Source organism: Thermobia domestica, chromosome 4 (genome assembly GCF_964235325.1).
Source record: "Thermobia domestica chromosome 4, izTheDome1.hap1.1, whole genome shotgun sequence".
NCBI classification, from domain to species: domain Eukaryota; kingdom Metazoa; phylum Arthropoda; class Insecta; order Zygentoma; family Lepismatidae; genus Thermobia; species Thermobia domestica.
In genome coordinates, this window is record NC_137457.1 from 152,314,207 (window position 1) to 152,890,922 (window position 576,716).

Here is a 576,716-nt window from a genome sequence, read left to right on the forward strand (position 1 = left end):
GGATAATCGACATAATTGTCGATACTAAGTGTGACGCAAATCCCAAATGAGTTGACCCGAGTCGAGAAAATAGTCCAGCGAAGGTGATGGTGTGGTATGGCATATGGGGCACCCGCATCATTGGGCCATTTTTCATTTACAACACCTTAATTGCACCACAGTATCTGATGCTCCTGGAGGATCTTCTGTTTCCTGTCACACTGAATGCTGACGGCATTTTCCCAGCTTATTTTCAGCAAAATGAAGCCCGTCCAAACTATGGACTTGGTGTCCGTGAATGGTTGGATGAACAACTGCCAGGGAACTGGATTGGTAACCGTGGTCCTGTGGAGTGGCCGCCCAGATCCCCTGACTTAATGTCCCTTGATTTTTATATATTAGGACATCTTAAGCACAGAGTGTATGCAGGGCAATCCGTGATTTGAGACACCTGGAGGAACGCATCCAACAAGCCTGTGACCAAATTTCAGTGGACATTCTCCTCCGTGTGCAGTCAGAGTTGAGTTGATTTTGAGTTTAACGTCCCGTTTCAGCAGCGAGGCTATATGAGACGTGGACCTACTGATTAACGTGGAATCCGAACCACATGAGCTCCGCCGGGAATCGAACCCGGGTCTCCCGCGCCAAAGGCGCGTACGCTAACCGCTTAGCCACAGAGGAGCTCCGTGTGCAGTCAGAGTGGATGCGGCCACTACTGTTGTGCACTGCACGGGAAGGACAACACGTAGAACATGTGTTGTAGCATTCAGTATCAAGGTAAGTTCCCAGGTTTGAAAATTAATACCTTCTAAACTGTACAAGATGGAAAAAACAAAATACACCACTAAATTTCTGATCTCAAATTAGTGTCATTTGATGTGTCATACACCCCATTCCTATTTAAAAAATTGACTTTAATCCCAAATGGCGGATTTCAAGATAGAGGCCATGAATGACATACACTACAAAAGTCGCAGCCCCTCATGAAACCTCTGTTTCCATCATCACTTTTTACTTTTCCCGTCGATTTTCAAACTTATGCAGGTGTCCAAGGACTCTTGAGTCACCTTGTGTATGCTATATAATTCAACATGTAACTGGAGAGCACAAATGTTTTCGAAGATAAGAGGAAACTTATTTTCCAAACACGGATATACTTGGCTAGTATTATGTTTGACACTTCTATATGTTCGGTCAAATATAAATTGAAATTGCAAGTTCCTCTTATATTCCATAGTAGAACAAATTAGTAAACTGCAAAACACTGTACACACAGGTTGCTATTCGCCAAACACACAAAAGCACTAAACCTGGGAAAGAAGCACAAATCTTTCCAACTAACATATGAGTAGCGATATCAGGCACTCTAATGGGACCAACACTACTAACGATGTGACTCGAGACCACGAGCTCAATTACTCCTACCGTGTCATTTGAACTTTTAACTAACGTATTAGCTAATTAAAATCGTTGCATGTAAGACTATACAAAATACTAATGCTCGTTTAAAAAACGTCCCATATAGGTGTCACAATGACACACTCAACATTTCCTTGTTTAACTCGAAAACAAGTTATATACAAAAGTAGACCATTGTCAATGAGGATAATATTACAAAACGTTCTTCTTGTAGAGGCTACCTCATCGTTTCAGCTCCTCCCGATTTACTTTAATACACTTCTTCTTCATCGTAACTTGTAATTTACAAATATGAAAACCCGGCAGCATTTACGCCGATCTCAAGAGTTTCAGTATTCACGCGCTATATTAGACACCTGTTTGAAGCTGGTCATGTAAAATGTATAGAAAAAAATAGGTAAGAGAACAGAACCTAACCAACCCCTGTTGGGATTCTAACCTGTTCCCACTACTACTAGTAGTAATATTATTATCATTCTTATAATTATTTCTACTACCACCACTACTACTACCACTAATACCACTACCACTTTTACCATGAATCCATATAGTAAAACTGCAAGCTTATATTATGAAACAAAGTGATACGAAAGTTTTAAAAAAATAATCTATAAATAACTTTTTTAGTATTATTTTCAATCCTATTTATCAAAAAAGAGTTGTGATAATTTTAAAAAATAAATGAAAAGAAATCTTGAGTAGGTTTCGAACCCACGCAAAACGATTTTCATTACTAAGATGTTGCGCTAACCCGGTCGGCTAGGAGAGCAGGAATGGAATTATGGAACTCGTATGGCAAAGACAGGGTTATAATCTCGTTTTGACAATCATACTTTTTTAAATCGGAAGGTATTGTTTACTAAACTGATTTTGTAATTCTGATATTCCTTTATTCTTATTATGATTATTAAGTCTTTTTGTTGAGAAATCAACACACTACATTTAAGGGGTTTGGGGGGAATATTATCCTGTTGAATTTTATTTGTTTACTTGCACGATACACAAAGCCTGGATATTGCAATTAACATCTACATATCAACGGAAAGTACACATAAAGGTTTTGATAGCGATAAGGGAGTAAGTGAATAAGTGATGAGATCAATGAAATTTGCGTAATAACAACATTTAAAGTATCAGGTTGTGGGAAAAGTCATGACGTATTTCGGTATAATGTAACAAATGATGATTTGTGGATAAAGTACTTATTCGGATTCATGAAATACTTACGTCATTACTAGCTGAGATGTTGTGCGTTTTGTGTATTAATATTAGTTTGGTTTTACAGATTTGACCAGATTTCGTCGGTCAATGAAACACTTGACACATGAGCTCTGACGCACCACGCACGGTAACCACTCTGACCCATCTCTCACCACAACCCACTCTGGCCCATGACCCGCATTGACCTACGACGCACCGTGACCAACTCTGCCGCACCACCCACCATGACCCACTCCGACCAACACTCACTATGAACACACGATGACTTACCAGAACACATCGTCATCATCTCTGACACATGATCAACGGCCTCTTCTCTACGGACTAAAGAGTTTATACTTGTAATAAGAATAGGTTGTCAGATTTTAACAAATCGAAGTTTGAATTTCTACGGTCAATCGCTCAAGCACCGCTTTGTTACAATAACAATGGATCCGACTTGTACGATATAAAATGGTAAAGTTTTTGTCTTTGGCAAACCAACAATGAATTTCAATTAAATTATAAAGGTCTAATTATTTCCTTATGGAATTATCGATAATTTTCAGTGGAAAAACGGATAAAATTTGAAAGTCCCAAATCAAGGTAACTAGACCAACATACAAAAGCTTACATTACAAATGTTATGTCTATTTTTTCACAAATATATGGGTTGCTGCCTGGTATTCAAGCTCTCAATGTAATAAACAAACTTCAGCAATTATTATAAATCTCGTGGTAAGCATTTATGGATATATGATTCGAAGTACTGTATTTTTTATTGAGTTAGTTGAGTTGATTTTGAGCTTAACGTCCTTTCAGCAGCGAGGCTATATGAAACATGGACCTACGAATTAACGTGAATCCGAACCACATGAGCTCCCTCCGGAAATCAAATCCGGCTGTATTTCTTCTTTCGCAATTTTTTTCTCAAGTAATAACGATCTGTCGATTTACAAACTAATGCACTATCTATTTACCATATGTACAAAGTGCACCCCATTTAACGTGGTTTCCTATCACCACGGCATGGTGTGTCCTCAGGTTGCGAATAGAGGAGAAGGCCTCTAGATATAGAGCTTAGCTGCTAATATACTGAATAAGCAGTCGCGGACAGACGACAACGAGTCTACCCACTTCCCAGCTTGTGTGCTTCGGTACAGCTAACAAACTCATCCTCTAAAAATGCACCTCTTCAGAAACCTTCACTAAAGAATCGGACAAAGACTGATGCCTTGGCACGAGCTCAGCAAAAGAAAATGGACATGAGATTAGAACATGAATATTAGAAGTCTTTATAGGTCAGGCGTTAAAATCCGTAACGAGTGAGTTAGAGAAATACAGGGAGGACATAGTAGGAGTTCACGAAGTTAGGTGGGAAGGAAATGGATCTGTGAATTCCGGAAATTTTACGTTCTTACACGGGGAAGGAAATAAAAATCCTTAGATAGGAACACGGTTTTTGGTTCACAAACGAGTATTAGCAGCAATTAAACGGGTTGAAATTGTTACTGACAGACTTTCTTTTATTACTCTTAAGGGACGGTGATATGATATTATTGTTTTATATGTACATGCCCGAACTGAAAATAAGGATGACGATATAAGTGAAACTTTTTACAAAGAAGTGGAATGGATATTTGACCAACTCCCGCGATACCATAACAAAATTCTATTAGGGGATTGAAAGCGATGGCAGGACGAGAGGGTACCTTCAAACCGATTATAGGGAACGAAAGTCTGCATAAGGAAAGTAATGACAACGGTGTTAGACTCGTGAACTTTGCAACATCCAAAAACCTAATCGTTAAGAGTACAAAATTCCCGCAAAGGCGACGTTCATCACTTGGACATCACAGACGGAAAAACACATAATCAAATTGAATAACATAATTGATTACGTTTTAGTAGATAGAAGAAGGCAATCTAGCATAATTGACGTCCGGTCGTTTATAGGGGCTGATATTGACACTGATCACTAGCAGCAATTGCAGTAATAATATGAGAGATTATCGTTGAATAAATCTAATATTCAATGTTCGAAAACGGACAGATTTAATTATAAAAAATTAGAAGAGATCGAGGTAAGAGAGGAATACCAGATTCAAGTTTCGAATAGATTCACGATTTTAGAAGATTCCGCGTGTACTAGTCTATAGGATACTTGAATTGATATTAGAGATAGCATTAACATTTCAGCAACAAAAAGGGACACGCGGAAATACGTAAGAATAAACCATAGTTTAGACCAGGAATGCATTAAACCAGCAGAGAAGAGAAAGCAGGCAAAATTACGATGGCTACAAAATCTGAACGACATAACTACACAAAATTTCGCAGATATCAAACGGGACACTTCCAACACTTTTAGAACAAAGAAACGCAATTTTTTGAAAGCTATAATTAAGGAACTTGAAGATAATAGTAAAAATAAAAATGTTCTGGATATGTATAAGAGGATCAGCGAATTTAAGAAAGCCTATCAATTTCGTGCTTATTTATGAAAGAAAGCTGAAGGAACACTTCTCACTGATACGGATAGCATTTTTAATAGATGAAAATATTTCTTTGACGATTTGCTGAACAAGCAACCAAAAATTAATGTGCGAAGAGAAAATGAGATATACACCGTGGAACCGTATATTCCAGAACCTAAACGAATAGAAGTAGAAACCGCTATAAAGAAATTAAAGAAACACAAATGTCCAGGTATAGATGACATTCTGGCTGAGTAAATTTTAGCTGGAGCGAAAAATTGTGCAACAAGACACACAAACTCATTGTCCTTATCTGGAGCAAGGAAGAATTGCCACAAGAATGGAAACAGTCAATCATTTTTCCAATTCATAACAAAAACTATAAAACTGACTGTAATAATTATCGAGGTATTTCTCTTCTGTCAACATCCTATAAAATATTTTCAAATATTCTATTAGTAAGATTGTCATAGTACACAGATGAAATTAGTGGAGCCTATCAGTGCAGTTGAAGGTTAAACCGGCCAAATATCGACCAAATCGGCTGAACTATCGATCGAACTATCTGCCAAATATTTACCATTCGCCAAATACTCGAGAAAAGTGGGAATACTATACGTCGGTACATCAACTATTTATTGATTTCACAAAGGCATGCGTCTCTGTTTGAAGATAAATATTATACAACGATCTTACAGAACTTGGAATACCGAGAAAGCTAATTAGATTAACTAAGATATGTTTAAACGAATTCCAAAGTAAAGTCCGGGTAGGAAAACGTTTGTCCTCGACCTTTCAAGTCGAAAATGGCCTTAAAGAATGAGATGCGTTGTCGCCATTATTATTTAAGTTTGTGCTGGATTACGCTTTAAGGAAAATCACAAATAGGAACCATGGCCTAGAGTTGAACTGTATTCACCAGCTTATGGCATATGTTCATGACGTATATTTAATAGTGGATGATAGGAAAACAATACAACGAAATACAGTGATCTTATTACACGCTTGCAGGGACATGAGTTTAGAAGTAAATGCAGAGAAAACTAAATACATGGAAGTACTTAGGGACCGTATCGCAGCAAATTATGGATACGTTAAAATATTAAATAGGATACTTTCAAATATTAAGATTAATATTAACAGATGAAAATCACATTCACGAAGAAATTAAATGTCGGCTAAAATCAGGGAATTCGTATAACTATTCGGTTCAAAATCTCTTGTCGTAGGGAATTCTGTCAAAGAATTTGAAGCTTAAAATATATAAAATGATAAGCGTATCTGTTGTTCTGTATGGTTGCGAAACATGGTCGCTTACTCTGATGAAAGACCGTAGACTGAAAGTATTTGATAACAAGATCCTGGGACGACTATTCGGACCCAAGAGGAACGGGACTGGAGAATGGCGGAAACTTCATAACGAGGAACTACATAATTTATACGGTTTACCCAACATTGCTAGGGTCGTGAAGTCTAGGAGACTTAGGTGGGCAGGTCAAGCAGCTACAATGGAATAAAGTAGAAAGCTTTCGAAGTTTCGAAGGGAAGACCAATCGGAAAACGACCATTAGGAAGAACTACGTGCAGATCGGAGGACAATATTCAGATGTATCTCGCAGAGATAAAAATACAAAGTAGAAACTGAAACCAATTGGCCAACGATAGAAGTCAGTGGAGAGCTATTGTGAACGCGGCATTGAACTTTCGGGCTCCATAGGCCATAGAGTTAGTTACTAACTTAAAAAGTGCACCCCTCCCGATAAAGGAGAACGTTAAAAATGCTAGGTGACGTACTGTTCACTTTCCATAGAGTTAATATAAACTTTCAGCTCTGTAAGTTTAATGGATTTTTAGATACTAAATTTTTTGCAAATATTCGGAATCCAACTGTCTATAGTATATTATTATAATGAACGGAATATGATAACATCCCAGTTTGGAGTAAGGCCTTACTGTATACCAGAAGACATTGTATTTGACTGCAATTTTGCCGTGGTGATTAGGCACATATAGTTGCTTTATTATTTTATATAATAATTTAAATATTACAGTGATTCAAAAATGTATTTTTTACCAGTTGTTAGCTCCTCTAAAACTGACACGCTGTATATCTCGAAAGTCAGATAGTCGTATAGTCCTTTTGCTACTATTACAATTACAAATATCAATATCCCAAAAGCCTCAAGTTCTTTTTCGCTTAGAGATTCTCATTTCAGGCAATTGAACAGAAACAAGTGAAAGAGATTGATTCCATGGGACGTTTTCAACAGCTTGTTACCCGTTACGACCCATCACCCACCGTGACCCATTGCGTCTCACCACTCACTCTAAACCACCGACCCACTCTGCTTACTGCATTGAGACAGAATCTTCAGAAAGACATATTTTTTCACCCTTGACCCTAGCCATAGATACTAGAAACACGTTTCTGATTTTTGCAGCTTGCGATTATCCAAACCTTCTACTATATATATATTGTGTAATAGTAGTATTGGAAGAAAATGGTCACTTCTTGGAATTGAAGAAGAAGACAGGTGAAGAAGCACTTGAGGATAAATTTATATTATGGCAGTGAAGGTGCAATAAAACGGGCCCTGCTGGGCTTCTAACCCGTTACTCCTCCTGCTACCACTACTATTATTTATACTCTGGATTCCTCTAGCAAAACTGCAGACGTAACTCAATCTTTTGGAGTGATATTTTTATCCTATTTTAATGATAATAAGTGTTATGGAAATGTTAAAAATAAAAAAATAAAAATAAAAACATCCACACTAAAAGTAATTATCTTTGCCCTAGTACGCTTGGCTAGGAAAATTGTCAGTAACAAAAACTTGCTATATTAAAACATTTTTGCTATATTCATATTCAGTTGCAGAAAATGTTAACCCGAACTTACTAGAACCTGCGTATTTATCTACTATCAGTAGAATGGAGCCTGATGTAAAAATATGCTTTTGAACACTGGTAAATTTATCTACTTTTTACTTTCATGTCCTCCATTCCCTTTTTTATCTGTGTAATGTACCAATACAGTTAAATGTACCATTACAGTTATCTAAAGCTATAATTGTCTAAAAGTATATTTATATTAATTTTCAAACCTTAACTGATTTATCAAGATTTTACTTTTACACAATCTAGCGACAACGTAATTGTCTGCCCACTCTCTACAGCTTTAAATGGTGACCATGACTGAGGATTGTTACCATTGAAACGGTTGTTTTTCCTGGTGACGAATCTGAAAATATTTGCTAATTATTAAATTTAAAGATCGATCAAGTATTGTTTATCCGGTGGTTTTTGCTTTCTTGTAAGAAGCCAAAACGGAATAAATACTAAATTTTTTAAGTAAAAGCAAATGTTGGGGGCTGGTCAATGATGTATTAAATGAAAGTTCCTTAACTATGAATAATATCTGGACCATAAATTTTGTATTGTTAGCTGAAGAATTTTGCTTGTATGTGTTATGTATTGTGTCGATACCTTTGCAAGCAATAGCCAAAGTAACGTTAAGCACAGCGAACTTGAGGCCGCGTGTACGCAGTGCACATTGAGCGATAAAGAAAAAAGATCCTGCGTTTCACACAGGTTAATAAGATGTAATGGGTGCCAGAAAGAGTGGATACATTTCACGTGCAAAAACTTAGACGACACTTTGGAAAACGAAGAAAAAATAAAAATCTTCAAATAATAAAATACTGTATGACTGTATTGTGAAATCAAACCAGTCTCGCGACCGAATAGATATTTCAGCCGTAAGAGAAACAGAGCACCCCAATTCGGATGATGAACGTGTGTATAGCACACCAAAGAACCGAGGCCATATATATCCTGTGAACATATCTGACATCGAAGATAATGAAAAGAGTGGTAATCACATCGGGGAAAAACCACAAATGCGAATAGTGACCGCATAGTAACAAACCCAAAGTAAGGAGTACCATCTGACGGGTTTGATATGCAGCTTGCAATACAACATATGATACAAAATATGGCCGAGCAAATAAATACTAGTACACCGTATGGTACAACATATGAACGAAATGAAAACCAGAATGGATTGCAACAATGAAAAATGGAACAAAATAATGCAGCCATGAGACGTGATAATAAGGAGATGAAACAGAGTAATACAGAAATGAGGCGCAACGTAAATGAAAACTTCATTAATATAGATCAAAAACTCAGTAACTTGGAGCAATGGCTTGATACCACGAAACGAAAAACAGAAGCTCGATTCGAGGTATTAAACCACAAAATTGACGACATGTGTACTCACTTTGCTTCCTCAATGACCAACTTTGAGAAAGAAAACGTCTACTGAAATCGATCGGGTAAGGTATTAGGCCTAAAATCAGGAGAACAATTAAAGCAAGAAACGGACGCTAAATTTGTTACTGTAGATTCAAAACTGGAAAATGTAGATAACAAATTTCAAAATATAGACCAAAAACTCGAGCAACAGGAGGCCGAGATTGATAAGTTATATTTAACCTTAGCAAATTTATCAGTGGAAGCAAAATTGGAAACAGTAAATTCAAAGATTAGTGAAATTCAGGAGGAAGTAGCTAACCTTCAAAGTCTAGTAGTAAAATCCAGTCGGGATAAGTTAGACATATCCTAGAATTTCCCTGGCGGCAGTTCACCAGAAAAAACACTCGTGGAACAAAAGAAAGCCGGTATTGGGAAAGAGAGTCGAGTGTTGGTTGATGCACGGGATACTAGAATGTATTATCCTCGGCAGCAGTCAGGTTCAAACTGTTTAAATATATTGAAGCAGTCAAGTGTTGTGACGAATGCAGTCACAAGTGTAAATGCCCCTCCGTTATTTTGTTGCATCCAATTACATGGTGTGTTGCCAGGGAAAGGAGAAGGTTTTATTGCCGGACCGTCGGTCGCTGCTGTGGTTAGTCTGAATGTGGATTCTAATGTGGCTGAAATAACTTATAGAGCCATTTCTTGTTATCTGGGGACTTTCAGTACTAGTGCAACGTTGTCCATGTCAAATCCCGTGACGACTCCCACTACTCAAAACAATGCTCTGGTCTCTTTTACCTTCTATCATGTTCCTCTAAGCACGAGATCCAACGTTTCACTACGAGATATCGAAAATTTCCAAACTTTCGATGGGAACATAACAAACGGATTACCCCATGTTTTCTTACGAAGACTAAAACATTACTTAGATATATATCAGTTGCAGATGGTGAACGTCTGCAAATAGTAGGGAAGTGTTTGGTTGCTGCTTCACGCGCGTGGTTTGCATCAGTCAAGAATAAAACTCAAAATTACAGTGATTTTCTGATCCTTTTTAAATAAGAATATTGCAATGAGCACAGTTAATGGCTCCAGAAACGACACGTTCAATCACTGAGGTACGAGCGATCCAAGTATAAGTCACTTTTGGAATAAGCATGGAAGATAATAGAACTTTATTGTCAAATTGACGAAAATCCCTCGCTACCAGAACTTGTGGATATCATTCTAAATGATCTTCGGCACGATGAGTCACGAGCTACAACATCTCATTTATGTCAGAAGGTACGAGAAGTCACGTCGAGACTAGCTGCCTGTATGGGAAGAAAGTTAGTTGTCCTCCAACAAGATATTTCACTCGGCAATTAAAATTTATAAAGTCAGCAAAGAATAAAGTAATAGCAAGTTGCCAAATAGATTTTCTGAGTTATACTCAGGTTTGATCCCGGTATCCTAGTGTGTACATCTCGGAAAACAACAGTAACAATGGTGGTTATTTCAAAATCGACCATGTCCAATAATACCCGTGGTTATTGTCCCAATAATCGCAATAATGGGTAATCGAACACAAATAGAGACGATAAAATCTGGATAGATAGATTGGCATACGGGAGGAGAGAAAACGGTAATGGCGAAGGCGGTAATAGTATAAATGTGGTAAATAGGCTCCAGAATTCAACCTCTTCGCAAACAAAAAATAATGGTCAAAGTAGAGTTATATTAACGGGGAGGTGATGATCGCGAAACGGCTGTGAATTCGACAAATTAATACCGCAGTTACCTGATAAAATGGGGGAGGATATCTGGGGAAAGAAAACCCCATTAATTGTGAGAATCAAAGTTTACACAATTATAGAACCGGCTATTTGACAAAAATTCCTTTTCCCGGTATTCATCTGAATTTATTATTAAATTTGTTGTAGATGGAGAACCATTCTCATTATTTAAAGAACGCTATTTTACGGCATCTCCGAGCCAAAGAGGAGGTATCTGCCGCGCTGAACTTGGCGCTACTATAGATTGAGATTCAGAACTCTGCTTGATGGATCGGGAGGTGTGGAAAATGCTAAAGCAGCGTTTTCCGTCTGCAAAGTTGAGGAAATACACTGGCCTCACACTTAGCCCTATCGCTGCGAAAGAGAGTTTTCAGTTCAAGGGGTTTAAAACTTTAATTTTAATATATAAGATCACATATTCGAAATTGCTATTTTCATGATTAAGTAATTGCGAAAGGACCTAATACTGGGATGCCAGTTTTTGGATAAATTTCACTGTGTGATTGCTCAGGAGAGGAAGGAAATTCGTATGAAAGATAGTTTAGGAAACGCAGTCATTGTTTCAACTGATCAACATAACATAATGATTGTTAAATTACCAGAAGAAGAGATTGCAGTCGATGAATCAGGGTGGCCAGTGGTGGATCGACCAACTCTTGTCCCCATATTAAATTATAAGCTGCCTGTGCAATAGCACCTCTCCATACGAGAGTGGCCAATATGGCTGATCAACTCGATCCCCTCCTGGGCACCGAATGTAATGTCTTCATATAGGAAATAGACGCGTACACAACCACTCGGGATGATTTACCAAAACAGATTAAATCAGGTCTCCGGAAATTATTAGATTACCGATTGCTTTTCTCCGTGTTTGCACGCCGTGTTAACGCATCTAATTATAAAATCCTGTTGAAAGATACTGAATCAGTTGTAGGTCCATGTTACTCTGTAACCCCGGCTAAACCTGAGTTTGAAATCGACCTTAACAAATGGTAAGGTTTGGGAATTGGAATAGGAAAAATCTCCCTATAGGTACCATATTGATGTGATAAGGAAGGTTTCAGGGTTCGTACGTCCGGTTTTGGACCTGAGGGCAACTAATGCCAAAATTATTGCTTTATAGGTGCAGGTAGAGCCCATAGATGATCTACTACACAGTGTTTCACAAGAAATGTGGTTCTCTTTATTTCACGCGTCCAGTGCATGCTATGGGATTAGTCTACATGAAGATTCTTATCAATGTAACAGTTTTGTGTATAAGAGAAGACAATATTGCCTTATTGTTTTGCCACAAGTACTGAAAAGCAGTCCTGCGGTATTCCAGTCAGTGATGACCACATTTTTTAATGATTCCACTCGCTCGTTTCATATATTGTACCTGGATGATCTTTTGGTCAACTCAATGACCCAGGGGAACATTTAATCCATCAGGAAAATAACATTTGAAATTTTTAATCAGGCGAACTTTTCTTTAAATTTCCGAACACGTGAGTTCTTCGCAGGGGAGATCAAATTTTTAGGGCATATAATCAGTGGCAAAACAATAGTGGTCGAGCCTCTATTAAATGACTATTCGTTGCTTCCCTATACAAAAAAAGCTTTGAACAAATTTTTAGGTCCGATAAGGTGGAAAAGAAAGTTTATACTGATTTTTTGTGGACTTACTGTCAAGTTATATCAACTGTTGAAACTGGATCAGAAAATGCACAGGCAAAGATTGTAATCATTCTACAAACTAAGAGATCTTCTTAGTGATCCGCCCACTTTAAGTCAGCAAGATTTCTCTTTGCCGTTTCACATCCATAGTGACGCGTGCATGGAGACTTGAAATCGCTTACTTTCACAATATCATTACGGTAACGAAATTCCAACATCATTAGAAATGCCAGTCGACGAGTGAAACCTTGAGCTGTCTCGTTTGACCTCTCAGGTTTAACGACTGTAAGTTTTGTTCATCTGCGAACATCTTGAACAATATATTACGGACCGTAGTACGTACATCCATACAGATAATTCCACCATCACCGATGCATATATATAGAAAAATCTCGATCCACGAACCACTAGATTTCTGCTTAAACTACAAACAATTGGTTTTCCAACACTGTCCGGTCAAAGACACTTAGTCGATATCCACTTGAGGAATTGCTTGAACCAGAGACACACTATGTTCATTTCCTAACTAAGTCTCAGTATACTGATATTAATTTAGATCAAATCCATGAATATCAAAAGAGTGATGAATTATTTAAAAATCGACTGAAGCAATACGAAAATAACTTGAATTCGGATAGAGCTGCAATGCACCGAGGGCTAATTTATATAAAACCATTACGAGTCCAAAACTGGCTTCTTCTAATACCTCAGAGATGTATATTATGTCATTCATTCTACCAGTCATTTTTTACAAAAATGTTATCAATTTTATCGATCCATATTCTTTGGAAATATCAGAAAACGATTATTAAAAACTTTATCCGAAACTATAAACTACAGAATGTGCTGAGGCAAAGTTCATCAAGCGGACAATAGTAAAACCAGAATGTAACGTACCCCATGACAAACTGGGATGGCCATTATTGGCAAATTGGCACCTAGTCAAGGTTATAACTATATCTAATAATTAATAGACATTTACTCCCATTTCTTCACTTTCCTCCCACCTAGAAAGTCTCAAACCAAAGAAATAATAACAGTGTTAGAGAGAAGATACTTCTACTTATTGCCGTATCTACAGGAATTGACGGCGCTACACAATTCGAATCTAAGCACTGGCAGGAATTTTGTGTTAGACACAAGATTAAACATAAAAGAATATCCAGCTATTACCCAAATGCTAATGGGATAACAGAATGCAGTCACAAGGAACTCAATAGATTGATCAGATTATGGTGTTCTGAGGACCAAACTACATGGTATAAATATCTAGTAGAAATTCAAGACCTACTGAACAATTCGTACTGTTCTGGCATAGGTTGTGCACCAGAAGTACACTTTCAAAGTTATTCGACAACTAAAGGAAAGTGTTACAATGGTCCATTAATTTAAACTCTGTTGAAGACGTAAACTCGCGAAAGTATGCTAAGCAGTCCTCGAATTACACTACGTTACAAGAAAGTCAGCTGGTTATATTAAAAACATATGATCTGTCATCAACTTTAAAACAGGAATGAATAAAGGTCTATGCAGGTCTATTTTTGGTACTGAAAATATTTAAGAATTCTGCTGTTTTAATACATTAAAAGGAGAAAGTATTGGAACCCATAATTACCAAAGTCCTAAACAGTTCGATTGCACTGAGGAAAGGAAAAATGAATTATTAGTATAGTATCCGAAATAAACGCATTAGACTGCCTATATATGAGTGTGTGAGTGTGTGAAAGTGTGAATGAATTAATATCAAGATTGTATTTAGTGATACATTTCATATGCACTTAAAAAATGTTTTACCCTAACAAAATTTTCTAATGACTCCGGGGAAACTGTAATGTACGATTACTGGTAATGAAATTTTTGTATAATGGTTCCAATAATTTTTCAACGCACTGTACTATGTGATTTTCAAAATATAACTACGGTCCATGTAGTCGTCTTGTAACTAATTCATTCGCCGTGTAACTAAACCAAAATTAGTATGGAAACATTGAATAATCTAGTAGAAATTGTATTTTGAGGAATAATATTTTTATTTATATATTATTTCATTATGAATCCCGTATATGAACATTTCAGATTGATAAGTATTGAAATTATCATCTTAGTGCTATACGAAAACATAGGCCTGCAATTTTACAGAAATTCTTGAAATTATCCACCAATCTGATTTTTGGAAGAATAATTTAGACGTCCTTCGTCCCTCTGAGATACCCATATCCTTCCAAGATCCGGTTTTATCCATTTTTTTACAATTTTTCATTCGCTTTATAATTTTCCGCCACCACAACATTTAGTTCTGATTGAACTATTTTCTAACGCTCTAATACCAAGGAGCGAGAATGCTCATTCTAGAGATCCGAGTAATTTTCGGCTCCTCAGGAAAATGCAATATTTTGAGGAAATAGCAAATAAACCAAAACGAATTAGATTTATTTAAGAAATGAACAATTAAGGAAGGCGCAAAGAGCAGTAGATAGTTAATTTCAGCAGTGAGAACAGGAAAAATAATGGGATATAGGATCCGATTCAGATGACGTTATGTTTGCTGATACTAATAGTGATAGACAGGATGTAACATAATGAGAAATTTTCATTTCTTCAGAAAATAGTATGTATATTAGTGCTTTCCCAAAATCTCCCTTGAAACTCCACCTTCTAAAAATTCCGTTTAAGGTTACGTGAGGCCTGTCTAGTTTATATTTGTGTAGGTAGTAAGTGTGATTCCTTTAAAATTATTAGCAACATGTTGGTATACGATTTCGTTGTAGTTAATGTAATTATCACTATTGTAGTGTACACGTAAAAAGCGGGTCTCAGTCATTCCGAAATTGACTAAGCTTCAAACCAAAATGGGTTGAACAAAAATTCCATAAGGGTCCGTTTCCCTTCAGGAAGGCGGCCATTATATTTAACATAGTATTTTGAAGACATGATTTAGTTTTGCGGAAGGGCTACGTGGCTCTGATCATTTCGTTTTAATGTCTTCAGTTCATAGAGTCGATTAATGAAATCCGAAAATCGTATTTGGTTACTATACTGTTTAGTACTGATAATATATTTATTAGCATTCGTAACTATATGTATCAGTATTTATTTCTTGGGTATACGGAATGTGATGTCCATGTGTTTAAATGAGTAGTGTAGATTTTTGGAGTAAAGTGTGAGTGAATGTATGAAATATGTATCGAATTACAGTAAATTGTTGTTTGTTTATTTATCGTTGATCTGCTCTAATAAGTGCTTTATTCCTGCGTGAAGAGATTCATCGCTTACGATTAACAATAAGAGTGCAAAAACGTGATTAGCAGTGCAAAGATTATTTGATTGTGCACAGGCTTTTTTCAGACTACAAGCTGCACCGCGTCCAAAACTAGTATTGTTCAGTGCTAATGTCCTGCTATCTAAATACTTAGTGATCTGGTTTATGCAAAATAACCAATCTTTTATAATAAATTATGAGTAAACATTAGCTTCGGCCCCCATGAATCGGCATTTAGACAAATTAACTTATAATTGGACGTTATTGAAAAGCACGATCGTTTATATAACTTAGTAACCAAAATATCAATAATAATAATCTACTTAATTTGGAATTTTCTACATATGGTATTACTTTTATCTCCAGGCCGCATTTACAAATCCGCTTTATCCCTTCTGTGCTGTGAGCAATTACAAAGTTGACATTTTTCTGATATGTAGTTGTGTGTTATTTAGAACATTGAATTTTCATTATGTACAAACTAATTTTAAAGCCGTGAAATGAATTATACTGTAGCTTGTTAACACAGAAACTCTATATGTGATTCATGTATGATCTCGCGGGTTCATTGAACGATTTTAGTAATTGCTGATTTTATATAGTTAGTAAGACTGCTTTTAACAGTCTTGGGGCTTAGTAATGAAGTATAGGGTTTATAATAATAAATTGATGTAATAAAGAAAAGTGAATGAATATCTAATCAAGTGAGTAATGATAATATTGTCTATAAATGTGTATGTAAATGTGTAAATATGAGTAAATAGCAAGACGCAATGTTTATATGTGCCCAGTGGTAAAGTTCGTTTTGAAGTTTTGATTATATATATATATATATATATATATATATATATATATATATATATATATATATATTCCTTAGTGCTTCAGTTATCACGTGAGGATCTTGGATCAAAGTAGTGTTATGAAAAATAATCCATGGTATTTTTCATTTAGCGCCTCGATTCTTCTATAGTAATATAAATTATAACCATAGCCTGACGACATAAATTATAACCATATGGCAAATGATCCAGTTAATAACATGACAAAATAACTGTTTGCAGAATTGACACAGTGTAGATATATACGTTTGATTTGTATTTATGATATCAGACAATTTTGAAATTTTTCCACGTCACCCGACCAAGCCAAGCTCATTGTTGTTCGTAGAGTTGACGAATTGAATAGGATCAAATAATCCAGTAAATCTATTACAATAAACTCTCGTAATACCGTACCAGACTGTCAAAAATTCCCAATGCCCATGCATTTCCATTTCTTCTATTTAGTATTATGAAATTAGTTGACGCCTCAAGTTGTAACTAGGAGCAACTAGTAAGATTTTACAGACAACTTATTAGTACAACACTTTTTTATTTTTTAATTTGGCAAATCCTCTGTTAGGATTTCTTCTCTTTCATCGACTTTAGTCAAGTTTTCCATACTTTTCTCGAAATTATTCTCTTTTCTCGAGGGGTTGGATATTTTTTTTATTTTTATAAATCCTAAAATAGGAAACCACACTGACTTCCCGGTCGTGTCGGAGTCTTCCAGGTCTCAGGCGGATTTCAACGAGGAGGGGGATTTCCCTAAAACTTTTGTCTTTAAGAAAATCCCTTTGTGTACACGGATTTACTATTGCTTTGGGGATACTTATCTTAGGCTACGCATTTAGTATGCCAACCAATTTTCAACATATGTAAGTATATTAGGCTGTGGATTGTTATATGTTGAAATTCGGCCACTTATATTTGTAGTTTTAGTATCCTAGCTTATTCATTTGGCGCCGCTTTCTTTCCTTCTCTTCTCTATTATCTATTTCTCTATTCTCTTCTTCAAGATCTTTTTTAAAACTTTTAACCATCCCCCGCCCCTAATTTTTAACCTCCAAAATATAGACCAATTAATGTATAGCATTTGAACCTAAATTACTACCTGAGACGTCTCAAGACATGAATCATAGAGGTATTCGTTGGTGTGAAGAATGAAATAAGCGTTTTCCACCATATTGACGGACCACAGTAGCAAGCGATAGACCAATCTACGAGTACATTTTACTTGCGTTTCCTTCTATCGTTATAAGCAAAGAATCTTTCGTCAAGTTATTAACTAATCCCACGTTCGTTTCCACTGGTAACTCTAAACGAAAAGGTTATTGTAGTTGTCTGGGTCCAACAGTTTTATCGATATATTTAGTTACATTTATATCTATATTCTTTGTGTTTACGTGCCAGCATTGTGCATTGAATATCTACTATTTAAACAGGATACCTGAAATTGTGAATTTTAACTTTATGCACGGGGAATTAGGTAATTTGAATATGTACGATATATCGGATTTAAGGTGTAATGTGTTGCAACCGCAAAATTCAATTTGTCAAGGTTAATAATTTGAGAGATTCAATAAATAATGAATATATGTATATGTTGAGATATGAATACGTGTTGAATGTGAATATAATATTGAAGTGTAATGTATAATATTGAAGTTTGTTAATGAATATAAGTGTAAAGGTTCTTGGTACCTTAATCCGAACAGTTCTTGGTTGCCACTGTCGTATATATCAGATAAATAAATGTTTGAAGTGTAAATGTTTGAAAATACCGCCGCGTATTATATATTATTTCAATCTATGTGATATTCTTCAACAACTTATGTAAGAACTAACCTTATTTGTACTAACCGCGTGTAGCATGGGTTTAAGGCAGGTCGGCGTAACCCCAATTAATTACTAAATCTATCCTCAGACCAGTAAACTGAAATCCTAGTATAGAATTACTTTATTTCCATCCCTATTGTACAAATCCTGAAACTTAACCAGTGTTTTCACATCGATAATCTTCCTTTCACCAACGGAGATTTTCTCTTAAGTTGTGTGAATTAAAGATAAATGTCATTAGCTAATGATATATGGCGATAGTGTTTCAAAACTGGTCAGGGGAGTGGTGAATCAATTCAAAATGACCAAAGAAGAAAAATAGTCGCAGCAAGGGTAGAGACGAATCTGTTCTTGTAACCTGAAAGTGGACGAAATATATTAATACATGTATTTACAAACAGGATACATGTCGGTTGCAATTATTAACCGAATTTCATGTATACGTAAGGAAAATACAGTAAATGAAATATGTGGACACCAAGAGAAGATGCTCTAATACTTAGTGTGATACAAATGCTTATTGGTAAATACGAGGTAGGACTCGTAAATTAACTTAAACATCTTCATAAATGAGAAAAGACTCATTTGAATCCCAAAATCCTTGTTTCTTTCTACATCTAGTTATGATTTTGTAAACTACAAGTAACCTGTATTTTTCAACTTATACGATATGTTCCAAGGATTTAAATGGATATATGTACAGATATCCAAATGTAAAATGTTCTGATTTTCTGTTAATATGAATATAAATATATCGTCACAGTGCTATTATTCGATTTTACATGTAGATTGATGCATTCATATATACATATTTTGATTGCGTGTTCATAATAATTTGTGTCTCAGTCGAGAATAGATGTAATACATGTTTACCAAATTGTAGTTATATGGTTTCTTTTACATTATTTTTATCCATGTCGATACGCTTTCCGCTATGTACGTGAGTCCCGTGAATGAATGAAGATTTAGGTTTAAGTGGTAGTATTAATATTTACTTCCAGAGATGATAGTATGTGTAATACAAGTGTCATAATATATTCTGTGTAGTAGGCATGACGGGGGTTATGAAAGATACCTAATTCAAATGTACTCAAAATCGGCTGTATGAGGAAAGCCAAAATAAAAGGATAAGCCAGAATAACGACGGGCTTTTCAGAAATCTCGAAACTTCTTTTTGTGGAAAATATATTCCTTACTTTGAATTTTTTCTCGCCGATTCAAATGTGTGGTTGATCTTCACTATGGGAATTCAGATACTGAGTAAAGGTTATGCAACGTTTGGATATAACAAGCAAACAATTAAATAAAACGTTCTCGTCACCCGGGCTGAGTCGGAGCAACTTCCTCTTGCATGAATCCAAGTCAGGGTTGTATCAGGGAACATGTGTCTCTTCCGGATCACATCAACATTGATCCTCAAGTAATAGCATTTCGTTATGAATTATAACTTAATAGCTTCACTATATTCTCATATTTAGCCAGTAATTCCTTCTCCTCTACTTCCTCTACCTTTGTTCTTTTCCTCCTTCTCTCCTATCTTCTTCTTCCTCATTCTTTCTTTTACTATTTCTAATAAAACTTATGAGAATAGGGAGTTGTCGCTATTGACATGGTCACTAAATTGTTTGATGTTTCTCTTTGGAAGTCCCATGTGATTTAGTCAATCCTAACCGACTATTTCAAAGTGAAATAAGAACTGGAGGTATTTTTGGATACTGGTATTTGTAATTGTAATAATAAAGCAATAGGATGTATGCTGCTGCTTGGCTTTGAACTTGACACACAGCCTGTGAGTTTTAGAGGAGCTAACTACTGGAAAAATATATTTTTGAATCGCTGTAATATTTAAATTATTATATAAAAATTGAATGTAACTATGTGTAACTATGTGTATTATCACAGCCAAATTGCAGTCTACTAAAATGGCTTTTCGTATATAGTTAGGCCTTAATCCAAATTGTGATTTTTCATATTGCGATCATTATAATCATTTCCTAAGAGAGAATGCAATTCTGAATATTTGCGAAAAAATTGAGTATCCCACAAGCCGTTAAACTTACGGAGCTTAAATTCAGTATATTAACTCAGTATGGAAAATGAACAGAACGTCTGATAACACTTTTTAACACTTTCCCTTATAGGGAGACTTGTATTTTCTACATATGGTAAATAGATAGTGAGTTTCTAAAAATAATCGAAACCGATCGATATTATTTGAGTAGCTAACTAACAAAGGAGAAATACAGCCGGTTTCGATTCTAGGAGGGAGTTCATGTTGTTCCGATTCACGTTAATACGTAGGTCCAAGTCTCATATAGCCTCGCTGCTGAAAAGGATGTTAAACTCAAAATCAACTCAACTCAATAAAAAATACAGTGCTTCGCATTATATATCCATATACGCTTACCATGAGCTTTATAATAATTGCTGAACGTTGTTTATATCATGAAGCGCTCAGAGCACAAGTCAAAATACCCATAAAGTTGTCAGAAAAGTGGATATAAAATTTGTAATGTAACCTTCTGTATGTTGGTCTACTTACCTTGATTTGGGAAGTGCAAATTCCATCCCTTTTCCAACCAAAAGTATCGATAATGCAACAAGGAAATTGTTGGATCATTATAATTTAATTCAAATTAGTTGTAATTTTGCCCTTGACAAACATGGTGCTTGAGCGATTGAGTGTTAAAATTCAAACTCCGATTAATTAGAATTTGACAACCTGGTTTTATTACAATTTTATCCTCTTTAGAGATCGTGGATCATGTGTCAGAGTTTATGAATATGCGTTTTAGTGGTACAGTGGTTCATGGTGGGTGTTAGTCGCAGTGAGTAATGGTTCAGAGTGGGTCACAGTGTATGCTGGGTCAATGGGTCAAGTTTACATTGACCCACACCATATCTGGTCAAATCTGCAAACCCCAATCCTAATCAAAATAAATATTAATACACAAAACACTCAACAACTCAACTATCCATGACATAACTATTGCATGATCCAAATAACTCCCGTATATTCACAAATCATTATTCATCATATTTTACCGAAATAAGTTACGACCTTCCCCACAATATGATAGTATAAATGTTGTTAATACGCAAAGTTGATTGATGTCATCACTTATTGTCTTACCCTCTTCTGACCATCAAAACCTTTAGGGCCCTTCCTGTAGAAATAGAAAAGTTAAATGCGGTATCCAGGCTTGCAGTAGAGTGCTTGTGAACAAATAAAAATCAACATAATAAAATATGCAGCAAATTCCCAACATTGAAAATAATAATAATAATAAGAAGAAGAAGAAGAAGAATAGTAGTAGTAGTAACCAAGGAATATCAGAATTATAAAATCAGTTAGGTAAACAATACCTAGCAATAATAGAAAAGTGACTGACAGGATGGGATTCGAAGGCGTGTCTCTGTTATACGAAGGCGTGTCTTCTTAATTTGCCTATCACAAATTCCTCATACAAAGGTGAAAAATTAAACTAGTAGTTACGGAAGATAAAAATATAACTTAATTTTTCTTTATACGTGTTGATGCATTTCAAAGATACGAAAATAATGTTAGCCGGTTTGCATTTTCGCGGTTTCAAAGAATTTTAGATATCCTCTGATCTTACTGGCCGATACTGATAGGACATCAAGGTCATATAGAGGAAAGTAAATTAGCCCTCGTACCCGATCGGCAACATCTTAGTAATGAAAGTCGTTTTTGGTATGAGTTCGAACCCTACACAAGGATTTTTTACCTTATTAAATTTTCATAAAATGATTCTCATTATAATAGGTTTGAAAATAATGCTCAAAAAAGTGATTTACAAATTATATTTTAAATTTTAGTATCACATTGTTTTCAATAGAACAAGCTTGCACTTTTGTTATACGGATCCATAGTAAAAGTAGTAGTAGTAGTAGGTATACTAATAATATTAGTAGTAGTACTATTAGTAATAATAATAGTAAAAGTAGTATCAGTACTATTACTAGCAGTAGTAGGAGTAGGAAAGCATTTGAAGCCCCGCAGGGCTTGGTTAGGTTCTGTTCTCTTGCCCTACTTTGTTAGTCCACTTTAAATGATAAACTTCAAACAGCTGGCTAGGGTAGCGCGCTAAAACTGATACTTTTGGGATTGGGGTAAATGCTTCCGACATTACTTCTTTGGAGATTAAAAGTTACGATGATTAAGAATATCTGTAATGTGAACCGGAAAGAGCCTAAAACGATGAGATAGCTTTATCTTGAAGAACGTTTCGTAATATTTTCTTCATTGACGCAGGTCTGTATAACTTGTTTTGGAGTTGCACAAGGAAATCTCGAATAAGTCACTGTGACACTCATAAGGAACGTCTTTTTATACGAGCATTAGTATTTTGTATGTATGTTACATTAGTACATGGAACGATTTTAACTAGCTAATATTTTAGGTGAAAGGTCAAGTGACGCGGTTGGTAAGTGGTTAGCGTATTGATCTTCTATTCAGCGGACTCGGGTGCGAATCCCGGCTAGGTTGAAACTTTTTCAAATATTTCAATTTCAATATATTCTCAGTGTGAGAAACAAGATGTTGGAATGAGGAGAATTGTAGAAGTTCTCTCAATTGAGGCCATCATTTACAAATTTATATCCAGCAGTTGTTCTAAGTTTGATATTTTCAGCTTATTTTTAGATTTCCTGATATGTGCGTGGTCAATATTTCATTTCCCTAATCGTATAGTATATAAAGAAATAATACATTACATACACAACAATATCGAGTTTAATATATGGTGTTCTGTTGAAAACACAATCCGAACCAAATTCATCTTAGAATGGAGAACTGTTCAGTAGTCATATACTTTACAATTTTACCCGCATAAACACCTGAGTCACTGCCAACAACTACTGTCAGTGTCGGAAAAAGTTAGGGTAAGTTGGGTTGTATCTGACTAGGCGTTCTCACAACTACAAATTACGTGGACTGCAAGTAATTGAATTATATCAATCATTAGTACAGGTACTTATGTTAGTGGCTGTACGTCTCGCGACGTTTACCAAATTTCCGATATGACAATACCTGAAATCGAAAACGCCATTAAAAGTTTCAAATCCCGAACAGCATGTACCTATGATGGTACCCCACCGTACTTGACATTATAAAGCACTAAGTCCATCTTCGCTTAAAGATTTCTGTGAAATACAATGTTTTCCAGATCAGTATTAGGAAAATTTGGTGTCCTACTCCAAAGAGTAGTAACGCAAAAGATACAGAAATGTTCATGAAAATTGCTATTCTCTCTTCGGTTGCATACATTTATCAATATATATATATATATATATATATATATATATATATATATATATAGAGAGAGAGAGAGAGAGAGAGAGAGAGAGAGAGTGAGGGAAAGAGAGTCGTTTACTTAATAACGCTAGTTCTAGTATCTTTATATACCAACAAGGAGTTCTCAAGAATAGACGCACAATAGATAATTTGACGCTTATAATGAACTTCATAACTTCGATACTGGAGAAAGGAAGCAAGTGGATGTAAACAATACAGATTTTCTAAAAGCCTTCGATTTAGTTAACTATACATCTTACTTCAAAAGCTAGTTCTTAAGAAACTCTTTTAGCAAACATGCTTTTTACATACTAATATAATCAAAGACTGTAGCTTACAAAGGTCATATATCCTAAAATTTTAATTCTGCATCGGGAGTTCGTACAGGATAAAGTCTTCAACCTTTGTTATATAACTACGACATACAGAAAATACATTAGGAATATTCATATATTCTACTATTTGGAGATGACTTAAAAAAATATGCTCAAATTAAATAATCAGAAACTGTATAAACGTCCAGGAAGATTTTGAAATTGTGAAAAAGAACTGGTGTCAGTTAAATAAATTTACACTATACCCAACCAAGAGGAAAAGTATGACATTTATTAGAAAAAACAATACATATAAATTATGATTAGTGGAGTAAATCTTTGTAGGGCGGGAACTGTTAAAGAACTTAGTGTCACCTTCGTTCCAAAACTAATTTTCGGAAATCATATTGATACTATTGCACCCGAAATGGAATATTCTTGTGTAATTTGTACTCAAGCGAATTCAAAATAAACCCAAATGATTGAAGGAGTGAAGAGCAAGTTTTTTTTAAACTATTCATGTATAAAAACGTATTCTACCCCGTATACATGTCATAACTTTCACTGCCAAACAATTTCAGTATACTGACATTCGAGCAAACTAAATTTGTTAGTTGTTTACCTTTTCTCTTTAAAATAATAAATCATGAAATCGGTTGCACACCAGTAAGATCTATTATATTTTTGAGTTATCCGACGTCTAGAACAAGTTTGAGCGATGCCAATGTTCTGTACTGTAAGAAAGCACGTACTGATATGCTATATAAATTTACATTATAGAGCTCTTACGGCAATAATATTGAAGATAAGAATGAAGTGATAGATATACGAGTATTCAATATGTATCGGGTGTACAGAAATTATCTTCCGAACGTTAATAGCTTTGAAATGAAAAAGAATTTGACAATCTCTTTTTGAAGTGAATCTGGCAACTTATGAAGTTTTTCAAACTGTTTTATCGTTTTGGTTAGCCAGTTGTAATTGGGCATTGTGCCAGCCTGGAGAAAGCACAGCGTGTGTTAAGGTTTATAGTGACCAAATCGCACAAACAAGTAAAATATAACTTCCGTATACAAATTGACAGTGAGACACTATCCTTACCCACCAACAGCTTCATGACAAGAGGTTCTGCGTTGCATAAGAGGAACAGGACGACACAGCACAAGTGATAAACAAGTTCAACAGGTTCGTACAGCATTCGTGGGCAGTCCTGAAAATAACAATGTATTCGGCAATTATCCAACTGCAAATACACTAGTCCACCATGCACATGTTGCTTCACAAACTGCTGTGCGTATAAGGCGCAGTTGATGCAGGATTTGTTACCAACAGTCAAACCAAAACGGGCTGAGTTTGCAACAGCTTTGTTACAACGTTTCGATGAAGCTGCAGGGTTTTTGAAACGGGTGTGCTTCAGTGATGAGCAACATTTCATATGTCTGTCTACTTAAACCGTCGTAACTTAAGTATCTGAAGTTCTGAAAATCCACACGAACTACGGAAACTTGAGAGAGACAGCCTAATGATTAATGTCTGGTATGGTCTAATGTACAACCGAATCATTGGGTCTTTTATCTTAGCCGACACAACCGTTACTGGTGTCATTTATCTCGTCAAGTTTCCACTTCTCGTCATTCTGCAGTTGGAGGATTTGCAAACCAATATTTTGTTCCAGCGAGAAGGTGCTCTAGCACACTGTTAGGAGCAGTCAGTGATCACCTGGATGATAATTTCCCCAAACGATGGATTGGACAGGGTGGCCCCATCCCATGCCACGAGACCACCAGGCATTACACACCCCAATTTTTTATATACAACTTTTTAAGGATAGTTTTACCTTACACTGGTTACCGACAAAGCTGACTTAAATACCACCATTACAGCCGGTCTTAAACCTGTCACGCAAGAGTTGCTACAGTCTACGTGGCAGGAAATTGGGTACGGATTGGATGTGTTTATAGCCACACGCGGTGTACATATTGGTGTGTATTCAAGAAATTTGTACATAAACTTTGAGAGTTGCACTACTCACTGCAAAGGCAAAATACAAAAGTCATTTCCGTTGAACAGTTACGAACGTTTGAAATTGGAAGGATAATTTCTGGACACACTACACATATATATTCAAGAGTGTGTATAAGATGGAGGAAAAATCGGCAAAAGAGAGAGAGTGAGAGAGAGAGAGAGGGAAAGAGAGTCGTGGAGGGAAAGAGCCGTCCTCCTACACACAAGACTTCCGAAGAAATTAGTGTGGAATATAGCTCAAGATGACAAAGTACGGGGATAGGACGGCTGTCCCCTGAGGTAAAAGCATGCTTATCTAGTAAAGAATCAGGAAGAGGATATTTTAGAAAAGAGAGATAGGGTTTGAAAGGGGACTAGCAAAGTGATGCGAATACCTTCATCACGACGTCTAGGTGTATAGCTGTCACTCCTCGAATATAGTGGGTATGTGTGATGGTACAACATAGTAAGAGGAGTTAGGAAAAGAGTCTCTCACACATTTAATACAAAACCCAAAAACAATTTAAGAAACTGTATCACATTTACAAAGTTGCTGATTCAGCAAAAGACAGAACAGTCGGTTGCTGGTTCTTTAGAGTATTAGTCCACATCTTGTTCGTTTTTTGCGACGAAATATAAACACATAATAATATTGCAAAGGTCTCTGTTCTTTGCCAAAATACACTAAATCTCACAAACCCAAACACCGGACAAGAAAAGGCGCCTCACATCGTTCTTCGATGAATAAATCTGATATGTAAAAAATCAATCAATCAATGATATTTCAATCACTGACAGTCTTTAATGTGGGCGCCAGCACATACACACAAATCTCTTTATACTCCCCCTACGAAACTAATATATATATATATATATATATATATATATATATATATATATATATATATATATATATATACATATATATATATATATATATATAAGAAACAACGTTTATTTTGTACTATGGCCTACCATTAAGTTGAAAAATATCTTTATATCTACGTTTCAGGAATGAAAAGAAAAAACAAGAATAAAAGAAACAAAGAATAATACTGTAAACGTGAATATTGATAGTTTAATGTTGCATTCTTCTCCATATCAAATTGTCTTTTTTAAAGGAAAACAAAAACACTCTATCACACACACACACACACAGATATATACACATACACAGATATATTGAAAATAAATTGGTTACTGTATCGACCAGGTTGCAGGTGACCTTGCTAGTTGAGGTTTCGTGAAGCTTCCACCAGGGCGGCGTTGACATCTGAACAAATGAGAATCGGCTGCACTGAATTTTAAGAGACAAAAATACTGGGACGAAGTAATGATTATACATATCATAGAACGTTGCATGGATGGAGGTCGAAGAAGAAAGCTGCAGGTTTAGGCAGACGTAAAAAAGCAGGTATAAAACAGTTGATTGGAAAGGTATAAAAATCACCTTAAAAAAGTAAAATAAATGTAACTTATAATGGGAGAAGGGAAAGATAGATACTATTGGAGACGTGGGAAGGAACATTTGACTCACGAAATCGGGTAGGAATTAAGGGCTAGTTTCGACATATAAAAAGATAGGATTTAAGTCTGTAGGGGCGAAGGGGAAAAATGAAGTGTTTAATTGCAGCCTATAGATGCAGAACAGCAAGAAACGCAGATCAGTCACCTGCAAAAATCCAAGATTGCGTCACGGTACATCATCCGCATGACGGACAATACCGGGCTCACTCCAACACAAAACCCACTGAATCCTCGAAGGTTAAAGTTGCTGGAAGATGAAATCCTTGCACAGAACACATATATCAGGTCCATGATGTAGGCTTAAGAGGACGAGCCGTCTGAAAATCTGCGCTGAGTGTAAACATCATTTTCCTACATGGACTTCACTTTGGGATTCATTTAAACATATCATAATTAATATAATTCGCTTTCTCGATATAACAACTTTTGTAAGAACGTATAAAATTTCTCTCTTCACCTGGGTATTGTATTCCCACATTTTTCGAGTATTTTGCGAATGGTAAATATTTGGTCTAGTTGATCGATTTCGCCTAAATCCGCACTGATAATCTCCAATAATTTCATCTTCGTATGTCGTCAATCTTGCTAATATAATATTTGAAAGTATTTTATAGGATGTTAACAGAAGAGGAATACCTCGATAATTATTACAGTTAGTTTTGTCGCCTTTCTTGTGAATTGGAAAAACGATTGTTTCTTTCGACTTTTGTGGCAATTTTTCCTTGTTCTAGGTAAGGAGAATGAGTTGCGTATCTTGTTGCACAATTTTTGGCAGTTTTATAGCAGTTTCTACCTGCATTCGGTTGGGTTCTGTAATATACAGTTCTGTATCTTCTTTTTTCCACACACATTAGATACATTATATTAACACTACGTTTACCTGTAGATGAAAAGGGCAAATTCCAATGGTCAACTCAGCAGGAAGTTTTCACAAGCACAAAATAGCATGAGGAAAAAACTATTTAAAAAAAACACGAACTACAGAACTAAATAACTGACAACTTCCGTCTTCGATCCATTCTCTCGTTGCCCATTGAATTGCGGGACGCAATTTTACACTTAAAAATGTCCAAAAAATACGCACCCGGTTTAAAGTCAATCTCACTAGTTTGACGCTTTTTAAATATAGAATTAGTTCGCCGCCCTTCCTGTTCGTACTATATGTTAAACAAAGTTGACGGTGTAGATAATGATAAGGTAGCGTGAGCTGCTATATCCGGATTCGATGATGTTGGTGTAGAAGCGCCACTTCTAAATATACAGTATACAAAATTGATAGATTGTTTTTTGGAATTGAAAAATTAGGAGAAATGTTAGATGACATAGCTGGAAAAAGTGGGTAGAACATCCTCTAGTGATAAAGCACATAGATGATGCTCATCTCAACCAATTTTTGTCGTTTGGAGGATAATACTGCTTTGAGGGTGTTAAATAGATTTGTGGAAAATCTTCCAATTTATGATGGTAATGACCCTAACAGGTTGTTCAATTTGAAATGTAAAATTAACGATTTTCTATGTGGTTATAAATTTCCAATACGTTGTGTGGTATACGCTTTACAAACAAAAACTAGAAATCCATTACTACAGTGTCTTAAGGATAGTGTTGAAACAACAAGGAACTCGAGAGATTTATGTAATGATGTGATGACTGAGTTGCTTTCTGAGTTTTTATACACCAACTTACTACGAGATATTTTTATAAGCATCAGGGCGAAAGTGAAGGGGTCTTGCAATATTCACGTACACTGGATCAAGTATCATACACTTGTGCTCATAAATTAAGGATAATGTGGATACATGGTGAAGCAACGCTCTGGTGGGCGGTTTTCGGTTGGAAATCACCTCGGGGTATAACCATGCGGTGCATTTGACCATTCGGTGCTGTGCACGCGGTGCGGTCGTCGCACAGTGGCGCTGGCAGGAGTTCAAATACGCAGAGGTGTGTTGGTGCATGTCAGAGTACGGTGCAGCGTGTAAGTGTGCAGATGTTGTCAGACGTGCTAATGGTGACTGTGTGTTGAAAATCGCTCAAAGAACATATTGATGATGTTATAAGAGGTAGAATAATAGGGCGACTGGAGGCTGGTCAAACACAGCAGGTCGTACCACGGGCCCTGTGTGTACCACAAAGTGTGATCTCAAGATTATGGCAACGATTCCAGCAGAAAGGAAACGTGTCCAGGCGCTACAGTACGGGACGTCCACAGTATACTGAACCACAAGAAGACCGATATCACACCATCAGTGCCCGCAGACAGCCACGGAGTACAGCAGGTAGCCTTGCTCGCGACTTTGCCACAGCCACTGGAACAGTTGTCTCCCGATACACAGTCTACAGACGACTGAACACACATTGTTTATTCGCCCGGAGACCTGCAAGGTGCATTCCACTGACCCTTGTTCACAGGAGAGCCCGTAAAGCCTGATGTCAAGAACACAGTACATGGTCAATGGAACAGTGGTCCCAAGTTATGTTCACGGACGAGTCCAGGTACAGTCTGAACAGTGATTCTCGCCGAGTTATCAGGAACTAGATACCAACCCCATAATGTCCTTGAAAGGGACCTGTATGGAGGTAGTGGTTTGATGGTGTGGGGTGGGATTATGGTTGGTTCAAGTACACCCCTGCATGTCTTTGACAGAGGAACTGTAACAGATCAGGTGTATCGGGACGACATTTTGCATCAGTATGTTCGCCTTTTCAGGGTGGCAATGGGTCCCACCTTACTCCTGATGGATGATAACGCATGGCCCCACCGAGCTGCCATCGTGGAGGAGTACCGTGAAACATAAGATATCAGGCTAATGGAGTGGCCTGCCTGTTCTCCAGACCTAAATCCCATGGAGCATGTCTGGGATGCTCTCGGTCGACGTATAGCGGCACGTCTTCAAACCCCTAGGACACTTGAGGAACTCCGACAGGCACTGGTGCAAGAATGGGAGGCTATACACCAGCAGCTGCTCGACCACTTGATCCAAAGTATGCCAACCCGTTGTGCGGTCTGGGTACGTGTGCATGGTGATCATATCCCATATTGATGTTGGAGTACATGCGCAGGAAACAGTGGCGTTGTGTAGCACATGTGTTTCTCAACTTATCACCAATACCGTGGATACCGTGGATATCACCAATACCGTGATACCGATATGTTTCGTTTGTTCGTATGTTGTGTTCACTATGTGCCTATGCTATTAGCGAAAGTTTTCTGTAGTGCCACGTTGTATAGTACCACAATCTACAATTATCCTTAATTTTTGAGCACGAGTGTATATATTGAATATTCAAATCTGTGATGAAACGTACATATTAACAGTCGCGAGTGGTTGTAGACCGGATGTGAGGTGTATGTGTGTATTTTATAGTGTGCATCCTCAAACGCGTGATGAACTTATGAATTCATAAAGGCTTACGTAGAGTTACAACTTTTTACGAAGCAGCATCAGTCAACTGTTGGTGGATCATAATTAGATACAAATCGTTAAAACAGTGACTTTCGATCACGTAGTGTAGTTTTGCTGGTTTCATGGTGTCTCTGGTTTCTACTATATCTGCCTAAGGGGAGCATCCAATCTAATAACGTGCGTTTATGTATGTGTTGTACATACTGCTCCTGTGATGCGAGGAAGCATGACTTATTATTAAATTATCTCACTACTGTTACAGTGTCTTCCTTGACTTCCGGTAGGGCGTGTATGATACACTGCAATCTTTCGTACACGGTGTCCTGGGGAATTTATTCCTAGTGGGAGAGAATTGAACGACAGTGGTTTGAATTGCACATTAAAACTATAGGTCCACGTCTCATATAGTCCCGCAGACAAAAGAGGACACTAAACGACAATTAATCCACAGTATTACAAATTTCGGCAGTGTACAAACAACCTTTGTGTTGTATAACAAGTTAAATTTATTTTCTTAAAGCAGCTGTTTTAACAACATTTCAGTATTAACATTATATGTATTTCTATTTAGGGGCAAGAAAAAACACATATTTAACAAATGATACCTATATGCACGTAGATTCTAAAAGCAGAAATAATGAGAACCGATACAATAGTGACTGACATTATTTTAACCAATACTCATTCAGCTAATAGCTGGGGCTGTCACACAAACAGGCAAATTAAAAATTCCAATTAATTGTAACAAGTCTACCAGGAGTGGAAATTGAAGGAGATAATACGCAATTAATCAGTCCATTTCATAGGCTTCGAAACTCACGAAACAAACTCTCGCGAACTCGGCACTCATTCTCAATAATTCAGTGCGAGCCCGATCCCCAATGAACTAATGAAGGTGAGCCCAAATGAGTGACAGCACAAGTAAGGGTAGTAATCCCGAGCGCTAGAGAACGTGTGTCCTTCTGAGGGAATTGTGCCAGAGCGCGAGCCCAACTGAGGGAATTGAGACCGAGCGGGAGTGAACGCCAGTCCAGTTAAAAGAAGTAAGCGTGAGCTCGAGCGGCACCATCTATGAACCAAAATCACTCCAAATATTTTTCTATTAAATCTACTCAGTAGGGTGGGGACACTTGGTGCTGTTTTTTCATACTGTGCATGCGCAAACCTTTGACGGTGATTGGCTGGCGCACTTCACGTGTCCCCTCCCCTTCACGCTGATTCGCTGGCGCCGGACCCGGCCACGCCCCTTGACGCTGATTGGCTGAAGCCGGACCCCACCCCTTCACGCTGATTGGCTGGCCACGCCCACGGTCACGCCCCCGGCCACGCCCACCCTGAACCGTCCAACCACGGTCTTTTACAACCATCATTTTAGGAGTGCCGCGCTGAATGGAAGGCGCCGCTCTCCGCCCACTGGACTCACGTACCGATCACATGCCACGTTGCAGTGGAGACTACGAACACATACCATAGCAGATAATACATAAGATTCGTTCCTTTTTATGAGCACTTTTAACATAGCAGAAATTACACAGACTACGAACACATAGCAGATCGATAACACATTCTCAATCCACCTATTTAACATAGCACATATAACACAAGACTATATAACATAGCAGGGGTGTAATCGTTCTCTTTTTTGAGTAGATTTTAAGGGGTTGGTTCGTTCCCTTCTATGAGCACTTTTAACATAACAGATCGATAACACAGCAGAGCTAATAAAAGAAAATGGCTTATTATCAACTCCTATTTTAATATTGCTGTGAAGACTACGAACACATAGTGGAGCAGAGAATACATTCTCCAACCGCCTATTTAACATTGCAGTGGAGACTACGAACACATAGTAGAGCAGAGAATACATTCTCCAACCGCCTATTTAACATTGCAGTGGAGACTACGAACACATACCATAGCAGATAATACATAAGATTCGTTCCCTTTTATGAGCACTTTTAACATAGCAGAAATTACACAGACTACGAACACATAGCAGATCGATAACACATTCTCAATCCACCTATTTAACATAGCACATATAACACAAGACTATATAACATAGCAGGGGTGTAATCGTTCTCTTTTTTGAGTAGATTTTAAGGGGTTGGTTCGTTCCCTTCTATGAGCACTTTTAACATAACAGATCGATAACACAGCAGAGCTAATAAAAGAAAATGGCTTATTATCAACTCCTATTTTAATATTGCTGTGAAGACTACGAACACATAGTGGAGCAGAGAATACATTCTCCAACCGCCTATTTAACATTGCAGTGGAGACTACGAACACATAGTAGAGCAGAGAATACATTCTCCAACCGCCTATTTAACATTGCAGTGGAGACTACGAACACATACCATAGCAGATAATACATAAGATTCGTTACCTTTTATGGGCACTTTTAACATAGCAGAACGATAACTCATTTTCCATCCACCTATTTAACAAAGCAAAGCTTATAAAAGAGTATGGCTTATTTTTCAAACCCATGTTTGCGCATAGCAAAAATATAAGGCCGTGTACTCGTTCCCTCTTATCAAACCCCTGTGTAACAAAGCATTCGTCAATTACTGCATGTCCCAAAAGTATTGACCATCGTGGTAAACGAAGCCACGTATTGAGGTACTGTTTCCACCCTCGGAGCAGACGACGTGCAACGAGTAGGTTGTAAAAGACCATGACCTATTTTTCATCCCATAAATAAAATAGTATAAACAGTTGTTACCCCCACTTCCGGTTCTGATTAAACACACACACACACACTTGGTTGCGTATGCCAAATCCGATTTAGTAGAAATAACACGCATGCGCGGAAACATTTATATTTCCGATTCGATACGCCCTTTGAACCGATTAGGAATAAACTCGGCATATGGTTGTTTCCGACCATGCTGATTACGAATACCACACCTATATTTACCTGGGTCTTATAGTTTTTGTGGGATACGCAATTTGTAAGACACTTAAAACCCAATCACCCGTAAACGAAGATAAATATAAAGGTGTTTTTTTCCACATTTAGTAATAGTTCATCAACTACTACAAGCTCCAAAAATAATGCCCATCGAGGTCAAAGGTCAAATATTTAAACCCGAATAACTCGGAAGTGGAGCCACATATCGAGATGGTGTTTCCACATTAAGAAATTGGTCATCAATCACTGCAAGATCCAAAAATAATGACCATCCAAGTCAAAGGTCAAAATACTTAAAACCTAACAACTCCAAAACCGCGCCAAATATTGAGGATCTGTTTCCACATTTAGTAATATTTCATCAACTACTACCAGTTCCAAAAATAATGACCATCGAGGTCAAAGATCAAAATACATTAAAAACTTAATAACTCGAAAACGGTGCCAAATATTAAGATGGCGTTTCCTCATTTAGTGATAGACCATCAACTACTGCCAGTTCCAGAAAAATAACCATAGAGGTCAAAGGTCAAAAAGCCTTAAACCTAATAACTCGAAAACGGCGCCAAAAATTGAGATGACGTTTTCTCATTTAGTGACAGTTCATCAACTACTACAAGTTCAAAAATAATGACCATCGAGGTCAAAAGATCAAACTCCTAAACAAAGCCGCCTACGCAGCGAAATCTGGTTTTCTTGAACATATTCAACACAAAGTATATTTCAAATAATAATCAGTCTTGTGTTAGGTTTTGAGGAAGACTTAAAAATCACCCCCTCGAATTTTGACAATCACGCCCTCAGAATTTGTAAAAATCAATATTTCAGTTATTTTTAACCGCAGCGAACCCTGATTCCTGTTTTAGTAACATATCATCAACTACAGGTACGAAAATATTGACTATTGAGGTCAAATAACTCATAACAGAGCAACGGAAAGATTTGTGTAATGTATTTAGTTTTGTACCAAGCAGAAAAAAGTGAAGATGGAATAAATTTGAGTGGCTTATTTAGTTTTGTATTAATGAGAAAGAAATCAAAGAAACCATTTTAAACTAGCTCAGAATTTCTGTACCCTTTTGGGCTATTCAAATAAACGCAAAAATTAATTTGGATGGGGTATTTATTTTTGTACTAACGAGAAAGAAAGGAAAGATATGCCATTTTAACTAGCTCAGAATTTATGTACCTTTATGGTCAAAACTAAAATAGCGAAGAAGGTCCATTTCAACTACCTGAAAATTTATATCTTGTACTATTTAGACAAACGAAGGGCTAAATTTGAGAAAGCGAACATAAACCATTTAACTAACTCAGAAATTTATATCATTTTGTAATACTCAAATTTGGATGGAGTATTTAGCTTTGCACGAACCAGAAAAAAGTGAAGAAGGTCCATTTTAACTAGTTCGATATGTCTGTTCAATTTGTACTAATCAAATAAACGAAAGAATAAATTTTTATAATATATTTTATTTTTATAGCAATCAGAAAAAATCAAAGAAGGGCCATTTTAACTAGATTAGCATTTTATACTTTTTTGTACAGTCCGCAGCAAAAATCCTGCAACATGAGCATGTAAGTATATTTTGAAACTACGAAGTGTTTTGCTCCCACATTGAGAATGCAGTTGAGGACGCCGCGGTTTCTCCTGGCGTGATTCATGCCACTTAGCGTTATGTTGATTCTTTGCGTGTTAGGTGTATTTTCCCAATAAACTCACACGCTCATATTGCAGGTTTCTTGCTGCAAAGTGTATCATTAAAAACTGGGATAACTTGAGTAGTCTTAGTTGTAGTACTCATTCGAAGGAAACCAAAGAACCATTTTAAGTAGCTCAGCTTTTTCATACCTAATGTTGCCATGCCTATAAAGAAAGGAATAAATAAATATGGGTGTCCTATTTCCTTTTGTACCAACGAGAACCATTTACAACATGCTTAGATGTTTATCCTGTTTTGTAATATTTGTACCAAACAGAAAAAAGTTACACAAATAAACAGCGAAACAAATTTATAATAACCACAAAAAGCGAAGATCATCTTCATATACATCATTTGATTGGCCTATTGAATTTTGTACAAACGAGAAATCTCATTTCCAAGCCACGTTTTACTATTTAAACAAACCAAGGGCTAAATTTGTGACAGCGAACATGAACTCAGAATTTTATATCATTTTGTAATACTCAAATGAACGAAGAAATATATTTGGATGGATTATTTAGTTTGTACCAAGCAGAAACAGGAATAAATGTGTACTGATCAGAAAAGCGAAGAAGGATCAGCATTCTATACTTTTTGTGCCATTTAAAAAATAAATAGATGTATTGGGGGTCCTATTTCCTTTTGTAGCAACGAGACCATTTTTAAATGGCTTAGATTTATATATTTTTTTGTAAAATTTGTAGCAAACCGAAAATAGCAAGGAAATACCATTTAACTAACTAGTAATTTTTGTGCTAACCAAAAAGCGAAAAAAGACCATTTTAACTAGCTCAGCATGCTATAACTTTTTGAGCTACACATTTGAGTGGTCTGCCTAATTTCTTGACCATGTTGTACTACTTAAACAAACAAAGGAATAAATTTTATATGATTTGTAATACTCAAATGGACGAAGGAATAAATTTCTGTGGCCTATTTCATTTTGTAGCAAGCAGACAAAGGAAAGAACTAACAATTTGTACTAATCAAGTAAGCGAAGGAATATATTTGAGAGGCTTAAGCAAAGAAGGTCAATTTATACATTTTTCTGCTATTAACATAAACGAAGGGTTAAATTTGAGCGACTTAATCAATTTTGTACGAAGTAGAAAAAAATGAAGCATGAATAAATTTGGTTTTCGATTAAAAAGCGGAGAAGGTCTATTTTTAAATAGTTCAGTATTTATGTATAATTTGTATTACTCAAATTCTACTTTCTGTACCAACCTGAGAAAAACAAAGAAAGACTATGTTCTGCTACTCTAACAAACGAAGGAATAAGCTCAGAATTTCTATACCTTCTTGTGCTATTCAAATAAACGAAGGAACAAAGAAGGGTAATTTTATATCCTTTCGCATTAGTCAAATTTGTCTGGCCTATTCTCTTTTATAGCAAGCAGGAAAAGCCCGAAAAAGGGAAGAAGGGGCATTATAACAAGCTCGTTATTTTTATACCATTTTGTATTACTCTAATAAATTTGGGTGGTCTATTTCATTTTTGTAACAATCAAAAGAAAAGTAAATATGATACATTTTAACTAACTCAGTTAGCTTTAAAACTCTGTAACTCGTAACTTTCAACACTATCCATTTATTATAAAGAAAATCTTGAAATATCGTTGATAAAAACTGTTTGAGGATGAACGTTCTGTAAGGAGCTGGTGGTTAAAACTCCCCCTTGGCGCTTTGATGGGATATACCCATAAAAGACTCATTGGCCCTTCACATGTGAAGGGCATATTAACAATCAAAAACTTATAATCCCCATCCCAACTTAACCTTAGAATTCATAGCAGTAACAACCCCAAAAGCAGCTAATCGTTCACCAATTGGCGCATCACTACTAAATTCTCTTTTCCATGCTTTAGTTTCCAGTTCCTTATCTGCAATATGTCTTGACTCTGTATCTTTATTGTCTCTGTAGTATATATCGTGTTCTTTACAAGCCTCTTCTAATGGGTTAATACCTTCATCACCTCTCTCTAACCTTTCTTGAAGCTTCGTAAAAGGTCCGCAAAATCTGAAGCCTGGTATATGTAACTCTGGTATCCCCTTCATGTTTAAAATCTTATTCATTAGTCCCTTCCCAAGCTTCTCATCATTTAAGAATCGTGGTGGTAATGTATTTAAGATCTTAATCAAATAACCTATACCTTTTGGATCATTAGGAATAAACTGTGAAAGCTTATTATTAATCATACTCACTATACCTAATTTCTCATTGTAAAAGTTATGATTACCAGCCTTTTCTTCTCCATCTATAACAATTAGCCTATCTATAAGCTTTCTCACGTCATCCATTCATACATATTCTTTAGGTATCTCGGTATATTGTTTAATTCCTTCACCAGTCCTTTTAGGTGTCGTGTTCTTTTTAGGAGTTGGGGGTAAAGTTGGTTAAATATAATTATCCCAAATAGGCTTGATAATATTAATGTACTTTGAACCTCTACTAGATGCTACCTTTTTATCTCGATTATATTTTTGAAAGGCAGCATCTGAGTCTATTATTATTTCCTTGTACTGTTCAAAATCATCATCATCATAATCTTCAATGGTTTTACTAGTATTCGTAGTTAACAATTCCCATAGACCTTCTGTTCCTTTATAAGTTTTACCATTAATTATCAAATCATCGCCATTCACTTTAACTTCCAAATTTCCTATCTTGTTTATTAGTTTTCCATCTTCTTCTACAGTTCTTATTCCAAACACAGTATCATTTCTTTTACTATAATATTTCGTTGCAATCTTACCAAATGACTGTGCTGTTGTTAAAGGTTCTACTCCTTCCACTTTGTCTTTAATTTGTTTTCTCATTTGTTTTATTTCTCCCGTTATAGGCCTATCACTACTACTTGGAGAACTATCATAAGTTATTTTTTAGGTGTTTCTAGTAGACTGGGGTCTATTGAAGCCGTCTTATGTGCAACTGGAACAAGTTCAGTTATTAGATTTTTATTTTGTTCTGCTACTTCTTTGATCTCACTTCCCAAGTTTTGAATAGCATCAATTACAGGCTGTTCTTGTGTCTTAAATTTATCGTATATACCTGCTCTTTCTTTCTTCCAAGATTTGAAGCCCTTTATCAAGAACTCCTTCAACTTAATATTCTTATCAATTTCTTTCTCATCCATTTATTGTATAGCAAACGAACAAACGTCCATGAACGTCAATGAATGTCAATAAACGTCAAAGAACGTCAAACGTTAAAACGTAAAACGTCAAACGTTAAAACGTAAAACGTCAATAAACATCAAACGTTCAAGAAGTGTTTTATCTTGTTCCTATACTTACCATTGTTTACCTTCCTTGTCATATCAATTACTATGAAACCATAATCTTCTTGCCAACATTTTGAACATATCTCTTTAAACTTATCATAAGACATATCATCCCCAACAAACTCATTATACACATGTTTGAGATTAGTATCATCTTGTCTGAATATGCATAGGAAGTTGACGTTATCTCTTATAAGCTGTTTAGGTACTTTTGAATATGTTTGTGCAAGATAGAAACAGTCTAAATGTCTATGCCTACCTCTTGTAAAGTAATTTCTAACAGTATCTTGATTCTCTAAAATGTAATCATCAAACACAACGACAGAGTATTTTTCACATTCATCAATAGGTACAATAGAATCATTACCGCTTAAGAACGTTGCTATTTGCTTCTTAAACTTTAGTTCTGCCTTTTCAAATCGATCTTTTAACTGCTCATACTTTGGCTGATTCATGCTTTTAGAATATATGTAGAAGTAATTATTGTTTAACCAACCTGGCTGTAATAAGAAGTTAAAAAACAAAAACGTCTTACCAGACCCAGACGAACCTACGATAAGACAACGAATATCATCAGGTATAAGTTTTCCATTTCTTTTCATAGCGGTTGTTTCTTTTATCATCTCTTTCACATCCCAATTAATACTTTTCTTACTCATTTATTATAGAGAAAATCAGGGGGTGAGCGTTTTGCTCACACTTTCAGGCCCTTCACATGTGAAGGGGCAAGGATTAGAGTTCTTTATACAAACACGAAACATTTTGGACCTCCGAATACAGCGGGGCAAATTTTATGATCTTATATCTTTAAGTTGTTCTCTGATCTTAAGCAACGTATCCTTTATATATTCGCTATCCATTTCGCCATTCAATGTTATTATCATCTCTAACTGTTCTTTAAATGAGTTAATACACGTGACAATGGTTTTATATTCGTCTTTTCTTTTGCTTATGTTTAACTTCGAAGACAAACCTGTTATTATAGCACTTTCAGTTGCAAGAGACGTTGTTAATATCGAGTAAATTGTTACAGGTATAAAAATATTAATAAACCCAGTTGTTGCAGAAAGTATAACCGACAACGCGATCAAAGTGTAGTATGCGTATCTAACATTTCGTAGTTTTCTCTTTTTCTTCTTTAAACTGTATTCTAACTTCTGAATGACATCTTCTATTAACTTGATTACTTTCTCTCTCGGAATATCTCTAGGTAAATCAAACTCATTCATTTATTATATAATAAATGGCTAAGTATTTAAGCTAACGAGTGATACTTCTGTTTTAAAGAAGAAGCTCCATTACGAATTAGACAACAAGAGCCGCTATTTAAGTATAGGACTAGTTGGGTTTTACAGTACATATCTGACACCAAACATAACAACACAAAAAAACAGTTTCTCATATGGTAATAGACAAGTTTTTATACCAGAAGGACAATACAGCTTAAACAGTCTTAATGAATATTTAAAATCTCAATCCATCAACATAACATTATCAGAAGATCATTTATGAAATAGAGTTAAAATTGAAACTGATAGTAATGATGTTACAATTGGGAGTATAGGCACTGTCCTCGGGTTTAATGTTTTTGAAGTTTTAGGAAAGAACAGAACACATATTGGAAGTAAGTTGCCAAAGTTTCATCCGTTTGATACTATAAATGTTCACTGTAATATTGCAGATGGCATGTTTCTTAAAGATACAGAATACACACATAGAGAAACAGGAATTATATCATCATTCAAAACAGATGCCGAGTTCAAACATAGTATTATTTACGAGCCTACTTATCCATTATTTTTCCCTATATCCAAAGACAAGGTTGACAACTTTGAGATAAGGATAACAGATGAGAATGATTCCTTAATTGATTTTGGTGGAGCAACAACAACTGTACTTTTACAAACCAAGATTTTCTCTTAGGTAAATAGGAAGATGTGTTCTATTAAAGGTTGTATGTTTAGTGTTCCTTATAACGAACTAAAGGATTTAAATATTGACCATGTATTAACAAAGAAACAACTTAGCGATAAAGCCAAGAAAGTTAAAGAAGGTAAAGGAATGGATTTAACTTTAACTACTGCACAAATGAAAAAGATTAAGAAAGAGCATATTGGCGGTTTTATCTTTACAATTCCAGCGATTCTAGCAGCTTTAGGAGCAGTTGGCTCATTAGCAGGTGGTGCAGCAGCGATTACTAAAACTGTACTGGATGCTAAGAAGGACAAACAAGAACTTGAAGAACAAAAAAGACACAATATGGCTATGGAAGAAAAGCAGGGAGCAGGTAAACCAAAGAAGTCAAAAAACTAAAACCATTGACCAACTTCGATATAGAGAGGTTGGCTAAAGAACTAAAGATAAAACGATTTAGAGGTGTATTTATGAGTGATGAACTTCCACAAAAAACCTATGTACATGAGTGTGGCGTAGTTAACCTTGATAAATCAGAAAACATTGGTACTCATTGGATATGCTATTGGAAAGATAACAACATAAAGTACGTGTTCGATTCTTATGGTGGTGTTCCTCCTAAACAACTGGTACATTATCTTGGTACCGAAAACTTACTTTACAATGACGAACGAATACAAGACTTAAACTCAGTTATATGTGGTCATCTTTGTGTTAAGGTCTTAAATCTTCTAAATCAAGGACATTCTTTTAGTGACGTTATGTATATGATTAAAAATGATTAAGTGCTTTTATGGTTTGTATCCATAAAAGTTTTGTCGCTATCATGATTAAGAGCGACGACTACCGCAGCGGGTTCATGAACGCAACTAAACTTTGTAAAGATGGCGGAAAGGAACTAAAACATTGGCAAGAAATTAAACGAAGTAAGAGAATGATTAAGATGTTTGGTAAATATTTCCTCGGTCGGCTTTACGACAATGCAATATTTATACAGCTATACAAACACAAACAAACTCCCGAACGGAAGATTTTCCGATTGCAAAATACACCATCATGACACAAAACAAAACATCAGAAGAAGATAAGAAAAACATTTCAGAAGTTAAGGGCGGCAATTCACCGCCCTTACCAAAAACACATCCATATACAATCTTCATCAATGAGTCTGGGCTTTAGCGTAGCCCCCGGTAGGTTTAAGTGCTTTTATGGTTTACATCCATAAAAGTTTCTCTTTAAGATAAATATGGAAGCTATACACAATAGATTTTTAGATTATTTTGAGAAGCATGAGGATGAACTAGGTGCACTAGATAGATATAATTTTTATCAGTATTTTCGGGATGTTAGCGAGATATACTTAAAAGATAAAAACAACGTATATAATGTTATTGATCTATGGAAAAGGTTAATACCAAAATTTTTGTACACGGAAGAAGAGTTGGAAAAGTTACGCCCAATAATTACCTTAAAGGACTTGTTGTCGAATTATAGCTCTAGACCATTACAATGCAGTTATTGTGGTAGTAAGTCATTAACAAAAGGTATGAGTAGTTACATTTGCGATGTTTGTTCTGTAGAGAGTGGTTGGGTTTACAGTACTTGTGAAGAAACGAAAGCTGCTTGCGTAAGAAAACCATGGTACGATACTACAAAAAGATTTAAGTTACAGCTATCTCGTTTGCAAGCTTTACAGGATAGAATTATTCCCGAAGAGGTGCTCAAGGTGTTAAATGATGAACTTAGAGATATACCAAGAGATTTAATATCAACAAAAGATGTTCTAGAAGTACTAAAGAAAAACAAATACACAAAATATTATGATGATGTCTATTTAATACACTATCACCTTACCGATCAAAAACCATTAAAATTACAACATATGGAGGAGACACTTATAAACGACTTCGAAAACTTACATGAGGTCTTTAGGGAGCTGTATCCGAAAAGAGTATTGTTTATTAACTTGAAATGTGTATTGTACCATCTATTGAAAAAGCACGATGTTCATGTTGATATTGATTTTAAACACTCACCTAGACAAATAGAGATGTTAAAGAAATGTTTTGAAAAATTAGGATGGGCATTTTCTGTATAATAAATGAGTATGGATATATTTGCTAATGTTAAAGATAGAAAAGGTGATGTTGATATTAGTGAAGAAAAATTAAAATTGTTGGAGAATTTAAATGATGTTGTTAGCGTAAGTCAACTTAGATCAATAGAAGCCCAATTAGAGAACGATAGAAAACGATTTGAAGATGCATTAGAAACGTTACAAGACACATACATAAAGAAAGAAGATTTTCAAAACATTAGGATGGATACTACTAAATTGGTTATGCAGAAAGAAACCATGCCTCTACTATATCGATTAAAAGTTAAATACGTTAAGGAGCCAATCTTTAGAATATTTAATCCCTCTAACGGTTACAAATTTCTCTATAATGGGAAAATAATGCACATAGACTTAAGTTTGGATAAATACTTTCTAGATATATATTTGGGTGATACTTTGATTAAAGAGATACCTTTTGACTTTAAGAAGAATGATATAATTACGATTAAACCAAATAAAAATTCTGCTATGGAAGAAGGACAATTATTGTTTGTTGTAATGTACATAGAAAGAGAGTTTTCTTAAAGACGTTTGCTATATAATAAATATGGATATCTTTGGTAATGTTAAAATGACATCAGAGTTAGATAATACAGCTGTGAGAAAAGATATTGCTATGTTGAAAGAAGAGCTTAACTGCATCAAACGGAGTTATGTTATAGAGCTTCATAGTCGATTGATATTAGAAAATGTTGAAACTCCGTTCTTTTTAATACATAATCTATCTATCACATACAAATTTCTTTATAAAGGTAGGTTAATGCATATAGAGTCATCTTACAATACGTATTATATAGATCTATATTTAAATGATTCTCTAGTTGAAACTTTTCCATTGCACTTTAATACAAATGATAATTTGACAATTAGACCATCTAAAGATTCTGATCTGAAACATGGTAAATTACTATTGCTTCTTATGCATGTAGAAAGAGAAGACGAAGATAGTGATGATGATGGTGAGAATGTTGATAGCATAATATTAAACAGCGATAGTTATTGATTTTCCTTATAATAAACAGGATGTATTGTGTTAAGTGTAAGAAATCGACAGATACGAAGAAAGATAACATTAGAATTGAACAAACAAAGAATGGAAGATATCTAAAGAAAGGTATTTGTGCTGTATGTGCTGTTACTAAAACTCAATTCGTTAAAAAGCGCGATTGACTAGAAGAAGGTAAAGGTGTTAGAGAAGACATTATAGAAGAAATTCACAAACCATCTAGAAAAAAATTTGACAGATTAAGTGTAGTTATAAAAGGTATCGATGATCTTTGGCAAACTGATCTTGTAGAAATGGATAGTGGAGTATTAAAAGGCGTTTCCAAAATCAATAAAAGTTATAAATATTTGCTAACGATTATAGATGTGTTCTCGAAATATGCGTTTGCTGTTCCTGTTAAAGATAAGAGTGGGAAGAATGTTACAGAAGCATTCGAATCCATATTAAGAACGAGAAAACTTAGTAACTTACAAACTGATCAAGGTAAAGAGTTTTGCAATCAAGAGTTTAAGAAGTTGATGGAGGAAAATCAGATTAATCATTACTCAACCTATAATGGTAAGAAGGCTTCTGTTGTTGAGAGATTTAATCGAACGCTTAAGCAGAACATGTGGAAAAGGTTCACAACACAAGGGAACTACAAATGGATAGAGATATTACCAACACTAGTTAAAGAGTATAATCATCAAATTCATAGAACAATTGGTTTAAAACCTATAGAAGTTAATAAGAAGAATGAGCGAACAATATTGGAGAAAGTGTATCAAAAAGAATATAAGCGTGTTAAGCCCAAATACAAGTTAGGTGATCATGTTCGTATAAGTAAGTCGAAAGGGTTATTTGAGAAAGGATATAGACCTAATTGGTCAACAGAAGTGTTTGTTATTAGTGAAGTTATTCCATCCAATCCGCCTACCTATAGAATTAAAGATTTAGAAGAAGAGGATGTGCAAGGTAGATTTTACGAACCAGATCTATTAAAGACGAAACATAAAGATGAATACTTGGTGGAGAAAGTGTTGAGAAAGAAAGGTGACAAAGTATACGTTAAATGGCTAGGGTTTGATGATTCGCATAATAGCTGGATAGATAAGAGTAATGTTGTAGTGTAAATATAAATGTTTGTCTTTTATGGTTATTATGCCATAAAAGGTTGGTTTAAATGAGATAGGGATTAACGAAACGATACCCCCATAACATATATTTCCAGCGCTTGTATTCAAGCTGTGGAAATTATCAAAAAATAAGCGACTCCTCATATACGAGGGGTCGCTCCAAGACAAAGTTACATACAAACAAATACGGGTCCCGATAACGATTTCGAAAATGATTAAATAAACATTTTATATAATAAATATAAGTACTATGGATAATTCTCCTAGTTAAACGATATTTGTTACGAGCAGATCAAGGATCAGTATTGGTATGGAATTTTTGGCGACTTTAAACTGATTATAGATAAGAACACTGGATACTTCAATGCTACTAAACTGTGTCAGGTCAATGGTAGAAGGTTCGATCACTGGTTAGAAAATAAAGGATCAAAAGAACTAATGAAAAAATAGAAGAAAAGTATCAGTCTAAAAATATATATTACATGATTTTAGGAGGAAGACAAAGGATAATCAGGGGTACATATGTTCATCCAGACTTGTTCCAAGAAATAAAAAGATGGTCTCAATTGAAAAAAGATAATGATAAGTCAGGTTTTGTTTATATAGCAACTACCAAACAGCATCAAGAGAAGAGTATATATCAAGGGCTCGGGGCAACAAGTGGACAAGCTACACTTTTGTGAAAATCCTTTTATTAGTTTAAATGATGTGTTGTAAGTATATTTACATTTTTTAAAATATATTTCGTCAGATTCCGACACGATGGCAGCACTATCGTGTCGGAATCTGACGAAATATATTTTTTAAAAATGTAGATATACTTACAACACATCATTTAAACTAATAAAAGGATTTTCACAAAAGTGTGGCTTGTCCACTTGTTGCCCCAAGCCCTTGATATAAAGTGGGTTATACAAAAAACCTTGAACAACGCCTAGGTCAGTTTAATTATTTTAGACTTCACTTCGAGCTATTTTATTATGAAGAAACGTATAAGGCAAATGGTGCCAAAAAGTTAGAGTCACTTGTGCATAAACAATTAGATGAATTTAAATATATAGGTGAATTTTTCAAGTATGAACTCAACACGATCAAAGAAATTATAGAAGAAATTCAAGATGATGAAGTAATCGAAAAATTAAAAGGATTGGAGTTAAAAGATGAATAGGTGTAAAAAAGGTAAAAGATAATGAGTTTCGAACGTTTTTATAAGAAGAAGATTTGGTTACAACTGGGGTCCACCAGCACTGGACCCCTTTCAAACATACAACTTTTATGGTATAATAACCATAAAAGATAATGAGTTTTTTTTGGTAGCACCGATCGGAGCTCCCTATCTGTTAAGTATTTTTCTCACATCTAAAGGTACAAACCCCCGAACGGAAGATTTTCCGATTGCAAAATATACCATCATGACACAAAACAAAACATCAGAAGACAAGCTCATTTCAGAAAAGATAAGCGGTCTAGATATGTAAAGAATTATTGGAATACTACAATGAAAAATTAGCTTCTTTTAATTGTAGGAAGCTGCAAAACCCATTTTAATATGTAGAACCATGTGGAAGATCGGATATGATAAAAAAATTAGCTGGAGCAGATGTGCTCCGGCAAAAATCGTCATATTACATAGTAAAACTAGCTGGTAACGAAAATGAAGTTAAAAATAAAGATTTTCTATATAATAAATATGGGTACTATGGATAGTTCTCTTAGTTTAAATGATATTTGTTACGAGCAGATCAAGGATCAGTATTGGTATGGAATTTTTGGTGACTTTAAACTGATTATAGATAAGAGCACTGGATATTTCAACGCTACTAAGTTGTGTAAGACTGGAGGTAAAAAACTCGAACATTGGCTTGAAAATATACGTTCCAAAAGACGAATGAGGTACTATGAGCAGAAAATTAATCATCGGAATTCCGAGGGTTTCAAACAAGCATCATATGAAGTCAAATTAGCAGGTAACAAGATCAATAACACCATATCAGGCACATATGTTTACAAGAAGATAATACTAGACATCGCCAATTGGTTATCAGATGATTTTTACGACAAGTGCTATGACATTATCGAAAGTTACTTCCTTCATGACTTTCAACAATATCGTGACAACAACGAATTACTCCAAATACAAATGCAAAAATACAACAACAAATGGATGAATTACGTTTGGACAATCAAGAACTAGAAAATGAGGTTGAGTATTTTAAAACAATTGCAGCACCGTATACAGAAGATCCAGGAAAGATACATAGGCTATTCATTATCAAGAAAAACCTTAGTAAAGAACAACTTGAGAATATACTCTTTTACTATGACGAAGAATAACGAGATCAAAAAGAAAGAATAGAACGATATAAGTATTGGGTTGGAAGAGTACAAACATGCAATTACGAAAGTAGGATTAAACAACTCAAACTTAAGTATCCAAGTATGAGTATTCTGCTTAACGTCGACGATCCAAACTCTATCAACTTATACAACAGAGCTAAAGAAAGATATGATAGAATAACTTGGCACGGTTTACATATGAACACAGATTTAAGCGATATAGATCTTGTTAACAGGTTTATTCAGTTAAGAGACATTTAAGTATGAGAAACTAAATATACCATTGCTTTTATGGTTTAAACCATTAAAAGTACAATTTAAGTGTTATACATTACCCTCTGCTGCAACAGCGAATGCTACATTCAACATATCACCTAAATTGGGATTGTTATGATATTTTCTTATTATAGCTCTCCAATCTACGTAATGTCTAAACGAATATATAAAGTCTATAGATAGGTCTTGATAAGTTGAAATGTTACGCCAATGAATTCTACCTTCGAACTCTGCAATAAATTCTTCTGTTAAATTTTGAGACATTGAAATCATTTCCCAATCTACTTTGTCAGCGTAATCTCTTATAAAGTTTTCTGATAATTGACGAGTTCCAGATATGTACCACCAATTAACTCTATCTGCATGTTCTCGTATAAAAGCCTCACAGAGTTCGTTTTTGTAAGATATAGCATCAAAATCAACTTTATCTCTAAACTCATTAATAAATTCTTCAGATAGCTTTTGGTGATACGATACTTCTTTCCAATCAACTCTATCTGCAAATTCTCTTATAAAGTGTTCTGATAAGTCTTGGCTTCCTGAAATAATCTCCCAATCAACTTTATCAGCTAATTCTCTTATAAACTCTTCCGATAAATTTTTCGGGTCTAGGTCAAAACCTCCACAGCCAAAACCCCCACACTCAAGAAATGTCAAAACACCCACACAAACGGTCATAACCCCCACACAAATGGACAAATCTCCCAAACGCACGAACGGTCAAAACCCCCACAGGCAAAACCCCCACACTCAAGAAATGTCAAAACACCCACACAAACGGTCATAACCCCCACACAAATGGACAAATCTCCCAAACGCACGAACGGTCAAAACCCCCACAGCCAAAACCCCCACACTCAAGAAATGTCAAAACGCCCACACAATCGGTCATAGCCCCCACACAAATGGACAAAACAGCCACACATAGCAACGGTCATAATCCCCACATAAATGGACAAAACTCCCACAAAATCGGACAAATCCCCCACACTTCACGTCTTTGTTGCGGCTCTTTATGACGCCCAAGAAGAATAGTTGCAACATCAGTTTAAGTGGAATAAAAAATGTTATTAAAAAGTACAAGGGCAAAACATGAGTATGCGGCTTTTGTCAAATTGTGTGGCAGTTGTGACTATTTCTGCATGTGGGAGTTTTGTCCATTTGTGTGGGGGTTTTGTCCATTTATGTGGGGATTGTGACCGTTGCTATGTGTGGCTGTTTTGTCCATTTGTGTGGGAATTATGACCGTTGGAGGTTATGACCGTCTACCAGTGTGGGGGTTTTGGCTGTGGGGGTTATGACCGTTCGTGTATTTGGGAGATTTGTCCATTTGTGTGGGGGTTCTGACCGATCGTGTGGGCGTTTTGACATTTCTTGAGTGTGGGGGTTTTGGCTGTGGGGGTTTTGACCGTTCGTGCGTTTGGGAGATTTGTCCATTTGTGTGGGGGTTATGACCGTTTGTGTGGGCGTTTTGACATTTCTTGAGTGTGGGGGTTTTGGCTGTGGGGGTTTTGACCGGTTCCCAATTTTTCCATAAACATATTTCAATCAAATTAACTTTCTCCTGATATTTGCGTATGGTCTTCTGTAATGTGATCATAGTTATATTCCTCCTCATAATCATCATAACCTATAGATAACCATTGCTCATTAGTTAGTGAATCTAATATCTCATCGGATAAGTCCATAACGTTTGCATAGAGAATGTTTTGTATGAGAAATGAGTTCTTTTCTTTAGTGGCTTTCTTGAACATATGATCTAACATACCTATGGACACGCTAAAATTTATTTTGTCTTTATCATTATAACTACCAATATCTAAATATTTACATACACAATCAAATATAGGTTTGTAAGATAATATTTCCTTAGCAGTAGTCATGTTTGTTTTTATTCTTAGATTTTTAAATTTATTTCATTTTTTTGTTGGTTTCCTATATAACAAATATGGAAGCACATTTTGATTTATTACATGATAGACTTGAACTAATTCATCATGATCTTAAACTCTTAGCAACACTACTAGAGAAGCAAATACTGTTAAAGGAAAAAGAGTTATTAGTAATGCAACAAAAAACATCTGATTTGAGTAGTGATGATGAATATAAATATGGTAGTGATGATTATGATGATGATGATGATGATGATGAGTAAGCTTACAAAAATGATTCAGTTTTAAATGTGTATATGTGACTTTGATGGGTTAATCCCATAAAAGCCGTGTTCTAATACAACGCGTGATATGTAGACAATGGCAGGAGTGTACAATGTTAAGCGTTGTACTAGGACAAATAAAAATGAACTGAAATAACCTGGTGAAGAGTACTAACGAAGATTTTCTATATAATAAATGAGTAATTATAATAAGTTTACTGTAATAGAGTTAAGACGACAATGTAAAGAGAAGGGAATCAGAAGATATTCCCGATTAAGAAAAGCAGAACTGATAGACCTTCTTAAACAACATGACGATGAACAAAGCAGGAGGCAGATTAGAGATATATTCCCCTTTAAACAAGAAGTAATTGAAGAACCAAGAATCAAAGTTGAATCACAACCAATCGATGTAAAACGGCAGAACATTGCATTAAAATCAAGATTAGAAACATGGAGATTTACAACAGATTACAAACCACAAGATCCACTTGAACAATATATTACTGCAACATCTAAAGCTATATCAAACAGATTACAAATTAGCTTAAGTAAACATAGTTCATTGAAAGCTAATCTTTATATAAGTTGTACATATAAAAAAGGTGAAGAAATTCAAAACTTCTATTTTAACACTGAAAACCAAGAAATATATCGATCAAGTAATCTAAAGGAAGAAATAACTAAGATGAAACAAAGATTAAGAACAAGAATGGATGAGTTCCAAGCTAGAGGTTCTGGTTGGGCTCTTATAAACATTAACTTTTTACAACTAGCAATCGCCAAATATACACCATATAGAGGATCAACATATATAGAATTACCTAAACAAATTCAAAACAAGAAGGCAGTAATTAATGTAAAGAATGAAGATGAGAAATGTTTCTTATATTCATTATACAGAGCCCTATATCCTGCAAATTCACATCCTGAGCGAGTACCAAAAAATAATGAGCTTTTGTTAAACTTAGAATCTAAATTAAAAAATATTCATTTTCCTGTAAAACTAAACGATATTCCAAAAGCTGAAATATTACTTGATATTTCTATAAATGTTTATGCATATGATAAAGACTATTCAATCTATATACTACATCACACACAAAACAAGCAAGAAAATCATGTCAATTTATTATATGTAAAAGAACAAAATGAAGACCAAGTTAAAACACACTATTGTTGGATTAAGGATTTAAGCAGACTAGTATGTACACAGTTAACTAAAAAGAGAGCTCGAAAATATTTATGTGATAGATGTTTGTTATACTTTTACTCTCAAAACGCTTTAAATAAACATGAGCAAGATTGTTCGTTAAATGAGCCAGTAAAAATAATGTGGTAAATGTGTTGAATTTAAAAACTACCAATACATAATGAAAATGCCATTTGTGATTTATGTCGATTTTGAATGTTTGTTACATAAAGTTATGGGTCGTAAGAATGTTATCCGGATGACGAGCCATATACAAAAAAATATCAACAACATAAGCCATCTGGATTTTGTTATTATGTAGTAAAGAGCGATGGAAGTAAATTTAATCCTGTTTTGTATAGAGGTAAGAACGCTGCTAAGAAATTTATAAGACTGTTAACAAACGAAGCTAAACACATATCGAACATATACAAACAAAATAACGAATTACCATTAACAAAAAGTCAGAGAAAAGAGTTCAATGAATCTAAATGTTGTTATTACTGTAAGCAGGAGTGTACTAAAGAAAATCATAAAGTTAAGCACCACGATCATATAACAGGAAAATTTGTAGCACCTCTATGTAATAACTGCAATTTAAAAGTCAAAGTACCAAAGTTTGTACCAGTGATCATATATAACTTGTCAGGATATGACTCACACTTGTTTATAAAAGAGCTGGGATGTAATAAAGAAGAAATAGATCTAATACCCAATAACGAGGAAAGATACATATCATTCAGTAAAAAGGTTGGAACTATTAAATTGAAATTTGTAGATTCATTTAGATTTATGGCTTATAGTTTAGACAAATTGTCATCGAACTTGAAACGCGAACAAATGATACATACCCAACACTTTTATCCTAATCAAGAACAGTTTCAACTTGTAATAAGAAAAGGTGTTTACCCATATGATTATGTTAACAATTGGGATAAGTTTAGAGAAAGAAAATTACCACTAAAAGAAGCATTCTTTAACAAGCTTATGAACACACATATAAGCGATGAGGATTATAAGCATGCAAAGAAAGTATGGGAAACATTTGGCATTAAGAATCTCGGACAATACCATGATTTATATTTGAAAACAGATGTATTATTGTTAGCAGATGTGTTTGAGAACTTTAGAGAAACATGTCTTAAAGCTTATGATCTTGATCCAGCTTGGTATATGACAGCACCAGGTTTAGCTTGGGAGGCAATGTTAAAGATGACAAATATAAAATTAGAATTGTTGTGGGATTATGATATGGTATTAATGGTAGAGAAAGGTATAAGAGGTGGGATTAGTCAATGCTCAAAAAGATATGTGAAAGCAAACAATAAGTATATGGAAGATTACAATAAGAATAAAGAAGATTCTTACTTAATGTATCTAGATGCCAATAACTTGTATGGGTGGGCAATGAGTCAATATATGCCGTATAAGGGATTCAGATGGTTAAGTGAAGATGAGATTGAAAAAATAGATTTCGCAAATATACCTGATGATTCTGATACTGGTTACATATTAGAAGTTGATCTTGAATATCCTAAAGAATTACATGACTATCACAAAGACTATCCATTAGCTTCTCAAAATATATGTCCGCCTGGTTCAAAACAATCAAAACTCTTAACAACCCTATATGACAAAGAAAAATAAGTAATTCACTATCGAAATCTAAAACAATGTCTTTCACTTGGATTAAAACTTAACAAGATACACCGAGTTATAGAGTTCGAACAATCAGATTGGTTAAAGAAATATATTGATTTAAACACGCAGATGAGAACTAGAGCAACAAATGACTTTGAAAAAGACTTCTACAAGCTCATGAACAATTCAGTTTTTGGAAAGACTATGGAGAATATTAGAAAGAGAGTTAATATCAAACTTTTAAGTGATAAGGAAAAATACGAGAAACTTGTAGCAAAACCGAATTATAAGAGTACTACAGTTTTTACGGAAAATTTAGTAGCAGTTCATATGAACAAGGTCAAAGTGCAATTTAACAATCCGATTTATGTTGGTATGGCAATTCTAGATTTGTCAAAATATTTAATGTACGATTTCCATTATAATGTGATGAAACCAAAATATCAAGACAAAATAGAAGTATGTTTTACAGATACCGATAGTTATATATACCATATTCAAACAGAAGATGTGTACAAAGACATGAAAAACTATATTGATTACTTCGATACGAGTGATTACCCTAAAGATAACAAATATAAAATGCAACAAATCAATAAGAAAATACTTGGTAAGATGAAGGATGAGATAAAAGGTACAATCATAGAAGAGTTTGTAGGTTTAAGAAGTAAGATGTACAGTATAAAAGCACCTCAAATAGATTTAACAGATAAAGACTTTAAAGGTAAGTTCGATAAAGAAAAGTGTTGTAAGAAAGCTAAAGGTGTTAAGAAGAGTGTCGTGTATAAAGAACTTACATTTAACGAATATAAAGACTGTTTAATTAGCCAAAGAGAATATTATAAGAAGATGAATTTGATTAGAAGTTATAAGCACGATTTGTACAGTATAGAAGTAAATAAGTTAGCTTTAAGTTGTGTGGATGATAAGAGATGTGTTTTAAAGGATGGGGTCAATACCCTACCATGGGGCCATTATAAGTTAGAAGAAAAATGAAATATATATATACAATTCATTTATATAATAAATGCCTAAACAAAACATAATAAAATTAGACTATTTTCGATATTATTGCACAACATGTAAATCAATTGCAACGTAAACTAAAAAAGAATGTACAAGTGACTTCTGTAGCTTTGGAAGATGTAGTAGATGTGAAAATTATGGATATGATTATATTTGTAAATGCGTAGAATAATGTAGTTGTAGATTTAGATGTAAATTTTTAGATGTAAGTTTTTATGATTTTAAATGTCATAAAAGCATATTCAATCTCACTTTGGGTTATCCCTCTGTGTTAAAGTGCACAGTGGCGGTTTCTTGGGTCATTCTGTGTTGACTAAAAATATATACGAAATGTGTTAGCTTGGAGTTTTGGCCCAGAAGTAACCACCCCTAACTACTGGTCTGAGTTTTCTCTTCATTAACGGTAAGCTTATATTTCGTACACAACACAAGGAACTTATTAACTGTGAGTTGTAAGGTTCTATTAATTTGTTGTATAGTTGTTCCGAGAGTTAAGAAAGCCGTGTCATCGGCATATTGGAATAAATAAGTAGAAGGAGCAGGTACTGGTACGCCTGATTCATATAATATGTAGAGAAGAGGTGACAGGCTGGACCCTTCAGGTACCCCGGTATATGCAAGTATAGGATGGGAGATGGAAACGTTGATACAGACATATGCGATTCGATTGAGTATGAATGAGAAAATTACTCTAACGTAAGTAAGAAGAAGTCCAAATTTTAGCAATTTATAAAATAAACCATTGTGCCAAATTCGATCAAATGTTTTCTCCAAATCCATTAACATTACACAAGATGGTAGTGATCTGTTATACTGGTTTACAAGTATGGTCGTTAAACGAAGCAACTGATCATTAATACTATATGATCGTTGAAATTCGGTTTGGAAAGTGGGGAGAAGTTGACGGTCATGCAAATATGGATGTAAACGTTTCACTAGAATCTTTTCCAATACATTCCACAATGTGGCAGTTAGTTATATCGGCCTATACGAACTTACAGAATTCGGAGGCTTGTTCGGTTTTAGGCATACTTTATACTTTATATACTTTAGACACTTTCCATTCAACTGGATAATATCCTGTACGAAGAATAAAATTATAGATAACTGCAAGAAGGAGAAAAAAATGCACTTAGCATTCCTTGATAAGTCGGTCAAAACCACTCGCTGTACTACGCTTTCTTTTGATACTAGTCTGAATTTCGTCAGAAGCTATAGATACTGCTAACGATTGAGTTTCATCTAAGGTATGTGCAAGTGACGGTTGTAATAGATAGGTGATTTTTTAGAAAATCTAGAACTATCTTGATGTCGTTCTACAGGCGGAGTGAACACAGCTTGTAAATGAGAGGGAAAAGCGTTGGCTTTATCGCGATATGAATGTAAAGGATCGTTATTTTGAAATAGTGGATATCTTGTTGTTTTTTGCTCTCCTGTCAACTGATATAACTTTTTCCAATTGCGTGTGGGATAAGTTTCATCGTTCAGTTGATTGCATGTGTTGTGCCACGTCAACCATTCATGGGCAGCAATATAGTTGTGCACAGTACGTTGCCATCTACGTGCCGGTGTTAGATATTCAGGATTACGAGTACGCTCATATTGTCTATAATACTGACGAGATTTTCTGACTAAATGCAAATATTGCGGAGGCAAGATTGACTGATAAGTTTTACCGTGATAAGTAGGAAGGTTGTTACGTGCGCTTTTGGTGATGGCCGTGGTGAGTGTAGTAATGGCTGCTTTAAGAGTTTCCTCGGTATCAGGTGGTCGTACATTTTCTAAAGCAGTGTCAATATCTGAGTGATATTTCTGCCAATTTGCTTTGTCGTCTAAGTATATAGTGCGTTCTGCTGTATGAGAAATATTTTTCGTACATCATTGACTGTTATTTTCACCGGTAAATGAACTCTACCTATGCAATCCAAGACTTCGATATGACACCTGTCTATGAGTGAAGTGGTACAAAGAACAACATCCAGTGTCGTTTGGCTACTTGGTCCGGTGTGTTTCGGAGGGCGATATGTGTGACAATGTAAGTGAAGTGCTATATGGTCAGCAAACTGTCTCTTTTCCCTCTACGAGCGACTATGGATATTGATGTATGCCAGTAGATGCCTGTATGATTGAAACAAACGTGAAATAGTCGAATGGTATCCCCTGTCTGAGACGTACATAGATTGTTGCTATCGTAAGTGCTATGTTAGGTAGATAGATAGTGGCTATAAAATGACCAGGAAGTCCGTAAGGAAGCTGTACCTGATGCTGTCGGTAAGATAATTTGTTATTGATGCCAATTGCAACTCCACCTTCCGCTCGAGCATTATCTGCTGGGGAAATCATAGCGCAGGAGTTGATACCGTGGGAATGTCGATAGCATTGATGGTTTTAAATCCGTTTCATTCAAAGTGAAAATAGCAACACTTCTATTAGCAAGTGTTCGAAAAGAACTTTATGTTGTGGCAATGATCGAATGTTCATAAATAATAAAGCCAAACCCATGATGATGACGCAAGCTATTTGCTTAGACAGCAGTTTCTTTCGGAGATATGTGAAAGTGCACATAGTTCTCGGAATATGTGGCATACAGATTGGTACTGAAAATGTTCCTGGCGGCAGCGATAACATGTTCGAGGATGAACTGTTGTTGAAAAAAATATTCTGGAAAACAAGCGTGATATGTCGGAGGAAGTTTTCAACTGTAAGACCTGCTGTGATTTATTGATTGGTATGAACTGGTGGATCAGTTGTACGCAGTGGAACTGTGAGCTCATGATGATCTGAGGGTGGAGCTGGCTTAGCTTTACATCTGCAGCTGTATGTAGGATGTGACCCGGGACATGCAGAGCAGTGAGCAGGCTTTTGATGATTCGGACAGTCTTAGTCTCGTGCTGTTCGGCACAGTATCCACATTAGGAATGTTTGGACATTTTGACTTTACATGCGAGTTATAAATCTGGCATCGTTCGCATCGAATAGGTAGGGTCGAATTTGTACGTGAGGGTTCGACTCTGCGCCTATGGTTAAAGATGTACGTTCCCTCCTGAGGAAGAGTATCAATAGATGATTTATTGGAGCTTAGCACACGAACCATGTAAGTAGGTACCATTTGATTTCTGATGCGAATACATTTATCGACAGGGGTGCCTTCAGCTCTAATCTCTTCGAGCACTTCTGCATCAGTGATCTCAGGTAGGACATCACGGATGACAACAGATATCATGGGATTCTTGCACGTCGGAGGTGTTTGCTTGACTTGACTAGTAAGCTGCTTCATTTTCGAATTTTTCCAAAGATTTCCTAGCTAGCTTTGTTGCGTAGTGTGGTTCCAAAGTTTTGATCCTCTGAACGTATAATGACACCATTCTTGGTGAAGACTATCTGTTGGATGCTAGCCCGGGGTAGGTACTTAACAACTTGGTTGAAAATGAGCAGTGAATTATTGTACTTCGTATCGAAATCTGTTAACAGAAATGAATAAACAGGTGCACGTTGTGCAAATTGATAATTAGGGGTTTGGTTGTTATCGGAAGTTGCATTAGATGAACATTGCATAGGTTCCTCAATTCTGGTAGACGGAGCAACACAGTTTGGTGATCTGCAGCGAGAGCGCTTTTCAATGGATCCGATGCTGCTCTCCGAAAGTTGCCTACTTCGACGCTGTTGACGGGGATCCCTTCCCTTATCGCTCGGAGGTGGCGGGTCTGGGCCCTTAACTACAGGAGGAAAGAGATGCATGGCCCCTCGAACAGTTAATGCACTAGTGTAATGCAATAATATGTAATGTATTTTAGGTAAAAAGCACCCCGTTTGGAAAGGCACTCAGGTGGATTCAGTCCCGATTACAAATCCAGACTATGATTGCGTTGCCCTTGGACAGAGGTCCACAAACGCACGTGATAACAGGTTTCACCCTTCAGTACTGAGAAATATCATGTCACAGTGAGAACATATGGTACTCAATGTCACCGGAGGCATATAGACACTTCCCAGCTAGAATAGGCACAAAAGACAGCTTATCACGTATAGCACGTCAAGCTGGTAAGTATGAAGAACGTTTTTTTAACAAGAGTTTCATTCCCATCCAATGAATGGGTGGGCCGTAGAAGGCAACACCTTCTCTGTGGACAGAGCTATTTTCAACTGTTTTGATTTATAAGACATGGAGAATGATTTGAGGCTATATAATAATGTGGATGGAAGTAAGGAACTAATAGAAAAATCGAGTTGACGAGGATGTGTCAGAATTGGCTATTGTGTTAAAATGTTTCTTGAATACATGTACGGAGGTTATGGGCAATATATATGTGGATTTTGGTTGTAGATACGGCGGTCAGGATTATACTGATCTATGACTTCGGTGCATTCGTATATTGCTAAGAGATGATCCAGTCGTGGGTAGGCATAGCGTGGTACAGCAGGAACTTGGTCTAACAGCGCATGGACAAAGGGATGTGCCAATTGGATTCGTGTTGCCATGTAGCGTTGGCGTAGATGGTAGAGGTGTGGCAAAATGGTTGGAAAATGCGCACGACGATATATTTCAGCAGTGGGAATATCGAAAGCGAGAGAGTAGGCCAGACGTAAGGCATGACTTTCGAGAACTCTCAGACGCTCATAGTAAGTTGGTGCTGGTGATAACCAGGAAAGATGCCCATACGTGAGTGCTGAGCGTACAAAGACTTTATAGGTTAGCAGTAGAAGTTTTGTATTAAGACCCCACGTGGTGCCTTTAAGGTTTCGTAAAAGGTTGAAACGGCGCCGGATATTAGCTTCCAATTGTTTCAGATGTGGCTTCCAAGTAAGATGTTTGTCGAATATTATTCCTAGATATTTGAGACTGTTTTGCATTGAGATTGGAGAGTCAAAAAGAGTTAAATGTAGACGTTCCGGATTGCGACTGTTACAGTATTTATTGCGTTTGAGAAAGAAGAAAGTTTTTTTTAGGGAGACAGGATTGATTGAAATCTTTATTGTCGCATAATGTTTGGAAATATGAAAAACTGCCACTAGAGGGTTTCGCCCTCTCTCTTGGCCTGGGATGTGGAAGCATCAATTAACTTTTATTACATTTGTTGCTGGGCAGTGTGCTTTTAAACATAATTTTGGTAACTAACAATTACACAAATACAAGATGTTGCAAACACATATATGCATATCAATATATATAAAAAACTTGTAACAAAAACAAAATATAAACATTAACAATAATTAACACATAATAGGATAATAGAATAATAAGTGCATTTAGATAAATAATAGTAAAGAGGTGCAGTGAAAACATCAAATAAATGAATATTCAAAATATTCAAAATATGAAAAACGTGCTAGCGAAATATAGGCATATTGTAATGGACGGCATTCATGCTCATGATAATGAATGCAGTGCACATCACATCACATCACAACACAATGAAATAAGTTAGTGAGACGAATGCTGGTTAGTCGTCTGTCTTGGGGCGGCTCAAGACTGATGAAAAACGGTGGGAAGCCCTTATTAGTGTTGTGGGAGACAGTGCTATGATGGTAAAAGATGAGGAATATCATGATGAATGAGCTGTCGTCGGAAAAGTCTTGCATGATGATGATCGTCTGGATGTGATCGAGCATAAACGGAAATGAGAATGCTGAGTGGTATATAGCAGTATCGGAACTGTTAGTCTTGTTCCAAGTCCATATGGTCTTGAGAAATATATCTTTATATGAATGGAGACAATTAGCTATATATTTTTCCCGTAAGAGAGCAATATGTTGGACAAGCGGTGGAAAATCGATCTTATTATAAAGATCATCATTGGGGTATGGTAGTCTTATGTGAAATGCGAGTCTGATAGCATGACGTTCGAGAATTTCTAATATATTGTAAAACTTCTGCGGAGCAGAGCAACAGGCTATATGACCGAAAGTGAGGACACTACGAATAAAGGCTTTATAAGTATTCAGTAATAACTTAGAGTTTAACCCCTAGCTTTGACCCACGAGTCGGCGTAAAAGCTGTAATCGATTTTTTGCTTTCCCAACAAGTTTCTGGAGTTCGGCTAAAAACGGATGATTTTTTTTGTTCGTCGTCCCGTTTAAAGGGTTGTGCCCTTTCTTCGGGTAAGTGCTGTAATGTAGATCAATTGTCTCTATGAAAATGTAGGTGGTCTAAGGGTTGTCAGGTTTATTATTTCTTTATTCATCATATTTATATTAAACATTCATGGATGGAAATGATTCCAGTAGAAAATATATATATATATATATATATATATATATATATATATATATATATATATATATATATATATATATACGACACAAGCAATAATAGGTTAATGGCTAGAAGTAAATATGGGCAGTTATTACATAAACACAAATTATGAGAGGAAACGAAAGTTGAGGGCTGCAGTAAGAAAATGAACAAATGTAATGAATGGATGAAATGCAGTGCTTTGGACGTCACATCACAAGGTTATGTTAGTTTAGACAAATGAAGTTATCTTCTGTTCCTGGGGCGATTCAGGAACTGATGAAGACGGAGGAGGCCCTTCTTAATAGGTATTACTGTGCATATGATGGATAGATATGAAATGAAAGTTCATGCGGTCGGTATATTGTATAGATTTCGGGGTCCAATATGTCATCATCTAACTGCAAATGATATCATGTCATGAAGTGTTGGAGAGGGGTGTCAATTAAAGTTGTTGGTGCATCGTTGTCACGGTCGTAGCGGAGTATATCAAGTATCATAGGATGGGGCCGTGCCATACGTTTGCTGATGTAACGTATACGAAGTTGTTCGAGGTGCGTTGATAATAGCGGAAAATCGATCAGCTCATAAAGTAAACGTGTTGGTTGCGGTAGGCTTATGCGGCATGCTAGACGTATAGCATGGCGTTGTAGTATAGCAAGTTGTTGATAGAATTTTAGGGGCGCAGATGCCCAGGCTGTATGTCCATAGGTTAACGCACTCCGCATGAAGGTTTTATATGTATTGAGAACGGTATGTGCCTTTAATCCCCAGGTTGTGCCCACTAATTGTTTGAGAAGATTAAGCCGATTTTGCGCTTAACCTATGAGTTTGGTAAGTTGTGGAGTCCAGGTAAGATGAGTGTCAAAAATGACACCGAGATACGTAATAGTACTTGAAACTGGAATAGACGAAAGATCAACCTGAAGGCGAAGTAAATTCGGGTTGCGATGCACTCGTGAACGGCGTCGACGTGGTAAGAAAACTATGGTTTGTGTTTTGGACGAGTTAATATTTAACCTCCAAACATGACACCATCGGACAAATGCATCAATGGCTACTTGCATGGTTTTATTAAGTGATTGTACGTTGCGGCCAGATGTGAAAAAAGCAGTGTCGTCAGCAAACTGAAATATTGTGGTATTAGCAATAACAAGATCAGCGACGTACAGTAAGTATAATAAAGGAGACAATGATGAGCCTTGTGGTACACCAGATTGCAGCAAGATAGGATGAGATAGTGTTCCATTGATTGAGATGTAAGATAGTCGTCCTATTAAGAAGGAGTGTATGAAGCGGATGTACGAAGTTCGCAGAATATAGTTACGAAGTTTATATAGTAAGCCAGGGTGACAAATTTTGTCAAAAGCCTTTTCCAAATCAAATGTTACAAGGCAAGAAGGAAAACCTGTATTATATTGATTGTAAGTAGCTATGGTGAGACGGAATAGTTGATCTTGAGTACTAAAATTTGGTCGAAATCCAGCTTGGTGTATTGGAAGAAGATTATGTGAGTGAAGTTGGTCGTGCATGCGACGGACAAGGATTCTTTCCAAGATTTTGCAGAGACAACTAGTGAGGTGAATAGGACGATAGGATGTGACTTCTGATGAAGGTTTCTTTGGTTTAGGAAAGAGAAGCACCTTTGAGTATTTCCAGTCGAGTGGAATATATCCAGTTCGCAAAATAAAGGTATAAATGGTGCTAACAAAGAGTAGAAAAGAGTGAGGCGCTTGTCTGATGAGTACATAGGTAACAGAGTCAAATCCTGGTGCAGTAATCTGTTTGCCTTTAAGTGTATTACTAATGGTTTCGGGTTGAATCGGCATGGTTAGAAGATTATTTGCTTCTAATTCATGTTCAGCAGACGGACGAAAGAAAGGAGAAGTTGCATCGGTATGTCGGTTTATAGTTGATTGCAAGCGATCTAGTGTATGCCAACCGGGTAGTGGTGTAAATATATCTTGAAAATAGGAAGGAAAAATATTATCCTCTTCTGCATCCGTAAGGACTGCTTGATGATTATGAACAATGGAGTAACGCGTACGAGAAACTCTACCTGTTAATTGATGGAAATTGCGCCACTATTTTGCAGGATGGGTTTCATTAGCTAGCGTGTTGCAAGTTTGAATCCAGTGGCGTCTCTTGAACGCATCGATATAATTATGAGTGATCCTTAGGTACTGCCAATGAAGCCGAAGCGCTTCAAGGTTGCCCGTAGCGAGATATTCACGGAAAGCTCTCCGGGATGATGAAATAAATGGTAAATATTGCGGAGGTAACTTAGGTTTGTGTAGTTGAACTTCGATTGTTGGAATGGATCGTTGTGCTGCGTCTTGAAGGGCTGTAGTAAGTCCAGTGATTGTTCGATCGAGTTCGTATTGCGTACTAGGCATTTTGAGCGTAGTTACGGCAGTGTCTAAATCGGTGCGATATTGTTCCCAATTTGCCCTTTGGTAGCAGTAGACCTTCTGAGGAGGAGGCTTCGGCTGAGTGTTGAAAGAACAATGAAGTTCGACTTTGATGGGGACATGGTCGCTACCTATGGATTCAAGTACAGATATGTGAATAGACTGAGATAGTGAAGATCAAGTTATGACTACGTCAGGAGTAGTGCGACTGATAGGACGTGTAGGTTTCGGTAAAGTATGAAATTCAGCTTGTGTTTCATTCCGAACAAAATCGAGAAAGTTGTCTTTGTCACGTTGGGAACGGCTATGAAAATTGAGGTCGGCCATGATAATGTAATGCCGGAAGTTGGTATCAATATAGCGGAAGAAATCATAGCTCAAAACTGTGCCTGGACGATAGTAAATAGTAACAAAGGTAACAGTTTTGCTTCTAAAATAAATTATCATGATGTTATGTTCAGGAATGTGAAGAGCAGGTGGAACAGTAACTGCCGGATAAGGAAGACTTTGCCGAATAAAAATAGCTGTGCCTCCGTAGAGACGTGGTCCAGTTATAGGGTCGTGTCGAAGTAAATTATACTTCGGTACATAGCATGTTAAATATGGTGCAAGGTAAGTTTCATTAAGAGCGAATGCGGCAATTTGTTCCTCCTTGAGGAGCTGTGTAAAGAGCAGTTGGTGCGTCAACAGTGATCGTATGTTAAGGAAAAGTAAATTGTAACTCATAATGAAAGTGAATATAAGTCCGAAGGTAGAGTTTGTCCATATCAAACATAAACTTCAAGTGGTTGCATTTGAAAATGCACTGTTGGTCCGGAATACGTTGTATGTAGTTGTAGATTAACTAACAGTTTGGCTGCGTGCATGATTTGAGTTACAATATGGTTGCGAAGAAATGGGTGGATGTTTTGTAGTAAAATAGTGAGAAAACGGAGTAGATCTTCGACGGTAACTGGATGGCGCAATGAATTTGCTGGTGGAGTTGGTGCATCGACCGAACGTATTGGAACAACTAGTTCAGGTTTTGCTGGATCAGGCTGAGGCTTCGCTTTACATTTATAGCTGTACGTTGGGTGACGTTCAGAACAGCGATCACAACGTGGTGGTTCTTGAAGGTTTGGACAGCAAAAAGATTCGCCTTGTCGATGTTAGTATTAGGAGCTTGATTGTTGTGAATAAGAGGATAGGGCGTGCGAGACGTTTTGCCAGTGAGTTGATGGAATTTACGCCAATATTTGCTGGGATGAGTTTCCTTGCTAAGGGTGTTACACGTGTGAATCCACTGTCTTTTCTTGTAGGCTATAATATAGTTGTGTGTTATTCGGAGATATTGACGGTGTAAACGAAGTGCCTCCAATTTGCCGCTTGTTCGATATTCTCGATAAGTTCGACGTGAAGCAGTAATTAATGTAAGATACCTTGGCGGCAAGGTAGGTTTATTCGGATGGACATGAGTAGATGGAATGGAATGATCTGCTGCACCTTTAACTGCGTCAGTAAGTTCCGTGATGACGTGATCAAGACTATGTTGCGAGGTAGGTACAGAGAGTGCGGTAATGGCATCATCGATGGTAGATCGATATTGATCCCAATTAGCCTTATGATAGAGATAAATCTTCCTAGCTGGTAAGGGATTTGTTGGCTTTGCTGTACATTGTAGTTCCAGCTTAATAGGAACATGATCACTACCGATTGAGTCCAGTACAGTAATGTTGATAAGAGGAGATAAAGAAGACGAAGTTATTACTACGTCAGGAGTCGTGTTACTAGCTGGTCTCGTAGGCTGTGGCAAATTGTGAAATTCCCCAGTAGTGGATGTATGTATAAAATCAAGGAAGAGCTGCTTGTCGCGTTGTGTTCGACTATGGAAATTTAAGTCAGCCATGATAATATAATGCCTAGATTGTGTATCAATGAAACGAAAGAAATCGTAATTGATCATCTTTCCGGGGCGAACATAGATTGTAGCAAATGTGATTGTGCGACCGCGAAAGTAGATAGTTGCTATATTGTATTCAGGCAGATTGAAATCCTGGGGTATTGTAACAGTGCGGTATGGTATATGACTACTAATGCCGAGAGCTGTACCCCCATATAGTCGTGGTCCGGACGGAGCATCATGGCGTAGTATATTGAATTTTGGTATGTAACACCGTAGGTAAGGAGCCAGGTAAGTTTCATTGAGCGCAAAAACTGATATATGTTCTTCCTGTAATAACTGCGTAAACAGCACTTGATGTGTCAACAGAGAACGAATGTTCATAAATATTAAGTTGTAAGTCATCACGAAAATACAAAAATAGTAGCAAATAGGAGCTGCCATATTACACGTAGACTTCAAGAGGTTGAATTTGAAAATGGACTGTCGGTCCAGAATAGGTGGCATGTAGCTGGAGATTAAACAAGATTTTAGATGCGTGAATGATTTGGTTTAGAATGTGGGTGCGAAGAAACGGATGGATATTCTGTAAACTAATTGTGAGAAAGCGGAGCAGATCTTCGACAGTAACCGGATGAAAGTAGTATCATTGATACCAGTTCTGACGCACTTTCCCCATCCAACCCCAAACCCACCACTGTCCATAGTACTTAAACAAAGTTACAGAGCGCAAAGTAGATTGAGTATTGTACCTTGTGCACTGGCTTTTATCACATTTCAAATGATAAAAACTTACATCTAAAACTACTTACATCTAAAACTTACATCTAAAATTACTTACATCTAATTTAACTCTTCTATTCGTTGTATTTCTCTTTCTTGTCTACTCTTAGCATATTGATCATATAACTCTTTTAACTTGGGAATCAAATCTTCTTTCCTTAATTCTATATTATAATGACCCCAAGCTAGACTATGTATACCATCATTCAATATATATCTCTTATCATCATAAGCACTTAAAGCTAACTTGTTTTCTTCTACCGAGTATACATTATGCTTTTTACTACGAATATGATTTTGTATTCTATATAACTATTTCTTTTCTAAAACACAGTTCTCATAATCCTCAAATGATATATCTTTTATAACTACACTTTTCTTTATGCCCATTGCTTTTCTAATCGGTTCATCCTGATCTCCTTTCTTTTTAATAGCATACATTTTTTATTTCAGACCGACAAACTTTTCTATTACAACACCTTTCAATTCATCTTTAAATTTTCCTAATACCTTTTTATTAACTAATTTCAATCCATATTCATTGTTTTCTTTATAATCAGAAGTATCTAAATATTCATACATATCTTTCATATCTTCGTAAAGGTCTTCTGTTTCTATATGCGCTATAACAGAATCAGTATCAGTCATTAACAATTGTACATTGTCTTCATATGTCTTTTTCAAAACATTGTAGTAAAAATCATACAAACATATTTTAGAGATATCTAGTACTGCCATTCCTACATAGATAGGTTTGTTAAATACAATCTTAGTTTTATACATATGAATAGCAGCTAAATTTTCAGAGAATATCGTTCTATCTTTAAAGTTAGGTTTAGCTACTAAATCCTCTAACAAATTTTCTTTATGTACTAATCTTACATTTATTCGTTTTCTTATATTTTCCATAGTTTTACCAAAGACAGCTTTATTAGCCAACTTATAAAAATCCTTCACAAATTCATTCTTTGCTTGTGACCGTATATTAGTATTTAGATCTATATATTTCTTTAACCAGGCTGATTGTTTAAAAGTTATTACCTTATGTATTTTCTTAAGCTTCATTCCTTGTGACAAGTAGAATTTAAGGTTTCGATAGTGTAGTATATAATGCTCTTTATCATATAGAGTTGTCAATAGCTTTGGAAGTTTTTTGTTGTTAATATAGTTTTCTGGAGCTAAGGGAAAATCTGAATGTTTATTATGGAGTTCCTTTGGATATTCTAAGTCAACTTCTAAAATATAACCATCTTAAGAATCATCTTTTGTTTCTAGTATTGTTTTTGCTAAATGTTTCTCATTATACTTATTAACATATATCCATTGAAAACCACCATACGGCATGTGATGATTCATCGCCCAGCCATACTCGTTACTTGCATCCATGTAAGTTATATAAAAACTCTTTTTCTTCTTATCAAAGTTATCTAAGTATTTATTATTAGCAACTGCATATCTATTTGAACATTGAGAGATTCCACCTCTTATACCCTTCTCTATAAATATTAATTTGTCATATTCAGTTAATAATTCTAATTTTTGTTTTGTCATCCTTAACATTGCATCCCAGAAAAACCCAGGACCGGTAAGATACCACGCTGGATCCAATTTATATGTTTTAAGAGCTGTATCTCTGAAATTTTCAATAATATCTGTTAGTTGAAGAACATCTGTTTTATTGTAATGAACAGTAAAGTCATCTATTAACTTCAGATCGAATTCTTTACAAACTTGTACATGAAGTTTATGACGCTCAGGACTCATTTTCTCTCCTGTTAATCTGTTTGTAAATTTTTCTGGAGATAATGGAACAGGCTCCTTTAACTTTTCCTTAGAATCAACATAATCATATGGATAATCACCTTTTGTAGTAACTACATCAAGCTTATGAATTGGAAAAAACTTTAATGTTTCTCGAAATTGTTCTGGCTTTAAATTCTTTGCTAACTCTGCTAAGCTTTTTAGTAAAAATCTGAATGAATCAATGAATCTTAACTTGATAGATTTATCCTTTCCTTTTGCATCCTTATATCGAATGGTTTTTGAAAATGTAATGTAGTTTTCTTCAGTGTTAGCTATTACATCTATTTTTTCTTTCTCATCTCCACCTCCTAAGCTTTTTATAAATAAATGTGCATCATACCTAGAGAGATTGTGGAAATATATTGGAATAAATCTTGGATTTGTATATTTTAGATTGCAATAAGAGTGAGCAGCACCTCTAAATTTACCTGTTAAATGACCATGATCATGCACTTTTGTTCTACACGACTCTCTACTATTTTTAAGCTTTTTATATTCATTCTCACAATCTACTTGGACTTCTTTTATCTCTTTTCTCTGCCCTTTTATCTCTGTTATGCCGTCATCCTCCTCATCTTCTATTTTAAGATGATGTTCTTCTTCGAAGTGTTTAGCTCCTTCTTTTATTTTCTTCTTTAAATACTCAATTTTAATCTTTAAACCTTCTATTTTCTTTACTAATAAACGTGGTAGATCTTCAAGACTTTCTTCACAAATATGACACATTGTGGCTGATTCATATATTTCTTCTTCCTCTTTAGATAATGGAATCATAGGTGTATAAGTATCATATATTTTTGCTATTTTGATTGCTTCTTCTGTTAACCTTTTTATAAATTCTTCTGCTACATTATCCCCTATGTATTCTACTGGCTCACTTTTATAGGATTCCAAAGTGCTTTTTACATAGTAAATAAAACTATTAGGTTCATGTAGTTGATAAGCATTTGAGTAGGATCTTTCAGGATCAGGCTGACATGTACATATTAATCTTAGTAATGATTCTAAGTCTGCTATTATTGTGAATGGTATTCTTAAAGAACGCCTATCATTTACAAATTCTAATATCTTATTCCACTCTCTAGGCAAAATGATTTTAGCAGCAGAATGTAAACCACAGTATTCTTCATGTTGTTTTAATAATTCTTCTGATTCAAAATGTTTAGCTAGACATCCCTCACATAAAAATCTCTTATGTCCATCTTTTGTTATTTGACTTCCAACAAGCTTCCATAAATCTTTAATCAAGCAGTAATGTGTTTTATCTTTTTTCTTTAGATATAAAAGACGAAAATGATTTTGTTTTCTTTCTTTAGGTATTTTAAGTGGGTATATCTTTTCATTATCATCTAAGGCAAAGACACTGATAGATATATTAGCTCTATTTTCAAATTTTGGTATATCTGTAATTTGCACATAAAAGGGGATATCTATAAAATATTTATCTAATTCATGCTCATATTGTCTAGGAACTCTTTGTGGATCTTTAGTAACAGGATGTAATGCTCTTAGAACAGACCATAAGAAACATTTTTGATCTTTGTTTTTAATATCAATGCTTGCTTCTCTTCTTTTAATTGTTTCTGGAAGTTCTATATATGATGATCCATTCATTGCTACGTATTTATTAATTCTTAACTCAAGATAATTAACAGAATGCAAAGTCCAACCTGAACCCTTTCCTTGAAACTCTTCCATCTCTATTCTAAGTTTTCCAGTTGCATTTTCATAATACTCATTTAGATCGGTGAATTGAAATATAATTTCATTTGATGTTTTAAAATTATGTTCTCGAATCTGCTTATCTTTTATGAAGTTACATGTGAATGACATATTTACCTTAAGTGCATTAAAATATTTAAATCCATTTTTAATCATACTTTTAACTGGTTTGCTAATTGAACGTAGGAATTTAGAAGGATCTTTATATTCACCTGTGTTTTTTTTTTATTTTGAAAGTGTGTAATCTATGTTTAAATGCTGTCTCTTCTAATTCTACTTTGATGGGTATACGTGCTGGTTTCGATTCTTCAAATACTTCTTCTTTAAATGGGAATATATTTATAATCTGTTCATCATCATATTGTTTAAGAAGGTTTATTAGTTCTGCTTTTCTTAATCCGGAATATCTTTTGATTCCCTTTTCTTTACATAAGTTTTTTAATTCAACAACACTATGTTTAATTAAACTCATAATTACTCTATCGTTTTATATAGAAAATCTTACTATTACTCAATTTTTATCTTCGTCGGATTATTTCCAGTCATTTTTGTACTATTTTTACTTCCATATATCCTAATACAACGCTTAACATTGTACACTCCTGCCATTGTCTACATATTACGCGTTGTATTAGAACACGACTTTTATGGGAATAACCCATCAAAGTTACATATACACATATTAAAAGTACATCATTTTTGTAAATTTATTCATCATCGTCATAATCATCACTACCATATTTATATTCATCATCACTATCCAAATCAGATGTTTTTTGTTGTATTATTAATAATTCTTTTTCCTTTAACAGTATTTGCTTCTCTAGTAGTGCTGTTATGAGTTTAAGATCAGGATGAATTAATTTAAGTCTATCATGTAATAAATCAAAATGTGTCCTCATATTTATTATATAGAAAATTAGCAAAAATGATCATTATTTTTTAAAATTTATATATATACGATAGAGTAATTATGAGTTTAATTAAATATACTGCTGCTGAATTGAAAAACTTATGTAAAGAAAAGGGTATACGAGGTTATTAAAAGCTTACAAAAGCAGAACTAATAACCTTAATCAACAAACACAGAAAAACTACCACAAGTTCACAACAACTAACTGAACTTATAAAAGACATGGTTCAAAAATTAAATCCTGAACATATCGTAAACTACTTTGAAAATCCACTTTGTAAAAATATAGTTATAGATGTGCTTAATAATCGAAATGTCGAAGAATGGAGACAAATTTCAGAAATAAAGGATTTATCCGATAACTTTCTACATACTTTCAGAAACAAGATAAATTGGTATTCAGTTACATTTAAACATAATCTATCACTTTCTTTTATTGAAAATCACAAAGAACACATTGATTGGGTTAGATTATCAAGAAGAAAAGATCTGACTAAACACGAATGCATTATTAGTAAGTATGGCGATATGATTTTCTGGGATGAATTGTGTGAGCCAAAGTTTGATTCAAGGTATGGGCGATATTCTCATCTAAAACCAGAATTCGTATTAAAACATAAAGAACATGTAAGACAACATATAAGATGGTATTACTATACTGATGAATATGCTCGACAAATGACGGAAAATTTTCTTAATGAGTTTAAAGAAGAGATTGATTGGCCTGCACTCACTGAAAAAAATAACTGGAGAAAGTACACAGAGAAAGAAGCTATTAATTTTTGTACACAATTCAGAGAATACTTACAATGGGATATAATCTCTTATTATTCAAATTTGCTCACACTTGCATTCCTAAGAACCTTTAAAGATAAACGCTGTTGGGATGCAGTTTTTAAAAAGTGTCATATTGAAAGAAAAGAACAAACAGCCTTCTTGAGCGAATTTAATTCTCTTATCAATTTTTCGAACTATTACACCACAACTAGATGAAACACATGTAAGAAAATACCAAAATAAAGTTTATTGGCCATATGTTAGTTTAGATGATAAAAGCGAAAACTTCATTCTCGAGTTTGAAAGCAAAGGTTTAAATTTAAATGAGATAGCATATAATTGTTGGAATATGAGTTTTTCTGAAAGCTTTATAATGAGAATCAAAGACAAGATCAATATAGTTGAATTCTTAAGATTAAATAGACATGTTAGCGATAGCCTTAGAAACAAACTAATGTTACTTTCATCAGGTTTACGCTTAATAGAAAACTCAGAAGAATGTCAAATATGCAAAGAAACAAAAACTCAATTTTGTAAAACAGCATGCGAACATGGGTTCTGTGTTGAGTGTGTGGTTACCTGGTTAGGAAATAATAACACTTGTCCTTTGTGTAGAACGGTTATATATAATAATAACAATTGATAACCCGGTTTATTCTAGATATTGATAGCACGTTTTTATGCAGAATTAGGTTAGTGTAGATTAATGTTAAACTTTTATGATCAATAATCATAAAAGTTATATTTACATAACCGTTACCTTTATAAATATCTCCATCCACATGACAATCATACTTTTTCTTTTACTTTATTTAGAAGGTTGATTGAGTCTCCCTTACAATTAAAACAATCATCATTCATCTTAGCTTAAACACAAGTGGAATGATTCACTATTCATACTAACCTTTTATGTAATAATAACCATAAAAGACATTATATATTTACACTACAACATTACTTTTATCTATCCAACTATTATATGAATCATCAAAGCCTAACCATTTAACGTATACTTTATCACCTTTCTTTCTCAACACTTTCTCCACCAAGTATTCATCCTTATGTTTCGTCTTTAATAGTTCTGTTTCGTAAAATCTACCTTGTACATCGTCTTCTTCTAAATCTTTAATTCTATATGTAGGTGGATTAGATGGAATAAGTTCACTAATAACAAATACTTCTGTTGACCAATTAGGTGTATATCCTTTCTCAAATAACCCTTTCGACTTACTTATACGAACATGATCACCTAATTTGTATTTGGGCTTAAAACGCTTATATTCTTTTTATACACTTTCTTTAATATTGTTCGCTCATTTTTCTTGTTAACTTCTATAGGTTTTAGACCAATTGTTCTATGAATTTGATGATTATACTCTTTACCTAGTGTTGGTAATGTATCTATCCACTTATAATTTCCTTGTGTTGTGAACTTCTTCCACATGTTCTGTTTAAGTGCTTTGTTAAATCTTTCAACAACAGAAGCTTTTTTACCACTATATGTTGAGTAATGATTGATATTGTTTTTCCCATCAAATCTTCAAATTCTTTATTATAAAACTCTTTAACTTGATCAGTTTGTAAGTTATTAGGTTTTCTTGCTTTTAACACTGATTCAAATGCTTCTGTAACATTCTTACCACTCTTATCTTTAACAGGAACAGCAAATGCATATTTTGAAAACACATCTATAATCGTTAGCAAGTACTTATAGCCTTTATTTAATTTTGAAACACCTTTTAACACACAACTATCCATTTCTACAAGATCAACTTGCCATAAATCATCTATACCTTTAACAATAACACTTAACCTAGGATAATTCTTTCTAGATGGTTTATGGATTTCTTCTATAATATCTTCTCTAATACCTTCACCTTCATATAGTCAATCGCGCTTTTTAATGAATTGGGATTTATTAGTACCACATACAACACATATACCTTTCTTAACATATCTTCCATTCTTTGTTTGTTCTATTCTAATGTTATCTATTTTTGTATCTGTTGATTTCTTACACTTAACACAATACATCATACTATTTATTATATGGAAAATTATTAACCTCAATCTATAATTCAAACACTATATCAACTAACAACATAATTCTAAAGATCGGCCAAATTCAAACTATAATTCAACTAACATCATTCTATAGATCGGCCTAATTCAAACTATAATTTAAGCATATGTTTGTTTGATGCTGTTGTCGATATTTGATGATTGATACTATAATTAACGGGTGTCGATATTTGATGATTAAAACTATAATTAACGGGTATCGGTATTTGATGATTAATACTATAATTAATGCTGTTGTTGGTATTTGTTGATTAATACTATAATTGATCATGAACTACAATCTATAATTCAATCTATAATCAATCTATATAATAACTTCTACAATTCAAACACTGTTCATCTATATAATTTAATCAATATAACATTCTATAACTTAGTCTATAATTCAAACAATAATTCAATCTATATAACAATTCATAATTCATCGGTATAATTCAATCTAGAATGTTGTTATATAGATTGAATTAAAATGTTGTTATATATATCGATTGAATTAGAATGTTGTTATATAGATTGAATACAGCAAATGGTTTTATGAAAGTTCTCTTTCTATATACATAATAACTTGCAATGGTTGCCCTTCTTCCATAGCTGAATTCTTATTTGTTTGAAACGTAATTATATCACCCTTTTTAATGTTTATAGGTAAATTTTCAATCAAATTATCAAATAAATATATCTCTAGAAGGGATTTATCCAAACTTAATTCCATGTGCATTATTTTCCCATTATCGAGAAATTTGTAACCATTAGAGAGATTAAATATTCTAAAGATTGGTTCCTTAACATTTTTAACTCTCAATCGACATATTAGGGGTATAGTTTCTTTCTGCATAATCAATTTAGTAGTATCCATCCTAATCTTTTGAAAATCATCTTTCTTTATATATGTGTCTTGTAATGTTTTTAATACATCTTCAAATTTGTTTCTATCACCTTCCAATTGACTATTAACATTACTATTTATTAAATCTAGCTGTTGTAAAGTTACTACATCTTGTTGGTCAATTGCATCACTTACATTAACAAGTCTTTTGTTTTTGAAATCAACCCATGTTATATTTGATGTAAAAACTTCACTTACATGATTGAGGTTTGTAGTCCTCCTTTTAGTATTACCATAGATGTCAATATTTATTATATAACAATTCAAATTATTTAACAGCAAGTAAAACAGTTATACGAGCTCCACCAAAATCAATCAAATCACCATTCTCACCTTTAATTGAAATTTTCAAATTATTAAATTTATTGTGATGTATTGGGAAAAATATCTTTTCATTAGGTTCATATATAATTTGTTCTCTAAACTCTGCATTTGTTCTAAATGTTGCAATTAAGTCTGTTCGTTGTGTGTTGTATCATTGTGTTTAAAATCATACCTTCTGCTAAATCACAGTGAATATTTATAGTATCAAACGGATGAAACCTTGGCACCTTATCTCCAACATGTTCTGTCTTTCTAACCAAGTTTTTATCACTAAAACCTAATACAGTGTTAATGGTGTCTAAGGTTATATTACACGGTTCGCTAAATATTTTAACTCTATTTTTCTCTCTGTCCTCAGTAAATTTAATATTTTTAAAAGTATCACCAATGTATGGAAGATTTGATTTAATATATTCTTCTAACTATTTTAAATTATATTGACCAGGTTGAACTATAAGTTGTTTTGCAATATTAGAATAGCCAGGAAAGTTACAAATCGTTAATTTGTTGTTCTTTTCTGTAATGTTTGGAGTTAAGTATGTTGTGTAAAATCCTGCAACAGCTACTTCTAAATCGTTTTCAAATGGGAAATGCAATGACATGTTTAATACAGATGAATAACCATTTAAATTAAATACCTTCATTTATTATATAATAAATAACTAATATGGATAATTGGGAATTAATGTAAGGTTAACAGAAAAAACAGCGAAGAGAAAGAGGAGTGGTGAGTTGTTACCTGATGATATAAGATGTTTAATAGTTGGGCCTAGTGGATGTGGTGAAACAACGTTAATGATTGATAATTTTTTGTTAGCACCTAAATGGTTAAAATATGCAAATGTTTATATATATTCTAAAAGTTTAAATCAACCTAAATACCAACATTTAATACAACTTTTTCGAGATATAGAACGTAATATTAAAGATACAGTAGCAATAATAAAAGGAAACAATGAAGAGATTATTCCATTAGATGAATGTGAGGACTATTCTGTGGTAGTATTTGATGATTTCATATTAGAAGAACAAAACCACGTTAGAGGATATTTTACTCGAGGTCGTCATAAGGGTTTGAACTGTTTCTATCTTGGACGAACATATTCTAAAGTACCAAAACAATTAATTAGGGACAACTTAAACTTTCTTTGTATATTTAGACAGGACAATGTAAATTTAAAACATATATATGATGAATTTGTTGCATCTGATATGTCGTTTGAAAAATTACAATTATTATGTAGCAAGTGTTGGAGTGAAGAATATGGTTTCTTAACAATAGATATGACTAGGAAGGTGAATAATGGTAAATATAGAAATAAAATTAACGAATTTCTAAAAGTGCAAACTAAACGTATATGAATGTAGGTGAACGTATATGTTATGTTATGTTATGTTATGTTATGTAATGTTATGTTATGTTATGTTTTTATTTTCTCTTTATATAATAAATGGATGTTAATAAAGCTAAGAAGTATATTAAGTTAAAAGAAGAACCTATTGAAAGATTTAAGGAAATTAAACAAAGTAATCGAAGTAAGTATGAAAAATTTAAAGAACAAGATCAGCCTGTTATTGATGCAATTAAAGATTTAGGGCAAGATATATCAAAAGTAGCAGAAGAAAATAAAAATCTAATTCAAGAGTTAGTTCCAGTTGTACATAAAAGTGCGAGAGTGGATTCAAGCTTATTAGAAACACCACCTATGTATGATAGTCCTATAAATGAAAGTGATACGCCTATAACAGAAGAAATAAAACACATGAAAAAACAAATTAAATATAAAGTAGAAGGAATAGAATCTTTAGCAACAACTCATTTTGGTAAGATTGCCTCAAGATATTATGCAACTAGAGATAATAAAAGTTTTGGAATACAACCATATGATGAAGATGGGAAAATTATACATATGATAGGAAATGCAGAAGTTAAAATTCATGGTGATGATTTAGTTATTAATAATCGACATTATACAGGAACAGAAGGTTTATGGGAATTATTGACAAAACATAATCCAATAAATTATAATGATGATGATCTAGAAAAATATAAACAAATAGTAATTGATTCTAGTGTTGCATTTCATGATAATGATCCAAGTACAAGAAAACAAAAATCTAGTAAAAGTAAAAAATATAAAGAGATTATCAAACCTATTTGGGATGAATATATAAAACCAACAACACCTTCAAAAAAGACACCAAAATCTGGAGAAGGAATAAAGGTATATAAAGAATTATCAAAAGAATACGTATGGATGATGATGTGAGAAAACTGACTGATCGCTTGATTGTTATTGATGGGGAAGAAAAATCTGGAAATGATAACTTTTATAATGAGAAAGTAGGTATTATGGATATGATTAATTCTAAACTCATACAATTTATACCTAATGTTCCAAAAGGTATAGGTTATTTGATAAAGACATTGAATACGCTGCCACCAAAATTTTGGAATAGTGAAAAGTATGTAAAAGGGTTAGTAAGTGATTTGATTAATAAACTTCCATCTGAGTTGAATATTCCAGGATTTCAATATTTTGGTCCGGGTACAAAACTTCAAGAAAAGTTAGAAAGAGGTGATAAAGGTATTAATTCATTAGATGAGGCTTGTAAAGAACATGATATATACTATAGGGATAATAAAGATACAGAATCAAGACATAATGCAGATAAGGAATTAGAAAATAAAGCTTGGGAAAGAGTTTTTGATAAAGATGCTAATTTAATAACTGAAAAACTACCTGTTCTTAGAACTGCTTTAGTGATGAATACAAAAGTAAGATTTGGTTTAGGTTTATAATTAATGAAAGTAAGATTAGGTTTATATGCACTTTTTAGATTTAGGTTTATATGTACTTTTTATGGAAATTTTTCATAAAAATCTTTTAATTATATAATAAATATGCAGTTAAAAGGATTTACATTTACGATTCCTAATCAGGAACTTAAACAATTAAATATAGATCCTATTTTAACTAACAAACAACTCAAACAAAAGGAAGCAAAACTAAGTAAAGGACAATGTATGTCTCTATCTCTTTCTATATCACAACTTAAGAAAATAAACAAAGAAATGAAGGCAAATGATAATAAAGTTCATTATGGTGGTTTTATATTTACTATTCCAACGATTTTAGCTTTAATGGGTGCTCTAGGTTCTGTTGCTGGAGGTGCGGCTGCTATTGCTAAGACTGTAGATGATGCAAAAAAGAATAAAATGGAATTAGAGGAACAAAAGCGACATAACTTAGCAATGGAAGAATAACAAGGTGGTAAGATTTCAAAAAAGGTAAACTCCAAAACAGTAAAGAAAAAGAAGAAATTAAACCTTTAAGTAATTTAGACCTAATACAACTTGTTAAAAAACTTAAGATAATAAATTTAGAGGTGTATTTATGAGTGATGAATTGCCTAAACAACCAAGGAAGAATGAGTGTGGTATTGTTAATTTTGATATGTCTAAAAATATAGGAACGCATTGAATTTGTTATTGGAAAAAAGGAAATAGAAAGTATGTGTTTGATTCATTTGGAGGTAATCCGCCAAAAACACTCGTAAAATATCTTGGTCGTAATATAGAGTACAATAGCAGCCGTATACAAAAATTTAACGAGGTAATTTGTGGACATTTATGCATTACATTGTTAAAAATATTTACGGATGGGTATAGTTTTTCAGAAATTATTAGTCAGGTAAGTAGGAATAAGGATATTTGGAGAAGTTATATTTAAGTTTTTATGGGCTTAATTCATAAAGAGATTACAAATATTTTTATAATAAATATGGATAAGATAGAATCATATGAATTACAATCCTTTAAACCTAATCAAAAAACAATCGAAAATTTAAATAAGCCAAACAGGTCTATTGAATTTGATATTGACGTGGGTGATGGCTTTATACATCCTTATTATGCTGATATTTATGTAACTTTTGAAATTAGAGGTAGAGACGCTGGTGGAGAATATACTACTGGTCAAAATATTAGACTTATTAATAATTTCTTCCCACATTTGTTTTCTCAAATTCAAGTTAGTAAGCATGGACAGATATTAGAGATTATAGATTATCCTGGTTTAACTTCAACAGCTGTAAACACATTTACGATTTCAAAACCAGAGGCAAATCACTATGATGAATGTGGATGGGAAGGAATTACGTGGGCAAGAACAGATGAAGAAATAGTGTTTTTGCTCAGACTTTTGCTAGGATTTTGTTCAGATTTTAAAGATATTATGTGGAAAGGAGGTTTGAAATATACATTTAAATGAAGTGGTTCTGATGATAACGCATTTGATATTTGGAAAACAAAAAAGCAGGATGGAACATATGAAGACAATCAACCGCATCCAGGTAAAATTAAGATTACAAATATAGAGTTAAGAATGCCTATTGTTAATTATGAACCTAACTATGCCACCTTGTTAAGATCTAATATGTTAAAAGAAGGTAAGATTCCTTTGTCATTCAAAACATATCAATGTTTACAGAAATCAGTTAGTGGCAAATATTTAGAATTTGATTTAACCACACAATTTAACTCAAGTGAATTTGATATGCCTAATTTCGTGATTGCCTTTTCCAAACTGATAAAAATGATAATCAAGAAAAAGATTCAAGCTATTTTGATCATTGTAAAGTTCAGAATATCCATTTTCGTAATTCTAGAAGTGAATCTTTCCCATTAGAATCTTTAAACTTAGATTTGGCAAAACATAAGTATTTGAAATTTATGAAATGTATACGGTATATAAGCGAGCTACAATTGGAAATACTGAGATGTTTTATTATCCTAAAGAATTTTTAGAAAATAGGCCGATGTTCGTAATTAACACAAGCAAGCATAAATCAGTAACTGTAAGTGATAGAACTAATTTCAAACTGACTGTTAATTTTGAAAGCGATGTACCAGATAAAACAATTTGCTATGCTGTTATGATTGGTAAGAAAAATTTAGAGTATGATGTTGAGAAAGAAAAAATAATTGAGAAGATATAAATCAATTAAATGTTTATGAGATTTGTTTAGTTTGTAAGTGTTTTTTATGACAATATCATAAAAAACTTATTTAGTAAAATGACTATTCCAGATAACATTCCATGTGAGAATTTAATTGTGTTAATTGAACATACTATATTAAATCTTGAGAAGTTATTAATGAAAAACAAAAGGAAGTTTAAGAGAATAAAATGTGTTTATACTACTCTTATTACGTTATCAATTCTACTATCAGCTTCTACAGGGTTCATCAATGTATTTATTCCTGTTACAGTGTATTCAATTATTACAACTGCATTTGCTTCGGCTTCTGCTGTTATCACTGGTCTATCAACACGGTTTAATATAGCTTCAAAGAAAGAATATTATAAAAATATGGTGAATCGAATTGGGTTGTTTAAAGATGAGCTTAATGTAATTAAGCTCATGAATGGTGAATTAACAGATGAAAATGTAAGAGATATTGTTAACAGAATCAATGACATACTTAACGAAATTCGAGACTATGAGAAAAAATTCTATATAATAAATACGATGGCGAGTCATATTGAACTTTTAAATAAACTTGGAAGTCTTGAACAAAAACCGGTTATTGGATTAAGAGAATAAGAATTAAATACAGAATATAAGATTGTGAAAATGGAAAAGATTAAAACTAAGTTTGGAAAGAGTATTTTAGTTGAGTGTGAAGAGTTTAAGGTATTTCTTCCACCTAGATTTACAAAACACTTAACAGATAAAATGATTGATGAGATCGATAAAAAAGATGGAATAAAAATCAAATACACTGGTTTAAAATATAATTATCCAACTGTTGAGTTCTGTATGTAAATCCAAAGAATAATAAAAATGAACAAAAATATGTCGTCAGAAGTAAAAAAAATGGAGTGAATAGAATGGATCCTCAAAAGAAATTTATACTTACTAATAATTTCAATGTAATTTTAAAAAATGTGCAAACCGAAGTTCAAGTTGTTTTTGATATTAATGGCTGTCTATTCAGTTTGAATTATGATCAGTGGACAGAGTTTAAGAAATCATTGTTTCCTATAGAGAACGAGGTTAGCAGAAGATTCCATTATCAATATCCGAACTTGTAACTATCAATATACTAGTTTGTAACTATTATGTAATAATGTAGAATTTAGTTAACTTTTATGGTAAAATCATAAAAGTGTTTTTGTAATTTTATTTTTACTAAATTTAGTGATTTTTGTAACTAGATTTAGTGATTTTTTGAAGTCAAAACCGGTTATAACCAGATTTTTGTAACTAGATTTAGTGATTTTTTGAAGTCAAAACAGGTTATAACCAGATTTTTGTAACTAGATTTAGTGGTTTTTTGTTTTTGTAACTTGGTTTAGTGATTTTTTGTAACCAGATTTAGTGATTTTTTGTAACTAAATTTAGTGATAGACTGCATTAGAAGTTATTATGAGTAAGATAGAAGTTATTTGAGATGTGATAGAAGTTATTTGGGATAGGGAGTGCGCTAAAAATTATTAGGGGGTAGATTAGAAGTTATTAGAGATGATAGGGTGACATGTAGCTAAAATGGGCTAATAATAAATTTGTCTGCAGAATCCCCATTCCCTCTCTACTACTGATATTTTAATATTTCCCTTTACTTTTTATTAATGTTGTATATCTGGTTAAATGTGCGAGAACAAATTCTGCTTTGTGCTGCACAAATACAAGCATCGAGAGGCAATTACATCGCAAGTATTAATATTCTCTTTCAAGTTTAGAAAGGGTGGGCGCTGAAATTTTAATATTTCCCTCTACTTTTTATTAATGCCGCATATCTTATTAACTGTGCGGGCACAAATTATGTTTTGTGCTACACAAATACAAGCATCGGGAGATAATTCCACGGCAAGCATTAATTTCTTCTTTCAAGTGTAGAACTAGTTGTCACTGAAATTCAGGATTTCCCTTCCTATATGGACGGCATCTTGGTGGCAGCCTGATTTTTCTTCATTCTGTAATTATTGCTGCAAATTTCTAATAACTGCATCATAAATCTGCACAAATTGAGCAGAAATTAATTTTTTAACGTCTCTATGGTAGGAGTTGTTTTTGACAATATGGTCGCTAACTTGACATCAAATTGGCGACCAACTTTCTTTTTCACTTAGTTCCGTAACTATTGTAGCACAAATTCTGATAACTGCAGCATAAATTAGCACAAATTGAGCACAAAAAATGTGATTATATTAGGGTGGTGGCTACAAGTGTGGTCTCCAACTTGACGTAAGTGCAGAAAGGTTGCTTAGCAAGTTCAAGCCGAACCTGTTGTTCCATGAACTGTAAAACAATGGAATGAATAGTAATAAAAATTTATATAATAATAAACGAGGCGCGGGAAATAGCGATCACCTGAGGGAAACTGGTTGTCTCTCAGCAATTGAACTAAGAACGTCGACATAGTCACCAATCTTTTTGTTTTAAGTGCAGCAAACGCAGAAAGGATAGAGTACTGTTTACAGTCTTTTAGATATATGAAAACAAAACATTCTACTTTGATCGGTATTCAGAATATCTTCTGGTAATGAACATCACAATAAATATTCTTCTTACGGTCACGCAGTGAAACTTTTAATATTGTATTTGTAGTACGTACGTACGTTTCTCCGCACTATAACTCTTCAACGATCGCGAATTTTTCAATTATTTTCTCGCAATAGATACATCGAACAAATATCTCGGACAAGTTCGAATATGGAAGTATTTATACCGGAAGATTTAGAAATGAACTATTTCTGGTTCTAACGATCACTTCAGAGGAGAAACGGTGACAGATTAAGAGAATAGATAAACTGTCACAAGAAAACTTTCAGCTCCATCTTCAACACTCTACTAGAATCGGAAGTGGTAGGAATTAGCTACAACTTCCGGATTCAATGTTGATCTAAATAAAGCATGAAAAATAAGAAATAGTGAGTAGCGGTTGTCTTGCAATCGGTTTAGCGTTCTAAGAATAGTTTCCATGTTCTCTCTTAACCCTTTTAAATTATAGCTTTTTTGAGGTATTATGTAAACTTTCACTCAATCATCTATTGCGTCAGGACTATTTAATGTAGGATCATGGTTCATAACCCGTTTTGTTTCTAGTAAAGCAATGTTTCCAACTGCGTCCGTAAAATTTCCCTAAAGTGTACCAAATGCGGGAAATTACCGCTCAAAGTAGGAAAAAGGGGTTTTTCTTTTTAATAAATCCCTTTTTAACGCTAATATCTCCCCTTTGGTATAGGATACGGTCATGCAAATTCTTCTAAAAATTCTTTACTTCATGGTGAAGAGAATGAAATACAAAGAGTTGCCCTGGGATGAGCAGTTTTGATACTACAGCCGATTTACATATTTTCCCTTGATAATACATTTTAGTGAATTTCTATACTATCATCATCATCATCATCAAGACTGTTCATTGGGGGAACACGAGTTGTACCTCGTTTTTTTTTCCATGAAGCAGCTTTTCAAACAGTACCATTGGCATGTCTCTAACACGTACCGTAGTGTAGAACATTCGCAAAATAGGGAACAATTTGACGAAAAATCCCATTTTCCCCGATTTTGAGTCCCTCTAGTCGGCCCCTGTGCCACCCCACAGAGCTCAAAAAATCTCAAACGTACTCAATACTATGTGTAATAACTGTATGAAGTTTCAATGTTATATCTTGAAAAATAAGAGAGGAAAAAATATTGCCCCATGTGCAAACAGTATCAGCTTTCCCCTATGTGAGCAATGGATAACCCATTTCTATATAAAAATTTCCTGACTCTTCCCCAGAAACGTGATTGATACACCGTTTTGTTTGGACAAAATCAGCCTTTCAAACGGCACCACTTTGAAGAGAAAAATGGGGAAAAGGGAATTTTTCTTTAAAAGATCCTTTTTTTCATTCTGGACGAGATTTTTCCGCTTCTGGTACACGATAGGGAAATTTGAGGGGTACATTTCGAAACCCTGGGTCATAACGAAACCAACGAGGTACAATCCGTGATTCTAGGGTAAATAGTGATGTGTCAGGGAGTTTTTGGAAAAAACTCCTCAAATATACCCTTTTCTTAAAATCCATCGTCCATGTTTGTGATGTCACAGCCCCCAGAAACAGCACGCGAAGCTGCAAAATGCGCATAAAATATATTATATGATGCTTCCATATTTCAATGAATGCAAAACATCCGGTCTAAATAGCTTTACTAGAGACTTATAAAGCAAATTCCGAAGGTCGACGCCATGACATAAGTGTTGTGCCATCATAATTTAAGAGAGTAAACCCTCTAATAAAAAAATAAGTGGCAGAAATCAACAACTTCCGGCTACTCGCTATTGATTAAAAACGGTAATAGATAGAGAAAAGCGGGTTTTATATTCAAGTATGTGTCTCAAGAAAATATTCCATCTCGACTGTAATTTCTCGAGTAAAACCAGAATGGCGGAAATCTACCACTTCCAGTTTTAATGTTGATCGCTATAGAGTTAAAACGGTAACAAATAGCGAGAAGCTGTTCTCTGTAACTAATTAATTTCTCTGAAGAAAATACTCTTTCTCGACTCCAACCCCCCTACTAAAACGGAAAGTGGAGACATCTATCACTTCCGGTTTTTACGTTGATCGTAATAGAATAAAAATAGTAATAGATAGCGAGGAATGGTTTTCTGTAATCAATTAAGTGCCCCAAGAATACATTCCATCTCGACTCAAGTCTATGTACTAAAACCAGAAGTGCAAGAAATATGACATTATTTCCGGTTTCCACATTAATTGAGAAAATATTGCATCATCACTTTACTGTCTTTCAGACTTCATTAACACATAACTTTTTGATATTCTCACTTCCAAAGCAGTTTTCTTTAGTTTGAATGGGGCCTTTTATGATTTCGAAAACAAAAGTCACATATGTACTCACTTGCAGGATAACAACTTTACAAGCACCGTTAACCACACAGCACATGTGGTACAACAGCACAATAAATCATTATCTCGTCTACGAACATTAGAGAAAATATTTTGGGGATACTACTGTTTCGGTGTAAGGCGTTTCGTTGTACGGCTGTTTCGGTGTAAGGACATTTAGCTGTGAGGGTGGTTCGGAGTAAAAATCTATTTTTTTACACCGAAATATCCAGTTTTCCGAAACATCCAGACCCACATAGAAACCGCGCCCCCCTAAACTTGACCAAAAAAAAGTAACAAACTTTTCAATTTAAGAACACCTAATAAGAGTTTGGCATGGAGTTTGAACTGCTGTACCTTACCGTGTATCAGATAGAGAGGGGAGTAGGTAATCGACTAAAATGGTGATTGTTGTTCCTGTTACTCTGTGCATGTATTCGGTACCATAGCAAAAAGAAAAAAAAAATGAGTTTATTTTCATTTCTTTTTTATTTTCATTCTCTTTTTAAGTTCAAACCGTACTCCTTTCTGGACACAAATTGCATTAATTCTTGGATTAAAGCTGCTCTGTTGATTACTTTATATTATAGGGATATTCATCAGTATTTTTTTTATCGTCATGACTATTTTGATTTCTTAATTCAGGGTATTGTTCGAAGTGGGGATATAGGCATAAGCGAAACTAGAATATTCTAGTAGGAGGGGAACATGGACCCTTGAGGATTGGAAGAATTTTTCAATGACCACACGGTAATCCAACGATATTCTAGAGGGGGTAGCAGCGTTCTGGGGAGAGCCTGGCCGTCCAGGTCCCCTCTAGTTACGCATATGCTATACGGGGATATGGCACACCCCCACCTCAAAGAAATTACGATCTGCGTACTCCTACTTTTCATTATTTTAATGTTATCCGAAATATAAAGGGATTATGTTTACTCTGGATTGAACTGTTAACATACTTTCTCAGATTTTCCGCTTCTAACACGATTTCAGACGAGTTAGTAACTAATGCTAGGATACTTTCATGTTACAGTGAATCCTCTCCTTGTAGGCCACAATAATTTCCATTCAAAAATGCCGAACTTAGACAGGTGGCTAACTTACAGAGTAACAAGTAATGTTATGTAAAATGCTGGTTCCTTAAAGACAATGCCAAGTTATAGAGATGGCTAACTTAAAGAGGTGGCCAAGTTAACATGCTTTACTTTATTTAGAACCGCGTAATAGGGATGGATTTATATCTACACCAACATTTTTACTGCTTTTACGCTGTTGTGTCTTCAGAGTCAATTACGGGATTGAATTCTTGAATTTGAAAAATGAAACTTATCTTCATAATAATATAAATTATAGTATGTGAAGCTTAATATTCTAGCTAAGTGCTATATTGTTAATATGTGCTTACCCACCACATTCTTGATGTGAGCTATATTGTTAATATGTGCTTACACACCAAAACTTAACCTCATTCTTGATGTGAGCTCATATGGATCGGCTCTTACGTTAAACTATGATTCTCGTCTCATATAGTCTTGGTGTTGCAGGAGACCCTGAAGTGAAGTCAACTCAACTTATTTGGGAGCTTTTGCTAATTAATTAAAAAAAGACTGTCTGACAATTTTCGTTTCGAAGAAAAAAAAGTGCCACGTTATACCACGTGAAGGAGTTTGATTTCTGTGGTGCGATATTTTCACAATTAATATTGAAACCGGCAAGGGTAGAAATTTCTACTACTTCCTATTTTAGTGGGGAGATTAGACGAGAGAAGAAATAGGCTTTATTTTTATGACGCGTAATTGATTGCTGAAAATCGCTTCTTGTTATAATACAATTTTTGCTCTGTAGCCATCAATGTTAAAAATGGAAGTGGTTGGTTTCTACCAATTCCGGTTTGACTAAAGGCTTAAGGAAGAAGGTGATAGGTATTTTATGAACTCTAAAATGAATGTAAAAACTGCTTCTCGCTAACTGTTATCATTCCTCTGCTCTATGAAGATCACTATTCAAACCGGAAGAGGTTAATTTTCGTGACTTCTGGTTTCAATTGAAGATTAACGGAGGAAATGAAAGCTATTTTTGAGATGCTTAATCGATTGAAGAAAAACAATTTCATCTATTTTTAACAGTTTTTGTTCTATAGGCCTATAGATGAAAATTTATTGAAGCCAGAAGTTATAATTAATTTGAACCACTTACTATTTCAGTAGAGAGTTAAAGATGAAGACAAAATATGTTGTTAGGACCTTAATCGATTGCAGACAACCGCATTTCGTTATATATTACTGTTGTTTATCTATGGTGATCAATGATCAAACCGGAAATGGATTATTTAAACCACTTCCGGTTTGACTAGATGGTTATAATAACAAACCAAACTCCTAACTTTTGACCGTTTATATTTTGACCAAACTTGGTGATGATCCATCAAATAGTTCTTGAGAATTTTGTTTTCCTTACACACAAACACACAAACAGACACACACACTGATATGGTAAATATATAAAGGAGTTTTGGTAAACCAAACTCCTTAAAGTAAATACAGAAAACTTAATACTAAATATTTATTAAGATCAAGTATGTCTTTCCATTCTGAATACAGTAAGACTGTGCTACTTAGGTCAAGTCGCTAGCGCTTATGTTTCTACATCGTTCCAAGTTCGATTTTCGTGAGAGTAATTGACTTAGATAGAATCTCGAGTAATGATTCGAATCCCTTTTAGGTAGATCTTATCTGATGTAATCTCAGTATTGAAAAGGACCACGTTAAACTCTAATCAAACCTAATAACAGTAATATGATATTTTACGGCAAGCTCAAATAAAGCACCCGTGAAGCATATATTAATGCAAGAAAAGGAAAATATGTTGACATTTCCAGTTTTCGCCGAAGTTTTAGTACACGTCTTTTTGATTTATATATTAAGTATTCAGTATGTGGAGGAAAGTCGCTCCTTCTGATGGCTATGTATTTAAGATCCCAAAATAGCCCTTGTGGAACCGCTTAAAACTACAAAACAGTACTCGAGATGAATTACCGCAGAATTCAAACCAGAAACATCTTTATTGCAAATCTTTAAAACCTATAGTGCATCTAAGTTAGTTTGTTGTTTGTATTTAATATTTAAATACATTTGTATTTATATTGTATTTAATATTTTAATATATAATAGCTCGATCTCACACTAACTTATCACTAGTCATAAATGAGTTTTGTGTGTAGACACATGCAGTAAAAATATGAGTTATTGGAGCTAAACATTAGCACGATACACTGCTGGTAAATGGACGTTGACGTTGAAGTTTCTGAGTTGTGGAATACGGATGTACTGGTGCGCAAAATCAATTGAAGTGCTTTGTTTTGTATGTACTGAAACTTCTAATAGATTACATTATTACATAGGAATAGCTGGAACATTTTATTTTGGTGTGTGCAGAGTTAATTAAAGCAGAATTTTTATACGGGTCTACCAAAAGTAATTAAACCAAGAACTTTCATATGGGTATATCAAAGACAAAACATAACTTTTCATATTGGTGTGCGCGTAAGAAATTAAAATAACTTTTTCAATGGATTTGTCCAAAGGTAATTAAACTCGACCCTATCATACTATAATATTTCCACGTGCAAATTTTATTGAATTCTAAATATATTAGAAATAAAAAGAATAAAAAAAATAATGAATTGATGAATTACAAAAATGTGTTTTAGTTTGCATAACCTTTGAAAAGAATAGGTTCAAGCAATTTTATTTGTGTGTGTGTGTAAAGCCACACTCAGCACACCCCATAGCTATGCCTATGACTATTAGTTACACATATTATCATACTATCATATTTTCCTACATTCCAACTGTTTTTAAAATAATAAGACTAGCGAGTAGGCGAAAGTAAATAGCCAGGGATGAAATCAAAACAAGACAAGCCAAAACAACAGCAGTTTCACTCTCGAGTCGAAAAGTGTCTCGTTCAGAATTTTATTCTTGATCTTCTTTCGGTAGTCTTGAAACAAATTCTGAGGGGAAAAAGCGTGGGTATAGTTGCACGCTGTCGTTTCGGCTTTCTATTTTACACTTATTATTGTAGACTCTATTGTAGAAAATTAAATTCCTAGTTTTGTGAACCACGATTACTGTATGCCCTATCTTGAAATGAGAATATGAAAGGAAATGGGAAAAAACAGAAAAATACACAAACGTAATGTTGATCATCACAAATTCCCATGGCGTGGAATCGAACCAGGGGCACTTACCCTTCCTGCGTACGCGCCTGCCTCACATGAATTCTGTTGAAGAAAAATTTAAACAATTTCAGTTTCCACAGAATCAACAAATGTAGAATTTAGCATTGAATTCAGGTTTCTTTAACAAAAAAGTTTCACAATGAAGTTTGTATTTCAGAAAATGTTGCTCAGCTTCTTTCTAACGCAGATGTATGTTTTTTTGCTCTGATTTCATGTTCACCATTGATTGATTTCATTCGAATAGCACGAAGAGATCTCCCTCTTAGGACAGCATTTAGGAACTTTCATTGTGAGAGATGCGGGGCTTCTACATTCGAATCGAATCCCCGATGCGCTTTCCTTGGGTTTCGTCGCCCTTCTCAAGATTTAAACTCTTTCTTCTCATTTAACACTTCCACTAATACATGTTATACATACAGGTACATTTGCATTGAGTTTCTAGAACAATTTCCATCTTCTATTGGTATAATCACAAATAAATCATTAACCATGAACTTCTACCTTATATTCGTAAAATGAGCAAAAAGATCATTCTTTCACGCAGATTAGTGACATTTCATGGCAACATTTAATTTTTATTTTCGATCTGTTGTTTTGTCATGAATTTATTTCTTTCTAATAAATAACTTGTTGATCACGAGATGAGACGAGACGAGACTGAATATTCGTGTCGATATAGGAAGCAAGACAGAGTTCTTCTAGTAGAAACATATATACTTTTTGAGACGAGAATGCACGTTCTGGACATCTTTTCGAGACGAGAAAACCCCAAATCTTGTCTCGTGAGTAACACTATTTGCGTTAGGTTTATATCTTTCTATTGAGGAACTTTCACTGGGAAGAGTAGACGTTTCGAAGTAAAGATTGAAATTTTTACACCACAACACTCTCACACCTAAATACTTACACCGAAACGTCATTCCTCGAACTTCCTACACCAAAAGAGCTGTATCCCATCCAGGCCCGTGCTGGCCCACCGGGACGCCGGGACGTGTCCCGGTGCGCCCTCCGAAATATCATAGTATAAATAAAGGTACAAGTTTTTAGTAATAAATTCTTTCAGTTTTATTGGTAAAGAACCCGCGAAAGGTGCAGTGCGCCCTTTACATTAGGCGCCCTTCCGAGACCACAACAAAGATGAACGATTTTATTTACCTTTCTGGTACAGCACAGTTCTGTACAATAAATACACACAGTTACTGTTGGCGAAGAACCCGTGAACGGCACAGTGCGCCCTTTACATAAGGCGCCCTACGAAACATCACATTATAGATAAGTGGTTTTAGTTATCCTGTATACTAGCTTCGTTTAATAAATTCAAACACTGACTGGTAGTACAGAACCTGTGAAGAATACAAGGCCCCCTTTAAATAAGATGCCCTACGAAATATCACTTTTTTTATTTCATTCTTCTGTATTTCAGTTTTGTATTATAAATTCATACAGTTGCTATTGGCAGAGAACAGGTAAACAGTATAATAACTTTCAAAAATATTATAAAGTTATATAGCTATAAAACGAAACAATGTGATATATCAAGAATAGTTCGGATAGTCAAACGTACGATGCATTTATGTAATACTACACTGACACTAGTATTTACGATTTTTACGGCATCGAAGCTTTCACAGTCTTAATATGCATCCATAAATCCGAGCATATTCATTGTTCCTGGGTGTTTTAAAGCAGTGTTCGGATAATCAGTACCTGTTGTATTTATGAAATATAGCTGTATTAATATCCGTAAACTGTGGTCTTCCTGTCACCACAGCACGGCGCGTCCTTAGATTGTGGATCGAGGAGAAGGCTTCTGGGATATAGAGGTTAGCTGCGAATATACTGAGTAAGCAGTCGCGGACAAACAAGAAGTCTCTATAGGGTAGGCGCGTTACAATTTGTAAAAAATGAGTTTAGAAATAGAGGTTGGACCTATTGGGATATCAGGAAGTTAGATGAGAAGGAAATGGAGGAGTCAAGTCGAGAAATTTTACGTTCTTTTACGGGGAACAAATTAAAAATTACCAACTAGAAACATGGCTTTCCGTTCACAAACCAATACGTAATATCAGCAATTACATAGGTTGAATTTGTAAATGATAGATTTTCATTTACTTCTCTTAAGGGTCGGTTGTGTAATATTATTGTTTTAAATGCACATGCCTCAACAGAAAATAAGGATGGCAATTAAAAAAATGCAGTTTTTATGAAAGAATAGAACGGGTATTTTATCATCTTCTGCAATACCATATGAAAATTCTGTTAGGCGGTTTCAATGCGAAGGTAGGAGCAGAGAGTATTTTCAAACCAATTATAGGGAATAAATCTTTGCATAAGGAAAGTTGTGACAACGGCGTTAGACTCGTGAACTGTGCAATATCCAGAAACCTTATCGTGAAGATTACAAAATTCCAACATCGCGACATTCATAAATATACTTGGACTTCATCAGATGGAAAAACACATGTTCAAACTGATCATGTTTTAGTAGACAGAAAAGAACAGTCTAGCATAACTGATGTTCGGTCGTTCAGAGGAGTTGATTGTGATAGGAAGAGAGAGACTATCGTTGAATAAAGGAAATGTTCAATATCTGAAAACGGAGCGTTTTAAAATAGAGGAGAGTCAGGTAAGAGGGGAGCCAGATTGAAGCGTCGAATTGATTCTCGGTTTTAGAAGGTTTGGAGTGCACTAGTGTTCAAGATACTTGGTTGAAATTAGAGATAACATTAAAATTTCAGCAGAAGAAATATTGGAGCACTCAGAAATACATAGGAACAAACCATGGTTCAACCAAGAATGTACTAAAGTAGTAGAGAAGAGAAAACAGAAGAAACTGCGTTGGCTACAAAATTCGAACGAAATAACTACATAAAACTTCATTGTCAACTGGCAGAAAACTTCTAAAACTTTTAGAACAAAGAAACGCGACTTTTGAAAGTTAAAATTAATTAACTTGAAGATAATAGTGAAAACAAAAACATTCGGGACATGTATAAATGCATCAACGAACTTAAGAAAGGCTATCAACTTCGTGCTTATATATTAAAGAAACCTAGAGGAACAGTTCTCACTGATACAGATAGTATCTTAACTAGATGGAAAGATTTCTTTGGCGATTTGCTTAACACATAACCAAAAACTAATGCGCGTGGAGAAAGTGAAATGCATGCAGGATAACCGTATATTCCAGAACCTAACCAGACAGAAATAGAAATCGCTATTTAAAAAAGTTAAACACACATCTCCGGATGTAGATGAAATTCTGGTTGACTTAATTTTAGCTGGAGGGGGAAAATTGTAGAGCAAGATACACAAACTCATTTTCATTATCTGGAACAAGGAGGAATTACCACAAGAGTGAAGAGAATCAATCATTGTTCCAGTTCAGAAGATAAGCAACAAAACAGATTTAATAATTATCGAGGCAATTCTCTTCTGTCAACATCCAATAAATCCTCTTAAACATTGTATTAGCAAGATTGACTCCATACGCAGATGAAATTATTAGAGATTATCAGAACGGATTTAGGTAAAATCGATCAACTATCGACCAGATATTTACCATTCGACTAATACTTGAAAAGAAATGAGAGAATACGACATCCTGGCATATCAATTATTGACTTTAGACTCTGGCAGGAGGAAAACATTGTACAATATGCTTACAGAATTTGCAACACCGAAAAAGGTAGATTAATTAAGATGTGTTTAAATGAATCCCAAAGTAAGGTTCGAGTAGAGAAATTCTTGTTCACGAGCTTTCACGTTGAGAATGACCTGTAACCTGTAATGAGATGCGTTGTCGTCATTATTATTTACTTTGTTCTGGAGAACACGATAAGGAAAATCAAAGACAGCAATCAGGTCCTAGAGCAGAATTGTATTTGCCAGTTTATGGCGTATGCTGGTGTAAATTTAATAGGGGATGATAGAATAATAGAAAGGAATGCAGAAATCTTAATTAACGCTTGCAGGGATATAGGCTTAAAAGTAAATGCAGAGAAAACTATATAAATGGAAGTTTGTCGGAATCGTAATACTGCATTTTATGGATGCGTTAAAATTCCAAATAATATTTTCTTTCGACAAAGTGGATACTTTCAAATATCTAGGATCATTAATAACAGACCAAAACCATAATCACTAAAAAAATTGATGTCAACTGAAAGCAGGGATTTCTTGCTTATTCAGTTAAAAATCTTTTGTAGTCACTAATCCTGTTGAGGACTTTGTAGCTCAAAATATAAAAAGATAATCATGCCTGTTGAGCTATATGGTTGCGAAACATGGTCACTGACTCTGAGGGAAAATCGCAGACAGAAAGTATTTGAAAACAAGATTCTTAAACCAATATTCGAACTCCAAAAGGAACGGGATTGGGGAAAGGCGGAAACTTCATAAGGAGGAACTGCATAATTTTATACCGTTTACCAAACATTGTTACGGTCATCAAGTCTAGGAGGCTCAAATGATCAGTTTAAAATATAAAGTAGAAACTGGGTTCAGTTTTCTAAGGACAAAAATCAAAGGACAGCTTTTGTAAGCGCGGCAATAAGCCTCCTGCGTTCATAGGAATGCTATATTAAGTTGTTGACACATTTAGCTTCTTTTTATTTGACAGAAATGTTATTACAGGAACTAAAAAGTTTTTTCTGTAGTAAAGAGAATTTCGATTCGAGGTTAAAATGGCACCCATACTTTCTTTCAAAGTCTCTCTCTCTCTCTCTCTCTCTCTCTCTCTATATATATATATATATATATATATATATATATATATATATATATATATATATATATATATATATATATTCCCGTTTGTATGGGCGCCCTTTTCGTAGACTTGTCCACCGTCCTCATTACTATCCCAGCACGGCCCTGATCCCATCCCACTAATACCATGAGGAACACACCTTTTGTACCAAAATCTGCTCTTATTCATATTTTATGACTTCTTAGTACAGACCAGTTGATTTAAATGTGTGTTATGTATTGTACTGCAAGATTTAAAAATTGATTACAGACAAGTGCATCTCGTTTCTCAGTTTTCCATCCATTCAAATTTAATACTAAAACCGGAAATAGTAGATATAAAACGTTCGGTTACAATATAGTGATAAGATCAGAGAAAACTTATTCTTGAGACTATAAATGCAGAAATGCATTTCTCGGTATTCTTAACCGTTTTTCCATTGTGGAAGTCAATACTGAAACCGGAAGTAGTAACAAACTGTTGCCACTTTCAGTTTTAGAGGAGAAATAGAGTGAAATTGTAAAATTGCTTAAAAACCCTCAATCGATTCCCGAAAACACTTGTCGCTAGCTACTACGGTGTTTGATTTATGGCCATTAACGTTGAAACCGGAAATTGTTGATTTCTACCGCTTCCGTTACAAATAGAAGGTTATATGAGAAAATGGAACATATTCTTTGAAAGCTGAATTGATTCTTGAAAACTGCTTCTCGATATCTTTCACCATTTTTACTGTGTGGAAAGCAATACTATAACTACAAGGAGTAATACATATCTACCACTTCCGATTTTAGTAAAGAGATAAGGTTGAAAACAGTGTGTTTATTTGTGGCCCTCAATCGATTTCCGAAAACCATTTGTTGCTAACTATTACCATTTTCGGTTTATGGAGATTAGGCATATTGTTGAAACTGGAAGTGGCTGGTTTCTATCACTTTCGGTTTAAATAGAACTTTGTGGGAGGAGATGGGACCTACTCTTGAGCACTGAATGGATTTCCGAAAACCGCTACTCGATATCTGACCATTTGAGCTCTATAGAAATCAATCTGGAAATCAAAAGTAGTAATTCTACCATTTTCGGTTTTAGTAAAGATATAGAGTGAAGATGGTATATTAATTTGTTGGTCTCAATCAATTTCTGAAAACTGTCGTCCACTACTTTCATTTTTAAGTTATTTCCATTATTGTTGAAACCGGAAGTGACCGATATTTATTACTTCCACTTTAAATATTAGGTTGTCGAAGGAACCTACTAGACAAAGGGCCGAGGGAGTGATAACTCCCCCCCCTAGGGAACTTTTGCCTCTATATTAGAAATGTTCCTTAGGGTTCCTAGAATCAAAAAATAGTTGTTGGTCAACATATAAGTGCAACACCTGGGTCCTGGGGGCCCTTAACCCTTTAGCACCCGTGTATGTTTACAGATATCGATGGAATGTCTTAAATAACTGTAGATCTGACCGTTAATGCAACACTGCAACGAGTTGTACCTCGATCGATTTGTAAGACTGTAGGCTTTCAGTTTGCGTAATGAAAGAGACATTTCTGTGTACAAAGGTAAACTAATGCAGTGATATTTAACAAAATTTCCACTAAAAACGTCCCTTCTCGCCATTCTTTTAGTTATTACGTAGCAGCGCTGCAAACTACGTAAATAACAAAATGTATTTTTGGGTTCTATTTCATGTTCAACTTACCTGAAAATTTGATCTTGATCCATCAAATAGCAGCAGAGAAATTTTTATATAGTTTTCACAGAGTTCATAATAATAGATTTTCATGGAAGTACGAGTATGACTTTGTGTCAATGTTCCGACCGTCAGTGCAACACTGGAACAAGTTATACCTCGATCGATTAGGAAGAGTTTAGACTTTTATTGTACGTAACGAACGAGATATTTCCGCGTACAAAGGAAAAATAATGGAGGGATATTTAAGAAAATTTCCCTTAAAAATCCCGTCTCGCGATTCTTTGTTATTACGTGACAACACAGCAAACTAGGTGAATAATAAAATGTATTTAGGTGTTCTGTTTCATGTTCAATTTAAACTTACAATTTCGTCTTGATTCATCAAACAGCAGCAGATGAAATATGTATTTTATAGTCTTCACAGTTTTCATAATAATTGATTTTCATGGAAGTATGAGCGTGACTTTGTGTCAATATTCCGTTTTATTTTTCTATAGAAAACAAGCGATACAAATTATTCTAGTTGATTTTCTCATTAGTTATATTACGACAGATCTCTGTACCAAGAAATCCCCCAGGAACGTTTTATGGTTTGTTGGTCCATGGTATAATAGAAAAATATTCAAAGCAATAATTTTACTGTTGTTCAATTACATTATGTTCCTTTGAAAATACTTGTTGTTCTGCTTTCTACAATGTATACACTTCCAAACATGTCTGCTGATATGTGAAGCTATCAAACAACTCTCGAAGTTATTGCGTAGGGCATGTATGCTTGTTACATGTGCACACAGATAATCGCACTTAATATAGTATGGAATATGTAGTTTTTAAATTGCCATAATATTAAATAATTTGTTATATTCGTTGTGTTCTTGTCTGTCTTTACGTTAATAATAGTAGCACATTCACGCTGAAATCACGTATTTTCAGTTATTCTGGGAAAGAATGACAAATAAAAAGAAGCCAGTCAGACAGACGACAATTGCAACAAGAAAAATGATTACTGTAATGAAAAATTGAAAATTCTGTGTAATACTCTACCAATAAAACGAAACTGACACGAGGACAACAAATTTCATTAAAAAAACTCCCATAAGAACTTTCAGGTCAAAGTATTGTGGCAAGAGACTGACACTGCAAAACTGCATCGCTCAACATCAAATTGCATCCAAATTCCTACAGAATACGACACAAAAAAACACGGTCTATCCCTGGGACTACCAGTTTCACAAAATGATCACGATTGCTAAGTCAGTTTGCTGAATCATGTGTGGCGGAAAATTGTACACTCTTAGTGGATAATTCACCATATTTGGAGCGTACTCCTATACGGCAATATGTAGCAGACATCCTGTATAATGAGGAGCATTGTATATTTGGCCAGAATTAGAGCTATAATGGGGACCACGAAAAAAGGGAAAGGGTGTTTCATGGGAAATTCTAGTGACATGTGTCACTAGAATAGCTGAACGTGTCATTAAAGAACACCTATTCGATAGGAAGACGAATCACTGCTGTTGCAGATTCAAAAGTGGATTTCATAGTAAACAAAATGAGGTATCGTCATCCGCAAAGAAAACTTCGCATATACTGTAACTTCCACATTTTCATTAATAACTCAGTTTTCTTAATATATTATCGCTTCTTTGTGCTATCCTTAACAAAGCAGTGTAGTAATGAATAATTATTTATGATTTTTGTGAAAAAATACAGCAAAATAAGAAAATTATAACCAAAAAACTGTGATTGTTATGAAACTTTAGTCTGTCAGATAATTACGCGAAGAATATCCCGAGGGAAATTCACTCCATACAGTGCACAGGTATTAGGAGCACTCACAAATACGTAAAATTGAAGGAACAGAAAATAATGTATTTTTGAGATGAACATACAATTCACACTTCACGTGAATTTCCAGTATGGGAAATCAATCAATATCTTCAGTTAAAATCACTGAAAAAAACACAAAATGGCTATTTAAAACTCCAAGTCTAAACCTGCGCTTGGAGCGATTCTATTTCTAATATCAGAACGCGTTATTTCGTAACATGCCTGCGTGGCCAAGCGGGTTTAGCAATGCTGTTGAAATTCTAGAACCGAAGGGTGGCAGTTTGAGCCTGAGTGCGGAACGCTTTTTTTCAATATTGTGAAATATTTTTTAAAATATAAATGTCTAGTTTGAAGTGCTTAAAAACACAAGACCAGATGAACAATCGTTTTTCAAAGCTCAGTCACATTTATTCACTATGTTCATCTTTTAGGCTATATACGAAGACACTAAAATGTGGCACGTTAACGATCCTTATTAACGTTAATACCACATCCGTTATAATGAGAACAGATTTGTGATCTGAATACCAACCTTAAACCATACGTCCAAAATGAAAATTATTCATGTTCTTGATACCTATTGCAACACTCAGTTCTAATATAGAGAGTGAGAGTGCGTAAGAGAGAGATAAAATACTGTATACAGGTTGCGGAAAAATTCCCGGAACGGTCCAATATCTCGCGAAGTATAAATATCACCAAAACAAAAATAACACATGTTAAATAGTTTTAAAGAAGCTATCCAATGATAGAAAACACAATCAAATATCCCTACCTCCTTGGGGACTACGGGGGATAACATTAAAATTTTAAATGGGAACCCCTATTTCTTATTTCATATGTGGATTCTCCAGAAAAGGTGATAGTGATTTGATCAAAAATTGAAAACGGTGTGTGGGAAGATGGAGTTACATGGAATACAATATCGATAATTTTTTTGCAAAGTAGCTTTATGAAGTAGTTCTTAGTAGTAGGGTTATTTACAACAAAAAGAAGCCATTTTTGTCACCATTTGTATTTTCTTGCAAATTAATAAATATGGACAAATGCATTATTTTATGGAAGTTAAAATGTATGAATTCGTTATGTGGGTAAAAAAATCACATGAAAATTTTACTCTACGTGGAAATCGAACTCATGACCTTTCATGCCGCAGTCCCGTACGCTAACCGCATGGCCCAGAGCTCGACACTGTGAGGCCACATTTTCATAAAGATTTACCACCTCCATTTTTTATGTGTCGATTCAAGTGCTATCCGTGAAGGCACTGTTTTCAATTTTGGGTCAAATCACTGTTACTTATTCTGAAGAATCCAAATGTGCAACAAAATATGGGAATTTCCATTTAAAATTTTAAAGTTACCCCGAGTGTGGGAATGGAGGGTTGCGTTTGGTATCATTGGATAGATTTTTCAAAACTGTTTAACACGTGTTATTTTTGTTTTGCTGATCTGTATATTTCGCGAGATATTGGACCGTTCCGGGACTTTCCCCGCACCCTGTATAAGCTTGTATTTTTAATTAAAACAGTTAGTGTAAATCCTAATCTGAATTTTTATAAAGTAAATGAAACAATCATATAGAAAATGTATACAGTTTAAAATTGAATTAAATTGCAATTCCAGAATCTGTAACATTATACATTTCTTATTTATTTACATCGAATGTTAACTTATTGTATAGTTTATAGCATGAGTATCAGCTGATATGTAGCACAAAATTATCTATAAATTGAATTTAAATGGAAATGATATAGTTGCTATAAGAACAAGTTTGTGAAAATGAACTGTATAATAATGGTTGTATTTGAAACAGAGTTTGCGTAATGGAGTAAATATTTACACCGCCAGCTTTGCAATACTGTGCGGTTTAAATTGTCAATCTCATCAATTTTACCTATTTCGCTTGAATGTTTATGGAATTTAGTATAGCATTATGAAACATTCAACAACTGATCTAGTAGTTAAACATATTTAATAAGATTACCGCACATTACGCTAGATTCCGAGATCGCTCCCAGCTTTGCGAGCACTTGATAATATCTTATTATTATTTCAGATAAAATACTATGTGGAAGAGCTAAATTAAATTAGAAAATGAAATGAAATATTTAACATCCCACTATTACGCCCTTTAGGCGGGAAGGTTCTAGATTGCTGGTCCTCACATAGAGGAGAATTTGGATTAGTAACCAGTTTGGTTCTTTTCTTTATCAAATCTCAATACACAATTCATATAGTAATGTCGGGCAAGCGATAGCGAGTGAAGGCAGGTTAACCAGGTTGATTGCTTTCTTCATCACCACTCAATTGGTATACGGACCAGTGTTCTAGAATCCTGCTATTTTAGGCTAAGGGAGAAGATAATTAAAGTAAGAAAATGATATAATAATTGGTGGAATGAGAAAGTGGAAGGAAAAGGAAATGCTTTGAGAAAAGTCACGGACAAATTGTTGTCCATCACAAGCTTACTTGAACGGAATAAAACCAGAGACCGCATGCACCAAAGGTAAGCGCTCTACCAGTGAACCATCGCGCCCCATAAATTAAATAAGAAAGATAAATAGTAGGCATTTTATAATTGAATATTGTATATAAGAAACTTACTTTCCATAAAGATTCTTTCTCTTCAAGCTTTTGTAATTGATGTATCAAATTGTCCGATGCTTTGCAATGCGAGTCAAAGGAATAAATGCATTTTTTCGGGGTAGTATCGTCTGCCCCTTGCTGCTATTGGTGGTATAAAAGTAGTGTTGAGTTGATTTTTACTTTCTTGTTCCTTTTTTTATGTGAATATAGACTAGACCAAAATTTGTTACTGGTGTTCATTTCGGGATCACTCGGTAGCATGTTTTTAGTGGAGGAATGTTACGTGGATATAGATTACACCAAGTCACAAATATTTTGACAAAGATATACATTTTTATTACACAAATAGTTTCTGCTTTTCCTTTTACTGCAAATGTTTGTTTCTAATAGTGATTTTTATTCTTATTGTATCCGTGAATACACATTCAAGACCTTTTTAAAAATAAGTTGTTTAATAAGGCACTGAAAAGTGTTGGATTTTGTAACACTCTAACATTTAAAAACATAATACTGAGTGATCCTGAAATGGACACCAATAATTAATTTTGGTCTAGGCTATATTCACGTAACACTTTCAACAGTGAGGCTATATGAAACGTGGGCTTACTAATTAACGTGGAATAAAAATAAAAAAGTCTAGTGGCTAGCGCGAGTGTTTTTGGTTCTTGTAGTCTCGGGTTCGATTCCCGGTAAGGGTCGATTCAGGTTAAATTTTGATTGGAGTTTATGGGGAAAACGTTAAAAAATATAATTGCAAAAGTCTGATGCCAGTGTTTTGTAAGCTATTGACAAAATAATAGAAAGACAGGAAAGAAATTCTCTTGAGAACTGAAAGTGAACAATGTTTTCGCATTTATGCTTAATTTGCTACTAGCGTGACACACTAAATTGAATATAATATAAATATTAGACACAAGATTCGCTACTTCACGGTTGATAACATGGTAAATGCTAGGTATTGTTAAACATTAAACGTAACACCTCAATTTTATATCAATAAATATCTTAAATAAATAAATAACAAGACAGAACAATACTATTAACCTATATTTTCATAGTATGTAAATTAAAACACGTTGTATATCATAACGAAAAATGGCTGAACCGTTTGAAATGAATTTTATTAACATAGTTAACACCTACCTCGGACTGGGTTGTTGTCATGCCATTTTTATTGAAATGAGTATCCAAACAGGTTAAAATGTATGCCAAAAATAGAATCTCTCACGTTTGTGAGATGAAATATGATAATCCTTATTTAAAACGAGTGTGCACGTGTCCGAACGTGTTTAGAAATTTCGGTACTAAATGGAGAAGAGGGGCAATTTGTATCGTTTTTGCTCAATATTTAAGAATGATGACATCGAGATAGTGTCTTGTCTTCACAGCAAAACGGATGAAGCACTTGAAATTATCTTTTAAATATACGGTATTTAGCATTTGGTCCAGTCGGATTCATTAACACATATGTCGTAAGAGGAACAGATGGATATAAACATCTTATTTTAAAATATGTGAGCCCAACTTCAGTTGTCCTTAAAAATCCACTTTTGAGGGGGAAATGGGGCAAGTTCCAAATAAGGCGGTCAATATGTAAAAGTGACGTCGTGTTTGTCTGTCCGATCATCACGGGAAATCAAATCAGCCGTTTGAAATAAATATTTGAATACATTTAGTACTTGGAAGAAAATTGTTAGCTGACGTTCACTAGAAATTTGACAAAACTTCGATACAAATTAGAGGATAGTCAGATATGCCTAAATCTAATATTGTAGGTGGAAGTGAAAACGGCGAACGAAGTAACAGCGGATTAAAATTTAGCATTAGAAGTCATTGAAAAACAGAATGTGATGCGCGAAAACGAGAAAAAAAAAGAAAAGGAAAAACGTAACGTTGCCTACGACAACACACTGGATGGTGCTTATTGAAAGACCCATAAACGCTATTCATTAGCTCATTCTTCACGGTTTGGATTGCAAGAAATGAAACTATTTCTTCGTGCTAACACGCCTCTCAAAACGAAATGTTATATTTCTGCAAAATTTGTTTTTCTCACATGACTGGATATTTTTTTAAAAAATTCTATTGTGCTGAAGAAAACAAAACCATATGACAAGCTGTATTTGATCTGAAGACCCCATGATCTTTATTACATGTTGTTATTGATTACATCATCGAGACGTTGTTTGCAGTGACACTGATACATTGAGTGGTTTGTTCGAGAAAGTTGCTTGTCTCGATTTTGTTTACTCTTTAGTTTTTCGTAGAATACATGAAAAAGAAATACATTTTTCGCTTAGATATCCAGGAATCCTGTTTTAACTGATTAGAAAACAGCAATCTACTGGTGAAATGATATGGGGTAATGTGCAGCATTTTGTTTTCACGCCATCGATAGCAGCAAGGGGCACATGAATTACATAAAAAGGGAGTGTGTTGTTATGAACTACTAATATCTTTTTCAAAATATCTACGTGTTACTTCGTAGCTCAGGGGATAAGTGAGAGATTACAATACACAAGTTCGCACGATCGAGTCTTGTCCACTGCTATTATTTTTTTTTTCATTTTCATTCTTTAACGGTTAAAGTGACGTAGATACATTTTCATTGGCATTCAAAAAAAAGAATGGAAGGGAATACGTAGCCCTGAAAAGGGCTGTTTATATATAAGTGTCTAATAGGAGGTCCAATGACCTTCTACATCGATGACTGCCTGGAGCCTTCTGGGCATGCTTTCGGTAAGTCTGCGGAGAAAGCGTTCACTACGGGAGACTTCCTCCCAGCTGTTTTCAACGATTTCCCATAGTTGATTTTTTGTGGATGGAGGCGGGTTAGGCCAGTTCTCCTTCATCACCCTTTTGACTTCTGCCCATACTGTCTCAATTATATTCATATCGGCTCCACGCGGTGGCCAATCTAGGACCTCTAAATCAGCCTGCTGCGAGAGCCAATTCTGAACTAATTGACACATATGAACCGGAGAAATGTCGTGCTGAAACTGGATTACTCCATCGGGGTAGATAAAACGTACAGATGGCAACATAACATCCCGAAGGATATGTAAATATTGCTCACCTGTAAGACCCCCCTCTACCCTATGGAGTACTCCAAGACACTGTGATGTCATGAAACCCCAAGCAGATACAGATACGCGTCCACAGTGACGTTTGTGGAAAACGTATCTGGGATCATGCCTGGAGCCTCTCGGACGATACACGACTACTGGGCCATTATTTGAGGAAGAAAATGTGCATTCGTCAGTGAAGACAACACGTCTCCAATCACGGTTCACATTTTCTTCCGCAAACTGAAGCCGTCGTCTTATATGCTCTTCCGAGAGGAATTCTTTCACCGCAGCACGACGGGCGTGAAGATTAGCTTCCCTAAGACGCCGTACAGCAGTATCTCGAGAGCCTGGAAAAGCTGATGCGTGCCGAAGTTGTCTGGCGGTCATGTTGGGATTAAGTCGCGCAGCAGCAACAAGCTGGGCATCCTGCTTAGGTGTTGTCACACGACGCCTACCACTACCACGGCGCCGCATAGTTTCCCCAGTCTCCAGAAAACGCATTATCCACTTCTGTGCTGTTCTTGGTAAAACTCCACACCTTTCAGCGGCTTGTGCAGCACAATAGCCTTCTTGCACTACAGCAAGAACACGCTCTTTTCTATTCTCAGCCATTTCTGACTTCTACTCTTTTCACGAGTTGCACGTTGAACGAGCACCCCTTTTAGTTGAAGCTATTAAACGACATGCGCAGTTGGTTACTCCAAGAACTAGTAAGATCGTAGTTTTTATTTGCTAAGAGGCAGAAAACACGTTATTTCGATATATGTTGTTTGACTACAAGGGAGCACTTCACAACTGATTACTGAGTGATAAGATCTGTGGTATTCTGTTCAACTTTCTTTAGGCAATTTTAAACGTAATATACAATATTTGTCTGACCTTGTCAGTGCCTGAGGCAGAAGACAAAATCAATGAAAATGTTTTCAACATAACATTTACGATTTATGTTTATCTCCTATCCGTTTTTGTTACGATTGCCTCCTTTAGAAATATCAGCTCTCTTTTTTTGGCGCCTATAAGGAAATGCTATTGCGGTTTTCCAACGTTCAATGTTTTTGGCAAAATTAACACTTTCAAATAAAGCTAAACAAGCATATGTTTCACAGACAAAACAATATGTAAAGTTCTACTTTCCAGTTAGGCAACATTCCTTCAAAAAATTGCAACTATAGTTTGCATCTCAAGTAATAGGGTAAATGTGCCAGTAGTCGACCATTTAAGGAGATTTTCAACTTTGTTAAAGTATAAAAAAATCATTTTTTACTAGTAACTTTTACTGCATATGTCATTAGAAAGAACAGTGTTTAAATTTTACGATTGTTTAGCTCGCATAGGAAATCTTTTATACATAATTACACAGGAAAAAGAAAATACCAGAAACCCTGAAAAAAAAGCAGTAGTCGGCCTATGAAAACCAAAGGTCAGCCATTACTTTAACCAGTATTCAGCCACACTATAGAATTGACTTTTTTAATGGAATTTTAGAGATCAATTTCTCAGTAGCAAATTAAGGGACAAATATATTGCACTCAGAGTTCCTACAAAGAAAAACTACGTGGAAAACAGGCCCGCAACTAGAGAGAGCTAGGGGGCCTGGCCCCCCTAACATATCTATGCCCCCCCCACACCTCTCTGGCTAGAAGCAGGCCTGGTGGAAAATATATTGCGATACAGGAAAAAAGACTTCTTGTATGATATTTACCATAAACTAAGAAAAATATGCCTCGGGCTAGACTAGCCTATTTAAAACTAATATATAGGCCTATTTATATTTACATTTATATTTACATTGATATTTATATTTAGCTATGACATTAAACCTTTAATATGAAGTTCATTAAGCACATTCAGGACACATAAGCACTTGTTTAGCAGGTTCCTCGTACGATAATACACTGAGGCACGTGCATTTTAAGTAGTACCAGTGATCACAAAAGTGACACCCAATATATTTAAGTGTATCGTTCTCAATATCACTTATGAATTCTTCTTCAGGCCTTAGACGGCATTTCAACAACTTCTTGCGTCTCGTCTTTTTAACTACTAGTGCTATTTGGCTTGACAGTCCTTTTCTTTTTGTTTGACTTAAAATTTTTCCTTTCTTTTGTATTTTCTCCCTTTTTCATTTTAGACATTCCTCTTCTAGTTTTCTTTTCTTTTCATTCTTTACCATCTGATAATTTCTCCATGCTTGGGAGGATACTGCACTTTGAACTTTTTCTCTGGGCACATGTTTGGTAGTTTTGTTTTTGATTGGAGCTAGCCAGAAAAGATGCTAATCAAAGCCAAATGATATGGAAGTATTTTACGAAGGTTTTCTTTGAATTTCTTCTGAGATCATATGGAGTTATTTCTGGCTCTACTGACTGTAGAAACAGAAGCAGACCTTTCACCTTGCGTCGCTTCAGTACAAGATGCCATAACTGATATGTTGTTTTCCTGGTTTGAGTCAGACGTAACGTCTATTTCTGATATCGAAGATATATTTGTAGGCTCTAGACGGCCAATTGCTAAAATTTTTTATGTTCCAGGACTAAGATATCGAGCATTTCACTAGCAAGTATCTACTGATAGCAGATCGATCCTCTTCGGACAGAACAATAGCCTTATATGTGTTCATTAGTGTACAATAAGAAGACTCTTTGGATAGAGTATCCTCAACGCACCTGATTGCAAAAACATCTGACACTGAGTCTATTCCAGTAGATGTCTTTGGACTGGTTGAAAGAAACGCTAAATCACGCGTTCTTAAACTGTTAGACATATTTTCCTCACGCTCATAGTGAGTTAGAATGTAAATATTTATGATTATTCTGTATTGTTTCGGCAATCAGGCAACTCTAGGAACAGAGCAGATAAGAACAGATAATAATAATAATAATAATAATAATAATAATAATAATAATAATAATAATAATAATAATAATAATAATAATAGTTGAAGAGCAATTGCAGACTTGGAATTAAAAACGTGCAGAAACGCGACATTGTGCGGAGTAATTTAAAAAAATAAATCAATTAGATATGGATAACCCTTACTTCCTCATAGCTACCTTAGATTAAAAGACTAAGCTATGATCAGGGTCAAGGACGTCGATCCTGCTAGGGCTGGGGGCCCCTACCCCAAAGCTTATGTAGGGCGTATGCTTAGGGTAAAATAAATACTCATTACCTGTCCTTTTTAAATTTGAGAGAAATAATTCAGACCAGCCATAAATCCTTAATCTTTTTTCCCTCAGTTCTAGAAAAATACAAGAATTGAAATGGTTACAATACCAGACTAACATTAAAGTAGGGGACAAAAATAAACGACCAACATCGTCATAAGTTTTAATGGCATTTTCGAATGTTTAATTTTGTCCCGTACTTTATAACTGTATTATACTTGTATGATGCAATTAGTGACATCATAACTGTTACTTTTTCATTAAATCGTTAGAAAAGTCTTCTACGTATTAGTTAAGTGTCTTAGTTGTATGTCATGTGTCATTTAAATTGAATGAATTATAAGTGGATGACTACTGGAGTATATGTATCCAGTAGTCGTCCGTTGAAAGTAATGGGGGCTGACCATTGGAAATTGAAGTGAAGAGTCATTTCCAGTAGTCAGCCAATAATGGCTGACTACCGAAAAACGTTATCAAAAATGCAACTTGTAGTCAGCCCCCCTTATTTCTACGCAATATCTTGTTTTGTATCATAAACCACAAATTTTTGATAAACTACGATACATTCATGCATAGAAGAAAGCAATAACTCGTACTATTTTACAATAATATAATTTTAACTTAACTTTGAAGTAAAGCTTCTTCCTTATTTTTTTATTAACAAAATGCGCACTTTGCTCACTTGCATCAGCAGACCTCAAATGATACTTTTCCTTTTCTGCCACGAGGAGTCACACCAGGCCAAAACAAATGAGGTTGAATACTGGAGCTCTGATTTAAGTTGTAGTTGATTATTTGTTTGATAACAAGCTACTGTATGTTTATTTAATATGCTTTTTACTGAAAAATGGCTGACTACTGGAGACGGCTGACTTTAGGCACACTTACCCTCCTAACTAACTAACTAATTCTATGGCCTATGGAACCCGGAGGTTCAATGCCGCTTTCACAAAAGCTCTCCACTGACTTCTATCCTTAGCTAACTGGATCCAGTTTCTACTTTGTATTCCTATTTCTGCGAGATCCATTTTAATATTGTCCCCCCATCTGCGCCTAGGTCTTCCTAATTATAAGCTCAAGTAATATGTAACATAATAATAATAATAATAATAATAATAATAATAATAATAATAATAATAATAATAATAATAATAATAATAATATTAATAATAATAATAATAATAATATCTTAGTATCAAACTTTAAGCGATTTTTATATGATGCATATATTCATGAAAATAGTCACTACTTGTTATGTACTCATTTGGTGTTCCCCTAGGGTTACTAGGAATTGAAATCAGGATCTCTGACTGTGCAGTCCAGTATGCTAACTGTATGACCACAGAGCACGGATCTGACAAAAAACATTTTCATAACGTTTTTCTACCCCTCCTTTTCCCGTATCGATTAAAGTGCCATCCGTGAAGGAATTGTTTTCAATTCTGGGTGAAATCAGTCACTTTTTTCTGGAGAATCGAAATGTCCAATAAGAAATGGGGGTCCCACTTTAAAATTTTAAAGTTACCCCTACCGCCAAAGGGAATGGGGATAGCAGGTTTTGTTTGGTATAATTGAACTATACATATACAGCAGAAGCATATATTCTCATTTTGAGCGTGTGTTTACAATTTAATATTAACTTAGAAATCTATTTGAACTCTGGTGGTGCTAGCATTTCCATAGCGTCATATTCGTATACAAACAGATGATGAATAAAAGTGACAGAGGTTTGAAAGCTGACAGTTTATCTGATTTTGATTTTATAACCAATTCAAATGTTAAAAATGTAACGTTGTATTTAGAAAAATAAAATATCCTTATATTGAATGAAAACCGGACTGGGAACCGAACCGTCAATCATTACTGTAATTTCAAGCGCCTCGCTAAACCCACTTATTTTCTTCTTAATTTACGTCGCGAAAGGCGGCCCCGAAGTTCACTTACCAAAGTCTACTTTCCCCTTATCAGTACTTTCTGTATATTTCCTACTCGGTTATACACGTTTTACAGTAACCTTGAATGATAGGGACACAAACACAGACACGTCGAGAACATTTAAAATTCCAAAAGTTCTCCCACCGGGAATGAAACCCAGTACCCTGTACACCACAGACACATACTAGCCACTAGACCACATAGCCAAGTTATAAAGCCAGTGCGTTTTAATAATTCTAGTGGAAATGCACGACATATGCACTTGTAATACATTTAGTGATTTATTCGAGAGAGGCAAAGCACTTTACTTTGAATTCATTTCTTGGTTTCGTTTCTACTGTGTTTATTCTTTGTATTTCTCGTACAGTACTTCAAAAAGCAAATACATTTTTCGCTACCGTGTCCAGAAATACTATTTTAACTGATCATAAAACAGAAATCTTTCGGTGAAATAATATGGGGTAATGTGTGCTATTCTAGTTTCATACCGAGTTCCTTCGTAGCTAAGCGGTTAGCATACGCACCTTTGACGTAAGAGACCCGTTTCGATTCCCGGTGTGGGCTCATGTGGTTCGGATTTCACGCTAATCAGTAGGTAAACGTCTCATATAGCCTCGATGCTGAAAGGGATGTTAAAATCAACTCAACATTATTTTATACCATCAATTGAAGCAAAAGGTAGACGATACTATCCTGTTAAAAACATGCATTTATTTCTTTGGCACATATTACAAAGCATCGGACTATTTGCGACACTTCAAGAAAAAGATGCTTTATGAATATCAAGTCGCTTCAAGCGTTCAAATCGCTTTGTAAAAATCCAGATTATGAATTGCAATAACTTTTTACGTTGTAATTAAAATTACAGCATATATTGTTTTCTATCTCTCTCACATTCTCTCTCTCTCTCTTTCTTCCTCTATATATACACACCTGTATATTACAATAGGTATCAGAACATGAATAATTTTCATTTTGGACGTGTGATTTAAGGTTGGTATTCAAATCAGAAAGTTGTTCCCATCATAACAATGTTAACGTTCCTCATTTTAGCGTCTTCGTATATAAATGATGACAGGGTGAACAAATGTAACAGGCTTTGAAACGTGATAGTTCATCTGATTTTTTTTCAAGCACTTCAAAGCAGAACTTTATATTTAAAGAAATGTTTCCATATGTTGAAAAAAATCAAAACTGCCTAGAGGCAGATTCGAACTGCCGCCCTCCGATGCTAGACTTTCAAAAACACTACTAAACACGCTTGACCACCGAGACAATTCACGAATGAATATGCTGTAATAATGCTCATATATCGCTCCAAGCGCACGTTCACACCTGAAGTTTTAAATAGTCATTTTCTCCCTATATCAGTAATTTCGACTGAAGATATTGACTGATTTTGCATATTGGAACTGTGCATGAAGTGTGAATTGCATATTAAACGCAGAAATACGTAGTTGACTCTTCAGTTCATGTTTCTGTTCAATAGCTTCACATGCTAGTGAGTGTTTCCTAATACCTGTGTCATTTTCCCTCTTTTTTCCCACGGGATATTCTTCGTGTAATTATTTGACACACTAAGGTTTCAAAATATTAAAGGTTTTTTGTTTATAATTTTCTTATTTTGCTTTATTTTTTCTCTAAAATAATAAATAATTATGCATTATTACATTGCTTTGTTAAGGAAAGCAGAATGAAGCGATAATATAGTCACAAAAGCGAGTTATTAATGAAAATGTGGAAGTTACAGTATATGCAAACTTTTTTTTTTTTTTTTTTTTGCGGATGAGGATACCACAACTTGTACCACATTGTCGAGCTGATTTTTTTTTTTCATGGAAGAAATACCTAATGATAAATTCACGATAATAAATTATAATAATGTGAGAATGACCTATGTGCAACTTTAAACAAATAGAACAAATAGGTCATTGAATGCGATACATGGCGCAGAATGACCGTATTGAAATACATACACACACACACACACACACACACACATGGACTTTTGGAAACATGGATTTTTTGTGGTAGTTACTAAGTGAAGGCTTGACCTGACTATATTAGGTCTCATAGTTTAGGAGCTATGTACCAGTAAAATATGTTTTTTCTTCATATTCTCGGCAGCTTGCAACTTTGAAAGAAGCATTGGTGCACCCTGGTTGGTATCCATTACTTTCTTATTTTAGTGTCAGGAATCGCCTCTTAAATGTTGTCGATGTTCTTTCGAAACACCATGTATATATATATATATATATATATATATATATATATATGTTTATATATATAGGGTGTCTCGAAACTTAATTGACATAATACAACTCCGTTATTATTGGAGTTGCAACTAAATGTAAGATGAGTAACCGTCTCCAAATATAATACTTGGAATCTAAAGCGAAGAATTTTTTTTTTTAAATTGGACGAGCCGTTTAGACTGTATACTTTTTATGTGTATAATGTTTATAAATTTCCAACATTTAATTTACCTGGACCAAGACTTAAGTCTATGATGTTATTGTGCTTTATGTTAACGTGTTGATGGTCAGTGCCCATTTCGAATAATAATTTCATTCGTTTATATTGTGGGTCCAGGTAAATGGGAACGCTGCACTTTCATTTAACATTGGGCGCATAAAGAGTGTACAGTCCGAAACAGTTCGCCCAATTTCACTTTAAGTTGAAAACTTCCTATTTCGAGATGTTCTTTTCCTCTTACATTTTGTTCTAACTCTTATATAACATAATAACTCTTATAATATATATACACACACACACACACACACACACACATATATATATATATATATATATATATATATATATATATATATATATATATAGAGAGAGAGAGAGAGAGAGAGAGAGAACGAGAGAGACAGAGGGAGGACCAAAAGTAGGTATCCAGACTTGCATTGACGAAGTATGTCATTTATTTTATTAAATAATGAATTTATTTGGTTCGATTGTTTCCGAGCTTAAGGTATAAGTAAAAAACAAATTAAGAGGAAGTAATGAGGAGCCTAATTAGCCTGTATGGATAAAAGTAACTAAATGATAAAAAAAAGCCATGATTCGATAAATACGGGACAGTATACCTAACCCCGTATTGGTAGATGGACAGATGTTGGGCCACCCTGTACATCTCTCCATGTATATATATCTATCTATATCTATATATGTATATCTATATCTATCTATCTATCTATCTATCTATCTATATATATATATATATATATATATATATATATATATATATATATATATGAATTATAACATTTGTAGCACTAAATGCATTCTTACTGTATTATAATTGTTTATCAAGACAGGAGTTCTGAGAGCAGATTGAGTTTATAAACTGCCGAAATATAATTACAGCGGTTCCGTATTGTATAAAAAACTTGCAGAGTACGGAACACGATTAAAACTTAAAACAAACGACTCTCTGCTAGGTGTCCACTTAAATCACAAATACTATCTAACGTGTTACGACAGCAGCATAGCTGGAGCATAGCAGGGAAATTTCCTATGTGCGTCTCGGCGTTGATTATAAGCATAAAAAAACAATGGAAACATTCACTTTATGGCATAAAACTTACGTCTTGCATATTCAACAGCTTTGCGGCACTGTTATTGTCACTTTCTAAAGTGACTCCACATAGCATTTTACATCGTCAGTCTTTGTTATTTAGTACTACGTGATAAAGATCACAGTTTCCTTTTCCTAATTCTACTGTACACGTAACAAGTAATATCCTGATATATTTCGTTTGCTAAGCCAATCCTACTGTGAAATTATTCTGTGTATTTTTTCTGTTAATTATATATATATATATATATATATATATATATATATATATATATATATATATATATATATATATATATATATATATATATACATAGATAGATAGATAGATAGATAGATAGATATAGGCCTTAAAAGAAAACTCTTTGCGTCGAAGTGGGGCGCATTGTAGAGCCCTATCAGAAGACCTGGGTATTAACGGAAGAAGCTGTTGATTTGGGACAGAAGAGTTCCAGACAGCATTGTTTAGGGATGTGTATTTTTTGAGTGGCGAAAATAGCAAATGTAAATTTTCATTCTTGCGAAATAATCTTTTTCTAACTATGTGAGAATTATATTTGGTTTCCAATGCTAGTATTTGTTGCTACGTCACACAACACATGTTCTGCTGGCGCTTGGTGTTCGTGTTTTAAATCCATTAAAGGCATATTTCAATTAGCAGGCAACATCTTGGCTTCACTAAAATACTGGAAAGAAAATATCAAAGTTAAGTTTTCGCTGCATCTTGAAGCAGACGGAATTTGGCAGCTACTGTTGGAAATGATGTAAAACGATTTGAGGTTACTGATGTATATGCATTCAATCCATCAGCTATACCACAACAAACTTGTGAATGAAATTACGAGTTCACCGTTGTTATCAATAGAGTCTCACGCCTCCGAACCCAATTGAGCAATCCTTTCTAGGAGCAAAATAGATTCAATTAGAACCTTCTCCGCTTAAGAACACACCAAGATGCAAAAACGAAGATACCCTACACCTTCTCTGTATCTGACATCAGATCCAAATACTCATGCTCTTAAAGACAAAATGAAAGCAAAGAGACAGTACCGAAGAGGAAAACATCTAATCGTCAAATTCAACAGCAGTCAATAAAATATGGAATTGTAGAATTGGCCGTATGTCCTGCTTTCGCGAAAAAAGTCACAAGGTGGGAGACTGGATATAGTGTCTGTTTTGTTTACACAACCTTTTGTTACAAACCTGGTTTACACAACGTTTTGTTAATGCTATTGGTAAGAAGTTTATTTGAGGTATTTGAATATCACAATCATTGTGATCCGATTTTCCCCAACACTGACCCGATTTTCCCAAAACTGATCCGATTTATCCCACAAGGTTAGTGTAAATGTGTTCAATCTATCATCTGTTACAAAGTAAACTTTTTGAGGTAAGAACTATAAAATTTTAAAAATTTCCATTAAAGTTTATTAGATGAAGATTCACTTATTATTATACATGTATTTTTCGTTTAGATGGAACCATATACAATTTGACGTTTTCTGCAAAGGTGATCCAATTACCTCCTACTTACCCTATATATAAATGCCTCAATAAAATGGTAAAATATCTACAATGTTGCACATTTCACCACTTACTGAAATTATAGCTCACCATATGACCTATTCTATATAAGTACTATGATTCCATGTTTTTGTACCAAAATCAAAATAATTTTGCTGCCGTTTAAGACATATCCCGATCCTAGATTTCTCCTAGTCAGTTATAAATACGTTTCTTTCCCTTCATTCAACTGTCTTCTATGTATGCCATATATGAATATGTATTATATGAGTAATATAGTGTTCATACCTAAGAGAAAATGAAAAAGGGAAGATAAAAAAATACCAAGTGGAATGTTTATTACAGATGCATAGTCATGAGTTGCGTATTCAACGAGCTGATCTGTATTCAACAATATGGAGTGTTTGTTTCAATTAGTAGTTAGTTTCAGACTCAGTTTATTTGTCATTCATACTTTATAAAAACAAAAAAAATGCATTTTATCCACCCTTTGTATACATGACTCCAAAAGTGTATTACAACCTGCAGTTCTGCTTTTCGTGCAATAGCAGGCAACCCAGAAAGCTCGGCGGTTGGGTTTGGTGAGAATTCGAAAGGCACTCGACAAAACCTCAATTTTTTACAAATATATCATTTGGCAATCTGCAAATAAGAGAATAAAACGAATGGGAATTGTTAAGAATGACAATTTTATTATCGTGTCGGAATTGGATGACATCAAAAGTTACAAAATTTTCTTACTTAAGCGGTTCGAACAAGATGAATGGCAAGAAACAGATATCACAGGAAAGTGTTTCTCTTCTTCTACCCCCAATAAAAAAGAAATCAGGTAAAAAGAAAAAGGTACGTTACGTAAATTTTTAATATAAAAGCATAGCACCAAAAAAAAAAACACCATTTATATGAAACGAAAAACAGACAAACAATGAATACGGGAAACCAGTGGCGTAGCAGACTTGCTGCCCACCCATGCAAGATTAAGAGATTATTTTAAACCCCATTTTTATAATAATAATTATTATTACTATTATTATTAAAGGTAGTTTTATTTTCAAAATCTCTGACACTGCCTAAGTACATGTCTACATATTGCTTTCATGTGTGCGCGTTTTGTCAATAAGCAGTCCCAGAGGCCAAAAGGGATTTAAATCTCCAAGAGACGGAATAAATAATGTTTTTTTATGATAAATTCTAGTTCAAAGTTCGAAGCAGTTGCTTTGGCACATGCTTTATTGTTTATTTTTCCGGGAATAGAAAAGTTCTGGTGCCTAAGAAATTACATCATATTATATTGCAAAATTTGCAATGGATATATTTACATTGCAATTTGTAGTAATAAAGAAGTTACGATTAGAAGACATGAATGTAAAAAGTATGTTTTATTTCTTAATGTATCGCAAGTCTTAGGGGCCCCTATACCGTGTCCGTCCTCAAATATCGATATCAAAAATTTAGAATAATACACAGACAGCATGTTTGCTTGCCGCAAGCTTGCCTGTTGCTTTTATTTGAGTTTCTTTCGCTTTGGCTTATACACTAAAGCTTATTTTTGCTTAGCGCAAGCTGCAGTGCTGGCAACCCAAGCTTCACTTGGGAGACTCTTTTCTTTAAGCTGAATTGTAAAGCCAGCGCGCGTTCGATTGTCACCCAAGTAGCACAGTTACATCATAAACACGTGTTTTTTGGGGGGTTCGAATTCAAAATGACGTCTTTTGAAAATTTGGAATGTCTTCATTACGCACCAAAATGGTAACACAAATGACGTGTAAAATGTGTTTCGTTATTCAAGAACAAACAGAAGTACAATTGCCTGAAGGGAATCCAATTATAATACCCTACCACATCTGTGTCACCTCACGGACATGTGTCCACAATCGTTTCGAAAGGGCACTTATAACGGGAGAGCAACAAAAACATACGTGCGTTTTTGTGAATATTAAAAAAAGGTAAGCTTTAAGACAAGTAAGTATAATTCCTATCTTATTCCTATTTAGGTGTATTCTGTGTAAACTTGATATTGATATTTTGTATTGCCACTATTTACACTGACAATATAAATATGGAAATAGAAGTAGAAATAATACTATTGCATATAGTATAGAATTACGTATATAAGACAAATCAGCTGGTAAAGTAATGCCGAAAAAGAAGATGTGGTACAGAATATTAACATTCTTTCTTAATAGTCGCCGTCTGCAGCGGTAAGTTGTGAGAGGTAGGGGAGCTTCCTATCAGGTTTCCTGGAACAGACTTGGAATCAAGTCATTTCACAACAAAATTTTATTAAGTTTTATAGTAGATCATCACCAACATGCTAAGGCTCGCAGTCAGGGGCGGGCTTAGAATTTTAATTTTGGGTAGGTCCGCTCCCTCGCGTATGGATACATATGCACATTTGATTGATTAATGTCAATAGCAAATTACTTTTACAGTAGTAGTTGATGCTGTTTATTAAATAATTACTTACCATTAATAAAAAAGTGGAAAATATAATTACTCTTTCTTGAATCTTTTGGTGTTTATATATATGTTTTCAAAATTTTTGTTTAGGCCCGTGCCTACCCGGCCTACCCGCATAAACCGCCACTGCTCATAGTGCGTAAATGGTGCCACAGTTCACATCTTCAAAACAAGTTTGGCCACATATTAAGCAAGCAATGCAAAAAGTTACGTATACGGCCCTTATGCCCCATTATCTTACCTTTTGATTTGATTGAAACTACAAAAATCATGCAAATATTTCAGTATTGATATTCATATTCTGTATTGCTGCTATTTACACTGACAATATAAATATGAAATTGAATACATATGATACTGTTGCATATAGTATAGAATTACGTATATGAGACGAATCAGCTGATAAGGTAATGCTGAAAAAGAAGTTGTGATGTAGAACTTAACATTCTTTCTTAATAGTCGCCTTGGGCATCCTCTTGCATTTCTTCCTTAATAGTACCCTTTATGCACCCTTTTGCATTGTTTACTTAATGCAAGTTCAAATATGCCTTGAGGATGTGAATATGGCATGTGTTACGTACTGTGACTCTTAGCATGTTAGAATTGAATTATTGAAAAACTGAATAAAATCTTGATGTGAAATAATTTGATATTATACCGAATTAAGTTTATTTTATGTTCGTTTCAGTTACAATGTCAGAGGGCTTTCTTGCAACTGAGTCAATCATAAATTTTGGTTAGGTAGAGCAGTCTGCTCGAGTGAACCTTTTTGAGAAATGACCTTCGGCTGTGGTTGCAATGCCAAACGTATTGTTTAGGAGTTCAAAGTTAGAAACAAGGAGCCCTATGGAAGTTCTAACCCCTTCGCTCACTCATTTATGTTTTGTTTAGCTTTTGTAACACTAATGCCTTAAATCAAGTTAAAAAATCCACAAAATCGATGTATATTTGATGGACTCGTTTGCTAAAGTAGTGCCCCTATTTTATATGTGCATAATCGGTGGGAGGATATTACTCCAGTTGAGAGCGCTCTCAAACTGCGACCACTGTCCTGTCACACCTACGCACCCTCACAAGACACTTAGCTACCGTAGCTGTGCTACAGAATTGAGTGTGGGAATCATAATAATGTAACGGGTTTTTGACAGTGTTCGAATATTTTTTCATTAATTGAATAGAGAGCTCGCTCGCATTCTACATTACAGTACTTACTCCAGTGCCAGCATGTGATGATGGATACTGATCAATGTTGCCACTGAATTTCTACTCAATATTCCAACTCAATTAAGTATCTTCTAACATTACATGACTACATTATTATGAGAGGGCGCGGTTGCTCCGTGGTAGAGCCTTCACCTTAGTGCTTGGGGTCCCTGGTTCGATCCAAGGTCGCGCCGTTTGGATTTTGTGGTGGACCTACACCGTGCTCGTGGGTTTTCTTGAGGCTCTTCCGTTTCCTCCCACTCTTCATTCCACCATTTCATTCACCTCTCATCATCACCGTATCCTTTAGCCTCACCAGCATAACCATGGGACGTAAAACTCAAAAAATCCATTTTTTACATCATTATGAGTTCCACTGCTAATCGTGAAACGATTCAAAGGAAACTAAATGACTTATTAAGGGACTGTGGTTGTGGGCTTTTTTAAAAAATACAAAAGATAGTAAAAAGCTCATTTTACTGTTAACATGTACTTAAACTGCTACATTTCATGTTAAATGTATTTCGTCATTGTAATAGGTCTAGCTGTAAATGCATGTTATTTCCAAAGATAAGACTTGCATGTACTCTCACTTTCCAGAGTGTGTGGCCAATGCTCCTGCAAATGGTGAATTGATCAGCAGACCACCTAGCACCGAATCTTTCTTAACTGAATTTGAAGCCGTGACTTTCACCCCATTCTGCTCGTCGAGCTGCTCTATAAATAATATCACTGTGGAGGATGACATACACACCGAAGGTGTGAGAGGTCAGTTTTTGACATATTATTTTATAATACCCACGCAAGAAAATGCCGAGCAAGAACAAAAGAAAGAAAATAGTAATATTTTATTAGTACTTAACTAAAATAAAATAATTGCTGACAAGAAGAATTCAATTTAACGTTCCACGATCAGGCACTGAGGCTAAGGGAGACGGTGATGATGAGAAATGAATTAAATGGTGGAATGAAGAATGTGGAAAAAAATTGGACAACTTCCAGAAAACCCACGCACACGGTGTTTGACCAACACAGAGCCGCTTGGCGTGAGCTGGGATCGAACCAGGGGACCAAGGCACCAAATGTGAACGCTCTATCACCGAGCCACTGCTGTCTCGCTTTTATTAAAATGTAACTGTTTCAGCAACTACCCTTGTCTTCTTCAAACATTCTATTTATTTATTTATTTTATTTATTATTTTAGATTTTTAAAGATTCCCTTGTTTATTAATTTTTATTACTTCAGCAATTATTTTATTTGACTTAAGTATCTATATATAAGGAAAGCTTTAATATGGAATGTATTACATGTTATTGTGTTCGTGGTCTTTTTTTTTTTTTTTTTGGAAATAGTAAAAGTACTCTTCCCGAAAACACTTTTCTCAACAGAGGGGTGAAATATTATTTTCACCAAAGAGAAATATATTTTATTTTTATTTTTATTATTAATACTATTACTACTACTACTACTACTACTACTACTACTAATAATAATAATAATAATAATAATAATAATAATAATAATAATAATTACCACAACTTCTTACACTGCTCGAAACAAATAATGTGACGATTTTCACCCTACTGATTGTGGCAGAATTCTGGTAATAGAAGTCTTCCTTTTTAAGATACTCCAGTAACAAGCGGGGGAGCCAGCGTTATGCTCTCAGCTTGGGATCTTTCGGAATACAAAAGTTATACACCATTTTGTTTGTAATTCTCGCTTTATTTTTTGCCATATTTTGAAATGCTAATACATGTTTCGTCTTGCATCATAAATTTAACTTGCTAAATCGTATCCAATCAGGATGAAACTTCTTAAGACAGTAGAAGGATACTTCTACTGCTTAGTTCTACCTGTGTAGCTTGTCAGATTGCTGCATACGATAGCGAAGTTCTGGATATGTAAATGCGGAATTTTTACTTCTTCTTGTGGGTTACATAGCAGTAAAGAAAGATAATAATACCTATCGTTGTCTAGTTGTGTTTGATAAATGAGTAGCTATATTATTTTATTATTAGAAAGTTCTTTCTTTCATATCATGCTGGTCTGCATCAGTTACTATCCCAGCCCCCACCAAGTGAACTTTGTGGTGGACAAACACCGTGTGCGTGTGTTTCTTCCGAGTTCTCCTGTTTCCTCCCACTTTCTTCATTCCACCATTTCATTCATTCTTCATCATCACCGTCTCATTTAGCCTAACCGGCATAACCGTAGGACGTAAAACTCAAAGAATTCTTTTTTTTTGCACCAGTTATGATATCGTATCAATATACTTGATCGTCACTTTATCTCACATCCTAAAGTTGGTCTTGGAGTGGCATTGTATACTGTGAGCACATACGTAATCTAGCCTTCTATGAGCGTTTCAAAATTCCTTCTTATGTACGTGTGTATATATAAAGTCATATCCTCCATCTTGTTTGATCCTCACAATCAGAGTTAACAGCTGCAATAAAATCAAATGTTAAGGTATTACAGAATAACTAAAATTAATGGTAGCTTAATTTCGCTGTATGGAAGGCCCTTAAAAGTGGATTATTGAGAATAAGTGACTTCATGAAACCGAGTGCAGTAACCAATCGTTTTATTGCGTATTGATTGTAGTAACATATGGCGTACTGTAATTATTTTTTCCTTTTTCTCCCCACTTGAAAAATTGCACTGATTGTTGATGTTTTTTTTTTCTGTCTTTAGTGTTCCTACCTGTCATCATTGGGAGAAAAAGTGACCTTTCTCCGATGCTTAGTTTTCACAGAGCTTGCGATGAAATTTAACTACCGCGGAGAAAGAGCGAAATTCCTGTTGTGCAAACTAGCCTTAAAGACCTCATCTTTCGTAAATACAAATAAAGCATCAATTAAGATCTTTAAATGAACAATTGCTACAAATCTTCAAAACGTTATTAGAAAGATAGTCATTTCCATCTGCCTTATTGTTTGAGGATGAAAAGGATTAGGTATGCGTGAAACATATTGACCTGTTCCTCGTCGCTTTGTTTGAAGTCAATGTAAAGACATCTCTTTCGAAAACTAAAAAAATGAAAAAAAATTGCTACTGAAATAATAGACGAAGAAGTGGGATATTTATCGCAGTCCCCCTTTTCAACCTACTTAAGCATGTGAGGTTTTTTCCATATGATACTGCATTTCTGTACTTTCAACAACTAATAAAGGCGTTTTCAGACATACGAAATCAATAGCAAAATATAATTCTTTTCACTTTATATTAATAAAGGATCTCTGTAAATTTTAGATTATAACCAACAGATATACATTGTCTATATATTTCTTGTTTGTATTAGAAATAATATTGTCACTCAGGGTGTCTTATTGCATTACAAATAGTATGAATAATAGGGGAAATTATACAGTCGTGGGCACTCTGATAGTGATGTTCTCCTATGCCAATTATTTTAAAATAATAAGAGTCTGAGCGCCTGTAGCGAGCTATTGACGATTTTCAAATGTTGGTACGCCTTTCTTCTTTACGCTCACAGTTTTTTAATTGTCTACCTTCTTTCGTGTATGTGGCGGGGTGTAGAAAGGTTGTGATGGCTGTTGTTCAGTTTTAAAGAATTCTTTTAATCAGGTAGGTGTACTGATTAAGGTTTTGTTTGATTAGAAATCAATTGGAAATTATAATTTTGTGTTTTGAGTGATAATAATGAAACGATAAGTTTTAATAATTAAAGTTTTAATAATTATTAAACGATAAGAACACTTTATGCTAATGAGATGTAATTCTAAATGAGTTTTGCCCTCAAATCATGAGGTGCTCACCACTGTATTTTAATTTAGTGGAACATGACAGTGATGGGCACCTAGTGCCCACAACTATATTTTACTATATGAATTTTTTGTCTTTATTTTAAGCCTAAAGTGCATTTCAGGCTGTTGTGTTTCTTGCTCGAAAATTTTATGAAATTTAAAGGTTATTTAACAGTGATGGGCCCAGTGCCCATTACTGTAAACTCACTATGCCCATCACTGTATGTTTATATTGGATTGATCCACGGCCTCCTTTGTTATACAAGCCAGGACCTTAAATGTGGCAACTGCGCAAATCCACCTGCCACAGACTACCCACCTTCAACAGTTGGCAGTCCACAGACTATTTCTCTACCATTTTAGCGAGGATCCTCCCTTTCTCTAGACATTAATACAGAGAATTTGGGCAACCGGCTGTGCTGGGTGGATAGTCTGTGGAAGGCAAAAAAGTGTAGTTGCCATTTCAAGACTGGGTTGTATAACAATAAAGGCGGCAGTGATTAAGCATAACAATAGAACCAGGCTTATTTTATAGAGACCCCTTTCTGGAAAAAATGTACAAGGGAGTGTATAACAACGATCTCGGTATAGGGCCCATTATAATCAGGTTACTTAAGTAGGTTTAAGTTTCTCATGTATCTGATTACATTTAATTTTAGGGAAAAGGAGGAAATCTGCACTCTTACCAATATAAAAGGAAGGTTTCGACGCCTCGACTCAGCTAGACCTAGATCATGATCATGGAGTAAGCGCTGCTGTTTCTTTCCTGTAGCACTACGTATGTAATTATTCCTTGACAGCTATTTTATATTCGCTTCTTAATGTGTAGGTAAATATACCACACATTAAGAGGCCAATATATACTCTTGAATAGGCTACTATCCAAGTACTAAAAAAAATAGAAGTAGAAATCAACAAGACTGGAGGTGTGAATTGGATATTCAACTCTCTAATCCAGAGATAATACGAACCTTCGGAGAAATATCCAAAATCTTGGTCAGACCAATCAAATAAACCAGAATACTTTGACGTTCCCAAATGTGTGCTTTCGAGAGAGGGTGGTGATGCATTTCGCTGTGCCAAAATCTTAGTGTCTATCTTGATCAATTATTTATTACAATAACTCACTGGTCTTACTTATCTGGTATAGGAGCTTGTAATTTATTATGTACATTACAACACAATTGTATGTATAGTGATGGTGAAAAATCAAGCAGCAGCCACAAGGATAAATTTATTTTCATTATTGTTTTTACTGATAATAGCCGTTGTCCAGTTGTTATGCGTCGACTTGTTTTTGACCGAATAAAAGTGCTGCGGCCAGAGATCAGTTCAGAACTATCAAAATAAAACAAAAGTTAAGAAGAAAGAAAAAGTATGATTTTTTTCTTTTTATCATGCTTTGTTAGAAATCTGTTGTAAGTTGTGTGTGTTTTAGAGTAGATATTATTATTATTATTATTATTATTATTATTATTATTATTATTATTATTATTATTATTATTATTATTATTATTATTATCATTCTTATTATTATTCAGTTCTATATATCCAAATCATCATAAATTGATGTGTATCCAGTGTTGACCTTAGGAATCTCAATCCATGTATAGTAGGATCTCGATTATCCGACACAGTTTCTGGGTTATTTGTTTCAACCGATCTATTTCAAATTTAAGGGAGCAAAACTAGGTAGCTGTAGTAGTCTAACTCCTAACTTTGGTGCAAATCGGTTGAATAGGGGATACCCTGAAAAGTGTAGCGAATAATCTAGGTAGTACGTGGATTGAGTTTCCTAATGTCAAAACTGCGGATGCTCATCAATTTCTAATGGTTTTGACATTTGGAACTGAACAGTTTTGTCAGACGTCCATGATATTTGAGGCAGCGAGAAGCAAAGGAGTGTCAGTGACATTTTCATTAGAGTATGTATGTCTCTAAAATGGATTCTGCACAGCAAAATATATAAACTGCATAATGAAGTTCGGCGTAGAGCGTTCATTGGTAGACATTCTATTGGACTGCGACGAGCTTCACCATCCAGTTTGTATATTTAGTTGTGCAGAATCCATTTTTGAGACATCCATACTTTATTGCAAATCTCACTTACACCCCTTTGCTTCTCGCTGCCTCATTTCGAGAAGGCCCCCTCACCCTAACTCACATGAAGGGCATGAAGGACGTGAAAAAGAATTGACGTGTAAAAGGCGTCATATAAATCACGTCATTTTGTATGACGTGTAAAAGACACAAAAATCACGTCATGTGCCCGGACATTTCCACGTGGGAAAAGACGTGTAAATCACGTCATGTTCGGTGTATTTTACGGTGTTTTACACCTAAAATAACACGCCTTTTCTACGTCGGTGTGCTGCTTGGGCAGTTGTGCTTAAAAACCACGTGACGCTGACCTCTTATCTTTCGGCGACAAGGTAGTGTTCCCGTTGTTAGCGTCGTTTTAGCATTGATCTTGAATAAAGGACAAAACTTTATTTTTTTAAAAATTGTGCCGTCTAGTACTCTAGTCCCACGTACCTATAATGTGGCTTTTTATTTCCTCATATTTCGGTAACTATGAGGCATAATGAATTGTGGTACTTATGCATAAAGCATAAATGTGAACATAGATGGCAGCAGATTTGAGCCTAGTTATTTCGCAAAATAATACAGAAGTGTTACAGATATTTTAATATGAACTTGAGGGTTAAATTACAGTTTAAACTTTATTTTAATGCTATGTTTAAAGTAGAAACATTTTTCTGCGCTTTTATATAAAAAGGTAGAAATTTCAATTGCTCGCGGCTAATAGAACAAGATTTTGAATATTGGTAAGAAGCAACGTCACCCGTTCTCATACTTAACCAAGAAGCCTAGCCTCTCTTATGTTTCTTTCTGTGTCAGCGAGGACCAAGTATTGCAGCACGTACTTGCGAGCATAACACAATTAGGACACTTAGGGGATTGATTAAAGTTTTCACTTTAGGAGGGCAAGCCTGCTTTTTGAATATCATTTAATCATCTTCCTTTTCGCTTCCATCTTTATTTGGGCTTCGGCCCTAGGCTCGTTAATCATCATGACTGACCTTGGCAACGCTTCCGGACCACTTCCTGTTAATATCGGACCAAATGGACGCCAGAAAACTCAACCCCGGATTGTTACCGGCACTTCACGATCAGGACTCAACATCTCTGGTTCGCTTAGTTACGCTGATTGCATTAGTAAAGGCCATCGCATTCGATCTCGGTCTCGGATGGAGAACAATCTCTGGATCCCAAGAAACAACGCATTAATCCTATAATCGATCAGGGTAGTAGCAGCTCCAACATGGATTGGGCATCAACTTCAGTCGATACTTCTAACACACGCAACCAACCAGAACCCGTATACAATTTTCTGTTAACAGATTATGGCCAGAAGTATGATACAGTTCGCGCAGTTTTTCTGCAGCTTGTTAATTATGTACCTCGTCCCGAGATACGTGAAATAGTCAAAACTCGCAGAGACATAATCATAAAGTCTAGCAATTCAAACTTTGTATCGCATGTGCGTAACAAGGCCACTTTTGAAATATTTGGGCCAAAGGCTAAACTAACAGCACTAACTCCTACCACACGCAAAACTCCTCCTCCTCCTAGACGATCGCCAATGCTCTCAGTAGTTATACGCGGAGTAGAACCGGACCTCACCGATGAGGAAATTTGTGAGGAATTACATCAGGAAGGATTCCCTGTAAAACGATGTATCAGGATAAGGAACAACAATGGTGCAACTTATCTTGAGAGGGTACTCACAGATCAGCCACAATTAATAGACCATTTGCTATCCACGGAAGCTTACATTTATCGACGACGTTATAAGGTCAAACCCTCTCGCACACCTCCTCCTCTCCCGTTACGATGCGAGAGATGCCAACTCTATAATGCGCATCCCACATCCGAATGTACAAATGATATTAAATGTGGATATTGTTCATTACAACATTCTACCAAGGATTGTCCCAGTCAAAAGGCACCGCCTCAATGCAGTACATGTCCTGAGAAGCATCCAACTTATAGCTGCAGATGTAAGGCTAAGCCACAACCTGAGCCATCCAAACCAGAACTTGTAGCACCCATAAGATCTGCTGACCGTCCAACTCCACCTGCTAATTTTTACTTCATCAGTAGTATCATTGATACCAGTTCTGACGCACTTTCCCCATCCAACCCCAAACCCGCCATTGACCATAGTACTTAAACAAAGTTACAGAGCGCAAAGTAGATTGAGTATTGTACCTTGTGCACTTGCTTTTATCACATTTAAAATCAAATTGCGGAAATCAATGTAATTATAACAAAACAACGAATTAATTATTTTGGATATTTTATATTTAATAAATCATGAAAAAGTGTGTAATTTGTGGAGAATTAAAACAATATCAAGAATTTGCTCGAAATGGAAATACAAGACGAGATGAGTGTAAAGCATGCCGGAATAAAATGAGCAAACAAAATGATGAAACAGAAAAAAATAGGTGCGTTTGCTTATCATGTTGTAAATCCTGAACAACTATCTGAAAAAGAATTTATAGACTTACAAAACGAGCTGAATTATATCAAACTAATGTTTTTAGAATTTTACATCGACTATAAGAATGGAAAAGTTCAACTTGATGAAAGAGCAAAATATCATCTTAATAAAATACACGAGCTGTGGAATAATGCATTACCCTATAAGAATTTATACTACTATTTCAGTTTTAAGAACCATCATATCTTTATCAATCATATTAATAATAACAAGTGGAGTGATTATATAAGTGCATTTTTGAAATGAAGGGTAAGAATGATGCCTTATTCAAATTGGAAGTAAAGATAAATAAACTACTGTTTTATGAAATTACTCATGAAACGCTTACATCTAAAACTTATAACTTATAGTGCTGTCTTTGATTGAAAAAATAGTTTTTGTTTGATCGAAATCGGCCTACTAATAGCTGAGTAATACGAACTTAAAGTTAAGTATGTTGATTCGCTGTTACGTATATATACACTTTCACCACACGCATATACATATATTCAGTTGAGAGAAGGAATAGCATATATGTACATGAGATTTACGATCATTCTCCTTCTTTCTTTTTTGAAGCGTGACTTCCATATGAACATAATTGTAGTAACAATGTAAAGGAGAACTAGTTTCTTTTTAAGTCACAAGTTGCATTCCCTCAGGCATACATGTTTTTCTTTTCTTTCTTTTTAGTAATCAAGCAGGATATGGAAGTGTAGTAATAACAATACTAATCCTGTCACGTTATAACTGAACTAAGAACTTTAAAACTTTTTCGATTGTGAAGAGAGACAAAATTGTAGCTAGATAACGTGACAATGTAACGTGATGATTTTTACCTTCACGTGACAAACAGGGTTGGAAACTAATTCCTTTTAACATGTTTTTCAGAATTGTTAAAATTATGAATTAAGCTCTGAAACTATTACAAATGAACTAGTACTAAATAAGGTAAATATGATAATTTTTTGAAGCGATAATCAACCCTAACATCAATGGCGGCTCATGAGGGAAAATATCTTCAAATCGTTATACCTTCGTTGTTTATTAACCAATTTTCAAAATTCAAACGACAATCGATAAAGAAAGAAAATGACTATTTTTTGATTGTATTGCGGGTTACATAACTCTAAGGATACTATTTTGAACTTGCTGTAACTTCGTCAAACATTAACCGATTTTCAAAATTCAAACGACATTCAATACAGAAATAAATTTACTATCTACTGAACGTCTTATAAATTGCATAACTCTAAGGATATAATTACAAAAAAACTCAAATAAATCCTTATTTATACATGTATCTTTGAAATTCAAATGGCATTGTGTTCTGTATATTCAAAGGCCTTAGTTTTTATAATGTTGATACTATAAAAACACTTATACACTTAAAACATACTTAAAACATACTTAAAATTACAAGTTCGGATAATCATAATGGAATCTTCTGCTAACCTCGTTCTCTATAGGAAAGAATGACTTCTTAAACTCTGTCCACTGATCATAATTCAAGCTGAATAGACAGCCGTTAATATCAAAAACAACTTGAACTTCGGTTTGCACATTTTTTATAATTACATTAAAGTTATTAGTAAGTATAAATTTCTTTTGAGGATCCATTTCTAACCACTCCATTTTTTACTTCTGAGAACATATTTTTGTTCATTTTTTGGATTTACAAAACCGATCCTCATTTGAAATTTACATACAAAACTCAACAGTTGGATAATTATCTTTTAAACCAGTGTATTTGATTTTTATTCCATCTTTAACGATCTCGTCAATCATTTTATCTGTTAAGTGTTTTGTAAATCTAGGTGGAAGAAATACCTTAAACTCCTCAAAATCAATTAATATGCTCTTTCCAAACTTAGTTTTAATCTTTTCCATTTTCACAATCTTATATTCTGTATTTAATTCTAATTCTCTTAATCCAATAACCTGTTTTTGTTCAAGACTTCCAAGTTTATTTAAAAGATCAACGTGTTTTGCCATATTTATTATATAGATTTTTTTCTAATAGTCTCGAATTTCGTTAAGTATATCATTGATTCTGTTAACAATATCTCTTACATTTTCATCTGTTAATTCACCATTCATGAACTTAATTACATTAAGCTCATCTTTAAACAGCCCAATTCGATTCACCATATTTTTATAATATTCTTTCTTTGAAGGTATATTAAACCGTGTTGATAGACCAGTGATAACAGCAGAAGCCGAAGCAAATGCAGTTGTAATAATTGAATACACTGTAACAGGAATAAATACATTGATGAACCCTGTAGAAGCTGATAATAGAATTGATAACGTAATAAGAGTAATATAAACACATTTTATTTTCTTAAATTTCCTTTTGTTTTTCATTCATAACTTCTCAAGATTTAATATAGTATCTTCAATTAACACAATTAAATTCTCACGTGGAATGTTATCTGGAATAGTCATTTTATTAAATAAGTTTTTATGATATTATCATAAAAACACTTACAAACTAAACAAATCTAATAAACATATAATTGATTTATATCTTCTCAATTATTTTTTCTTTCTCAACATCATACTCTAAATTTTTCTTACCAATCATAACAACATAGCAAATTGTTTTATCTGGTACATCGCTTTCAAAATTAACAGTCAGTTTGAAATTAGTTCTATCACTTACAGTTACTGATTTATGCTTGCTTGTGTTAATTACGAACATCGGCCTATTTTCTAAAAACTCTTTAGGATAATAAAACATCTCAGTATTTCCAATTGTAGCTCGCTTATATACCGTATACATTTCATAAACTTTCAAATACTTATGTTTTGCAAAATCTAAGTTTAAAGATTCTAATGGGAAAGATTCACTTCTAGAATTACGAAAATGGATATTCTGAGCTTTACAATGATCAAAATAGCTTGAATCTCTTTCTTGATTATCATTTCTATCAGTTTGGAAAAAGGCAATCACAAAATTAGGCATATCAAATTCACTTGAGTTAAATTGTGTGGTTAAATCGAATTCTAAATATTTCCCACTAACAATCTTCTGCAAACATTGGTACGTGTTGAATGAAATAGGAATCTTACCTTCTTTTAACATATTAGATCTTAACAAGGTGGCATAGTTAGGTTCATAATTAACAATAGGCATTCTTAACTCCATATTTGTAATCTTAAGTTTACCTGGATGTGGTTGATCATTCTCAAATGTTCCATCCTGCTTTTTTGTTTTCCAAATAGCACATGCATTATCATCAGAACCACTTCTTTTAAATGTATATTTCAATCCTCCTTTCCACATAATAATCTGAACAAAATTTTGGCAAAAGTCTGAGCAAAAACACTATTTCTTCATCTGTTCTTGCCCACGTAATTCCTTCACATCCACATTCATCATAGTGATTTGCCTCTGGTTTTGAAATCGTACATGTATTTACAGCTGTTGAAGTTAAACCAGGATAATCTATAATATCTAATATCTGTCCATGCTTACTAACTTGAATTTGAGAAAACAAATGTGGAAAGAAATTATTAATAAGTCTAATATTTTGACCAGTAGTATATTCTCCATCAGCATCTCTACCTCTAATTTCAAAAGTTACATAAATATCAGCATAATAAGGATGTATGAAGCCATCACCCACGTCAATATCAAATTCAATAGACCTGTTTGGCTTATTTAAATTTTCGATTGTTTTTTGATTAGGTTTAAAAGATTGTAATATATATGATTCTATCTTATCCATATTTATTATAAAAAATATTTGTAATCGTTTTATGAATTAAGCCCATAAAAACTTAAATATAACTTCTCCAAATATCCTTATTCCTACTTACCTGACTCATAATTTCTGAAAAACTATACCCATCTGTAAACATTTTTAACACTGTAATGCATAAATGTCCACAAATTACCTCGTTAAAATGTTGTATACGGCTGCTATTGTACTCTATATTATGACCAAGATATTTTACGAGTGTTTTTGGCGGATTACCTCCAAATGAATCAAACACATACTTTCTATTTCCTTTTTTCCAATAACAAACCCAATGCGTTCCTATATTTTTAGACATATCAAAATTAACAATACCACACTCATTCTTCCTTGGTTGTTTAGGCAATTCATCACTCATAAATACACCACTAAAGTTTCTTATCTTAAGTTTTTTAACAAGTTGTATTAGGTCTAAATTACTTAAAGGTTTAATTTCTTCTTTTTATTTACTGTTTCGGAGTTTACCTTTTTTGAAAGCCTACCACCTTGTTATTCTTCCATTGCTAAGTTATGTCGCTTTTGTTCTTCTAATTCCATTTTATTCTTTTTTGCATCATCTACAGTTTTAGCAATAACAGCCGCACCTCCAGCAACAGAACCTAGAGCACCTATTAAAGCTAAAATCGTTGGAATAGTAAATATAAAACCACCATAATGAACTTTATTATCATTTGCCTTCATTTCTTTGTTTATTTTCTTAAGTTGTGGTATAGAAAGAGATAGAGACATACATTGTCCTTTACTTAGTTTTGCTTCCTTTTGTTTGAGTTGTTTGTTAGTTAAAATAGGATCTATATTTAATTGTTTAAGTTCCTGATTAGGAATCGTAAATGTAAATCCTTTTAACTGCATATTTATTATATAATTAAAAGCTTTTTATGAAAAATTTCCATAAAAAGTACATATAAACCTAAATCTAAAAAATACTTATAAACCTAAACCAAATCTTACTTTTGTTCCTTATAAACCTAAACCAAATCTTACTTTTGTATTCATCACTAAAGCAGTTTCAAGAGCAGGTAGTTTTTCAGTTATTAAATTAGCATCTTTAGCAAAAACTCTTTCCCAAGCTTTATTTTCTAATTCCTTATCTGCAATATGTCTTGATTCTGTATCTTTATTATCCCTATAGTATATATCATGTTCTTTACAAGCCTCATCTAATTCATTTATACCTTTATCACCTCTTTCTAATCTTTCTTGTAGCTTAGTTCCTGGCAGTTAACCCTCCAAGTTTTCCTGAAGGCTGGACTGTATCTTAATGGATCATAGGAGTTGGTCAGACTCCTCACCACCACACCCGTTCAGTCTCTGAGACGGCTCCATATTAGACTGACCATTATATTTCTATGTTTAATAATTCTTTCCATACAGTTTTAAATAGCTTCTCTTTACTTCTTCGCTCCCTCATACTAAGTTTCACTCTTTCTCTTTGTTTTTCACACCAAATAGGATCTTGTTTATGTCGATGATAATAAGCCCTTCTTACTGCTCTCTTTTTATCCAAATCTCTTGTTTTCTCTCTGTTAAATGAATAAGCTCGAAGAACATTAAGTATGATATTTTTATTAAATTTTTCAAGCTCTTGCTGTTCTCTAATTCTTAAATCTTTTCTTGAAGAAACAGTTACAATCTTAATAGGTTCAATAGAGAATTTATCTATTCCAATAGTTCTCATATGTTCGCTAACACGTTTAGGATTATTATTTCTAGCATCATCTCTATGAGAACCCATTCTTTGGGATATTCTTCTAGTTGTACTTCCAATATAAATTTTATCATCGATGCTATTTACGATTTTATATATAACACCTTTCATATTTATTTTTTCTTAATCAACTTTATTATACTAACTCATTTTTTATTTTGCTAACTAAGGAGCTCGCCTGTGGATTATCCAATCCTAATCGTTATTACCATTGTGTTCGGTCATTACCCGAGTTCCCCCTAAAAGTTTCCAAATAGAGGTGGTAGATTAGGCTCTAAGGACGTTCCCGCAACAAGGTGTGTGTTGCCATGCTCTTTTGAAGCACAACAGCGGCCCAGTTGACCGCAAAATTCGTATCCTGGAATATGCAACTCAAATGGAAGTTTATTAATCAAATCATTTACTAGTCCTTTTCCATACTTTTCACTATTCCAAAATTTTGGTGGCAACGAATTCAATATCTTTATCAAATAACCTATACCTTTTGGATCATTAGGTATAAATTGTATAAGTTTAGAATTAATCATATCCATAATACCTACTTTCTCATTATAAAAGTTATCATTTCCAGATTTTTCTTCCCCATCAATAACAATCAAGCGATCAATCAGTTTTCTCATATCATCCTTCCATACGTATTCTTTTGATAATTCGTTATATACCTTTATTCCTTCTCCAGATTTTGGTGTCTTTTTTGAAGGTGTTGTTGGTTTTATATATTCATCCCAAATAGGTTTGATAATCTCTTTATATTTTTTACTTTTACTAGATTTTTGTTTTCTTGTACTTGGATCATTATTATGAAATGCAACACTAGAATCAATTACTATTTGTTTATATTTTTCTAGATCATCATCATTATAATTTTTTGGATTATGTTTTGTCAATAATTCCCATAAACCTTCTGTTCCTGTATAATGTCGATTATTAATAACAAAATCATCACCATGAATTTTAACTTCTGCATTTCCTATCATATGTATAATTTTCCCATCTTCATCATATGGTTGTATTCCAAGACTTTTATCATCTCTAGTTGCATATTATCTTGAGGCAATCTTACCAAAATGAGTTGTTGCTAAAGATTCTATTCCTTCTACTTTATATTTAATTTGTTTTTTCATGTGTTTTATTTCTTCTGTTATAGGCGTATCACTTTCATTTATAGGACTATCATACATAGGTGGTGTTGCTAATAAGCTTGAATCCACTCTCGCACTTTTATGTACAACTGGAACTAACTCTTGAATTAGATTTTTATTTTCTTCTGCTACTTTTGATATATCTTGCCCTAAATCTTTAATTGCATCAATAACAGGCTGATCTTGTTCTTTAAATTTTTCATACTTACTTCGATTACTTTGTTTAATTTCCTTAAATCTTTTAATAAGTTCTTCTTTTAACTTAATATACTTCTTAGCTTTATTAACATCCATTTATTATATAAAGAGAAAATAAAAACATAACATAACATAACATAACATAACATATACGTTCACCTGCATTCATATACGTTTAGTTTACACTTTTAGAAATTCTTTAATTTTATTTCTATATTTACCATTATTCACCTTCCTAGTCATATCTATTGTTAAGAAACCATATTCTTCACTCCAACACTTGCTACATAATAATTGTAATTTTTCAAACGACATATCAGATGCAACAAATTCATCATATATATGTTTTAAATTTACATTGTCCTGTCTAAATATACAAAGAAAGTTTAAGTTGTCCCTAATTAATTGTTTTGGTACTTTAGAATACGTTTGCCCAAGATAGAAACAGTTCAAACCCTTATGACGACCTCGAGTAGAATATTCTCTAACGTGGTTTTGTTCTTCTAATATGAAATCATCAAATACTACCACAGAATAGTCCTCACATTCATCTAATGGAATAATCTCTTCATTGTTTCCTTTTATTATTGCTACTGTATCTTTAATATTACGTTCTATATCTCGAAAATGTTGTATTAAGTGTTGGTATTTAGGTTGATTTAAACTTGTAGAATAGATATAAACATTTGCATATTTTAACCATTTAGGTGCTAACAAAAAATTATCAACCATTAACGTTGTTTTACCACATCCACTAGGCCCAACTATTAAACATCTTATATCATCAGGTAACAACTCACCACTCCTCTTTCTCTTCGCTGTTTCTTCTGTTAACCTTACATTAATATCCCAATTATCCATATTAGTTATTTATTATATAATAAATGAAGGTATTTAATTTAAATGGTTATTCATCTGTATTAAACATGTCATTGCATTACCCATTTGAAAACGATTTAGAAGTAGCTGTTGCAGGATTTTACACAACATACTTAACTTCAAACATTACAGAAAAGAACAACAAATTAACGATTTGTGACTTTCCTGGCTATTCTAATATTGCAAAACAACTTATAGTTCAACCTGGTCAATATAATTTAAAATAGTTAGAAGAATATATTAAATCAAATCTTCCATACACTGGTGATACTTTTAAAAATATTAAATTTACTGAGGACAGAGAGAAAAATAGAGTCAAAATATTTAGTGAACCGTGTAATATAAAATTAGACACCATTAACACTCTATTAGGTTTTAGTGATAAAAACTTGGTTAGAAACACAGAACATGTTGGAGATAAGGTGCCAAGGTTTCATCCGTTTGATACTATAAATATTCACTGTGATTTAGCAGAAGGAATGATTTTAAAACACAATGATACAACACACAACGAAACAGACTTAATTGCAACATTTAGAACAAATGCAGAGTTTAGAGAACCAATTATATATGAACCTAATGAAAAGATATTTTTCCCAATACATCACAATAAATTTAATAATTTGAAAGTTTCAATTAAAGATGAAAATGGTGATTTGATTGATTTTGGTGGAGCTCGTATAACTGTTTTACTTGCTGTTAAATAATTTGAATTGTTATATAATAAATATGGACATCTTTGGTAATACTAAAAGGAGGACTACAAACCTCAATCATGTAAGTGAAGTTTTTACATCAAATATAACATAGGTTGATTTCAAAAACAAAAGACTTGTTAATGTAAGTGATGCAATTGACCAACAAGATGTGGTAACTTTACCAGATTTAATAAATAGTAATGTAAATAGTCAATTGGAAGGTGATAGAAACAAATTTGAAGATGTATTAAAAACATTACAAGACACATATATAAAGAAAGATGATTTTCAAAAGATTAGGATGGATACTACTAAATTGATTATGCAGAAAGAAACTATACCCCTAATATGTCGATTGAGAGTTAAAAATGTTAAGGAACCAATCCTTAAAATATTTAATCTCTCTAATGGTTACAAATTTCTCTATAATGGGAAAATAATGCACATGGAATTAAGTTTGGATAAATACTTTCTAGAGATATATTTAGGTGATACTTTGATTGAAAATTTACCTGTAAACATTAAAAAGGGTGATATAATTACGTTTCAAGCAAATAAGAATTCAGCTATGGAAGAAGGGCAACCATTGCAAGTTATTATGTATATAGAAAGAGAACTTTCATAATACCATTTGCTATATTCAATCTATATAACAACATTCTAATTCAATCGATATATATAACAACATTTTAATTCAATCTATATAACAACATTCTAGATTGAATTATACCGATGAATTATGAATTGTTATATAGATTGAATTATTGTTTGAATTATAGACTAAGTTATAGGATGTTATATTGATTAAAATATATAGATGAACAGTGTTTGAATTGTAGAAGTTATTATATAGATTGATTATAGATTGAATTATAGATTGAAGTTCATGATCAATTATAGTATTAATCAACAAATACCAACAACAGCATTAATTATAGTATTAATCATCAAATACCGATACCCGTTAATTATAGTATTAATCATCAAATATCGACACCAGTTAATTATAGTATTAATCATCAAATATTGACAACAGCATCAAACAAACATATGCTTGAATTATAGTTTGAATTAGGCCGATCTTTAGAATGATGTTAGTTGAATTATAGTTTGAATTAGGCCGATCTTTAGAATGATGTTGTTAGTTGAATTATAGCTTGAATTAGGCCGATCTTTAGAATGATGTTCGTTGAATTATAGTTTGAATTAGGCCGATCTTTAGAATGATGTTGTCGGTCGAATTATAGTTTGAATTAGGCCGATCTTTAGAATTATGTTGTTAGTTGATATAGTGTTTGAATTATAGATTGAGGTTAATAATTTTCCATATAATAAATAGTATGATGTATTGTGTTAAGTGTAAGAAATCAACAGATACAAAAATAGATAACATTAGAATAGAACAAACAAAGAATGGAAGATATGTTAAGAAAGGGATATCTGTTGTATGTGGTATTAATAAATCCCAATTCATTAAAAAGCGTGATTGACTATATGAAGGTGAAGGTATTAGAGAAGATATTACAGAAGAAATTCATAAACCATCTAGAAAAAATTATCCTAGGTTAAGTGTTATTGTTAAAGGTATTGATCTTTGGCAAGCTGATCTTGTAGAAATGGATAGTGGTGTGTTAAAAGGTATTTCCAAAATCAATAAAGGGTATAAGTATTTGCTAACTGTTATATATGTGTTTTCCAAATATGTATTTGCTGTTCCTATTAAAGATAAGAGTGGGAAGAATGTTACAGAAGCATTTGAATCAGTGTTAAAAGTAAGAAAAAATAATAATTTACAAACAGATCAAGGGAAAGAGTTTTACAATAAAGAATTTGAAGATTTGATGAAAAAAACAATATCAATCATTACTCAACATATAGTGGTAAAAAAGCTTCTGTTGTTGAAATATTTAACAAAACATTTAAACAAAATATGTGGAAGAAATTTACTGTTCAAGGTAATTATAAGTGGTTAAAAATATTGCAAGGTTTGGTTGATGAATATAATAACAAAGTACATAGAACAATTGGTGTGAATCCTGTAGAAGTGAATAAGAAAAATGAGCATGTGATATTGAAAAAAGTGTTTAAGAAAGAATATAAGTCTGTTAAGTTAAAGTATAAGATTGGTGATTATGTTCGTATAATTAAAGGTTTGTTTGAAAAAGGTTATACACCAAATTGGTCAGAAGTGTTTGTTATTAATTAGGTTATACCATCTAATCCACCAACATATAAAATTAAAGATTTAAACAATGAAGAATTTAGAGGAAGATTTTATGAACCAGAATTATTGAAAACTAAATATATGGATGAGTATTTGGTTGAAAAAATATTGAGAAAAAAAGGTAATAAAGTGTTTGTTAAATGGTTAGGGCTTGATAATTCACATAATAGTTGGATAGATAAGAGTAATGTAATATTATAAATGTTATATTTTATGATTATTTCATAAAAGGTATAAATTGTTTATTAAATGGTTATGGTTTAATAATTTGCATAATAGTTAAATAAATAAAAGTAATATAATATTATAAATGTTATCTTTTATGATTATTTCATAAAAGGTATAAATTGTTTATTAAATTTTTAGGGTTTATTAAATGGTTAGGGTTTAATAATTGCATAATAATTAAATAAATAAAAGTAATATAATATTATAAATGCTATTTGATAAAAGGTATAAATTGTTTATTAAATGGTTATGGTTTAATAATTTGCATAATAATTAAATAAATAAAAGTAATATAATATTATAAATGTTATCTTTTATGATTATTTCATAAAAGGTAAATAGGATGAGAAGGTAAATGATAATTATGATGATGAGTAAGTTTATGAAAATGATTCAGTTTTTATCATATTAATAATGACTTTGATGGGGTGATAACATAAAAGCATTATACTAACACAACACTCTAATATATGTAGACAATGGCAGGAGTGTACAAGTATTAACAGTTGTGTTAGGAAAAATAAGTATGCTAATGTTGGTATATATAACATGAGAAAAATATTATGAAAATGAACTAAAAATTTGGTAAATATATAAATAAACGATACAGTATTTTTTCATATAAGATGAGTATAAATAATGTTAATTTTACTGGTGAGGAGATGAGGGAGATGTCGATTAAAAAACTAAAACTAATATGTAAAGTCAAGAAAATCCGTAACTACAGTTCTTTAAATAAGAGTGAATTAATCAAAAAATCGAACAATATCAAAATGAACCAGATGAATTGAAAGTTATATACACAATGAAAGTTGATGAATTAAAAAAACATTGTAAAAGGAAAGGAATAAAAGGTTATTCTAAATTAAGAAAGGCTGAACTTATTGACCTTATTAAAAAATATGAAGATGAACAAAACAGATCACAACTTGGAAACATATTTCCATTTAAACAAGATGTTTTTGAAGAATCGAAACCACAACGAATACCATTTAAAGTAGAAACAAAGGAAACAGCAATACAGAAACGATTACAAACAATCACAATTGAAAAGATAGGAGGATATAAAGATCCGGTAAAGTTTTTAAATATAAGTGGGAAAGTAGTTATTAACAAATTAAAGGAAGAATTAAAGCACCACCCATTAAAAGTCAATCTTGTATTCATTTGTGATTATATTAAAGATAAAGAAGTACAAGAACGCAATTTTAAAACGATGAATGAAAGAATATTACAATCAACTGACTTAGATGAATATATAACCCATGCTAAACAAAAACTAGGTAGAGAGATGGAGGAATTTCAAGGTAGAGGATCAGGATGGACATTACATCAAATTAAACATTTAGAAATCAGACTAAATAAATATGTACCATTACGAGCTTCTTCATATATATATACCTTCCTAAACAAATTAAAGATAAGAAAGCGGTAATCAATATTAAAAATCAAGATAATAAATGTTTCTTATATTCAATTGCAAGTTATTTAAAACCTATTGATAGATGTTCTCAGTATCAACGACCTTCATACTATACAGAAATTGTGAATGAGTTACAAGATAAATATTGTAATGGTATTAAATTTCCTGTACAATTAAAAGATATAGTAAAGTTTGAAAAGGGAAGTAACATATTCATTAACGTGTATACTTATGATGATGAATATAATATATACCCACTTCAAATCACAAAAAAAGCAGGACAAACACGCCAATTTATTATATGTAAAAGATGAAAATAATAGTCATTTTTGTTGGATAAAGGACTTATCGAGATTAATAAGAAGTCAAGTAACAAAACATAAAGAAAAATTGTACTTTTGTGATAGATGTTTGGTAAGACATTTTAGAAATGAGAAGCAATTACAACATGAGCTATATTGTAAGGAGCATGAATCTGTTTGAATAGAACTTCCAAAACCATATGACAACCAAATACAGTTCCAAAATTATAATAGATCATTTAGAGTACCATTTGCGATATATGCCGATTTTGAATATTTGTTATGTAAAATGGAAGTAGACCTTAATTGTTCTAAAACTGTGAAATATCAAAAGTATTTACCAATCAGTTTCTGTTATTGTATCAAATACTCAAATGGTGTGTATAAAAGTCCTGTTAGTTATATTGGTTTAGATGCTGCAAAGGTGTTTGTGAAGAAGTTAAAACAAGAAGCAATAGAAATAAAGAAAATATATAACAAAAAAGTTGAAATGAATAACCTAACTAAAGATTTGAACGAGATATATAATAATTCCAATAGTTGTCATATATGTGAGAGAAACTTGAATGATTTACCACCAGCAATTGAAAAACAAGTAAATATGTTGAATAAGAAAATACAATTCGCTAAAGATAATGATAGCATGATGGAAAAGTTAGAAGAATGGAAACATGAATTTGGAAAATGTTTAAAGGATATAAATAAAAATAAAGCAAAAGTAAGAGATCATGGTCATTTAACTGGAAAGTTTAGAGGTGCAGCTCACAGTTATTGTAACTTAAGCTATCGAAATCCTAATTTTATTCCAGTATTTATTCACAACTTAAGTGGTTATGATACTCACCTGTTTGTTAAAGAACATGGTTATGATAAGAATGAAATAAAACTAATTGCAAATAATGAGGAAAAATATATAACATACTCAAAATATGTGAAGGTTGATAAAAAGAATGGAATTAATTTACTATTTCTAGATTCATTTAGGTTTATGTCAAAGTGTTTAGCAGAACTAGCAAATAACCTTACAAAAGAACAATATAGAGAAACGTCAAAGTATTTCCCTAATGATTTATTAGATTTAGTAATTAAAAAATGTGTGTACCCATATGATTATATTGACTCAATTGAAAAATTAGAAGAAACAAAACTACCTTCAAAAGAAATGTTCTTTAATAAACTTACTAAAACCCACATCAGTGATGACGATTATGAGCATGCGAAAAATGTTTGAAAGTTATTCAATATTAAAAATCTAGGTGAATATACAGAACTTTATAACAAGACAGATGTATTAATATTAGCTGATGTATTTGAAAGTTTTAGAGATGTGTGTTTAAAAGCATATGGTTTAGATCCTGCTTGGTATTTCACTGCTCCTGGTTTATCGTGGGATTCAATGTTAAAGATGACTAAGATCAAACTAGAAATGTTAACTGACTATGACAAAATATTAATGATAGAGAAAGGTATAAGAAGTGGAATTTCACAATGTAGTAAGAGATATGTAAAAGCAAATAATAAGTATATGAAAAGTTATAACAAGACGAACCTTCAAAGTATTTAGCTTATCTAGATGCAAATAATTTATATGGATGGGCTATGAGTCAATACATGCCTTACAAAGACTTTAAATGGGTTCAACCTTACATGAACATAATGAATATTCCAGATGATTCAGAAACTGGCTACATATTGGAAGTTGATTTAGAATATCCAGAATACTTACATGATAAACATACATATCTACCATTAGCTCCAGAAAATATGTGTCCACCAGGATCGAAACATTCAAAATTATTAACAACGCTTTACAATAAAGAAAGATATGTTATTCACTACAGAAACTTAAAATTGTATATGTCACTTGGGATGATATTGAAGAAAATTCATAGAGTATTAGAGTTCAAGCAATCAAACTGGTTAAAGGAATATATTGATCTAAATACAAATATGAGAACAAAAGCTAAGAATGATTTCGAGAAAGATTTTTACAAGTTAATGAACAATAGTGTATTTGGTAAAACAATGGAAAACATTAGAAAGAGGCCATCTATTACCTTAGAATGTGATCCAATGAGGGTGGAAAAGTTAATAGCGAAACCGAACTTTGATTACAGAACAATATTTACTGAAGATTTGTGTGCGATACATATGAAAAAAGAAAAATTGACCTTCAACAAAACTATATATGTTGGTATGAGTGTGCTAGATTTGTCAAAACTATTAATGTATGACTTCCATTACAACATTATGAAACCTAAATATGATATTGATATAGGGTTATGATATATGGATACTGATAGTTTTATATATGAAATTGAGACAGATGACTTCTACAAAGGCTTAAAAGAAATGGTTGACTTATTTGATAAAAGTGAATATGGAAAGGATAATCAATATGGAATACAATTAGTAAACAAAAAAGTATTAGGAAAGATGAAGGATGAAAACAATGGTAAAATAATGACAGAATTTATTGGGTTAAGATCAAAGATGTATGCTTTTAAAGTTGAAAATAAAGAGAAGAAAAAAGCAAAAGGAATAACAAAATGTGTAGTAGCAAAAGAGTTACAATTTGATGATTATAAGCAAACCCTATTCAATGATGTGAAAACATACAAAAATATAAATCTAATTCGAAGTTGTAAGCATGATGTATATACTATAGCTGTAAATAAGTTAGCATTAGATTCGAATGATGACAAAAGATATATACTAGAGGGTGGTATAAGTACATTAGCTTGGGGGCATTATAAGATATAGTTAAAATGTATTTATGTGTAGTTTAGTTTTAGGTCATATTTAATTAACTTTTATGTATAGTTTAGTTTTAGGTAAAATTTAATTAACTTTTATGTGTAGTGTAGTTTAGTTTTAGGTCATATTTAATTAACTTTTATGTATAGTTTAGTTTAGGTAAAATTTGATTAACTTTTATGTGTGGTGTAGTTTATATTCAGGTCATATTTAATTAACTTTTGTGTATAGTTTAGTTTAGGTAAAATTTAATTAACTTTTATGTGTAGTGTAGTTTAGTTTTAGGTCATATTTAATTAACTTTTATGTATAGTTTAGTTTAGGTAAAATTTATATTTTTAAGTTATACAAGTTGTTTTTTTGTATTTTATCCTTAGACATAGGCAACCAGTAATGCTTGAAAATAATTGTTTTGTAGTCTAGTATTTATGTCCTGTTTACATTTCCTTAATACATTCTTACATAGTGAAGATTTTTGATTTTTTATAATTTTATCTTTAGACATAGACAACCAGTAACGCGTTAGAAAAAAAATATAATAAAATAGAAACCATTTACCGTTTGAATTTTGAAAAACGGTTAATTGACGAAATTATAACAAGTTCAAAATTTCGGGATTTTTTATGGGTTTATTTTTGAGTTTTGGGAAAAATGTTATTCTTTAAAAAAGTCTCAAAATGTTATTTGAATTATGGTAGTATTTTCATTTTTTCGATTTGTTGAAACTTTGTAGAGATATTGAAAAAGGGAAACATATCCTATGGGTTATGCATCCATTTATGCATTTTAAAAAATTGGTTATGTTATTAGTATTCATTTACCGTTTGAATTTTTGAAATCGGTTAATTAGGGACCGAGGTATTAAATAATAACTTTTTTGGGGGTAAAACTGTCAGTGTTGCCAACTCATTTTTAACAATTATCATATTTATTAGTAATGGGGTGAATTCATCCCTATATGTTTTAAGGCGATATCTTGAAAAATTAAAATCCTGGAACGTTTCGAAAAAAATATTGAGTTGGAGACACTGATTTTTTTCTTTTTTGAACATTGATGTTTTAACTAAATTTGTCGGTTAGGTGACCATATTCAAGCAGTTACTCACTTACTCAATAGATGATGTTGCATGCGGCATGTTTCAGAATTATAAAAGCTAGAGATTTGCGGACAGATTTTGCATCAAGGATTTTCTTCAAAGTGATGATCTTGAATCGAAAAAAGCGGGACAGACAACAAGCCGTGACAGCTAGGACAGACAGCCAGGACGGACAGTTTTGGTGTTGTTATTACTACATACTCAGAAGAAAGAGAGAAGGAAACGATATATATGCATCTCACGAGTGCTAGCTAAAAAGTTCTGTTGGTGTTAGGAGAAGGAAAAAGAAAGAGACTATAAATCTCATGTACATATATGATCATGCTTCTCTCAAGCCAACTGAATTGTAAATGTGTTTGTGTGTGTGCGCAAACCTTCTGTGTTGGGTTGTATAAATACAGGCGGCAAAATGCTAAATTCGTTATTTTTTATCCGATTTTGATAATTCAAACGGCATTTAAAAGAGTATATATCAGAGTTTAAAATGCAATTGTTCATTCTTGTTAAACGTTGTTAGATTTAGTGATTTTTTGTTTCTATAACTAGATTTAATGATTTTTTTGTAACCAGATTTAGTGATTTTTAAAGTCAAAACCGGTTATTACCAGATTTTGTAACTAGATTTAGTGATTTTTTTGTTTTTGTAACTAGATTTACTGATTTTTAACCAGATTTAGTGATTTTTTGTAACTAAATTTAGTGATAGAATGCATTAGAAGTTATTATGAGTAAGATAGAAGTTATTTGAGATGTGATAGAAGTTATTTGGGATAGGGAGTGCGCTAAAAATTATTAGGGGTTAGATTAGAAGTTATTAGAGATGATACGGTGACATATAGCTAAAATGGGCTAATAATAAATTTGTCTGCAGAATCCCCATTCCCTCTCTACTATCAGTGACCAACCCTTCTACATTTGAAAGAGAAAATTAATGCTTGCGATGTAATTGTCTCTCGATGCTTATATTTGAAAGCAGAATTTGTACTCGCACAGTTATGGAGATATTCGGCATTAATAAAAAGTAAAGGGAAATATAAAAAAATAAGCGACCACCCTTTTTACGCCTGAAAGAGAAAATCAACGCTTTCGATGGAATTGTTTCTTGATTCTTGTATTTGTCCAGCACAAAAGAGAATTTGTGCTCCCACAGTTAACCAGCTCTGCGACATTAATAAAGTGAAGAGGAAAATATTAAAGTTTCAGCGACCACCCTTTCAATATATAAAAGTGAAAATTAATGGTTGCGACGGAATGGTATTTCGTTCCTCCATTTGTGCACCACAAAACAGAATTTGTGCTCCCACAGTTAACCAGATATACGGCATTAATTATAAGTAGCGGGGAATATTAAAATTTCAGCGACCACTCCTTCTACACTTGAGAGAGAAAATGGATGCTTGTGTTGGAATATTTTCTCAATGCTTATATTTGTGCAGCACAGAGCAGATTTTCTGATCGAATAGTTAACCACATAAAAAGCATTAATAAAAAGTAGAGTGAAATACTAAAATTTCAGCGACCACATTTTCTGCACTAGAAAGAGAAAATTAATGCTCTCGATGGAGCGGTGTTTCCAAGCTTGTATTTGTGGAATACAAAGCATAATTTGTGCTCTCACAGTTAACCATATTTACGTTATTAAAAAAAGTAGAGGTAAATATTAAAATTTGAGCGACCGCTCCTTCTACACTTGAATGAGAAAATTAATTGTTGTGGTGAAATTGTCTCTCGAGGCTTGCATTTGTGCAGCGCAAAGCAGAATTTGTGCTCGCATAGTTAACCAGATATACGGCATTAATAAAAAGAAGAGGGAAATATTAAAATTTCAGCGACGATCCCTTATACACTTGAAAGAGAAAATTAGTGCTTGGGATGGAATTGTCTCTCCATGATTGTATTTCTGTAGGAAAAAGCAGAATATTTCTTCGTACACTTAACCAAATAAATGGCATAAATAAAAAGTAATGGGAAATATGAAACTTCAGCGTCCAGCCTTTCAACACTTTAAAGAGAAAATTAATGCTTTCGATGGAACGGTCTTTCGAGGGTTGTATTTTTGTAGCCCAACGAAGAATTTGTGATCGCACAGTTAACCAGATATACGGTATTAATAAAAAGTAGAGTGAAATATTAAAATTTTAGCAAACACCCCTTCTACACTTGGAAGAATAAAATAATGCTTGCAACTCAATTGTCTCTCCATGCTATTATTTGTTTAGCACAAAGCAGAATTTGTGCTCGAACAGTTGACCATATATACGGGATTTATAAAAAGTGGACGGTAATGTTAAAATTTCAGCGAGCACCATTTTTACACTTTAAACACAAACTTAATGCTTGCGAAGAAACGGTTTTTTGATGCGTGTATTTGTGTAGCAAAAAGCAGAATTTGTGCTCGCACAGTTAACCAGATATACGGGATTAATAAGCAGTAGAGGGAAATAATAAAATTTCAGCAACCACCTTTTTTACATTTGAAAGAAGAAATTAATGCTTGTGTCGGAATTGACTCTTGTTGCTTGTATTTATAAACAAACAAGCAGAATTTCTGCTCGAAAAATTAACCAGATATACGGCATTATATAAAGTAGAGGGAAATATTAAAATTTCAGCGATCACCCTTCGCACACTTCAAAGAACTAATTAATGCTTTCGATGGAATTTCCTCTCGATGTTTGTATTTGTGCAGCACAAAACAGAATTTTTGCTTGCACAGTTAACCAGATATACGGCGTTAATAAAAAGTAGAGGAAAAAACAGAAATTTGAGCGATCACCCTTTCTTCACACGACAGAGTATATTAATGCTTGTGATGGAACGGTCTTTCGATGCTTGTATTTGTGCAACAAAAAGCAGAATTTTCACTTCCAAGGGCAGAAGGGGTGGTCGCTGACAATTGAATGTGTCCCTCTACATTTTATTAATGCCGTTAACCAGATTTACGTTATTAAAAAAAGTAAATTGAAATATTAAATTTGAGCGACCGCTCCTTCTACACTTGAATGAGAAAATTAATTGTTGCGGTGAAATTGTCTCTCGAGGCTTGCGTTTGTGCAGCGCAAAGCAGAATTTGTGCTCGCATAGTTAACCAGATATACGGCAACAATAAAAATAAGAGGGAAATATTAAAATTTCAGCGACAATCCTTTCTACACTTGAAAGAGAAAATTAATGCTTGCGATGGAATTGTCTCTCGATGCTCATTTTTATGCAGCAGATAGCAGAATTTCTGCTCGCACAGAAAACCAGATATACCCCATTAATAAAATGCGCATCTGGTCGTTGAAATTTTAATATTTTCCTCTACTATTTATTAATACCGTATATCTGGTTAAATGTGCTAGCACAATTTCTGCTTGGTGCTGCACAAATAGAAACACCGAGAGTCAATTCCATCGCAAACATTAATTTTCTCTTTCAAGAGTGGAAGCTGTGGTCGCTGAAATTTTAACAATTTTCCTCTACATTTTAATGCCGTATAATTCGTTAAATGTGCGAGCACAAATTCTGCTTTGTGCTGCACAAATACAAGCATCGAGAGGCAATTCCATCGCAAAAATTATTTTTTTGTTTCAAGTGTAGAATGGGTGGTCGATGAGATTCTAGTATTTCCCTTTTGCTTTTCATTAAGGCTGTGTATCTGATTAACTGTGCGAACAAAAATTCTGCTTTGTGCTGCACAAATAGAAGCATCGAGAGATAATTACATCCCAAGCATTTATTTTGTCTTTCAAGTGTAGAAGAGGTGGTCGCTGAAATTTTAATATTTCGCTCTTCGTTTTATAAACGCCGTATATCTGGTTAACTGTGCGAGCACTAATTCTGCTTTGTGCTACACGAATACAAGCACCGAGAGAATATCATATCGCAAGCATTAATATCTTCTTTCAAGTGTAGAAAGGGTGATCGCTGAGGTTTTAATATTTCCCTCTACTTTTTATTAGTGCTGTATATCTGGTTAACTGTTTGAGAACAAATTATGCTTTCTGCTGCAAAAATACAAGCATCCAGAGGCCATTTCATCGCAAGCATTCATTTCCTCTTTCAAGTGTAGAAAGGTGGTCGATGAAATATTAAGATTTTCCTCTATTTTTTATTTATGCAGTATATTTGCTTAAGTGAGCTAGCACAAATTCTGCTTTGTGCTGCACAAATAGAAGCACCGAGAGACAATTTAATCACAAGCATGAATTTCTTCTTTCAAGAGTAGAAAGGGTGGTCGCTGAAATTTTAATATTTCCTCTACTTTTTATTAATGCCGTATATCTCATTAACTGTGCGTGCACAAATTCTGGTTTGTGCTGCACAAATGCAATCATCAAAAGCCATTCCGTCGCTTGCATTATTTTTCTCTTTCAAGTGTAGAAAGGGTGGTCGCTGGAAATTTAATATTTCCCTCTACTTTTTGTGAATGACGTATATCTGGCTAACTGTGCGGGAAAAAATTCTGCTTTTTGCTGCATGGTACAAGCATCGACATACGATTCAACCTCAGGCATTAATTTCTTCTTTAGGTGCAGATGAAGTGGTCGCTGAAATTTTAATATTTTCCTCTACTTTTTATTAATGTCATATACCCGGTTAACTGTGAGAGCACAAATTGTGCTTTGTGATGCACAAGTACAAGAATCGAGAAACAATTCCATTCCAAGCTATAATTTATTCTTTCAAGTGTAGAAAGGATAGTCGCTGAGATTTTATTATTTCCCTCTACTCTTTTTAATACCAAAGATCTGGTTTACTATGGGAGCACAACGTCTGCTTTGTGCTGCAGATATACAAGCATTGAGAGATAATTACATCGGAAACATTATTTTACTCCTTCAAGTGTGGAAAAAATGGTTGTTGAAATTTTAATATGTCTCTCTCCTTTTTATTAATGAAGTATATCTAGTTAATTATGCGAGCTCAAATTCTGCCTTGCCCTGCACAAGTACAAGCATCAAGAGGAAATTCCACTCCAAGCATTAGTTTCTTCTTTCAAGTGCAGAAGGGGTGGTTGCTAAAATTTTATTATGTCTTTCTACTTTTTATTGATGCCGTATATCTGGTAAACTGCGAGAGCACAAATATCGCTTTGTGCTTAACAAATAGAAGCATCGAGAGACAATTACATCCCAAGCAATAATTTTCTCTCTCATGTGTAGAACGGGTGGTCGCTGAAATTTTAAAATTTCCCTGTACGTTTTATAAACGACGTATATCTGGTTAACTGTGCGAGCACAAATTCCACTCTGTGCTGCAGAAATACAGGCATCGAGAGGAAATTACATCGCAAGCATTAAATTTCTCTTTCTAGTGTGGAATTGGTGGTTTCTGAAAGTATAATATTTACCTGTACTTTTTATTAATGCCGTATATCTAGTTAAATGTGCGAGAACAAATTCTGCTTCGTACTGCACAAATACTAGCATCGAGAGACAATTTAACCGCAAACATGAATTTCTTCTTCCAAGTGTAGGAAGGTTGGTCGGAGAAATTTTAATTTTTCCCTCCAATTTTAGTTAATGCCATGTATCTGGTTAACTGTGCGAGCACTAATTCTGCATTGTGCTACACAAATACAAGCATCGGGAGGCAATTTTATCTCAAGCATTCATTTTCTCTTTCAAGTGTAGAAGGGGTAATCGCTGAAATTTTAATATTTCACTATACTCGTTATTAATGCCGTAGATCTGGTTAACTGTGCGAGCACAAATTCAGCTTTGGGCTGCACAAATACTAGCATCTAAAGCCAAATTGATCGCAAGCATTAATTTTCTCTTTCAAGTGTAGAAAGGTGGTCCCTGAATTATTAATACTTTTTCTACTTTTATTTATGCAGTATATCTGCTTAAGTGAGCGAGCACAAATTCTGCTTTGCGCTGCACAAATAGAAGCATCGAGAGACATTTTTGTCACAAGCATGAATTTCTTCTTTCAAGTGTAGAAAGGGTGGTCGCTGAAATTTTAATATTTCCCTCCCCTTTTTATTAATGCCGTACATCTGGTTAACTGTGGGAACACAGATTCAGCTATGTGAGAAGAGAGGGGTCACCTGGCGCTGTTTAATATTTCCCTCTACTTTTTTTTATTTCCATATAACTGGTTAAATGTGTGAGCACAAATTCTGCTTTGTGCTGCACAAATGCAAGCATCAAAAGACTAATCCGTTGCAAGCTGTAATTTTCGCCTTCAATTGTAGATTGGGTGGTCGCTGAAATTTTAATATTCCCCTCCTCTTTTTATTAATGCCGTACATCTGGTTAACTGTGGGAACACAGATTCAGCTATGTGAGAAGAGAGGGGTCACCTGGCGCTGTTTTCTTTCTTACTTGGCATGCGCAAACAAGCCACGCTCCCTTCATCCTGATTGGCTAGCACCGGTCACGTGACCCCCCTTGCCACGCCTCCTGGTCGCACCGACTTGGCCATGCCCACGTATGGTAACTCGAACACCTTGAACCGTTTACCCACGGTCTTTTAAGGCCTCGATTTTAGGGATGTACTCGTTCTCTTTTATGAGTACATTTTAATGGGTGAACACTTTCCCTTTTATGATCACTTTTCCACGCCTTATTTTACTATAGCACACAATACCGAACATATAGCAGAGCAGATAAAACGTAACATAGCAGGAATGTATTCGTTTTCAACCCGTATTTGAACATTTTACCATAGCAGAGAATACATGGTGACTACGAACACATAGCAGAGGAGATAATACAGAAGACTACGTATTAGTTTTCAACCCTGAAGCGCCCAACGACCTTAAGTTTAGGGGGTGTACTCGTTTCCTTTTATGCTACGAACACATAGCAGAGCAGGGAATACATAAGACTACTAAACATAGCACGTGTGTATTCATCCCCTTTTATGAGCATTTTTTCAACCCCAATAAACATAGCTGACACTGAATACCTGTGTAACACAGCAAAGAGAGTACATAAGATTACGAACACACAACTGTTTAACATAGCAGGGCTGTATTCCTTCAACTCCCTCTTTTAACATAGCAGAAGTTACATAATCTTATGAACACATTCTCCACCCTAATTTAACATAGCAGAAATGACACAAGCATGTTCCCAAACTACTGACCATCGTGAACAAAGGTCAAACTCGTAAACGAAGCAGCATATTGAGGTGGTGTTTCCACACATCAACTACTACATACTTCAAAAATACTGTCCATCGAGTTCAAACTCAAAAACTCGGAAACGGAGCCACATATAATTGATCATCAACTACTACGAGTTTCAAAAATAATGATTATCGAGGTCAAAGGATTTTCAGTACGAGGCAGGGGATGAAACTATTGAAGATCCACAGGATAGATTTTTATTACAAAACTCTACACATACGGCTAATTGTGTTAGCTTTAAGAGAAAGGTCTCAGCAACTTAAACATCACAGCAAGTATTACGATATAGCTTACGTAATCTTAAAGATATGCTGCCTGGACTTTTCTCTGAACTTGGCCACTTGACTCAAATACTCGTCTTTTTTATGACCTACTGCTCAAAGTAAATCTACATCCTATGTGAAACTCGGGATATGGGGTTTTTCGAACATGCCACACTTATTTTACCTGGGTCTCATATATGGCACTTAAAACCCAATCACTCGTAAATGAAGCAACATATTGAGGTGGTGTTTTCACACAAATACTTAGAACCCAATCACTCGAAAACGGAGCCACATATTGAGGTGGTGTTTCCACCCTTAGTAAAAGGTATGGACTATTTAACGTAGCACAGATTACATAAGAGTCGTTCTCTTAAACATAGCATAGAATACACACACACACATTTTCTTTTACGGTGGTAGCTGTCCCATCACTCTTGAGTTCGGCAATCGCGGAGTTAAATATTAACGTTTAACAGAGTTAAAAAATAAAAACACCATTTAACAAGTCTGGTTTACGGAGAACTTAGTCTCGCGCCAGTGACCATCATCATCATCATACTCTTGTAAATGAATAAAGGATAATATCGTTAGCATCAATAGTGGTGAGTGAGAATTTTTTTTAAGAAATCGCGTACTGAATAACCAGAAAACAATAATGTCCACAAAATTGGGATAAATCACTTTGAGTACGTCTATTATTTCATGTATATTACAGGCAGTTTCGTTTCAAAAACCTCATATGATGTTGTATATGGGGAGGTATACCATAGCTATCGTAATCCTCTCCCACACGCACATTAGATATATAAACAGCAATCCAATGTTCACTAGAATGTGTACTTATAGTGATGGCTGCTGGAAATGTATGAATAACCAGAGGTGACTCATCTGCAGCCTACACACCGATAAAATGATTTTTAGACAGATTTTGTTGTAGTGCCTCATAAAGTTCAATTGTATTTTACATTTTTTAATTAATTAATATATATTTTTCTCTGGAAATCAGTTTCTAATTCTGAGGAGAATTCACCTTAAATAATTACTGTTACAGGAGATGGCAGTGCTTCTTCAAATGAACGTCTAAACGTACACTTCCCTGCCGATTTGGACTACTATGAAAAGCAGCACTAGCACTAGAATCGGGGGTTAAATCAAACACCAGTAAAGTATAACCATTAGGATATTCGGCAAGTGAAATATCATTACCTTGATTAGAATAATAAATACCTGAACCTGAAAATAACGTGGAATATGCCTGTATATATAGCTTATTATCAAAATCAGGTTGTAGTGGTTTGCATGGTACAGGCGTTCCATCAACATACAATGTAACAAATGACATACAAAAATGTTGAAAATTGAACGGATTTGTTTGATAAGTACCTTTGAAAGCAGTATTAGTAAAAAAACCAATAATAATACGTTTAGGCACTATTCCGGAAAGCAGATGATCTGGAAGTTTTATCCATAATTTCTAATACTTTATTTTGTGCTATTTTAAATGCTGGTGATACATCAACCATTTTCACAAGCAATGTTGCATCTGTAATTACAACTTTTCCATCAGCATCTGTGTCACCCATTAGACAAAATGCAGGTTTAGCTCGAATTAGCTTAATACGCAGTTGTACACTATTCAGTAAAAAGTTATCCTGAATAAATATATCAGCATGAATATAACCCAATAATTCAAATGACTGACTTAAAGTAGTGAGAAGAAAACATTGTTTAAATCCTACATTACAATCGGGCACACTGTCCGTATGACCTGCAGTATCTTTAAACCACATTGATGTTTAAGATGCGTTGATTTAGCATTAGCATTAGAAGTTAGTAGTTTTTCAATATACGATCGATACGGATATGTATGTGAAGAGTAGGAAATAAGTTGATTATTCAAATATAATTTCACTTCACTGAACATTGCATTGAGAAAATCATTTACAGGACCGATTTTCTTATCGGCAGAAGTTAAATTAGAACCATCTGATTTAGTAATTTTACCTTTAATATATATAACATTGTGTGCGGTAAGTCCATATAGTCATCTCCATGACTAGGGACAACAAATTCTATTGGTGCATTATCAGATGTTGAAGCCACAGGTTTATATGGAACTATTTTATTACCTATAATAGTAGTTTGAGTGGGTAAACCAGCAAATAAATCTAATTCTGATTTCATACACGTACGCTGCATTTTTACTATTAATATTCACACAAGTTAAAATTTACAAAACCGTATTACGTTGGCGAAAATCTAATTTTACACATACACTGCCATGTTGGAAAGGAACTGGATTATCTGTACTATCCCTTAAATCGACAGTAATTTGATCAAATTGTTTACGTTGCACGGAGACATAATGATGATTGTTAAAAATATGTACATTATTAATACCATAATCTGTAATATTTGTATGTATAATACGTAACAATGGAGCTATAGTATCGCCTACTATTTGTGGTACTGAAATATCACTTTAAATATACATAAGCGTAGGTAGCGCATTTTGAAAATCAGATGGATAACGAGCATGATACACAACTGCAATATCTTCTTGTTGTATATGATCAAAACTTAGTATTCTGGCTAGTTCAGGAGATAGACATACTTCTATAAGCTTCTCCTGATCTTTTCTTACTATACTGACTTCAATTCGTTTTACTGATGCTTTAACTTTTAGTTGTAAATTTAATATATCACTTTTATGAATAATTTGAGATAGAATATCATCAACATTATAATAGTGTCCCGGTAAGATTTTAGTTATGTTAAAGCTAAAGATTTTAGTTATGTATTCATGAGACGGTAATAAATATTATTAGTATTTTTGGAAACATTCTGAAATGAATTTGTATATGTACCTCAACAACTGCTCTCTCCCACTCACCTTTATCTAGCACAGGTGGATGATATAGTTTGGTAGTATAACATGACAAATTATTTTGTGGAGAATACTCCATAGAGTTGTTACTCGGTAATGGAAGATGAGAGCTAGTACTCTGTTCCATATTAATCAAAAATATCACTCTCCCTCTTCCTTCTTTCCTCTTATTATTTTTACCACCAGTCTGTGCAAAATGAAATTTTCTTCTCCTGCCTGATCCTTTCAATACTTGATTTATTTTATTTTTAGCTTCTTACCAACGTGATGTTAAAGCTTCGTCAATATGTGTATTACCACGTAATACTTCTCCAGCTACATTAATTCCTGTACGTAAAAATTCTTTACCAACAGTTTTGGCACCTTGTTTAATTAATGGAAATACACTTCGAAATAAACCGCCTAAAAATCGTCCAATATCATAATCTTCTTGATATGGCGCACCCGTATACACGTTATAACCACCTCCTGCCTGATGCTTATAGTATTTAAAGTATGGATCATTCACTTTTTTCCTATATACACAAATATAACTTTAATTTATAATATTGTATTCTGGCTAAATGTTTTTTAAATGTGACACAGGAATCTATGTATTAAAGAGAGCGGGTATCCCCACGAACGAACAAGTACACGTTTACCTTTAACTTCTAAAATTTCGTCTATTTCGTAAACTTTAGGCAGAGACACTCCTTGTAATTCCTCTTCGTAAAATGTACCATCAATTACTTCACCATTTAAATCCTCCAGCACATAAACCACTTTCATTTCCTTATGTATCACCTGTTTTATTTTAAATATTTCTACAGTACACTTTTCTTTGTACCGTTTCTCAAAATGCCGTTTTGGTTTAGTAATGCGTACAGTATCACCTTTTATATATTTTGCAATGTTAGTATGAGGCATCGGTTTTATTTATTTATTCCAAACTTGTTCAAAAATGTCTTGGTTCACACTGGCGGGTGGTAATTGATGAGCTCTATGGGGTCTAGAATTATATGCCTGAACACGTTTCTATAGCAGATCTATGCATTGGTAAGTCTTCTTTCCTGTAAAATATTTCCACATTCGTTCTTTAAGAGTTCGATTTAAACGTTCCACTACACTTGCCTTAATATCGGAGGTTTGTGTTGTGAAGAATTTAATATTTTGCTTTTTTAAGTGTAACTGTAATTTTTATTAACAAACTCTGTACCTTTATCTCTTTTTTAGACGTAAGGGTCTACGACGGGTAGGTGCAAATATTTGCTTAAATGCTTTTATAATGTTTTCACCAGTTTTTGTACGTACTGGCACAGCCCATGCATAACGACTAAAATAATCAATCACTGTTAAAATATAACTGTAACCATCATTATACTTCTGCAGACTTTGCATTTCGTTTAAATCAGTTTGCTACTGATTGTTAATATTGAACACTAAATAGGGATTACGTGGAAACTTTCTAAGTACTCGCTTATTCAGTGTTTAAGTTGGCTGTTCTTTTACCCATTGTTGCACCTTGTGTAAAGGAATTAATTTTTTCACAGCTCTCCATAATGTCGTAGCAGTTGAAAACGAGGCAGGGTGTGAAGTGTTATAATAAATATTAGCCAGCTTCCTCATATTTTATAATCACACCATCTGTTGACAACTTTACGTTTACGTGGTGGCTCCTCCTCTTCTTCTTCTTCTTCCTGTTTTGGATCATCATCATCAGCAGCAGATGATGTCAGCTTCCGAATATATTCTATACGTTGTAGGTACCTATATACTTTAAAGGTATATTGGATTTTGCTAACAGTACAGCAAAGGGTTCCCAACCTGTATTGGGAATATTTTTCTTGCGACACCTAACAAAATCTGATATTAGATCTACTATATTAGCACCAGGAATTAATTTATTGTAAATATTAACATTACCATTGTCATCCCAATTAATGTTGGATTTTTTTTCAATTTACGTATAAAGGTCTTGCTTTACGCAGACAATTTTCGTAATCAGTAGATAGTATTTCATCGTCCTCCCCCTCGTCCTCCTCCTTAGTACCAACATTAGTTGATGTTTTTACAGTAGGCTTGTGCATATGTAAATATTTTTGTAACACCTCTTTATATCGTATCCATTTTCCTTCAACGCTCATATTTTTATTATTTAAAATATTTTTCATCTCATCATCTAAATTTGATATAATTGATATTGGTGCAATTTTTCCGGCGAAATTAAAACAAGTTTTCGTGCATGCTGCATAATTATTTAATTAAACTAGATAGTATCGTTCCAATAATAGGTGCAAACAACGCAAAAGGAAACCCACCTTTTTGTACAATTATTATCTTTTTCTTTTGTTTTAATGACGGACCTCTTTTCACTAAATAAGTCAATTCCTTTTTTTATCTTTTTAATTTATTTTTCTCTTTTTTATTTAGTGGAACATTTCCTTGTAATACGTTATAGGAACATTCACAAATAGAGCGAATTAATTCGGGATCAGAATTTTGTAAAATAGCTTTGCGTACTTTAGGTTTTGCCTTGCAAAAGTTTTAGTAAATGCGCACCTCTTTGCTAATCATTTCTATTTATTTGTACTAATTATACTAAAATTGAATATTAAAAAATAAAAGTTATTGAAAATATTTTTTTTACTGGTACATAAACATAATTGTAAGAATGTAAGGGGGAAAGTTTTGTTGGAACACGATGTTCGTCGGAAGTGCCCTGCTTTAAATCAAAAACCAAATAACTATGAGGATCTCGAGTTGCGTCCTGATAGGCCCCCTGCACAAATTTTGTGTTACCAGGATATAATTGGCGTGCTAGATAATTAATTTGAGCCTGGTCTCTGGGGTTTTTAAAACATATTATATAATGGCAGTTTAATGATATGTCTTGCATACCTTTAGCTTGGTGAAAAATATTTTTCGTTATAAAAATAACATTTAAATTTCGGTTGTGGTTACCTTTAGTAAAAAGTCAACAATTCGTGTATCACACTCTCGCATTAAATCATCAATAATTACTAGATGTGGGCCAGCTTGTGCTGAAAAATCATATATTTTGGGGATCTCTTCTTTAAATGTACAACCTCAGGATAGAGTTTCATACAGAGGTTGCCACTCACCATAAAACCATATGATATTTTTCCATTTTTCGGCATAATGTTTAAAAAAATCTTTCACAAAATATGATTTACCACACCCAGTGGTACCAGCTTATATACAATTAAATGGGTGCTGAAAGTCCATATTCTAATACACCACAAAATAATTATGAATATAATAACATATTATTATTATTACGATTCAAAAATGTGTATACTTCTAGTGCAATACGTTCAGACGGTAGATTGGTAGTAGTAGTAGTAAATTCTGGAATGGTAGTAGTAGTAGTAGTAGTACTCTCTTTCAGACATATTTGAGCATACTTTGTTACATCTTTACATAATGGAGAAAAAGTAATTATGGCCTGCTGAATGCATGGCAAGTAAAGCCGGAGTTTTTTCCATGTATAAACACAAAAATTTACCTGACCATTACTATCGTCATCTGACGAGAGAATAAAACACTGGCGAATACCTTTAAGAGTATCTGACAACGATATTTCATAATTTTAACTAACGGAAAATTGTGTAGGCAATGAAGAATTTGTAACAGCATTAAAGTAGTTTTCAATATATAAATAAAACGATAGAAAAGTATACCACTCATCAGGTGAAAGACGAATACGATCATAGTAATTATAGTAAAGTGATAATAACATAAAATTCTCTCCCATCATCGTATGCTAGATGAACACATACCTCGATTTCATTAAAATAATAATAATGATTTAAAATTTGATTATCCATTTTTTTACTCACCACTCTCTCTCTGTCTCTACTTAATTAAAAGCTTTCGTTTCTACTAATACTGTATTTACCCTATTCGTTTTCCTTTATACCAGTATGGAAGTGTGTCAAAATGTTCTATTCGTTTCGTTTTACTAGCAGTAACCTGATAGATTTTATGCGCCTCCGGCTTAGTAATCAATTTATAATCTTTAGTACGTACAATTTGTCGACCGAGAATTACGTTAATAGAAGGTGGATTATTTAAAACCATACCTCTCATCTGTTCAAAGTTAACATATTTTAATGTTTTGTTATTCAGTGTGATTCCCTTGATTTTGTATATTGTCTTTGTTTTACCATTAAGAGTGTTAGCAACGGTATAGCCGTAACATTTGGGACCATCAGCATAAAATTCTTCGATATATGCATCCGGGCCGTATTCTGCTAACTCATTCTTCCATTCCCCTAAATATACTCCTATTTTTAACTGTGGCTCACCAGGTGATTGAGTGTAAATAATACTGTCGGTATCATAACACACTCTAGCCAAGTAAATCCAAATAACGAAATAACTCGAGGCGCGCGTGTGTCGTGGTGTATGCGGCGATTATCACGTTAATATTTTAACAGGAGCAATAACGCTCTCATTAACACTCCAGTTGAGCACTCGGATTTTGTCGCCCAATGGAATATATGATTTAACTTCAATGCGCGGATTTGTTAATTTATCGAAATACTCCTCGGGAGTTTCAATGATAGCGAGTTGCTGTATGTTTTCTCTTTGTGCGAACTTACCGCACAGGCTGTTTAACCCTAGCTTTGAAATTCGTTTCTTAGGTTTGTTGAGCATAATCTTTTCTCTTTCTAATTGAATACCCTCTTTCTCATAATACTCGTGTATGAACTGGTCTTTTTTGTTCAGTGACGCATCCTGCAGGCTTACCGTTAAATTCAGTCTTGATCTTCATAAACATGTTAATATAGTCCGTGAAAAGACCGCCCTCTTTCTTTTCAGCGTCATACATTACAATATCATAGCTCCATACCTCATGTTTTTCGAGCACTCTTTAATCTTTCTCAACAGCTACCCGCACTTCGTCTACAACCCATACTCCAGTCAAAGCTCTCTCTTCATCCGAATGCGTGCATTCTTCATCATCAAGAGTGTCCGCGCATGTTCGGCATAAGGTGAATAATAACTTTCCACCACTCTGATAGGGCAGCACAGGGGGTTAGAGATTGTCCGGGGCTAATACCGTGCACTTTATTATTCCCTCAAATTCCGAAATATCAGGGCACTCGTCATCCCCCACATAATTTTTCGGATGACCCACAGAATATTTTTCACCTTACCACAATAAGGATAAAGAGAGATTATATCGGTATACATCATACGTTCTCTGTCTTTCACCTTTTTGTAAAGTTTCATGGCATCGACCCTGCCACCATACAGGGCATCCCGCGGATGAATGGGCATTTCTTAGCCATGCGGTGGTTTTTTATAAATATATTCACTGTCGGGTGTTCTTTCAGAACCTCGCGCCACTGGCATTCCCACATTTCATGCACGTAGGTGTGTGTGTGTGTGTGTATTCTATGCAATGTTAAAGAGAACGACTCTTATATAATCTGTGCTATGTTAAATAGTCCATACTCTTTACTAAATGTGGAAACACCACCTCAATATGTGGCTCCGTTTTGGAGTGAGTGGGTTCTAAGTATTTGTGTGGAAACAGCATCTCAATATGTTGCTTCATTTACGAGTGATTGGGTTTTAAGTGTCTTATATAAGATCCAGGTAAAATAAGTGTGGCATGTTCGAAAACCCCCATATCACATGTACAATGTAGGTTTCTTTGCGCAGTAGGTCATAAAAGAGAACGAGTACGTGAGTCCAGTGGCCAAAATGCTGGCAAGTTCAGACAAAAGTCCAGACAGTAAATCTTTAAAATTACTTAGGCTATATCGTAATACTTGCTGTGATGTTTAAGTTCCTGAAACCTTTCTCTTAAAGCTAACACAATTAGGCCTATGTCTAGAGTTTTGTAATAAAAATCTATCCTGTGGATCTTCAATAGTTTCATCCAGTGCCTCGAACTGAAAATCCTTTGACCTCGATGATCATTATTTTTGAAACTTGTAGTAGTTGATGATCAATTATATGTGGCTCCGTTTCCGAGTTTTTGACCTTTGACTTCGATGGACAGTACTTTGGAGCATGTAGTGGTTGATGTGTGGAAACACCACCTCAATATGCTGCTTCGTTTACGAGTTTGACCTTTGTTCACGATGGTCAGTAGTTTGGGGACATGCTTGTTTCATTTCTGCTATGTTAAATTAGGGTGGAGAATGTGTTCATAAGATTATGTAACTTCTGCTATGTTAAAAAAGGGAGTTGAAGGAATACAGCCCTGCTATGTTAAATAGTTGTGTGTTCGTAATCTTATGTACTCTCTTTGCTATGTTACACAGGTATTCGCTGTCAGCTATGGTCATAGGGGTTAAAAAATGCTCATAAAAGGGAATGAATACACACCTACCATGTTTCGTAGTCTTATGTATTCTCTGCTCTGCTATGTGTTCGTAGCATAAAAGGAAACGAGTACACCCCCTAATCTGGAGGTCGTTGGGCGTTTCAGGGTTGAAAACTAATACGTAGTCTTCTGTATTATCTCCTCTGCTATGTGTTCGTAGTCTCCATGTATTCTCTGTTATGGTACAATCTTCAAATACGGGTTGAAAACGAATACATCCATGCTATGTTACGTATTATCTGCTCTGCTATGATTTCGGCATTCTCAGCTATGGATAATTAAGGCGTGGAAAAAGTGATCATAAAAGGGAACGAGTCCATCGCTTAAAATGTCCTCATAAAAGACAACGAGTACAACCCTTAAATGAAGGGCGTAAAAGACCGTGGGTGAACAGTTCAAGGTTTTCAATTACACACACGTGGGCGTGGCCAAGTTGGCTTGGCCAGGGGGTCACGTGACCGGCGCCAGCGTATCAGGGTGAAGGGGCGTGGCTTTTTTGCGCATACACAGTAGGAAAAAAAGAACGTCAGGTGAGTCCTCTCTACTTTTGTGCTGCACATATACAAACATCGAGAGCCAATTCTATCGCAAGCAGAAATATCTTCTTTCAAGTGTAGAAAGGGTTGTCGTTGAAATTTTGATACGTTCCTCTACTTTCTATTAATGCCGTGTATCCCCTTAACTGTGCGAGCACTAATTCTGCTTTTCGGTGCACAAACACAAGCATCGAGAGCCAATTCCAACGCAAGCATTAATTTTTCTTTCAATTGTAGAAAGGGCTGTCGCTGAAATTGTAATATTTCCCTATACGTTTTGTTAGTGGCGTACATCTGTTTAACTGTTGGAGCACAGATCCTTGTTTCTGCTGCACAAATACAAGCATCGAGAGGCAATTTTATCCCAAGCAGAATTTTTTGATTTCGAGTGTTGAAAGGGTTGTCACTGAAATTTTAGTATTACCCTCTACTTTTTATTAATGTCTTTTCTCCGGTTAACTGTGAGAGGACAAATTGTGCTTTGTGCTGCACAAGTAAAAGCATCTAGAAACAATTCCATCGCAAACTATAATTTCTTATTTCAAGTGTAGAAAGGGTCGTCCTGAAATTTTATTATTTCCCCCTACTCTTTCTTAATGCCGTAGATCTGGTTTACTATGCGAGCACAACTTCTCCTTTGTGCTGCACATATACAAGTATCGAGAGATAATTCCATCGCCAACATTAATTTGTTCTTTCAAGTGTGGAAGAGGTGGTCACTGAAATTTTAATTTCTCTCTTCTTTTTATTATTGCCGTATATCTAGTTAATTATTGAAGCTTAAATTCTGCCTTGCGCTGCACAAATACAAGCATCGATAGGCAATTTCACCGCAAGCATGAATTTCTTCTTTCAAGTGTAGAAAGGATGGTGGTTGAAATTTTAATATTTCCCTCTACTTTTTATTAATGCCGTATATATCGTTAACTGTGAGAGCACAAATGTGCCTTCCGCTGCAAAAATACAAGCATCGGGAGGCAATTCCACCGCAAACATTACTTTCTTCTTTCATGTGTAGAAGGGTTGGTCGCTGAAATTTTAATATTTCCCTCTACTTCTTATCAATGCCGTATATCTCGGTACCTGTGCGAGCACAAATTGTGTTTTTGCTGTAAAGATGCAAGTATCAAATCACCATTCCGTCGCAAGCATTAAGTTTATCTTTCAAGTGTAGAAAGGGTGGTCGCGGAAAGTTCAATATTTTACTCTACTTCTTATTAATCGCGTATATCTGGTTAAATGTACTAGCACAAATTCTTTTTTGTGCTGCACAAATACAAGCTTCGAAAGACAATTCCATCGCAAGCATAAAATTTCTCTTCAAATGTAGAGGGGATGTTTGCTTAAATTTTAATATGTACCCCTACTTTTTAATAAGGCCGTATATCTGGTTAACTATGCGAGCACAATTCTGCTTTGTGCTGTAGAAATACAACTAGGGAGAGATAATTATATCTAAACCATTAATTTTCTCTTTCAAGTGTAGAAGGGTTGGCTCGCTGAAATTTTAATATTTCATTCTATTCTTTATTAATACCGTGTATCTTGTTAACTGTGCGAGCACTAATTCTGCTTTGTGCTACACAAATAGAAGAATCGCGAGGCAATGCCATCGCAAGCATTAATTTTTTCTTTCAAGTGTAGAAGTGTCAGTCGCTGAAATTTTAATATTTAACTGTACTCTTTATTAGTGCCCTATATTTGGTTAGCTGTGCTTCAACTAATTCTGCTTAGTGTTGCACAATACAAGAGCAAGAGACAATTCCACCGCAAGCATTAATTTTTTCTTTCAAGTGTAGAAAGGATGGTCGGTGTAATATTAATATTTCTCTCTACTTTTTATTAATGGCGTATATCTGGTTAAATGTGCAAGCAGAAATTCTGCTTTCTGGTGCATATATACAACCATCGAGAGACAATTTTATTTCAAGCACTGATTTTGTATTTCAACTCCAGAAGGGTCGGTCGCTGAAATTTAAATATCTCCCTCCACTTTTTATTAATAGCGAATATCTGGTTAACTGTGCTAGCACAGATTCTGCTTTGTGCTGCACAAATACAAACATCGATGGACAATTCCAACGCAAGCATTAATTTCTACGTTTAAGGGTGCAAAGGGTAGTCGCTAATATTTTAATATTTCCCTCTAGTTTTTATTAATGCAGTATATGGTTAAGCGTAGGAGCACAAATTCTGCTTTGTGCTACACAAATGCAAGCATCGTGAGACAATTTCCTCGCAAGCATTCATTTCTCCTTCAAGTCTAGAAGGGTTGGTCACTGAAATTTGAATGTGCTCATCTACTTTTTATTAATGCCGTAAATCTGGTTAATTGTGCGATCACAAATTCTGCTTTGTTCTGCACAAATACAATCATCGGGAGGCAATTTCATCGAAAGCATTAATTTTCTCTTTCATGTGTGGAAGTGGTGGTCGCTGAAATTATAATATTTCCTCCTTCTTTTTATTAATGCCTTATATCTGGTTAACTGTGCGATCACAAATTCTGTTTTGTGCTACACAAATACTAGCATCGCGAGACAATTTCATCGCAATCATCAATTCTTTCATTCATGTGTATAATGGGTGGTCGTTGAAATTTTAATATTTCCCGTGCTTTTTCTTAATGCCCTATATCTCGTGAAGTGTGAGAGCACAAATTCTGGTTTGTGCTGCACACATACATGCATCAAATTCTATTCGAACGCAGGCATTAACATTCCCTTTCAAGGGAACAAGGGGTGGTCGCTGAAATTTTAATATGTCCCTTCACTTTTTATTAATGCCTTATATCTGGTTAACTGTGCGAGCACAAATTCTGCTTTGTGCTTCACAAAGACAAACATCGAGAGACAATTCCATTCTTACCATCAATTTTTTCTTTCAAGTGTAGAAGGTGTGGTCGCTGAAATTTTAATATTTCCTCCTTTTTATTAATGCCTTATATCTTGTTAATTGTGCGAGCACAAATTCTGCTTTGTGCTTCACAAAGACAAACATCGAGAGACAATTCCATTCTTACCATCAATTTTTTCTTTCAAGTGTAGAAGGGGTGGTCGCTGAAATTTTAATATTTCCTCCTTTTTTTATTAATGCCTTATATCTGGTTAACTGTGCGAGCACAAATTCTGATTTGTGCTACACAAATACAAGAATCGTGAGACAATTCCATCGCAAACATTGATTTCTCCCCTCAAATGTACAAAGGGTGGTCGCTGAAATTGTAATTTTTCCTATACATTTTATTAATGCCATATATCTGGTTAACTGTAACAGCACAAATTCTGCTTTGTGTTACAGAAATACAAGCATCGAGAGACAATTCCATCGCCAGTATTAATTTCTTCTTTGAAGTGTTGAAAGGGTAGTCGCTGAAATTTTAATATTTCCCTTTATTTTCATTAAGGCCGTATATCTGATTAACTGTGCGAGCACAAATACTGCTTTGTGCTGCAAAAGTAGAAGCATCTAGAAACAATTACATCGCATGCATTAATTTTCGGTTTGAAGTGAAGAAAGTGTGGTCGGGGAAATTTTAATATTTCCCTCTACTTTTCATTAATGCCATATATCTGGTTAACTGTAACAGCACAAATTCTGCTTTGTGCTACACAAATGCAAGCATAGAGACACAATTCCATCGCTAGCGTGAAATTCTTCTTTCAAGTGTAGAAATTGTTTTGGTTGAAATTGTAATATTTCACCATACTTCTTTTAATGCGTATATCTCCTTAAATTTTCGAGCACAGAAGCACGAATACAAGCACGAAAAGACCATTTCGTCACAAGCATTAATTTTCTCTTACAAGTATAAACGGTGGTCGCTGAAATTGAAATATGTCTCTCCGCTTTTTATTAATGCCGTACGTCTTGTTAACTTTGGGAGCACGAATTCTGCTCTGTGCTTCGCAAGTACAATTATCGAGAGTAAATTCAATCGCAAGCAGAAATTTTGTCTTTCAAGTGTAAAAATGGTGGTTGCTGAAATTTTAATACTTCCTTGTACATTTTATTAACACAGTATATCTGGTTAACTGTGCGAGCACAAATTCTACTTTGTGCTGCAGAAGTCCAAGCATCGAGAAACAATTCAATCGCAAACATTAATGTCTTCTTTCAATTGTAGAAAGGGTGGTCGCTGAAATTGTAATATTTCCCTATACTTTTTGTTAATGCCGTAGATCCGGTTAACTGTGCGAGTGCAAATTCCGGTTTGTGCTGCAGGAATACAAGTATCGAGAGACAATTCTATCGCAAGCATTAGTTTCTTCTTTCAAGGGTAGATTAAATTGTCGCGGAAATTTCAATATTTCCCACTTCTTTTTATTACTGCCGTATATTTGGTTAAGTATGCGAGCACAAATTCCGGTATGTGCTGCAGAAATACAAGTATCGAGAAGCAATTCTATCACAAGCATTAATTTTCTCTTTCAAGTGTGTAAATGGTAGTCGGTGAAATTTTAATATGTCCCTCCACTTTTTGTTAATGCCGTATATCTGGTTAACTCGGCTTCCACATATTCTGCTTTGTGCTGCACAAATACAAGAACGAGAGAGAATTCCTACACAAGCATTAATTTTCTCTTTGAAGTGTAGAAATGGTTGTCGGCTAAATTTTAATAGGTCCCTCTACTTCTTTTAATGTCGTGTATCTGGTTAACTGTCCTTCAGCAAATTCTGCTTTGTGCTGTACAAATATAAGAACGAGAGACAATTCCACCGCTAGCATTATTTTTCTCTTTCAAGTGTAGAAACGATGGTCGCTGAAATTTTAATATTTCCCTCTTCTTTTTATTAATACTGTATATCTCGTTAACTATACGAGGACAAATTCCAGTTTGTGCTGCACAAATACAAGAACGAGAGACAATTCCATCGCGCGCATTAATTTCTCTTTCAAGTGTAAAAGAGGCGGTCGCTGAAAGTTTAGAATTTCCCTTCATAGCTGGACGTTATCTTGGTGAACCAACCTGTTTTTTACTTCATTATGTAATTATTGCAAGGAAAGTTGTAATAACTGCATCGTAAATCGGCACAAATTGAGCACAAAATAATTTGTTGATGTCTCTATGGTAGAAGTTGTTTTCGACAACGTGGTCGCTAACTTGACATCAAATTGGCTACAAATTTCGTTTTCACTTAGTTCCGTTACTATTGTAGCAGAAATTCTGATAACAGTAGCATAAATAAGCACGATTCGAGCACGAAAAAATGTGATTATATTACGTTGGTGGCTACAAGTGTGGTCGCGAACTTGACGTAAGTCCTTTCTGCCTGTTGACAAAGAATTATTGTACTAACTCTTGTATCGATTAAAGACTTCCGAAAAATACCATAAAGGATAATATTTACTTTGTACGTCCATTGTTAAGGATGCTATGCGTCACACTAAGTATTTGAGCAATTTACTGTGAATACTAAAACTTCTATTTTCAGCATTTTAAATGTTTAGAACAATGTAATTTATCACCAGTTTCGCATAACCATGAGCGTGATCTTCTTTTACAACTACAAAAGATGTTTTAGAAAAGAATTTTAGTGAACGACCCAAAGCACATGAGCTTGTTAAAGACGCGGTAATAGCAGTAGTACCCCCACCTCTATATTGCGCCGTCAGCAAAAATTTTTGTGTCGTCATAGGTCAAGGTCAATGCCCTTGGCCCGGGGTCAATAACCTAGTGGTATATAGGACCACCACCTCTAAATTTTGGAAGGGGCACCCTGGCCCACCCTCTAAATTTTGGCAGTGATACATAGGACCACCCCTTAAAATTTTAGAAATTGCCATTCTAAAAATTAGGTTGTGGTAGCCTAGGCCCATAGTATGTACCTCTATCAGTATTGGGAGGCTATGTCGTTTCTTTCCATAGGTTACAAAATTACAAAAAAATTAAATTTCGGGACTTTTTGACTTAATTTATCCCCTTCGATGAGGTGTTATTACCTTATATAGTTACATGAGCGTATACAGCGGTCCATTCCCTTTCATAAGACTTATATATATATGTGCACCCCTTTAAAATTTGGGAATGGTACCTAGGCCCACCACCCTAAAATTTGAAAATTGTCCAATTAAACATTTGTTATTATAGTATAGGACCCTAATATAGATCACTATAATTTTGGGTGGTCCTCCTTGTTCGCTTTTAGCGGTACAAAATTACCAAAATATAAACGTAAGCAATACGTTGTACCACGTGTTTGGTTTTAGGCCCAATTTATCCCCTTGGGTGATGTCTTATTACCGTATATGGTTATATGGTCATGTATAGGTGTCCATTCCCTATAATAAGACATAGATAAATGGGTGCACACCTTTAATCTTTGGAAGGGGTACATTGGCCCACACCTTAAATTTTGGAAATTGCCCAATTTAAACATTTGGTATTATAATATAAAAACCTAATATATATTATTATAATTTTGGGTGGTCCATCAATTTCTCTTTTAGAGGTACAAAATATTCAAATTTTAGTACAACCACGTGTTTGGTTTTAGGGCCATGTTATCCCCTTGGATGAAGTTCTATTACCTTATATGGTAATATGGTTATGTATAGGGGTCAATTCCCCATCAAAAGACATGGGTATATTGATAGACCCCTTAAATTTTTGGAAGGGGTACCTTTGCTAACCCCTAAAAACTTTGAAATTTTCCAATTTAACCTTTCGGTATTATAGTACAGGGCTTTAATTTGTATCATGACAAATTTGGATGGTTCACCTCGTTCCCTTTCATGGGTAAAAGATTGTCGAAAATTAGTACGACCACGTGTTTGGTTTCGACATAAGTAATCCCCTTTGATGAGATCCTATTATCTTATATGATTATATAAGGGTAAATTATCTTACATAAGACATAGGTATATTAGTGCAGCCTTTTAAAATTTCGGAGGAGTACATTGACTTACCCCTTAAATTTTGGGAAATTGTTTATATAAGCAATTGGTATTATAGTATAAGGCATCAATATGTATCACTATATATTTGGGTGATACATCACGTTTCCTTTCATGGGTAAAGAACTACCAAAATTAAATTTCGGTGGTTATTGACTAACCCTTTTGATGCGGTCTAATTACCTTATATGAATATGTTGGCATGTATAAGGGTCTATTCTGTTTTTAAGACATAGATACATTGGTGCATTCGTTGAATAATTTTAAGGAGTACATAGGGCACCACCTAAAATTTTGGAAATTGTCCAATTAAAACATTTAATATACTACTATAGGACGCTAATACGTATTAGTATAAATTTGGGTGGTCCATTTTGTTCCCTTTTATGGATAAAAATAGTTAAAAACTTAAAATTTGGATGCTATTGACCCCTCTTTGATGCGTTTTTTTTACCTTATATGAGTATATGAATGTTTTCAGGGCTCTATGTTTTTATCGATGCTTTCATCTTAAAATTTGGCAGAGGTACATTGGTTCATCCTTAAGGTTAGGAAATTGCCTAACTTGGAATAATATAATAGGTTCTTATAAATTTCGTTTCCTTTCATGGGTAAAAATTTGTCAAAAATGGAATGTGTCTTCGATAAGGATGAATGTGTACAGGGGTTTATTACCTTTATATTTTTGTGTTCCCTTTTCAATTTGGGAATTATCAAATAACAACATTCGGTAAACGTTTTCTAGGACCCATTGTAAATGTGGGTGTCCCTCCTATGTCCCACTATTCAAATTTTAAAGGTTATTGACCTATTTTATTTTTTGATACGGCTATGTAATTCAATGAGTACAGGATTTATTATTTTTTCATAAGACACAGGTGTATTTGTGTACCAATCTTAAATTTTGGGAGGGACACATTTCTTATTGTTACATTAATAATTGATAATTGTTCTTAGAATTGGGTGGTATCTCACGTTTTGTGTAAATCATTGTCAAATATGAGTACGGTTACGTGATCTGTTATTGACCTATGATTGTATTAGGAGTCCAGGACATTGGTAAATTGAAACTTTGTGGGATAATTTGAGAATTGTCAAAATGAAATTACGTCATTGGTATTGATCATTACCACCAAATAAACGTAAGGAACACGATGTACCATGTGATTGACCTTGATGAGGTAGTGTACAGGGATTCATTTCCTTTACAAAATTCGTGGAAGTAATCAAATAACACATTTCTACTTAACAGTCTAAGGTAAGCAATTGACGGAATTATTGACCTTATTGAACACATAAAGATATGGCTAATTCTAAGACTTAGGTTTTTCGAGAAGACCATTCTTTAAATTTTGGAAGTGTAATAAACAGAATTTTAGTATAAGCACTGGCAAAGTTATTGTTGATACAATTTGATTGGATGATCACTATCTTACGTGCAATTTGATTGGTTGATCTTGGACCCGTTCAACATTTACACTCACCGATAAATTTGATCAAAACAGTTTGTTAACCGAATAGTTAAAAACCGGATAGTTTCACAGTTAACCGTGAAACCTAAAATTTTTAGTTTAATTTTTTTGAATTTTTTGTTTCAAATTTTATTTTCAAAATTTTTTGTGAAAGTTTTTGGTTTGAATTGTTTTTGCAAAATTTATGTTTGATGTTTTTTAAAAAATTTTTATTTGAATTTTTTTCGTTTCCAATTTTTTTGTTTAAAATTTTTTATTTGACATTTTTTCTTTTCAATTTTTTATTTTTTTTGAAATTTCTTGTTTAAAATTTTTTGTTTCCAAATTTATAGTTTAAATTTTTTGTTTGAAATTTTGTTTTAAAATTATCGTTTAAAATTATTGTTTGAAATATTTTGGTTTGATTTTTTTAGTTTATTCATTGCTAAAAAACTGCTTACAACAAACACATCTGGTAACATTGTTTATCGTGATGCAGTAGTACTCGTTACAACATAATAAGGCAACGTCATGAGTTTTGCATCATATATAAGTATCGTTCGAGTTAAGATTCACGATAACGTCATCATGGCTACTTACGCATGGAAGATATTTACCCATGGAAGCATCAAGACAAGCAGAACTGTTACTTTTGTTAATACTGGATCTGTATCTTTATGTTACAAAGGATTTTTGGGTTGAAGTCATCAATTTGAATTTAGTACACAGCTGGATCAGTGAATTTGGTTTCGTCAGCAATTGTAATGAAACAGCAAGATATTTACCCATGGAAGCATGTAAACAAGAAGAACTATTACGTTTATTAAACGCTGGATCTTTATCTTTATGCTATAAAAGATTCGTTGGACGGAGTCATCAATTTGAATTTAGTGCACAGTCGGATCTGTGAACTTGGTTTCATCGGCAATTGTGATGAAATCATCAATTCAAACGTCACCACGTTCCTTTTCAATGACGTCAGGCGTAGGTGTATGAAATCAGCAAATACCGTGTCAGTCCGTGGAATCATTTGAGCAAGTGCGTTTCAGCAGGAAAGATGTATACTTCTAACGATAAAGAATTCTTCTTCGCAAGCTATTGTCCAATAAATATACTTAAAACAAAACATTTCATGGTTGGTACCTGTGCTATAACTTTTCAAATCGTTATTCGATTGGGCAAAGCAGAACAACTTGGTGTACAACTGGACTTTGGAGAATGCCAGATATTATGTTCACGAATCGACCAAATAAATGATTATTTTCATGATGAGCTAATTGAGACCATAGTCAAATTATTAGACTGAAATTATGAAGTGGTGCTACGTGGAGTCCTCGAAGAGAACATGGTGCTGTTACATAAAAAAGAGTACATTGCTTGTCCCTCACAACATGGTGAATCTAACGCAAACGGAAGGGAACAAACTCACCAATGTATTCAAGTGTGTTAGACATGCAGCGGAAGTGTGCAACAAAACATATATATGCCTGAGAAAGTTCTATTTTAAGAAATGTGTCATGCATATTGTACATGTATCTCGGTGTTGTGGTGGTTGTCAACATTGTTCGTGGGTGCATACCTGTATTGATAAACAGTTTATTTGTGATCAAATGGACATTGAGTTTCCACCTATTGATATTGCAATAGACTTTAAAGACTTCAATTGGAATTAAAAATATACGCTAAAGACAAACTAGTGCAAGAAGTTCAAAATACATGGTATCGACAATATTCAGATAATATATTTGATATGGATGTATGTGCAGTGTAATAAAATGATCCATTTAAATGATTTTTGTTTTTCATTTCAAGTACAACCACATGTTCTGACGTGTACTATAGCATCATGGTAAAAACTGTTGCCAGCTGTCTTTGTTGTAAGAAGTTCTTTACCAATGATTGCACAAAAAAATCAAACCAAAATTTTCCAAACAAAAAATTTTCAAACAGAATTTTTAACGAAAAATTTTAAACAGTTTCAAACAAAAAATTTAAAAAAAATAAAAGGGAAAAAATACAAACAAAAATTTCAAAAAGAATTCAAACAAATTGGAAACGAAAAAATTTCAATCAAAAATTTTAATCAAAAATTTGGAAACGAAAAATTTAAAAATGTTTCAAACAAAAATTCAAACAAAATTTTGAAAAAAAATGAAAACGGAAAAAATTGAAACAAAAAATATCAAAGAAAATATTCAAACTAAAATATCAAAAAAATATTTTCAAACTAAAAATTTTGAAAAAAATAAAAAAAATCAAAGTAAAAATTTTACGTTTCACGGTTAATCGTGAAAGTTTATCCGGCTTTTAAGTATTCGATTAACAAATAAACGGTTTTGATCATATTTATCGGTGAGTAAAGCGTTGAACGAAACCAAGATCAACCAATCAGATTGCACGTAACATTGTGATCATCCAATCAAATTGCATCAACAATAACTTTTGCCAGTGCTTATACTAAAATTCTGTTTATTATACTTCCAAAATTTAAAGAATGGTCTTCTCGAAAAACCTAAATCTTAGAATTAGTCATATCATTATACGTTCAATAAGGTCAATAATTGCTTACCTTAGACTGTTGACTAGTGTTTAGTCCTAACTTGTTTATTTAAATTGTTTAGTTTTGTTTAAAGATGTTTGTTCAATGTAACTTGTTAGCTGTAGAAGAAGAAGAAGAAAGGGTAGTTGCTTGTTGAAACTGTGTATAGCAGCAGTGTGTGAGTGAGCGCGTAGCCTATAGCTGCAACATCGTAGTGTTCAATGTGCATTTTATTTTAACTCGGGAATTGTAAGAAATATTAACAATATTATTAAATCGAACTATTACAGAACGAACCAGCGTTTGTGTGATACAGTCCATCATAAAGATTTGGTCCTCCTGACCAGATGTTAATACGTGTTTATGTGTTTTATGTGACCTACGTGCTAAGACTTGTGTGTTAACAAGAAAGAACAAACTGTGTGGGCTACGATGGAAGCTTACAATTCCCGAAAGCGTGTTCTAAAAGGTAAGGTCACTCGTGCTGAAAACTGCATAAACAATATCACAGAACAGGAAGATATTAGTGTAGTTCAGGTCTACAAAAACAAAGTGAGTGAACTGTTACGTGAAACAAATGAGCTTTTGTTTCTAGCCAGTAACTTGTGTGCCGAAGAAGATATTTATTTGGTGCAAGAAGAAGAGCTTGCTGCTATTGAAGATAGACTTACAAAGCTTAACGTGAAATTAGTGGAAGTGCAGGGTAAAATATCTCACGCTTCTTCTAGTGATGTGAATAATCAAAAAAACACAACAGAAATTCGACTTCCAAAATTGCAATTGCCATGCTTTAGCGGGAACTTAAATGATTGGCTTTCGTTTCGTGATTTGTTTATCGCAGCAGTGCATAATAATGAAAAAATTGACGGGTGCACAAAAACTTCAGTACTTAAAAACTAGTCTGCAAGGTGAAGCAGCAACACTTATTCAATCTATACAAATAACTGACGATAACTATAAAGAAGCTTGGGACCTGTTAAATTTAAGGTATCAAAATAAACGAGAATTAGTCACGTCCATCTTGCTGCGCTTTGTGAGTCAAGGTCAAGTGCAGCAAGAATCAGCTGGCTCGTTACGTCGGTTGTTGGATACAAGTGTTGAGTGTGTGCGATCGTTATCAGTGTTGGACATAAAAATAAACGAATGGGATCCTTTGCTTATATTTCATATAACAGAGAAGCTAGACAGTGAAACAAAAAGACAGTGGGAACTTCCATTGTCAGATAGCGAACTACCAACATTTGACCAATTGGTGAAATTCATAGATCATAGGTGTCGTGCATTAGCAAGTAGCACTTCCAATGCAAAATCAACCCCACCTAGTGAGTCAAACAAGAGTAATAAAAAATCAACAATAGCGGACCATGCTTCAGCTCAATTTTCGTGTTGCCAGTGCAAAAGCAAAAATCATCCTTTGCATAAATGTGATGACTTTCTTTCTCTGACAGTTGACGAACGTCATTCCTTAGTGAAAAACAAAGCATTGTGCTTTAATTGCTTACAATCTAATCATAAACTGTCCAGTTGCAAATCAGCATCGTGTCGTGAGTGTGGCAAACGTCATCATATTTTACTTCATTTTCCAAACAAACAGAACTCAGGTGTTTCAGTGGGGACTCATTTTTCAAGTGAAACTAATGTGCAACATGCAGTGTTATTACAAACTGCTGTAGTGATGGTGAAGGATTCATATGGTAATTTACAATCTGTGAAAGCCTTGTTAGATTCAGCCAGTGAAAAAAGCTTTGTGTCAGAAAACTGCTCACAACGGCTTGGTTTACAAAAACAGCCTGTGTATGTACATGTTTCGGGACTGAGTTCCAGTAATGTTGCTCGGGCAAAAGGTGTTAATATTGTGTTTACATCAAGTTATGATGTTAAATCAGAATTTTCTAGAGAAGCGTTAGTGTTGCCAAAGGTAACAGGTATATTACCAAAACGGTATATTGATAAAAGCAAGCAGTGGTCGCATGTTAACAAGTTAACATTAGCAGATCCGAATTTTAATGTTCCTGACAGAATTGATCTGTTATTGGGTGCAGATATTTACCCTCAATTGCTATTGGCGGGTGTGTGTAGTGGTGTTAATGGTTCTCCCGTAGCAGTGAATACCAAATTAGGATGGGTGTTGTTTGGTTCTATTGGCGACGATGAAGTGCGACGTAAAAAATTCACAGCGTCAACATATCATATCCAGTGCAACAGTGAAAGAATTTTGCAACAGTTTTGGGAATTGGAAGATATTCCTACACAAAAAATAATGTCGTCAGAAGAAAAGCAGTGTGAAATTTATTTCGAGAAGACCCATCAAAGAGATGAGACAGGTAGGTTTCATGTGCAGTTACCGTTTCGTAACAACAGTGTAAGACTTGGTGAGTCACGTGAAGTGGCAATTAAATGCCTTAAGCAAGTAGAAAGTCGTTTGAAGAAGAGGCCTAAAATGCGTCAATTATATGTAGATTTTATGCATGAGTATGAGGTACTTGGGCATATGGAGATTATTCCAGAGTGAAATACTGAAACCAACCAATGAAGTGTGTTATTTACCTCATCACGCAGTGTTGAAAGATTCCAGTTCTACAACAAAACTGAGAGTAGTTTTTGATGGTAGTTGTAAAACTTCATCTAATGTGTCATTGAATGATAAGTTACTTGTCGGACCTAGGTTGCAGTGTGACTTAATTCCATTACTTGTGCGTTTTAGACAACATAATGTGGCATTGACTGCTGATATTGAGAAAATGTATAGACAGGTGAGAATCCAACCCGAACATAGACACTTCCAGCGAATTGTGTGGCGTGAAAAACCTAATCTTCCGATCAAAGATTACAGGCTTGTGACGGTAACTTATGGTACAGCTTCAGCACCATATTTAGCAGTGAAAAGTTTGCAGCAATTAGCGAAATATGAAGAAGAATCATTTCCTATCGCAGCGGCTGTAGTGATGCAAGACTTTTTTGTTGATGACTTGATCAGTGGTGCCAACTCAGTTAGTGAAGCAATTCAGTTACAAGAACAACTCAGTGCATTATTGCAGAAAGGAGGTTTTGAACTGAGAAAATGGGCATCCAACAGTCCCAAAGTTTTGGACTCCGTACCCTCTCATTTGAAACAAGCGACGAGTAGTTTAGACTTTGATAGTAGTAATTCAGTGAAAACGTTAGGAATTCTGTGGTATCCATCAAATGATGTATTTTCGTATAATGCCAATCTTGTGTCAGTTGTCAGTTGTAACTAAGCGTAATATTTTATCAGAAAGTGCAAAAGTGTTCGATCCATTAGGTTTGATTTCTCCAACTACTATTATTGCGAAAATATTATTGCAAGAAATTTGGAAACTAAATTTAGAATGGGACAGTCCAGTTCCTGAATGGATTTTGAGAAAATGGAGGAATTACTACTCAGAGCTTTCTTTATTGAAAAACATCAAAATCAACAGGTGTATCAGTGTCACTCAGGCTACGAGAAGAGAGTTAATAGGATTTTGTGATTCTTCCGAAAAAGCCTATTGTGGAGTGGTGTATATGAGGTCTGTATCTCAAGACGGCCAAGTGAGTGTGAACATTGTTATGGGAAAAACGAAGGTTGCTCCAATCAAACAAGTGTCCTTGCCCCGATTAGAGCTCTGTGGTGCCTTGCTACTAGCTAAAATGATGAATCTCATATTAAATTCATTACGTTTGGAAGTGCATGATGTAATTGCCTATTCTGACTCTACTGTTGTGTTATCGTGGCTGAATTCGGATTCAAGCAGATGGAAAGTATTTGTCGCGAATCGTGTAGCAAAGATTCAAACTCTTTTGCCATCAGTGAAGTGGCTCAAAGTGGATTCAAAGAATAATCCAGCAGACTGTGGTTCTCGAGGTTTATTACCTTCTGCCTTACTTGTACATCACTTATGGTTCTCAGGCCCAGAGTGGCTCAAAAACCCCATTCTCCCAGAGTGCAAAATTATATACAGTGGATTCAAAGTTAGTCAACTAAGAGGAAAGAAAACACATAGTTTGTATTCATGTTTATGTTGATACCTCCATTATTGACAATTGTTCATCGTTGGTGAAACTTGAGCGAACTATTTCATATTGTAAGCGCTTTAGTAATAATTGTCGTGTGTCGCAAGGAAACAAGCACACAGGTCCACTTACAGTAACAGAGCCTTTCCATTTACATATTGTTTCAATTTTTACAGTTCTTTCAAATATTACCAATTCATCTTTGTGTGTATCTTGAACTAGATCGTTCAAGGGTGGGGGCTATGTTTAGTCCTAACTTGTTTATTTAAATTGTTTAGTTTTGTTTAAAGATGTTTGTTCAATGTAACTTGTTAGCTGTAGAAGAAGAAGAAGAAAGGGTAGTTGCTTGTTGAAACTGTGTATAGCAGCAGTGTGTGAGTGAGCGCGTAGAATATAGCTGCAACATCGTAGTGTTCAATGTGCATTTTATTTTAACTCGGGAATTGTAAGAAATATTAACAATATTATTAAATCGAACTATTACAGAACCAAGCAGCGTTTGTGTGATACAGTCCATCAACTAGAAATGTGTTATTTGATTACTTCCACGAATTTTGTAAAGGAAATGAATCCCTGTACACTTACCCATCAAGGTCAATCACATGGTACATCGTGTTGCTTACGTTTATATTTGGTGGTAATAATCAATACCAATGACGTAATTTCATTTTGACAATTCTCAAATTATCCCACAAAGTTTCAATTTACCAATGTCCTGGACTCCTAATCCAATCATAGATCAATAACAGATAACGTAACCGTACTCACATTTGACAAAGATTTACCCAAAACATGAGATACCACCCAATTCTAAGAACAATTACCAATTATTAATGTAACAATAAGAAATGTGCCCCTCCCAAAATTTAAGAGTGGTACACAAATACACCTGTGTCTTATGAAAAAATAATAAATCCTATACTCATTGAATTACATAGCCGTATCAAAAAATAAAATAGGTCAATAACCTTTAAAATTTGAATAGTGGGACATAGGAGGGACACCCATATTTACAACGGGTCCTAGAAAACGTTTACCGAATGTTGTTATTTGATAATTCCCAAATTGAAAAGGGAACACAAAAATATAAAGGTAATAAACCCCTGTATACATTCATCCTTATCGAAGACACATTTCCATTTTTGACAAATTTTTACCCATGAAAGGAAACGAAATTTATAAGAACCTATTATATTATTCCAAGTTAGGCAATTTCCTAACCTTAAGGGTGAACCAATGTACCTCTGCCAAATTTTAAGATAAAAGCATCGATAAAAACATAGAGCCCAGAAACACATTCATATACTCATATAAGGTAATAAAACCGCATCAAAGGGGTGAGTCAATAACCACCGAAATTTGATTTTGGTAGTTCTTTACCCATGAAAGGAAAGGTGATGTATCACCCAAATTTATAGTGATACATATTGATGTCCTACACTATAATACCAAACGCTTATATTAAAAAATTTCCAAAATTTAAGGGGCAAGCCAATGTACTCCTCCGAAATTTTAAAAAGGCTGCACTAATGTACCTATTTCTTATGTAAGATAATTGACTCTTATATAATCATATAAGATAATAGGATCTCATCAAAGGGGATAACTTATGTCAAAACCAAACACGTGGTCGTACTAATTTTCGACAATCTTTTACCCATGAAAGGGAACGAGGTGAACCATCCAATTTGTCATGATACGAATTGAAGTCCTGTACTATTGTGAATGTTTAAATTGGAGAATTTCAAAGTTTTTAGGGGTGAGCAAAGGTACCCCTTCCAAAAATTTAAGGGGTCCATCAATATACCCATGTCTTTTGATAGGGAATGGACATAACTATATTACCATATAAGGTAGTAGAACTTTATCCAAGGGGATAACATGGACCTAAAACCACAGACTTGGTTGAACTAAAATTTGACAATTTTGTACCCCTAAAAGAGAACGAGGTGGACCACCCAAATTTATAATAGTATATGTTAGGGTCTTATACTATAATACCAAATGTTTAAATTGGGTAATTTCCAAAATTTAAGGCGTGGACCAATGGACCGCTCCCAAAACTTAAAGATGTGCACCAATTTATCTATGTCTTATTATAGGGAATGGACACCTATACATGACCATATAAAAATATAAGGTAATAAGACCTCACCCAAGGGGATAAATTGGGCCTAAAGCCAGACACGTGGTACAATGTATTGCTTATGTTTATATATTTTAATTTGTGTACCTCTAAAAGAGAACGAGGCGGACCACCCAAATTTATAGTGATCCATGTTAGGGTCCTATACCAAATGCTTAAATTGGATAATTTCCAAAATTTAGGGGGTGGGCCAAGGTACCCCTCCCAAAATTTTAAAGGGGTTCACCAATATACCCATGAATTATGAAAGGGAATGGACCCCTGTATACGCTCATATAACTATATAAAGTAATAACGTTTCATCAAAGAGGATAAATGTGGTCAAAAACACACGAAATTTGAATATTTGGATATTTTTCACCCATGAAAGTGAACGACATAGATCCGAAGTACTGACAAAGGTACATACTATGGGCCTATGCTACCACACCTAATTTTTAGATTTGCTAATTTCCAAAATTTTAGGGGTGGTCCTATGTATCCCTACCAAATTTTAGGGGACGGGCAAGGTACCCTTGCCAGGATTTAAAGGTGGTGGTCCTATGTACCACTATGTCATCGACCCCGGGCCAAGGGCATTGATCTTTGACTATGACGTCACAATAATTTTTTCTCAGTCGGCGCAATATAGAGGGGGAGTACTATTATAGCAAACATTATGCTTCCGATAAATGCTTTTAACTGGTATTCTACACCGGTTCAGAGGTGCGATGATTATCTACTCAAGTTACATTCAATCTTCACACCCTGACTGATAGAAAACTAGTTGAGTGTCAACGTTAGCATTGGAGAGCGGTCAAAGGCATTCTTTTGCGATTTGCTATGATCTTCAGTGGCTTAAGCAATGTTTGGCGGGGGGAGGGGGTTTCAAGGTCCGAAGTTCATATAATTTCAAGTGTTGGTATTCGCATCTTAATATGATAAATGTTTATCCTTGCATAATGCCTCACTCAAAGCTAGTTTGAAACTCAAGGAAACCCACCCCGAGTACGCCAAAAATTGCCGTATTATTAGGAGCAAGCGAACGGATCAGCATCAATTTCCAGCAACCTTTATTTTCAGGTTTCCTGATGATCTACTTGAAAAAGGTTGGTGAAGCCATAGACACGTTTGAACGAACGTAAATGGAATTACACCCCATTGAACAAAGAAACTGGTTATCCCGTTGCTAAGTAGATGCCTTGCTGATCCCGTGGGGCTATACTTTTCATGTGGGCGTGTACAAAAGTAAATAAAATGATTTCTCATATAAATTTGCGCAAAGGTAATTAAGAGAACTTTTCGTATAGGTAAAGCATTCACACGTGCTTGTTTTATTTTGTTTTACGTGTATTAGAAATAAAAAGGAAATTCTATTTCAGCGAAATGACAAATTACAGAAAACATTTTCGAATCTATGACAGTTGATAAAACTTATTCATACCGTTCAAGGAGGCAATTTAAACGTTTACACCAGATATGCTTGACGGGGCCTCATCTGAAATTGATTATCGCCTGAACTTGGATCTTTTGGTGACTGGTTCACATGCAGGAACATGGCGACATGAAACACTTTATTTATTTTCTTTTTGTTACAGTATGGATTTACGAGGCACTACGCTTTTCAACGGTTTCTGAACTTTTGGGATGAGCTCTGCCTTTATATGTAACAATGATACGTCTACGTTGTTTGATGAAAGTAAAGAACACCTTATTAGACTTGAAACTACGTACTATAAAAAGAAAGAAGAGCAGAAAACAGAGCGTTGCTGAAGTTTGAATTCGTTAGCGTCGAAAAGAAAGAAATGAAAATAAAATGTTCCCTTTTGAAAGTAAACTCAGTTATTTTTTATCTGAATAAATTATTTGAATTACCAAATACACCGCGAATCATTCAACCATAGAAATGCTCAGTCCTGCATAATAACCTCACGAAACCACACTGTTTTAAGAATATTCCGGTGGGCTTGAGTTGTCAAATTATTCAGATGGATTTTAGTTTCGGTCACAGATTTCATGGCTTAGGTGAGCGGAAGAAAAAACACTAATATTTATAAGCGCCGACTTTGGAAGGAGGGGAGTATAATTTTGGACCCGCAATATTTAAAGATGGGGTCCTCGCCCACCCAATATTATCTAGACGAGGAAGAATTATTAAAAATTATCAAGAATTTCTATCGTAAAGCTCGACGTGTCTTTGATTCAATATTGGGAACAGCCTTCATATTCGACAGAAAACGCTATTTTCAAAACTGCGTTTAATAGAGAACTGAAGCTTCAACCAACACTCTGGCAGCACTGATACGACAATAGAAATTCAATGTAGTGCGGAAACTTTCAGTAAAGTTCCAAATTTTGAAGTTGAATTTTTTTTAATGCCTTTAGGCAAATTTGACTTAGGTCGTGAGTTTTACAGCGGAGCGGATGCAGCGGAAAGAGATTACGGAGCGGGAATGAGGCCTTCATCAAGAAATTGGTAGAAGACGGCTGAATATGCTTGTGTGATTGTTATTGATTGTTTCCCCCATATTTTCTTCAAGTTGGCACCTAAGCTAATATTAATGTTGTTTGAGAACATATTTATGCTTTTCATGTGAGTCTATATAATCCATATTACATTAAATTTTCTTATAACAACAAATAATTTCTACACTTATTGGAAAATCACGTACTTTACTCTATAAGTTTAAATCTAATTGAGAGATGTAGGATTCCTATACTTTTGTCAGTGCCCTTTAGTTTTCAGACACGTATATTTCAAGGATTCGATGCAGACTAAGTAACAAAGAAGTAGTATATCAAATACAGAATGCAGAATACAACTTTCCTAATATGGGGGCAGCAGTAGCTCAGAGGTAGAGAGCTCGCCTCTGAGACCCTCCGTTCGATTTCAGCTCCTACTAAGTCAAATTTTTTCGTGGGCAAATACCGTGTGCAAAGGTTTTCTTGGGATTTTCACGTTTTCTCCCACTTCCTTCATTCTATCATTATTATCTATCTCATTATCATAGTCTCCCTGGATCTCGGTATATTAAAAAAATCATCACTAATAACTATAGTATCAAAGGAAAATAATAACCATCCTTTCCACAGATCATCAATTGAGACCGATAATAATTAAGAAAGAAGAATGATCTGAAATTAATTCACTATTCTTAAAATAGAGGTAGTTAAATTATGTACCTAAATTGTAAGTTGGCAGTATTTTTGATTATTCCTATTATTATTATTATTATTATCATTATTATTATTATTATTATTATTATTATTACTGACTATGCTCCCTCTCCGGTCCGGGGGAAGAACTTTTTCATTTCTTGTACTACAGTATTATTTCATGTTTCCTTAGTGACTGAAAAAATTGCCAACACATTTCATACTGTACAGCAAATATTCAAAGTAATGGCTGGATTACAAAGAAGTTGAGAAAGAAAATACAAGCAGGAAAGGAAAGCTTCACTAAAATACCATGACTTTGTCCTTGTTGAAAAACACAGAGCAGAAATTTATAAATATATACATCCAAAACTGGTACTAGTTTCTAGTACTTTCGTTCATAACTGTACTAAGTTGTGTTTCCAGTAGCTATCTCAGTTTCGAAAAAAGCTTCAAAATATTTTAATTATCTGGTATTCATTTCACAGTGAGAAAACAATGGAAACTGAAATTTTAAAGTAATACAACTTAAATCAATACTTGTTTAAAGTTATACAACAATCCACTATAACATCCGATTTAAATTTAATCTAGTGAAACACTTTACTCGTGGCCCCTTCCAGTAGTTTAAGGTTTCAGAAATAGTTGTTGTAAGTTACTGAATACATTTGAGTTATTAGAATCACACAAAAGACAAAAGCGTTTCTGTGCATATAGGATTGTGATGCGCATGAGTCGAGAGAAGTCTAGAATCTCGTATTGTATCGTATCGAATTCCAGACGGATTCGAGCCGAGGCAAACTTTGTAGAATTCGAGACGAGGTAAATAATTATCTACGCTTGAATTTTCGATCCGAGACGAGACTATTGTGATAAAATCTCGTGTCGTCTTGAATGTCTCGAAAAACTATCTATGATTTTTCAAAGTTATTTTGAAAGAGGCATTCACCTAGAAAGACATGTCTAGCTTGAAACCAATATGAGCATTTATTGGGATCACGTAGTGGGACTTTCAAATGTTATTTCGCACTCCGTTATTTCTCACTAAAACTTTTCAACGAATGCGAAAAATGCTAATAGTATTGTGATTTGAAGAAAAAGTACTACAGATTAAAGGAAATTAGATATATATATAACTTGTGCCGTAGTACTATTTACTTTTCAGTATTTATTGGTATTATAGAGTAAAATGAATACAAAAGGGATTTAATTTAAAATTAGAAACAGTGCTGGTTCCTTCTATATATATTATTTTTTGATAACCTGTTCACCTTCCACTACAGTACACTACACCTGTTTTCCTTCCTGTATTCCACTACAGTATATTTTTGGGATATAGAGTTTGGTGTTTTCTTAATTTAAGTGATCTGGTATTATGGTTAGTCTTTTGTCAATATGTCATGTGATTGCTATACTTGAATTTGATTCGTTGTTTATCCTTCCGATGAAGGAGCCTTGAAAAGAAGTGATGTGGCCCGTCACTTGTTCACTTCGCGTGGTATGTGTAATACTATATTTATTATTGTGTGTAGTATATTTTATTTGTGAATTAAAAATCATATTCTGGCTTTCCGTGAGTATATATATATATATATATATATATATATATATATATATATATATATATATATATATATATATATATATATATAACATGTAGATAGAAAATTATTAAATATTCTAATTAAACCATCAGTTCAAATATTGTTATTGAATTACTGTGATATAAATAATTATATGTCAAATATGGTTCGCGATAAATATGACTTGTTGTAAGGCATTAGTCATCTTGGAATTTCACTTCATACAACATGTGCCTGATGAATTTTTCAGGAATTATACATTTCTTATGGTTTTTGCATAAATCGTATTTATTTAAACTTAATAGTAGTTGAAAATATTTTTCAAAATCGGACAAAACTTTTTCGAACTTCACAAATCCGTTGTTCTATTCAACATTACGTATATTTTCTTGTTTTATTAAAAAAAAATAATGTTATTTGAATTCTCTTGTTGTTTATCAAGTAGTGTTATTATGTTCCTGCAACCTTTGAAGACATATTATTATTTGTTGAGCTTTAGCACACAATTATTTTACAGTACCCTACATTTTTACGTGCGCTAAGCAGCGTTGTGAATCACATACCTGGCCGGGAAACTATTCTCGGAGGGGCTACTTGTTTAATAGAGGAAAGGGAACGTCAAACTTTCTTTCCTGATTTTCAAAGATTTAGTTTTTCTGGGAATGGACGGTAATGGTAACATTACCCACCTTGGCTGTTACAAAAGAAGAGAACAAGTCTTATTTTTATGGTACGCTTTAAAAGTTTAAAGTCAGTTACAGTCTTCATTGGTAATATAAAGCAGGCGGATTGAACCTAATTCTTGGCACATGTTAGTCAATATCTTTGCTTACTTGTTTATAGTCATCATGGCTTTTGGTGGTGATAGTTCCTTTTTTATGGATGAGATACCACCTTTTAAGGAAAATGAAAATGTAGATCATGTAGTGCAAAGAAAGTTCGAATCAATACTTTTGAAAGAAATTGCTACAACGAATCTAATTTACCAAAGACAGGTTGTAGAAACGTTATCAGGAGAAGAAGCAAAATCATTGCTCTATATATTCCTTGCACATAAAACAAGTGTCCCACAGTCGTCTGTTGACCTTGATAAGCAGGAGATAGCTAACGTAGTACCTGTGCGTAATACAAACACGGTGCCTGTTGTACCAAGTGTTTATTCACCTTTTGCTAGTTCGCTAGTTGATAAGAATGTGCAAGGTCAGCAATGTAACTTAACCTATTCTTCGAATGCTTGTTTTTCAGAACTAGAACAGAATTCCGCAGCTTTGGTACTTCGATCTTTTTTTGATAATTTACCAAGTTGTGATGGATCTAACCCTATAATATTATATGAATTTGTTAAACAAATAGACGAGATTTATAATATAGATCGTTTTCATTTCCCGGCTTTACTGCATTCCTTAAGAGGAAAAGTATCAGGTCATTTAAAAATCTATTACTCGTATTGCCTAGTCAGCTTCGCACCTGGAAGCTCACGCGAGATTATATTTTTTCATAATTTATTATCGGAATGTGCTATACAATCCATAGTTGTTGAATATATGTATAAACCCCAAGGCCAGGCAGAGAACTTGAAATACTTTGTTAAACGTTTAATCACAGTGGACCGCTTGCTTAAATTAAATTGTGGTGATGACATATTAATAAGTTCCATTACCAGTGACGTTCTGCCTCGAATTAAAGGAAGGTTATTTTATAACCAGAAACCTAAAACTATGAGTGAATTACACTGATTGGTTAACGATTATACCTTTCATGAACTCTATTCTAAACAATTTGATTTTAAGGTGCGCTCTCAAGTAGGGTTGCCACGTGTGAATAAGAACTTTACAAATAAACAAAAAAAACTGTTGCGTGCTTTCTTTGTGATGGTCCGCATTTAAAACGGAACTGTAGTTAAAATAAAAATTGGTCTTCATCCATGTCGTTTTTTGGAAATAATGAAAAGAAAGTGTGCTCTGTAGAAGATAGTGGGGGCGTTGCCTTAGTGAACCTTAAAGTTGGGGAATTTTCAGTCGTCTCTGCTTTAGATTATGGATGCACGACTATTTTAATTAGTTTGGACCTTTTTAATAAAGTCAAGAACTTAGATGGAGTCCGTGTTAATTATAGAGATTGTTTTCGTGGAAAAACTATTAACAGAGAAGTATTAGTGTTAGGTTATTCAGTGTTGCTACCCTTAGTTATAGATGGATATAAGTTTCAGTGCAAGTTTTATGTGATGAAAAATCTTGAATATACAATTCTTTTGGGACTCCAGGATTGTTTTCGTTGAGAGGGATTATGTATTGACTTTGATAAAAACACGTTATATTCTACCAAGTCAAAAATAGAAGTTCCCTTAGTAAAATTTTCTCTCCCCTCCCCTCTTACTTGTGACAAAAAGAAGTCTGTTGCTGATTTCTATTCTTCCAGGGAGGGGAGCGTGAGCGAAGCTGGCGCCAAACTTTTCTTGGGAGATTCTTCGCCTCATTCCTGTAGGCCCTGGACTTGTAAGAGAAATTCTGAAACATCCTAGTAGTAAAGATTTAGATGCGACCCCAGCACCGCAGATAAGGAGCCGTAAGCCTTCTAAGCTGACCAGGAGCGACACAGTGGGATCACATGGTTACAGATACTTTTGCAGCGAAAATTTTTCTTCCAGGACATTTCATTTTCCTTCATCAAATTTAAAAAGAAAAATAAATGTTATTTTGGACACTAATTTTGAGAAAAATAATATTTTAACGTTAGATAATGAGCCCGTGCCTGGGCAGTCTTCGCGACCTGATACTTGTAATGTAGTAAATGTCAATAACTTCTGTGGGAAACGTGTGAATTTTGATGTCAATAATGTCAATTATAATAATGAAACAGGGGGCTATCCATTGTTATGTATGTTACAGTCAGGGATATTACTGTAGAAGGGAGAAAGAAAATTATTGATGGTATAGATAAAAAGGTATTGGAAAAAGATAAGAGTTTAGGAGCTTATGTACATAGGTTATTGACTTGTTGTAAGGCAGCCATCTTGGAATTTCACTTCATACAACATGTGCCCGATGAATTTTTCAGTAATTATACATTTCTTATGGTTTTTGCATAGATCGTATTTATTTAAATCTAATAGTAGTTGAAAATATTTTTCAAAATCGGACAAAACTTTTTCGAACTTCACAAATGCGTTGTTCTATTCAACATTACGTATTTTTTTAGTAAAAATACAATTTTTTAATGTTATCAGAATTCTTTTGTGTTGTTTATCAGGTAGCTAATGTTATTATGTTCCTGCAACCTTTGAAGACATATTATTATTTGTTGAGCTTAAGCATACAATTATTTTTCAGTAGCCTACATTTTTACGTGCGCTAAGCGGCGTTGTGAATCACATACCTGGCCGGGAAACTCTTCTAGGAGGAGCTACTTGTTTGATTAGAAGGAAGGGAAAGTCAAACTTTCTTTCCTGATTTCCAAAGATCTAGTTTTTCTGGGAAGGGACGGTAATGGTAACAGTACCCACCTTGGCTGTTACAAACTATTTCTAGAGATTTTCGGGAATTTGAATTAGTTTACATAAAATACCATGTTCCACAAGTAGCAGGCCCCCGCGTATGGCTTAATGGCTCAAAGGTCAAAGGTCAATGACCTTGGCCCGGGGTCAATGACCTAGGGGTACCTAGGACCACCCCCTCTAAATTTTGGCAGGGGTACCTTGGCCCACCCCCTAAATTTTGGCAGGGGTACATAGGACCACCCCCCTTAAATTTTGGAAATTGCCAAATCTAAAAATTGGGTATGGTAGTCTAGGACCATAGTATGTACCTCTATCAGTATTGGGTGTCTATGTCGTTCCCTTTCATGATTAAAAAATTGCCAAAAATTCAAATTTCGGAGGTTTTTGACCTAATTTATCCCCTTGGATGAGGTGTTATTACCCTATATAGTTATATGGGCGTATACAGGGGTCCATTCCCTTTCATAAGACATGGGTATATTAATGCACCCCTTTAAAAATTTGGGAGGGGTACCTTGGCCCACCCCTTCATTTTTAGAAATTGCCCAATTTAAACATTGGGTATTATAGTACAGGACCCTAATATGGATCACTAAAAATTTGGGTGGTCCACCTCGTTCCCTTTTAGGGGTACAAAATTGCCAAAATATAAACGTAAGCAATACGTTGTACCACGTGTTTGGTTTTCGACCTAATTTATCTCCTTGGATGAGGTCCTATTACCTTATATGATTATATGGTCATGTATAGGGGTCCATTACTTTCATAAGACATAGGTACATTAATGCACCCCTTGAAAATTTTGGCAGGGGTACATAGGACCACCCCCCTTAAATTTTGGAAATTGCCAAATCTAAAAATTTGGTATGGTAGCCTAGGACCTTAGTATGTACCTCTATCAGTATTGGGTGTCTATGTCGTTCCCTTTCATGGGTAAAAAATTGCCAAAAATTCAAATTTCGGGGTTTTTTGACCTAATTTATCCCCTTGGATGAGGTGTTATTACCTTATATAGTTATATGGGCGTATACAGGGGTCCATTACCTTTCATAAGATATGGGTATATTTGTGCACTCCTTTAAAAATTTGGGAGGGGTACCTTGGCCCACCCCTTAAATTTTGGAAATTGACCAATTTAAACATTGGGTATTATAGTACTGGACCCTAACATGTATTATGATAAATTTGGGTGGTCCACCTCGTTCCCTTTTAGGGGTACAAAATTGCCAAAATATAAACGTAAGCAATACGTTATACCACGTGTTTGGTTTTTGGTCGATTTTATACCCTTTGATGATGTGTTATTATCCTATATAGTTATATGGTCATGTATAGGGGTCCATTACCTTTCATAAGATATGGGTATATTCGTGCACTCCTTTAAAAATTTGGGAGGGGTACTTTGGCCCACCCCTTAAATTTTGGAAATTGCCCAATTTAAACATTTGGTATTATAGTACCGGATCCTAACATGTATTATGATAAATTTGGATGGTCCACCTCGTTCCCTTTTAGAGGTACAAAATTGTCAAAATATAAACGTAAGCAATACGTTGTACCACGTGTTTGGTCTTTTGGCCCAATTTATCCTCTTGGATGAGGTTCTATTACCTTATATGGTTATGTATAGGGGTCCATTACCTTTCATATGATATGGGTATATTCGTGCACTCCTTTAAAAATTTGGGAGGGGTACTTTGGCCCACCCCTTAAATTTTGGAAATTGCCCAATTTAAACATTTGGTATTATAGTACCGGATCCTAACATGTATTATGATAAATTTGGATGGTCCACCTCGTTCCCTTTTAGAGGTACAAAATTGTCAAAATATAAACGTAAGCAATACGTTGTACCACGTGTTTGGTCTTTTGGCCCAATTTATCCTCTTGGATGAGGTTCTATTACCTTATATTGTTATGTATAGGGGTCTATTCCCTATCATAAGACATAGGTACATTTGTGCACTCCTTTAAAAATTTGGGAGGGGTACTTTGGCCCACCCCTTAAATTTTAGAAATTGCTCATTTTATATATTTGGTATTATAGTACTGGACCCTAACATGTATTATGATAAATTTGGGTGGTCCACCTCGTTCCCTTTTAGGGGTACAAATTGCCAAAATATAAACGTAAGCAATACGTTGTACCACGTGTTTGGTTTTACCTAAGTTATCCCCTTGGATGAGGTTCTATTACCTTATATGGTTATATGGTTATGTATAGGGGTCTATTCCCTATCATAAGACATAGGTACATTTGTGCACCCGGGAGGGGTACTTTGGCCCACCCCTTTAATTTTGGAAATTGCCCCTTTTTACATGTTTGGTATTATAGTATAGAACCCTAATATATATTACTATAAATTTGGGTGGTTTACCACGTTTCCTTTGATGGGTACGAAATTGCCAAATTTTAGTACAACCACGTGTTTGGTTTTGGCTCAATTTATCCCCTTGGATGAGGTCCTATTACCTTATATGGTTATATGATCATGTATAGGGGTCCATTCCATATCCCCTTAAATTTTGGAAATTTTCCAATTTAAGCATTCGGTATCATAGTACATGACCTCAACATGTATCATGATAAATTTGGGTGGTCCATCTTGTTCCCTTTCATGGGTAAAAATTACTAAAATATAAACATAAGCAATATGTTGTACCATGCGTTTGGTTTTTGGCCCAATTTCTTCCCTTTGATGGGGTTCTATTACCTTATATGGTTATATGGTCATGTATATGGGTTCATTTCCTATCATAAGACATGGGTACATTGACGCACCCCTTGAAAAATTTGGGAGGGGTATCTTGGCTCATCCACTCGGTTTTAGAAATTGTTTTAATATAAGCATTTGGTATCATAGTACAAGACTTCAATATGTACCACTATAAATTTGGATGGTCCACATCGTTCCCTTTCATGGGTAAAGAACTACCAAAAATCGAATTTCGGAGGTTATTGACACCCATTTAGCACGTTATATTTTTTATTACTTTTATATGTTTATGTTCCCTTTTAAATTTGGGAATTATCAAATAACAAAATTCGGTAAACGTTTTCTAGGACCCATTGGTGTTCCTCTTATGGCCAAATATTCAAAATTTAAATGTTATTGACCGGCTTTATTATTGAATAAGTACAGGATTTATTACTTCTTCATAAGACACAGGTGTATTTGTGTACCAATCTTTAATTTTGGGAGGGGTACATTTCTTATTGTCATATCAATAATTGGTAATTGTTCTTTGGGTAAATCATTATGATCACGTGATCAGTTATTGACCTATGATGGGATTAGGAGTCCAGGACATTGGTACATTGAAACTTTGTAGGATAATTTGAGAATGCGTCATTGGTATTGATTATTACAGCCAAATATAAACGTAAGCAATACGATGTACCACGTGATTGACCTTGATGAGGTAGTGTACAGGGATACATAGCTAAACTTATTGAATCTTATGACTCATAGTCATAAGGGAATACATGCTACAACACTGGCAAAGTTATTGTTGATGCAATTTGATTGGTTGATCACTATCTTTCGTGCAATCTGATTGGCTGATCACTATCTTTCGTGCAATCTGATTGGTTGCTGATTTTCAAATCTTTGCTGCATTCAGTTTTAAGTTTTGTTTAACGTTTAAAAATCTTGGTTTCGTTCAACATTTTGCACTCACTGATAAATATGATCAAAACCGTTTATTTGTTAATCGAATAGTTAAAAACCGGATAAAGTTTGACGGTTAACCGTGAAACGTAATTTCTTTTAGTTTGAAATTTTTTGTTTTAATTTTTTGTTTCAGAATTTTGTTTGAAATTTGTTTCAAAATTTTTTGTTTGAAAATTTTTTGTTTGAAATTTTTTGTTGCAAAATTTTGTTTGAAATTTTTTTGTTTAAAATTTTTTGTTCGAAATTTTTGTTTTGAAATTTTTTGTTTCAGAATTTTGTTTGAAAATATTTTTTTGTAAATTTTTTGTTTAAAATTTTTTTGTTTGAAATATTTTTCGTTTGAAAATTTTGTTTGAAATTTTTCGTTTCCAAATTTTGTTTGAAATTTTCTCAAAATTTTGTTTGAAATTTTTTTTGTTTCAAAATTTTGTTTGAATTTCTTTCGTTTGAAATTATTTTCGTTTCAAAATTTTGTTTCAAAGATTTTTGTTTGAAATTTTTTGTTTCAAAGTTTGGTTTGTCATTTTTAAAGTTTGTGCACTCATTAGTAAAGAACCGGAACTGTTTAGAACTAAAACCTCTGGCAACAAATTTCAAACAAAATTCTGAAACAAAAAATTAAAACAAAAAATTTCAAACTAAAAAAAATTTACGTTTCACGGTTAACCGTCAAACTTTATCCGGTTTTTAACTATTCGATTAACAAATAAACGGTTTTGATCATATTTATCAGTGAGTGCAAAATGTTGAACGAAACCAAGATTTTTAAATGTTAAACAAAACTTAAAACTGAATGCAGCAAAGATTTGAAAATCAGCAACCAATCAGATTGCACGAAAGATAGTGATCAGCCAATCAGATTGCACGAAAGATAGTGATCAACCAATCAAATTGCATCAACAATAACTTTGCCAGTGTTGTAGCATGTATTCCCTTAAGACTATGAGTCATAAGATTCAATAAGTTTAGCTATGTATCCCTGTACACTACCTCATCAAGGTCAATCACGTGGTACATCGTATTGCTTACGTTTATATTTGGCTGTAATAATCAATACCAATGACGCATTCTCAAATTATCCTACAAAGTTTCAATGTACCAATGTCCTGGACTCCTAATCCCATCATAGGTCAATAACTGATCACGTGATCATAATGATTTACCCAAAGAACAATTACCAATTATTGATATGACAATAAGAAATGTACCCCTCCCAAAATTAAAGATTGGTACACAAATACACCTGTGTCTTATGAAAAAGTAATAAATCCTGTACTTATTCAATAATAAAGCCGGTCAATAACATTTAAATTTTGAATATTTGGCCATAAGAGGAACACCAATGGGTCCTAGAAAACGTTTACCGAATTTTGTTATTTGATAATTCCCAAATTTAAAAGGGAACATAAACATATAAAGGTAATAAAAAATATAACGTGCTAAATAGGTGTCAATAACCTCCGAAATTCGATTTTTGGTAGTTCTTTACCCATGAAAGGGAACGATGTGGACCATCCAAATTTATAGTGGTACATATTGAAGTCTTGTACTATGATACCAAATGCTTATATTAAAACAATTTCTAAAACCGAGTGGATGAGCCAAGATACCCCTCCCAAATTTTTCAAGGGGTGCGTCAATGTACCCATGTCTTATGATAGGAAATGAACCCATATACATGACCATATAACCATATAAGGTAATAGAACCCCATCAAAGGGAAGAAATTGGGCCAAAAACCAAACGCATGGTACAACATATTGCTTATGTTTATATTTTAGTAATTTTTACCCATGAAAGGGAACAAGATGGACCACCCAAATTTATCATGATACATGTTGAGGTCATGTACTATGATACCGAATGCTTAAATTGGAAAATTTCCAAAATTTAAGGGGATATGGAATGGACCCCTATACATGATCATATAACCATATAAGGTAATAGGACCTCATCCAAGGGGATAAATTGAGCCAAAACCAAACACGTGGTTGTACTAAAATTTGGCAATTTCGTACCCATCAAAGGAAACGTGGTAAACCACCCAAATTTATAGTAATATATATTAGGGTTCTATACTATAATACCAAACATGTAAAAAGGGGCAATTTCCAAAATTAAAGGGGTGGGCCAAAGTACCCCTCCCGGGTGCACAAATGTACCTATGTCTTATGATAGGGAATAGACCCCTATACATAACCATATAACCATATAAGGTAATAGAACCTCATCCAAGGGGATAACTTAGGTAAAACCAAACACGTGGTACAACGTATTGCTTACGTTTATATTTTGGCAATTTGTACCCCTAAAAGGGAACGAGGTGGACCACCCAAATTTATCATAATACATGTTAGGGTCCAGTACTATAATACCAAATATATAAAATGAGCAATTTCTAAAATTTAAGGGGTGGGCCAAAGTACCCCTCCCAAATTTTTAAAGGAGTGCACAAATGTACCTATGTCTTATGATAGGGAATAGACCCCTATACATAACAATATAAGGTAATAGAACCTCATCCAAGAGGATAAATTGGGCCAAAAGACCAAACACGTGGTACAACGTATTGCTTACGTTTATATTTTGACAATTTTGTACCTCTAAAAGGGAACGAGGTGGACCATCCAAATTTATCATAATACATGTTAGGATCCGGTACTATAATACCAAATGTTTAAATTGGGCAATTTCCAAAATTTAAGGGGTGGGCCAAAGTACCCCTCCCAAATTTTTAAAGGAGTGCACGAATATACCCATATCTTATGAAAGGTAATGGACCCCTATACATAACCATATAAGGTAATAGAACCTCATCCAAGAGGATAAATTGGGCCAAAAGACCAAACACGTGGTACAACGTATTGCTTACGTTTATATTTTGACAATTTTGTACCTCTAAAAGGGAACGAGGTGGACCATCCAAATTTATCATAATACATGTTAGGATCCGGTACTATAATACCAAATGTTTAAATTGGGCAATTTCCAAAATTTAAGGGGTGGGCCAAAGTACCCCTCCCAAATTTTTAAAGGAGTGCACGAATATACCCATATCTTATGAAAGGTAATGGACCCCTATACATGACCATATAACTATATAGGATAATAACACATCATCAAAGGGTATAAAATCGACCAAAAACCAAACACGTGGTATAACGTATTGCTTACGTTTATATTTTGGCAATTTTGTACCCCTAAAAGGGAACGAGGTGGACCACCCAAATTTATCATAATACATGTTAGGGTCCAGTACTATAATACCCAATGTTTAAATTGGTCAATTTCCAAAATTTAAGGGGTGGGCCAAGGTACCCCTCCCAAATTTTTAAAGGAGTGCACAAATATACCCATATCTTATGAAAGGTAATGGACCCCTGTATACGCCCATATAACTATATAAGGTAATAACACCTCATCCAAGGGGATAAATTAGGTCAAAAAACCCCGAAATTTGAATTTTTGGCAATTTTTTACCCATGAAAGGGAACGACATAGACACCCAATACTGATAGAGGTACATACTAAGGTCCTAGGCTACCATACCAAATTTTTAGATTTGGCAATTTCCAAAATTTAAGGGGGGTGGTCCTATGTACCCCTGCCAAAATTTTCAAGGGGTGCATTAATGTACCTATGTCTTATGAAAGTAATGGACCCCTATACATGACCATATAATCATATAAGGTAATAGGACCTCATCCAAGGAGATAAATTAGGTCGAAAACCAAACACGTGGTACAACGTATTGCTTACGTTTATATTTTGGCAATTTTGTACCCCTAAAAGGGAACGAGGTGGACCACCCAAATTTTTAGTGATCCATATTAGGGTCCTGTACTATAATACCCAATGTTTAAATTGGGCAATTTCTAAAAATGAAGGGGTGGGCCAAGGTACCCCTCCCAAATTTTTAAAGGGGTGCATTAATATACCCATGTCTTATGAAAGGGAATGGACCCCTGTATACGCCCATATAACTATATAGGGTAATAACACCTCATCCAAGGGGATAAATTAGGTCAAAAACCTCCGAAATTTGAATTTTTGGCAATTTTTTACCCATGAAAGGGAACGACATAGACACCCAATACTGATAGAGGTACATACTATGGTCCTAGGCTACCATACCCAATTTTTAGATTTGGCAATTTCCAAAATTTAAGGGGGGTGGTCCTATGTACCCCTGCCATAATTTAGGGGGTGGGCCAAGGTACCCCTGCCAAAATTTAGAGCGGGTGGTCCTAGGTACCCCTAGGTCATTGACCCCGGGCCAAGGTCATTGACCTTTGACCTTTGAGCCATTAAGCCATACGCGGGGGCCTACTACTCCACACCTGTAAAGAAGAAAAGGCTAAAAGCTTAGCTTGCATTACGATAGATGTTAATTAACATCTATCGTGATGCAAGCTAAGCTTTTAGCCTTTTCTTCTTTACAGGTGTGGAACATGGTATTTTATGGATACTTTTTGAAGAAATAAGCCAGAGAAATGTAGGATTCTTTCAATTTCAGGAAATAAAGGTATAAAAATCATATAATAATCGGAACAAAACATTTTGCGGAAACGGACATAAGAAGATATTGGTTGCATTAGGTTAAATATTGTTGGCAATAATTCTCTATTGTTTAACCCAACAATGCAGCAAGGAGATAAAATAAAGGAAACATACATAGGCTGTATGTTCTTTAACTTGGTATGTCTCTCATAAAACATTAAGTAACAGACAAATTCTGACCAAAGCATATATTAACTAATAAATACTAGCGTTACAGTTAACTTTGCCTTCATCAGACACATCGGGTAATGTGTCAGATGAAGGCAAAGTTAATTTGCGGATCTGTAACGCTAGTATTGTTACAGTTAATATATGCTTTGGCCAGAATTTGTGTTATTTTATACAAGAAGTTCCAAAGCTAGTATGAGTGGTATTCAAAACATTAAGATGACCAGAAATCTCAGGTGCGTGAATTTGGCCCGCCACTTGTCGCCAAAATTCACCAAATTTTGACCAGAGTTGGTGCTACGTTAGTGCTGTTTTCTGCCGTAAAATTTTCGTTAGTGCTGCTAAACTTCACGACTAATTGCAAAACCAAAACGGGTCCGGCCAATTTCACGCACCTTGCCAGTTACTATCAAACTTCACCATATTTCGTCCATCATTAGAGCTACGTTACTGCTGTTTTCTGCCGTAAAAAGTTTCGTTAGCGCTCTTAAAGTTCACGAATTAGTGCAATTTCAAAGTGGGCGCCTCCAACTACACGCAGCCCACCAATAGTTACCAAACTTCACCAAATTTTGACGAGCGTTAGTGCTAGGTTAGTGCTGTTTTCTGCCATAAAAATTTTCGTTAGAGCTGCTAAACTTGAAGAATTGAGCATCTTCAAAATGAATTCAGCGTGAAGTTGGCCCGCCATTTTTCGAAAAAATTCACCAAATTTTGAGTAGCGTTATTGGTACGTTAGTGATGTTTTCTGCCGTAAGATTTTTCGTTAGTGCTGCTAAACTTCACGAATTAGAAAAAAAATCAAAACGGATCCGGCCATCTTCACGCAGCCCGCCACTTCCTACCAAACTTCACCAAATTTCGCCCATCGTTACTGCTACGTTAGTGTTGTTTTCTGTCGTAAAAAGTTTCGTTAGTGCTGTTAAAGTTCATGAATTAGGGCAACTTCAAAATGGACCGGCCAACTTCACGCAGCCCGCCAGTTGTCCTCCAACTTCAGCAAATTTTGACCATCGCTAGTGCTACGTTAGTGCTGTTTTCTGACATAAAAATTTTCCTTAGTGCTGTTAAACTGCAAGAATTAGAACATCTTTAAAATGGCGTGAGCGTGAATTTGGCCCGCCACTTGTCGAAAAAATTCACCAAATTTTGACGAGCGTTAGTGCTACGTTAATGCTGTTTTCTGAATGAACATTTTCGTTAGTGCTGCTAAATTTCTCGAATTAGATCAACTTCAAAATAGGTAAGCCAATTTCACGCAGCCCCTACTTGTTAACAAACTTCATTCAATTTCGTTCATCGTTTCTGATACGTTAGTGCTGTTCTCTGCCGGGAAGAAAAATATTAGTGCTGTTAAATTTCAAGAATTAAAGCATCTTGAAAATGGTGTTAACGTGAAGCTGACCCACCACTTGTCCAAAATATTCACCAAATTTTAACCATCGTTAATGCTACGTTAGTGCTGTTTCCTGCCGTAAAAATTTTCTTTAGTGCTGCTAATCTTCACGAATTAGAACAACTTTAAAATGTATCCGGCCAACTTCACGCAGCCCGCCACTTGTCGCCAAACTTCATCAAATTTTTACCATCATTAGTGCTACGTTAGTGCTGTTTTCTGACAAAAATATTCGTTAGTGCTGTCAAACTTCAAGAATTAGAGGATCATCAAAATGGCTTCAGCGTGAAGTTGGTCCGCCACTTATCGAAGAAAACTCACGAAATTCATGTCCATCGTTAGTGGAACGTTAGTGCTGTATCCTTACATGAAAATGTTCGTTAGTGCTGCTAAACTTCAAGAATGAGAGCATCTTTAAAGTGGCTTCAGCGTGGAATTGCCTCGCCACTTGTGGAAAAAACCTCACCAAATTTTGATGAGCGTTAGTGCTACGTTAGTGCTATTTTCTGCCATAAAGATTTCCGTTAGTGCTGCTAAACTACACGAATTAGAGCAACCAAATGGGTTCGGTGAACTTTACTTAGCCTGCCACTTGTTACTAAACTTCACTAAATTTCGTCCATCGTTAGCGCTACGTTAATGCTGTTTTCTGCCCTAAAATGCCTCGCTAGTGCTATTGAAGTTCAGGAATTAGAGCAACTTCAAAATGGGTCCAGCCAACTCACATAGCGCGACACTTGTCGCCAAACCACCAAATTATGACCATCGTTAGTGCTAAATTAGTGTTGTTTTCTGTCATATAAAGTTTCGTTAATGCTGTTAAATTTCAAGAATGAGAGCATCTTTAAAATGGCTTCAGCGTGAAATTGGCCCGCCAATTGTTGAAAAACTCAGCAAATGTGACGAGCGTTAGTGCTACGTCAGTGTTTTTTTCTGTCGTATAAATTTTCGTCAGTGGTGCTAAACTTCACGATTCAGAGCAACTTCAAGATGCGTCAGGCCAACTTTACGCAGCCCGCCACTTGTCGCCAAACTTAAGCAAGTTTTGATCATCGTTATTGCTACGTTAGAGCTCTTTTTTGTCATAAGAATTTTCGTTAGTGTTGGTAAACTTCAAGAATAGTGCATCTTCAAAACGGCGTCAGCGTGAAGTGTGCTCACCACTTTTCGCCAAACTTAACCAAATTTTGACTACAGTTAGTGCTGGTTTACGCCGGAAAAATTTTCGTTACTGGTGCTAAACTTCACGATTTAGAGCAACTTCAAAACGTGTCTTCCAACTTCACGCTGCCCGCCATTTGTCGCCAAACTTCAGCAAATTTTGACCATCGTTAGTGGTAAGTTAGTGCTGTTTTCTGCCATAAACATTTTCATTAGTGCTGCTAAACTTCAAGAAATAGAGTGTCTTCAAACGGAGTCAATGAGGAGTTTGCCCGCCACTTGTCGGCAAAATTCACTAAATTTTATAATTTATAGTGCTATTTTCTGCCGTAAATCTTTCGTTAGTGCTATTTTGGGCCGTAAAGCTTTCGTTAGTGCTGTTGAACTTCAAGAATTAGAGCAACTTCAAAATATGACCGGCCAACTTAACACAGCACGCCACGTGTCGCCAAACTTCACCAGAATCTGTCCATCGTTAGTACTACGTTAGTGCTGTTTTTAATTTTTAATAATGTTGCTAAGCTGAATGTATTAGAACAACTTCAAAACGGTTCCGCGTAACTTTATGCAAGCTTCTTTTCAAGAAACGTCAGTAGATATGGTCCGCCTTTATTCCTATATTAATGCTGTTTACTGAAAAAAATGTTCATTTGTTCGGCTAAACTTCATAAATTAGAGCAGGTAAAAAATGGCACGAACGTGAAGTTAGCCCGTGAATTGTATGAAAAATTAACCGATATTTCCTTCATCATTAGTTCTATGCTAGTGTTATTTTGTACCCTAAGGGCCTTATGCAGAGTCTTTTTGAAGTATTATTTGCGTCATACTAAAGGCCTGACTACTGCAGGAAACATATGTTAGTGAAACTCTTTAGTATGACACTAAGTACGAATCAGTATGACTCTACATAAGGCCCTAAATCTTTAGTTAGTGCTACTTAATTTTTTAGTTAGAGGAACCTGAAAATAGGTTCGATGAACTTTAAGCATTCCTGCTACATGTTGCCAAACTTCAGCAAATTAGCCCACCGTTAATGATGATTTAAATCTTGAAAGTCAAATGTTTCCTTTATGTTGTAACTCTAGGTGGTGACATTAAGATACTAAAAATAAATATGAATATTTAAACTAACGTTAGATAAGTATAGTAAAATTAAGTAGTGATAAATTACATGATCATATTTCTTAGCAAGTTGAATGACATTTACTCCTTTGTATGAGGCTTTTTAGAGAGTAGAGTTTTTTATTTCAGAATTGAGGAACTGATAAATTCTATCTTTTCAGATTTTGCATTGATGCTGCGTATCTGTGTCCTAATTACATAGATTTGCTGCTTGACTAAGCGGTTCGGCCGAACGTTAAGGCCCCCCTTCCATGAACTTGAATTATGAAGTGAAATCGTTTGGAATTAAACCCTGAACAAAATATAGGTAGTTTTTTCTTGGTAATCTAACTGCATATAACAGGGGAAGCTTGTTTGGTATGTGTCATTGCGTTGTTTTGCATGGGAATGTTGAATCTTATTTTGCAGTGTAGTCGGTTAGACAATGTGACATATCATTACGTTCCCCTTACCAGCAAAATTGTTTAATCAACATAAAAACTACATCACAGATTACTTTAGACATAAGGCACACACTCTAAATGGTGATGTGAACGCATTTTTGACCGTGTGGATGCATTTGTAATGTAATTCCCAAAAATATCTATGTATATTTAAAAAAATATTATTGAAAGTAAAAATAAAATAAAATAAAATAAACAAATACACTCACTTTCTACGTCCATTTTCCTTCAGGGAAGACATTATTGTCAATCCTCGTAGCATACTGAATTCCAATTTATCTTACTTATATATATATATATATATATATATATATATATATATATATATATATATATATATATATATATATATATATATGTGTGTGTGTGTGTGTGTGTGTGTGTGTGTGTGTGCGTGTGCAAAAAGAATGTTTCTCTTAGTAATTAGCAATGTAGTATTGTTTCATTTTCTTTTCTTTTTTATATCCTGTATACCTCTGTTAGTACAGCTGACTAAATGTTGGAAATTTTTAACCAAACCTGATCAAACGAAAATCAAACGATTAAGATCGAAAGATTTCGATTCTGGCTTGATTTTGAGTCGTTAGCCAACTCTACTAAATATAGCTTATATTTGTCTTAGTAAAGCTGATCAAGCGTTAAAAATTGTTGATAGTACCTGATTAAACGATTGACATAATAGAGTCGAATTGGTGGTGTAGTGGGCTAACCCTCCGTTTCAGACCTTTATTGCTCTATTAGTGAAATGTTGGAAATGTAGATGATGTTAGTTAAAAATAAATGAAATGTTGAGCAAACCTGATCAAACGATTATTTCAAAAAGTCAAATCGGCGTGATTGGGGGCTAGCGCGTAGCTAGCCCCCCTAGTAAATATAGCTTACCTCTGAAAAACTGACCAAACATTAAAAAATTACTGGTTACACCTGATCAAACTATGATCAAACGACTGACGTAAGACAAAGTTGAATCAGAGGTGTAGGGGACTGCCTCCCTTTTCTAGCCCTTATATATCTTCGAAACTTGATCAAACGCTTGGCATCGAGAATTTTTGAGTCTGGCGTGAAGGTGGCTAGCGTGTAGTTAACCACCGCTACAAAATGTAGCTTATATTTATGTTAGTAGAGTTGATCAAACGTTAAAAACTGTTAATCATACCTGATCAAACGATTGATGTAAAAACAATTTAAAAATTAAACGTTAGAGGGGCCTATCCGTACGTACCACACATAGCACAACAAGAGATATAACTACCACTCTCCACAGCTGAATGCTGGGCTCCAAACTAATGTCCATGTCGGCTTCACTTCATAATGTTTACTTGCTATCTTTGGTGTCCAATTATTTAGCAACAACTTTAAAAAAAAAAAAATACCACTTCCTTAGAAAACAGAAAGTACGTGTCCATTAAAACCACATTGGTCTTTACCTGTAGTTTTCATAAACAAAGTTTGAACAATATCTTTGATGAAGGTACTTTTTTCCTTCAATGGAAATCATAGCGCTTTATTATAATCTTAAGAATCAATACAAAACAAACATATTGCTATTGAAAAAGTTATATACTTACTTTACAATTTTCAGCACTGTATTGAAGCTAGAGGTCTGCACGGGCTCGGGCCCAGCCCGCGTTCCTAAGCCTGACCTGGTCTGCGGAAAAGATTCGGGCCTATAAAGCATATATCACTTCGGGCCGGGCTCGGACAATAAATTTTTAAATATACAACAATATTTCTCGGGCCTAATTTTCTAAATATCCTGTACAACGATATTTATTGGACCGTTCTTTCTGGAGAACTCTTAAAGCACAACTGCAAAATTAAACTTGTAATTGCTGTAAATAAAAATACAATTTTGCGTTAATGATTACGTTTCTGTAATTTGGGCTCATTTGATTATCACAGGAACTCGGCCCGGGCTCGGGCTTAAATGCTAAAACATCTTTCGGACTCAGGTCACATTATAAATTCACCGGCTGGGCCGGACCCGGGCTAAAAATTCAGGCCTGTGTAGACCTCTAATTCAAGCTGCATCTAATTTAAGCACGCGTGTCTTCCAAGAACTCAATGTAGCCACAATTTGGTTGTAACTTAACTCGTTTATCTCACATGTAATCCAATAATGAAAACGAAAACAAAATAATCTATTCTCCCGCCAGAGCAACATCTGCGACTCCAACAATTAAAATTCTATTCGTATTACTGATAGATAAGCAGTTTGGTTCTATTTCGGTTACTTTCAGTAGATTGAAACAACGATTTTTTCTTCAGATCTAATTCTTTGGTTCCGGTAAGTTATACAATCTCAGGTATATTCGTTTCCAAGTCTGATTTCTCTCAAGAAGGATTCGATTCTTCCTCTGGATGTAATACTTTTGTTCCGATAAATTGAAAAATTCCGAGTTATGGTTCTGCAATATGCCTGTTTTCATTTAAAATCGTCAAATAAATCACTTTTATCAACTGTGACAGAAGGGAAGCCTACAGGGTAGGATTGCCGTTTCAAGGCATGCACAGAAAGTTTTATTTTTTCCATCATTCTAGATCTTGCTACTTATAAATGCAGAATATACATATTCAATTAGTGTTGACAAAAGTACAGACTTGATTGTCTGTTCTTCCCGTATTGTTATACGGCCCTAATCTTTGGCCGCACGACCGTTCTCCCTTAGCCTTGGTGCATAATCGTTGGACGTTAAACCTGATTTTAAGTTGGCCGGACCCAATTTGAAGTTCCTCTAATTCGTGAAGTTTAACAGCACTAACGAAAATGTTTATGCCAAGAAACAGAACTAACGTAGCACTAACGATGGACGAAATTTGGTGAAGATTGGTAAAAGTGGTGGGCTGCGTGAAGTTGGCTGAACCCATTTCGAAGTTGTTCTAATTCCCATTTCGTGAAGTTTAGCAGCACTAACGAAAGTTTTTACCGCAGAAAACACCACTGACGTAGCACTAAAACAATCGACGAAATTTTGTGAAGTTTGGTAACAAGTGATTGACTGTGTGAAGATAGCTGGAGCCATTTTAATTTTGCTCTAATTTCTGAAGTTTAGCAGTATTAACGAAAACTTTACGTCAGAAAAAAACACTAACGTAGCAATAACGCTGGTCAAAATTTGGTGAATTTCTTCGACAAGTGGTGGGCCAACTTCACGCTGACGCCATTTTGAGGATGCTGTTATTCTTGAAGTTTAGCAGCACTAACGCAAGTTTTTGTCAGAAAACGACACTAACGTATCCCCAACCCTGGTATGTATATGGGAAGTTTGGCGACAAGTAGTGGGCTGGGTGAAGCTGGTTGGACCCACTTTAAAGTTGTTCTAATTCGTCACGTTTAACAGCACTAACGAAACTTTTATGCCAGAAAACAGAACTAACGTAGCGCTAACGATGGACGAAATTTGATGAAGTTTGCAAGCAAGTGGCAGACTGCCTGAAGTTGGTCGGGCCCATTTTGATTTTGCTCTAATTCGTGAAGTGTAGTAGCACTGACGAAAGAGCACTAACGTGGCACTAATGCTCGCCAAAATTTGGTGATTTTTTTTAGAAATGGCGGACCAACTTCACGCTGAAGCTATTATGATGATGCTCCAATTCTTGAAGTTTAGCAGCACTAATAACATATTTATGGCAGAAAACAAGACTAACGATTATCAAAATTTCTTGAAGTTTGGCGACAACTGGCGGGCTACGTGAAGTTGTCCGGGCCCATTTTAAAGTTGCTCTAATTCGTGACTTTTAGAAGTATTAACGACAATTTTTAAGGCTGAAAAGAACACCAACGTAGCAATAACGCTGGTCAAAATTTGGTGAATTTCTTTGACAAGCGGCGGGCCAGCTTCACGCTGACGCCATTTTGAGGATGCTGTTATTCTTGAAGTTTAGCAGCACTAACGCAAGTTTTTATGGCAGAACACAGCAATAACGTATCACCAACCCTGGTCTATATATGGGGAAGTTTGGCGACAAGTAGTGGGCTGCATGAAGTTGACTGGACCCCTTTTCAAGTTGTTTTAATTCGTGAAGTTCAACAGAGCTAACGAAATTTTTCTGGCAGAAAACAGTACTACCCTAACACTAACAATGGACGAAACTTGCTGAAGATTGGTAACAAGGGGTTCGCTGCGTGGAATTGGCTGGACTTATTTTGAAATTGTTCTAATTCGTGAAGTTTAGCAGCATTAACGAAACTTTTACGGCAGAGAAAAGCACTAACGTAGCTCTAATGATGGACGAAATTTGGTGAAGTTTGGTATTAAGTGGCAAGCTGCGTGAAGTTGACCAGACCCGTTTTGATTTTGCTCTAATTCGTGAAGTTTAGCAGCACTAGCGAAACGTTTACGGCAGAAAACAGCACTAACGAAGCACTAATGCTGGCCAAAACTTGGTGAATTTTGGCGACAAGTGGCAGGCCAACTTCACGCTGAAGCCATTTTGAAGATGCTCTAATTTTTTAAGTTTAGTAGCACGAACGAAAATTTTTATGGCAGAAAACAGCACTAATGTAGCATTAACGCTCGTCATATTTCGGTGAAGCTGGCGACTAGTGGTGGGCTGCGTGAAGTTGGCCGGGCAGATTTTGAAGTTGCTCTAATACGTGAGGTTTAACAGCACTAACGAAACTTTTTACGGCAGGAAACAGCACTAACGTAGCACTAACGCTTGTCAAAGTTTGGTGATTTTTTTCAGAAATGGTGGCCAACTTCACGCTGAAGCCGTTTTGAAGATGCTCTAATTCCTGAAGTGTAGCAGCACTAACGAAAATTTTTATGGCAGAAAACAGCACTAACCTAGCACTAACGATGGTGAAAATTTAGTGAAGTTTATCGATTATTGGCGGCCTGCGTGAAGTTGTCCGGGCTCATTTTGGACTTGTTCGAATTCGTGAAGTTTAGCAGCACTAACGAAACTTTTTACGGCAGAAAACAGCACTAACGTAGCAATAACGCTTGTCAAAATTTGGTGAAGTTTGGCGACAAGTGGCAGGCCAACTTCACGCTAAAGCCATTTTGAAGATGCTCCCTTTTTTGAAGTTTAGCAGCGTTAACGAAAATTTTTGTAGCAGAAAACAGCACTAACGTAGCACTAACGACGGTGAAAATTTGGTGATTTTGGCGACTAGTGGCGGGCTGTGTGAAATTGGCCGGGCCCATTTTGATTTTGCTCTAATTCGTGAAGTTTAGCAGCACTAACAAAAATATTTACGTCAGAAACAGCACTAACGTAGCACTAAGGCTGGTCAAAATTTGGTTAATTTTGGCGACAAGTGGCGGGCCAACTTCACGCACGTAGTAATCTCACACGTTGAATGGTTAGATGTAGTGTTGTAAATAAAAAAAATATTCGTATTTTTCAGAAATGTACGTTTTTTAGAAAAAAGCATTGCCTCTCGTTTTTTTGTAAATTTCGTTTTTTTCAAATAGTCGTATTTTTTTTGTAATGTTTTGAAATATCTGTTATGTAGATGTAATCACCGTAAAATGCAACATCAATTAAACGCTAGATACTGATACGCTACAAATATTTTACAATTTACATGAATACCATACCTATTAACAATTTGGCTTTCAACAGTTTTCATCAATATCAACTAAGAAATAAAAGTAGAAATGAAATTTAATTTTTTCCGTGAAAACAGGCCTTTAATAAGTATATATATAATGTCACGAACAGTATAAAATTCAAATAACTTGTTTAAAGGTAAAAACTAATACTAATTTGCCTAATAGTATTTTTCTAAATATCATATATAAATAATTTGTCGACTAGGTATATATGATATGCAGAGCCGGCTTTATCATATATGCAACAAGTGCATTTGCATGGAGCGGCAAGTTTGGAGGGTCCGGCAAAATCTGTCATAAGTATATTATTTCAATTAAATATTTATTGTTAGAAACAGACTTCATGATGATGGTAGTTACACTTGACCTATTTGAATACTACCTTCATAAATTATGTTTAGTTGCATTAGTTTAAGGTCTATTGGACAATGCTAAAGCAAATAGTCGAATAAATTCGAGCACAAATTGCTTGATTGTTGTCAAATGCAAGAATTCAATTCTCGAATAGTAGCAAATATATGTTCCCTTTAGTAAGTTATCACAGTTTTCATATGTCTTGATTGTGTCAGAAACAAGTTCCTTATCATTGAAGATAGAAACAAGTGTTTTTTTTTTAAATTAACAGATGTGAAGAGTTAGTTGCACTAGTATTGCAAACTGATACATTGATATTGAAGCTCGATATTGAATTCTATAAAAAGGATTACCGTCTTTCCTCTGCAGGTGTGTTTGCTTTATCTTTTACTGACATAATAGATTAATATTTAAATATAAAAGCAGACACAACGGGATTGCATTTTTAGTAAGTATCTAAGCCTTTCTGAGTGCGACTCCACTTACCCTCCCCTTCGTTGTTCATGCTGGAGTAGCATACTTAAAATCATGACTTTTAAGATTTGTTCTTTCTGGAGAAAAGGGGAGGCGGCAAATTATGCCATTGCACTGGCGACAAATTGCCTAGGGCCGGCCCTGATGATATGTATATACAAGACATGATTATAGGATGACACAATTTTAAGCAATGCAGGCTGTTTAAAAGTAATATTACGGTTTTGAAACTTTGTAGTATCTGTTAAAATTAACTTACAATTATAAATATTATATCAAATGAAAGAGCAACTCAAAAAATTTTGTACTCACACATGTACATGCATTGTTTCTTCTGTCTGCCGTTTGAAAGAGCAAGTAGCAAAGAGATGGAGACTGGGGAGCAGACAGCTTTTTGTGTTTTAATAAAGACTGAATCTGTACAGTGTAACCGTCTGTGTGAGGAATATGAAGGAGACACTTGCAACTATGTCCTTATCGTTTGTAGTTGCTACAGGTCTAAAGCCTACAGACTACGGTTTACGTGCCAATTTCGCAAGTGAAATATTGCTGCATAACTATGAAGATTTCCTGGATCGTGTCGTCTTCAGTGATAAATCGATATTTCACCTAAGAGCTGATGTGAGCACTCATAATGTTTGCATCTGACGGTCTGCAAATCCTCATTAGATGGTACAATTGAAACCGAGACTCCCCTAAATTGAATGTGTTTTATGCCATATGGCGGAAAGTTCTCGCCTATCAACTAGATGTGTGCCGTGTGATGAATGAATCTCACATCGAACACTTGTAGCAAAGACTGTTTGAGGTACTATTTCACTTGATGCATTGCTTATAATTGTACGTAAAATGTAATAAGTACTACGAAGACTTAAAACTCCGATATTCATTTTGAAACTCCCTGCATTTCTCACCAACAGTGTTGGAACTAAGATGTAAAAAGAAGAGAAAATGTTCCTTATAAAGTTATTGTTTACAACAACGAGATTATTATTAGTCGAGACTATAACTACTACAACAGCAGGGGTTATAGTAAAAAAAAAAATAATCAAATGTACACTCGGTGGCCCAGGTGGCCAAACTGGCACACACGGGTGTGTCACTTTTTCATTCCCTAGAATAATCAGGGGAGGTACAGTTGAGGCTTATAATAAACCCTGTTCTGGAAATGGTATATTTCTGAGGTATCATTAGATATATATTTTTTTAATGTCATGCTTACTTTGTTAGATATCAACACCATAGTTGTGGGATATATTTTTAGAGTACTAAGGTTTATTTTCTGATAATTTGTGTCTGTCTGCTGGCAGTTTTTCCAGCCAGAACAATTAATTCATAATTTTAGGTTAAAAATTTGGAAAATTTCCCTTTTCCCCTCTATTATTTCCCTCTTGTTGGCTACATTGAAACAAACTTACCACTAACTGAAAGCTTTCTCTGTAGCCTACAGAATGCACCATAAAGAGTTTCAATAGGATAATTAGAGAAGCTGTAGCAACGGTACATCTGTTGATTTTTGCTTCTGAGGCGTAAAAAGTGTCAAAATTTCTTGTGTATGACGAGAGAAAATTTTTTCTCTCTCTTTGAATGGAAGCCAGCGACTTCAAGATTTCACTGTATCTTGTCAAAACACCAAAGAATTTTTTATATGACTTTAACCCATATAGCAGCATGGTGCTAGATACAAAAAAAAAATGAATTTCTGTTAGGAATCTTTTTGTAAATTTTTACCCCTATATTTCCCTCAATAATTTCCTACCCTTTGGCAACACTGCAATGCAACTTACACCAAAGAGTAGCCCCATCCATTTTCAAAAAAGCAAGGTCTTACACATATCAATCGAATGAATGGTTTTTGAGCAATAAGTCACTAACTGAGAATGTAGGAAAACGCCAAAAACGCCTGGGTCCGGATGCAGTAATCATACAATTTTGCTTGTACAAAGAAACAAACGGTTTGTAAGTTACGAGGGCTTCGACTCACGTTCTGTTGATTATTTCAATAATCTGTAACATAAATCAATAAATAATAGTTGCCAGAAAACAAAAACAGATATTTGAAAAAAACATGAAAAAAACGATGTTTTTTATTGAAAAAAAATTCACAGAAAAAAAACGTTTTTTTTTTACAACACTAGTTAGAGGTAAAAAGTTTCTGCAACACAACACATGCTTGGAGAAACTCTGAGTATTGAAGTATAAGTAGAGGTCCCGGCGTATAGCTGGATTTAACCTTTACTCCTAAGGCCCGGAGTGGGTAATTTCCCTTGGAGAAAAAAGACCTAAACTACTATGCCAGGACGCATTCATACTCTTCGACGGCTGGTCACTGCATGGGAAAATATTGTTGTGAAAATTGACGGGTATGTGGGTGGCTTTATAAGAGTATACTTATTCATACATTTTAATGTATATGTAATCGACGATTCTTTTTTGTTCGTGTTTCCTGTGAATATCGTATTTTGCTAAGCACCTTTTGATTTCGTTTACGTTTTTCTTTGTTTGTGTAATTCACAAAATCATGCTTCGTAATGTCTGTTATTACGACTCCTCTTCCAGGATATATAATATGTTTTGAGAATATGTCCTGTAGAACAGGTAAGCTTGAAACACTTTTCACGCTTGTGAAATTTCGCATTTATTTGCTATGATCCTTGAAAAAGTGAGTCTGTGGTACTGGATATATAATAAATACTAACAGTTTATGAAAACTTTTGCAGTCAGAGAAAAACGAGGAAACAAGTTATGAAGCTTTATATTCCATATTTTAAAATTCTTAAATCTTCGCTATTAATCTTGTTTAATATTTACAGCGAAGGGACGTGAGCGTGAATTCATTTCTCGGAGGCACCCACATTTAAAATGAGGTCAACTTTACAGAAAAATCTTGATGTCGAGGAACGGGGTTTGGACAGTGGACACTCATTTCATTTCAAATGTTGTGATCACCGATACAAGCATATACTGTAGCTCTTTTTCACCAAGACTGGGATCTGCACGTTCAAGTTTTTGAGCCAAAGCAGATGCCTAACCCTAAGCTACCGGCTTAGCTTAACTTTTGAATCAAGCTCAAATACTTGCTCCTGCGAAAATTCAAACCCAGAACCTCTGAGGATCAAATTTAAAATCCAGCTATACGCCAGGACCTCTACTGTATGTGTAACCGTAATTCGTAATGACTGATAATTTGTGGATAAAAGTCATACAAAATTAAAGAGAATATGGGCTTTATGTGTCAATATAAGACAGAAAGAAATCAATATATCTTTTTTTTTAGCAACTTAGGAATAATGTAAAGCACTACGATATAACTTCAATAGGCCCTTTGTAAATTTATTTATGCATTCACTGGATGATAATATAATTTACTTGCAGACATTGACCGAACTTAGCAGTGCGAATTTTAATATAGCAATTTGTAAGGGAATATTTGAAGTACGGATGGATTTTGAAGTACCTCACATTTTTATAAACAAATGCTGAAATGGCCTGTAATGAGACATATGTTTTTAATATTTCCAATTAATAAAGCTCAAAGAGATTTAATATAATACGAAAACTAACTCGCATTAGTAGAAGTCAATAATATAACTCATAAATTATATTTAAACTAGAGTGCAAAAAAGAGTAGAGTGTAAAAATCTATTTCACAAACGCTTGAAAAATATTTGGCAAATGCCTCGTCTTCCATATGGAAGATAATAAGTCCGGCTCTTTAATGTTCAAAATATAGCTCCGCATAAAGAAATGCACTCATTATTATAAATTAATTCCCTTGTATGTAACTGCACATTTGTCGATTGAAGAGCAGCGTTATATATCGCCTAATCTAAAAATTGTCTAACGAGCACAACATTTAAGCGGAAATACAGGGTTAACAAAAGTGAGCCATAACGAAGTAAACCTACATTCTCGCACGGAAAGCACCGAAGAGTTCGTAAACATAAGGGGGATGCTTACTGGAAGTGTTTGTTGACAGTTAAGCCGGTATTTTGTGTGTTGTAATACACCATCCCATCTGCAGTGAAATCCAATTAGTGTCTATTATTCTATTGTGATTCTTTGACACAATGACGTTGGTCAAGAACTGTCACAGTATATTATTTCATACTGGCTGGAATAATGTTTATCTCTTGTTTTTAAAACAGCTAGGTGCTTCCGTAGGATGGGGTGACAATCAGAAGAGTAATTTGTACTGATAGTGTGTTTGAAGAAAGAGAAAGATGTAAAATTAAAAATTTAAGTCAGAGGTCCTGTACTCTATTCCAATTGTCAGAATTAGTTACTTTTTGACATTGAGAAGCATATTAAGTTCAGAACGTTACAATTTTAGAATTGGAAATTTAGTCCAAAGTAATTTATTATACTAATGGTTATATAAAACAAACTACCCTTGAATATATTTCAACACAGAAAATGTTGGGCGAAGATATATAAATTGTTTGTCTAAATCAAGATTATAGGAGCTAAATACAGCATATACGTATCTTATTCATCTCAAAATTAGGTTTAATTTGTAGAAAATTTCTTGATTAGGTGTATTTAAGCCAAATTAATACATTAAAATGTCACTATTCAAAATAGATATGGTTAAGTAATGTATCCCGGTTAGTATGTCCGCATTATCCATTGTTCTGATTTTATACTACTGCGTCAGAGGTAATTTTACAATTTGATTATTATCTTCTTTTTCTGTAGTACAGCAGGGGCACAAAATAACACAAGTGGTTTCCAGGACTGTTAATATTATAACTAGTTTTGTTGAAAAATGTGTGTAGGTATCTGCAGAGGAAGTAGTTAATAAGAATCTAAAATGTACATATTTTATTTTAAATTACTTTCAATAGCATAATTAATATTTATTTAATATTACAACTAGTACATTATTTTCAGTACAAAATATTTTCAATACCGACCTTCACACAGAAGTAAAACTTCCATCGTGCAATTCAGATCCCACAACCTGTTGTTGTTCTCAGTATGGAAATGCTTACAACATTAAAACAAAAATACGATTTTCTATTGTATTCGTCATTATCCCTAGTTCTAAGCATTTGCACAACGCTAGTCATATTAGAATAATTTTGGAAAGCTAGTGACAGTACTAATTATTTCTTCAAATTTGCAGACTGTGCTACAGGGTACAATTTATTCCGTTTGAAAGGACTTGAAATTAAACAACATCGGAATTGTCACCAATGAAATTAGTGATTCAGAGAAAAAACGTTCCTGTGACACTAATGTTTGACGTGCCTTTTTATTTTGTATGGTTCTGACATATAAACACAAATAATGAAAATGGTTCCTAAAACTACATTATGTTTTCTTGACAATAAAACTCATCCATATACCACTTTTGATGTTCGCATAGAAGTTATCACAGTACATGATTAGTGAATTATGGAATTATTTTTACTACTTAGATAAATCGTAGTTAAAAAGTTTTATTATATTCTACTTCGAATAGTCTGTTGTTCTCAACACGCATTGTGGTACTAAAATAGTTTCGAGTAATTTAATTGCGATAAATATAAAGTCTTTAAGCGTATAATAAAAACTGAAGTAAAAGATTAAAAGTGCAGGAATATTCATATTTAAAAATGTGGTATAAAATAGTACGACAATTTCATACTACGATATTATAAATATTATAAAAATGTGCTTGCATGGTGTAGTAATAGCTGCATATAAATAGAGAAGTACAATACATTTGATTTCTTTTGAAAATAAGTTTCTAATATGAGGGAATACTACACTTTCCACAATTAAATTATATAATATGGATTTTAATTGGAACTTAGATTTTATCCGTCTATAAACATGAATATAGAAGTATATATTTACTAGCTAATGTAATATTCTTAGAATGAGTACCGTATTGTGAGAATCGTTAAACAGTTATATTTCAAAAAAGAAATTGGAGGGTATAAAATATAACAATAATACGCTAGAAAAATATTTGCTGATATAATAATATACGAAAAGTTTTTGAAACTAAAAACTGCGTTCTCGTTTAGCAATGAACATTAACAGTAATCTTTTTTCATTACAAAATAAACATTCATCTATTATGAAAACTTTTCAATCATACAATAATGATGTGATTTTTTCTCCATAGCCGCAAGGTACGTGCAATGAGATAAAATATATGTTTATTGTTTCCATTTAACGTATCATATAAACAGTTGTGTGTTTAAGTTCGATATTTGGTATATATTGCCATACAACCTTCGTCATTTGGTTCATATACTTAAGTATCATAGTAAAAACACGCCTTCATGTAGGAGTGTTAAACTTCCGGTACAAGTTCAATTTAGCACAATGCAATTCGTAATGTAAAGTAAGTTGTAATATAATATAAAAATTGCTTAATTGCTATTTTCTTAGTTCTCCATTACGAAATACATACAAATTTAAATCCGTAGCAACTCAACTCACTAAGTATATAATATTTATAAATACTTGTTTATTAAATGCTGCTTCTTTACGGATTACCTGTCAGGTTAAGCAGGTTTTTCTCGTATATTTGTCTTATTATTAATCTGGGATTTTATTTATGAGTAGTTAGTCGTTCATATTACATTTTTCAGTATAATAAAAACAATTAAGCATTGTTACCTTCACAACTTTCAGGTAAGCATTAGCATTAAACAATCAACAAAATATCTAATTTTCTTAGTACAGTAACATATTGATTTCTACCGTCTTTCAAATGATATCTCGAACAAGTTATTATACGCAGAACTATTTTTTGATTGAACTTCCGACTTTTAACAACTACGCAGTATAGAATTATTTAGTTGTTAAAAATTAGTTTAGTTATTAAAGTCAAAATAACAAACTAAACAATAATAAATATGTATTCAAACAATATTTCCTAAAATATATTTTAGTGCAATAACATCACAGACCAATGGTGTATCAGAATAATGGTAGCAATAGTAGCAGTGATGATAAAAGAAATTCACAGTTTGAATGCTAATGAAAAAAGTCAATCATTACGTATTAAATAACTGATTGGATATTCGTTTGGAATTACAAAATATAAATGTAATTTCACATGACTTGCCATAAATTTTAATATCACTGTTATAGTTTAACATATAACCAAGAATTGAATATTATTGTCGTATCTGTAATACCATTAACGATGTGCTTTGCAATTATTATTTAGTGGCAGTACGTTTGCGTAGTTGGGAAAATTTACATAGTTGAACCACATTCACATGTTTGATTAATATAAGTTAAAATTCTATGTTTAAAACAATGCATGTATTTGTATTAATGATCACTTTTATCTTGTTATTCTCTCTTGCACAGTACATTCGATCAAAGTTAGTTGCAATGTAAACTTATAAACTTAGAATAATAGTTCCAATTTATGGATCTCTTGCTCGATTTATCACCAGTCTTTTCTCCACCAGTCAAAATAGTAAATATTGAAAATATAGGCATTTGGATAAATTGAATTTTCTTAATCGTAGTTCATAACGACTTATAATAATTTCAAAAATAATAGTTATAATAAAGTGAATAGTAAACATAATTTGAAAAAAAATAATATATTTGTTGCAGCACATGAAATACGTTAAATTTTCTTCAACTGTACCTTGAAACTGATGTTCTCACTCTACTACTTAATGAAGACGTCGATAAAGTAACTCTTTACCTTAACGTAAACAAAGGAACTTATGCTCTAGTCGTTTTCAAGTTTGGAAATATAATAACGTTAACTCGATACTCGTATTAAAGATTGCAATACCAGCACAAACCCGATAAGAAAAGATTCCTTTATCTGATCACACACACACACACACACACACATATATATATATATATATATATATATATATATAAATGAGTGAGTGTGTGTGTGTGTGTGTGTGTTTGTGTGTGTGTGTGTAAATACTTACCCCATGATATTTTAAGAGGCAAAATCTGCTAAAGATATATTTAACAGACATTATGAAAAACGATATTTGAAATTTATCTTTCAAATTTCTTAATAATTGCTATCAAGACAGATAAATATGCTGTAGTTACGAAGATATTAAAATATCAATAGTAATAGACTCTTTGTTTTTCATTTAATTTTCATATTTTAAAAGATTATCATAATAATTAACGACATAATAATTTTTTATTAATATTATACAGTATATGGGTGCATATTGTCTTTAATGAACTAAATGCAATAGTTTTTGGAAAGTTTATTTTAATGGATTATGAGTCTGTGTACTACCGCATCAACACATAAAATGTGTATAAATATGTGTCTTTATTGATTATAGCAAGAATCAAATAGGCTTCCCGTAGACTAATATGTTTAACAGAAGTACCTTTTGAGTATTCGAAATATTTACAATTGACAAAAGATTTATTGAAACAACGGTATTCATACATACAATTTAATTCAATAGTACCCAAAATTTAATTTTTTGTTTTACGAAACACCAAATTTAAAATTTATAGAAGGTTACTTAAAAAATCGGCATATGTTTGAGTTTAATTCTTCATGAGACAATCAAGACATAGCATCTACATTCAAATGACCCGTATAAATAGTGGTCTGAAAATAAAAACCTTACAATTTCCTTGGTCAGATAATAATATTCATTACAAACATCCTTTCGAAATGTGTGTATTCAGAAAACGCAAGGCATCAGCATAAAATTATTGTTGCAAATTTGAATTACTCTCACGTAAAATATATGTTAATACTCAACACAGAATGGAAAGTAATACTTTTGTTGTTTATAAATGTCGGAACTACAAATTGTCTTTATATGCTTGCAACTAGTTAAAGAATAGCTACAAAGTATCTAAATTTCCTGCCAGGGAAAACACGAGATAAGGGACATTGAGCAGCATACTCAGAACAGAAGCTTAACACTATACCCAAATTAACATAAATCTCTCTCTCTCTCTCTCTCTCGCTTATACGATAGCATCAAAATCGAACGAGAAAATTTCACGCTGGAAACTTCTATACTTCTTCATGCGTTTAATATTCCTTGTAATATACATTAATACGAAGTTGTCTGCACTTCATTCTAATTTTTCACACAAATAGGCTTTATATTGTTCATTGGTTTTAACTGCTCTCATAAGTCAAAGCAGATCTATATGTTTAATAAGGTCATAAGAATAAAATAATCCCACAGATCTAATAATCAGTTTATTATCGTATCCCTGTATAGTGTCGGTTATTTTATAAGGTTAGTTTTTTATCCTATAAGAGTTTACAGAAGTTAGCACCTTGAACTGGTAACTTTAACATAACATGTGTTCTTAAATCATTCTACATTTTAATTTAACGCTGTTTGTTCTTTTAGCCCTCACTAAACTGAACCTTAGGAGACCTCACAAGAGGATATTGTTGAACAAAAATAACAAATTGACCTTCGTTGTGAAGTGAGTCTGGTAATTTTATAATCACATTGGTTAACCTAGAAACATTTAGCATCAATTTCCAATTTTCAAGATTTAAACATAGATCTGGTATCTTGCTTTGGAATAAATAATGATTTATTTAATTACACTCTAATACAATATTTTTGAAGTTTAGGTAATTATTTTTCTTATAACTTCATGCTACTCTATACGTAAGGAGATTACAACAAAATATAGCTATTGAACGATTACAAGCCCTTATAAGATGTCGGTCAAGTCTCTAGACAATATAAAACTTCCAGAACAAACATCAAAGATGTTATTTATTAGAGTGGAAATAATCTTTTAGAATAAACATGTACTAAATTTTAGCCAATATTGAGTATCTATTTACATATTTATTTGATTAGATCATTATGTAGAAAACTCGCTTCTTCGACTTAATACGGCAATATGCACTATGCATGTAGGGAATTAATTTAATTTCTTAATGTCAAAACTTCTTAATTACAGATAAACATCATTTATTATTGTCAATTCCATCACATTAGATATTTTACTTAGGTAACTTTCAAAACTATTTTTGAAGCTTATGCGATTAACTTTGTAAAGAGAAAAAAACAGCGTTTTAAATTGATTGCTATTATTTTCATTCAATTATTTCCTTAAAAGTAGAACTGCTTTGTTTACTATTTATTACATCTCGTCATCTAAAATACCCATGCTGTTATCAGCTACAAATATCCGTCCTGTCACTAGTAGTTCTGAATTGCTTTCTGTTCACAAAGTCGTATGCATTTAACAATCATAATCAAAGCTTGTCTGAGGGTTTGTACCTGATTATGATTTACATGTGACATGTGTTGCAGAAATGAAAAATACCCGAATATAGGCCCCCAGAATTTTACAGTATTATCATTATGAAAACATTCAATGCACAGGGTACCAACCTTTGCATGTGTAAAATTTGTTGCCAAATATTACAGTTGTGTTGCGGAGAACAATAAAAAACATTGACAAATATGTTTGTTCCTTTTTCTTTTCTGGTGTTTCTGTTCGGTATTTATTCTCCCCTATCTCCCACAAGTTTAAATTTATCAGGATAATTCAGTTATAATGAAAATGTCTACTGCATAGTAATATCTCTTGAGATACACATCGTTAATCCGCCCCTTCACCTAAATCCCCGCCCATCACTAAAACAGAAAATAATTTATGTCCAGTATTTTTACTTTAAAATATTCCACCCTCACTTCTGAAACAAAAATAATACATGCTTAAAATAGAGTTTGTCAGGTGGTTATAGTGTGTTTTCGTCTTTTTGTTATTGTCTTGGAAACAAGAGTTTCAAATCCAGTATGAGTTTATCACTATAGTACTTTATGAATCATTCTAAAATTTATAACTTTATACAATAAGATCATACTTACAATGAACACAACCCACGTATTCCAGTCTGATTTTTATTTTCTCGACATAGATACTACAGATAAAACAGAAAAATACGTGCCTTGTTTAACTATTTTTGGCAAAGGGGTGGGATAGGGAAAAAGCGTCAACCAAATTTTGAAAACTGATGTCCGGAAGGCATCTAGATGTTGACCAAAGCAAATGGAATTTTGTATACATACTATAGCCGTATAATCAGGAAATACGAGATGTGTACAGATATTGTGTACAATTATTTTCTTGCAAAAACGGCTGGGAGGTGCACAGACCTCTCCAAATATTCGAACACGAAATATCCAAATTTCTAAAAAAAAAAGTATAATACCAAAAGCACACACCAATTATCTCTCTTTCTTGCTTTCTGTGAGCGATCGGATTGTTGATACTTCAAAATATAACTGCATTTAGATAAGAAGGTAACTATTATTGAATTCTCATTGTATATAAAATCAATATGAAGTCTTAAAGTGAAATATACTGTAATCTGTACTTAAGGATTATAGTATCAGATCATACCAATTCGCACGTATTGAGCTGAGTTGATTTTGAGTTTAACGTCCCGTTCAGCAGCGAGGCTATATGAGACATGGACCTACATATTAACGTGGAATCTGAACCACATGAGCTCCCGCAGGGAATCTTACCCGCGTCTCCCATCTTACCCGTGTCTTACGTACCATCATCTAAATAAAATTTGAGATATTTATTACATCTATCGGAAAATTAAACATAAAATATTATGAACATGCTGACAAGTATACATATAAATGTATTCTTCCACATATAATATTAAATTACAGCAATGTAAGTACATGTATTTGTTAGTAACAGATAGACTAAAGAAAAAAGAATTATTTTAATGTTGATAGAATAAGATGTAAATCTTTGTACATTATTACATAAAAATACTCAAAATAGTGGTTAGAATGAGTATGTATCTCACAAAAAAAAAAGAAGAGAAAAAGTAATCCAACGACTTCTCGCTCGTACTTTCAGTTATATGTAAAGTCGCACGTATTATCAAACGACGTTTGCATGTCCATGCTTTACCTTCATTTTATTTAAATGTACACAAATGAGATCATGTTTATGAATTGTAAACGACACATATTCGGTCTGTAGAAATAGTTATCTATAATTGTTCCCATTTCCGGGATTAAGAGAACAAAGTTTCGTCAGTAAAATTTTAGAGTAAAATCGTGATTGAGAAATGGGAGTCGCTATATTTTGTAATCTTGTAATTATAATAATTTAGTCAATATGAAATACACATTTAAAAAATAACTGAATTTTGGATTTCTTGCTTCATATGTATGTTTTAGGATTAACTAATTCATATAATACAATTAGGATTAACTACACATTTTCCTACAATATCATATTTACATTTCATACGTATTTATATCTCGATATACATATTCTCAATAATCATTTAAACTTTCAAATTAATAACCCCAACAAATTTCATTTTTAGGTCCCAACAGTTCACATAAGAAAATCCGAATAGATCAGAAATTTAACAATCATAATGATAAAATTCATAATGTCAAACATATTATTTAAAATGGTAGAGTATAGGTTGTCTGAAAATAGATCGACTTTATAGAAAAATGAATAAATATATAAATGAGTACATATAGTGTTTCGAAATTAGTTGACGCCTCACGATGTAGCGAATCTTGCCGACTAGGAGCTACTAGAAGGAATTTGACAAATGATCTTCTAGTACAAAATTTATATTATTTAGTATGTTTTTTAATTTGACAAATACCTGTTTGGATTTCTTTAGTTTTGTGGGCTTTTTTCTACTTTTCATAATTTACTCGCATTTCTTCTTCGTTTCTGAGGGGCGCATAATTTTTAATTAGGAATTCTAAATTAAGAGACCACATTGACCTTCCGGTATGGCCGGATTCTCTAATGCCATTTTGACTGAAAACAGTGAGGAGTGGGATTTCAATAAAGTCTTTGTCTTTATGAAAATCCCATTGAGGGCACAAACTTATCACGCACTTCGAGATATTCGTCTTAGGCTACATATTTAGTAGGCACACATCTTTCTGCACATATGAAAGGATATTTGGCTGTGGATTGTTTTACGGCTAAATTGTACTTGTACTTGTCGTTTTAGTGCTAAAGTTTATTCCTTTGACGCTCGTTTTCTTCTTTCTCTTCATTATCTATCCTTTTATTCCTTTCTTCGAGATTTTTTTCAACCTCCCTCTCGGTTTTGAACTTGACAAATAGCATCTATTTAAAATATAACTTTTGAACATCAATTAGCAACTGAGATGTCGCGGTACATGATTTGTGGAGGTATAGCGAACAATAGCGAATGATGGTTCAGTATATGATTAAATTTTGCTTTCGTACCTTTTACCATTATCCGTTTGGAATTCTCTGTTGGGCTATCAGTCATTTCTACTTTCGTTTCCATTGGAAACCATAAATGTGTATGCTGTGGTAGTAGTTTGGGCTCAAAAATACTTTTGATATTTTAGAGTGATATATTTATACATATCCTTTGTTTGCGTGCCTGCCTCATACATTAAATGCCCAATATTTTAAACAGAATGATTGAGAATGTGAATTTTATGATTATGTGTTGTCGATTAGTTAAATTTGTGATATAGTTTGATTTTCTTATGTGAAGTGTTGCAACCTGAAACCTTTATGTGTTGGGGTTAATGATTTGAAAATTAAATGATGATTTAGTATATATATGTTGAGATATAAATGAGAATTCAATATAAACATAATATTAAAGTGAAATGTATATTGTTTATTAGAGTAGCTAAATATGTGTAAATGCTCTCCGTACCTTAGCACGAACGGTTGTTGGTTGCCATAGTTTCAAAATATCCGATGAATGTAAAATGTAAGTTTTAAAATACCGCCGGATTATAGATAATTTCCTTCAAGTATTGTTATACTATCAAGTAGTATATGTAACTATTAACATCTGTCAATTCCCTAACAGTATGTAGCATGGAATTAATGCAGGTCACCATACACAATAGTATTATTAAATGAACTCTGAAGTTCGGAAATCTGAAATCCTTCTGTGAATTTACATTTCAATTCCATCCCTCATATATGAATCCTCAAACCTGAACAGCGTTTCCACCTCATCAATCGTACTCTCGACACGAAAAAACTTTTAAAAAAATGAAATTTTTCATTTCTCTATATATTGTGCGAATAAAACGACAAATGTGTGCACCTTGGATACAAGGTAATAGTGATTGAAAGATAGTCAATGAATGGAACCACAATGGAATAATCAGATAAATGTCGTAGTTACTGAGATATTGTAATCTGCCATTACAATGAAGGGAATGCAATTCTTGTTTGGAGGGACCCAATACTCTCGCGTATTATAAATTTTTAGTACATAATTTTCGGTCCGTTTAGTAAATTCATTTGTTCTTTACTTAAATCAAAATCAATGTGGAAGCTTCGGAATAATTTAGTAGGAATTATATTTAAGGGAATAATATCTTTATTTATACATTATTTTAATTTAAACCCTGTATATGGAAATATCAAATGGATAAGAATTGGAATATACACCTAAATGCAGTACGAAAACATAGTATTAACAATTTCAGAGTCATATATTTGGACATATTGGGTTTATTTGCTTGTTCTGCTAAACAAATGTCTACCATTTTAAACAACATGTTTGAAAATATGAATTTTATCATTATGTGAGGTCAGTTTGTTAACTTTCTGAAATATTCGGATTTTCTTATGTGAACTGTTGGGACCTAAAAATTTAATTTGTCGGGGTTATTAATTTGAAAGTTTAAATGATTATTGAGAATTTGATGATCGAGATATAAATACGTATGAAATGTAAATATGATGTTGTAGGAAAGTGTATAGGTAATCCCAATTGAATTATATGAATTAGTTAATCCTAAAACATACATATGAAGCAAGAAATCCAGAATTCAGTTAGTTTTTTTTTTAATTTTTATTTCATATTGTCTAAATTATAATAATTACTAGATTTCAAAATATAGCGACTCCCATTTCCCAATCACGATTTTACTCTAAAATTTTACTGACGAAACTTTGTTCTCTTAATCCCGGAAATGGGAACAATTATAGATAACTATTTCTACAGACCGAATATGTGTCGTTTACAATTCATAAACATGATCTCATGTGTGTATATTTAAATAAAATGAAGGTAAAGCATGGACATGCAAACGTAGTTTGATAATACGTGTGGCTTCACATTTAAGCTGAAAGTACGACCGAGAAGTCGTTGGATTACTTTTTTCTTCTGCTTTCTTATGAGATACATACTCATTCTAACCACTATTTTGAGTATTTTTATGTAATAATGTACAAAGATTTACATCCTATTCTATCAACATTAAAATAATTCTTTTTTATAGTATATCTGTTACTAACAAATGTATGTACTTACATTCTGTAATTCAATATTATATGTGGAAGAATACATTTATATGTATACTTGTCAGCATGTTCATAACATTTTATTTTTATTTTTTCGATAGATGTAATACATGTCTCAAATTTTAGTTAGATGATGGTTTCTTTAAAACTGATACACCTATAAGAATATATTGTGCTGTATGTATCTACGTGTGTGTGAATGATTGAGAAATTTAGTTTTGAGTGGTGGCACTTAATATTGATTTACTATTATAGTGTTAAAAATAAGTGTGTATTATCATGTTATATGTATTACTGGATAACGGAGATCATGAAAGATATCTAATTCTAAATTAGGCTAAATATGCTCTGGGAGGAAAGCCAAAATAACAGGATGAGCCTGAATAACGTGTTTTTTAAGGAACCGAAAAACTTCTATTTGTGAAAAATATATACATAACTTTGATTATTTCTTTCCCTTGGCTAATTTTAGTGTGTGTTTAATCTCTATCTAGGATATTCAGATACTTTATAAAGGTTTGGAAGTAACAGCCAATCGATTAAAGTAAACCTCGTCTCCTGCGCTAGGTTTGGGCAGGTCCTACTTGTACGGTTGCCTGGAACCAGGTTAGGGTAGTATGAGGGAACATGTGCCTACTCAGGATCTTTCAGAAACGATCTTGAAGTAACAACATTCGAGTATCAATCACTTTATTAAATACTATTCAATTCCCTTTACCATATTTCCTTCATTACACTAGTTAACAAATTTAAACTTTTTGTTTGTTACATGAGAAAGATCACCTGATCTTAAAGGAACTTTTTGCGCTGAATTCGAATATGGACTCAGTTTCTCTCCAGCACGTACAGTTTTCCGGTAACAGAGGGATTTTCGGGAAATTCCCTCAAAAATTTCCCTTTTTCAGATATTTTATTCCTCTAGCTCCTGTCCCCTTACATATAGTAACATAGAAATTATACCTAAGTATACCTTGATTTATATTTAATAAACCCTAAAAGTTTCGTAAAAATCGCTTTGTTCTTTCTAGAGAAATAAATATATTTGTATGTATACTGTGTGCACTGTTTATTGCACCTGATAGTAATGCTTTCAGATCTCCTGAGTTGGGGTAAAAATGATTTGCTTTATGACTACAAACACAGACATAAAAATGAATATTTACAATAGTCAACAACACACTTGTATTGGTCTCTGTAAATTAGAAACGTGTATAAAAATAGAATGTACTTCCAACGTATAGTTTTTTAAACGCACAGTATATGTATATCTTAATACATATATATACAATTCTCCAAGTTTTTTCGTTTTGTTCATGAAATGGTTATCAATATTTGTTATCAAATGTAACAGAATGCAAAAGAAAGAAAGAATGGAATACAGACTCATTCTTGACAACAATGAACTAATGCAGTCTGAATTTTCCACTACGGTATCGTTACCCCCTACCCCCGCGTATTTCTTTCTTTCTTGTGTTCTTGACACCTGGTGAGGGAGTTTTGTACATTTTTATATTGACGTGTGGTTTAACACTACTTCACTTTCAAAGTTGTCTTTGCTGCTAAGAGTGCTTTCATGTTTGATCTTAACGGCATTATACCCAACTAAGACCAGAAGTTTAGTTTGTGATCAGTACAATGGTGTCAAGAGGACGGCGTTCGTGTGTTAACTCACCAAATAGTTTTTGTTATGTGTGTGGCCAGTCTGTAGTTAAAGGACAGTGTAGATCCATTACGCCATCGGTGAAACTAGCATATTATATATATTTCGGATGTCGTGTGGGAGATCAGGACAAAACTTGGGCACCCAACATAATTTGTGCGTCGTGCTACGTCACTTTACTTGCATGGGCCAAAGGGAAACGGAGGTTCATGAAATTTACTGTACCAATGGTGTGGAGAGAACCCACCAACCATCTGGATGATTGTTATTTTTGTCTCACAGTAGTTAAGGGACATTCTAAAAAAAGCAAATACACAATAAGTTATCCCAACGTTAAATCCGCAATTAGACCTATTCCGCACGGGGATGAACTTCCACTTCCCGAGCCCCCTACCAACTGGGAAGTGATATGGCCAAAAGAATCTGATGATGATCATGACCTTGATGAACCATCGACATCGACATCTACATCCAAGGATCCAACGTTCATCCCTGACTGTGTTCGCGAGCCACATTTCATCCGGCAATGTGAACTTAATGACCTAGTCCGTGATTTGCACCTGACAAAACAAGAGGCGGAACTTCTGGGATCAAGGCTCCAGCAGTGGAACTTATTGGATGCAGAAACGAACATATCAGTGTACAGGAAAAGGCATGTTCAATTTTCAAGCTTTTTGTCAATGCAAGATAATGTGTGCGTATGTACGGATATAAATGGGTTGATGGCGGAGCTAGGAATTCCTTACGTTCCAGAAGAATAGAGGTTATTTATCGACGCGTTAAAGGTCAGCCTTAAAGTTGTCCTTTTACATAATGGAAATAAAAAACCTTCTATACCACTCAGTGAAGATTAAAGAATCCTATGACAGCATGTCAACTTTGCTAAATCTTATAAATTACAAGGACCATTGTTGGCAAATATGTTGTGATCTCAAGGTAGTTGGTATTTTATTAGGACTGCAGTGCGGTTACACGAAGTACCAATGTTTTTTTATGTTTATGGGATAGCCGAGCTGATGACAAACATTATGACGTGAAGGAATGGGAACCTAGAGTGAATTACGTACCTGGAGAATGCAACGTCAAATATGCTCCTTTGGTAGATCGTAATAAGATATTACTACCGCCACTTCATATCAAGTTAGGACTTATGAAAAACTTTGTAAAAGCCATGGACACATCTGGTGAAGATTTCAAGTATTTGCGAGATAAGTTCCCTAACCTGAGTGATGCTAAGATTTCAGCGGGAGTGTTTAATGGTCCCCAAATTAGGAAATTAATGCTTGATGATAGCTTTGACAGCAAGTTAAACAGTGCTGAGCTAGCTGCCTGGACAGCATTTAAGTGTGTTGTGCGCAACTTTCTGGGCAATAACAAAGCTGAGAGTTACACATAAATCGTAAAGGACATGATACAGAAATACAAAGAGTTGGGTTGTAGGATGTCTTTAAAAATCCACTTTGTGCACTCCCACCTCAGCTTCTTTCCTGCTAACCTAGGTGCTCTCAGCGACGAACAGGGGGAAAGATTCTACCAAGATACAATGGCAATGGAGAAAATGTACCAGGGGCGATGGGATTCTTCAATGATGGGGGACTATTGTTGGGGTCTTGTTAGAGAATGCAACATTTCTTACAAAAGAAGGAAGTAGTGTACGTTTTTGTAACCCAATGGAAGTTTCATATATTGTGATAGTTTTGATTGTCTTTTCATGACCTTTTGGTACATTTGTATTATTGTTTATTGTAAATTGTCACACTTGTAAATTTTATATATGTATTTGTGGTAATAAAGCAAAACGTTTTACCTCAACTTAAGAGATCTGAAAGCACTACTATAAGGTGCAATAAACGGTACACACAGTATACATACAAACATATTTATTTCTCTAGAAAGAATAAAGCGATTATTATGAAACTTGGAGGGTTTGTTAAATATGAATCAAAGTATACTTAGGTATAATTTCTATGTTAGTATATGCAAGGGTACAAGATCTTGGGGTGTAAAATAAACGAAAAGGGAAATTTTTGAGGGATTTTCCCGAAAATCCCTCTGTTACGGGAAAATTGTGCGTGATGGTGAAAAACCGAGTGCATATTCGAATTCAGCGCAAAATGTTCCTTTAAGAACAGGTATTTCCTTTTATGTAACAAAACCTTTGTTAACTAGTGTTATGAACGAAAAAGTTGGACGAATAAAGTAGGACGAAACTAGAACAGATTAGATCTACCAGATAAAATTGAAACCGTAAGTTATAGTGAATTTCTACTACTTTCTGTTTTATACTGTGTTAATAATGAATATAAAAGTATTTCTTGAAACGCTTAATCAATTGCAGAAGAACCCTTCTCTGTATCAATTGTCGTTTTTGCTTTATACTGATCAACACTAAAAGTGGAAACGGCTCATTTCTAGCGGTGAACGTATCATCTCCATTAACGAACTCGTCAGAGATAATAATACTCTCTATCAATTGCAAGAAAACAAAGTTTTAAAATTCGCATTCGTTGAAAAGTTATAGTGAGAAATAACGGAGATCGAAATAATATTACAAAGTCCCACTACGTGATCCCAATAAATGCTCATACTGGTTTCAAGCTAGACGTAGTCTTTCTAGGTGAATGCCTCTTCAAAATAAGTTTGAAAAATTATAGGTAGTTTTTCGAGACATTCAAGACGACACGAGATTTTATCACAATAGTCTCGTCTCGGATCGAAAATTCGAGCGGATATAGTTATTTGTCTTGTCTCGAATTCAACAAAGCTTGCCTCGTCTCGAATCCGTCTGGAATTCGATACGATACGAGACGAGATTCTAGACTTCTCTCGACTCGTGCGCATCACAATGCTATATCCACTGAAACGCTATTGTCTTTTGTGTGATTCTAATAACTCAAATGTATTCAGTAACTTACAACCACTATTTCTGAAACCTTAAACTACTGGAAGGGGCCACCAGTAAAGGGGTTTCACTAGATTAAATTGAAATCGGATGTTCTAGGGAATTGTTGTATTACTTTAAACAAGTATTGCTTTAAGTTGTATTACTTTAAATTTTCAGTTTCCATTGTTTTCTCACTATGAAATGAATAACGGATAATTAAAATATTTTGAAGCTTTTCTCGAAACTGAGATAGCTACTGGAAACACAACTTAGTACAGTTATGAACGAAAGTACTAGAAACTAGTACCAGTTTTGGATGTATATATTTATAAATTTGTGCTCTGTGTGTTTTTCAACAAGGACAAAGTCATGGTATTTTAGTGAAGCTTTTCTTTCCTGATTGTATTTTCGTTCTCAACTCCTTTGGAATCCAGCGATTACTTTGAATATTTGCTGTGCACTATGAAATGTGTTGGCAATTTTTCCAGTCAGTAAAGAAACATGAAATAATACTGTAGTATAAGAAATGAAAAAGTTCTTCCCCCGGTCCGGAGAGGGAGCATAGTCAGTAATAATAATAATAATAATAATAATAATAATAATAATAATAATAATAATAATAATAATAATAATAATAATAATAATAATAGGAATAATCAAAAATACTGCCAACTTACAATTTAGGTACATAATTTAACTACCTCTATTTTAAGAATAGTGAATTAATTTCAGATCATTCTTCTTTCTTAATTATTATCGGTCTCAATTGATGATCTGTGGAAAGGATGGTTATTATTTTCCTTTGATACTATAGTTATTAGTGATGATTTTTTTAATATACCGAGATCCAGGGAGACTATGATAATGAGATAGATAATAATGGTAGAATGAAGGAAGTGGGAGAAAACGTGAAAATCCCAAGAAAATCTTTGTACAGGGTTTTTGTCCACGAAAAAATTTGACTTAGTGGGAGCTGAAATCGAACGGAGGATCTCAGAGGGAGCTCTCTACCACTGAGCTACTGCTGCCCCCATATTAGGAAAGTTGTATTCTGCATTCTGTATTTGATATACTACTTCTTTGTTACTTAGTCTGCATCGAATCCTTGAAATATACGTGTCTGAAAACTAAAGGGCACTGACAAAAGTATAAGAGTCCACCATCTCTGAATTAGGTTCTAAAATATATAGTAAAGTACGTGATTTTCCAATAAGTGTAGGAATTATTTATTCTTATAAGAAAATTTAATGTATTATAGATTATAGACTCAGATGAAAAGCATAAATATGTTCTCAAACAACATTATATTAGCTTAGGTGCCGACTTGAAGAAAATATCGGGGGGGGGGGTTAACAATCAATAACAATCACACAAGCATATTCAGCTGTCTTCTACCATTTTCTTGATGAAGGTCCCTTTCCCACTGCGTAATCTCTTTCCGCTGCATCCGCTCCGCTGTAAAACTCACGACGTAACTCAAATTTGCCTAAAGGCATTAAAACAAATTCAACTTCAAAATTTGGAACTTTACTGAAAGATTCTGCACTACATTGCACTTCTCCTGTCGTATCAGTGCTGCCAGAGTGTTGGTTGATGCTTCCAACACCTCACTTCCAACTACCAACACTACCAACAGCACCTCACTTCGCGACCACAAGCTCACGACTGGCACACGCGAACGCGGTGAAAGAATTCAAGCAATGCGCATTAAGGTTCCTCCTTCCACCGTGCATGGTGGCGCCGCCTGAGAATCACTACTTTGCGTGGAAAAAATTAAGGTCGGATACATTTTAGACAGGCCTCGTGTAGATAAATTGTTACTTGTAAGGCATTTAGAGTGACAAAAGCGGAAAAAGCCTAGAATCTGGGGACATATTTTGAAGTTTAAAAATGCGAGATTTGTCAGTGGATGTCCCAGCTCAATTTAGATTATTAACCGAAACTAGGCTAAACCTACAAGAAGAATTTACAAACCTCAATAATTGAAAATATGTTAGAAAATAAAATAAAAGGTGAAAGCACTGAACTCTAAAATGGATATCAAATTTTCTCCCATATGAACTCTTTCAACAATGCACAGGGTGTTGGACTAAGAGATATTGTTAACTTACCACATATTTCCAACTCAATGTAGATGTGTTTGAAAGTAGCCTCAATTTATACCAGTTGTAAGAAACTCGCATTTATTTCATTTGTATAGTAACTAAATCAAAACAGCTACCGAAAACAAGATACAGTAACTTTCTTTCTTTCTCTCTCTCTCTCTCTCTCTCTCTCTCTCTCTCTCTCTGTCACTAATGTAAATTTTGAAGAAAAAGTTCTGATAATGTTTTGGACCAAGAAAATTATTATACTGTTACGTCGCCCTGCAATAAGAGATGTTGTTTATCAGACAAATTATGATTGGGATCATCAATCGGCATATCATTGTCTCCAATATCCTCTTTCCTCACAATATCGAACACTCTTACTTCCCTTTTCGGCATTGTTAATGGTAATTCGTCACTATGCAGACTATGCTTTTAGCGAGTGTTATGTCCGAGTAGTCCACAAACCTGCCTTGTTTATTATTACCCAAGCTTTGCTTGAAACCAAGTAGCACACAGTTGAGGCCACACTATGTTGCCAGCGGTGGGCATTTGTTTGTGAGTACCACATATTCATAAACTCCAATTTACGGCACACTGCTTGGAATACAGATTGAACCTCATGATTTCCACTTCTCTTTGATTACTAAATTATAGTAAATAAGCCTTCCGTATCAGGGGTGTAATTGTAGTGCTATTTTGGGTCACAGTGTCTCTACTACACACATAACAAAATCGAGGTTGTTTGCATATTGCTCTTTCACGGCATGTTTTATGTTGAATTTCTTAGCATGGAATATAAGACCACATTGGAATTACAGTATGCATGATGTTTAGGTCTTCCCGCATAAGTAGTAGAAAATGGATTGATCTGGGCCGTACTTGACCAACTCAGGAGCCCCTGGGAAATCGAGCACCTTGAACCTTCCACCCACGGTCTTTTACAACCTCCATTTTAGGGGTGTATTTGTTCCCTTTCATGAGCACTTTTTAGGGGGTGTATTCGTTCTCTTTTATGAGTACATTTTTAGAGGTGGACTCGTTCCCTTTTATGAACACTTTTTCAACCCCTATTTGAACATTGCAGGTAATACATAAGACTACGCAACATAGAAGGGATGTATTCATTCTCTTTTATGAGCACATGTTAGGGGTGTACTCGTCCCTTTTTCTGAGCATATTTTCCAACCCCTATTTTAACATAGCAGAAATTACATAAGACTACGAACACATAGAAGAGCACAGAATACATAAGATTCATTCCCTTTTATGAGCATTTTTAGGGGTGTATTCGTTCTCTTTTATGATCACTTATTCAACCCCTATTTGAACATAGCAGATAATACTTAAGACTACGTAACATAGCAGGGATGTACTCGTTCTCTTTATGAGCATATTTTCCAAACCCTATTTTAACATAGCACAAACTACATAAGACTACGAACACATAGCAGAGCAGATAACACATGATTCATTCCCTTTTATCAACATTTTAGGGGTGTATTCCTTCTCTTTTATGATCACTTTTTAAACCCCAGACAATGAATATTAGAGGATGTACTCTTTCTCTTTTATGAGTACTTTTTAAGGGGTGGACTCGTTCCACTTTATGCTCACTTTTTCAACCCCTTAGCAGAGACTACGAACACATAAGACTACGTAACATAGCAGGGGTGTATTCGTTTCCTTTTATGAGTACATTTTAAGGGGTGGAATTGTTCCCTTTTATGATCACTTTTTCAACCCCTATTTGAACATAGCAGATCATACATAAGACTACGTAACATAGCAGGGATGTACTCGTTCTCTACATGAGCATATTTTCCAACCCCTATTTTAACATAGCAGATAATCTTTTAAGGAGTGGATGTTCCCTTATTCCTCCCTTATTTTAAAATAGTAGGGGTGTACTCATTTTCAACCCCTATTTTAACATAGCAAAAATACATAGCAATTGGCTTATTTTTCCTTTTTCCACCCCTTATTTTAGCATAACATAGCAGGGATGTATTCGTTTCCACCCCTAATTGAACATAGCATAGATTACATACAACTACGAGCAACCCCTATTTAAACATAGAAGAGTATGACTTATTTTCCACCCCTTGGGGGTGTATTCATTCTCCTTGATGACCACTTTTTCCACCTCTAATTGAACATAGCAGAGATTATTTTCTTTACGGGTATAGCAACACCCAAACCTACTCCTTTCTCATCCAGGGCTTGGGACCGGTAATGGCGGAGTTTTAAAAAAATAACAATACCATCATCATACTCTCATAAATAAATAAAGCATAATATCATTAGCATCAATAGTGATAAGTGAGAATTTATTTAAGAAATCGCGCAGTGAATAACCAGATGCACGACATGCTAGATATAGAAAACAGTAGTGTCCACAAAATTGAGATAAATCACCTTAAAGACGTCTATTATTCCATGCATAATACAGACAGTTTCGTTTTAAAAACCTATATGATGTTGTATATAGGGAGGTGTACCATAGCTATCGAAATGCCCTCCCACACACATTTTAGATACATAAACAGCAACCCAATGTTCACCAGACTTATCACTAGAATCAGTGTTTATAACTATGGCGGCTTCAAATGTATGAATAAACAGCGGTAACTCATATGCAGCATACACACAAATAAAATGATCTTTAGGTAAATTTTGTTGTAGTGCCTCATAAAGTTCAATTGTATTTAACATTTTTTAATTAATATATATTTTTCTCTGGAAATCAATTTCCAATTCTGAAGAGAATTCACCATAAATGATTGCTGTTACAGGAGATGGCAGTGCTTCTTTAAAGTGAACCTCTAACGTACACTTCCCTGCAGTTGTGGACTAGTATGAAATGCAGCACTTGCGCAAAAATCGGGAGCTAAATCAAACACCAGTAGAGTATAACCATTAGGATATTCGACAAGTGAAATATCACTACCTTGATTAGAATAATAAATACCTGAACCTGTAAATAACGTAGAATATGCTTGTATTATAGCTTAATATCAAAATCAGGTTGTAACTGTTTGGATGGTAGAGGCGTTCCATCAACATACAGTGTAAAAAACGACATACTAAAATGTTGAAAATTGAACGGATTTGTTTGATAAGTACCATTGAAAGCAGCATTAGTAACAAAACCAATAATAATACGTTTAGGTACAATGCCTGAAAACAGATCTGGAAGTGTACTATTCATAATTCCTTTGTTAAAGTTTATAACCGCCACCAAGTTATAGAAGGATTTTTTGTGGACACTCTGTATATTTCGTAAAGACGGTGATTATTATTTTCGATTTATACTTTATTCTGCAACGCACAAAAGTTCTTTCTTTGGTGGGAATTGCTTCTTTCCCACACAATTGGACAAAGAAGTCTTTCATCATTTTTTCATATATATATTTAAAACATTGCTTTTGCTGAGAACATTTCAGTTAGTGACTAACCATTTCAGTGTTTCTCCCTGACTCATTATATGCACAGTATATATTCTGCAGCTATTTGGAACTGAATTAAGTGCTTTCTTTAATCGCTTATGGAAACATTATAATAGATTAGAGAAATACGGGCTGACCAGATGTTCCAGCAGCCAAAGTGGCACCAGCCTCACAATTTTCGTAGTTCGTTATCAGTACTTTCTCACGCCAGTGTTATCGCCGTGTCTAGTGCATTATAGGCAGTTGACTAAAATTAACATAAATTGTTTTCTATATTCTGTTTGTATGTGCATACAGGTGAGTTAACGGAGTGAGTTTTGAAATGAACTGCCAACACTTTTCCGTTGATCATTGCAACCCGTAGCCTGAGCTTGGATACTCAGGGAGTTTGACTCCAGGTCTGGAAGATGCAACCACGCATCTCGCGTTGAACTTCAAACATAAGTTGTGTTAAGGGGCACAAGCTATTTAGCCGGTGAAGGACGATTTCTTACGGCTAGCCCCAACCAGTGAAATCCCAGGTCCTCAGACCTTGTGCGTTTTAAAAGTTATATACGCGCCCACCAATATCAGTATTCCACTGTGGAGATCTTCTTTTCGTTACTTTACTGAAGATTCACTTTTACGCTGCAGGACTGTTCAGCGTAACAACTGGATTCATCGTGGGACGATCCAGACAACTTTTCCCCAGTGCTATCCCCCCCCAAGTGTGTCGAGGGTGTGAGAGAAGAATTTGTAGTGATATCTCAATCGTAATTATATATATATAGAAAGGGCTATATTTCCCGTAAAGGGCAAAACGTAATTTCAGCGGCAAAATTTATTAGTGTCCAGTGTTGTATTCATTTCTCTTCGTTATTTTTTTTAAATAGTGTTCTAATAAATAAGTATAGTGTCAATTAATCCAGTGTGTTTTCGTTGTTTGTATGAGTGATGTTTGTGTGCTTTATGGTCTGGATGACCGTCTGATCGTCCGTAAGGTTTTCGAGACGAGACACCCGAACCTCTCGGCGCCTAATGCTCATCTCATTATTGAGACCGACGAGCTCTTTGGGAAACAGTTTGTAACCTTTCTTGGAGAGGTCTTCGTCGTCCTGTCCAGGTAAGTTAAAGTATCAGGAGTATACTTATTGGTAATAACACGAGCCGAGGACAGCGAACAGAACTACAGGCGGTTACAAATAAATGGCGCCCGAACAGGGACACGAACTGTTGACGGTTACAAATAAATGGCGCCCGAACAGGGACCACGAACTCCAATTGGTTACAAATAAATGGCCGCCCGAACAGCGACTTGAACTCAGGACCGGTTACAAATAAATGGACGCCCGAACAGCGACTCGAACTTGAGACTGGTTACAAATAAATGTTCGCCCGAACAGTGACCCGACCTACAGTTGGTTACAAATAAATGGCGCCCGAACAGGGACCACGAACTACTGTTGGTTACAAATAAATGGCGCCCGAACAGGGACTCGAACTTGAGACTGGTTACAAATAAATGTTCGCCCGAACAGTGACCCGACCTACAGTTGATTACAAGTTTATGTCTTCTCCTGCACTTTTGTTAGAGGATATTTTGTTCTAAATTTAGGATTTTGTGATACTTTATGTTTTGCTATTTTAACTGCTTGTGATACATCCACCTTTTCCACAAGCAATGTTGCATCTGTAATTACAACTTTTCCATTAGCATCTCCCTCACCCATTAGACAAAATGTAGGTTTAGCTGGAATTAGTTTAATACGCAGTTGTACACCATTCATTAAAAATTTCTCCTGATTAAATATATCAGCATGAACATAACCCAACAATTAAAATGACTGACTTAAAGTAGTGAGAAGAAAACGTTGTTTAAATTCTAAATGAGCATCGGCCACACTGTCCATATGCCCTGCAGTATCTTTAAACCACACTGATGTTTGAGGATCCGTTGTTTTAGCATTAGCATTATAATTTAGTAGTTTTTCAATATATGATCGATATGGATATGTATGTGAAGAGTAGGAAATAAGTTGATTATTCAAATATAATTGCACTTCACTGAACATTGCATTGAGAAAATAATTTACAGGACCAATTTTCTTATCCGCCGAAGATAAATTAGATCCATCTGGTTTAGTAATTTTACCTTTATTATACAACATTGTGTGCAGTAAGTCCATATAGTCATCCCCATGACCGGGGACAACAAATTCTATTGGTGCATTATCAGATATTGGAGCCACAGGCTTATATGTTACTATTTTATTACCTATAATGCTGGTTTGAGTGGGTAAACAGCAAATAAATCTAATTCTGATTTCATACACTCACACTGCATCTTTTCTTACTATTAATATTCACCCATGCTAAAATTTACAATACCGTATCACGTCTACGAAAATGTAATTTTACACATACACTGCCATATTGGAAATGAAGTGGATTATCTGTACTATCTCTTAAATAAATAATAATTTGATCAAATTGTTTACGTTGAACGGGTACATAACGAGGATTGTCAAAAGTTTGTACATTATTAATACTATGCTCTGTAATATTTGTATTTATAATACGTAACAATGGAGCTATGATTAATCGTCACCTACCTTTTTTGTTTCTACAATATTACTGTAAATATACATAAATGTAGGTAACGATTTCTGTAAATCAGGTGTATAAGAGGTATGATGAACAACTGCAATATCTTGCTGTTGTATATGATCAAACCCTAGTACTCTGGCTAGTTCAGGAGATAGGCGTACTTCTATATGCTTCTCTTGATATTTTTTACTATATTAACCATTAATTCGTTTTACAGATGCTTTAACTTTTAATAGTAAGTTTAATATATCACTTGTATGATTAATTTGAGATAGAATATCATCAACATTATAATAGTGTCCTAGTTAGATTTTAGTTAGGTTCCAGCTTTCTGTATTCATGATACGGTAATAAATATTACCGTATTTACTCGCGTAATTTTCACACTCTTTTAGACGAAAAGAGTTGTTTTGAAACAAGGGTGCGTAAATTATGCGGGGAAAAGAAATTAGTCACATCAGTGAACATCATCTAAATTTTTCCCGTCAAAATAACACGAAACTACCGCTACACATTTTCTTTGTAGCAAGAATTGACAACAAACAACTAATTCTAAATTTGTAGAAAAATAACATTAAAAAATTGATTAAGAAGTCGTGTGGTTTCTTACCTTAGAAGTCACTGTCAAATCCTAGCGGGCGTACATTACGTGAGGAAAATAAAATATACAGAAAATGATCTTCAAAATTGGGATGCGAAAATTATGCGAGGGCGAAAATTACGCGCGTATTTACGGTTTTTGTATATTTAGAAACATTCTGAAATGAACTTGTATAATGTCTTTCAAAAACAGCTGTTTCCCACATTAGCTTCTCCAGTACAATAGAATGATATAATTTAGTAGTATAACAAGCAAGAGTATTTTGAGGAAAATATTGCATAGAATTATTGCTAGGAAGTGTGAGATAAAAGCTCACTTTGCTCCATGATCAATCAATCAAAAACATCTTTGGATGTTTTTATCCGCTTCACACCACTAAAATGAGCTTTCTTTCTTTTTGTTCCAGATCCTACCAACACCTGATTTAATTTATTTTGAGCTTTGTTTTGTAAATTTGTTTTAGCTTCTTGCCACCGATCTTGTAAAGGCTCTTCAATAAGTCTATTATTTTCTAGTACATCTCCTGCTACATTAATTCCTGTACGTATCAACTCTTTACCAACAGTTTTTGCACCTTGTTTTAATAAAAGGAATACAGTGCGTAATAAACCTCCTAGAAAGCTACCAATGCCATAACCCTCTTGTTATGCTGTACCTTTATATACATTGTAACCACCTCCTGCTTCATTGTTGTAATAACAATAATACGGCTTATTCATATTTCTTTCTATATACTCAAATATATCAATAGATTACAACAGAATATTAGTATTATTGCTTATAAGTACGCCATTTGTTGATAGCTTTACGTTTACGTAGTGGAGGACCATCCTCTTCGTTCTCATCATCATCATCGTCCTCTTCTCCACCTAATTGTGTGAGTTTTCTAATATATTCTATTCGTTGAAGATTACCGATGTACTCTAAGGTTATATTGGTTTTTGCTAATAATGTCCGGCAACATGAATTATTTTTCTTACCACATCTAACAAAATCGGAAACCAAATCCACTATATTTGCACCTGGAATTAATTCATTCTTAATATTCCCATTCCCATTATCATCACATTGAATATTAAGATTTTGTTTCAATTTACATAAAAAGGTCTTGCTTTACGTTTAAAAATTTCAGGGAGAGTAGATATTATTTCATCCTCCTCCTCCTCCTCTCCTCTTCATCAATAGTGGTAGTAGTTGTTGTTGTAACTGCTGCCGGTTTTTGAATTATATTTAGATATTTTTGTAAGACCTCTCTATATCGTACCCATTTTTCTTCTGCATTTAAACGTTTCTTATTTAAAATTTCTTTCATTTCATCATTAGGATTAGATATCGTTTGATAATGATGTAATTCTTCCGGTGAGATTGGAATAAGCTTTTGTACGTTTCGCATAATTAGTTAATTAAACTTGATAATGTACCTCCTAAAAAGTGCAAGCAATGGAGTAAGAAAACCACATTTTTGTATAATTATTCGTTCTTTCTTTTGTTTAAATGACGGACATTTTTCACCAAATATCTCAGTTCCTTTTTATATCTTTTTAATTTGTTTATTTCTTTTTTATTTAACGGGACATTTCCCTGTAATACGTTATAGGAACATTCGCAAATAGAGCGAATTAAATCAGGATCTTCATTTTGTAAAATTGCCTTACGTGCTTTCCGTTTTGACTTTACTAAAAGATGTAACAAATGTGCATTTTCCTTACTAATCATTTTTTACGACTATTACAGCACACATAGTTGTTAGAATATAAACCATATTGCAATTATTTTTTACAGGCACATAAACATAATTAAAAGAATCTGTTGGAAATATATTTGTTCGAACTTGAATTGTTCGAAGGTGATAAATTAGGAGTATTTTGTTTTAAATCAAAAAATAAATAACCATGTGCAATTCGAGTTTCATCTTGATATGCTTCTTGAATAAATTTTGTATTACCTGTATACAATTGCCGTGCCAGATAATTAATTTGAGCTTGGTCTCCAGGATTTTTAAAACTAACAGTATAATAACAATTTAACGAAATATACTGCATTCCTTTAAGTTGATCAAAAATATTCTGTGTTGTAAATAATACACTTATATTTCTATGATGGCTAACCTTAGTGAGAATATCTACAATCCGATGGTCACACTCACGCTTTGAAGCATCAATAATTACAAGATGTGGACCCTCGTGTGCTTGAAATTCATTATTTTGAAGTAAACTTTCTTTAAACGTGCAGTCTGAAAGAGTATCATACAACGGCTGCCATTCACCATAACACCACACAATATTTTTAAAGAACATACTATAATGGTCAAGAAATGTTTTAACAAAATATGATTTTCCACAGCCTGTAGGACCTGCTACAATACATGTAAAAGGAATTTTCCACTCCATATTTTTTCTCTCTCCCTATTACAGATATATCATATTTATTTTAAATAACGTTTTTAAGAATTTTGCTTTATCTTCTCCTTTACATAAAAACAAACGTTTGTTGAAGAACAAATTTGATTTAATATACCTCGTGATGATGATGATGATAATTTCACTAGGCAAAGAAAACTTACAGTGTTGTTAGAATTTAAAATATAAAATTCAACTTTTGAAATTATAAAATCTACAAGAAATACTCGTGACGTCATGCTTCACCTATAAAGTCTTGACCTTTCTTTTTTTACAATAGAGTATGCTTTAAGTCAATCCAAGAATTTTCACTTGTTAGCAGACCTAACGAGTTCACATAGGCTTTATTATTTTTCTTTCGCAAAACTTTTTTCAATTAAATATGTTTTAGGAAATTTCGTTAATTGTAATTCGTGTCCGTAAAATCTTCCTTCAACAGGTTTATTATTTGACTGTACTAAGTGATATGTTGGATGATTAGTGAAGAAAACTTTAGCAATTCAAAAAATTTTTGTACTCCAATTGCGTGTAAAACCTGTATCAAAACCAGGAAGCTTAAGTTTACTAATTCTTACATATTCACCTATCTTAAAGTTACTTTTTCTTTTTATCACAGAAAACTTTTAGGTGTTGGTCAATAGATGTTTTTCATTTTGTTTTTTAATAGCGTCGATGGGTTTCATTTTAATAGTGGAATGAATACTATTATACTTATTTAGTAATTCCGGCAGAATGCCAATCCATTTATAATTTCCCTGCAGTGTAAATTGTCTCCACAGTAAATTACGTAATAACATTAAACATTATTCCAAGTACAGTGGTGTGAAGGCAAGTATTATTGAAAGATTTAATAGATCTAATAATAGATCTATTAAATCTTTCAATAATACTTGCCTTCAAACCACTGTACTTGGATTAATGTTTAATGTTATTTTGGTTCATCACCTTCTGAAACTCTGAATTATAAAATTCTCGACCCCAGTCAGTTTGTAAAAATTTTGGGCTTTTGTTTGCTTTTCTCAGTACTGTTATAAATCCTTGTGTAATTTATTTTCCAGTTTTATTTTTCACAGGAATAGCCGAAGCATATTTAGAAAATGTGTCTACCACAGATAATAAATATTGGAAATTTCCATTAATGTTTGCTAGACCTTTCAATTTTCCACTATTCATTTCAACTAAACCAGCTTGCCATAGATCACGAATTCATTTCTTTATAACGGGTATTTTGTTTACCAATACTATTACACTAATATATATACAAAACTAAAATATCATATTTACAATATATAAATCCCACATGTTAAATCTTCATTATGATACCTGCAAGAATCAGTGTGTATGATACAATTTAAATTTTTCTTTTATCATCATTCGGATCTAAGGCTAATTTTGTTATCTGATTTGTTGTTAAATTGTGATGTTTACTTTTAAATTCAAATTGAGTTTTATGAATCGTTTCGTTTTGAAATAGCCATGATTTATAATCGTCAAACGTAATTTCTTCTTTAACTACATTTTACTTGATCCCTTTACATTTTTTCAGTTCTTTATTTTCAACAGTTTTTATTGCATAATTTTTTGCTCGTAAACAAATTACTTCACTGACTGTCTTACCTTTCATTTCATCTTTCATTTTACGTAAAACGTGTTTATTTTTTGTGCTATATAAAGCATGATTTTCGGGATAATTAGAAGTATCAAAATACTCATTCATGTCTTATATAGCTTTATAAATATCGTCGGTTTTAATATAGTAAATGAAACGGTCAGTATTCAGGTAAGTAATACAAATCTTTTCTCCATATCGAGATTTCATTACATTATAATGGAATACATACATTGCTAATTTTGATAATTCTAAAACTCTAGCTTCTACATTGATCGGTTTATTTAGAGTTAAACATTTTTTTAGCATATGGAATAATCAAAGATTATCTCCTAATTTTACCCAATTTTGAAACTGATCTTGCGATACTAATTTTTTCACTTTTCCATTATTAATTAATTTTATATCAATGTGTTTTCGTACATTCTCCATTTCTTTCCCTATACAGAATTATTTAATAACTTACAAAAATATTTTTCAAATTCAATTGTAGAATTTGCACGACACTTAATATTTTCTTCTATATAAGATGCAAGCCATTTATATTGACGAAACCATAATATTTTATGTACTTTTACCAATATTAAACCTTGTTTTAGATAAAATTGTAATACTGCAAGATATAATGCAAGATATAATTCGATTTCGATTTAAGTGTTAATAGTAATTTTGAGTATTTACCATTCGGTGGAATTTTGTTCCGTGGGAGCACACGGAAAATCAGAATGGTATTCATGTAAATAATTTGGATACTCTAAGTCCACTTCTAGAAAAAAACATTCACTATCAGTGGACCAATTAATAATTTTATTCTTGTCTTGCCAATCGTCAATTTTGTCTTCCCACCGAAAACCACTATATGGTAAATAATCAATCATTAATAGTCCGTATAGATTGTTCATGTCAATATACAGTAAATTGGATTTTTCATTTTCTGTATCAAAATCATGTACGTAAAGGTTATTAGCTTTGGCATACCTTAATACAGCTTGTGTGATGCCTCCACGAATCGATTTTTCTGCAAACATATACATATTAATATCTGATAAGATTTCAAGTTCAACTTTTGTTTTATATAACGTGGCTTGCCATGGCAAACCAGGAGCAGTAAAACAATTAATTGGATCAATACTAAAAACGTTTAGACATGTCTTTCGAAAATTTTCCAACATCTGCTGTGAGATGTACATCACATTTTAAGTACAGATCATGGTAGTCCCCTCAATTTTGACAATTAAACGTAGGCCAAATCTGTTGTGCATATTGATAGCCGGTCACGGAAATTTTTGTTCCGTTCAATTTGCTATTAAACGCCTCTTTTACAGGTAATTCAATTTCTTTAAATTTATCTAAATTTTTTATGTGTTCATAAGGATAAATCCCCTTACGGAGAATTAAAGGAAACTTATCGTGTGAAAAATTTTGCTTTGTATATACGAATTGCTCAGATTTTAATTTTGACTCCAGATTTTAGAGACTGTTCGGAAGATATTTATATAAGTCCACAAAACGTAACTCAATAGGTCTACCGTTAAAATTAAAATATTTGGAGAATGTGATGTACTTCTCAGTACTTTAAGCAATTACAGATATATTGCCAGGTGTGCAACCTAGTTCTTTCACGAATAAATGTGCATCATATGCAGATAAATTATGAAAGAATACAGGGACAAAATTACTCGGACGCTTAGTTTGCAAATTACAATTATTGCACATTGTGGCAATGTATTTTGCAGTTAAATGATTATGGTGTTTAACTTCTCCATCGTTACTCATATATTTACTATCGCAAACAGAGCATTCAGTGGATAGATTATACTCCTGTAACTAAGAACTATGTAATGATATTATTGTTTTTTGTTGATCTAATATATTTTTTAATTCCTTCTCCATAGCAGACATAAAATTGATCGATACATTTTCACCACGATAAATAACTAGGTCTGATTTTATATATTTGTTACTCCAACACACAATATAACTAAAACTGCATGCTATATGTTCCTGAATTTCTTTGTATTGGATCTAATTTGTTTATTTTCGGTTTTAATAAACTTTCGAAATCTGCAACAATTATGACATCATTTTGTAGTAATAATGTTAGTTTACGAAATTTTAAAACATCTCCTTGTTTCGGCTTGTAAATTTTGGTTGGAGTGTGTTCTTTACATAATTTCTCATGTTCATCTAATTTTGGTTTGTTATAAAAAGATACTAAACATCGTCTAGAAATAAATGCTTGATGATTACCTAATTGATGTGTAACTAAACCATTTAAATTTTTAATTAAACAACAATGAGAGCTAAATACAATAAATCAATATGTTTACTTACAGATGTTTTTTCGCTTATACGTAACGGAAAAATTGTTTCATTATCATAATTAATACCATATATATTGATAGAAATTTGTTCCTTAGTAAATACGGAATTATACATATTTTCAATTTGCTTATATTTGCTACTTCAACGGGGAATTTTATATTCGTTTTTTCATATAACGGTAATTAATTATTAATATATTGTATGTAATTATTTACACGCAGTGGATTATCTTTTATAGGATGCAATGCAGCTAGAATGCAATACATAAAACATCTATTATCGTTATTTTCAATATTTAAAACACATTTCTTTTTAGATAAAATTCATTGAGGCAATTTTGCATGTTTTTTCTTTATGACTTTTCAATAAGGCATTGAGATTTTTTATAAGACAATAAAGACTATTGAAATTTTCTTCACAATATAATAAATCAATATGTTTACCTACAGCTGTGTTTTTGCTTATACGTAACGGAAAAATTGTTCCATTATCATAATCAATGCCATATAGATTAATAGAAATTTGTTCCTTAGTAAATACGGAATTATACATATTTTCAAATTTGCTTATATTTGCTACTTCAACAGGGAATTTTGTTTTCGTTTTTTCAAATAACGGTAAAAAATATTAAGATATTGTATGTAATTATTTACACGCAGTGGGTGATCTTTTGCAGGATGCAGTTCAGCTAGAATATAATACATAAAACATCTATTATCGTTATTTTGAATATTTTAAACACATTTTTTAGATGAAATCCATTGAGGCATTTTATATAAGATGATGCGGTCAATTGACCATATTTACTGATTCTAATTTCTAAGAGATGGTAAGGTTGAGAACATAGAGACCACCCTTATTTCTTAATTGCTCTGTTTTCTTGTTCAACTAAAATTTTATTCAATAGTTTTTCAATTATAGCATTCACATCTGAACTCGGTAAAATTTTCGTTACCACTATTTACAAAGAATCTACATGTTGCTAAATCCACTGGTTTTACAAAAGTAGTAGCCAAAGAAAAATTTACTTTAAAAGATGTATTATCTTGTTCCTGTTTTAATATATCTAAGCAGTCTTTTCTTTTATTATTTAAAAAGCAACCACTATCCTCATTAAAACACTATCACATTTTGAAATGACATTTTTCAAATTAATATTAAATAGAGTATCAGTTGGTAAATTGATAGTATTCGGTTTAACCATTTTCATACCCAATGATGCCATGACTATAATACGTTCAAAAGTGTATTTTCTTAAAATAGCACAGCGTTACTATAATATGTTGAGAAGTGAGTTTTTATAATATGATATTATCGTTATAAGATGTCTTACCTATAGACAACTAAGGAAAGCACACTGATACACAGTTAACGAAATTTAAGAAAAAAATTCAAATTCTAAATCAGAGCTTCACCGATAAGAAGTTTACTCTTTAAACACCAACAAGCAACTGATTAAAAATAACTTCTCGCTCAGTCTTTAATACCTTTGTAATTGCATTGCGCAATATTGCGCAATAGGGATGATATCATCGAGTCACGGTCGGGGTTTCCCCTTTTTTAAATCCTATCGTTCAATGACAAGACAGATCGCGAGCGATCAACACAAACCTTTGTGATTACAATCCGTAATATTATGCAATAGGGATGATGTCACCGATCATGTAAATCCTATAACAACTAGCGGCCTTGCGTCTCCAATTCCTAATTCATACCGCGAGCGATTGTGAAATTATGTCAGCACTTTTTCATCGAAAGAATACACCAGGCTGTACTCACTAGCACAATGTTTTAAATGACGTAATGAGAATTATCCACATATGGCGGAAGTTATTATGTAACTGATAACAAAACACGGAAGTCTGCATTCCTTTGAAATCTTTAAACAGTTGATAAAAAGCTAATGTATATTGTCTCCCCGTAAAAGAAAATAATCTCTGTTATGTTCAAATAGGGGTTAGAACAAGTTCACACCCTAAAAGACCGTGAGTGGACAGTTCAGTAATCTTTGCTATAGGGGTTGGAACGAGTACACACCTGCTATGTTACAGAATCTTATGTAATTTCTGCTATGTTGAAAACGAACTATGTTTGTAGTCTTTGCTATTTCTGTTATGTTAAAATAGAGAACGAATACACCCTCTAAACTGGAGGAACGGTTCAATGTGTTCGAACGAATACATCTCTCCTATGGTAAATGTGTTTATAGTCTCTGCTATAAGGGGTGGAAAAATGGAACAAATACACCTCTAAAATGTTTCGTAGTCTTTGCTATGTTTAAATAGGGGTGTGCTCGTAGTCTCAGTGTAATTTCTGCCATGTTAAAATAAGAGTTGTAGTAAAAGACCGTGGGTGGTTGGTTGTCATCTTTGCTATAGGGGTTGGAACGAGTACACCTCTATAGTCTTTTCTGCTATGTTGGAAACGAGAATACCCCTTACTATGTTATGTTAAAATAGAAAAACGAATACAGCTGCGTATTCGTAGTCTTATGTAATTAAAAATGGGTTGGAAAAACGAATACATATCTGCTCTGCTATGTGTTCGTAATTTCTGCTATGATAAAATAGAGGTTGAAACGAGTACAGCTTTGCTATGTTAAATAGTTGTGTGTTCGTCCTGCTATGTTGAAAAAAATACACCCCTGCTATGTTACGTAGTTTAATTTAATATGTGCTATGTTAAAATAGGGGTTTGGAAAATAAGCCATAATATTTTACTTGTTCTGCTATGTTTAAATAGGGGTGGAATGAATACACCCCTGCTATGTTAAATAGTTGTGTGTTCACACCCCCTTTGCTTGTTACATAGGTATTCATTGTCTGCTATGTTTATGGTTAAAAGTAGGGGTTGAAAAATGCTCATAAAAGGGAATGAATACACCCCTGCTATGTTTCGTAGTCTTATGTATTCTCTGCTCTGCTATGTGTTCGTAGTCTTAGATAGTTTCTGCTATATTAAAATAGGGGTTGGAAAATAAGCCATACTCTTTTACTAGTTCTGCTATATTTAAATGGGGGTGGAAAAAGTGATCATAAAAGGGAACGATTCCACCCCTTAAAATGTACTCATAAAAGATCTGTTCTGCTTTGTGTTCGTGTATTCTCTGCTAAGTTCGAATAAGGGTTGAAAAAGTGATCATAAAAGGGAACGAGTCCACCCCTAAAAAGTTCTCATAAAAGAGAACGAGTATACCCTCTAAAAAGTGCTCATAAAAGGGAACAAATACACTCCTAAAATGGAGATCGTAGAAGACCGTGGGTGGACGGTTCAAGGTGCTCGATTTCCCAGGGGCTCCTGCGTTGTTCAAGTATGGCCCAGATCGATCCATTTTCTACTACTCTCGTACTTTAAACTACTTATGACACACTGATACATACAATACAAGCACACAAACACAAGGTTGTAGAGAATTAGATGTCCGTTTGTTGTGGACTGTGTGGTTTCTTCCATCATAAGTCTGTTGTCATGGTCATCGTATTCCTTGACCTAAAAGGCATAATCATGGAACGTGAATCTAAACCATTTCATTTTATGTCATTTTGTTTCTGTACGAAAATTTTGAATGTACACATTTGTAGGTGATACATTTACACGAGTTGCAGCTCCGATACACAAACAATCGGAACGCTTGTTTGTTTATTGTCTGCAATGCACACATTCTGTTTTGATTCTCTGTGTATTTACTCTTGGAAACTTAAGTTAGTTTACTGCAGAGATCATCTGAGGGGAGCTTCTCAAACTCGACCAGTAATATTTTGATATAATTATAGATGTGACTTTTTCTGCATAAGGATAAAATACTTTTTCTTATGAGCAGCTAACCGGAAAATGTATGAAAAAGGCATACCTGTACTAGTTGAAACGTTTCCATAATTCGCTAGTTTGGTAAGACATATATTATATTTTCTCGTTTATTTTCTGTGTTTGGCAGATTTTCTTATTTACTGTAATTAAGGAACAAACAAAAATCCTTAATTGGCAGAAACATTTTATTAGAGTTTTAGCGAAAACTACGTTGTGGGCTAACCATTGAGATACCAAGGGAGAGTGTAAATATCTGATGGAGGTAGTTTCGTTATGAGCTTTAAGTTTTCACTCCTAGATCCCTATACGTATTTCGTATATTCCAAATACTGCAGAACTTTTGGCAGATAATCTATACATCCTTGACAGTATAATATATATATCAGTTTTGATTACTGGGATTTTGAATATCTGGTACTATTTTCAGGATAGCGGCCGAACATGTGGAGCTCCTTCATATGCTAAATTTCTTGTATTTGTTATCTATTGTATTTCCGATACATTCTAGAAATGAAAATAGCTGAAGATCAGTAATATTTTAATTAACATTTCTGCCACATTGCCTAAAACTTCTCATTGTATTTCTGTGTAGTGAAAATCACTTTACTCTGTCATAATGTTTTTTTCTGTATTGATAATTAACCCTCCCTACATCCTTTTAAAATAGTCATAGCTTTACGTTTTAATTTGAATTTTGATCATTATATGTATATTTATACTAAGTCAATTCACGAATGGTATACGCGTTTGGATTTGAATACAACACTCTAAATTTTTCCACGATGTAAGACGAGGTTGTCCTAATTTATAAACAACAAATCTGTAAAGATTGCTCATTTTATCCACAAAATAGTTCCCTGAAGTTCTGGAGGAAGCTTGAGAAGTAAGTTCTAAATACTGCTAAAATGCTTGAGAAAGGACACACAAAAATGTTAAAGAGTGTTCATCGTGAGTGAGAAACGTAATCGCTGGCTTGTACTAAAATATTGCAATTTAATAATTTAGTGAAATATAAAATAAAAAACAAATGGATTAATGGAATTCTTGCTACTCTTGCTTCATATGTATGTTTTTAAGCTTAGGTACTTCATATCAAACTTCCGAAAAGAAACATCAAAGCAATTCATGACCGTGCCTATAGCGACAACTCCCAGTCACACACCTCTTCAGTTTTATTAGAAAGAGGAAAGAAAGAGTGAGAAAGAAGACGAGAAGGTAGGAGAAAGAAGGAAAAGAGAAAGAGGAAACGGAGAAATGAAGAAGAAGGAACTAGGGATAAAGGATTATTTGATAATGATTGAAATATGGTAAAGGAACTAGAATAGTTAATAAATGTTGATTCATATTCTAAGGTTATACTTGAGGTTCAATTCTGAAGTGATCCAGAAGAGACACATGATCCCTCATACTACCCCGACCTGGATCCAGGCAACTGGAAAAGCGGGAGTTACCCTCACCCAGCACAGGTGAGGAGAAGTTTTAGTTTAATTGTTTGTCCATTGTTTCGAAATGTTAAATAACCTGTATCCAGTATCATAATTCTTACAATGGAGATCGAACACACATTTGAATCAGTCAAGAAAAGAGAAAATATTTTTTTGAAGTAACGTATATATTCTTCACAAATATACATTTTGTGATTTCTGAAAATACTGTCGTTATTCAGGCTCATTCTGTTATTTTGGTTCTAAACGTATGGTTCTAGGAGGTTAACAATAATTTTTGTTCAAAAGCAAATACAACACTTACAATTATGGTTAGCAACGGAAACAAAAGTAGAAAAGACTGAAAATCCCTGGAATTCCGAACGAATAACGAAGAACAAAGTAAATTTTAATCGTGTACGGAACTCACGATCATTATTGCAGTGGTTCGAAATATGTTTCCTGAATATTCCACATCAACGAATACCTCCATGAATCGTGTCTCGCAGCATTTCTGATGGTATATTAAGTTCAAATGATATGTTTTATGGTTGATATTGGATAGGTACAAAGCGGGGGTAAAGGTTAAAAGTAAAAAAATAATAGGAATAGGGGAATAGATACAGAAGACAGAGAGAAAGCAAAATCAGTAGCCAAGGAATAAACTAGGATACTAAAGCTACAAAGATAAGAGGTCGAATTGACACATATAAGAATCCATAGCCAAATATGCTTTCATATGCCGAAAAAGTGGCCTACTAAATGTGTAGTCTAAATAAATATCTCGAAGCCCACAAGCAACTCCAGTCGGTTGACACCTTGGAGTTCCCGGCACTACCGGGAAGTCAGTTTGGTTTCCTGATTTAGAATTTCGAAACAAAAAATATCACACCATTCTGAAACTGAGAAGAGCTGAGAGTAAAGTATTGAAAACTAAAGTAAAGTCGATAAAAAAATAGAGAAAATTCTCACTAGGATTTACCAAAGTTAAAAAAATGATGAAATAAATTTTGTACTGGTAATTCGCTTTCCAAATCTTATTAGTTGCTCCCACATACGCAAGGGAGCTAGCCTTGAGGTGTTATTTAATTTCAATCGCTACCTAGTTTAACACTAAGTAAAATGATAATATTTGGAAGGGGGAGGATCGGCAGGTTGGTACGGAAATAGCGAGGGCCTACAGTAATAAGTTTTCTATATAATTCAAACCTATCCACTTTGTCAACTCTGCGAACAGTAATGAACTTAGCTTAATCAGATGACGTGGAAAAAGATTTCAATATTGCAGAGTACAAGTATGGCAAACATAAACTGAACGCGTATATTTTTAAATTGTTTTATTTCCGATTATTCTGTTCTATGAGTAACTGGAAAATATCCGGAATCGTTAGCTATATGACCTTTATTCGTATTGTCAGTCCGGATGATCAGTTAGTATATATATTTACTCTCACATGTCAAGCCACGAAGTGAAAATACAACCCGTCACTTGTACACAACACACTATCCTGACACAAAATTCTAACGTAATAATAAATGTACTAATTATTTATTGTTACATAAATACAATTTGTATTGTGTAGCAAAATGTACCACTCTGGACACATATGCACGGGTGTCTTATTATTAGGTCATACTCACTATCATATATATATATATATATATATATATATATATATATATATATATATATATATATATATATATATATATACGTTTTCTATTACGTCGATTTATTTCCAGACCCCTTAAACATTATCATTACGAACTAGACTGTTCAAAGCAGTCTTATTATATTTCACTTTACGGCTTCAAATTATTTCGAACACAATGAAAACTCAATATTCTTAACTGCATGCAATTATATGTTAGAAAATGTTAAAAATTCGATCATTCACATAAAGCAACTGAAAGAGACAATTCGTAACTGCCACCTGACAACAAAAATAATGCCATGTAGACGAACGTCAAATTAAAGGAAAAGGCAAAGTTCATTATTAATAATAATTCGATTAATAGACTATACAAATGATTGCTTTTTAGGAATGTCAATTAACAGTGTAAATCATCTAAATTACTAATCCTATGGACCAGAATGAATATTTACTCACCATTTATTTCAAAAGAAGGATCATTTTCTTGTTGATCAGTTCAGTAAGAATCGGAATAACAAAACCTTAGCGGCGAATAGTCCCTAACCAAGCGAGAGATGGCGTTGGTACAATTAACATAACTTCTGCATTACTAATCATGTTTTGCTCTGTCATCTTTGAATATAACTAATCTAATGAGTAATTATTGTACAGTATTACTATGCATTGGAGTTGCGAATTGGTTTATCCGTTTCAACTGACCACAAGAGATGACTAATTAAAAATACAATGTCCATAACGAAATAAACCACGTTTTCACTCACATATCACTACTGTCAAAATAATAAAATTACACACATACGCATGCTACATAACCTGTACAACTAAGAAAATAAATCATATGATTGTATATCACTACCATATGAATCCATAATATTATACAACTTCACTATATGCGCACTGAATAAATCACTGATGTTATTCTAAACCAGCTAAGGAACTAAGAAAGGGGGGACAACGTCAGAGTCAGTTGGGCCTTTTATCAACTATATCAAGGTTTGTCAATTGCAGAATTATACTAATGCCCCGGGAGGGACATATTGAAAGTATTAACAAAAAGGTCCCTTTCCCGAAAGGAAAAGACCCCTGATAAAATAATCGTTCAACACATTCCTCATGGAAACTTTGCTCAATTAAGGAATAGACGAGAGTCCCTGTGTGAGCTTACACTGACATAGTAAGATTCAGCTGAACTACAAAGAAGCCTATAAATAATGCAATGTTAATAAAGAAATCACATATACTACGTATGCAGAACTACAAGTGGAGAGGCCTATCGTAACGTAATATTAAAATTTTGATGATAATTCGCGTTTTCAAGAGGCCAGTTTCCAAACTGGTTTTGAAAAGATGACAAATGGCAATGAATCACGTCCATCACCATCTACATGCAACAACAAAGCATTCCTGACTTACACTTCCTTTTTTACTGTTTTGAGTCTATTTTATGAAATTCTTTAGCTGTTCTTTGAGACTCCTTAAGCTTCCGAGTGTTTATTTTAGTATTTCATTTAGTATTACCTGCTTTGTACTGATTTATCCTGAAAACATTCCAACTTTTTTGAAAGCCTGCTTTACGTGATGTGGTTTTAAACTCGTCCTAGGTGGTGAATGAAAAGAAACGCACCATAATCCTAGAGCATCGAAAATAGTTCCAAACAAAACAAAGAGTTTTGACTGCGGAAAATATAAAGCGAATAGAAAATAGTGAAAACTGGATAAAACCGGATTTTGGGAGGATTAGAGCATCTCAGAGGGACGAAGGGGTATAAATTGTCCTGTCAAATATCAGATTGGGGAATAATTTCAAGAATTTCTATGTAATTGTAGGCCTATATTTTCGTATAGCATAAAAATGTATAATGTATATATTCATCCATTTGAGATGCTCATAGGCAGGGTTTACATATGAATAACGTATAAATAAATATATTATTCCCCAAAATATGATTACTTCTAGATTATTCCGAAGCTTCCACATGTATTTTTATTTAAATAGAGAAGAAATTAATTTACTACATAGACCGAGAAAATATATTGAAACGTCTACGTCTACTATGTATTAATAGATGTAGCCTTAGTATTAACTCATTAAAACTTTTATAAACTAACACACTTATGTAAGGACAGTGTAACGCGTTCATTTTGGATGATGTGCTAATAGTTCGGCTTACTTTTCAGCAGTACAATCAAAGAGGTTAAGGTTCTTTAAGTTGTGCGTTAAAGTACTTTCTCAGAGGTGCAAAATGAATAGAAGATAAATCAACATCATAAACAATCATTAATTTATTAAAATAATTCAGTTTAACCTAGACAAGTTTCAACCAAACAACCTTATCAACCTGCGAAGTTACATAACTTAAAAGGAGAAAATATTCAAGAAATGGGAGAAATTGCGAGAGCACACGATCTTTTTTCTTTTTCCGCTTTCTTTGCTTCCTGTGGAATTCTTGTTGAACCTTCGATAGTATTGTGTAAACATAATGCAATAGATAGCCCAAACATCGCCATATTCGAAAATACCTGTGACGTATCTTCAGACGAACACGAGGTTTACTCTTGAGGATGTTCCCGTCATAGGCTGAGAAACACTTTGAAGTCGTCTTACATGGAAGAAGTTCTGTGTTTGGTCATAGACAGCCCAATCTTTACACAAGAAATCTCCGAATATTCAGAAGGGACTCTGTACGTATTGTCAGCCTTCTTTTGCACTACCGGACCAACCACATTTGCGACTGAGGATTAGGTACCATGGATCCCGTCTTCTACTGATGACGGGGCATTCATACTAACTTGAGAAACTGTACTGTCATGATTTGAAACTGGTGTAGAGGGCTAGCGGTTGCAAGGGATCATGGGGTACCATATTCGTTGCAACAATTAACTTCCGATTTTCTCTTTCTATGCTGACTCTATGTACTTTATCTAATGTTGTTACCAATGTGTTACTGTCTGAAAGAGACAGTCTCACCACTATCATCAGTTACCGTCTAAAAGTTTGTTTCGATCTGCAAACTGCCGACAGTTTCATCGAGGTTTTCTATCTTAACCTTATAATGAACAGTAAATATTTCACTCTTATCAACTTTAAATGCAACCGTTTCAACTCTCCCGGATTACTTTCAACCTTTCCAAACTGGTTACACTGTTCATCATCGAAAATGTAAATTGAACAAAATCAGCTAATTCTTACTGATTTTGTGGTGCTGATTACGAACTTGAAAGTTATTTTCGAATATTAGCTCTACTTTTCGTTTTACAGGCATGTCTAATAAAAACGCTTTAAAAATAAATATATTCGCTTCGTTTGGGGTAAAATGTTACACTGATCTTGGGACACTGGAGAAACTATATGAACGCTTGGTTTCATTGTGTACCTTATCTCAGTAGTGTTCTGCTATTGTTAGAAAGGACTGGTTTAGTGCAGTTATCAGCGTTTTGGATGTAACGCGTTTTGGATGTAACGGATTTAATGCAGGACATAAAAATACTACTAATAGTACGCAAAAATACTGATATTTCGAATATATATTTTTAAATAGTTATCGGAACAATTTCAAGTGACATTTTGAGGATTTCAATAAACAAAAATGCCGTGAAATTTTGTAAACAGTGCGGATAGCTTCTGCTACGTGTGTGGGGAAGTGACATTTTCCTCACAAAAGCAGACTATAACACCATTAATAATAAAAGCCTGTCAATATTACTTTGGTTGTAAAATTGGAGACCAAGATAAATCTTGGGATCGTTTGTAACACTTGTGCCAGCAATGTAAGAAATTGGATTAATGGGAAGTGGCGCTCAATGCCTTTTGCAGTGCCCATGATTTGGAGGGAGCCAAGCGACCACATCAGAGACTGTTATTTTTGTATGGTTCCTTCCGTCAAGAATGGAATTTCCACGAAGATGAAGCGGGCCTTGATCTATCCTAACATTCCTTCTGCAATGCGCCCTGTTCCACATGGAGAAGGACTACCTGTTCCTGACCCAACTAAAGAATACGATCTTTTTTCTCATGATGATCAAGAAGTTGAAGCTCCTGAATCAAGTACTTCGACGAACCCTACGTTTGTTGTAGAAGAACCTCCATGTGAACCACATACACTTACTCAAGAGGAACTAAGTGATCTAATCACAGACTTGGACCTCTCGAAAAGCAAAGCTGAAATTTTAGCGTCACGCTTAAAACAATGGAATTTATTGCAGAAAAAAGTAAATATTTCTGTATATCGGAATAGGGAGATAATGTTCACTTCATTTTTTACTATGGAAGACACACTTGTGGCATGTACAGATGTAAATGGTCTCATGAGGGCACTTAAAATTAATTATGAACCTACGGAGTGGAGGCTCTTTATAGATTCATCCAAGGTGAGTTTAAAGGCAGTGCTTTTACATATTGGAAATGAACTTCCTTCAATTCCTGTAGGTTACGCAGTTCATATTAAGGAATCTCATGAAAACCAGAAACGTTTACTTCAAGCCATTAAATATTACGATTTTCAGTGGTTCATTTGTGACCTTAAAGTAATAGTACTGTTGCTAGGTATGCAGTTAAGGTACAGAAGGTATTGTTGCTTTATATGTGAATGGGACAGTAGAGATAGTGGATCTCATTACCGCGAAAGTGATTGGAGTTCCAGAGAAACTCTTCAGTTGGAAGTGAAAAATGTGCAGCATGAACCACTGGTAGATTTCCGTAACCGAATTTTCCTTCCCCATCTACTTATTAAATTAGGTCTTATGAAAAGTTTTGTTAAGAGCATGAACCAAGAGGATGAAGTCTATAAGTACCTAAGAGGATAATTCCCTCGATTAAATGATGCCAAAGTTAAAGAGGGTGTTTTCATAGGGCCACAGATTAGGCAACTATTCAAAGATCACAAGTTCGACGAAATTCTCCAAGGTGAGGAGAAAGCTGCTTGGGAAAGCTTGAAGAATGTTTCTTCACAGTTCTAGGGAAGACACCGAGCAACAAATTACAAACAACTGGTACCAAAGTTGTTATTGTGCTACGAAAATCTTGGTTGCAATATGTCTGTGAAACTCCACTTTCTTCATTCACATCTAGACTTCTTTCCCGAAGATTGTAGAGCAGTAAGTGACGAACATGGTGAGCGTTTCCATGAAGATATTGCAGCCATGTAGAAGAAATATGAGGGAAAGTGGAGTTCTAACATATTGGCCGACTACTGTTGGACTATTGCAAGGGATGCTCCAGATGTAACCTACAAAAGGCAAGCCAAGCAAAGACGCTCAAAATAAAATAAACATAATCCTGTACAAGGGATCACTTGAAACTTTTGTCTACTTGAAACTTTTGCAGTGTAGTTCTTGCACAAAAAGATATTTGTACATATTTTTCATGTTTTGATGTTAATACTGATTTTTATTACGGAATTGTTAATGTTTAACTTGACCACGGTTACTTTGGTTTCTGTATCGCTGTGAAAATGGTGTTTGCGCAATTTTGAAAAAGGAAGTACAAGGGTATAGTAAGCTATAGGTTAGGGTACTTCTTAACTCCCCAGCTCATCACATCACAGTGAAATAGATGAAAAAAAGTGAAATGTAGGTTTTTACAAGGATTTTGCTTAAATGTTCTATAAATATTAATACATTTGTATATATACAGCTACTGTTGTACAAGGGCGTTTTTTCACAACTTGAGCTAAGAAAATTCTTCTATTATCATTTCCTTTCATGTTATACTTAAATGAATGTAAAAATCGCAATTTCAAAGAATTTACATACTTTCGATCAAAATGTGTTGAACAGTGAATAATTATCAACATTTTTAGTTTTGTTTTTTATGTCTCCCTTTTAGGCATCTTTTCAAGTTATATCAGACCTATCATTGTTAACGGTGGAAAATATCCTCAGTGACAGGATTGTTTTTCACGAGATACCTCTTCGAACATAGAAAGATTATCTTTCTGTGAGGCATCAGACTTTTCGTCTGTATTAGAAGACATTCTATCACACATATTATTCATTCTTTGAAACATTCTATCAAATCTTTCGTTCATCTCTTGCCTCATTTCGATAATACTCTATTTCATACTATTGAATTTCTGCTCCATTTTTACATTCATTTCGTTTAGATTTTGATTATTTATTCTCATATGCTGCCGCATTTCGTTCATTTGTTTTAAAATATTTTTATTCATTCGTTCGATCACCTGTTGTAACGAAAGAGACATATCTGACTAGCCAGATAGCACTCCTTCCTTTCGGTTAACTACTATCTGGTCACAATTCAGATTAGGTGGAGGATCACCGATGTGATCCTCATTTTTGCCATAATCTTCGAGTTCAGATATGTCCACCGGAGATAACTAGCCTCGATTTTACGGCGTACTATACCTGCGTTCACCATGGGAATCAGGATGCTCGCTTTCTTTTGGCGTCGAGACATCCATCAAGTTACAAGACTGGTTCGTCTTCTCGGCACATTCATTGCAATATTTTACAATTTCCCTGTTCCTGATTCTTTCTTCGTTTTCAGCGGTGTAATGTAAGTCAGTACAGGTGGAATGATTTCATTTTAGGTCGCAACCGTTGCACCTTACCAGTCTACGTAAGACGCGAGATCTTTTATATCCGCACAGTGTATTGAGAAATGAAAAATTTCCACGTCCAAAGAGACTTTTCTTTCGTATCGAGAGCACGATTAGTGGGATGGAAACACTGGTCAAATTTGATAATTCGTATACGAGGATTGACATATAGATGTAATTTTAAAGGAGGATTTCAGTTCACTAACTTGAAGGTAGATTTAGTAATACATTATGGTTAGGACGAGCTACCCTAATCCCATGCTACGTAAAATTAGGGTAATACAGATTATGTTAACTGTTACATATGCTACTCAAGAATATTACGAAGATTAAAGAGAATATATATATATATATATATATATATATATATATATATATATATATATATATATATATATATATATATATATCATGCGGCAGTATCTTCAAACATTTACATTTCACTTTTATCGGGTATTTCGGAATTATAGCTACCATGAAGATTTCGTGGTACATACGAAGTCCCTTTACACATATATTTATTTATTCAATTCTCCATTGTATATTTTACCTCAATATCTTATTTATGGTTCACACATATTTATATGTTAATACACTTTATACTTAGTAATCATTTAAATTTTCAAAACATAACCCCGACAAATTAAATTTTAGGTTGCAACACTTGACGTAAGTTAATCCGAAAATTACCTTACTGACCGGAAAATTAACTAAATCACCTCAAAATTACCTAAATGACCTCAAATAATGATATTCTAGTATTCTCAAGCATTTCATGTAAACTGGTAGACATTTAGTTTGCATGGCAGGTACGTAAACACAAAATATGTATAAACATATTGTTCTAAAAGGTTAACACTACTTTTGGGCCCAAAACAACTACTACAATATTTACATTTATGGTTGCTAATGGAAACAAAAGTTGAAATGACTGATAACTCTTGGGAATTCCGAACGAATAATGAAGAAAAAAGAAAAACTTTGATCGTGTACGGAACTCCCGCTCATTATTGCAGTGGGTTGATATATGATGGAAAACGTTTCCTGAATATTCCACATCAACGAATACCTCCACGAATCGTGTCTCACAACATTTTAGATGGTAAATCGAGTTTAAATTACATATGCTTTATCGTTGATATTGGTCACTTACAAAGCGGGAGGGGGCAAGTTAAAAATGAAAAGCTTGAAGAAGAGAATAGAGATTATATATAGAAGACAGAGAAAGCAAAAGCTGCGCCCAAGGAATAAGCTAGAACACTAAAACTACAAAGATAAGTGGTCGTATTTAGACATACAAGAATCCCCAGCGAAATATGCTTTCATATGCTGAAACAGCTCTCCTAATAAATATGTAGCCTAAGATAAAATCTGCAAGCCCACAAGTAATTCCAGTCTGCTGAGACCTTGGAGACTCCTGCACAAGCGGGAACTCAGTTTTGGGTTTCCAGACTTTGAGTTCTTAGGAAAATATCCGATCCCTCAGAAATTGTGAAGTTTTTCGTGTAAAGTATGGAAACCTCGAGTTAACTTTATAAAATACAGAAAACTAAAACTAGGATTTACGAAAATTAACAAATGGAATTAAATAAAATGAATTTTCTACCAGCAACGTATTTGCAATATCTTACTAATAGCTGCCACATAAGCAAGTGCGCCATCCTTGCGTTGTCATTTAATTTTAAACACTTTCTAGTTTCAAACTAAGGAAAATGAAAATTTTTTAATGGAGCAGTATGGACACCTTTGGTACGGAAGTAAATGGGGGCATTTGACACCCGGTAGCTGAAAAATCGCCCGGTACTCGTTCCCTTTAATAAGTACATTTTTCAACCCCTGTGTAACATAGCAAAGATTACATCAGACTATGAACATATAATACAAACCCTATTTAACACAGCAGATTAAGAACCAATAGCACTGATGTACTCGTTCCCTTTTACCAAACCCTATGTAACATAGCAGAAATTACACAAGCATACTACATGTCCCAAAAGTACTGACCATCGAGGTCAAAGGTCAAATATTTAAACACGAAATACTCGTAAACCTAGTAACGTATTTAGGTAGTATTTCCACATTTAGTAATAGGGCATCGAGTGCTAGTGCTGACCATCGAGGTTAAAGGTCAAATATTTAAACCAGAATAACTTTTAAACGGTGAAACTTGTTGACGGCTTGTTTGCACATATAGCAATAGGTCATAAGGTACCACATGTCCCAAATCTAGTGACCACCGTGTTCAAAGCTAAATTATTTAATCCCGAATAACTCGTAATCGGCACCACATATTGAGGTAGTTTCCACATTTAACAATAAGTCATGAAGTGCTACATATCCCAGAAGTACTGACCATGGAAGTCAACAGACAAATCTTTAAACCCTCATAACTTTTAAACGGAGAGACGGATAAATTTGAGTCACCTACTCAATTCTGTACCAAGCAGAAAAAATTGAAGAATGAATAAATTTGTGTGGCTTATTTACTTTTGTATTAAATAGAACAAAGCCAAAACGATATTTTAACTAGTTCAGTGTCTTATACCCTTTTGGGCTATTCAAATAAACGACCAAAATAAATTTAAATGGGGTATTTATTTTTGTACAAACCATGAAAATGCAAAGATGTGCTATTTTACCAAGCTGAGAATTTAACATTACTAGCTGAGAACTACTCAAATAAACGAAGGGTTAAAATTGAGTGACTTGTTCAATTTGGTATCAATTAGAAATGCCATTTTAACAAACTCAGAATTTCATATCATTTTTAGTACTCAAATAAACGAAAGGATAAATTTGAGTTAAGAGTTCAATTTTGCACCAACGAGTAATGCCATTTTATTTAAATCAAAATTTTACATAGTGTTTTACTACTCAAATAAACTTAAGAATAAATTTGAATCGTTTCGTGGCAATCGGTATTTCGTTTTGTACCAAAAAGAAAAAAGCGAAGAAAGACCATTTTAACTAGCTGACTATTTTATACCGTGTTGTAGAACACCTATAAACCAAAGAATAAATTTAGGTGTTCTACTTTTTTCACCAACGAGGTAAAACGGAAGAAGGAATAAAGTTGAATTGAGTATTTGGTTTTTGTACCAACCAGGAAAAAACGAATCGGGATCATTTTAACTAGCTGACTATGTTATATCATTATGTAATATTTAAATAAACAAGGGAGTAATTTTTCAAACCAGAAAAAGCAAACAAAAGACCTTTTTAACTAGCTCATAATTTATGTACATTTTCTACTACTCAAATAAACGAAAGAATAAATTTAGGTGTCCTGCGTTTTATATAAACAAGAAATGCCATCGCAACTAGCTGAGAAATTTGAACACTTTGTGCAATTCAAATAAACGAAGAAATAAATTTGGATGGACTATTTAATTTTGTGCACACCTGTTCACAAAAAGCTGGAAACTTATTCAGAATCTAAGTCGGAAAAAATGAGCCTAGATCCGTCACAATTCCTGCAGATCTATACACAAAGAATTGCATTTTCCCTCCGTTCTTTATGTAGACACTATTTGCAAACCGTACTGTCATCCGAGCGATGTGAAAATGTAAAAACAAAATCAAACTACTTATTTCTGAGATTAATCTTGATTGCAGAACTCATGCACTTTTCCAATATGGAAAAACAATCAATATCTTAAGTAGAAATTACTGAAAAGGACGGAACATGACTATTTAAAACCTCAAGTGTCAACCTGCGCTTTGAGCGATACAATTATCAATATTATGACACATTTCTTTCTAAGTGCTTCCCTAGTCAAGCGAGTTTAGTAATAATGCTGATTAAAATTTCTGAAACAAAGTGCGACGGTTCGAGCCTCCTTGCGGAGAGTTTCTTTTTATTTCTTCCTTTTTTAAATATATGCGAGTATTGTTATAAATATTAATTTCTACTTTGAAGTGCTTGGAAAAACAATCAGACAAACTGTCACTTTTCAAATTTCTGTTATATATATATATATATATATATATATATATATATATATATATATATGTGTGTGTGTGTGTGTGTGTGTTGTTCACACAACTCTGTAACATGTTTTTCTTGAAAAATGCTGAACTACGAAAACATAACGTATGCCTTGTCGAAGCAGACGAGTTTCTCAACTTAAGCCTACGAGTAACGAATTCAACTACAGCCAAACTGCTGCAATTCGTTCATTAGTCATATCTCATCGTGGTCAAAATGTTTGCCAGCAGCTTACTGCTTTTGTTGATTACGGTGATATGAGTATGTGGCAAGCTAGCGAACGTCTTGCTGTTCCCTGTTCTACAGCATATACTTGGTGGAAGAAATACTCAGAAACAATTAACATGTCTAGAAAACCTGACATTTACCTTCAAAGGGTTTTAACCCCACAACAAGAACAGCCCTAATTGATGTAAGCCGTCGCAATCCTTTCATGTCATCCCGGCAGTTATTGATAGCATCTTGTTTTTCTGGCTCCTTCCTCACCGCTCGGCGATGCATTAAAGATTCAGGGCCTCACGCATATCGAGCCGCGTGTAAGGATCAATTAATGGATAGTCATAAAGTTGAACGACTAGCATTTGCTGAGGCAAATATTGGTCGTAATTGGGATCATGTAATCTTCAAAGACGAAAATATATTCTTTTCAGCAAATGATGGTCCTCGACTTGTGTATAGAAAATGTAACGATCCACATTACATGCACAGAACGCATCGAATGGGGCATACTACTATTCACTGCTGGGGATGGCTGTGTGAGGATATAGTAGGTGAATTACACCGTATGGAATGCCAATTGAACAGCTAGAAGTATCTGGATATTGTGCAATATGGCTTGCTTCCCGCTGCGAGAAACTTATTTGAAGACGGCATTGTAGAAGTTCAACAAGATCATAACGCAATTCATGATTCTCATCTAGTTCAAGCCTGGTTTCAAGAGAAACCCAATGTTGAGCTAGTCTACTAGGTTCCAACAGGATCTGAGTTGAACCCAGTGGAATTTCTTTGGGGGAAAGTTACAAGAACTCTATACAAAAATTGACCTGATCCCCCACCAAGGATAGCTGACGTATTTAAGGAGCTAGTTTCTGAAGCGTGGGAAGAAATAGCACTGGGACATCAATATGTCGCCAGCTTCGTTAACTCATTACCAAGAAGATTAAGATGCGTCATCGAAGTTAACGGTGATTATACGAGATATTAATACCTGAATACGGTTTGTCTTCATACCCAGGTGACCTTCGAGCTCTTTGAAGAGCTCACTATTTTTTTTTTATTTTTTCCTTTAATGTGGCTTTCATTGGGAAGTTTGCATTAGTCGGAATGTACTATATACATTTATTTCTGCTCTTTTGTTTATCCTACACAGATAGTCCAGTGGTTAGCACGTTTCCCTTTGGTGTACGGGCTACCGGGTTCTATTCCCGCTGGAAGAGAATTCTATTTTTACCTATCTGTGATAATTCAGTGTTCGTGTCCCTGGTGTTAAAGAGGTAGTGTTAAAACTATAAAACTGAGTAACACAATTACAAATAAAAAATCAGTTACTAAAGAACATTCGGTAAGTAAGTTTTGTTTTAATACCTCATGCCTAGCGCGTTAGTTGTTGTGTCTTAGAGTCGCTGGTTCAATTTCTGTTAAGGTTAAATTAAAATTTTACTTCAACTAGAATTTATTTGCATGAATCACCCGTCTTCTTTAGCCTAAAGCACTTGAACGTTGAGAAATGTATATGGTAAATATGAAATAAATAATAATACAGTAACAATGCTATTAATATGTATCTACCTACATAGGATATAAATTAAAAAGAAGTTTTCTATCAGAACAAAAATGGCTTAACCGTTTGAAATAATTTTTATTATTTAAAACTTTCACCTACCTCTGACTGATGGGCACCCGGCGGGGGCAGGGTGGACCGCCCTCAGACACACGAAATGTATAGAAACAGAAATAACAAACATAATTTATAGCAACCATGAAGATAGCCTCTGCTAGAACATTTTACGGTGCCATGCTCGGGCTGGCTTGTTGTCACGCCATTTTTATTAAGATGCGTATCCTAACAGAGGAGAGGAGTTAAAATTTATAAAAAATATAATTACTCCCATTTGTGAGATGATACTTGACCCCATGCCGTTAACGTCACCAATATCGACTGGCCCACTTGCCGGTAAATGTCGATCGTCAATATAGCGATGCATCGAAAGATTGCTGCTAGTGTGTCCCTGGCAGCAGTGTTCCGTCGAGTCGAAACAGATATCTTGAGTAGGGGTGTTGCAGGAACCACCACGTAGCGGCGATTACTTCTTTTCGGTCCGTTTTTCGATTCGTCGCGGAGAATCCGAGAAGGGACCGAAACGACTTATCGCCAGTCATGTGCATGCTTTATTATTATATATTTCTTTTTCCTGACGAATTTTCATAAAGTAGGCTCCGATGCTAAGAGTAACCCATGCTTCCACATCACAGGCTTGCTGTTTCGCGCCATTCCGGGAGAATTTTATATATATTTTGTAAGTGCTTTCTACACTCATCTCAATGGACATGAATCATACATATAGGCTATTTAACATATTTTGGTGGAGTAAAACTGTAATTCATTGGCATTCCGACGCGTCTCTGCCACCAGTGGCACACTGGTGGTATAATTTTTAAAACGGAAGTGGGCCACCGCGGATCGTTGCAGTGGGGCCATCAATTTTTGGCGAGAGGTCGCTAGTTACCCATCGATGGTCCACCGACGCTTACGGCACAGAGTAACCCTAAATTAAATTTAATTATTAAGTCACTATAGTTGCTATAAGAACTACTTTCTGAACTTGCACTATGTAATATTGGTCTATTGGGGCAAACATTTCCAAAGTTCAAATTCGAGTATCTTCGGGAAACAATAAACCAAAGATGATAGGTTCGAACCCACAATCCAACGTTCAAAAACGAAAACATTCTGTAAATCTGTATTTTCCTCTTTTAAGTTTAATAAGATATGTTGATTTGTTATTAACTGTACTGTAGAAACAATTCGTCATTTTATTACTTAAGGATAAAGTATTTCGAAATTGTGTATACATGGGAGTACATGGTGGTTGCCTCAATCCAGCTATAATCCCTCAATTTCCTTGTTCAAACTGATTTTCCTGCAAGCTTTTACTCAACGACAATAAGTGTAGTTGTCTACGTGCCGAACTGCTGAGCCAAAGGACAAGGGATCGAGTCTCGGAGATGGACGTGTAAATTTTTGTTACTTGCAGAATTATACGTTTCGCCCATAATAAAATGAGCATTAAAACAGTTTGTTTTTCCGTGGAAAAGTAAGAATTTATTTCAAGTTAAACTTGTGAGCAGTGAAGCAAACCTAATTGGCTTCATGCATGTCCGAATACCTGACGATTTGAATAAATCATACGACACGCTTTTAGTATGGAGTTAGAGAGCTTTCTGATGCTTATAAAGAAATCTCACTGCCCAAAATTCATTACAAAATAGGACCTACCAGAAGCTTCAACACCACGTCTGCGTTACTTCGGTGAACGCTGTATCGAAACTTTCTATATAAATTTTACTCACTTGACGTTTAGTCAGTCGATCGCACCTGGTTTGCTAGCTAACTATATTGAAGGGATATAGACGAACAATATGCAGAATCCATTTTTCAATTTTGTCAGGAAACGAAGAAAATGTGACGCCCTTCTGAATTGTTGAACTTTTTTGGGGGGGGGTAGATTTCACCTATCTGCTGTAAGTAGTGACTACTGCTATTAAGCTTTGCTTTCTTTCATTTTTCATTCACACATCCTAATCTCTTTCAACTTCGGTTACACATGCCATTTCATTTAGTTTCATATATGATGTTCGATTAAATACATATTCCTCAATCTTTTATAATATGTCCAAATTAACCAACAGGTTCTCTTGCGTTCATTCTAGTAATGGTGATTTATATTTCAAGAGAGTTAATTTTAAATAAACTTGCAACCATTTTTTTTAATTACTACGAGCATTCAGTTCTTCCTCATTGTGTTTTAATATATATTCTTCAGTGTTTAATAATAAATATTTTTGACACAATTAGATATAATTGCAGTATACGAATGTTAAGTGAGTAATAAAGCAGTTCAAGTCAATATCTTACTTCAATAATACGTATCGTGGATTACAATTATCTTTAAAAGAAATTAAATATTCGCATCCAAAATTGATTTTATCTAGGTAGGATAGGGAAGCGCACGAGACAAGATTTGACTCCGTCTCGTCTCGATAATATGCAGTAAAAGGGATGTCTCCCCTCGACAAATATATATTTTTCTATTGGAAGAGCTGTGTCCGTTTTTTTTTCAGGAAAATTCTGTCTCGACTCGACTCTTTGCATCCCTTACGATGGACAGTTTGAAGAGCCCAGTATTCCAAAGCTGGCTTAGTAACCAATTACACCACTACGCAACATCTGCTTCAGATACAACCATTATTATACACTTCATTTTCCCAAGCTTCTTCTTATAATAACTATATCGATTTCCGGCTTTAATTCAATTATAGATAATTGTTTCTTATGCAGCAGGCTATATTCATGCGATACAGTAAAAAAAAAAAAAAACAAGAACAAATTCAAAGTAAATAAATACAAGTGTAAGATATTACAGATTACTGGCATTGCGATTAAATCCGATTGTAAACAGTACATATTTTCTAAATAGTAGTTCAAATTACTTTATAAGAATCCAGATTATGATTTACCGTAAATTTTTGTAATGTAAAATATACAAGCATGCATATATATATATATATATATATATATATATATATATATATATATATATATATATATATATATATACGAGGGTTGGGGCAAAAGTCATGGCAACTATTTTTTTCTTGCAGATATTTGAGTGGATCACAAACTTCTATATGTCGTGTGGAAGATCTGCAGGCATAGTGTGTATGCAGCACAACAGATGGCTCTGTGATAGCTGGTAGTAGCACAGCAAGGGCTGTGAAATCTGTCAGTTGGTGAGTGTCGTGCGAGATGGAAGTAACCCGTGTTGAGCAGCGTGCTTACATCAAAATAGCCGCTCTCCTGGGGAGAAATGCGAAGGAATGTCACAGTGAATTAGTGGAAGCCCTTGAGAATAATGCCCTACCATACCGTACAGTAGCACGGTGGATAGGAAAGTTTCAGCAAGGACGTGTGTCAACCAGTGATGAGCAACGTTCGGGGCGACCTGTCAGTGTGCGGACCGACGTGGCATGTGCCGTCGTCGAGCAGCTGCTGGATAAAGACAGACGATGGACGCTACTAGAGTTGGCGGAGGCAAGTGGCATCGAGAAACGCACCGTCCACAGGATGTTGCATAATGAGCTGCAACTACTCAAAATCGCATCGCGGTGGGCACCGCATGCACTGAGGGAAGTTCAAAGGTGCATGCGCTATGCAATATGCTCCAACTACCTTGCACGCTGGCAACAGAACGACGATCAATTTTTGTCACGAGTAATCGCCATCGATGAATTTTGGGCCAGGGCACACGAACCAGAATTGAAATGTCAGTCCGCGGAGTGGCGATATGCTGGATCACCAACGAGGCAGAAGTTCCGTCAGAATCCTTCCCCAGTCAAATTGATGGTGATCGTCGCGTATGACGTCTAGGATGTCATTGTTTGACACTTTGTTCCACATGGCAGAACAATGACTGCACAGTACTACAGGGATTTCCTTGTGCGACAGGTACGACGTGGCGTTCGGGAGAAATGTCCAGAACTTGTGGGCAGTGCAATAATCCTGCATGACAATGCAAAACCACATAAAGCAGAGTTTGTAGTGCAGCTACTGCGACGTTGGGGGAGGTAAGAATTGGAGCACTCACCGTACTCCCCTGACATTTCACCCTGTGACTTTGATCTCATTCGAAAGATTAAGGAACCACTTCGTGGTAGGCGGTTTGCAACACGCGAGAACATTGCTAATGCTGTACGCGAACAGGTGACCCGATTCACACATGGTGCGGCAAATACTGAGGTGTATGGTATTCAGCGCCTCCCACATCGTTGCCAGCGTGTGGTGCAAGTAGCAGGGGACTACTTTGAGGGTCTTTAGGCCCAGGTTTGACATGTCAACTGTATGCGTACTGTGTTGTCATTCTTTTGCACCGTGAAGGCCAAATTGCCCAGTATACTTTCATAATAAATTAGTGTGTTACGACATTTCAGTCCTATTCATTGTCCACACATGTAGTTAACAACTTGTCCTTTCGTCTATATATGTCACATTTTCCAACCGGAATGGTATCTTCAAGAAAAAAAAATAGTTGCCATGACTTTTGCCCCAACCCTCGTATATATATATATAGGTTTATTTTACGGGTCTTCCGGGCATGATCCCCCCGAAATTTTATGTTTATCCAAGTAAACTATTGTAACGTGAATGAAATATCTTGTAGAATGTTCACATTTCAAAGAATGAAGTTAGCAAAGCCCTCCGAAATATATATATGAATAATTTTCATGTTGGACGTGTGGTTTTAGTTATTCAACTGTGTTCACATTTATCATTTTAGCGTTTTCGTATATGAATTATGGACATGGCGGGCCAGTAAATGTGAGAGTGATTTGAATAGTAATGGTTTGTCGGATAATATGTTTCCAATCACTTCACAGTAAAAATTTATATTTACAAAAATGTTGTAATATATTTAAAAAGGAACAAAAAATTTTACATTCTTCACGGATACTCGAACTGTCGCCCTTCATTTCTGAAGTGTCAGTAGCAGTACTAAACACGCTTGACCACAGACGCAACTTACAAGAGATTGTCTTATAATATTGGTAATAGAATCGCTCTAAACACAGGTTCCTACTTCGATGTTTAAATATGTATTTTCTGTCGTTTTCAGAAATTTCTACTTAAGATAATGGGTGATTTTCCATATTGGAACTATGCATGTGGTGTCAATCAATATTAATCTCAGAAGTAAGTACTTTGATTTGGTTTTAACATTTTCACATAGCTCGGATAACAATACGTTTTCAGCTAGTGTCTATATAAAGGACGGCGGAAACATGCAATTCCCTGTGTAAAGGTCTGCGGGAACTCTGACGGATCTAGTATCACTCTTTCGGACTTAGTTTCTGAACGAGTTTCCAGGTTTTCGTGAACAGGTGTGTACCAACTGGAAAAGTGAAGAAGAGCCATTTTAACTAGCTCACAATTTTATATCCTCATACATTATTTAAACAACCGAAGGGATAAATTTGATTAATATATTCAAATTTGTAACAAATAGAATTGGCATGTAACTAGCTCAGAATTTCTATACCTTTTTGACCTATTCAAAAACTGAGGAATAAGTTTGTATTAACCAGAAAAGGTAAAAAAGGGCCATTTTAAATTGCTCAAAATTGATGTATCTTTCGTACTACTCGAATAAACGAAAGAAATAATTTGGATGTTTTGTTTTTCCTATCAACCAGAAAAAAAACGAAGAACGACCATTTTAACTAGGTGAGTATTTTATAACATTTTGTACTACTTACAAAACAAAGAAATAAATAAGTACTAACCAGAAAAAGCGAAAAGGCTTATTTTAAATACCACAGAACTTATGTACATTTTCTGCTATTTAAACAAACGAAGGGATAAATTTATGTGGACTATATTGTTGTCAACCAGAAGATATGAACATCCATTTTAACTAACTGAGAATCGTATATCATCTTGTACTATATAAATAACAAAGGAATAAAATTGAGTGAACTATTCAATTTTCTACCAACGAGAAAAGCCATTTTAACTGGCTCAGAATTTTATACCTTTTGTACTATTTATACAAAGGAAGGAATAATTTCGAGTGGTTTATTTAGTTTTGTACAAACGTTAAAATAGGCGAAGAAAGACTATTTTAACTAGCTGAGTATTATATGTCATTTTGTACTACTCTAATAAACGAAATAATTAGTTTGGACGGTGTATTTAGTTTTGTACCACAGATAATTTTGTACCATTTTGTGGTATTCAAACAAACGAAGGGATACATTTGAGTAATCAATTTAGTTTTGTACTAACCTAAAAAGGCGAAGAAGGGCCAATTTGACTAGCTCAGTGTTGTTGTACTATTTCGTACTACTCATATAAATGAAGGAATAAATTTGAGTGGCTTATTATTTGTTCCATCAGAAACAAGGACCCTTATAGCTAACTCAGCATTTTATACCTTTCTGGAGGATTCAAATAAACGAAGGAATAAATATGAGGGGCCTATTTAGTTGTGGTGCTAGATTTTATACTATTTTGTATAGTTTTGTGTCGTTCAGGGAAAGGGCCTATTAAAGTTTTACAGACCAATTTGTGTGCAAGGAGAGCCATATTACTATATTAGTGCACTTTCTTTATACCATTCAAAATAAACGAAGAAGGGCCATTATGTTATGGTACTACATTTTCATATTCGAATCTTTGTACCAATAGAAAAGATATTTCGCTTAAATAAGGACATAATGTTGTGTTGCTTCATGTACATCAACACTCTTGGATCATAGCCAAAAAATGTAAACACGTTAATTGCTAAATAAATTGTAATTTCCTCGCCCGTCGCTATGTAAGTATCATAGTTATATGGTTGATGGTCGTGCGTTTAGCGAATTAATTCTTATGTTTAGTTATAGGTTGATAAAATGCTAACGGGGACGTTGAACTCCAAAGTTTCCTTGCAAATAATTAAATGCTTCAACGTAAGATTTAGCCAACGTGAGCTGCCATTCGATACAGACTAAAATTTTCAAGTAGTAGTGGGTAACTTGATAATTCAATTTTAAGTTAATTCTGTGGAACAAAATAAACATCAATTATAGTTACTAAGGGACGAAGACGTACTAAAGAAAACTAATGAAGAATGGCGAATTATGACGATAATTGCAAAACAAGAAACACCATGCTTTGTCATTTTATTAGAGAAAGAAAAAGAAAAACCAGGATACAATATTTAGATGAAGTTACGAAGAAGAGATCATATCAAAGTATAAAGCAACCCGCCAAGGAAGAGAATAGTTTTAAAATTTCCGTGTTGCCGACCACCTACGGTTGAGATGAACGAGAAGGAGTTTACTATAAAAATTTTGAATTATTAAGTGTAAACAGTTTTATTCAGCTCACAAAACCATTATCATTTTTGTTATTTCGTGTATCTGAAAAATTCAGTTGTTGCAGATATTTAGGCTTCTCAATATTAATACGCTTTAAATAAAATCAAAAAAGATGTTACTAATGCGGTACCTAACAATTGTATTGTTAGTATACGTCTATTAACATATTTTGTTTACTTTTTTACTTTAGTGCAACTCCATTAATCAAAAGCTGTTTGTGTATTAAATATAATTTACAAGGCAGGAGAGGCAATTAAAATTTATTGAGCAAAGTAATATTCTTTAGATTCTGGTCAATGACCCTAAAGTTTTGCCACACACCATGTATCACAACAATTCTATTTAAACGGAATATTTTTTCTGTAAGTAGAGAGATTCGAATTTAAAAATGTAGTACGATAATAATAGTAATAGCTCGTCTTCGTTTATTTTGAATGGTATACAAAAAGTGCACAATCATAGTAATATGGCTCTCCTTTACACAAATTTGTCTACAAAACTTTAAAAGGGCTCTTTCTCTGGATGACACAAAAATATACAAAATAGTATAAAGTCTAGCACCACAAATAAATAGGCCACTCATATTTTCCTTCTTTTATTTAAATCCCTCAAAAAGGTATAAAATGTTGAGATAGTTAGAATGGTCCTTTTTCGGTTGATACAAAAAAGAGACCACTCAAATTTATTCCTTCGTTTATTTGAATACCCCAAAAAGGTACAAAATTCTCTGTGGTACAAAAGTAAATTCACCATCCAAATTTATACTTTCGATTATTTCAGTAGTAAAAAATAACATAAAATTCTCAACTAGTTAAAATAGTACTTTTTTAGGTTAGTATAAAAATAAATATACCACTCAAATTTTCCCTTTGTTTGATGAAATAGTACAAACGGTATAAAATTCTAAGCCAGTTAAAATGACATTTCTTGTTGGTACATAATTAAACAGGTTACTCAAGTTTATTTCTTCGTTTATTTAAATAGCACAAGATGATATAAAATTCTTAGCTTGTTAAATTAGACGTTCATTTTTCTCGTTGGTATAAAAAGTAAATCACACAAATTACTTTTTGTTCATTTCAATAGCACATAAGGTGGAGAAATTTTGAACTAGTTAAAGTGGAACTTCTTCGCTTTTTTCCTGTTGTTACAAAATGAAATAGAACACCCAAGTTTATTTCCTCGTTTGTTGAATAGCACAAACCGTACTCATTTCTCAGTTGCATAAAATGGCATTTTTCGCTTTATTCTCGTTGTTACAAAATTGAATAGGCCACTTAAATTTTTCCTTTGTTTATGTAAATAGTACAAGAAGATATAAAATTCTCAGCTAGTTAAAACGGACCTCCATATCTTCTGGTTGACAACAAAATAGGCCGCTCAAATTTATTCCTTCATTTGTTTAAATAGTACAAATGTACATAAATTCTGAGCTAGTTAAAATAAGCCTTGCTCGCTTTTTCTGGTTAGTACTATTTCATTTTTTTGTTTATTTAAGTAGTACAAAATGTTATAAAACACTCATCTAGTTAAAATAGTCCTTCTACGGTTTTTTCTGGTTGATACGAAAAACAGAACATCGAAATTATATATTTCGTTGATTTGAGTAGTAGAAAAGTTACATCAATTTTGAGCTACTTAAAACGGAATTTTTTCGCCTTTTCTGGTTATCCTTTGTTTCTTGAATAGCAGAAAAAGTATAAAAATTTTGAGCTATTTAAATGACATTTCTATTTGGTACAAAATTGAGTAGATCAATCAAATTTATTCCTTTGTTTGTTTAAATAGTTTAAGAGGATATGCAACTCTGAGCTAGTTAAAATTGCTCTTCATAACTTTTAAAGTTTGTACAAAAGTAAATAGTAAAGCCAAATTTATTTATTAGTTTATTTGAATAGCACAAAGTACAAATTTCTCAGTTATTTAAAATGGCGTTTCTAGTTGATACAAAACTGAATAAGGATCTAAAATGTATCTCTTTGTTTATTTGTGTAGTGTAAAATGATATAATATTCTGAGTTAGTTAAAATGAGGCTATTTCGCTCTTTCTGCCTATTACAAATTTATTCCTTGTTTAGTTGTGTAGTACAATATTCTGAGTTAAAATGGCGTTTCTCGTTGGTACAATACCGAATATGTCACTAAAAGTTATCCCTTCGTTTATTTGAGTAGTTATCTGCTAATAATATAAAATTTTAAAAAAGCTAGTTTAAATAGCATATGTTTGCTTTTTTGGTTAGTACAAAAATAAATATTCCATGCAAATTTACTTTTGTCGTCTATTTGAATCACCCAAAAGGGTATAAAACACTGAACTAGGCTGTCGTTTCTTGTCTTTTTTCTCGTTAGTTATTTGGGGTAAATAATTGACCTTTGACCTCGGTGGTCACTACTTCGGAACATGTAGTACTTGATTCATGTTACTAAATGTAGAAACAGCACCTCAATATGTTGTTACTTTTACAAGTTATTCCGGCTTAAATACCTGACCTTTGACCTCGATGGATATTAATTTTGGGAAATGTAGTAGTTTATGACCTGTTACTAAATGTGGAAAGAGCACCTCAATAAGTCTAACCGTTTAATAGTTATTCGTATTTAAACATTCGACCTTTGACCTCGATGGTCAGTACTTTTGCGACATGTAGTACTTGATGACCTATTGCTAAATGTGGAAACACGCCGTCAGTAAGTTTCACCGTTTAATAGTTATTTGGGTTTAAATTATGACATTTGACCTCGATGGTAAGTACTCTTGCGATGTATAGTACTTGATGACCTATTACTAAATGCGGAAATACACTCTCAATATGTTTCTCCGTTTAAAAATTATTCGGGTTTTAATATTTGACTTGTGACCTCGATGATCATTACTTTTGGAGCATGTAGTAGTTGATATATAATTAAATGTGAATTCACTACCACAATACATTCCTCCGTTAACGAGTTATTCGTGTTTAAATATTTGACCTTTGACTTCGGTGGTCAGTAATTTTGGGACATATTGATTCATACTTAATTTCCGCTATGTTACATATTGGTTGATAAAGGGAACGAGTACACCCCGATTATGTTAGTGTCCTTTGATATGACCAAAACGGTGATTGATATGTGATCGGAGTCTCAAGCAATTTGCAATGTTAAAAAAGGGGTTGGAATAGAGAAATAGTACAGCCCTGCAATTTGTTCTTTCTCTGCTGTGTTAAACAGGGACTGTAATATATGATCATAGTTTTATGTAACCTCTGCTATGTTATACAGGGGTTTGAAAATGTGCTCATTAAAGTGAACGAGTACACCCATGCTGTTTTAAATAGGGGTTTTAAAATTGGTCGTAAAAAAGAACGACTACACTCCTAGGCTGTACTACATAAGTTTTAAAAAGTTTGTCATAGATTTTCTTATTTACGGGTTGCGAAAATAGATCTTCGTACGCTCTGTGTTTATAGTCTTATGTAATTTCTGCTATGTTATATAGGAGTTGAACTAGAGAACGAGTACACCCCTGCTATTGGTTCATTCGCTGTTACGTTAATTAGGGGTTGAAAAAAAACGCCCATAAATAGAACGAGTAGACCCTTAAATTGTTCATAAAAGGGAACGACTACATCCCCATTATTCTCTGTTATGCTAGTAGTCGTTGCTATGTTACATAGGACTGCTGCTAAAATATGCGTTCGTAGTCTCTGTGTTTACAGTCTTATGTAATTTTTATATGTTTTGTAGGCGTTGGAAAAAGTGTTCGTGAAAGAGAACGAGTATACCATTAAAAAGGAGTCATAAAAGAGAACTATTTTCCGGGTGTTCAGCTGGGCGATACGACTGGTGTGATGTACACTGCGACACTTGAAAATTGAGTCCTTCCTCTCAAGATGCCCTAGGAAAACAAGCGTTTTTTCAGCTACCGGGTGCGAAGTACCCCCCATCTACTTTCGGAAATAACGAAAGTCTACTGTAATAAATTGTCTATATTATTCGATGATATCCACTTCGTCAGCTCTACGGACAGCAATAAACTTAACTTAATCAGGTAACATTTAAAATATTTTAAAGTTGCAGAGTAATAGTATCGCAAATATAAACTGAACACGTACAATTTTTAAATTGTTTTATTTCTACAAACGGTTATTTTTCTCTGTGACTAACTGGAAAATATCCGGAATTCTTTGCTATATGACAATTATTCATATCGTCAGGCCGGATGATCGGTTAGTATATATATCACATGTTAAGCCACGAAGTGAAAATACAAGCCTTCACTTGTACACATCACATTATTCTCACACAAAATTCTAACGTAATAATAAATGTACTAATATATTTATCATTATACAAATACAATCAATACCCTGTAGTAAAATTTACCATTCGGTACATATATGCACAGGTGTCCTATTATTTATTTACTCTATATCATATACATATACAGGAAGTTTCAATAAGAACGTAGCAGGCCTTTATCTCAGCTAATAATGCACATAGAGCCATCAAACAAACAATTGAACTATCAAATCGTATTTGCAGAATGCAATAAAAGTAGTAGCGACACAGTGGCGTATCGTGAATATCTGCAACGGGGTCATCTGCAAAATTTGAGATGGATACAGTTGTTGGCCTTGCCTCCATGGAAACAAGCGCACAATGGGAGAAACATCGAGAAGAAACACCTTGGCATATTTCTTATCGTTGGCAGCAACATGGTCGCATTACTAGGTGAAAGTCAGATGATGCGATGGTGTTCCTAGTGACACCAGCTAATTGCCGGGAGAGTACGTGCAAACCCTGCCCTGGCAAACAACAGCCGACGCGTTTGCATATATTAAAATATTATAAAATATAAAAATATTTCCCAAATCCCGGAGCATGTGTTGTGGGCTTGTTAGTTGTTGTTTCGAACAGCACACTCATTTATCGTTCCCAGTGATTGTGTGGTGGTACTCTTGTAAATCCAGTAGCTAACATGGACAAAACCTTGCTCAAGACATTGTCTATGGGGCCTTGAACAGAGGTCGAAAGGAGCTGTGGTGTAGCCAAAACAGCTAACACAAGCGTGTAGAGTCTGAGATTTGATTAACCTCTATAGTGAGTTAAAGTGGCCCGTGTATTTGTTCAAGGTGTCCAGCATTTAGTTCGACTACCCCTGCGCATTATAAGCACCTGTCGGACGATTACGTAACCTCCACAAGTAGTGAAACCTCTTTGATTGTGTTGATGTTTGAGTGATTGTAGTAGGAAGTGTCAGTAGTAAATAACATTCATGCGGTGTACGAATTTGGAGGCATTTAATGATTTTAGGTGAACGTCGATGAAATTATAGGGCTGCAGCTAGATTGTATGCTGAAGGGTATCCACAGCGACAAGCTATTTCCCACAATCTGCTGCGAAGATTTGCAGCACGATTGCGGCGGACAGGCAAAATGCGTGGACACTATGGTGTCCGGAGATGAGTCGTACAAAATGGAGACGTTGCCATTGATGGACGTCCCGTTATTGCAGTAAATCCTCATGTATCTTCGCTGCAGATCGTACGAGAGCGTGGTATCAGTCAATGTGGTGCCTTGCGTATTCTGAGGAAATCACATTTTCACCCGTACCATCTCTCTCTGCATCAAGAACTAAGTGATACCAACTGTAATTTACGGCTTCTCTTCTGCAACTGGGTGGTCAATCGCGTGAAAGAACATCCGAATTTCATTCACTTCATTTTGTGGACTGATGAAGCGACATTCTACAGTAATGGAAAAGTGAGTCTCCAGAATGCACATTACTGGGCAGCGGAAAACCTTCACTGGATGAGAGAAGTCAATCGGCAATACCGATGGCGCATTAATGTGTGGGGTAGCATTGTAGGGACTCAGGTCATTAGGCCATGCTTTTTTGCAGGCCATTTAGTAACTGCAATGTTTTGTGATTTCTTGCGACACCATCTACAGCCGGTACTGGAAAACGTACCGCTCCAAATCTCCAAATAGTGAGACGCTGTCGTTTCAATTAGATGGCTGTCCAGCCCATACTGCTGCCATGTGTAGGGAAGAGCTAAATGTTCTATTTCCGCAACGATGGATTGGAAGAGGTTCCGATTCACAGTTTCCTCCCGATCTTACTTGTATGCACTATTTTTTCTCTGGTCGAAGTAAGGATCTCGTATATGTCAGCCGACCAACTAGAATTCGCAACATGCAAGCCCGCGTTACAGCCGTATTCTGGGCCATCAACGTGGCCCAGTTGTAAGCTACTGCTCACAATTACGTACAACGAATAAATTGATGTATTGTTGTTCGGGGATATCACCTTGAACATTTGTGAAAGCGATGGGGCGTCGACTACACTCCGCAGAAGATAAGCTGATTCTTTAGCTCTTTACTCATCTTTCTCCAATGGATAATTGCAACGCCTCAGCTTTCTGTCCCCATGTTTTGTTCCATGCTTTGCAAACATCACATTCGGATCGTTTTTCGTTGCAACAAATAGTTTCTTCTACAGTTTTGTTATAGCATCGTACATTGTCCCTCATCATAGTTCTCCCCATTCACTGCGCTTCTGACGAAACCATATGAAACCATTCCCTTCAAATATTGCGTATGTTATTGGTTCCCCATATAGAGCTTCATTCATCAGCAGCAAATGTACCTGTGCTTACTGTTACAGTATGTAACATCCTCCCGTCGTAGTCTCTTGCTGCCGCCATTGTTGTTGCCGCTTACTCGGTGTGATTCCGCGTATGTCCAATTGTACTTCCCGTTCGTTTCTGACCAGTATTTACTCTTCCCTTTGGTTCCGTTTGCAGAAACCCTCACATCATCTTACTTTGAATTCGTAATGCGATCGTGTTGCTGTCACAGAGAAAAACATATGCCAACGTGTTTCCCCTAGACGTTTCTCCCATTGTGCACTTGTTTCCGTGGAGTCACAAACAACCCCCGCTTCCATGTTAACAGATGACCCCATTGGAGATAGTCACGTGACGCCACTGGTATCTCTACCATTTTATTGCATTCTACACATGTTTTAAGTGCATTATTAGCTGAAATAAAGGCCTGCTACGGGTAGTCAGACACAAGTCTGCGACAACGCCTGTAGCGGCTAAATGGGAAAAGATATGAAAGGTTTGTTCTCTAAAAGTTGAATGATATTTAATGTCCTTTCGAACGATCCCAACAGTTAAACCAATTTCCATTTTGACTTTTGAAGTTGTCCCCCGTTGGAGGTATTCACAAGAATCCACTGGCCACGCTACTATTTTTATTGCATTCCGAACATACGGCTGGTAAAGCAATATTTTGTTTGAAAGCTGTATGAGCAGTATTAGTTGCGTTATAGGCCTCACCCTCTATTGAATCACCCTCTATATATCATTAATGTTAGCATTACTCACTTATATATGTCTATTTGTATTCTATAATGTCTATTTATTTTCAGACACCCTATACGCCCCAGACTGTTCAAAACAGTCTTATTGTATATTAAAATCAACAAATGTATAGTACATTAACTAATACCCTAGATTTTATATGAACTGATATGTTTTCTTTCACATCAAACTAAAGTATTTCACTTTATGGCTTCGAATTATTTCGTACGCAATGAAAACTCAATATTCTTAACTACATGCAATTATATTTTAGAAAATGTCAACAATGCGATCGTCCAGAAAAAAACAACTGAAAGAGAGAATGCGTAACTGCAGCCTGACAACAAAAATAATGCTATATAGACGAACTTCGAGTTAGAGGAAAAAGCAAAGTTTATTATGATTAATAATTCGATTAATGGACTGTATAGATGACTGCTTTTCAGGAATGTCAATTTACAATGTGAATTATTTAAATACCTATTCATATGGACCAGAACGAATATTTATTCATCATTTATTACGAAAGAAGGGTCATTTTCGTGTTGACCAGTTCACTAAGTATCGATGTAACCAGGGCCGCCCACAGGGGGGATGCGTGGCGCAAGCTGCGCCATTGAGAAAATTTTGAGGGTTTTTACTCTACTTTCGAACTAGTAATTTTACTTTCGGAATAGCATTAAAACACGATTTTGAGAAGCTAATTTTCAAAAATTTTTCGGGGTGAACCCCCGTACCCCCTCCTTCGATACTCGATGAATGAAGGGGGCCGCGGTGGCTCAGTGGTAGAGCGTTTACCTCTGGTGCTTGGGGTTCCGGGTTCGATCCCAGCCCCCGCCAAGTGAACTTTGTGGTGGACAAACACCGTATGCGTGGGTTTTCTCGGGGTTCTCCCGTTTCCTCCTACTTTCTTCATTCCACCATTTCATTCATTACTCATCATCACCGTCTCCTTTAGCCTAACCGGCATAACTGTGGGACGTAAAACTCAAAGATTTCATTTCATTTCATTTTTCGATGAATGAAGTACCGCGCAAGTAGCTGTATGAAAGGAAAAGTTGGTTCGTTTTAAGAGAGAAGGGCCGCCCACAGGAGGGATGAATGGCGCAAGTTGTGCCATCGAGAAAAAAATGGGGGAATAAAAAAATTGGGGGAAGAATTTTACTCTAATCTCGAATAAGTAATTTTCCTGTCGTCAGAATAACGTTGGAAGAGGATGCGATTTTTTTTTAAATCTCGAGAATGAATCCCCCTACCCCCTGCTTAGAAATTCTATGAATAAGGTACCGCGCAAGTTGCTATATGAAGGGATGGGCTGGTCGGTTTATCGCTTTGTGTAGGTAATTTACGCATTTTCTGCTGGGAGCATTTATTTATTTCTTATTTATGCCATGTACGACACTTAATAAGTAATGCCGTTCAATTGCTACATGATGTATAATAAATGAATTAATGGTAATATTTTGTATAGTTTTCTGTTTGTGCGATTACATTTTCCAGGGCCTGCAGTAAACTGAAAACCAGCTCAAAAGTGGCATCACTGTGTACAATAGAGACTTTCCGTGAGAGGCCGCTAAAGTAGTATTCTATATATTCAGCTCCATGTATTGTACAGAGATTCACTGAACGGAAAACTTGTAAATCTTTCAAAGTGCTTACCAAGTATAACCCGCATGCAAGAGTTTATTTGGATAAGCTTAAGAAATCAAAAGAAAGCAAAACAAAACTTGGATCTAATTTCCTTAGTTACAGAAACATATTTGATTTAATAAACATTATGAATGAAATGGTTGTTTCAAAAATCGTGAAGCGTGTTAATGAAACCGACACATACTCCGTAATTCTTGACTCTACATAAGATGTAAGCAAAAAGGAATGTACCACCGTGTTAGTTCGATATGTCGAACACAGAGATGGGCATGGAGAAATGAAAGAAAATGTGAAGCCAGAGGAGCGACTTGTTAAAGTGTTTACCAGTGGAGACACAACGGGCGAACACTTGTCATCTGAGCTGTTTAACACTCTGCGAACAATTAGAATTGATACAAATCGTATGGTTGGTCAGAGTATGGATGGCACAAGAAATATGTCCGGTAAATTTAATGGACTTAAGTCACTTGTACTTAGAGAATGTCCTAAAGCTTACTACATTTGGTGTAGTTCACATAGGTCTGCATTGGTCGCTGAGAAGTATATGGATATTTGTAATCAAGTACGACACATGTTCTCAATTCTACAAGAGCTCTATTTGTTTATGTCTGGCCACAAAAAGCATCACACCTTCATTGAAAAATTGAAAAAAAGTCCATGTAAGACTAGAAGAATGCGACTGAAAAGAATCAACACGACTAGATGGTGGAGCAAAAGTGATGCTCTTAAAACAATCATCAGTTGCTACGATGAACTACTAGAAGCTTTAGAGGACATATCCGAAGACTCAGAAAGAGATTCAGCAAAATGACTTCTAAAATCAATATCCGATTATGATACTGTTGCAACCATACTGATCGTTTCAGAAATTTTTAAAGTTCTGTCGCCAGTGACTTTGCTTACAGTCAAAAAACATTGACTATGGAATTATTTCGACAGTTGTTTCTGAGACTATAGCCAAACTGGAGACAATGAGAAACGACGGAGCTTGGAGCAACATGGCGGATTGCATTAGTCAGTTTAGAGTTCAACACAACCTCCAGCAAACTTCCAATAGAAGAATTCCCAAAAGGAAAAGATTCATGGACGAACTTGCTATTGATGAAACACCTAGTGACCCAATAGCCAAACTGAGAACAGAAATGTACTTTCAACTACTTGACTCTTTGACTCAACAGCTGCAGGATCGTTTTCCTGAAAGCTCTCTGAATATTGTCTCAAAAATGGCATACTTTTCCCATGAAGGGTTACTCAGTGTTGCTGAAAGTATGGATGGTACTCTAAGCCCGGTTCTTGTCAGTGATTTGTGTGAGTATTATGGCATCGAGTGTGAAGAACTTTGTGAAGAAGTTAATGTGTTTAGTAAATTGTACAAAGTAAGCTACCCGAACATTGATTTGGTCGATGTACTTTGCTCGAGTGACGGGAGTAAGATTGAAAATAATGAAGACGACTTCCAAGATTCTTGTGAGGACAAATCTGATGGTGTAAGTAATGACGATAAAATGGCCAAACAAAGATCACTGGATCAGTGGGTGAAGAAAGGATTCATTAGGCCTTACAGGTGTTTGGTAAATATGTCTGGTTTCCATACCTAACAATATTATAGCAGATACTACTGTCATTACCAGCAACGAGCTGCTCAGCAGAGTTGATTATGAGTAAAGTAAATATTGTAAAAAATAGACTAAGAAGCAGCATGGGAGATATATGGCTCTCCGACATGCTTGTCCTTTCTTCGGAAAAAGACATTTTAGAATGCATTAAAAACAGCGATATTATAGACAAATTTGCTTTGTCGAGTGAGCAAAGAAAAAAATATTACTCTATAAAGGACATCAAGGGTAGGTTAATGTCACCACCACTACCAGTAATAATTTAATCCAACAAAATCATTTCTGTAAAAAAAAAAAACAAGTATGAGCGGCCTTAAAAAGAAGTGAAATCACAAAAATGAGCGCCAAGTTCTGGTGAACAACAGTTACTAACACTCACGGAATCACTTTCAAATTTAGATTTGAAACTTGCGTATGTTGTCTGTTGAAAATTATAAAGTAGTTTGACATAATTGTGAGCTAGTGGTAACCATACAGACAACAGCCAAGTTTCAAATCTAAATTTGAAGTGAGCCAGTGAGTGTTTGTAACTGTTGTCAACCAGAACTTGGCGCCTATTTTTGTGATTTCAATTCTTTTTAAGGCCACTTGTACTTGGCTTTTTTACAGGAATGTTTTTGTTGGTTATTACTTATTTTTGAAAGCTAATTTCGAGGATAGCATTTTCTTTTGGTATCCAACTCAATAACTTGTAACTTGCTTCTTACTTTTCATGTACAAGGGAATTATATCAATATTTTGTAAAGAAAAAAATAATAATACTAATTGTAAAAAAAGAATACCAGTGCCATACACAGTGTGTAGAAGTTTTTATACCCTTCAATATCCTTATAGAACATATTTAGTATTGTACACTACCAAGACTACTAATAAAAGTAATGCCATTTTTATAATTACTACTGCCCCTACTACTACTACAAGCATTCTATAATACTACTACAGGATACGCAAAAACAACAACAAAAATAACAATTACTATAACCTGACCAGGATAGCTGTGCGGTTTTGGGAGGATGGCGCTGCTGTTGTGTTTACATCAGTTTCTTGGCAAGCGCGGTGGGACAGGGGAGCGGAGAGTTTCACTTTTCAGTGTATCCAACGTTTTTTTAAAGTTGCAGTTTAGATGTTAAGCATAGTCTAATCTCTTTACGCTTAATAAAAAACGCCGTAACTTATCCATGTATTGTAGTGAACCATTCCTGAAGTAATGCAGATGTATTGTGAATAGTGATATATGAATGGAAATTACCAATTTAAGAACAACATAGCACAGTTGACAATTCAGTGAGCTTCTACCGTGTATTAAGCAGAATGTATAAAAATTGATTACGTTTTATTCGATTTCATTATAAAATAGTAGCAGCCTGTAAAACGCAGGAATGACAATGTCCAGTGGCGTATTTAGGGGGGCTTCCGGGCGTAATCCCCCCCGAAATCTTACTTACTATAGTAAAGTATACGAAATACCTTGCAGAATTTTCACATTTTCAGGCAAAGCCCCCCGAAAGTTAGCAAAGCCCTCCCCGAAATAAAATCGTAAATACGCCACTGACAATGTCAGTGACTAAATTTTAATTTTGGGTTGATAGCTTAGAGTTTTGCGCAATATCTTGTAACTGTAAGTTTAAATGAAGTTAAGGTTAAGGCTCATGATGCTGCTGTTTAAGTATATGTTTATCGATTGACAAATAAATTATTTTTTCGAGTTTTAGCCAGGGAGGAATCTCGAAACGTTTCCTCTCGAGAACTGTGAAAGTCCTTTCCGCTGGTCTATTGGCCAGCGCATGTGCTTTTATTCTATGTGGTTCTGGGTTTGATTCCCATTGAGAGAACAAAATTTAATTTTACAATCTTTTACTTTCATTAATCATTTGTCTCCTCTAGCATAAACAACATAATCATGGGACGTTAAAATAAAGAAATTTCATTTTTTTTGTTCGAGAAATGTGAACCCTTTGGGGGAAAAGGAGGTGAAGAAATTTTTCCTTCATTTTTTAAAGATTTATTGGATTGGATAGCTTGCCTTTAGGGATTGATTTGTACAATTTGGTTCAGTGCACCCTTCTTTTAGGATCATTATAGAAATCCAACCCTTTGGTAGAGTTCGAATAAAAGTATTTATAAAACATCAGCGTATTGGTAGTGTAAGAGTAAGTATCATTGCTTCAGCACACAATAAATTTTATTTATGAGAAAAGAAATTACATCTGGACTAACTCTGAATTTCTCTCAGGTTTTAGCTATCGGGTCACAAAGAATTAAATCTACTAACTGTTTTCACACACAATATAATTTTGAAACTTGGGAGCCTAGTGTTATATTTGTGTCTGTAGTATATAATAATGCTGATACGTTATTCTGTTGAACATCTTAAAGGTATTTGTCGATTGACTTCAGAGGACTGAGTTTAGCCCGTAAACACAAGTTGCCTATAGTTCAAACATATCAGATGTACGGTCTTGTTTAATAAAACCTGCTCCTCCCTGTCCTCTACCTGAAAAGTCCTATATTGTTATTCACATATGAAATTCAAAGGCAAAGTCAATCGTCTTTATTCAGTTGTATTTTTATTTCAAGTGTAAGTATTAAAATGCGCTACGCATGGTTGCAAGAGGTTGGGGGGCTTTTTTTAAAATACTGAACTGACATATCTAACATTGACACTCATCTTCTTTATAAATTGATGTAAGAAACGGCCGATTGATTTCCAGCCAATTACTTCAGTACCGGCATCTTTGAGCAATGAAATAACAATGGAAGACAAACTTCGTTCTTTTCAAACTTGATACTTTGAAAAACTTATGAAAGTGGTTTTGTTATTCAAATACATATTCGCTCTAATCAATTTCAGAAGTAACATTAATCTTAGAATAACGTAATGGCTGTAAGAGTTACCCTGAAAATGTATTTTGTATATTTTCTTTTTTACGTAATTCAGAGATTTTGTCTGAATTTTACTGAAGTTATAAGAAATCTTCAATTATCAGGCACCCCATTTTAATATCTCCCCCCCTCCGCCGTCAATGCAACACTTCTAACCGTCTCCCCAGGGTCCACGATATTTGAAAAAAAAACGATATTTCTGCCACATTTTGAAAACTTTATTTGAAAGTTTTCAAAATGTGGCAGAAATATCTTTTTTTAAAAAATCACTAAACCATGCTAAATAATGACAGAGATTAGACAAAATTATCTTTATGTACCATCTCAATCAGGGGGTGGACCCAGGATCCCTGAGGAGACGGTTAGGAGTGTGGCGGTGAAAGATTATCAGTTCTCTCTCTCACCAAACTTTTGAAGTACATCCGAATATGATGTCAATGCAAAAGAATTTTCTTACTCAAGACCCCGATCGCTCCGCCCCTGACTTGAGCATATGCGTGAAGTGGTTTATTACGAACAAGACAGAAAGAACTGTGATAGATTGGTTACAGAAGTGTGATAGATTGATTACAGAACTGAGATAGATTGATTACAAGTAGTCCGGTTAGAAACACTGCTGCTTGCATTTTAGTTCCAAAACCGGCCGCCCGCACTCGTTCGCTGGTTGTATTATAGTACTATAAAAACTATTGCTACACTGGGCAATTGTTTTTAGAGGACTTGAGTTTTGAGAAGGGAAGAGATTATTAGTTTTGGGGGGAGTGCGCCATCAGCTTTGAGGGGATGGACACCCCTAGATGTAAAAAAAAAACCCTAGCGGCAAATGGTTCTTAACCGAGCGAGAGATGGCGTTGGTACAATTAAAACAACCTTTGATCTTTGATCTTTGTTTTACAATTTCGTCGTTAAATATAAGCAATCTAATGAATAATTACGGCAAACAATTACTGTGAATTGGAGTTTCGAATTGGTTTATTCGTTTCAAAGGACTACAAGAGATGACTAATTAAAAATACAATGTCCATAAAGAAATAAATCACACTTTCGCTCACATATCACTACTGTCAAAATACTAAAATTACACACACATACATGCTACATTCCCCGTATAACTAGGAAAACACATATTAATACATATCACTACCCATGTTATCTATAATATTACACAACTACACTATATGCACACTGAATAAATCACTGATTTCGCCATTCTAAACCAGCTCAGGTCCCTTCCCTGAAGGGAAAAGAACCCCTGACATATAAATCGTTCAACCCATTCCTGTTGGAAGCTTTGGTCAATTTATGAATGAATGGGATTCCCTGTGTGAACTTACACTGACATAATGAGATTCAGCTGAACTACAAAGAAGCCTATAAATAATGCAATGTTAATAAAAACGAGTCACATATACTACGTATGCAGAAGTACAAGTGGACACTCCTATCGTAACCTAACAGAAAAAAAATTGAGGATTAAGGTAGTTTTCAAGAGAAAACACTAATTTTCAAACTGGTTTTGAAAAGATCACAAACGGCAATTAACCCCGTCCAATACCATCTATATGCAACAACAAAGTATTCCTGACTTACACTTCCTTTTTTTACTGTTTTGAGTCTATTTTATGAAATACTTTAGCTGCTCTTTGATACACCTTAAGCTTCCGAGTGTTTATTTAAGTTTTTCATCTAGTATCACCTGCCTTGTACTGATTTATGCTGAAAAAAATCCAAATGTTTTGAAAGCCGGATTTATGTGATGTGGTTTCAAACTCGTCCTAGGTGGAGAATGAGAAGAAACGCACCATAATACTAAAGCATCCAAAATAGTTCCATCCAGAACAAAGAGGTTTGGCTGCGGAAATTATAAAGCAAATATAAAATAGTAAAACTGGATGAAACCGGATTTTGGGAGAATTAGGGCATCTCAGAGGGTCGAAGGAGGTCTAAATTATTCTGCCAAATATCAGATTGGTGAATAATTGTAAGAATTTGTATCTAATTGCGAGCGTATGTTTTCGTATAACATTAAAGTGTATAATGTCAATACTCATCCACTTGAGATGCACATATACAGGGTTTTACTTTAGAATCACGTATAAATAAAGATATTATTCCCCGAAATATAATTCTTACTGGATTATTCCTAAGCTTCCACATTGATTTTCACTTAAACAGAGAACAAATGAATTCACTACAAGGACCGAAAAATATATATTGAAAAATCTGCAGCACGTTCAAAATATATTGGGTCCCTCCAAACAGAAATTACCCCGAATGTAATGGTACATTGCAATGAGCTACTACCAGAGAATATACGTATAATGAATTGTAAGATAAAATGGACGTGCATATATGGTCCGAACAAAGATAAGTGCGGAAATCGGGTTTTATGTACATTAAATATGCGTTAATGTTGGAAACCCAACGTCAGTAGCACGAAATGTATTAACTGGATGGAATGAGTTAAGGTTTAGAAAGAATAAGCTGCAAATAACTTCGAACAAGTTTCACGACTGCATATGACGAAAACTTTGAAAATGTTAAATCTAAATTAATGCTACGTTTGCAGCTAAAAATTTTCAAAAGGGGTTCAGAATGTCCGAATCCCGAAGTTGAGAGGGCAAGGACCGTTGCTTAGAAAATCACCTTACGTTGGATGTGCTTTCATAATCTCTTTTAAATTGCAATAGAAGGACTTGTCGTCTAACTGTAATATAGCAAGCAGATGAAAGCAGTCGCGGTACACTGTATTATTCTACCATGTTATCTCTTGTTTTTAAATTATTGCGGAAGCAATTTGTGAAAGATTTAAAACGCTTATCTTATGCAGCATTTAGCAGCATTATGAAGAAATTTAGATCTGTGTAAAGTGACATTAGAATATCGCCTTCAGAAACTATATTTATGCAGAATTGAACCCACTTACATTTCCACAAACTTATGGTTAACCACAATATTGTATTTCACCAGGGGCGCAATTCAGGTTTTGATTGAGTATCAAGATCATATATACTACTCAGATAAACTAGTGTGTATCTGAACCCACGTGCATAAATGTTCGGTTAGATCGCCAATAAAAAAAACACAAAGTACTACAATGGTTAGATCATTTCTGCCTATAACTTTTATATGTACTCTGTACAGTAGGGTGTATCGAAAAAAACTTTTTTTCGAAATCCGGTTACGGCTAGTGCGGATTTTTGGCCAAATGGCATCAATAAAACGTATAAAAAATCTCAACTCGATCAGACAACTCCTTCTGCTGCCGAGTAGAGCCCAAATTTAGAAAAATCAACAAAAGATTCACTTTTCAACTGATTTTCCAAAAATATTTTTTAAGTATTTCCTATATTTTTCGGTCGTTTAAATTATTGAAATAGCATTGGAAAGGAGAAATAAATACATAAAAAAATTATTACGGTTATTTCTGTACACCACAAGCATAAAAACCTAGTTAATTATTTGTAAAAATGCACTGATTTTCAGGCGTATCGTACAATTAAATTTTAATATAAAATTATTGAAGTCTCTTGAATAACGAAGAAAACACTTTAGTGCTAAATTCTAAGAGCAGTAATAGTATAAATAATTTGCTCCCAATGCCGTATGCATCTGCTTATCACACTAGATCACCTGCCGCCCACCTCTCCCCGAACGCCTCTTCTCTTGTACTTGCCCAGCTGAAAGGATCGGTCTTATCTGTCGCCAGTACTCAACCAGCTGTGTCGAACGTGATTGTCGCTGCTTGAGTTATTTATTAGTGCTGTAGGAAATTTTAACTAAATAATTTGTTTTCGTGTGAAGTGCAGTATGTAGAAGTGAGAACAGTGTTTCAGTTGTGTTAAGTACTTTTTATTAGGAAGAGAGTGACAGATAGCTGACGTTATGGCATCGACAAGTTTGTTACGGTCTGACGTTAGGAATAGCATTATTGGGACACCCAAGGAATTGGGCAGAACACAGCTACCAATCGTTGAAATGTATTGAGACAATACCTACTTGTATGGGAGCGAGAAGAAAAAGTGAGAATTTCGGGATCCCGGAAAGAGCCTTCAACAAAGGATTTATCTTCTATCTTTGCCAGGAATACTGTAGAAAATTGAGATTACGCCTCAATCAGCGGCGAAGCAATTTTCAATGTGAGAAGGATTGTTGCAATGATATTGAAGTACTATAATATTGTCCGTGACTTGCAAAACTCAGTAAAGTCCGGTTTCCAAACTTGTGCGAAACGAATTGCTGATTTTCAACAGTCTGCCAAAAATATTTCGTTTGATATAGCCTTTTGTAAGTGTTCCGATCCTCATGCCTGCAACTGCGAAAAACGAAGAAAAGTGCCAGTGCTAGAGGTGCCTTTTCTTCTAGATCAAAGAACCACAAGATTGAGGCGTAATTTCAATTTTCTACAATCTTCCTGGCGACGATAGAAGATAAATCCTTTGTTGAAGGCTCTTTCCGAAAAGAATTCTCATTTTTTCTTCTCGCTCCCATAGGTATTGTTTCAATACATTTCAACGGTTGGTAGCTGTGTTCTACCCAATTCCTTGGGTGTTTCAATAATGCTATCCCTAACGTCAGACCGTATCAAGCTTGTCGATGCCATAACGTCAGCGTATCTGTCACTCTCTTCCTAATGAAAAGTACTTAACACAATTGAAACACTGTTCTCACTTCTACATACTGCACTTCATACGAAAACAAATTATTTAGTTAAAATTTCCTACAGCACTAATAAATAACTCAAGCAGCGACAATCACATTCGACACAGCTGGTTGAGTACTGGCGACAGATAAGACCGATCCTTTCAGCTGGGCAAGTACAAGAGAAGAGGCGTTCGGGGAGAGGTGGGCGGCAGGTGATCTAGTGTGATAAGCAGATGCATACGGCATTGGGAACAAATTATTTATACTATTACTGCTCTTAGAATTTAGCACTAAAGTGTTTTCTTCGTTATTCAAGAGACTTCAATAATTTTATATTAAAATTTAATTGTACGATACGCCTGAAAATCAGTGCATTTTTGATAAATATTTAACTAGGTTTTTATGCTTGTGGTGTACAGAAATAACCGTAATAATTTTTTTATGTATTTATTTCTCCTTTCCAATGCTATTTCAATAATTTAAACGTCCGAAAAAAATAGGAAATATTTAAAAAAATATTTTTTGGAAAATCAGTTGAAAAGTGAATCTTTTGTTGATTTTTCTAATATTTGGGCTCTACTCGGCAGCAGAAGGAGTTGTCTGATCGAGTTGAGATTTTTTATACGTTTTATTGATGCCATTTGGCCAAAAATCCACACTAGCCGTAACCGGATTTCGAAAAAAAGTTTTTTTCGGTACACCCTACTGTACAGTATGTCAGGATATTAAATGTACACCTGACTTTTTAGTCTCGCATTCCTGCGCTCCATCCATGGAGAGTATGAAAATTAAATCAATCAATTACTGAGAAGCAAGAAGAAAATTCTAATCTGAATAAGACATTGCAGAGGGGCACAAGCTGTGAATACAAATAGTGCATAGTGTAAATAAAGGCGACAGCGAAAGAGAAAGCCAGAAACTACTGCTAAACGGAGAAAAAAGAGTAAAAATTGTCGAAGTGGGAACAGAATTCAAATACAAACAAATATGAAAACAAATAAGCGTTCACGAAGCAACGATCTTTGTGTAGTGGTTAAAGCGCTAGATTACAAATCCAAAGGACGGCAGTTCGAATCTGGTCCTAGTAGTACTTTTCTTATATTTTTAAATAATGCATATAGCACAGAAAAGAGAGCGAATTAAACGTTTAATATGTTAAGTAAAACGAGTTAAAAATTTCGGTGAAATTTATTTGAGAAGGGAAACAATGAAAATGAGTGATAATGAGGAAGCAATTATATTTAATCAATGTTGTATCAGAGGGTGGTGATCGGATAAACTGGAAATTTTACCGAATTTCGCCCATGTGAGTCTCTACGATAGGCAAATTTCTTCAGACATGTGCATATTGCAGAAATCATCATGTCAGAAATGCCGTAAAAGTTCTGTGCACTTTTGCCCTTTAGCCAATCATCACCTCTGAGACGAAGAGAGAGAGAGACAGAAAGAAAGAAAGAAATAGGAAGAGAGAGATGCTCCCGAAACTGAGAGGGTGGTGGTTCCATTCAAATCAACAAGATGGCAAATAGAAGCTTACATAATAATAATGCCGAATACAAACAGAAATAAAACAGCAAAGTAATACTTGTAAACGTTCTTATCTAAGGTTCCAAGATCCGATCAACATATCACTAATATCCCGAATGCCAAAATATTGTCACCTACAGAACTCCTCCTCTCCTCAAATGTGTCCTTTCAAAACAATCAGTTTTTTGGGATGAGGGACCATAGTGAGACTACAATATTAAAATATATAAGTACACTTCTAGCAGATTCGTATTCAGTTATTTTTTTTCCACAACCAGTTTTATTCACATTCAAGACAGCAAAAGCATTATATTTGTTAACGACAAAGCGAAGTTATTGCAACATTCCGTTACACGTGAATGATGCATATTACACTCGTGAGTTTTGCTATGCAGAGGCTAGCCACCGAGCCACGCTGAATAACTCCTGAAGGAAGCAGCGAGGACAGATAGCAATACAGTGAACGGAACAAGCAATGCATTAGAGACATTTCAGAGAAAAAAGAAAAAAATCCCTCTTTCCACACTTAATGCTGTAGTTCCATATACAATCCTATTATACTAAATCCAGAGCCTTCAAACAACTTTGTTCGACGAAGGGAAACGTAGAACACTACGTTTATAGAATACCGTACATAGACAGTTAAGTAGTAATAGATGAACTCAATTAACCCAACATAATATCGATTGTCTAAATATACACTGGTTTCAATTAGACACATAACAAAACAGTCACAACAGAGTTATAACTTATCATAGGTTAATTCCACTTCACAGGTGGTAGAATGAAAACCGTAGACTGACTTTGGAATGAAAAATGTAGAAAATATATTAAAAAAATACAATTATAAACACAAGTAAGTGAATGAAACAATGACGGTCAACCAAAAGAAGATGATCTGAGGTCAGATTTCGAGAAATAATTTGATAATGAGATGAAAACAGAACTTTGCAAAATATATGGTTATGATGCGCTAGACACCACATGGTCGCCGCTTCCGTCTCGTCATGTGTAATGTCTCGTTTTAGAGAGGGGAATAAAAGCCTTTGTCTCGTATAGTGCCGTGGCGGATCCAGCTCGGGGCCGGGGGAATAGTTTGTTATATACTTATTGCCCAACCGCCTCATTAATTTGGGCGATATTTTCAACATTGTAGCAGTTTCTATTACACGGGCATGTGAGAGTTTGAAGAATTGATACACCCTTTTTCCGCGTATTAATGATCTTGTAAATGACACAGAAAAAGTACGATAATGTATGCACCTGCGGACGGATATTGTAAATGTAAAACATAACGGATATTGTAAATGGAAAACAGAACATAGTAAATGTTTTCCGGTTAAAAATACTAATTTTACAACCAGAATACAGAAAGATTTTTCGGAAATAAATATATATACACCTGTGTACGGATATTGTATATAAAAACACATGACATATAATAAATGTTTTCCACCTAAAGAAACGCTAATTGGACAAGCAGAATACAGAAAGACCTGTAGGAAATAAAATATGCAGATCACACACGTAGAACAAGGTAATATACAGTTTGATTCATTTATATGCACTACATGTAACGCGCCAGCTGATGTTGGTCCTTGGAATGAGTGAAATAAAATGCTACACAGCTCAAGAATTATCTAAAGATTATTATCGTTGGAATAGGGGAAAGAACAGCTCCGAAGCTTCTGGAAAGATTCAAGCTTATTAGACGTATAAAAATAAGGATTTATTTGCTTGATTCGTACAGCGTATAAGAGATAAGAAACGCAAGTATACTATTGGAAGATGAAATTTGATACATAGAAGGCAAAGGAAGAAACAAACATTAGTAGGTACTAACTTTGTAGTTTTCTTGTATTATACTTGTTTACTTTTATATGGGAAGGGTCATTGGAAAATGAAATACGTATAAAATATATTATAATTGTTTGGAAAATAATGGAAAAGAAGGGTTTGTTTTAATCAGAAATTGGTTTCGGATTTCCGGCATTGAATACCATTTGACTCGGTGTACTTTTATGGAATTATAACTTGACTAAGATATAGTAAAATGTAATTTGGAGGGTACAGGGAACGAACATTGTCCATTGCACCGGGACTCGAACTAGTTTTCTTGCAGGTGGAAAAACGTACGTCAAACCTTTTGCTTGCAGTGCGGAGTTGTTCCATATATATAGCTATGGATTGTGTAAGATATAACAGGTATATATTAAATATATTGAGCAGAAAGTCAGTAGAATTTCTGAAGGGAATTGAACCAGGGGTTTCTCACGTGAAAGACCGTACGATAAACTTTTTGCTTAGCAGGTGTTGTTACTTATAGATTTGTGTAAGACTGGCATTTATATTGTATATGTTAAGAAGGATGTTATACTGGATAGGGAGCCACAACACTGCCGGGACTCGAATCAAGAGTTTCTGAGAACTGTACGCTAAGCCTTTTTATGGTTGCACTGTAGACATTTACTTACAAATGGTGTATTTTTACTATGTAAGAACAAACTTATATTGGGTAGGTAGTTAGCAGAATCCGTACCGGGAATTGAACCATTTCTCTCTTACATGCAAACCAATATGGTTGAGAACGTTGGTGCTACATTGAATATTATATTTTCTGGTAATTTGAAAGGTCGTAATACGAAGTAAATATTTGTATTTTTTCTAGGTCATGAAGCAAATAGAAACTGTTGTAATTAATAGAAACACTGGAGAATAAAACGTATTGTCGTGAATTGTTTTTTTATTGAAATATAGCGGAAATATTTTAACATAAAGGACTTACAGATTGGTTTTAAAATATGAATTTAATGTAACCGTCGAAATAACAAAATATTGGACAATGTTTGATATGAATATTGAAAACTGAAATATCGATATAAAATTTATTATAAGTTTTATATCCAACGAATATACTGGCTAAGCTAAAGGAGTCTGTTAAATAAGGTACGCATTTATAAATTACTGGAGGAAGAAAGTTGGGAAAAAGAGAACCCCGAGGAAACCCACGCGCAACGTGGTTGTATACCTCAAAGCTTACCTGGCGCAAGCTGGGATTGAATGAAAGATCTTATGCACCAGGGGTGAACGCTGTATTGCGTAACCACCATAGCTCTTTTATGTATTATATTTTGGATAAAGGAGAGTGATGAATAAAGTACGCATTTAAAATTTGGTGGAACAAGACTCTAGGCGGAAGCGGGAGAACTTTAAACATACAATGTTTAAACTAGAAACACAGTTTGAATGAGCGAAAGCATTTCGTTTCAGAAGTGACTTACTTCATATATACTAATATAGAAGATATATTTAACAGCACGCAATGTACGTTAGGGAAAATTTTGATATTATTTAAACAGCGTAGGAAACTAACACCAGTGGCGATAGCTATTACAATCACTGTGAACTATGGGAATTAGCGTGTCAGAGAGACTGCCGAGAGCTTGGATCGAACCTACGACCACACGCACCAGAGGTGAATGCTGTACTTCGTACCAACAATAGATCTTCTATGTATTATATTTTGGATAAAGAAGAGTAATAATTAGAGTACGCATTTATAATTTGGTGGAACGAGATTGTAGGAGGAAACGGGAGAACTTTACACATACAATGTTTAAACTAGAACTACAGTTTGGATGATGGAAAGCATTTTGCTTCAGAGGTGAATTATTAATATGATGAACGCTATTTAAAGTTTATGAACGAGGAAAGGAACTTACTGTAGCAGTAATTGGAGAATTTTATTTTTGAAACTTATACAAAACGAGTTTTTTAATTTTACTTAATACATACTATTAAAGAAGATATATTTAGTAAGACATAATGTACGTTAGGGACAATTTTGACATTATTTAAACAGTGTAGGTAACACCAGTGTTAAGGCAATACAAGAGACGGACAATTATCTGACAGTGCCGATTGTGATAGTAATGGTGTGCTTGGTTTATTAGGATTAGTCTTATATGTAGATGGAAAAATTGCTTTAAATAAGAGATACCATTTTGAAAGTATAGTTCGGTTAAATTGCCCTACTTAAGAATCCATAACATTAAGCACAAGGTAACCTGCAGCATTGACGAAAACTATTAGCAGGACAGTGAACTATGGGAAATGGGGTGTCAGGAGAGACAGATACATTTTGTGTATATAATAATGAGTACGAATATTTGACTTTGGCACCTAGAAGATTATGCAACCGACAAGTTAAAAATGTTTTGAGAATTGCATATTATATTCACAGAGCGTGATACGATTTTATATTTAGTTGAAATGTGATGAATGTTTGTTTGAATTAAGAGGGATTTTATTTATAGGTCTTGTTTCTAAGTTAGAAAAAAACAAGAAAAAATTCTTGTTATATCGTTTCCTTTTACGACCACCAGTAACGAAATAGTAGCTAACATGTCCTTTTTACAGTCGAAATAGATATCTGTCAATTTATACTTCCATAAAAACTATTCTGAATTTCGACAATTTAAAAATTTAATGTAATTGTTACAAATGCATAAGAAAATAGTATTCTAATGTTTTAGTTCCCTGCATACAGAGTGTAGATATATTTGTGAGTGAATACATGATATAAAGTTATCAGAACATATCAGAAGTGTTGTGATCACGAAATTAGATCTTCCTAAACCTTAAGGATATTACTTTGTGCAGTTTGCACTTATTGAGCTAAATTTCGTGATTTAAGACGAACTGTGGTTTTTGCTCTTTTACCCACTGCAATTGTATTGGATTGAAATATTGACCTTACTATTTTTGGAATTTTTAGTAACTGTTTTGCTGGTTCTATGAGTGATTTTGGAGGGTTGTTGCTTAAAGGGGAATTTAAACCATTACTAATGCTTGTGTCGAGAAATTATATCTATTGGGTAGTTTGGACTTCCTTTTACGCAGGTGAGAAGTAGCCTATGTTCAAGACAGCATTAAGAAAACGAATGTTTGCACAACGAACCCAATCACTATTGCCTACACCAAGATTCATTTTAACTGTACCTGGAACTTTTTATTGATAAGTAAATTTGTAAGTTATATTTAAAGTGGTGTTGTGATTTATTTGGTATTATTTTATTGAATACTGTTTGTATTAATTCCTTTATGTTTTATATAACAACAAGGTTATAAAGAACAGCATATTAACAGTAATATGGGTTCCGATCCACAATAGGGACAACGTTAACGGAGTGGCTGTGTATATGAACTGTTTTGGAGCCGTAATTCTCATTATTATTATAAGACTACCTAACAAATGTAAATAATAGTTAGTCCTAAAATACTGAAGTACCTGCAACTGAATTGCCAGTGAAATTAATGTATTATTTTATTTTAAAGAAATGAATTGATATTAGGAAATAAATTTCTAGTTGATTTGTATGCTATAAGAAGGAAATGGTGCTTAAAAACAGTGCGTTAAAAGAAAAATAGTTGTTTTCGAAGAATATAGTATGAAACTGAAGGTATTTAATAATATATTTTAGATTTTTTACAGAAATTACCAACGTAAGTGAATGATGAACTGTTGTTCATTGAACAAGAGTCACTGAGCTTGTTACCTTCTGTTTAGTTTATGATAACAAGACTATTTTTTAAATAATTTACCTTTAAATGGCAAACAACATATAGCCTTGTATGCAAGATGCATTGATACAAGAGAATACCCACGCGAGGAATCCTTTGGACCCGACCCGAACCACTCGAGTTGTTACTGACCAAATATCACGAGTTTCGTGGATACGAGTTACTTTTTTTTGTGGCTTGAGTGCAAAGCGAAAACGCTTATTCTGGCATGGGTTTTATATACTCATCTACTCTACATTTTTTGTAGGCAATGTTGAAGGTAAATTATTGTCAAATATTAAATATCAGAAAAGTGGAAGGAAATGGAGAACCCCAGAGAAAGTCCACAGGATGTTGTCCATCACAAATTGTCATTGTTTTGGATTAAACTAGGGATCATCTTCCCAAATGGGTGCACTCTACCCATGGACCAACTGTTTCCTTTCAAAAAAGTATTCCGTGCAGTGATAATCAAGAATGTTGTCTAATATATTTCTCGTAGGTTTTCGTGCTCATGTTGTTAAATAAATCATTTTTCCAACAAGCATTACAATGGTCAAATGACGAAAGTGATTATGTATATGAAATAATAAATATTAAATTGTCGTATCTCTAATATTAAAAGATAAATAAAACTGAATTACTCGCACACAAAAATGTGTTGAAAGAATCAATATATAAACTTTTCAAACACTCTGATATTGCACTCTTAAAATGCAACTAGATAGTTCCTTCGTTTACTATAGTTTAAGTTGAATGCTTGTTCCTATGAAATTTCAAATACCTATTAACAGTCCAGATTAAGAAATATTTCGACTTTTGAAAGTTCATGTATCGCTAATTTTTGATACCAACATATAATTGTAGGCAGCAAAGTTAGTTATGTGATCTTATGTTTCGTGGAAATGTTGTCCACCACCACTACCCATGAAATTTTTGTCCATCACAATTGTACATGTTCTGAGATTGAACCATGTAATACCATTTTACAAACACAACCTGGTTCACTTTTCTAGTTTTAGCTATTGGCATAAGCTTACGAACTTATCTTCTGAGAACAATAAACGTTATACTTGGTGGTCAATCTCAGCCACGGATAGTTTCACTTGAAAACAAAGGCTGTTTTCATTACTTCTTTTGCACGGTTAGAGTTTTCAAGTTTATTTCACCTCAGCATGTTCTTATTTTCTTCATTGTGTTTAAAGTTTTACATTAATTTTAAAAACAGGTTCCTGCGATAAACATTTATTCCAACAAAATTCTTACACATCCATCTAATGGCCCTATAATTTTGAATGCATGTGTATAAAGCTGTAAAATTAAAACTGTAGTCCGTGGACCAAAGGTAGTTCCTTAAAACTATTCTTCTGGTCCTCTTAAACATTAGTCCGAAAAGAACAAAAATATCTCATGTAACCTGGGTATCACATAGTATACTAAGAATCTCAAACAATTATTTATATTTGTGTGGGATTATAAAATATTCTTCACCACCTTCAAAAACGTTCACCTCTGGCGCGTGATGAGTCCATGAGTCGATCTTAGGCCACCAAACAGTTATTATGCTTGGTACACAGCATGTAAGCAAGTTTTTCTTCCTGAAAATTCATGTAAGCAAGCAAGGGCTTCTGACATTTCCTCCCTGAAAATTCAATCCATCTCAAGTAATTTTTTATTGTTTCCAAAAATACCGCGAAGTAAATTAAACCTTCAATAAACATTATTTAATAATAATTATAAGGTATAATCATAGCCTTGTAATGATTCTATTGGAATAGATAAAGAAATAAATTAAATGGTTTATATACAACTAAAACCAATTCAATTTTTTGAAAGAATAAATATACGTATTTCAAAGATAGATTTTTATTTCGACAGTCACATCTTATTAAAACGCTTGCAAAAAACATGAGTTTACTAATAAGTACATAAAAGTGCTTCAAATTGTAAAGCTTCAATTATAAAATGCTTTAAAATATCACATAATACTTTCGATAAAGTAAATACGTTTAATAAATAATTTCGATAAAAATTTACCGAAATTAAAGAAAAAAACTAAACGCATAAACATCGTATTATTATTGAATTCAAAATCTTTTGTCGTTGTAAAATTCTATCGAGGAAGTTGAGGTTTTAATATATACAACAATAATCGTACCTGCTATACTATATATTATGAAACATTATAGCTTCTTTACTCCAGAGGAAGTCCTTTAGGTTAAGGGATAAGCTAATTAAGCCAATGAATGAATGTTATAGGAAATGGAAGTACCAGGAGAAAAAATGTTGTCCACTACAAAGTTCAGTTGGTCAGTTTTAAATCACAAACATCAAAATGTCGTTCCACCACTGAGTCACCGTGCTCTTTCCATATCCGACTATACCTCACCGTGGGTCTACAAGTTTCAAGAGGTTACCATTCAATGTTTGTTATCAGGATAAATGAAAGTAAAGCGTCTCCCGTGTGTGTGTGTGTGTGTGTGTGTGTACGTGTGTGTGTGTGTAAGTATTATTCACTTTCAATAAAACATCACGTAATCTTATAATATTGTCACCTATTTTCTCAGCGAAACAGTACACTATTTTCTTTTATAAAGAAAGAGTACAAGGGTACGGTAACATCAACTTTTCTACAGTATATCACGCATTTCTCTCCTACTGCAACCATAATTTTTTAAAAAAGTGTTAGATATTTGTTAGATTATAGTTTCGGGTCCAAAGGATCCCTACCGCTAGGGTGCTCTCTTGAATCATTTCATTTTGCATACAAGGTTATATGTTGTTTTTCATTCAAAAGTAAATGATTAATTTTTTTAAAAGTCTTCGTACCATAAAATAAACACAGGGTTTCAAGCTCAGTGTTCAATGACAACACTTCATCATTCACTTACGTTGGTAATGTCTGTAAAAAATTTAAAATAAATTATTAATTACTCTCAGTTCCCTACCATATTCTTCGAAAACAATTATTTTTCTTCGAATGAACTGCTTCTTAAACACGAGTTTCTTCATATACCATAGAAACAACTAAAAATTTATTTCCCAATATCAATTTATTTCTTTAAAATAAAACAATGCATTACTCTCACTGACAATTACTCTCACTGACTTCAGTATTTTAGGTATAACTATTATTTAAATGTGTTAGCCTTATTATATAGTTCTCGTGCAGTTACGATAACATAAAATAAATATATATAATATGAGAATTATTCTTCCATAACAGTTCATATACACATCAACTCCATTAACATTGTCCCAATTGCGGTTCGGAACCCATATTACTGTTAATACACTGTTCTTTTTAACCTTGTAGTTATATAAAACATACATTAAAGAAAATAATACAAACAATAGTCACTAACCTAATCCAAATAACTCTCAACACCACTTTAAAATATAATTTACTAATTTACTTATCAATCAAAAATCCTAGGTACAGTCAAAATGAATTTTGGTGTAAGCAATAGTGATTCAATTCGTTGTGCAAACATTCATTTTCGTAATGCTGTCGTGAACACAGGTTACATCTCATCTGCGTAAAAGGAAGTCCAAACTTCCCAATAGATATACTTTCTCGTTACAATCATTAGTAATGTTTCAAATTCCACTTTAAACAACAGTCCTCCAAAATCACTCATAGAACCAGCAAAACAGTTACTAAAAATTCCAAAAACAGTAAGGTCAATATTTCAATCCAATACAATAGCAGTGGGTAAAAGAGCAAAATAACAGTTCGTTTTAAATTACCAAATTTAACTCAACAAGAGCACACTGCACAACATAATATTTTTAAGGTTTAGGAAGATCTAATTTCGTAAGCACAACACTTCTGTTATGTTATACATGTATGCGATTTATTCACTCACAAATATATTTACACTGTGCATGCAGACAAATAAAACATTAAAATACTATTTTCTTATGCATTTGTAACAATTAGAATAAAGTTTAAAATTGTCGAAATTCTGAATAGTTCATACTCATTATTATATACTCAAAATGTATCTCTCTCTCCTACAAGCTAAGTCCCATACTTCTTAGTCCAGCTAATAGTTATCGCCAATGATTTTGGTTACCTTTTCCTTAATGTTATGAGTTCTAAAGTAAATAAATTTAACCGAACTATACGTTCAAAGTGGTATCTCTTATTTAAAGTAATGTTTCCATCTACATATAAGACTAATCCTAATAAATAAATCACATATTACTATCACCATCTGCGCTGAAAGATAATTGTCCGTCTCTTGTATTGCTTTAAAAGTGTCGTTACCTACACTGTGTTAATTATGTCAAAATTGTCCCTAACGTACATTACGTGTTATTAAATATATCTTCTTTACTAGTATATGTGAAGTTAAATAAAAATTAAGTTTTATATAGAATTTCAAAAAGTATAATTCTCCAATAATTGCTGCAATAAGTTTCTTTTCTCGTTCATAATCATTAAATAGCGCTAATGATAAAAATAAGTTACTTCTGAAACAAAATGTTTTGCTCATTCAAAGTGTATTTCTAGTTTAAACATTGTGTGCTCCCGTTTCCGCCTACAACCTCTTTTCACCAAATTATAAATGCGTACTTTATTCATCACTCTCCTTTATCAAAAATATAATACATAAAAAACCTATGGTGGGTACGCAATACAGTGTTTACCCCTGGTGCATAAGATCCTTCATTCAATCCCAGCTTGCGCCAAGTAAGGTTTGTAGTAAACACCACGGTGTGCGTGGGTTTCCTCGGGGTTCTCTCGTTTTCACAACTTTCTTCCTTTCAGTAATTTATAAATGCGTATTTTATTCAGCTGACTCCTTTAGCTTAGCCAGTATATTCGTTGGATGTAAAAATTATAATTACTTTTATGTCGATATTTCAGTATTCAATATTCATATCAACCATTATCCAATATTTTGATATTTCGACGGTTTCAGTAAATCCATATTTTAAACCAACCTATAAGTCCTTTACGTTAAAATATTTCCGCTATATTTCAACAAGAAACAATTCATGACAATACGTTTTATTCTCCATTGTTTCTATTAATTACAAGTTTCTATTTGCTTCATGACCTAGAAAAAAGCAAATTGTCCCTCATCTTTTTACGACTTTTCAAATTACAAAAAAAATAATATTCAAAGTAGCACCAACATTCCCAACAATATTGGCTTTGCATGTAAGAGGGCCATGGTTCAATTCCCGGTACGGATTCTGCAAACTACCTATCCAATATAAGTTTGTTCTTCCACAGTAAAAATATACCATTTATATGTAAAAGTGTACAGTGCAAGCGTAAAAAGTCTTAGGGTACAGTTTTCCACATATAAAATTCTTGATCCGAGTCCTGGCAGTGTCATGGCTCTCTATCCAGTATAACTTCCTTCTTAACATATGCTTTATAAATACCAGTTATACGTCTTACACAATTCATAGCTACATATAAGTAACAACACCTGCTAAGCAAAAGGTTTACCGTACGGGTTTTCACGTGGGAAAGCACTGGTTCAATTCCCGGCGCGAATTCTACTCACTTTCTGTTCAATATAATTTATGTATGTCTGTTATGTCTTACACAATTCATAGCTATATATAAGAAAAAAACTTTGCACTGCAAGCAAATGGTTTAGCGTACGATGCTCCTCCTGGGCGAATACTAGTTCGAGTCCCGGTGCAATGAACAATGTTGATTCCCTGTACCCTCCATATTACATAAAACTATATCTTAGTCAAGTTATAATTCCACAAAAGTACACAGTCATATAGTATTGAATGCCGGAAATCCGAAATCAATTTCTGATTAAAACAAACCCTTCTTTTCCATTATTTTCCAAACAATTATAATATATTTTACACGTATTCCATTTTCCAATGACCCTTCCCATATAAAAGTAAACAAGTATAATAGAAGAAAACTACAAAATTAGTACCTACTAATGTTTGTTTCTTCCTTTGCCTTCTATGTATCAAATTTCATCTTCCAAAAGTATACTTGCGTTTCTTATACCTTATACACTGTACGAATCATGCAAATAAATCCTTATTTTTATACGTCTAATAACCTTGAATCTTTCCAGAACCTTCGAAACTGTTCTTTCCCCTATTCCAACGATAATAACCTTTAGAAAAATCTGGAACCGTCTAGCATTTTATTTCACTCATTCCAAGGACCAACATCAGCTGCTACGTTACATGTGGTGCATATAAATGACTCAAACTGTATATTACCTTGTTCTACGTGTGTGATCTGCATATTTTATTTCCTACAGGTCTTTCTGTATTCTGCTTGTCCAATTAGTGTTTCTTTAGCCGGAAAACATTTATTATATGTCATGTTGTGTTTTCCATATACAATATCCGTACACAGGTGTATATATTTATTTCCGAAAGGTCTTTCTGTATCGTTGTTGTAAAATTAGAGTTTTTGTAACCGGAAAACATTTATTATACTATATGTTCTGTTTTCCATTTACAATATCCGTCCGCAGGTGCATACATTATCGTATTTTTTCTGTGTCATTTACAAGATCACTAATATGCGAAAAAAGGGTGTATCAATTCTTCAAACTGTCACAAGCTCGTGTATAAGAAACTGCTACAATGTTGTAAATATCGCCCATATTAATGAGGCAGTTACGCGATAAGTATATAACAAACTACTTGGGAGACCTATTCCCACAGCTTTCAGGTTGACCAAAATAATTTAAGCTACTATTTATATAGTTTTGAAAGTTTATAGTAAGGTCATGATATACTTATCATAGTCTAAATCTGGCAGGCCCATCAGGTAGGCCCTTCAGTATTTACCTTCCAGATCCGCCACTGGTTTCGTGGCTATTCCGGAGTCGTCTCGTGTTTACGAAACGAGACAAATTGTTATCTAGTCTCCTTTCGTCTAATTTTCTTTCGTAAACCTCATAATAATAGAAGTAAAATTGGAAGCAATGCGGCTTCGAAATGTAACGAGGTTCGCAAATTTGAATTTATAATCGGGCAAGAGAGAGATATGGAATGTTTTCAAGACATTTAAAACGGGACGAGTCCATACAAGGACCTGTCACGTCTGGTCTCGGACTTAACAAAGCCTATATTGTCTCACCCATGCTGAATTGGAAGCCTCTCACCAGAGATAAAGTAGTTCTTAGGCCGTGGGTCAACAGGACGTGACCCACTACAACCCACCATGAACCGGCGACCCACCATAACCTACATACCCACTACGACCAACCGACACACTCTGTTTAGTGCATTGTATATAGCACTTTCTGAACAGTGGTGAAGTTGTCTACATTTTACTTTTATGATCTCCAATTTCTTCTTCTTCTTTTTCTTCTTCTTCTGCATTTGTTTCTATTTACTTACCTGAGATTAGTATATCTAATAAGGAAAAAGCAGACTTTGTTAAATGAACTTCTGGGCCATCTTTCGCGAGGTAGTAGTGCACATTTAAGGTGTTAATATCACAAACTGGCACAGCAAAATAGCCAGAAATAGCCTTGAAAAAACATCTTTAAATTTCGACTCGCCGTATGTATGGTACAACGCCTAAAGTTATCAAGTGGCGGTGCGGCAGAGTGTAGAGCATTCACGACCCACGTATGAAGGGCCCAGCGTTCGATTCTTGCTCGAGTCAACTTGTTTTTGTTTTTACCAATAGAGTACCTATTTATAACTACAAATAAAAGTTAAATTCATCATATATTCATATATTCTAAACTATAGGAACTTTCAAATCAGTTGTAAAAATTTTCAATGTTTTTGTGAACTAGATAAAAAAATATAACCTATTTTATAAATATATTGATATCACTAGCTCTGTTACGGTTACCACAGTCGTTGTGTCCACCACTTTCAAGAAAAATTTTCATTTTACGACTTTACGAAATAGGTTATATTATGGATCTAGTTCGAGTGAAATATTGAAAGTTTTACAACTGATTTAAAAATTCCTGTTGTTTCATGCATTAAAACACATGATGAATTAATATTTATCTTGTATTTACAAATGACTACTTTATTGGTAAAAGAAAAACAAGTTAACTCGAGCAAGAATCGAACTCGGGACCCTTTAAACATAAATCGTTAATGCTTCACACTCTGCCACATCGTCACTTGGTAATTTTGGGCGTCGTATCATATAATGGTGAGTCGACATTTTAAGACGCATTTTCTAGGCTATTTCTGGCTATTGCGCTCTCCCAGTTTGAAATATTAACACTTTAAATATGCACTACCTCCTCGCACAAGATGGCCCCGAAGTTCATTTAACAAAGTATGTTTTTTAATTGTTAGATATACTCATCTCATTTAAGGAAATAGAAACAAATGCCAAAAACGGAAAAAAAGAAAATAGAGACCCTAAAAGTAAAATGTAGACAAATTCACCACTGTTCAGAGGATGTTATATACAATACACTAAGCAGGGTGTGTCGGTGGGTCACGGTGAGTCTGTGGGTTATGGCGGATCGTTGGTTTATGGTGGGTCACAGTGGGTGGTGGGTTGCAGTGGGTGACATCCTATTGACCCACGACCCACTAACCGACTTACAAATCTTGACCCACATGTCTCACTTGACACACGACCCACTTCAACTCTGATGAGAGAGCTCCTCCGTGGCTAAACGGTTAGCGTACGCGCCTTTGGCGTGGGAGACCTGGGTTCCATTCCCGGCGGGAGCTCATGTGGTTTGGATTGCACGTTAATGAGTATGTCCACGTCTCATATAGCCTCGCTGAACAGGACGTTAAACTCAAAATCAACTCAACTCAACTCTGATGAGAGGTTTCCAATTCACCATGGGCGAGACAATATAGGCTTCCTTAAATCTTAGACAAGACGGGACGTGACATGTCCTTGTCTGGGCTCGTCGCATTTGAAATGTCTCGAAAACATTCCATAGTCCTCTCTTGTCCGATTGTCAATTCTAACTTGTAAACTTCGTTAAATTTCGAAGTTCTATGACTTCCAATTTTACTTCCATTATTATGAAAGGTTTACGAAAGAAAATCAACGAAAGGAGACTAGATAACAATTTGTCTTGTTTCGGAAACACGAAATGACACTGTTAAAGCCACGAGACGAACACACGCTTCGTCTCGCATCGCTAAAGTGAGACAATTTAACATGAGGGGAAGAAACAGGCAATCATGTTGTGTCTAGTGCATCATAATATTTCTCTTCGAGATTTGTGTTTTCATTTCATTATCAAATTATTTCCCGACAACCAACATCGGATCATGTTTTACTGACCGTCGTGATTGCGGAACCTTAGGTGATAATGCTTGTAATTATCACTTTGATATTTTACAGTTGTTTATATTCCGCATTCTCATTATATAAGCGTCTATTTGTCATTTCGTTTATTTCAATGGAAGCATCTCACTCTCAGTTGCGGGAACATCTCTCTCTCTCTTTCTCTCTCTTCCCGTCTCAGACGTAATGATAGACAAAAGGGCAAATTTGAATAGAAATTTTAGGCTTTTCTGGCAAGATGGTCTCTGCAATACGCACATTTCTGAAGAAATTTGCGTATAGTAGAGACTCACAATGGCGAAATTCGGGAAAACTTGCAGTTTTTGTGATCACCACCCTCTGATACATATCCCTGATTAAATAGACCTGCTTCCTGGTTTTCATTGTTTGACTTCTGTAATAAATTTACCCGAATTTTTTAAACACTTTTTCACTTAACATATTAAACGAATAATACGCTCTCCTTCACCTCATGTGCTGAATGCATTATTTTTTTCAAAAAGCTAGAAAATACATATATTTCTTAGAGCAGTTCGAACCGCTTTTCTTTGAATTTGTATTCTAAAGCCTTAATTACTACAAGAAGATCGCTGCTTGGTAAACGTTTAGTTGTTGGAATATATGTTCCCATTTATATTTTTTGTCCCCACTTCGACAATTTCTACTCTTTTTCACCAGTTTCTCTGTATTGATTTAATTCTTATATTCTAGATGGTTAAAGCACAGGAATGTAGGTGCTAATACGCTAGATTGAAAATACAAAGGACGTATGTTCGAATCCACTACAAGTAGAATGCTTTTTTAAAAATGTATACAGCACGTAGAGGTGGTAAAAGACAGCAAATTACCCGTTTCAGATGCTAAGTTAAAACAAGTTAAAACTCCAGTGAAATTTATTTGAGAAGTGATATATTGAAAACGAGGAAACAGGTATATCTAATCAAGGGTATGAATCGACAATACGAAATGTTTCCAAATTTCACACATGTGAGTCTCTACAATAGGCAAACTTCTTCAGAAATGTGCCTATTGCAGAGACCATCATACTAAACCGATTGCGCTAGCCAAAGTTAGTTTAACAAATGGTGTAGTGTTGTTTTTCCTTAGAACTATAAAGTAAAAAGTGCATTCGGCAGATGAACCAAGTGTTTCGAATGTCCTAGTAATTCATTTGCTCTTTCCTAATTCGCATGCGTAAATCGTCTCTATCATGATACAAGTGTTTGCGTCCACTTTCTTAAGGATTGCTCATTTAGTATGAGAAGTCACTCTTTGATTCTTCACGCTGATTGCTTTGAAAGAAAAAAACTTGAAAAGGCTTTGAAGCTATTTTGATTAGTTGTATTAATCAAAAGTCCAGCACTTCATCTCTACATTATCATTTCATGCAACATCATACTCTAAATATTGCTAAATTCAGCCCTGATGTTTGGAACGAACCAGAAATGTTCTTCCTGTAATGATATTTCCAACAAAGTGCATGCCGAAGTTAATTTAATCGATAATCTGGAGACAGTTTAGTGCCCATTAATAAAGTAAACAACATAGAATGGAGGAAAATTACAGAAATGATATCATATTATACAGTAATTTCGCCGTGCAAGTTCAATAGTATATTATTATTATTATTATTATTATTATTATTATTATGTTTATTAATAATAATAATAATAATAATAATAATAATAATAATAATAATAATAATAATAATAATAATAAATTTCCATCGCTCCTGCGCGGAAAGTGAGAATTACATCAATCACATGTGTAGTCAAAGTAAGGAGAAAAGCCTAAACTGAATAAGACATTGAAGCGGGGCACAAGCACAAGAGATATCCAGAAACAGCAGGTAAATAGAGAAAAAAGAGTAGAAATTGTTGAAGTGGAAACATAAAATACAAATACGAATAGTTGTGAGCACGAGTCGAGCTAAAATTCGACTCGACTCGAATTCAATTCGAGTCGAGTGAAAGGTAATTTTCTTGAGTTGAGTTCCGAGCCAAGTCGCTGTTTTTGAGGTGGAGTTTCGAGTTGAATCGAGTTTGATAATGGCTCGCTCCCTCGTTCAGCTAGTTTTAACTCGTTTTGAAATAATGGCCTGATTAGATTAGAAAGCGAAAGCCATGAGAAATGTAAGCAGTAATGTGGAATACTTTTAGTGTTGCTAACGACAGGGGTGCATCTCTTCTTGTAATTTTAGTTCATTTCGTGTGGTAATTTCAGTGTATCTCGTCTCGTCTAGATAACGAGAGGTCAAGAGTTTTTTTTTTACTACGAGACAGCTTCAAATGTCGTGATCACCAATATAAGTATCTACTGTAGATCTTAAAATCAAGGCTGAGACTTGCACGGTCGAATTCTTAAGCCCAAGTAGAAGTCAAACGCGGGTAGTGACATCAACCGGATCGGCTCGTTTCAACTGAGCGAATAGCTCGAGTCGGCTCGGATCTAATGACCCGTCGGCTCGGCCCAATTGAGCCGATGACACGAGCCGACTCAGTTGGAACGAGCCATCGACTCGGCTCAATTGAGCCGTTGGCTCGAACTGGCTCGGTTGGGATGGGTCACCTACTCTGTTCATGTGAATTATCGGTTCGAGCCAACTAAGTTGAAACTAGTCCATCGGCACGATTCGACTCAGCTCAACTAAGCCGATGGCTCGAATCGGCTTGTTTAGGTGAGCTGTTGGATTGGCTCACTTCTCGGTCCGGTTCGGTAGTGAATGACTGTAAGCCGAGCCGCTCGGTCCCAGCTATTGTGTACATGTTTGGCCTATAGAGTCGTTCGGGGGAAGATGCAATACGGGGAAAGACGCATCTTTCGCTTTCACTGCGTGACCTTGAATGCAATTGGTAGCATGACCCATCGATTCTGTATGGAGGTGACTTGGGAAGAAAAGTTAGACGTTACATTTGCTGGTAAGTAAAAACTTATGTGTTTATATGGTTAAAAGTGAAACTCAATCTCTTTAAAAGACTCTAAAATGAAATTAGGTATTAAGAATCTGCACAGAAATATATATCATATCGGAATGTATAGTAGTAATATTGAAATACATGAAAGCTACAAGGGTAATTTTTCCTTTCTTCGCTAAGCTTCCTTGATTTCAATGTGTACTTTGCTCAGTAGACGGTAGTGGCATATTCCTACGACTGTTGGGAAAGATGTAACAAATTTATCGGGGAAAGATGCCATCGATCTCCTTCGGGGAAAGATGCCTTTCTGATTCTTTCCGAAGGAAATTAATGTTAACCTTTTAGTAAAAGTAAAAGCACACTGCCGAGGTAGTCGTAGGAGTCCGTATTTTGTGTGCTACCAAAATATATTATATCGAATGTTATTATTAGTAAAATAAAAAACAATGTAAAATTCCAATATATGTATGTAGACCAGACGTCCAATTTATAATTAACTGTGTTTATTACAGATTGTTCTGGAGTTCAGAATGCCCCGCCACCACGAAAGAGTATCCAATCGTAGCCAGTGGAATGTAATAAATCTTCAGATGGCCGCTGAGTAAGTTCCTACATAAGGAATGACTGCGTTTCAGGCTACCAATTTCTACGGCATTTCATATCGTTCATTTGAAAAACGTAAAGCGAAAAACACAAGGATCCTCGAGAAGCAGGGCGGAAACTATTAATCGAGAACACATTGGGAAATGTTTTGGGCATTTGTTGGGTGTTCTCGCAAAAATATTTTGTTGGAAAGTGCTAAATTTATATATAATTGCGACCAAATGGGCTTCCAATTAAACTCCATAAAAGCTGCAAAAAGGTTCAAAGTGAGTAAATCAGGTAAACTCAGTGGGAAAAAGTGAAACTAGCTTGTTGGTTGTGTGTGGCACGCAAAACGTCATTTCTACCTTGAAGTAATCTCAAGGGAAATAATTAAAAATCTGAGTGGGGATATAGTCTTTACATTGGTGCACAAATTGTTATGAATCAGATATCAGTTTAAGTTAACTCTGACATATTAATGCATTGGTTGCAAACACTTCATTTCCAGAAAACCTGGACGTGTGATTTTGGTGTTGTAGGGTACTCGTTACATTGTAGTGATCCAGACATGCAGCAAACAGCATCAGACAATGATGCAATCTTATTGTTTCTTCCGCGTTATAATACGCATTGGTTAGAACAACTTAACCACTTACAATCACAGGTCGTTTCTCATACTACTAAAGCACTTTATTAAACAGTTTTATTTTTTTGCGAAACTGACAACGTACTCATCCCAACAAAAAGTCACTCGGGTGCAGTTTCCTTCACTTTTGAGAGAAGCATGAGAGAAGGCAGCTATTACCAATAACGCTACAGCAGGATTTGCTGCTTGTGGTATATAACTATACAATCCTGAAGCTGTACCCGATGGAACTTAAACAATTGCAGACCTCATAATTCATCAAGGGATATCAACCATACATAATCCGTTTGCGGAATAGAATATATCACTCCCAACGTCAGAGATCTAGAGAAAATCAAATCGAACTGATTCCACGCATATCTTCGGGAGTTCCAGTGGGTACTACAACATCCATATGAGTATGTACGCCTTTACATTCTAGTAGACCTTCATCTGCAAGTAGTAGATCTTCAAATCTAACAAACATGGCTCTCTCTTCACGCTTGTTACCTGCCCCTACCTTCATTAACTCTCAGACAAACCGCAAACGCCAAGTTAAAATTCTTAGTTCCCATATCACAGGAGAACACCTAAGCATTGCAAGGAAAGTAAGACAAAGAAATCGTCTCGCTCCGAAACTACAAAAGACATTATCTGTTCCCCTTGTGAAACTACAAATAATGGAGATAAGTGTTCTAAAGAAATCACAACACGTGAACTGCAAGTACCTTCGGAAGATTACTGTGCTTTTTATGGGAGATGCTTTTACAATCCTAATGGCCCTTCGGTTCATTGGCAACAATGCATTGGATGCAATGTATGGTTACATGAAACATGGACCAAACAACCAGATATTTGCGATGTTTGTTGCAAGAGTAAGAATACTGAAAAATGTAGTGTAGAATGTTTGCCCAAAAGTTTCAACGGATTATATATTATTTTTATGGACATGAACAATAGACTCAAAAACTAAAACAACCAATGTGTTACGATATATGATAGTATGTTTCATTTATAATATTACATATTGAGGAGGGTAAGCAAATTTGATCAAAACAACATAAATATGTATTTTTAGTTCAGTAGATATTTTCTATCATATAATCTCTTATTGTAGTTCAATCTCACTTTGTATTTTATTTTTTTAAAAAAATAAAGGAGAGTGCAGACATGTTTTAGTTTATTGTAAATAAGTGTTTGAACCATATATTTTTATATATAACATTTATTCCTTTCCTAATACGCGCGTTACACGATTCCAATTTTTGAATCTTCTTCTCCCGATTAATGAGGCATCTTCCCTCGCACAGTTGGGGGAAGACGGCAAATTGTAATGTTGTGTTTTTCGTCTTCCAGCCTATTGACTATGCAATGTTCTGAAACGAAACTTTCTGTGCAGGTTTCAAAAGAACCTTCAAAGCTATAGCACTTGTTTTTTTTCTGTACACAATTTTCAACGAGCTATAACCTTCTAAACATAAAATTAAAGCGTCTTTCACCGTTCCACCTTAAATTTTAACAATCGTTGGATCGAGCCCGAATACTTGCCCCTTCGGAACTCAAACCCAGAACGTGATCGATGTCCTTGTCTCCTGAAGACTTCTCGACGACCGAGTTCGACAGTCAATTAGCGTTTACTATTCAGATACAAACCGCAAATCTTTTAAAGATTATACACGGTGTTTATATAATAATAATAATAATAATAATAATAATAATAATGGTACTAAAAATTTTAAACTTGCCCTAAAATTTGGCAAAACTTAATTAAAAGTAGAGATTTCGGCTAAGGGTCTCCGTACCTTCAAGTCACACCTCTCCACCTACCAAAATTTTAAATTAGAGCGTTCCACTAAAGTTTCATGTTGTAAGTATTCTACTGTAAGTTTTAAGAAAAACAACTGTAATAAGAATAACCGAATATCACGTAACAGTAAGGCATATAATAAACTAATTTTTAGGATTTGCAGAGGTAAATATAACACCTTTGCTACAAAAATACCTACATAGACCATAATTCATTGAGCTCTGAAATACAATGTAACGAAGTAGCCTATGCGATTCAGTATACAGAGCAATATTTACTTAAAGAATGGACATACACTATATCGAGAATCGAGACAAGACGGGAAAGGTTTATGATACTTCTCGTCTCGTTTCGATTCTCATCTCCAAAGCGAGACGAAAATTTTGAGTTAGCCTTGTCCCGTCTCGAATCTAAATGTTAATTCCCATGTTATTTTGTTTGATTTAGAAACGAAATGAGAAATTCCTCTTCTCGTGGGCAACATTAAACAAAACCGAAATATTCTTTCCAAATGTCACATTTCTACTTGTAATGGTATGACCTGAGCGATAATTAGCTCCTAGCTTTTAATCTTCTACGAGATAATAATGATTATTATTAGTTTATTATTATTACTGTTATTATTCCTCAAGATTTGATAGTTCAAGTATTGAAACATTCGAGTACTCAAATATCTAAATATAATAAAATGTATGTCATCAAAAATCTTAAAGTTGAAAGAAAAGAATGTGCGACAATTATTCGAACAAGCACCTTGACCACTGAACTGCGATCGCTACGTGATAAACGATTCGTCTTCAGTCTGGTTACGTTAGGTTTCTTTGCCTCCGCTTGCAAAGTCGTATGTTATGTTACTTTGATTCAAAACGTCTTTCGTACTTCTTTTGTGTATAATCTTCGCCAAATTTTGTATTAATAAGTTCAGTCTTTCTTAAACCTTTGGTTCACAAGTTTGTTTTTTCTCCACACGAAACTACAGATAGACAGAATTAATTCTCATACTATGCATTTGTTTCAAAGCAGTAGCCATTACCTGGTCAAAGACATATATCCGCCACGTTACAGATTAATCAACAGAAATTTATTTTTCGGAAGCAAAAGTTTCACTTTCCGGTTTCGGAAAATTATGGAATTCGGTAAAATTCCGGAATTCAGAAAAAATCCGGAACTCGCAAAGAATCCGGAATTTAGAAAATTCCGAAATTCAGAAAAATTTAGCAATTCGGAAAAAAATCCGTATTTTTCCGAATTCCGGAATGTTTACGAAATCAGAAATTACCAAATTCTGGATTTTTCCGAATTCCGGATTTTTTCCAAAATCGGATTTTTCCGAATTCCGGAATTTGTTCGGTTTTACTTTCGGAAGTCTGGAAACTAAAAATTCCGGAATTGTTCATCCCTAGTTTACACACAAAATTTCAGAAGACTAAACTAATAGCTGCCTATAAAGAGAGAATTAATGCAAATCATTTTGTATCCTGGATTACGTCATGTATTAAAATTCGACAGCAGTTTCACTATCTAACCAGAAATTGCATGTGGGGCCGCGGTGGCTCAGTGGCGTGTTCACCGTGAGTTCTCATGGTGTGTGGAGGTGTTTTTGAGCGCTCCGTGAAAGCATATCCTGCGTTTCGTTTGTTTTTTCTTTAGTTTTGTTTTGTTCTGTGCTTCGGACTATATAGTGGTGTTAATTACTGGAAATTGTGTCAAGTACTACTACGCAATGAATACCATTCGACAAAATACGTTGAAATTTAAGTTTGGCAAAGAATTACAGACAATTACGACCGTCACCGGCTGAGATACACATATGGTTAAGTGAAAATTTTCCCGATCTGATGAACAAAGTGATTGCATTTCAATTGCACAACGAAGACTTCTGTGTATATGTTAAACTGGATACAGCTCTGAATGTTGAACAAACTTTACGTACTTTGCCAGACTCTGTTCCCTTCCGTCATTCGACTGGTGTTTCCTCTATGGTGAATATATTGGATGCTACTACTAACTATACTAAAGCCCGTATTATTGAATTACCTTGTGAATTTAGTGTTGATGTAGTACGTGACACCTTGCGTGAATATGGTGAGATTAAACAAATAGTACATGAAAAGTGGGGGACTCACTTAAAATACCCTGTGTTGAATGGTGTTGGTGCAGTTTATATAGAACTCGGGAAACATATACCCTCTAAACTCCACTTCATGGGTTATAAGGCTTCAATTGTGTATCATGGACAGCTTCATATTTGTTTCCACTGTGTGAGTACGGATCATCTTGTTTCCCAATGCAAGGTACCACCTCGTCAGTTACCTCGTCCTCAGCCCAAACAGGGCGACCTTCGTATGACAGCTTTATCCACTCGTAATCTCCCGAAGACTCCGCGTTACTCGTTAAACTCACTGTCTTCTTCTTTACGGCCCAGTGTTTCCACGAGTGTTTGTGATGTGTCTCGTGATTCCCCTCCTTTGGTGCGTGATCCTACAAAATTTCCTACTTTATCCCATGATGTCATAACAGAACCTGAGCCAAGTACTACGGCCTTACAAGATTGTGTTGACCCGAATGAGTACGCTTCGACCAACTCAGTGCTACAAACTGCCCTACCCAATCTGGCAACGTCGCAGGATGATGTCCCTTGTCTACCTCTCATGTTCAGCTTACTAAGAAATCAGCCTCAACTCTTGAAAATGCATCTGAATCTACTTTGCCCTTACTAGTGCTCATGGAAATCAACTACGGCGATCGTTACGTCAAAAACGAAAAGTGCTCTCAAATCAAACAGACAGTGTTAGCCAAGCAATCCAAGATAGTGTGATTGAGCCGGAAACGCATAGCGGCGGTGGTGACCTTGACTCTGACATGGTTTGTAACAACTTCTCTGCTACACGAGAGTCTCGTGAGGAGAGTGGTGACACAGAATCTACTGCTTCGTAAGTTCTTGTGTATAGCTTCTCGTCAACACCGTTCACGTGCCTTCGGGTTCTTATGCCATATTTTTTATTTTCTACTTTCCCTGCAGTGCAGTTCTCACGTGATGTTTACCGGATTATTTCTATTTATTTTTTTATTTTTCTTTCTTTTCAAACTTCAGGAAGAGTGGTGGAGATTGCGTTTCAGTTGGATGCAATATTTCTCCTCTACCCCCTCTGTAGTGAGCTGTATCTTTGAACAGCTTATCCAGTTTTTGGTGTTATTTTTTCAGATTGCTTTCTTATTTTATGCATTTATTAACTTGGTGGCAGGTTCTCCGTCTCGTACTAGACCTAACGTTCGCCGTCTATGTACAATTAATATTGCTGGCATTCACCATCCAGGGAAACAAAATAGTTTAAAAACTTTTGTTATGCAAAGTGGTTACGACATCATTCTTCTGCAAGAGATCCGCTTTGAATGTTTTGACTTTCTGCCAATGTACTACCATGAGCAAAATAAATGACGCGTCTCTTTATTTTGAAGTTTTTTTGAAAATATCTCCGTTTTCTTTATATGTTCGAAATTTCGGAAGGTTTCCCCAGCAGGACAGGTTAATAACAAACCCGTTTTTAATATTTATGTTAGATATTAGCTTAAAATAAAGAAATTAGAAGCAAAAAACATTAAATCGACAGAAATCTCGAGAATTACCAACTCGGCTAAAGTGGGAAATTTTCAAGAACGCGAGGGAATTCTGCAGTTCAACACGAAGCAGCGACATCTATGTCATTGAGAGAAGCGTGGATTAGATCTACAAACGAAAATTTTAACGAAATATTTCTAGTATGTCTTATTATATGCATTATCAGCGAACTCCAAATATATGAATCTATGCTAAGTATTAACGTATAGATAGTGCAAATAGTGGAAATTACCTATGGAAAAAGACGAATTGTTAGCCCAATCGTAATGAAAAATCGTCTTTACTGTAGAACAGGTTCAGCTTACGTAAGAGAGCAAATAGCTCAGTTAGGTAAAGCAAAGAGTTTGTATACCGAAGGTAGACGGTTCGAATCCCGTGGAAGTACTGTTGTCATTTTTATCACTAAGGTTATTTTATTTATTTTTTATTTGGGAAAGATTCAAATTGTAACATATATGTAAAACTCATGACGATACCAAAAAGAAAGAGAAAATATCGTCGCATTTGCATTAGTGTGTCTAAGTTTTGTTCGCAAACAGATTCGTAATTATTTCCCCTGTGCTCACTGATGCATAACGAATGTTTTCCAGTAAATGTTAATTCTAATTTTGAGAATTTTATAGTTTCACAATGTTTCTCACTACATAGTCTTCTATCTACGTGTTTGGATATTTTGATAAGAGATTTCCCTATTAAATGTTTAATTTTCTCTATAAATATTTGTCTTAAATTGAAATTGTTTTGAATTTACTACATAAGCAAAGTTGCCCGAAGGAGGGGAGCTCAAGTAATAGATATTCTACGAAAAAGCAACCTATTGTAGAATGATGATGCTTCTTACCTTCAGCACATAATCTTAACGTTAGAGAGTCAGAGAGAGAAAAATCCTGGTTTTTCCTCCTCTGTGACCACCCATCTTAAACCTCTACATATCATTGTTCGTCTCACATAATTTCGGCTCTCCAAAGACATTCATATTTATTATTATTATTATTAATAATAAATATGCCACCCTTACATAATGTTGTAACTTTACACATCTTAGTTTAAAGTGCTTTCTTTAGTAATAATTTGAGCAACCACGTCACAAAATTTAAAATGTATGAGGGGGCACGACGTTTTATTTCCCCTCCTCTCTTTTCAGCACCCTCCAACAGAAGGTATATAATTTCTGAGAAGCAGGGCAGAGAAAATGAATAAGAAATATATTTAGAGCATCCTTTCCTCATTCGTGAATGTAATATCACGTAGCATTTTTTATTCTACTGAAGACGACCCTAGGCCGTTATGGTTAGGTAACAAAAGAAATACCTAATATATTGATAGCGCCCCTTATCGGTAATATTACCTCTTCTTTATTTGTTCGAGGCTTCTTTACACAACCAAGGGTGACAAAATGAATTGGAAAAGTGTCTAAAGGTTACAAAAGACTTTATATTTTGTCAGAAACAAGGCAGTATATACACAACATTGCTTTCGTTAACAAGTGTTTCACCCTTGAGTCGCTTATAAAATTATGCAGAATAAGTTTTGCCGATCATCGTTCTAGAGGGATTTGTCCAGGATGGTTTGGTGTCGAGCTAATAACGATAAGTATATTTATTTACATCACTGTTAAAGAAATAGCAAACTTTCTGAAAGGAACTTACTTAGGAAACAGACCTTCCTTCTACTTAGCCAGAGCCCACTCTGAAAAATTGCATCTGGCATTCTGAGTGAAAGTTCTATGGGACTATTAGAAAAATATATTCCCGTTTTCACGCTGATGGTAGAATTTCTTAAACAGTTATTGAATTACGTTCGAAGGGTAGGCGTAAATAGCGCCCTCGCAACAATGTGGCGTGGGGACCGCACAAGCTGCAAGGCCAAAAAATATACAGAAAGTACGCAGGGGCGGAGCAGGCCAAATTTTCACACGGGCAAAGTAGTAGTAGCCTATATTTTACATTTTATCATAGTGTTTTTAATAGTTTAAACCAGGAGCGTCATTTCAGATTTTGCTTTGGGGGGGGCAAGACCTCTTGATATAAGTAAAATTTCGCGTTTTTCACTGATTTACTGCTACTCTAATGATAAAATCTATATACATCTCAAACTCACGGGGGGCAAATGCCCCTCCCTGCCCTCCCTAAATGACGCCCCTGTTTTAAACCCATTTTCAAAAAGAAATCCATTACCTAGGAAAAGTTCACAAAGAATATGGCCCGCTATAAACAATACCAACTCCACCCCCCTGGTCTAGTGACTAGCACGCCTGCCTTCTGTGGTACCGGGTCCAATTCCCGGTGGATTACTGTTGAACGATAAAAGTGGTTCGGATTCCACTATAATTAGTATCCACATCTCCCTTGCCCATTAAGGCATAACCGTGGAACGCTAAACTCAAGCAAACAAACAAACAATACTTAATTAACGGCACTCTTTATTCTACATGCCATCTCTCAATTTTTCGATACAGCCCCCTTAGTACTATGAAAATCTCTTCTTCCATAGTGAAATGGAAAAAGATCATATAATTGCCACTACTTTACAAGAATATAAACCAAAAACGTCAGTAGAAAGCACATTATAAAATTTACTTTTTGAGGCTCGTTTTGTTGCCCCTTTTTCTCTGGCGCCCCGGGCAGTCGCCCGGCCCTTAGTCCGCCCTTGAAAGTACGGACGCATAACTAAGGACTGCGGAGGAGAGGTTAACCTTCATGTTATGCCACTGGTTTGACGTGTTTGAAATGTTCAGTAAGTGATCAGTTGGTGAAATAATTTCGACGGTTACTGATGTTTAAAGTTTAGCTAAGACAAAAGCTACCTAATCAAATACATTTGATATCGCCATGTCACAATTTGATTTTTCCTCACATAAAAAATATAAAAACAATAGTAATAAAAACCCTTACTCGTACTGGGCTCCTAACTAACTAACAACCTAATTCTTACAGACTAGTTGCTCTGACCAACTGAGTTTCGATTTCTAACGCGAAAGAAGTCTGTTATATTAAGAGGCATGCTTTTCATTATCAAAACTGTTCGAAGTAATACGAACATGGCTTAAGAACAGGGACGGAACTGAATTACCACTCGATTGACCTTGAGGGCAAATCACCAAAGCGTAGCTATAAACGTAAGTTCAGCATGCATTTCTCTGAAGTTGTGTTCAGTATTCCTATCTGCCAGTCATGCTTGTTCGTAGGAGTAACATGTTACAAACCTAACCTTTCGATAGAGCACAATGACAGAGAATCAAAATTAATGAATTCTTGCCCTTGTGAACTTGGGATACCACCATGTGCAATAAAACTGTCGCGTCTTCTGAAGTGATATTTTATCGAAAATAACTCGTTTTCTTTTATATATCCGAAGTTTTTGAGGGTTTCAAAATGAGGAAACGTTACTGACAAACAAGGACGCATTTAGGGGTGGGTCCAGGTGGTCCGGACTCCCCTCTGAAATCCCAACTTCTCTGTAAATTTAGCCTAAATTTAAGGATTATCTTTTAAATTTTATTATAATTTATCCTAATATTGAAGTCGGACTTCTCCCGAAATAAATTATTGCATATGTGCCTGCTTACAATTTTCAATATATTCCTTAAATAAGTAAAATAACTAAATTAGGAGCAAAAAGCTTCAACACGGGCTAACTTTTGTCCACTGCCAATATTGTTAGAAGGTATATTAATAGCAAAAACTGCTAGGCAATGCTGAACCTTGGAACTTCACTCCGAACAGCAAGCTTATTATTGAGAACTACATATGAAACATTTTATCAAAACTTATCTAGCTTTTACCTGGCATGAAATTATTATATACACCAAAATTCACTCTCCTAAAATGTGTATCTAAACATTGCTCTACGTATCTACGAAGCAATAAAAATTATTTATCGAAATATGTGAGCAGGGAATTCTAACAGCCAGCCATTTTATTTAAATCGTAGTAAACCCTGTAACCGGGCGTTAACGTGAAGACAAAGCTTGGTCCATTGGTAAAGTGTTGGAAGAATATAAACTCAATGTTCGTAGGTTCGAATCTATCCACTCACCATAACATTTTGTTCTTATGTGTAACGATGAAATAAGAAAGAAAAAATGTATAACCGTTAAGACAAAACTTCAACCAAGTCTGAAGAGAACAATACTAAAATAGTAATACAATGACGTCAACCAAAATTATTTCATGTAGCGTTTGGACGAAATTACAGCTCTTAACAATTGCAGAAATAAAAACAGGCTGTAATGCAGTCTAGACTTCTGAATGCATTTACTTCCTGAAAACTTCCGTCTCGTCATTGGTATACCGTTAATCATTGTAAAACCTTTCAATTGGAAGTGAAATGACACAAACTAAAACAGTTTTAAATCAATAAATGTCTATGTGTAAAAGTAGGTGTCTTTTATCTGTAGTTCTGAGTTCCTTTTACTTTGAAGTGACAAATGAGAGAAGAAAGTATGGTGTTCGAAAAAAAATCAAATTTGAGATTTCAACGAATTTACACGTACTATAGCCCCTAGCACCGAAAAAGTTATTTTTCGATACATGTCCATCAGTTCGTCCGTCCGTTCGCTACACTTTTCTGTGCACTCGCCTAGAAGCCATACCTGAAGCCATACCTCGCCTAGAAGCCATACTTGAACATACCGTAAATTAGTTGAAAAATTTACGATACGTTCAACTTATCTGCACCAAATTTTAGTTTAAGATTTTCATAGTATTTCCTATAGTTTTTTTTATTTCCCTCCTACTCCCAAAACAAGGGTAGTTTTCTGTACAATGAAAATAAAAAAAGATATTTTCTCATAGCTGGCTCTAACGATCTTGTTTTCTTTCTTTTTTTATAAATCAATATTTAATTAGCAACCCTATTTTGTGGTATAAGGCATTTATCTGAGAAAATCTACAAGGGGTAGTTTATACTAAGCGGGTGAGTTTTTTCTCAATGATTTTCTCAAAATGGACTCAAATGTTTTCGTTCATATTTCATAAATAAAGATTTCATTAATAACTTATCAATATGGCATAACTCGTTTGTCCTAAAAAAAATGCGAGGGGTAGTTTATTCTTGGTGGAGTGTTGTCTGGGCGATTTTCTCAAAAACGACTCAAAAGAGTTTATTCATATTTCAAAAATAAATATTTCGTTAATAACCGAACAATATGGCAAAACTCGTTTGTCCTGAAAAAATATGCGAGGGGTAGTTTACTCTTGGGGGTGTTTTTCCTCCACGGTTTTCTCAAAAATGAGTCAAGCAATTTTGTTCGTACTCAGAAATAAATATTTCATTAAAAACCTAGTAATATGGAATAACTCGCTTACCCTGAAAGAATCCTCAAGAGATAGTTTATTCGGGGAGTTATTTTTCCCTCACGATTTTCTCAAAAATTACTCGGACAATTTTATTGATAATTCATAAATAAGTATTTCATTAATAACCCTATATTTTAGTATAAGTCATTTCTATGAAAAACAATTACAACGGATAGTTTATTTTTGGGGTCAAGGTTTTTTTCCCGACAATTTTCTCGAACGACAGGCGATTTTGTTCAAATTTCGCAAATAAATATTTCATTAATAACCAAAACTATATCTTAACTCATTATTCGAAACAATTCACAAGAGGTAGGTTACCCCTGACGTGTTCTTTTTGAACGACTTTCCCAGAGTGACTCATTTGATTTTTTTCATATTTCATAAACAATGATTGCATTAATTGGTCTATTATATGTCTAATGAAAATGTGCTCAAAATGTGAGTTAGTTTTGTAGTGTGGATTTTCTTCAATCGAAGTTTTTTATTCGATAATCTGACATTCGATGTATTTGAATAATACGATAATTTTATTCGTATTATCCAAATACACACTTCAGTAACAACTGCGGCCTAACACAGTTAAGAAATTGAATTGAAAAAGTTTAGTGCGGTGGCCCTGTAATTGAATATTTTTTGAGAAACTCCCTAGCATTTTGTGGTAAACTCAGGCTTTTCTTTTTCGAGCGACAAAGAGAGAAGAAAATATAGTGATTGTGAAAATAATATCAAATTCAGATTTCAACGGATTTACATGTTTCATGGCGTCTACATACCAAAAATGTGACTTTTCGACACCCGTCCTTCCGGTCCGTCCGTTCGGCACACTTTTATATGCACTCGGCTAGAGGCCATATCGTTCAACTTATCTACAATAAATTTTAAACTTAGGGTTTACTTAGTATTCTTACAGGAGCTTTTCCATTTTTTCCTACCACCTAAAATAAGTGTGGTTTACAAACAGCCGAAAATCGAAAAACGCTACTTTCTCAAAAATGGTTTTAACAATTTTGTTTATTTTTCATTAATCAATATTTAATTAACAACCCTATATTGCAGTATCAGATATTTCCCTTAGAAAAATTTACGAGGGGTAGTTTATTCTTGGAGGTGACTTTTTCTCGACGATTTTCTCAGAAAAGACCCTGGCGAATTTTATACACACTTCATAAATAAATATTTGACCTTACAACATGGTATAAGTCAATTGACCTGAAAAATATATGAGTAGTAGTTTATTCTTGGACTTGAATTTATTCAAAGTGAGTTTCTCAAACACGACCAGTTGGCAACCCTGTATCTCGACAACGAAGCTGAATTCGAAAACTGCAAGAGGACTATTTGTCTCCTTTTGATGTCACGAATCACCTCCCGAAGTTTGTGGACATCTTTCAGGTTCACCCTTAATGAAGCTTCTTTTCGAAAAGTTAACTATTAACTTTAGGCATTGTTTATCTTTTTTTAAATCACAAATGTCGTTATTAATTTTAAGGCAGAGAACTACTTCTGAGAGAATAGATCTTGAAAAATAATTTTAAAACTTAGACTTTTGTTTTCGAGACATTTCAGACAAGACGAGACATTTTATAAGCTATCTCGTGTCCAAAACATTTGCCTCGTATTATCTTGGATGTCATAAAGCGCGTCTTGTCTCTTTCTCGAGACATGTCTTATCTCGTGCGCATTCGTTAACACTTGGGAAGGATTATCTTTCTACTCAAAGCATTGTTTTTATAATGGTTGCATATTTATGATAATTGCTGTCCACATAAATTACAGTCCTTTCAGTTGAATTAATTTTTATTATTATTATTATTGAAATTGCAATATCTAGTTTAACGTTGGACGATTATGCACCTACGCTAAGGGAGAATGATGATGAATGAAATGGTGAAATGAAGAAAGTGGGAGGAAAATGGAAAATCTCAAGAAAACACATACCCATGCACACGGTATTTGTCCACCTCAAATTTCACTTGGCACGAAGTGGAATCGAGCCACGGACCCCCTGCACCAAACGTCCCTGCAATGCTTTATTATTATTATTATTATTATTATTATTATTATTATTATTATTATTAATAATAATAATAATAATAATAATAATAATAATAATAATAATAATAATAATAATAATAATAATAATTGAAGCGAGCTTAACGAGTTTCAACCGTACGACTCAACCAACGTTTGGGTGCCTGTTCGTTCGTCAGCTCCTCTCATAAAAGACATTTCATTTTAATGAAACTAGTAAGTGCCTTCTTTTAGCTCTGCGAAGTAACTATTGCTTGGAATATGAATCTGCAAAACATAAGAGGTAAAATTAACCAAATGGTGCAAGTTTCCACTTACATATACAAAACAATTTTGCAATATCAACTACGTGAATCTTGTCCCATAAAGAAGCCGAAACCCCTACACCGAAGAGCCCTCCGAGATTTGATCATTGTCCACACGGACTGAAATTGTCATTTGAAGCCAAGACTTTAATATGAAGCCAATAATTTCTTTAAAATAGACGGAAAACTGGGAAGTTATAAGCATTTTCATATTTTTGGCTTTTCCCATAAGGTAGCCGTAGCCCCCTATACTGAAGACCCCCCCGGAGATTTGATCATTGTCCACTCGGACTGAGTTTGTCATTTGGAAACAACACTTTAATACGAAGCAAAATATTTCTTTAAAATAGACGAAAAATTCGAAAGTTATAAACATGTTAATAATTTTGCCTTTTCTCATAAGGGGGCCGTATTAGCCTACACTGAAGAGCCCCACGAGATTTGATCATTGACCACTTGGACTGAAATTCTCATTTGAAACCAAAACTTTAATATGAATCCAAAAATTAAACTTTTACATCAATTTAAACTGACTGGGTTCCAGTTTCCCCGACTATTGTTTAGTTTAGTTAACTGGTAATTTGTGACAGCTTCACATCATCAAAAGAATGTTTCACTTCCCCTCCCCTCCCCCAGGAGTTCGTGCTGGATCCACCACTGGAATCAATAGACACTCTTCCTATTCTTTTTGTCACCCTTGATTGTGTAGGGGCTCCCTCGTACAAATAAAGAAGCGGTAATATTACAATCAAGGGGCGCTATATATTAGGTATTTTTTTAGTTACCTACCCCTAACCGCACAGGGCCATCTTTCGTAGAATAAAAAATATTACGTGATATTCCAATCATGAAAGGGGAGAGGATGCTGTAAATATATTTCTTATTCATTTTGTCTGTCCTGCTTATCAAAAATTACTTTCTGTTGGAAGGCTACTGAAATGAGAGGGGCAAAATAAAAAGTCGTGCCCCCTCCTACATGGTTGCTAAAATAAGTACTAAAGAAAGCATTTTAAACTAAGATATTTAAGATTTAAACTAGGAAACTAAGATATCCTTACATTATGTAAAGATGGCATAATCAGGATTATTATTATTATTATTATTATTATTATTATTATTATTATTATTATTATTATTATTATTATTTGAATGTTTTTGGAGCGTCGAAATTTTGTGAGACGAACAATGATATGTAGAGGTTTAAATGGGTGGTCATAGAGAAGGAAAAACCAGGATTTTTCTCTCTCTGACTCTCTAACGTAAAGATTATGTGCTGAAGGTAAGAAGCATCATCATTCTACAATAGGTTGCTTTTACGTAGAATATCAATTACTTGAGTTCTCCTCCTTCGGTCTACTTACCTTATGTAGTAAATTCAAAACAATTTCAATTCAATACAAATACATTGTAAAACTTTTCCGTAATTAAACATCTATGGAAAATTAAACATTTAATAGTGAAATCTGTTATCAAAATATCCAAACACGTAGATAGAAGACTATCTAGTGAGAAATATTGTGAAACTTTATAAAAATCTCCAAATTAGAATTAACATTTACTGGGAAACATTCGTTATGCGCCAGCGAGCATATGGTGAGCAGTGAGCACAGGGGAAATAATTACGAAACTGTTTGCAAACAAAATTAGGGACGCTAATGCAAGTGCGACAACAGCATTTTTTCTTTTTTTGGAATCGTCATGAGTTTTACACATACGTTACAATTTGATTCTTTCCCAAATAAAAAAATAAAATAAAATAACCGTAGTGTAGTGATAAAAATGATAAGGGCACTTCCACGGGATCGAACCCGCTACCTTCAGCATACAGACTCGTTGCTTTAACTAACTGAGCTATTTGTTTTTTTACGTGAACTGAGCCTGTTCCGGTAAAGACGATATTTCATTACGATCGTCCTACCAATTCGTCCTTTTCCATAGATAATTTCCACTATTTGCTCTATCTTTATGTTAATACTTAGCATATATTCATATATTTGGAGTTTGCAGATAATGCATATAATAAGACATACTAGAAATATTCGTTAAAAGTTTAGTATTAAACGATCTCTGGTCTCAACCCATCAGCCCTCATATTTTGAGTCATATTCATAGGGTTAAAGCGCAGATTACACGCATACAACTTCGGGTTATTGAACGATATAAGACGGCTTCCACATCTGCCTCATTCTGTAAATCTGAACGCATCTCCTCTTACCACTATATTCAATCACAGAAGCGACGTCAAGAGAATTACATTCAAGCTATTACGGTGGATGGTGCTGGCGAAGTTACGGATCTTAATGATCTTAACACTCATGTGTATGAACATTTTTCTTCCTTATACCATACTGGTTTAATCGAAGCTACTGCACTAGAGACATATTTCCCGGAGACAATGCCCCAACTGTCACCCGACGTACACCAACAATTAATAACGGACATTACTCCGACGGAAGTCCGAGAAGCATTGAGTACATGTAAAGACCGCGAGAGTCCCGGTCCAGATGGACTCATTTATGAATTCTATGTCTCCTATTGGGATATTGTTGGAGCGGAGTTATGCCACCTTTTTAATGAGCTCTTAAGGCATCGCAATTTCATTGATAATCAAAGTGTCATTGTTCTCATACCTAAAACGAACTGTCCGGTGGCCATACAGAACTACCGTCCTATAACGTTACTCAATACTGACATGAAACTTTTCTCACGTGATTATTAGTGATTTCCAGCAGCAATTAATCCCACCAAGAATGTGTTTTCTACTCTTAGCAAGATCCGTGACATCTCTGAATATTTTAAATTTAAGCGCATACCTGCATGTTTATTATCAGTGGACTTCCAAAATGCTTTTGACTCTTTATTCCACGACTATCTCTACACTGTTCTAGACGCCTAAAAGTTTTCTGATACAATGACTTGATTCGTGCACTGTACTCTTCAGCCACTTCCCGTGTGCAAATAGATGGCCACCTTACAGCTCCCTTATCCATAAGTCGTGCAGTAAGACAAGGATGTGCTTTATCTGTATATTAATTTAGTTTGGCGCTTGAACCTCTGTTCTACCATCTAATGTCGATCCCCTCATCTGTGAATCGTGATTTTCAAAATATCAATGTTCAAGCTTTCGCTAATGATGTGACACTCCTTTTCACTACGAATGAACAGTTTGCTCATATTCAACAGTGTCTACGGAATTTCGTGCAGGAGAGTGGTGAAAAAATCAATGTGAATAAATCGACGTTATTGTTATATAATGCTTCCATGGTCACGTCACCCTTTTCTATTGACCACCGGTATCTGATAAATGACCACGTCAAAATACTTGGTATTAACTTTGCAGTTCGAACTGACGTGATGACAGACATAATTTGGGGTCCTATTCTTCAGAACTTACGCCTACTTAGTGCAGACAATAAAGGTCGGAGCTTGAATTTGATCCAACGCACCTGGTTTGTTAATACTTACATTCTTTCTAAAGTGTAGCATGCAGCTCAGATCTTTCCTCTGCCTGAGTGTTACGCAAGGAAGATTGACTCTCTCATAGGCTGGTTTCTGTGGAGTGGATTTTATTTTCGACTCCCACGAAATGTTACCTATTGCTCATATTTTACAGGCGGATTACAAGTTGCTAATGAGAGACAAAAATGCAAAGCTCTTCATATGCGTAATGGATTGAAGTTATTTCTTGATTCTGACTCAGACACATCGCAATGGATATCGTGCTGGACTGTTTCTTTATCTGAAAATAATCCGTTATACATTTGCTTTTTTCCTCATTGCCCTGCATATGTGCGGGAACTCATTTCCGCGTGGGCATATGTCCCACCGTTACCCGAGGCTTGCACCATGTCCACTAAAATGTTGTATGGTGCTTTAATCAGCAGTGTTATGTATCATCCTGTACCCCAAATTTGTCGTAAGTTTCCCACCTATGACTGGCATGTGATCTGGCGAAATGTGCACAACCAAATTTTATCTTCGGACATTCGTAGTGTTTGGTTGTACTTTATTCATGACTTACACCTTATCAATGAACGACTTCATACTATTCATCGTTCTGAATATCCTAATTGTGTGCGCTGCGGTCGACAGGATACTCTTTTGCATCGTGTGTCTGAGTGCACTGATACGACTCGCATCTGGACCACTTTATGTGGATTACATGCAGTGATCTGTCGTAAACCAGCTAACTATTTTCACCGCCGTATACTAGCCTTTAAGAACTATGTGTGGTATCCAATACAAAGCTCAATGCCGTTAATTAGCGTTAATTAATTGACATACTAACTATTATACTATGTCCTCTACGCCGAAGTGTACAGTATAGTAATATTATTTATACTTAAAATATGCTCATCAGACTTTTCCTATGATCAATCTGCATGAAACATCTGTGTTTGCCAATTTCCTCAAAGTGATGTTGTAAGCTTCCATAGTATACTGGTCTCATATAATGTAACATTAGTGTTTGCAATGTACTAGTTATTACAGTTCAATAAATATATTATAAAAAAGAGGTAGATCGTTCACCTCTGGTGCTTGGGGTCCCGGCTTCGATCCTACCCCCCGTCAAGTGAACTTTGTGGTGAACTAAGACCGCGTGCGTGTGTTTTCTCGGGGTTCTCCCGTTTCCTCCCACTTTCTTAATTCCACCATTTCATTCGTTACTCATCATTGTCGTCTCCTTTAGCCTAACCGGCATAACCGTGGGACGTAAAACTCGAAGATTTTATTTCGTTTTTTTCAGAAATTGCATGTATCTAGCTACTAGAAGCTGAGGTATTAAGAATTGTATTGTGTCTTATCTTTTTGTGTCTTATACAACCCTGCAAACCACTGAATGTCGAAACGTTTTTCGTTAAATCCGAGTTGTGGTATTCACAGTTTCACCCATTTCTGTTTATAGATCGGGTTAGTAAAGCTTTCAATATGATAGGGTTAGTAAGTTTTTCTCTGCTCTCCCGTAAAGTTGTGATACGATCTACTACAGTATACAGAACGAAATATCAATTTAACCAAAGTTGTTTATTACTACACATCTGCTTCCGCCTCTGTCAACCCTGGTCGATCTCGTTGACGCGACATGTTTGCTTTCTATTCCCCTTCTTCGTTTATTGAACTAAACAGTAACTATTCTGAATTATATTACTGCGCATGCCTCGGTGATAAATATTTCTTATGCCGTTAGTGTCTGTTTTTTCCAAGGATTGTTGGTTTTCTTATTCTCAGCATGACCATTTTATTACATTATATGAAAAACATGTAGGTATAAATACCTCATGTATTACATAGCATGTAGAAATAGCTACTACATGTAAGAACATTGTCGACTTCCAACAAAGAAGCAACATATGATCATAGTATATAACCCACGGAAATGTTAGTTGTTAATGCAGTGCTTCTAATTCCTAACGGCACAGTTGGTGAATACTAAAGCACTGGCTTTTCGCGCCATCCACCCGAGTTCGTATCTATATTGGTTTGATTTTTTATCCGTTTGAGTTAACTTATTGTTTCTTTTCGCTACGGGTAGTCGCTCTTTTCGTATTTTTCGTCGTCCTTGACAGTTAAAATGTCTATTCTTATTCTTTCTACGAATGATGGATCTTCTCTTTCGTTTCATGTTTAACATGCACACGTAATGAAAAGACGCTGTTGATAATAATAATAATATTATGAAATATTACTAGCTAACTCGTGCTTATAATTCGCACAAATTGATTTTATATTATCATGTGGAAATAAGTAAGGCTCACTGGCGCAACCTCCATATTTTTTTTCGATGCGCCTTATGGGTACACGGTGTCCAACGTTGGTCCCATCATCCCACTATCACCTCCTGTTCTCTCGATATAAGTTATGGACATTTTGCCTAAAGAGGCGTCTGCCGTGGCCCCATGACTCCCCACGACAATACCTCTTCGTTCTTTGTGCATTGAAGTCGCTTATTTTTCTGAGTTCTATGAGTGCATACTGTCCAACCTTGCTCCCATCACTCTATCATTTCCCGTTCCCTCGATATAAATTGCTACTATTTTGATTGTAAGGGAGATAATCGTCGTTTCAGTCATTAAGTTTGGTGAAAAATTGAGGAAGATATTACGTTGCCACAAACAACACCTATTATTATTATTGTTATTATTATTATTATTATTATTATTATTATTATTATTATTATTATTATTATTATTATTATTATACTTACCACTAATGTTGCCTACCACTATTTGCAATACAATGTGTTACTAAGAAACAAATCAAATAACACTCCTCACCATTCACCTCCCGAACTTGAAATATATTAATTACAGTTCTCTGTGTTAGATGAAAGCATATTTATTATAATATTCTTTCAAATAAAACGTTTCACAAGTTACTTCACTTTCAATGTGTAACTTCATATCATCGCTAACAATCGTCTTGTGCCGATAGGAAAATATCCACCTCTGGAAAAAATGAAAGCCGGACCATAGTGAAAGGGCGTGAACCTTCTTTAGTTGATTAATCGGGACCAATATTTCAATAAAATAGAATAAGTTCCTGCAACCAAACATTTCAGGAAAAGAGAAAAAGTCACTCAAATATTGTGAATACCCATTTATAGGTGAAGTTTATTTTGCTTGGAACTTTTTAAGAGTTTGAAATGCCGCCATTTTGAACATATTCATTTGAATATTCTGGCTAGCGATCTCATTCAAGATATTTCAACAATTAAAGTTTGTGTCAAGTTTGGTCTGAATCCGCTGAAAATTACGGTAGCTATGACATTCACAAATAACGTATATAAATAGATAGATAGACACACAGAGGGAGAGAGAAAAAAAGCCTTGCACCCTTCTCCCTTCTCGCTCCTGTGCCGCGTCAGAGCTAAACCGGGCCTCTTTGTAAGACGTATTCACCAGCCTAAGCAAAACACAAGTTTCTTACTACTCAACGTAAAAACGTGGTCGAGAGGTTTAAGGCATGTAGTGATTGTATTTTTAATAACCATGAGTATGGGTATGGAGTTCCTCCATTTTTTTTACTTTTTGCAGCTAGTTCAGAACGTTCAATTTTTATTCTTTACAAATTGCAAATGGCGTCTACATTTAAAATAAGGGGAATATTGTGCCATTTGTTCTGATATTTTTCTCTTTCGAAATGAAGACAAGAATTAAAGCAATACGCAAAGACAAAACGGAATATCAGTACTAAACATCAACAGTAATAATTGCTACGAAAGATTAAATACGACTTCTTTTATGATCTCTCCTGAAATGTTTAAAAATCTTGCAGGAAATCCGAACTGCCGTCCTTTACATTTATAAGCAAGCACCTTAACCACTACACCAGGATCATGGCTTGGTGAATGTTTAGTTGTCGGCGTATTTGTTCTATTTGTGTTTTATGTTCCCACTCCGACAATTTTTACTGGTTTTTCTTCGTTTAGCACCTCCTTCTGGCTTTCGCTTTCCGTGTCGTCCTTTATTTACACTATGCACTCTTCCTATTCACAGCTTGTGCCCCTCTGCAATGTCTTATTCAGATTAGAATTTTCTTCTTACCCCACAGTAAACATTTGATTGATTTAATTCTCACGCTCTCCATGGATGGAGCGCAGGAATGCCAGACTCAAAAACAGGTGTACATTTACTTTCCTGAGAGACTATACATTATCTAGGAAAACGTTTACATACAATAAAATTTTAAAGAAAATGCTTGCACCATTCATATCACTATATATTCCCTTTCTTATTAATTCTTGAAAAATTTAAAAAGTTTATCTGCACTCTGGACTGTATGCCTATATTTACTAAATCCTTCAATAGTAGTCATTCATTACTTATACATTATTCTTCAAAATCTTAAAATCAGTCATTTAAAGAAAAAAGAAATTAACAATTAACACCCATCTCTGTTCAGTTGGAACCATGTTTCTCCATATGTTATCTTTCTAATATTATCCATCTTAAATATATACTAAAAGGTTTCCATTATGAAACAATGGAATAAAGAGCTTACGCAATATAATAGATAATAAGCAAAATAATACAAAACATTCTATTGCACTACTAAGCTGGAAAACTATAGAGATATAGAGGTTTCAGTGCAATGTTTGCACCAGAAGTCAAGATATTTATTGAATTCTGTGTTTATCTGTAGTGTATTTAACTTTAATATCTCTAAAATTCAATTTTCTTCATTCTGGTGTTGTATTAGTGTATAGTGGCGTCATATCTGCAACTTGATTTCAAGTCCTCCTGCATCTAGACGGATTCACTTCAAATCGGGTGCGTAATAGTTGGAATTCCTTTAAGTGTAACATAGTACCCCGCAATTCAATGGACAACGAGGGAAGGAATCGAAGACGGAAGTGTTCAGTTATTTAGTTCTGTATAGTACATTTTTCGCCATAGTTTTCCCTTTTCTTAAAAAAAATATATGCTATTCTGTGCTCGTGAAAACTTCTAGCCATTCTTAGCTCTTAAGTTGACAATTTGAAGTTGTCCTTTTCTTCTTCAGGTAAAGTAGTGTTAAATTAAGTTGTAAAGTAGTGTTAAATTAAATCAAATTATTTTGGTAATTTGATATAACCTACTATTACTACGGTGTTATGTATATTGTTAGAATCCCTATATAACAGAAGCACATGTCAATACAATACGTGTTACTGATTACAGTGATCCTCACTGCAACCAAGTCTCACGAAGCTGCCTAGGGCTAAGGGGGTTTTTCGTTCAAAACTCACCAGAGCCTTGCCGGTGCTTTAGAGACTGCTTTGAGAGAAGGGTCACCGAGGAAAACACCAATCTCTCTTCATCAGGTGAATAAAAAGATAGAAACAATTTACTCTTTGAAATTAAAGTACAACGATGCGTGTATTTACTTATATTTTATGCTTGTATTTCAATGTTGTTGGGGCAGAAAGTACTTCAAAATGAGGCATTAGCTATGTTAGAAAAGGAAGAAGAAAGATGTACAGAAAAAGGATATATAGGTATAATTGTAATTAGTTTTGCTGTCGATAAGTTGCTAGAGAGATTTGTTGTCATAGCAACACAATACAAATAAAATATATTTCCAGAATCATCTTGCAAAATAGCTACACGCAAAATCTTTATGGAGTGTATTTATTGTAGTGTTTATGTGCCATAATAAAAAGGGAAATACTAGAATGCAATTTAAAATGTTTTGTGTAGTTCTAGTAGCCTTATTTATATAAATGTACAAACTGAGAACCTTTGAAATTAAGACGATATTTATACATGAAATTTGGTGTGGGGACAATATAAAACATATTTGTAATTAGCCATTTTATAATAGATTGGTGAATGGAAAAAGGACTCGGGCGGTTATTTGCCTCTACCTATATAAAACTTTGCGATATTTTATCATTTTGGATATATACTGGTATATATATATATAAGCATTTTGGTGTTTCCTTGAATTTATTATCTCATCAATAAATTGGTCATTAGTATAAATTTTAAATGAGGATAATATTTTGATTTTGAAAAGCCTCTTGGTTCTACTACGTGTGCCTAAGGGGGCTATCCAATCTAATCATGTGCCATTATTGCTGTGTCGTGGGGGCTGCTGCTATGAGGCGGGGAAGTATTGCGTATTATTAAATGATCTAATTAAAAGGACAGTTCCTTCCTTGACTTCCTGTGGGGTGTTTACGGTACACTACATCGTTATATTCTTTCACTCCTACAAATTTAATCTTTTTCATATATTTATGTGCGTGTGTGTGTAACTTGGCGAACCCCTTCTGCCACCAGTATATGACGCTTCTTTTAGTAATGAAAATATGTTATTTATCTGCTGCTTAATTCAACAACATATCTTTCTAAATTATTTCCTGCAATAAATTTCATACAAGAGTACGTGGGCACCTACGCAGAGAACCTATTAATGTTTAGTAATCGGATACCTAGTGGCCAGCGGGAGGATACATCGTTCCAGAATATTTCGCTACAACTGTGTCCGCGGAAGGTGATGGATGTACGTCTCTCTTCTTATATTATACAAAAATGCCTTACACTATCACCATGGAATATTTAGCGACTTTGTTTATGAATGAGTCTTATATGAGAGAAAATCCAGTTTGATATTAATTTCCAAGCCATACAAGTCTCTAATGAGGTATTTTTATAATTCAAAGGACACAAGGAAAGAATCAGGTTTCAATTTCAATGTAATCTTTAAAAGACCTCTCTCTATAAAATAGTTAAATCATTTTCATCATCCTATCTAAATATTTCTAGTCATTCATTTTATTTATGACACATTTTCTACTATTCGAATCTTTTGCAAAAGCGTTTCAATTTAGGAGGAGTTTCACTAATGGAATTTAGATAATAGGTAACGTATGAGATTCTATAATAAAGTATAATGATAAGTTCAGAGGAATCATGTATCTAGCTCCACACCAAATTGACATTTTAGTATCAAATTGTCGGATATTAGATCTTAGTTTTTATGTTTGTGCTCAATTAAAATCTAAGTTCTTACTTCAAGACTTCACTTTCTCTGAAAACTAGGTTTATAAAGTTGTGCGTATGCTAATGCAGAGCAACGTTTAGGGTTGCTGGTAATAAATATGATGAGACCATCAGTTACTTGTGTTTTAATATATTTCTTCGACTTGAAATATTCCACAGGAAACTGTGGCAACTACTTCTAATATGACGAATTTTATCAGGGAAATTGAGGAAAAGTATGTCATAATATTACAGTTATTTTACTAGTAGTTAAGAGTGTAAATTATGGAAGAGATCTAGCTTATAACATATTCATACTAGTTACATATACTGTGTTCTTTTGTTTTAGGGACATTTGAACTCAAAGAACTGAAGATGCCAGGAGAACAAATAGTCCGTATAACTGTAGTGGTTTTATGTTGTATTGTTGCATCTGTAGTGACCGCTATAGAGCCTTTCCGTAACTTGTCCGTCCAAACCAGATTACATCAAACTACAAAAGGACTATGGACCATCGATCAAGAGGCTACCTTTTATGGCAGAACGCATCATGATTGGCAGATCACAGTAGATGAATTAGGAAGGGATTATGATGGGAATAAAATCATAAAATTTTATGCGAGATTAAAAGGTAAGAGTTATGCTTTTGTAATTGGGTATAAATATCCTCGTATAAATCTTGATGAATTTTCCTCTTACATGCTGATGTGAAACCAACACATATTTTATATTTGTGTCTATCTTAGATCAGGCATAGAATTATAGAGCTTAATACAGAGTAAAATGACTAAATTTATTCCCAAATTAATCAAGAATATGATTTAAGGTTCCGTCTGGAGTGGAGAAAAAATCAGCATAAATCTAAGTTGTGATTAGTCTTTATATATAAAAATGCTCTACATACATATAGGTGTAGATAGAGACAATAATAGACGGAAATTTAGCTTTTCACCTATTTTATTATAAAATAGTGATTTTGTGTTAGAAAATATCTTATAACAAAGTTCCTATTACGACAAAGGTTGAAGGTTATATCGTTCCGTACTAGGAACCCTTTCGCTTCGTAGCAGCCTCCAAGGTCGTCTTAGGATAACCTTATAGGAGACTTCAACACATAGCAGGCTTCATGAGGTACGGTAATGTTTAACATATACCCCTTCGCTGCCACCTCCCTTGTATAGGAGGGTTACCACAGAGTACGCACGCCCTAAGCGCGCAGTGCCAATTACGCTGAAGTGGTAACACACACAATGGTTATTGCTATGCTGTTTGATGCGTCTTTGTGTGAGAGTTGATACGAAGAAAAGGGAAGTTAACGGATCGCTGCAAACATAAAATACAGATAAAATTAACTTTTATGAATTCTTGATGTAATATTTTAATACTCTTAGTTAAGAAATTATTCTAATATAGCAGCTAACTACAGTACTCTTGTTGCATGGTAGGAAACATGAATGCAGATAGAATTGTTTACCATGGCGTTGTTTCGGGGTCTTGCATGTGCAGCCACATGGATGAATTTTACTCGAGTTGACTGCTGTTTCCCAAAGAGTGCGTGTTAGTGAGTTACCAAAGAACGTGCACGTTCTCTTTGGGATAATTTCTTTGATAGCGTGTGTGGGTAGCGGCATTCATATTACAGACTATGGTTATTCTAATCAGCTACTCTCGGAGTGTAATATGATGTTTGAATGGATTGTAGAACTATTTGTAATTGTTTGTCTTCGATTCAAGCACCAACTGTAAATCATATATAAGAAGTATTTTACATTCCAAAATTTCTTAAATTACAATGATGATGTGGTGTTCTGGGCGAAGGTAGGCCTTTGGTCCATGGTAATTTGCCATTGCCTTTCATGGTACGATGATATCGTCCTAAGTAGTGAGGAAATGATCAAAATAAAGATTCTGGAAGTGTTCTGGAGGAACATGCTCAGTGAAATACGGCTTCGATTACGATTGTAATGAAACCACAAACTAAGAATTTAAAAAAATCATCATTAATTTTACTCATAAAAATCATAATTTGTGGGTGAAACTAAACGAAGATTTTCTCTAATGTTTTAAATTTTGTGTACGTTCATAATAAATTCTTTAAAACCACATGGACGTGTAATGAAGAAATGGTTGGAAGCAAAATAATTTAGAATTGCCTGTATACGAACAATTGGAAGCAAACCTTAGGGTAAATTAAAGTTTACGAAGGGGTTTAGGTTTCAAGTATGATAGGTGTTGAGTGCGCCCTCTTAGAGACCGCAAAACGCACTCTTTGGGAAACTGGTCCTTAAGAGTACGCATTTGAGTTTGTTTTTAACTTTTTAACGTATATATATCCATTTCTACATCTAGTAGTAAACTTTTCTATTTCTTACAATGTAGCCTAAACTTCAATTAAAATTTTGTACAATTTATATAATTTTTGCTTCATTCCTTCCGAGCTATTTGAAAATAAATATTAAGTACGTGCTCATTGTTAACCTTCCTCTATAGTTGTGGTTAGAGGAACCCCTTTGCTTTGGAACGCCTCCAGGATTATTAGGATAGTTTGTGATCAGTAGTCGACTGATGCTCGCTTCCTCCATAGTTGCAATTTTATATGTACTCTTCGGGTGATTCGTCGTTTTTCGGATTACTCCATGTGGCTCGTCTCCTTTCGATTCCCTTCGAGTCTTACTCTAGTATTTCGTCTGCTTATTAAAGGCTCAGTAAAACACTCTAAAATCACTAAAAATGCTTGTATATAACATTTGTAATAATACTCTACTTGTTTCCCGGCAAAGTAGGATCAAATTGTCATTATCATGTCCCTCAGAATGGACAGAAATGGCAATAATTGTAATTAAAAAAGGTATACTACTTCATTAATAGTTGGTACTGATCGAGTTAGTTGCTTATTAAAGTCAGTATCCGTGTTTATTTCACGATAGGTATTTTCAGTCTGGATTACCTCATTATCAACTTCAGCAGTTGATGAGGTAAGTCTTTCCAAGGGTAATGATGTATATATACACGATTTGTTAAGCTTTCGTCTTTGTAACTGGACTAAAGATAAGGCACAAACAGATTATTATAATTATTACAACTAAAGAAAGGAGAATGTCCGTTATTAAAATCTAGGAAATTTTCTTGAAAACGAAGAAAATAGAGAACGTGAATTTTTGGTCACTCTGTATAAAGTGTCTACTGCCTGATTTTATGAACATCCTGTATAATTAAAACAAAAATGACGTAATAGGCAATCATGTATTTTGTATTGAATAAGCGATGTTAGGAAGAAGAGGGTAATGTATTTCGGCCTTGCATGGATTAACGACTTTTGGAAATAAAAAAGAAAAAAAAGTGTTGTGTTTGTAGATTAGCAGTTGAACGGACATACTGATGCAGGGAAATTAATTAACAGAATAAGATGAATTTTATAAGTGAAACAAAAATTTCTATTTCATCGGTGTTATTGTAGCTTATTTGTTTTCTTTCTTTCTACTTTCATTCCTCTGCTTCTTTCGATGTTTTTCTGTTGCTGGTAAGTACTTGTAATTTTGTTGTATTCCTTTTCTATCTATGCCTGTATAGAAGTCCGTGCTAGCAAAATGATGTTCGTTCGGCATAGAATGGTTTTAAGCGAGCTATCCAGATATATTCTATCTTGTTCTTAAATTTGAGTGGTAATTGGACTCGGTAAACATTTGGATTAAGGTTCTGTTTTACATCTGCCGGTCCTTCGTAGTGAGTAGTAAAATGGTCGGGTAGACCATGTTTGCTTGCAGGGAAATATACTAAAACAAGATCTCCTGGCTTGTAAGATGTCTGTTTACGGCGTCACAAAACTTCTTGTGTTTAATGTATGTCTGGTCCAGGTTCGTCCGCACCTTCCTTTTAATTGCTGTTAATTTATCCTTGTCAACTTTTATGTTTTGTTTATACCCAAACGTGAATCCCATTGGAATTCTTGGCTCATATCCAAATAATAAACTCAATTAGTATTTGATATCTTGTATAGAAGTGTTTATACCTAAAATAACGAATGGTAGCCATTTTCTCGAATCAGTGTGATTCTCTTGTACGAAAAATTTAAGACAACTCTGTATAATTTTATTCGTTTGTTCTACAAATCCAATCGAAGCATGATTGTATGCTTTTCAGTATTTATAGGCAAAATCGTACTCCTGTGAAAGATGCTGTAGAAGAACTGCTCCATGTACTTGGGTGTTTGTCGAAATATATAATGTAAATGCTCCAAATTTTAAAATCATCTCATGTTCTAAAAAAATTATCTATGTTTTCGGAATTTGCTGCGTTGTCTGTCAGACTACATATCGCGTAGCTAATTTTGTTGCTACATATATATATATATTTATATCGTTCTTCCTTGGTTGGAAATAGTCCTACTTCACAATAAACCCAAGAAGTGGAAATAGTCCTACAGGAAAATGTAGTAGTTCCGCCCGTTTCTTCTCTGGTAGCTTTTCAAATTTCTGACAATCTGGACACGTACTCATTTTATGTGCAAGATAAGTCTTAAGATGCAGCATATAGAAATTCTTCATAGAGATTTTATACAATGTTTGTCCGGAAAGTAATAGGACTGAGTCGATTTTTTAAAAAAAATATATTAAGCCAATCGTTACAATTCTTTAAAAACTTTCAAAATAGGCCTCTTCTGCGTCGATGCAGCGCTGCCAGCGCGATTTCCAAGCATTGAAGTCGTCACGGAGGTCATTCTCCGGAATAGCCTTGAGAGCTGCGGTGCAAGATGCTTGGATCCGCTATGTCGTCTCAAAATGCTTGCCTTTCATCGGGCGTTTCAGGCGAGGAAACAAAAAGAAGTCCGGGTGGCTACATCTGGGTTGTAGTGTGGCCGCGGAAGCCGGCCTTGCTCAGGTAGCTGTTCACAAGAAAGGCGGTGTGAGCCGGGGCGTTGTCGTGGTGCAGCTTCCAGTCGGCTCCGATGTCTGGTCGGCCCCGATTGACCCTTCGCTTGAGTATCTTGAGCACTTCCACGTAAACCTTGGCGTTGACGGTTTGTCCAGGAGGAACAAATTCATGGTAGACGATGCCTTTGGTGTCAAAAAAGACAATGAGCATCGTTTTCACTTTGGATTTGCTCATTCTTCTCTTTTTTCGGCGAGGAGACGCCGGCGTGTGCCACTCGGAAGATTGCCTCTTTGTCTCGAGATCATACTCAAAGATCCATGATTTGTCACCTGTGATTACGTTATTCAAAACTTTGGGGTCACTTTCACACATGTTCAAATTTTCTTGGCAGAATTCCACTAGCCACAATTTCTGGTCGTCAGTGAGCACTTTTGGGACAATCTTCGCGCACACCTTGCGCATGTTCAAATGCTCCGTCACAATTTCATGAACCACAGTTTTTGGTAAATTTAACATCTAGGCAATTAAACGAATACTTAGTCGACGGTCTGAGTTGAAAACTTCGCGCACACGAGTCACATTGTCGGTGTTTGTTGAAGTCGAAGGTCTTCCAGCACGGTCTTCATCGGCGACCTCTTCCCGGCCCTCCGAAAAGGCCTTGTGCCACCGAAACACACCACCTCTTGCTAAAGCATCATCTGGGTAAGCCTGCTTGATCATATCAAGCGTCTCTATCGCAGATTTACCGATTTACCGAGTTTTAATTTAATCGCGTACCTCTGCTCTAACGAACGCTGCATTTTCGGCTTGCACCACTCACAGAAACACGTCCCCCGAAAAGGCCTGTCCTGACTCTCCGTGTGCTCAGAAACAACTGACCAGCCGCTCGTTCGTTAGCTAGGAACGCCCTCTACAAGATCTAGTCGGTACGCGCACGCTCCGGAGTACAGTCATGACGGAATAAAATCAGTCCTATTACTTCCCGGACAAACCCTGTATGACTATGTCAACCAAAAGTGTGAACCTGTAGCTTGCATGTGAAAGGTTCTAAATCCACAAGCTGGCTAAAGACTTCGGTTTACATAAGAGATGTAATAATCGGTAGTAGGAATGATTTTGTTTTCCATATAGTATGTCGTCTTTAAGGCAAAATGTCTTGCCAACCTAACTGTAGAAATTTTGTCTGGTTATTTCCCTTCTAAAGCAGAGATGATATATTTGTATTTATCATCTTTACGTTGTCCTTTTTCTATATAATTTAAAAGATGGTAAGTTTCTACATGCAAAGTGTTAACCTGGAGACTAGCGGATCTAAATGCATGACCATCTTCCCCTTTTTCCTTTGCTGTTGTCATTATTCTCCTCTCTCATTATGATTTCTATTTTTTGCTCAACTCTAGTAATGATATTAGTTAGGTGTTTAGATCCTGGAAAATATTGTATGTTGAAGTCATAGTCGGCTCTTTACCAACGTTATCGGGTTCTATATTTAATGTTGCTAAGGATTTGGCCTCAACATAGAGATTAGATTCTCTGTTTAGTAGAAAGTAACGAAATTTCAGTAAGGTATACATAATACTGAAAATACTAACCTTCTGCTCGCTTTTCGTTAATCTCCTACTGCAGTAAGATACTACTTTTTCTGTGTCAGTTTTCGGGTCATAACAATCGAGTATTCCTCCTGTTTGTATTTGGCTACTGTTAGTATACACGCGGGCTGATAGGGAATCGTCAAAATGTAAGAGAGAAGAAGCTTGAAGTATGTCTTTTTCCAATTGTTCAATAAGAGTGTCATGTTCCATTGTCCATTTAAATTTAGATTTAGGAGTAACTAATGATCCAATTCTTGTCGTGAAATCTTTAATATGTAAAACAAGATATTGCGTAGCCCAATAAAACTTTTGAGAATCAGTTTTGTAGTTGGTCTTTCAAAGTCTCTTATCATCCTAATTGTTTTTGTGACATTTTGATGAATTCGACGTTTACATGGTCTACCAATACATTAAGGTCGTGATAACATAAGTGTGATTTCTTAGGAGATGCATGAAAATCGTGTTTTCTAAGTTTCTTAAATAGTAGTTCTAAATTCTGTAACTGCTGGTCAAAGTGGTAACTCTCGCACACGATATCATCAGCGAAACTAATAATCCTATTTTAGGCCGTCCGAAATCACCCTCGTTGCTATTGACACCGATTTGGAACTGGTTTTGTGGTTCATAATGCACTTTAAAATTTCGTAGAACTTTCTACAGTGATTTACCTCGAAAGTCATGTATTTTCGTCTTTTGAGATGCAGCAAAATTTGATGATAGCTGGCTGAAAAGTCCAAGGTTCTTATGTAAGGTTTCCCTTGAGAAAGCTTCATACGTCTTCTGTTGATTGAAAAGGAACTGGAAGATAGTTGATATAACTGTTACACTTCTGCAAGTTGAGGGCAATCCGAAACTCTTGTGTGTTTGGTTTAAGAAGCACCAAAAGGAGAACTAAAATCACTATTGTATGCTGGTCTAATTATTTTTGCGTTAAGAATATCTTGAATTGGTTTAGCTACCGTCGCCTCCATCATGGAATGCTTTTTAGGTAGAGTCAATAATGGACCGAGATCTACCTCTTCACCTATTTTATTATAAAATAGTTATTTTGTGTTTATAAAACTTCTTATAGCAAAGTCTCTACTATAAGCAAGGATGAAGGTTATATCGTTTCGGACAGGGAACCCCTTTGCTTCATAGCAGCCTCCCTTGTATAGCTGTGATTACGAGAACCCATTCGCTTCAGGGTTATTAGGTAGGTTGCGATTAGTGGCCGACTAATTCTCGCTTCTTTCGTAGTTCGTCTGTTATGTCCTCTTTGAGTTGCTCGTTTTGTTTCGGTTCCTTTCGTCTCTTCGTCTTCAGTGTATCCTACGCTTAGTTGTAGATAGTAGCACGTATCATTTATGAGCATGTGCTTGTGTTGTGATGCAGATATCCTTACAATATACAAGATCTTATAGTGAATTGTTGGCACCGTTTGGGATGTGTAACTACTCATAGAAGCAAAGACTTATGGGAGCTAGCATATCCCGTAAATACCTTTGCTTCAGAGATGCATTCTTCCAGAAGCGTTGAGAAATGGGAACTCACTATGAACCCAATGTACTGATTTGTGGATATGATAAAAATGTATTATACAGGTTAATTTTGTATCATTTCAGCTGTTATTCTTGCGTTCCGCCTTGACGTCTATAGCTATTTATTCTGATTTTTTTTCAAAATAATGTCAGTCTATTAAGGTATTTGCCAGTTTTGAATAAATAGTAGAAAAATGTTATTATAAAGTGACCAGAACTTTATTCTTAGTGGAATTTCAGTTTTATTTTTGAAGCTCATAACTCTAGTTTCTTTCAAAATCATTTTATTTCACTAGAAAGTTGTGCATTGAATAGAAAAAAAATAAAATTTACAAGGTAGCAAGAAATTATACCAACACCACCAACACATCGAACACAAAGGAATTTGAGGTCCATTCGTGTACTATGTATAATGGAAAGGATTCTCTAAGATCTATTAGCCTATAAGCATTCATAGTTCCATGTAAATCACTACATTGGAATGTGAAATTTCGAACATTTTAAAACAAGTAACGAATTCTTATGTTTGAAGAAACAAGATAACTTCACAAGCTCAGCATTCGAGCATTTATCTCTGCGCATCGTGATCTTGTACTTATTTTCAATTCGTGGCGCGCAAGTTTAGTGAAAACCTTTGTGTTTTACGTCCCACGCTTATGCCGATTAGGCTCAAGGAGAGTAAGCTTACTGGCAACCGAAAATAGTATGATTACGAGGTCTTGAAATTCTCCCGTTTCATTTAATTTTAGTAATAATTCGATTTTTCTAGTTTCATGATCATCACCTTCATGGCAGAACACGGCATTACCAATGAAGGTGAGTGTGAAAGAATTGAACTTAAAAATAAAACATTAAATGGAAACAGTAAAATTGCACTGAGTAGGGCGACAATATACTTGCGAGAATCGTCACCGTAGATGAATGTTGGGACAAGGACTATGAAGCAGAACTGAAATGCCAATCAGCGAAATTTCGTCATCCAGATCCAACAAGGAGGCAGAAATCCCATCACGATTGCTCTACTTTCAGTTAAAAGTCATCATAACTTAATTACATTAGAGAAGTCGTGATTTTGAACAATTTCGTCCAACATGGGCAAACTCTTATTACACTAGTATTGTCGCACCTTCCTGCGACTTTCCGCACGACATCCACAATAGGCTATTCGTGAGAGGTGTCCTGAATATCTTAACGATGTATTAGTAATCCATGATGACGAAAGCACATACCTCAGTGTGTGTGCGGAATTCGTTCGCGAGCTGAGTATGGGAAGTATTGAAGCATCTAGTACATTTGCCAGACTTATCACCTTGCAATCATGATCTCATACTAAAACTGAAAGAGCAGTTGTGTTGAACACGCTATTCGATATGAAGACACTGACAAAGCAGTGACATGTTAGACCAAAAGTTTCGCCCATGTTGAGGCCACGTGTATTCGGCGTCCTCCACTGTGTTGATGGTGTGTGATGAATTATTTGGAAGAATACTTCGAGGGATTCTATACTTCACAAGTACGTGTTCCTGTCCTTTAGTATTGTGTACTGTTGAAAATGAGGGTAAAGCACTCGTGAAAAAGCAAAAGTGTTTTCGTCTTTTTCTCGTGCTATATGTATATGGCAGTGTGAGTGTTCATCGATCTTCTTACATGTAATATTTACATATGAACTAACCTTTCATTTGTATATTAACACCAGGAGCATCATAATTATGCTTATACCAGAAGCATCGAAGGGGTCATTTTGACCCCTACTTAAAAATATACTCATTAAACAGTACTAATCTTTATTTTTTGTATACTTTTGGTTTAATTGTTGGGTTTTTATTAATTATAAATTCACATATTATTTTCTTTATTTATTTTACATTTGTTATTTTTTAGTGAATAATTTTAATATATTTTTTTTAATCTATAAAGCTATTTAAATTGAAGTTACATAATATAGCAAATATAATTAACACTACTTATTGTTACTGTACATTTTATTAGTTTTCTTTCAAATATCATACACAATAGTAATTAAAATATAATAACAAATGAATTACAACACGAACTTCTTTACAAGTAGGCATGTTTTATAACGTTCACATCTACATGCCTACTGATCGCATTTTGTACATAGAACGGACCTTTTGATGATCTTTGTACAGGATCAACAGACGTGCCTCTTACAGTGGAAACATTCATTGTGTGTCTTTTTTCTATAGTACTCAGCAACTTGACATCTCTTCCGCTTTGTTGGTTGAAGCGATCCAGGTACACTCTTTGGGACGATTAAAGTCCTCATTTAGTGTCTTCACTTCCGAACGCAGTTTCTCTCCTAATGCCAAAATAAATTGATAGCAAGTGATATTTTCCCTGTTACCAGCTTGTAGAGGACGAAAGCGTTTATAGCTGCCAAATCAAGGATTTTATAGAAAATTTGTACTAGCCATCTTCTACTCGCAGCTTTCACGGAGTCCTTGCGTGCCATCTGGTCGATTATATCCAATTTTTTGCTTATTGTAATATAACATTGTTTCAGGCTTTTTCTTCTTTGGTTGATATCGATGTCAACACGAGAGTCAAGGCTACTCAAAAGAAGGACATTCTTGTTCTTACAATGACATGCCGTGAGCGTGATACCATCTTCAGTTTTCAGTACAGTTGTACTGTATAGGTAATTCCCCTCGACTTTTTTCAACTGAATCTGGAACTTCTTTCCTGTTGTCACGGATAGTTCCTACCAAACTGATATTTTTCTTGAGATCACGAGGAGGCATAGGGATGTGAATAAGTTGTCACATGTGAAATTCAATCCTTACTCTGTGAAAGGTCTCACAAGCTTCTATACATCAAAATTCACCAAACTGTGTGTTTGCTGGTCGTTCATCATCCTTTCCTAAATATGGGAAGTCATTTATTTTGTATTTCATGTACTTCTACTAGCATCCAGAATTTTACGCCATATTTGTCTGGTTTGTTGCCCATGAACTGTGTGAATTTGCATCGCCTCTTCATTGAAAACAGTTGTTCATCAACCGCACAATAAGGTTCTGGATTGTAGCACTTTAGAGAGTTTTCAATAAAAACTTTCCAAACCGTGGAAATCATACAAAACTTGTCAGATTGATACTTTTCTATCCTAGTACTTTTCATATCAAATCTCACAAACGGAGTGATTTCTCTAAATCTTCTTATTGACACTGTATCACTGAAAACTCGCGGTCCCTATTGCTTTGACCAAAAACTCTTCATCCTAATCCCCTTCATTCCTAAAGCGCCGCGAAATATAACAATCCTATGAAGGCATCTAACTCTTGAAGTGAAGCTGACCAAGTTGGGTCCTTCAAAACTCTTTGAGCTTCGACTTCCGTACAGTTCTTTATATGTCACATAACAGTTTCATCTATTATTAGTTTGAAAGAACTAGAAACTGTGTCGTTGACATGCCGAAGAGCATATGGGGTTGGACCTGGAATTTTACGTAACACATTATGATGTTTAACCCTTCCGTGAACACTTGCACAGGTTTGTTCGACCCAAACTGTCTTTTATCTGGATAATTCAAAATTTTTAGCATCTGTCTTATTTCCCATGCTTCCATTGTCACTAAATTCTTAATTACTCGCAGAAACACTTTCATCATCTGATAATTTATCAATTCTGACATCACCAATCTATTCATCGTCACTTTTATCATTATAGTCAGCACCCGAGTCGATTCCATCAATAGTTTATAGTTCTTGTAGTATTTTTTCCGACGAAAGTTTTTTTTTCAGCACTCATCATGCACAACACTAACAACAACCAGTTAGAACAAACATGTAGTAAATTATATCAGTCGCAAACGTGATACTAATTAGTATGTCAAAAATATTGAGTGCCATAATCTTTGCAATTGTCAAAAATCAGCGTTGTAGGCATTAGGGTCAAAATGACCCCTGTGAGGCTTCTACGTAAAATGTAAAATATGCAACATATATAAATATTCTTAAGTGTCAAAATGTGATTAAGTTAGAGTATTTGTAGAGTGATAAAAAGTCAAGAAACCTCGTGCCCACATTTTCATAACTTTAGAAATTATAACAAATTAATCGTCAAGACGGTTCAAAATGACCACTGTGATGTTTCTAGTGCTAAAGATTTTCATATTTGTTACTTTTTCATGAAAAATATCTACCATGGCTTTTGGATTGTCACTAATTTTCTTAAATACAACTTAAGGACTGTGGTCACTCTGTAAAGGGATCATATCTGGGAATTCCAAGTGAGGTTTGCGATGCACAAATATTTAGTGCTTGACTTTAATCTTGTTCATGCATTAACTACCATTACTAATGCATTGTGTTAGTTAAAAATATTTGAGAGTTAGTTTATATTTGGATATCAGCATGAAATTTTGTACAATATATTAATCATATGTTTTTGGTCAACATCCGTCAGACACAACTCGAGCCTCCACTCCGAGCAGAAGGGGGTGCATGTGAAATAGTCTTTTGCTCTCAAAGACTCGGTATTAAAACATACTTTTCGGACTACATAACTACACATCCATTTATGATATAAGGATAATTGTGGCCTTCATTTTTGTGAAGAAGCTAGCGAACATCTGGTATACATATTATCCCCTCGAGTGCCCCAAAAGAAGACAGGGGAAGAAGGATTTGAAATTTTAAAAATTTCGTTGGATTCCTCTGTAAGGGAACGGGGAAAACCGTAAATAAGTTTACAAACCTAGATAATCAGCGAAATAATGACTGTTAATTAGTGAGTGCATCCGTTCAATAAATTTGACATTTTAATTGCAATAAATCTGGATTTGTTGAAAGTAATCGTGATTGCCTGACTGATTGTACAGCTGGTGTTGCAGACGTAACAGTATTTGAACATTGGTGGCATTCTTGTACATCGAGGATATTTGAAGAATTCATAGGGAAGATTATTCTACGAGCAGCAAAAGATCTACTTCAGACGTTTGAAAGACTAGCATTATTTACGGTACTTGAAAGATAGTATTAGATCAAAAAACGGATCACAAATAGCTAGTTAACAGAAAATGTTTCTGATACATATAAACACTTTTTACAAAGATGTAAATAAATGTCTCCTTAATAACGACAACAAATCAAACCTTTTTCTTCTTCTTGGCAAAGCAATTTCCAGATTTGAAACAGGAAAAAAAAACATTCTAACAAATCAGAAGATCGAGATGCTTCTTCCGCTAGAACATTCAAGACTGAAAGTATTGCCCCATTCAATTATGAAGAGGTTGATAGTAGACATATGTTGGATGATAGAACTGTGTTCAGCTAGGTTACAAGAATATCCTCCTTGTTACAATCAACTCCGATGTAGTGGTTATTTCCGTCGCTCCTCTTTTGCACTAACAGTCATAAGGTTTATCGGATCTCTGGTTTGAGTTTGGCAGTGGCAAGGAAAGAAAAATTTTGTTAGTGAGCATTTTCAGCAAAAATGTTTCAGATGGTATCCTTAATGTATTGCTATTTGTTATGCCTTTATAAAGTGTGGTACTGTGTCTCCAATTTATGGAATTGAAAATATAAGGGCTTCTAATGTTTGGTTGTAAATGCCAGCAGATGCATTAAAATTAGATGTGAAGCGTGCGATTCTGCAGACGATGATTTGCAAACTGTTTTCAACGCGAAATAGAAATAAACTATTTAGTGAATTTGAATCAAGAGGTAGTTCCTCAAGTGGATATGAATCATTGTGGACAATGTGATGTGTATAAGAAACTGCATTTGAGAGAAAAGCAATCAGGAAAATACAAACCACGTATTCCTTCATCTTAGCTCCACAAAATTTGTGCACAAATTCATTCACTTCGGTCTAATTGTTTTTTGGCCTTGGGCGTAAATTTTAAAAATTTTGGATGAGGGCTTTTGCCCATAAACCATTTTTCCGCAGAAAATTAAAAAATCGCATTTTTTAAAAATATTGTCACTACATAAAATTTCGTTGCAACTCTTCATGTTCTTTAGGCACTTCTGGCATACTATTATTAGCACTTTTGATATTTCATGATCAAAGGTTTTGAGGAATCCGGGCCCCACCGAACCGCTTTTTTTAGGAAAATACGAAACACCTATTCTGTCGGTTTACGTCTACAATATCTGTGGACAACTTCATTCACTTTGGGAAACTAGTTTTTGCCTTTTGTGCGGCAACTTTCAAAATTTTGGTTGGAGGAGGTTGGAACCCTAAAACAGTTTTACAGCAGAAAATAAAAGTACACGTATTCGTTTATTTTTTTGTAGTATCTACGTGCCAAATTTTATCAAAATCGGAGTGTTACCCTTGGGAAGTGTTACTTGTAGATTTATTTTCCCTGACCCACAATCAATAAGAAATTGTCTTACAAGTAAAGGATCCAAATGCATGAATCGAGTAGCGGGATGAGACGTGGTACTGCGACTGATAGAGGATGTGGAGATTGTATATGTACAAAATTATAAGGGCTGAACGTCATAAGAAACGGAGGGGGTAAAATTGATGGGAGGAAGGCTATGCTAACTTATTGAAATAAATCAAATAAACTGTTGAATCGTGAAAATAGTGAAAGATTTACAATGCAAACGCTGGTTGTTCTACATATTGAGAAAAGAAGAATAAGCAGATTAGATCACGAACCTCCGGCGCCATTTTGAAATCCGTCATTTTGAAAATTTCCGGCATTGAAATCTGTGATAATTTTGTAAATGGAAAGTTAGTGATGTGTTATATTAGTTATGGTCAGCATGTACTCAAAAGTCAATTATGATTTTTAGTGATCGTTATCTGTACTTATTTGTTAGATTTAGGATTATCTTCATAGATATTATGAAAATCAAGGAGACTGATACTCGTTTGATGAAAGTTTGGACTATCACGAAAACAGATGTAAGTTGAACGTATCCAAAGCCAAGAAAACTGACTTCGAAATTTGATATCCAATTTGTATATTATTATATTTCACTGTCGAATATCAGGTTTCACTGTTAGTTTTCTTGGTTTGTAGTTATGCGAGCTATTTCTTCTCCATAATACGACTAATAATGCTCAAAAACTCACAAGTCGAATTTAGTTCGTACCTATACCATTTCTTACAATCAACGTACAATTGTAGATCTCAGTCCTTCGAAAATTATGAGCCCAATACTCTGCTTCTACCATGCAAATAATAGTATCAATAATAATACCTACTAAAAACTACCTATTAAATAATACTACCTATCTTCACGGTAACCCACCGACAAACTGTAAATGACCTCTGTAAAATAAAATGAAGTATTTCATTTTAACGAACCATGATTATGCTCTTTAGGCTAAGGGAAAGAATGATTAAGGCAAGTGAATGTTGATGAATGATATGATGGACTGAGAATGTGGAAGGAAATTGGAGTATCCCGAGAAAACCCACATACAATACGATGGTGTCCACCACAAAGTTTCTTGGCTGAGGACCGAACCAGAGGCCCCACGTACCAGAGGCAAGCTTTTTATCACTGAGTCGCTGTGTCCTCTCCAATTCCTAATAGATGCGGTCATCCAGTTAAGAATAACTGACATAGAAAAACGTACTTACAATTTTCGCACGAAGAAAACTCCACGAATCCTACATTCTGACCGTTTGTACTTCTTGTATCTTGGTTTATCACACCCAATATTAATATTACGATTGAACTGTCAGAATCATAGTCTTTCCTCCAAAATAGGGTCAGGATGACTTAGTGATAGTGTTTACTTCAGGTGCAGGATAGACATCGTCCGATCCAAAACTATAATAGTTTTTAGTGGTTACCATCGTACCCGTGAGATTTCTCGTGATTATACTGTTTTCTCCTACGTTCTCATTTCATGAATTATTTCTCAAAAATTAGCTTCCATCTATTACCTCTCTCTATTATTGGATCGGATTACAGTTTAGAATCCCTTCGGTAGCAAAAGCACATGAGATATGGTGCTACGGATAAACCGTGAGAATCGGAGCCAGGTCTCCCATGCGAAAGTCGCACACGCTACACCATAGCCATGCATGATCTCTCTGTCTTCATTAGCCTAGAAGGCATAAGATTTAAATTTTATGGACTTCATATAATTCAGTTCTTCCTCGATAGCCAATTCTATACTGAGACAAAGTAGATCAATCAAATATGTGCATCTTCCCTTTGTTTTATAGTTTCAACGATGTTCTTGTATCTTTGACCGTGTTCTAAGATTTCTGTTAGTTGTTTTATAGTATTTCGTTGTACTTAACTTGCCTCAGTCAACGTTTCATAAAATATCACAATAATTCTTAAGTTTCTTTGGGTTACCTTTTTGCTCCCCCTGTACTATATCGAGTTGTTCATTAATGGAAGCTATGACTAAAAATAATATACATTTCCTTTCCCCCGACTTCGATCCGACATTTTGTTCTCGACGTACGGCTATTTTGGGCATTTTTCCGACAAGTTTTTGGCTTGTCATATCGCCAAAAGGAAGCATTTGTGCACCCAGTTGTCTTATCATGGTGTCAGGAATCAGCTCCGAAACGTTGTCGGCGTTGCTTTGAAACACGCTCTATATTTCTATCCTGTGTCTGATTATCTTCTGTTTGCCAATCAATTTCCAGTACTTCCAAAAAAAATGAACTAAATTCACTAAATCGCATTCTCTCTATGCTTTCTTCTTGTATAATACTTATTATGCAATATATTTATATTGTAGTTGAAAAAGATTGCCAATATTGATTAAAATATCTGGTTAAATGCTAGTATAGAAATTCCCTCTTAGTACAGAAATTCCCTCCTTGCATCCTACAGTCATTTTAGGCGAGATGGGATTAGGTGACATGGGAACTCCCATCTAACCTAATATGGTGGACATTTTTATCTTGGACATATAAGTGTCTGATAAATCGTTATGTTAGGCGGTATGAGTGATGGGCAAAAACCCGGGAAAATATTTCTTTTTTTTCCCGTTTTTTTTTCCAATTTGGGAAAATATTCGGTTTTTTGCATATTTAAGTACATTTGCTTCGCTATTTCCAATTTTATTCCAAGTTTTCTTTTCATTATACAATTTATTCAATTTAATTGTACTTCCAGCACTTGGATATATCTGGAAACATGGTTTTCTCCGTACGTAAGTGTTCTTTGAGCATTCTCCATATTTACCAATACTGACTTTTCGGCATACATACTTAAAAAAGGAAAAGTTCAATTATTTCTAAGCTTCTCAACCACCATACCTGATAAAAGAAATGGTTTTGTATTCAGATTAAGGAGTTCTACATACTGTATTAAATCAAACACTAGTATCTAGCAGGAAAAGTTCAATTATTTCTAAGCTTCTCAACCACCATACCTGATAAAAGAAATGGTTTTGTATTCAGATTAAGGAGTTCTACATACTGTATTAAATCAAACACTAGTATCTAGCAATTTGTTTCTTAAGCTTATAACTTTTTTCTAACTTTATATAAATAAAGAGAAATACATAGTTGAAGTCTATCACTTTTCCAATACTTCTCTTCTTCTCTTCTAATGTGTAGTTTTACATTTCCCAACAACCAGTCTACAGGGTCCTCGTCTTCACTTTTATGAGAAATGCCGTCTGATTTGTCAGAAAGATGTAGATCTAAGCTCTATGTATCTGTGTCTGTTTCAGAACTTTCAGAACTTTCAGATACATTTCGGCACCTGTAAGACAAAAATAAAAATATAACAATCAGGCATTAAAAGAACTCATAACTTCATGAATATTAAATAACAAAGCAAAACCTCTATACTTGATGAAATATTGATAGCATTTATACAAGAGTCATCCTCAGGTCACGTATTTATATCTTCATATACTTATAAAGAATGACCTTTGTTCCATAACAATAAAACAAAAATTTCAAGTTCCAGGTAGTGAATAATTTGCTTCGTTTCCCACCCACAAATGTGAAGCAGGTATAACTGTTTGCTCTTACGGGTTACACTGTTCAACAACGGAAATGTAAATTGATCAAAATCAGCTAATTCTTATTGATTTTGTGGTGCTGATCACGAATTTGAAAGTTATTTTCGAATATTAGCTCTACTTTTCGTTTTACAGGCATGTCTAATAATAACGCTTTAAAAATAAATATATTGGCTTCGTTTGGGGTAAAATGTTACACTGATCCGGCAACACTGGAGAAACTATATGAACGCTTGGTTTCATTGTGTATCTCAGTAGTGTTCTGCTATTGTTAGAAAAGACAGGTTTAGTGCAGTTATCAGCGTTTTGGGTGTGACGTTTGTGTAGTGCAGGACATAAAAATACAACTACAAGTACGCAAAAATACTGGTATTTCGAATGTATATTTTCAAATAGTTGCCGGAACTATTTCAAGTGACATTTTGAGGATTTAAATAAACAAAAATGCCGCGAAATTGTGTAAACAGTGCTGATAGCTTCTGCTACGTGTGTGGGGAAGTGACATTTTCCTCACAAAAGCAGACTATAACACCACTAATAAGAAAAGCCTATCAATATTAATTTGGTTGTAAAATTGGAGACCAAGATAAATCATGGGAACCCCACAATGTGTGTAACACTTGTGCCAGCAACTTAAGAAATTGGATTAATGGGAAGGGGCGCTCAATGCCTTTTGCAGTGCCCATGATTTGGAGGGAGCCAAGCGACCACATCAGAGACTGTTATTTTTGTATGGTTCCTTCCGTCAAGAAGGGAATTTCCACGAAGAAGAAGCGGGCCTTGATCCATCCTAACATTCCTTCTGCAATGCGCCCTGTTCCACATGGAGAAGGACTACCTCTTCCTGACCCACCTAAAGAATACGATCTTTTTTCTGATGATGATCAAGAAGTTTAAGCTTCTTATCAAGTACTTCGAAGGACCCTACGTTTGTTGTAGAAGAACCTCCATGTGAACCAGATAGACTTACTCAAGAGGAACTAAGTGATCTAATCAGAGACTTGGACCTCTCGAAAAGCAAAGCCAAAATTTTAGCGTCACGCTCAAAGCAATCCAATTTATTGCAGGAAAAAATATTTCAGTGTATCGGAATAGGGAGAAGATGTTCACTACATTTTTTACTATGGAAGACACACTTGTGGAATGTACAGATGTAAATGGTCTCATGAGGGCACTTAAAATTAATTACGAACCTACGGAGTGGAGGCTCTTTATAGATTCGTCCAAGTTGAGTTTAAAGGCAGTGCTTTTACATATTGGAAATGAACTTCCTTCAATTCCTGTAGATTACGCCGTTCATATGAAGAAATCTTATGAAAACTTGAAACGTTTACTTCAAGTCATTAAATATTACGATTTTCAGTGGCTCATTTGTGTGGACCTTAAAGTAATAGCACTGTTGCTAGGTATGCAGTTAGGGTATACAAAGTATTGTTGCTTTATATGTGAATGGGACAGTAGAGATCGTGGATCTCATTACGGCAAAAGTGATTCGAGTACCAGAGAAACTCTTCAGCCGTGAGTAAAAAATGTGCAGCATGAACCACTGGTAGATCGTAACCGAATTTTGCTTCCCCCTCTCCATATTAAATTAGGTCTTATGAAAAGTTTTGTTAAGAGCATGAACCAAGAGCATGAGGCATATAAGTACCTAAGAGGACAATTCCCTCGATTAAGTGATGCCAAAGTTAAAGATGGTGTTTTCATAGGGCCACAGATTAGGCAACTATTCAAAGATCATAAGTTCGATGAAATTCTCCAAGGTGAGGAGAAAGCTGATTTTTCATGTTTTGATGTTAATACTGATTTTTATTACGGAATTGTTAATGTTTAACTTGACCACAGTTACTTTATTTTCTGTATCGCTGTGAAACTGGTATTTGCGCAATTTTCAAAAAGGAAGTTCAGGGGTATAGAAAGCTATAGGTTAGGGTACTTCTTAAGTCCCCAGCTTATCACATCACAGGGAAATTAATAAAAAAGTGAAATGTAGGTTTTTACAAGGATTTTGCTTAAATGTTTTATAAATATTAATACATTTGTATATATACAACTACTGTTGTAAAAGGGTGTTTTTTTCTCAACCTGAGCAAAGAAAATTCTTCTGTTATCATTTCCTTTCATATTATGCTTAAATGAATGTAAAAATCGCAATTTCAAAGAATTTGCATACTTTCTATCAACATTTGTTGAACAGTGTTATTATCGGTAATCCAATTCGAGATATTTGTCCTGCCACTGCTACTGCCACTACATGATGGTTATGGTAATGTGTCTGTTGTTTCTTCACTCGTCGGGATTTTGTTCGTTGTAGTCGTTTTCGAACGCGTGAAGAACTGCATATTTCTCAACGAGCTATGGAGATTTGAACTTGCTGATATGCTACTTTTGACTTACGCACTGGACCCTTATAGCAATTGTCAATGTGGCGGCCCATTTTGTCCACATCTGGGAAACTATAATGTTTCCAACAATATTTACAATCAACACACTTGTCAGTCCTTTGATTAAAAGCTTTCCAGACAAAACTTTTTGACCTTGCAATGTTTCTCACTAAATTGAAACATCTAGTCTACTTTTCCTCTGAAAACCAGAAACAAAAGCATATTAGTGTTACCTGACCATATGATGCAGGGTTACCAGATCAGATACATATAGCCTATCTGACTAGTTTACACATACAGGTAAATTAAACGAGAATTACTTCACATTAAAGTTTACTAGATAATTGATTCAATAACAATAAGCATATAGTTATTAAACAACACAGTGTATAGGGGTTCAAAACAACAAAAAGTACAAAAGGAGAAAGCATAAGGGGAAAAATTGGTTAAGATTTCTCAGAAAAACCCAAATTTTTTGAAGAAAAAACGGGCTGGGAAAAAACCGGGAAAAAATCTTAAAAACCCAAAAGGGTTTATTGGGTTTTCCCTCCTTCCCATCTTTAGGTGGGATTAGGCGAGATGGGGTGAAATCTGAAAATCTGACGTCATTTAGTGGCATGACGTCACGTCGTCCTTCATGCCTACCTTTGCCCATTGTAATAGCTTAGGATCTTGGGGGACGCCGTACACAGTTTTTTGTAGGTGGGGGCAGGGTACCCCGCATTCCCACGCACTTTTACCCTGCTGCTAAGTATGAATTGCTGTGAGGACTAACGAAAATATGTGATAATAATAATAACAATAACAATAACAATAATGATAATAATAATAATAATAATAATAATAATAATATAAATAATAATAATAATAATAAATGATATGAATAATAAAGATAACTTTCTATTATAATTCCTGTGGCCTTCTGTGAATCTGCATCTAAGCGACCCAGAAAACTATAAATTCGACACTGATAGTTTCCACTATCGATCATTTTTATATGACTTTCTCCCCTTGCCGCAAGTGGTGGAGCTGATTTAGCATTTAAACCGGATCGAAAATATCACAGTTCATCAAAATGATGCCGAAAACTATGTATTGGACACTAATATTGGTGATTTTCTATTATTATTATATATGGCTCCCCCTTCCCATGTTGTTTCATCAGAATTGTCACTGTTAATCTCAGCTACTCCTAAAACCATTTATGTGACATGAATATTACTCAGTTTCGATAATTTTAAATGTTTGTCCCCTCTCCTCCATTGTTCCCTCCCCAGCACACTATTAGGGCTGAACTTGTATTGAAACATCATTAGAAGTGTCTGTTTTTGTCTCATCGGGCCCGAAAACTATGTATTCAACATTAATATCGGTCATTTTTGATCATTCCTAAATTTCTACGTTGTATCGTCAAAGTGAATAACCTCAAGCAATCCCTGGCCTAAACTCATTTATATGGAAAATTTGATTTAGATTGGTCTGCTGCTTCAAGAGTGATGAAGTCACAAAGGCAGTAATTTTTATTTTATTTTTTACGTATATCTCCCCCTTCACCTCCCCAGCGTTGGCTCGTCTAAGTGAAACGAATAAATTAATTTAACTAAGGTGCAGACAATCTAATAATTACACAGGAGAAATCGATACAAACATAATCTTGAATTTCCGTCTCGTTTCAACTCCAAAATTTGAATAGTTTCCCATATAAATCAATGGGGAATATTTTAGAAATGGCAGCGGTATTCAGTCCTCTTAACTCGGAATTGTGGCCGATCATTAGAAAGTTAACGTGGGAGAACTATGAAATAATGTAAACAGACACGCGTTGCTTTGCAATAAAATTGCATGTTCATATTATCTAATCCAAATCTGTTACCTACGGATATACACGATTAAAGGAGCTCTGATTTGCCAAATTAGAAAGACCTCAGGCGTTTATCCCTCTAGAGGTGAATTTTTCTCCGTCGCTACCGTGGGGAATACGGGTTTGTTATTTCCTTGAGAAAAAAATCTAGGTGAGACACAGACCCATCCAAAACTTTGATCTTGAAATATCAAAAGTGCTAATAACAGTATGTCACAAGTGTTTGAAGGACATGAAGAATTCCAACAACACATTGTGTAGGGACAATACACAAAAAATAAACGAATATGTTTCTTGTTTTCTGCACAAAAACGGTTTTAGGGGACAAAAGCCCCCACCGAAAAATTTGGAAACTTGAGGCCCAAAAGGCAAGAAGAAATGCACCGAATTGAATGACATAGTGCACAGATGTTATAGGTATGATATAATTTGGTTTCGTATTTTCCTGAAAATAATGATTGAGTGAGTTACGGACCTTTAAAACTTTTGATTACCAAATATCAAAGTGTAAATAAGCTTACGTCTAAAGTTCGTAAAGAATATGGAGAGGTGCAACGAAACTTCGTATAGGTACAATTTGCAAAACAATAAATTAAATGTGTTTTATTATTTGTGGAAAAACAATGTTGAGGCCTAGGCCTCATCAGAAAAAAGTAAATATTACCGTAATATCGTAGAAAGGAGTGGACCTAAACAATACAAATGAATGTAGATATTATATAGTCCCAATGAAAAATAAGTCATTTCGTGTTCCACAAGTGTCCCTGTCCGTTTTGCTTCAAATTTGGCAGATCAACAGCTAACTGGACATAAATCGACACGTGCTCTTATCTAACCGCAAACACTTTGTAAGGGTTAAATGTGCCCCCTGAAATACTTGATATACTATAAAATATGCTAGACTGTGTGTGCTTGTAGTCAATCTGCCAAATTAGAAAAAAGTCGAATTGAGACAAGACTTGTGAAACACGAAAGAATATATTTAAAATATACAGTTTCTACATACAATTTCATTCGCTTCGGTCCACACATCCCGCCACTCAAAGTCTCGGTCCACTGACCATTATTTTTATATTAGGTAAATACAAAACACGTAATCGCTTATCTTAACTCCACAATAATTGTGCACATTTCATTCACTTCGGTCTACTTCTTCTTGCCTTGTGGGTCAAAATTCAAAATTCCGGACGTTGTTCTTGCCCACATAAACCGTTTTCCCCGAAAATTAAAAAAAATTCTTCGTTTATTTTTTGCCTATTGCTTATAAACAAAGGTCCGTTGCAATTCTTCATGTAATTTACATATATCTGACATACTGTTACTAGCACTTTTGATATTTCGTGATCGAAGGTTTGCAGGGGTCCGTGCCCCATGAGACCCTCTTTTTCAGAAAAATACGAAACCCGTTTTCCATCATTTTATATCTACAATATCTGTGCAAAATTTCATTCACTTCGGTTCACATCTTCTTACCTTTCGGGCGTCAACTTTGAAAATTTTGTTTGGGTTCTTTTCCCCCTAAAACCGTTTTTCGCAGAAAACAAAAAGCCCGCATTCGTTTATTTTTACGTATTGTCCATACAGAGTTTCGTTGCAACTCTTCATGTCCTTTACACAGATCTGACATACTGTTACTAGCACTTTTGATTCTTCGCGAACAATGGTTTGGAGGGGTCGATGCCCTACCCAACCATTTTCTCCAGGAAAATACGTAACTTGTATCCTCATTATACGTCTGCAATATCTGTGAACAATTTCATTCACGTCGGTTCACTTCTTCTAGCCTTTCGATCGCCAATATTCAAAATTTTGGGAAGGAGCTTTTGCCCACTAAAGCCGTTTTCGGCAGAACATAAAAAACGAGTATTCGTTTATATTTCGCGTATTGTCCATACACAAAATTACGTTGCAATTCTTCATGTCCTTTACACACATCTGACATACTGTTACTAGCAGAGTTGATATTTCATGATCAAAAGTTTGGAGTCATCCGTGTTCAACCCAGCCATTTTTTTAAACAAATACGAATCCCGTATTCCCTCATTTTACTTGTACAATATCTGTCCACCATTTTTTCATTTGGGTTCATTTTTATTTTGCCTCTCTTTGCGTCCTGAAACGTTTTCTGCAGAAAATAAATAACCAGTATTCGATTATTTTTGCGTATTGCCCATACGCAAAGCTATGTTGCAATTTTTCACGTCCTTTACACACATCTGACATACTGTTAATAGGAATTTTGATATTTCATGATCAAATGTTTGGAGGTGTCCGTGCCCCACCCACCCGCTTTTTTAAGGAAAATATAAAAGCCGTAGTCCCTCATTTTGCATTTCCAATATTTGTGCATAATTTCATTTACTTCGGTTCAGTTGTTTTTCCCTTTCGGTTGTCACCATGAAAAATTTTAGTTGAAAATTTATATTAAACCTTTACATTATGTAACTGTTTCTATGAGATTCTTTTTTAGGGGGCAGGAGAGAAATGCTTTCCTCTGATATCTGTTTCTAGCCATTCAACATGTTTGAAATTTTAAGTAAGATTATTTTATAAATTTTGATGTCGCTTGACTCCGCCACGAAAATAAATTTGTCAATCTTAACAATTTGTTTTACTCTGTTATTTGTAGTTTGCCACTTTGATATATTTGTTACAAAATTGAGGTATTCCAAGGTCTTTGGAATTTGCAACCAACTCTACCTCCAAACTTTTCGGGTTGCCTACTATTGCAGGAAAGGAAGAATAGTAGGTGGGAATGCACTTTTGGAGTCGTGTATACAAAAGAATCAAACCCATACATAAAGTATTTCCTAACTCGAAGCCTTGTTTGGGTGGGGGGGAAATTGAGTAATTACATCACAAATTTCATGAATTGTTACAAAATTGTACGACGGAGCTCATAATCTTAAAGTTTCAGGGATTACGCCATTTAGTAGTCAGGGGAATATACCTTAACTTTAAAATTTTGCGGAGTACCGTTAATAATCGTTAGATCTGAGCTATTAGGTTACAGTTTCCGAACTGGCGCAGAACAATAATCATTGTAGTCCAGAGACAACCTATTAAAGCATTAAGGTTTCCAGGCTATCACCGTTTTCACTTTCCAGTTCATTTTTCCAAACGTTTGCAGTGAATTTCCCCATAAAATTACATTTTGATACAGAAACTGTTGAACAGCTTTTCTAATTCTTGTACTATTATTTATGATTTAGTTCGTTTTACGTAGCATTCAGCTCAAAGATAAGTTCAATTTATTTTGTCAGCATTATATGTAAGTATAAGATTTAAAAATATATATAACAGTGCATTTTGATAGTAAGCAGAACGTATAGATGTGTAGATTTTCATCTAATTACGATACACAATATTACGAAAAACCGCCTTGTTGCACTGGCGGCCACTTTCTGAGCACCAATGATTGATATTCGGTTATAAGCGTTTTAGTTATAAGCCGCGTGTATAAATTATATCTTTATACAACCAACGTGATTTTTGCCTTTTCGCGATCATTGAGGAGGTCGTGTTCAATGTAATTCTATAAACAGAGATGTGCGTTCATCCTTTGTGTGGTAAATCTCCATTTCGTGCCCTAGCACTAGAAGAATCAAAATTTTAACCTCCCTAGAGGAACTGAGCCGTCATGTTTACGGTTATTTAATTTCAAGAAATGATATAACTTTGTTCTTTATATTTGTGTTATTTTAACATTAATTTAATTTGTTCAGTTGAATACCTTACGTTTCATGTAAGTTGTTTTCGTGATATAGTACAGTGTGAGCAACTAAACCCCGCCAATATATTAAATACATATTAATGTCGTAAAGTTATCTCTCAAGACAATGACATGAACATTTAAAATACAGGAATAATACGTATATTCTACGGATGAAATCCTTTTATCACCAGTCAAGTGATCACACTACTTACCCTGTAGTCATTGTCTGGTCTACTTTTCTTTATAGCAGACCTTGTGTATAATACACCAAAATAATTATATTTATTTAAAACATATTTTTACATGAAAGTGAATTTACATTTGAATACATTTTTTCAACTTGTGTGCACTGAACTCAAGACAGCAATACTTTTCTCTTGCTTACACTTGTGTACTGAGAGTATGTTTCCTGATTTATCTTCATATATGTTTCTAGTTAAGATATCCTTTTCTTTCTGATTCATGCACATTTTGGAAAGTTCCCTTCTGTTTGGACGCATACTACGAATCAAACTCATATATTTATTTTTCAATGATCCGGCTAATTTTTAATTGAAGATTCCTTTCTGGATTTTCTACTGCTCCAGGTTTCTTTTTTCGGACCATGGTGGATGTAGTTCTCCTAGACCTAGAAAGAAGCACATATTGCCTTTCGGTCGCCAACTTTCATAATTTTAGGTGGGGCTTATCCCCATTAAATCCGTTTTTCCTCAGAAAATATAGAGAAATTTGTATTCGTTTATTTTGCGTATTCTCCCTACACAAAGTTTCGTTGCAATTGTTTATGTCCTTTAGAAACATGAAACATACTGTTATTAGTACTTTTGATATTTCTTGACCAAAGGTTTGGAGATGTCCGTACCCCATCTAACCATTTTTTCAGGACAATTCGAAACCCGTATTCCCTCATTTATGTCTAAAATAACTGTGCACGATTTCGTTCACATTGGTAGACTTCTTTTTGCCTTTCGAACATCAAGTTCCAAAACTTTTGGTGGGGGCTTATGCCTCATAAAACCGTTTTTCGGGAGAAAATCTACTATTTAGTATATATTTGCCAAATTTCATCAAAATCGGAGTGTTACACTTGGGAACCGTTAATTTCTAATATATTATTGACTGATAGAAATCAGCACTAAGATGGAATCTGTAGTTAAGTTTGAAATACTTCAAGTCAGTTTGATACAGCCAAGAGTCGGGTTCAAATTCAAAAGCTAGAGTGCTTTGCTAGATTAGTCTCACAACTATTGCCTTAATGTTTGCTTTGGTAAAAGATGTACACGGTGGGCCATGCATCCGCTGATTTTATTGTAAGTTTCTAAACTAGCGAGCCCGACGCCCGTCAGTACGGCACTCGCACTCATCCTCTCTCGGCTGAATTATTGAGCACGAGCCTAAATAAAATAAACAAGAGCGAGTCCGACTGAGCGTGAGCATAGTCGAGAGAAGTGAATGCGAGACCGAGTGAGCGCGAGCTCAGTTGTGAGAAGTGATCGCGAACATCAGTAATCACAAGGTCAGTTGAGAGAAATGAGCGCAAGTCCGATTCAACGCGAACTCACTTAGGATTAGGATTTGAGAGAATTCAGTACTAGTTCGTTTGAGCTCGAACCCAGTTTCTGGAAGTGACTACGAGTCCGTGTGAATGCGAGCCCACTTACGATTTGTGAGCGCGAGCCCATTCGAGAGAATTGAGTATAAGCTAGTGTGAACGTGAGCCCAGTTTGTGGAAGAGATCGCCAGCCCAGTTGAGAGACGTGATCGCGAGCTCGACAAAAGTTGATGGAAATGAACGCGAGCCAAGTTAGAATAGTTATAGCAAGCTCGTGTGAATTCGAGCCCGAGTAGGTAGGAGCCGAACTCAAAGAGGTGAGCGCGAGAGCAAGTGCTCGCGAGTGCGTGTGATTGTGAGAACGGTCGAGGGAAGTGGTTAGAAGCGCGAGTCTTATTGAGGTAAGTGATTGCGCGCCCGAGTGAGCACGAAGCCAGTTGATAGGATTGACCTTGATCGCGAGCGAGTTTAGTGCAAAATGTTCATATATGGTTTTTGTGCACGGGCCGTTTTCGCTCATGCGCTGTTTTTGTGGTTGCGCGCATTTCATTTATTAGCTTTTTTCCACGGTAATTGCAAGCGCTGTTTTTCCAATCAATATTTATGTGCGCCGTTTTTGTCCTTGCTGGGATTTTCCATGCGCTGCTTTTGTCCACGTGCTGTTTGCATGCACTGTTTTTCTCCTTCCGCGGTATTGTTTATATGTGTTTTTTCCTTATTCCTATCTAACTAGGAAGAGTGTCTGTCAATTATACAACCTGAACTACAGTAAAGAGATTTGGGTTGTCAATCTTAACACTAGAACGGCGGCTGGGTCATTTTTGACCCATTTCGAACTTTACGTTTTTACAACTTTTCTATTTTCTTAGGAATCGGCTCGAATTTTTGTGACTTTTACTAGTTCTTTTGAAGAAATATTTGTACTAAGTATCACTCTTATCCACACTTTGCCTTTCGAAATAACAAACAATTATACTAGAACGGCGGCGTGGGTCAATTTTGACCCAACTCTTTTTTTAGTGATATTTTGTTGCATTGCAGCAACACTAGCGTCTTTATCTTGCGACCGTTATTTCTCATAACACTCTCCCATTCCACCTCGTGTTCAAGACCAGCTTCTCAGCAATTTTGTCAGTTTAGTTGGAGTTAGTAATACTTTAGAAAGTCTGTTGATTAGGAGAATCTCATTATTTTCGGACTGATGTGCTATTTCAAACACTCATTATGAGCAAGAAACCGATGACACTGGATGAAATACTTGCAAATTTGAATGATATAAGTGAGGCCGAGTCTGACGCTGAATGCGTTGATATTTCTACAGATGAAGAGTACCTGCCGTTATAACAACGAATATGATGATTCGGATGAAATATTGAAAGAGGAAGAGATAAACATAGAAAACCATGCTTCTGCAAATAAGCGTCGTAAAATAGGTAAGACTATTATTATTATTATTATTATTATTATTATTATTATTATTATTATTATTATTATTATTATTATTATTATTATTATTATTATTATTATTATTATTAAACACAATGTATATGTCTTACATCGTAACAAAATATTCATAATTTTAATCATTTCAATCATTTTAACAAAAAAATTGCAAACAATTTGCATGTTATTGTGAAAATATATAGCTAGTTTTTTTTATTTTTGATATTACTATGTTGAAATCTTTCGTGAGAAGACGTTTATAGCACAAATAAATAATAATAATAAATAAATTACAGCCACATTCGATCCAGTATTGGATGAGGCCTTCTCCCCGGAGGGAGGACTTGGTCTACTGCCCCCACGCTGACCAGACGGGTTGGGACAAGGTTCCTATATACCAGACGGGTTGGGAGAAGAAAGCCGAAATTTTCACTGTGATCGCCACTATATTACCGACCCGCTGGTCTAGTGGTGAATGTGGCTGAGCACAGATTGAGGGATCCCGAGTTCAATTTCCGGCGCTGCAAAGAATTCTTAGACTACTAGCCTTTGGAGTAACCAGAAATTTCGAAGCTACCGAAACCAAAAAGTTTAGAGGTCTAAATGGGAGACAACTTACTTTCTCGTATGTTTCGATAAATTATATTTCAACCAAAGAAGTAGAATCTCTAACGGAGTTGTTCGAAAGAACAGGTAGTTTACCATTCTTTTCATGTCAGAGCTTTCATGATTAGAACCTAGCATATCTTATTTATAAAACAATCACTAGATACTGACTTTTTCTGGTTTGAATTACTGCAAGTTTATGCCTGTGTATGCTATTTTAGGTTTTGTGTTTCCACACATGCTAAATAGGGAGAGGAAAGTTATAGAAATGCATAGATGTGTATTACAAACATATTAGTAAATATTTTTTGTGTAATACCTCACGTTTTTATTTGTGAAAAATTATTTTGTATGACCCTTCTCCTTGTAGAGGAGTGTAAGACTTTATTCTGTGTAAGACAGCAAGTTTAGATGTGTGTAGATTAGGTTAGTTAAGTTCAGTTAGGTCTCACGCTTGAACAAACTATCTAAGAATAATAACTATGTAGGAATTAGAATGATATATAACATTACTATATAATAAACTGACATTGTATATAATACATTCAATAGTATCATTCTAATAATATTATATTCATAGAAAATAGGATGTTTCTTAAATTTGTATTGTTCACAAAAAAACACATTGATCAATAAATATTAAGCTAGAGTTCAAAGAAGATTTTTTTGTTGTATTTAATGAAAGTCGCGTTTTATTATGCAATAAATGTTAGTGGTTTAGAATACAAATATTTATTAAAAATGTAATGGATCATTTTTGACCCACTCCCGACGTTCTAGGGAGTATAAAAAAACCGCCGTTCTAGTATTAATGGACTTCTCCTGTAATGGAGGAGTATAGAAATCATTTCTACAGGAATTTCATCTTTGTTATTATTGTACAAAACCTTTCATTAAAGAAACGTAATTGTTGGTAATAATAGTTATTATCCTGGGACAAGTTCAGACAGAGATAATCTTGACAAATTCAGACAGCATGATAGTTCAGACACATCATTGGCTACTTAAAAATGCAGGATTTAATTTCAAAACTCGATAGTGAGCATGGACTGGTAAAAAAGTAATTTGACTGAATCCGAACTTGTTGCTATTATTATTTTTTTTATTACTGTAGGATTTTATTTTGATTTCGTCATGATGAATTATTTATTTATTTTTATTAGTCTTTTGTTGCATTGAATTAACTTTGTGTACAGTCTAATGGGTTACATCTAAGTTGTTACAGGAACCAAAAAATAATAATTATGGAAACTTTTCAAAAGCAGATGTTCTTCCAGGAAAAGACTTACTGTTTGTAAAGATACGCGACATGCATCTTCCTTATGAAAACCAAAAACTACTGTAGGGATGTTGGAGAACGCAATAGATGTTATAACGTTGTCCACGGCCAATTGCAACTTTTTTTCGCAGCACGTTCTTTCGCAGCAAGGCTCTTCTACAGTACTGTGCAATATGGTTAGGCATGTTTCATTTATAACAAACAATAGGATCTTTACTAGGAGTCAAACCCTGAAACTGTGAAGAAGATTGCTTGGAACAACCTAAAATGCTTCTATTATTGATGTTGTTATTGTTCCTAATGTTTTGAGGATTGCCAGTTCTTAGTTTAATACCCTGACCTATTTTGCTGACTTTTCCAATTTGTGTGGTTGATCGGTACCTTGATGTTTATTATTTGACGTTAACGCGAATATCTGTAGAGTCATTTTTGCTATTTGCCGTTGCAAGTCATTCACTTGATCGCTAATTGCCCTAGTCTGCTATTTTTCTGCTGTGGCTGGCCCCACAAATTTATCTGGCCTGTAAAGTGGACTTAGAACTGCTGACTCTTCACTCCTACATATCTGACTGTCAACTTGTCTTGACGAAAGCACTAACGAGTGCACGGCAGCACAATTCTTTTAAAAGAATTTTTCCAACTCTTTCCTCTTGAGTAATAGCCAAGTCTGTTCTTCCACTACTAAATCACTCAATAAGGCAGCTACCGTATTATATTCTTTGGGAGGAAATTGAAACGGTCAGACAGAGACCCTTCTACCATAAGTGGTATCTGCTTTTTCTCAGTCGCGTCAGGATCTGCTCTCAGATTGAGATCCTGTTCTGCATACACATAGCCAACGACTGACTCAACATCACCCAGTTCCCGTCCTCGCATTTGGGACTCTGTAAACTCAGGAACAAAATTATCCTTAAACGTTGTTAGCAATGCCTGCTTAAATTGCTCATAAGACATCTGAGTAAAATCTGGCTTTCTTTCCATAGATGTAAACCATGATTCGGCTGAACCCCTAAGTGGATTCCCAAGTACTGGCTTCCGTCTTATCCCATCCCAGCCACTAATGTCAATTATAGGCTCGTTTTTTTCGTACAAAACGTTAAACGTCTTCCCATAAACTAGCTTAGAAAGGTTCCGGTTTAACTATGGTGTTAAAAATAGGCAACGGTTGGTTATCACCTCCTGACGTAATGTCAAAAACGTGCTTCTGAAGCCTAACTTCAATGGAATCGGGTGTAATATCCGATAAGACCTCAGAGAATTCTAAATTTTTCCCAAGCTGGTCTAAATAGTTTCTGGTAAACTTAGTCGATAAAGGGGACGAACATGCCGCGGGATCGAAGTAAATCGTGTGACTGAAATTTAAGAAGTTATCACCGGGTACTAAAAATTCATCAACAAGACGTCGCATTATATACACAAAAATGAACTAAAATGGGCACTAGTTTAACGAAATGCAGAGCGTACTGATATCAGTACTTAAGTCTAAATCACACTTAAAACTGAGAGGGAGGACGAGAGATAAAATGATGACTATCAGTACAATAGCTATTTGGGGCTTTTCCACCACGCTACAAAGGATTGAAGAGAAAAAAATATTGCAAATGAAAAGGTAAAGTAATAGGTTCTGAATAGTTTCGTACAGAGAGGGAGGCAGAGCGGAAGAGGTGGTGAAAATGATTAGGAAAAAATATGGATGGAGAAGAGAAAAAAATACGGAGAAAAGACGGGGAACACTACCAATTTACGGTGTTTGAAAACGAAAGAAATGAGCATCACCATTTTTGGAAGGGGAATATGGAAAAAATACTGACAAAAGGCCAGCATCTCGAGCATTTTACGGAGGGGGAATATAGGAACAATTACTAAGAAAAACCAGCATCTCCGCCATTTTACACGTGCTTAATTTGAAAAGGATTTTCAGAGAAAGCTGTGTTGTCAATGTGAATCTCTTGACAAGTTTCTCATGGGTAGAATGGGTCCTGGAACCAGACGACACCCGTCTGATTTTAAGAGAAGTAAAACTGAGGATTTCAAGATATTTGAAGAGAGAGAGCGCGCGTGTAGGTGAGGGGTGAGGGAAAGTAGGGGTGAATTCTGATGTCACGGTACCTGCTGTACGATTTTTTGTTGGGTTTCTTGATATGCTCTTGATGATCGTCCGATGTTCTGCCCGTAACTCACCGAATTACTGATTCTTCGGCTCGTTTACTAAATTGCTCTCTGCGATCTTCTATAGTAAACTTCAAAGATTGTCCCCAACTGACTCCCGTGCTCTCTCCGAACCTACTCCGTTGACAGTCTTTCGACATCTTCGCGACTGACTCCAAAGATAACTCCGAAAGACACAGGCGTAGACGTAAAGCGAGACATTTTTGTCGCCACGGTGTTTCCGCTATGTGCTGTATCAAGGTTTGAGAAAACGCTGTGCAAGCACTCCATTGAGTTCTGATAAAAGCTCATGATTTAATATGTTATACACATGGCGCATATTCAGATTAACCAATTCTGATTTCGCAGCTCCATTGGGGGGCATGAAAAGCATACATATCCCATATATACCTCCGTTTCTTAAAACGTGTGCTTTATTGAGTATTAAAAAAACGCTTCTCAGTTGTTCCTGACGCATCTCTCATAAGGATATCCATAACAATTAGAAACAAGCTGTGCAGTGATTCTCAACCTAATTCTTATCTTGACCCGCTGGTCTAAGTGCAAGTCCGAGTAAGTACGAACCCCATCGAGAGAGGTAAGTGCGAGCCAAAGTGATCGCGAGCGCGAGTGATTGCGAGAACAATTGATCGAAGTGGTCGAAAACGCCAGCCCAATTGGGGTAAGTGATCACGACCCCAAGTGAGCGCAAACCAGGCCGGTAGCCAGCTCAAAAATGTAGGGGCGCCGTCCGAAGTTAGCGGGGGCCCGATCCAATCATATTATAGTTCATTTGGAAGTCTACCGTAAACATTTTAGGGGGGCCGGCAAACATTTAGGTGGGGCCGCCCCATAGACCCATTTGGAAGAAAACCCAGTTGAAAGAACTGAGCACGAGCGAACCTAGTGCAAAATATTCATCTATGGTTTTTGTCCGTGCGCTGTTTTCGCTACCGCTTTATTTGTATGCGTTGTTTTTGTCCTTGCGCGGGTTTTGTTGATTCGCTGTTTTTTCCACTCGATGTTTGCATTCGCTGTTCTAGTCCAGGTGGTATTCGCAAGCGCTGCTTTTGTACACACGGTATTTGCAGGCGTTATTTATGTCCTTCCCCTGTTTTTCCTTATGCGCTGTTTTTGCCCATGCGGTATTTGCATGCGCTGTTTTGGTCCCTGCGCGGAATTTGTCTATGCGCTGTGTTTGTCCTTGCGCTGTTTTGACTGAATATCATAATTTAGATCAGCTTCGGCCCTCCGATACGCCAATATCCTAAAATTTGGTATGATCCAATTTCAACATTTTTTTTACTTGCTTTATATTTTTGCCGTGAAAATTTCTTTGCACTGATTGGGAACTATATCTCCGCCTGAGTATTCTGGCGCGCCTTTACTTCTGTCTTCATGTGCAACTTCTATGGACGGACTTCATTACTGTCTGGTCCGAAAAATTGGACAGTTTTTCCATGACAAAGCCACAATATGCAGGTGATCTTAGATGAAATAGCCATATAAACAGCTTGGAAGCTTTTTGAAATCCCAAATGATTGGAATTTTATCGGAAATATAAAGAGAAAGTACGAGATACGAAAGTTCGTATAGTGATCGCCAACTTTGATGCTGAAATTACTCTAGGACAGGCGTGAAGTGATAGTGATCCGGTTTTCAGTTGTGATTTTTTAAATAAATATCTGGAAATTTTGAAACATTTAAAATATCCCCCTTCGTTCACATTTGAATTAGGGTGCGGTAGCAGGCCCTTATATATATATGTGTGTTTATGTAGTTTGTGATTCTTAACATAGCGGTATATGTTATTTCTTTTTTACTTGAGCTAAATTTTATTATGGTAGCGTAAATTCTCCCAGGGAATCCTATTTACTCTTAAATTGACCACAGCATCCAACATGTTATAGAACCACAGAAAGGTTATTTTCCCTTCTTGAAAGACACCTTCCCTCATTTTCTTGCTTTGTATGTCCCTCTGGGGCTATAAAAATAGTTTTGTAACCGGAAAAGAATGTTTTATTTTGAGTACCAGTGCCACATGTCCCGGACCATTTTACTTCCCCTTTTATAACATTAGAACAGCCTGAAGGCGCTGTCAATGATTACTTTTGACCTATACATGTAGTAGTTACTTTGTGTGGTGATATGTATAGTATGTATTTTAGCTCATATATGATGTAATATATATGTGTGTACTTTGGTATGTTATTATTAGCTGTGATGTATGCGTGAATGTATTAGTACTTTTTTTAAGTACAGTATACTTTTGTTGACTTGTAAGTATTCATATGTTTTGGTCCATTCTAGTAAGTAAATTGGTCCGTAATGCAAATCTAAAGTAATTCTGTACTGTTATAATATACAACATGTAGCTACCTTTTAATATAGTACAATATATGTTCAGTAGAACAACTTTTAATTTGTAGTACCGGGTCATCCTACGTCTAATAAACAATTAGTAATCGTTAGTGTTTTGTTGTACCGAGAGTTCAAAAATTAAGTTAACCCAAAAATCACTATTTTTCCTTATTATTTAGAAATAAGTTGCAGCTTCGGTTCGAATAGATGAACCTATCAAATACATTACTAATTATACTGAAAAGTATGATACCTTATGTAGTGCAGTAAATGAAATAACTAACAAAAATGAACTTTATGATTGTGCTTAAACATAAGCTGGCATACATGACGCTATTTAGATCGCCAGATCATAATTTCAATTTTTTTCTTTCGTCGCTTTCTGTGATTAATCTCATTCTTATTTTAGTGATTAATCTCACTAAATGAGTATAAAAACATTTAATTAAGAGTACAGTAAATAATATAGAATTTTCCTTGCGTATATATGATTTTTAAGCTGAGAAGTGCGAGTATGATGTGATTTGTACTGAAAGAATCGAGCGTTGGTTCATGCGAGTTCCCGCGTATCGGTCAGTGCGCAATGATTTCTGTAGAGGCTTGTAGTTTTAAGAGGCCGCTTTGAACATCTTGGGCATAATTAGAGAACAGGGTGTCTAAGAATGAATCTATGTCATTAAATGTGAATGAATATTTAAATGAGTAATACTAATAATGATAATGATAATAATAATATATAATGTACTGAGTGTAATTAAATAATAGGACACCTGTAAATATATTAGCAAAGTTGTATTCATTGCCACAAGGCATTTGTGGCTTATATACAATGATGAATTTTTAGAGCATTTACCATTGCAATTGAATTTTGTTGGAGGAAATGTTTTGTCTGAAAGTGTCTGATTATGATGACACTTCGTGACTTGACATAAAGCTATAATTGTGCAAACTAACTGCAGATCGGGTCCAACGATATGAATAGTGTTTATGTAGCATATGATTCCGGATACATTCCAAGTAATTACACATCAGTATAGCTGCATACATAATTGGTACGGGTTAAGTCTTACACTTGCGATAGTACTTTGTGACTTTAAATTATTTTTTCTTATTTCACGTTACCTTACTAAGCCGAGTTCATCACTCTTTGCAAATGTGACAAAATGGATAAGAGTGATTAATATAGCAGATTTATTATAGTGGAGTCCCATTATTCCGTACTAAGCTGTCGATCCCGCTCAAATATCTTTACTTTCCTTAGTTCTAAACTACGTAGTAATCGAAATTAATTCACATCTCAAGATGTAGCGAACCTTGCGGATTGCGAGCTATTGCATGAATTTGGCATGCAACTTGCTAGTACAAAACAATTTTATTCACTTTTTTAATTTTGGCAAATCCCACTTAGGATTTTCTTTGCCTCATCAAATTTTACACTAGTTTTGCATACTTTAATCTGAAATCGTCTCAGTTTCTTAAGGATCGGATATTTTTTTAAATAAGAAATTCTTCATTAAGATACATCAACATCCTACCGGTAGCTCCGGAGTCTCCAATAGCGTTAACCGGATAGAGCGCGTAGTAAAATTTCCATAAAGTCCTTGTCTTGGTAAAAATCTTATTCTGGGCATAGACTTGTCTTGCACTTGGAGATATATTTATTTTAGGCCACGCATTGAGTAGGTCATCTGTTTCAGCATATTGGGAAGTATACTAGGCTGTGAAGTTGACGAATCTCATGTGTCTAAATTGGAACAATTATGTTTGTAGCATTTAGTGTTCTAGCTTATTTCCTTTCGCGCGCCACATTTTCCTTTTCTTCAGTTATCTTTTCATTCTCTTCTTTGAGACTTTTTTATTCTCAACCTCACGTTTTAACTTGACAGACTGTAACAATTTAATCTATTTTCTTTGAAGCTGAATGTTCAATTGAGAAGATACAAGAAAATTCGTTAGGATATTCATTTTCGTGAAATATCAGGGGATCGTTTCCATCGCATTTCGAACCAGCTGCATTCGCGAGCAATTATCCGATATACAATCTAACTTTCCTTTCGTCTCCCTTATCATTATCTTTTTGAAGTTCACCGTTGTACTATTCGTTGTCTTCACTTTGGTTTCTATTAAGTACAATAGAGATAAATTTTCGTGTGGATGTTTGAGTTTATAAGTGTTGTTAAGTTTTAGGCTTTCATCATCCGATAATAAATTGCCAAAACAAAATTTCTGTTTTGTAATTCAGCGTATTTTGAATGTCCACTTGTATTTTGAGTGTCCAATTTTTCGAAATAGTCAAGAATATAAATACTTACCATAATGCCCGGTTATTCATTCATTATGTAGTCGAATTTATTTTATTGTATGTAGTGTTGCAATTTAAGGATTTTATTGAGCGGAGTAATTAATTTCATAGGTTAAATAATGAATAAATATATGTATGTTGAAATATAAATACGTAATGAATATAAATGTAATATTGAAGAAAAGTATGTAGGGTTCAAATACTTGGATAAGTATGTATAAAGTTTCTTGTTACCTACCTCGAACGGTTAAGATGGTGCCATAATTTCGTAAAGTTAGAAAAATGTAATTTAGGCACTGGCACTGTTCTGGCACTTGTTAAACCTTATCCTTAACCTTATAACGTGGTTAACCTGTAAGTCTATGTATTAATATCTCGTGTTGTCGTACTAATTGAATGTTGCATGTAACTAAGGCAAGTTGTCTTAACCCTAAAATACCATTTAATTTATACTCTAGTCCATAAACCAGGAATCTTTCTGTACAGTTGTATTTCAAGTTCATTCGTCATACGGACACCTTTGAACCTGAATACTGTTTACTGACTTAGTCATTGTGTTTTCAATACGAAAGTGCTTATAACCGAAATATTTTTGAATTCAGGAAATTTTTGTCTTCTCTATATTGCATTAGTGTTACACTCAATGTGTGTACCCAACATGATATAATATGTTGATGATTTAAGAGGCAGTGAATTCACGAGATAACAAATGAAGTAGCGGAATGAGTGATATTTTCACATTAAAATTAATGACAGAACTTTTCTTTCTTGATCTAGGAATTGGGGAAAATAGAAAAACGAATGATTCTGTTAACTGAAAACGTGTAATTACCAAATGCATAGATACTATGTTATGTGTGTATCTGCATAAAGTTGAATTACGTGCATGGATGCCAAAGGGTGCATTATGGACGAGTAATACAAAATATTTTCTGAAACTACGAGAGAGGACTAGCTTAACTATTATATTTTTTTTTAATTTCATACCAGATACAATTTGATTTTTAATTTTTTTGTCTTCTAGTCTTTTTCTTTCCCGGAAACCTGTTTTTAACATTAAATTGATATTGATGTAATTTAACATTTCGTGTGTAATGATATAACTATATGTAATTGCATATCATTAAATATGCAATTACATATAGTTATAGTCAATTGCATATCATTAAATTTCTTTTTTATGCTAATTCTTGATAGGTGATAGGTGTTATCAATGCTAACAAACTGCAGTTAGATAATTTTTCCTCAAAGCTGATTTACCATTACCTATTGTCCTGTACGCATGCTTGTGTGCGTAAATTTAGGTTTAATCTCGATTTACGATTATAGTTTTTACAAAATGCGTGAATTGCTGCAATATGTGTGTATTGGTTAAGGGCCGAGGTCGTGAAAGACAACTAACTGTAAACAAATCTAAATCGGCTCTGAAATTAAAGTGGAAACAACAGAATGGGTTGGGATAACGACAGTCTTTTCAAGAATTTCAGAAACTCTGACTTATGGAAAATATGTAAGACTCTTTGATTTTTTTACTCTCCTTTACTAACTCAAATTCTGCAGTTAGCTTGATCCATGTTTGAGTAGTATGCGGAACATGTCGCATCAGAAAAAATTCAGAATGGATTCTTGAGTACTAAAATTTGGCGTGCGTAGTCCTGGCCCCGCCAAAATCACGCAATTCTTCGAAAACAATTTCAATCGTTTGTACTTCGTTTGCTCCCATTTGCTCCGCAGTAGCTCCATTTGCTCCCTTACCGTTCCCGAGAAAGTGGAACCTTAAAGCGGGGGGGGGCAGAACAACGTCGTCTCACCCCCCCAACCAACTAAAAATAATCGCTGAGGGGAAAGGATGGTGGCATTCGTTTGTATTTCGTTTGCTCCCATTTGCTCCGCAGTTTCTGCGTTTGCCCCTTTACCATTCCCGAAAAAATTGAAATTTAATGTGGGGGGCCAGAACAACATGGTCCCAGCCCCCCCACCCAATAGCAGAGAGGAAGAATGGTGACATTCGTCTGTACTTCGATTTCTCCCATTTACTCCGCAGTAGTTCAGTTTGCTCCCTTACCGTTCCCGAGAAAACAGAAATTTATACTGAGGGGCCAGAAAAAGGTGGTCCCAGAACCTCGAATTAAAAACAGTCACAGAGAGGAACAGATGGTCGTATTCGTTTGTACTTCGTTTCCTGCCATTTGCTCGGCAGTACCTCTTTTTGCTCCCTTACCGTTCCCGAGGATATGGAACCTTAAAGTGGGGGGGGGGCAGAACAACGTCGTCCCAGCCCCCCACCCAACTAAAAATAATAGCTGAGGGGAACGGATGGTGCCATTCGTTTGTATTTCGTTTGCTCCCATTTGCTCCGCAGTTTCTGCGTTTGCTCCTTTACCATTCCCGAAAAAAAATAAATTTAAAGTCTGGGGGGCAGAACAACATGTCCCAGCCCCCCATCCAATAGAAGAGAGGAACGAATGGTGACATTCGTTTGTACTTCTTTTGCTCCCATTTGCTCCGCAATTTCTACGTTTGCTCCCCTACCGTTCTCGAGAAAATAGAAATTTAAACTGAGAGGCCAGAAAAGGGTTGGTCCTAGACCCTCGAATTGAAAACAGACAGAGACATTAACAGATTGTCGCATTCGTTTGTACTTCGTTTGCTCCCATTTGCTCCGCAGTAGCTCTGTTTGCTCCCTTACCGTTCCCGAGAAAATGGAACCTTAAAGTGGGGGGGCAGAACTACGACATCCCAGCCCCCCACCCAACGAAAAATAATCGCTGAGGGGAACTGATGTTGGCATTCGTTTGTACTTCGTTTGCTCCCATTTGCTCCGCAATTTCTACGTTTGCTCCCCAACCGTTCCCGAAAAATAGTAATTTAAAGTGGGGGGCCAGAACAGCTTGGTCCCAGCCCCCCACCCAATAGCAGAGAGGAACGGATGGTGGGAATCTTTTGTACTTCTTTTGCTCCCATTTGTTCCGCAATTGCTACGTTTGCTCCCCTACCGTTCTCGAGAAAATAGAAATTTAAACTAAGGGGCCAGAAAAGGGATGGTCCTAGACCCTCGAATTGAAAACAGTCACAGAGAGGAACAGATGGTCGCATTCGTTTGTACTTCGTTTGCTCCAATTTGCTCCGCAGTAGCTCCGTTTCCTCCCTTACCGTTCCCGAGAAAATGGAACCTTAAAGTGGGGGGGGCAGAACTACGTCATCCCCCCACTCCCCAGCCCCCCACCCAACGAAAAATAATCGCTGAGGGGAACTGATGGTGGCATTCGTTTGTACTTTGTTTGCTGCCATTTGCTCCGCAATTTCTACGTTTGCTCCCCTAGCGTTCCCGAAAAAATAGAAAGTTAAAGTGGAGGAGACAGAACAACATGGTCCCAGCCCCCACTTAATAGCAGAGAGAAACGGATAGTGGCATTCGTTTGTACTTCTTTTGATCCATTTGCTCCGCAGTTTCTCCGTTTACTCGCCTACCGTTCGCGAGAAAACAGAATTTTAAAGCGGAGGAGCAAGATCATCATGGTTTTAGCCCTCCATCCAATGGTAGAGAGGAACTGACGGTGGCATTCACTTCTACTTCGTTTGCTCCCATTTGCTCCGCAGTGTCTCAATTTGCTCCCCTGCTGTTCCCAAGAAAATGGAACATTAAACTAGTGGTTTAGGAAAACGTAGTCCCAGCACCTCGATTTGAAAATAATTTCAAAGAGGAACGGATGGCGACATTCATTTGTACTTGGTTTGCTTCGCGGTAGCTACGTTTACTCCCTTACCGAGGAAATGGAACTTTAAAGTGGTAGACTAGAACAAAATTATCTTAGCATCCCACTCAAATAATCATAATGTCATAGGGGAGCGGACGGTGGCATTATTTTGTACTTCGTTAACTTCGATTTGCTTCTCAGTCGCCTGGGTTGCTCCCTAGCGTTCTCGAGTAAACAAAACTTAAACACGTGATCTCAGCCACCCTCCCTACTAATTTGATCGCAGAGGGGAGTGGATGTTGGCTATATCTCGTTTGCTCATATTTGCTCCACGATTGCTCTGAGTACTCGTCTACTCCGATTGTTGTTAAGAAAGAGAAATTTTCAAGCGGTTGATCTGTTAATGTGATCCCAGTCCTCAAGCTCCTAAAAATTGAGGACTAAAAATTCGAGGTGCTGGGACTACGCTTTCCTAAACCACCATTTTAGTGTTCCATTTTCTTGGGAACAGCAGGGGAACACATTGAGAAACTACGGAGCAAATGGGAGCAAATGAAGTAGAAGCGAATACCACCATCCGTTTCTCTCTGCTATTGGGTGCGGGGCTGGGACCATGTTGTTCTGCCCCCCCCCTTAAATTTCTATTCTTTCGGGAACGGTAGGGGAGCAAACGTAGAAACTGCGGAGCAAATGGGAGCAAACAAAGTACAAACGAATGCCCCCATCAGTTCCCCTCAGAGATTATTTTTCGTTGGGTGGGGGGGCTGGGACGACGTAGTTCTGCCCCCCACTTTAAGGTTCCATTTTCTCGGGAACGGTAAGTGAGCAAACGGAGTTACTGCGGAGCAAATGGGGGCAAACGAAGTACAAACGAATGCGACCATCTGTCCCTCTCTGTGACTGTTTTTAATTCGAGGGTCTGGGACCAACTTTTTCTGGCCCCTCAGTTTAAATTTCTATTTTCTCGGGAACGGTAAGGGAGCAAACTTAACTGCTGCGGAGCAAATGGGAGCAAACGAAGTACAAACGAATGCGACCATCTTTTCCTCTCTGTGACTGTTTTTAATTCGAGGTTCTGGGACCACCTTTTTCTGGCCCCTCAGTATAAATTTCTATTTTCTCGGGAACGGTAAGGGAGCAAACTTAACTGCTGCGGAGCAAATGGGAGCAAACGAAGTACAAACGAATATCACCATTCGTTCCTCTCTGCAATTGGGTTGTGGAGCTGGGACCATGTTGTTCTGGCCCCCCAATTTAATTTCAATTTTTTCGGGAATGGTAAAGGGGCAAACGCAGAAACTGCGGAGCAAATGGGAGCAAACGAAGTACAAACGAATGCCACCATCCGTTCCCCTCAGCGATTATTTTTAGTTGGGTGGGGGGCTGGGACGACGTTGTTCTGCCCCCCCCCACTTTGAGGTTCCATTTTCTGGTGAACGGTAAGGGAGCAAACGGAGCTACTGCAGAGCAATTGGGGGCAAACGAAGTACAAACGTTAGAAATTGTTTTCGAAGAATTGCGTGATTGTGGGGGGGGGGGGCAGGACTATGCACGCTAAAATTTGGATATAAATCACATTTTAATATTTATTTAAGCTTTCTCAGGTCCTCATTTCTAATTTCCTTTTTCTTTCTTCTTCTTCCTCTTCTCCTCCTTTCTCCTACCGCCTTGTCGACTTTCACATATTTTTTCTAACTTTTCTTACTTTTAAACAAAAACTAATGAGAAGTCGTGACTGGGAATTCTTGCTATAGACAAGGTCAAGAAACTCTAATAGCTTTTCTCTTCGGAAAGCCGATATTAATTAACTAATAATGAAACATGTGTAGAAAAAAAAATAAAATTTAATCTATTTTATTAAATTAAAGTTCAAGTTAGAGACAACTAACATGGATCATTTTCCATGAACGACATCTGTATTTAAAGTATGCTTCATCGTGAAAGAGCGAGGTTTGAATCATGATCGTATGACACATAGTAAGGAAGCAGTAGCTGTTTGAGTTAAAGTCTAAAATTTACCTCAAGAAGCGGAAACTCTAGTATGGTTAACTATCTTTGCTTGTAAAACACAAAGAAGCTAACACTTTTTGTAGTTCGATTTTACTGGTAAACTCTCTCTCGTAACTCATGAGAAACAGTGTTTCCAAATGCATCCGTCACAATGAAATCCTCAAACGGTTCTGTATTAACTTTAGTTTCGGAAACACCATTTCGCAACAATTTGTGTAACAGGACTGTTAAAACTGAATTCGTAAATTTCGAACAAACTGTCAAATTGTGCAACAAACAGCCTCTACTTTAAGAGGATAAGAAAAGCATAATAAACACATTTAGTACAATCTTTCTCCTTGGCACACTTTTGATCTCTTTGAACTTTCTCTTGTTGTGAAGCTGGTAGCCCACAATGCACCTTGACGAGGACATCAATCTCTTCGTGGTCACCATCTTCGAGTGCTTGATCGCATATATATACATAAGCTACATCGTTCAATATACTTGTACTTTAAGTGTTACCATTAGCTGGAAAACCTGAAGAGTTGCTCTTTTACGGTAGAGACATCCGTTTTGCAAAATTCAGTGAATTTATACAAGACTCCATCTAGTAATCAATTTTTAAAATCTTGAAAATTTGCTATATCTAAACAGAAAAACTCAACATAAAGTGGTTTGTGTGCTGTGAAATGGTGTAAATATTCGTACTGCCTGTATCCGTGATTGTGTTGAACGGGTTTATTCTGAAGCGCTGTGCCGCAGTTCCAAGTTATGTTGAGAGCTCCCTCGTGGCTAAGCGGTTAGCATACGCGTCTTTGGCGTGGTAGACCCGGGTTCGGTTCCCGGCGGGAGCTCATGTGGTTCGGATTCCACGTTAATCAGTAGGTCCACGTCTCATATAGCCTCGCTGCTGAAAGGGACGCTAAACTAAAATCAACTCAACTCAACCAAGTTATGTTGATTTGTCTCTTGCTTTTTCAACAAGTAAAAATTTCGTCATTGAAATTCGTTTCTTTGTAAACTTATTGTTTACTTTCACATTGGAATTAACCCCCTCTATTCTCTTATTAACAAATTCAGTAACATTGGCTGATGCATTAAGAACGGCTGTGAAGTCTCTGCCGGGCTGTTTTAGTTTCTGTGTGACAGAGTTAATCATATTCCAGACATTGATGTAATAAAAATTCTGATTTAGCAATAATGTTGGCACATTTGACATAATCGAAACAACCCACAGGTAAATGAACGCTGTAACAACACTCTCGTAACTGAAGAGATACTCCAAAATATTCTCAGCACCAAATCTAATAGCGGCTTTGAGGCGCGACGAGTGGCTGGGAGTATATAGAACCATGATAAGTTCTACGAAGATACGTTTCTAGGCAGACTATTTTCGACCATTGACAATTATTTCATCTCATCCATTCAATGAAGATTTCAAAGATTTTTGACAGGACTGCTTCTTTATTGAGGAACATTTTATAGACGATTGCAGTAGGGCGTATTTATTAATTTGGAGCTTTTGTACGGATTCTTCAAAGCCATTCATCTGCTCTTTTATATGAATCACGGAAAGAGAAAAATCATAACGTCCCAAATAACGTAATTGCTGGTTCCACGTAACATCACAGACAAACAGATTTAGCGCATGAAAACTTCAACATACATGAATATTATTCATATTTTTTTCTTGAAAAGCTACAAGTCCCTTGTACCATCTTTACATGTTACCTGCCCCATAAATGGAGTCAACCATGGTGTCATCAATGCAAAAAGAAATCTCAATTTCATTTCTTATGCCATTTTCAAACAAATGCAGATCACCCAAAGCTCCTGTTGTCCCAAAAGGATTACATTTTTTCAGAACCTCCGAGAATACTACTATTTTGATTTGAAAATATCACAGTTTCAGTTTAAAACTCTTATCCAGTGTGGGAATTGCCTTGTTATTATATAATAAGGTAAAGCTAAAAACGTTTCTTTCACTATGTTCCGCAAACAATAATCAGCTTCCTATGACTTCTGATAGCCGCGAAATATGTTATAAAAAAGAATCGTAAGAATTATATCATCATTGCAGCAAACTAATGCAAGAGCCCTTCACATTGCTTCAAAATTTTTGTGAAAGTGCTTCATTTCAAATACCCAAGGAACAACTTTAAATTAAGTCAAGAGGTAAAGGTTTAAAAATCGGAAAATGTAACCTACCTTGTCTATAGACGCTACTTTTAAGGTTTATTGCATAATCAAAAACGCTATTCAGATTTCGCCCACAAAAACACTTTTATGCGCTCCCTAGCAGTCAAATTTTCTCACTCGAAGCCAAGGGAATATGCACCAATATGCACCAAAGACCTGTAAATATGGTAGACATCAATGATACTGTTGTCATGAACAACGTATGTACTGAGCATGCGGATGTTCTAGAGTTGCCTATATAAGCACCGTGTTATAAGCACGAAGTTGTTCTGAGGATGCGGATATAAGCACCATGAAATAACACTTGATATGTTGAAAGCAAATTTGCGTTTTGCGCAACAATTAACTGCTTTCAGTCCCTAATACGGGCGTAGAAGTTCCCACCCAATTCCTGTTTCCGGCACCATCTGGACAGATTCTGCTACCGGTGGATCGTACAAGGTATATTGTCACCTTTGCTTTCATATTTTCTTTTTCTTCTATTTTCTTTATTTCTATTTTCTTTTATTTCTTTCCTTTTGGTGGTGACTCGCCGGGAATTTGCCCTATTGCCTGATAGGCCAGTATCGATCTGCTAACTGCTTTCGTTAATGCGAGTTCCACAAATTTCCCCTTAACGAAAGCAGTTTGAAGTCTCGTAATAACTGTATCTCCTGCACACTATTATTTCTACAAAGCAAACATTCTATTATTTTTTCGGTGTGATTACTGAAAAATGATAAAATTAGCGGTATTTTAATTTGGTTTATGAGGCCTCTTAGCCCAAAGCAACTCAAAAATTACGCTAACTATAGTAAATGGGAAGAAACTGGTGAAGGGACACAATATAACCTTTACTTCAATCGTCGTCTTCCCCACCAGGGGACACTTACATATCATGTTCTTTTGATTTTCGCTTATCCAGCAACTTGGAAAAGTCGCCAGACTTTTGTTCACATGGAAAAGCACTACAGTGTAGGTAGGCAAATTTTCATTAGTCTCAAAACGTCTTCTTTCACTTGTACGTCTAAATTCTCTTTGCAAATGTTTGAAGAAGCCCATAAGCACTGCATCACCTTAGTGGTCTCCGAACCCGGCATTCAGGGGGCGCGACCAGACGACGATTTCTCCAATACATCTCTTTAGCGGCAAGACTGTCATCGTCGCTGGCGGGCTACAACTCGAAATAGCTGCAAAACTGTATCGCAGGCACTTTCAGAACAGCTGCTATCCTCTCTGGCGGTCCGGAAAGAGCTGAAAACGACATAAGCGCAATCATCCTGCCTTGACACCACCTGTGTTGGTGGCCTGGCTGCTGAAGTAGAAGGCGGTCCCCCAAATTGTTAATTGGGAAGTGTTTTATCATTTTTTTATAATTTGAAAATCTTGAAGTACCTTTACGTTTGATGTGACTTTCCTTCCGGTCGAACGGCAGTTGTTGAAAGGGTACAGTAACTTTTTATTTTGCACAACGCCAACTTTCCTTTCATCTCTTAGAAGGCTCGTAAGACTATTGAAAGGTAGTAATAAGCATTCGGATATTTGGCACATGAAAGTTCAAACTCATCAATTAATGCAATGTATTTGAACACTCGTCCGATAATTTGTAATGATTAATCTTAATGAGTGTTAAATGACCATTGCTATATTTATATTTAACATATAACTATTACTTCCTTGCATTTATCTTACTTCTCGAAAATATTGTTTTGATATAGTTTACGATAATTTTCTGTATTGTCAGTTGTGCTGGCCAAAGATGACTACGACTATCACCCTGGTGTCGGATATTACAAATTGCATAAGCAAGCAAAGTCCTTTGTTGGCGCGATGTTGGATTGTGACCAAGAAGGAGGCCACTTAGCTATTATCAATTCAGAGGAGGAAGCAGATGTTTTGAGACAAATGCATCCTGGTGAAAATACTTTCATTGGCTTATATAAAAGAATGAAAAAATGGTTTACCGTAACAGGTAAGGAACCGTAAATTAAAAGAAGTTCTCCCCATTTTTAATATTGTATGCTGAGTTTATCGAAAAATCCGTTTTTTTTTAAATTTTAAAATGTATAGTGAGGAAAACTAGCAATAACTGATCAGAAAGACGTCTGATTTTTGCAGATTTTCGGAAGCCCTTTAGGTTGTCTCCATCGACCTTCAAGTTTTGATAGTAATCAGATTACGCAATGTGCACAACAATTTCACAAAAATGTCATAATTTGGCTATTTTATTCATCGGTTCTAACTTTGAGTTTTATTATAAAGTTTCCCCATGTAAGACACTGAATATGAGATTTGTATTTCTAATTACTAATAGTTTTTCAATTACTATTTAGCGCTACGCTTGAATACTTTGAAAGTATAGTTTACTATACTTTCAAAGCACCCACCCAGACTTTGAGGAGGTTGCTGGAATGCGACTTCCATTCATCCTAAGTTAAGTTCACAAACATGACTTTACTATGGGAATGTCCAACATTTTTTCAATTTTCCCCTTGAAATTATAGTCATTTATTGCTTGAAATGTCGTCATATATATATATATATATATCGGGTGTTGCAAAATAAGTGTTACAACTCTTGAGAGGTGACTCCTACCACTGAGACAAGAAAAAAAGTTCTCTTCAACTTTCTGCTATCGGACATAGTTACAGATCTACAAGGTGCCGAAAGCGTGGGAAAATGACTTTCGGACGCCAATAGTTTGGAAACTATCCAACATAAAGAGGGCGGGTAAAAAATTCACTGAAGAAGCCATACCTGCTCTATTGAATTTTGCATGTTTCTCAATCCTACCATGCACGCGCAAGGGATTCCCCAAAGGAACGTAGGGAGTCCCGGATAATCTGTCAAATGAAACTTGGTCTAAATGGATATGAATTGATAGGCTTTCTATCAGGTAACAATAATTCGTTTGTCTTAAGTTGATATCTGGAACAAATACAAAATGGCGGACACCTTTATGCCGGTTGTGTGTGGTTGCATAATCGCCAGGTGCGGATGCTGGCCAACAGTGACGTTCTGAGTATTAATTGTAGCGAATGTGTACTTAAATGCTCTAGAAAGACATCTGGAGTGTCAGTAGAGCATAACAGATGAAGCAGGGTGATTCACATATGTGGAAACACTTAACGAAAAATGCCCAGAAATGCACTCATACTCAGTAAACGTGAGTTCAAAGCGTCGGAAATGTAAGGATTAGCATCAAGAACATGAAAGCCATTGCCAATTCACCAATAATATTCCCTCAAACCGATGCAATATGATGTGCACGGTTGCATACCAATAAGGATGCAACAACTGAAGCCAAGTTCAAATTGTGCAATGGACTCACAAAGAAACTGGGTAAACTAAATGAATGTCACTAGTGGGATCGCATGATCTATATTGAAATGTGGCCAATGTGTGTGTTGATATCAACATGTACCTAATGGACAAATGTCAACATGTCGCACTACTGCTGGGACACCATCTCACGGGCGAAAACTAGGAAAATAACGTTGTACATTCTGCTATTACATCTGGTGCACCTTTGTTTGGGACATTGCCCCACAGTCGACAGATATGAAAAGAAATCTCTTAATGCATGGTTCAAATTCTGATAGAGCGTGAAAATAACAAACTTGTATCATGTCCCACGTCTTCTGAGACATATGACGTACTCGAAATATAGGAAAATATCTCCAGAAATTCGTATCTTACACACAATGTACATCCCAAGACAAAGACGAAAATGAACCGGTTTGGCACATTTAACACTACAGCTGGAACACCATACATATGGAAAACAAAACGACATGAGAAATACGAAGAAACGTCTTAAAGCTCTGATTATTTACAACTTTGCAATAGGAGTAACAAAATGAAACACACAAGTATGTCGGGAGGCTGTACAAGAGGGCTTGCCAAACAAAGTGGGTACTCCTCAAAGAAACGAATACAGAGAAAGTGAGGCTCCTTCGAACCTCAGGGCTAGAGCGCTCGCGTGGTAGCAGTTTCCAATCCTACTGGGAGTCCACGGCCTCAGACTCAAGACCCGAGTTGTTATTTTCCTATTTTTCGCACGTGGGACGATGTCACGTAGTGTGACATGTTGACATTTTTTCATTACCTACATGTTGATATCAACACACACATTGGCCACATTTCAATATCGATCATGCGATCCCACTAGTGACATTCATTTAGTGTACCCAGTTTCTTACTGAGTCCATTGCACAATTTGAACTTGGCTTCAGTTGTTGCATCCTTATTGGTATGCAACCGTGCACATCATATTGCATCGGTTTGAGGGAGTATTATTGGTGAATTGGCAATGGCTTGCATGTTCTTGATGCTAATCCTTACATTTCCGACGCTTTGAACTCACGTTTACTGAGTATGAGTGCATTTCTGGGCATTTTTCGTTAAGTGTTTCCACATATGTGAATCACCCTGCTTCATCTGTTATGCTCTACCGACACTCCAGATGTCTTTCTAGAGCATTTAAGTACACATTCGCTACAATTAATACTCAGAACGTCACTGTTGGCCAGCATCCACATCTGGCGATTATGCAACCACACACAACCGGCATAAAGGTGTCCGCCATTTTGTATTTGTTCCAGATATCGACTTAAGACAAACGAATTATTGTTACCTGATAGAAAGCCTATCAATTCATATCCATTTAGACCAAGTTTCATTTGACAGATTATCCGGGACTCCCTACGTTCCTTTGGGGAATCCCTTGCGCGTGCATGGTAGGATTGAGAAACATGCAAAATTCAATAGAGCAGGTATGACTTCTTCAGTGAATTTTTTACCCGCCCTCTTTATGTTGGATAGTTTCCGAACTACTGGCGTCCGAAAGTCATTTTCCCACGCTTTCGGCACCTTGTAGATCTGAAACTATGTCCGATAGCAGAAAGTTGAAGAGAACTTTTTTCTTGTCTCAGTGGCAGGAGTCACCTCCCAAGAGTTGTAACACTTATTTTGCAACACCCGATATATATATATATATATATATATATATATATATATATATATATATATATATATTCCAATTTCGATTTTATGTAGTCAACACGCTCGCAGTTCCCGATAACAGAAGAAGCTTCCTTCGTGATGACTTCTGTAAGTTGTGTGGCAGGAAAAATCTTGAATTTTCGATTCTATTTTTTTTTCGATATAGTCATCTACTTCTTCCTTTGTAATAGTATTGGTCAACCGAGGTTCGTGAAGGGAGCATCAAGCCCAGTTATTCATGCCATAATATTGTTTTGTATTAAAATTGATTGTTCTAAAACAAATATGTGAATTCTTTTGCATTTCGTATAACCTATTGCTTTATGAATTCCTCGTCAACAACCAAAATTCCTTATTTTTGTTTGCGTGTTGGTCACTTATTAAAGAGAACAGGAGAATTTTAGGATGGAGAAGAATGCGTTTTGTTCAATAGCCGTATCCATCAGATGTCTCAAGTAATGTGGCAAAAATTGGGACAAATGGGTCAAATTCCAGGACTGTCATGTTCCGTTGGTTCCTTCTTCATTCCAAATTACATCGGTGCTTACTTCTTCATTATGTTCCATGCAATAAACTGTAATTTTTCCGAGGGGCAAGGTGTTCTTACATACAGCCGCAGCGAGTTCAGGCCATCAATAACCAAAGCGACTGGATTAGACATCCTGGCTTATTCCTCACTAGTTGACTATACAAACACCACTCGAGAGAAGTGAACATTTGTATAACATATATTATTGGTCCATGCTTAAATCTCTTATAGAAAATCAAGTTCCTATGTTTAAGGACAGAATGCATGTTTTGCGTCGTGTGTAAGCACATTCCATTTCTCTGAACAACTGCAGCCTCCGTTGACCAATAATATTACAAATGAAGACATATATGACCATACTGGAACACTATAAATACAAGACTTTACCTGAAATATCCTAAGAGTGTGAAAACCATCACAGAGGCTGCTTTCTGCGTTACTGGTATCAGCGCAAGTGATGAGTACATCAAAGCGAAATTGCAATCTTGAGGACATATGCCGACATTTGAAAAAAGTGACTATAAATTCGAAGGAAAAGAACAGCAGGAAATCTTATTCTGACCAGTAAAATCATGTTTGACAACATAGCTTAGGATCATTGGAACTCGCAATCCAGCTACCTCTTAGTGGTGAGTTCTTAGCAAAGCATAAGAACATACAGAATGAAGCGTAGTGCTTCACAGTAATTTAGGAACCATTACTAAATAAGGAGCCAATGCCAATCTTTTATTTAGTGTATATTTTATATTGGAAAACTCGAAAAAAAAAACTGAAAGTCAAACCCAATCGAAAAACCCCAATATTGAAAACCCTTTTTAAAATAAAATTTACAATTAAAAAAACATAAGAAAAGACCATACGAAATCACTCCTAAAGCACAAATTTCCATATTTCTCATAAACAAAACGACAAACGACCATAAAGCAGAAATAAACATGAAGTACCACCTAACATTTTTTTCTGAAATTGTTGTGCGGGTTGAATACTGAAAATATAACTAAATATTGATGAGCGCCACCTAAATGCTATCCAAAATATTCAAAAAAGAAAAGAAAACAAGAAATTAGAATAATTTTTGGATACAAATTGCCACTTTTCTTCACTACCAACCCTAATCTTTCGAAAAAAATGTTTCTTTTCGATACACCCTATTGTGTGCTTTATTGAATACTTACACACAGTTGTGTTGTACCATCCGTTTTAGGATACGTCCAATATATATATATATATATATATATATATATATATATATATATATATATATATATATATATACCGTATATACGCGCATAATTTTCGACCTCGCATAATTTTCGCATCCCAATTTTGAAGGGCATTTTCTGTATATATTATTTTCCTCTCGTAATTTGCGCACGCGGAAACTTTTTGTGAAACTGCATTTTTCCAGGAATCAATTACGGTAGCTAATGAACAATTGGCAACGCAGCAAAGCCATTGTTGTAAGGTAAGAAACCACACGACTTCTTAATCAATTTTTTAATGTTATTTTTCTACAAATTTATAATTAGTTGTATGTTGTCAATTCTTGCTACAAAGAAAATGTGTACCGGTGTTTTCGTGTTATTTTAACTGGGAAAAAATTGGATGATGTTCACTGATGTGGCTAATTTTTTTTCCCGCATAATTTACGCACCCTTGTTTCAAAACGACTTTTTTCACTAAAAAGTGCGAAAATTACGCAAGTATATACGGTATATATATGTGTATATATGGTGTCTTCAAAAATAGACGGCTAAACACAAAATGGCACTCAGTTACATGTCACAAATTGGCGAAAATGCTGTATAATGAGATACCTTTCTCCTCTTGGCAACATTTTAAATTGCATTTGAAACTTTACATTGCTCAAAGAATCCATCAACCATTACATCGATTGGAGCGGATCGGTTAGAGCGAGGAGACCCGAGTGGAATGAAAAGACAAGAATTACATATAAGTCATTTTAAGAATATTTTATGATTAGTTCACCATCTTGATTGGCTTCAGCTGCTAAACTTGATTTTAAGACTTTTATATGTGGATCTCATAGACACATCATCATTAAATAATGCAGTTAGAATTGGTGCTAGTTCATGCTTAAGAACAGTCGGAACATCTATTGATCTGGAACACAACAAACCAAACCCACGTTGGTTTATGACATTGATGTCATAAACAGAAACCCCGTCAATGTTTGCAATTATCTTCAGTAAGTCCAAGGTTATGATTTTGTTTGAGATGGGTCTGTGAAAACCTTCAGGCCATGATTATTGAAACACAATTCTTTGCATTTCTTCTATTATTACAGCATCGCGAACATTTACAAATGCAGCTGCAACTGAGAATTCCAACACATCCCACGAAGCTCATTACGGCATGCATTCCACCAAGTCTAAGAATGAAATTCTTTTACTACTCAGGGTAAGACTACATAATGTCAACAGCAATTCGATACAGAGCCTGATCTGCTGTGAAAACAGCTGACCTGCTTCCTCAGTTAGTCATTTCACCTCAATCGAAGGTGTCATTAATTTGTCTGGATTTCAAGTTGGTATGTTAATTGTTGAATGATTCCCGAAATAGTGAAGGAAATGTCTATAATCAGTAGCGTGGAGTGGATATAAAAGGACTCTGATATCATGGGCCCGTACCGCAATCTGCTTACCAATGACAGAGTGGGACCCGACAGATTCTTGCTTAGTACACTCAAATCAATAAGGTACAGGAAAAGAAATTTGGACGTAAGACACCAATAAATAAAATAACAAACGTTAACATTTAGTTTTGAATCTTGCAACACAGCTAGCATTTATTGTATTCTTTTAAACTGGAGATGGGGTAATATTAACGACATTTATATTCATCGACGTACCAAATTTGTTTATTCTAGGATGAATGGTTTCCAAGATATTGGAGGAAATGTCTAAAAATAGTGGCGTAACATGATTTAAAGATACCCCCAATTTCAGGCACCAATATCTCAGAGTGCCTAACATTGACAGAGTGGAACCCGGTCGATTCTTGCTTAACACACTAAAATGAGGAAGAAACAGCGAAAAGACTTTGGGCGTACCGCAATTCCAGGTTCACTAAATTTTACCCCTTTGGCTACGCACTACTAGTTTAACCTCTGTCAATTAGGCGCTAAGATTAAACAAAACAGCGATGATTATATAAATTAAATAGTGGGATTACGAAACAGGAAGAGAAAGGAAGTGCGTATCAAGTTCACTAGAAAGTTGACTTGATGCAGGCTCAGATCAGCCTATAGCTCCAATGCACCACTTATAGGAAATATGGTAGTGTGAAAGTATGAAATAGAATACATCTAGCTTTGACAACAAAATTGAATGGTTACAGATTTATAATCTATATTCATTTGTACACAAAAGTAGTAAATTATTATTAATTTCATGGAAGGAAGGATTATAAGGCTCTATATTATAATGACGAACTTTAAAAAAACAGAGGAGACTTCTATAAACGTACCAGAGAAAGGAAATTGATAAAAAGATGTATTTAAATTTACTTATGAAGCAAAATTATATTCTTCCGTCATTAAGGAATTTCTGTAATTCTCAGCATTATTATATTTAACTCATTCAGTAATATTAATTGGTGCATGTCCCTTCTACGAAGGGTTGTATCCAGGAAATGATGAACCCATAACCATAAAGTCTATATTAAAGCAAGTATCTACAACTTTCAGTTTTATGACGTATATTGAACATATGATTTCGGGGTTCATATTTCTAAATCTCTAGACTGCATCCTACTGACATTTAGTAAGCGCGGTGGCTAGTGCTAGAGCGTTCACTTCTCGTGCATGAGTATTTGGTTCTATGCAAGCTCGCGCCAAATGAAATTTCAGGTGGCAAACACTGAGTGTAGGGGTTTCCTCGGCGTTCTCCCATTTCCTCCCATTACTTACATTTCACTATTTAATTAATTTCTCGTCATCATCGTCTCCTTTAGCCTAGCCGGCATAACTGTGGACGTACAGTGAGAAAAATCCGTTCTCCAGACAGCACTACGGAATACATTTGCTTACTAAAGAAATCAGTACGGGCCATACGTTACCTGTATGATACATAGGTACTGCCCTTAGGTGATACTATGAGAATAGTTTGAACTGGGTCATTTGTTCGGAAACGGATGAGTGTATGAAGAACTCGACAAACATTTATTCCATCATTTTCAAGGACACGATTTTTCGGTAAAAAAGTACGCCCCAGGGTCTCCTGGAGGGTCCCACACGAAGTCCAATGGAAAAGTTTGAAACGACAAGGTATTTGGTAGCGAATCGTTTGAAAGTTATCGTGAAACGAGAGTAGATAGAGCAAGATTCGCATTTCTACGACAACCCTATTGAAAATGGCGGTGATGTAAATGAAAAGAGAAACCTAATTGAATAGTGTATAGTCACCCCTATAAATCGGAAACGGTGTGACAAATGTGGAGACAGGAAAGCAATTGTGGCATTATTCGGTGTACCAAATGAAGCCTTCCTCAGACTCCGCGCTATATAAGTTCGACGCCATAGAAGATTTACTCTTTCTGATTCATTCTTAGAAATGGAATTATGTAGAGTTAAATCTAAAGTTTCTTAGTCACTTTTGCAAGGTTTACCATTAATATAGCCAAACGTGTTCATAAGGTTAGCATGGCTACTTAAAGGGAACTGCGTTCATATCAAATTTAAATTTTAACACTACGAATATTTGGTAGAAACTTAACGCATATTATATAAGAATTTGTAGACTATTCAGCTCTAAATCTGGTTGTATCATATTCTATCAAGTAGAACACTTCATATAAGAGGGTTGTCGCAATTGAATTAACCGATAACTTTTTATGTTGCGTTAAGAGATGAGCGATCGGTTAAATAATGTTGCACCGAATGCCATTCGGATTATCACTGCTCTTATAGGACTCTTATCCTAATATCATATAACAGTAGCCTATCGAATAATTCTTACCATCTGTGTTAGTCCTGTGTCTATGGAACGCGCTTTTCTAAAAAAATAATAATAATAATAATAATTGAAAATACATAAGAACATACACAAACCAATAACATTTGAATGAACTCAAATAAAATAAAAAAAAGAAATCTACAATTATCAATTAGTGAAGGATTTATTTAAAAAATAGAAAACAACGACTGTGACGAGAATTCGTTTCTCTTTTGGTTTTACCCTCTTGGGGTAAATAAACAATAAAATGTGGTTATAAAAGCAGTACTAGAACTAATGGAAACAATTAATTGATTTTTAGAAGTCCGTTATAAGTGTGAAGTCAAATATCTTTCAGACGTACTAGTACTATTTTAAACTCAAAAATTATTGTTCAATTACATAATAATCCTTTTAATTTACAAGTGGATGCGTTACTATGTGTATTATTATTAAAAATGGGAATGGTAAATCTATTGTTTATGTTTGCAATAGAGAGATAAGGTCGGAGATTGTTTTTACAAGCTGAATCTATATTGTTGAGGAAGTAAAGTTAAATGGATTTTTATTTTAAAATTTTTAATAATTTTCTCAAATAGAGATAAATAAATGTGACAAAATAAAAGAAAAAAATAAAAGATAAAATTAAGAGCCTAGAAGTTACAACAACGAAGAATTAGGTTAAGGAAATAGCTTTCGAAATTATGTTGTCCGAGTATTGTTTGGATTGTGTCAAATATAAATACAGACTTGTGAATGCGCAATGATTTGATTACAAAGGACAACAAAGAAGTAATGCAGTTTCAGGAATATTATGAGAGTCGTTGTAACGTTTATTTTGTTACTTGTTAATTGTTAACATCTTACAGATTTTAGGATGTGACAAAATAGTCAGATTACGGAGATAGACGTCTGGAGATTTTGTTTATTTGATGATCATTGCAGAAATGTGATTTTCATCAATGAGATAGCAAAACACGTGGAGTGACGTGAAGCAAGGTGGCAGGTTGGAAATTGATAGGTTGGAAATAAATACCCTACCAAGATTGGAAGCAGATCATTTATTCGACAAAGATCATTCATTGAAATTAGAGAAGTCTCAGACGATCAGTTGAGGACTAGCTTTCCAAGTATTTTATTAGACGAGATTTATTTACAGAATATTTACTAGCTATGATGAACTGGTCTACAGTATAAGTTTTACAACTATTCTACGTTTGAACATCTTGGTAGCATTATCATTACAAGTGGTTGAATTTAGCTCTGCAGCAACTTTGCTTCCTGAGGACCATCATCAACATCGATTCTGAAGGTATGTGTTTGCTATCCGATTATCGTCGTCAAATAGAGAAAATATTCGGACTTCGCGGGGTGTGATCTTATAAAGTTTTGGTCATTCTCTACACAACACACAGTACACTTTAATAACAAAGTATGTTACTGAAAATACAAATGTTCATGAATGAAACTTTTATGATGATTAATTTCCGTCGCAAGATTTTAGTTACTAACCTCCATTGACATGGTGGAGGCTCACGGTTTGATTCCTGGACGATTCAATTAGTAAAATATATTTTGCTGTGTTATATTGTTAAGTGACCCACCAAATGACATGGTGGAGGCGACCTTTGGTTCGATCCCTGGCACAGGCAGTTGTTAGAAGTAAATTACCCACCAATGATATGGTGGAAGGCGTTCTTTGGTTCGATCCCCGGGACAGTTAGCTGTATTCATGTGTAGATTAATCACCAATGATATAGTGAAGGCAACCTTGGTTAAATCCCCGGTAGGTTAATTTTAAGGTAGATTGTAGTAAGGAAGTAAGTAAGGTTATAGTAAGGAACCATGCTATCGCTACTAAATAATCACAAGGAACATTACCCTATATTACAGGATAACGGTAGGCCGGCGACAATGTTTTCGTAGTCAAAATTTTATAGTTTGGATTTGGGAGTGTTGAAAAGTTTTACGGTGTATATCCCGACTTATGGGCATAAAAAATAATCTATATTTAATTATAATATTCCATCATGAAGACATAAAAAGTGGTTCATGGTACAATTTACAAGGAAGAATTTTAATCTAGACGATTTAATAGAATTAGGATTCAGACGACACTTTTTGTCCACAGTGTCTGGAGGTGTAGATACGTCATTGACTTTGCGGAATGTGACGTTTTTCGCAACGAAGTCCTCTGAGCCAAATTATAGGATTTGTGCGATATTTAGAGCAAGCGTAGACCAACTTAAGGTGGACAGTTGGCTAGAACGGTTTCGGAACATATTTAATTGTACTGTAACCATTCAGATAGCAGGTCTGGTCCAAACCTTTGCAAGTTATGGTAAACAAACGCATGTAATAGTGGCTACTGATATGACTTACTTAGATTTGGCAGCATTTGCTGAACTATTAATACAAAGAAACAAGTTGTTATTTAGTTAATTTACAGAATGAAGTATGTTAGAATTAGTAGGTTAAGGATAGTATTTTAGTTTATAGTATTCTAATTATTAATATGTTCTAGTTTTAATATAGAGTAAGGTTTGTAAATAGGAAAGTGTTAGGTTATGGGAATATTTATTCTAAGAGTTTATTATTATTAGTGATAGGAAATTATATTATAGGAGAATTATATAAGAAGAATATGTATAGGCAAGTTAGATATAGAAATCAAATAAGATATAGTGAAAAAGGAGAGAAAGAATAAGAACAAGAACGATAAAAACATGTCTTCAAGGCATGGTACTATGACTAGAAAAAGAAGAATAAATGTGAAAATTACGATATAAGATAGATATATTAAATATTTTAGATCAGAATATTCTCGAGTACAAGGATGAAGTACTATAAGTGTCAGATTAAGGTAAAATTTAGAAAGATTGGCAGATTAAACACATGGAATTTAGGTAGACATTTCATAAGAAAAGGTCCCTAGGTAGATAGGAAATCACATTCTCAAGGAGTTGAAGTTAGTGGGAAACCAAACTTCGTTGAGAATATTTTTTTTAATTCAAGCACATAAGTCTTCGACGACAAAGAAAAGGAAGAGGCACCCACAAGGAGAATTGGGAAATGTCTCGTTTTGATCGTTTGCAAAACAGTGGATTATTTATTTAAAGTAGAATCCAATTTATCTAGGAAAACGTCGAAGGAATACGCAAAAATCAAAATTAGATTTTTGTACGTTAGTAATTTTAAAGAACAATGAATATTATTTGTTAAATGTATTGACAATAATATAATATTCTTGATATTCGGAATAAGGAAATAAAATAGATAATAGAGATAGATAGAACTTGGAAATAAGTAAAGACACTTAGATAATTACAAGAAGTAGACGTAATAAATACTTGATTAGACTAATTTTAACACGAATAATGACGAATGAATAAATAGCTGTATGAGGATTATAAGAATATAGAGTAAGACAATAGAAATAATGATTAATGAAGAATATAGATATATAATAATAGTAGCTACATAGAAGTAGAAGAATAGAAATGTATAAGAATAAATGAGTAATAGTATACTCAAAACTTAGTATAGATTTATAGGGTTAAAAAGGACAATGAGGATCCCTAGTCAGAAGAATTTCCCTAAAAGTTAGAACTAGAATAGATGTGGTTGAATTTTGTAAGTCTTTTCTGAGATTAGGCGACGACGTAGTAACACCATACGGATAGACAGAAAATAGGAAAAACTAAAAAGTAGAACATCAAAAGAGAAAAGTGAGAAGAAATATTTAGAAGATCTATGATTTATAATTTTAAATACATAGAAATAGATAAAGAAATAAATATTTGAAAATATTAATAATAAGGATAGAATAGGATAGATTCAGCAATAAGATATTTATATAAATGTTAATGAACATTGTGTATACACGAGAAAATAGTTTAAGTAATTTTTCGAACTAGTTTGTATCATTGTATTGTAGTATGATAGTATTATATAGAGAGAAAATAGAGAATAATAAGTGTAAATTGGAAAATAGGAGAGTATATTTAATTAATACGTATATTTTAGATTAATATAGTAAATCATTTAATTTTAATAACAATATAATAATATAGGGATTTAGGACGTTTTGAAAATCATTTGATACGCATCTCGCTACAGCGAGCTGCGTCTTCGATGAGTTTGGAATATTTCCTCCGGATTTTCCGAAGACATCCGAAAAAGGAGCGGGAATATACGAAGCCATATCATGTGACCTCGGAACATCAAGATGGCAGAAGTCTGTAAGGCACGCCTCTCCTCGATGGGAGAGAGAGCGAGTTGAAGCTATAAGCCAGGCGCGGAGACATGCATTGAACGAAAAATTAAAATTAAAAAGAAGTGATTAAAATAATCTAAAATAGTTAAGTTATAGTACTAGATATTTAAATACGAATTTTAATAAAGCTTATTTAAAAATATAACAACAGCATTGTAGTGTTATGTGCAGGTTGAAAAAACCACGGAAATAAATATGTAATTCAAGAGACTATTTTAGTACTGTGAGAAGCTACATATAATAGGAGAACGTTAAGATACACATTGCATCTAGGAAGCAAAGTTATGCGAAAAGGAAATGCAATGAGAAATGAGAACAAGGAAATGCCTACCGTACGAATAACGGGGTTGTAAAATACAATCAGATGAGTGGGTAGACAGAAATATGAGTAATGTTATTATTAAGTATCGACAATTAATTGATACTACCATCAAGTCAATATAGTTTTTAGTTTTTCCTTCGTTTATTACAGATTATCGGGCATAGTGGATAACAGCAAGTTATGTTTTTACGTTGCGATTGTCGTACTGGTTATACTAGTAATCATAGTTAGTATGGTTACAGGCTATATTTTAGTTAAAATAAGGAAGTTAGATAGTAAAAACTGTGAGATTTTTATTAGCAGAAGCGAAACTAATTCTGAAAGTATATATGAAGAACCGATTATAGGCCCACCAATAAGTAAACATTACAGCTCTATGCAAAAGTAAATAAGAGCAGTAAAAATGCACACAGAAGTTAACACATGAAGATATAAAAACACACACTATTATCCAAAAACACTAATCACAGTACCTCAGATCTCAACTCACTAAGAACGATTATTTCACATGATAGTGATTTTGTCAGATAGTAAGCCACACAATAAGAATCAAGAAGATATCACTAAATGTATAGAGAATGCAGCGGATTCCACAAGTACGTCCAAACACAATGATTTTTATTGTTCACGAACAGAGAATGAGGTGAAAGCACGATCGTTGGACAAGGACACAAAATCATTTCAATGATATAACCACAAAATTATTGAAAATAGGCAGGTACTCGCACAGTGGATTCATTTCGCAACTAGAAGTGCTGCGCACTGCAAACGGAAATTTGTTCTTGATTTCGTTCAAGGCCAAGCTTTAGAATTTTGAACACTCAGCAAGTTTACGGAAATGCAAGTGTTGCAAAGACATGATGGTGAATTATCATGGTTTTACTAGTAATTATGGTTTTATAAAATTTTGTGGTGGTAGAGAACAGATAACATGATCAGTATTGGTGAAGGACTGTGACATATAAATAATTATGTGTTATTACGAGTGTGTGGAATTGATAATTAATAATTTATTTAGTATATCTTTACAATGTGATCAAGTGGACTAAAACTATGATAAATCAATAAAAAAATGTATGAGTTGGAGACAATGCATGTGGAAGAGCAAAAAGAATTTTCCATGTGAGACTCTTTCGATGAAAAAGATACATATATATAATAATGAAGAGAACAATATGTAAAGTCCTCAGCGAGTGTCTAAGTGCTTGTAATACATTAATAAACCGACAGATGGCAGGAAAGTGTTCCTGAGAATATTGTATACCTTTAACCCTGCAATACGCGCGCGGGCTACTATTGTAGCCCAGCGTTTTTGTTTTCCTTGCCGCAAAGTAGTTTCAGGTGCTAACACAAAGGGTGTCTGTGTACCTTTCTATCAAGTATAATTCTGCGTGTTTAATGTAGGGGCGAACCTAAAATCGAAACGAGCTCATTCTTATTCTGCTTGAAAGTTTCATGGGCTACATCTGTAGCCCGCGCGACTATTGGTGTTATAAGTGTTCCAAAACATCTAAAGATTTTTCATCATAGTTTGAGTGTTGGTCAGATGGTCAATGTGTTTGCATAATGCCAGTTCTGGTTACCAATGTTTTTCAGATTGCGATAGAGATGGTGAAGGATATTTTGAGACGGAAGAACTGCATTTTCGGACACAGAAACAGTGAAAATTCAGATGTTACTGAGAATTCCGGGTGGCAGAATTCACTGATACCTATTGATAATAGTGGTAGTAAAGACAGTTGTAAAGTAAATTATTATGTAGCAAAAGACAATTTGAGATGAAAGAAAAAACTCCTACTCGTAATATTTGTACTCGTGCTCATGATATTTTGCTTCGTTTTCCTGGACCTAAAGGTGAGGCCAGGTCTGCGTTGTCGTAACTTGAATGTCTAGAATTGTTTTTTGATGTAAACATTTTCAGACTTATAGTTGATTGTAACATTATTTACATTGAAAGTGTAAGAAAGAGGTTTGAACATGACCATGATGCAAAGCTTACAGACGAGACAGAAATACGTGCCCTTCTTAGCATTTTCATGCTTTTGATGAGTGGTCAATGCTTGAAGGAAAGTGTGCATCGACCACTCAATCACTTATGTACAGATCATGCTTCGAGGAACTTAAATAGAAAAACAGAAAAAGAAAAATATACGGAAGTAAATAGCATATGTATAATTATGCAAAATCGTAATCAAACTTTTGATAGCAGGAAATCATAATAAGTATTTCGGTGAAAGGGTATATGTTTTGTCGATAATACGTTTATCTGTAAGCTTTGTTTGTATTTTTTTGTAAAATAATGCGTATTTTATAAACAATTTCGACGATGAAGAAAAGTTCGAAATGCGCCAGATTGGTGCATTTATTGCTAAATACAAATAACTTTTACAGTCCTATTCGTGTATTACTTTTGAAAAATGAATGGCGTTTTTCTTCTTTGTATATACATCACTTTCAAATTAAACATATTTCTCAAATTGGGTATAAGACCCTTAAAACAGTTTATAAATACATTTCTCTACAAGAAAGATAAAAATATTAACAAATTATCCAATATAATAAAATAAAAACAAATGGGCTACAGTGGTAGCCCACGCGACTATCCATGTCACAAAAATCCGCGCGCCTGTTGTAGGGTTAATGATGTAGATAAATAGGCGAAATTGTAAATATTTAATTCAGTGCCTTATGTTTGGTTTTATTTTTTTCTTGATTGTATGTTAAACTTGCGGTGATGGAACAAGGTTCATAATATATTACTGTTTGTATGTTTGTATTTTCCAATCTCATGCTTCGATTGGTCCAGACGCGAAGCACCTTTAAGTATCAAAGAGGGCCGTGTTAAGGAAGTAAAGTTAAATGGATTTTTATTTTAAAATTTTTAATAATTGGCTAAAATAGAGATAAATAAATGTGACAAAATAAAAGACAAAATTAAAAGATAAAATTAAGAGCAAAAAAGTTACAACAACGCAGAAATAGGTTAAGAAAATAAATTTCAAAATTATGTTGTCCGAGTATTGTTTTGGTTTATGTCAGATGTAAATATAGACGTGTGAATGTGCAATGTTTTGATTACAAAGGACAACAAAGAAGTAATGCAGTTTCAGGAATATTATGAGAGTCGTTGTAATGTTTATTTTGTTACTTGTTAATTGTTTACATCAACACACATTTTAGGATGTGACAGAATTGTCAGATTACGGAGATAGACGTCTGGAGATTTTGTTTATTTGATGATCATTGCAGAAATGTGATTTTCATCAATGAGATAGCAAACACGTGGAGTGACGTGAAGCAAGGTGGCAGGTTGGAAATTGATAGGTTGGAAATAAATACCCTACCAAGATTGGAAGGAGATCATTTATTCGACGAAGATCATTCATTGAAATTAGAGAAGTCTCAGACGATCAGTTGAGGACTAGCTTTCCAAGTATTTTATTAGACGAGATTTATTTACAGAATATTTACTAGCTATGATGAACTGGTCTACAGTATAAGTTTTACAACTATTCTACGTTTGAACATCTTGGTAGCATTATCATTACAAGTGGTTGAATTTAGCTCTGCAGCAACTTTGCTTCCTGAGGACCATCATCAGCATCGATTCTGAAGGTATGTGTTTGCTGTCCGATTATCGTCGTCAAATAGAGAAAATATTCGGACTTCGCGGTGTGTGATCTGATAACGTTTTGGTCATTCTCTACACAACACACAGTACACTTTAATAACAAAATATGTTACTGAAAATACAAATGTTCAAGAATGAAACTTTTACGATGATTAATTTCCGTCGCAAGATTTTAGTTACTAACCTCCATTGACATGGTGGAGGCTCACGGTTTGATTCCCGGACGATTCAATTAGTAAAATATATTTTGCTGTGTTATACTGTTAAGTGACCCACCAAATGACATGGTGGAGGCGACCTTTGGTTCGATCCCCGGCACAGGCAGTTGTTAGAAGTAAATTACCCACCAATGATATGGTGGAAGGCGTTCTTTGGTTCGATCCCCGGGACAGTTAGCTCTATTCATGTGTAGATTAACCACCAAGGACATAGTGAAGGCAACCTTGGTTAAATCCCCGGTAGGTTAATTTTAAGGTAGATTGTAGTAAGGAAGCAAGTAAGATTATAGTAAGGAACCATGCTATCGCTACTAAATAATCACAAGGAACATTACCCTATATTACAGGATAATGGTAGTCCCGCGACAATGTTTTCGTAGTCAAAATTTTATAGTTGGATTTGGGAGTGTTGAGAACTTTTACAGTGTATAACCCGACTTATGGGGATAAGAAAGAATGTATATTTAAGGACAATATTCCATCATGGAAACATAAAAAGTGGTTCATGGTACAATTTACAAGGAAGAATTTTAATCTAGACGATTTAGTAGAATTAGGATTCAGACGACACTTTTTGTCCACAGTGGGTGGAGGTGTAGATACGTCATTGACTTTGCGGAATGCGACGTTTTTCGCAATGAAGTCCTCTGAGCCAAATTATAGGATTTGTGCGATATTTAGAGCAAGCGTAGACCAACTTAAGGTGGACAGTTGGCTAGAACGGTTTCGGAACAATTTTAATTGTACTATAGCCATTCAGATAGCAGGTCTGGTCCAAACCTTTGCAAGTTATGGTAAACAAGCGCATGTAATAGTGGCTAGTAATACGACTTACTTAGATTTGGCAGCATTTGCTGAACTATTAATACAAAGAAACAAGTTGTTATTTAGTTAATTTACAGAATGAAGTATGTTAGAATTAGTAGGTTAAGGATAGTATTTTAGTTTATAGTATTCTAATTATTAATATGTTCTAGTTTTAATATAGAGTAAGGTTTGTAAATAGGAAAGTGTTAGGTTATGGGAATATTTATTCTAAGAGTTTATTATTATTAGTGATAGGAAATTATATTATAGGAGAATTATATAAGAAGAATATGTATAGGCAAGTTAGATATAGAAATCAAATAAGATATAGTGAAAAAGGAGAGAAAGAATAAGAACAAGAACGATAAAAACATGTCTTCAAGGCATGGTACTATGACTAGAAAAAGAAGAATAAATGTGAAAATTACGATATAAGATAGATATATTAAATATTTTAGATCAGAATATTCTCGAGTACAAGGATGAAGTACTATAAGTGTCAGATTAAGGTAAAATTTAGAAAGATTGGCAGATTAAACACATGGAATTTAGGTAGACATTTCATAAGAAAAGGTCCCTAGGTAGATAGGAAATCACATTCTCAAGGAGTTGAAGTTAGTGGGAAACCAAACTTCGTTGAGAATATTTTTTTTAATTCAAGCACATAAGTCTTCGACGACAAAGAAAAGGAAGAGGCACCCACAAGGAGAATTGGGAAATGTCTCGTTTTGATCGTTTGCAAAACAATGGATTATTTATTTAAAGTAGAATCCAATTTATCTAGGAAAACGTCGAAGGAATACGCAAAAATCAAAATTAGATTTTTGTACGTTAGTAATTTTAAAGAACAATGAATATTATTTGTTAAATGTATTGACAATAATATAATATTCTTGATATTCGGAATAAGGAAATAAAATAGATAATAGAGATAGATAGATCTTAGAAATAAGTAAAGACACTTAGATAATTACAAGAAGTAGACGTAATAAATACTTGATTAGACTAATTTTAACACGAATAATGACGAATGAATAAATAGCTGTATGAGGATTATAAGAATGTAAAGTGATACAATAGAAATAATGTTTAATGGAGAATATAGATATATAATAATAGTAGCTACATAGAAGTAGAAGAATAGAAATGTATAAGAATAAATGAGTAATAGTATACTCAAAACTTAGTATAGATTTATAGGGTTAAAAAGGACAGTGAGGATCACTAGTCAGAAGAATTTCCCTAAAAGTTAGAACTAGAATAGGTGTGGTTGAATTTTGTAAGTCTTTTCTGAGATTAGGCTCAGGTTACCATATCAAAGCAAGGTCAAGTGATATAACAAAAAAGAATATAGATGAATATATAGAGAAGAATGTAGAATATAGTTGATATTATGAGTTATATTAAGAGATATATTAAGGATTTTATTAAGAGTTATTTATAGATTAAGACATTGATAATATTACTGGAATATACATATAAAGAGTTCAAAACTTCATATGATTTAGACCAGATCCTTGGTTCCTTTGTTGCTTTAATGGTTATCAAACGCGGAATTTAGGCAAAACTTGGATTTAAACGGTTTATATTTCACGATAATGATTTTAAATTAAAATTCTATTGTATATTGCACTCATGGCAAGTAGAATTTTGAATATTGTTCGATTTAGATTTTCATTTTAGTTAATTACCATATTAACTAAAAGTTGAGGACAGAATCTTGTCATAACACTCACGATTTTTCTTTCACGATTTTGACATTGTAAATAATTTATTTTATTTAGTATAGTTAGTGATTTGGTTTACTGTAAACAAAATGGGTCTATCGATGGACTGCCAGGCAGGCGGCAGTTTAACAACCAAAGCCTCAACTGAAGTCTGAGAAAATGCGAACTTCCAACTGGAAATTGAATCTTTAGACATGTTTTGGTTACAGTGATTCGTAGATAGGTTAGTAGAGTTCTAAATATATTCAAATATACACATTTTTATCCATACATGTACATATTTAATATCGTAGATTAGGTAATAAGTAATATTTATAACATAAAATGTACCTGAAGGAATACATTTATTGGGATAATGCTGGAAAAGAATGGAAAAATTGATTACAAAGTAAAATGAAACAAATTCCGGTACTTATCTAGCAGCTACAAGCAAGTTGACTAGTTACAAGCAAGTTGACTAGTTACAAGCAAGTTGACTAAGGGGTATCGATCCTAGAACCGTAAGGCAAGAAGCGTAACCCGTAGAGGAAAAAAGTACATAAGCGAAGCGGCGACCGATTGTTGGAGATCAAGAATGGTTAAAACTATATAGTTAAGCATGGTTAATAATAGATAATAGACAAGTATCACTCACATAGACGACGTAGTAACCCCATACGAATAGACAGAAAATAGAAAAAACTAAAAAGTAGAACATCAAAAGAGAAAAGTGAGAAGAAATATTTAGAAGATCTATGATTTATAATTTTAAATACATAGAAATAGATAAAGAAATAAATATTAGAAATTTTAATAATAAGGACAGATTAGGATAGATTCAGCAATAAGATATTTATATAAATGTTAATGAATATTGTGTATACACGAGAAAATAGTTTAAGTAATTTTTCGAACTAGCTAGTATCATTGTATTGTAGTGTTATAGTATTATATAGAGAGAAAATAGAGAATAATAAGTGTAAATTGGAAAATAGGAGAGTATATTTAATTAATACGTATATTTTAGATTAATATAGTAAATCATTTAATTTTAATAACAATATAATAATATAGGGATTTAGGACGTTTTGAAAATCATTTGATACGCATCTCGCTACAGCGAGCTGCGCCTTCGATGAGTTTGGAATATTTCCTCCGGATTTTCCGAAGACATCCGAAAAAGGAGCGGGAATATACGAAGCCATATCATGTGACCTCGGAACATCAAGATGGCAGAAGTCTGTAAGGCACGCCTCTCCTCGATGGGAGAGAGAGCGAGTTGAAGCTATAAGCCAGGCGCGGAGACATGCATTGAATGAAAAATTAAAATTAAAAAGAAGTGATTAAAATAATCTAAAATAGTTAAGTTATAGTACTAGATATTTAAATACGAATTTAAATAAAGCTTATTTAAAAATATAACAACAGCAATGTAGCGTTATGTGCAGGTTGAAAAAAACCACGGGAATAAATATGTAATTCAAGAGACTATTTTAGTACTGTGAGAACTTACATATAATAGGAGAACGTTAAAATACACATTGCATCTAGGAAGCAAAGTTATGCGAAAAGGAAATGCAATGAGAAATGAGAACAAGAAAATGCCTACCGTACGAATAACGGGGCTGTAAAATACAATCAGATGAGTGGGTAGACAGAAATATGAGTAATGTTATTATTAAGTATCTACAATTAATTGATACTACCATCAAGTCAATTAGGGTTAGAGTTCATACGGTTTTCAACAACAAAAGTAAATCATTTTTGTCTCCATTTGCATTTTCTTGCAAATTAATAAATATAGACAAATACATTATTTTTATCTAAGTTAACATCTATGAAGTCATTATTTGTATGTAAAAATTCACATAAAAAGTGTTACTCTGAGCGGTAATCGAACTCACGTCCCGCGATTCCGCAGTCCATTATGCTAACCGTATGGCCACGTAGTATGGTACTTAGAGACAACATTTTCATAATGTTTTGCAACACCCTTTTTTGCGTGTCCATTCAAGCGCAATCCTTGAAGGTACTGTTTTCATTTCTTGTTCAAATCACTGTTCCTTTTTCTGTAGAATCTAAATGTGCAATAATAAATGGGGGTTTCCATTTAAAATTTTAATATACCCCAGTACCCCCGAAGGGTCTTGGATAAGTTGGGGTTTGGTACCAGTGGATAGCATTTGATAGCTTTAATTTTCTTTTGCGTATGCGTATATTTCGCGAGATATTGGACAATCTGGGAACTTTTCCGCACCCGGTATACTGCAATTTCGATCCAATAAAATCAGAATTGAAATCGATGTATATATATATATATTTCTACAACTTCCAGATTTTCTATAAATGTAAGGGTGGATATATAAATTATTCCTACTATTCTGAATCCAATTTAAGAGTTTAGTAATATATAGCTACTGCTAGCAATGTATAATCATGTTTCTTCATGGCAATCAGTGTAGAAATTAAAAAGTTGCACGTTAAGTTTGAAAAGAGTAATAAATGTGAGTATATGCTCTTATGAGAATTATGAAATACGTTCTAATCTAATAAAGGGGTCATTAGGATAGTAATTTGCCTTAACACGAGAACTCAGTAAGAAGTGACACGAATAGAGGAGAAATTACATTAGGAAATATAGAAAGGGGTATACATATTTTTTGCTAAGTTACAACTTGTCTATAGCTCCCATGGAAACATGTAATAATAATAATAATAATAATAATAATAATAATAATAATAATAATAATAATAATAATAATAATAATATATTAACTCTGCTACAACAATAACAGAATAGTTGGATAAATAAAATTAGCAAGTGCGGTTCGAACACTCTTCGAATGCATTGCATCTTCACGAAAATATACAATTTAAGACGGACAGCTATCGTAACAACATTAGGACATCCCTTCAGTTGTATTGAAAAATAACGAACTCCGTAACAACGCTTTTGCTTTTCACGGTAATATTCCTTTTTTATGGCAGTGTTCCTTTTAGAAGCCTGTGTGCTTTTCCTAGAAGAAAAACGACTTCTGCATTTCCTAAGGTATTGGTTTGTTCTAAACGTGTCATAACATAAAGTAACAAAAAGGGACCTGAGTATTTCAAACAACAAATTGTGAGCTGTATTCGTATTGTGTCTTTCATTTTTTCATGACTTCCCCTCCTATTAACTCCGAATGAGTTATTGCAAAACCGACAATTTTAAAGGACTTACGAAAATTATTCCTACATTTGTATTTTGGAGAAGTATATAAACAGTAAAATGCAAGAAAATCGTGTTCTAGAAAATCTAATCATCAGAGCAGTTGTAGTAGTTTTACACCGTTTTACAGTAGTACTTCACTTTTAAACATGAAATACAAATAAGTTTCTATATCGTACAGAACTGGTCTGTTGATGGAATTTTGTAGAATGTAGTCACTCATAAGCACAAACTCACTTTAAGGTTAGTATTATACCTGTGATCGTTTCTGTGCAGAGATGAGCTGGAAGTAAATATAAATATCTTAGACGATTATATTCTATGTGAACTCGTCCACTCTCGTCGAAAATTACAGATTTTACACCAGAATCGCGGGATATTAGTAGTTGCAGATTATAATGACAACCCAGTAGACAAATATAAACATTTACTGTACAAATGATCATTTTAAGGTCTACAAGTTACCACTCATATTATAATTCCGTACCCATTTATTTGAGCATGCGACAAGATAATGACGTCTAAAATTTATTAGAGTATTAATTTAAGCAAATGAATATAAAGTGAAACAAAATTAAACAACTGACAAGATACTATAAGACTTCAGCCCATTATGCTTAAGTAGTAATTCACAAATATTGGCACTATATCTTATCCATAAAAATACAAATAAACAAATAATACACGAAAATTCAGTTTATGTTTGCAGCATTTAAACATACAAAGCAAGAGTTATATTACCACAAAGATACTTCCCTAATAAACAATTACCTTTAATGAATAAGTATTACCTGTAATACCAGCTATACTAAGTAGTATCAGTTGTTAATACCACATGTTCTACTAGTTTATGAGTTCATAATATATGGAAATTACATTTTAACATACGCTTACGTAAAGTGTATTAAACAACGTAATACTAACTTCATTTCGTACATACCATTTCAACTGTACCAACAATCATTCGATTACTACGAAGTGTCGAATTTCAAATACTATGCTATTATACAACATAGTATTGCGGGGTATCGAGAATAACGTAAAATTTTATACTTAGCGGCTTCGCTAAAGTCCTAATTTATATTTTTGGGTGCTTATTTTTACATTTGAGAACTAGCTTTTACCTGGTTCAAGTTTAAATATTATTCTGACATTTTTCTTATTTTATTTTCTTGTCATTATTGTATTCATTTCAAACACACGCACAAAAATAAACAAATTGTCCTTCTCGAAAGCAGCATTAAATATTATTATACATTTTGAGGTCTCATTTATATGTTGTTTCGGACATAAAGCAATGAATGTAGTAAAGCAATATATGGAATGGCTCTGTAATAGAACTGCGTCTTATTGTTATTGAATTATTTGAATATGACCTGCTCAACCTGATCCAATGAACTTAAATAATTTTCACAAAAGAAATATCATACATGTGGAGCATATAATTAATAGAATAACTTCAAATATACCTTATTTTATTTAGAAGAAATAAAGCTAACTGTAGTGAAAAGAAAAAAAAGCGTAATTATATTTGAAGAAAAATACTTTAGAAGAAATATATTCATGCATTGCCAAAATATAAATGATGAGAATCGATGTTATATACACTTGACAAATACTTCAAATTTGATGATTGATTTTGGCATACTCCATATGGTATTTTGTAATATAATGTATTGCCTACACGTCTTTACTTCATTATATATTTTTACAATATATTTCATTATTTCAGATATATAAGTTATGTAAAGCATTTTACTACATTTTGGGCAATATAATATTATTTACCTTATATATATATATACAATATATACATATTTATTTTTATATACAAAAGTTCATATGTATGCTTTTCAATATACTATATCTATAACATATGCAAAGGCTTTTCTTTGTACTAAAGTATATTTAATTAAAATATTACCAAAATAGTGACATATTTAAAATGTGCGAACACAGTATATATATATATATATATATATATATATATATATATATATATATATATATATATATTAGTAGTAGTAGTAGTAGTAATAGTAATAGTAGTAGTTGTTGTTATTTTTGTTGTTGTAGAAGTAATAATTTCTCTTATGACAGATCGTGACGTGAGTTTCTTAAGTTGTACATTTGGGCCTGGAAATATTTCTCCCATATTACCTAATCTTCAATTTTAAGTTCTAAACAGTTTCTTTTGTTTTCGGGACCATCGATTAGTTCTGTTCTTCTTCACATTCCTGGGTTTCCTTTCATCGTTCCCTTTATGATAGTAGGAAGAAGACAATTTCTTCGCAAAATGTCTTCAATGCAATTGGCATTCCTACAAAAGACGAAAGATAGACGCATGCTCTTCTCTTCCATCTGTATTAACACATTTTCGTTTGTTACTTTCTCTGCCCATTTTATTTCGTCCATTTTCTTCCAAAACATTTCAAAGCTATTGAAATACTTCTTCTCTAACTTTCGGAGTGTTCAAATGGCTTAACTGTTAAGCCTAATGCTTTATAGAGAACTGTTCATAAACTTATTCCATAGTGAAATATTTAGTCTACTAGTTAACCTATTTGAACACGTTGTTCCAAAATTTGGACATGTTTACTTTGTTTTTATGTTTCATATTTCGTTAAGACAAGTAGTAATTTTCATATGGATCTTTTGATTTGGCCCCAGTGGTTTAGAAGATGATGTATCTTGTCTTAAATTCAGCAAATGATGTGTATTGTCGACATGTGTTTCATTGCATGAGAACAAATTACGGCGTCTCAAATGAGGTAAGTAAATTTAACGTGGATTTATGAATTTTCTTAGTATATAATACTATTTGAGTAGAAGAAATATTAAGCTTCCAATGCAAATGAAACGCAACAGTTGATTATGATTGTTATTGACAAAAATGAGTTATAATTTTGAATGTAACAGCATTCGACCAGGGGCTCGAACGGGTACATGAAATTTGCATTTTGTTTCTTTCATTACTGGAACAACGGGCGTAAATGTACCCGTAACACTATAGACTACGGTAATTTCATTTGATGAATTAGTAATTTTTCGTACATTTTGTATATTTAGTACTTTCGTACATTTTATGAGCGTATATTTTTATTTGTTCTGTTTTTGAGGCCATTTTGCGCTTGCATTCGAAATTTATTGGTCTCATGGAGGAGGGGGGATTTATACGAAAAGAATTGACATAATTGTTACACCCATGTGATAAGCTTTTCTTTTGAGTTGAGTTGAGTTTATTGTGAGTTTAACGTAACTTTGAACAGCGAGGCTATATGAGACGGGATCTACTGGTTAACATGGAATATAAACCACATAAGCTCCCGCCGGGAAGCGAACCCGGATTTCCCACCAAAAAGGCACATGCGCTAAGCGCTTAGCCACGAAGGAACTCTTTTTCTGTGCAAGATGACAACTCAGTAGAAGTGCAGGTGTCTTCATCGCTCATACACTGGATCGTACACTTGTTTACGTATATATGGAAGGAGTTGTTAGGTATGCCTGATTATATTCTGTAACAATTATTATTGATCTCACTTTACTGAAGTGAGATAAAAACAAAAATATTCGAACATAGATAAAGGAATATTATAAAGTCCATTCGTTTTATATGTTCTATAGGGGAACTACCAGCAGTCTTCTCATTTTTAAGGCCCTGGCCGTCTCCTTCCACTTCCTTCCCCAGTGTTATTATCATTATGTTGATATCATCAGTGTAGAATTGCCTCTGAGCTGTGTCTGGTAGCTTGGAAATAAATAAATCGTTTATGTTGTTTATATTTTAAATGTGCATTTCATAACTTCATATGCATTTTATTACTACAAACACTGTTTTATTATAGATTGATTACAAGCGGTCCAGGGGTTCGATTCCCGGTGCGGCACTCGGTCGTAAAAGTGTAGAAAGGTTTTTCAGGCCAGCTATCCTGCATGCGATTTTCCTGTTTTTTTTATCATTTACACCAGGCAAATACCGGGATGATACCAAACATACAGATTCCCGGCCGCTTCCTTCCTTCCATTTCCCCGAATAGTGTGCTCGCCGAGGAACGTCATCCCTCAAACGTGACGGGCTAGGATGGCCACAGATGCCGTAAACCCAGACATATAAACCCTTCGTCCCTATTTCAGTTTTACTGTTGACAAAATTATCAATATACTTCCTACCGAAGAAGATATTCATGGTGCAGATGTTGTCAGTACCCAGCAGAAAATGAAGAGTTCTCAGAAGAAGATAGTGCGAAAGATGAAGCAGATATGAACAAGGGTGTCTAGAAATCAGTTGCTAGCTAAGGTAGAAGCTTCATTTACTTTAATGCACAGCGCCCAGCCGAAAAATAATTTATAAGTAAGAGTTTGTTGGATGATGAATCTCCCAAACCTTGTACGTCTAATGAACGTCAGCCTTCTCCAAAGTCTTGTAAGAAATGTAATCGTAACAACGTACATTTTTTAGGAGACCAATTTCGAATCAAGTGCGATCAGTCAAACAAATGAGCAACAAATGAAGTGTGATGTGACAAAGAATGAAATTTCATTGTAAAATCAGAAAGACAATGAATATGTGGATAGTGTGAAAGTAACACAAAAAGAAAGTGTGTAAAATGTAATTTCTCTTTACACGCAAAGAGCTTATTTATATTCCGTCAGTAGCAAGAATGTGATGAATATTGGAAATTAAGTATAACGTAAGTATTCTGTTACCATGTGGATATTGAAAATATTAACATGTTTTAATATTTGTCTGCTTTGTATTTAATGAATATTGCAATTTACTGTAAAATATTTATCCTGAATTTTTAACGAAATACTACACTAGCCTGGCTAAATTGAAATATTTTCTTTCAGAAACCTCTACCCTCTGAGTACCGTTTTCCCAAAAAATGAAAAAAAAATAGGGATTCATTATACTTTCCTGAGATATAATGCATTCTAAATATGTTATTTACCTTTATTTCTACCAACCTGCCAGGAACCCAAATTAAACTCGACAATATATTAATTTGAGATTGAATGGGTTAACAGTCATTTTTTCCTGTCGAATGCATCATTGCCTATGAGAATACTTGGACTGAGCTCTTTGGTCGATACTTAAGATGATCGACTTCTTCAAGTTTTCCTTGTTTTACTTTGGTCCGTAATGTTCGATTTTATACGATAATTTCACAATTTTCGAATTATAGATGTTGATTTCACTTCCATATAGTTTCCAACTCACAACTATGTTTTTAAAACCTTCTTCTATTATCTTTCACCCGTTATACCTATAATAATCGTATTATCCACAAAACTAATATTTTTAATGGTCCACACTAAAATCTTAAGGCCCTAATTCACATGAATGTTTCCTTCATTAAAGTTTAACTGCAAATATCATGTAATACGAATAGAAAGGTAGAAAGATTTTCTCGCAATTGATGAAACACAAATAACTTTCCCATTACATCAAAAACTCTTTCTGATATAAATTACATCAACCCAATGGCATATGTGGTATAATTTAGTGCCCGGAATCCAAATTGATCTTCCTCTTCTATCTTACTTTCCACTTGCCTCTTAAATAGACGTGGAATAAACTTTCTAGTTACACACAATAGGATAATGGTTCCCTATTCGCTGCACTTCTTTCTTTCCTTTTTCTTAGGTAATGCTATCATTGTAACATTTGGAAAATTATTTGGCCACTCTCCAATCAGATATATCTTCTTAATAAGTGAATTAGTACTTTCATTGTATTCTCCCTAATTCCTTGAGCAAATCTACTGCTTTGTTGTCATTTTCTGTGGTCTTACGTTTTCGCATGTCTTATATCACTTAAAATACTTTACTTTTTAATGTACTGGGCCTTTCCCTTCATCATGCACTTCTTGTGCTTCGATCTCAATATTTGTGAAGCAGTTCTTCTGACTATACTGATTTTCTCTGTATTCTTCTCAAATTCTAAGGATTCATCGTTGGTGTATATCTGCACGACCTTGTTTAACCTTGATTCCAAACTTCAGCATAAATTTGCAAGGTTTTTCTTCGATTTTTTGTGTTTTGTGGTACATTGGATCACGTATGCCTCACTGTTGAAGGTCCATTATTTCTTGACTATCTGTTTCACTTTGTGCTCTTTGGATTTGTCCTTCTCTCTTTACAGTTCGTTATTCAGTCTCCTGTACTCTTTGGTGTCCGTGGATTTCGCCCTTCTACGGTGCTCCATTTTCTTGAGCATTGCTTTAGTTATCCATGCTTTTCTTGTTTTTGTCATCCTGCCAATTGTATTGTATAGCTAGTAAAGTATAAACTATTAAAATTTTCCCCAACTGTTTTCTACATTACTTTAAAAATTGATATTTGCACATACTTTCTTCTCCTTTCTCTTCTCCGTTTTCTATTTTTTTATAATTTTTAAGACTTGTGATGTGGTTATTAGTGATTACTACAAAAGTCTCTTACTAACCTTTGTAAACGTAGCTTTAATGAAAGAACAACCATGTAGATACATATAAGGAAGTTGTTTGGTAAGTATGACCTTGACCGCAGCCATCTTGAAATCCGCCATTTTGAATTAAGGTCAAGTTTTTTAAACCGGAATAGGGTAATATGATACATAATTTCGGGCTAGAATTTAATCAGGAAGACAATGGTGAAGCTAGTTTTGAGATGCATTACTTTAATTGGGGAAAAGATACTGGCATTTAATTGTTCACTTACTACGTGCGAAAGTCCATAACCTCCGCTTCTAACCCGCGTATTAATGATTATAAGTGGATAAAAGCTTCGGTAATACATATTATGCCTAAAGGGAAGTAATACTGTAAGGGTATCCTTGACGGCAGCCATCTTGAAATCCGCTATTTTGAATTAAAGTTAAGTTTGGAAAATGAAAACCATAGCATGTGACACCACATTTTAATAGCAAAATTTCCCAAAAAGCCAGTGGGATGCTTATTTTTGTTCTATAATTAACCAGTGTGATTTTAGGACTGCTTCTATTGAGCACCAAACGTCCATTATTCAATCTTTCAAATTGGCAACACTCCTAATTTTCACCGCATGTTTTAAGATTCTAACCTGCACTTTGCAGTTGTTGACTGGCCTGTGTTTTCTAAATTTATTACATTTTTAAGAGTTGCGATATGTCAGCTCATGAATAGTGTTCGGATAAGCATCCAGCAATCTTTTTTGAATTTTGAAGACTTGCCATGTAATTATTTATTTCCTATACGTGCCCTTCAAACACTCGTTTACTGACATGAAACACTGCACTACGAAACAACTACAACTTTGCATTCAGGTAATACCGAAGACGTAGCTTGTGTAGTAGATGAGACGAAAAATCAAATGAAAATTCACTTCAGAAAGGAAAACGAAATTTGATTGTTGTGTAAATCAAGGGTATTTTGTTTTGTTTTATATTCCTTTCTTTATTGTATATGTATTTATTTATTTATTTTCTATGGCAATTTTTTAACTAGTCTGAGAAAAAAGTCATTCGTTGTCTAGCGATTGTTATCGATGATTCATAATTGTAAAATTTATAATCAGTATTGATCGGGCACTCAATTAAGTTACACATCTTTATAAACAAGTTACCTGTTTTCATATTTTGTTCATGTACAAACAATGTTGTGGGAACAGTCATATAATGTCTCTTTGATATTTTCTAGCATTGCTGCTGTTTCTTAAATGTTGTATTTATTAAAAATATTTTATTGTTTTTCGATTGCGCAACACGTAGGCTACATTTCCTGATAATTTTGTGTTCTTATAACACCAATTTGTTACAATTTCGTTTGCATTTCTATACGTCACATAGGTCCATATGTTCTTCATGTATTCTCGTTTAAAATAAATAATTACATTGCAAGTCTTCAAAATTCAGAAAGATTGCTGAATGCTTGTCTCAACACTATTCACGAACTAACAAATCGCAACTCTTAAAAATGTAATAAATTTAGAAAACATGAACCATGGCAACAATTGCAGAGTGCCAGTTAGAATCTTAAAACATGCGGTAAAAATTAGGAGTGTTGCCAATTTGAAAGATTGAATAATGGACATTTGGTGCACATTAGAAGCAGTCCTAAATTCACACTGGTTAATTATTGAACAAAAATAAGCATACCATTGGCTTTTTGGGAAATGTTGCTATTAAAATGTGGTACATTCTATGGTTTTCATTTTCCAAACTTCACTTTAATTCAATATGGCGGATTTCAAGATGGATGCCGTCATAGATACCCTTACCGTATCACTTACCTCTAGGCATAATATGTACTACCGAAGCTTTTATCCACTTATTATCATTAATACGCGGGTTAGAAGCGGAGGTTATGGACTTTCGCACGTAGTAAGTGAGCAATTAAATGCCAGTATCTTTTCCCCAATTAAAGTAATGCATCTCAAAACTAGCTTCACCATTGTCTTCCTGATTAAATTCTAGCCCGAAATTATGTATCATATTACCCTATTCCGATTTAAAAAACTTGACCTTAATTCAAAATGGCGGATTTCAAGATAGCTGCGGTCAAGGTCAAACTACCATACAACTTCCCCCTAGGCTTTATATGTATCTATGTGGTTGTTCTTTCATTAACGCTCCGTTTACAAAGATTAATAAGAGACTTCTGCAGTAATCTCTAATATCCACATCACAACTCTTAAAAATTATAAAAAATAGAAAACATGCACGATGGCAAAAATTTCTGCAATCACAAATAATACATATATGTCTTCTATCAGCTATAAAAATTTCATTGAAATCGGAGCCGGACAATTGGGTGATGTCCCTTGTAAGTCTCTGCCAAGGCAAAAAGAAAAAAAAATCTGCCTAATACAAAATTAATTTGAATGCTAATTTATGATAATTGATTTGTTGCCTTAACACAGAATACTTATTTTTTTTATTGAAAACAGCCAAGAATTATCTACTTCCTTTAAGCATTTTATTATTAATAATAATTTCTGCATTTTAGCGCCTTTGATAAAGTAGTTTATTTACTTGAATATATTGTTTCAATTTCCGTTCCTATACATTAATAGGTTAATTACACTACTTCTCATAAAATATGGTTTGTTGCACATACGTTTCAAATTAGTTCGTTATGACTATTGTAATTTGTTATATAACATTTATTATGTGAATATTACAAACAACGTTTGAAATATACCTTGGAAAGTTTCCTCAGAGTCAATATAAACAAAACCGATACTGGATTTAATTCAGATATGATAATTTCCCGGAAAGATACGGAGGAAAATATATAGCTATAAATTTTTCATCCTCTTAACCTTGCCTTATTTCGACCCTAAGTAACTTCAATGATTATCTAGCTTCAAAACTATATAGTAGGTTGCTTTCGAAACTATTTTGTTATTAAATACAGTGTGAAATTACTTAAAAATTACATTATACATGTGTGAAAACACACAACTCCGAGTTAAATATAATCCTTGAACCTTGACCGATTTTAATCCTCATTAAATAGACACTTACTTATTCCTAAATGTATTGTTAAATTTCATTATGTCGTATATAGTTCGTTTATTCACTTATTCACAGTTTACTAATTTAATATTCACAAACACTACTTGAGATATGAAAGTACAGATTAAGATATATTGTGTTCGAATATTTAATTATCTCCAACGGCGAGAATTAAATATTAGTCATGAATTGTACGGAATATGTTTTGTAATACTTCCTAACTTACACATGAACAAGTGCATATTTAAATGATTTGCAGAAGCTCAACTTTGGGTAAATAAATATTAATTATGGAAAAATAAAAAATATCTGGAAGTTCCACAAAATTGGCACAATAGTGTTTCAAAATAATTGTTATTACAATTATTGCGGTATATATATTTTTCAGTCATGCAATAGAACAATAAATTTCCATTAAATTAACCGTCTTCGGTCCCATATATAATAATATAGTCAATTAAATTATTATCCTTTATATAAAGCGGGCTTTGTTATGTGCTAGGTAAAAATAAATGAAATATATTTCACCTTATTATTTATATTGAACTGTATGAAAACATTCGAGCATATTCTTCAGTTTTTCGAGGTAATTCGAAGTATTTGACTGTAGTTAATGTGTGTCTCTCAATAGGATTCATAGAAGATAGATCGTTTTTCATTATATATATATATAGGATGAACGCAAACTAATTCCGTATTATGAGTTTTAATTCCTTTAGATGTTATGTATATAGTAGATACCAATGAAATATGTCTTCTTTCATGGACTATATATGCTATATGTCTCGTATTTTTCCAGACACTGTAGAGATTTTTATTACTTTCAAGCTATAGAGTTGACAGTCGGTTAAGCATTCAAGAGATAACCAAAATTCCTGCAAGCTTTGTAGTATGTCGGTCTGTAATTATTGTGTCACGGTGGTAGACGGGAAAGCAAGCTGTTCTAGTCTATAAAACAATTAAGTATTCACATAGTAAGTTAATGACTACCGGAGTCGTCGCTAACATAAGGAGACTAGGTAGTCTCTTGACTTTAGTACAGGGGAAAAGTGGCCACAGTGACAGAAATATTAGAGCAAAACTCCTTCAAATCAAGAAGACAGCTTGCAAGACAAAGAGTGGGGTAAACGCTATTCTGTGAATACTATTGGAGTTAATGAATCACATTACTTAAAATGGAACACTCATTCTGTAAAAAAAAATGTATCCAGATAATTGCGAAGGGGGTATTGGATTTTCTGAAGTGTCGCTTGGATGACATGAAGATCATTCAAAACATGTGGAGTGATGAAGCTGTGTTTCACGTAGAGGTCTCATTAATCTTCATAATAGTCACTAGTGGCAAATTTATCCTAAAAAGTTCACTGAAAAATGCAGGCAGGCAAAATATGACAATGTGTTGAATATTTGCATACTTGCACCCTATCCGTTGAGATACATTACGGGGGCTAGAAAAAAACTGGAAATATTAGAAAATTCCACATGGGCTACAATTTCTGAATTGTTCGAGTCACATTGATTGTTATTTATGCAAATGAAATGCTTATTACGTTCTGCCTGTAAGAAAATAGCTTCATGAACGCTTAGCAGGACGCAGGATAAGTGATCAGGGTAATAGAAAGTAACTCGTGCTAAGTACAGACATCGCCCAATGCGATTTCTAGGGATGTAACTAACTAAGGAATATGTGCAACAAATAACAAACTCTTGTTGTAGCTGCAAATAAGATAAGTGGCGTCATAAATGATGTTACTGCTGGCGTCTTAATGGAAGTCTTAGCAAACGTACCTGTTCGTTTGAAATAATTTCTAGAAAATTCTGGAGCACATATTGCGTTAGAAGTTTTGGAGAGATTATGTTAAGAAATAACAAACCCTTGCGCAAGAAATTGAAATTATACCGTTTGTAGTTTAGGAGGCCATATATTACAAATAGAGAGTTAATGGACGCCCAGCAAATATAATTATCTTGATTTTAGTGGCCATTTTTAAGTTCCAGGAAGATAAATAAATGCTAGATTTCGAATCACTAATGACTGTAGTAGACGCAGAGAAATGCTATTTCCTAATGAATTCTTGTAAGAATATTGATTAGACGCTAAACATCCGGAACCAAGTACGCGAACGTGAAATTGGTAAAACCCTAACAGGAATAGTATTAACAATCATGACGTTCCTCTCACATGTGAGATAACATAACATAGTAATGGAATAACATAGTAACTCTACGCTTAGTTCAATTAAATTTTTGTACAAGTTTTATGTTGTTGCATTCTATCACGTCAAATAGAGTAAGATTATAATTCTTTTTCTTATAATATTAAGGATGCCATAGCTGCTCAAAATTTAGAATTATAATTAGTATATCGTAGTTAGTGGGTTTGTCTTCCATCAGAACCTGGAATTTATATATTCCTCTTAAAGCTGAAACTGCTCAGCAATAATAATAGTTTCGTCAGCTTGACAGTGACTTACAAATGTTTCGTTTGGAAACCGGAATATTCCAAATAAAGCTCAAATTTATTTGTGGTTTTCTTCCTTTTTTACGCACTTTATTCGTTAAATCTGATTATACTAAGACAGAAATGATCAATTTCTACTCATTCTAAGGATATTCCACGACTGAGGATAATCCACAACTAACCCGTTACTTGCGCCAATCAAATTCAAAAAATCCAATGAAAGCATGCATTTCACCGTCATTGTATTCAGCAACTTCTCTTTTGCTATCTGCTTTATTTAGTATATGCCACAGTCTTTTTTTCCAAAATGTCTCGCAAAATAATTATAAAATTATATATATATATATGACTGTTCCTGATAATACTAGCCAACAATGAAAATGTAACTGGAAAGAAATAGATGGTTGTTAATTATATCGACCATGTTGATGAGGAAAACGACAATGAAAAATTCAAATTACCTCTCGTTTCCAAGTTAACGGGGGTGCATTTAATTATAAGTATTACATTTTATTACCATACGTTTTTAATCCCTTCCCATTAGGCTTCTAAAACTCGTTGTTGGTAGACAGACTGAATAATTTTCCTAGAAGGGTACTATAGCTGTGTGTATTTTGTTGTTATTTTTAGTACGGGCACATAGCAACTAGGGAAAGAAGAAAAGAAGGGAGGAGCGGGGCATGTTTTCTTTAATTGTAGTTCAGTCTGTTACAAATTGTGTTCTGTTCGTGTCCTGGAAAAAGGGGTTGCTGAAGTGTAGATACCATGTGTGGTCACTAATTACTGTGATTCATTATGCCTCGGAAATGTGTAAACAGTGCTGACCATTTTTGCTACAGAGCAGAATGGCCACACTTAAATCGTAAAGGAGACTAATAATGCCATATATTAGGAACGCGCACAGACTGTACTTCGGCTTTGACATCAGGGACCACGACAAGCTCTGGGCTCCTCACGTATGTTGCAATGTTGTGTCTCGAGTTTTCATTCGTGGTTGTATCGTAAAGGTTCTTCAATGGGCTTTGCTATTCCCATGATAAAACGAGAATTACCAAACCAGGTGAATGATCGTTTCTTTTGTATAACAACTATATTAACGTATGTTATTTCCAAGAAGAAAAAAGACATATTGTAACATACCTTCGGCCATGTGACCAGTGCCTCACGGAGAACGACTGCCTGTTCATGTCCCATCTGGCTTTGTCCAAGTGTCAACAAACTTTCTAGGAAATAAGAGGGCAGGACACAGTAAGGATCTTGTGGCAAATCTTCTGCACTACTACGATAGCCTGGATACAACTTATCCTTAAAGTTACATAGTAAATAGTCCATGAACGACGTTTATATGAGAAGTCACTCTAACAGATCGACGAATTTCCAATATGTAATTGTGCTCGCATTGCCATTACGAGTCTTTTGCACGCATCCGTTATGAGATCAAGCATCATTCAGCGAAAATAGATTTAAACAACTTGCAGGTCTTTTTCCATCTAGCGTATAGGTCTTTAAAAAAATACATAAAAATAGCTATAATGTATTTTTTATCTCGGGTTAATCTTCGGCGTCGCTTTTATAAGAGACGTGCTCAACCAGATTCATTTTTGACTTACGAAACTAAACAGTGCTACCTAAAGAGATCGACCTGCCCTACTACCACTTCACATTGACATTCGGTGCCCCTGGTTATACCACGAAATGGTTGACTCTACTACTTGTACTCACTCGACTCTCAGTCGTATCTACATGCTATATCTTAAACAAAGTACCTTTTCCTGGTAGTCCCGTGTCTTGTACTCTTGATTCTAATTCTTAGGATCCGATGCCCTCACTAGTAGAATTTCAAGTTCTTCTTGTTTTCACATTGCACAATGCAAATCAAAATTCAGGTTCACAATGTTGATTGTATAATAGAGCGGAAACTATCTACCAAACCGGTAGTACATCTAACCACACTCAAGTTATTATCGCTCAGCTAGTTTGCAAGCCATGTATGGAGGCATACATAATGCATGTAATAAGGTTAATATTGTTTAAAATCTTCCCTTTGAAAATTATTATTATTTTATTATTTATTTATTATTTTGTTATTTATTTATTTATTTATTGCTTCTAGCCAATGATCGGAACTGGCTGCCAGATAGTGATTAACATTAAAAGGTAGAACTTTTACACCTTTTAGAACAGACACACGCTTACTGTCTACATAAGCATTTCCTTTTACAATGCAGTGTAATGGGATATCCTAATAATGCCTGACATGTGATAAGCAACTCAATCATAAAAACAAAAACCATCGATATGTATATGCAATATTTCTTTGAAAGTTACTATAGAATTTTCTATAGGAAATTGTATGCACATATTCAAACATATAAATCAGCTTCCTACTGGATAATAAAAAATCTGATATCCCATATAATTTTGCAACCTGTTCTCTGCATGTTTTGACTTCTTACTCATATATGTGTGGTTCTTGATCCATAACTATATTTAACCAGAAAACTGTACCACCATTAATTACAAAGCATTAGCCAATAATTGTCTTTTGCACTCACTACCATAACTTGTTTTAACAAGCGCTCTAGCCACAAAATCCGGCGCTTTCTCCACCATAACGTATCCCAACTTATTGGATCGAAATCCAGACGTCGACATACACAATTTATATCCACACATATATCATGTAATAATAACCACATTAGCATGTGGGCAATTTAGAATGCAATCTTATAGCAAACTCAACCATTTAATTTTAGGCAGAAGGATTAATTTGTTAAGATGAATAGTTTTGATTGCATAAATAAAACTAGAGATATCAGATAAGATAAAATTACCCAAAACTGGTGCTGTGGCCTTATGCCAAAATCAATAATAACTCTCATATTAAATTAGAAGTTGGATTTCGATGTGAAATGAAATTAGTACTGAAGTCGAATAATAGAAGTGTGTTATCGATTTGTAACCAGCATGTACTCACCAAGATTTGACCGGTGAAGATTTGAGATGTCGAACTATCTTCTGTGGTAGTCGCTTCAAACACTCTCTCGAGGTCACTACTCTTTTCTCCACCCGCCTTTTCTTCCTAGTTTTTTATAGTGTTATTTCTTCCGCTTACAATTACATTTTCAACAATTACCTCATGACTCGAAGTAGGAAGTGGAGACACATTGCTGCATAACGTATGTTATTTTTTGAGTTGACATAGTTTGAGACATAGTTTGAGTTGTTACCAGACTTCCGTAGTTTCTCTACCCATGTGAACGACATAACAGCACCAGAATGGGAATTGAATTTTTATTTCCATTTAAAATATGAAAATTTACTAAATATAAATATCAAAATTAATAAAATATTATTGGCCCTTTACCAATTCGCTTCAGTCATATTGCAGTATTAATGATATAAGAATGAAGAAGGCATAAATTATTAATCAACATGGATTATAATAATTGCATAATTTCTCGTTAACCAGGAAAACTATTTGCCCTTGAATAGAACTGATGGAAAAGGAGGCGATTTGTATTCAGAATTCCTGAGAATCTATAAAGATTTCGATAAGTTAGAAGCTCTACCTGTGAACCTGTCATTGGAAAAGAAAAATTAGTAAACACACTAATTGACAATGCTGCAAAGTGGCATAAACAGTGCAGACTGTGCAGACTGAAGTTTGTAGCCTTTAAACTGAGAAAGGAAAGTCGAAAAGAATAGAAAAGAAAGAGTGGGCAGAAATCAACAGAAAACAGTGAACCAAACCGTAAGACAATATGTGAACGTACAGGAAACGTTACTCCGGTTTGTATTCTTTGTGATTATGGAAAAGTTGTTAAAAGAAAATGTTAGTCATTTAGTTATGGCAAAATTCTTAAGGAAATGGCAAAACAATTACAGGATACAGTTTTGCTTTCTAAAATTTCCGAGGGAGACTTGGTAGCAAGGAAGGTTATATACCACATACAGTGCTTATGGAAATATAAAAATAGGTACAGAAGTTGAGAAAGGGAGAACAGATCTTTAAATGAAACAGAAAGACAAAATTATTATATCTTAGAATCCCGTGCTTTGGCTGAACTCATATGTTAATTGGGCTGTAAAATAGAAGATGGTCATTTCATTTTGAAGTTACCCGAGATGCACAGTTTATACGAAAACAAGTTGAAAGTGGCAGGGTTGTCAAAAGCAGTGAATAAAACAAGTCTAAATAACAAACTTCTCGTTATTTTTCGTATTGTACTGAACAGAGTGATGGCAAAAATACGTTATTGGTATTTAGTGAAGGACACCTGAAATTATTCAAGGGTTGCATGTCCAAACGGTCAAAGGAAGATGAAGTTTCTACCTTCTCAATGTGTTCAAAGTCTTTAAGAGATATGATAATCTGGGAGTAAAAAAAAAAAAAAAAAAAATTTCAGAATACTCTATCGAAAACTGCCAAGATTAAAGTGTTCCTAAAAGCCTAAACAATTTTGTTCAATTACTGCTCTGTGTATCTAACATAGAAGAAACTTCTACATATTCTCAAGATGTCCTAACAATAAGCCTATTGCTACATTTTAATTTTAATGAGAGGATATTTGGACTACGGAAAAGAGGCACAACATGTCCATTAAACGCCGCCATTATCCGTAGGATCATACACAACGTCTCAGTTCAGGGGAAAAGGAAAGAAGTCTGGATGAAAGGCTTGCCTATCCTACAAATCGGTAACTACAGCTAGCGCTCACTCTTGATTCTGATATTGTCTAAGAAATAGAGGAATTCAAGTGTGTAATATATGACTCATCTTGTGCAGTGGAATAGCGGATAAACAAATTGAGACGTGTTCTTTTTGCAAGTCCGAAGAATAATAACCTTATGCAAAACTTGCCTCCAACTCGTAATACTCTTCTTCAGCATAAGAATCAATCTCTATATCGGGCCAGTATTTAGGTCAATTACCTAAAATCGAAGATAATTGCTCCAAGTTTAGAAAACTTCGGATGGATGAAAGACAGAGGCCTTTATGGATGACCCAGCCAGAAGTTTCTAAAAGCTCAAGATAATTACTAAAGTGTGGCTGCAAAGCCTTTCATCTTTGCTCAAAACATTACCGACGTTCAACAAAGATTGTTCAGTGTACAAATTCTTGATGCTGTAGAGCTTCTTATGATGAAAAGCAATGTGACTAAGTGTTCTTATTTTGTAGAATAAGACTATCTTATCAATTTTCGTCACTTTGTTAATATTTTGTTTTGGAATATTCAGGTTTTCAGTAGCTATTTGTTATGTTTCAAAAAAGATTAGAAACTCACATATAATGATTCAAAGGCATGTTTATGATGTGGCATGTTAGTGGCTTACATAATGTAATTCATACGAACAATATAATGTTTATTTAATAACAATAGCAATGTGAAGTAAATAATGTTTTTGAATAACAATTCTCGAAAGTGGAGAAAAATTAATATTAATATGTCGGATTCAGAGCATGCTTGTAATTACACAATGCTAAGTTTCGTCGAGTTGACTGCAGCATACTTTTTCTATTCTATTGTACTCATTATTTAATTTAACTATACTTCGACTATTCCTCATCATATTTTAACGTAATATACATCAAATTAAAGCTTTTTTATCCTCTCTCAAACATTATAGGGTACATGTTTCCTTTCCCACTATTTTGTAGGCAAAAGCATTTATATGTAAAAATGAGTTATAAATGTCTTAAATATTTGAAATTTCTTAAATATTTGCAATTTTTAGATTCTTACTAAATTTCCCTGCCTTTACTAATGGTATAATCAATTACATTCAGGCTTAACGTATAATTTAAAAAAGAATGATCAAAATCGGATCATCGTTTACCGAGCTCATAATCTTTTAAAAGAACATTCTTCAAATCTAATATGGCTGTATATTTCAAAATGGCTTAGAGAAACTTTGGTCACCCGACTCTACAACGAGTTGAATACCGAAGTACTTTCGATCTACCAAGTTTCATACTTGTGTCCGTCCTGTGAGGATCCGTGCCTTTTAAATTAAGAGACCAGACTAGTAGAAAAACATCTAGTCTGCCACTTTTCCCATCTAATCACGAAGACTCTTGCAGTTTTTTTTCTATTTTAGGATTTTTGTTTACTTTGTATGCATGGCAAATGTTACTTCCAACCTGAAGACAAGAGTTTTCTACTTTGTGTCTATGTTGTGTACAAAATCTTTGTTACAGATGGTACTGTATATTTGGCAGACCATCTAGAAACTAGGTTTAAACCAATAATTTAAATATTTTACTCCACTTCCCATTTCCTTGATCCAGGTCTTTTACTGGCAATTGTCAATTTTCCTTCGCCATCGTGCTCTGCTACTGCAAAATTCCCTCGAAATCATGATTTCCAGGATACACAAAACGGTGCATAATTTTGATTTCCGTTTATAGTTTTATCATTTTATTATGTATTTTGGAAATATGTGTAGAAATGGATTCCTTTCTGTTATCTTCACATAGTAATAAAATAATTTTATCCATGAATGCAAGGGAAATCAAAATAGATCCCATAAATTGAGAGTAACTATTTTGATAGTGGTTCATCGAAAAAACCCACGAGCACGTACACCTTGTCTCAAAAAGGTTGAGCGCATTCTTTATTGGTGTTTTGAGGCAAAAATTTTCTAAGTCCAACTTCGGGTATCTTCGGAAAAAAGTAAGCCAGGTTCTAACCTCCAAGCCAGCCTTTGCAATCGGGAAAAGTTTGCAGATCTGTTTTCTTCTTTTAAATATTTGGTCTAGGAATTAATTCGTGCGGTTGGTACGCACACATTGAAGCTGTAGTACAAACACAAAATACATAAATACCTTAAGAAAAATATTGTCCATCGCTAGCCACCACTTTCGCCCATCTGTCAGGCAATGTACGGATTCCGTGGCGAAAGAAGTCCTCATCCTTGGAAGCGATCCAGTCAGAGATCCATGTTTCGATATCTTCTGATTAAGTAAACCGCTGTCCAATCAAATCGTTGTTCATGCAATCGAACAAGTAGTAGTCCGAAGGAGCAACGTCTGGTGAATACGGCGGGTGGGGTAAAACTTCCCATCCGACATTTTCTAAATAGGTTTCGACCGGTTTTGCGACATGTGGGCGAGCGTTATCATGTTGAACAATAAGTTTATCATGTCTGTTCTCCCATTCTGGTCGTGTTCTGGCCAGAGCTTGCTTCAAACGCATTAATTGTCGTCGATAGCGTTCTCCATTCATAGTTTCACCCGGTTGCAGCAGCTCATAGTACACCACACCTTTCATATCCCACCATATGCACAGCATAACCTTTGCACAGTGAATATCTCGTTTTGGTTGTGATGGACCTGGTTCACCTGATTTCACCCAGGCCTTTTTTCGTTTAGGGTTCTCGTAATGGATCCACTTCTCATCACCCGTAATAATTCGATGCAGAAACCCCTTTGTGCTCTGTCGTTGAAGCAGCAATTCGCAAATGGTTTTTCGTCTTTCAACGTCTCTGTCTTTCAATTCATGTGGAACCCAATGTGGCATCTTTTGAATCATTCCCATGGCTTTCAAGCGTTTGGAGACTGTTGTTTGATCAACGCCTAATGCTGCTGCAAGTTGTTCCTGCGTTTGACACGAATCCTGCTCGAGCAATGCTGTCAATACTTCGTCTTGAAATTTTTTTGGCTGTCCAGCTCGCTCTTGGTCTGCCAAGCCGAAATCACCACTTCTAAACCGTGCAAACCACTTCTGACACGTTCGCTCAGCTAGAGCATGGTCACCATACACTTCCACCAAAATACGATGACTTTCAGTCGCACTTTTCTGCATGTTAAAGTAATGCAGCAGGACACCCCGCAAAAACACTTTATCAGGCACAAATTGCGCCATGTTCACTTAACTACAAACTGGTGTTGTTGACGCTTTAATCCACTGCCCTATACTACGAACGATACGCAATGACAGGGGTTTGCAACACATGTGTGGATACACAGAACTGTGGGACGCTCCGTTCCTTGCGCCATCTCTTGTCCACCCGCACGAATTAATTCCTAGACCAAATATAATAAGATTTGTTACCAAGTGTTGAAAAAGCAAAATTGATTGAAATACTTAATGATACAATATTTCAAAACCTTGTATTAATATCAGCACATGCTTGTTTGTTATTTAGCTCTATATACGTAATGGAACATTTAAATACGTTAAAGAATCTTTGCATATGTTAAAGAATGCACAAAGGTAAGAAATAAAACATAATTATCGCCTGAGTACTAAAATAAAAGTCAAATTAGAACAGAAACAGTGTTGTAATGGATATGAATTTCATAATTATCTTGAGATCCGTTATACATCGCTAGAAAGCATGGTTCCAGCAGATCTTGTGTTAGCTTACTAGTAAGCTGTCAGATTTCAAATCATAAGGTTGTAAGTTCGATTCCCAACTGGGTTAATATTTTTTAATTAAATTTTCCGCAATGCATGAAAAATTATATAAAATAATTACATTAAAATAGATAAGTTGTGTATATATAACATAATCATAACAGAACATAGTAATTATTATGTTTAAAATATAACATCTGAGGTTATTTTCACAGTAGGTCGGTATTATATATGAGAATGTTAAATACAAGTTATTAAAATCGTTTAACAACAATAAACAAATAAGTTATGTAGTGTATTTATTTGCAGCTATTTGTCATACAGATGTAACTTTTCAATATTCTCATTACAGTGTGTTATTTACATTCGTGAAATACAGTATATTCCTACGGATATAGAAAGTATATAAACAGAGTATCCAAAGTCGTATCCTGCTTCAAGACACATAACTTTTCCCGATCCCCTTAACGTCACGGGAAGAAACATAAATTGTCTTTAGAACGGAATGTCGTTACGTAGAGTCTCATTCGAATATGAATTTGAATATGCTTTTGTATATTCATATCTCTCTCTCTCTCTCTCTCTCTCTCTCTCTTTCGCTTTGTTTATGTGTGTGTGTGTGTGTGTTGCGTAATATCCCAAGTTGAACACAACATTTGCAAAGTAGACGAGCATCATTGTCATCGAATACCAGAAATTGAAAGTCGTGGTTCTTCAGGTTGGGTTCATGTTAGCTCACTGGTAGAGTACGGGCTTGCCAATGAAGAGGTCTTGAGTTCAAAGCCTGCAGCGGATTATCATTCTTTTGTTAGTAGAATTGCACAGAAATCGGATACAAGGAGTGGTTTACTTCTAGAAATATTTTCAGAAGCGTTTAGGTAGCCCTGGAAAGGGCTGTTTTCGGGAGTTAAGGCGGGGACATTAATACTGTGTCCAAGACCCTTCTGAATTTATTACACGCTCCATTCTTCAAGGGCATGGAATCTATTAAATGGGTGACAAAACTATGTCCTTCCCCTACCTCCAGACATGCTTCGGAAACAAGATGCCACAGGTCATCCTGAGTTCTTGGTGGATCTGCCTCAGGTCACTGCCCCTTAGAGTACGCCTCACTTCTGCCCACATATTTTCCATGAGATTGAGATCTGCTCCACGAGGCGGCCAGTCGATTAGATCAATCTCAGGGTGCCCTGCGAACCATTCCTGAACCACACGGGAAATATGTATTGGCGACTTGTATTGTTGGAACTGAATTACACCGTCAGGCTGAAATACTCGTACAGATGGCACCATGATATTACTGATAATATCTAAGTACTGAGCATTGTCCAGATGTCCTTCAATTCTATGAAGCTGTCCTGCTCCGCGACTGGAAATCCAACCCCAACATAAAATAGATACATGGCCTCTGCAATTGCAAGCAGCCACATATCCATGGTCATATCGGGTGCCTCTCGGACGATACACAAAACGGCGTCCCTCCTTTGATGTTGTGAATATGGATTCATCTGAGAAAACTACGTTTTCCCAATTGAGACCCACATTTGTCTGTGCAAACGCGAGACGGTAAATTTGTGGTCGTCTGAGAGTTTTTCCTTCACGGCAGCAACATGGCCACGTAACCCAGCATGGCGAAGCCTTAGCAGAGCTGAGTGCTTACTACCAAGAAAGAGATAGGCTTCCCTTAGCTGTCTAGACGTCTTTAGTGAGTCTAACCGGGCTTCGTTTACTAATCTCGCATCTTCAGCTTCGGTTGACACATGCGGACGACCAGGAGATCGTAAGTCTGACCTGTAGCACCATATTTCCGAATCCATCGCCTTCCTGTAGATGCCAAGACACCTACTCGCCTGCTAAGTGCAGTTGCAGAATAGCCTTCCAACTCCCATAAAGTAATTACTGCTGTACGTCTATCCATAGCTACCAATGCCCTGAGCTGTGAGCAGGAAGCAATAGGTAAAAGCTAGTACCTGACGTGTGATTGGTTACTTGCACGACACGCCTATTGTGGGGAACGACTTGGTCCACGACTCGCGAAAAAAATCTGAAAATGGTGCGCCGTAGTAATAATATTAAAAACAATTTTTATAAAGGAATATTAATACATACGAAAACCTGTTTAAACAATGAATTGTTATACTGACTTTACACGTATAAAACATATACCATATACCAAACAGATTGAGCGATATGATGATAGCTGTTTTGACACGAACACTTTCGAAGTCCAACTTCGGGTACCTTCGGAAAACAGTAAACTAAAGCTGCTGGTTCGAACCTCCAAAGCCAACCTTAGCAATCGGGAAAAATGTACAGATATGTTTTTCTTTCTGTTAAATATAATAAGACATGTTGAAATTGTGTTAACTGTAGAAAAAGTAACATTGATTGAAATACTTAATGATACAATATTTCGAGACTATGTATTCACACTCTCGTTTCGTCATTGTGATTTCCATACGGAAAAGAGCATTTACGTGTGAGCTCAGTTATATTTCAGAAGCAGCTTCCGAAAAGCAATCATGTTAGCTCAGTGGTACACCACCGAGCCTTTAAATCGTGAGTTCGATACTCGTTCAGGTGAGATTCCCTTATGATATTTTACTTTCCTCAATGCATGAAAATTATGTAAAATAGTTACATTACAATTCAGCAGTTTTATATTTCAGTTGAATATATATATTCATATCATTTCACGACATAAGTAATTCTTATCTTTAAAATATAATAGCTGAGGTATTGACAGAACGTCGGTATGTTATATGTGAATAGTAAATACAAATTTAGAAAATCGTGTAATAGCAATAAATAAGGTATGTTATGTATTTAATTGCAGCTACTTTCATCGCAGGTAACTTCTCAATATACGCATTACAGCATTTAGGTAGAGCATATCGAAAATCGGATCGTGGTTCAATACAAAAATCTAGCTAGCCCCAAACTGTCACGTAAGAAATTCACGAATCCCAAAAGGAAAGTGAAGAAATTGAGAGCGGTAATTCGTTAATCGCTCTCTCTCTCAACTCTCTCTTATTTGCATTTATAGATATAAAAGTGTATGTATGTATGTTCCAACATAGCTCATGTATACCCAGAGCAGGGTTTCTCAACCTGGGAGTCTCGGCCCCTAGGAGATCGCGAAGATAGGCGGAAGAGATAAATATAGTTAGAATCTAATACCAGAAATTATTTTTAAATATTATTTTCATTTTGTTCTGATAGGCACACTTTTATTTTTTTAGTAAAGAACAATAAAAATAAGTCTACTGAACATTTGCAAAGGGTGTAGAATTCGTGTTACTATTCGGTTCAAAGTCTCTTGTCGTCGCGAATTCTGTCGAGAAATTTGAAGCTTAAAATATACAAAACGATAATCATGCCTGTTTTTCTGTACGGTTTCGAAACATGGTCGCTTACTCTGAGGGAAGAACATAGACTGAAAGTATTTGAGAACAAGATCCTTAGACGAATATTCGGACCAAAGAGGAACGGGAATGAGAAATGGGGAATGGCGGAAAATTCATAACGAGGAACTATATAATTTATACGGTATTCCCAACATTATTAGGGTCGTCAAGTCTAGGAGGCTTAGGTGGGAAGGTCATGTAGATAGAACGGAAGAAAGTAGAAACGCTTTCAATGTCTTGACTGGAAGACCAATCGGAAAACGCCAATTAGGAAGACCTAGGCGCAGATGGGAGGACAATATTAAGATGGATCTCGCTGAGATAGGAATACAAAGTAGAAACTGGATCAAATTGGCTAAGGATAGAAGTCAGTGTAGAGCTTTTGTGAACGCGGCATTCAACCTCCGAGTTCCATAGGCCATAGAGTTAGTTAGTTAATTAATTAGTAGAGTTGTTTAAAAATGAATTTAAATGAAAGAGGTATGATAGAAAACTAATGAGAACTGTATATAGAAATACTAGAAAAATACACATGCAACAAAACCTCCACATTGAAATACAATTAAAATTGAAACCTAATGAGATACCAAAGCATGGTGTAATTTTACTAGTCCAGCAATGCCCGGCTCAATCCATTATCAAGCCATTTTCAACTGATAAGTGATTTCTTGTCTTTGTTTTAATGTTTACCATAAAAAAAACACTCTTTCGCACAAGTGCGATATAGCAAATGGAATTATTAATTTTAAAGCAGCAATTACCAGACCAGGATATTTTTCTCTCTTCACGAGGCAGAACTTGTCCATGTCTTCGTTTCAGAAAACCAGTTGCAAAGTCTTGTCGGATTATCATTCTATTATTTGGTCAAGAATTTGTGGGCTTAAATCGGATAGGTTAATGGCCTCTCCAACGAAGGAGTTTAACATCCATCTTGAACCAGCACCTTCCTCGTTGAGAATATAGATATTACAGTTACTTTATCCACTGTCAGTGCCGGGCGCCGAAAAAAGGGGCCACACATTTCGGAGGAAGTGTGTTACTCATGTTAGGAAAGTGCATGTGTACATGTGTAAAATAGAAGGATAAACGTAATAAAATGTGCTCAAAATTAAGGAAAGGTAGGATTTATTTTGAAAATTTTATTCAGCTTCGTGCCAACTATGGTGGCGCTTCGCAGTTAGTCTGTCGATCTCACTCATATATACGGTGACATCGTACTATACTCTCGCCCCGGGCGCTGATTTTTCGTGGCACTGTTTAGTATAAACAAAAAATGGATTCTACTATTATAGAAATAGGTATGTTAAAAATCCCACAAAAGCTTATTATAAAACAAATTATAAAAGGGTCGCTGGCAAGAGGGTGTGATAAAAGGGGGATTGTGATAGGAATTAGATTGAGAACCACTGGCCTAGAGTAATTTTAACTACATTTCTTATAGTTTCAAAAAGAGTGCGGTCGGGTTACCTATGGTGAATGGGAAGGGGACACATATAAAAGATTGCTAGAAAATGATCGATATTAGTATCGAATTCATAGTTTTCGGGGTCGCTTAGATAAATAGTGTGACTTTCGTTTCCGTTTAACTCCGATTAAGCTCTCATTAATATGGATGGTCACGAGAGGCTTTTCTTTGAAACTCGACTCGACTCGAAACAGACATCTTTGAGGTCTACTCTAGGACTTGACGCGAAAAATATCTTCCAACTCGACTCGGATTAGAGTCAAGTCGAGCCAAAACGAGCCAAATCCTGTGTGTATTCCTACCTAGACAATACATAGACAATAATTATTCTATCATCAATTATACTACTATTACTTCAAATAATAATAATAATAATAATAATAATAATAATAATAATAATAATAATAATAGTGGTAGTAGTAGTATAATTGATAATAATAATAATAATAATAATAATAATAATAATAATTATTATTATTATTATTATTACACCGAATATAATCATGAACGGTATATGGTTAGTAAGTGAATACTAAAAGTTAGTTGACTGCCGACGTCGGTAGTCATGAAGTCTACAAGGCGAAGACATCGTTCATTACCCTAAGCTGTAATCGTCGGTGGACTACAGATGGTCAACTATTGACCTCTCGCCAGAAATTGGTGGCCCCGGAGCGACGTTCCGTGGTTGACCAAGTTCCATTTTGAAAACTTTACTACCAGCGGCAGAGACGCGATGAATCCCCAGCGAACCACAAAATTACTCTCCCAAAATATGTTAAAATGCCTATATGTGTGATTTGTTTATATTTAGGTGACCCAAAAAAACACAAAACAAATACCCCGGGGTGGACGCGAACTATCAATATTACGATAACTAGGCACGTGTTCTTCTGACTTCCCCAGGGAAACGATCATAAAAAGCTTAGTTGTTGAAGGATAAATCATTGACGGCTTAATTTAGCCAATCAGACAAACCCCTACATCTCGAGTTCTAGGATTTGATACCGTGAAACGTTTCAGATTTATTGCTTTCTGGTGGAGTACTATCCATGTGCAAAATTGGAGCAAAATAGCCGACATGCATCTTCGGTGCCTCTTATCTTTAGTACAATTTTAACCAGAGATGGTGGGGGTCAATGAAAATTTGATCCACGACCCACCATGACCCACTATCACCCACCACCCAAATGCCCCATTGGCCCACTCTGACCCATCAACCATCCTGATGCACTCTTACCCACCACCAAATATGAACCACTCTGAACCATTGCGACCAACTCCGACCCACCAAAATCCATCGACATCAACTCTGACCCATGACCCACGTCCTCCTCTCTTTTGACCAAAGAGGTTACACTTGTAATAAAACAAGACTGTGAAATTATCACCTATCGGAGTTTGAATTTCTACCGTCAATGGCTCAAGCACCTCTCTGTTACAATACTGGTGGGTACTTTTACGATATACGGTACTTTTACGATACAAATTTTATGGCCATTTTCCTTTATTTTTATGGCTTGATTGCCTTATGCTCGGAACGCTTAAATATATTAAACACCAGCTTCAGCAATTATAAATAGAAAGCAGTGGGTATAAAATTCAAAGAACTGTAAATTTCATTACTCAATTTGTTTCTCAACTAATATCAATCGTTTTCGATTATTTTTACAAATCAACCCACTACCGATTTCCAATATATAGAAAATGCACCTCCGTTCCCCGCTCATAAAAGACATTTTTTTAAAAATGCCAGGACATATTATCTTTATTTTTAATAAAAAGTCATACAGATGGTGAACAGAAAAATGGAAACACCTGTAGTTGGCAACACGTCAGATGGATAAGTTGACAGTGGTGTCGTGGCCCCGCGGCGCCGGACCGCTGGTGGTGGTGTGTTAGGTCGGTCTCCATACTACGTCAGCCGCAGTGGTACAGAAGTGTCCAGTGGCTGCAGCAGACGGAGGTAGTGTAAAATGGGAGATCCCTCAGATTTTCAAGGAGGGCAAATTGTTGGTGCACGGTTATGTGGAGTGAGTGTGACGGTAGTGGCTACTGTGTTAGGTGTGTCGCGTGGGACCGTGTCGAAGGTGATGGCGGAAACGGGAAATCCACATCGGGGAAGCGGAACAGTGGGTGGAAGAAAATCATGAGTGACAGGTCACGCCGGGTATTTAAGCGCATTGTCACGCAGAACCGTCGTGCCACTGCGGAGCACGTGACGGAGGAACTCAATCAGCACCTCCCCCATCCTGTTTCTACAATCAAAGTCCGCCGAGAATTACATGACATGAACATTGTTGCACTGGCCAAACCGCTCATCAGGGACCATAACACTTTCGCACGCCGCAAATGGTGCCGCGAAAATGCACCTTGGACCGTTGAGGACTGGAAACGTGTGATATGGTCGGATGAGTCATCCTTCACCCTATTCCCAACCACGGGCCGTGTTTGTGTGGTGAACGCCCAAAGAATCTTATGATCTGCAGTGCCTCCGCCCAACTGTGAAACATGGCTGAAAAACATATCATGGATTTCATTGGGTCCTGTGGTCACAATTAGCAGACGAATCACTGCTAACGATTATGTCGCAATTTTAGGAGACCACTTGCATCCTATGGTCCGGATGTTGTTCCCGGACAACGACGCCATCTTCCAGGATGATAAAGCACACATTCACACAGCTGGCGTTGTTGCAGCGTGGTTTGATTAACATCGGGATGAAGTTCAACACGTCCCCTAGCCCGCCCAATCCCCAGATCTCAACATAATTGAACATATGTAGTTCGTCTTGGAAACACGACTCCGGCGACGATTTCCACCTCCATCCTCTCTCACAGAACTGGCCGATGCCCTGCACGAGGAATGGTGTAAAATTCCACTTGCTACTATTCACAACATCTATGCCTCCATCCCACATCGCATCAAGGCTGTTCTGAAGGCGAAAGGTAGCCCGACACCATATTAATCTGGTAAGTTGCAATTTCGTTCAGGTGTTTCCATTTTTCTGATCACCACCTGTATGTTGAATTTCAGCTCTCAGTTGAACGGCTTGAGACACTCAATTTTTCGCAAAAATTCGGACTTCTACTCCCCATAAGGATATGTATTATAATGAAAGTGACATACGTATGATAACTTCCCAGTTGGGATTGGGGCCTGATTATATACCAAAGGTTATTTCATTTGACTTTGCAATTTGACCGTGATGATTACGCAGACATAGTTACTTTCAACTTTTTATAATACATATTGTTATTTCATATGTTACAGATGATTCGAAAATATTTTTTCAAGCAGTTAACTCCTCTAGAAAATCACAGGCTGCATCCCAAAATCTAACTCCTACTATCCTATGACAATTCAAAAGTCACTGACCTTTTTTTATTAAAAACAAGTAACAAAAGAAAAAACCGGAGATCTTGAAAGTAAAATGTAGAAAAGCTCGGTGCCCAAAATGACTACATATTTCTCCGCCCTTTCATCCCTAACTTAAAAATAAAATTTAATTCGAATATGGTTAATTAGTGAATTTATTACAGTTAAATACCACTCACTACATGCTACATCTGCAACTACGTAACAAAAGTAACAAATGTGAAACATGTTCTGAATTACTATTAGATTTCTTATGCTATTATTTAACATATTAAAATAGTAAAAAAGGATTGTTCGTGAAATAGTATATTTGCTCTCGATTTTTAACTTTTTCATACGAAAAAAATAAAATATTATTCAAGTTTTAAACTATGCACTCTGAAAATATGTTGCCCTCAAGGCAATGGGACTAATGTGAAATGTGGACTACTGTGAACTAATGGGAAATGCTGCACTAGTAGCGGCGCTGAAAACTTACGATACGATTCTAATATATGTTGATTTCGATATCTTTATGTCGCTACGTAACCACTCTGGGTGCTAATGTGAGCTTAATTGGACTTCAATTCAAAATATAACTATTCACCTAAGCGACCACGAAACTATGGATTCGATACAAATATCGACTCGTTTCTAGCATTTTTGATATGTATCCCGACAGTACTCTTTTTCCAGACTGTAAGAAATATAGTTAAAATTGCTCTAGATATATCACAGTTATGTTGAAACACACACATACATCCACTTTTATATTCTGTATAAATAGAGAGCGAGCGAGCGAGACAGGGCGACTTAAGGCATCACCACTTCCAAATTGCAAAAGCATATATCAGGAATTGAATCGAAAATCTATGTAAAGACCTTTTGCTGTGGCATGCTTCATAAATACAATTCCAGTCAGCTCAAGTCACCTTTGGGGTTCATGAATTTTTTTCGACCGATCCGACTATGGATTCTCTGTTTATACACTCTGCTTATGCATCTATTAATTTTTCAAGAACATAAATGACATTCTGTATTATGAATGTTGAGAATTACCCTCTATATGACAAATACCTGCAAATAAATACACTACATGATTTATTTATTGCTATTAAACGAGTTTCTTAACTTATATTTACATCCTCATATACAATACCGACCTACTGTGAAAATTTTCTCAGATGTTATATTTTAAACCTAATAATTACTATCTTCTGCAATGATTATGTTATATATACACAACTTATGTATTTTAATGTAATTATTTCATATAATTTTTCATGCATTGCGGAAAATGTAATTTTAAAAAAGACATTGACCGAGATGGGAATCTAACTCACAACCTTACGATTTGAAGTCCAACCACTTACCAGTGAGCTAACACAAGGAATTCTAGAACCATGCTTCTAGCGATGTATAACGGAACTCAAGATAATTATGACATGCATATCCATTACAAATATTGTCTCTGTTCTACTTTGATCTTTATTTTAGTACCCAGGCGATAATTATGTTCTATTTCTTAACTTTGAGCATTCTTTTACAAATGGAAAGATTCTTTAACGAATTTAAATGTTCCATTACGTATGGAGAGCTAAATGACAAACAAACATGTGCTGACATTAATAAAAGGTTTCGAAATATTGTATCATTAAATATTTCAATCAATGTTGATTTTTCAACACTTGGTAACAAGTCTTATTATATTTAAAAGAAGAAAATCACATCTGCAAAGTTCTCCCCGATTGCAATGGCTGGCTTGGATGTTCGAACCTGGCTTACTTTTTTCCGAAGATACCCGAAGTTTTGAGGATTTTTGCCTCAAAACACCAATAAAGAATGCGCTCAACCTTTTTGAGACAAGGTGTACATGAAAATTAAGGAACACTTACATCGGCCTTTGCTTTCTTCGTCTAGCAAAATTCGCAGTTTCCAATCGAAAATGTGAGTCTCAAATCCTTCGCATTTAGGTCGAGGACAGAAGTAATGAAATCACTTCATTAAGATTTTAGAAACTAAAATGTTCATGTAGGTATGCCCCATATACTAATTGCGTGCATCTGCTTTGTGCTTATAGTAAGGAATACAAAGTAAATCACATCATTTGTTCTACGCATGTCGAGTAGTAACATCAATTACCTGCTTCACTGGGTTAAAATAAGTAATTTAGTAATATGCTTCGATAGTTAGTCACTTCTACAAGTACTGAAGAGCTCACTTATCTAGGTTATTTTCGGTTATTTTTATGTTTGTCTTCCCTCTTTCCCTCCACCAAGTTTCTGGTGCTGAATGAAAAGAGCATCGAAAATGTATCTGTTCATCTCAGCGACCCCTAAAACTATGGATTGGACAATGATATATGCTATTTTTTATCATTATTAAATATCTCTCTTGCTACGTTTTTCTTCTAAGATGCACCATCAACGTGTAATAATAAAAATATTCCAGGCTTAAACTTCGTGTAGGTTGTAAATTTGATTGCGATCGATCGAATTGTTGAAGAGCTATTAAGTCACAAACATAGTCACTTTCATTTTTTACCGTAAAGGGTGTCCGAGAAGTCCTTCCCTGATTACAGAAATTGATAACTCAGGCTAGAAATAAGATAGAAATTTTGATCACATCAGTACACTTCCACATGAACACCCTTGGTAGCACGTAGCACATCTAGCCGTTATTCAATTTCCATCCACACATTAGTCAACATCACTGGAGGGATCGATGCAACGTCTGTGGTTATTCGTTGCTGCAGGGTTTCAAGATCTGGTACACGCGTTCTGTAGACCTCATCCTTGACATAACTCGATGAATAGAAGTATAATGGGATTATGTCAGGAGAGCGCGGAGGCCAAGCTGTTGGTCCATCACGACCAATCCATTGCCCAGGAAATGACCTATCGAGATAGGCACGGACGTCCAAACCCCAATGAGGTGGTGCACCGTCTTGCTGAAAAACGACATCGGGGCGATACTGAAGCAGCTGAGGAACAGCATACAGCTGCAACATATCCAGGTACACTACAGATGTGATCGTATCCTTAGCGAAGAAGAATGGCCCGATAATTCGATCGTGCAATAGCGCGCACCAAACATTCACCTTTGGACTGCCTCTGGTGAACTCCGTGACCTCCCTGGGGGGTTCTGAACCCCCAATGCGTACATTATGGCGATTCACTACTCCACTGACAAAGAATGTCGCTTCGTCGGAAAAGGCAATTCTTCTGAGATAACCATTATTGCCCTCAATACGTGATAGAATTTCGACCGCAAAGTCATATCGACGTGTACTGTCGTCGGGCAACAAGGCCTGAACGAGTTGCACTTTGTAAGCACGAAACAATAAACGTTTGTGTAAAATGTCATGAATAGAGCTTTTTGGCATCTGTAATTCACGTGAAGCCCTGCGCACCGATTTCTTAGGACTTCTCAGAAAAGACTGCCGCAGAGCCTCCACCGTGTCTGCTGAGGTTCTTGGTCGACCAGACCTCGGAAGGTCAGCATCTGACCCTGTGTTCTTGAACTTCTCATACCAGGCTTTAATGCTCTGGACATCAGGTGGAGTCCTCCCAAATGTTGTCTGGAACTGTCTCTGCACCGTGGTTGGTGATCGTGTCTCATGGTACCACAGGACACACTGTGCCTTCTCCTGGTTGGTTGGCATGGCTTCTTGGGATTCTTACTTACGTACTACAAACCTAAAACAAAAAAATTGAGACTTTTATAGTTTGTTAACAATTCAACACCAGTTTCATATTTCTATCTTATTTCTTGCCTGAGTTATGAATTTCTGTAATCAGGGAAGGACTTCTCGGACACCCTTTAGATAAATCACAGGAGTTGAGAAAGATATATAGAAATATATAGTTTCACCCCTCTCAGCTTCTTCTATGTATAGTGTGAATGGACTATCTATAGTATATGTAGCGCAAAGATTTTATATTTTATAAATCATGTAGCTTTTAATAATTGGTTCAAATGGACCTTTAGATATATTACCAGTAATCTCCATTAGCAACAGTATAGTACTAAGTGGGCAATACTTTATAGAACATTATATATATACATATATACCGGGTGAGGCATTTAAAACTGTTTTTAAAAATATCTGGAAAACTACAAATAGGATTTTGAAAAACTTTTAGCAAAAGTTGTCCATCTACAAGGGGGACACCCAATGATACCACACTTGACCAACTAACCCCACCCCTTGGGGGCGGAAAGAGGTCAAATTTGAAATCTCAAAAATAAACCCATTTGTTTTTACTGTATTTGGGAATATCTGGAAAACTACAAATCGGATTTAGAAGAAGTTGTAACAAAATTTGTTAGTCTCGAAAGGGGGACATTTAATGTAATGTTATAGCATGCGCTATGGTAAACAGTCACAGAAAATTACATCAATCAGTCACAGAAAATTACATCATAAACAGTCACAGAAAATCACAGAAAATTGCATTAAATGCTTAGGCCTAGTTGTGTTCTACTAAATTTTTAGATAATAAAGAAAGAAAAATACCTATGTAACATTTAGCATGACATTATCATTACATGATGGAATTATGGGCCAAACCCAGCATGTATTCTACAATATCAACAGTTTTAAAATTTCTGTACAATAGTGCGAATATTTTCATCTGCTCGATTATATTTTTTTTCTTTCCTTGGGAGGGTCTTTTCCTCAACGCATTGCCTCGTTCACTAAGTTTTGCTTTCCTTCGAAGTGTATCAATAAACCGCCAAGTTGATCAATATCATTCCTTTATGTTTGATACATTATAAAGAACAGAAGTTTATTTTGGGGTGGCACAGGCTACATACAGTAAATTTTATTTGTACCACTTCTTCTATTTCAATGAATAGTTAGTGCCTATTTCTATGAAATCTGAAATAACTTTCTGTTAATACAATAGTCTCAACTATCCGGTCTAATGGACAAATAAATAACAAAATAGCATTCAACAAATAATCACTTCCTGAACTACGCACCCATAGCACTAAAAGCGTTATTTTTATTAGAAAAACAGCTCTTATTCATTTTTTGGAACTCTTTTTACAGACCAGTGCTTAATAAATATTTCCTATCTTTTGTACCACTCCTTTTAATAATTTATTATAGATAAAATGAAAAAATGAAAATATGTGCATTATTCTAGACCTTTGAAGTCGTATTTTTAAAATAACTGAATTATAAAAAAAAAACGTCTTTTTACACAAATTACATGTACTTAATACATGTTTTAATTCATTAAAAACAAATATTCTTCCAAAACTATGCCGCTTTGTACGGAGTTCGGATACTAGCGATCCCGATAGTCGAGAATCTGCTCATTTTTTTAACTGGCAGAGATAAATTTTGCACGGCGTGCTGGAACTATGCTGTTTTCAAAATTTTATTTTTAGTTTTTGGAAAGTTGTGGGTTTTTTAAAAAAACTTTTCAGTGCTTATTTCCATACTTTAGTGCCCAAACATCTGGTTTGAAATACAGTAGACGTATATGCGGGCAGGAAACGTATTTGTGTAAAACGTTTTGCGTCCAAATGTTTCGCGCCCAAGTGGCTGCGGGAGACTCTCAGCATCAGGATTCTTGTTTCAGGCGAGTCCTCTTGCCTTTCGCCATCGTGGTGCTAGTTTTGGGAGATTCTCCTTGCTTGTCACACATCTCCATTCTTTACTGAAACAAATGTTCGAAAGGGTGCCCGTTTTCCAAAATAAACATTCCAAGTGTTACATGTACAGCGCGATTCTGACCATGGATTGCCACGCATCATCGCAGTCCTTGCTTCAAGCACGGTAATCTGAATTATAAACAATGTATCGCAGAAAATAGTCATAATTTTGAACATTTCCTTATCACTTGTCAACGGTGTTTAGGGATGGGCACGAGCAAGTTCGTGCAAGATTGTTGTGAAAAGCTCGAATCGATTAGAAATAGACATTTTTGAGCTAGACTCAAAACACTGATATTTGAGCTCGACTGAAAAATTCCCCCCAACTCGTCTCCAATTCGGGTCGAGTATCGAGTCAAGTTGACATAAAAGGAGCTAAATCCTGTGTGTAGTTTCAAGTGCTCGCTTCAAGTATCCTACACGGACAATATAATTATTATCAATGATACCAGTATATATTATTATTACAACACCGTGTATAAATATTAAAAATATTAAATATTAAAAATATTTGTATCTCAATTCTAGAAACTAGTAGTGTACTGACCACGGTAGTCGTGAAGCTTAAGTAAAGGAGATCGTTCAGAAGGTTCTGGGTTTGAGATCCAGAGGAGGAAATATTCCGATTTGAGACAAAAACTGTTAATGGTTATAAGGCGCCGGCTAAATATGTTCAAAACTGTTCGGACCGGACTTATGCCTATCAACCGCTCGAACATCTCGGCTCACATGCACACCTCATTCACTGACGAGCTGAACCGAAAAATAAGCAGAAACAACAGTTCATCCAAGTGAGCCTGCACGAGCACCTGGCTTAGTTGAACCGAATTGAGGGAATGGCTCATCCCAACCGAGCCGATCGCTGACATCAAGTGTGATTGGATGCGTCCCTTCGAGGCGGACAACTTTTGTCCCAACTTCTTTAAAATCCGATTTGTAACTTTGCAGATACATTTTCAAAAACCGTTCTAAATGCCTCACCCGGTATATATATATATATATATATATATATATATATATATATATATATATATATATATATAGATAGATAGATAGATAGATAGATAGATAGATAGATATAGAAATACAGTAATATATCTCATATTCTTTTTAAATGAACTTCATTTATTCCACTAATCCGCCAGCATTTACACATGGCAATAGCGAATTGCAAATAGTTTAGGTCAGTTCAGGTTAGGTTTGGTTTAGTTCCCTTAAGTTCGTAGGCATATACATGTTTGACACGGCTGGAATTGTAACAAAATAACCAAACAAAGGAACAAGAGGTGGTTCGGTAGTATAAAAGGTATCCTCTGAGTCCTTGAGTCCTAGCTCCATTTCTGCTGTCGACAAATAGGCTTTTGCTGAATAAACACTCTAGGCTTCTATATTCTCAAGTTCTGGTGTTTCTTCAAGTTTTCTTGATCCCACCATTATTATGTATCTTATCATCACAGTCTCTCTTACATTGATGTACAATCGTTGGACGTTAAACTAAAGAAAAAAAAAGATTTATAAAAAGTTTCGTTCCTATGAAAATCACTATGTTTGTGACTCCAAATCTCCTGAATTGCCCGACCGTTCTCGATCAAATTTGTAACATGGATGAGGTTTGATACTGGGCTGGTTTTAGGCTATTCACTTTGATTGTTGAAACTGGGGAGGGGGTGGGAGAGGGGTTTTATAAAAATAATTAAAACTTATTAACTCCTGAACCACTCGACCGATCTTGATCAAATTTTGAACATAGATGCGGTTTATTTTTGAAACTTAATAACTCTTTAAATCTCCGACCGATCTCAATCAAATTTTCAAGATACATCAGGTTCGGACCTGGAAATATTTTTGTAATTTCACTTTAACGATAGATCCTAAAGTATGGGGGAGGAGGGGGACGTAAAAATAAAAACTAATAACTTTTGAACCCTTTTGGGAACTTGGAGGGTACAACTTAGGCGTAGGGGATAAACATTTAAAAAGATAGAAAATGACTCATATTAGTGTCGAATCCATAGTTTTAGAAGTAGGTGAGATTAACAGTAACAATTCTGATGTCCTGTGCCGCCGCACGTAGGAGGGTATACCTGTGGGAGCTGTGTATACCTAAGGGGAGGAGGAGGGGAGAGAAATTTAAAAATTATCAAAGATGACTGATATTAGTGTGGAATCCATAGTTTTCGGGGTCGATAGTGAAACGGTGACACTTCTTAGGTTCTTGTAATCAAGTCCAGCCCTGATTGTTGTGGAGGTGGAGGGTAAACGTACGAGACGGGGATAAACATTTAAAATGATCTAAAATGACTAATATTAGTGTCGAGTCCATAGGTTTAGGTGTAGCTGAGATTAACAGTGACGTTCTGATGCCGTGTGCCGCAGCATGGAGGAGGGGAGAGAGTTATATAATAAGAATAATGATAATAATAATAATATATAATAAAATGAGCAATATTATGTCTAATCCATTGTTTTGGGGATCGCTCAGATTAACAGTAACATTTCCGATTCTTTTTAAATTAAAAATCAGCCCCGCCACTTGGGGGAGGGAGAAAAGGAGATATATAAAATGATCCAAAATGGCCAGTTTCGAATTTATAGTTTCCTGGGTCACTTAGATGAACAGTGATAGTTTCGATGTTTTAATTTAAATTTAACCCCGCAACTTGGGGAAGAAGGAGAGGAAGTGATATTTAAAACTGATCGAAAATTACCGATATTAGTGCTAATTTTACATTTTTGGGGTGGTTGAGACAACGGTGACAATTCCGATGCCGAGGCCCGCAACATGGATATATATACAAAATGATATAAAATGACCAATACTAGTGTCGAATTCACGGTTTTCTTTGTCGCCGGAATGATCAATGATCTTTCCGATGGTGCTTAAATCAACGCCATTAAAAACGAAATCAGCATATTTCACGCATTCTAAACACATGAGATATGGAGTTGTCATTTAAATTTTCATTCCCACCCAGCGAAGCGGGTAATATTCGCTAGTATCGTACTAAAAGTGACTAACAGTTTTCTAAGACGATTTTCGCTTTGGAAACGGTTTCTAAGCAAATATGTCAAGAAGACCTATAGTAAATCTCCACCGAGTAATGACCCATCACAAAAAGAAGGAAAAGAATAAACACATAACATTTAATTCGCATGCTTTTCAAAGAATTCTCAAAAATTCAATTTCGTCTATTTCTTTCTTCTCAACTACTAGCAGGTTACAGTAGTAAGTTACAGGCATAAACCACTCATTAACTTCCGAAATATATTAAGCTTAAAGCTAATTGTATTAAAGTAATATCTAATTATTGAAAAATGCATTAAAGTAGTAGTTAACTATTGTACTCACTCAGCCTTTAGTTCCTTCCTGTATTGTTTTAAGTTTGTAAACAAATATCGTTTTTAAACTAGCTTGCAAACAAGCGACAGTTGATAGATGATATTACTCCTGAAGAAAGGATCTCACATATATAATATAGAGCTGACGTTTGTATGAAATATGCACAGTACAGATTTTCTTAGTAAATATAAGGATTCCGAATATTCGTACAATATGCCGCTGTCTGGATAACGAATTTTAATCAATATACTTCGAAATTTGACAAATCCGTTGTTTGAAATGCTAACAGTCGGCTACATAAACACAATATAATACATAGCATACAGAGTCCGTAAAGCTTAGGAAATTAAAGAAGTGCATGTTGAAGAGCGTTATCATATAATACACACTACACATATGTGTCTATACTTTGAAATTGTGATCATAGATGGTAAGGAGTCTCGCGATGACATAACAATGTATTAGTACTTATGATTCCTATTCGTAATAGTGATGATACCAGTTTGAAACCTAACTCGAAGCAATTATTTTTTCACGTTGATAAACTCATTAAAAACGTGTAAATTCATCTTTTATCTTCTGCGAGAAATACTTTTGACACAATCGTAGGCAATAATGTCGTCGACAAGTTAATACGGATAACTAGTTACTATTATATTCAGGATTTTCCAGAAGGAAAGGGTGTAATAAGAAAAAGCGTAAAGCCATGCCTAATGTTACGTGAGTAGTACCATTTGACTTGAATATTTCTTATTCAATCACATGCAGAAGTCACGGTACAAGCAGAGTATGATAAAAATTACAGACCGCAAAGAAGGAAACAATCGCAGATAAGGTAGTTGGATTCCTAGCTAATGAATAACTGACATTTCTAGTAGAATACACTCGATATACTAAAGTAGGCACATCACGAGAGAATCAAATGGAAGCGGGTGTTGATCCGGAAGATGGAAATTGCACAATATATTTCGACGTTGATGATTCAACAACGTACCGATCAGGGTAGCAAGTCAAGTACATCATTTTGCCATCAGTAAAATGCAAGAGACGCTTCTGTCTCGGTAGTAAAGGCTGGTGGAAGTATTAACTAAATGAAACAACATCAAACTAACACCAAAAAGAAATTCCACATTAACCAATTCCACATTAATGATTTAAACATTGGAAACATTGTTCAAAGGATTAACCAAGTTCTGCCGATCAAAATAACATTTTATTTTTTTAAGAATAACATAATATCAATAGCGTAATAACAGCGTCATACAGTCGGCTTTAAAGGGCACACTAGGGTAGGTCGTTTTGCCACTTTTTTTTCGTAACGAAATGTAATACCTGGCAAAAGTGGCCCACCCACATGAACATTACAGGTGTAGCTTTTTTTTCAATTCGGATAATATCTTCTGTGAGAACTATTGTCTCAAAGTTTCAAAATTCCACTGGAAATTACAAAAAATACCAAAATTGTTCATTATTTTTAGTTATGTGAAAGTAAACATATTTTTGGGTTTATACATGCCAGATGCTATGAAAACTGGCATTCAAGTATAAAAATGCCAGTTATATGCCCCTGCGGTGGGATAGGGGCGCCTCCTCTAGGGCCGGAAAAGGGAGCAAATTCAGTACAATTAAGCGTTTCTACAGCTATTTTCGTCTTTGTCTTTTGCTTCGACTGGTGGTTCATAGAGGTAGCAGAGCATTGTTATTTTAAACCATGACACTCCCACTCCTCCAGCTCACAATATCACAACACTCTTCTCCAGTCCCGATCTGTCTAACTCAGCGTCGCAGTCAGGAACGTGTTGGATACGCTTCGAAGTGGACGCCATTTCTCAAGTGCTATATTTTGTTACTGTTACCTTCAGCTTATATGAATTGGTCGTTACAGATAATAGTTTGCTAACCACTATTTTCACAGAAAATAGGCCAGTTTCTTCTTGATCAAAGAGGTACCAGAATTAGTTGCATCGGTTCAGTAGATTTAGCAGTAACAAAACAAATGTTTAAAAGGGCTGAACGTTCGTATAAAAGGCGTAGACATGAGTTTGCTTTCTCAATCATCTGCTTCAAATGACAGCCAAAACTTTAGTGACAATGAAGCACACCTTGAAGGCAAAACAGAGGATAGCTCTTCTGAGGAAGAAACCAAACCGAGACAGAACATCTAAACCGAAGCTAGATCTGACTGAAACTGTTCTGATTGCTGAGAGATACAATTTAAGCGAGAGGGCTGATCACATATAACATCAACTGTACTTAAGGCAGCTTTAAAGGCTGGAATTATAACATCTCAACAATCTAGCGGCATAACATCTGCTTGAATTGTGGGCAAGAGCAAAATAAGACGTGCGAAACTTAAAGTTGCTCGGAATTTAAAAGAAAGTTCTAGAAATGATGATTCCATTAAAACCTCTACTTTTTTGGTCGAAGGGGTGACATTAAAACACATATAGGACTTATGAGAGAAGAGCACTTATCGTTGGGCACGTGACACCATCCTCTGGCTCTGCACATGACGAGACCACTGCTATTTTTGAGTACATCATGAACCAACTCAAAGTTGACTTTGATGAACTTGAGTTCTTGGGTGTGATGGTACAAACACTAACACTGGTTGGGAGGGAGGTATTCTTCGAAAATTAGAGGAACCTATGCAATGGGCTATTTGTGTCTTGCATTTTAATGAACTGCCTCTCCGATCTCTCTTCACGCACATTGAAGGAGCTTATTCAAGTTCTATTCTTACACAGGTCCCATAGGCTCAAAAGTATCTGACTCTGAAAAAAAAGCTTCCAGTGATGCCATTTAAACCAATAAAATGTGACTTAACTCATCATAGTCCAGAAGAGCTAAGAAAACTCAGTAAAGACCTGAGATAATTGTCCAGATATGTAATGCCATTGACTCCGGAGCTTGCTTGTTTCTATGATCCCTAGCAACCTAAACAAAGCTCGCTGGTTAAGTATTGCAAACATAATTTTAAGATTATATATTGCTCCAAAAAAACCAACCAAGAAATTAGTAGAAATTGTGACATTCATACTTACAGTCTATGTGATTATGCAATATCGTGTCAGAACAGTCTTCCATTGCTGATGGTCCTCTTCACGTGTTTGAGAACATTCATAGGTCTAGATACTTACCAAGGTAATATCAGGCTGTAATCCATTCATCCATTCAGACGAATGCATTCTTCACAATCCCAGAGAATGTTCTCGCCATGATGACTGATGGTCGACTTGCTGTCAGACAAGATACATTACATAAGATTCTTAGTGCTCGAGAGCACGAAGCAGGAAATGTACATAACTCCATTAGATATAACATCATTCCCAGTCTGAATTTTGAGGCGTAAAATTACACTGAAATGATCTTTTGGGAAAGCACTGATGTTTCAATAACTGTACCACCAGTTCTAAGGAAGGTATCAAACAAACAGCTCATGGACAAATTTTCAATTCCTGACATCAATGTGCCAGAATGTTCCTACACCGTCTATCCGTGCCACATTGTGGCAGTAGAGCGGAAAGTGAAATTAGTCACTGAAGCAACTCCCGAGTATGTGCTAGTGATGCAAGAGACGGGATGATCAGGTGAACCTTACTTTCTAGACAAGCTGTGTATAAAATTCAATCAAACTCCCAATTTGTGACAATTTTTCCTGACAGTGACGATCGAATTAGTTCATCCGACCCTACATATGGGTGGTTGGTTGGGTAGGGCTGGTGGAGGAACCTTAGGTGCTGCCGTCTCTACGTGGTGGGCTCTGGGTCGCGTGGTCAGGCTATATGGCCAGGTGAGCGAGGAGCTGCACAACCGCTTAACTGTACTGAATTTCCCCCTTTTCAGGCCCCATAGGAGGCACCCCTATCCCCCCAAGGCATATAACAGGCACTTTTATACTTGAATTTCAGTTTTCATAGCAACTGACATGTATTTAACCAAAAATATGTTCACTTTAACATAGCTACAATTTTGTAATTTTCAGTGAAATTCTCAAACTTTAGGGCAATAGTTCTCACAGAAGATATTATCCGATTTGAAAAAATATCTATACTTGTAATGTTCATGTGGGTAGGCCACTTTTTCCAGGTATTACATTTCGTTCCGAGAAAAAAGTGGTAAAACGCTGCACCCTAGGGCACACGCAAGATTTTAGCAAAAGACATCGGATAATTATATGGACAAAATAGCACGCTACTTTGATCGCGATGTTCGGTATGAACGGCTTAATATCTTACAAGCCTGCCTAGAGAATTTTAAACGATTTCATAACGAATTACGAATAATGATAACATAAAACTCAAGATTTAGTACTGACTACCAACCACAGGAAGTACAAAGTTTGCTAAAGAGAATGTTTACATCATCCGATAGATGATGTCTAACTTTCACTTAAGATGTATCAGTATTGTTGACTAAACTATTTTTAAGTTGAATGCATTACCAAAGAAGTTTGGATATAAATAGTAATGAGATAAATTGAAAGTATTGAAATGAGCAAAAGTATTATAACGTAGTCCGAGAAACCCATAAGCTAAATCAATGTATAGGAACAACTAGTTAACGTATTCACGTATTGACGTATTAACGTATTGTTTTCCAGATAAGTGTATAATTGTGCATATTACATTAAAAGTATATTTAGTAGAAAAGTAAATACAATTTATATTAGCAAGTAGTAATATTATATGTGGTAACCTCAACTGCGAGAAAGTATGTGAGTTGCTATTGATCAAATGCTTGTACCAAGAACATACTTTTCTGAAGAGTTTGACATCATTTAATTATTCAGAAATGAGATGAAAATCAGTTTCTAGTGTTTAAAATTAGAAATAATACATTTTTCAAAAGAATCCACCATCATAATTCATTTCTACGTGTTATCTTTCATAAAGAAATACATTTTGTCATACCGTATGTGAATATGAAATTTAAGAAATCAATTGAAATTACATTACACACACTATTGTCACTTTGCCTTAGGTTGGGAATACTCGAAATAAGTTTCAGTGTCACGTTTCACATGAATACTTCAATATGCTTGTAAATGAGTTTGCTTTCATAATCGTATTGACTGGTAACAGGCGCCGGAAAAGTACACTTTTTAATAATATTTACGACATTTCTGGCGCTTTGTTCTGTACCGTATTGGGTGCTCAAGGTACATAAGAAAACTTTGTTGTGATGATGAATATTTTATGGTGAGGACTTGTACGTCACACTCTGCCATAACTTTGTTCGGTAAGAATGCTAACTATGAAGATAGTTCCTTCTCACTGCCTTCATGTTTTACCTGCGAATTTGTTTACTTAATACACAATGTAACGTCCAAACGTTTCAACATATGAAGAAAAGAATTATAAACTATATTTATCGGAAAAAGTACGTTGACGTTTGGTACTATATATTACCCTTTTTTATCTGAAGAGCTTTACATTGATCCAATAAAGCGCTTTTGATAATAACTGTTATGAACGAAAAGTGTCTTAAAATAGAGCATTTGTGATATTACGTACTTGATATTGAAATATTATACTACAGAAAATGAGTTAGGTAAGTATTTCATCTCAACTAGCATTGTTTCCCACATTCACCATTCAATTTATTTTACTCTATTCTAGTGCTATGTATCTGCTAAAATGTACGTCAACATTTTATATTCAATAATATACATGTCAGTAGTATTTTGGTTTGCTAGCCCACCGTTGAAGTAACAATGTCAAATTGTGAACATTCAACAATACTCCATTCTCCACATTTATCGAATATTGTTTTTCTTATTATTTAGAATTGAGGATTGCTATAGAAAAAAGTATCAGATATTAAATAGCACATATGAAAATATGGCAAGAGTGGCTAATAGTTAGAAACATTATTATGACTTGCACCAATAAGAGATTTAAACTTGGGATGATTTGAACTTCAGGAAATCTTTAAACCAAATTGTTACTAAGTGATTTATATTGAGAACACTGGTAGACGCCTGCAACCGTCCAAGTCCTGAAGTTCGAATGGAAACTGGAACTGTGGCCAAACTCCGTCTAAATTTGATGGGTGTACTATATTATATGATGTCAGTAAAGACATGGTTTAAGTTCGCCATAGGAAAATTTCATACTGCTATGATAAATATTTTCAAAGACACTTCTTTTGAAAGTTCCGTGTCAGATTATGGATGTATCATACTCCATATCGAATTTAGGCATGGTTATGTTTCATGTAAAAGTGATTAGTTGCTATATTCCAATGCGTACTATGTGAAATTTCATCGACTCAGGTTCCCCTTAGTGTTGCTATGATAACTATTTGTCAAATTAACAATTTCTGTTGAACATATTGACTCACTGAGGTGTGTCTGTGTGTCTCTGTGTGTGTGTGGTTGAATCTTGTCTAGAGTAGACAAGATTAATTGTGATTGATAATCGACACAGTGTGGTTGTCATTTAGTATAAATCAACTAATTTCGGCCCACCGTAATCGAACTCTCGAACGGGATGGACTATTTTGCATTTCATGGCTATTTGGCTGTCAAAGTCAGGGTGGAAAGGGTATGGATGTAAATGTTTTAGAATACATCCTAATTTTACAGTCAACAATGAACTTTAAAAACATAGGTAATGTAATGTAAACTAGTTGCTTGATTAGATTAAAATTTAGTGTTCCTTTCAACGCCGACCCTATAAGAGAGAGAGACATGAATTTAAAGATTAATATGGTACCTGAAGTAACATAGAGCCTTCAAATTTTCAGTGCTCTCTTAAAATAGAACCCGGATCCTCGTGTAGGCACCGAAGTCACATGCATTAGCCAGCAGAGTTATGGACTTAATTGATTGGTGTTTATTGCTACTTTTTGGTACCTTGGATGTTTTACAAACTTCTTGTTTAAATGGGACTTTTATGATCATCCTAGTTTATCGAAGTTGTGATACATCTATTTGGGATTGAATCCACGAACAAATACGTCCGTTTAACATGAGAAATTTAGATGTTTATATGCTAGGAACTATTTACGTATTTATCTGATTGGAATGATGAAAAATTATTCAGGTTGAATAGTCTATAAAAGCTTTTTTAAAATTTTCGAGCGGGTGCCCCAACCGGAATACAAGTGGTAGAATTAAAAAATCACTAGATCCGTAACATAAAAAGGTAGAGCAATTAATACCAATAATAGTAGTAATAATAATTGAATATTATTTAACTCGTGGGACGTAAAACTCAAAGATTTCATTTCATTTTTAATTTTATAACAATATCATTATCATATTTATTTTAAATTTTATCATCATAATCTTCATTTATTTATACATTTTAACGACGATGAGGCACATTTGAAATTAGAATAACAAGTTATTTAAGTCCTTTTTCGTGTCCATTTGCAAGTTATTTTAGTTCTTTTTCGGGCCCATAAAATGCTTGTTACGATTCAATAATTACCTACTTAGGCATCATGAAGAAAGTTTTGAGAAACATGTAAGTGATATTTATATAGTTTATCGGATATAACATATAGTTAAACAAAATATAGATTAGGATTGAAATATCGATAATAATCAGATATTCAGAACATAACATAATAATTAACTTCAATATATATTTTCGCATTACGAAAATACTTTCAAATGTATTCCCGTAACATGGAACTCAAATAAAGCGATTATTATTGCATTTAAAATATATATAACATGAATAAAGAAATTGTTATGTTAAATAAAAATTTAAAGATACGATGTCTTAAATTAAAACATAGCATTATGCGTTATACATCTCCACAACTCTTAGTTTTATCATTTTGAAACAAAATGCTATCTCTTATGTATCATTTACATCAACTTTATAGAATTCAAAAAAAAGTACGAATAACAAACAAAGTCATAAGATTATTTGAAGCAAAATCAATTGAGTACGGTCCTCTCAGACGCCGTAACTCCAATCTAAGTTACATGTCCAACAAATTCCTTATAAAAACAAAACTTATTAAATTCAATATATACCCTAGCATTACAAAGATGCTTTTAAATATACTTCAATAACGTGTGACACGAATAATAAGATTGATAATACAAATATCAAAGAAAACATAACATTAAGGCATTTGGTCAAATTTAGAATCAATTTGATATGTCCTTTTAGACGCTCTCACATTAGGATATGTTACATGACCAATGCATTGTTTTTGGTTGTATCGAAAATCGCAAACCGAAATATAGCCTTGCGCGTTATTTACATCCATAGTTCTACGTTTCTTATTGTTCTTACCATAGTTCCTGCCATCTGCGCGGCGCTCCTAATAAATCGTATTATTTCTGCTGGAATTGGGTTGCGTCCTGTTATCAACAAATTAGGTGCGGATACGCAATCACTATCACTAGTATTAGGTTTGGTTAATTTACCTGTAAAATTAGGTTTGATTCTTCTTCATTTTACTGTTGTCAAACTGTCGTGTCTTTTAACATATCTGTACCTCTTCTTTCCACAATACGCACGGAACTTTGTTCTACCACGGGTTCTGTTTCTTCTGTGGTTAGGTTCGGTTGAATCATCGGTACAAATGAATTTAATATCTTCCTGTACATTAGGATCACACTTCAATCACAAATGAATACTTCGAACTTGTCTCCGAAGATTAGTTTGATTCAAGATAGCACTGTATCGCTCCATTACTGGATCTTCAAAACTATGCAGTATCACATTTGGATGATGGAAACCAACGCTTTGCATTACGTTCTGCGAAGACACCATCAGACCGTTCACCAACATCATTCTGGTCCTTTCGTTGAATACACAGTTCAACATCTCATATTCAGTTGAACAATCCCTACAAACATTGGCTTTCTTACTGAATTTCACAAATACTGGAATCAACTTATCTCCTGCTACATGAACCATAGGATTAATATCATGTTGAACATATGGGTAACACAGACAGATAATAGCGTTCACAAGACGAGGATGATCATAATTTTCCACACCCTGATACATACCCGAATCTTCATTATACCCAGAGTCAGTAGAGCAGTCAAAAGTATTCGGCTGAAAGGAAAAGTCAGGATAATTTGTTCCAACCAAGATGGCAGTATACTTCTGTGAAGACTTCGCAAATCCTACCAATACAGATTCAAAGTTTACTTTCTCCTTGTTTTGTAGAGTGTCTACAGAGTCCTGTACTTAGATGCATCTCTGTGCTACCTTGCCGACAATTTGATGATTGATCTGTTGTAGCTGCAGTTGTAGGCAGTCATTACGACGTTGTAGCTGCTCTAATCGCTCATTCAAATGTTGACCTTGCGGATTTACCTATTGATCCAACTTTTCTACTTGCTGGTTGACCCTACCAAACTACTCAGCTTGGTCCGGAGTCATTTCCTTTAAAAGTTCCAACATATTGTTGGATGAATTTACTGGTTGGTTGTCTATTGTTTCACTATCTGTGTCACTCACTTTGTTGCGATACATAATTCGACCACTTCTTAGACAAATATAATTATTGCCTGGCTCAATCTTGATCGTTTTTTAATAAACTTCAAAAACGATACTGATACTTTTCCTTTCCAATCTCGGGTTTCCGGTACCATATACAATCATAAATATCGCTGATCTGGTTCTTTTATAAATTAATTCGAACCATCGAAATAAGACACTTTTCATTTCGTTGTTTTTGATTCCATTTTTATTTATATCTCTAGATCTGGTTGCTATTGACAACTGCTATCCAAAATCGCATTATTTAAACATTTGAAAATCTTTATACATTGACAATCCTATTATTTAAACATTTCTTTCTCTTCTTCGGATAGTAAAAATAAGCCCGTCTAGTACATATTTAGAAAATCTTATTGCCCAAAAATATAAAAATATACAACGTACCAATATATATAATGGCCCCCGACGGACTTTTCTTTTTATTCAATAACTTCATAAAAAGAAAAAGAATTCTGGACCGTTTACATATACATGTGAATTATTCGAGTTTTCAAATGCACCTCGTATATTTAAAAATTACCATTCATATAACTACAGTATACATAAATATTATACTTAATTTTATAACAGGGGCCGCGGTGGCTCAGTGGTAGAGCGTTCACCTCTGGTGCTTGGGGTACCGGGTTCGATCCCAGCCCCCGCCATGTGAACTTTGTGGTGGACAAGCACCGTGTGCGTGGGTTTTCTCGGGGTACTCCCGTTTCCTCCCACTTTCTTCATTCCACCATTTCATTCATTACTCATCATCACCGTCTCCTTTAGCCTAACCGGCATAACCGTGGGACGTAAAACTCAAAGATTTCATTTCATTTTTAATTTTATAACAATATCATTATCATATTTATTTTAAATTTTATCATCATAATCTTCATTTATTTATACATTTTAACGACGATGAGGCACATTTGAAATTAGAATAACAAGTTATTTAAGTCCTTTTTCGTGTCCATTTGCAAGTTATTTTAGTTCTTTTTCGGGCCCATAAAATGCTTGTTACGATTCAATAATTACCTACTTAGGCATCATGAAGAAAGTTTTGAGAAAGATGTATGTGATATTTATATAGTTATTCGTATATAACATATAGTTAAACAAAATATAGATTAAGATTGAAATATCGATAATAATCAGATAATCAGAACATAACATAATAATTAACTTCAATATATATTTTCGCATTACGAAAATACTTTCAAATGTATTCCCGTAACATGGAACTCAAATAAAGCGATTATTATTGCATTTAAAATATATATAACATGAATAAAGAAATTGTTATGTTAAATAAAAATTTAAAGATACGATGTCTTAAATTAAAACATAGCATTATGCGTTATACATCTCCACAACTCTTAGTTTTATCCCTTTGAAACAAAATGCTATCTCTTATGTATCATTTACATCAACTTTATAGAATTCAAAAAAAAGTACGAATAACAAACAAAGTCATAAGGTTATTTGAAGCAAAATCAATTGAGTACGGTCCTCTCAGACGCCGTAACTCCAATCTAAGTTACATGTCCAACAAATTCCTTATAAAAAACAAAACTTATTAAATTCAATATATACCCTAGCATTACAAAGATGCTTTTAAATATACTTCAATAACGTGGGACACGAATAATGAGATTGATAATACAAATATCAAAGAAAACATAACATTAAGGCATTTGGTCAAATTAAGAATCAATTTGATATGTCCTTTTAGACGCTCTCACGTTAGGATATGTTACATGACCAATGCATTGTTTTTGGTTGTATCGAAAATCGCAAACCGAAATATAGCCTTGCGCGTTATTTACATCCATAGTTCTACGTTTCTTATTGTTCTTACCATAGTTCATGCCATCTGCGCGGCGTTTCTAATAAATCGTATTATTTCTGCTGGAATTGGGTTGCGTCCTGTTATCAACAAAATTAGGTGCGGATACGCAATCACTATCACTAGTATTAGGTTTGGTTAATTTACCTGTAAAATTAGGTTTGATTCTTCTTCGTTTTACTGGTGTCAAACTGTCGTGTCTTTTAACATATCTGTACCTCTTCTTTCCACAATACGCACGGAACTTTGTTCTACCACGGGTTCTGTTTCTTCTGTGGTTAGGTTCGGTTGCATCATCGGTACAAATGAATTTAATATCTTCCTGTACATTAGGATCACACTTCAATCACAAATGAATACTTCGAACTTGTCTCCGAAGATTAGTTTGATTCAAGATAGCACTGTATCGCTCCATTACTGGATCTTCAAAACTATGCAGTATCACATTTGGATGATGGAAACCAACGCATTGCATTACGTTCTGCGAAGACACCATCAGACCGTACACCAACATCATTCTGGTCCTTTCGTTGAATACACAGTTCAACATCTCAAATTCAGTTGAAGAATCGCTACAAACATTGGTAGGAACGTACGCTTTCTTACTGAATTTCACAAATACTGGAATCAACTTATCTCCTGCTACATGAACCATAGGATTAATATCATGTTGAACATATGGGTAAGACAGACTGATAATAGCGTTCACAAGACGAGGATGATCATAATTTTCCACACCCTAATATATATCCCAATCTTCATTATATACAGAGTCAGTAGAGCAGTCAAAAGTATTCGGCTGAAAGGAAAAGTCAGGATAATTTGTTCCAACCAAGAAGGCAGTATACTTTTGTGAAGACTTCGCAAATCCTACTAATACAGATTCAAAGTTTACTTTCTCCTTGTTTTGTAGAGTGTCTACAGAGTCCTGTACTTCGATGCATCTCTGTGCTACCTTGCCGACAATTTGATGATTGATCTGTTGTAGCTGCAGTTGTAGGCCGTCATTACGACGTTGTAACTGCTCTAATCGCTCATTCAAATGTTGACCTTGCGGATTTACCTTTTGATCCAACTTTTCTAATTGCTGGTTGACCCTAGCAAACTGCTCAGCTTGGTCCGGAGTCATTTCCTTTAAAAGTTCCAACATATTGTTGGATGAATTTACTGTTTGGTTGTCTATTGTTTCACTATCTGTGTCATTCACTTTGTTGCGATACATAATTCGACCACTTCTTAGACAAATATAATTATTGCCTGGCTCAATCTTGGTCGTTTTTTAATAAACTTCAAAAACGATACTCATACTTTTCCTTTCCAATCTCGGGTTTCCGGTACCATATACAACCATAAATATCGCTGTTCTGGTTCTTTTATAAATTAATTCGAACCATCGAAATAAGACACTTTTCATTTCGTCGTTTTTGATTCCATTTTTATTTACATCTGTATATCTGGTTGCTATTGAAAACTGCTATCCAAAATCGCATTATTTAAACATTTGAAAATCTTTATACATTGACAATCCTATTATTTAAACATTTCTTTCTCTTCTTCGGATAGTAAAAATAAGCCCGTCTAGTACATATTTAGAGAATCTTATTGACCAAAAATATAAAAATATACAACGTACCGTTGTATTGTTATCCAAAAAAGTTCAACAATCGCTGTTTTAAGAGTTGTACAGCGCTTACCTCTGTTGCGGTGGTCGTGATTCAATTCGTCAGTAGGTAAGTTTTTTGATAGACAATGCAGTGTCCGTAGGTTTTCTTGAGATTCCACACATATTTTGTATAAAATTTTAAGAATGAATGAATATTAAATTTGTCTTTGTTCTGTACAAACTTCTGTAGATGATTTATTTAAAATGTTTAAAAAAAGATTTTAAAAGTTAACTCATCTCCGACTCTTCAATGTTGTCTTAAAACATCCTGTATAAATATGAGTAGATGCTTTAATACAAAGACAAAAATTAATTAACATGAAGTGTCGAAAAACACACAAGTAAAAATTATTGTAGTAATCATGTAAAATTAGAATGTAAATGAAACAGAAAAACATAAACACAATTACGTATTCAGGTAAATAAAAGCAGCTATGATGTATTTTAGTAAAGTCGTACAAGTTCAAATGATATTTCATAAAAAAAGTATGTGCATTACTTCAATAACAATAAACTATTAGTTTCTGAAGATATTATTAAATGCTTTTGTTCTCGACTCGTGTATGACATCATACAATCGTCGGACGAAATGTAAACTTACAATCAAACTGAGTATGAAATATTCAAATTCACTAAATGAATTTCTTCTTCTTTTTTTTTTACAAGAATCCTTAGTACATCTGACTCGAAGAGAATGAAGATATGACGAAGCCTTGTACTTAATGAGACAGAAAACTTTTAAACAATGAGATCACAAAGAACTGGTCACTTCTTCTCAACAGTTTTGCTGAAAATAGTCTTAAAGTATTCATATTTGATATCGTGGTATACGAGAAGTGTTTGCAAAGCGGTCCACCACTGAGTCTCCTTACACAAAAGTTAAGGAGTATATTCTTTTAGTGATGAAATAAAAAATAAATATTAGTTTTAATTTGAGATTTTTGATTGTATCATTATATATTTAGAAACGAAATGTGAGTGCTCTTTTACTGAATCAGAGTGTCCGAAAATAAAGGATCGTTCATTTACCAGCGAGAAAATGAAAACAGGTATGTGAATTGATTATTATTATCATCATCATTACTAGTAATGTGGTAGAATTTTCTTAAGTAAAACATAATGCACATTTCAATAATTAATTTAAAGATTTTAGTGTCTATCATACTTAAAATCTTTTTAATATTAATAATAAATCAAATAGGATTTTTCCATAAAAATAAAATAGTACAGCTTTTTATACGTTAACAGAAATGATAAAAAGGTCATATTTAATTGACGAACAAAAAGCACATTTTCTTTTACTAAATGAAACACATCACTTTCATAATAAGTTTATTAAATGCACTAAATTCTATACCCTTCAGACGATCATTAAGAGGAAAAATTATATTTTCAGTTTAACGTCAGACATTTAAGTCTTTTAAGCTAAGGTGCACAACGTTTAAGACAAAGGAATGATGTTGAATTAATTCGTTAAATAATGAGTGAGGAATCATTAGTAGCCGAGTGAACCTACGGACGCGATGTGGTTAACTACAAACTTACTTGCGAGAGATCGATCTAAGGACCCCACGCATTAGATGTAAGCACTCTGGTTTATAGTTGAGCCCCCGTGTCCTCCAGCTAAGAAATAAACTTGACTTACATCAGTTCCCTGAAACTCAAAGACTTGATGCTATTAGCAAGTTGATTTTCAGCTTAGAATTCAGGCATTTTAACTCCAGGAGGCATTGTGGCTCTGTATCTACGGTCTCAAATTAGAAACCAGAGAAATTTATAATATAATTGACTTCCCTCGAAAGCTGCCACTGTAATGAGGAAACATAAGTACACCCGGAAAATTACTTAATCGCGACCCCTTCATAAATCACGAGTGTACCATATGTTTGCTTCTGTGATGATGTACCCATTTTTTATTTCTATAAGAAAAACTTCAAAGAAAACAATTGCAGGTTGACAGTTTTCTGCAAGTACGTTTTTTCGTGGACAAACGTTTTGTGCGTGATTTTGCATGGATTCTTCCATTTTGCACGCATTTTTCGTTTCGACCCGATTTCCTTGACTTCAATAATAATACTTCATATTTCAATTTACTTTCTAATGTCCCTGTTTAGTTCAGTAAGATATATCGATTGATATGAATTTCTAACTTCCGTTTGAGTTAGTCCTGTTTTTGATTCCCGGTGGGCCACTCTTATTGCACTAGAACAATGGGAATATTGATTCAATAATAAAAAACGTTCATATGTCATTTGATGTTTTAATGTCACTTAATGTATGTGAACTCAATAAGACTGCAATGTTCTTTTAGTACCCGAATAAATAATACTAATGTATTTCACTTTGCATCTATCTTAAATTCTCCACACCCCTGAATGACACATTCATGACATTGTATGACATTCACTTTCAAAAAATACTTGTCGTAAGTTATTCTCAATTATGAGTGTGATACACCGCCAGTCCATAAATTTTCTTCTTACACATGAGCCCAGAATATGATAATAGCACTTCTCACAAACAAAATAATGTTTCCTAATCGTTAGTAATCAAAAAAGCTAGGACATCTAATTCCTCTTGCAAACCATCTCTCCTGTTACAATGTGATATTGGAACGTGTTCTTTTTTAGCATATTTAATTTTCTGCTCCAAACTAATACGCGTTCATCTTCCTTACCAAAAACGAATCAATAATGGAACATTTAATTCAAATATTCACTTCCTTTTTTCTCACTAGTGGGTATTTCTCAACCACAAACTTACTTGGCAGGAGATGAAACTAAAGATTCAATCAACAAATGTAACAGACGAGGTAAAACGTCCAGCAAAGTTGCTATATGAGACACAGGCCTACTAGTCAAACTTCGCCAATTAGTAGACTACATGCAAGGTCTGTAAATCTTTATTTTCTCTTTCATTGTGGTTCCACGTGCTTGAGTTTTCTGCAGGTATTTCAATTTCCTTTCAGTTTATCATTCCATCTATCCTTCAATCGTCATTCACTTGTTTTAAGAAGCGTCTTTAATTTAATAACAGTATTTTATTAAGGCGATAAGAGTAACACAAATCAAGACTTATTAATTACAGAACAGAAATAAATTATTTTCAATGGGATAAAGCGTTCAACAGTGATACTACATAAGATATAGAAACACTAATTAGAGTCAAATTCGAACCACATGAGCCGATTGACTTTCCCTCAAAACCACTACTGTATCACACATTTTATTTAGGTTATAGATTCGTGCAAAAAGACAAACATATCCTAATGTGTATCATCAATATTTCAGTTCATATAATATCGAGCAAAGATCCACTTCGCAGTGAAAGCCTCAACTGTGGCTCAATGTAAAAAAAACACTCACTGTTGTTCAATGTCAAAATACTCAGCTTTGGTACATGAGGTCCCAGAACAAACACTGTGTATATGTTGTGTGGACTTTCTCTAGGTTTCCAGTGATGGCTCTGAAGGAAAGTCAATAATATAAAAAAACTGTTTGACTAAAAATGAGACGTCAAAGTAAATTCACTTTCGTCATCACTCAATTGTATGATGCAACAGACAAACCTATCTCCATGAGTATTGTCTGATTTTCTGTTCATATAATATCTACATGTCTCGCTTTTCTCATCCCGTCCTTGACCATCCATCCGATTCCGTAGTCGGTTTGATGAATGCGATTGGAGTTTCACCACTAATATCTGCGCCACACTTCGTCTTGATCTAGATATCCGTTAACAAATTTGGTAACACTCAGTTCACCCGTGTGGTCTGCTGTCCTCACACCGACAGGTAGCCAGACTGACATAGTCTTTATTTTATTTACTTATATTACGTAACTTAAGGGCTAGGGCTTTTGAATGTCAGAACATTGAAATTAAATCAATAGTATCATCATCATTCATACCATTGTATCAACAGCATTCAAGAGCATCATGAAACAGACAAACTTATTTTATTGAGTTATCGCAATTTCTGTTCATATAATATTAATCAATGTGAACATAAAATCAGTGAACTTTTTAAAGCTTTACGTCCTACATTTGGTCTTTAGCTTAATAAGATCTATCGTTTGATATGAAATGTAAAATATTATCTAAGCCAAAATAGTCGTTCTCATTTATAATATAGCAATTATATTTATTAGCATACGACCATTGATTTTTTTGTTTCGCGTTTCAACGATACGGAAATTAGACAGACATCAAACTAATCTTGTATTGTATTCTTATGTATGCGTATTGTATTCGTCCTTTTTAACACAAAAATGCAATATCATTATGAAGTATTAGTTTTGATAAATATTTATTTGGTCAGGTATGATGTTTTGCTTACCATTGTTTTCATGTGGCCGTTTACGCATCTTCACTCTCCTCCCATCTATCAAATTATGCTACTACTGCACGTAATCCAAAGCTGTGCGTGTGTATGTTTTGTGTGTACGTTGAAGTAATGCACTTTTCATGCGAGCACAACTTAATATAATAATCCAAAGTGTTGTATACGTCAAATTCTTCTTACTGCATTGAAGTAATGTTTGTTCCTACTCTTCCTTATACAAAAGGACATATGGTGCACAAAACCGTATCTTTATTCTTCATTATCCCTGTTTCTTTTGTTCAATATCGTTACAGCAGCCATCATGTATATTGTATTCATTCTTTCTTTCGGATCCAGTCACGAAAGGTGACCTATAGATGAAAAAATACCGTATGCGTGTGCGATTCCACGTTCATCCCTTTTCACGTTAACTCTACAACATATGCGTGGATTTTCACAACACACGTCCCTCTCTCGCTCTCGTTCGCTCTCTCTGTGTATTGGTAGCTACTATGTGGTTTCGCGGAATGTAAAACTTAAAGATTTCGTTCCTAATCTTCGTCTTCCGACCAAAATTGCAGTTCCATCTTAAACTGTAGATCTATGTCTCTTATAATTTCGGTGCTGAAAGGGACACTAAATTCCAATCTAACTAAGAAAGTAATTTACATTACCTATTTTTCTAAAGTTCTTTGTTGACTAAAGAACAAGTGGTATACTTCGAATACTTCCTTGTAGTTAAGTTACATACAAATGTGTTTTTCTGTGGATTTGTTCGTGGGTTCAATCTTCACTGCGTGTATAAAAAAATTTATAAAACTAGAATAATCATTCAAGTCTCATTTGAGCAAGAAGTGTTGCATAATTTATCCACGGTGCCGAAAAATAACAATAATCTCCAATGAATTAATTCGAGTACTAGGCCTCTTTATCTCCATGGATTGAAAATCCCCAAAAATAGTAAGTTATTTCTGCAAATGAAAGGAATACATATTTAAATATTTACTAAAATTAAAGACCTTTTATGAGAATTGTTATGTCATAAATTATGGTACAGTAGAACAAACATAATAAACTTGAATGTCAATCGATTCGAATGACTATAGCATTGTTAACGTTCCCCTCAATAAATATAGTACTGTGTTTTGTTATATATCGTTGTATTTAAGTTTCTGCAGGTTAGTAAATATTTTTTTTGGAAGACTGAATAAGTTTTCTCTAATCAAGCATGAATTAGTCTGTAAGTATTAGATATAGTTAAACATAGTTAAGTGTTATTATTTAAACATAATATTAATACTTTCCCAATCCATTATAGCATGAAGTGTTTTAAACGTCCGGATACTTGCTAGATGAATTAAATAATATTCCATCATTATTATTATTATTATTATTATTATTATTATTATTATTATCATTATTATTATTATTATTAATAATAATAATAATAATAATAATAATAATAATAATAATAATAATAATAATAATAATAATAAGTATACTGCCTTTTGACATGTCATGAAGGTAGTGATTTTTTGAAGGCTGCAGCTTGGATCCCAGGTAGGGCACTCGGCCGAAAATTAAAAAGAAATAATTTTTTTTAGATCATTCATCCGGAATGAATTTTCTTCATTTCAATCAGACAAATGCCGGGATGGTTCCTAGCGTATACTCATCTGAGTTTCTCATCTCAATCGCTAGTATTTGTTCGTGGATTTAATCCTAATTGGGTGTATTATACTTTGTATAAAGCTAGAATGATCATTCAAATCATATTTAAGCAAAAAGTATGAATAATTTATCCACGGTACCGAAAAGTGATAATAAACACCAATCGCTTAACTACAGTAATATACTTTATAGGGGAACAGGTCAAAACTCCCATAGCCAAAACCCCCACAATCAAGAAATGTCAAAACGCCCATAAACGGTCATAACCCCCACACAAATGGACAATTCTCCCAAATACACGAACGGTCATAACCCCCACAGCCAAACCTCCCACACTCAAGAAATGTCAAAGCGCCCACACAATCGGTCTTAACTCCCACACAAACGGACAAATCTCTCAAATGTACGAACGGTCATAACTCCCACAGCCAAAACCCCCACACTGGTCATCGGTCATAACCTCCAACGGTCATAACTCCCACACAAATGGACAAAACTCCCACACATAGCAACGGCCACAAGCCCCACATAAATGGACAAAACCCCCACACAAATGGACAAAACTCTCACATGCAGAAATTGTCACAACTGCCACACAAATGGACAAAACCCCGACACAATCGGACAAATCTCCCACACTCTGAAATGATCCTGGTTGAATGTCTTGCCCTTGTACTTTTTAATAATATTTTGGTACACTTAAACTGATTTTGCAACTATTATTTCCTCACTGTTTTCTAATGACAGACACTCTAAAGTGGGCATCATAAAGAGCTGCAACAAAGACGTGCAATCAGAGTCATTTCAGAGTGTGGGGGATTTGTCCGATTGTGTGGGGGCTTTGTCCATTTGTGTGGCAATTGTGAAAATTTTTGCATGTGGGAGTTTTGACTATTTGTGTGGGAGTTTTGTCCATTTATGTGGGTATTATGATCGTTGCTATGTGTGGCTGTTTTGTCCATTTGTGTGGGAGTTATGATCGATTGTGTGGGCGCTTTGACATTTCTTGAGTGTGGGAGTTTTGGCTGTGGGGGTTTTGACCTAGACCCCTGTATAACGCATTTGATATTGGTGCTTACAAGGGGATCCGGGTTTGTTCTCGGTGAGAGAGCATTGAAAATTTGAAGGCACTATGTTGCTTCGGGTGCCATCTTAACCTTTGTCCGGATGGTTCAGAAAATATACGCTGATGCATATGCAGTGCCTCCAAGGCCCTGCTTGTTATTCAAAGGCTTTAAAATATTATATTTGAAATTTGATGCAAATTACTACTTACAACCCTATCATGACTTAATGGAATCCATAATAGACTGACAGTGGACATTTTAATAAGTATACAGGTTTTAAAACAATGTTTACAATTATTTTATATTTATTACAATTAGTAGAAAATACAAATAAAAACACGACTATAATAAACTATTTTCTTCAAATATATTATTTTCAGTTTACTCATAGTACTTCATAATTTTGTACTTTATTTTAAAATTCTATCATACCTGTATGAAATTTTACTATAATCATTAAAAGAGCAGTATTTATGCAATTGCTGATATTCTTGTATTCAAATGACATCTTTGTTTAGCAGTTGGAGAAAAAATATTTATACAAAACGTATGAATTACAAATCATTTTACTGTGTTCTTTACAAATGCTTTTGGGACACTTGCAGTATGCCGATGCATTCTTTCTATGAATACTGTATGGGCAAACTTTTATTTTTTAGTCCTGCTTTTTTCACCTGCTGGTAGTTTTCAGTTCTCATATCTTCAAAACACTAATATTTGCTAGTGGCAAGTTGGGTATTTGTAATCTTAGAATCATCTAGGGTTTCATTAAATTTTCTACCAGTTTCTGTAAGAATACACGACGATTGTCTTTCTTGTTTTCATAGTAATTATATACCTCTATAATCGGAAACACACTTAATTGTTTGCATACTTCCACAAAACATACAAACACCAAATTTTGCATACTTCTTCGTCATGGGATGTGAGTAATGGGAAAATTCCGATATCACGAAAAAGGCGACATTTTCCATGTAAATGAAGTGTCGAAATTTTTCGTCGTTTCGAAATGCTGGTTTTTAGAGTAGTTCCGCACACCATTGAAACGTCATATTTTGCCAGACAGTGAAGCTAGGAACATAGTTTATGATAGAAAAAAGAGCATTAAAATTCGTTTTCGTTTCGCGGCGCAAATCGAAAAAATATGAAATTTGTAATGGCTGTATGTAGGACGTTGAAGTTTCGACGTGATGTTTATTCTGATGCGTAATTTGCGAATCCGCCCTTAAACTTGAAAAAATAGTCATGTTCGGTGTTAGAAAGTGCTAGGAATGTTATAAGGGAGCGTCTAATTCTACACAACTTGTAGATATGGTGGAATCACGAAATTGCTTTCAAGTGTGTAGATTACAAGGCATGAGAGGGGAAAAATCTGACATGTTGGAAAAGTCGTCACCTTCGATTCGAAATGGCGGCTCAAAAATTTGTAACCATGAAAATTGTAAGTTGTGCTCTTGGTAGGTAAGCCAGGTTTCGCTATGTTATTAAGGACGTAGTTCAGTTTAAGTGAAGAAACAAATCATCGGAGAAGTCGCCATCTTGAATGCAAAATTGCCATATTTTTGAATTGCCTTCATTTGGACTCTTATGTGGTATATTGAGGAGAATAAAACAAACAGAATTCAACGTAGTAAGTTAGCTCCGCGGTAAAGTGTCTGCTTTCTGAGTAGCAGGTATGGGTTTGATTCCCCGCCGAACCTTCATTTTTCTTACCTTTTTTTCTTATCACGTTGCTTCGTTTTATAAAAATAGTTTCTGCTGGCATTGCGTGAACAAAATATTTTCGTTATTACAGACACAGACGAAAAGAATATATTTATACACTAACTGTTGATATCGTCTCGAAACTAGGCAGTATGTTCGTGTGAAGTTCGAGACGATACTCAACTATTTAGAAAGAAACATATTTAGCTTTAGAGATGGGGCAACACCAGTGTTTCTTTCAGAAACAATGTTCCTGAGGATCACAGTTAGTATTCCCAGGGGCATTGCTCATAGTATTCTATTTATTATTCTATTATACACGTATTATTTGGTCTCCTGCGGGGGCACTCTAAGAGCCCCAAGGAGGCAGTGTACCCCCAAAAACATTTTGGAAAAAAACATTGAGCATCATTTCCACGATATAGTATACAGACGAGACAAAAAAAAATACATTTTGTCTCGCGAGGATAGTGTGTGCTTCGAACCGGAAATAATTGCAAACAATCTCCCTTTTTATACTGGTCGTTTAGATAGATGCGTATACCAAGTTTGAAGTCTATACCACAACTGAAAAAGTATAAGATTATAACTTTTAAGGAAATACACACACACACACAGACACACACACACACACATATATATATATATATATATATATATATACGCACCTTTTGAAAATTTTCTCGTTGGCAGCGTATATAGTTATCATATACGGGATACGTGGAAAAGTGTCTCTTTCTCTTCAGTAGTTTGTTTACAGGACCGGTTGGAGTGAAATGCGTTTTATAATAGACTCAACCTTATAGGCAAACAATATATGCTATGAAAATAAACTTTCAAAGAAAGGAAAGTGAGAAAAAGATTGTTAGGAATCGAACCCAGGTCTGCTGTCCAGTAGGCTCACGTCAATCCCGTACACTACCGATTTCCTTAGATTTTCGACTTCGTTCTTACTGCTCACATAATACTGGTACGTTGCGGCCGGCATCTGTGGGGAATTACACCTCTAAAATCGGAATAGTAATCGGGTTATATATACGTTTTTTAGTATCGTTAAGGAAATGATGTCTTGTTATTTAATTGTATTAAGAAATGAGAAAGACACCATTCTAATACACTGTTATACTACTATGAGAAGAGTGGTTTGCTTAACTTGAAAATTAACAAATTTTCAAAAGCCTCCAATAATATTCATATTCAAAATTACTTAGTTAATAATCGTCTTCATTGAAAATATGAGAGTAAATATACACGAAGACTCTATGTAATTGCCCAGTGTATATAAACATTTCAAGAAGTCTTGCTGCCCAGTAAGTACATTTTTTACCAAAGGACACCATTATAATAAGATGTACTACGTTACACTGCAAAAACTAGTGTTGAATTAAATGTTATGAACTAATGTTTAAAAAGCCTTAACAAAATTCGTTTTTATAAATTACCTACAAATTGTAGTCTTTATTGAAAATACAAGACGAGAGATACAGGTTGACTGCAAGAAATTGTCCAGTAAATATGAAATATTTGAAAAAGTATTGCTGCAGGTAATATGTACAACTACGCCCAAGGTTTCCATTATAATCCACTGTACTACATTACAGTACAAAAGTAGTGTTCACTCAAATGCTATGAAAAAAATTTTAATAATTTCCAACAATATTAATATTTGTAAATTACCTAGTAAATTGTAGTCTTCATTGTAAATACAAGAATAAATATGCAGGGAGCCTGAAATATTTTCGCACTCTTATATCACAGATGTGAATTACTTTTAGTGCAGGTAATATGTACAATTAAAAACAGGGACACTATTATAATACATTGTACGTACTAAATTACACTGCAAAACATAATATTTAAAAGGGTGGAAAAATTCACATTTGTAAACAGTGAGTGTTTTCGGAAACTGAAAGGTTTAATTGGTAGGCTATTGCAAGACAGTTTCCGCTGTTTATGTTTCAGAAAATAAATTCTGTTATTGTCTCTAACATGTATAGATGTGCGCAAAGTGTATATAATTAGCCATGTACATGATTGCCAGAATGGAAGTAGTAATAGAGTTCTTCTTATAAATTGTGTGTTTGCTGTGTAAAGTTAAATGGAAGAAATAATACCGGTTCAATTGAAGTATGTGTTGGTAACAGGTGTGTGCAGTAAAGGGAAGTGAATTCCTCAAGGAATAGTTTTCTAGAACTTGACACCTTATGGCGAAGCCATGACCGGTGGTCTGGGGGCGGAGCCCGCAGCGAGCTTTAGCGAGTTTGGATTCTACATCCTGAAAACAATGTGACCATTTGTTGCTGCCACATCCATCATATTTGACCAAAGAACAAAGGGCCAGCTTCTAGTTTGTCTTTTGCGTGTATAATCTCTAACTTCTTTACCCATAACATGAACACTACATTTAGTTTTGTTGTAGTAGTTTATAACCAATGGCTGTCGTTTGGCTATTTTATCAACTGCCTTACGAAACATGGTACTTTTCAAAATCACTGCGTTTTTCGTTGGCACTTAGTTGATCATAGTGACATTTTGCCAGAATGCAACATGGATGAACCTGGTTCTCTATGAGATGAGACTCTAATTTCAATTGGAATGTCACGTTTGTTTGCCTTAATGTTCTCATAATCGCACGTTATTGTTGTAGCATATACTCACCCAGATCAACACTATCAAAGAAATTATCCATATTCGCAATTATTTAATGAAGACAAAAAACGGTTTTTTCAGAGGTCTTTGTCTACATTCATTCACAGAATTTTTCAACTCGTTTCAGTTGATTTTCTTCCTGTGTATACAAAACCATCAACGGCATATGATAATCGAGTGCCGCATAACCAAAATATTTTTATTACGTACGTTGGAGGTTTTCTTGGCATGTATTAAGTAAACCATACCTACCTCGAAGTGGCACTTGCTGTTCACCTACAGTAAGTTCTTCACTTGGAACAATCACTTTTCTACAGCTTCTCAGACTATTTCCTACACAAGACGAATAGTTGCCTGTTTATCATTTTCAAGATGGATTTGCCTTGTACGTGTACGTTTTTCGTCAAATCGTAAGGTTTTCTTTATGTCTTGAAATTTGCTGACAGACAATGGCTTTGAACATTGGTTTGACTTTATCGAAAGGAACAGTTCCATGTTTGGTACATCCCAGCTTTTTACTACTACTCCTAGTAACAAAATGCCAAAAAATTCATTCATTTTGTACAGACTATCATATTTCAATCCTTTCGTTTCAATGTGGTTATCCCTCTTCCTTCGAGTTTTCTATAGTGTAAAATTTCGTCCATGATTTACTTTGAAATGAAACAGTCAAACGCATTTTTAGGACGTATAATTTTCACTTCCTTTGAAACACCCGGATAAAACTTCATTATATTGTGTGCTGGAGTCCGTGATGGAGGAGTTTTTTTGCTCCAAACTGTAGCGTTTCGACCAAAAAGTGTATCGGAATCACTAATAGATTAATCATGATTAGCTTCATTCTCACTAGGGTTTTCAGAGCCTGATGACGTATCGAAATATTCATCACCCACACTTCTTTGATGATTATTAATCTTCAAATTTTTCACTACTACAGTTGGACAGTACACTATCATCAGGGCACTTATTTACAAAAAGGGCAAAATTTTCTTTACACACTGTTTGTAGTTGATATTCCATTAGGCACCGATGTCATTTTCCTCTGAAACTCACAACAAACACAAATTGCACACCAATACAACCGGGCACTGCAGATTGTACCTAGTCACAAAATAAAAGCAACAGTGGAAGATACATATTATATAGAACTTGAAACACAATAATAATAAAAGAAGAAGTAAAACTAAATAACATTTAATTTAGAATCGATTTTATTTACAAAGGTGTGTCAAATAATTCGCACACCATTATTATTTAATTAGGGTCTCCCAGGCCCTGCATATGCATTTAAGTGGTTACTAAAATAAATCAAGTTTTACTTATTTACCGATAACGCTAAAAATAATCCAATGCTACTAATGAATGCATTAAAGAATGCTAAAAGAATACACAAATAACAAGACTTATTCATTGAATATATCTGCAATAGACTTTCAAAATAAAATAACACAGGGCCTGAGAGGCCCTGCATACGCATACAAGGGTTAAACTATAAATTCATGTCTCTTTCTCTTATAACGTCGGTGCTGAAAGGAACACTAAATTCCAATCTAACCAAGTAACAATTTACATTATTTTACCTATTTTTTTATAGTTCCTTGTTGACTGAAGAACTATTGTGTATTGTAAGATCCATTTACGTCCATTCCTTTTGTACCGTGACTTGGCAACCAAATAGCTATGAATGCCAAAATAGTCCATCCCATTCGTGAGTTCTATTCCAGTGGGCCGAAATTAGTTGATTTATACTAAATCACAACCACAATGCATGGATTATGAACCACAATTAATCTTACCAATTCCGAGACAATTCAGTCACATACACACACACACACACATCTCTTAAGCCAATACCTTCGAAAATTAACGTGATTTTGACAAAGATTGTCATAGCAACATTCAAAGAATTTTATGAAATTTCACATATTACGCTATGGGACATAGCAACTAATTACTTTGCCATGAAAGAAATCCAAGACTAAATTCGATGGAGTCTGATACATACATAACCTGAAGAGATACTTTGAAAAAAAAGGTGACTTGTAAAACAATAGCATAGCTATATCCAATTTTTCGATGGAGAACTTCGTTCAATGAATATCTCATCTGCTGGCATTTTTCAAATCTTTGGACTTCGTTTTGGTGCCTAGCATTTGCTTTGAAGGTTGGATACTGATTTGAGTAGTCAACACACCCAGATATTTCAAAAATGTAATTATTGGTACATTTTAGGTATTCTATATCCATTATGATGGTTGATTGTTTTGCTTACCAGAGACATGTATAATTCGTGCCTCGGGATGGTTGCGAATGTCATTTAGTTATGTCTCTGGTCACAAATTGGCATTTTGGCTAAAATGTCCTTCTCCTATTGATAGTTTCAAAATTGCTTTTAACTATGAGTTTCAATCCATACAAAAGAATAATAAAAGATTTAGCTTTCTAATTGCTAACAATGCCTCAATTACTGTCCTCACTTCGCTTATTTTTATAGCTTACCGTACTTTGAAAATAATTCTGAGTTCACCACAAAAAGGTGGCTGGACTGCGATGTCCATTCACCAGAATTTATGTTAAGAAACATGAGTTTAATAAGTAGAAGGCAAAAATATACCTCTAGTTTTATTTTTAATTTAGACTTTATAGTCACTTTATCTTCGCAAATGACTCGTAGGTTCCAATATCATTTTGATATAGCCTTCAGGTGTGCTTGTGCCGAAAACGGAAAAACCAACATCTGTGATGATTTTCAAAAGTCGATCCATAATTTGGATGTAGTTGAAATCTTGAATTTCCTCTGCATGTTTCTCTTTTTTTCTTGTTCTGTTGATTATAATATGTTTGTGTTCTTCATTTGTACATTATTTGTCAAGAATGGTTCGTGGAAGGAGATTTAAGTCCAATCACTCATGCCATTGTATTATTCTGCATTATAGCTGGTGGTTGGGTGGTCTGGATTATTCAATTTTCTTTTATTGTTAAATCTTCAGCAACCAATGTTTGTTAAATCTTTCTTATCACTGAGTTTTTGTTGTATACTAAAGCTACCAGGAAATTTCAGAATAAGTGAAAAATCGGGTCAAATAAATCATTTACCAAGAAGTGTCATGCTGTGACAGTTATCGATGGTTCCTCTTTGACCTCAAACCAAACCAAACTTTATTATGTATCTTTCAATAACCTGCAATAGATCAGAATACAGTAGCGTGAGTGCTTGCAGCCCCAACATGCAGCATACTGTCATTAACTACAGTGACTCAAAAAATTGGCCGAGATTGTTCCTCGCTATTCTATGCAAACAAACAACCGTCGAAACAACAGAACAGATGTACAAAAATCATTATTATAATCTGTGCCTAAATGTGCTATGGGAATTTCGAGTCGAGGTGCTTATTGACGGTATACTGAATGCTGCAAACTTATATAAGAACACCCACACCTCTGAACAACTGCAGATTATTACAATGTATACACTACTCCAGAGTGCATTGTCACGTGCAAATCTTCCTTTTCTCCAATAGTAGATAACCCAAGAAACAGAGTCGCTTTGTTAGTTGAGAATTAGAAAGGCTTTGAGCAAATCTCAATTTTGTTACAAATATATCAGTGTGGCAAACTGCAAATAAGAGAAAAATTACTTTGTTAAAACAGATGGATGGTAAGAAATACATATCGGTAAAAAGTTTATCTCCTTTTCTAAAAAAAAAGTATCATAGAAAGAGGTTACAGAATGTAAAGGTTCTATATAAAAGCCTAACAGCACAAAAACAAATATCCACAAGAAACGGAAGGAGAGACAAACACAGATTAAGGGACACCAGCAGCGTAGCACACTTACGGGCCTCGCAAGATAAAGAGATCGGACCCTTGTTGTAAATATAATAGTTATATTATTATTATTATTATTAAAAACTACTTTCCTTTCCAAATCTCTGACTTTCCCTAACAGCATGACTGCATGTAGCAATAGTGCACTTTCTTGTCAATGAGCGGTCTGAAAGGGCAAAATTTATGGAAATCTCGCAGTGGGAGTAACAAAAAAAAGCTTTTTATGATAAATTCTAGGTTCTAAGCACTTGCTTTTGATAAGTATTTTTTGTTTCGTTTCTTTTTCGGGAACAGAACAAATTGGTAGCTAGGAAATTACAGATTATAATTTTGCAAATTTGCAAGTGAGTTTATTTACATTGTAATTTGTGGTAATAAAGAAACTGTAATGTTATGACATTATTGTAAATCTAAGTTTTCTTTCTGCATCCATCTGATGCCTTAGCGGTCCGTATACCTTATCCCCAGATGGAACGATATCCAAAATGTATTATATGGATATATATTTGCGATATTGAATGTTGATAAGTGTCAATATTGATATCGACATATAGCACATGCCTAGATCCGAGAAATAATGCATGAAATATACTGGAATCAATAATCAAAATTTAAATATAATATAGCATTTCCTTACCCAAGGAGGATGGAGGTGAACCTTAACTAACATTTTAATCCCAAAAATATTTTTTTAAAATAAAAATAATTATACTTCCCCCTTAAAAAAAATATTACTGTAATTTATCTTTTACTTCTGTTTCTGAGTGCCATTAGAAATCAGCGACACAGCACATACTTTACGTAGTACAGTAATATAGTCTACTATAATTTTTAACAACTAAGCAAATCGGAAGATGAAATTCCTGGAATATTATAGTCGAACGGTGTAAAAATAATCGTAATTCAATCTCCTTATATCTGTCAGTAACTTTAACAAAGACTCGGAACCACAAGGCTAATAGAACTACAAATTACAAATTTTATTCTATCAGACTAAAAGAGTTCTGCATTTTGTTGAGATTGTCATATGTTTAAATATAAGTCGCGGCAGGGGAGTCATTTAGGGGGGCAAGAGAGGGCAATTGCCCCCCCCCCCAAGAGTTTGAGGAACACATAATTTAATCAATTGTATACTAATATACTAGTACAAAACATGAAAGTCTTATTTCGGTGGTGCCCTTGCCCCCCCAAACAAAGTCTGAAATGACGCCCCTGAGTCGCGGGCTGATTCTGGCTATCGGTGTTTGGAGAAAATCGGTATCCCAAAGTGTGTGTCTCAAATCTCGATAGTACGTTGAAAGAGATTTCACATTACATATTGTTCTTTCTTCGTTGTCTGATTGGCTCGATTCGTTGTGAATTACTGAACTTATACACTCCGCATAAAACATGTGACAGGTAACACCTTGCAGCTAGGCCATCCAATTCACACTTTTTATCCTATAATCGTGTATGCTAAAGAGACAATACTCTCGCTCTCCTTCTCTCCTCACTCCAATATTAAAATCAACAATAACATGAACACAATTCTTATTTCAAAATATGCATATAATATTAGTTTCAATAAAGTGAAAAAATCAAAACGAGACGAAACGAGATTAATAACTTGATGTATTGAGAAACCTAAACATATCTGAATGAAAAATTCAAACCAATGGATGTCTCTTAGATGTACAGAAAGTGAAACGGAATGGAGCACACATAAAATATTGGATTTGATCGTAATAAGAAACGAACCTAACATTTTAAAGTTCCGTTTCCAGAAATGTAACACTAATATAGACGAAACATTTTTTTTAAAATATTTTTCAGAACTACTCAAGTATATAGAAGATACTTGAAAAATTCATTAAGTCAGTATCAAAATGAATATCGAACTTGGTGGTCAAACTAAATAGTCAGTTTCTGGTCAAACTCTACTTATACATAGAGTTCCAAGACACATTTAGGATCATACCCAAAGTTTAACATACACCATCTCTTTAATCTTTTCTCGGCTGCAAATCCGGTAGTGTTCATGAAACATACTGATCCGCAGTACATTTTAATAAACCTATTAGATAGCCCTGGCAAAACCTTCCATTCAACATTATGAATGAAAACAAGACAGTAAAAACAAAGAAAAGACAAAAAGAAAAATGAAGGAAGGTTATTTTAATGCTATAACTCTATCAGAAAGAGCCTATATTGAAAGTCCACATTCTACCATAATGAAAAGTTACAAATATCTGAAAGGAAATGTGGATATTTGTTCCTTATAGACGTATCAAACTTTGCGTATTCAACATTTTGTACGTAGATAAAGGAAATTAAATTACAGTATGGAAACGAATTTTGTGTCAAATTGATAAAAAAATAAAGCTCTCTTGAAATAACCAAAAAGGGGTCCTCTTCTAGTCATTTCTGAAGTTTGGTCTGTTCCGAACATCCACTCTGGTGGTTCCGACATCTGCAGCTACAACAGATCTTTGAATTTGTTTCAACAGTAAACGATGTTAACATTCAAAATAAGTGTAGTTCTGGTAACATTTATTGAGATATATTTTTGAAATAAAGAAAAGGATAAAAATAATTCGCATGGACAAAAATTACCGGTAGTAACATTGTCAATAATAATTACTACGAAATACTCAAACGAACAGCAGAAATTCTAACGGTTGAACTTACTATTTTGGTTAACGTACATTAAGGTTCACTTCGTTCTATAATTCCCAACGACTTGAAACATTGTCCACACACACAAGGCGTAAGTAAATATTTTTGTAACACTGCACAGAAGCTTGAGTTATTCGATAATAGCATGTGTAGTAGTTGTCCCGACTTTTATGTATACATACGATCGATCCCATCTCATGCCATACGGACTTTATGGTGGATAAAAACAATATGCTTGGGTTTTTTGTAATGGGAGGCAAAATGGGACTTCTTAATTTTCGAAGAATAATCGTTAGATTGACTCCGTATCCGTATCCATTGAAATAACAGCTATGCAGTGAAGATTTATTATTATTTTGATGATTAGTTTTATTATTGTCCTTAGCATCATTATAAGCGTATTTTTGAACTCGCAAAGTGAAATAACATAGCATGTTATTATTTTTGTAATTTTCCCCCTGGATTTTATCTTATTTCGTTTACTAGCGGTCATTAATTTGTCTCCAGGTCGTTGCATAAATGAATTTCGGTGTCCACTTTTGCGGAAATAATCTTAGAGGCGGACATCGGTTCTTTTCAAGGAAAAGATTTGAACTTTGTAATATTGAAGTTATAATTTTAAGTGGCAGAATTGTGTAGTGGTGATCTGAGCTTATAATATATATTGCCAAAATATAGATTAATATATTGCCAAAACATAGATTCAAATCCTGGTGAAGGTAAAGTATATTTTTTCAGGAAGTGAGCGTGGAGAATCGTAGAATACCTTCTCATATGAAATGAGCAATCAATAAGAATGATTAAGCAATCTCTTATATGATGATAGAGACGATTAGCAAGTGATGGCTGGAAAGGGTAAATAATAACTCTGAGGACTACTAGAACAATTACAAACACTTAAATTATGTTAGTTTCCACCTTTCATGTTATTGTTAGAAAGAAAAACTATAACATTTGTTAAACATGTTTCGAGTAGAGTGACCGATTGAGTATTGGTATCGTCCTAGACTCCTAAACTAAAAATCTCTGTTAGAATCTCCATCAGGTAGTATCTTTTTTCAGACAGGACATTCGCTACCATCGTAGTTTGGAGAAGTTACAAGGCATAACAGGCAAGAATCCGAGTCAACAGTGTGTGCATTCTTCATCATACCGAGTAATGATAAGTAGTTTTCAAATTTAAATTCGTCTCTCTTTCTCTATCCATCTTTCTTAACGTTTCCTTATCATGTGTTGCATCTATCTCTTCTCTCTCTCTCTCTGCAACATACACGAATATACAAAAACACATTTTGCCAAGGAAATAAGTAAAGTCTCTTTTGCCTGTGGTTACTGGGTCTCTATCGAATCACCGTTTCATTGAGATGGGTTGTTTCATTTGTAGCTCGTTCATTCTATCATTGCAAATTATAACGTTATATCAATAGGTGAGATTGAGAGTGAATATTCGTATCAGAAAAATGTTCAGAAATAATTAGAAAATGATCTCCTTTTTATTATACGAGAGATTTTATTTATATTAATTTGACAAACTTAATTTCCATCCCATAACTCAATTTGTTTCAGGCACGTATAAAATGCGAAATGATACATCTATAAGGAGCGAACATCTAATTTATCTTTTAACCATTTGTAAGCTCTTATTATGATTCTATTTAAAGTTTTATTGTGGGCTGTTTCTGATAGAAAATTTAGCAGTGCAATAAAACTCACTCAATTCTTTCTGTTTTTTTTCTGTCTTATCTATCTTTTCGTTTTCTTCAGTATGCATTAGTAGTCTGGAATGTAAGGAATGACCTAATCTACCTACTAGGTTTATTATAATAAAAGGTAAGTGCAGGTAAATACGTCATATTAAGTGTGTTTGATTTTTATGTCCTTAATTTTCATGAAATATAAAGAAAAATTTTAGAGTAGTCTTTTCAGTGTATAGAAGAAAATGTGGAAAAGATGGGGCCAAGTAATCCAAGTCTAGGATGCCAGTAGAAACCTACAATAATACTTACATTTACTTACATCGTCTGTGTTATACAAACTCTCATATAACTACACAACATCATTGAAGCAAAAAATATAATAAAAAGTGCCAGATAAATATAAAATGATAAAATGGATGAACAATTATATCCAAAGTTGAAAAGAACTTTCAAACTAAAACGTTTTGGTCCATAAAAGATAAGAACAGTGCCAGTCTGCTGTGAGTTATAAAAACGACATTGCCCTTCCGTATTATGCTGCACCATGCTCGATATTGATTTGGTAGCCATGGAATCACAAATACTGAAATTACACCTACAAAACAATGAGACGACACACGTACACGAAGTAAGGCTTACATTGCTGTAAACAATGGCAATATTCTGAGTAAGCAATGTACTAATAACGGATCCTTACTTTTATTTAAATAACACTGTCTTCCACGGAACATTCGCGAATAAAACAACACTGCGCGGATTGACAGTCTATTGGACTATTCCTCAAATCGGACTTGTTCAAGACCGCGGCACATATTGGAGTCGCTCTTTAGCGGATTTCGTCCGGAACGTCCCAGCACTGAACACTCTCGTATTTAGTTGCACTGGCTTCTTTACCTGCAATTATTTTTTCTGATCAGTACTTTAATGAACACTACCGAATTTGCAAACGAAGCACACGGAAAGCAGGTTGGCGTTAAAATTTTGACGTGATCCTAGGAGTGTCTCGGAACTCTTCAGTTTCACAGGAAAGTATTTAATTTGATTACCCACTTTGGGATCCATTTCCAAAGTGCCTTAATGCATTTTCGAGCATTCTTTATATATTCGAATACTTCTAAAAAATATATGGGAAAACAAACATTATTTCCTTATTAATGTTGGATTTCTGGAAGAGGAACTTAGAATGTTTAGTGCTTTTCTTACTATGCTGAAATTCATTATTTTTTATGTGCGCTCCCTTTCCTTCTTCTTTTCTTTTCTAATTTTCTCTTTCTTTCTGTCTCACTTCTGTATCTCTAACGGAAATATATTGTTTTCAATTCTTCATTGAGATACGTTTATGATTTTCTGTATATTAACTTATGAATATCGTTTTGCCTCATTTATATTATTTCATTTTATTCACACAAATATATGTATAGTTTGAAACTAGACTTGCGCTCATGTTGTTGCTAACTTTTATAAGGGAAGGGGGATAGTGATTAATGAATAAGAAGGTGTTTATTGGATTAAGCAGCTGCAAAGTGTTAACTACCATATTTTTCGTTTATATGGGGAGTGTATAAGTTCAGTAATTCACCATGAATAGAGTCAACTAGAAGCGTTTCTGCAACGAAAGAAAGAAGATGAAACGTGAAATTTCTTTTAAAAAACTGTCGAGATTTGGGAGTCTACAAACTTTATTCTTTCCGGTATCGATTTACCTCGAAACCCCAGCAAGAATTAGCCAGGTATACTGGACATACATTTAGAAAATGACTATCTTAGAAATGAAGAATCTTTTAGACTGAGAGAAAAAGGAATGTAGTATCTCATTTCTAGTTCTATTAGTCATGTAGTTCTGGGTCTACGCCTAAATTACTGATAGAAATAAGGACAGTGAATTACGAATAATTTGTAGAAGATTCCACTCTAACATCACAGAATTTCACCTACCGTCCTTCTTAGTTGTGAAAAATTACACAGTATATTGCTATACAATGTAAAGTATGTGTACTCTCGTTGCTTTTTGATAGCAACCAGGAACAGAAATAAAACATAAGTTAAAGAAACAGTTTTCCTTTAAGGAAGTAGTATAACTACATTTATTTTCACATTGTTTGGCTTAAAATGTTTGTTCGCATTCAGCCGCTTTCCATCAACCTAGGGAACGGAAATGGAAGAACATATTTAGATTTTCATTCTTGATTTTTTTATATCCCATGTCCTACATGTTCGATATTGATCTTCTGGGAGAGCGAGGCCCCAAGTAACGAAAGTTATTTTTTATAATAATGTCTTCTAATGACAATTTCATAATTACCACAAATTATTATGTAAATAAATTCACTTGTAAATTTCAAATTTGCATTTTTTAGCCGCCAAAACTTTTCTGTTCCCGAAAAAAGAGAAACGAAAAAGTACCTGTCAAAAGGAAATGCTTCTAAATAAGATCTAGAATTTATCATAAGAATTTTTTGTTCTCTCTCTATCACTTTCCAATAACATTCCAATCCTTTTTGAACTTTTTAGATCAGTAATTGAAAGAAAGTGCACACGTTACTGCATTATGAAGACATGCTCTTAGGTAGAGTCCGAAGAATTTGAAAAATAAACAAGGATTCAATAAGAATAATATAGCAATTGTGTTTACAACTTAGGTCCGATCTCCGTATCTTGTATGGGAGGCCCGTAAGTCTGCTCCACCTCTTATCGTAACTCTTTACAATTTTTGGCTCTTTTTAGCAGTTTTCTACCTTCATATATTTCTAAGAAAATTTAGGTTTGATCCAAAGTCATTCTAATTGTCAACCATCCTAAAGACCGTGTTTTCTGAGTTGCCTACTATTGCAGGGAAGAATGGAGTGCAGATAGGAGTACACTTTACGAGTCGTCCATACATAGTAACCTCGATAACTGACAATATTACAAATAAAGAAGTACATGGAAATATATAATCAGCGTATTTCTTTCCAGTACACCAAAGGAGGGAAATTAATGTGAAAACATCACTGAGTCTCTTTTCTCCCTTTTCGGCGTCAGCGCACCTCATGGCTACATCAAAGCAAAAGTGGAATATAGCGGTCATATACCGTATACAGTCATTGAATATAAAAAGCGACTGTAATGTCGAAGGAAGAAACTCGAACCAAATATTGGTCTTATCGTTAGTGAAATCATGTTTGCCAACATGAGTTGTGGGGGTGGACGCCGCAGTCCAGGTATCTCCTCGTACTGATCTCTGGATTATTTTCAAAGCTTAGTAAGCTATGAAAATAAGTGAAGCGGTATACAGTAATTGAAGAGCTGCTAGCAATTGAAAGGCCAAATCATTTACTTAGTCTTTTCTGTCGAAGGAAGCTCATAGTTAAAAAGAATTGGAAAACATCAATCGAAAAAAGGAAATTTTGTTCTAAATTGACAATAATGTATCAAAAGTATAAGTAAATAGCACGTCAAACGATCCAGGGAAGCACGAATTTAACATATTTGGCATATAGAAAGCGATAAACGACCATAATGCAAAAAACACGTAAAATAGTCTAATAATGAAGTGTTTTGAAATTATTGTCCGGGTTGCATACCCAAATCGCCATCAAGACTTCAAGGTGGATCCGCGCCGGCGAAAAGACTTCAGAGATTATGAAAAGGTCGGCCGGCTTTTTGGTCAGAAATGGCCACTTTTTCGCCCTACCTAGCTTAACATTTAAAAAAAAATTTTTCGGTACTTTCTAATGTACATTTTAGGATAAAAATATATTGCAAGGTTTCGCTTCAATTTCAGAAATTAATTATACTCTATGCATTTTCTTACTCTTTATATTTCTTTCTAGGACAACCATTGGGAGACGCAGGATATTCCGAGTGGTATAGCGGCCATCCTAAGGGCAGTGATGAGTGTGTCGTTATAAACAGTGACGCAAAATTGATCGTTGAGGACTGTAAAAATAAACATTACTTCTTTTGTGAATTCGACGAATGTCCATAATAAACTAATATGACACTAATATAAAATTAAGCAATAGTGCTGCATATTATTGGTGACCAAATATATAGCTCTATTGCTTAATTTATTTATTGTAGCTTTATACGACTTTTAAATAAATTATCACAATTGTTTTATGTATGCAAAACCACTTAACCTATATTTTTATTGCAAGGCAATAACATTAATTATCAGTATGTAAGGGGATGTTATTGGTTACTGGACAGGGATGAAGAACCAATGTTACCACTCCTCGATATAATTGAATATGCCTGAAAATTTCTCTTTTTTGCTTTTAGTGAGCAATGGGTGTTTGGAATAAGTAATCCGCTTTTGTCTTAATATCAGCCTTACGTGAAATTAGGGTGTGAGTAATTGATATTTTGTCTACATAAACGAACAATCAGTTAGAAGCCTGTCTGCTGAATACGAGTGTATAAGCAACTCCAGATCCACAATTGAAGCAAGAAATAAACAGAGACATATCTAGAGATCCATACTGAATACGTGCGATGAATAGCCAAGATGTGTACATCTATATCAATCGTAATAAATTCCTTCCTCTACCATTTTATTTTTTCTTTTTAAATATCAGTTCTTTTACTAGGAGATGGACTGCGTATTTCGTAAATAAATTTAAAGATTGGATTTGCTTTTGATACCATTTAATATTATTTAAATAAGATATTTTCCTGGACACGCTGGATTGATAAAGAATTATTTTAGATAGTTAGACTACGAAAAGCTATGAAGTTCAAAAGGAAGTCCAAATGTCCTTGTAAATTTTAGAAGGAATTATAAACACTGCCAATTTACGTAAAAGTAAAAACATACTGTGTAATACCATCGAAAGAATTATGAAGGAAACAATATAAAAGATTCTTCTTTGTAACACCCCGTAGGCAGTTGTATACTAAATTATACAGAATCCAAATTATACAGAAATGGAAAAATGAGGTTGGTTGTTCAGTTATCAAACTAACAAGGATCAAGGATACTGACTTTTGTAGCAGTACTGAGGATATGTTAACGAAATTCATGAATTCAAATTATACATACCTAGGTATATATACACAGGATGTTGATGTACTATACCGACAATCTGTAAGTTGTTGTTCCTCAAATGAAAACAAGAGGAAAAGTTCATACGGTCCTATGGCAAAAAGTGCATAGTTTCAGAACAAGAAACCGTCCAAAATCGCGGAAAGGCCAAATTTGAAGAGGCCCTATTTCAAATGAGATAGACTGTGGATGGTAGTCCTTATCAGCGTAAAACAAGTGACACATACACAGTCCAAAAATGCATATTTCATTAATGTTCAATGGATGTACAGCTTCTTCCCTACAGGGCTAAATTCGCAGACATGCCCCCAACCGGATTTTGAGATATGCTCTGGCTTTATGACTGGTCCAAACATCCAAACGATAAGCCTTGATACTAGTGAACACAGAATTCCTTGGTGCGATGTTGGAAGTATTAACAACAATCGTCAGTAGCACGATCTCTCGTAGTCGGGAAACCGCATGGTGCGATGTTTTCTTGCAAGCTTATCAGTGAAGAAAACGTGAAATACAGCGTGACGAAATATATCATCACACGTTATTCGGAACACAAAGAAACATGGAACTACCGTTTTCTAACACTCCCGCCTTCCCTCCGAAGCATTGGATGTCCAGTGTTGTCAAGGAGTACCTCCTGCCTACTTTGTACCCTTCTTGAAGTCAGGGAATATATCTGAGAACTTTATTGAAAACATATCTCAGAATAACACCCTGTAGGCAATACTCTGTACACCTATTAACAATTGATGAAAGATACACATTTTGATTATGTATGTGTGGCTTTCTTCACGCTGACAAGAACTACAATCCACAGTCTCCGGAATTCGAAATAGGGCCTATTGAAAATTAGGTTTTCGCAATTATGGACAGCTCTCGCTCTGAAAGTTTGCACTTTTCACTTTTTGCCACGGGTCCATGAACTTTTTCTGATATTTTTATGTGAGGGATCACCTCTTGCAGTTTGGCGGTATAGTTCATTAACACTATTTATAAACATACATACACACACACACACACACATATATATATATATATATATATATATATATATATATATATATATATATATATATATATTTATATACAGGGTGGTTCAGTAATGTTGGACAGCCCTGAATAAATCGAAAACCAGAAGAGATATTAGCAAGAGTTTGGTGGATCCAGATACTTGTGGAAGGGGGACGTCTTGTGAGGTACCACACAATGTTATCAGGTCAACAGTGTTGCCAGCTCAGTACAAAGTTTTATTTTTTTAAATGGAACATATAGAAGTTTATGCCATCAAAAGAATTAGTATGGAATGTGAATACCAACAAGCGAAACCACACCTGTCAGTGTTGCCAAATAAGGAAGTTATAAAACTTCAAAGATCAAGAAATTAAAGTGTCCGTAGAGCAAAACTAGCAAAAAGGCAAGAAAAATAATACTACGGAATGAAAAGGAGTAACCGAAAGAGTAAACCAAAGAACGCACAGCATCCAGTGAGTAACAGGGTTGCCACAGTAAAGGGGGAAAAATTGAAAATTTTGCAGTTGCTATAGGAGGAAAAGTGCCCATATGACATAATGCTGGAAACACCATAGAAAGTTCATGTAAGATTCAGGAATCCTAATAGCGTTTGTTCGAAATCAATATCTCTAGCCGTTTCCGAGATACACCAAAGGCGTGCGGAGTTTGCAACACTACATAATAATTCCCTCGCCCTCCAAACTACAGGAACGAGTAATGAAAATGATACGCCGAAAAAAATGTAAGAACTACATGGGTCTAATCGTTAAATAAATTTTCCCCCTTTACTGTGGCAACCCTGTTACTCACTGGATGCTGTGCGTTCTTTGGTTTACTCTTTCGGTTACTCCTTTTCATTCCGTAGTATTATTTTTCTTGCCTTTTTGCTAGTTTTGCTCTACGGACACTTTAATTTCTTGATCTTTGAAGTTTTATAACTTCCTTATTTGGCAACACTGACAGGTGTGGTTTCGCTTGTTGGCATTCACATTCTATACTAATTCTATTGATGGCATAAACTTCTATATGTTCCATTTAAAGAAATAAAACTTTGTACTGAGCTGGCAACACTGTTGACCTGGTAACATTGTGTGGTACCTCAAAAGACGTCCCCCTTCCACAAGTATCTGGATCCACCAAACTCTTGCTAATATCTCTTCTGGTTTCCGATTTATTCAGGGCTGTCCAACATTACTGAACCACCCTGTATATATATATATATATATATATTGTGGCAGTACTCGTTTTTAAATCGAAAATTATGTCTAATAATTTTATTTTAATCAATGTTTATTTAGGTTGCAAAGATCGCGTTTTATAAAATAATAAGGTTAAGGTGAATAATTGTTACGACTTAAGTTAATGCAAGCTGAGGAATATTATTATCCAATGGTCAGCGAAATGATGTAAATAAAATGTAAATAAAATGTTTCATTGAGAGTCTGCCAATGCAGGAAGACAATGCAGACAATGCGTCAATTCTTGCATAGGCCAAATACTGTACATTATGAAAAGAGAGTTTTGTAAGCTTTTGTGAACATTTCACACATTCACGGATATGAGGAAATTGCTTAGAATCGAGAAATCGGAGTGTGTCGAGAGTTGCAGTTTTTGAGTCTTGACACAAGGAAAGAATTTGTTTCTCCAAGTGAAAGGGGGTCGCACGTGCCATCCAGCAGACGACAGGAGGAGGACCAAGTTGAAGAAAACCGGGAGACGAGAGGTCTTCAGGAGAGTCTTGGAACAGTCTTTAGGATCAGCGAGAATCAGTCCTTAGTAATCTACAAGATCGGTCTTTGAGTGTTTAGTCAAAGACAGCGGGACAGTCAACTGACAGTCAACCGACAGTCAACTTAGAATACAATATTCTATCTACGGAGAACATCGCATCATCGTTAGCATTTGGGAGTATACCATACTCAATGCTCGTCTACATCAATCACTAATTGGAAGTATCAACTTGGCGATACTACCTCCAACACCTAGATCATCAGCGGAGCGTCATCAGAAAATATCAGGTATGTGTTACTTCTATTCAGGGCTCAAAGGCTCAATACTCGATCGGCGATACTCGACTGGCAAATATTCCGATTATCCGTAATTAATACATCACAACAGTTACATTCACAAAGTTTATCTAAAAGAAATATAATTGTTATTATATGATTGAAGTAAATGTTTTATTATCAGAATTAATCCCCAGTTGGTATATGGAAATTTAGTTAACCTCTCGCACATGTATTTGAGATCATTCCCACTCATTCTAGATGGTGAGTGGAAGGCGCTCAGTATCACTCAAATAGCATCCCCAAATTAGGCATAGAGTGACTGGGTTGTCATGGTGGACATGCTGAAAGACGTAAAGTCAAGGTAGCGATCCTAGTGCAATACATAGGTTACATAGCATGGTGGAGTATGCTGTCGGTTTCGATAACAGCACAATAGTAGCGAGATTAATTAAGTCCCTCCCAACCCACCCATTGTTGAATTATGATATATTACGTTATATTAGTAAATAAATCCCACCCTTCCCACCCTGTCTACGATGAAGTGTAACATTATGAATATTTAAATTATTTTCTCAAATTAGCAATTATAGTTTTAAGGTATTTAGTTATAAGGTGTTAGTTATAAGTAGGATTTTATGAAACGTGATTATAATTTTTAAGCAATAGGAAGATAATTTTAACCGACCCTCCCGACCAATTAGTTATAGATGCTCGAAATATACGTATTATATGAATAATAAGTGAGGTGATTAGTAATTAAATGAGTGACGATACAATTCGTACTAGAGCACAAAGAGCTGGAAGAGGGGTACAAGTCGGAAGTTTATTCAATATTGCTACCTCAAGTAGAAAAAAGCAAGTTAAAGTTACAGAGCATGAAAGTGTAAAACCTAGTTTAAAATTAGGGCCTGTAGAAAATTTTCCATTAAGTCCTGTAGCAAAGTCGTACCCAGAAGATTTTGAGTCTATCTTTCCGTTCGAAAGTAGCGTGATAAGTAATAAACAATCCAGTAGTTCGCAAGAAAACAAGATGGCGACCAGTGTAATGTTTTATTCGGGCGTTAATAAACTCCCGAAGCTTGATTTAAAAGTTGACAACGACATTGTAGGATTTTTCGATGAGTTTGACGACGCGTGTCAAATGGCAGGCGTGAGCGAGGATAAAAGAAAGGAACTGTTGCCAAGCGTGTTTAAAGGAAATGGTAGGCAGTGGATCAAAGTATTTTTGAAGAGACGAAATACTAGTGACATCGGTTACAAAGAATTACAAAAGAGTATTATAGATGAATTTACAAGAACGAATGTGACGTTAGATATAGAAGAAAGTATAAGGGAGAGGTTACATCTCGAGGATGAACCCATTATAAATTACGTATATGACATGTTGGTACTATGCGAAAGGTTAGATTCTAGCATGGACGATAAAAAGAATATAGGAATCATAGCAGGTGGCCTTCAGCCATACTTTATGGAGAAAGTGGGGACTATATCATATTCCACGATAGACAAGTTCTTGGAAGATCTCCAGAAAATCGAAAAGAATAAATGTAAAGTGGACAAACGTGTTAAAAGAGAGAATGGAAAGGTTACAGTTAAAGATCTACTTAAGAAAATGCGCGAACAAGTAGAAGATGAGGATAGTGACATTGAAGTAGACAAATTATTATTGAAGAGAGAAATTAAGAATAGGGAAGATGTCAAAATTAAACAGGAACCACAGAGTATCACCCAATTAGGTGAGTAAGAGAAAAAGATAGAAAAGCTGCAGATAACGTTAGCGACAAAATTTCAAGACCAGAATAATAGAGAGGATAGATGCGATAGAGAGTCGAAACAACAGAAGAATGGAAATAACTTTAGAGGGAAGAAGAATTTTCGGAATAAAGGACGAAATTTTTATAGGAACAACGGTAATAGTGGTTGGAACCGTGATAATAGTAGCTATAATAGAAATAGAGGTAATAATGAATATAATAACAGAAGAGGATATAGGAACAATAATTGGCGTGGTAATCGTGGTGGAAGAAGGACAAATTATTGACAACAACGAGGGAATAATTGTTGTGCTAGTCGTTCTACTGGTCCATCATGGTGCCAAAATCATGGTCAAATGAGTGGTCAAGTACAATACATACCAGTTGTACCAAACCAGATTAATGGGACAACATATTATCAGGCTTCGAACGTAAATAATTTAACCCATTATCAGCCATTGTCCCTTTTTTGGGACGGTTTATTTTACTATTTTTTGAAAGTGTTTGGAAAGATATTCATCCAATATTTCATTTCCTTTCATTTGTTCACAGTCTCTTCTGCATGATACAGAATTCACCTATTAAATTCCCTGCTTTTAGTCGACTTTATATCTCAAACAGTTATGAATAAACACATTTTATGACATTAACAACGATACAAGTGTTTGGCTGGTAATGGGTTAAACTAAGTAATACTGTAAATGACAGAGGCGCATTTACAGGATGTAAATCGAAGATTGGAGAAATAGTAGCCTCTACACTAACCGAAAATAACATGTTGTACGTACCGATAAGTGTCGACGGGAGAAATCATAAAGCGTTAATCGATACAGGTTCCCAAATACCAATACTGAATGAATAGCCAGTTCCACCAAGCGCAAAAGTAATTTCTAAACCAACACGAATTCGTGGGATAACACAGAATATGTTAGTAGTGAATAAGATAGCTGTTGTAAGATTTAAAATGGCTGGACAGACGTTTCATTTGGAATTTCGTGTAGTAAAGGATTTTCCGTATCAAGTTTTGATCGGAAATGATTTTCTACAAAGCCAAAATTGTCAAATAAATTACGGACAGAATAAATTACCATTACAGAGATTTGGAAAGCCAAGGTTTAGGAAAAGGGAAGAACAGGAATGTGTTACTGTATCGGATAATGCATCTAATGCAATCGTCCATACATAGTAACCTCGATAACTGACAATATTACAAATAAAGAAGTACATGGAAATATATAATCAGCGTATTTCTTTCCAGTACACCAAAGGAGGGAAATTAATGTGAAAACATCACTGAGTCTCTTTTCTCCCTTTTCGGCGTCAGCGCACCTCATGGCTACATCAAAGCAAAAGTGGAATATAGCGGTCATATACCGTATACAGTCATTGAATATAAAAAGCGACTGTAATGTCGAAGGAAGAAACTCGAACCAAATATTGGTCTTATCGTTAGTGAAATCATGTTTGCCAACATGAGTTGTGGGGGTGGACGCCGCAGTCCAGGTATCTCCTCGTACTGATCTCTGGATTATTTTCAAAGCTTAGTAAGCTATGAAAATAAGTGAAGCGGTATACAGTAATTGAAGAGCTGCTAGCAATTGAAAGGCCAAATCATTTACTTAGTCTTTTCTGTCGAAGGAAGCTCATAGTTAAAAAGAATTGGAAAACATCAATCGAAAAAAGGAAATTTTGTTCTAAATTGACAATAATGTATCAAAAGTATAAGTAAATAGCACGTCAAACGATCCAGGGAAGCACGAATTTAACATATTTGGCATATAGAAAGCGATAAACGACCATAATGCAAAAAACACGTAAAATAGTCTAATAATGAAGTGTTTTGAAATTATTGTCCGGGTTGCATACCCAAATCGCCATCAAGACTTCAAGGTGGATCCGCGCCGGCGAAAAGACTTCAGAGATTATGAAAAGGTCGGCCGGCTTTTTGGTCAGAAATGGCCACTTTTTCGCCCTACCTAGCTTAACATTTAAAATAATTTTTTCGATACTTTCTAATGTACATTTTAGGATAAAAATATATTGCAAGGTTTCGCTTCAATTTCAGAAATTAATTATACTCTATGCATTTTCTTACTCTTTATATTTCTTTCTAGGACAACCATTGGGAGACGCAGGATATTCCGAGTGGTATAGCGGCCATCCTAAGGGCAGTGATGAGTGTGTCGTTATAAACAGTGACGCAAAATTGAGCGTTGAGGACTGTAAAAATAAACATTACTTCTTTTGTGAATTCGACGAATGTCCATAATAAACTAATATGACACTAATATAAAATTAAGCAATAGTGCTGCATATTATTGGTGACCAAATATATAGCTCTATTGCTTAATTTATTTATTGTAGCTTTATACGACTTTTAAATAAATTATCACAATTGTTCTATGTATGCAAAACCACTTAACCTATATTTTTATTGCAAGGCAATAACATTAATTATCAGTATGTAAGGGGATGTTATTGGTTACTGGACAGGGATGAAGAACCAATGTTACCACTCCTCGATATAATTGAATATGCCTGAAAATTTCTCTTTTTTGCTTTTAGTGAGCAATGGGTGTTTGGAATAAGTAATCCGCTTTTGTCTTAATATCAGCCTTACGTGAAATTAGGGTGTGAGTAATTGATATTTTGTCTACATAAACGAACAATCAGTTAGAAGCCTGTCTGCTGAATACGAGTGTATAAGCAACTCCAGATCCACAATTGAAGCAAGAAATAAACAGAGACATATCTAGAGATCCATACTGAATACGTGCGATGAATAGCCAAGATGTGTACATCTATATCAATCGTAATAAATTCCTTCCTCTACCATTTTATTTTTTCTTTTTAAATATCAGTTCTTTTACTAGGAGATGGACTGCGTATTTCGTAAATAAATTTAAAGATTGGATTTGCTTTTGATACCATTTAATATTATTTAAATAAGATATTTTCCTGGACACGCTGGATTGATAAAGAATTATTTTAGATAGTTAGACTACGAAAAGCTATGAAGTTCAAAAGGAAGTCCAAATGTCCTTGTAAATTTTAGAAGGAATTATAAACACTGCCAATTTACGTAAAAGTAAAAACATACTGTGTAATACCATCGAAAGAATTATGAAGGAAACAATATAAAAGATTCTTCTTTGTAACACCCCGTAGGCAGTTGTATACTAAATTATACAGAATCCAAATTATACAGAAATGGAAAAATGAGGTTGGTTGTTCAGTTATCAAACTAACAAGGATCAAGGATACTGACTTTTGTAGCAGTACTGAGGATATGTTAACGAAATTCATGAATTCAAATTATACATACCTAGGTATATATACACAGGATGTTGATGTACTATACCGACAATCTGTAAGTTGTTGTTCCTCAAATGAAAACAAGAGGAAAAGTTCATACGGTCCTATGGCAAAAAGTGCATAGTTTCAGAACAAGAAACCGTCCAAAATCGCGGAAAGGCCAAATTTGAAGAGGCCCTATTTCAAATGAGATAGACTGTGGATGGTAGTCCTTATCAGCGTAAAACAAGTGACACATACACAGTCCAAAAATGCATATTTCATTAATGTTCAATGGGTGTACAGCTTCTTCCCTACAGGGTGAAATTCGCAGACATGCCCCCAACCGGATTTTGAGATATGCTCTGGCTTTATGACTGGTCCAAACATCCAAACGATAAGCCTTGATACCAGTGAACACAGAATTCCTTGGTGCGATGTTGGAAGTATTAACAACAATCGTCAGTAGCACGATCTCTCGTAGTCGGGAAACCGCATGGTGCGATGTTTTCTTGCAAGCTTATCAGTGAAGAAAACGTGAAATACAGCGTGACGAAATATATCATCACACGTTATTCGGAACACAAAGAAACATGGAACTACCGTTTTCTAACACTCCCGCCTTCCCTCCGAAGCATTGGATGTCCAGTGTTGTCAAGGAGTACCTCCTGCCTACTTTGTACCCTTCTTGAAGTCAGGGAATATATCTGAGAACTTTATTGAAAACATATCTCAGAATAACACCCTGTAGGCAATACTCTGTACACCTATTAACAATTGATGAAAGATACACATTTTGATTATGTATGTGTGGCTTTCTTCACGCTGACAAGAACTACAATCCACAGTCTCCGGAATTCGAAATAGGGCCTATTGAAAATTAGGTTTTCGCAATTATGGACAGCTCTCGCTCTGAAAGTTTGCACTTTTCACTTTTTGCCACGGGTCCATGAACTTTTTCTGATATTTTTATGTGAGGGATCACCTCTTGCAGTTTGGCGGTATAGTTCATTAACACTATTTATAAACATACATACACACACACACACACACATATATATATATATATATATATATATATATATATATATATATATATATATATATATATACAGGGTGGTTCAGTAATGTTGGACAGCCCTGAATAAATCGAAAACCAGAAGAGATATTAGCAAGAGTTTGGTGGATCCAGATACTTGTGGAAGGGGGACGTCTTGTGAGGTACCACACAATGTTATCAGGTCAACAGTGTTGCCAGCTCAGTACAAAGTTTTATTTTTTTAAATGGAACATATAGAAGTTTATGCCATCAAAAGAATTAGTATGGAATGTGAATACCAACAAGCGAAACCACACCTGTCAGTGTTGCCAAATAAGGAAGTTATAAAACTTCAAAGATCAAGAAATTAAAGTGTCCGTAGAGCAAAACTAGCAAAAAGGCAAGAAAAATAATACTACGGAATGAAAAGGAGTAACCGAAAGAGTAAACCAAAGAACGCACAGCATCCAGTGAGTAACAGGGTTGCCACAGTAAAGGGGGAAAAAATTGAAAATTTTGCAGTTGCTATAGGAGGAAAAGTGCCCATATGACATAATGCTGGAAACACCATAGAGAGTTCATGTAAGATTCAGGAATCCTAATAGCGTTTGTTCGAAATCAATATCTCTAGCCGTTTCCGAGATACACCAAAGGTGTGCGGAGTTTGCAACACTACATAATAATTCCCTCGCCCTCCAAACTACAGGAACGAGTAATGAAAATGACACGCCCAAAAAAATGTAAGAACTACATGGGTCTAATCGTTAAATAAATTTTTCCCCCTTTACTGTGGCAACCCTGTTACTCACTGGATGCTGTGCGTTCTTTGGTTTACTCTTTCGGTTACTCCTTTTCATTCCGTAGTATTATTTTTCTTGCCTTTTTGCTAGTTTTGCTCTACGGACACTTTAATTTCTTGATCTTTGAAGTTTTATAACTTCCTTATTTGGCAACACTGACAGGTGTGGTTTCGCTTGTTGGCATTCACATTCTATACTAATTCTATTGATGGCATAAACTTCTATATGTTCCATTTAAAGAAATAAAACTTTGTACTGAGCTGGCAACACTGTTGACCTGGTAACATTGTGTGGTACCTCAAAAGACGTCCCCCTTCCACAAGTATCTGGATCCACCAAACTCTTGCTAATATCTCTTCTGGTTTCCGATTTATTCAGGGCTGTCCAACATTACTGAACCACCCTGTATATATATATATATATATATATTGTGGCAGTACTCGTTTTTAAATCGAAAATTATGTCTAATAATTTTATTTTAATCAATGTTTATTTAGGTTGCAAAGATCGCGTTTTATAAAATAATAAGGTTAAGGTGAATAATTGTTACGACTTAAGTTAATGCAAGCTGAGGAATATTATTATCCAATGGTCAGCGAAATGATGTAAATAAAATGTAAATAAAATGTTTCATTGAGAGTCTGCCAATGCAGGAAGACAATGCAGACAATGCGTCAATTCTTGCATAGGCCAAATACTGTACATTATGAAAAGAGAGTTTTGTAAGCTTTTGTGAACATTTCACACATTCACGGATATGAGGAAATTGCTTAGAATCGAGAAATCGGAGTGTGTCGAGAGTTGCAGTTTTTGAGTCTTGACACAAGGAAAGAATTTGTTTCTCCAAGTGAAAGGGCGTCGCACGTGCCATCCAGCAGACGACAGGAGGAGGACCAAGTTGAAGAAAACCGGGAGACGAGAGGTCTTCAGGAGAGTCTTGGAACAGTCTTTAGGATCAGCGAGAATCAGTCCTTAGTAATCTACAAGATCGGTCTTTGAGTGTTTAGTCAAAGACAGCGGGACAGTCAACTGACAGTCAACCGACAGTCAACTTAGAATACAATATTCTATCTACGGAGAACATCGCATCATCGTTAGCATTTTGGGAGTATACCATACTCAATGCTCGTCTACATCAATCACTAATTGGAAGTATCAACTTGGCGATACTACCTCCAACACCTAGATCATCAGCGGAGCGTCATCAGAAAATATCAGGTATGTGTTACTTCTATTCAGGGCTCAAAGGCTCAATACTCGATCGGCGATACTCGACTGGCAAATATTCCGATTATCCGTAATTAATACATCACAACAGTTACATTCACAAAGTTTATCTAAAAGAAATATAATTGTTATTATATGATTGAAGTAAATGTTTTATTATCAGAATTAATCCCCAGTTGGTATATGGAAATTTAGTTAACCTCTCGCACATGTATTTGAGATCATTCCCACTCATTCTAGATGGTGAGTGGAAGGCGCTCAGTATCACTCAAATAGCATCCCCAAATTAGGCATAGAGTGACTGGGTTGTCATGGTGGACATGCTGAAAGACGTAAAGTCAAGGTAGCGATCCTAGTGCAATACATAGGTTACATAGCATGGTGGAGTATGCTGTCGGTTTCGATAACAGCACAATAGTAGCGAGATTAATTAAGTCCCTCCCAACCCACCCATTGTTGAATTATGATATATTACGTTATATTAGTAAATAAATCCCACCCTTCCCACCCTGTCTACGATGAAGTGTAACATTATGAATATTTAAATTATTTTCTCAAATTAGCAATTATAGTTTTAAGGTATTTAGTTATAAGGTGTTAGTTATAAGTAGGATTTTATGAAACGTGATTATAATTTTTAAGCAATAGGAAGATAATTTTAACCGACCCTCCCGACCAATTAGTTATAGATGCTCGAAATATACGTATTATATGAATAATAAGTGAGGTGATTAGTAATTAAATGAGTGACGATACAATTCGTACTAGAGCACAAAGAGCTGGAAGAGGGGTACAAGTCGGAAGTTTATTCAATATTGCTACCTCAAATAGAAAAAAAGCAAGTTAAAGTAACAGAGCATGAAAGTGTAAAACCTAGTTTAAAATTAGGGCCTGTAGAAAATTTTCCATTAAGTCCTGTAGCAAAGTCGTACCCAGAAGATTTTGAGTCTATCTTTCCGTTCGAAAGTAGCGTGATAAGTAATAAACAATCCAGTAGTTCGCAAGAAAACAAGATGGCGACCAGTGTAATGTTTTATTCGGGCGTTAATAAACTCCCGAAGCTTGATTTAAAAGTTGACAACGACATTGTAGGATTTTTCGATGAGTTTGACGACGCGTGTCAAATGGCAGGCGTGAGCGAGGATAAAAGAAAGGAACTGTTGCCAAGCGTGTTTAAAGGAAATGGTAGGCAGTGGACCAAAGTATTTTTGAAGAGACGAAATACTAGTGACATCGGTTACAAAGAATTACAAAAGAGTATTATAGATGAATTTACAAGAACGAATGTGACGTTAGATATAGAAGAAAGTATAAGGGAGAGGTTACATCTCGAGGATGAACCCATTATAAATTACGTATATGACATGTTGGTACTATGCGAAAGGTTAGATTCTAGCATGGACGATAAAAAGAATATAGGAATCATAGCAGGTGGCCTTCAGCCATACTTTATGGAGAAAGTGGGGACTATATCATATTCCACGATAGACAAGTTCTTGGAAGATCTCCAGAAAATCGAAAAGAATAAATGTAAAGTGGACAAACGTGTTAAAAGAGAGAATGGAAAGGTTACAGTTAAAGATCTACTTAAGAAAATGCGCGAACAAGTAGAAGATGAGGATAGTGACATTGAAGTAGACAAATTATTATTGAAGAGAGAAATTAAGAATAGGGAAGATGTCAAAATTAAACAGGAACCACAGAGTATCACCCAATTAGGTGAGTAAGAGAAAAAGATAGAAAAGCTGCAGATAACGTTAGCGACAAAATTTCAAGACCAGAATAATAGAGAGGATAGATGCGATAGAGAGTCGAAACAACAGAAGAATGGAAATAACTTTAGAGGGAAGAAGAATTTTCGGAATAAAGGACGAAATTTTTATAGGAACAACGGTAATAGTGGTTGGAACCGTGATAATAGTAGCTATAATAGAAATAGAGGTAATAATGAATATAATAACAGAAGAGGATATAGGAACAATAATTGGCGTGGTAATCGTGGTGGAAGAAGGACAAATTATTGGCAACAACGAGGGAATAATTGTTGTGCTAGTCGTTCTACTGGTCCATCATGGTGCCAAAATCATGGTCAAATGAGTGGTCAAGTACAATACATACCAGTTGTACCAAACCAGATTAATGGGACAACATATTATCAGGCTTCGAACGCAAATAATTTAACCCATTATCAGCCATTGTCCCTTTTTTGGGACGGTTTATTTTACTATTTTTTGAAAGTGTTTGGAAAGATATTCATCCAATATTTCATTTCCTCTCATTTGTTCACAGTCTCTTCTGCATGATACAGAATTCACCTATTAAATTCCCTGCTTTTAGTCGACTTTATATCTCAAACAGTTATGAATAAACACATTTTATGACATTAACAACGATACAAGTGTTTGGCTGGTAATGGGTTAAACTAAGTAATACTGTAAATGACAGAGGCGCATTTACAGGATGTAAATCGAAGATTGGAGAAATAGTAGCCTCTACACTAACCGAAAATAACATGTTGTACGTACCGATAAGTGTCGACGGGAGAAATCATAAAGCGTTAATCGATACAGGTTCCCAAATACCAATACTGAATGAAAAGCCAGTTCCACCAAGCGCAAAAGTAATTTCTAAACCAACACGAATTCGTGGGATAACACAGAATATGTTAGTAGTGAATAAGATAGCTGTTGTAAGATTTAAAATGGCTGGACAGACGTTTCATTTGGAATTTCGTGTAGTAAAGGATTTTCCGTATCAAGTTTTGATCGGAAATGATTTTCTACAAAGCCAAAATTGTCAAATAAATTACGGACAGAATAAATTACCATTACAGAGATTTGGAAAGCCAAGGTTTAGGAAAAGGGAAGAACAGGAATCTGTTACTGTATCGGATAATGCATCTATTGGCATAAAATATAGTATTAGACCGAGATGGGTGTTAGGTCATAAGGTAAGATTGTTACCTAGGACAAAGACAACAGTGGAAGTTAATTTAGTTAACTCTTGGAATAACAAAGAATACTTGTTAGAACCAGACAGAAGGATAGAAAGCCAATACAATGTATTAATCCCGCGCGCACTTTTATCGGCTCAGAATAATAAGATTGAAATTGTAAATCCATCAAATAGATCAATTTTTTAAAGGCAAATGTAACATTAGGACAAGCAGTGGAATGCGTAGATGAGGAACAATTGAAGCAGGAAGGATTGTCGAATGAGGATATAGACGGTATTTTAAGATAACGGAAGAACTTTGACAAATCACGATTGAAATTTAGAACAGAGACGAGACCTGAGATTAAAGAGCGAATTGAGAGCTTATGTTATAATTTTGCAGATGTTTTTGCATGGCAAGATGATGAATTCGGTCAGGTTAAGCATTTCCAGCATCATATCGAGTTGGAAACGAAAGTACCGTTCAGAAGACACCAGTATCCCATTCCAATCGCGCTCAAGGATAAAGTGAAAGAACAGATCAATATTTTGCTAAGACAGGGCATAATAGAAGAAAGTGCTAGTGCTTATAATTCTCCTATGCTGTTTATAAGAAACCATCAGGGGGTATTCGTGCAGTTCTCGACTGTAGATTTTTAAATAAATGCGTGAAACTACATAGCATTGCGCTGCCTCCAATCCATCAAATACTAACTTGCATGGGAGGAATAAATACTTTAGTATTTTAGACGTGAAATCCGCCTATCACCAAGTGCCTATCTCTGAGGAGTCACGAGAGTATACCGCATTCAACATACCAGGCGTAGGAGCCTATTCATATCGAGTTCTACCCATGGGATATCTTCAGGCGCCCGCTATTTACACAAAAATAATGGCAATGACCCTGGCAAACGTAAATCCAGAGTCAGTTTCCTATTATATGGACGACGTATTCCTATACACTAACGATCAAGATAAAATGGTAGATGTACTGCAATCAGTGTTTAAAAGGTTGAGGCATTATGGTCTCAAATTGTCAGTAGAGAAGTGTCAGTTTGTGGAAAGGAAAATTTTGGCTCTCGGACACACTGTCAGTGACGCAGGTTACGAAGTTAGCCCGAAAATAATACAGGCAATTAAAGCGTGTAAAGCCCCGAGTAACGTCAAGCAACTTAAGTCATTCCTTGGACTAACGAATTACGTTAGGAAATTTTGTAAAGACTATGCCAAGATTACTTCAATTTTCCAACCAATTTTGAAAAAGGGTCATAAGTTTGAATGGAACGAGTCGTATCAGCAGGCTTTTGAACAATTGAAATCGGCGTTAATGAATGCACCATTATTAGCCCCGTTTCGGGAGGATTTGGAAACGAGGGTGTACACGGATGCATCGACAAGTTCGATTGGTGGCGTCCTGATTCAGAAACAAGCTAATGGTGAATGGACACCAATAGCGTATTACAGTCGCGTGTTACGTCCGCAAGAAAAGACGAGACATATAGTAGAATTAGAAAATTTGGCAGTAATAAGTTCTCTAAGAGCATTCAATTATTACTTGTTTAATAAGGAATTCGAATTATATACCGACTGAAAAGCGTTGAAGTATTTACAAACATCGCCGAAGTTAGCTCCAAAGCTTGTGAGGTGGAGTTTAGATTTAGCTCAGTATAAGTATACGCCGGTGCATTGTCCTGGAGAAAAGAATCCAAGTGATATTTTGTCCAGGAACTCCGACATTGAACCAACAGTGCATGATATTGAGTTGGAAACATTGAAAGTAAATTCTGAGGATTTACAAGGCAATTTGACCTTTGACAATTATATCGACGTAGGGGATTTACAACGTAAGGATTCATTTTTTGGTCCTATAATGCACGCAATTGAACATCCAGAAGATGCAGATGTAAAAGCGGAAAAACAAGCTCGATGGTACACTGTGAAATACAACAGGTTATACAGAAAACAGTGTATGGCAGGTGGTACGAAGTTATTGTTATGTATCCCATATTCCTTAAGAGAGCAGGTATTTAGGAATTTACACTGTTCAGTGTATGGTGGTGGACACTTCTCGTACACGAAGTGTTACAGACGTGCACTGAAAATAATATATTTTTCTAATATGAAGAAATTCTTTATGGAGAAAATAGGCGAATGTATAAGCTGTCAAATACAGAAGAGGAAAAAAGGTAGAGTTCCGTTTCACGCTCAGACGTATCCATCTTATGATCCATTTCAATCAGTCGTAATGGATGAGGTCGGTCCATTTAAGTTATCCCGTAATAACCGAAATAAGTATATTCTAGTATTTGTAGACAATGCTACAAGATTTGTTATCGCTAGAGCGGTACCAGCAGTAACGGCAGAGATCGTTGCTCAAGTAATTTTTGAGGATCTTATTGCGAAACATGGAGTCCCTTCTCAACTCCATCTGAATAGATTGTCATCTCACCGTAGCAAAATCTTGGAGGAAATGTCTGAAAAATTTGCGATGCAATTACATTTCGCAAATACAAGTGCCCATTATTCGATAGGAAGAGCAGAAAGGGCCATAGGCTCATTACAACAAGTAATGAAGCATTATATTGACAAAGATTTTTCAAACTGGGATGAGATACTACCGAGTTTAATATTTACAATTAATACGCAGGTGCATGATGGTACTGGGTTTTCGCCGTACTATTTATTGCATGGAGTCGAACCAAGAACATTTCTCGAGCAGGATTTAGACATTCCTTGCGAGTTTGTTGACAATGAGGTGAGACTTCAGGGCATAAAGGAGGCACGTCAATTAGTGTGTAAAAATTTGCAAAGGAAATTCAGATCCCAGAAAAAGCAAATTGAAAAGAAATTTGACCAACCAAGTTTTGAGATCGGTCAAAAAGTTTTGATTAGAGAAATGCCACGAGCAGGTTTGCCGGCATGCTTCGGAAATCGGTACAATACAAAAGGGGTAATTGTGGACAAAATTAATAATAACTCATACAAAGTGCAGTATGAAACCAAAAAGGGTGAAAAGAAGAGTGACACTATAGACATAACACGCTTAAAATTGTTTGTAGCTAGTAAAAATGGTGAAAAGTTTGGTGATATATATCAAATATCGGATGGCGAAGAATAAATTTAAATTTGAATTCGAAAAAAAAATTTTTTGGAAACATTTAAGTTAGGGTTTAGTGTAACTATGGTACAAATTGGGTCTACCGATGAAGTGTCAGAAAGGGGGCACTTTCTCAACCAAACCCTCACCCCGAGATTGGAGGAAATGCTAATCTCCATCAGGAAATTTCCCGAATCGATAGACACTTTTTGGATTATAGTTACTAGAGTTTTGAGTAAATAAATAAATGTATGGAATATGCAATTAAATTAAAGTTAAAATCAGTTGGTGCCTAGAACATAAAATGAAACATAGAATACATATAAATAAATAAATTGTTAGAAGTAGTTTAAAATATAATAAATAAATAAAGGAATAGCAACAAGAGAAAAGAATTAATATTAGGTTTTATTAATTACAGACTTCTTATACGAGACTGAAAAGAAATCAGTATAAAATGGAGTCAAGAATATTGGTCATCATTATAAATTTGGTAGTTATGGTTCATTATGGAAACGCAGACGATCATCATCAATAGACAATGAAGGATGTAGGAATAGCTCTAACGGAAGACGCTTTGGCGGTTCATGCGTCGAATATGGTTTATACGACAATCAGATTGCACGTAAACTTTCACGAAGCTGTGCCTATGCACACAGTATGTAGTGAGTCGTACGATATTTTAGAAGATTATGCAGAGCGAGAAAAACAATTTAGAAATAATATAATTAATTCCATTCCATGTCAATTTGTGTTTATAAACGGCAGTTCTAAAGGTATAGATTCAACGAGAACTAAACGTTCAATTTGGTCAATGTTATTAGGATTTAGGTCTATAGGATTGTCAGCCTATAACCTAATATACACGCAGCAATTGTCAACATCAGTTCAGAAACTGTGTGAACATGAAAACGTGTTAGCGCAAGAAATTAATAAGTTGAAAGTAGAACATAACCAAGAAATATCTATAATGAATGGTGTTGTAGTAAAGGTGCATCATGTACTCCAAAATGTAAGGAGCAAACTGCAAGAGATGTATTGTTACTTGCAGACACGCAGCAATTGTCAACATCAGTTCAGAAACTGTGTGAACATGAAAACGTGTTAGCGCAAGAAATTAATAAGTTGAAAGTAGAACATAACCAAGAAATATCTATAATGCATGGTGTTGTAGTAAAGGTGCATCATGTACTCCAAAATGTAAGGAGCAAACTGCAAGAGATGTATTGTTACTTGCAGCAAACCCAGAGGAAAATTTTAACCAATTTATTTTCGCATATGGCTAGAGAGAGAGTTAATAAAATATTTAATGACATACTAAGCAACCAATTATCCTATCATATTTTATCAAATTTAGATGTAAACAAATTTATAACTACTCATGATATTTTGAAACATACTATTTATCGTTTTGACATATTAATGTTTTATCGAGTGTCATCAATCTACTTGATGAAATACAATTATAACGAAAATAATATTGACTTATTACTAAAAACGCCTATTGTTTATGAAAATACAGTATCGAAGATGTTTAATGTGATTTCAATGGGTTTCCTAACGAAAAATGTTCGAACATATTACAAGTTACCGGAAGTGGTATACTTAGCAAATGGTATATATCATACGTTAGATCGATCGAAATGCGAATTTAAGAGCTTTTTGTATTTCTGTGAACAGATAACTTTAGATGACGAAGCAAAGTGCCTGAATAATATTGTTTTCAACGGATCACTAAGTGGTTGCCAACAACAAACGGAGAAATACCTAGGCAAGATAGTATATAAATATACTCATGCTGGAGTATTATATTCGTCATTGATAGAAGGATATGTAACTAAACTAGGAAAACATCACGAAGTCACATCAACGAAGGTAAATTTTGGAAATAATTGTTCTTATTTTATTGAGTACAGTTCATTCGATAATTTAATTTTTGGAGAATTGGCAATTCCAACGAAAAAAGTAATAAGCGTAAATAATAAACATCTAGGTTCGATAGGAAATTGGACGCTAAAGCAATTAAATTTCAGTTTACACCACGAAGAACTCAATAGTCTAGCGGAAAATTTGTTAAAACTAAAAGTGGATACTACTGTACCACTGTTAATAATCAAAACAAACTAGGGGGGCGCGGTGGCTCAGTGGTAGAGCGTTCACCTCTGGTGCTTGAGGTCCCGGGTTCGATCCCAGCCTCCGCCAAGTGAACTTTGTGGTGGACAAACACCGTGCTCGTGGGTTTCCTCGGGGTTCTCCCGTTTCCTCCCACTTTCTTCATTCCACCATTTCACTCATCTCTCATAATCACCGTCTCCTTTAGCCTAACCGGCATAACCGTGGGACGTAAAACTTAGATTTCATTTCATTTCATTTCAAAACAAACTACATGATGTATGTAATAGCAGCCATTACATTAGTTTTAGTGGTTTCAGTCGTTGCTTTAATAGCGTTGTATTGTAGATTGTATAAATCAATAAGAAAGTATAAATTGGAGAGCAATGAACTATAATAATAATAACAATAACAATAATATCATTTAATGTCATACTGTATAAAATTTATTCAAGTTCTAGTGCACGGAAATTCACGAAAAGTTTGTAAACAACGTTGTAAACAATAGAGTTAAGGATTGGTAAATTGTGAAAAAAAATGATGAAGTCGAATGTAAACAAACACGTAGGAAGTGTCAAAAGTGTATACGAATCATGCATTCCATACTCACCAAACAGCCATCACCAACAGTGAACACCATCACCAAATGTAGGATTGAAGTCAAGCAAAGAGAGTCTATAGTCTATAATAGTCCATAATAGTTCATAGTACTCAACCGAATAGATTGTATTGTAATACGGTACCGAACGATGTCCCATTTATTTTAGGTGTAAATGAAAAAAAAGTGAAAATAAGGATAGAAATAGATGAGAATAGATAACCTAGATAAATCTAGGATAGTAACATCAAAGAAGGATAGATAAAGTCAAGAATGTTCAAGAAGGGATAAGAAAAATAAGTGTAGAAAGCAATAACATTATTAATAATAATAATAGAAATAGTTAAAATTAGATAAAAATAGACAAAATAGAAATAGATTACTATTATGGTAGTAATAAGTAAAATATGTACATAAATACTACGATTGTTTATAGAAAATAGAGAATAATGAAGTTTATTTAGTATTTACATTGTGAATTAAAGGGTTAAAATCTATGAATAAGCATAGATACAGCAAGAAATAGTTCACAAAGAGTATTGATGAATGTTTAGTTTAAGTAGAAATAATATATTTAATAGTTATTTTTAAAAGTCCAAAAATTTTATAAGTTTTAGAAAAGAAAGAAAAGAAAATAATATATTACACTACAATTAGTAATAATCAATCGATATTGATTGAAAATAACGATTGGAATTATTTATTTCATTGTTGTATTTACTATGCAAGCGCTACGACCAATGTTTGTATGGAACTCAGTATGCACTTGCGTCAAAGACTTTCAGGGCGTTCTGAACGCCAAGAGGTGAAAACATGAACAAGGACCCAGCGAGAGGCTAGAATTACTCTCCACTCCAGGCCTCAGAGAATACTGCAGACGGAAAACGAACAGTTCCGAGTGAACACGAAGGAATAAGAACGATTCCAACGGCTATCCAGCCAAGCAGAGAATATTCCATCCTTCACATACAGCTAACCCCGACCGTAAAGCAATGAAATATACTTTTAAAATTACAGAAAATATAAATATTAAATATAATTAATGATTTTTAATCACGTAGATGATTAAAATAAGGTTTAAATTATACAAATATGTACGTTAGAAGAAATATAAGTATAAATATATGGAAATATAGTGGATATAACTTAGTACTTTAGTTAAGGTAAAAAATTACTGAAAACACGAGTTTTAAGTGTAAAACAAAGTCTACAACTTATGGTTAGATAGATTTTACACATAGTTAGAGTTTTAACGGTCTTGCACGAGAATTACTGAGAAAGTAGCAAGTGTGTTAGACACAGTAAAGAACAAAATGAGACTGCTTCAAAAACATGCGAATTATTGTCGCAAAAAATGTAAGCAGACACAAGTCAGGAATATTAATTATTTAAATAATTATAATAAATGTAATTTTCTACGGATTTTAAGTAGGCCTATCCCGACTTTATCTATTTCTCGTCTATTTCAGATAATATCCAAAACGAAGGAAATGGACATCGATATAATTTTATTATTAACATCTACGATAGTTTTAGGAAGTGTATTAGTTGTAATACTAATTATTACGTGTTATATTTTGGTAAGATTAAATAGGATAGAGAGAAAATACGAAAATAGTGTAAGAAATAGTAAAAATAATGTAAGATCGAATATAGATTTAGAAGTAAGTGGTAGAGATGAGTCTGAAACTTACGTACTTTCACAAGTTTCTCCACTCTATGCCACAATCTTAAATAAGAATAAACCAACACTTAAAACTTTATCACAAAGCACTGATAACTCAATTTGTAGTAATTTGCCAGATCGTAGTAAAGCAGATTGTAGTAATAGCACTGAAACTGAATGGAAGAACACACACATGAGCCACATCACGAAAGAAGAAGATGCACACACTAATACATTAATGGGACACAGTGAAACCACGAAAACCGACGTTTTTGTTGGAAATTTCGATAAACACGAAAAAACTAAGTGCCCGACGGACATAAACAAAGAGTTTTTCTTCCCATGTGATGTCATTGTGTTGTAAAAACACAAGATTTTTGGCGAAATTAGTAAAATTTCGTAGTGCGTATTAACAGCCAGTGTTCACGAAACCAAACCGACGCGCAAACAGACTTGTTGAAGCAGAAATAATCTTAACCTTGATTGAATTTTGCTGAAGTTGCAGTTGCTAGCCAGGAACTGTCGCAGTGTAGAAAATGCCCTACAGCAGAAATTTATTTCCCCCACATTAAAATTTTAGTGTTCAGTTTTATTGAGGAAAATAAAAACGATTATATTTTCAGTTTTTTTTAGTGCTACGATTATAATATCAGTGTTTATGTTTTAATCATTTGTTAAAAGTTTTGTCTTCTAGATTTTGAAGTGCATGAGAATGGAAATAAACAATCATCATCCGTTACTAATACTGCCAATAAATGCGTGAGTTGGCACGTATGGACAACAAAAGTAATGGAAAATTCCTGAAATACGAATAAACTTAATTGCGAGGAGAACTTGCAATTCAGAGTACCTCCGAATGTACATACATATATTTTTCGCACAGAGTATTTGTGCTGTGATGCTCATCAAATAATTCTGTTACAGCTCACAAGATGTCGTGAGTGTATACTTTTGAGCATACAGATTCCGAAGTTTTGCTTCATGTAATTTTCATTAGTTAAGAGAAATGATTAAAGGTTAAAAAATATATATAATATTAATGTTTTGGGTGAAGGAAAATTAATTATATTTTATAATATTAATCTACGAATTTACACATGTCCTACTCATTTTCAAGTTCATATTTATGTTTCAGTATTTATTTTCATATATATATTGTATATCTACAGGGAGTTCAATAATATAACGCCCTCTTATGAGGTCTAGCTTGGATTGCGAAGCAACCAAGATTTTAAGGGGGGACATGTGGCAGTATTCGTTTTCAAATCGAAAATTATATCTAATAATTTTATTTTAATCAATGTTTATTTATGTTGCAAAGATCGCGTTTTATAAAATAATAAGGTTAAGGTGAATAATTGTTACGACTTAAGTTAATGCAAGCTGAGGAATATTATTATCCAATGGTCAGCGAAATGATGTAAATAAAATGTAAATAAAATGTTTCATCGAGAGTCTGCCAATGCAGGAAGACAATGCAGACAATGCGTCAATTCTTGCATAGGCCAAATACTGTACATTATGAAAAGAGTAATTGTAAGCTTTTGTGAACATTTCACACATTCACGGATATGAGGAAATTGCTTAGAATCGAGAAATCGAAGTGTGTCGAGAGTTGCAGTTTTTGAGTCTTGACACAAGGAAAGAATTTGTTTTTCCAAGTGAAAGGGGGTCGCACGTGCCATCCAGCAGGCGACAGGAGGAGGACCAAGTTGAAGAAAACCGGGAGACGAGAGGTCTTCAGCAGAGTCTTGGAGAGTCTTGGAACAGTCTTTAGGATCAGCGAGAATCAGTCCTTAGTAATCTACAAGATCGGTCTTTGAGTGTTTAGTCAAAGACAGCGGGACAGTCAACTGACAGTCAACCGACAGTCAACTTAGAAAACAATATTCTATCTACGGAGAACATCGAGTCATCGTTAGCATTTGGGAGTATACCAAACTCAATGCTCGTCTACATCAATCACTAATTGGAAGTATCAACTTGGCGATACTACCTCCAACACCTAGATCATCAGCTGAGCGTCATCAGAAGATATCAGGTATGTGTTACTTCTATTCAGGGTTCAAAGGCTCAATACTATATCGGCGATACTCGACTGGCAAATATTCCGATTATCCGTAATTAATACATCACAACAGTTACATTCACAAAGTTTATCTAAAAGAAATATAATTGTTATTAAATGATTGAAGTAAATGTTTTATTATCAGAATTAATCCCCAGTTGGTATATGGAAATTTAGTTAACCTCTCGCACATGTATTTGAGATCATTCCCACTCATTCTAGATGGTGATTGGAAGGCGCTGAGTATCACTCAAATAGCGTCCCCAAATTAGGCACAGAGTGACTGGGTTGTCAATATATATATATATATATATATATATATATATATATATATATATATATACAGACTTATAATGATCAGATTTATTGAAAAACATGCAAAAAATACTTGATATATTAAAAACCTTACTTGAAATAAAGTAGTTTGACAAAAGGAATTAAAAAGAACATTTGTAACTCTACTAATAGTTTCAGCTACAGATCATATGATACTTGTTTCTAAACTGTTTTGGATGAGCACTACTTCGTCCATGTTACTTGCATCACTACTATAGAAAAAAACAGTCTAAAATATCATACTTTTAGTGATTATAATACTTTATTGTCTTCAGTTTTAATATTGTATAATGTACCCGATTACTTAATTGTTTTTCTGCTACAAGAAGTCGATTCTCGCTAAGTCAATTGTTAGAAAGAAGAAAAATAAAAATATAATTAAAAATTAAAATGAAATACATAGACCAAATAAATAGTCTGAAAATATGATTAATAATATATATATATATATATATATATATATATATATATATATATATATATATATGGAAAGCAATAGTGTATTATATCATGAGCACGTGAGAAAGTACATACTCAAGATTCAGCACACTGCTTGTTTAGAATTCAAGTGTTAGCAGTCTTGTTTTAACATGCAAATGACTCTTGAAGTTATCCTTGAGATCACAAGATCTCGAGAGCATTGATACTTGACTAGACAACACCCGATGGCTGTTTGTTACGGGTAGCTGTTAAATGTGCTGAGTCATATGAATGGCCTAGGAACAAGAGTGGGCAATTATAAGACTTTCCTACTGCAGCTTTGACAAGGGAGTGCTGCATGTTTGGGTACTATGTTAATGATTCTACAATTTAAACTATTAGATTTATGAATCCTATTTGCTGTTTTCGCATACAAGAAATAAAGAAAGTTTACGCGTATTCTGGAATGCGAGAGAGAAAGTATTAGTAATAAATTGACCAAAATGCGATAGGTCCGAATTGGAGATCTATGTCATGCTCCACATCCGCTTAACATAGTATATGTGAATTCTAAACTAAAGTTGAATAATCGCGTCTCGGTATTGCTAGTAAAATCGATTCATACTTATCCCCGTTAGGGAAGAAGAATACGTGTTTACGAATGCAGTTTGGAGCAACATATTAGCCTGTAAGTTAATATTTTAAGTCAATATGGACTTAAAATTCAAGCAAAGGAGAAGGGATGAAGGCGGAGTGAGTCCAGACCTCTTAGTCTCCTTTCGACAATATGGGCTCTTATGGCCCACCAAGAAAGGCTCTAAAGTAAACCCCTTATTCTCTTCCACACCGTATGGGTATTATGGCCTCACACAGGAGGTAATTTTTCTCCGTCTTGGTAGCAGTCTCATCCAGAGAAGGTCTCGGGTTCGAAATCCGCTGCCGATCCACCAGATGGACGTCTTGCCGAATCGTAGCTGTCGTTGCCCGCTTCACAAACATTGTCTAGTTTCCACTTGAACTAGCTTTATCTCGGGTTCCACACGTACCACAGACGTTAAGGAACATAAGAAGAAACAATCGAAGTAAATACGAATACGAATATGAAGCTAAGTCTCAGAATAAGATTGAAATAAAGAGCTGTACTCAAAAAGGGGATTTGGAGTCAGCCCCTGGGATTAGGACAGATCACGGTACCGCCCTCGGATGAAGCACAAAGTTGCTTAGTGTTTAATTTGTGATATTGATTTGCCGAGTTCCAATAATATGTGAAATTGTGCATTAAAGGGAGAATTATCGACTGAATTAAGGTCGGCTTCTCCAATTTCCAACTGTTCTTCAAGAGCTGCGTTTTACGAACACTAGAGATCGACAACAAATGGGTGATCTGGGAAGAAAACTCAATTTGACAATGAACATTTATTGAGAAAGTTGAAACAAGAATTGTGATGGGAATAAACATGTTTGTATGTATATAGTGTTGTGTATAGAGAAATTTCGATATTATCTGAATTAATTTTTTATGGTTACAGGAATTTCAAATGTTGTTTTCCTCAAGAGTATGGTAATTAGCGAGTGTGAACTGATTACAATTCTGTCGTTGCGGCTAAGTAAATGCGGGGCAAATCTGTCTTCAACATTGGAGGAGGTGAGGCGGGGTACGTGTAAGGCTGTTGCACCCATAATCTTTTTCTAAGCGATGTTCAAAATATTTATGAAGTTGAGAAACAATGCTGTGGAAGATCAGGGGAGCAAGTTGTCTTGAATATTGGGAGGAGAGCAGATTTTAGACTTATTCTGGGGGCATATCAACTTCTTCTCATTGTCCTTTGTGGCAGTCGGACACAAATCATCACATTTCTCTCCAAAACACGTATTTCAAATCGGATTATTGCGGTGACAGTACCTCAGTTTCAAGATTCAACGACATATCCCTATCAATCCCCCGGATTTGCGCCCGTAAGGCCTACTGCAAATTTCGGGATAATTATTTAGTAGCGAACCCTCACCGTAACATAATGACGGTTAGGGAGATGACGTGAACCAAAGAAAACGTGACCCACAATCATCTGCCCCACCAACGGCTCCGATCCAAGACAAATTTCACATCTTGACCAGCTCTGACATATAAACTACCTTGATCTATTCTTACCTACAACCCATGTTGATCAGTTCTAACCCACCAACCGACTTTGACCTCTATCAATCCACTTTCATTGAAAGTGGCCCAGAAATGGCCAAAGAAAAGATTTACACTTTTTATAGCTAGTTGAGTTGAATTACAAGTTGTAAAGTAAGTTTTAACCGACATTATACAGGTTCAAGGTTAAAAATTCATGTATGGAAAATACTGACCCTATATCTCAGGAACGGACACATTTAAAAAGTATTTAAAGTGCTATAGCTTACTGGATTACTTTGTTATAATTTCATCTCTCTAAAGTGCGCTGCTGTACGTGGAGACATTTAGACTCCGAAGCTATAACACTTAGAGAGATGAAATTATAACAAAGTAATCCAGTAAGCCATATAACTTTAAATACTTTTTAAATCTGTCCCTTTCTGAGATATTGGGTCAGTATTTTCCATAAATGAATTTTTAACCTTGAACCAAATAAAGTGAATTTAACTTAAATTAATATAAATGAATACTTTCCAAGAATCCTGGACACTTCCGGTTGCTATCTAGAACAACAAATATTCAACTATATCTCGGGTATTTCTTGAAATGTTGTAATTAAACTAAAAGACAGTTCGGGAACATTGATGTTCGACTTATAATTACGGTTTTCATGTTTTTTGAGCAGAGAGTTACTTTGCGGGTCCATCTTGAAAAGTGAATACAGTCTCGGAATTTTTTGGAATATTTTAATACAATGAAGTAGTAGTAGTAGTGGTAATAGTAAGCTGACCATGTCACGACTTTCGGGTATTGTCTCCGAAAGAACACTTTCGTAGTACGTTGCTTATGTCCCAGTTAGTCCCCGATTTCCAGATAATAATAATAATAATAATAATAATAATAATAATAATAATAATAATAATAATAATAATAATAATAATAATAAAATCTCAAGGAATATAGACCAGAAATTTGCCAGCATATTATATTTCCATGTTCATTTAAAATACAAAAAAAAGCAGTTCGCTATCCTTGCATTCTCAGATGTTGATAAGAGTGAATGAGGCAATCGGCCAGGTTGCAGTACTGTATAATGCATTCTTCTAATATATTCTGCCTGTGAAAAAAATGTAACCATAATCTAACAAGTGGACATCCTATTTCTTTACTGTCTTTTGATGTTCTGTGTCTTTTGAAGAATTTTATGTGGGTCCCTTTGCGTTGGAGATAATTAGTTTTTGAGCTTATACTAGATGATTGCCCTTTGTTTTCTGAATATTTACGTCCGTGGAACTGCCACTAATAAGATTGACTACGTTGAAAACTATGAAATTCGACACTAGTTCGGCCATTTTGGACATACCGACTTAGATTTGAGTAGCAGTAAGGTCAATATTCATCTCAGTGAGTTCGGAAACTATGAATTTAACAGTAATGTCGGTTGTTTGCGATCATTTCTATGACCTACTCTTGTTTGATTCTTACTTCCAATGTTGATACGACCTAAGTAATTTTTTATTTTATTTTAGCGACATTTAAGCCACGATTTGGCGGTAATTTTTGTCGTTTTCATTTTTACATGCCATCCACTTCCATCCTCAGCTTTACCCCTATGCCCATGAGGCTGTCTTTGGAATTAAATGGCACCGGGATTGTCATTATTGATCTGAGTACTTCCGTTAAGTGTCAATTTGACATAAATATCGGTTTTCGATTATTTTAAGTGTTCCTCCTCCAAAAGTATTGGTACGGATGCCTCCAAATAGGCTTTTTTCGAGGTTGTAATTTATATGTGTACTAACTAAATTTAGTTGAAATTGATCGATGAGTTCCAGAGTTATGCAGGAATATACATACGTTTTGTAAGATAGATAAACTGAGATTCACGTTTTTTTATAAATCCCAATTACAAACGATTTACTCTTTCAATTTTGTTTTTAATGGCCTACTTGCACCTCTAGCATCTCTGGCATGTATTTTTTGGGGGGTGGCACATCAAAGAAAGTAGTACCTGGTTGGCTGCGCCCTAGGAACTATGTTATAAGCCTAATCGTTTTACAGCCGCAATATTATGTTTCAAATAAATGTAATTACTATTATTTCTCTGTTATTTGGTCGATAGTGAACAAATAAAATTGGTCCCCAGTCCCCCAGAGAAGCCCATGAGTTGCACCACGGGACAAAATAAAGATAAGACTGGTAAAGATAATAAAGATAAGGTATAACTTACTCCATAATTAATTATAATTCTTTATTTCAGTGTTTGATAAAATAGAAATATCATAACGTGTTTTATAACCTCTGCTCTTTCTCTCTCTCTCTCGCTCTCTCTCGCGCACTAAATTACAAACCTCGATTTTTCTTTTATGTGGAATTACTATAAAATTATCTGTTTTAGTTCACACGATTTTCCAACAGAAGGAAGGTGTTGGAAAACAATACCAAACAGTAGGCCTATGTATAACTCAATTCAAATTATACAATATATATATATATATGCTGCGAGTATAGCACGTGTCTTGAACTAAGTCATCGAACGAGATGGAAGGTGGGAGAACAGTTGTGGAGCCGAAGTCCATAATTGTGTGTTGTCTTAACTGACTTGCCGTCAAGCACGGACCAAACACACACAATTCAACGCCTTCTGCTCAGCTGGCTAAGCAGAGCAGTCAATCACGTGGATTCGAAAGAAGTCGCAGATGGTGGTAGTGAATATAATGCATTTTTTTAAGGTATCGTAGATTGTTTTAGAAAGCTAAATATTGCAGAGATCTTCATGCACTAGAGGATCCAGAATGATGGTTTGGGGGAACAAAGTGATTAGCTTCCTGAAGGATGAGCGTAACCTCAATATGACCAGAATTTTAATTTCCTTCAATGGGACGCATTTGAATCCGGGGCTGAAGTGAGGTGTAAACCTGATTCCCAGTTTCAATTTGGGACCCGAAACTCTGTGTGGGTGTATTTTTTTAAATGAAATTATATACTTTCTGAAGATTTAAACTAAATACGCAATTCTGTTCCGGAGGCGTAGCGGCCATGATTCACTTCATACATAGTCACCGGGATATATCAGACTTGCACAAAAGAAAATACTATATTGATGATGGCGTTAATTTTAATATACAACTTTCTCAAATCATTTATATTTTGAAAAACAACTGCGGTAGAACAGTTGAAAAAAGCTAGACAGGCTTGGTCTACGCAAAAACAGACAACAAAAGTATACATGCATAAAGAATAATATTCAACGTCAAGAAATAAAAAAAATACATTACGACATTTCTATGTACATTTCTTGGTAGTTTAAAAATAATACAATAGTTAATTATAATTTTAATTATAATGATATTTTATAGTATATTGCACACAGTGTTCCAAGTGGGCCAAAATATAGGGAAGCAATCCTTTCATATTGGTTTAATTTCTTTTTATATCAGGACATAATTCAGCAAATTGAAAATTGGAAAAAAAAATATAATATTCAAACTGAATTACACGGATGTTTTGGTGACTCTGTGATTATTCCCTGTAGTAGTGATTACACGAACATGAATTTCGTGACTTTCCCCCGAAATAAGAATATTATAATTTTTCCCCTAAAAAACTGGCCTTCTCACTCAAGGGCATAGATCTTACACACAAGAATGAAATGAATAAACCTTCTAATGCATAATGTTAATCATCTCTGCATTTAAAACTTGTACTGTACTACTAAGAGGAACCAGGATGTAGCATTCCAGCTACATGGAAATAGAGATTTGCATTGACTGGATTTTTTTTAAAATAATGTAAACCTTGATTAAATGCAAAATTTGTATTAATAATATCTAGTCATTTATTATTGATATTTAGGGTAATTATATTCAATTATGAAGTATCTGCGTTATATATGGGCCTAAAATAACGTTTATTTAACGTTTATGTTGTATCAGACGTTTTGAAAGAAAATGTTACTTTTCTTAAAAAATGAGAGAAAAAAGATGTAACGAGCGATAATAACGTGAGAGAGAATTTCCAATCCTGTATGGCAAGTCTTGCTTTCGAAGCAGCTGCCTCCTGAGGCTTTTTTGCTGTTTTGCCTCAACTGGTGGAGTTGGGCTCGCGTGTGCTTGTTCACCGTGTGTTGACTCATAGCTTGCATGGCGCGAGTTATAGTTGAATGCAGAGTTAAAAATGGAGAAAAAAGTGGCCAAAGGTGAAGTGAGTGTATTGGAAATGTTTTCAGTGAACATAATTGAGTGTTTTGTTAGTAATTGCGATATCAGAGAAATTTTGTTCCCTTGTGGAAAGTATTTTTCTTGAAATTTAATGGAGTTAAACCGGCATCGAGGAGACGGTGCTTGAGTGAGCCTTGGTGGTCAGACAAAAGTGCCCATTAAAGTGACTCCAATCTGCTCCATTTTGTGATTATATTGTTTGGATTTCAATGTTGTGTAATTTTTTTGCTATCTTTCCCGTCTTTTCTTCAAAATAAAAAAAAATTCAATTATACTCAATTCGTCTCATGCCCAATTTGGCAGAAAGTCAGTACTAGACCATAGGACATAAGCTGTTCCAACCAGAGGGAAGTAATATTATCTACAAAGGTAAAATATTACTGGAGCTAAATTGCGTTTCGCTTAATCCTGGTAAGTTCGCAGTTAATTAGTAGTTTGTACATATGGGTTTAGTTGGTTACATAGTGACATTAATGAGCTGGAAATGGTTTAATATAACTTGCATTCAATCGCTGACATGTATTCGGGTATTTTCCAGAGTATAAGCTTGTTATTTTTAGAGTTTTTGCGAAAAATTGAAACCCCCCCCCCAATTTTTCGACTCACCACACTATTAATGCTTAAATAGTGTTTTGAATGGAAATTCTTGGTATGATTGTCCAGTATTCAATGAATTACCTTTTCTGATGTTAATTTGTTTGATCGGAGCTTAGCGTTTAATGCAAACTCTCTCTCACGTCATTATTAGACTCGGAATCAAAGTTGTTTTGGGTATAATAAAACTGGTCTTCAGAAATGCTATTTGCAATTTTTTGAATAGACAGAATTGAAGAGGCAGTTAAGAGGGTTGAAATTATAAATACATATATGTGAAGTTAAGAAATTGAATGCGTCAGATTGATTGAACTGGATTCGAAATTTTGATCCTAAATCGTACTAAGCTGGATGATTTCTTTAATTTGTGGTTGTATTAGTATAATCTGTGGTTAGAACCTCGTTTTGCACAATAAGAAATTGTATTTAAAAAAATGTCTCGCGGACAACATTAAGAGTTAGAGTACTGAAAACTGCAGAGCTATTGAGAAATACTCCGAAAAGAACAAATATATTTTAATATGTATTTTCTTGCATTTTCATGCTTTTGAAATCACTTAAATGGTTTGAATTTCTTTAATTAGTAATATTGATCAATTAAGATATTTTTTGCTCAAGAAAAATATTTTCCCTGAATAGGTGCGAAATATTAAACATTCTTTTTTTCTAGAGTCTCTGCTAGTATTACGAATTGCTCTTAGCTTATAAATATTTAGAGAAATCTATAAATTCAAAGTTCAATCTGAAAGTACTAGATATTTTTAATATAAAGAAAATTTGCTTAATTGCTTTGGAATTTAATTTCATTTTTTGAATTTTTCTCTGGATATTTTAATCGTGTTGGAGAATATCTGTTCTTCAAACGCTTGAGCAAATATTCATCTATACTTATTGTAATAAAATTTGTTATTTGAAAACTGAATTTTGGTTGGTTATTTTTGTTATTGTTTAACCTTATCACAAAGTGAATACTGGATAATCACAATCTAGTCACAGGTTAATCAGGTGATCTTGAGCCACGCGGATCCACCTACCGTAGTTCCTTCTTCGGTGAAGTTCGGGGTTGGTTTAGAAGTTTCATCATTTTTTTTCTGGTTGAATCAACCTCTGACTCCTGGGATTGGGGCGTTACATGGAGCGACGAGCGGTTCGAAGATACTGTACTAACGTATAAACCCTAGCAACACAGATAACTTGAACATTGCTGTAAGCTTGCATTGCAAGTCGACCGAGCTTGCATCGAGTTAGATTGGAAAGCGTGCAAGCATACTCTGAGCTGGATTCCAGTAACGAAGTGAAATGGGTGCAACCTTGCATTCAGTTTTCCATTCAACCTTGACGCAAACATTTTACGATGATATGACGCTCAGCATCCCTTGCAACTACAACAAAAGGCAGATTGTACGAAAGCATGCCTTGAAAGTGCAAGCATAGAAAGTCAAAAGCCAAGGACGGGTCAACTGGCCGGAAGCGTTCCTTCTACTTGGGAAGAAATGAATTGTGAATATAAATCTTGAATGAATATAATATATTGCAGTACTCCTTATCCATATAAATCACTAGTCACTGTGAAGGTATTTTCACAATTTATTCAATAAAATACGACAAAAATGTAATACCAAAATATCAATACTATGCTTTCGGTTACACAAACTCAATAGAAATCTTGTCAGACCTAGCACGAAGTGCACATAAATTTTTACATGAATTAAAATTATATAGAATCAAATATAAGCCATTATAATGAATAAAGAATTAAAAAGAAAATTATATCCACTGAACAATTCGCAAAGCATGCAATAAAATGAACGAAATATCAGAAATGTCAAACCAAAGTGATGTTTCCGATCATTACTGCACACAAACTATATTTCCTTTAACATACCGATTGGCAATATTAATTGATAATATCATATTTTGTTGAAAAAATGCTAATTAAAATTCAATTTTGAAAAATTTTCATCTTTCAACGAAATAACCAATTGAGAAAAATATGCATTTAACTAGTTCTTTTATTTTCATCTCAGATATAATATGGACCCCCATTTGGCCCACTGACTGACACACTTTGCCGTGATCCTGCGTTCGATTCTCGTTGGTGGTTCAGTTGAACGAAAAATTTGATTCGGATTTCACCACAATCTGTAGGTCCACGTCTCCTTTAGCCATCCTGGCAAAATCGTTTGACGTTAAACAAACATATCTAATATCATGTATAATAGAGTATATAACTTTAAAAAAGCAATTTTAAAAACTTCTTGGAGTTCGTCTTTCTTGATTTTGAGATTCATTTTATATCCATTTTTTAGGACAGAATTTTAAAATATACATTTTTAGTTCAAACAGTGAGCCGACTTGTCCTCTTTCTACAGCTGTACGTTAAACGAATGAATCATATTCTTTCTCCTTTCTGGCTACCTCAAGGAACTAGGGACAGAAGTAGTCACAATTCAAATATGTCTGTATTAGCTACTATTAAGTACCACATATTTTATTAGACGCCGCTAGACTTGTCACACAGATTGCATCGGTTTCTGAAAGACCATATTTATATTTCCCAAAGATAAATGTTGCATTTAAAAAATAGAAAAATAGACCTTCTGGGGAGTTTCCCCTCCGCCCCCAACTGGATCCGCCAGTGCTTTCATGTAAGAAATTCAGGAAAGTTTCTATATAATATATCCGATCAACATCTCCTGATACAAACCACCCCCACTTCATATGTTTATATATGAAAGTATGAATATCACATATTAAAATATCTTGTCAACTACACCATGAATAAAACTACAGGTGCTGACGGCGAGCCTCTACATATGGCCGCGTACAGTTTGTGGTGCCAGCTTTGGCGGCAGAGGTGCTTCTGACTCCTTTTTGGAACAGAACTAACTTGGAAGCCAATGATTGGTTGAAATGAAGTAAAACGAAATCTTTAAATTTTACGTCCCAATGTTATGCTGGCTAGGCTAAAGGAGACGGAGATGAGAAACGAATGATATATTGGAATGAGGAAAGTGGGAGAACCCCGAGAAAACCAACGCACACCAAGTATCTACCGCAAAGTTCACTTGGTGTGAGCTTGGATCGATCCAAGTACCCCATGCAATAGAGGTGAATGCTCTACCACTAAGCCACCGTGGCCCTTCCGATGATTGGTTGAGTGATGTTTGCTGTTACAGTGCCAACGTGGAGCTGTCCATGCTATTGCTCTGCCCTCCTGTAGCCGCCGACCTTCTCGTGACACATTATGCTCCTCCAAATATAAAGGTGAAATAAACAGATTTCTTACGTATAATGCCATGTCATCTGTAGTCCATTGAACCAAATGAAATGTTAAAAACTACACAAATAATGTTACCTGCATACCGGGCCAAGAAGCACCTACCCAAACTTCTTTCTTATTTCTAAGTTATGTCCTACTTCTTTAACATTTTCGCAGTCAGGCAATTGAAGGACAGTGGAAACTAGTAGAGCGGCATTTCCGTACACCAGGTTCAAAATAGTGCATTTAATGAAACAAATTCATTTGCCAACAAGCAGCTATCCAAATGCCAGTCAAAATTGAAAAGGAGCCACCCGAATTTCTCACTGGAAATCCAATATGACCCCCAGTTCCAAAATGACCTATTCTTCCAGATTTTTTTACACATTTATTCAAATACCTAATTTATATCAGAATTTTAAAACCCTTTTCTTTATGTACTGGTAGAGAATGAAATAAGCTCTCCAGCGAATATAAATCAACGTAGGTCTTTGTAAACGTAACCATTATGGCCACCATTTTCTAATATGACTGTTGTAATACGGCGACTTTCCCATAAGAAAATACCGGTACCAAAATACTGGTTTAACAAAGAAAATAAATGTTTATGCATACAAGTATGTACCCAAATGCTGCTCAAAAATTGATATGAAACCAGCGGAATTTCTCACTCGAAATCTAATATGGCAGCCATTTCCAAAATTGACTCTTTCTTCAGGCTTACTTCTCACATTTTTACATATAGGCCTACTGTGAAGTATCAGTGTAATCATAGTGACGTGATTGTAAGATAACTGTATAAACTTTTAAATTACTTCGCCAAATTCAATTATTTATTAAATTGCGCGTATTTTCTACAGAATCATGAACTCTTTTTAAAATCCAAAGGAATATAGCACATTGTCTATAACACATTGTTCAGGCACGTGTGAATCTACTTGCGGAGTAAAAGCTTACAGTAAAGAAAATTTTACTCGTTTTTAAGGAATCGCTTTATACACCTCTGAAGTTTGTTATCTTAAGCTGTTTAACAAGATGAATTAGATCCAAGTTACTTACAGGTTTAATTTCTTCGTCTTTACCCTTTGAGGCTTTACGTTTTTTGGAAGCTTACCACATCGTTTTTCTTCCATTGTTATGTCTCTTTTGTTCTTCTAATCCATTTTTATTCTTTTTCCCATCATTTACCGTTTTGGCTATAGCAGCAGAACCTAGAGCACCTATTATAGCTACTATTGTTAGAAGAGTCAATATTAAACTACCATAGTGAATATTTTCTTTAGTTTTCATTTCTTTGTTTATTTTCGTTACTTGTGGTATAGAAAGAGATAAGTGAATTTCTCTACCTTCTTTAATCTTCTTAACTTTATCATTTAACTGTTTCTTTGTTAATATGTGATCAATATTTAATTTCTTAAGTTCTTCGTTAGGCATTGTAAACGTAAAACTACTTAACTTCGTATTTATACTTATTATAAAATTTTATGGCAAAATCTATAAAAATTAAACACATTACTAATAAATCTAAACCAAACCTTACTTCTGTATTCATAGTCAAATAAGTTCCCAAAGCTCGTAACCGTTCTGTTAAGAAGTTTGCATCTTTAGCAAAAGCTCTTTTCCATGTTTTATTTTGTAATTCTTTCTCTGCAATATGTCTAGAAGCTTTATCTTTATCTCTGTAGTAAAATATCAGGTTGCCTACAACCTTCATCTAGTGGGTTAATACCTTTATCACCTCTTTCTAACCTTTCTTGTAGCTTCGTAAAAGGTCAACAAAATTCGTAGCCTGGAATATGTAACACTGGCATTCCCTTCATGTTTAAAATCCTGTTCATTAATCCTTTTCCATACTTAAAACTATTCCAACATGATGGTGCTAACGTATTCAATATCTTTAACAAACAACCTATACGCTTTGGATCATTAGGAATAAATTGCGAGAGTTTAGAATTAATCATATAAATTATGAATACTTTGTCATTATAAAAGTTATCATTTCCAGCTTTTTCTTCTCCATCTAAAACTATTAACCTATGTATTAATTTTCTCATCATCCTTCCATATATATTCTTTAGGTAATTCGTTGTATTTTTTATTTCTTCTCCTGATTTTGGTGTTTTTTTCTTGTTGTTGTTGGACTCAAAGTTGGTTTTGTATATCCATCCCAAATAGGTTTGATAATTTCTTTATATTTTTCGCTTCTACTAGATTGTTGTTTTGTTGTATTTGGATCATTGTTATGAAATACTACATTAGAATCAATGACTATTTGTGTATATTTTTCTAGATCATCTTCATTTAGTTTTTTGAATTATGTTTTGTTAGTAATTGCGATAAACCTTATGTTCTTGTGTAATGTCGATTATTAATAACTAGATCATCAGCATGAATTTTAACATTAGTGTTACCCTATCATATGTATGATCTTTCCATCTTCATCATATGTTTGTATTCCAAAATTTTATCATCACCAGTTGCATAATATCTTGAGGTAATCTTACCAAAATGAGTAGATGCTAAAGATTCTATTCCTTCTACTTTATACTTAATTTGCTTTTTCATATGTTTGATTTCTTCTGTTATAGGCGTATCACTTTCACTTATTGAACACTCATACATAGGAGGTGTTACTAATAAGCTTTAATCTACTTTCGCACTTTTATTTACAACTGACTATACTCTTAAATTATATTTTTATTTTCTTCTGCTACTTTTAATATATCTTGTCCGAAATCTTTAATTGGATCGATAACAGGCTGATCTTTTTCTTTATATTTCTCATATTTACTTCGATTAGCCTGTTTAATTTCCTTAAATCTTTTAGGAAGTTCTTCTTTTAACTTTATGTATTTCTTAGCTTTATTAACATCCATTTATTATATAAAGTAAAAATAAAAAGCGTCACATACACGTTCACCTACGTTTATTCAAGTTTATCTATGTTTAACTTACACTTTTAAAAACTCTTTAATTTTATTTCTATATTTGCCATTATTCGTTTTCCTAGTCACATATATTGTTAAGAAACCATCCTCTGCTTCCCAACACTAATTGCATAAAGATTGTAATTTTTCAAACGTCATATCAGATCCAACAAATTCATCATATATGTACTTTAGATTTATATTGTTCTGTCTAAATATACAAAGAAAGTTTAAGTTATGTCTAATTAATTGTTTTGGTACTTTAGAATACGTTTGTCCGAGATAGAAACAGTTTAAACCCTTATGAATTCCTCGAGTAAAATATTTTCTAACATTGGTTTGTTGTTCTAAAATGAAAACATCAAACACTATCACAAAATCATATTTACATTCATCTAATTGAATAATCTCTTCGTTGTTTCCTCTTGCTACTGCTATTGTGTCTTTAATATTACATTCTACATCTCGATAAAGTTGTATTAGCTGTTGGTATTTTGCTTGCTGTAGGTTTTTAGAATAGATATAAACATTTGTATATTTTAACCATTCAGGCGCTAAGAAGAAATTATCAATCATTAGCGTTGTTTTTCCGCACACACTAAGTCTAACTATTAAACATCTTATATCATCAGGTAACAACACGCCGTTCCTCTTTTTCTTTGTGGCTTTTTCTGTTAACCTTAGTTTAATAATCCCAAATATCAATTTTAGTATTTATTATATAATAAAATAAAGTATTTAATGAAATGTTTATCCATCTAAAATATATTAAACATGTCTTTGCATTATCCATTTGAAAACAACTTAAAAATACCTCTTGCAGGATTTTACACAACATACTTAACGCCATACATTTCAGAAAGAAATAATAAATTAACATTTTTTGGTAACGTTCCGAACTATACTCATTTTTGAGAACAACTCATAATTCAACATGGGCAATATAATTTAAAAGAATTAGAAGAATATACTAAGTCAAATCTTCCATACTACACAGATCGTTTTAAAGATATTAAAATTAACGTGGACAGAAAGAGTTAAAATCTTAGATACCATTAATACTGTATTAGGTTTTAGTGAGAAGAACTTGGCTGGAAACAGAACGTTGGAGATAAGGTACCAAAGTTTCATCGATTTGATACTATTAATATTCACTGTGATTTAGCAGAAGGTATGATTTTAAAACATAATGATACAACACATACCGAAACAGATTTAACCGCAACATTTAGAACAAATGCAGAATTGAGAGAACCAATTACATATGAGCCTAGAGAAAACAAATTTTTCCCAATACATCACAACAAATTTAATACTTTAAAAGTTTCAATTCGAGATGAGAATGGTGATTTCATTGATTTTGGTGCCGTTCGTAGAACTGTTCTTCTCGCTGTTAAATAGATATAAATATTCTATATAATAAATATTTATATCTTTGGTAATGCTACATTAGGATAAGCGATATTAATATTAGTGAAGATAAATTAGAACTATCAGAGTATTTAAATAATGCTGTTATCGTAAAACAACTAAAATCATTAATAGCCAATATTAATAGCCAATTAGACAACGATAACGAAAACGATTTGAAGATTATTAAAAAGGTTACAAGAGTCATATATTACGATAAATGCGATTGATGCTAAGATGTATGCTACATAAGAAGACTTTCAAATGTTGAAGAAAGGCACCGAAAAATTAATAATGCAAAGAGAAACTATACCTTTATTATACCAATTGAGAGATTAAAACGTCAAGGAGCCAATCTTGAGAATATTTAATCTTTCTAATGGTTGTACATTTCTCTATAATGGTAAAATAATGCGCATGAAATGAAGCTTTGATAAATACTTTCTAGATATATATTTGGGCGATACTTTTGTTGGAGAGTTACCTTTTAGATTTAACAAAAACTATATAATTACTATTAAACCAAGTAAATATTCTGCTATGGAAGAAGGACAATTATTGTTTGTTGTAATGTACACCTTGTCTCAAAAAGGTTGAGCGCAATCTTTATTGGTGTTTTGAGGCAAAAATTTTCTAAGTCCAGCTTCGGGTATCTTCGGGAAAAAGTAAGCCAGGTTCGAACCTCCAAGCCAGCCTTTGCAATCGGGAAAAAGTTTGAAGATGTGTTTTTCTTCTTTTAAATATAATAAGACTTGTTACCAAGTGTTTAAAAAAGCAACATTGATTGAAATACTTAATGATACAATATTTCGAAACCTTTTATTAATGTGAGCACATGCTTGTTTGTCATTTAGCTCTCTATACGTAATGGAGCATTTAAATACGTTAAAGAATCTTTCCAAATGTAAAAGAATGCTCAAAGTTAAGAAATAGAACATAATTATCGCCTGAGTACTAAAATAAAAGTCAAAGTATAACAGAAACAGCGTTTGTAATGGATATGATGTCATAATTATCTTGAGATCCGTTATACATCGCTAGAAGCTTAGTTCTAGATGTCCTTGTGTTAGTTCATTGGTAAGCTGTCGGATTTCAAATCATAAGATTGTGAGTTCGAATCCCATCTGGGTCAATACTTTTTTTAAATCATATTTTCCGTAATGCATGAAAAATTATATAAAATAATTACATTAAAATACATAAGTTGTTTATATATAACATAATAATTGCAGAAAATAGTAATTATTATGTTTAAAATATAACATCTGAGATAATTTTCATAGTAGGTCGTTATTATATATGAGAATGTTAAATACAAATTAGGAAAATCGTTTAATAGCAATAAATAAGCTATGTAGTGTATTTATTTGCAGCTATTTGTCATACAGATTTAACTTCTCAATATTCTCATTACAGTATGTTATTTACATTCGTGAAATACAGTATATTCCTACGGATATAGAAAGTGTTTAAACAGAGTATCCAAATTAGTATCCTGCTTCAAGACACATAACTTTTCCCGATCCCCTTAACGTCACGGGAAGAAACACAAATTCTCTTTAGAACGGAATGTCGTTACTTAGAGTCTCATTCGAATACGTTGAATATGCTTTTGTGTATTCATTTCTCTCTCTCTCTCTGTCTCTCTCTTTCGCTTTGTTTATGTGTGTGTGTGTGTGTGTTGCGTAATATCCCAAGTTGAATACGACACTTGCAAAGTATATGACCATCATTGTTATCGAATACCAGAAATTGAAAGTCGTGTTTCTTCAGGTTATGTTTGCGTGTTCATGTTAGCTCATTGGTAGAGTATGGACTTGCCACTGAAGAGGTCTTGAGTTCAAAGCCTACAGCTAATTTTCATTCTTTTGTTAGTAGGATTGCATAGAAATCGGATACAAGGAGTGGTTTACTTCTAGAAATATTTTCAGAAGCGTTTAGGTAGCCCTGAAAAGGGCTTTTTTCGGGAGTTAAGGCGGGGACATTAATATTGTGTCCAAGACCCTTCTGAATTTATTACACGCTCCATTCTTCTGGGCATGGAATCTATTATATGGGTGACAAATCTATCTCCTTCCCTTACCTCAAGCCATGCTTCTGAAACAAGATGCCACAGGTCATCCTGAGTTCTTTGTGGATCTGCCTCAGGCCAACTTTCCCTTAGAGTACGCTTCACTTCTGCTCACATATTTTCCATGAGATTGAGGTCTGCTCCACGAGGCGGCCAGTCGATTAGATCAATCTCAGGGTGCCCTGCGAACCATTCCTGAACCACACGGGAAATATGTATTGGCGACTTTTATTGCTGGAACTGAATTACACCGTCAGGCTGAAATACTCGTACCGATGGCACCATGATATTACTGATAATGTCTAAGTACTGAGCATTGTCCAGATGTCCTTCAATTCTATGAAGCTGTCCTGCTCCGCGACTGGAAATCCAACCCCAACATAAAATAGATACATGGCCTCTGCAATTGCAAGCAGCCACATATCCATGGTCATATCGGGTGCCTCTCGGACGATGCACAAAACGGCGTCCCTCCTTTGATGTTGTGAATATGGATTCATCTGAGAAAACTACGTTTTCCCAATTAAGACCCACATTCGCCTGTGCAAACGCGAGACGGTAAATTTTGTGGTCGTCTGAGAGTTTTTCCTTCACGGCAGCAACACGGCCACGTAACCCAGCATGACGAAGCCTTCGCAGAGCTGTATGCTTACTACCAGGAAAGAGAGAAGCTTCCCTTATCTGTCTAGACGTCCTTAGTGGGTCTAACCGGGCTTCGTTTACTAATCTCGCATCTTGGGCTTCGGTTGACACATGCGGACGACCAGGAGATCGGAAATTACCAGTCTGACCTGTAGCACCATATTTCCGAATCCATTGCCTTCCTGTAGAGGCCGGGACACCTACTCGCCTGCTAGCTACAGTTGCAGAATAACCTTCCAACTCCCATAAAGTAATTACTGCTGTACGTCTATCCATAGTTACCAATGTTCTGAGCTGTGAGAAGAAAGCAATAGGTAAAAGCTAGTACCTGACGTGTGATTGGTTACTTGCACGACACGCCTATTGTGGGGAACAGCGTTGCCAGATCTAGCATAATGATGCTAGATCTAGCATGATTTGCATGTCTTTAGATCCTAGCATCTTGCTTTTAGCATCCTGCCCAAATCTAGCACAATTTCAGCAAGTTATCAAAAAGCCGTAAAACCTGGAGAAGTTGGTCGTGGGAAGAAAAAGAACGGCAGAAATGTATCCTCTTCCATTGATTCATACACTCGGTAAACCATACAGGCAGTCTTATTTTCCTAAGTAAGTTCGGAACGGCTTTGGGCTTTTTTTTGTGGCTCCACCCAGGGTTTTCTAATCCTTTAACTCCGAGGGATGGGCGGAGCTATGGGGGCCATTCTCCCCCCAACTTTTTGACAACTTCACCATCTTTACTTCTGACTTCATGATCATATTTATTCCTGAAATGACAGCTCCGGGACCGACCAAAAATCTGCCCCCTCCCCCAGCAGACGATTCCCAACTCCGCTTATGCTGCGAAGTAATTCTCTTTCAAAATATGTAAACAAAAACTTTGCATTCATTTATACGATATATACGCCATTGAGTTTGGCAACGACTGCAGTAATTTAGTTGAGTTAAAATTTTGGTGCGTGAAGTATTGTGTTCTATCCATGTATTCTTGCTCTCTGTGTATTTTAAGTTACGTTATCGTATCTCAACTTTGTTTTTTTTAACTCCTGAATTAGTAATTATGAGGATCTAGCATAATTTGACCGAATCTAGCATAAGTTCGATCAGGTTTTGGAATAATTCCGAGCTGTGAGTCTGGCAACGCTGGTGGCGAACGACTTGGTCAACGACTCGCGAAAGAAATCTGAAAATGGTGCGCCGTAATAATAATAATAAAAACAGTTTTATAAACGAATATTAATACATGCGAAAAGCTGTTTAAAGAATGAATTGTTATACTGACTTTACACGTATAAAAACATATATCATATACCAAACAGACTGAGCGATATGATTATAGCTGTTTTGAGACGAATACTTTCGAAGTCCAACTTCGGGTGTCTTCGGAAAACAGTAAACTAAAGCTGCTGGTTCGAACCTCCAAAGCCAACCTTAGTAATCGGGAAAAGATGTACAGATATGTTTTTCCTTCTGTTCAATATAATAAGACATGTTGAAATGGTATTGAGTGTAGAAAAAAGTAACATTGATTGAAATACTTAATGATACAATATTTCGAGACTATGTATTCACACTCTCGTTTCGTCATTGTGATTTCCATACGGAAAAGAGCATTTACGTATGAGCTCAGTTATATTTCAGAAGCAGCTTCCGAAAAGCGGTCATGTTAGCTCAGTGGTACACCTCATTGCGTGAAAATTATGTAAACTAGTTACATTACAATTCATCAGTTGTATATATATTTTCATATCATCATTTGTATATATGAGTTGAATATATATATTCATATCATCAGTTGTATATATCAGTTGAATATATATATTCATATCACTTCACGACATAAGTAATTCTTATCTTTAAAATATAACATCTGAGGTATTCACAGAACGTGTTATGTGTGAATATTGAATACAAATTTAAAAAATCATGTAATAGCAATAAATAAGTTATGTAATATATTTATTTGCAGCTACTTTCATCGCAGATAACTTCTCAATATTCACATTACAGCATTTAGGTAGAGCATATCGAAAATCGGATCGTGGTTCAAGACAAAAAACTAGCTAGCCCCAAACTGTCACGTAAGAAATTCACGAACCGCAAAAGTAAAGTGAAGAGATTGAGAGCGGTAATTCCTTAATCGCTCTCTCTCAACTCTCTCTTATCTGCATTTATACATATAAAAGTGTATGTATGTATGTTCCATCATAACTCATGTATGCCTAGAGCAGAGTTTCTCAACCTGGGAGTCGCGGCCCCTAGGGGATCGCGAAGATAGGCGGAAGAGATAAATATAGTTAGAATCTAATACCAGAAATTACTTTTAAATATTATTTTTAATTTTGTTCTGATAGGTATACTTTTATTTTTTATACACACTGTAAAGAACAATAAAAAATAAGTCTACTGAACATTTGCAAAGGGTGTAGAATTCGTGTTACTATTCGGTTCAAAGTCTCTTGTCGTCGCGAATTCTGTCGAGAAATTTGAAGCTTAAAATATACAAAACGATAATCATGCCTGTTGTTCTGTATGGATGCGAAACATGGTCGCTTACTCTGAGGGAAGAACATAGACTGAAAGTATTTGAGAACAAGATCCTTAGATGAATATTCGGACCCAAGAGGAACGGTAATGGGGAATGGCGGAAACTTCATAACGAGGAACTACATAATTTATACGGTTACCCAACATTGTTAGGGTCGTCAAGTCTAGGATGCTTAGGTGGGCAGGTCAGGTAGCTAGAATGGAAGAAAGTAGAAACGCTTTGAAAGTCTTGACTGGAAGACCAAACGAAAACGACCATTAGGAAAACCTAGGAGCAGATGGGAGGACATTATTAAGATAGATCACGCTGAGATAAGAATACAAAGTAGAAATTGGATCCAATTGGCTAAGAATAGAAGTCAGTGTAGAGCTTTTGTGAACGCGGCATTGAACCTCCGGGTTCCATAGGCCACAGAGTTAGTTAGTAGAGTTGTTTAAAAATGAATTTAAATCAAAGAGGTATGATATAAAACTAATGAGAACTGTATATAGAAATACTAGAAAAATACACATGAAACAAAACCTGCACATTGAAATACAATTAAAATTAAAACCTAATGAGATACCTAAGCATGGTGTAATTTCACTAGTGCAGCAATGCCCGGTTCAATCTTCATGACGAATATTATCAAGCCATTTTCAACTGATAAGCTATTTCTTATCTTTGTTTTAATGTTTACCATAAAAAAATAAAAAACACTTTCGCACAAGTAAGATATAGCAAATGGAATTATTACTTTTAAAGCTGCAATCACCAGAACAGGATATTCTTCTCTCCTCATCGGGCAGAACTTGTCCAAGTCTTCGTTACAGAAAACCAGTTGCAAAGACTTGTCGCATGATCATTCTATTATTTGGTCAAGAAGTTGTGGGCTTAGATCGGATACGTTAATGGCCTCTTCAATTAAGGAGTTTAACATCCATCTTGAACCAGCACCTTCGTCGTTGGGAATATAAATATTACAGTTACTGTATCCACTGTCAGTGCCGGGCGCCGAAAAGAGGAGCCACACATTTCTTAGGAAGTGTGTTACTCAAGTTAGGAAAGTGCATGTGGACATGTGTAAAATAGAAGGAAAAACGTAATAAAATGTGATCAAAATTAAGGATAGGTAGGGTTTATTTTGAAAATGTTATTGAGCTTCGTGCCAACCATGGTGGCGCTTCGTAGCTAGTCTGTCGACGTCACTCATATATACGGTGACATCGTACTATACTCTCGACCCGGGCAATGATTTTCCATGGCACTGTTCAATATAAACAAAAAAAAGGATTCTACTATTATAGAAATAATTATGTATAAAGCCCACACAAGCTTATTATAAAACAAATTATAAAAGGGTCGCTGGCAAGAGCGTGTGATAAAAGGGGATCGTGATAGGAATTAGATTGAGAACCACTGGCCTAGAGTAATTTTAACCACATTTCTTATAGTTTCAAAGAGAGTGCTGTCGGGTTACCTATGGTGAATGGGAGGGGGATACATATAAAGGATTGCTAGAAAATGATCGATATTAGATTCATAGTTTTCGGGGTCGCTTAGATAAATAGTGAGACTTTCAATTTCGCTTAACACCGATTAAGCTCTCATTAGTAGGGATGGGCACGAACGACTTTTCTTTGAAACTCGACTCGACTCGAAACAGACATCTTTGAGGTCTACTATTGGACTCGGCGCGAAAAATATCTTCCAACTCGACTCGGATTAGAGTCAAGTCGAACCAAAACGAGCCAAATCCTGTGTGTAGTCCTACCTAGACAATACATAGACAATAATTATACTATCATCAATTATACTACTGTTACTACAAATAATAATAATAATAATAATAATAATAATAATAATAATAATAATAATAATAATAATACTTATTATTATTATTATTATTATTATTATTATTATTATTATTATTATTATTATTATTATTATTATTATTATTATTATTATTATTATTATTATGACAACACCGTGTACAAACATGAACGATAGATGGTTAGTAAAGGAATCCTAAAAGCTAGTTGACAGCCGACGTCGGTAGTCATGAAGTCTACAAGGCAAGGACATCGTTCATTACCCTAAGCTGTAAGCGTCGGTGGACTACAGATGGTCAACTATTAACCTCTCGCCAGAAATTGGTGGCCCCGCAGCGACGATCCGTGATGGCCCAAGTTCCATTTTGAAAACTTTACTACCAGCGGCAGAGACGCGATGAAACGCCAACGAACCACAAAATTACTCTCCCAAAATATGTTAAAATGCCTATATGGTGATTTGTTTATATTTAGGTGAAACAAAAAAACACAAAACAAATACCCCGGGGTGGACGCGAACTATCAATATTACGATTACTAGGCACGTGTTCTTCTGCCTTCCCCACGGAAACGATCATAAAAAGCTTAGTTGTTGAAGGATAAATCATTGACGTCTTAATTTAGCCAATCAGACAAACCCCTACATCTCGAGTTCTAGGAGGTCTTACCGTGAACCGTTTCAGATTTATTGCTTTCTGGTGGAGTACTATCCATGCGCAAAATTTGAGCATAATTGCCGACATGCATCTTCGGTGCCTCTTATCTTTAGTACAATTTTAACCAGAGATGGTGTGGGTCAATGAAAATTTGATCCACGACCCACCATGACCCACTATGACCCACCACCCAAATGACCCATTGGCCCACTCTGACCCATCAACCATCGTGATCTACTCTGACCCACCACCAACTATGAACCACTCTGAACCATTGCGACCAACTCCGACCCACCAAAACCCATCGACATCAACTCTGACCGATGACCCACGTCCTCCTCTCCATTGACTAAAGAGATTACACTTGTAATAAAACAAGACTGTGAAATTATCACTTATCGGAGTTTGAATTTCTACCGTCAATGGCTCAAGCACCTCTTTGTTACAATACTGGTGGGTCTGACCTTAACGATATATAATGGCAAAGTGAATTCTTCCGAATTAAAATGAATTTAAATTTATCATATGTAATTATTTCTTTGTTGCCTTACAGATACATTTTAGTAGAAAATAGGGTGAAATTTAAAAGTTTCGAATCAAGGAAAAGTAGACCAACGTAAAAAAAAAAGAGAGAGAGAAAGAGAAACTAATTTTCTATATAATTAAGCATGCCGTACTAATTGAAAATGCCCATGTAATTAAGTTTAAAATACAAATTTTATGGCCATTTTTCTCTAACTTTATGGCTTGATTGCCTTATGCTCGGAACGCTCCATATATTAAACACCAGCTTCAGCAATTATAAATAGAAACCAGTGGGTATAAAATTCTAAAAGAACTTTAGTTTGCATTACTCAATTTTTTTTCTCAACTAATATCAATCGTATTCGATTATTTTTACAAATCAACCCACTACCAATTTCCAATATATAGAAAATGCACCCCCGTCCCCCAGCTCATAAAAGACAATTTAAAAAAATGATAGGGCATATTCTCTTTATTTTTAATAAAGAGTTATATGCTGAATTTCAGCTCTCAGTTGAAAAGCTTGTGAGATACTAAATTTTTCGCAAAAATTCGGACTTCTACTCTCCCTAAGGATATGTATTATAATGAAAGTGACACGCGTATGATAACTTCCCAGTTGGGATTGGAGCCTGATTATATACCAAACGTCAATTCAATTGACTTTGCAATTTGACCCTGATGATTACGCAGACATAGTTACTTTCAATTTTTTATGATACATATCCTTATTTCATATGTTACAGATGATTCAAAAATATTTTTTCAAGCAGTTAGCTCCTCTAGAATCTCACAGGCTGCATCCCAAAATCCAACTCCTACTATCCTATGACAATCCAAAAGTGACTGAACTTTTTTATTAGGAACAAATGACAAAAGAAAAATGGAGATCTTGAAGGTAAAATGTAGAAAAGCTCGGTGCCCCCAATAACTCCATATTTCTCCGCCCCTTCATTCCGAACTTAAAAATAAAACTTAATTCGAATATGGTTAATTAGTGAATTTATTACAGTTAAATTCCACTCACTACATGCTACAGCTACAACTATGTAAGAAAAAATAACAAATGTGAAACATGTTCTGAATTACTATTACATTTCTTATGCTATTATTAAACATATTAGAATAGTAAAAGAGGATTGTTCGTGAAATAGTATATTTGCTCATGATTTTTAACTTTTTCATACGGAAAAAATTAAAGTATTATTCAAGTTTTAAAATTTGCACTCGGCAAATATGTTGCCCTCTAGGCAATGGGACTAATGTGGACTAATGGGAAATGCTGCACTGTTAGCGGCGCTGAAAACTTACGATTCGATTCTAATATCGGTTGATTTCGATATCTTTATGTCGCTACGTAACCACCCTGGGTGCTAATGGGAGCTTAATTGGACTTGAATTGAAAGTAGAGCTATTCACTTAAGCGACCACAAAACTATGGATTCAATAATCATATCGACCAGTTTCTATCATTTTTGATATGTATCCCGACAGTACTCTTTTTCCAGATGTAAGAAATATAGTTAAAATTGCTCTAGATATATCAGAATTATGTTGAAACACACACATAAATCCACTTTTATATTCTGTATAAATAGAGAGAGAGTGAGCGAGCGAGCGAGCGAGAGAGGGCGACTCAAGGCATCACCACTTCCACATTGCAAAAGCATATATCAGGAATTGAATTGAAAATCTATGTAAAGACTTTCTGCTGTGGCATGCTTCATAAGGACAATTCCAGTCTGCTCACGTGACCTTTGGGGTTCATGAATTTTTTTGTGAGCGTTCCGACTTTGGATTCTCTGTTTATACCCTCTGTTTATGCATCGAATAACTTTTCAGGACCATAAATGACATTGTATATTATGAATGTTGAGAATTACTCTCTATATGACAAATAGCTGCAAATAAATACACTAAATGATTTATTTATTGCTATTGAACGAGTTTCTTAACTTGTATTTACATCCTCATATATAATGCCGACCTGCTGTGAAAATTATCTCAGATGTTATATTTTAAACATAATAATTACTATGTTCTGCAATTATTATGTTATATATAAACAACTTATGTATTTTAATGTAATTATTTTATATAATTTTTCATGCATTGCGGAAAATATAATTTTATAATAAGTATTGACTCAGATGGGATTCGAACTCACAATCTTATGATTTGAAATCCGACAGCTTACCAATGAGCTAACACAAGGACTTCTAGAACTAAGCTTCTAGCGATGTATAACGGATCTCAAGATAATTATGACATTCATATCCATTACAAACGCTGTTTCTGTTCTACTTTGACTTTTATTTTAGTACTCAGGCGATAATTATGTTCTATTTCTTAACTTTGAACATTCTTTTACATATGGAAAGATTTTTTAACGTATTTGAATGTTCCATTACGTATAGAAAGCTAAATGACAAACAAGCATGTGCTCACATTAATAAAAGGTTTCGAGATATTGTATCATTAAGTATTTCAATCAATGTTGCTTTTTTAAACACTTGGTAACAGGTCTTATTATATTTAAAAGATGAAAAACACATCTGCAAACTTTTTTCCGATTGCAAAGGCTGGCTTGGAGGTTCGAACCTGGCTTACTTTTTCCCGAAGATACCCCAAGCTGGACTTAGAAAATTTTTGCCTCAAAACACCAATAAGGAATGCGCTCAACCTTTTTGAGAAAAGGTGTACATAGAAAGAGACCATTCGTAAATAAACATTTGGTATAGAATAAATATAGATATTTTTTGTAACACTAAAAGTAGGAAAGACGTTTTTACATCCAATTATACATCCTGGGTTGATTTTAAGAAATAAGGGATTGGTAATGTATCTAATGCTATCGATAAAGGAGATGTTTTAACATTAGAACAGCTTGAATCAGCAATGAAGAGTTTAATTTACTCACACGAAAAGAAACTGTAGAATTATCATGTCGATTTCCAGAAGATTATGTTGAGAAACCAGTCTTTTTTTTATATAATTTAGCTGCTGCCTACAAATTTCTTTATAGAGGTAGGTTAATGCATATAGAATCAAGTCTTAATTCATGTCTTATAGATATATTTTTAAATGACACTCTAGTTGAAAGTTTTCCATTACACTTTAATATAAATGATCAGTTAATATTTAAACCATCTAAAGATTCTGATCTGAAACAAGGCAAATTATTAATGCTTTTTATATAAATAGAAAGAGAAGATGAAAGCGAATCAAGTGATGATGATAATGTTAGGATTGTAGTATTAGGTAATCATGAATTTTAAATTTCTATACATTAAATACGATGTATTGTGTTAAGTTAAGAAATCAACAGATACGAAGGAAAATACCATTAGAATAGAACAAACAAGGGAGGGAAGATATATTAAGAAAGGTATTAGGTCTGTATCTGGTGTTGCTAAATTTCAATTCGTTAAAATGAACGATAGACTAGAAGAAAGTAAAGGTATTAGGGGAGAGGTTATAGAAGAAATTCAAAAACCTTCCAGAAAGAATTATCCTAGATTAAGTGTTATTGTTAATGGTATAGATTATTTATGGCAAGCTGGTCATGTAGAAATGGATAGTGGTGTGTTAAAAGGTGTACACAAGTTAAATAAAGGATACAAGTATTTGTTAATGATTATAGAATTACTCTAGAAATATGCGTTTGCTGTTAAAGATAAGAGCGGTAAGAATGTTACAGATGCATTTGAATCCATATTAAGAACGAGAAAACCTAGGGACTTGCAAACTGATCAAGGCAAAGAGTTTTACAATAAAGAATTTAAGAAGTTTATGGAGGAAAATAAGATTAATCATTACTCAACCTATACTGAGAAGAAAGCTTCTTTCGTTGAGAGATTAAGTAGAACTCTTAAACAATACATGTGGAAAAAATATACAAACAAGGAAATTATAAATGAATAAAGATATTACTAACACTAGTTAGCGAGTATAATAATCGCATGCATAGATTAATTGGTTTAAAATCTATAGAAGTTAATAAAAAGAATGAACAAACAATATTGGATAAAGCGTATAGGAAAGAATATAAGCATGTTAAGCATATATATAAGATTGGTGATTATGTTCGTATAAGTAAATCGATAGGGTTATTTGAAAAAGGATATACACCTAATTGGTGAATAGAAGTATTTTTTATTAGCGAAGTTATTCCATCTAATCCACCTACGTATAGAATTGAAGGTTTACAAGAAGGTGTGTAAGGTACATTTTACGAACCAGAATTATTAAAGACAAAACATAAAGATGAATACTTGGTGGAAAAGGTGTTAAGAAAGAAAGGTGATTAAGTACACGTTAAATGGTTAGGATTTGATTATTCACATAATAGCTGGATAGATAAAAGTAAGATTATAATGTAAATATAAATGTTGTCTTTTATGGAATAGTAACCATAAAAGGTTAGTATGAATCAAAGTTTGAATGGGACATGTTACGAGCAGATTAAAGATAACTATTGGTATGGTAAGTTTGGCGATTTCAAGTTGATTATAGACAAACCAATAGGATTTGTCAACGCAACTAAGTTGCGTATAGATGGTGGTAAGAAGTTTGGTAATTGGTTTCAAAATAAAGAATCAAAAGAACTCATAGCGTACATGTCCAGAACCAGAATTCCAGGAGTATCATAAAACCAAATTACGAAATAAAACTTGCAGATAGCGACGAAAATAAACTTAAAAATATTTTCTATGCAATAAATATGGATACTATGGATAATTCTCTTAGTTTAAATGTTATTTGTTACGAACAGATTAAAGACAATTATTGGTAAGGTATTTTTGGAGATTTTAAACTGATTCTGGATAAGGGTACAGGATATTTCAATGCTACTAACTTCTGTCAATATGGTGGTACGAGGTTCGATCACTGGTTACAAAATAAACAATCAAAAGAGCTAATAAAGCGCTGTGATAAAAATTCAACTCCCATATCTCTGGGAGTTGTTTTTCCACATATTGAGTAAACCGAGGAGACAAAGAGGCGACCTCAATTATTTCAGGAACATAGGTATACAAAAAGATATTTCTCTCTATTGCGATTTGGATATCACAAGAACTCTGTGACAAATGGTATGATAGGTGGCTAAAAACGTATCAATTATTACAAGAACAACTTATTCCCTCTAATTCTAGGAACTTCATTAAAGCAGCTTACGAAATAAAACTCGCAGGTAACGAGGAAAATAAAGTAAAAAACTATTATCTATACAATAAATATGAGTACTATGGAATATTTTCTAGTTTAAACGCTATTTGTTACGAGTATATTAAAGACAATAATTAGTAAGTTATTTTTAGAGCTTTCAAAATGATTATAGGTAATAATACACGGTATTTCAATGCTACTAACTTATGTCAGAGTGGTGGTAAAAGGTCTGATAACTGGTTGAAAAATAAAGAATCAAATGAATTATTAGCATACTACAGCAAACTTCGAAGTTCCCAGGATTCCATCCACTTCAGAAACCCATCTTACACAGTAAAACTAGGTGGTAACGAAATAAGCAATTTAATTTCAGGAACATATATGTATAAAGAAATATTTCACTCTATTGCTTTTTGGATATCACAAGACTTCTATGACAAGTGCTATGATATAGAACACTACTTCACACAAGACTCTAGAGAATACCGAGAAGACATTGAAGAATTACAATCAAGTTTAGAAGAAATAGAAGAATCAATGGGAAGATTAAGGATTCGAGACGAGGGCTTAATAGAAATACCAGCACCATATACAAATGATGATTCAAAAGAAATTGTCTAATCATATACAACAAGAACAAACTTAATGATCCTTTCCCTGGTTATGCTATCAGATGTCAAAAGAGAAGTCTATACAAATATCTTAATGAAGCAGAAGAAAAATACCCAGATCATGAGATAATATACAAAATGTTTAGAGTTCCTATTAGATTTAAGTTATTAAACCTAGTACAACAAAAACTAGATGTTCGTAACGGAAAGGATAATGAGTTTTGGACATCCCTATCAGAAGAAGATTTGGTTAAAAAATATATCGTTTTTATGATCGGTTAATATCTAATCCTATGTAACAACTTAATTGGTAGTTATGAAAAGACCAAAAATTTTCTATATAATAAAAAATGGAGAAACATTTTGATTTATTAGATGATAGACTTAAACTAATTCACGAAGACCTCAAATTCTTAGCAGCACTATTAGAAAAACAAATATTATTAAAAGAAAAAAAGATGATATTAAAATAAAATGCAGCACTACAAAGATATAAAACAGAATCGAATTGGGATATTGACAAAGAACTTGAGCCTACAAATGATAGTGACGACCATGATGAGGTAGATTTGAAGAAAGAATAAAAGTGAATTAGTTTTCATTAGATCATTAGTAACTTTCATTGGTTATTCCCATGAAAACCACGTCCTAATACAATATGCTAATAGACATAGAGATTTTCATGTCACAAGGAGTATTAGCTATTGTATTAGATAACGAAAATGATTTAAATGATTTTTACATATTAGAAACGAGAGAGTAATTATGAATTTAATTAAACATATAGTAGTTGAATTGAAAATTTTATGTAAAGAAAAGGAGTCGATAGCTGCTCTTAAGCTTATATTTGACAACGTGTGTAATTATTTAAATGTGGAAGACAAAATTAATTTTAGTAAATCATTAGGTATGCTAGATCATTTATTTAAAAAATCAATAATAGAGAAATGTAAAGATTTAGAGGATGTCATATTAAAATCTAATGGTACGATGCTATTTGATAGAGTCTTCAAGAATTTTACTAAACAAATTTGCGAAGGTGAATTGTCTGAAACATTTATGAGAAAATATGATAACAAGATTAACTTTAAAAAATCTCTGTGCTTCATAATTTATCAGAAAATTTTATGAGATTTTACGATGATAAAATGAACTTCTATCTAATATCACAGTGTCAAACCTTATAAGATGAGTTTAAAAGAGATTATAAATATAAATTTGGTCTTAGCGATTCGTTGGAAGAAGAGGAAGATGATGAGCTTCTTGATGATTTATTAGGAAGAGAAGAGGAATATTATTACTATACTAATGACCTTTGGTGTGATTTAGCAGAAGAATATAAATGATATCAACCCATAGCAAACGTTAACCCTTGGGAATATGATGAAGATGATGAGTTAGATTTCTAATACAGTGGAATTAAAACTCTTTTTGGTGAGGCAGATTGTTAAAAATGAATTAGTTTTCATTAGATCGTTAGTAACTTTGATGTGTTATTCCCATGAAAGCAGTATCCTAATAGAATATTGTAATAGACATCGAGATATCCTACGTTACATGAATATTAGCCGTTGTATTAGGTGATGAAAATGATTATTTTATTTTTATGGAATAAAAAACGATAGAATAATAATGAATAATTTAATTAGGCATACGATAGTTAAATTGAAAAGCTTATGTAGAGAAAAGGGAATAAAAGGTTATTCCCGATTTAAAAAACCAGAACTTATTGACTTATTAGACAGCATGAAGATGAACAAAACAAATTAAACTTTTGGCAAACATATCCGTTTCAAGAAGACATCTTTGAAAAACCAAAACCTAAGAAATTAGGTTGAAAGACAGGTTAAAAACTGATTCCATTTAAAGAAGAGATATTTGAAGAACCGAAAATCAAAGCTGCATCAATACAAATCGATGTAAAACGTCAAAACACTGCATTTAAGTCAAGATTAGAAACATGCAGATTCACAACACAATATAAACCAGAAGATCCATTACAACATTATATTAAAACAACATATATATTAAACAGATCAACATCTATATTAAAGCTATATTAAACAGAATGCAACTCAGCTTACAAAAACATGGCTCGTTGAAAGTTAATCTAAGTTGTAAATATAAGAAAGGAAAAGAAGTTCATGAGGTTTATTTTAACACTGAAAACCGAGTAATATACCAATCACCAGTTTAAATGAAGCAGTAACTAATATGAAACAAGCATTAAGAACAAGAATGGATGTTTTTCAAGCTACAGGTTCTGGCTGGGCTCTTATAAGCATCAACTTTTGAGAAGTAGCAATCGTTAAATATCTACCATACAGAGGATTATCATACAAAGAATTACCTAAACAGATTCAAAACAAAAAGCCAGTAATAATGTAAAGAATGAAGATGAATAATGCTTCTTATACTCATTATACAGAGCCATATATCCAACAATTTCACATTCTGAACGAATGCCAAATAATAACGAACTATTGCAAAATTTAAAATTTAAACTGAAAGATATTCATTTTTCTGTAAAACAGAGCGATATTCAAAAAGCTTAAACCTTACTTAATATTTCTATAAATGTCTATGTATATGATAAAGACTACTCAATCTATATATTACATCACACACAAATCAAAAAAGAAAAAGATGTGAATTTATTATATATAAACAACTTGTTGAAGAAAGTGTCAAAACACATTATTATTGGATTAAAGACTTGAGTAGATTAGTTAGTTCTCAAATGACAAAATGGCAAGCTCGAAAATATTTGTGAGATCAATGTTTGTTATACTTTTACTCACTAAGTGCATTAGGTAAACATGAGCAAAGGATGCTGTGTAAGTTCTCGTAAAAAAAACTTCTAATTGCCTCGTTTTTTTGCTATATTTCTATAGATATAAAGTCAACTCCTCAGAAAAAAAAAATTCGACGACACATAACGATTGCAAGAAAGTAGGGCCAAAATACCGCACATGTTTTTAATGGAGTATATGGGAAACTACAAGTTATATTGGGATTTTTGTAGGTACCGTCCACAACTCTGAGATCAATGATTTGCACATATGATGTGCATCAGAGTACTCGGCAAATAATAGGTAGAAACGAAAGTGGTGTTATGTTTCCTGTGGTAGATACAGGGTGTTGAATTTGGGCAGCATCTGGTAGTTTAGTAGACTCTATGGGAGAGTATTTGGTGGCTGAGAATTGTATTACGTATCATCAGCGCCTCCGAAACGCAGATCAAGATGATGTGGTGTTCCTCCGGAAGGCAGAGCTGTGACCCGAAGGTCCCTGGGCAAGGTGAACCAACGATAGTTTGCCATTGCCTGCCATGAGATGAAGACGTCTGAAGGATGAAACCTACAGTTGAACCAGCGTTCCGGACTTCCTCTGTCCTCACCGGGAATCGAGCCTGAGATCCCTTTCAGTACAAGCCGAAAAGCTTATCCATTCATCCACCGGGGACATATTCTGACAAATAAGACCATTGTCATATTATGATGTACAGCAGAGTAAGGGACAAATAATAGTTGAAAACGTCAGTGGCATTATGTTCTGTTTGACCGATCCGGACGTTTGAGGTTTGTATATGCAAACATTCGCTTCATATCGGTCTGTTGCAAGGCTGCCTCTATCGAGAGAAGTACACTAGAAATGTAATTGTGGAGGTGTTGATTTCTGTAGTAGCTTATTCGTCTTTAGTGACTGCAAGTAGGTGGTGATCGATTCGTGTGTTGTGTCTACTTCATTGTGCCTGCAAAAGCATTCCTGCATGCTTTTGGACAGTGACTTTTGTTGTTCTGTTTCTCGTGACATTTATGCAAACTTTGTTGTTGTGTACTATTTGGTGTTATTTTCTGGTAGGTTTCGCCGGTGTGGAAACGTATAATGCAAAAGCCATATTATTCATTTCAAAACAATTTGGTGACGTGTGTGTAAAATGGCTTCCGGTGGATACACGGATAAACATCGGCAATGTTCCGTGTGCGAACTATGGTTTAGAGGTCAAAGAAGCGCCCGGTGTGTGGAAGTGAGTTCTTACAAGAGATTAGTTACATGCATGTAAGCAAAGGTAAGTCATTCCACTGCTTCGGTCCGTCAACAGTACTATATACAACATGCTACATAAGGGCAAGTTCTTATGTGAGAAGTGTACAGAAACAACCAGAAATGGGTAGTCAGGGACCGGATTTCAACGTTAAAGATACGTCAACTGTTCCTGTGCACATGAAGGTAAACCTCGCACAAATTCCTGAATAACAGTTAGTAGTGTTCACGGGATTGAATAATGAACAGTTGACTGTGCTGTGCAGCTTCTGTGACACCTTACATAACAGCAGTGTTACAAGCGTTGAAACCAGACTGGGCATATTGTTAATGAAGCCCAGGCATGATCTTTGCAATGACTTTCTGGGAGCAATATTTGGATATACATACCACGGAAGTGTCAAATGCATTGAAATCAGTCAGACTGGCTTTGCTGAGGCAGTTTGTACCGTCCGTATTGGGTTCAAAGCATTTATCTCGTTCGTTTCTTCCAGGGTTCCAGTTTATTTCCGCAAACTTTATGGGATAGGAGATGACAAGCTGGTTTTAGTCTTTGACGGAACATACATTTACACCGAAAAATCGACAAACTACACTCTGCAAAGGCGTCTGTATAGTGTGCAAAAAGGACGTCCTTTAGTGAAACCCATGATGGTCATTACACCCAGCGGGTACATTGTTGACATGGTTGATCCATACGTTGCTGTAAATAATGATGCTAGTATTACAAACTCTATGTTCGCCGACACAGCAAATGGCTTTACCAGCTCTTACAATCAGGGGACTGCGTTTTGGTTGATAGGATATTCCGACATTCAATGACAGTGTTGGAGGAGGCGGGGATCATTGCGAAAATGCCATGTCTTTTAGAGAAAGGAAAGAAGCAGCATGACTGCCTGGCTGCAAACCAATCCCGTATTGTCACAACGTGCAGGTGGTGTATAGAAGCGTAAAATAGCCATCTGAAAATGAAGTACAAGATATTTAGGGATAGAGTTCCAATTGCGACTCTTCCCTACTTCCGCGAGTATTTACTCATTGCACTTGCCTTAGAGAATTAGTTTGCGTTTCCATTGACCAACGATGCACCAGAAAAGTCTGACGAAAGTATTGAAATCTTATCACGCTCTCGTTTAACAAACGAACATCCGGTGATATTGTTAAACGCTCAGAAAATATTTGGGAACCGTGTGACGTATTGTCAATTACTGACTTCCCACGATTGACAGGACTTATTCAAAATCACACTTGGAGTTTATCAAATACAAAATTCTCACGCACATGCAGCAGAGCACATGAAATCTGATCCATTTTCACTGTTCCATTTGCATATCGCTCCACACATCCTGAGGTTTAAAATTCAATCCCAACATGTACAGAGTTTTCAGAATACACCTTTCATTGAATATGTTTCAGAAAAATCAGGAGCCGACGCTATTCCTGGATGGTACTGCTAATGCCCCAGCGAAGCGCGTGTTCTCGGATGTTGCTCGCATATGGCTTCCCTTCTTTGGTATATTGGTGTTGCTCGTTATGAAACTGTTTATTTTCCAGCTTTGCACCTAAATGGTACTTTTCTCGAAACTAAGAACATACACGGTAATGAAGATCCAGGCATGATTAACTTTGGTTATAAGGAGATCTACGGCACATTTTGACCACTAATCGTGGTGTTGTCATTTAATCTAAGGCCAATATTGTCCATTCCCATTGAATTTCGCACTTTGTGATCTTTATGTTTCCGATGCCTTATTTGTGTGTCTGTGTATGTGTGTGTCGGTGTGTGAGTGAGTGTGTGAAACAGCCCCAAACACTTTCTTTTCTGCCTATTTCGTAATATTAAATCTCATAATATTCCAATTGTCTTATTTGTAAGAGTGTGTCCCCGGTGGATAAATAGATAAGCTCTTCGCCTTGTACTGAAGGGTTCTCAGGTTCGATTCCCAGTGGGGACAGAGGAAGTCCGGAACCCTTGTTCAACTGTAGGTTCCATCCTTCGGACGTCATTATCTCAGGGCAAGCAATGGCAAACCATCTTGGGTTCACCTTGCCCAAGGACCTTCGGGTCACAGCTCTGCCTTCCGGAGGAACACCTCATCATCTTGATCTGCATTTCGGAGGCGCTGATGGTTCGTAATACAATTCCCAGCCACCAAATACTCTCCCATACAGTCTAATAAACTACTAGATGGTGCCCAATTTCAACACCCCGTATCAGCCAAAGGAAACATAACTTCACTTTCGTTTCTACCGATTATTTGCCGAGTACTCTGATGCACATCATATGTGCAAATCATTGATCTCAGAGTTGTGGACGGTACCGTCAAAAATCCAAATATAACATGTAGTTTCCCATATACTTCATTATAAACATTTGCGTTATTTTGGCCTTACTTTCTTGAAATGATTATCACTGTCGTAGAAATATTTTTCCTGAGGAATTGCCTTTATATGTATAGGAATACAGCAGAAAAGTGAGGCAAATAGAACTTTTATTTTTGACGAGAACTTACACAGGGTCCTTTGTTCATCGAATAAAGCAGTAAAAATAATAATGCCAAAAAAAAAGCATTTGTTAAATTTAAGAACTATCAATATCAAATGAGAATGCCCTTTGTAATCTATGCCGATTTTAAATGCTTATTACATAAGGCAATGGGATGTAAAGAATGCTACAAAAAAATAAAGCATATACAAAAAATAGCAACAACACAAACCTTCTGGATTATGTTATTACATTGTAAAAAGTGATGGAACAAAAACCGAACCTATTTTGTTTAGAGGGAAAAATGCAGCTAAAAGATTCATAAATAAATTGCAGATAGAACTAAAATGATATCAATCATTTATAAGCAAAGTAGTGAATTGTCTTTAACAAAGAAACAGAGAAGAGAGTTTAATAAATCCGAATATTGTTATTACTGTAAAGAGAAATACTCTGAAAAGAATTATAAAGTTCAACATCATGATCATGAAACAGGCTAGTTTATAGCTCCTTTATGTAATAATTGCAATTTAGAAGTTAAAGTTCCAAAGTTTGTACCACTCATTATACATAACTTAACAGGATACGACTCACATTTATTCATTAAAGAGCTTGGATGTAATAAAGAAAAATTGATTTAATACCTAATAGCGAAGAAAGCTACGTTTCATTCAGTAAGAAGGTTGGAACTATCAAATTAAAATTCATAAATTCGTTTAGGTTTATTGCATGTAGTTTAGACAAATTATCATCTAACGTAACAAGAGAAAAATTAACTCACACACAACACTTCTCCCTAATAAAGAGCAATTTAACCTTGTAACAAGAAAAGGTCTTTACCCATATGATTATGTTCACGATTGGAATAAGTTCAGAAAGGGAAAACTTCCACCAAAAGAAGCATTCTTCAAGAAGCTTATGAACACGCATATAAGTGACTAGGATTTTGAGCATGCAAAGAAAGTATGGAAAACATTTATAATTAATAATCTCGGACAGTACCATGACTTATATCTAAAAAAAAAGATGTGTTGTTATTAGTAGATGTGTTTGAGAACTTTCGAGAAGCATGTTTTAAAGCTTATGGTCTAGATGAAGCTTGGTATATGACAGCATCAGGTTTAGTTTGGGATGCAATGTTAAAGATGACAAATATAGAATTAGAATCATTAACAGATTATGATATGGCGCTGATGATAGAGAAAGGTGTAAGAGGTGGAGGGAAGAGGTGGAATTTCACAATGTAGTAAAAGATAGGTAAAAGCAAACAATAAGTATATGGAAGGTTACGATGGAAACAAAGAAGATTCTTACTTAATGTACTTGGATGCTAACGAGTTGTATGGAGGGCAATGAGCCAATACTTACCATTTAAGGGATTTAGATGGTTAAGTGAAGAGGTGATAGAAGAATCAGATTTCACAAATATACCTGATGACTCTGATACTGGCTATGAATTAGAAGTTGATCTTGAATATCCTAAAGAACTGCATGACTATCACAAAGAGTACCCATTAGAGCCTCAAAACATGTGTCCACCTGGTTCAAAACAACCAAAATGTTAACAGCTTTATACGATAAGGAAAAATATGTAATTCACTATCGAAACTTAAAGCGATATTTATCACTTGGATTAAAGCTTAAGAATATTCATCGTGTAATAGAATTTAAACAAACAGATTGGTTAAATAATTACATGGATTTAAACACACATATGAGAACTAGAGCAACAAATGATTTTGAGAAAGACTTTTTAAACTTATGAATAATTCAGTATTCGGGAAAACAATGAAAAATAATAAAAAGAGAGTTAACATTAACCTAGTAAGTGATCGGAAAAATTTTGAGAAGCTTATAACAAAACCAAACTATAAAATCACAACAATTTTTACGGAAAATTTAATAGCTGCTCATATGAACAAAACTAAAGTACAATTTAACAAACCGATTTATGTGGGTATGTCAATTTTAGATTTATCAAAACATTTAATGTATAATTTTCACTATAATGTGATGAAACCTAAGTATCAAGAAAAAATAGAAATTTGTTACACAGATACAGATAGTTACATTTATCAAATTCAAACAGAAGATGTGTACGAGCATATGAAAAATTATATTGATTACTTCGATACGAGTGATTTCTCCAAAGATAATAGATACAGGATGTCACAGATCAATAAGAAAATACTTGGCAAGATGAAAGATGAACTTAAAGGAACAATCGTAGAAGAATTTGTTGGTTTAAGATTAAAACATGTATTCAATCTAATCCGAAAAAGATAAATGTAAAAAAGCAAAAGGAGTTAAGAAAAATGTTATAAGTAAAGAATTCACATTTATCGATTATAATGACTGTTTACTTAGTCAGAAATAATATTACAAAAGAATAAATTTAATCAGAATCTACAAACACGATTTGTACGGTTTAGATGTAAATAAGTTAGCTTTAAGTTTTGTTGATGATAAGAGATGTGTTCTAAAAAATGGAATACATACCCTGCCATGGGGACATTATAAAATACAAAAGTTGTAGTTATAGATGTAAGTTTTACATGTAAGTATTTTATGATTTTAAATGTCTTAAGATTCTGTGCACAAAGCACCCTGCTCACACTCATCCTACTCAGCCTGTGCTGGTCAAAGATATTCTCAAAATGGGTTGGCCTGGAAATTCGGTCTGTAAAAAAAAGAAAAATTTTGTTAAGAAAAGAAAAAGTAAGGTAATACTTGCGCTGTAACAGCGGGTGCACTGCATTGTACAAATGCGATGCATGGGAATAAGTCGTGAGTGAGAACCCTCCATCTCTTGTGGGGATATTCATGTAACTATCAACTTATGTTCATTTATATACGGGGTGAATTTAACTAGTTACAATAGAACATACAAGGTTCAGCCAAAATGAGTAAACTTTTGTATCGGACTTCCGAAGAAAAAACTATATATATATATATATATATATATATATATATATATATATATATATATATTAACAACCTCCAACCGTCGTGCCTAATTTGCATGGGGATGGCGTTATGTTTGAAAATAATGAAATGTCATCAATGTGAAACTCTGTATGTAACAGTGACACACTTTGACTGTGGCATAAGCGTCAGACTTGCAGAAATTTGTTGGTCTGAGAATTTGATCACGATGTAGTTCGGGTGAAACCAATGTTTTACCAATAGCTGAGATAAATAAAAATCAACGAAGAGAATTCCAGGATGTCTGGAAACGGAGAATAAAAACCTCTGGTCAGAGAGGATTAGGATCAGAAGTGGAGGATCGTAAGGGAGAAACACTTGAAAGCTCATCGCAGTTGAGTAGTCAACTGCAAGTCCAATTCAGCGGAATAGATCTAGGAAGATCTATCATTTTCTAGTTCAACCATTAACTTGGATTATGGTTGGGTTATAGTCTGACTATCCAGTTCGGCGACTATCTGCAGTACGAGAGATCCTGTGTCGTATTACTTCAACATCCAGTCCAGGCAGTCATCAATCAGCAAGCTATGTGTATCTCAGCTATGTACGAATTATTCGTGACTAAATTCTTAGATGCTGTCGATATGTGATCTGACGTCTTATACTCACTCAACACTACCAACACTCACACTTGATATTTCGAATAATACAGTTATTTAAATGAAAGTTAAATTTGTGTGGTTTTTCTCTGCTCCCACTTCGAACTAATCATTTCAGATGGTGAGTAGTAGCGATCTTCAATCGTCAAACATAACGTCATCCCCATGCAAATTAGAGACGACGGTTGGAGGTTGTTATGGTGGAGATGCGTTTGGTTCGAGCCCCGGTGCGTGCAGTAGTATATTAACCACCATTGTTATGGTGAAGTCATGTTTGGTTCGAGTCCCGGCAAAATTAATTAGAGATTAAGTAATTAGTATGGTAAGATTTAGTCAAGGTAATTTTAACGTTCACCAATGGAATACTGCGAGATTTGGTTCGGATCTCGAAAGGCTTTTAAAGTGACTCTAGCATGTTAAGTTATCAGTTTAACCCTCACCACCGTCCCACACTACGTAGTCAAAGATATAAGTTGTAATAAGTAATATGAATTAATAAATGACTGAAAATTCTGTGTTGACGAGGGCACAAAAGGCGAGTAAAGGAATTAATATTGAAGTAAATAATTTATTTGGTGTAAGAGCACCTGAACGACGAAGATACTGTAGTAGTCAAGAAACAGCCGCGAGTCCTAAAATTATTTTAAGTAAAGAACCGGTGTTCAACTTTCCAAGTAGTCCAGTAATAAAATCCGTGTCGGAAGATTTTCCCTCTATTATAAATTTAGACGAGAATTTAGTAAACAGTTAAAGTAAGGACGTTAAAATGGCTTCGAACATCACATTTTACGCTGACATCAATAAATTGCCAAAGTTCGATTCGAAAAACGATAGTGACATCGTTTCTTTCTTTGATGAATTCGATGGTGCGTGTCAGATGGCAGGTATCGCCGAAAACAAAAGGAAAGAATGATACCAAACATTTTCAAAGGAGTAGGGAGACAATGGATAAAGTTGTTCCTGAAACGAAAGAACATAGCGGAAATACAATATAAGGATTTACAAGCGGAAATTGTTGAGGAATTCACAAAGTCGAACGTGACTATCGATACAGAGGACCGGATTAAAGAACGTTTACAACAAGAAGACGAAGCTGTCATAAATTATGTGTATGACATGCTTGTTCTTTGCGAGCGGTTAGACACAAATATGACAGATATGAAAAAGATTGGGATCATAGTTAGTGGGTTACATCCGTACTACATGGAGAAAGTAGGGACGGTGGCCTATTCTAACTTAGACAAGTTTGTAGACGATCTACAAAAGATTGAGAAAAATAAATGTAAAATCGCGAAACGTGTGAAGCGTGAAACAGGAAAGGTGACAATAAAAGACCTGGTCAAAAAGATCCGGGAACAAGTCAAGGACGAAGAAAGTGATTCTGAGTTGGGTCACGTGGTAGTAAGAAAAGGTAAAGAAGAGCACAAGGTTAAACAGGAGCCGCATAGTTTAACGCAAATCGCGGAATTGGAGAAAAAGATAGATAAGTTGCAAATCACGTTGTCAGCAAGAACGCAAGGAGATGAAAAACAGTATAGTCAAGGTAGAAAACAAGGGAAAAATCAAAATTTTAAAAACAATAGACAATATAGAGGAAATAATAGGACTAATTATCGTGGAAATAACAACAGATATTGGTCAAATAATAATGATAGAAGAGGTCAGAATAACAATAGAGGAAAGAATGGGTTTCAAAATAGGCATGGTAATAGAGGCAGATACTGGCGAAATAATCGTGGACGTAATTAACAAGGTAACTGGCAAAGAAGTGGTCAGTGTCAGAATGCTTGTTGTTAGCAAAATCAATTTTCCGATAATCATAAGTCGCAGAGGTTTGTGCAAGTTGTACCTGCACAAGTAAATGGTACAACATATTACCAACCTGTAGGAACGAGTCATTTAAACTAAATACATCTGTAAATGAGCGAGGCACATTTACAGGTAACAAAAATGTGAGAACACGAGATGTTATAGCCTCAGTGAAATTAGAAAATAATATGGTATATTTGCCGTTAGAAGTAGAAAACAGACAGATCAAAGCTTTACTTGATAGTGGGTCACAAATTTCCATTATCAATGAAAAATTAGTACAACGAAGTGCGCGAATTATACCAAAACAAACGAAAATTAGGGGTATAACGCAGAATACACTCGTAATCAATAAATTGGCTATAATCAAATTTAAAATATCTAATCAGACATTTTATCAAGAGTTCCGAATAACAAAGATTTTCCGTATCAGATGCTAATAGGGAATGATTTCTTAAAAACACAGAATTGTCAAATAGACTATGGAAATATTAAAATTTTAGTTCAAAGGTTCGGGAGATCGACAAGAAGTTGTGGAAATGATCAGGAATTAAGATCAGTTTCTGATAATATTGCGATAAGTGTAAAAACAAGTTTAAAACCAAAGTGGGTTTTAGGACATAGAGTTAGACTGTTACCAAGGACTAGAACGACGGTTGAAGTAAATCTAGTAAATTCTGGGGCGAGTAACGAGTATCTTTTAGAGCCTGATAGATTATTAGAGAAACAGTATAATGTATTTATACCAAGAGCGATATTATCAAAAGAAAATCAGAAATTAGAGATTATTAATCCATCAAACAAGACAATAATGTTAACAAGGAATTTGAAAATTGGAGATGCAGAAGAATGTCTTAGTGAGACGGAATTAAGACAGGAAGGGCTAACGGAAGACGAAATTGAGGAAGTGTTAGACGCACGGAAGAATTATGACAAAACGAGATTAAAATTTGGCGACAAAACTAAACCTGAAATTAACAAGAAATTAGAAAAACTTTGTTACGATTATGCGGACGTTTTTGCGTGGAGAGGCAATGAGTTAGGCAGAGTAAAAGGTGTTGAGCACAAAATAGAATTGGAAACGGAAGTTCCTTTTAGGAGGCAACAGTATCCGATCCCAATTGCGATGAAAGAGAAAGTTAAAGAGCAAATAAACATCCTGCTCGAACAGAACATTATCGAGGAGAGTAACAGCTCCTATAATTCACCAATGCTGTTCGTTAGAAAACCTTCTGGAGCGATAAGAGCAGTGCTTGACTGTCGGACGCTTAACCGGCACGTAAAATTCCATTCCGTGGCGTTGCCGCCCATACATCAAATCCTAACATGTATGGGAGGTCATAAATTCTTCAGTGTACTTGACATTAAAAGTGCCTATCACACTGTGTCCATCTCAAAGGAATCTAGAAAGTACACGGCGTTCAATATTCCTGGCGTCGGTGCTTACCAATACTCCAAACTCCCAATGGGTTATATCCAGTCACCTGCTGTATACACGAAGATCATGGCTATAACATTAGCTAACGTTAATCCGGAGGCGGTGTCATATTACATGGATGACGTGTTCGTTTATGTTAACAATCAAGAAAAATGGTGTCAGTATTGCATTCTATTTTTCAAAGACTGCGGAAGTATGGCTTGAAATTGTCAGTGGAAAAATGCCACTTTATGGAAGAAAAAGTTTTAGCGTTAGGTCACATTGTAAGTGAGGCCGGATACGAGATTAGTCCAAAAGTGATACAAGCCATTAAAGCCTGTAAACCACCAAAGTCGGCAAAAGAACTTAAATCGTTCCTGGGTTTAACAAATTACGTACGAAAATTCTGCAAAGATTATGCAGAAATTTCAGCAATTTTTCATCCGTTGCTGAGGAAAAATCATAAGTTCGTATGGACCGAAGAGCATCAAAATAGCTTTGAGAAATTAAAAGATGCATTGTTGAATACACCATTGCTAGCGCCATTCCGAGAAAATCTGGAGACAAGAGTATATACCGATGCGTCGACGAAGTCAATAAGAGCAGTTCTCATGCAGAAACAAGTAAACGGAGAATGGACCCCAATCGCATATTATAGTAGGGTATTGAGACCGAATGAAGTTATAAGACACATAGTGGAATTGGAAATTTTGACAGTGGTGAGTGCCTTTAAAGCATTCAATTATTATTTGTACAACAAAGAGTTCGAACTGTATACGGATTGTAGATGCATTAAATATTTGCAAACAACACCAAAATTATCACCAAAGTTATTGAGATATAGTTTAGAGATGGCGCAATACCAGTATACACCTGTGCATTGTCCGCGTGAGAAGAACCCGAGCGATGTACTTTCGAGGAATACTGATATTCAACCTACGGCAGAAGATATTGATTTGGATGCGTTACCAGTGAATACCGAAGATTTGGAAGTAAACATCACCTTTGATGAAGACGTAGACGTAGCCGAACAGCAGAGAAAGGATTTTTTCTTTGGACCCATTATGAATGCCATTGAACATCCTGAAGTAGCAGATGAGAAAGCTGAGAGGCAAGCAAGTTGGTATGTGGTGAAAGATGGAAAACTTTTTAGGACACAAAGGATGGCAAGTGGAAAGAAATTTCTCTTGTGCATTCCTTTTTCCTTAAGGGAGCAAGTGTTTAAAAACCTGCACTGTTCGATTTATAGGGGAGGTCATTACTCCTATACCAAATCCTACAATCGGGCATTAAAATCGATCTACTTCCTTAATATGAAAAAGTTTTTCAGGAAAAGGTCAGCCAATGTGTAAGCTGTCAGATTCAAAAACGTAAGGCAGATAGGACACCATTGCAACCACAAACGTACCCAAGTTATATGCCATTCAAGCATATAACAGTGGACGAGATTGGGCCATTTAAAAGGTCTAAGAATCATCGAAACAAATATGTGATTGTGTTTGTGGATAGTGCTACGAGATATGTGATAGCTAAGGCAGTCCCAGCAATAACATCCGAGATTATAGCGGAAGTGCTTTTTGAAGAACTAATCACAAAACACGGCATTCCTGAGATTCTAGCGATGGACAGGCATAGCACCCACCGAAGCCGAGTGACGGAGGAAATGGCAGAACGTTTTGGAATGAAGTTAAACTTCGCCAACACGGATGCGCACTATAATATAGGAACATCGGAAAGAGCAATAGGATCCATACAGCAAGTCATGAAGCACTACATAGACCGAGAATTTACAAATTGGGATGAAATCCTACCTTGCATAGTATTCACCATGAATACGCAAGTTCATGATGGAACAAAACATTCGCCGTATTATTTGCTGACAGGACGTGAACCCAGAACGTTCTTGGAACAAGATCTGGACATTCTCTGTGAGTATGTGGAGAATGATGAGCGAATTAGAGCAGTCAAAGAAGCAAGGAAGGTAGCATACCAAAATTTGCAAAAGCGGTTTAAGTCACAGAAGAAGCAGATTGAAAAGAAGTTTTCTCAACCTAGCTTTGACATCGGCCAAAATGTATGGATAAGAGAGATGCCGAGAGCAGGTTTTGCAGCTTGTTTTGGGAAAAGATTTAATACTCGTGGTGTTATAGTGGAAAAAATGAATAACAATTCCTATAAAGTAAAGTATGAAACGAAGAAAGGACAGGAAAAAGTGGACACGATTGACATTCGGCGTTTAAAACCATTTATTGGCGCAAATGAGGAAGAGTCTGATAAGCAAGAGGAAGATTCGGATTTAGACAGTGATGTCTAAAAGAAAAAAAATAAACAACCCGTGGAGGTTTAGTGACTCAAAGACTACATCACAAAATGTTAAAGTTTGTTGCGTCAAAAACAAAAATAAATTAAGTTTATAAGTTTGATTTGTTTAGGGATCTGTAAGCAAAATGTGTTGGTCAGTGGAATGGCGAGTTTTGGCGCCGTTTATCAACAAAAGTCCGTGATTCCGAAACCGAAGGAAATTTTGGTTTCCATCTGAAAACCCCGAACTGGTAAACATGTTTTGTTTACAGAATTTAGTGTTATTAGGAAAATAGATATTTTTTTAATTAGAGATATTTCGTAAGTTTGTTCGTTTGTTGAATAATCCAATGTACGCATACAAAGTAAATAAAGTAAATGAAAACAAATAAATAAATAAATAAACATAAGTTTTAACTAAATAAAAGATTTAAAAAAATATTAAAATAAATAAAATAAATTCAATAAGTAATTTTAAGTTTCAATTATTTACAGTCAACACCGTGTTGAAGATTTTAATTTTGGAATTACTATTGATGAGTATGGGCATAGCAGAGGATGAACAACAGCAGATAACGTTACCGGAAAATGGATTAGCTTTAATGCAGAATGCATATGCCGTACATGCTACAAACATGGTGTATATCGCTGTAAAGTTACATTTAAATTTTCAAGAGTCGGTGCCAGTGCATGACAAGTGTACTGATGCATATGATATTCTTAATGATGATGCTGTAAAAGAGAAAGAATTTAGAAAAAATATTGTAAATTTGTTACCATGGCATTTTGTTTATGAAAACGGAAAGACTAGGTGTAGTGATACTCATAGAAATAAAAGGTTCATATTTTCTTGGTTATTGGGATTATCTTCTATTGGTCTATCGACATATAATCTAATACATAATCAGCAATTTTCTCATTCAATTGATAAATTAAATAAACACGAGAACTTGCTAACAAGTGAAATTAAAAATCTAAAAGCATCATTTAATAAGGAAATTTCTGTAGTCCATGGAATTGCAGTTAAAGGGCAACACGTATTGCAAGATTTTAAAAATAAAATTCAAGAAGTATATTGTTGTTTACACCAATCCCAACACAAGATAATGGCAAACTTGTTTGCTCATCTTGTGCAAGAGAGGGTAAATAAAATAATAAACAGTATATTAAATAATCAGCTAACATATTATATATTGGCTAATGCAGATGTAAAAAGATTAATAAGTCTTCATGATGTTTTGAAGAATACTATTTATAGGTCAGACATTGGGATGTTTTACCAAATGTTTAGGGTATATTTAGTAAAATATCATTATGAGAAAAAAAAGTTGATTTAATATTAAAAACTCCAATATTATTTGAAACTAGTATCTCAATCATGTATGACATAATATCTATGGGCTACTTAATAAATAACACCAGAATATTTTACGATTTACCGGAAGCAGTTTACTTGGCGGAAGGTAAATATCATTCATTAGATAAAAATGAATGTGAATTTAAAAGTTTCTTGTACTTTTGTGAAAGTATAACAATGGATAATGAAGCTAAGTGTTTAAATAATATTATTTTAAACAATTCTTTGGAAGGATGCCAGCAAAATTCTGAGAAATTTTTGGGGAATGTGATATTCAGATACACACACGCAGGAGTGATGTACTCTTCTGTTGACAAGGAGGCGTACATGACGAAAGTGGGTGTACATCAAGAAGTTACTTCCACAAAATTGGATCAAACTAAATCGAAATCAAGTTTCATAAAGTATGATAAATTTGACAACATAATAATAGGAGAGCTGGTAATTCCAACTAAACAAATAGTGCAAGTTCAAAATAAACATATTAAACTAATTGGTAATTGGACGGAGAGACAAGTTAATCTTTCGTTACATACGCAGGAGTTAAATAGTTTAACAGAAAAGTTGTTGAAATTAAAAGTCGATACATCAATCCCAGAATTGCATCTAAAAACAGATTACATTATGTACGTAATACTTGGAATCATTATAGCGTTAATATCAACAACATCATTGCTATTAGTATTGTATTGTAGGCTTTATAAATCAATTCGGCAGTATAAAATTCAAAATCAATAATAATAATAATAATAATAATAATAATAATAATAATAAATAAGTATTAATGGGTAAGGCGTATTATGTAAATCCATGTTGTATGTGCCTACGGTTGAAAAAAAAGTTTTACATTTTGGGATATGGAGAAGAATGTTATTTTTGAAAAAAAAGAAAGAGTGAAAATAATTGATCCGTAATATTTATAGAATAATCAATTGGCATATCGATAATTATTATAATAATTGAAGTATTCAGTTCATTAGTTACTGGAATATTCATGTGTGGAGAAATAAGCAAATTACAGCAATCCCGTTCCGCTGTATTTACTACTTGCGGAGAGAAGTGCGTTTGATCGCATCCTGCTTTTGTAGCGAGAGAGGAAGTCGTTACTATGGGCGGAGTCTGCGAGCGAACATGGCCGCTCCATAGCAACAAGCCACGCCTCCACATGAGCAGTAACTTTGTTTTACGCAATTTTGATGCAATACGAATGAATTCACAATAAATAAAGCTGTGTAATGTTAAAGAAAGATGGAATAAACATTAATAAAGATATTGGTACCTACATATAGTAGTAAAAGCAGTAGTAAAGTATATTTAAACACGTATATATGCGTGAAATTGTAGGATTTTTACGACTTTGAAAAAAAAGACTGAAAATACGACGAAAAAATGAATTAAGATGTAACGAGAGTAACATTTTTTTACTCGAATGGTTACATAAGTGTTAGAACATTAGTCATTGTTCAGAATATGCATCATTTGTGCATTTTATAGGAAATAATGAACAGATTTAGAACATTAAAACTAGGCCTATGGTAAGAAAACGTAATATTTTTACGAAAAGTAACCGTAGACAAAGATTTAGTAATATAAGACTTGAAAGTAGACAAAAGCTGAATCTCACAACTAGTCATTTAAATTTACAGGCAATATGGAGCAGAAGACTATGATAGTTACTGTAGCGTTAACAAGTTTAATCGTATTGGTATTAGGGACGTTGATAGTTATATTGTATTTAGTGTTTAAATTACGTAAATTTAATGAGCAGAAAGAACAGATAAGTAAAGTTGAAAATAAAAATATTATATATGACGATGTTAAGCACACAAAATACTACGCTTCCACGGCAATTTATGCACTTGTAAATTAAAATAACACTCAAAAGCACAGTAATAACACTAGAAAACACACTAGTAACACAGAAAATAACTATCCAGATCAGATAACTATCAGATCACTATCCAAAGCATATAGAATTAGCACAAGATATTTCAAGTATAGCGGATGCACAAAAACATTCCACGACACCAAAATCCAGAGTGATGCGCATGAAATCACGAATTTACCGAATTTCGAGACTGGAATAACGGACGAACTTGAAAAGTGAAAAAGTATATTTTCATCCATGTGAAACATTGGTTTTGTGAACACTTTCCAAGTTTTTCAACGAAAATGTTACAGACACGATTTCACGGTCAACCGTAATTAGTGACGCGACGCAACTAAAAGGAAACGACGTGGAACAAGTTTCAATGTCATTACCAAAACTGCTGAATAATCAGTTTACGGAATGGAAGGTACGCAGAGTTACTAACTGTAAGAATACGAATGAAACCAACAGTGAAGTGATTTTATATTTTCAAATTTTTATTTGTGCGTTAAATGTATACAACGAGATGGGACGTTGTTACCAAATATATAAGTATATCATTAGGAGGTGAAGAGTGTCTAAAAAGTGTTTATGTATTCAAAATACATCAGTGGTGAAGACACTGACATTTGCGATATAAGTACAGTGGTAAGAAACATTGTGTTGAACTTTGCTACCAAATGCAATGGAAAATTACGAGAACGGGAGAATAAAGAGTACATATATGTGCGTTTGAGAGCACAGGAAGAAACATATAGTTACATATAGTTACATGTAAATTATAACAGATGGCAGGAGCCGATACATTTTATAAAGACTCTCGTCAAGAAAAAAAAGAATGGACGTAAATAAATAATGTTTGACAGATTTTGTATGTATGATAAATGGTTTTAGGATTATATTAGATTAATATGCATATATATATATATATATATATATATATATATATATGTGTGTGATGGACAAATATATTCGATTATTTTGTTTATATTTTATACTAAATATTGTGTCAATTTCTGTCCAGAAATTTATACGAGAACGCAGTTCCCTGGTTTTGAAGGGGGGACATGTAGAGATATATGGTTTTGGGTCGTATTATTTTAGTGATAGAAAATCTCAAGTTATTAAATGTTGTATCAGAATACTGAATATAGTAATGAAATGTTTTTATGTACTATAAACACGTGCTTGTGTTTATTTGTTGACGTATGTCAATAATTTGCTATTGCGTTGATTGTAATTGTTGTGTTATGGCTAGACGCTAAGTCGTCAGTTTATATGTTTGTTATGATTTGCAATGTTATGTTTGAAATTAATGAAATGTCATCAATGTGAAACTCTGTATGTAGCAGTGACACACTTTGACTGTGGCATAACCGTCAGACTTGCAGAAATTTGTTGGTCTGAAAATTTGATCACGATGTAGTTCGGGTGAAACCAATGTTTTACTAATAGCTGAGATAAACAAAAAATCAACGAAGAGAATTCCAGGATGTCTGGAAACGGAGAATAAAAACCTCTGGTCAGAGAGGATTAGGATCAGAAGTGTAGGATCGTAAGGAAGAAACACTTGAAAGCTCATCGCAGTTGAGTAGTCAACTGCAAGTCCAATTCAGCGGAATAGATCTAGGAAGATCTATCATTTTCTAGTCCAACCTTAACTTGGATTATGGTTGGGTTATAGTCTGACTATCCAGTTCGGCGACTATCTGCAGTACGAGAGATCCTGTATCGTATTACTTCAACATCCAGTCCAGGCAGTCATCAATCAGCAAGCTATGTGTATCTCAGCTATGTACGAATTATTCGTGACTAAATTCTTAGATGTAGTCGATATGTGATCTGACGTGTTATACTCACTCAACACTACAAACACTCACACTTGATATTTCGAATAATACAGTTATTTAAATGAAAGTTAAATTTGTGTGGTTTTTCTCTGCACAAACTTCGAACCTACTCATTTCAGATGGTGAGTAGTAGCGATCTTCAATCGTCAAACATAACGTCATCCCCATGCAAATTAAGCACGACGGTTGGAAGTTGTTAATATATATATATATATATATATATATATTCACATATATATATATATATATATATATATATATATATATATATATATATATATATATGACAGTGTTTATATAAACAGAATTCCCGTTCACGACCCCCTTTTCAGTTTTATTAGAACATAGAAGAAGACGAAGAAGTAAAGAAAAGAAGAGGAAGATGGGATAGGAGGAGAGGAAAAGAGGGAAAGTAAGAAGATGAGAAAAGAGAAAAACTGTTACTGGATATTTCTTGAGAAATATGGTTAAGGAAAACGAATGGTTATTAGATTGAAAATCTTTCCAAGTATTATTGGGTGAGTATTTGGTATTAAGGTGATCAAAGGTAGACACATTTTAACCCATACCCCCCACACCTAGATCCAAGGTTACCTCCACTACCGGGTTATCCCAATCTAGTCCTAAGATCGAGGGAAAAAATTGAATTTGGTTGTTTATCCGCTATTTTCCGAAGTTCTCGATTAGTATCCAATATTTGACGTACAAGTCATGAAGTCGGTCGCATGTTCGAATTTACTGAAGAGAAAAAAAGTCAAAGTAACACACATATTCGTTGAAGATTACAAGTTTTAAAGTTCTTCTAAGATTATCGTTCGTTCAGGCTCTTACTGCTACTTTTGCTTCTCGTATAGAGCTGATATAAATTGAGTTAGTATTTATTCTCAGTGAATTTAATTGCCAACTACCACTAATAGCAGACAATTACACATATATGTTAAAAAACTTTTGCACTTAACACTAGTCACACACACATTCACATAGGACAATGTATAACTCAGGGTTCATTTAATTTAATTAAACTAACCTAACTACATTTCTATAGACATTTATTACATCCCAAGAAAATTTAATTTAACATAAAGGAAGAAATTTTGATACATGAATTTTGAAAAAAACAACTGTTCATAGACATGCACAGAAATAAGTTATTTCTCAATAATGTCAAATAATACACATTTCTTCGTAGATATATTAAGAGTTGGGGTACATTAGTAACGAGACGAAGATATATATATATATATATATATATATATATATATATATATATATATATATATAAATTACAGATATTCAGTTTGAAAATTACATATAAAAGTGGAGAAAAATACTAATAAAAATAATGTTACAGATTTGTCAAAAACTTTAATAGCGTTTCGATTAAGTCTTAGTCTCGAAATGAAAAGATTCGACATTTACGAGTCCTTTCTCTCACGTCGATAGTAATTTATTTAAACTTTAACTAATAAACTGCATCCCAAACGTGGGGAACATATCTTCAGTATAACATATTTCAATAGAACTAGATCTATGGAATAATCCTAGGTCCTTTGTTTTCTCACAAATTCATTACACACATTTAGTCCCACTTAGGAGCAATAAATTTTCGTTTTCGTTCGTTTTCATTTCAATCGTGGAGTGTAGATATTTGAGTACCTGAACTGATGAAGGCCAAACAGTTACGTTTTAAGTTGTATAGGGGAAGATTTGGGCACACTGTTCAATAATTAAGTAATTTCAGTACGGTGTCACCAAATAACTTTGTAGCATGAGTTAGATATTTACTTATATATCTTCATATATTCAACATACTCACTTCTACATTAATATCAAGATTCACATTTCGTCGACACTCATTTTTCCACATAAATCTTTTCATATTCGATAAATATTTACATTTTTTCTTGGATCAAAACAACACACCAAAAAAACGCTGACTAATATTTTTTCAATTAAGTCGCAACATTAGACACAGAATCCTGATCATCTATAAGAATTTACAATCACTAACGTCCCGCATATCAAGAAATATTTGATATTGTTTAATAAACTGAAATAAGGAATGGAATCAACAAATGAAGCAGGCACGTAACTGTTCAAATTATGTCAACATATATACAAACGGATATACAAAAAAGAATCAAGGACTATTTGAAATTTGTGGGCCCACACTACTAATACATACACATGATATAGGAGAAAAGATAGAAATAAACTAGGAATCGGTAATCAATTGGCATATTCCGTACAATCAATAAAAATAATCAACATTTTGGAAATCTGAAACTGTAGTGTATCCTCCAGTCAGTCACTTCTGTAAAGAATAAAAATTATAAAAAATCCGTCCTGAATTGATCTAAAATACAGAATACCTTCACGAATTGCACTCCTCAATGTCTCAGTCAGTACATTCAATTGAAATAGGTGATATACATATTTTATATTTTCGTAAGTTTCGGAAACGGGGGGGAAGATCAAAAAAATTAAAGCAAAAGCAAATAGAAATTGGTGAAATCCAGATATAACCGGATCTGAAAGTGACTATGTACTAGTGAGAGGGAGTGAGGTAGGTTTAAATTACTTGTCAAATGTTACGTTGGTCTGAATTTCCGAAAATTAATATCCAATGGTGGAACTATGTTTTGCTGTGACGTCATAGCGGTAAACCTTGTAACTATTCAACTTGTATATGTGAAAATGGAGTTTATGGTTTATTAAATATAAATAAATATATTATTCACTGAAAATATGAGTTTAATGAGACTTTTCGATTCGTTACGTTAATTTGGAGTTTCGAAAGGACAAAGACATAGTGTGATTAGACCGAAAATCAAATTAAACAAAAATATTACCAGGTATAGGATGAGAAAAAGGTCGTCATTACTCCAGCTGTAAGGTTACGTTACAGCCTTCCCCGCCCCAATAACAAAATATTGTTAGAAAACAAAATTTTGCTAATTGGAAATACTAACTACTGATGCTTGTTAAGTTAACTCACTCATTCATCCCATTCACACGTTAACAATCACACTAGGACAGTATATAATATTTACTAGGAGTATTGTGGAAGTAGTTCATTTCGTTTGTCTTCTGTGCAGTCAAAAATCTTTAGATTTCGAAAGTTTAGAGTTTCGATTCTTTCACCCTTTAGAATATGTAGAACGGCGCAGTTTTTCAGCAACTTTTTCACAACAAATGGGCCAGTGTAAACTTTGATCCATTTGACGGATTCCTGTTTTATGATTGATGATAAATTGTGTAATTTTAGCATTACCAGTTGACCTTCTTCCAAAGTAATAGAACGTGTGAATTGTTTACTGTAATTTCGCTACTTTATATCTATTTCCGTAAATTTAAACCTATTTTCCACGGAGTCTAATGGTTTTGGCCATGGAAACATCTTCCGTTAGTTGTCAACAGCAGAATATCTCAGAAAGCGTTCCGCCGGCGTGCAACCAATGCTTGAGCAATAAGAATTGTTCAGAAGGTCCTGTATTTTTACAAGATATTTATACCGGGTAGTTTGATCTTCATTGCACCACAATCGGATTAACTTACTTAGCTCTTTATGGCTGTGCTCCGTTACGCCGTTAGCCTGAGGCGAATAACTGGATGTTTTTTATGTTTGATTTTGTACTTAGCACAGAAATCCTGCCACAGCTTGGATTGGAACTGTGGTCCCCTGTCACTTAAGAATTCTTGGGGATACGGTAAAAGGTGAAAGTATCTTTTCTCTAATATGGTTATTATTTCTTTGGTATGGGCTTTTCGAAGCGGAAGGAAAGTAACAAAACAAGAATAAATATCTATTATTGATAAAATATAGTAATATCCCTTACTAGGTGGTAATTTCCCAATGAGGTCCACCCCCAAAAGATTCATGGGATACATTTGCTTTCATATCATATTCTTGTTGTGCTATGGTTCGGTTAGTAAACTTCGTCTCCGCGCATTCAATACAGTTTCGGATAAAGTTTTTCATAGTGGACTTTTGATTTTTCCAAAAAAGATTGCACGACAAAAGCGATAACATTTTTGAACTCCAAAATGACCCATGGAGTGGACAATACTGATAATTTAGTAAATACAACTCCGAGGTATTATGAGAAGCCATTTTTGAACTCGCAATTGTTTTATATAAATTAACCCACAGTGCATTGTTATTCTACTCGGATTACCACTATTTTCATACTGTCTTAAGAGATTTTGACTTAATTCATCTGTTTCCTGATTCTTTCGTATATGATCTAAATCAATGTCAGCGTATTGTGTTTTTGTTAAGAAATGCACATAATGGTTTCGGTTTCAAGCAATACCTCCGGCGGATACCAGCTAAGCGTGTCAGCGATTAAATTCTCGCGGCCCGGACAGTGTTGAAATGTTAGATAAAATTTCTGTATGTTGAGTAGAATTCTGGTGGTTCTACGTTCGAGGTTCTTCTGAGTGAAAGCATGAGTAACTGCTGCTTTGTCAGTATGGACATACGTGATACGACCCATAAGATATTGCTCAAAGTGTTCACATAGGAACAGAACGGACAGAAGTTCTAACTGAGAAATCGACAGGGACAAGTCGTAAGGCTTCTTCCGTCGACCAGCACATCCGATGACATTAGGATCTTCTTCCCAGCAGGATATTGTGCAAGGTAGCCAGCCAGATTCTCCATACACGCATCACTGTGTAAGTGAAACGGCAGTGAAAAATCTGTCTGACTTAGAGCAGGCGGATTGCTGATAAGTTCTTTTACCTTACGGAAAGTTTCCAGTGTTTCATTGTTTCATGTGAATTTTTTTATCCTTTTTCAACAGCTGATATAATTCAGCAGTAAGTCCAGAAAATTTCGGTACGAATTTCCTCCTCCACCACCTATGAGGCCTACGAACATTTGTAATGCTTTCTTTGATTTCGGGACCGGAAAACAACGAATGGGTTCGTTTAACTTAGGATCAACCCTTATCGTTTTGCCAATAATGATATGACCTAAATTTTTTTCTCGAGAAAAAAATTACATTTTTGGAAGTTTAAGGAAAAATGTGCCCGCTTGAAAATTTCAAAGGTTCTTTCTAAATGAGATAAGTGTTCTTCTTCTGTGACCCATTTTACCAAAACATCGTCAAGTTATAAAAATACAAAAGAATGAGTTGAGTCGCTGAAAAAATTAGTCATGACGGATTGAAAAACAGCAGGATTGCTCTTCAATATCTGTGGCAAAACAGTAAGGCAATATTGCCTTCCTTTATACACAAAACTAGTACATTGGTATGACTCTTTGTGCAAACTGATCCCATAATAGGCACTAGATGCATCAGAAGATGAGAACCAAGTGGCTTGTGAAACACGATGTAATAAATCGTTTATTGGTTCAACCTGCACTTGTAGGGAAATAATTTTGGCGTTGGTCGCCCTGGGCTCCAAAACGGGACGTACGCGCCCAGAGGCCTTACTGACAACATGAATAGAGTATCTGTATGGGGACATCTGTTCTACGGCAATTCCTAACAGTAACCATTTTTTTAATTCGGCCTCAAATTCCGGTTGCATTGCATGTGGAACAGAATTGCAAGGTCTAACAACTGGTTCATTACCCTTTAATTGTATTTTGTACGGAAGAGCATTAACACGGCGTGCGTACTCGAAGAAAAGCGATCTGTTTTGTAATAGTAATTTACGGAGACCTGATCTAATTTGAATGGTAAGTCATCCCGAGTATCAATGTAAGCATTGATGTCTTGTGAGGAGACATTGCATTCGGCACTCAGGAATGGATCCAGCTGATCATCCCTATTAACCTCTCCCCCATGGAGAGGTGTCACTGCACAGCAAGCTTGACAGATAAACTTGGGATCAAGCGTGGGCTGATCCACCACTGGCCGCCCTGACTCACCGATTGCAATCTCTTCCTCCGTTATCCTTATAACATAACACTTGGTCAATCGGTTGAAACAGTAATCGCATTTCCAAGACTATTTTTCATACGAATCGATGGTACAGCGGAACTGATCTAAAAATGGACAACCTAGAATTAAATCTGTTCGCAAGTGTTTGATAACAAAGATAGCTATTTCAAAAGTATGGTTTTGGATATTAAGATTAAAATTTTGAACCCCTTGAACCGAAAAACTTTCTTTTCCTGCAAATGCACCAAGTGTAGGACCCGTATACGGCCTTAATTTTGCAGAGTGGTAGCGCTATTTCAATCTCCTCCACACACCCCAATCCATTAAACAGAGTTCCGACCCACTATCTATAGTAGCGACAATTCGACGGCGCCGATACTTCCTTTTAGGCTAGAAGATGCCGAGAAATAGCGTTCTTCACCCACCGCAATTGGCTGTTCATCGATTACAAATTGTATTATAAACTCTAAGGAATCCTGTAAGGGGTATTCCTGTATCTGAAAATCGGATTCATTATTATTGGAATTTTGAATTTTGTTGTTAATGGGGTGTATGTTTCCTCAGTTATCCTCCCCCATTCCATGAGGTAATTGCGGCGTTTGTTTGTCGATTTTACCTCAGTTTCAAGACTATCACTCCCATTTAACACTACTCTAGACTCACAGTTACCACGCACCTGCAAAGGGACTGAACTCTGGGGACGATTTACATTATTGTTATTATTATTATTGGTGCCCTGACTGTTGCTGTTCTTGCTTCTTCCGTACGCACTGTTAAATCTCCTCCGGGCGTTATCGCCCCTATCCGGGTTCGATTCCATGTTAGTACGATCATAGGGACGATAAATCCAGCGATTGTTAAATATGGGCCGATTCCTAAATAATCGCAGGCCATTATTGTTGTTCGCTGAGCCATACCCACTAGGATAACGAGATCCAGCTTGGGTATAACTCAGGAAATCTGTCCGGCAAATTGCCGTTACCTTCGTTTCGGCTGGTCTTAGTATCTTTGCTTGACGGGCGAAATACCTCTTTTTGGACCACCAACTTCATTTACGCACAAGGCAGCCAAACGTGATGTGACCGCTCGGACGGTTTGACACAAGTGGGACGCTATAGCCCGGGACTCATCGGGTGGAAGGGCGTTAGCTATAATGTCTACCAGCTCAGCCTGAGAGGGGTGTTCAGCTATTTGATAATATAATTCGATTATCTTCCAAGCATATTCCAGAAGGGACCCTTACTTGGAGCGGTCATATCGGAGTGATTGTAAGTTTCTCTTTTGGAGCCGCTCGATGTGCTCATTACAGTAGTTTTCTTTGAAAATAATCAAAAGATCACTGAACCTCCGGATTTGGTATTTAACGGAGGCAAATCATGCGCCTGATGCAGCGATTAAGCATTTTTCTACTATTTGTAAACGTTACCCATCAGTGAGTTTGTACATATCCAGATATTGCTGCAGACTCACGAGGCAACCCGTTAGCAATATTCCCATCAAAAGTAAAAAAACTTACAATATCAGTGAGAGAAACTTTGGAGCTCATACTATAGGGGAAGGAAAAGAGTTTAATGGAATCAAAGCATTATCCTGAGCGATTGGGGTAGTCACCAGATTTCCCACCGACGGAGTAGTTACAAAACTGAATGCTCCCATATAACCAGAAGATGCGTTATAATTAGTATCAGCCATCCGAGATTCAAGCTTAGAACCCACCACTGCAGGGACAGACGGTCCGGCACAATATCCATCTCGCCTTCCTGGCAGCACACTGTACGATTGAATCATTCCAAACGTAGAGGGAGCATTTACACTAGTGACTGTTGTGGTCACAACACTCGACTAAATCGGTACGTTAAACTGATTTAACCATGTTTTCGTAGTTGGCTGGTGCAAGGGACAATACATTGCTGCGTCTCGTGCATCAGGCAACACTTTACTCTCCACCGGAGTCACTACCAGGAAGAGGATAGGAAACGTCAGATATAGCTTGGTCTGATTTGTTTACATTCCCCTTGAGACTAGTTACTTCATTGTGAATATGATTATTTTGTTGGTTGGTTGGTTGGTTTTGTTGGTTGGTTGACATGGTTTTCTTTTGACAAATTTATCAATGTTACATTTAGCTTGTCTATTTCGGTCTGCTGTTGTTCCCCTTTTTGCTCTATAATACTACATTTTACATTGGTATGTTAGAGTTTTTTTTATCTATTTCGCCGAACATAGTATTTCTTTCCTCCCTAAGTTGTTCTATAGACTGTTGAGCCCGGTGCCTAACCTGTTCAATTTCATTAGAAGTTTGCTCTCTCAATTTACTCATGGAGGAAACAAAGTCTAGACGGATACTATCAAATTTGTTGTTTAGTAACTGTAAACCTGCTTCGGTTTCTCGCATCGAGATGTCAAACTTTTCATTTATCTCGCGTCTCAATTCCGTATTGCTCTGTCTCAACTCATCAAATTGTTTGTTCATCATTTGTATCATTTGTCACACTCATACAGGCGGATCAGACCCTCCAGATGACCTTCCTTCCTTCGGGTTGGTTTGAGACTCACCCGAGTGATCCCCATTCTCTTCATTTTCATCGAGGTCAGATATGACCAGAGGAGATACCTGGCCTCGATCCTTTGTGGTACTATGTTCACGTTCCCCGTCGGAGTCGGGATGTTCGATTTCTTTCACATTAAGAACATCGATTTGTTTGCTAGACTGAGAAAACTTCAGTTCACACTCGTTACAATAATTTATTATTTCCCCAGTTCGAACCCTTTGATCATTCTCGGCCGTGTCATCCAATTTAGTACAATAGAAATGAAGCCACCTTTGCTGGTACCCACTAAACCGTCCAGTCTTCGTGAGAGGCGAGACATTTTCTGTTCCTCACTAACTGTACATTGAGTACACGAGACTTCAGATTCGTCTTGGGTGAAGACTACTTTATTAATAGTTGCCATACATTTCGCACACTAAACATAAATTACAAATATACATACACTTTCAAATACTTAGGTACCAACAAGACAAGATTTAAATACAATTAATACATAAAAGGAGTTCTATTCTGCTTCCCTCCTTGAGCCGTTTCTAGCGTTTAGTTCTAATTTAGAAACATTTTGATACTACTTCCATTTTTCCCCTTAGAAAGAGAAGCAAGAATAACAGAGTACCAAACTACTCTAGTTATCCGACTTAACTATACAATTCTATTATGTATTGCAATTTCATGATAAATTCAACATGCGTTCGACCTATCTATTTGACATTCTTAAAGAATTTCAGATCTACTGGACGCAATTTCAACTGATGTCCGTTGCCATGTGAACAAGCGTTACCATGGCAACAGTCCTTGTCACGTGTCGCCAATCTAAAAATGTATAAAAAACGAAAAATTTTGTTAAGAACAGAAAAAGTAAGGTAATACTTGTGCTGTAATACAGGGCACAATGTATTGTACAAATACGATGCATGGGAATAAGTCGTGAGTGGGAACCCTCCATCTCTTGTGAGGATATTCATGTAACTATCAACTTATGTTCATTTATGTTCGGGGTGAATTTAACTAGTTACTTCAGAACATACAAGGTTCAGCCAAAATGAGTAAACTTTTGTATCGGACTCCCGAAGAAAAAACTCTCTCTCTCTCTCTCTCTCTCTATATATATATATATATATATATATATATATATATATATGACCGTGTTTATATAAACGAATTCCCGGTCACGACTCCCTTTTTAGTTTTATTAAAACATAGAAAAATAAGAAGTAAAGAAAAGAAGAGAAAGATGGAATAGGAGGAGAGGAAAAGAGGGAAAGTAAGAAGATGAGAGAAGAGGAAAACTGTTACTGGATATTTTTGAGAAATATGGTAAAGGAAGAAGAATGGTTATTAGATTGAGAATATTTCCAAGTATTATTGGGTGAGTATTTGGTATTAAGGTGATCAAAAGTAGACAGATGTTAACCCATACTCCCCAGACCCAGAAAAAGAATCAAGGACTACTTGAAATTTGTGGGCCCACACTACTAATACATACACGCCATATAGGAGAACCGATAGAAATAAACTAGGAATCGGTAATCAATTGGCATATTTCGCACAATCAATGAAAATAATCATTTTTTTTGGAAATCTGAAGCTGTAGTGTACCTACCCGTCAGTCACTTCTGTAAAGAATTAAAAATTATAAAAACTCGGTCCTGAGTTGATCTAAAATACAGAACACCTTCTCAAATTGCACTCGTCAATGTCTCTGTCAGCACATTCAATTGAAATAGGTGAATTAAATGGTTTATATTTTCATAAGTTTCGGAAACGGGTGGGAGGTTCAAATTTTTTTAAAAAAAATCTTGAAGTAAGAAGAAAGAAAGAGACAAATAGAGAAAGTGGCGCCAACGAAAGGAGGAAGTTTAAGGCACTACACAGACAAGTGATCGAATTTAAATATATAACAACTTACAGCCAAAATATTCACTAATGCCGAATGAGGGTGGCTTACATAAATACGTAGTCTCAAAAGTTATCTCCAAACTCCCAACGAGTCCGTACCCACAAGGGAATTTTCAAAAAGGCGGAAGCTTTAAGGAAATTCCCCTCCTCACTGTATCCTGTTGAGTTCTCTTGGTTGTTGCAGACTCTTAATTTGGAATTTCAAAAAAAATCATCCGACCTCTCAGAAAGGTAAGAAAGCCCAGAATAGTAATGAAGCTAGAGTAAAAATAGTAGTTAAGATATCCCTAACTAGTAATATGCCAAAATAAAAAAAAATAATAAATTGAATTTTGGATCGGTGATTTCAGTGGCCAAACATCGCCGATGGCTACCCTGCGCAGACAAGCCAAGGTCTAGGACGTCGATTAATTTCAATCATCATCTAATTAAACTAAGAAAAGAAACGAAAATACTTAAGATGACCAGTTGTCGACATCCGGGTACGCAATACCCTATTTTTTCAATAGTAGTTAATTTAATTTGACTAGTCCCCATCCGATTTATTAGCTATACGAACACTGTACGGTGAATAATGTAAGCAACGTAGGAAAAGAAAATCTCAGAGAGTCGATGGATATTAAAGATACAACTGACCAAACTTGTACTTTCCACTGATCTCATTATTTAGCAGTTATTTTCTTGAATTATCATTTCTGTAATCCTTCAGAGTCAATTCCTACATGATGCTTCCCTCCACTATCAGATGAAATGCTTAAGAACTGGTGCTATTACTATGAAATACACAAGTACGAAGTAAAATATAATTCCAGACTACACTTTGCTATCCGATAACAAACCCAGTTGAATGAATGTAGTGGTGTAGGGGCCTAAACGCAAGAGTTGTATCATCAAGCATATTCGTATTTTCAATATATGAAAAAGGTACACCGGGCCTATCCATCTGTATACAGGTGTCCTATCGTCTTATTCATTTTATATTATACTCATATAATCACTGTACTTTTACATCTATTCATTTATTTACTAATTTCCATAGGGTATAATGTGATACTTTACAGACGCTCTGTTATGTATATTTATGCCCAGGCCATATACACATTATATTATACACTAACAAATCTATAATTATCATGATATATCACGTTTAGACCGATACACGACAACATTCGTCGAACTACAGACTTATTACGTAACACCAAATTATATTTACTTCGCAGTTTTGTTAGAAAAAATTCTTACGTATATTCACTTAAAGTTAAATTGTCAACGATTATTTTATTTCTGATTTGCTGATAGGACTAAAGCAACAATGAAATCTCTCTAAAGCAACGGGAAAAGAGAATTTAATATTGCATTTTCAAGAAAAACAGTAACACTATGTAGGCTTACTCATATTAAGAAAATAGGCATTCTTGATTTCAGTGGATATTTCGGTTTCTAATTGGCATAGCAAGCTGTACTTTTCAAAACAGTCAGATCTCATGCTATTTCATATGCATGTATACTCATCCGAACCGAAAACCATGTCTACGGGATGTAATTTAGAAATAAGGGGCCGAAATCCAACAATCTAGATCACTAACTCGTGCGATGACGTAATGTAAACAAACAATTGATTACTGAAAACGAACGCAATGGCGCTGAAGTTTACCCGTGTACTAAAATATACCGTGACATTTACTAATCAGATCTATAATATTTATTGTGGTTTAGTTACTTTTAGTTAGAAAAATGGTAACGTAAATACACTGTCCTCACACAGTAACGTCAGACATTCACACAAAACTACTAACTACACTAACAATATATATATACTAAACTACTAAAATAACCAAGCGCCATTTAATTACATGCATTTTGAAGAAAGTAACCAGTACATTAAACTTTAGACACTTTACACCATTTCCAGTATGTAACGCCGGCTCTATTAAGCTTAAGGAGGACAGAATGAGAAGGACAACCCAGGTCCGATTGACCTGACCAATTATTCAAAATATATTTACTAGGTTTTGATGCCTGGGGGCACATTAACAAGATTTATTGAGGGACCTTTCCACTTAAAAGGGAAAAGGCCTTAAAAACAAACTATAGCTAACCCATCCCCCACTAGAACTGATTCAATTCGGAGCCTTTATTTGCGTTTACGCGTGCATTTTAATGGTTAACATTACAATACGGAAACCTACTAAAGCCATGCTATAACTAGATTTAAAAAAATACATTCACCGTATATACTGTAGTATATGTACTCAGGTCAATAACCCTAAATTCCACTAAAATCGAATTTGCTGTCGTTGTCACCGAACAATGTGTAATTACAAAATTGGCCTTGTCGAAGATTTCACACTGAAAATAAACTGTCTACGATTTGGCTTGGATGACGAGCAAGACGGCGTCTGATGAACTGGTTCTTATTTCACCTTGATTTAACAGTTCATTCAACGAAAATGTAGATTTGTAGGCTTCTATATAATTATACGGCGTTTACTATGAAATTGAACCTAATTTTACCTTGTTTTTCCTCTAAATTCCAGTATTTTCTGCCAAACTATTGTGCTCATAATTACATGTTGTATCCTTTGGAGCGTCCACAGTAAGAGAATGATAACATTGCGCCCAAGACGACAGAGATAGGAGGATTCCACCAATCAAGTCTTTCAGCCGCGGAAATTATAATGCATATAGAGTGAGAGGGGGTGAGATAGGTTTAAATTGCCTTGTAAAAAGTTACATTGGTCTGAATTTCTGAAAATTAATATCCAATGGTGGAAATATGTTTTGGTATGACGTCATAGCGGTAAATCTTGTAACTATTCAACTTGCATATGTGAAAATGGAGTTTATGATTAATTAAAATATAAATAAATATATTATTCCCTGAAATATGATTCTTAATGAAACTTTTCGATTCGTTACGTTAATTTTGAGTTTCCAAAGAACAAATACATAGTGTGATTAGACTGAAAATCAAATTAATAAAATATTACCAGGTATAGGGGGAGAAAAAAGTTGCCATTACTCCAGCTGTAAGGGTACGTTACAGACCCAGAAGTACTATATGTTAGGAGTTAAAAGAAATATGTCCAAAATCGGTTGGCCTAGAGTTTTGGCCCAGAACTTAGATTATTACACTATTGGAAGGTAAAGAACGCATAAAGTTAATAGTTAATCTTTCGAGATCAAGATTTAATTTTCAGCTGAATTTAGTTAATTAAAATTAATAATAAATGTTGTGATATTTTATAGTTCTTCAAAAGTAATAATAATATATGACTATCTAGTTTGCATAAAACTGATATAAAGTGAACTTCATAAATTCCCTCAATGAGCAATCGGTAGTCTATAGTAATTTAGCATAGTTATAATTATTTGTTTTCATTCTCATGAACACAATATGCCACGAACCTGTGTGTTTAAGTATCATGCAAACTCCATGGCAAGATGCGTCGCCTTTTATATCCGTGTCACAGGCGGACATACTGACTGTTACGTAGGTAGACATAATGTTATCGCTGATGTGTGTGTATATGTTAACTCGTATATTTTGTATCGACTCGAATTTGCACGCGTCTCTTCTTGAATTCGAGTTGAGTCGAGACACGAGTTGAGACAGAAACACATTTTCGAGTTGAGACACGAGTAGAAACAACATTTTCTCGAGACAAATAGTGACAGTCTTAAATCTCGACTCAACTCGACTCGTGCGCATCTCGAAATCAAGTGGGTAACTGCATGATCTTTCTCTTTGTAGTTCACACAAGACTACAGAAATATCGTAAAACTTATTAAGAAAAAAACATCATTCTTTCACAGCGTGAAACTTACGGTTATAGCAATATATTTATAGCGTAGATGTCTTGTACATCTTATTTCGTAGCTAGTTCGCGTCGAAACACGGGGCGCATAACATCGCCTCTCTGTACCTGTGCTATCGTTTCTCCCTTGTTAGCAGAATAGCGACGTTAACTTCTTCTGTGACTTACAAGGAACCCTAGGTATCTATCAGAGCCCGATTTTCACGATACTTTGTATATATAGAGAGTACCCTTTGAAACTCTCACAGCCAAAATTGTAGCTGCAGAGTCCAAGATATTGGAACACTAGGGCCCGAGAAAGATCAAAAATCGAACGTCAGTATATTAAGGACATGGTAAGAAAATGCGTTTTTCTTTAAACCTAATTATTGTAGCGACACGAAATGAGCATACATGGATACGAGATGGTCAATATAATTTGTTAAAAGTTATAAAAAGAATATCCGCCGTCTGGAAAGAGGCGTTGTTGAAACTGGTGTGATTGGTGTAAATGAGAAGAGGGTCATCCAATGCATTAATTTTAACATAAATAGTCACAAAAACCAGTTGGTGAAGTCTGTTGTGGAGTACATTATCCCTGTGTTTCTGGTTTAGGTACAACATAAGCAAAGTGTATCTAATGACACTCGAGCAGATGAAGTGTGTGAAGCGCTATAGGTGGACTGATATGACGTTCTGATTTCTGTTCGAATTAAGTCAAGTCTAATAAAAAGTTACAAGTTAATGTCAACCATGACATTATTATGAAGATTGAACCCGCCATATCACCACATCCATACCAATTACATGGTGACTGTTACATAAATGATGTAGTGCTAAAATTATATTTCTTTCGGTTTTCTAGTTCCACTGATCTCACTCATAGCGTTCCATAATCTGCATCTGCTTGAGTGTCATAAGATATCCTTTGCTCATCTTGTACCTAAAGCACAGGAATAATGAAATACCACAACAGACTTCACCCACAGACCAGAAGCACAAGAATATTTTTATCCAACAACAGACTTCACCCACAGATGTTTGTGCTTATTTACGTTAAAATTAATGCATCGGATGACTCTCTTCTCATTTACACCAATTACACCAGTTTCAACATGGCCTCTTTCAAGATGGCGGATATTCTTTTTATAACTTTTAACAGATCACATCGACGATTTCGCGTCCATTTCGTGTCCCTACAATAGTTAGTTTTAAAGAAAAACTGCATTTTCTCACCATGTCCTTAATGTACTTAGGTCCCACTTTTGATTTTTCTCGGACCCTAGTGTCCCAACATCTTGGACTCTGCAGCTACAATTTTGGCTGTGCGAGTTTGCCGAGATACTCTCTCTATATACAAAGTTTCGTGAAAATCGGGCTCTGAGAGATACCTAGGGTTCTTGTTAGTGATTTTTTTAGTTCGCACTACGAGTAATTTGTTTCACTTGTGTGCAACAACACACACGCGCACACACACTCACACATACGCACAAACACAATTTTTTAGTTGAAGCGTCGTGTTTAAGCAATGTGAGTTGTATGAGGTCTATTACGCTGAGAGTTAATTTCGTAAGTGTGCTTCAAAATCCTACATCTATTCATATTTATGAATGGATTCGAAGTGTTTTCAAGTTTACTATTGACCAAGTGTTAAGCATAGAATTAGATTTTATTCATAAACTATTATACATCAATCTAGTTAGTAGTGTGCAATTTGAACGTATTTTTTCCGCTGGCAACGGCACCATGCCTTCTTTCGATACTGATGGATACCATGTGTTACCTATTGATTTGACAGACGACTCTGTTGTTGTTTCTGTAAAAGTATCTTTATGTCCAATGGAACTTAGTGATACCCAGTTAAGCCGTGTACTCTCCCAGTATGGGGATATTCAGAATATTGCTGATGAACAGTACTCTACTGATCATATTTATCTTACCCGCACGGGTTGCAAACTAGTCAAAAGTACTGTTAAACGTAATATTCCATCATTTGTTACTCTTTGTGGTTTACGTCTTTTTGTCAGTTACCCCTGTCATATCCAGACGTGCGCGGTCTGCATCTCTTAGGACCATTTTGTATAAGACTTTCCAAAGAAGAAAACTCAATGTTTACCCAGGTATAGTTCTGTGTCTCCAGGTAACCGCATGCCGTGCAAACTTCCAGTTCAAACATCAGCTCCTGATACCGGTTGTTAAAGTGCATCTCTTGTTCTACAAAAGGATACCCATTTTCCCACACCGTCCCCGATTTTGCCACTTGAAAGTGCTGCATCCAGTGCTCCTGGCAGCCGTCCCATCCACCCTTCCACTGATGACAGCTCACATGGTGTAGAAGTGAAACCTACCCCCGATGCGAAGTTTTCCATCTCCAGTTAGGGTGATGGTCAGCCACTTCTGCTAAACTAAGAGATACGTGATTGAAATATATGAGGAGCACAACGCTACCCCTTCAAGTGTTCCTTTCGAAGTTGTTTCCGTTAACACCACTGGTTTTGAAGATGGTATTAGTGATTCCATAATTGATTGCGACTTCAGCATTGCATCCTGTGAAAAGCGGAAATTAATTCAACTTCAGGTTAACAGTAGTGCGATATCTAAAATGTTTAAAGGTAAAGGAAGTGTTGATACAATAAGTGGTAACAATGTCAGAAAAACGAAAAGTTGAAATCTTTTGTTCAATCAGACGGCGAATAATGCTTTGCCCACCGTTGGTATCAATAATTTACCTTATTTATATATTTCTTTCTTCTTTACACGTAACGCATCTTGTTGTTTCCGCATTGCTTTACATTCATGTATTTACTTTTTAGTTTTCATTTTGCCACGGTCAATTTAAATAGTCTTACTTCTCCGGTCAAATTACATGCACTACGAGATATTATATGTCAGTAAGAAATTTATATTCTCTTTAGTCAAGAGGTAGTTGTACCCAATTTTCCAGACATTCCTAATTATTCATTTCTTTCAAACTTCACAGAAGATGATTTAACACTAGAACGGCGGCTGGGTCATTTTTGACCCATTTCAAACTTTACGTTTTAACAACTTTTCTATTTTCCTACGAATCGGATCGAATTTTTGTGACTTTTAATCGTTCTCTTGAAGAAATATTTGTACTAAGTATCAGTCTTATCCACACTTTGCTTTTTGAAATAACAAACAATTATACTAGAACGGCGGCGTGGGTCAATTTTGACCCAACTCTTTTGTTAGTGATATTTTGTTGCACTGTAGCAAAACTGCTGGCTAGCGTTTTTATCTTGCGACCGTTCTTTCTTCTAACAATCTCCCATTCCACCTCGTTTTCAAGAGCAGCTTCTCAGCAATTTTGTCAGTTTAGTTGGAGTTAGTAATACTTTAGAAAGTCTGTTGATTAGGAGAATATCATTATTTTCGGACTGGTGTGCTATTTCAAACATTCATTCTGAGCAAGAAACTGATGACACTAGATGAAATACTTGCAAATTTCAATGACATAAGTGAGGCCGAGTCTGACGCTGAATGCCTTGATATTTCTTCAGATGAAGAGTACCTGCCGAATAAAAACGAATATGATGATTCGGATGAAATATTGAAAGAGGAAGAGATAAGCACAGAAAACGATACTTCTGCAAATAAGCGTCGTAAAATAGGCAAGACTATATTATTATTATTATTATTATTATTATTATTATTATTATTATTATTATTATTATTATTATTATTATTATTATTATTATTATTGAACACAAATATATGTCTTACATCGTAAAAAAATATTCATAATAATTTCAATAATTTTAACAAAAAAATTTGCAAACAATTTGCATGCTATTGTGAAAATATATTGCTAGTGTGTTTTTGTGTTGGTATCACTATGTTGAAATGTTTCATGAGAAGACGTTTATAACACAAATAAATAATAATAAATAAACCATAGCTATATTCGATCCAATATGGGATGAGGCCTATCCCCGGAGGGAGGACTTGGTCTACTGCTCCCACGCTGACCAGACGGGTTGGGAGAATAAATCCGAAGCTCTCATTGTGATCGCCACTATATGACCGCCTCGTTGGTCTAGTGGTAAATGTGCCTGAGTACGGATTGAGGAAATCCCGAGTTCAATTTCCGGCGCTACCAAGAATTCTTTGACTACTAGCCTGTGCCGTAACCAGAAATTTTAAAGCTACCGAACCAAAAAGTTTAGAGGTCTAAATGGGAGACAACTTACTTTCTCTTATGTTTGTATAAATTATATTTCAACCAAAGAAGTAGAATCTCTAAAGGAGTTTTTCGAAAGAACAGTTTACAATTCTTTTCATGTCAGAGCTTTCATGATTAGAACCTAGCAAATCTTATTTATAAAACAATCACTCTATACTGACTTTTTCTGGTTTGAACTGCTGCAAGTTTACGATTGTGTATGGTATGTCAGGTTTTGTGTTTCCACAAGTTCTAAATAGGGAGAGGAAAGTTATAGAAATGCATAGATCCGCATTACAACCATATTAGTAAAATATTTTTTGTGTAATGCGTCGCGTTTTTATTTGTGAACAATGTTTTTGTTTGACCCTTCTCCTTGTAGAGGAGTGACTGAACTTTGTTCTGTGTAAGACTCAAGTTTAGATGTGTGTAGATTAGGTTAGTTTAGTTCATTTAGGTCATGCGCTTGAACAATCTATCTAAGAATAATACCTATCTAGGAATTAGAGTGATATATAACATCACTATATAATAAACTGATATTGTATATAATACATTCAATAATATCTTTGTAATAATATTATATTCATAAAACATAATGAATATTAAGCTAGAGTTCAAAGAAGTTTTTTTATTTTAGTGAATGAAAGTTACGTTTTGTTATGCAATAAATATTAGTGGTTTAGAGTACAAATATTCAATAAAAATGGAATGGGTCATTTTTGACCCACTCCCGCCGTTCTAGAGAGTATCAAAAACACCGCCGTTCTAGTGTTAAGAACTGCAATTCTATACCGCAGTGATATACACTTTCACTAGGTTCTCCAAATGCCTACCGAACGTATCACCTTAGGAACACTGGAAAATACACGGCTATGCACAGCCTATGCTCCGAACGGTTCGAGTCATGCATGGGAGCTTAATAGTTTCATTAATACTGAGCTCACTGAAGCGTTACATAATAGTTTCCTTCTTTGTATATTAGTTGGGACTTTAATGCTCTTTTGGGACCCCACATTATACCTTCATACCTAATTATTCGAACTTAATTGCTACCTATGATCTAGTAGACGTGTGGCGACACTTATTCCAACTATGTCTGGCCATACTTTCTTTACAGGGACGAGTTCCTCAAGATTGATTAAATTCTAGATCAGCCGCACTCTTATACATCAGATTCAACACTGGTTTTGGTCCCAGTTTGTTTTAGTCACGAGACGAGACAACAGTCGAGACAGAAACATATTCAGGAGGGAGATGGATTTCAGTTGTTTTGTGTGTGATCAGCACATTGGCTTCCATCATTATTAATTCTGGAACTCAATGTAATTAATTTTACTTTTCATTTAGATATAAAATACAAACCTTTAGTTCTTAAAGAAAGAGAGATCATAGTCCAAGGTGCACCTATGGCATTTCACTTCGTTATAAAATGAAATGGAAAACATTAATACATTCATACTTGAAGATGTCGAAGATAATATGACAAATATTATGAACAATTCTATAAGAGAATTAAGCAATGGTTTATAATAAAATAAACTGTAATGAAAGGCAGGGTATTTGAAGTTAGCAAAAATATTTGCACTTATATGCTGAAATACAAGCTTCTTGAACAGACCGTGAAATTTCACCTTGAAATATACACCACAAATTTGATTCTCCATAGAAACTGAAATATGTTAAGAACTTAAAAACCTTGAAGAACGCAACACAAGTTTCACGTCGCATGGTTATAATATTGTAGTTACAAACTTACTAAACTAGCGATAATAACAGAGAGAAACTAACGGAACCAGCTCCTGTTTACCAGTTTTTAAATAAATTAACGTATCTATCACATCAAAAGATATTTTGGTCAAAAGATATATTTCCTTTCATGTATTTCAGGGAGAAAATGTAACGTCAACATTTTATTATGGAATGTAGCAACTGATCAAATTGAATAACGCTAAAATATAGCCTAGATTGCCTTTTAGAACCTATTTTTGGTGAGAGTTCCATCATTTTTATATGTATTTGAATACTTCGGAAGGTTTTACAGAATGCTTGTTATTATACTTATATGTTTGTCCTGTTTGATACGAGAAAGATTTATTATGAAGAAAATGGTCTGCAAGGCTCTTTCTAGAAATGAAATGAAATTTTTGAGTTTTACGTCCCACGAATATGCCCTAAGGCTCTTTCTAGAATGTCTGTTATTAGTTGTAGTTAATCATTTGAATTTGGCGTCCCATTCACCAGTGAGGCTATATGAGACATGAACTTAGAGGTTAACGTGAGATCCGGAACACATGAGCTACCGCCAGGAGTTGAACTTACTTTTTAGAAAAAGTATCTGATAAGAGTCAGTTATCCGTTGGGGTTGGAACATACCCTCTTATTATACTGGTATTGGGAAGCAGTCATGAAACTGGTCAAGAATTTCGTGACCTGGAAGCAATCACACTGGTGTCCCAGTATCACTGGAACAGAAATTGGAACGACAAAGCGTCGTCATACAATCTGAGAATTTATATGATATTATTAGTCAGACTTACATGCTTTGTGCTGGTCTTGTGGCTAGCGCGAGCGTTTCTGGTTCTTGCCATCTCGTGTTCGATTCCCATTAAGGGTAAATTAAATCTTTAACTAGACTTTATTTTCATTAATCATTCGTCTCCTTTAGCCTAAAACACTTAAACGTTCAGAAAATTATACAGGCAAAACGAGCAAAAATAGTAGTCAGTCACGTGCGATGCAAAAGTCATGTGCCATTGTTTTGTAATATATTGACAAAATAATAGAAGGACAGGAAAGAAAATATTTAGAGAACTGAAACTTAACAGTGGTTTCGTATTCATGCTTAATTTGCTACTAGCGTAACACATTAAATACAATGTAAAAAATATTACACAAAAATTCGCTAACTGACTGTTGATATTATGGAAAATGGAAGTATTGTTAAACATAACACCTCATTTTTGTATCAATTAATAACTTAAATAAATAAATAACACGGTAGTGACAATAAGATTAATGTAAATATACATAGTATATAAATGAAAAATACGTTGTATATCATAACGAAAAATGACTGAACCGTTTGAAAGGAATTCTATTAGCATACTTAACTTCTATCTCACACTGGGTTGTTGTCACATTATTTTTATTAAATTGTGTATCCTAATAGAGAAGAGGTGTTAAAAACTTTATGCCAAATATAAAATATCTAAAGTTTGTGTGATGAAACTTTATACATAAAAAACTTATTTAGCACGACTGTGCACGTGTCCGAACGTGTTTAGAAATGTCGGTATTAGTGGAGAAAAGGAGCAATCATTTGTATCATTTTTGATCAATATTTAAGAATGTTGACTTTGAGGTTGAGTTTTGTCATGCCGTATTTAGCATTTGGTCCAGTCCGGTTTCTATAATTCTTTAACATATACATATATCATAACAGAAAGAGATGGTCATAAACCTTTTATTTTAAGATATGTGGGCCAATGTTCCGTTGCCCTTAAAAATCCGCTTTTGAGGAGAAAGCGGTCAACTTCTAAATACGCTGTCAATATGTAAAAGTGATATCGTGATTGTCTGTCCGATCATCACGGAAATTGAACGATCCGTTTGAAATGAATACTTGAAGAAAATGGTTAGCTGACGTTCACTGGAACCTTGAGAAAACTTCGATACAATTTAGTTAGAGGATGGCAAGTTATGTCTAAATGTGACATTTAATTGGGAAGTGAACACGAGTAAAGAAGTATGGATGGTACCGAGCCTCGGTCTCGTCTTGCTCTCGTCTCGAATTATCGAGACGAGACCGAAACCGACACGGGCTTTTATATACCGAGACGAGACCGAGACGGATTTTATATAACCGAGACGAGACCGAGACAGGCCTCTATAAATCGAGACGAGACCGAGACGAGACTCAGGTCAGTCTCGAAAGTCTCGGTCTCGTCTCGAATATTGATAAAAATTAAAATTGTCTTCACTCAAAATTTCTTTCGTCGCAGTGTTTGATAATATGGGAACGGTTGACTGATAATATGGGGATAATGTACAGTCCTGTATTTACGGGGTGCCTATCAGACTCAAGCCTCTCCCGAAATAAATTTGTGACTATTTTTTCGCACTGCACGTACAGCACAAATGTTTCTTACCAGTTTCTCAAACCTCTCCCGAAACAAAATCCACAGCTGATGTAGCCTTCTCTGTCCGTCTGTCTGTCTCTCTCTCTCTCTCTCTCTCTCTCTATATATATATATATATATATATATATATATATATATATATATATATATATATATAATATATCAACAACGTTTGGGAGGTGATTCCTGACACCAAGATAAGACAAAAATTATAGACCAACCTGGGTGCACAAATGCATACTTTTGGAATTATAGGCTGCCGGAAAAATGAACAAATGGACTTTGATGGTCCCTAGCTCCAATACTATAGGATCTACGTTAGTCGGATAAAGACTTTACTTAGGAACTATTATGTGACCTATCGAAAAATACATGTTTCAGAATCCTGCGGTACTCACGCAACAATTTTCATAGATGGAGTTTGGCTAAGGACATATAATTTTAAGTACTCACCAACTACCTCTGTAAAAGCTGTTGCAGAAGTACCGCAAGATACTGATACATGGATATTTGGATAGGGCGCATACTAATTCTTAGTTGAAGTCTTGACACGACTACGGTAGATCCCATAGTATTGGAGCTATGCAGTAGCATAGCTAGAATGTTTTTCAAGGGGGCCAATGAAGGGACCACGAAAATTTTGAGGGAAAACTTGATTCATATATGGATAGTGGAAAAAATTGAGTCATATACTCATAAAACTTGTAAGGTTCAATCACAAGCTAAAATGTACTGTATAATTTAAAAATCATTGCATATGGATATCTTATTCTATCCATTAGGCCTATCCTATCCAAAAGCAGTATTTTTTTTAAAAAAAAAAGCAGAAATACGATAACTACTTATTTTTTAGTAGTCGTTAAGAAAATCAAAGCGAACTAGGAAACAAGTCTGTTTATCATATTTATACAGTAAAGTGGAAACTGTAAACAACAAGTTGTTTGCAGAACATGCCGCGACATCCTTTGTGAGTAAACCTAGTGCTCGTGATTGCTGATGAACATGAGCAAGGGTTAGGTGACTACTCCACTTAGACGTGACGGCGGAGGTTGACTGCTATAATAGAATTGGAAATAAGGCGAAGCTCAAGGTTATAGGCAGTAGTATTCTCAAATTTTACCAGCTCGAAAACATTCCTTTTTGCACACATCAGACCAGTTTGCATGATGGAATGATGGAAGTGAATAAATATCACAAGTTCCATATTTGTTTTAATAATGGATAATAATATAAATAGTTATTCATATTATTATGTAGATAAACTGTAATAATAATAATAATAATAATAGTAATTATTATTATTATTATTATTATTATTATTATTATTATTATTATTAGTAGTAGTAGTAGTAGTAGTAGTAGTAGTAGTAGTAGTAGTACCAAATTATTTAATGATTACTATGCATTTGTTCTATGTCACCATAGTCAATGAGAATTAACTACTTACTGTACGAATTGTAATAGGTAATGTACGAACACTTCTTTCGTCCAACGCAAGTGTAATGGTTTACTAAAGTGTATGCTATTTGTAAGTAAGTGTCTCATATTTTAGTAGAAATTTCAGCATTGAAGCGAATGAGAATGCCGACTGATTTTGCTTTTCTTTCTGGCTCTTTGTCGAAAACAAAAGAGATAACTACGTCAATAAGATACAGGGGTTAAAAGGTAGTTCAGGTGGTGAGATCAATGCATGCATCCCACAGATTTCGGTGAATTAGATCTTGCTGTACTACGAACATAAACTAGTAGAGCTATTTTACTCGATACACAGAGCAGTGGTTCAGTGGTAGAGCGTCCACCTTTATTCCGATCACAGCTTGCGTCAAGTGAACTTTGTGGTGGACAAACACCACGTGCGTGGGTTTTCTTTGGGTTCTCCCGTTTCCTCTCACTTTCTTCATTCCACCATTTCAATTATCTCTCGTCGTCACCGTCACCATTAGCCTAGTTCGCATATCCGTGGGACGTAAATCTTGATTTCATTTCATTTCGGAACGCAGACTATCGCAACATACGGTATTCTGCAGTTGGTAACTCTGTTGTGGAGAGATGTTTTGGTAGTAGTTTCACTTGTGGCTACGACTCACTTAGCGTTTGTAAACCTATAGCTATATCACTGTGTGGGGGGCACTAGGGGGCCAAGATTTTGAGCAAGGGGGCCTGGCCTCCCTGACCTTCCCTTGGCTCCGCCACTGGAGCTATGGAACATTAAAATTCTTTTTTTTTTCATGTTTTTGGCAGCGTGTAACTCCGAAAAAAGCATTTTGTATTATTTTGGTGTCAGGATTCACCTCCCAATCGTCGGTGTTATTTTATATATATATATAGAGGCGTCAATTGTAATACTGGGTGCAACACCCTTATTTCATGTGGCTACGTACTTCAGTAAGTGAGAGCATCAGTTACTCCTGTGAGAACAGTAAGCATCGCTCTCACTTACTGACTATGTCGCCATAGAAATGAGGGTGTTTCACCCAGTATTAAGACTGACACCACTGTCTTGTCATAGTGTTCCCAACAATAAGCATATTATCCTCGTTTTATCCTAAAATCTGGACTTGGGTTTTTTCTTCAGTGTATATGCATTTATTCAAAGACTTACAGTTAGTAATACGCATTGTGTTGATTTTTGGGTTAACTTGTTCTAGTTTAACGTCCCACGGTTATGCTAGTGCGGCTAAAGGGGACGTTGAATGGAAACTGTAAACAACAAGCTGTTTGCAGAACATGCCGCGACATCCTTTGTGAGTAAACCTAGTGCTCGTGATTGCTGATGAACATGAGCAAGGGTTAGGTGACTACTCCACTTAGACGTGACGGCGGAGGTTGACTGCTATAATAGAATTGGAAATAAGGCGAAGCTCAAGGTTATAGGCAGTAGTCATCTCAAATTTTACCAGCTCGAAAACATTCCTTCTTGCACACATCAGACCAGTTTGCCTAATGGAATGATGGAAGTGAATAAATATCACAAGTTCCATATTTGTTTTAATAATGGATAATAATATAAATAGTTATTCATATTATTATGTAGATAAACTGTAATAATAATAATAATAATAATAATAATAATAATAATAATAATAGTAATTATTATTATTATTATTATTATTATTATTATTATTATTATTATTATTATTAGTAGTAGTAGTAGTAGTAGTAGTAGTAGTAGTAGTAGTAGTAGTACCAAATTATTTAATGATTACTATGCATTTGTTCTATGTCACCATAGTCAATGAGAATTAACTACTTACTGTACGAATTGTAATAGGTAATGTACGAACACTTCTTTCGTCCAACGCAAGTGTAATGGTTTACTAAAGTGTATGCTATTTGTAAGTAAGTGTCTCATATTTTAGTAGAAATTTCAGCATTGAAGCGAATGAGAATGCCGACTGATTTTGCTTTTCTTTCTGGCTCTTTGTCGAAAACAAAAGAGATAACTACGTCAATAAGATACAGGGGTTAAAAGGTAGTTCAGGTGGTGAGATCAATGCATGCATCCCACAGATTTCGGTGAATTAGATCTTGCTGTACTACGAACATAAACTAGTAGAGCTATTTTACTCGATACACAGAGCAGTGGTTCAGTGGTAGAGCGTCCACCTTTATTCCGATCACAGCTCGCGTCAAGTGAACTTTGTGGTGGACAAACACCACGTGCGTGGGTTTTCTTTGGGTTCTCCCGTTTCCTCTCACTTTCTTCATTCCACCATTTCAATTATCTCTCGTCGTCACCGTCACCATTAGCCTAGTTCGCATATCCGTGGGACGTAAATCTTGATTTCATTTCATTTCGGAACGCAGACTATCGCAACATACGGTATTCTGCAGTTGGTAACTCTGTTGTGGAGAGATGTTTTGGTAGTAGTTTCACTTGTGGCTACGACTCACTTAGCGTTTGTAAACCTATAGCTATATCACTGTGTGGGGGGCACTAGGGGGCCAAGATTTTGAGCAAGGGGGCCTGCCCTCCCTGACTTTCCCTTGGCTCCGCCACTGGAGCTATGGAACATTAAAATTCATTTTTTTCATGTTTTTGGCAGCGTGTAACTCCGAAAGGAAGCATTTTGTCTTATTTTGGTGTCAGGATTCACCTCCCAATCGTCGGTGTTGTTTTATATATATATACAGGCGTCAATTGTAATACTGGGTGCAACACCCTTATTTCATGTGGCTACGTACTTCAGTAAGTGAGAGCATCAGTTACTCCTGTGAGAACAGTAAGCATCGCTCTCACTTACTGACTATGTCGCCATAGAAATGACGGTGTTTCACCCAGTATTAAAACTGACACCACTGTCTTGTCATAGCGTTCCCAACAAAAAGCATATTATCCTCGTTTTATCCTAAAATCTGGACTTGGGTTTTTTCTTCAGTGTATATGCATTTATTCAAAGACTTACAGTTAGTAATACGCATTGTGTTAACTTTTGGGTTAACTTGTTTTAGTTTAACGTCCCACGGTTATGGTAGTGCGGCTAAAGGGGACGTGGAGCTACTGATTATAGTGGAACCACTTTGGTCGTTCAACTGTACCCACACCGGGAATCGAACTTGGGACCACGCGAATTGTAGTTAAGCGTGCTGCTTACGGCTCTACTGTAGTCAAGCGTCCTGTAGTCTCCTTACGTCTCTGCGTGACATCATTGAAATTCAATGGTTAATGAGAGCAAAACATAAATTAAATTAAATAAAAATAAATAAATATACTTCACATAAACTACTGCGAAGAGTAGTACGAAGAGTAAAACAAGATATTTGAAAAAGGAAACAAATTATTGCTTTGTCCTACTTAGATGAGTAACAATAACTCCATGGACCCCGAAAGCTGATTTCGTCGCCACCGAGGGTCGACATTTTCCCTAGCGTACAAAGAGATAAATCTGCAGTATTCATGACAATTTATTTAAATTATAGCACTAAATTCTTCAATTTCTTTCGTATTATCCTTTCCATATTTCTCAGAGTAGAAATTTTGTAAGCCAGACTGGGTTTTTCGACGCTCTTATGGGTGAGGACCCCGGGACACTGTCCCAGTTGCTCCTGCCTAGTTACGGCTAGGCATAGTAATGCATTACGATCTTACGATCTCGTATAAGAAACAGAATGTACTTAAATTGAGACGCGAACTATGCGAAATATCGGACTTTGAATCTAACTTGTTTGTTGATTTCAACCCAAGACCACACATAAGAAAGGTGGGTGTCTTAGCTCCCACCACAAGGTTCAGGAAGTCCGTGTTATAAAGTGTAAATTAAATACGTATATATGAAACGCTAATAAAGCATTTCATCAATTAGAAACAAAATATATTGTAGTAATAATTTACCCTATTTGTTAAGATCATGAATGTTATATTCTGTTCTTAAAATGACAGTCAAAGCAGAATGTATTGGACAATAAATGAGGTATTGTAAAATTTCAATTTCGGTCCGATTTAATACTTTCGAGCTGCTATGTGTTGTGTTATCCGTTAGGAGGTATTGATCAATTCTGATTCAAAGGAAATAAACTACTGTATAGTACTGGAGTTAATTTAATAGAGTTTAATTGTATAGGCAGTAGTGAGGCTATTTGAGACAAAGTCTATTGCTAGAAAGTGAAATATGGGTTACTATTAGGGTTTTATCCCAGATATGATATACCAACAGTCATGGGCGACTTTTTTGAAATTACCCATTAATGTATATAGTTTCATTTGGAAATATAAAGTTTTGTATGTATTATTGGTTCATAGAATAAAAATGGTGGCATAAAATATTTGTCATTCCATGAGTACGTATTGGTTGTTTTCCCGTGGAATTAAGAAAGCTACAGGAATTGCGTTTGAACTGCTACTAAAAATGGACCAATAATTAACCTATTGGAGCGCCACAAGTCTTTAATTTCTTCTTGCAAGGGCTCGATATGTTAGTCAGCTGCTCTGGAACTAATTGAGATAACATTTCGCAAGAAAAGAAGTCCTTCACAAGTTATTCTTTAATTGCACAAAAATCGACAGTTCCTAAAATGTATTTTATTCTTTCTAATAGTAATAAGGAATATTTTGATTTGATTTTTTTAGTTTAACATCCTGTTCATCAGCAAAGTTATGTGAGACGTGGACTTAATTATCAACGTGGAGTCCGAACCACATGAGCTCCACTGGGGAATCGAGCCCGGGTCTCCCACGTCAAAGGCGTGTACGCTAACCGCTTAGCCACGAAGGAGCTCAGTAAGGAATATTAATTTTGCAGTATAATATAGGAGTTTAGGGGAGTACATATACAGTTTTGTTTATACAATTCAATTTATTAAATTTAATATAATTCTAGGTTTTAGGATTATTTTGTATATCTGAAATTTGGAGTGACTCTTAAGTATTGCTGAGTTTTGATATATTCCAAGAAAGTGAAAACTGTACTTAATGGCAGCGAACATGTTTCGGGAAGGTGCAAAAGTATTTCTTTAAATGTTGTAGCATATGCTTGTAGTATTCACTGTCATTCTAAGAGTAATAAAATATATAATAGCATGCGTGGAATTAAAAATAAGTTGTTCATTAATTTCCAGTTTCAATATAACTTTTGCAAAACAAGAACCATTATTCATTACTATGATTATTTGATTAATATTATCCTTTCTGTTTTTTTGCAAATTTATTAAATATGCCTCTAATCTGATCACACAATTTTCCACAGAGATATTCATGAGCAAGGAATCAAATCTCTTCTCACACCTTCGTTGTTTAAGAGTACAAAAAGCTAGTGTCTACTTGCGTTTCTCTTTTCAATTTACTTAATAAAATGTGAAATACAATATACGGTATTTTAACTGAAAAAGATAGTATCCTATTAGTTATACAACATTTCGTCAAACAAAGTGTTACAAGTAACCACGAAAACTAACATTGATATCAAATATTCAGATCATGTCTTGCCCCCCCCCCACACACACACACTTTTAACGTCCAACCGCCGCCACTGCGCACAGATGATTGAACCTGGAACACACGCATGGAAAGCATTAGCGCTAGCAAATTAGCTATGAAGAGGTACAGCATACCATAATAGTCAAGAATGAAAGCAAAAAATAAGAAGTGGAAACGACAGACTGTACGATAATAATACTTTCACAATTTTAATTTCACACTATTTATTTCGAGACTTTCGAGACTTTCGAGACGAGACCGAGATTAGGTCCTCGAGACCGAGACCGAGATCGAGACAAGCATCTATTGATCGATTCGAGACCGAGACGGCGATTTTTGACTCGAGACGAGACCGAGACCGGTATTTATCAACCGAGACGAGACCGAGACTGTACAAAGTCTCGGCTCGTCTCGTCTCGATACCATTCCTATAAAGAAGTGTTAGAGGACTTAAGTTTAGCATTGAAAAACCGACTGCGATGCGCGCAAACGAAAATACTTACTTTTTCTAAGGTTTGAAGACATGTTTAACAGATAATTTATCCCAACGGTTCGGCTATTTCTTCCACATGTCTGAAGTATTTTGCTGTCAATTGATGCTGAGTGATTGAGGCTACATTAACATTTGTTTCTTATAGAGTTTCATTACTAAACTTCACTTCAATCCCCATAACGCCTTCTCGTGTGTATTTATACTTGATTTTTCATTCAGGCATATTTGATCACTCTCTAAATAGTGTCTAAATTCGCCAGCGGCCGCCAGGTGACCATTTCTAACAAGGGGTAAGCAGAGTTTGGTAAATGAACTTCGGGTTCATCCTTCGCGAGGCAGTAGTGTACATTCAAAGTGTTCATATTACAAACTGGAAGATCACAATAGCCACAAAAAAGTGAAGAAAAAGCGTCTTAAAGATTACTTCTCGCGTATATATGATACAACAACTAAAGTAATGAAGTGACGGCCTGCAGAGCCTCTACGACCCCCGTGCAAAACGTTTCGGGTTGTATTTCCGCGCGAGTCAATATTTTTAGTTTTTCTCTTCAACAAACAAAGTAGCCATAAAATATTAATTCACGATATCCTTATAGTAAATAAAATAATATACATGTTCAAATCAGTTTTAATCTTTCAATGTTCCAGGTTGGGTAGCATTAAAATCTAAAATGTATTTTGCTTTGTGTATTGATATCAAGAGTTCTATTATGGTTAGCACAGTCAATGTGTAAAAAATGTTCTAGACGCTTCGTGTCTCTATCTGTGGCAGTGTGCGAATTCCATTTGAAATGAGGGAGAAATTCTTTTTGGTAATACTAGATGTATGCTATAACCAGCTACATTATTTCAGACTTCGGTTGAGGGGGACAAGAGCACGAAAGATACAACTTTTTACCTTTTGTATTAGTATATTATTAGAAAATCGATTAGAGTATATTTATTCCTCGAACTCTTGCGGGCCCCTCCTGCTCTCATTAAATGACGCCCCTGGCTACATCTGTCATACTTTGCCATACTATTTTCATCTGAAGCATAATTCATTTCCCCTTGCAAACGTGCGGTCAATTCGCACACCGTTCACAAATATAGAGATGAAGAGTCAAGAACATTTTTTCACAACGACTGTGGTAACCATAATATAACCCGTAAAATCAATATAAAACGCTTAATAGATAAAATTGTATTGCTCTTTAACATGAAGTATTCAACATTTTTGCAACTGTTTTGAATATTTCTATTGCTCTATATATTATAAACATGATGAATTAATATTTTACTTGTAGTTACAAATTACTATTTTATTGGTTAAAGCAAAAAAAATTGAATCGACCAGGAATCGAACCTAGGACCGTTAGTATGGGAGTCCAAGTGCCTCCTAACTCTGCCACGCGGTCACCTCGTAACGTTTTCAGGCGTGTCATACATGCAGCGAGTTGGAATCTTTAAGACGCTTTTCCGCACTATTTCTCGCTATTGCACTAATGCAGTTCGTAATATTAACAATTAAAATTTGCACTACTGCTTCGCGTAGGATGGCCCTAAAGTTCAGTTACCAAAGTCTGGTTTCTTTGTTAGGTAAGTCTGGCTGGGTTTTTCTCATGTTACTTTCATACAATACATATTCTAAGCGAGGAAAGGAATATTAAAATAAACTCCGCAAAAGAGATTTTCTGACAAATGAATCATCATCAAAAGATGCTACTCGACATTTAAACTCTTCCTTAGAAATCTGTGACCAAGTGGTCCATCCTCGTCGGAAATTCCAACTCTAGCAAAGGAAACAAGGCAAGTGTTATAATATTTTAATTTTCCATTTTGTGTTCATTACCTGGCCAAGTTAATAAGTATGTTTTTCTTTGCTGTTTAAAATAAATCTAGAAGATATTTAGCAGTCGAATTCACTTTAATCTTTTTCATTTCACTTTGATTGATATGCTATTCTATTGGAGAAGAAATTTGAATATTTCGCAAATAATATTTCCATAAACTTATTCTTCTCATTCGAAGAATGAGCATTTCAACTAGTTCGTGTCTGACATTTTAAGATTGCTCTAGATTATATTTTTAAACGAATTGAGTATTGTGTTTTTGATTTTTAGAATATATTTACAGTTCTTTAGACCTCGTATTAGGAATCTAGATGCACAATTTTAGAAAGCTAAAAATTAAGTTTAATTATGGGTCACAATCGTTCAGGAAGCGATCAAATTTATACGCAGATTTGTGACTTTATTCTATTTTGGGTTACGTGGAAATTGCCCCATTCATGAATTGGTGTTTAATAGAGACATTTCTCAGTTCACAAAACAATCATATTTCCTCAAACGGATAGTTCTAAGACTGATCAGTTGGTTCGTTAGGAGTTACCATCCCTTTCTGCACCAAGACTATATGAGACATAGTTTTTCACCTTAACTTGGGATCCTAAACTAAATTAACTTCCATCAGAAATCAATCTCTTGATGGGTTGATTCCATAAATGTTACATTTTTTTCATTCTCACGTGAGTATTCCCAAATAGAATATGACCTTCCATAATACATACAGTCTCTCCATTCGGTATGATAACTAGTTTATTAATCACATTCTCATTAAATAGTGAACATGATTTCTTTTTTCAACAT

At 34.9% G+C, this 576,716-nt stretch overlaps 5 protein-coding genes across 9 annotated transcripts; all 5 read left to right on the forward strand.

The window, feature by feature from the left end:
* Nucleotides 1-169,339: 169,339 nt before the first annotated feature.
* On the forward strand, nucleotides 169,340-170,998 carry LOC145682913 (uncharacterized). Its single transcript, XM_081754274.1, has one exon. It carries the CDS (start codon nucleotides 169,340-169,342, stop codon nucleotides 170,996-170,998), a length of 1,659 nt encoding a protein of 552 aa, XP_081610400.1.
* A 229-nt stretch (nucleotides 170,999-171,227) lies between these two features.
* LOC145682914 (uncharacterized) lies at nucleotides 171,228-171,725 on the forward strand. Its single transcript, XM_081754275.1, has one exon. It carries the CDS (start codon nucleotides 171,228-171,230, stop codon nucleotides 171,723-171,725), a length of 498 nt encoding a protein of 165 aa, XP_081610401.1.
* A 286-nt stretch (nucleotides 171,726-172,011) lies between these two features.
* On the forward strand, nucleotides 172,012-172,512 carry LOC145682916 (uncharacterized). Its single transcript, XM_081754276.1, has one exon. It carries the CDS (start codon nucleotides 172,012-172,014, stop codon nucleotides 172,510-172,512), a length of 501 nt encoding a protein of 166 aa, XP_081610402.1.
* Nucleotides 172,513-208,003: 35,491 nt separating this feature from the next.
* On the forward strand, nucleotides 208,004-470,060 carry LOC145683384 (hemolymph lipopolysaccharide-binding protein-like). 5 transcript variants are annotated; one of them, XM_081754713.1, is made up of 6 exons: nucleotides 208,004-208,116; nucleotides 211,112-211,190; nucleotides 260,971-261,047; nucleotides 325,701-325,982; nucleotides 372,529-372,756; nucleotides 469,353-470,060. In XM_081754713.1, exons 3-6 carry the CDS (start codon nucleotides 261,014-261,016, stop codon nucleotides 469,505-469,507), a joined length of 699 nt encoding a protein of 232 aa, XP_081610839.1. In that variant the 5' UTR covers nucleotides 208,004-208,116; nucleotides 211,112-211,190; nucleotides 260,971-261,013; the 3' UTR covers nucleotides 469,508-470,060. The 5 variants fall into 5 exon arrangements, with proteins under 5 accessions (XP_081610839.1, XP_081610841.1, XP_081610843.1 ...); XM_081754714.1 differs by lacking the exon at nucleotides 208,004-208,116 and adding an exon at nucleotides 208,257-208,409; XM_081754715.1 differs by lacking the exon at nucleotides 260,971-261,047.
* LOC145682917 (protein GVQW3-like) lies at nucleotides 259,107-259,727 on the forward strand. The gene has a single exon (XM_081754277.1). The coding sequence runs from the start codon at nucleotides 259,107-259,109 to the stop codon at nucleotides 259,725-259,727; it is 621 nt and encodes a 206-aa protein (XP_081610403.1).
* Nucleotides 470,061-576,716: the final 106,656 nt, after the last annotated feature.

Bases quoted from the DNA above. Each gene is read 5' to 3' on its own strand.
- LOC145682913 (XM_081754274.1), top strand. From the start codon at position 169,340: ATGAAAAAATTGACGGGTGCACAAAAACTTCAGTACTTAAAAACTAGT.
- LOC145682914 (XM_081754275.1), top strand. From the start codon at position 171,228: ATGTATAGACAGGTGAGAATCCAACCCGAACATAGACACTTCCAGCGA.
- LOC145682916 (XM_081754276.1), top strand. From the start codon at position 172,012: ATGAGGTCTGTATCTCAAGACGGCCAAGTGAGTGTGAACATTGTTATG.
- LOC145682917 (XM_081754277.1), top strand. From the start codon at position 259,107: ATGGAAGTAACCCGTGTTGAGCAGCGTGCTTACATCAAAATAGCCGCT.
- LOC145683384 (XM_081754713.1), top strand. From the start codon at position 261,014: ATGCATGTGGTGTCAATCAATATTAATCTCAGAA. The intron at 261,048-325,700 runs GTAAGTACTTTG...CTTTTGTTTTAG, and splicing joins AATCAATATTAATCTCAGAA to GGACATTTGAACTCAAAGAA. The intron at 325,983-372,528 runs GTAAGAGTTATG...CTGTATTGTCAG, and splicing joins ATTTTATGCGAGATTAAAAG to TTGTGCTGGCCAAAGATGAC.